General features: G+C 38.2%; 4 protein-coding genes, 2 non-coding genes and 4 pseudogenes across 8 annotated transcripts; 3 read left to right on the top strand and 7 right to left on the bottom strand.

Annotated features, from left to right (window-relative positions):
- Positions 1–50,424: 50,424 nt before the first annotated feature.
- TTC27 (tetratricopeptide repeat domain 27) lies at positions 50,425–192,126 on the bottom strand. Its single transcript, XM_090281120.1, has 20 exons — positions 191,845–192,126; positions 190,299–190,476; positions 188,004–188,133; positions 180,905–181,045; positions 176,610–176,712; positions 163,721–163,885; positions 161,626–161,759; positions 157,657–157,769; positions 153,652–153,718; positions 133,793–133,906; positions 113,263–113,358; positions 109,355–109,477; positions 96,806–97,033; positions 81,659–81,757; positions 76,415–76,467; positions 71,998–72,163; positions 56,732–56,929; positions 55,399–55,510; positions 51,636–51,736; positions 50,425–50,562 (listed from the first exon to the last, which is right to left on the bottom strand). Exons 1-20 carry the CDS (start codon positions 191,942–191,944, stop codon positions 50,440–50,442), a joined length of 2,544 nt encoding a protein of 847 aa, XP_090137246.1. The 5' UTR covers positions 191,945–192,126; the 3' UTR covers positions 50,425–50,439.
- LOC150005813 (large ribosomal subunit protein mL48-like) lies at positions 85,753–95,412 on the bottom strand (annotated as a pseudogene).
- A 4,259-nt stretch (positions 192,127–196,385) lies between the features above and the next one.
- Positions 196,386–387,336, bottom strand: BIRC6 (baculoviral IAP repeat containing 6). The gene is made up of 74 exons (XM_090281119.1): positions 386,983–387,336; positions 362,463–362,644; positions 359,600–359,737; positions 357,654–357,847; positions 356,317–356,428; positions 354,506–354,588; positions 350,840–351,062; positions 350,599–350,759; positions 345,434–345,492; positions 340,093–341,487; positions 336,183–336,332; positions 335,046–335,271; positions 332,267–332,427; positions 331,102–331,233; positions 330,493–330,624; positions 328,273–328,451; positions 327,155–327,288; positions 325,776–325,937; positions 325,558–325,689; positions 324,571–324,668; positions 323,061–323,208; positions 322,083–322,216; positions 315,046–315,180; positions 311,987–312,174; positions 310,876–311,208; positions 310,547–310,646; positions 305,259–305,473; positions 304,876–305,084; positions 304,202–304,548; positions 303,377–303,596; positions 302,745–302,878; positions 301,845–301,982; positions 300,466–300,593; positions 293,615–293,746; positions 291,202–291,417; positions 290,441–290,624; positions 289,635–289,790; positions 288,131–288,264; positions 287,327–287,480; positions 285,220–285,336; positions 283,217–283,371; positions 282,298–282,424; positions 280,038–280,148; positions 278,482–278,615; positions 276,564–276,691; positions 270,314–270,876; positions 269,618–269,793; positions 268,580–268,676; positions 268,237–268,431; positions 267,282–267,482; positions 263,362–263,641; positions 262,262–262,518; positions 261,907–262,015; positions 260,557–260,778; positions 258,303–259,083; positions 256,554–256,697; positions 255,988–256,117; positions 248,808–248,939; positions 247,730–247,897; positions 246,555–246,728; positions 245,399–245,595; positions 242,929–243,229; positions 240,766–240,983; positions 237,751–237,915; positions 236,673–236,835; positions 231,793–232,003; positions 216,351–216,496; positions 215,488–215,598; positions 214,005–214,222; positions 212,293–212,454; positions 210,122–210,199; positions 203,219–203,407; positions 200,479–200,613; positions 196,386–197,537 (listed from the first exon to the last, which is right to left on the bottom strand). The coding sequence occupies exons 1-74, from the start codon at positions 387,305–387,307 to the stop codon at positions 197,358–197,360; spliced, it is 14,658 nt and encodes a 4,885-aa protein (XP_090137245.1). The 5' UTR covers positions 387,308–387,336; the 3' UTR covers positions 196,386–197,357.
- Positions 333,859–334,576, top strand: LOC150005811 (cleavage and polyadenylation specificity factor subunit 5 pseudogene; annotated as a pseudogene).
- On the top strand, positions 346,051–346,426 carry LOC150005810 (cytochrome c pseudogene; annotated as a pseudogene).
- Positions 365,943–366,073, bottom strand: LOC150005809 (small nucleolar RNA SNORA44). Its single transcript, XR_016512146.1, has one exon. It is a non-coding gene; the product is annotated as a small nucleolar RNA SNORA44 (small nucleolar RNA).
- LOC150005808 (small nucleolar RNA SNORA43) lies at positions 378,049–378,184 on the bottom strand. The gene has a single exon (XR_016512161.1). It is a non-coding gene; the product is annotated as a small nucleolar RNA SNORA43 (small nucleolar RNA).
- Positions 387,337–400,769: 13,433 nt separating the features above from the next.
- Positions 400,770–401,796, bottom strand: LOC150005806 (heat shock factor 2-binding protein pseudogene; annotated as a pseudogene).
- A 26,334-nt stretch (positions 401,797–428,130) lies between these two features.
- On the bottom strand, positions 428,131–443,684 carry YIPF4 (Yip1 domain family member 4). Its single transcript, XM_090281118.1, has 6 exons — positions 443,346–443,684; positions 435,464–435,617; positions 434,275–434,446; positions 432,737–432,814; positions 431,574–431,687; positions 428,131–428,533 (listed from the first exon to the last, which is right to left on the bottom strand). The coding sequence occupies exons 1-6, from the start codon at positions 443,422–443,424 to the stop codon at positions 428,396–428,398; spliced, it is 735 nt and encodes a 244-aa protein (XP_090137244.1). The 5' UTR covers positions 443,425–443,684; the 3' UTR covers positions 428,131–428,395.
- Positions 443,685–451,755: 8,071 nt separating this feature from the next.
- On the top strand, positions 451,756–484,550 carry NLRC4 (NLR family CARD domain containing 4). 3 transcript variants are annotated; one of them, XM_090281110.1, is made up of 10 exons: positions 451,756–452,019; positions 452,437–452,567; positions 456,169–456,296; positions 459,523–459,783; positions 460,582–462,576; positions 465,917–466,009; positions 469,302–469,472; positions 471,915–472,007; positions 472,565–472,732; positions 484,147–484,550. In XM_090281110.1, coding segments are annotated over exons 3-10 (3,075 nt in total). In that variant the 5' UTR covers positions 451,756–452,019; positions 452,437–452,567; positions 456,169–456,295; the 3' UTR covers positions 484,440–484,550. The 3 variants fall into 3 exon arrangements, with proteins under 3 accessions (XP_090137236.1, XP_090137237.1, XP_090137238.1); XM_090281111.1 differs by lacking the exon at positions 472,565–472,732; XM_090281112.1 differs by lacking the exons at positions 472,565–472,732; positions 484,147–484,550 and having other exon boundaries at positions 469,302–469,459; positions 471,915–472,000.
- Positions 484,551–487,344: the final 2,794 nt, after the last annotated feature.

Below are 487,344 nucleotides of genomic sequence, written 5' to 3'. Positions count from 1 at the left end.
ACAAGGTGACAGTTACACATTCAAGGGAACTCTGGCCTTCAGTGTAGTACCCCTGGGGGACCATACTCAGACACTAATGAGGCTGTCATTGCACAATCACATAGGAAATGCCTCTTGGGAGGAGTCTTCGAGTGCCTGCGGATTCTCTATTTAATAACCCAGGGCTGGCAAGTCTTCATCCACTGATAATGAATTTTATTTTGAAGAAGAGCCATGTCATTTTGATCTAAAGGTCATGTTCAATTTGTAGGTCAAATAGCTAAATTATTAAAACAAAGTACGCATAAAAGTTCTTTTCTCAAAATGCTCAAATGTACTCCCAAAGTATTATGTACAATGGCCAAATAATTGTGAGATTATAGCCGAGCAAAGCAAATTTCTAAATTTCTTCTATAACCATTGTATGCATGTCCCCAAAGCACCACTTTCGACCAATACTTCAGAAGACAAATGTGGAAAGGATAATATAGATGGACCTTACAAAAACAGCACAATTTGTGCCTTAATTTTAGAGCTATTGACATTTTGAGTGGAACATCACACACACCGCATAAAAATACTATATTATGAATGAGGACTTGCTAAGAAGAGTCTTGGTCTTGAATTCAAAGCACACTTTTCTGGTCTTGGGTGTTCTTTGTTTCATGAGGCAGATAATTGGCCTTAAAGATGAATTTTATAATCATTACATCACCAAAGGAAATCTTTTTGAGCCAGTTATAAATGCTCTTCTGGATAATGGAACTTGGTAAAATCTGTTATATTCAGCTGTTATTGAGTTATTTGAATATATCAGAGTGGAAGATATCAAGTCTCTTACTGTACATACAATTGAAAACTTTTATAAAGCACTTGAATCAATCGAATATGTTCAGACATTCAAAGGAAGAGCAAGAAAAAGACAAGACACAATCAGAAACTGATCAGCGTGCCATCTACATTGCGCGGCAACAGATTTTGCAGAGATGCCAAAACTTCGGAGGAGGATGAAGATGAAGAGGAGGAAGTAAGAGCAATTGTGCACCCCTGGAAAAACCTAAGCCAGAAGATGATTTTCCAGATACTTATGAAAAATTTATGGAGACTAAGAAAACAAAAGAAAGCAAAGACAAGGAAAACCTTCCCCAAAGGGCTTCTGGTGACTTCGAATGAATTTACTTTCTCCCCCTTGGCCAGTGCAGCTAATGGAGCGAAGAGTACACACAGCAATTCGCGGTAGTGCAGCAAGTTCTGTGGATCCCCTTCCAAAACTACGAACTTGGCTACATCAGTAACATCCATCGCGGGAAGTCTGGCTGGTTTAGTGGATTATTCGGATGACAAAGAGGAAGAGGAAGAAGAAACAGCTTCTAGGAAGAGACCTCATCTTGACTCAGAAAATTTTGGCTGGGGTCTTGCTAAAATGCTGCCACAGTTCAATAAGCTGAAACTCTGAATCAGAAAGCTTTCTTGTGCTTATAAATATACAAGGAGCAGCAAAATGCACTCGGTATGTCAGCTAGGGGACTTCATTCTGTAAAAGATGACGTTTCCCAGGAACTTGACTGCTTGCCGGTAATTAAGGGGTTTGCCCTACGGGGTGTCAAATAAACAAACAAATAAACAAACAAATAAATAAATAAAAAGTAGTAGTAACCAGAACCCAGGGGATACTTCTCAGCAAGGAAACTCTCAGGTTTGGGGATGGTTTTAGAGGAGGGACAAGGTTGATAAACTAATATTAATGCAGGGTTACTCCAGGAGAGTATCAATCTAGAAACAATTATATGTAAAACTTCAGATGAAAACCCAATAACATTATTTCTATAATGGTGCTGGCTATATTGTTCTTTTAACCAGTTGCCTCTTTTCAAATGAAATTTTTATGGAAAACAAATTTAGCTGTCATTAAAAAATGAAGTTAAGCTGCTGGGACCATTTCTTTGAAGAGTTATCAGAAATTCAGGCTTTCTCTGTAATTGGAGGCAGGTATGCCCTGTGTTATAGCACAGGTTTTCTTTTTTTACACAGCTTATTGTTTATGCTATTACATCTGTCCCAATTTTTCCCCCTTTGCCCCCTCCACCCAGCCTTCCGCCACTCCCACGGTCATTCCCCACACCACTGTCCATGACCATGGGTTCTTCATGTATGTTCTTTGACTAATCCCTTCACCTTCTTTCAGTCAGTCCTCCACCCCACGCCACCCCCATCATACAGCTGTCAGTCTGTTACATGATTCTGTGGCTCTGGTTCTATTTTTCTCATTAGCTTATTTTGCCCATTAAGATTCCTCTTATAGGTGACATCATGTGGTATTTGTTTTCCATGGCCTGGCTTATTTCATTTAGCCTAAGAGTCTCCAGTTCCACCCATTCTGTCGCGAAAGGTAGAAAATTCCTTCTCTCTTTCTGCTGCATAGTACTCCATTGTGCAGGTGTACCACAGTTTTTTGATCCACTCATTTAGTGATGGGCACGTAGGCTGTTTCCAGCACTTGGCTATTGTAAACAGTGCTGCTATGAACATAGGGGTGCGTAGGTGTTTTGAACTGGTGTTTCAGGATTCTTCAGGTATGTTCCCAGCAGTGGAATTGCTGGGTAAAAAGGCAGTTCCATTTTTTTTTTTTTGGTGGGGGGGGAATTCCATACTCTTTTCCACAGTGCGCTAGGGATCCCTTTTCTCCACATCCTCACCAGCACTTGCTGCACATTGACTTATTAATGATAGCTATTTTGGCAGGTGTGAGGTGCTATCTCATTGTGGTTTTAATTTACATATCTCTGATGGCTAGTGACAGGTTGAGTTTTCTACACCAGGAATTTTTGTATGCATTTTGATTAAAACAAACATGCTGAATTCAAAATGGACAGTTTCATAATGTAACTTTAAAATCAGCACTTTTAGAGACAGCAGATGCCAAGAATCAGTACAGTAGTATTCCAAAATGATTTTCTCTAGAAATAGAAGTAGATGGAACAGAATGTTCTCAGATGTCTACCAGCACAATCTTTTATGGGAGATACTTTGGAGTTACTTCCTGCTTTGTTGGTAAATTGCCTCTCTATCCAAAGCTGTAGGCAACTTTTTAAGTGTAATTTATAAAGACTAACACACAGAGAACAGTGCTGAATTAAGTGGAATTTAATGTCTAGAGGCCATTTTGATCCAAGAAGTTACTTCATTGTCAAAGTCAGTATGCAGCACATGAAGCTTTTCCATAAAAAGAAAAAAAGGTGTAATATGAAAGCTGCTTTTTTAAAGGAGTAAAAGCACATTCCATATATGTAAATGAGTTTAAAATAATAAGTTGAGGCAAAGAGTTAAGAGGTTTTATTTTTAGAACAGGCAAATCAACTATAAATATTTTAATGCTAGTTTGCTCATCTATGATAAAAATGTCCCCAAAACTACAATTACTGTATCTACTCCAGCTTTCTCTTGTTTAGTGTTTGATTGGCATGTGTGGGTTGTCATTTTTTATTTTAATCTATGTTTTTATTTAAAGTGTTTTTTGTTCTGTTTTTTTTACACACACAGCAGATGCTGGATCTTGCCTTTTTCAATTCAATCTGATAATATCTGCCTTTTATTTGTAGTATTTAGGCTACTTACAGTTAACATAATTATCTATTCCGTTGGGCATTAATCCATCACTTGCTATTTATGTTCTATTTGTCCCTTTTTTCCTGTTCTCTTTTTCTTCTTCACACTTTTTTTTGTTGCTGTTCTATTAGCCTGATTATTTTAATTTTACTAAATTTTATAATAGTCTTACATTTCTAGAACAATTGCAAAAGAGTACAGAGAGTTCTGGTATACCTGACTCCCAGTACTCTTCTATTGGAGGAAGGTTTTAGAAAACAAGATCTGGGTGCTGGTTGTCCTTCATGCCACGGGGATGATGTTGCTTCCAGACCCTCTCAGCTGATATGGCAAGGATATATATATGGTATACTAGCTCATGTATCTACGTACAGCTGCAAATTTTTTATATGTAACCATCTGTACCTATGAGTTCATACTGATGTCTCTGTCTCTAATTCCAATAGCATGTGGTTCATTCTAACTTTCCCCCCTTAAGAATATCTCTTTTAAAGTGTTATTCCCTATCCTGTTCACTTCCTCTCTCTTTCCCCTTAACTATCCCACTTAGAAATGTTTCACATTAGCCTTTATAAGACCTCCATTCCTGAGCCAATATTATATATTGGCTCCATTCCTGAGCCAATATCACATATTGGCTCTCTAGCCCTTAAAAATCTGTGTTTAAAATGTGGAAAATCTACATGGTAAAGCATCAGACAACTGTTGTGTTGACTTCTGTCTCTACCATTTCCTATCAAGTGAGTCTTAAGAGGCACATGTAATTGTTTGGTACCTCGGTTTTCCAACCTAAAAAAAAAGGACATAATATTTGACCTGTTCTCTCACTATGTTGTGGGAACCAAATATATTAGGCGGTAAAAATAACTGTAAAATAAAAATCACTGAGAATACATATGGTATTATAGTGATTTTTGACCAAGCTCTTAACACTGTAACTGACATTATGAAGAAGGAACAAACACTGTCTCATTTAATCCTCAAAATGGGATACCTTTTATTATTCCTATTTTACAAAGGAAGAAACCAAGAAAGAATTTGGTAGTAGTAATAATGATAGTCAGCCCTTCCTCAGGGCTTAGTATGGGCCTGGCATTGTCTAAGCATGTATTTTTACATGTATTCATTCATTTGCTCTTCACGACAACCTGGTGAAGAATTCTCTGTCATCTCAATTTTACCAAAGGGGAACCTGAAACTCAAAAGTTACTCCACAGCTAGTAAATGACAGAATTGGCATTTGAATCTAGGTTTCTTCTCTCTCTCCCTCGCGCTCTCTCTTTTTCCAGATGTCTCTTAACTAGTAAAGTAAACTGCCTCTACTATTACTCATTCGTTTGACAAGTAGTTATGGAGAAACTACTATGTGCTGTTCATTGGTCTAGGCATTGGTGATCCACTAGTGAATAAGACAAAATTCAGGCTCTCGTGATGCTTTTATTACAGAAATATAAGGCAATGTTATTGTGTTAACATCAAAATGTGTGCTTCTACCAAGAACACCCTCTTTCATTTCAGGCCAAGTTTGAGATGAGATTGTGTCCCCAAGGCATAGTGTCAGTGGTCATCTACAGAGCACAGTAAGCACAGTATTGTTTTCACTGGATTTGCTGGTTGCTTTATCTCAGAAGCCATAAAACAGTGACTGAAAGTGGCTGTGTCTCCTCAGGAACTGGAGCTGATCTATTGCCGCAACACATTCCCTTCTTACTTTTATAGCACCTCTCTCAGCCTTTCCCACCTCAGCTGTCCTCAGAGGCAGTGGTTGCTGCACCTCCTCATGGCGGAGTCAATTCCTGGGATTCTCTGATGAATATATACTTTCCCAGCCAACGCTGGGGCTAAAGACCCCACAAGACACTGTTGTGAATGGATGTGATGCTCAGAGCTGCTGCAGGATGAAGTCAGCCCAGAGAGGAGGACCAATGTAGAAATTCACAGAGAACCGGAGCCAGTGCCCCTGTGCCTGCATTAGGACATGAAATGCAAGATCATAAATCCCCCCAGGAGATAAGCCATCCTGAGTTGGGTCTGTGGTTACTTGCAGCTATAAGCATCTTCAATAATACAACATCCTCAAGGCCTGTTTGTTTTTAAGAATATGCATGCTAGAAAGTACCCCATTTCCCAGAGGAACTAGCCAAGGAATTCTTCCACAGGCCAATGCAATTCTCAAGTCTTCAAATGCCCTCTGTCTGCCCTTTTCTTTCTCTTACCTTTATCCCCTTAGACAACTACTGAAAGACACTTGGTACATTACCACTGCTCTAGCATTACCAAAATTTACGTGAAGATACTTGAAGAGAAATAATGCTTTGAACTAAAAGCATGTGTCCTAGTGTTACTGAATAACACAAAAATAGGAGTTAGCCAGGGACCCCCACTGTGTTATTCATGGTCTGGCTGCTTTGGTGAGTGCCAAAGTGCCTTTGGGGGCCTCCTGAACACTTCTTTTTTTTTTCTTTGATTGCATTCAAAAGGACTAAAAATAAACAAGGCATGTTAATTACTAAGGGTTATTCATTACTTCATCCAAAGTCTCAAAGCTCTAAAAGGATCCAAACAATTTATTTTCTGAATTCACTCACCATCACTTCCCAACCAGCCACCACAGGGACCATCTTTAGTACTTGATGAAAATGCTTTTTCACTGTAAACTGGAGTGTCCCTGGAGCCATGTGATGAGATGGTTCTGTGGGCTGGATGCAACAATTAAGCCCTTTTCAAAAGATGTGCAGATAAGACTGCTTGAGAGCTTTGAAGCAACTTTATTCTAGGAAGCACAGCCAATTCTAAATTAACACAATGTTGAAATTTCCTTTGCCTACCCCAGAAGAATGATGCTGTCCCCTGCTTTTTTATATTCTATAAATTGTATTTATTCATTTTTGTCATAGTTGATCCAGGAAAGTACAGAGAATATAAAACCAACACCACTATAGTAATCATAAATATTTAACAAATGCTAACATGTTGCCACATTTCTGTTACATACAAACATAATGATGGATATCTCTATTTGATTCATGAAATAAATTGTTAAGCTAAACCAAGAGTCCCATTTCCATTTTTCTTTTTACAGGACATTAATAATTAAACCTTTAAACTCTGAGGTTTTTGCAACCATGATTTCAAAACAAAAGAGACAGGTTCAGGAATAGACCATAAATACCCCAAACAGGACTTCAGCAGGGCTTTGTTGCTACCTCAACATGGGTCGTGGCAGGTGAGAGATATTCAGAGATAAATGGTCTATACGCATCAAAGTGGCTAGATCTGAAGATCACGAGCTTCGGGGAGACTGAAAGTCTTAAGTCAGTCAGGTCTATGCTTTGCTGATTTCCTTCAATGCATACATATTCCAAGATTTCATTTTACAAGCGTCTTCATTTAAAATAACATCCGTACACAATTTGAACTGCAGAAGTTTGGAAACTGAACTCCCACATGTCCCCTTATTTAATTAACACACACAGTCTTATCTGACCTTGGCGGGGCTCAGACAACTTTCCTTTCCTCCATGTAGGAACATACTCAAGTTCCCCTTGGCTCCCATGCCAGCCAGACAGTCCTACTGAAATTCCTTTTTAGAGAATTTATAGATTTTTGTAGCTTTTCCCTGGTTTACAACCATCCTGGAATAAAAGCAGAGTTCAAAAAAGGGTTAAGCACAATACGTTGGCACATATAGAGCTGTCTCGGGTAACAGCCTTCATTCCCAGGCAGGAACAAAGCAAGCAGACATGCTTATTGATCTCACTTTAAAGCAAAATCAGGTCGTTTCCCCTCTTTCTGCTTATGTGTGTATCTTGGAGAAGCTTAGACGGTTAGAAACCAAGTTCTGGAAACAGTGGTGATGTTTACACTCCTGTGGATGTGCTTAATGCCGCTGAATTGTACACTTGAAATTGATTAAAATGCTAAATTCTTTATGTATGCTTTACTACCAATTTTTTTAAAGCAGCTTTCATAAAATACTTAAAGAATGGTTGACTAATAGGCTAAAGGAAATGTAAAAAAACTAACCTTTTATCATGCCTTTTGGGCAAACAGAAAACACTTCCAGAGTTGATGAGATGCAAGTCCAGGCAGCGTTTATAAATACCCACGTGTAGTTCTATTTGTCAAACACTCTGTGGGCTGAGGTCCACTCATGCTTTTTGCTTCATAAACCAAGAAAAGAGAAGGACAACTGGTGATTAAAACTATAAGCAATTCCAAACTTAAAATACAGTTTTACTCTGCTTGTGGACAAAATCTTCTCTGTTGTGTTCTCCTATCTGGACACCACTAATCAGTCACCTGGTCACCCAAGTCCATATGGCATTATTTGATATTTAAAAAATACAACTTTAATCTGTGTTAGATCATAGTGGTTTACTCTGATAAGCCTTTTCTACTAGCACATTGTGTAGACCAGGTTATTGGGGGAAAGCCCTCACAAAGCTGTATACAAGTTTTGTTAAACATTTAGCATCTGTTTCCCAAAATCCACTAGTAAAGGACTCCAGAAAGGTAATGAGGTGACCCAGTTCATTTTATTATGATGACCTGTTCCTGGGAAACGTGTGCCGTATGTGCCCCAGAAATATCTGACTACAACCAAATAGAAAAACAAGCCATTAGAATTTCTCCCTGACATGACCTTAGTTTACAACCAGCTAGTATAGGATGAAAGTTTATGCTGCTTTTCCACATAAGTTATTTTTCCAACTGAAAATTGCTCCCAGCTGTTGTGACCCAGATGTGCTGGCAGCCCATGCTGGGAGGGCCATTTTACAGGTGATGAAGCCTCAGACAATAAAGTTTACACAACTGGTATACAGCTGGTATCCAATATACTTTTGGACTTCTAACACTGTCCCCTCCAAAAAAACAAACAAAAAAGGTGGCAGTCTCCAGATGCTCCACCTGGGGCACGGTTAAAAGATTTCAGTGCCGTAGGCCCAAACCTATGTAGGACCTGAACTTAAGAAGCAAGAGTAAGATTAATTACCCCGTGTTCCCTTTCCCCTCAAGAATTCAGCTTGCTTTAACTGAAAATCACTCCAGACCAACGAGAGAATGATCAGAAACTGTCCCTGGGTCCTGGCTTCCAAGAGAGCTGAGTTGTGATATACAACTGAGCCCCCTGAGTTGCTGTTCATCCTTTAGCTTCACGTTGTCCCATGTACCAGGTTGACCTTTTCCGTCTCATCTAAATGATAGGTCATTTTTATTATGTAGAAGTTGTTCTAAAATTATATTTCATCACGAAGTCATAGCATACCCAAAGCAATAATTGATAATCAGAGTGACCACATATCCAGGTTTTCCTAGAACATATCTGGGCAGTTTAAAATATATCATATGCTTCATTAAAAAAAAAAAAAAAAGAACACTAGGAAAAACAGTGGCATGAAACACACCGGGAAGGGGCGAGCAGACCTCCACGTGGTATTCCCAGCTTCCACCAGCCTTGAACAGTAGTGATGAGACACGTGCATAAACTGAGTTCTCGCTTTTTCCTCCTGGTAAAATCCAAAGGGTGACCAGCAAAGTCCTTCTTTCCTTTCCCAGTGTTTCCTGATAAGGTGCCACTAGCACCCCCTTTGAAGGACAGCATGATAAGATGAAGGGTGCCCGGCTACCAGTTCCCAGGGACCCAGCGGTAGGGAGAGCTTGCTGCTCGCCACCTCCCACGAGTGGCCTGGGAGGTCCTGGCCACACATCAGCAGCATCAGTGGGGAATGTGAGAGATTGCAGGGGAGGTGTGAGTGAAATCTGCGCGGAAAATGCAAGCTGAGCCTCCCCATCACGGATGGCACAGGCAGTGGTTTGAGTATTCTCGCCCACGGCGGTTCTGTCATTTTCTGTACAGTGTGCCTACTACTATTATTTATTGTATTGTTAGGTAACATATTTTTCTTTTGCAATAAACCTTCTAGCGACAATCATCTTGAAAAGATCAAAACACATTTTTAGGGAAAAATTAAAATATTAATGTTGTAGTTGAATGTGTAACTTGCATAGAATATTTATTGATACCTAGTACCCATGAAAAGCAGAAAACATAAATTGGCTAAGAAGCATCAGATTTACTTCAAAAGTTAGTTGTTATTTTAAGTAAACCACACTCAAAAGTGATGACTGAACCCCCGCAGCTGCACTAGGTATGTTTTCGTATCACTCTGTAAGGCTTAATTTTTCATTTAGATGCAATGACAGTTCCTCTAAACTAACTTTACTCACTTTCAATTCCCAATTTTCTTGTGCATGCCTGAAAAATGAAGTATTAGCTGCTAATGGGTCTCCACTGGCAGCAGTTGACCTGTGGAAAAAGTGATGTGACATCAGCTTTATATCAGGGTCATCAGATGCTTTGAATGAGAATTTTATTAATTCTAATAATAGTTGATTTAAAAAAAAAACAAATTCATGGAATGAAATTAAAACTCTGGAAAGTTTATTCTGTCAAAGGTGAAAAATCTGACATTATTTTGATTGCTATTATATATATCCAGTTTAAAAGTTCATCATTGAAGAACTTTGTTTTTGAGGTGATCAATTTTCATGACCAGAATCCTGATAGAAACAATATTGTCACTATATTAAGAAACTGTGGAGCAGAAATGTACTTGGACTGGGTAGTGGAACTTATCTTATTTGCATTGTGTCCAAACAAGCTCTGGTGGTCTACCAATGGAAATGGAGGCTGAATTGTCAAATTTTACACACACACACACACACACACACACACACACACACACGCACGCACACATGCACAGTAAGTGGATCACAAAATTCTTCTTCCTATCTACCAATTGACTTAGAATATCAGTCTTTATGATAACCTACTTTGTTAATATCAACCTAAGTGTCCTACGATGCTCTGAGTTTTAGATGCATTTTGTTCAAAATCATTTGGAAGTCTTTAAAGTAGTGAGTGAATGATGTTTTTTTTTAATTCAGCTTTTGAGCTTCAAACTTTTAGAAAATTACAAATAGGACCAACTGAATAATTTGTGGAGCCCAGAGCAAAATGAAAATGCAATCCCTTGTTTAAAAATTAAGTATTTCAAGATGGTCACGGCAGCTCAAAAGCCAAGTGTGGAGGTCTTCTCCACAATAGGTTCTGCACTATTGCACAGTCACAAGCCTGTGAAGCCAGCTCTGCAAACAGGGAAAAATTAAAATTCATCCTGCAAAAGTGGAGGAGGGTGGTATGATGAGTGCTTTAATTAAGTATAAGAATTAATTTTGAAATTCTATAATTGTGCACTGGATGATCTCAACCTATGAGGAGAATATTTTGATGGCGCTCCTATTTTTATTTAGATAAATTTAGATTCTGTCCCAGAATAGGATGTAATTGAGAAGACCTACAATTTTGAATCATCTAAATTTGGGGAACCATTAAAAAAATCATAAATGGAGACAAGTTATTTGACAAGTTATTATAAAAATATTTGTCAAAGGTAATCTGAATAAAGGCCAAAATTACCTAGGAACTATTTGGACTTAATTATTTAAACATTTCAATAGCTTTAAAAATTAGAATTGAAAATAGCCTTAATTTAACAGAATTGTTCTCAGCTTACCAAGTATTTCAATACCTGTAGAGAGTATTTTCACAATTAAATATATTGTGGCCTATAGAGAAGTCAATGAAAATATCAGCAATTTCAAATTTATTAAGCCCAAAACATAGACAATTTTGTGGGAGGAAACCCTTAAAATAATAAAACTATTGAGAAATACATCCTGTAAAAATATATCATGACAGACTAAGAAACTGATTACAGTACATAAATACAGGGTGTAGCAAAAGTAGGTTTACAGTTGTAAGTATGCAAAACACAGTTTCTTCTTATATTATTATTTATTATTGTATTATTTTCTATACAAACAATTCTAAACCTACTTTTGCCCTACCTGGTATGTATCAAAAATTATATTCTGCTTAATTTTTTAAACATTTAGATCATGAGCATAAAGAAAATTTTCAAATTTTTTTCTGATGTACAGATATATGTTCTTCCATACCTTCAAAATAATTTTATATTTGAAAATAGTTCCTGAATAGAACCATTTTATAGGTCCACAGTATAAGAAACCAATTTGTTGGTCATTAAGTAAATCTTTCAGAAAATTTATTCTAATTGTTTTTAGGCCTCCTGTTCACTATCAAAGTGTTTTGATCTGGATGACTTTATGTGGTTACCATGGTAATGATAATAACAGTCACCATTTATTAAAGCACCTGGGGTGAGCCCAACACTTTTCAGCCATTAGCTCATCTGACCTATAAAACAAGCCCTGTGAGAGGTAGTGTTGGATCAACCAACTTAACTGTTGAGGAAACTGTGCCTTCAGGTGGTTTGGCCCCTTCTCTAAGGCCACATAGCTGGGAAAGTATTTGAGCACAGGCCTCCTGACTCCCAGCCCAAAGGACTTGCAACCCCCCATTGGATAAGTTCACCGTAGATTCTGATTTTAAAAGAACAATTGCCCAGTGAAGTTTCCAGGAACAAACCCAGATCTCTGATGTAACCGTCAAAACCCTGCCACCTCTAATGGGACTAATTTGCGGTGCTCATCACTGCTGATTAGCTCATATCTTCACTTTCTGGCACCATTAGTAAGGGTCCATTCAGTCTCCAACATTTATTAATCACCAGCTCTATCTGTGCAAGGCCCTCTGGGGACACAAAGGGAAATCAGAGGTGGCTCCTGACCCCCAGACCTTACCCTCGAGCAAGGAGATGAGGGGTTGACATGTGCCATGTGAGTCATCTGGGGAACTTGGATTACTAACCAGAGAAATGTGCTCCAAGGAGACCTAACAAATCAGGAAAACGTATTTCAATTGTTCATCCCCGAACTCATGATGTTGCACCAAATAGATAGATGTACTTTACCTGAACTAACATAAATCTTTTCCTTACAAAAGCTGACATGGGATCATGATGTCTACAGACCAATCTACACTAATCAAGTTTAGATATGAACCGTCAGGATCTTAGCCCACATCCACTGAGTGCTGGGAACCATATCGTGCTGCTTAGGTGCGCGCTTTCAAAACTCCATCATTTATTCTATCTCAGAGCGGCTGAGGGTAGAGAGAAGGCACAAAATGGAGTCTCTCTAGTTGGAGACTCATATCCTTTCTTTGGAACCCCTCATGGGCCTTAGCTCAGTATCAGACTTTTAGGGGGCCTCCAGCTATTACTAAAAGCACAGAGTTACTTTATAATATCACTGATACCGACTTGTCCTTGGCAGGCCAAGAAGGGATTTCTTGAAAAGTCATTAAAAGTCTGCCTCCAAAACTCACTTCAAGGCAATCCTTACCCAGGGCAGGATTGTACAAGACAGGGATCTTTGATGGGGCTGGCAAGGGGTATTTTAGGAAATTCCCTTCCACAGTTTTAAGGGAAGAGAGGGATCTGTTGCTTTTTTCTCTCTCCCAAATTAGCTTTTCCAAAAGATATCAACAGAAAAGGAAACAGCTTTTTCTGGAGTTATCAAGCGATTTACATATGCCTGGATTTAATGTGGTGAACATGTGGTGAGGATGGCAAACCTGTGATTGTCTCGCCTCAGTTGTCCCCGTTTCCAGAGCATGGTAATTGCAGTGACCACGGCAGAGGCTGTGACATGCTGTCCCCTCCCCCTGCAGAGCCCAGGCACTCGGCCCCCAGCTGAGGGAGGGTTGCTGCTGAAGGGTCCCAGCAGAGTGGGCCCTCAGGCCTTTGCCTTGGCTAAAGGGAGCCAACCAGCCCGAGGTTACTCCCCTACCCCAAGGGCAGCGCCCATACAAAGACAGGGAGACAAAGGCCCGCACAATACTCTAAACTAGGGCTATCCCAGGTCCCCATAGGATCGTCCAAAGCCTTGTGTTGCAATCACAATTATATTTCAACTCCTCCCTCTGTCCAACCTTGTGTCTCTTAGTTCAAGGTATAGACCCTCATCTCAGAGTGTGCTTCCCGGGTGAGCAGGGTAAGACTGTGACCGTGGACAGAGCCCGTGACAGGGCAGGCACTCAGGTGCTTTGTGTCTAACCCATGCAGCATCTCTACCAAGTGGGCATTATTCATTTCATTTTATAGATGATAAAACCGAGACTCAGAGAGGTTGTTCCTTGCCTAAAACCACACAGCAAGTGAGCCACAAATCAACTTTTATAGCCAGGCCTTTAACCTTAAATTCTACACGATTTACTACAGGCCTGGCACTATGCTAGGCTCCAGTGATTCTAATCATAGATATTTTTATGAAGTACAACTTTCATTAAAGTAAAATATATTTTTTTAAAGAGGAATGGAATATGACTACAGAGGGGTAGCATGAGGCATTGCTTTGTGGTAAGAATAAGTAAGGTCTGTAGCTTAGTTACGAGCACTGCCCCAATGTCAGTTTCCTGGTTTTGATAACGTGCTGTGGTTACGGAAGATGTTATCATTGGGGGAAGCTGGATGGGCATAAAGGAATTTAATGTACTATTTCTGTACCTTCATTTGAGTCTAAAATTAGTTCAAAATAAAATATATAAAAATTTCTAAAGCAAAGAAAGAGTGAAACATAAGCGTTTCTGATGTCTTAAAAAATATTCTTCAAAAGGGAAGTTAAAGGTTATTTCACAATAATGCCAAGTAATAACATTAATCAGCTATCAATAAGTACTTATTATAAAAATCTTTTCTATGCTTCATTACAGACTGAGAGACTTTTTCCCCTTTAAATTAACAATGTGAGATTATGGTGAGTCCTAAATTTCCTTCCTAATTTTGGCTTCAAATAAAACAACATGCTAAACACTAAGCCCTCTCCCCACAGAAAGTGGGAGAGAATGTGCCTGTCACACTTCCTCTCTTCCCAGCGGCTTCCTAACATGGAATTCCAGGCAGAAACAAGGATGCTATCACCTATACGCTGGGCCTGTCTCCACCCTACCTTCCCCTCAGCCCTCCAAGGCACCAGCCCTCGGCATTCAGGGGGCTCTGGCCTCCCGCCATTAGAATCTGAACCGCTCCTGGACTCCCAAAGGGATCATCCGACCAGGAGATGCTGTCTCCCCAAGGCTGCGGTCCTGGAATTGAGCCCAGCTCCTCCTGCCCAGGTGAACTAGCCTGTCCAGTCCGTAGTGGCACTTGGGTGTGGGGGATGAAGTACAGTAGGGAGGAAGATGATGGCTGGGGTGGAACTGGTATTGGGAGTGGGATGCCACAGTCTGGAGAGGAGGAGGTGCTTCTGAAGAGAGCAACGTGACAGCCAGAGAAGACAAGTACCCTGTGATTTCACTTTGATATGGGATTGGAAGAAGAACAATACAAATGAGCAAACAGAACAGAAACAGACTCATAGATACAGAGATCAGACTGACCGTTGCCAGAAGGGAGGGAGCTGGGGGACTGGGTAGAAGAGGTGAAGGGATTAATAAGCATAAACGGGAAGCTACAAAATAGTCACAGGGATGTAACGTGCAGCAGAAAAAAATATAGTCATAACATTGCCGTGACTATGTAGGGGGCCACAGTGGGTACTGGAAATATCAGGGGAACACTTTGTAAAGTATATGATTGTCTAACCCTGTGCTGTACACCTGACACTAATACAAAATAATAGCAAATGTAAACTGTAATTGAAAAAAACATTTTGATATTTTGGAAAAAAAAAACAAAAAACAGAGAGCATGAGAGAGTGACATACGATTCAGGCCCAGTCCCGTTCATTTGTACTTCCTCCAATCCCACCAGGAAAGTCTTTAACAACCAGGAAGCTGTCACACTCATGGCGGCACTTCCATGTTCTCTGGAATTCTAATTTTCACTTGGAAATTCAAATTCTGTCTTTGGCAACAGGTACTGATAGTTATTCTCCTAGATACGACAGGCTCTTTTTATTCCTTTTCAAGAAAATGTCCGCCAGATACCCAAGTCTGTGTAACCACAGCTTGTCACTTGGTCCTTCAAGTAAAAATGGCGTTCCATGGGGAAAAAGCAGCTAATTCAGCATGTGACTTTTTTATAATTTTTATTATTATCACCTGAGGATATGTTTATTGATTTTAGAGAGAGGAAGAGAGAGAGAGACATCACCATCGATCGGTTGCCTCCCATACACGCCCAGACTAGGGATCAAGCCCGCATCCTAAGTGTGTGCCCTGACTGGTAATCGAACCCACAACCTTTTGGTGTCCGGGACGATGTTCCAACCAACTGAGCCACCTGGCCAGGGAAGATTGTGACTCTTTCACAGGTGCTTTTTCCTCGAGATAGCCATCCTGGTTTCGTGTCCTTAAGAAGTGTTTCATGCATATTTCCCACCTGGTCACAAAGAAACGTAAAAATTCATGCATTCAGGAGACAAAATTAATAGATTTTACTGCCCACTCAAAAGCATTCTTAAGTGAAACTGGCTTTAAAAAAAAAGGATGAGTATTTTGTGATGAATAACCCAACGTCACTGCCTCAATTCTTGTGAAAGCAGCTACAGCCTCACTCACCCATTGCTTTAGTCAGTGCAAACATCAGCACAGTGGAAAAGGGAAAGAACGACCTCAGAGGACCGCCCCACCCCCACCCCAGGGGTTTGCACAACACACTTTGAGAGCTGAGGAGGTACCATGACGGAGGCAGGGATGGGAGTGATGCTTTATAAGAAATACAATAGGTACACTGGTCCTTCGGGGCTGAGACAGGAAAGAGGGTGGAAGCCTGTATGAGCATAAAAGGAAGATGATAGGCTAGGAAGAGGGAACTGCATGTGCAAAGGCTCAGAGGCACGACAGGTGAGGTACATGCAGAGAATCTCGAGTAACACGTGTTTGTACTGTAGCTTAGAGGCCACCACAGCCCTTACACTTTCACAGTCACAATCCAAGAATTAAAAATCCACCAGAGCACTTAACAGGAGCCTGCATGGTTCTAAGCATTTCATTAAGCTTTGACATAACTCTATGGGATCAACGCTTTTACAGATGAAAAAACTTAGATGGGAAATAAAGAGGTTAAATAACTCATATCAGGTCCTACAGCTAGTAAGTGACACAGCCAGGACTGGGCACATATGGCCTGACTCCAGAGCGTGCTCTGATAGACCCCTTCCCATGAGAAAGAAAGATTCTACCTGCTTCCAATTTGGGAAATCCCAATTGGCCGACCTAGGTCACATCCCCATCTCTGGGATCAATCCTGTCAAGGGACACATGCCCACTTCTGTTGAGGACGTCAATCACAAAGCACCACACAATGGATACCATGCAGCAAAGAGAAGGGGTGGGGCCGCAAGAACATTCCACAATACCAAGGATGCCTCTTCCTAACGCAATGTTGACAAAGGCAGGCCCCAAAGAGCCCATCCTGTGTGATGCTATTCATCTGTAACATTGCACTTCGTAACAATGTAGTAAGCCATACACTTCTGCATTTTTCTGCAAGCATTCTTTTCACTTTTCTTAACTTCTAATCTTTTATTGCCTTTAGTGTAAATCAAATTAAAACTGGGAAAGATACATGAAGTTTTATTTAGCCATGATGGCAAATGGACTTCTCAGAATGAATAAAGGATTGACGCCCCATGTCTGAAAGGATACCAAAAACCCAAGGCTGAAGGGGCATCGTGTTTCAAATGGCTTTAATGAACATTTGTTCAAGTTTCACTCATTAGCATTATAAAGCAAAAGGAAGGGTCCGGAACACAGAAGCGCCCTGTGCATGTGCCAGGTTTTCCCAATCAGGCCAACTGGAAGGGCTGTGGGGCTCCCCCCACCCCACTGCCACTCCAGGGATGGGTGGGCGCTGGGCAGGGCTGCAAGGGGTGCAAAGAGCACCCCTGTAGCTGGACTGCTCCTGTGAGCTTAGCTGAGTTTTATAGGTTATAGATGGTTTCTCAACCTTTAAAACCCATGCTCCCTTCTTCAATAGATGTGAATATCTCACACTCTCCTTTAATGGTATTTGAAATTTCAGAATTAATTAAATATTATGACAAAAAAACAAAGCAAAGCCATGGGACAAAGTGCTGCTTTGTTTTCAAGCTGCCCAGGCAGCCCCCACAAAGCCCCAGAGTGCGTGCCCCACCTTCCCCTGCCCTCCCCTTGCCCCCTTGAGAAGCCTCGGTTTATAAATTACAAGCCTTTTCATTTCCTCCAAGGCTTTTGATGAGAGATTTGGGGATGCGGCCACCAGGTGGACGCCATGCCCGGCATTTACGAGCTAGCGGTCTGGCTTCCCAGAGGGATGAGGGACTAAGAAGCAGATGGACCTACTTTGTTTCTAATAAGACCCACAACTCCTTACTTGTTAAATAAGCATCATTTAATGGCAATAGCTCATATTTATTGGGAGTTTCCCGTGTGCCACACACAGTGTGAAGTGCTCCCCGCGTGCTCTGTCACTCAGTGCCTCCCACAACCGTAGGTAATGTGCAGTACCATCCCTTCTGCTTTGTGGCCGAGGACTCCTAGGCTGGGACTGACCAGAGGCCTGCCCAAGGTCTGACAATAAGGAAGACAAAAATTAGGATGCGGATCCCAATTGGGCTGGCCTCGAGGTGAATGACCTGATCAGTAGGCCATAAACTATCTGGCAGAGCAGGGATTTGAACCCTCACTGTTCAACTACAGAACCTCCATGTGGGCCCCTCCCAACTTCTGATCAATGGGTGAAAATGCCACCAAGAACCCCCCAACCAAAAGGAATTCTCTCTGAGAGAGGGAGAGACCAGACAGGTGATTCCTGACCCTGGTTCCATGCCAGGACCCAACCTGTCAGGGCATGAACTGTGATGGGGACCCATACGTGGGCCTTGAGCAGTGTGGGTGGCCTCAGACATCAATGCCCTGTGTGAGTGAAAGCCAAATGGCTGCAGCAGGACTGCGCCCAGGCCTGGGCAGAGGGGGGTTGGGGTAGGAGTGGAGGGACCATCTACTGTCCCTTTCCCAAACCCCATGTGATGGTGACGCTGATCCACCAGCTCCTGGCCTTCAGGGGAAGAAAGCCTGGACCATACTTGGGCAAGATGAAACTCGGCATGGCCTGTGCACAGGGACCACCAGCCCCACTGTCCAGAGCAGAGCCCTGTCCTTCTGCAGGTTCACTGGGGCCAGCTGGAGCCCTGATTCAGAGGTAAGACTAGGGCGCTGTCCCAGGAAAGTAAAGAAGGTCATACCAAGATGGCCCAAGTTAGTGGATGGTGGTTCAGAATCCTATGAACGTGATTATTAACAGAAATAAGACCTTCTTTGTGGCCTAACATAATGAAGGGAGATAAACAGTTACCACATATTTATAAGTGGGTCTCTCAAAACACATTAATGAGCACATGCACACCCTGTCCAACTAGGGAAGGAGAAGGTCGAAGGTATTTCTTCTGGTTCACACAAAGGCTGGGGGTCTCTGCTGCCCCTGGGGCTGGCCTGAAGCTGCTGCTGCTCTCCCCATAATCCAAGGGCCTCGTGCAGTAACAGGGGATGAGCTGGCAACATTCCTCAAAGTCACATGGTGAGGCTCTAGAGATAGGGAGGCCATCGTCTGCGTGGTCCACCCCAAGTGTGGCATTCCTGCTTTCCTGCTGCCTTTTTGGTCAATGACCCACAACCGCACACCTTGACATTAACTCCAGGCTGCAAACGAACTCCAGAACACTGGGTCAGAATAAGCTAGAGGACCTGCCACCTCTGGACAATTATCTTTCCTTCCTTGATTTCTACTCCTTTAGACCCTAAATGCAGAAGGGAAGCTTCTAGAACAATGGAAGTCTCCACTCCCTGAACCTAAGGCAGTCATGTGGATTGTCTGGAAGGGTCACTCACAGCCAAGTTGATACTTCTTTGTGACTTTGACACCAGAAAGCCTATTTACACACCCCTGGGAGGAGGGCCACAGTTTACATAGTCAAGCTAGAAGTTAAAAACCAAACACAATTTAACCATGTGCCAGGTTCCTGACACATGTAGAAAACGATTTAAAGAAATAAACACACACAGAAACAACGGTCACACACTCACCAATTTTCAGCTGTTACAAATCACTGCCTAAAGCTAGCAAATGTGAGTCATTCTAGCTCCTCGCTACCCATGAGTGGTCCCTGGACCAACCGCATGGGCCTCCCCAGGGAACTTGTTACAAATGCAGAATCTTGGGGCCCACCCAAACCTACATATTCAGACTCCCCCTTTTCACAAGTTTGAGAAGTGCTGCTCTTCCTCACCTGGACTCCTTTTTTCCTGGCCGGAGTATTTTGCCAGGCTGACAACACACACATTGTCAGACGCCAGATCCCGCCCTCCATGCCACAGATTCCCATGGACGATCCTCCACGTCCTACACAGGGGGCCTGACCACTTCCTGCGCAGCATGGAAAGTGACACCTGCCTTCCAGGCTCCCCACAGTCCTCCTGTTCTCCTCATACCTCCCCTGCCCACCCCCATGGTACTCGAAACACCATGATAGCCCCTCTGATTGTGTCCCCAGCGGCACATTCAGATTCGCCCCACCCTCACTGCCTGGGCACGCCCACTCGCCTGAGATTTCTCCCCTCATGTACCATTCCCACTGCATCTCACTGTCCTTCCCTCCCGTGCCTGGAACTCCACGGCCCTTCTTTGCAGATTTGTGCTCACACTATTGACTGCCCTCAACACCCTGCAACACACCTCTGTTCTTCCGAAGTTTGGGGTCCTTCAGTGCTGGCTGACATGCTTCCTCTGGGGGGCCTTTGCAACTCACCATGGTTTCCTTCTCTGAACTCCCCCGTCAGGGCTGTGTTCCTTGTCACACGTACCACTTTCCACCTCCTATCGGAGTTATTAGTCTACGCGCCACCTGTCCCCTGCTACATGTGAACACATTTAAAGCAGGAATCCTACCTTAATCATCTTTGCTTCTAAAATCAATGTTAACAACACCCAGCCGAGGCGATCAGATAGTCCTCAAACATGGAACACAATCAAGCCCCTTTGTTTTCCTAACTTGTATATTTATAAGAACCTCAAGTATTATGACCATAGTTAACATGGTTAAAAGTTGCATTTATGGAAAATATCAAAATTTCTTTAAACGGGGCTATCTTGAAAAATCTAGACCATCTGATCCTTGAAGAGGCAAGCGTTCAATAAATGGTTGTTGAATGACGGGTGAAGGAGAACAAATTACTTTTCCTCGGGACGGTGATGGGTTAATCCTTAGGGCTCCACTCTCCGCAAGCTGACATGGAATTTTGAGACGCGACAAGCATGCCGTCTAAGGCTAATGGCCCCATGGACGCAGGAAGTAAGAAGAAGAGTTTCTACCTCCAGGAGACTGCGAAGTGGCTGTGAAGCAGTCCTTCCGTTGCCGTGACGTCACACACAGCTCCAGCAGACGTCAGAGGTGAAGGTGCGGACTTATTTTCTCGGACTGAGTGCAGCGCTGCCAGCCCCTAAGCTGCCGCTGCAAACGCAGCCAGCGTGCAGGCGGGGAGCGTGTCCTCGCGGGGGAGGGCGGCACACCTCCCGGCCTCAGCGGCTAGGGCAGGCGGAGGATGGTGGCGATGTGAGAAGCGCCATCGTGAGTTCTCTCGTTTGGACTAAATGTGCCTTTGCAACTTTCAATTAATAATGTTTTACCGCGACCCTGTAGAAGAAACTTTTACTTTGGAGTGCTAGGGCACAGTTACCTGTGCGAGGCAAGAGGAAGCTTCTGGAGCCCCAAACTGGGGCTCAGGTCTGTTTCCCCGAAGGGGGCTGAGCCTGGTCCCTGACCTGGGGACGGACTGAGATGGATCATCACCCCTGCCTTGTAAATAGTCCGGAACGTGGGGCTGCCTGATCAGCTTAAACACTCCTGGGGAAACTTGGAAACCTGCCCTCAGTCCATGAGGGTTAGCAGATGAAAACAGCAGATTTTCAAAAATCACCACAGTCTTAATAAAATAATGAAATGGAAAGTATTGGCTCTGTCTTTTTCTTAAAAAAAAAAAAAAAATTCTTAAGATGCTTACTTCTCTTTTTCAACAATGTTGTACCGTTTGAATCTCCTCTTAGCAGCCGATCTCCTGGGAAGAGCCCATAAACAAAACGCCTTCGATATTCTGTCATTGGAAATTCAGCTAGAAAAACAAAACTCCAGCAGTTTTAGTGTTTGGTCACTGGATAGACTCTGGTTTTGATTATAAACACCAGCAGTTTCAAAGATCTGTTGCTGGATGCCAAACACCCAGACCCGGGGCCGGGAGCCCTGGCAAAGTTTGCTTTAAGAAGCAAGATGAGCGAACCACAGCACACTCACTACCTGAAGCCGGCACCCAGCAACGGTGGTTCTGGTTAATTAGTGCGGAATTGTTTCCATTAAAACCTTAATGGGATTCAAATCAGCTAAATTAACAGCCAGAGAAACAGCCACAACTAAATTACATTCCACTGTTTCCAATTAAGTGGGAAGCCTTGGGTGCGGTAACCACCAACATTACAAATTAGGAATCTTTGCCAAAAATGAACTCCTTCAGTGTTTCTCAGACCATCAACAACCTTGGCTAATAGAATCAGTTCGCTGAATGTGTGCAGTAAAAGAGACTTCAGTGAGCCATTTACAAGCATTCATTTCTTCATTGAAACACTTCATGCCAAAGGCTGAACTCGGTGTAGGTAAGGCCTGAAACACGGGCTCAGACGGGAGACTGCCGCAGAAGAAGAAAGCAATGTCTCATGTTTATGGTTTCCATGGCCAACGCACTTAAGGAATCATTAGCCATCTGAAACCAAAGAGAAAAGCCATCACACTGGCCAATGACTTTTTGAACCTGTTGGCTCCTCTGCCGTTCCTGGTAGCTTTGGATCACAGAGGTCAAAACAACTATGGTGCCAATATTTATAAAGCAGTTTCCAAACTTCATGTTCTCCAGTCTCTGAGAAGCATGATCTTTGGGGAAAAGGATACAATCTTTTTTCTGTAGTAAGTCTAGCTTGAATGTCCATTAGGGGGTTGTCACCATACCACACTACAGAACACATTTGTGATTTTAGAGGCTCTGGGAAGGCACTGATGCACCCACGCGCATCCCCTTCCTCCTTGGACGTGCACAAAATTGTACTATTATCACTTCAAGGCTTTGGACTAAGGCTCCCGTTAAAGATCCCTTCAAGGAGGGACACTTGGCTATTACTATCTGTGAAGGGCTTAAGCAGGCCCCAGTTACTATGGAAACTTAAAAAGTGAGTGTGGTAAGTTTCTGATGCTGATCTTGCCATCCAGCCTGTCCCACCCATCCTTCAGTCAAGTTTCTTTCTTCCCGCCTTAAGTGCTAAGGTTTTGAAATATCTCTTTTTATCACATTATTAAAGATCACACCCTTGGTTTGTACTAAAGTGTAAATGGCTGACATAAATTGTGTTACTTCTTCAAGGGACTTTTGTATTTACTAAGATTCAAAGCCTGAACATGATAAAGTTCCAGTCAAAGGTATTTCAGGAAGCAGCCAGCTATATGCTGAAAACTGTCTGTTCTTTCGGTCAATAAGCAGATTTTGTAGAAGGGGAACTTTGGTACCTGGTCTCCGAAGACAATGCCCAGTGAACACCTGGAATTCTCACTTTTATGTAGCACCTGTGATTTGGAAGAATTGGTATTAATTCTTTTTAAATGTCTGGAAGAATTCACAAGTAAAGCCTGGGCTTTTATTTGTGGGAAGATGATTAATATTTTTATTACTAATTCAACCTCTACTTGTTATAGGTCTATTCAGATTTCCTGTTTCTACTTGAATTGGTTTCTGTAGTTTGTGTCTTTCTAGGAATTTACCCATTTTTATCCCAGTTATCTGATTTATTGGCATATAGTTGTTCATCGAATATCCTTTGCTTATGATCCTTTTCATTTGCTTGATGATAATATCCCCTCTTTAATACATGATTTTATAAGCCTTAGTTTTCTCTCTTTTTTCTTTGTCAGTCTAGCTAAATGTTTGTCCATTTTGTTGAACTTTTCAAAGAACCAACTTTTGGTTTTGTTGATTTTCTCTATTGTTTCCTATTTTATATTTCATTAATTCTCACTCTAGTTTTTATCTTTTTTCCCTTATAATTGTATTAGGTTAGTCTGCTTTTTAATCCCCTGTGTCTTAAGGTAGAAAGTTACATTAATTTTTAAAATATAGATATTTACGGCTATAATTTTCCCTCTAGCCACAGCTTTAGCCATGTCCCATAAGTTTTGCTATGTTGTTTTCATTTCCATTTATCTCAAAGTATTTCCTAATTTCCCTTGTGATTTATTTTTGACCCACTGGTTATTTATGAATATGTTACTTAATTTTCATACATTTCAAAATTTCCTAAGTTTCTTTCTGTTAATGATTTCTAAATTTATTCCACTGTGGTTATAGTACATAATTTATATAATGTCAATCCTTTGAAACTTATTGTTTTTTGGCCTACCATAGAATCTATTATGGAGAATGCTCCATGGCACTTGAGAAGATCTATTCTCACATTTCTAATGAACTGTTCTATATATGTTATGGTCCATCTAATAGGTTTATAGTGTAGTTCAAGTTTTTCATTTCTATGTTGGTCTTCTGTCTAGTTGTTCTAGCCCATGATTTGAATTAATCAACAGAAGGTACAATGGCTAGTTTTATTAAAGAACTTCACTAGGCCACAGAATGCCCAGATTATCTGGCCAAACATTATTCTGGATATCTTTGTGAGGGTGTTTCTGGATGAGATTAGCATTTGCATTGGGAGACTGAGTAAAGAAGATTGTCCTCCCTAATGGTGAGTCATACCCAATCAACTGAAGATCTGAATGAGACAAAAACGCTGAGCTAGGGGGAACCCCTTCTGCCTGACTGAGCTGGGACATTGATCTCTTCCTGCCTTTGGTCTCGTCGTCGTCGTCGTCGTCGGCAGCCGTCCGTCTCGAGAGACGATGGTGTAGCTTCTTAAGAGTCTATCTGCACCGCCGAGAATGGCTGTGCAGTCCGACTCGGGAGTGACATGGTATCTGTCTCCTCCCGTGTTGAATCAACATCTTGCGATGACACTGAAGCTACAGAGCCTGGGCAGGGTAATATGGAGGGTCTGCTGTTGCCCATGCAGCAGACCCCCCCTCTCTTCGCAGCTGAAGGGTCCAAGGGAAAGACGGAGTCGATACAGCTTGGGTTCAGGTGCGCCGCAGGAGTTGCCGGTGTTGACTACAACGTCAAACCGCCTTAGGGACTCCGGCTCCGGATTTTCTGTCGGGGTTTACTCCCTTAGCCTTTCCCCTGAAGAGGTATGCCTTTGGTCTAGAACTGCAATATTGGCCCTCCCCTGGTCTCAGTCCTATCAGCTTTTGGACCGGAACTTTCATGATCAGCTCTCCTGGTTCTAAGTCCTCTGGATTCAGTTCGAACTTACACCATCTGCTCCCCTGGTTCTCAGGCCTTCGAACTCAGGCTGGAACTACGCCATTGGCTCTCTGGGCCTCCAGCTGATCAATTATAGATCTTGGAACATCTCAGCCTCTGTAATCACATAAGCCAATTCCTTATAATAAATATTTATACTTATCATAAGGAATTATATATATATATACACACACAGGAATATGTATATATATAAGGAATTTTATATATACGTGTATATATATATATATATACAGGGTGAGGCAAAAGTAGGTTTACAATTGTATGTAAAACAGAGTTTATTCTTGTATTATTATTTATTTAATATTGTATTATTTTCCATACAACTACTTTCACCCACCCTGTGTCTGACTAATACAGAAGGTGTCAGAAGTGACATTCTGAACCAAACATTAAGGTGGCCTAGCTGTTTCCACTGTTGCACTTCAGGAGCCCTGAGCTACCGTGTAAGAAATCTGACTAGCTTGCTAGAGAGACCACAAGGAGAAGAAGCAGGGCTGATACCATGTGGAAAGACAGAGGCCCAGATGTGATGGTGTCCTGGTTGAGCCTCCAGGTGACTATGGCTGATACAGCAAACACCTAATGGAAACCACATGAGACATTCCAAGTGGTACTAGCAGAAGAACTGGCTAGGTCAGAACACACAGAGTCATGAGAGATACTGAGACAGTTGTCATGATGGAGCAAAATCACCACCAAATAAATCACAAATTACCATTATAACTGTTCAAGCCACATTTACCAAGTTTCTTTATTGTTCCATCTTGAATTTTCCATTTAAAATGATTTTCCTTTTGTATAAAGTACAGTCCTGTGCTGTATAACAACATCTCAGTCAAGGATGGTCGGCATAGTCAACAGCAGTCCCATAGGATTACGAAGGAGCTGAAATGTTTCTATCACTTAGTGCAGCCACAAGAGCACACGGGTGTGACACAATGATTTTTAAAACATGAAATACCTGACTAGTCAGGGGCACTGACCTCTTTTCCTTTAGACTGTCAAAATAAAACGACAACAGCCAATACAACAATAGTTGTTCGGTGTGAATGAATCAAAATTAACCTATTTTGTTCAGATCGGCAAAAAAAATATAGTTTTGGATGAGCCTCAGAAGTTTAGTAATTAGTTTATGCATGACATGGGATGAAAACGGTTGAAAATCTCTGACCTGTTGACATCAAAGCCTTCCTACTGTCATAGGATAATGCATTACGCAGATACTTACCATTGCATTACAATTGCCCACAGCATGCGGTACAGTACTGGGCTAGGAGCTATAGGGGAACAAAATTTGTCACCCAAACTATATGTTTCTTTAGCATTAGGATTATTTTAGGCTGTTAATTTTCAAAAACAGCAGACATGGGAGACGCTTTGAAAACCCAGTAGAAGTTACCCTTTGTAAAGTACATTTACATTTGGAGGGGAAAGCTACCTGTGAAGGGTGTCTCCCTTGCTGAACCAGGAAGAGGGAGATGACCTTATCCCTAGAAACTGTTATCAATGCAGAAGACCAAGACCTCAACTCCACAGCAACCTTACCCTTGTTTACTGTGCTTTCCCTGGTAACCTTGCATAACTGACTTTCCCCACCGTCAACATCTTCTTTTGTCCTCAGCTGAAGGTGACATTGAAGGTGATGGCTTCAGCCTTTTTGGCCAGTTATTCAGTTTTCCTGGCTCTCTCCCATGTATACAGGGGGTATACATGTTATTAAACTTCTGTTTTTCTCTATAATCTGTTTTTTATTTCAGGGATGCCTCAGCCAAGAACCCAGAAGGATAGAAGGAAAATGAGTTTTCCTCTCCTACAGAGCAATAAGCTATCCCATTCAGCCTGGTGAGTATCAGGCTATACTGCCGAGGTCTGTGTACGTGCGCTCAGCAGTGTTTGCTCAGCAACAGAATCGCCTGATGACGCTCCTCTCAGAGCATATACCCATCGTTAAGCACTGCATGACTGGACGTTTTTTAGAATTTCCTTTAGTGAGTAGCTGCTGGTGGTAAACTACTGTTTTTGTTTGTCTGAACATGTCTTCAATTCACCATTATTCTCAAAGGGTATTTTCACTGGGTGCAGAATTGGCAGTTATTTTCTTTCAACATAGTATAAATATCATTTCACTGTTTTCTGGCTTCCATTCTTTCTGTTAAGAAGTCAAGTGTCACTTATTAATAAGTATTCTGTCTTTTCTCTAGCTTCCTCCAAGACAGTGTTTAAATTTTTTTTTCCCAATAGTTCTGTTGATATCTTTGGTGTGAATTTATTATTATTGCTTTTCCTTCCTATATTTGCTATTCAGCTTATTTTGTTATTTATATTATTCCTTATTATTAATATTGACCCTGGCTGGTTTGGCTCAGTGGATTGAGCATCGGCCTGCGAGCTAAGTGTCGCTGGTTCGATCTTCCAGTCAGGGCACATCAGAGAAGGAAAACTCCGACTCCAAAAAACCTCCGCTGCCTTGCGGCATACCTCTTCAGGGGAAAGGCTAAGGGAGTAAACCCCGACAGAAAATCCGGAGCCGGAGTCCCTAAGGCGGTTCGACGTTGTAGTCAACACCGGCAACTCCTGTGGCGCACCTGAAGCCAAGCTGTATTGACTCCGTCTTTCCCTTGGACCCTTCAGCTGCGAAGAGAGGGGGGGTCTGCTGCATGGGCAACAGCAGACCCTCCATATCACCCTGCCCAGGCTCTGTAGCTTCAGCTTCACTGGAGAGGACACTCCAGCGTCATCGCAAGATGTCGATTCAACACGGGAGGAGACAGATACCGTGTCACTCCCGAGTTGGACTGCACAGCCATTCTCGGCGGTGCAGATAGACTCTTAAGAAGCTACACCATCGTCTCTCGAGACGGACGGCTGCCGACGACGAGGAGGGATTATTAATATTTATTTAACTTAGGATTTTTTTTTTTTTTTGGCTTCTTGAATCTTCTACTCTCTTTTAGGACTTTTTAGCCCCTGTTAAATTTTCTCTCATTACCCTGTATAGTAATAAGAGTGCAGTATTGGCACAATCTCCAAATAGAACTAGACATATAGACCAATGGAACAGAATAAAAAGCCAGAAATAAACTCACAATTATATGGGAAGTTGAAATATAATTGAAGTGATAGAGCAGGACAATGAGGAAAAGATGAACTTTTCAATAGGAAATGCTACCTGGGAAACTGGGTATCCACATTAGAAAAAAAAAAAAAAGAGAGAGAGAGAGACTTCTACTCCATACAGAAAACAATTCTAGATAGTCCTAAACATAAAACCAAAAAAAAAAAAAAAAAAAAATTTCAGGCCCTGACTGGTATAGCTCAGTGGGTTGGGTGTTGTCCTGAAAGCTGAAAGGTCACTGGTTTGATTCCTGCTCAGAGCACATGTCTGAGTTGCTCGGCCCAGGTCCCAGGTTGGGGGCATGTGAGAGGCAACTGATTGATGTTTATCTCACACATCTAATCTCTTTTTCTCTCTCTTTCTCTCTCCCTTTCCCTCCCTTTAAAAATAAATTAATTAAAAAAAAAGAACTTTTAGAAGATAATAAAGGAGATTATTTTTCCATTGTGTCAAATTAGGAAGCACAAAATGTCAATATATTTCATTTAAAATGATGCTCATTTTTCTTCACTTGGAGAATACTCTGGGAAAGCAAAGACCCTGCTGCTGAGACAAATGTGGTTCCATCACACCCTCTGTCATCACTGGAAGACATAATCTCACAGGTAAAAGGATGTAACTACTCCTGACAAGTATCACTGCCTCTCACATTGCCCAGGTAACCTGTTAAGAAAGGGTTCATAGGGTAGACATTTACAGACAAAATGATGAGGGCATAACAACTTCACAGGAATCCTTCCAGCTATGCCAAACACAAATAAACAGAAAGTGTTTTTACACTTTGCCAACTAGCTGAGAGAACTAAAGGAGGAAAAGTTATTAGTTAAAGTTGAAAGGAAATTGGCAAGAAATGTATATGGCCTGAGGTATCTTTGCTCAAGAGTAGAACTGAATGTCCTTCCAATTAGTATGCTTATATATATGCATACTAATGACTGTCCGCCCTTCCCCAGCCCTACCCTGACATTCTCTCTAGGTCTCTCTCCTCCTGCTCATGCAGACTTAGAATTTGGCATCTTGCTCGGTGCTGGGCTAAACACCTATGGTTGTGTCTTCCTGGGATCTGCTCCTCCCTCCATTCCAGCCAGCGAGGGGCAGGCTGCCTGCCTTCAGCGTGCGCACTTGACCTAGCCCTTCTCTAGAATGTTTTGGCTTGGAACCCAGGAAAGGGAGGCAGCTCCTCTCTAATAGTGAAGAGTCAACCGGAAAGCCCACTCTCAATGGCTGTTTTCCACTGTGTGAAAAATCAAAACAAAAATCTGAAACCAACAGGCAGAAAAAGGGAGAGGTGAAATCATACCTTTGCCCCCCGCCCCCTCCCCCCACCCTGGAGGTGGTTATGTGAGTCTAGGTTGGCCCCTTTGCCCTAGCTGCCCCAAGTTACATTTCAGTCCTGAAAGTTCTAATACATCCTACATTCATACAAGTTGGACCTTGAGAGGATATCTGGTATAGCCCTCTATCTCCAGGCAAGGAGACTCTTAAAATAAGGTGGCCATCATACTTAAGACTCCCTACTTTTTCTTTCACGTCCTTTATTCAACAGTTAATTAATTCTAAGATTAAGTATTTCCTTGTTTTTCTCTCTGCCACCATGTTTTTCAAGCTTCCTCTCTGGGAATGGAACCCGGATCCTCCATCACCTGAGGTCCTCAGGAAGAAGGCTCAGGAGGTACCATGATCCTGATGGGCGCTTCCTTGTTTGCCTGGGTCGTGAGAGTGAATCTGCTCCTCGTGGCCCTCTCCAGAACTGAACTCTCAGGTCTTCCCTGAGAAGATATTCTTACTTCATGCCTAGACTGCCCTAGATAGAACCTCACAGGAGACTGGCAATAAAATCATTTAATTAGCCGATAATAGAAAACAGATCGGCACTGTTTGTATAACCAGCCCTCTTTCACTTAAACACAGAGATTTCATTGTCCCGTGGCTCTCTTCCAAACACATTTAAACATCCTGCATCAGAGCTAATTCCAGCCCTTCTCTTTATACTGTTTTTCTCCCTTTTGGGGCAGGGGAGATCTCTTTGGATAGCTTAATCCTTCTCAAATTATAGAGCCCAAACCTCAAAATGATACGTGGGTGAGGCCTTGTGCTGTGGCAAGGGGAGTGGGGAGTAATTTCTCAACTTCTGTGTGCCAGGCCACTAATACATCCCAGTATTAAGTTTGAGTTTAAAATAACATGGTGGCTGTTCCCTCTACTCTCCTAGGATTTTCTGAGCCCAAACCCGAGCCCAATGCTCCCTGACAATTTCTCAGGAGATGAACACCACCCTGTTTGTAAAACAGACCTCACAGCCCCCAGGCAGTGGCCGACAGGGTTCCTGTGTCTCCCAGGCTCTGACCAGGGATCCAACCAGGGCTGAAGATGCTGCCTTTCCTCTGGAGACTCACAGCTGGCCCTGGGGTCCTCTGGGCCTCTTTGATTCTTGAGGAGCTATGCTGGGAGACTCTGATAGGTTCCTCATTCTTTGGGGACTCGTCACAGTTGGAATAGACCAGTTGGGGCAGCTGTGATCCCAGGAACTTTGGTTCGCAATTTCCATTCAATCAGGAATTTGTGCAACACCTTTGAGTGCCCTTTCGATACCAAGGCCAGTCTGTTCCTTGCTTTAGGGGAGGCAGGCTCGGGGAGCCTGAAAGAGATGCAGGTGTCCGCAATCCTTCCACCACCTCTGCCCCTGCTGGCTTCTTCCATCCACCAGGAAGAAGAGACTCACAGCTGAACAGCTGCCGAGAAGCTAAAGATGGCTCAGCCGGGAAGGTTGGGACAGCCTTTGCCTTAGGCAATAAGCTGATAATTATAGGGCCTAATCTTGGTAACTGAAGTCAGCCCAGATTGGGGGTTGCTTTGTTTGTGTGGGCCAACTAGCAGGTTAAAAATGTCTGAGGAGCCTCAACTGGGTGGCTCAGTTAGTTAGAGCGTTGTGCCATACACCAAAAAGGTGTGAGTTTGACCCTTAGTCAGGGCACAGACCTAGGTTGTGGGTTCAATGCCCGGCTGGGGCTTGTATGATAGGCATCTAATCGATGGGTTTCTCACATTGGTGTTTCTCTCTCTCTCCCCTCCTCTCTCTTCAAAATGAATAAACATATCCTTGGATGAGGATTAAAAAAATTTTGTAAATGCCTGAGTCATGTGTGTATCCAACAACTATTAACACACCTACAATAACAAATCCCTTTAGGGACACAAGTGAAAAGAACAACGTGACATTCCCAGCCTCCCAGTGGCTTCTACTCCAGAAGGGCCAGGAGAAATGCAATCTATTTAGGGGCGCTGTCGGTGACATTTTGTAGAAGTCTTACATTTGATTGCCCACTTAGATTATTCACCTAAAGAGCCCCAGGGCAGGTGTGTACAGGAAACTTGGCAGCTCAGCAGCCCAGAAGACAGTGTGGGGTGCCACCCTGGAAACTGGGGATGCCTTCTCCTTGCTCACTGTGAGCTCTGCTACTGCTGCCACCAAGCTCTGTGAGCCCTCCCCATTTATTATGTGGGTTTTCTATATTTGGAAACACTTTGGGGAAAAATTTCCACACTTAGTCATTAACTCAAGAGTCTTTAATACACACATTCTTCCATGCCCTTACTTTCCGCATTGAAAGGCTTATTGTTGAGAATGTTTATTTTGGATGCGGTGGCACTAAGGAGACACAGGGACAGCCCCCGCTTCCCAGAGGTTCTAGTCCCTGATGTGGGGAAGATGCTAACAGCAGAGCTAATGGAGTTTCTTGAGCTCTGGTATAAGTGCCTGGCTCTGCCCTCTTGCAGGACATTTGTTATGACTTTTGGAGGATGGGACGGAGGTGTGGGGGTGGCTGTCTTTTCAGAGGTGGAGTGTGTGTTTTTTGCTTCCATGATTAGGAGCTTGGCTCCAGCTTCAAAAGGTTTCTGTTCTTCACTCCGTTGTGCTGGGAATGAGCATGTCATACAAGCAAGCTGAGCAGGGGATTTAAAAATTTCTTACTTATTTCTCATGGCGAAAGCAAGATGTTACTGTCAGGAAAATACAGATAAGAAAAAGCAAAGGCGCCCAGCATTCCCACATCTTAGAGAAATCACTATCAATACCTGTTAAGTGCCCACTTTCCCCAACCTCCACCTGTGCCCATATGATAATGAAAGTAATGACTTACCGAGGGCTCAGGTGCCGGGCTGCAGGGTCTACATCCATTATTCTGTATGCTCTGCACAAGTCACTGGTCACTCCACTGTGTTCCCACACAGTGCGTGGTCAGAGGGTGGGCTCTGGAGCCAGGCCACTGAGGGGCCAAGCCCTGCTCTGCCATCCACAGGCTGTGTTATCTCAACAAATCAGCTTGACGCTCTGCCTCCTCTGGTCCGCACCTGAACGTGTGGGTAATGAGAGCACCCGCATCCCATGGGTGGCCCAGAGGATTGCCTGAGTCCACACACGTGAAACGTTTACTGTGCGCTACCTGTGAGCGCCCAGCTCATGGGGTCACCAACGATCTCCTTGTTAGAGATACGGAGGTCCCACAAGTACTAAGTGGCGAAACAGGTGTGAAACGTAAATCTTTTCTGAGTCCAGGTTTTTTATGATATTGTGTATGTGTGTGTGTGTGTGTGTGTGTGAGAGAGAGAGAGAGAGAGAGATGTTGATTGATTGATTCTTCCCCACTAGACTCTATTGTAAACATCTTTAAGTGGCTGTATAATAAATACCCTGCCAGTGGGCAGAGGCCTGCGGAGCCGGCCAAGGCCAGGCACCACTGCGAGCTGCTCTAACTACACAGCAATCGCCTGGGCTCTTGCTAACATGCTGATTCTGACTCAGAAGGTCAAGGGCGGCCTGAGACTGCATTTTCAACACGCTTCCTAGTGAAGCTGGTTACTGCGAGTCCGGGAACCACCCTGTAGTGACATTTTCGAGAATCTTCGTCAGGGAGTCGGCTTTATCTTGTACCTTCCTCCTGCTGACTCTTCTCTGTTTACACAAGTCACCTCCTATCTCCCCTGGCGTCCGGTGTCTGAAATTATGAGCGGTTTGCAACAGCAGAGCTCCCGGGGAGGCTCCCCACCCCCCACCCCAGACATGGGGCACCCACGCGGGAGCACTGCGGGCCCGTGTTCGCGGTCAACAGTCTCAGCACAAACATCGCTGAGGATGCTGCGGATCTGCATTGTCTGAAACACTCAGGCCACACTTGTGTTTATGATTTCAAAGGAAACAAATGTTCCCTCTGGGGCCCAGCTCGGGGCGGAGGGCCGCGGCCCCTCTCGGGTCCACAGCCTCTGCAGGCCTGACGTCGTCGCCCGTGCCCACAGCAGCGCGAGTCAGGCTTCTTTCTCCCAGTTCCCCGCCCCGGTGCCGCCTGGAAGCCCACGGCTCGGCCAGCACAGCCGTCAGGAAGTGAGAAGACAGCACACTTGAACGCAGAGGGGTCAGAGCGCATGAGAGACCAACTGGGACCCCCTGAGCCACCCAAACCCTGGAGGACAGGAAGGAAAATTTGTCTTGAAAAGGCCTTTTGCTGCGATGTGTCCACGTGGGGACCAGCTGCTCACCCCGTTCTCTATCCCCGCGGGTGCACAGACCCGGACGTGCGGGCAGCGCCGGCGGAGAGTCAGGCATCTCCGTGTCCTTCCGGCCTCGGGACCCCGGGTCCCCAGCCGGCGCGCCGGGCCTGCTGCTGTTGTCACCGTTTCAGAAGGAGCGTCCTCTCTACTGGGGACTTTCCATGGTGCCATAAATCTCTAAGCCTCGCGCTAGCAGAGCGTACTCATTGTTACTTCAATTAGAACAAGCGAACTCTCGGCAATTCCAAAGGCCTCGGCCACAACCTTAATGGGAAGGGTTTAAATAAAGTTCCAGATTCCCCTCTTTCCATGCCAGCCAAGGGCAGCAACACGGCCCCTCAACATACCAGGCCCCTGTGTGCCGGCCCAGTGCAGCCGCGATCCTCGCACGAGAAGACTCCGTGTGCAAAGACAAACAGAGCAGCGAGGCTCGTTATTAAGCTGCATCCGCCAGCGTTGGGGAACTTCCTGCTTCCAGGTGCCCGAGAATGGCGACAGATCTGGTCCCTGCACGCCGTGTGCTCAGGACACTGGCTGAGAACCGGCCGTCTGACGCGGCAGGAAGAGCACAGCCAGGCGTCCAGGTCAGGTGTACCCCTCCAGGCCTGCGACTCCCGGAGTCAACGTGTCATTGAAGTGGGGATGATGGCACCTGTTCTCACGGGGTTACTGTGAGAGGAACATAACACATGTAAAAGTGATGCGAAGGCTGTTACTTCGTGCATGACATCTGGGCTTATTAGGAGAATTAAATTAAATGAGAATATATATAAACACACAGTTGCGCGCCAGTAAATGTTTAACAACGGCCTTTCTAGAGAGGAAAATGCCTGAATTTTTACCATTTGCCAATTTCTGTGGTGCGAACGTTCCCACGATAGCGGATTTCAGAGTACCAGTGTGACGTCACTGAAGGTCAGGTTGAGAAGAAATGGCACCGGCTCTTACGAGTGGGGCTGCACTGAGCACAAGCCTGGGAAGCAGAAGCGCGACTTCCTGCTGCTGCTGCTGCTGCTGCTTGTCACTCATTCAGAAGCCAGCGGTTCTCAGGTGGAGGAGTGGCAGCCACACCGTCTGCTGAGTCCCAGTCGCCGGCCATGCAGTCTCCGAAACTCCGGGGGAGGCCGAAGCACAGCCCTGAGTGGGAACCCCGGTGCCGGGCTGTAAACTCCACTGCTTTTGTTTGTGTCCCCAGTTCCAAAACAGGGCCTGACACACTGGATCCTTCTCCAAATGAAGTGACAGCCGCTCATTGTCTGCAGCTACGATGATCCAGAAAGCGGTCAGACCCGCAGAGATGTGCGTGGCGGGAGAAACCCAGCCTCCTGCTCAGGTCTTCCCTGTGGGCCGCGTTCCTTCTTCCAGTGCTGCGCACGTGCCCCCTCCCCACCGCCCACCTGGTTGTGATTCCCTTCCTGGTCCTCTGGGGCCTGCATCCACTCACTCCACTTCGCTGGGTTATCCCCTGGACCTTCAGGACCCAGGGCCTTCCTTCTCCCTGTGCTGAGGGCCCCAGGCCAGGTGCCCCAAACACAAACAGGGCATAGGGGAGCGAGCGCGTGCTTGCTCTCTCTCCATTGCTCCTGCGACTGCCTTCTTTGTCTCTAGTAGCTCTGTCCCTAGTGTACGCCCAGGACAGGCCCCTGGCAATGGTTCCTTGAATTAAAAAAAAAAAAGTCACTGGGTCAGGACTACAGGAAGGGAGGAGCGGAAGGCATCCCAGGTGAATTAATTACTGCAGGAAAGACCTGTAGTAATCGGTGCTTCCTTGGCTTGAGTACAATAGCAAAGGAAATTTGACTTTTAAGCCAAAAATGCTCACATCTCCATCAATCACTGAATGTGTCCCACCCATTTTTATGGTCTCTCGCTGAACCCTGCATGCCAATATAAACTACCAACTCCCTTGTGTTTCTTGAGGAAACCTGGAGAAAAATGAGGACGTAGAGTGCTCCAAGAATGGAACAAAAACGTCCAAATCACCTGTTTTAGGTACAAATACAAGGACCAAAATTTTCTCAACCCAAACAGAATAATAGGCTACTAGGTATAACATTTGCAATGAACAAGAGACAGCCTATTTGTAACCAGGGTCATTGTAGAAAAATCCAGCCTTAAAAGCTGTAATAGGTGGTCCCAATGGCTAGATTCCTGAGCTGAAATTTCACTGTTCTTCTTAACACACTCAGAACAAGCGTGACATCAGCGATTTAAAGAAAAGGAGGGAGAGGATTAGGATCCATTAAACACCTAACACTGTATAGCCTAATGAAGTCAGTATGCTCAGCACAGAAGTACTAATTCGTACCCAATAAACACGCATGGAGCCTTAGGAAATACGTCTAAGGACACACCACGTATGAGCGACCGTCGGGTCTCCCTGGCTGCAGCCTCGGACATAGATTCCAGATTGAGCTACTGCTGCCACTTTCCTGTAGGCCCTGCCACATGAACCCCAGGAAGAGAGTCATCGAGACCGCAAAGGGAAGCAAGGCCCCTTCCCTTTCCTTCCTTCCAATAACCCCTCATGGAAACAGAGGACGAGGAGACAAAGAAGGGTGGAGGTGACCAGTGACCACACAAATTCTTAAGGGCATGGCTATGGGGTCTTTAGGTCTATGGGCTTAACACCCAGAGGAATGATGCTTGCTCTTAAAAAAAAAAAAAAATAAATAAAAAAAGTTAGAGGCGAGAAATGGTTGTTGTAATTCAAGTGGAGAGCACTGTCTATACTGACCATTCCTCATGCAGCCCTTGGATTCTCTCTGTCCCATAATCAGTCCCTTTGAGCCTCACCTGACCTCTGCCCCGCCGCCCCAGCTCAGGGCCAGGAGGGAGGGAGTGTGCCTCATCCACCGGAGAACCCCTAGGCCCTAGCAGACAGAACTGCTGACAGATAGCAAATGTTAAAGAAACACATCTTGTGGAATTGACTTTCTTTTTCCACCTTTATTCCAACGGTAACATTTTGGTATTTCTTAGCTAACTCTCTTGTTAGGTCTTCCTTCTCCTAAGTCTTTCTGGTGCCCACACGCTCCTCGTTTATGTCCCCATGCATAACAGGGTGTCAGCACCCACAGAACAGCATCCAAGGGTCTTTGCGAGCTCTCAGGGAGACTACACATCCTTAGGGCAGGGACAGTTTACCCTCCGAGGTTTATACCCTAAGGACCTAGCAGAGTGCCTGACCTACAGGAAAAGCTTGTTAAACATCCATTAATTAGGATCAACTCTGGCAAAGGTTGGTAAAAAAGCAAGTCTCTAACATTTGAAATGTTTAAATACAGTATCTGCAACTTAGAGCAGAAAGTCCCTTTGAGCACAAGGCTCAAGTCCAACTAGTTCTCAAACATGGTCCTAAACACAGGAGAGGGGCCTCGTTCCTACAGCAGGGCCGGTGTACGCTGAGGCAGTGAGTGTCCACGCAGAGTATCGTTACGAGATCGTTCTGGAATCACCTGTGACTAAACAAGGGGGATGAATATAGACTATTTAAGGTGATAAACTCGTAGGAAGAAAACCAACAAGCTGCCTCCATGGGAAGGTGAGCTCTGAATGGGCCTGGGCCCTGCGGCTGCATGTCTAGGCCGCCTCCAAACCTGGCCAAATCACAGCACTACAGAAAGCAGAGCTGGAAGCTGGGGTACCTGTTTCTTTACGACAGGACTTCTCAGAGTCTTTAATCATCTAATGTCCATGGGGCCCTTTGTGAAGGGATAGGGCACATCTTGTTCCCAAACTGGTTTGGCCATAGAGTCCTCTAGTAGAACTTCTACTAACACCTCTCTGGGTAATGCTGAGCCACATCCCAATCTGCCTTGCATTACATTCGATCCCGCAAACATTGGTGACGACCTCCTCACTACACCCAGGTAACATTCTAGGCGCCGGAGCTCTGGGCCTCCCCTGGGAGATCAGAGAAGGCAGAACCAGAAGGGGCAGAAAGCAAACCAGGATGAAGGCAGCACCTGACAAATATGCTGAAGAAGGCACGTGTGGTGTAGGGGTACATATAAAAGTAGGGAGACAGTACACTGGGATTAGGGGTGGGTGAGGGAGCTGGGAGGAGCCCCCTGGAGGAGCTCGGCTTTCCCAGGTAGACATGAGGAGCTGGAGGGAGGAGCAGCACCATGAAGGGTGGGAGGAGAGAAGATGCAGACCTGGGGAGGAACAGGCCACAGTGTGGGGAGGCTGGCAGGGATTTGTGTGATGGGGAGAATGCCTGAGAAGGTGTTTTGGGGTCATATTATGATTATAAAAAGAGCCTGTATTTCATGGAGAATTCCAAAAGGCCTTTAAGCAGAGGAGTGACATAACTAACTACAGCCACATTTTAGACCACAGAGGCTTCTTAATGCTAAACCTTCCATGACCTCTTAGTTCACAAATAACTAAGGAAATGAATGGCTTGATACAATATGATACAGTGAAAGCATGTTAACTGTAACTGGTATGCCAGTCTACCGCCTTAGAAACAAGTGGGAAAGTTTTCCAAAGACGTTTTGTAATTATTAATGAACACTATGGACCTATGTTATGAAAAAAATGACAGGTGAAATTCACTTAGCCATCTGTTGCTGTAGAACATATCGCTAAGGTAAACTTAGCAACTTCAAGCACATGTCTATTACATCAGTTTTCGTGAGAAGGGAGTCCGGGGACAGCTGAGACCTCTACTTCAGGGTCTGAGTCTCAGCAAACTGGAATCAAGGAGTTGGCCAGGTGCAGGGTCTCATCTGAAGGCTCAGCTGAGGAAGGCGCTGCTTCCAAGCCAAGCGTTTTTGTCAGAATTCAATTTCCCGAGGGCTGTTGGACTGAGGAACTTCCTCAGATCCTTGCTTCCTTCCGTCCAGGCTTTGCTGACTGTTGGCCCAAGGCCACCCTCAAGTTCCTGACCACATGACCTCTCCAGCGGGGGGCTGCAAGTGAGAGAGTCGGCTGGTAAGACCGAAGCCACGGTCTTCAGTAATCTAATCATGGAAGTAACATCCCGTCAATGGTGCCAATGTTTAACTGGGAGAAACACACCGTTCAGGGGAAGATCACAGAATGCCAAGAATACTAGGAGGTGGAGATCACCAGGGGCCACCGTAGAGTGAGCCTGGCTCACTTGTAATTCTCTAAATCCCTCACACGCACTTGTGAGAAACTCATAACATTTTAATAATTAATCCCAAATGAACCTGCAGAACTTGACATCTGTGCAGAAAGCAGGTTATTTCGGTGCAATGTCACAATCAAGGATAAATGACCCCATGTCAATCACTAACCCCTTCACATGTTGGGATTCTATTGTGTAAGAACTGAGAAGAGATATGAACCCCTTACCTCGGTGGACCCCTCTCACTGCCAGCCTTGTCTCTGTCCTCAGGACTAAGCTCAGCTGGTCTGTTTTCATTCGAGTCCTCAGACTCTTGTGAGCTCTGGGAAAGGAAAGTCTTTTGTTCTATGCAGATGAAACAGGATACTCTTCATTCTGCCTGGGTCATACCCCTCCCTTCCTAGAATTGCCTCTTTCACATAAAGAATGTACCAGCTACATTCCTGAAGATAAGAGACCAAATGCTGTCAGGGATGATTTGCTATTCTTGTGATTCTCAAAGGAAGAAAGGAAAGAGCGGGGAGGGTTTATATGGATGTGTGTAACAGTGAGAGAAGGACCGTATGATTGGGAAGATCAGGGACAACTAATAATATAGCGTCTTTGATCTGTAGGTCCTCAGTGTATTTCGGATTGCCCTCTGAGACATTCTCTTGAAATATGTGTTCTGGAATTCTTCCAGAAAACTTAAGACCCTGGTAGCCCTTTTTTCTTTTTCTTTTTTTTGTCATGGTCTAGATTTTGATTTATCATTCCCTATGAAGTTGTGGGTGAAATTTCACCTTTATTTTTCCAAAAACCATCCAGGCACACTTAAGTGCTCTCCCCAAAGTGGCAGTATGGGGATCCAGCCAAGATATGACTATCAGGATTCTATTACAGCCTCGAGGGAAATCACCACCCCAGCCAGAGCTGTGAAGTGGAGGGTCTCAAGGCCTTGCTGTTCAACTTGGCCATCAGACATCAGCAGAGACTTTTTCCATCAAACGGCGGAGCCCAGAGGAAATGCCACAGGATATTAAACATGTCAACACCATGCTTTTCAAGAAGAAATGTGAGAAGCTGGTTTTGGTCACCAAGATGGTCACACTCTATCAATGACTCAGTGCTGGCCAGGTTCCCTAAGGTTAGTACCCCACGATTTATCCAGACAGCAACGTGGAGAGGCACAGCATCTCAACTGTGTTAGACAAAAGAAATAAAGATTTAAGAATATGATGTCAAATTATTCACATTTTTGTCTTAGAGCTGTAGCATGCTATATTTTGTTTAAGAAGGTGTTTGGTAAAGAGGAAGGTGGATGGAGAGTTAAAGTTACATGGGGTTAAGTTTGGGTTTGCGATGCAGTTTCACCTCGAAAAGGAACAAGCTTTCTCAAAAGTTAATTTGACGATTTGCAAGGAAAATTACGTGAGGAGTCAGGTCTCCTCAAGGAGAGGCCCAAGAGGTAGGAAGGCGTGAAAAGCCAGAAGGGGGAAACCAGCCACTCAGGTTCACGTTAAAAATGGCTGCATGGTTCCTATTATTTTAAAGTTTTTTTTTTCCTTCCTTTTTTACTACAAAATATAGCACACATTCAGAAAAATGTGCAAAACAAATATGGAGAGCTCAGTGATTTGGCCAAAGAATCATGTCAACCGTGACTAAGTTTCTCAGCGGCCCTGCCCACCGCCCAGCGCTGATGCACCTCCCAGTGGTCACCCCCGAGCACCCACAAGAGTAACCGCTGTCATCCTTTTCATGGTAATCCCTTCCTTGCTTGCCTTCAGTTGCAACACCCACACACACATCACAAAGTACGGCTTAATTTCCCCTGCTTTTTGAACTTTGGGTTACGTGTATGGAAACATGCAGCAGCCTACTCCTTTCACATCTGAGATCCCCTCCCGTGGCTGCTGGGCTGTAGGAAACTCATTGTCATTGCTGCGCGCTCCTGCACTGCACGGCTATCCCACCGCCAGTGGATCCGTCTGCTGTTGGTAGGCATGTGGAGTGATCCCATTGGGGGCTATTACAGATGCTGCTGCTCTAGACACTCCTGAATGAGAGCTCTGGTGCAAGCATGCCGGCCTTTGCGCTTGCGTATGTGTGTGCACCCAGGTGTAAAATTGTTGGGTCATAGGGTATGTTTTCCAGAATGTTTATGTTGTATTAGATTCCTATCAGCAATGTTTATTTTAATTTATTGATTTGAGAGAACAAGAGAGGCAGAGACATCGATTTGTTGTTCCACTTATTTATTCATTCATTGGTTGATTCTTGTATGTGCCCTGACTGAGGATCGAACCCACAACCTTAGTGTATTGGGACGACACTCTAACCAACTGAACTATGCAACCAGGGCCTATCAGCAATGTTTAAGAGTCGCTGTCACCCACATCCTCACTGACACTTGGTAGGGGCACAGTCATTTCAACATCAGCCATTCTGTTGAGTATGTGGTCATCTCCTTGTGATGTGCATGCGCATGTCTCTGATGACTGAGTCTGAGCATATTTTGTAGTTTTATTAGCCATTTGGTTATATTCTTTTGTGACACGCCCAGTTTATTAGCTGGCTTCTTTCTTATTGACTCATAGTTTTATTTTTAAAATATTCTGAATGTTCATCCTTTTTTGGTCATACGTATTGCTAGTACCTACTCCTTTCTCTTAGCTTGCATTCTCCTTGTCACATCTTTTGGTGAATAGAAGCTTCTAATTTTAAGGTAGTTCAACATTAAAAAACTTTTCCTGTGGGATTAGTGCTTTGGTGTCCCACTCAAGAAATCTTTACCTCCCCTAGTGTCACAAAGATATTGTTGTATATTATCTTCTACAAGCTTCATTTTTTTCACACTTGGGCCTGCAATTCACTTAGAATTGATTTTTATGTGTGGTATGAGGTAAGGGGTCAAGATTCCGTTGTTTTTATATGGCTAAGTAACTCAGCACCATTTGTCGAAAAGACTCCATTTCTCCCCTGTTTGGCAATGTCACCTCCGTCATAAGTTAGTGTCTGTACGTGTGTATTTTTGGATTCTATATTCTGTTTCATTGGTCTATGTATCTGTCCTTGCACCAATATCACATTCTTAACTACTGTTGCTTTATAAGTCTTGATATTTGGTAGTGTGAGTCTTCAAACTTGTTCAAGATCGTCTGGCACTCTCAGAATTTGAATTTTCATAAACACTTTAGAATCAGATGTTTAATTTCCACAAAAACATCTACTAGAATTTTTGACTAAGACTATACTGAGTCCTAAAATCAATTTGGGGAGAAACAACACCTTTACTATATTGAGTTTTGAAATTCATAAGCATAGTATATCCCACCTATTATTTACTTAAGACTTCTTTAATTTTCCTGGAAATGTGTTAGTTTTCTGTTCAGGTATTTGCCATCTTTAAAAACATTATGTCCTAATTCTGAAGACTTTTCAGCTGTTAATTCTTCAAACGCCTCTTCCCCATTCTCTTTAATATTCAGCTGCAATTTTGATTAGACACATTTTTCCTGGAAATCTAATGTCCATTTCTCCTAACTTCTCTTTTATTTTTCTCCCTTTCTGATATGTGCTGTTATCTTCAGAGCTATCCTTCCCTTCATTAATTCTCTCTTCAGCTCTCATCTGTTGTTTAACCCAGTGGTACCCAAAAGAGGGCAATTCCTCCCCCCCACCACCTGGGAGATACTTACCAACATCCAGAAACAGTTTTGTCTGTCACAACTGGGAGTGGCACGCTACTGGCATCTACTGGGCAGAGGCCAGAGATAATAAACATTTTTAAAAATACTTTTTCTACATTTTGTATAATTCCAACATCTGTCACTGATTTCTTGTATCTAATTTCAACATCTGTGGATAATTTTGTACTAATTCCAACATCTGTGGCCTGTGTCAATCTTATTCTGCTATTGTTTCACCTGATTCTTACCTACGGTGCTCTATCTACTGATATGTTTCTGATTTTTTTATTGTGAATTCATATTTCTTGGAATCTTATGGGAATAATGCATTGAGGTCTGTGTTCAAAGTGCATTCCCCCACAGAGGTTTATTTCATCAATCTGGTTGTGCCAGATATAAATTTAGGCCTCTCAGGGAGCATGAAATCCAAAATAAGAGCAGCCTTATAGTTAGGAATTATCAGAGAAGAGATTTTTCTTTCCTTTTCCTCATAATCCAGAGCCAAGTCTGAGGCAGACTCTGGGAAGTGGGGGCTTTGCTGTATTTTTCCACTTTTCATGGAGGATGGTCCTGAAGATAGAGGATCTCCAAACCAACCTACCACCCAGCAGGACCCTGGGTTTTGTTCCTGACTCCCAAGCATGCTCAGCCCTTTAACACCTAAGTTTGCCCCCCAGAATCAGTAGATGCTTTCAGGGCATATGTGCCCTTTCGCATTCATTTACTTCTCTTGATTCATGCTTATGGCCATCAAGAATTTCCCTAGTTACCTACCAATGCATCCATCCATTTAAAAGGAAAAATTTTAAAAAATGTTTTACTCAGTATATTTAGTTGTTCTAATTATGGGTTTCACTGGATGTCTAGTCATTCAAATTGCTGGTAATTGAAATTCATATTTATCTTATTGCATTTTACTGCAAATGTACATTATTCAATTATTAAGTAATTAATACTAATTATCAATGCTAATAATACTAGATAATTATTCAATAAAAGTAACAATACGTTATATAGATACCTTTAGTATCCGGTACATTTTTTTCATTACTCTTTACTGTCATCTATGACAAAGCGATACAGAAATTATTCTGATTTTATAAAGCTCAATTATGTTCAAAATCACAGATAATTCCCAAACACAGATAAGTACTTGAATAACCATGTAGCTTTAAAAACATATCTGCTCAGGCCTAGTGGATTTGAATTTGCAGGGTTTAAAACAAGTTTTGTTTGTTTTGATTTTCTTTTTCTGTAAATTCCTTAGATGGTTCTGATTCATAGCCATAATTAGAAATCCACCAGACCTTAAAAAAAAATCCACTAGACAACTCAATGAACACAGCTGGGGCTCAAATCCAGGAATTCTGGCTCTTGTAACTAATCAGTCTCCCTGTCCCTTTCTGAACTAACTTTGAAACCAATCGAGCTATAGACACTGGATGCAGACAGATGGAAATCAAAATGTCATTTTTTTTATTTTGGTGTTTTATCACATTTGGGACCCTGGTACTTCTCCTGAAGTCTAGCTCTTGGATTAATCCTTAAAGGAAGACTTTGATCTCAACCCAGAATGACTGCCCCGATAGGTAGCAGAAATGAGGGGCATCTCTTGGACAAGCCTGAGTTTAACTCAAGTGTGCTGACACGGAGAGCAGGGGTGGGAAGGGAAAGCAGCCTCTCTTTGATAGAAGTCTTGGGAGAGAGAAAGACAGACAGACAGAGTCAGGCTTGTCTGGCTCCCCAAGCCACTCCTGCACTGGAGTGGATCATCGAATGGAAAGAGGCTAAGTGCCTAAAGTGTCCGTCCCATTCTTTTCCTTCCCAGCACGTGGAATAAAAATTCTCTCTCTTCTAAAGCAATCAGGGAGTGGGAAATAAGTGTTCCCCCCAACACCTCCTGTATTTGACACCGTTTTCCCATCAGTTGCAACCTTAAAGCCAGGCACCAAGTGACTTTGCCCCGGTCCTTTCAGTTAAAGGGTCCCTCTGTCCCTCCTCCAGTACCCCTTGCTCTCAGCGCCGAAGAGACACATTCACCTAGAGCCTTCTAGAACATGCTTAGGCACCTGGGACCCCCGAGTTCCCTGCTCAAAAGCCCAAAGCCTGCATTGCGGGGCTGCGTGGGCCTCTTTCTGGGGTCCCTATTCCTGAGGATAGTGTGGCCTCTGGTCTGTGTCCCCCTAGGTCAGAGGGGCAGCTGTCACTGGTGGTCTGGCAAACCTGAGACTTGTTTGCACATGTGGCCCCTGAAGAGCAGGCCGGACCTCCCTGGACTCCCTCTTCCAGTCCGGAATTCTGAGGTTTTGAGGACCCTAAGCTAAAGTATGGCTTTCCAAGCCAGTAGAAAGCAATACTTGTCAAGATCAAAACATAAAACAAATCTTACTGAATAGTGTTTCTCTTGCTTTACAACTTCCAGTATTTAGCTATTTGGTACGTGGGCCTGCATTTGTCCCCTGGCTCCGGCACCACCAGGTTAAAAACAGGCCTGCATCCATGCACTTTATTAGAAAGCTTAATTGGTCTTTTACAAAAGCCTCTCGTTCTCAGACATATATATCATAGTCTAGAAGGATACGCAGAAAAATGTTAACATGGTTATCGTCTATAGGGGTGGGATTTGGGGTGATTTAACATTTTTCTTCTTGCTTAGTTGTATTTTCTACCTTTCTGACAATGAGCATGGGAAGAAACTTGCATAATTAAGGGGAGGAGATGATCAGTTACGCTAGGCATGCCTCCCTGCAAACAATAGCCTGTGTCCTGCTGCTTCTGGTCCGGGGCCACCCTAGTCCTGTTGCTGATACCTGCATTTTGGGGGGAAAGAACTGTTGAGGCATAAGCAGGGTTTCTCTGGCCAGCTATAAAAATACCGAGATGGCTTTTATCAGCCCTGGCACCAGACATCCTACAGGCCACGCGCATTTCAGTGAGGAGAGGGACGAAGGGCACACAGAAGCCTGCAAAGCGTCTGCAGTGCTGTTCTCAGGCCCAGGGTTGCGACCCCACGGGGATTAGGGAAACAGGAGCCAAGCTGCTGGACGTCCCCATCCAGGGACCCCACCAGTCCTAGGACAGAAACACTGTCCACAATGTCCCTTTACTTGATCATAACAAGAACTAATTGCACACAGTTGCTCACAATATCCTTCGCGCATCATCTGATATGACCCCCACAGCAATCCTGTCTGGTCGGGGGTGGGGGGAGCTATTTGCATTTTACGGTTGAGGAAATTGAGGCCCAAAGGGGCTCCGGGGCTCAGGTACGTGGTCATGGCTAAGAAGTGGGACTTAAGTCCAGGTCTTCTAAGCCCGAATTCATTCTAGTCAATCAATCCCCATTTCATCATTTTCCCACCTATTCGTCCTTATCATCCGTTCTCCTTCCGCTTCCTAGCAATAAGCTGAGAAGTTCCAATGACAAGAAGTTGTTCTTTCCCCTTCCTTTCATAAAAACCCATCACGTTCTTCCCCGCACCCTTTCCCGATCTGCTGCACTGGCAGCCCGGAAACGGGGAGTGGTTGCTGCAGAGTGAACGTGCTGAGGACCATGACACTGGCGTCGTGGCCCCGCAGCACTGAAGGCCAGCAAGCCCCTGACTGGGGAACAGGAAAGGTGGGGTCAACACTGTTTATCCAGAGCTTTCCAGGACGCTCTTACTTATACCTTTATTAAACCGTTTTATTTTCAAAGCCCTGCTACATGCTTCTTCCCCATTGATCTTGTTATAACATCGCTGTCACGTGGATCACTGACAGGCTACAGAGGGGTTAAGAACTTCCTCAAGTCCTGCAGGAATAGAGTCTTCAAGAAACACTTCTGTGCCCATGAACAGCAGCGTGTAATAACTTCTGTGTGCCTGAAGATACTGGCATTCACGGGAGCCCTGAGTCTGGAAAGTTAGCAATGCACGGGGTAGCTCCCTAACATTAACATGCCTTACCCCTCCCCCCAGCCCCCTTTCTGGCAATAATGCCACAAAAGATTCCAGAATGGCCAATACTCACCGGTCAGAAGACCCCTTTAATACAGTTCTCCGCCTCGCTGTCCTTGGCAGGAGTCCCTTTCATAGATCACAATGCTGGCGCAGGGCCAAGAGATGGTGTGGTTGACTCACAGGTCACTGCAATTTATAAGAAGTCAGAATAATAAAAAGGAAGGCAGATCTGACATCAGTGGCAAGGGACAAATTTTAGTGTTGTGCAAAGGGAACTAATTACGACTGGCTCTGAATGGTGTGGGAGGGTAAAGTCCTTGTTGAACAAAGCCAGGCCCGAGGAGGAAAAGGGCTGCATAAAAAGCCCAGCTCCTTGAGAGGAGGCGGCAGGTGAAAAAAAAAAAAATAGCCCAGCTCCTCTAATGAGTTTGCAAAGCTCCTCAAAACTGGCCTTAACTTGTTATTGATCCTAAAGTCCAAGGGAAAAAAAACAAAATCTACTCAAACTCTTTATTAACCAGGGTGAAAGAGAAGGCGCTTTATGATAAAATAATGAGAACACGTACTCCATCCATGAGTACACACAAACACGAAACTGGTTTCTAAATTGGCTTTGCTGCAAGCTGCACATCTGGAGTAAAAAGTACCTCTTTGTCCATTAAGCCACTGCAATTTAAAAAAATAAGGAAAGAAAAAATTTCAAGATAAGCTCAGCTTTCGAGTTCGCTTGGTGAAAACCGAATGCAGCTACAATTATTCGTCGACCCTGGCCTATGAAAGACTCTACAAGAGCTAAAAGCAAGCCAGCACTACCTTTAGCCCATAAGGGATTACTCTTTTATTAGTATAGTCTTGGGATTAGTGGAAATGTCTGTCTAATGAATGCAGCTACTATATTTGAGCACATGGCTGAATAAGCTACTTGTTGATTGAAACCTATCTATTTATAAGCACTTCTGCACGTTGTGAAAAATCCATCTGTATCACCACAGCATGGCGCCCGCCATTGAATAAAGGCTCTTTGCCATTTCGTATAGAGGCTGTAGAATGAACCAGCAGAAAGGAAGTGTGCTGCATCCACTGCACGGGTTTTATTTCTCACTCTTGGCCAGTAAAGTGGAGTTACCTTATCTAAACAGTGATTTAGATCGATGTGGATGTTATAAAAACAGAAATGGAAAAAAGAATACTCTGATTCAGACTCACCCAGGGTTTGAACACAGAAGATTTACCATGATTCAGGAAAATGGTCACGAATAGCCCAAACTAGACATACCTCTGCTTAAGTCACAATCTTTGCAGGTCGTCTGGAAAGTAGGTGGATTTACTGCACTGAGTATCATTTCTTCTCTACATGTCTGCTCATGAATAGCACACTAAGAACAGGTCCGACAGAAACAAGAACAGCACAGAGAGAAGGGCCTTGGTACGCAATTAAGTCAGTCAACGCTTTCAGTGTTCGAGGCGGCCCTCGTTACCATCCGAGCCAGTGTCTGAGGCAAGGCCGAGCTCTCCACCCCTACATGAGAACCCTACATTCGTTCTGGGGTTCTGTAGTCCTGATCTCCACCACTTGACTCGTCACCCAGACACACACCCCAGGGCTCTGCTTCCCAGACTCAACACAGTCTCCCTAAGCTTCCTGGGTTTTGAGTTTGGGTGTAGAGAAGGGATTTCTTATCCCTTAGGGTTTTTCTTAACTCCTCTGTAGTTGGGGACTCCACTTACTATGCCACTTCTTCGGAAAAGGCTAACAAAGAATTTATTCTTTTTTAAAGACTAAAAAAATAATCCTGAGATCTCATAGACTTTCTCTCCTTGAACAAGAACCTTATCCTCAATGACAGGCCTCCCACTGTGAGAAGAAGACTGACATCAGCCGATCACTGGAAGCTTTTTCTAGCCCCAATACAGCAGATAAGAATGCAGGCATTAGCTGTCTTTGAACTGTGGCTATTTCTCTTTCCAGAGTTTGTGATCTTTAGTTTCCTGGTGATATCGCAAACCTACCTAGTGTAACGTGAGAACTCAGAAACTTGTACCTGCTAGCATTATTATTCCTGCTAGGAACACAGTAGAGATTACATGATCACATCTATATTTTTTTAGTTGACAAAGCAAAAAAGTAATTCTGAAAATAAAAGTATTACTATTAGAACATAAAAGTTGAAATGTATAAAAGACGTTAGGAAACAGCAAATATTTAAATCATAATATAGCATTATAAAGCACCAAAGACGCTACAGTAAATGAAATACAGCTGTTTAAACAGATACTGCGTTACCGACTCTAAAGCTGGGTCACAGTGCTATAAGAGACATTCAGAACTTGATGGAAGGTACTATTGTCACCACGTTCATTTTAGATGAGGAAATCAAGTATCTGTTAGTTTTGGGAGGTGGTAGAGAGGAGGTTTTGATAAAACCCAAGCTTCTCCTACGTTGCCACAGTGCCTCCCCACACATTTTCTTCAGTTTTGTTAAACATTCATGTAAGTAAGATTATTACACACAATAGGTTTATGGCTTAAAAAGAAGACATCCAATAAACCTCTCCTTTGTGAGGTCCTTTCAAGACAAAAGAGGGTGTACAGAAGCAGTCTAGAGACTTGGGTCCAGCACACAATCTGAGAACAGGACTGGAGCGGACAATCCTTTTGTGACTTGGTTTGTGACAACTCACACTCACCGATGCCTTTCTATCTGGAACTCAGAGGGGAATAAACGGAGAACTAAAAACTTCTGAAACTTGTTAGCTCCTCTTCAATCACATGTTCCCTGAAATCTTATCACTTTTTAATATTTATCTGTTTTCTATTGAGGTTCACAACTAGGTACTGACACAGAGTTAATCCTAAAACTTCCCTCCCTCCCTTCATTTATTTACTCATTCCCCAGTGGCTTCCATAAAAGATTGGAGTGAACGTTTAATCTGAACTCATGCTCCTACCTCATTTTCTTGGCCTTTCTCACAGTTATTGTGTCTCATGTAAGAAAAACTGCTTTGGGGCATACATCAACTTTTTCATTAGGCCAGTATGAGACTAGAAAATGGTTAAGGAATGGGAGCACTGGTAAGCATTCATAACCAAAGTTTGTTGATGAAAGCTTCGAAAGACTGCTTTTTTAATGTTCACGATACTTACATTTATGGATTATAATTATGGATTAAATTCCAAAAGGCAGTCAAAACTTACAAAGAAGCAAGGAATAGATATTATAAACACTTTATATAAAAGGAATATGGAAAACAGCAAGGGTCAGATGACTTATGCATGAAACCCAAAATTCAACAACCTGAGCCAGGACTTAGAATTCCTAACCATGACTTTCTAGTAAGGTTATTAAGCTCAGATGCTGCTTTCAATATTTGTTTCCATAGACATTACTAAGAAAGCATTTTCCTTTGGCATCTTTGTAATATGGCACCATTTATAGCTGTCTTCACTCAAAATAACCTTACTGAACAACCATCTTCAGGGCTGGCGGTATGCACAACGAGGACTCAGCCTGGTGACTAGGGGCCAATGGCTGGAACAAAGTTTATGTCACTTTTTCTTGCATTTTCTTGATCGGAAGTTAAACCATGCCCATATTTCTAATTTAGCCAAGCCTGTACCTTTCTGACACAGATACAAGATCAGGAAATGTAAAGGTTTCCATCTCCAAATATACTCTTGATCACTTTTGGATAATAAAGCAGACAATCTAATGATTCCACAAACTTGTAGTATGTGATTTTTTTCCCCCCTGTTTAGACCAAACTTTTCCAAAGAATGAGCTAATTCATTTTAGGCTAAGAGAGAATAAACTCTATGCTAAAAAGTACACTACAATCTTTTTTTTCCTTTTTGCTGAATTACATCAGGAATAATTTTTAAAAACTACTGAATTCAACTGTAACTAAATTAAAGAAATAGGGGGTTTTCATTTAATGTACTTCAGGAAATTAAAATATTTGGACAAAAAAAACCCCACAAAAACAAGAGTGCTGGCCAGAAAAAAAGAAATTTATTGTAAAAATCAGTATCTTGTGTTTCAGATACACAGGTAAAAGAGAAATTCCAGACGGCAGAAGCACTTTTTCTGAAAGCATTCCTACAACGGTCAATACTGATTTCGAAACTGGTTGCTTAGGTCTTGGAGCTCTGTTACCAAGGCGTCCATAGCTGCTATTTCATCAGTTAACTCTTCAGAAATTTCTCCGCTTGCCACATCTGTAAAAAGTTGCTGTAACATAAAGAATAAAGCAGAACTATCAGACAATGAAAATCTCTCTGAAATAACATAGAAACAGAGTACGGAATTACAATTCCCTTTGCGTAATAATTCCACAACACTATAGTAGCGATGGCACCAGCCCGGAAACACAGCAGCTGCACAAAGGATGAGCAGACAACAGGCCTGAACTTGTAAATTCAAATGAGTCTCGCACTTCAAAATGCTGATTATTCAGTTCAATGATATTGGATAGGTTTTGGATGAATGTATATTATTCACCCAAAACAAACCTATTCATTGTATATACAAGCAAAAAAAAAAAAAATTATATTCAAGTTCATATAAATCGGACCTTTTACGCTAATTACTTGAAAATTAATTACAGCTTAGGGCTCAGAGGCCACAAAGATGATCAAGATTTGGTAAGAGCAAAACAAAGCAGCAAAATGAAAATCCATGAGCCCCTCTCCTGTGAAAGGATTTGCCTTGGGAGGCAGACTGCAGCCTACTCCCATAATGCTGCCCCTCTCGCTCTGCTCGCCGGGCCTGGAACTCGGTGACCTCGGTGACCCGCAGGCAGCCTGGGCCGGCACAGGCTGCAGGCTGCAGGTGCAAACTGAAGGCGTGTGCTTTCATCAGCAAACCTGGGCCGCCAATCTACCTTCACAATTTTTGTCAAAACCATAGACAACCTGCTTACTGATATTTTCTCCAAAGCAACTGTCATACAACAAAAGTCTTTCTTAAAGGAAACATTTCAGCATTACTGTAGATGAAAAATAAGCAATAATATTCATGAAATTGTAAGTCTAATGTGCTATTACACTTTTGCTAATATGAATTGAAATAAAGATATATAAAATGGTAAGTTTATCCAAGTGCTATCAGTGTAGCTTGGCAAAAGGGGCAATAAATAAAATAGCATTGTTTTAAAAGCTCTCATCAGTGCAAGTAACTACCTGGGGGCTGACACCTCAAATGTAGCGTGAGCCCCAAATCAGCCCTGATGTGAAAGAAGATTTAAGAGTGCTGGTTGACACCACAGGCCGTCTTCACCTGACAACCGACCGTTCCGCTCTCACCTTCGCCTTAGACAGCAAGCCCCGCAGGTTGAGCCGCACCGAAGAAAGCACCTGCACAGCTTCTTGGGGCCTGGATGTGTGTTTGCTGCATTTCACAGCCACTGAGGGTAAATGCAGGGATAAACATCTGTCAAAGCTGCCGCTGATCGTCCACAGGTTAAAAAAACACACCCACAATCATTTAACTAAGATTTTGTAGTAACAGACTTTAGAAATATTTCTCCATGGTAAGTTTTTAATGTGGAAACAGGATAATAATTAAGCACATATTTCTCCCCTTTATCTTTCTTTAAGAAGGGTAACTTATTGGTCAAAAGAGAATTTTGAGGAATACAAGTGAATCTGGTGAGTTATAGATCAAACACACACACACACACACACACACACACACAAATAGTTAGAAACAGACAGAATCAGATTGAACACAAAGTGCCCACAGTGGGCAAAACAGATGCAGCACATTTCAGTGTGGCTTCCCTGGGACTGAGTCCCTAATGGGGACTCACAATGGCCGATGACACCAGCCCAAGGAAGTGACATGACAGATGCTTACAGCTCAATTCTCAGTGCAATTTCATACTCAGGGTTCGCATCACCATCTGGAAGAACTGATATCAACAACTGCTGTGCCTGCACCTCAGGACGTGACCACAACCAGGCTCTGGACGCCGAGCCACGCTTGGCGTCAGCAGGGAATGGGGCAGAATGAAGTCTCTTACTTTCAACAGCTCTGCTTCCAGCATTCTGAGGAGCCCCTTTCCCTAAAACTTGAAATCATGAAGGGGGCATAATCCTCCCTGGCAGAAGACCCAGCCATTAACACGTTAAAGGAACAAGCAAAGAGCTTTGTAAAAATATAATGCCTGGTATTTCTCCACTGACCTGTTCTTGTTTTTGTCCCTCTGAATGATGCGCTCTACAAACAGAACAATAGCCACACATTTTAAAACTACACTAAAGACTGTAACAATTAAAGTCTACTTAGTGCCCTAGGTCTTAGAGCAAGGATAAGAAATAAGAGTTCTTTTGCATGCAAACTCTAATCAATTGGTGGAGGTTCCCTGTGCCTGGCAAAATAGTTTTACCATTAGTTAATAATATCTTCATGGCTGGTGAGAGCTAGGTTTGACATTCCTATTTCAAAATAATAATTAGACTTGGACATTTCTCAGCTAAAGACTGAAAGGATGCATGGTAATCAACGTTAAACTCATTTTCAAAAAGTTTAACTCAGAAACAGTGAGGATCATGACGTCTCTCCCTTAGTAGCGGGACATGGTGACCACCATGGCTTGTGGTATTTGGGTTGATTAATACCTGACTTATATCAGAAACAGTTGTGATTCTTTCTTTCTTTCTTTTTCTTTTTTTCTTTCTTTTGTTTTCATTTTTATTTTATTTTAGAGAGAGTGGAATGGAGGGAGAAAAAGAGGGAAAGAAACATCACCCTGACTGGGGACCAAACCCACAACCCAGGCATGTTTCCTGGAGGGGAATCGCATCAGGGACCTTTCAGTTTACAGGACAATGCCCAACCCACTGAGCCACACTGGCCAGGGCTGATTCTTTTTTTCAATCCTTTATTTTCATTCTGAGAAAAACAAAAGTAGAACAAAAAGACCAATGTATAGACTATTAGTCCCTTCCTCAATCCCATCTTCAAAAGGTATTTGAGATGAGATGCACAGACAGCTAGACAGACACACAGACAGACTGATGGGGGAGACAGAAAGGCGGGAAGACATGCACAGAGAGAGGGGACCTGCTGTTTCGAATCACCAGGAAACTCAGAAGAACAGTGTTTCCTTCAGGCAGATTGAAGTTAAAATGCAAAACTATTATCTTAAAAGTTCCTGGATGGAAAAGAAGGATGGAGCCAGTACTTTCCCAGAAAAGAGAAGAGATGAGGCTGTAAATGAATCCTACCGTGCAGGCAGTACAAATGAGTCCACAGTGATGATATCATTATAGAAAGGCCTCAAGCACTATGTAGAGACTGCAATATCTTATCAAGCTTTCTGAAGCATGTGGCGACTCTTAAAAACAGCAGTATAATAGCTAATAAATGGTGTGGAGGTTTATCTAATGTTGTATTTCCTTTTCAGCACTGGGTGAGGGGGAGAACAGTGCTGGGGAGAAAGATGAAGCAGAGAAGAGGGTAACAGCAACCCAGCTGATTCTTCCACTGACCAATGGTATAAAAAAGCAACAAAAATTAAGACTTATCCTCATAAATCTAAAATACCACTAGAAACTGACGCTAAGCATCCACTCAAATATGCTTACAATGTTGTAGAAGCACCAACACAATAATTAAAGTCAAAGGAGAACTTAAAAGAAGAGACACCTGGTTTTCTCCAAGGATTGCCCTCATGAAAGAGTCAAAAGTAGTTTAAAACCAACTTTCAGGTGCAAAATGCAGATTTTTCCCCCTAGAGTACTTCTTTAACCTGCGTGTTTATATTTGACAGGTTTAATAGCATCACTTAGTGATTACAGAAAATACTTTGGCTTTGACTGTTGTACAGCCAGCTGTTCACAGAAATGCCTCGAGTTGGCAGGCTGAAGGAGAGAAAGTCTTCAAAGTAAATCGCGCCCTGCAATAACTATGTACATAATACAGCTTAACATGGGTTCCCCAAACCCAAGGCAAAGGCACAGGACGGAGCTCCCCCTGAGCCCCCGCACCAGGAGGCCAGCACAAGCCTCGTTAACTCCAGCCACTGGCCTCTCAGCAATCACGTCCAGCTTTTCTACACTGACTTCCAGCTCCACGAGTTTAGCACTTCTGCCTTATCTGCCAAGGGGTAGACGGCCCAGCAAATTGAATATTTATATATATTTTAAATTAATTATCTCAAAGGTGATAAGTAGAATTATTAACTACTAAACCCATTTCTAACTTGTTTGAATATTGTTACTCCCTTAAAGGCAAATTAAACTTTATCCATGTTCTTCATTTTTCTCTTTTTAGTTTGGGTCCCTTATCACACAGCTCAGATCTTCCACCCCAGAAGGAACCAGGTGGGGGTAAGAAAGCAAGGGACTGAGACTTCCGGCCATGATGGAGGCGTAGACCGACATGCTGCGTCTCCCTCCACAACTAAGAAGGAATACAATTACCTCAAAACTAGGGACAACCAGAAGTTCCAGAAAATCAAGCTGCATGGAAGTCCAGCAAACAAAGATATAAAGAAGAAACACTCATCCAGACAGGTAGGAGGGGCGGAGCCGGGGCAGAGAGGACGCGGTGTGGTGGCGGCAGCGGCAGGCCGGCCTAAAGGGCAGTCACACATTTTTAAAAGTTGGGAGGGACACCTGGGGAGCACTCCCAGCACCAGACAAGAGAGTTACCAACAAAGGGGTGCCTATAAGACTTTCAGCTGATATAAAGAACATGAGTCAGAAAAATTTAACAGACATCACTAATACTACATAATCAATGCAAATTTTATGAGGCGTGAAGGTTAAATACAGTTGTAAAGGTATTTTATATCTCTGAAGTTTCTAATACCTGTCACTTCTTCAAACAGTGTTTAAACCTCTAAGCCTCTATCCTACTTCTTCTTATTGCTCGAAAGTGTCTGCTACATAGTAGTTGGTCTATAAAGGTTTGCTGAATTAAATACAATTAAAAACAATTTCAATATAATGAAATAATCTGTAACTATATGTAATGACATTTTACTTTTGACTAATACTTTCTCTTATCAGTTTAAAGACATTAAAATACGCCATGGGTAACAAATGTTACAGTAAGTACCATGTGCAAGTCCTAAGGCTCTCTGAACCACCTCCTTAAATGATGTAATATCTTTCTCCCAACAACTGGACAGTGTGTCACACTTGTACGCCTTGGAGAGATACTGGAACGCCTGAGGAAAGAAAAAGAACAACATTCAGAACAACAAGTAGAAATCACGTTTCAAACTCTGTTTCCTGGAAGTCAAATGGAACTAATTGCAACTTGAAAACCAGCATCTGTGTGATGCAGCCCAGTCTCTCAGTCTCACTAAAGAAGGAGTAAAAATGTGCATTCAACAGTAAGCAGCATTTAATCAAATGGATGCATCTGGATCAAGACACTTCCCTCCAAACAGAAATACATAAACGCCCAATTTGGAAATGTACAAGTGTACACATTTCCTTACCATTTGTAGCCAGAGGCTTAAGAGACCAGTTAAAACAAATGAGATGTGAACTTGGTGAAACTATGGGATTGTCAGTAGGTGCGTAAGCTCACATAAGTTCAAAGCACTCTCTTTCACAACCTGATGCGTGAGCGGGGAAGTCACAAATCAGACAGTTCAGGGAACACGTGATTCAAGAAGCTTCGGAAGTCGGTGTGTGCGGGGGAGTGTGTGTTCTCTGGCTGACCAGGTACTGGGAGAAGCCAGTCGGGTGGGCCCAGGGAGGAGAGAATGCCTGAGAACCCCACCAATCAGCTGTGCTGGGGCTAATTCTAACCTCACGCAGGTGTGCACCTGATTTGCTGTGGACGTTTGGAGAAGAACCTAACAATGATTCCAACCTTGGAAGCTCTGGCGGCTCCTGTGAGTTCTGAGATAAGAGGCCAAAGGCCCCATGAGTGTGACCGGTGCGCTGTGAGGCAGGGCAGGGCAACCTTTGTCAAGCATTTCATTGTTTCGACTTTAAAAGCTCTATTCCAATATTCTTATCTGGTTCCTTTTTCTTTTTCCCTTTCATAATCCCCATTTCAGATCTGAACACCCTTTTGTCCCTGTACCCCATCTACCTTAATCCTTAGCACTCAGCCTGCAGAAAGGGCGCAGAGTCAATATTGAGAGCCAGCTGTTCGCCATGGCTCTGGTGGGTAGGGAAGCAGCTTAGAGATCCTTCGGCAGGGAATGGAGAACATTCATATAAGAAAAATTCATGGGCAGAGAAAAGACGAATGCTTACAGGTCTTAACCTGCCCACAATTCAGAGTGCTTATGTTAAAGACCAAACCAAAACTGAAAACTGGAGCATATTAACCTTATCTTTCAAATCGCTAAACTCTTTCTCCAACCATCAAAAAGGAAGATCCACCACACATATGTTTAGACAAGAGCCAGGAGTGAAGGGGGACTTACCTTTTCATTTTCTTCAGGCCTTTCGCTCTGCCCATTCCCATACACCTGGGCATAAAGCCTCCAGATTTCCCCATCATTTGTCACTCTCGAAGTGACTCTGCCAAGTAGCTCCTGCAGCTTTCCTCTGAGGCCGCTTGCGACATCTCCACTGCGGTCGGTCATCCCGTCCATCACTGCCCTCACCAGGATTTTAAGGACCTTACAAAACACGCAGAAGAAACTGGTAAGCTAGAAACAACCAAACAATAACAAACAACAAACGGCCACCATCGCCATCATCAATGACAACGACAAACATCGTGAGACCTGTTAGAAAATGAAATACACGCCAAGGCATCCCTAAGCAATCTCCAGAACTGCACGCTGAGCCCTCTGGCCCCTCTGCAGGCTCCCTCGGGGGCTGTCCCTGCCCAGGGCACTGTACTGGGGCTCTCTCCTCCTCACCCTGAGCGCTGTCCCTGAGTGGTCTCACCCACACCTGCAGCCTCGGATGTTGCACCAGGTCTGGGCCGACAGGGACTCCTCTCTGGAGCTTCGTGCCTGTGCGCCTTCTACCTTCCAGCATGTCCATCAACATCTCACACCCCATCTATCCAAGAGCGAAACACAGGCCCCTCATCCCTCTTCTTTGAAAAGGGCCTGGCTCTTCCTAATTGTTGAATGATAAACTGCTAATGCATTTGCATTAGGCATGCGGAGTGCCCAGAAAGTATCTCTTATCCTTCCAACTACCCCAGGTCTGCTCACCACTTAGCAACTTCCTGATACCTTTGCTTTCATGACGCTACACATTCTACCCCAGGTGCTTTGGCTGCAGACAGATGGGCCGAGCTCCATAGAAGGTTCCATTGTTACAACAAGGCACATCTGCTGTGTCTACTATATAGTAGACAATGTATCTCAAGCAGCTTCCTAGAGGCATGGAAAGTACAGCTTCAGACACTGACTGCCTTGATGGGGGGAAGCAGTCACCTGGGTCCACCTACAGCACCAGCTTGACCTTGCCCGTGGGCCGACAGCACTGGCCTCACCCAGGAGCCCGCTGGATATGCATCCTGGAAGATGTCGGTCCACCCCGGGCTTAGACTCTGCATTTCTAACAAGCCCCCGGGTGATGCCAGTGTTGACAGTCTGCGGGCCAGACCATGAGTAGCAAGGTCCCACGAGAGAGTGCCCACATCTTTATTCTTACTCTGAACTTCAGAGAGAGTACTACATTTTTCCGCTTGTACTACCAGCGTCTAACATGGTGCCTGGCACACAGCGCTGACTCATTAAATACTTGTTTCTGAAATAAGGACTGAACGAATACACTTCTTTCAGAAAGTGTTGCCAATAGCAATGCAACCAGTGTGTCAGCCTGCTCATGCGTTCTGATCCATGCACGAGATGTGGTTGAAGATCTGGACCATGAACACTTAGGAAGGGGAGCTCAGACTTATGGTCCTAATTATATCCAGTGATAAAAGTCAACAAGAGAACATTCAGTTGTTTTTTCTTCTTGTTTGGACAAGGCACATTATCTCTGCCTATAAATTCACATTACAATCCCACATGTGTAGTTTTAAATTTGAAAGTAATAAAATTCATATTACAATCCCACTCATGGTTTTAGATCTCAAAGTAACAGTATGGAAGAAAGTGTACAAATATGTACCACTCGTTTCAAGTGCTCATTCTGCAAACATTTCCTGAATTAACATGTTTTGATAGTGACGGTCTATTACAATAGTTACTAACATGTACAAAGGAAGCATACCAAATTACTAAAATACTTTACTTTTGGGGGAATCTCAGAGTTGGCCCAACATCCTATCCCCTCACTGTAGCCTACATGAGGTGACCATGAGGGGAGAAAACCTTTGGCCTGCTCATCAGTAGCAATGGAGCTGCAGGGCTGGCATTTGAGAGAGGAAAAGCTGGTGTGTGCGAGCGTGTGTGAGTGCGTGCATGCGTGTGTGTGTAGGAATTGGTGAAGGGTAGGGAGGTGGAGTGTTGTGTGTTATGGGGGTAGGATAGGGAGAAGGGAACATGGGTAGGCAAACACCAAACACCTCTACCTAATTCACCGGCAGATACCACAGAAGAGAATGGGACCTTGACTAGGAGCGGCCACAATGACAAATGTTTTTGTACTTATTTGCATGTTCAATGGCCAGTTAAACAGCTGGATCTGGAGCTTGGAGGGAAGTTCTATAGTGAGAACTAGATAATAGAAGTCCCTCGCAGCCATGGCAGATGTTGCCTAAAGAGACTGTGCTGGGTGGGAATCAGACTGAGGACAGACTTTTAACAAAATGACGTTACAGGGGAGGGGAGAGGACCAGAGCCCGTGCGCTGACAAGAGTCCGCAGGGGCACTCAGGGAGGCGGGGAAGGCAATGAGAGAGCACCGAGGAGGGTCCCTCCACCAAAGCAGAGGGGGGAAGCCGGATGGAGGATTCCCTGGATTGGCAAGGACAAGGGCTGGCAGCTATCCAGAGATAAAGCTGGAGGATGGAGGGCAGGGGAGAGTATGATTTTATACAGGAGGCTTACAAAGAGAGAGAAAAACATGGAAACCAAGACAATTATTAACATCATAAAAAAAACAAAAAGCAAAAAATACCCCCAATCTTAGTGTCCTATAATACTGAATATTATTGGTATAGGAATAGACTGTTAACAGAGAATATTCACTTTACAGAAAAATTTAATGTAAATATATTGGGATAACAAGAAAGGGAAGTAGCAGAAATACTGGTATAAGCAAGTTAAATCCTCATTTACTATAATAGGAAGTCAACTGATAATATTTAAATTTGGTTAATAAAAAGCAGCAATATATAACTATTATTATGAAATATGAAAATGTGCAAATGAAAATATACTAAAGGGTTTCTTTCTCCCCTTTGGGGAGAAGGAGCTTGAAAAGTGGAAAGAAGTAGAGTAGGGAAGTGCTGTGTTTCGTTATAAGCCTTTACTGTTACTTAACATGAAAAACGGCATGTATGTGTTATTTTAATAAAATAAAAATTTAATTTAAAAAGAAAAAAGGCAAGGATAAATATATTCAAAGATTGATAAAGATGAAAAATGATGGCAACATGAATATTCATTTATTAGATTTTACTTTAAAATCAAGTCCTTGGCATGTGTGGACGGAGGGGGAGGCAGTGGTGGGGGCTTTGGAAGCTCTGGTAATAATCTGACTCACCCTCTAGGGGCTGGTTATACAGGCGTGGTCCCTTTGTGAAAATTCTTATGTTTACTAATGATCTGTATACCCTTCTCTATGTATACTGTATTTCAACAAAAGTTAATTAAAAAGTAACTTCCAGCCATGAACTGAAGAAAAAAATAGTTATTAAAATACATTAACAAATGGAGCAAATGTGTGTAATCTTATAAAATTGTTTTAAAGTGATAACAGAGTTATTTTTTAAAAACATTAGAGTAATTTAATAACTTACTGGCTAATATTATCCTTTACCTCCCACTAACTAGTAGGAGACAAAAATCACATTCTAGTTTTCCAGAATAACTACAAAAACAGTAACTTTTGGCCCTGGCTGCTGTGGCTCAGGGGATTGAGCGTCAGCCTGTGAGCCAAGTGTTGCTGGTTCGATTCCCAGTCAGGGCACATGACTAGGTTGCACGTCAGGTCCCCAGTTGGGGGCGCGAGTGAGAGGCAACCACACAGTGATGTTTCCCTCTCTTTCTCCTTTACCCTCGCTCTAAAATAAATAAATAAATAAATAAATAAATAAATAAATAAATAAATAAATAAACACAGAAGCTGCATCACCTTAAAAAACAAACAAACAACAACAACAAAAAAAACCCCCAATAACTTTTAACATATATTTAACCCTTTTTGAGGAAATAGATCATTGGAACCTAAAAGGAACAAAGGTTGTTGCAGTAGAATGTCTTTGATTAAATTAATCACCAAGGAGCACAACTGCCTCTTGGGCGGTCCACACACAAAGTTTACCATTATTACACTCCTTTGCATCCACTGTAAACTGGATAAAAATGGGTAAATCATTACGATTATTGAACCCATCAGTAATAGTTAAAACTATAAATTACTAAGTATGTAATAAGTGGCTAAAGGATAGAATATTGAAGTTTAAGAATTTAGAAATGAAAAAGTTATTGGTGAAACAGGATCTAAGATGCAGCCACTTGGATGCATTGCTCACATGAAACAAGATACGGACAATGAACTTTTAGTCCAAAGCACTGGGCGTACCATCTACCTAAATGCCAAGTATTCAAGAGCAGCTAGATTTGAGCGGAGAGGAAGACAGAGTAAGTTGCTGAATTCCACCATGAATACGGCCAAGTGGCTAGGAAGCTGGGAACAGTAGTTATAAGGGCAGATCTTTCTACTAAACCACAGAATGGCTGTATCAAGAGCTTTGAAACATTAAAGCAATATAAACCGACAAAGTCTTATGATTATCATTGACCCTAAACTACCTTCCTCTGTCAGAAGTAGGCAGCAGAATCCTCATCACTGGTGCACTCACTATGTGCCCCTACATATCCTATCATTCAAAATAGATCTAAAGCAGCAGAATCCACCACATGGTATCAGCCTTTAATAATTCCTACTACCTGATGTGAGCACTCACTTTGTGAACCTAATATGACTTCATTCTCACAGTGACCCTAGGAAGTATGTACTTTATTACCCTCACTGTACAAAACACTGAGGCACGAGAATTAAATGAACATCTTCAAGCATGAGTCAAGGCACTGGGTTTTGAACGCCAGTGACATTCGACTCCTGAGTTTTGATGAGGATGATGGGAAGACAACAATGATGGAAGATACAAACACACACACTCACACACACACACACACCTTCCTAAGATCCAGGGGCTCTATGAACACACTTAATCCTCCTAACAATCCTATGAGAGAGATGCTCTTATTATTTGCATTCTGCAGATGAAGAAATTGGAACACAGAAAAGATAAGTAACTTGTCCAAGGTCACAAGGTAGAGTTGGATTTGAACTCGTAGCCCAAGTCCTGACTCTTGCTCTCAAGCATTTACAATATTTAGAAAACACAGCTCGTAAATCATCAGTTATCTCTTCCTTACTATCAATAAATTGTTGTATACTGGAAAGATTTCTCTTTTATGAAATATGTATGCTAGTAACTTTGATAATTTTATTATAATTTCTGAATTAAATCTTGAGTCAATCAAACCTAGACAGACTTCTGTAGTTTTTTTTTAATTAAAAATTTCCCCAAGACATTAGACCTAATGAAAAAGAAAAAGAAAATCCCCAAGCACTACTAACATTACAATTAATTCCTTTCTAATTTTTTTACTATGTATAAATTTTTTTAACATAATACTATGTAACCTGTTTTAGCTTACCTTTTTCACTTAACATTATATCATAGAATTTTTCATGTTTTCATATAAAATAGATTATTTTAATAGGTTCAAAATATTCCACTGGGTTAATAGACCACAATCTGTTTAACAATTTCCCTGCAATTAGATAGTTAGGCTATTTCCATGTGCTATCACTGTTACTAGTAGTATTACAAATAACACTCCAATGCATTTTTTGTGCCTAAAGATGTTTTTCACACTCAAGCTTTCCTTAGCTTGGAATAGTGATTTCAACCTTTTTCACCTCATGGCACACTTGAACTAATTACTAAAATTCTGTGGTACACTAAAAAAGACTTTTTTGCCAATCTGACAAAATATATATATATATATATATGTATAATTTTGATTCATTCACACCAGTTGGCTGTTGTCATTTTTTATTTGACAATCTAAGGCAGGGGTCTGCTATCCCTGGGCCGAGGACCAGTACTGGTCCCTGGCCTGTCAGGAACTGAGCCACCCAGCAGGAGGTGAGCAGTGGGTGAGCATCAAAGCTTCGCTTGTATTACTGCCTGAGCTCCACCTCCTGTCCGCCTCTCCCCCTCTCCGCCGCCCCCATCCGTGGAAAAACTGTCTTCTACGAAACCAGTCCCTGGTGCCAAAAAGGCTGGGGACCGCTGATCTAAGGGAAAAGAGGTCAGTGTCCCTGACTGAACAGTCGGGTACTGCATGTTTTAAAAATTCTTCAGCACACCAGTTAAAAATTGCTAGGTCAGAATACCAGGGACAGGATTATGGAATCAAGGGAATAAACATTTTAAAACTCTAGAGGTAAGTTAGATACTTTCTAAAAAAACTAAATCAAATTAGATGTCCATCAGTCATATATGAAAATGTGTCATCTCGCTGCTTATTACCAGCACTGGGTATATTATTATGTTTTAAAATCTCTGATATTTTGTTCTACTAATGGTATATGCAGTTATTATTCTAAATTTCATTTCTTTTATTATTAGTGAATTAAAATCTCCTTCCAAATGTTAACTGAGCAAAGATCTTTCCTTTTTAAGATATTTTTTTCTTAATTTGTATTGAGCTCATTTTTCCCCAATGTCAAAAGCTTTATTATTAATCTTCATTATAAAGATTACATGACACACAAGCTGATGGGAAAATATTATTGAATGCATTTATCTGCTGCTCTAGTTTTTGAAGTTCTCAGCGTTTTCAAACTGTGATGGACTAACATGTCACTCGCTGCTTTTTCTGAACCCCAATTCTGTACATTGCTTGAAAAAAGAGAAAGTTGATGGAGCTGAGAAAGTAACAGTAAACTCGTGGGAAACCCTGGGGACACAGAAAACTGGCTGGGTCCAGTGTGGTGGAGAACGGTGGCCCCGGGTGGAAAAGTGCTACGGATGGGCCGAGAAAAGCTTTCCGGTTGTGCCGCTTTCCTCCCGCACACCCTGCTGGCCCAGTGCGAGCCGTCAGGGCAGAGGCCTGACTGGGTAGGAAGCAGGCAGCAATAGATCCAGGAGGCCTGGCTGCCCCCAGAGAGCGGCCTCCTAGCTCTCCCCCACATGTTGAGGTGGGGTGACTACTAGGACAGACGGACAGTGGAAGAGTGGTGCCTGGAGGCAATAAGGGGGTGTCCTGAGGAGCAGGACCACTTGGTGGTGCTGGGAGGGGGCAGTGGCAAAGTATGTCCAAGGGGTGAGATCCCCCTATGGCCCAAACTCACCAGGAAGGGCACAAGGTAGGTCCTGAACTTGCTTTAGCCCCTCCCACCAAGCACATATCACCAAAGCAGCCAATATCCCCGGGGAGTATGAGCCAACAGGGATAAAACTGCAGAAAGTACAACCACAATGCAATAAACAAACTGAAAAAAGAATTAAAGGGTCATGTGGAGGGAAACTTTTAACTTGTCTTACAGATCTTCCAGAAGATAAAAGGGAAAAACCAAAGGAATGGTGAGCTCCCCTGGGCAGCAGTATCTATGGGGGAGAAACAGGGTGAGGACTGAGCCCGGAGCCGGGTCACGGGGAACGAAGGGGAGGAGGACTCCATAAAGGAAAAAAGGAAGCCGCAGCGGGCAAGGCAGGAGTGTGAAGTCCTGGGAGCCAAGTGAGGAAAGTGTTTCAGGAAGGCAGGCAAGGTCAGTTGTGTTCAACATTGCCAAGAGGCTGAGAACCCTAAGGACTGACAACTGCCGCTGGACGTGGGGACATAAACCTTGATGACAGCGTGTTAAGTAGACTGGTGGAGCTGAGCCTAAATGGCAGGACTTCCAAAGAGGAGGGAGCCAAGGAAGTGGCCACGTATGGGGAGATGCTGCTGCTGCCGAGTCTGCGCCAAAGAGCAGCAGGCAAATGGGGAGGCGACGCAGAGGGACATGAACGCGCACTAAGTATTCACGTGCAATAGACAAATGCATTCAGTGATACTGTCCCATCTGTAATATAACACAAGTCACAGAGGTAAATTTTAATCCAGAGTGATTATAACAGAAGGGCTACTTGCCTTTTAATCTGAAAAGATGGTTCTTTTAATCTGTTTATTTTCTTGGGGTTACAGACACCTAAATGGATCAAATAAGGGTTTTGAACCCTTTTCCAGAACATGCACATATCCACATACACAATTTTTTTCATGGTATTTCAGATAATATCAAAATCTCCTGAAGCCTCATAATAGAACCTTTTTAAAGATCTCAATTTCTCCATCATGGCCTGGGATTCCAGTCTTATCTTTTAATATTACTTATGACTAAGTAAGTTTCTATCTTTGAAAAGCTTTATTCATTTTTCTATCAATTCCCTCCCTGTTCTTACTATCTCTTCTCTCACTTCCAGATGTTAAAACACCGGGTGCTGGTTTGCTAAAGGCATGACCAACCAGCCAAGGTCTCCGGTCCCTTGGTGTATCTCTGTGCACGCTGCCAATACAGCTACCAATGAGGTGTGTGTTGGATCCAACTTTACCAATCCCAATATTCTCAAAGTCACTGCTTTCTCCCTGAAAAGAAGCATGGCAGTTGTGGTGAGTCAAATAGTGTCCCCCTACAATTCAAGCCCATATTGAACCTCAGAATGTGTCCTTATGTGGAAATAGAGTCTTTGTAAATATAATTAGATAAGCTGAGGTCATGTAGATTAGGTGGGCCCTAAAGCCAATGACTAATGTTCTTAAATGAAGAGGAGAGGACACACAAAGACATAGTGAAGGAGGTAAGAAGTGGGTGAAGGGGAAGGCAGAGACAGTGATGCTGCCACAAGCCAAGGAATGTCAGGAACCACCAGAAGCGAGAAGACACCTTCAGAGCAAGGAATGCCCAGCAAACATCTTGTTTTCAGAGTCTCGGCCCCAGAACTGAATGGAGAGAATACATTTCTGTTGTTTGAAGACACCAAGTTTGTAGTAATTTGTTACAGTAGCTCCAAGAAACTAAGTATTGGGTTGGCCAAAAAGTCCATTTATTTAGTTTTTCTGTAAAAGATACATTTTTCATTTTCACCAATAACTTCATTGATTAGGATATTTTGAGTATGTCGGCTAACTTTTGCATTGTATAACATTGATTGTTCTTAATTAAATGCCCTGATTTGATCGCTGTCAATTTCAACTGGTCTACCCAACTATGGAGTCCAGTGAGAAATCTCCAGCACAAAACTTCACAAACCACCTTTGAAACATTTGCTCAGTCACAGCGTCTTCTCCATACACTGCACAAATCTTTGTCGCGTTTCAGTTGCATTTTTACCTTTCCTGAAATAATAAAGCATAATATGTTGCAAATGTTGCATGTTTTCATCTTCAATATTAAAACAGCTAAACAAAAATCCAATTTTGATAAGATTTTTAAAATGCACGCTGATATGACAGTTGTCACAATATAATGTAACGAAATTGTTTTGAATGAAGCTAAAGACAGCTAAGTGCTACTAGAGCCATTTATGGAAAAAAACCAACGAGTCCTTTGGCCGACCCAATATCATCATCCCCACTTTATGAGAGTAAAGAAAAAGTGGCTGGCAGAGGTAACTCACCCAGGTCACACAGCTGGGGACTGGCAGAGGTAGGCAATAAGCCAGGCTGTCTAACCCCAGAATCTGTGCTCTTACCGACAACATAATTCTGCTTTTCAAGGCATTTTAATTTAAATATTTTATCCACTTGTGTTTATTTTAAGGAGTGATGCAGAGCTTCAGTTTGTGGTCCCAAATGCTTGACCAACTATTCCAATGCATACTGAATACTCTAATTTTATCCCACAGATTTAAATGCCATCCTCATCATATATTGAATTCTCACTCTTACTTGAGTCTGCTTCTGAATTCTTTATTCTGTCCCATTTTATTCCTGTGGCAGATGTGAACTCTTTATATAACAAGGATATTATATGATTTTTATCTTGCAATTTGTTACAAAATTTTTGTCACATATTTTTTAATGAAGTCATAAAAATTCCTGTAAGCTTTCTTTTCTTGTTTCAAAGTTTAGAAAATTTGTTAAGTATCCACTTTTATTCCTAATTTTTCTACGATGAAAAAATATTTAGCATATATTTAGTCCATTTGGAATTCATTTTGTAGACCGTAAAATAATTTAAGTATAGTTTTTGAGCCTGGATGCTTAGAGGGACTTCATTTTCATCAGTATAAACAGCTCTGTAGTCCCTCACATCTTGCCTAAAGCAATGTCACACGACTGATTCCCTGTAATGACTTCTAAACCCCTAGCCTGCACCTCTAACTCACTGCAGTGATACAGAACCCCTGTTTCGTTCTCTGTCGAAGCCCGCCTCTCGCCTCCATCACAGACCACACTTGTGGGACGGATGCAGCCCGCAGAGGAGGATGGTGTGGAACCACCACTGGCCCCCGAAGAGCCGACGTTTCCTCACACGGAGGAGAAGCAATTCTAACAGAAACACTGAAGAGTCTCTACAGAGAGAAAGAGTGACTATCCTCTTCGCCAACACAAACCTTAAGTCCTTGGCCAAGTCTCACCGAAAGCTTGGCCAAAAGCACAGGTGCTGGCCCTTGAATCCCGGAGGTCTTCGAAACAGGAAGGAATCGGGTTGCCTTAGGTCCAGTTACAAAACCGTCCAGGAGGGCTCCAGGCCAGGAACGGGGCCGTTTCCCGCTCCCAGTCTGGCTAACACCCTGCTCCACTTGGACGTCTCCAAAGAACTCGCCGTTTCCTGGGCTGATAACCCTGACCTGTGGCTTCCCAAACCTCGGTTATCAGTGAGGTAAGCAGTTTAACATTTTCTTTATGTAATTCTTCATGAAAAAAAAAGCTTAGTATGTTGAAAAAGCACGCACAGGCTTTCCGTTAAAGAGGCCAGACTCCAAACTTTAAGTCGTGACTTCACTACTAGTTAGCTGTGAAGCATTAGCCCTATCAGTTCTCCTTGCTGAGCCTCAGATACTTCAGCAGTCAATGGAGATAGTACCTATATCACAGAGATGTAATTTATATAAAATATACCCCTCTCTCCCCTCCTCTCTTTCAGGTGATGCTCAGCCACCACTTGTCCTAGGACTTCCGTTTGGTTGGCCCCACATCCATGCCACCTCCCGACGTCCCCAAAGGAAACCCCAAAGAAAATGCCACACAACATCCATATAAAAGAATAGATAGCACAGAGTTCTATTTAGATGTCATTCCAGAAAAAGTAACATCAAACTGTGGTGACAGAAATCAGCCAGTAGCTGCCTGGCTGAGGGGGCAGGGCGGTGGCTGGCTGGGAAGGGGCACACAGTGACAGCGCTCCCTATCTGTTCCGGGGAGTGGTTACATAAGAACATATGCTGGTCAAAGCACATCAAACTCACACTTAAGATCTGTGCATTTTATTATATATAATTGATATATATACAATTTATTATATATAACTTATATACCAATTTGGAAAAAAAACTTATAGTTCACATGTACATATTAATATGGGAAAATGTGCTTTTTCACATAAAGCTTCCCACAGACTTGGACTCAACACAAAGAAGAACACAGGCATCAGGCATGCCTAAATGGGATTACTAGCTTCAATTCCTACCAGCTACATGGCTGGCCCAGTTATATAACCTTCCTGGGTTATATAACTGCAAAAGGAGGAGTACAGTAGTCCCTCTCTATATCGCGCGGTTCACTTATTGCGGCCTCAATGTATCTTGGGATTTTTAAAAATGTTATATTTAATTATTTATCATGGATTTTTCGCTATCTCGTGGGATTTTGCAGTACTGTATACATATATTGTTAAGTTACGTAGGTTTAAGAGTGTAGAATATATTTAAGAACACAAGTAGTGTTTATAAAAGTGTGGGAAAAGTTAATAAGGGACTGGGACTGATTTATAAGTGTGTGGGAAGGGTTTATAAAGCCTTAAAATATATATAAATACTAAAATAAATGTAACGTTCCTACTTCGTGGATTTTCACTCTCGCGGGGTGGGGGGGGTATGTCTAGAATGTAATACCCGTGATAAGTGAGGGAATACTCTATTTAGTATCCTCCTCAAATATTGCATATCCTGTAAAAGGCTACCCATAGGAACAGGGTAAGCACTCAATATATGTTAATCCTCTTCCCTTCTCTTCCACTTATAAATAGCAAATGGGGCATAATAAATGCAAAATTTAAGTCATTTTCCCAAAATGCTAGGTTATCAAAGAAGGAGGAGGAAGAGTGGAAGGAGGATGGAAGGTAGGGGTGTGGGGGGAGAGGAGAAGAACAAATAAACATTCCTGAGGAAAGAAGCAGGAATATAGATAAAAGACTGTTAGGATATTCATGGCATTATTTACAATAGCAGAAAACTGGAAAATTGAACAGGGACTAATTATGCAGGAACATGAAAATTAGTTTTATGATAGATTAATAAAAATATGTATAATCCAGATATGAGTATACATATGAACAATCATAGAAAAGTATTCCTGACATTCTAATCTATGCATCAGTCAAAATGAAAACAGAGAGAAAAGGCAGGAAACGGAAAAGGTAGTATATCCATTCATTCTTATTACAAACAGTGAAAAAAGAATAATTGTAGCTAATTTGCCCTGTGTCTAATAAAATGAGTGTGAATTTATACACACATACACAAAAAAATTAAAATGATAACAATCACATCTATACAGAAGTAGAGAAAAAATAAAGAGAGAATTTTAAAGCAAATTAAAATAGAATGGGGTCAGGCCCTGGCAAGGTGCTCAGTTGGTTAAGGGTGTTGTCCCAATACACCAAGGTCATGGGTTCGATTCCCAGTTAGGGCACATACAAGAATCAACCAATGACTGCATAAGTAAGTGAAGCAACAAATCCATGTTTCTCTTTCTCTTCCTCATTCTCTCTAAAATCAATTAGTAATTTTTTAAAAAATAGAATGGGGTCAGGTAGTGTCTAACATAAGATTATTAGAATTTTTTTTTGGAAGACACCTGTTGTTGAATGTTACAGAATCAAATTAAGTTAATTTTTTTTTTAGCCAAGACAAAAATATTTCAGACAATCAATCAACTGTCTCGGTGTACATTGACTAGTTATCAGAAACATGCAATGAAGCTAAATATGACTGAGCCCATCACTAGCCATCAGGATGTCCCTTCAGTGCCAATTTCACCAGTACGGAGCATCTGCCTACACCTGCCGGAGACTAAACATTACCATCAGCACTCTATGACACTTCTAAAGAAAGCTATTAACCGGGCCTAATGTAAACTGAAAATTAGCTACCTGTGGCTCTTTCTCCAACTGAATACCTGCAAGCTCTCTATCATAAGGGGCTAAAGATCATAATTTGACCTGAGAAAAGTTACTGATTATCTAGTCCTTATGCTCTCATTTCCCCAAAACCAAATATAAAGAATTAAGCTGATGGCCATAACACCGTGATAGCACATTATGCGTCTCTAAGTGCTGTTTATAAGGGATACTTCTCATAGCAGGCCCAGTTCCAGTGCTCCTTCGAGTGAAGTGGGGTTGCAGGAGGAAGCCTCAAGAATCTAAATGCCACCCTTGAGTGTTTCTAAAAATACTAAACTGTCACAGAAACTAATTTCAAACTCATCAAAGTATTCATGCTCAGATGAATACTACTATACAAATGAAGGTTTGTTTCATATCCTGAGTTTGAGGAATAAAGAAAGAATTAGAGGAAAAGAGATTCAAGCAATAATTAGCTAGCCCTGAATTTAAACTAAGTCCTAATCATTTTCTCTAGGAAACAATTAAATTTTCACTTAAGTTCAGAATGATTTAAGACTTATTTTTCTTTTATGAAAAGTGCTCCAAATGCATCTCTATGCATTCAGTACTGAAGCTGGGTAAATTTTTAAAAATGTAATGTTATACTATATAATCATTCTTTACACTTAAATTAAGCTTTGCTTCCTTATTAGTTCTTCATTAAAAAATTAAGAAAAATATCTTCTTACTCCAAAATGAATTATATTGACTGAGAATTTCCCAGAATTCCTTAGAATAAATACCATCATTTGAGTTCCTTTATTGTCTTAGAGAAGGCTACTGAAAGATTTCTAAGCATGTGTTCTTATAATGCCAATGAATTTGATTAGGCCTATAGCATGCCAAATCAACAACTGGAAGTTTTATCATTAGAATCGACCTACTATGCAGAGCTTATCTTTGCTGGAGCTATCCCCTTTGCCAAGGGGCTACGTGTAGAAGAGAAAGAAGCATGTCAATGGAGAATTTCAGCTCTGGGAATACGACAGGTACTAGACTGCCAGAGGACTGTGCCCATTACAGTTGCTAGGGTTCCTATTTCTCCAGGATGTAAAACTACTATGCCTCCATTCATGTTTTACTTGATCTTTACTATATATAATTCAAGGTCCTTCTTTCTATAACAGATGGTCAATATACAATATTTAGAAAGGACAAAAAATAAGAAAAAGAAAAGTAACTGAAGGTGCCACCACAGCTCCTGTAAGTAGGTATACCCTGTATGGTGCTACTTGAAGCCACAGATCTTTCAAGTGATTGCCGAGAACCTAAGCCATAAAGTAACTTGGCCAATTATGTCGCTGCATTTGCAAGACCAAACATGCACAGGTCAAGGACCAGGAGTACAAGACAGGGCCCAGACAGGTAAATTTTGAAATATTTCAAGTACAGATACTAAGTCATAACAGTAGTGAGGTATTATCACATATTAGGTGTTATTTGTTTTTTCATAATTCCAAATTCACAATTTTAAATAGAATATGTTCATTATTGCAAATAAAGTGTTATACTTCCAAGCCCCCTTACTTTGTAACCAATTACCTCTTGCACATCTTGTCTTTGTATACTGTCTTCGAGCACAGTTGAACCCACAAGGTCTTGTATATTTAATCCTACTGGATTAAACACAGGGGCTTCAAGTCTCCTATATTTTTTAAAAGGATATAGAATTTCTTGTACTGTGTTAAGAGTTAACCAGTTATGACTTCATATTACCAAGAAGAGGACCAGCTCATTAAATATTGCAAAGAAAATGTTTGTCTTCATTTCTATATTGTTCAAATAGTCTGAAGGTATGTAGTAAATACTTACTCAATGAGTAAATAAATGAGTGCGGGATTCACTCCAGCTATTGCACTGATACAAGCAAAGTAATAAGTAACACAAACATCACTCTATTTAGTTTCTGCAGGGTGACTACATATGTAAACCAAACATCAGATATTCACAACTGAGTCATAGTAATATTAATCTATGATTACACATACATTGGAATGCCAGAATTAATATGTCACAGAATATTTGACTACAGAAAAAACACTTTTTTATATATTAATGTGTTTAATAAAATTTCCTGTTTATAATCAAGGAAACAATTTATATCCTTTAATCAAATACTGATACCAAACATGAACAGAAATAACAAAATATTAATAACCTACCTGAACATCTTTGTATTTTTCTCTTAAGTCCAAGAGCCGGTGATAAGCTTTAATGGCTTCTGAAAATTCCCCAATATCGGTGCTAGTAAGAATGTAGTTTTCCCAGATCTGCCAGTGTTCATAGTTGCACTTGAGGGCTTCTTGTAAAGTTCTAAAAGCTTTTACTCTATTGAAGTTCAAAGTTGAAAGAGAACAATATTAATAAGTATAGCTAAATAAGCCACAGCTAAGTCTGTAAAATACTGATGCGAACTATCTCTTAGGCCTTCATGTTAATAAATAGAATTAGAGACCCAAACAACCCAAAATCACCTCAAATTGCCCTACAATTTAAAAAAAATTTAAAAGAAGCAGGAAATTACAAAACAAAAATAGGTAGAAATAAAACAAGAATAGGGAGATGTGAATAAGAAAGAACTAGAAATTTGGGGATTGGAAGAGACATTAGAACAACACAAGAAAACCTCAATAGGACAAAAACCAGATGCATACAGTCAAAGAGAGAACAGGTGAACTAGAAGTTAATAGTGAGGAATTCACACAGAATTCAGAATTAAAAACAAAAGAGTAATAAAGAAACAGAGAATAAAATGAGAGGCAAGTCTCAAATGTACATCTGACAGACATTCTAGAGTTAACAAATACAATGGCAAGACACTACATTTGAAAAGAAAAAGGTAAGCATTTTCCAGAACTGAACAAAGATCTAAATTCTATGCTTAAAAGTATATTCTGCACACTGAGTATTATAGAGATAAACTAACACCTAGACATACTGTGTGAAATTGCAGAACATAAAGTCAATCCTAAAACCTACAAAATAATGATAATTAAAGAACAGTGGATATATAAAGAGCAACAAAAGATGGGAGAAGAACTAGAATACGACCTTTGAAGAGCTGAATGAAAATAATTGTCAGCCTAAAATTTTACAACCAGCTAAACATACTACTCAAGAGTAAGTGCAAAATCAAACATTTTCAGATATACAGAGACTAAGAAAGTTTACCTCCTACTGCCTCTAATTTAAAAGAACTACTACAGGATTCCCCTCTTACAAAAATAAAAGGGAATTCAAAGAGAAAGGAAGGAATACAAGAAATGATTGATGCTGATAACAGATACTGATTAAATGTCAGTAAATTTTAATAATTACTGAAAACAAAAATTATTGAGTTGTGTTAAAAAAAGTAAAACTAAGAGCATATAGACCCTATTATCTGCAATTAAATAAGAAATCAACAGTCAATAGATAGTTTAAAAATTATGTTCCTGGAAACTATCAGGGGAGTAAATGGTAATGGAAAAGAAAATATAATAAAGACTTTTAAAAATGCACTCCTAAAAAAAAACAAAAAAAAAAACCAGTGGGGTGGGGGGAAGAAATTAACATTAGAAATTACAAAATATATGGAAATTAATGTAAGTACTATATACCACCATATGCAGGCAACAGCTGAAGCAGTATTCAGTGGGAAATTTATGGTCTTATATGCATCAATTACAAGATATGAAAGATGGAAAATAAATGTGTCAAAACATTCAATTTAATTTGATATAAGAAGAACACCAAATAAATTTAAGAAACAAGAAACTAGAATAAGGACACAAAATAATAATAAAGAATACAACAATCAACTAAACCAAAAGCAAGGTCTTTGAAAATAACTCATGAAATAGAAAAACATCTAACTAAATTCCATTTAGAGTTAATAAAAATGGCGCATGTAAGATTAGTAATTTTTTAGAAATCGCAGGAGAGCACTATGGGCAAATTATACAAAATGAGCTAAAGAAATACAAGCCAGATAAATCAGTAAAAATTAAAGCTAGGATACGTAGTTTTACAGCCAAGGTTTACCAAACCACCACGACATCCTTGTCTTACACCAGCCACTTCAGAAAATAGAGAAAAACTACTAAAAACTTATTGACCAGGAAGTCAACAGAAATTCATGTCACCTGTTCTAAACATTAAACATCTCAGTAAACAAAAGGATTCTTAATGCTTTACTCTACTGGCTGGACAAAGACTATAATTCCTTTACAGATCATAAATGTTTTACTGGACAATTACAGCAACCTTTCTCAAATGTATGCTGTCAATCTACCTTTCCAATGGCCATTTTGAGTTGGCTAACCCAAGACTACAAGATCCACCTTCCTTTTACTGCTGAGCCTCAGACCATTTCACTAAGATCTCTTCTCCTTGCTGACTTCAAGGCAAATTTTGAAGGGGATGATCGTGGTTCTTCTGGCCATCCCAGGCCGAAGATCTGAGAGTCATCCCCTTAAGCATTTGGAAAGAAGTGTGTCCATGTCATCGGTAGGTTTCCCCAAGAGTCACTGGACATGAAAATCATTTGATCATTCTCTAATATATCCATGGTATAGATCAAAATAACTTCCTTACAATTAAGTACTTTCAGTCTTTTCATAATGGCCAATTCATTACAGTTTAGTTTTTTAGTCTCTACATTAAACACTTCACCTTAACTTGTTATGAAATGTACTGATTTATTTATCCCTTGGACCAACATCCTTTATAGATAAAAATGAAAGTACACTTAGTCTAACACTACTTCAAATTCAGCCATAAATTGTTTTTATTGGATTTTTTTCTTCTTTTTCCCTTTCTCTATTCCTCTCTGTGCCCACTCCCATGTAACAGCAACTACCTTCAATAGTCGTGGACTGACTCCTCAGTCTTCCCATCTGCCTAGGAGGTGGGGATGAAGTTAAAAAGTCACTTTAATGCATGGATAGAATTCTTTTGAGAGGAGCAGTAGTAATTTACCTGAGTCAAAAATTAGCTCTGCCCAGAACAGCAGCTAAGAAAGGAAAGAATAAAAAGCTGGGAATAAAGGAGTGATTTACCTCTTGATCTTACAACCCCACTTTTACACAGAAACCTATTCATGGAGCTGCATGAAGACAAGAAAGCATCAAAAAGAAGTTGGGGAACAATGTGAAAAAATCCCTAAGAAAGAAAGCAGAATTCTTAGAATTAGTGGGCTTGAAGACAAAGTTGGGTATCAGGAGACTCACAACATACAAAATTATCAGGGATACTAGAAAAAACCCACTGAGGTCATTCTACAACTATGACAGGGATTTCCCTCGCCCTTGCTTTCCATCAAAAGGGTCTCTAGTGGGTTTCAACACAATCAGTTGCAATCAAGAACACAATATTATTTTCTGAAGAGAATGGTAGAACAAACAGTACTTTATTTGTGTAGACTGTCATCCAAGAGCAGCAGAAGCATTTCATGATCTCAACGCAATGTGGATTTAATGGTATCTTTACAAATATCTTGTGAATCCACAAAGAAAAATTAAATTAAGTTTGAAAATAAGGCCAAATGAAAACAGAAATATATCCATCCTTTAATTCGTTTACTAAAACTCTGGTAACAGCAATCCTTGTCTCTGCTCTTTCCTTTGCTTCCTGTAGCCAGTCCATAAGTCCATCTGGTTGTCCCCTTTATAAACTGGCATATGAACCCTTCTTTTTCCAGTCGAGTTATCTCCTGCCTGGATTGTTGCAACAGCTGTCTCCTAACTGGTTTCCCAGCCCCTGTTTCCTCTCCAGTCTGCCTCACACACTGCCACCAGATAAATCTTCCCCAAAGTTTCTTTCTTCATGAAATTACCTCCAGTGAAATCTTGGCTTCCTATTTTGAACAGAATAGTCTCAACTTGTTAGTCAGATAACCAGAGCCTACTGACTGCAAATGACCTTTTTAACCTCACCACTCACTGTAGACCTCACTAAAGTCTCTAGCTGGATTCTTTTACTTCCTATCTCCTATGGTGCTGCGTTCACTCCTGTCACTCTGCATTTGATCAAATTCCCTTCGCCTGAAAGGATTTCCCCTGTGCTCTCTATCCTGTTCTTCAAATCTGAGCTTGATTCCAATATTTTCTCAGGAGCATTTCTGATTCTCTCTTCTGAGGTGTCTGGTACAGGGTAAGTGTTCTACGAATTTCACCCACTAAGATACAGCCCTCTTTGTATTTCCACTTAATATTTACAACACACTACCAATATTGTTAATCAATTATAAATAATATGGCATATATATTTTAAACCTACAGTCTCCAAAGACACTGGTTCATATTTCTATTTTTCAATAATGTCAAGTTCACAGGAAGCCATCAATAAGAAGCTATTGATTGAGTTGACCAACTGAAAGGCATGCTTGCTTTTATCATGTAATAAAATTTAGGATGCTAAACTTCAATAGCATATAAAGATTTCAAATAATATTTCTTACTTTATTACATATTAAATATGTTCAAGAAATAAGTACATTTAAAAGTCAAATGCCTATACAGCACAATGTTTTAGTATTCAGTTCAAGAAAATCTCTTTATTTTAGAAGCAAAGTTCTTCATATTTGTTTGATGTACTTACTTTTGTTTTAATCGGATATAGGATGTTGATAAATTGTTCCAAGCTTCAGCATTCTGAAATAACAAGAGAACCCAGTTATAGACTATTCTCATTTAGGTAAAATAATTGCTACAACCAAAAATATAATACATTTTCCTAGTCTAAGATGTGCTCTTTACAATCACGAATTTCACTAAGGTATATTTAAAGGTATATGAAAAAATTAAATAAATGTAACTTTTATAATTTAGCATGAAAAAGGCACAAAAATAGTCAACAAATTGACATAACTGTCACAGCACTAACTTGGAATTTAGTTAAAGATAAAAAGAGAATCTTAAAAGCAGGAAGAAAAAGCAGATAGTTACCTATAGGGCAGTTCCCACAAGACTATCAGCTGATTTATCAAAAGAAACTCTGCAGGCTAGAAGGGATTGGCAAGAAATATTGAAAGTCATGAAAAGCAGGGACCTACAGCCAAGATTGCTTTACCCAGCAAAGCTGTCATTTAGAATTGAAGGGCAGATAAAGAGCTTTCCAGACCAAAAAAAAAAAAAAAAAAAACTAAAATAGTTCATCACCACCAAACCGTTACTATATTAAATGTTAAAGGGATTTGCTTTTTAAAAAGGTCACAATTATGAACAATTAAACGGTAATAAATACATATCTATCAACAACTGAATCTAGGGAACAAACTAAGCAAACAAGAACAGAAATAGAATCATGGATATTGAGAGTATTTTTATGGTTGCTGGATGAGATGGGGATGTGGGGGAATGGGTGAAGAGGTGAAGGGATTAAGAAGTACAAATAAGACTTCCGGCCAAGACGGAGGCGTAGACAGACACAATGCATCTCGCTCCACAACTAAGAAGGAATACAACTACCTCAAAACTAGAAACAACCAAAAGTTCCAGAAAATCAAACTGCACGGAAATCCAGCAAACAAAGATATAAAGAAGAAATATTCATCCAGACAGGTAGGAGGGGCGGAGCCGGGGTGGAGAGGATGCGATGTGGTGGCGGCAGCAGTGGCAGCAGCGGCAGGCCAGCAGAAAGCCCAGTCACACGTTTTAAAAAGTCAGGAGGGACACCTGAGGAGCGTTCCCAGCTCCTCACTGGCCCTGGCAGCTCATGGTCCCCGCACCAGGGAAAATCAAGCCTTATTGCTTCTGACTGTGTTGACCAGTGGGGGTTGGGGTGGAGGCTAAAACTGCCGGTCTCAGCAGAGTCTGCTAGTTTAAAAGGCCCCCATGGTCCTAGAATGAATGCAGATCCCCCCACTCTGGGAATGATGGCCAGAGCAGCAGCTAGAGGGGTGCCAGTCCAGTGCAGAAGTGAGAGAGGTGCCTGGAAAAGGTGTGAGTGCTGGGCAGGAGGCACTGTTCCCTCTTGGACCCTTCCCCCACATACAGCACCACAACGTGGTGAAACAGGTCACCCTGCATTGACGAATCCCTAAGGCTCCGCCCCTTACAGCATAACAGGAGTGACAGCTCTACCTGGGATGCAGAGGCAAACACAGGAGCCTGTCAAGCTGAGGAGACAAGAGATGTATGACTCCAAAAAAGGAATAGATCAAGGTTCCAGTGTGAGAACTAAGCAACAAGGAGATAGCCAACCTAACAGATGAGGAGATAAACAAACACTGGTGATAAAGATGCTCACAGGCTTGACAGATATGCTTGAGTACGGCAAATGCATAAGAGAAGAAGTGAAAGCTATGCAAAGTGAAACGAAGGAAAATCCACACAAAACTAATGGTGAAGGGAAGGACACTGGGGTTCAAATCAATGGTTTGGAACATAAGGAAGAAAAAACCAGTCAACCAGTGCAGTATGAGGAAGCAAGAATTGAAAAAAATGAGGAAAACTTCCCAAATTTTGAGAAGGAGAGGGACATATAGGACCGGGAAGCATGGAGGGTCCTGGGTGAGCTGGACCCAGAGGGGACCACACCAGGACACACCAAGACTGAGATGCCAAAGGTGAAAGATAAAGACAGAGTCCTGGGGGCAGCAAGAGAGAGGCGGAGAGTTGCCTACATGGGGGTGCCTATAGGACTATCAGCTGATTTCTCAGAGGACACTTTGCAGGAAGGAAGGTACTGGCAAGCAGTATTCAATGTGATGAAAAGCAACCTACAACCAAGATTACTCTATCCAGCAAGGCTATCATTTGGAATGGAAGGGCAGACAAAGTGCTTCCCGGACAAGGTAAAGCTAAAGGAATTCATCATCGCCAAGCCATTACTATATGAAATGTCAAAGGGACTTACTTAAGAAAAAAAAGATCAAAACTATGAACTCTAAAATGACAACAAACTCACAACTATCAACAACTGAATCTAAAAAATAAAAACAAAATCCAACTAAGCAAACCAGAATAGGAACAGAATCACAGGTATGGGGATCATTTGGAGGTTTATCAGCTGGGAGGGGGAAGGGGGAGAAATGGGGAAATGGTGCAGGGACTAAGAAGCATAATCGGTTGGTGCAAAATAAACAGGAGGATATGAATGAAGAATATAGGAAAGGATGAAGGCAAAGAAGTTATATGCGTGATCCATGGACATGAACTAAGGCGGTGGGATTGCTGTATGGAAGGTGGGTACTGGGAAGAAAGGAGCAAGGGGGAAAAATTGGGACTACTGTAACAACATAATCAATAAAATATACTTAAAAAAAAAAAGAGAAATATGGCCCCAAAGAGGTAGCAGATCAAGGTTCCAGTGGGAGAACAAAGTGACGAGGAGATAGCCAACCTAAGAGATGCAGAGTTCAAAACATTGGTGGTAATGATGCTCACAGACTTGACAGACATAATTAAGTATGATAAATGCATATGGGAAGAAGTGAAGGCTATGCGCCAAGTGAAACAAACAAAGGAAAATCCACATGAAACCAATGGTGAAAGGAAGAAAGCCGGGGTTCAAATAAACAGCTTGGAACGTAAGGAAGAAATAAACAGTCAACCAGTACAGAATGAGGAAACAAGAACTGGAAAAAACAAGGAGAGGCTTAGGAACCTCTGGGACAACTTTAAATGTGCCAACATCCGAATCATGGAGGTGCCAGAAGGAGAAGAGGAAGAGCAAGAAATTGAAACTTATGTGAAAAAATAATGAAGGAAAACTTTCCTTATTTGGCAAAGGAAATAGACATACAAGTCCAGGAAGCACAGAGAATCTCAAACAAGCTAGACCCAAAGAGGAGCACACCAAGACACATCATACTTAAAATGCTAAATGTTAAAGATAAAGAGAGAATCTTAAAAGCAGCAAGAGAAAAGAAGAGTTACCTACAAAAGGGTGCCTATTAGACTATCAGCTGATTTCTCAAAAGAAACTTTGCAGGAAGAGGGGCTGGCAAAAAGTATTCCAAATGATGAAAAGCAAGGACCTACAACCAAGATGACTGTATCCAGCAAAACTATAATTTAGAATGGAAGGGCAGATAAAGTGCTTCCCAGACAAGGTAAAGCTAAAGGAATCCATAATCACCAAGCCATTATTATGTGACATGTTAAAGGGACTTATACAAGAAAAAGAAGATCAAAACTGTAAACATTAAAATGACAACAAACTGAGAACTATCAACAACTGAATCTAAAAAATAAAAGTTAAAAACAAACCAAGCAAACAACCAGAATAGGAACAGAATCGTGGGTATGGGGATTATTTAGAGCATTATCAGCTGGGAGGGGGCAAGGGGAGAAATGGGGAAATGGTACAGGGACTAAGAAGCATAATTGGTAGGAATAAAATAGACAGGGGGATGTTAAGAATAGTATAGAAAAGAGTAAAGGCAAAGAACATACAGGCACGACCCACGGACATGAACTAAGGGGGTTGGTATTGCCGGAGGGAAGATGGGTACTGGGTGGAGCGGAGCAGAGGGAAAAAAATTGGGACAACTATAACAGCATAATCAACAAAATATACTTAAAAAAAATAAAATAAAAGACTTCTCTCTAATCAAAAAAATATATATATATAAATAGGTGATTACAGAATAGCCATGCGGATATAAACTACAGTACAGGAAATGACCCATGGACATTAACAATGGTGTGGGGATTGCCTGAGTAGGTGTTATACTAGGAGGACTGGGACGAAGCGAAATTGGGACAACTGTAATAGCATAATTAATAAAATATAATTTAAAATAATTAAAAATAAAATAGTGCTTTAGAAAACACTAAGCCTGGCATTTCCTCAAAATTTTGAACATAAAGCTAACATATGACCCCTCTACTGGGTACACATATACCCAAGAGAAACAGAAACATGTACCCACACAAAAATGTGCCAATGAGTGTGCACAGCAGCATAACTAACAGCCCAAAAGTGGAAATAGTTCAAATGTTCATCAACTGATAAACGGATAAGTAACATATGATATGCCCACACAATGGAATATTACATGGCCATGAAAAAGAGTGAAGTACTCCTACAAGCAACAGGGATAAACTATAAAAACAATCTGAGTGAAAGAAGTTTGTCACAAAAGACCACGAAGTATATGGCTCTATTTATGTAAAATGTCCAGAAGAGGCAAATCTAGAGTGACAGAATGTACATTAGTTGTTACCTAGGGCTGGGAGTGGGGTTTACAGGGTTGGGGAGAAACGGGGAGTGACTACTCATGGGTACAGAGGTTTTCTTTTTATTATATTACAATGTTCTAAAATTGATTGTGGTGATGGTTACATAATTTTGAATATATGAAAAAAAATCATTGAATTATACACTTTAAATTGGATGAACTACAGTTATGTGAATTATTTACCATCTCAGTAAAACTGTTAAATATTAAAAGACTGTAACCTAAAAGAACTTCCTAGTAAACATAGGATACACGTTAGAGAATGACAAAACAATATGTGGTACTTTACTGTATACTTCAGCAAAGTCTGTTTTTAACTAAAAAACTTTTATCAAAATTATTTTCTAAGTGAAACCATGGATAACTTAGCTATTTTGAGAAGAAATTTATTTCTAGATTTATAAATCAAATACTTTAAGGTGTGACCTGTCAAAGGTGTACTTTCCTCCAACACAGAAGGAATTGGTGTTCTTTTTTGTAAACATAAAAGAATAGAAAATTTGAATTTTCTGGTGTTTTTTTCATTGTGATGAAAACACATGATATCTACTCTCTATACATCCTTATGAATTAGTTTTGAACTACAGCACAATTCAACTAACTTAGAGAATAGCAAACTAGAGCTGTAATAAAGAAAGAAGAGTAAAGGAACTCACATCGGGTTCCAGAGTCACACAACGCTGGAATGCCTTCGCTGAACCTCCATAGTCCTCCAAGGCCAAATAGGCACAGCCGAGAGAAAACCACACCCCGAGCTGCAAAGACCAAAAGTCAGTCATTCAAACACAGAGGCAGTTATAGGATGTAATCTGAACATTATTTACGATACTATCAACAAACAGTACTGTAAAAAACGCAGAGCTATAATACTTGCCTTAAATTTTATAAGGAATGTAAATGTATGGAAATTTACCGCACGGAAATGAATTTTTCCATGTAATTTTCAAAGCTGATATGATGCTGAAAGCATTTGCAATATCACTGCATATCTTTTGCAGAGCAAACTCCATGAATGAAATGTTTATAAGCCTTGAAGTTATAAGTGTGGGATTAATCTAACATTTTTTACTGAGCATCAACTATGTAAAAAGTATACAGAGTATCAGCAGACTCACAACTGATGAATGTGTATTACAAACTTGAGAAGAAAAATTTTTGTTTTCATCTTCAGCGAAGACCACACGTAGCCTTCCTGCCTACCTTCAAAGAGGCGCTAGCATGTACCTGCTTAGGCTTGCCTGAGAACAATATAGAAAAAGCAGGCTCCATCTCAGAGTGGAAAGCCGGATTTAAGTCAACAAGATTTGCAAACAGAGATTTAGGAAGCAGGTAAATTAGGAAGTAGCTATTGAAATTACAGAAGAAATCTTTACTTCACAGGATTTCCTTAAAATTGAATAGCCTCTATCAAACTGATAAAAATTCAATGAGATTAGTCAGAAATGCTGCTTTTACAGTCAAGTTTGCTTTCCTTGATACAGCCAGCAGTAGAATGCAGCGGACTTGCTCTCTGACTTCCAGGACAAAGGCAGTGGTTAAGACTCCAGGCTGGGAAAGGAAATGAGGTGCTTTGTTATCTGTCCTTAGCCTTCACAGAGGCAGAGCAGGAGGCTACCCCACCACCCCTCCTCCCCAGCAACACCCACAAAACTTGTTCCATATGGCTAGTTGAGGCCTGAAAGTTCTTTAAGCAGATAAAGATTTTTAGCTGGTAATTAGAGATAAAGCTTAGAAAGCAAACATCCTTGGGCAGTTTATAATACTTTGTCTTGAATTCACAAGAGGCTATAAATAACTGCCATCAGGAGTTTGCACAGAGAACAGATTTTGTTAGAGGGATAGTTGACAGGTGAAAAGGGGGTGGGAGTGTGTTTAGTAGGAGAAGGGAGAAGCAGAGGTACCAGTTTGAAACAACACTTTTTTTAAATCAAGGGACTTCCAGCAACTTAAAAACAAACTCATTACACTTTGCTTTCCTCTGGTTATTTAAAGAATCGAATGAGAACAGCTCCAATGCACCAAACCACACTCAAACAAGATCTCGAACTTTTAACGAAGTTGAAAGATTCAAAATCTGTGCATTTCAGCAGTTATAGGGTACACTTTCTTCTCACCATTCAACATCTCTGAAACAGATGCACCTTAATAAGCAATAGCTTGTCAGAGTTTCATTGGCAGCATTAAGGTGGCACTTAAAATAAATGTGCTCTTACAACTGAGGGCATCTTATAGCCAATGAATTATGGTATCAAATTTATTTGGAACAAGTTATACCTCATTCTGGGACTATATCAAAACCAATGAGAACTGCCCTCAGTGTTTTCAAAAGGCATGTGACCTCCTCACTTTCGGCACCAGCAAAGAACACACTCCCCACAAAACTATTTCACGTGTATTGTTATAAAAAAAAAACAACAAAAAACGGCTAATGTAAATCCAATATGTAAATAAAGAACATTATTTTTCAATCCACCTGAAAAGACAAAGGTTACAGATATCTAAAATTAGCAATTATCTTATAGCTCTATATGTTATAGTTGGTAATGAGGTTACTATTTAGCTCGAAGTTTCTGAAACAAGTCAATATTTTATAAACCTCATGAAAATAAATTTAAAAGAAATCAGGCAGATAATCCATTTTAAAGTTCTCTTTCTACTCGTGGTCATTTGCATTGTTGCTTTAACAATCTGCATTTGAAGAAACATTCTAGCATCACTAATTGCCAGTAGATTTATATCTAGTGTTTATAACATAGAACTAAAATGAAAGATGACTTTTGCACACACCCTAGTCTTTGAAATCATAAAATGGCTTTAAAACAAACTCTACGATCTTCATTTGTGGCTGGCTCGCTAAACCATCAATAATGTGTTCATGACTTGCTTCTCAATTGAAGGTCTCAGAATTTGGGGGACTAAGAAGAATATTTGGTGTCTCTTCTACTTTTTTATTTTAAACTACTATTACCAATAGTGACTGGTATCTTGATGTGGGATGGTCATGTTTTTAAGAAGAGAACATTATAAAAGAAAAAGTCCAAAGAAACCTCCAAAAAACCTCTCAGATCCCCCAAATTAGAGTTGTATATATGTGAGTACCAAAGGTCTCTCTCTTCTGGTCCAGTGCTGTCAGAAAGAAATACCTGCTAGTCTCAATACATTATGTTGTAGCCACATTTAAAAAGAAAAAACAAATGGATGAAATTAATTTTAGTTAACATTTTCTTTGACTCTACATAACCAAAATATTATCACTGCAACATGTTATCAATATACAAAATTATTGATATTTGACATTCATTTTCTCTTCCTACACACGTTTTTTCACCGTTGAAATCTACGTGTGTCTAACACGTAACACGGCTCGATTTGACCAGCCACATTTCAAGTGCTCTGCTGCCACGTGAGGCCGGTGAGCACCACACTGGGCAGGACCGTCCTACGTGATCTGTCCGAAACACAACGGAGCCCCTGCGCTACCCTGCACCCCTCCCTCCATTAAAAAACAAAACAAAAACTAGCTCTTCTGTCTGAGACCCTCCTTTAGGCTCCTACATTTCATACAGTCACTCCTGTTCCGCTGGCTACAATAGCAACCGGAATAATTAGCACTTAATGAGCACTGATATCTGTGTCAAGCGCTGTTACCAGAGCTTCCCATACCCTGCCTCACTTATTCCTTGCAGCAGCCTTTCACAGCAGTAACTCTTACCCTCGGCAAGAGCTGAGGATGGGCCCCAGAGTCAGTCGGCAAAAGAGGGGAGACTTGACCAAGTCAGTGTGACTCCGGTCCTCACCTTCTCCACAAGACCACACTGCCTCCCACTACATGGTCCTGCCCAACACCACCACGATTTATGACAATACCATCCTTGTCACCAATAAAGGTGTGTGTGGGGGGTGAACAGGTCCGGGAAAACCAAGAAGATCAAATTTTTAGAAACCAGAGCATATTTACTACCCCCCTGCCCCAAAGCTCTCTTGAGCAGGCAAATGGATGAAAATGAAATGAAGGGCGGACTGCCATGTTTAGTTGGAAGAAAGAGCTGAAAGGCAAACCTCTTATCAAAGGGACTGGGCAAGACTGAAGTTTCATCTGATAGAGAGGCTCTGGCTGAGATTTCTGTAGGACAAATTTCCAGGGCAAATTACAAAGCTAGTTACATGCAGGCAATAATCTTTACAAGCTGACACTCTAGCTTTTTTTCCTGAGGGAACCAATACAAAACACAAAAGCGGGCCAACTATTTAATTCCTTTTTAACTGACTTTTTTAAGAGAGAGAGAGAGAGAGAGAATGGTGGGGGGAGGGAGAGAGAGAGACATCAATTTGCTGTTCCACTTATTCATGCATTCATTGGCTGCTTCTTGTATGTGCCCTGAGTGGGGATCAAACCCGCAACCTTGGTGTATCGGAATAACACTCCAACCAACTGAGCTATTTGGCCAGAACACCAACTATCTATCTATCTATCTATCTATCTATCTATCTATCTATCTATCTATCTATCATCTATCTATTTTTTTTTCTTTCATCAGCAGATTTTTATTAGATGGAGGATACCTAGAGTTGTCTCAAAGGAAAGTGGTGACAACTGTCAAGCACTCCCCCACAGAGGAGAGGAGGCCTTCCTGGCTGTAGAGATTCATACTTATATTTAAGGGTCAGGGTCTCCTGCTTAACTTTAACCACCCAGAAAGCTCTTCCCCTTGGTACTCAATACCAGCAGTGTTGGCATTAAAGAGTCTGCAATGAGCTAGTTCAACTTGGCCAATAATTCTTCCAGTTCTGGCCGAGCTTTGAATCTTCCCTTGAAGTCTTCTTCAGTGTGCTTCTTCACTGTCAATTTGACTCCTTCAGGAAGATTGCTTTGGATTATTTCCAAGAAAATCTCTGCAAATATAGCACTCAAACCACTTATCTGAATGACTCGCTCAGGCAGGGGTGGTAAGAACTGCATCCAGGAACATTTTGCTGCCTTGGTCCTACATCCCTAACACCTCCATGGTTTTGGTGGGCATCGCATAACTTTCCTCCACTTTAATGGAGAGATGATTGCAGAGGTCGTGAACATACTGGGCATAACTCTCTGCCAGGGCATGTCATATGCAGTCAGGTGAACGTTCAGAACCCCATACTCATAATCTGTCCCCAAATTAATGGGTCTCACTTCCACTTTTCTCCTCTTTTTCTTGGGCTCTTGTTCTTTAATTAGGTGCTTGTATCTTCCAAAGCCATGGGTGGGTTTTGACCTGTAGTGCCGACTGGTACCCAGCAAACCGCCACCTGTCTAGATGAGTATTTCTTCTTTATATCTTTGTTTGCTGGCCTTCCATGCAGTTTGATTTTCTGGAACTTCTGGTTGTTTCTAGTTTTGAGGTAGTTCTATTCCTTCTTAGTTGTTGAGGGAGACGCAGTGTGTCTGTCTACGCCGGAAGTCCTCACCAACTATTTATTTTTAATGTAATAACATATACTTAAAGAATGGTTTTAAGTTATTTTTAAAATAATTAACAAGAAACAGGAATGGTTAAGAACATGGTCTCTCTTTGAACTTCCCTCATAAATTTTCCTAGAGAAACAGTGAAATTGAAAGATGGATGCCTGGGATTCAAGAGGCCCGGGGAACTGTACAACACTGGCCATGTCACTTAACCTCTGAGTCTCAGTTCCTGACTGTTAAATGGGGGTTGAATAAGCAAAAATTCCAAGGCTCCATTAAACTCCAGATTCTGAAAACCCCAGGTGACAAGGTTCAAAGGTACCTTAGTGCCATCTAGTGGCAGAGCAAGTACACTGGTTATACAAATAGAATAGTATTAGAAGCAGCAGGTTTGAGGAGCTAGGAGGGAATTTATTGAATTAGAAACCAATTCCGACTTCCCGCCAAGATGGAGGCATAGACAGACATGCTGTGTCTCCCTCTGCAACTAAGAAGCAATACAACTACCTCAAAACTAGAAACAACCAAAAGTTCCAGAAAATAAAACTGCATGGAAGTTCAGCAAAGATATAGAGAAGAAATACTCATCCAGACAGGTAGGAGGGGCAGAGCCAGGGCAGAGAGGACACGGTGTGGTGGCAGCAGCAGTGGCAGGCCATCGGAAAGCACAGTAACATGTTTTAAAAAGTCAACAGGGACACCTGGGGAGCGTTCCCAGCTCGTGACCAGACTGTGCAGCTCACGGTCCCAGCACCAGGGAAAACCAAGCCTCATTGCTTTTGACTGTGCGGACCAGTGGGGTTTGGGGTGGAGGCAGAAACTGCTGGTCTCTCAACAGAGTCCACTTGTTTAAAAAGCCCCACGGTCCTAGAACATCCGCAGGCCCACCCACTCTGGGAACGACAGCCAGGGCAATAGCTAGAGAGGCATCAGTTCCATAAAGAAGTGGATGAAGTGCCTGGAAAAGGGGTGAGTGCTGGGCAAGCAGCATTATTCCTTCTCAGACTCCTCCCCCACATACTGAGCACCACAACATGGTAAAACAGGTCGCCCTGTACTGACGAATCCCTAAGGCTCTGCCCCTTACAACGTATCAGGAGTGACAGCTCTACCTAAGACACAGAGGCAAACACACACAGGAGACTTCCGGTCAAGATGGAGACCTAGGCTGACATGCTCCATCTCCTTCCACAACTAAGAAGGAATACAGCTACCATAAAACCAGAAATAACCGTAAGTTCCAGAAATAAATGGAAGTCCAACGTATGAAGTTATAAAGAAGTGGTGCTCATCTGGACGGGTAGGAGGGGCGAAGCCGGGGCAGAGAGGTCAAGCTGTGCTGGTGGTGGCAGCAGTGGTGATGGCAGCGGGACGGTGGTAAGCACAGACACCCATATTTTAGGGGAGGCGAAAAGCACCTGGGGAGCACCCCTAGCTGCAGACCAGACCTGTCAGCTTGGGATTCCAACTCTGGGGAAGGCAGACCCCCATTGCCTCGGACTGTGAGACCTGGAGGGGGTAGGGACAGAGGAGGAGGCTCCTGGTCCCTCATCAGAGGTGAACGGCAAGAATCCATCTTGGACCCCCATCCCCACAGAAAATGCCACGGAGTGGCGAGACTGCTCACCTGGTTGTGACAAGTGCATGGGGCTCTGCCCCCTATAATGTAGGTGTGACAGCCCTGCCCAGGAAGCAAAGGTAAACACAAAACTGCCAGGCTAGCACAGATCATGATAGAGATCCCGGTGACGTAGCTGACCAGACAGCAAATATCTAATCTAATGAAGCAGCAGATAGGAAATCTTTCTGAGGCACAGTTCAGAGCTTTGGTTATATGAATGCTTACAGACCTAACAGCAGATCTTAAACAAGGCAGGGATGGAATGAAGGCTAGTCCTGCTGAAATGAACAAAAACACATACGAAACTAGTGGTGAGGGAAAGAAAACCAAATATCAAATCAACAAATCAGAACATAGGGAAGGAACAAACAGTCAACCACTGCAGAAAGAGGAAACGAGAAGTGAGGAAAATGAGGAGAGGCTCAGAAACTTATCGGACAGCTATGAGCAGGCCAACATCCGAATCATAGGGTTGCCAGAAGGTGAAGAAGAACTCTCGGCAGCCGTCCGTCTCGAGAGACGATGGTGTAGCTTCTTAAGAGTCTATCTGCACCGCCGAGAATGGCTGTGCAGTCCGACTCGGGAGTGACACGGTATCTGTCTCCTCCCATGTTGAATCGACATCTTGCGATGACACTGGAGTGTCCTCTCCAGTGAAGCTGAAGCTACAGAGCCTGGGCAGGGTGATATGGAGGGTCTGCTGTTGCCCATGCAGCAGACCCCCCCTCTCTTCACAGCTGAAGGGTCCAAAGGAAAGACGGAGTCAATACAGCTTGGCTTCAGGTGCGCCGCAGGAGTTGCCGGTGTTGACTACAACGTCAAACCGCCTTAGGGACTCCGGCTCCGGATTTTCTGTCGGGGTTTACTCCCTTAGCCTTTCCCCTGAAGAGGTATGCCGCAAGGCAGCGGAGGTTTTTTGGAGTCAGAGTTTTCCTTCTCTGAAGAAGAACTACAAATTGAAAAATTATGTGAAAAAGTAATGAAGCAGAACTTCCCTAACTTGGGGAAGGAAATAAGACTTACAGGTCCAGGAAGCACAGAGAGTTCCAAAAAAAACGGGACCCAGGGAGAACCACACCAAGACACATTATAATCAAAATGTCAAAAATTAAGGATAAACTGAGAATCTTAAAAGCAGCAAGAAAGAAGAGAATTACATACAAAGGGGTCCCAATTAGACTATCAGCTGATTTCTCAAAGGAGACTCTGCAGGCAAGAAGGGACTGGCAAGAAATATTCAAAGTAATGAAAATAAAAAACCTACAGCCACAATTACTCTATCCAGCAAAGCTGTCATTCAGAATAGAAGGGCAGAGAAAGTGCTTCCAGGACAAAGTAAAACTGAAGAAGTTCATTAGATCCAAACCACTGTTAAATGAAATGTTAAAGGGTCTTGTTCAGGAGAAAGAGGATCAAAACTATGAACATTAAAATGAAAACTGTATCACAACAACCAACAACAGAAGCTAGGGAATCGAAACAAAGGCAAACTAAGTAGGCAATGAGAATGGGAAAAGAATCAGTGGGGAAGGAGAGAAAGGGAGGGAGACGGTATGAGAATTAAGAAGCATAGTCGGAGGGGGTGGAGTAGACAGGAAGATGTTGAGAAGAACTATATGCACAACCAATGGGCATGGACTAAGTCGGGGGGACAACTGGAGGGAGGAGGGTCACAGGGTGGAGGGGAACAAAGGGAAGAGAAATTGGGACAACTGTAACAGCATAATCAATAAAGCATTTAAAAAAAAAACAAAAAAGGAAAGAAACCAATTCAAAAGAGGCCAAGAAAATGAAGCCTAGAAAAAAAGTAATTTGCCTAAAACAACACAACGGCCTTATGTGTGACGACCAGAGTGAGTGCAACCCTTATTAACCCTCAATAACTAAGGTGGAAACTAAAGTTTGCAACTCTAAGGGCTAACACAGACTAGGCACCGCTACACAATGGGCATAGATTAGTTTTACCACTAAAAAGTTAGTTTTTACAAGTATTTAAAGCACATCTGCAATTGGTGCCATTTGCTTATACACTGCAATTTTGTTTCTTAAACACATTATGAGCCTACTACTCAAATTTCCCTCCGCTGCTTCTGCAAATTGAATAGTCAGTTTTGTCACACTTCTTGCTAATTTTCCTTACAGGAGTGACTTTGAATTTTTCTGATGTCACATATAATAGAGTTTAACATGTTTTAATGGAATCCTGAAGCCAAGCTGCACGGTCTATTCTACCCTTTCTAATTCTTGACTCATTCCCATGACCCCAAATGCAGACAAGTTGTTGAATGCGGTTTCATTAAACAGGAAATGACCCAAGCCAAATCCAAGAGTGATATCAATGTTCTTTTGTAACCAAATTTCTCATTTACTAAGTCCCCAGTTCTTTTCCCTAAAAAAAACACAAGTCTTAAACTGCCAGCTTTTCTCACTCTCTAAAGGAATATTTTCCTCTATTTCAGTGTCTTCCTCTAAACTAAAGGATCAGTGAAATTTTATACACACATTTTTCTTTTACTAGATAAGCTATTAATTGTTTAATGCCCTCTGCTTATTTCTGTCCTAGATTTGGTTATCGTGGTTCTTATATTTGCCCATTCCCAGAGAATTCACAATGCAAGGTAATACAGGTGCTGGTGTGCCACCTGCGTTTGAGACTCTCCTATTATTGCCCTACTTTTAGGCTACAGGTACTAGGGCAACAATGATTTCCTACCACTGTTACCACCACACTGCAGCAGGCAGGACAGAAAAGTCCCACTATGTAACATTGCTGACTGAGAACTTGCTATGAGCCAGGATACTTGGTATGTCTTAGCTCTAACTTTCCCAGCAGCAAATAAGAGACAGGGATTCTAATCTCCACTTCACAAACGAGGAAGCTGAAGCCCAGGAAAAGGAAGTGACTGACCTAGGGCAGCTTCCTTGGTGTTACTAGGGTTGAGAATCCAGCTAAGGCAGTGAAGGGCTGGCCTCTCCTCAGCCCTCAGGCTCAGCTAGAGCCCACATGTTAGCCCGGTGCTTGTGTTTCTTGGCAGCTATGCAAGTTAGACCTTAAGAGTTTCATTCTTTTATTGCTTACCAACGAGAAATGAAGAAACTAAAGGAAAGAATCTCTTTTTTCTCTACATATTATTCGCATATGTTCATCCTGTCTTCTCCATTGGAATGTAAGCTCCAATCTCCTTGGGTCTTCCCACCAAAACAAATACGAGTTAACCACAGAAACTCTGTAACTCCATTTCAAATAAAAAAATGTCCTTCTTTCAAACACTAAAATGAAAGATAAAGCTAACTCCTATAAATCAAGAGAGAGTATAAGCTCCCAGGATAATTAAAGCCAGAGAGTATTATATCATACAAGTCTGGTGTTATGGAAGAACGGGCTGGGGCAGGCTGCCTCAGCTTCTCTAAAATTCCCTGGTCTTGCAGAGACTCCCTCCCTGTCGTGTGCTGGATCACCCCAAAACATGAGTAATCGTCCTTTAGTTTCTACAAATCTCTTCCTTGGTGTCCTTCTGTCCCTCTGGGGTATTTCTGTTTGAATCCTGTTTCACTGGTACCCAGAGGTCAGGGTTTTGCCTGGCATCCTCTCCCAACACAACGGTCTGCAAAGAATGTGTTCCCTTGCGTGGTTTCCCCTTCCTTCCAGAGGAGCCCCGGTCTGTAGCTCCGTTCTGGCCTCGCTACTGGGCTTCAGGTTTTATGTCCAGTGACTTGTCAGTCTTCTCTGCTTAGATACAGCAACCTGTCTACATATTCAACATCTAAATCATATCATCTCCCCTGCAAAAGCTATTTTCCCTTCCTCTTGAGTTCTCTGTATCTATCAATGGGACATTTTCCTTTTTAATAAGACAACTGGAGAAACTAACATCCTCTTGGATTCCTTCAGCCCTGCCAGTTCAGTGAATAAGGCCCAGAAAACTTTCCTTTTAATGAGACTTCAACCTGTTCTATTTTTCCATCCTCACCACTAAAGCCCCTGGTCATCATCCATGACACTCATTCTGTACTTAAATTTCCCATAATACCACTTCTGACCTGTCACTCTTTTATTCAAAACCACAACAGACTTCCACATCTAGAGGGTTAGATAACCCTGAAGAAAGGCATTTAAGGCCCATCACCAACTAGTTCTGCTCCTATCATTTCCCAGCAGAGACTATCTGTTTCCTGCTCATAGGCTGACACAGGCCAATTCATTCCCACATCCACCTCAGGCACACAGAAGGATCTCGATAACGCTTAGTTAGGCAACCACAGAATGTACTGTTCAAACTGCAACATTTTAAAAAGTGAAATGGGATGTTAAAAATAATTAAAATTGTATAACTTAAAAAAATACCTTATTTATTGGCAACAAATTGTTGATCAACAAGTTGATTTTACTGTATCAGGGTACTAAAAAAGCTCATGATATTCAAAAACTATTTTCAAAAGTAAAATTATTTTGAAAAATAAAAATGCTGTACATTAAAATTAAAAAATTTTAAATGCTGACTACCTGAACTTTAGAAATAACAAAACGAACATTAATCAAGCTATACATTTATGACATCTGCACATTTTTACAATATATTACAGAATTAATATTACTTTAATTTTGCTTAAGTTATCATACATTTTAATCAGTTCTTAGTCATGTCTAATTCTAACAGCATGTCACTGAATTTTTCTGATAAATTTATAAGTGAGCAACAGCTAGCAACCTCAGAAGCACACTGCTGTAAATGTTACGCACAGCTTCTGGTTCTCTAACAAATGCACCACAGACAATGCATTTAGTTTTGCAGACCATCTCAAACACTCATATTTTTATACCAATTTGATTTCAGAAAGTTGTTACAATGCGCAAAAGGCATTCAGATATCATTCTCATTCTGCCTAAATTTTGTTCTTAAACCTAACTGCGTGGACACATGTGAGAAAAGAGGGTAGAATGTTTTAAGTTCGGTTTTCCTGTTTTCCTTTTATCCCAGGACTTAAAGGAGATCATAGCACGTAGGAGCTGTCCTTCTGCAGAGACAGTTGAAGCCCGGACCACCGTTGTAACAAGTCTGCGGTGTCCGAGCTCGCCGCCGCAGTAGTTCTGCACAACGGCGGCATCAAACGCTGCACACTTGGCATGCCTTCCCGCCGGCCTGAATCGGATCCATATGGCAAACTGCAAAGCAGCCTCACATAACATCTGTTTGCACTGCTTTGAACAACTCATTTTTTTGTCTTGCTAAGTAATTAATTCAAAATTGTATAATGAGACCATTAAGCCCTGTCAAATCCTCCCATGCAATTTCCCTCACATTCCTCCCTTCTTCCCTATTGTCCCTTCCACGCTGGCAACGGTCATGCCAGACTACTGCGGTTTCCTAGCCCTTTCTACAGGTAGTATCTCCCATGGTCATCGTGTTGCCAAAACGATGTTCCTAAATTACCTCCACTGCACACCACAGTCCTCCCTCCACAATAAATCCAGGTACAAATCCATCTCTCAATGGCTCCCCATCTGACAAATAAAAAGTCAAGGACTTCAGCCTCACATTTAAGACCCTCCATAATCTGGCTCCAATCCTGACTTTCCCACTGCTCTATTCCCTTGAGTCTAAAAAACCCAGCCTATTCACCCACTCTTCTGTACCCCAACACACACACACACACACACACACACACACACCCCTTCTTTCCCCGTTTCTAGGGTTTTGCTCATACTGTCCACCTGCCTGGAATGCCTCACCACTGCCCTTCCTTTGGCCTCCTTAAGTGACATTTATATTTCAAAGCAAATTCAACATGCTCTCCAATGTCTACCAGAGACAGAAATATTCTCCTTGGCGTCTATGGAACTAGTGCTTTACAAATAACTCACTTGATATTTCTTTGATGCCTCATGTTATTGGCTAGTTTTATCTGTGTTCATTTCAATGGATTGTACCAAAGGGTATAAACTGAACTACTTGGTGATCTGTTGCTACTGCTTCATCCTTTGGCTCAATGCTTTGTGCACAGCAGACAATTAGTATATATTTGACTGAATAATTGGTTAAAGATATCATTTATTCATTAATTCAACACATATTTATTGAATACCCAATATACAATAGGTACTGTTACAGCACTAAAAAAATACAAATAAAGCTTAGAGATAAAAATCTCTGCCTTCATGAGATTTACTCCTAGTGGAGCAGAAATAGAATTTTTCAGCATAAGCTATATATAACATTAGAAGGTTCTAAGTGCTGTGAAGAAAAATAAAGCAGGGAAGGGAATTAAGGAGTATATGGTGGAGATGTAAGTTAAACAGAATGATCATTGAAGGCCTCTCTAAGAAAGTAATTATTTGAGCAAAGATTTGAATGAAACTATGGAGCAAGGTACACAGATATCGGAACATCCCAGGTGAGGGAGGAGCAGGTGCTAAAACCCTGAGGCAGGAATATGGCTGAAGTATTCAGAGTACAGAGAGATTAATGTGGGGTGCCTGCAGGAGAGAATGGGAGGAGGGCAGGGGAAGAAGCAACAGGAGCCAAGCTGGGGAGAGCCTGAGAGCCACTGAGGGGCTCTGGCCACTGTCACTGGACAACGGAGCAGAGGAATAACACATCTGAGAGGACTGACTTGGATGTTCATTGAGAACAGGCAGTTGGGGACACGGATAGAGACAGAAAGACCAGCAAGGAGGTAATATATTAATTAGGTGAGAGAGTTGGAGCTGAATCAGAATGCTGGCATTTGGAAGGCAGCTGTGCTGGGATTCACTGATGAACGGGATGACTCTAAGACTGAACGCAGCTGACCTGGGCGGGGAAAGTTTTCAGGAGGGAGAGGAGAATATTTCAGATATTGGAGCTGTAAGTTAGAGCAACAAATGGGGAGACTGGGGAAGCAGTTAGATACAGGAGTCTAGAGTTCAGGGAGAAGACCGGACTGAAAATGAACCTTTGAGAGTTGTTAGTGTGAAGATGATATTAAAAGCTACGGACGGAATGAAGCAAGGGGGTGAGTGTAGACAGAGCTGAGGCCCAGGAAAATGTTCATGCTCGGGTGCTGAACGGTGCTTGAGAGAACAATTCATGTCTGTGGGGTGCGTGGCACTGATTTAGTTTAGACTATGGGAGGCTAAGGGAGGGAATTTGTTTTCCTCACTCTTTATGGCAGCTGTAGTTAGGTAAAAGGCAGAGGATACTAAGATAAGCAAGGATATGGTACAGTTTTCCATAAAAGTAAAAGGAACATTTAATAACACAATATTAAGTTCTATTTTCAACACCCCCTCCAAAAAAAAAAAAAAAAAGGCTAGTTATACTCACCTTAGTGCAGTATTTTTCAATCTTGGCACTACGTATTGACATGTTAGGGTAATTCTTTACCAGGCCAGTAGAGGCCAGTAATATACCGCCTCCCATGTCAAATGCCCCCTGGGGGCAAAAGCATTCCCATCTGAGAACCACTGACTTAGAGCAAGCTGTCAACAAAAACTAATTCCTAAGCATACTTTAAGCATCCTTGCTGCCAAACGCAACTGCTAATTTCTGCTGATACTCTGTACTTACACCTGTCCTGCTCTCTTCTTCAGGCTTCTTACCAGCCAGCTGATTTGGAAGATAGTCACTGCTCAGAGCGAGGAAAGTAAGCAATTAGCTTAACCTGTCGTTAAAAAATGTACTTCTGATCTTTTTTCGGTGTAAAAGACTTGCTCTGAGCCTACCACGTTCCAAAACGATGATTTCTGCACACTCACACTCATAGCAGCACTATTCACAATAGCCAAGAGGTCGAAGCAACCCAAGTGTCTGTTGACAGATAAATGGATAAACAAAGTGCGATTCATCCAGACGATGGAATTCAGCCTTAAAATGGAAGGAAATTCTGACACATAGTACAACACGGATGAATCCTGTGGACATTATGCCGTCACCAAAGTAAATTTAGTGTGGGATTCCACTCATGTGAGTTACTTGGGAGTAGTCGGATTCAGAGGCAGAAGGTGGAACGGCTGCCACCAACCAGAGGGTGGAGGGTAGAGGGTTTCAGTTTTGCGAGATGAAGAAGGTTGTGGAGGTGGGTGGTAGTGATGCCTGCATGACAGTGGGAACATCCTTAACACGACTGAACGGTACACTCAGAAATGGTTAAGGTGGAAAATTTTATGTGATGTGCTTTTTACCACAATTTTAAAAAGGAGTACGTACAGACTCTGGAGTCAGACCATCTGCGTTCAAACAATGGCAAAAGGTCCAGTGAGGTGCCTGGCTCACAGTAAATACTTGCTAAACATGGTGGGGTTTTAGGTTTTTTTTTTGTTTTGTTTTGTTTTTACGATGATCAACAATTCATTCTGTTACCCTATTTACATAAAAGCTTTTCTTCCATTACTGATCTCAGCAATTCCTTGCAGAGCCCTATCCCATCTATAATTTTGCTTCTGATTCTTTCCTTCCTAACATATCTTTTGAAAATGAAATGTAACTGTAATAGCTGTATTTGCCTTAAAGATGACTAACAAATAGGTAACAAAACGAAACAGAAAAGTCACTAAGAGAAACACAACAGAAAGTGAACAAGGGAAGGCCTACCCGGCCACTTTCCGTGACAAGCAAGGAGTTTCTCCGAGATGAAGATCTTAGCTCTTGAGGACAAGCTCACGGATCATTAGGACAGACAATGAGCACTCGTTCAGCAGGAATCAAAATCACAGAAAAACGTTAGTGCCGAGAGCACACGGGGTTTCGGGAACGGTCTCACCTGCATGGGGTTAATCTTCACCGAGCGCCCGAAGCACTCCACGCACTCCTTGAACTCCTTGCTGCGCAGGTGGAGAAGGCCTTTGGCGCGCTGAGCGCGAGCGCTGCGGTGCCGGGACAGCTCCCAGGCTTTGTCGTAGTAAGAGTGGTCGCGGAGGACATCTCCAAGCAAGCAGTACAGACTCGGCGTTTCTTTTTTCTCCAGCTCTTGCCTAAGGATTTCCTCTGCCTAGAAATAACAAATGAAATGACTAAATTGCTACTTTTTAGGACATATTCATCTTTTACCCCACATGATCCAAAATTTTATTTTCAGAGTTTAAAATTACCTGTTGTTTTTTGTTTTTTCATGAATCTAGGACACAGGCTGAATAAGAAGGGGGCAATAAAAAATAAATGTGGTACAAGTAAGAGAGGATAAGACATCAGAGGTGAATACTGCTTTACTGGCACCTAGAATCCTCAGCAAAGGCACTGCTCAGAGGTGTGTGTACTGCATGACATCAGGAGGACTCACCTAGCTCCCCATCCCCCAGTTCTCTGCTGTCACCACTGTGATCATTTGTTAGAGCAGTGCCTTTAATTCACCTCTGTCCAACAGCAATGAAGAGTTTTTCTTTTGTAAAATGCTATGCTCAGGGAGCCTGGGATTGCTGAGACATATATAAAAGAAGGAAGAGGGTACAATTTAATAGGCATTGTTAAACATCTACCTCTTAACCAAACTACCTTTCACCTCACAGATAAAATGATAAAACTTGATTAGTTCTCAGTTAATGATAACCCTTTGGGACCCAGAACACCGCCATGATGAGTTAGAGGGTTTACGGGAGTCAGTCTCTGAACTCACCCAGTGGTTACTTCCCTACTTCCCTCATCCTTGAATGCAGAGTCTAATTAGAAATATCAACAGCCAGCAGAGCCCTCAGTGAGTGCTACTGCAGAACAAAGGGCCAAATGAAGCTCCTGAAAATTCCTGCCCCAATTAAAGAAAAAAGTCCAAAGTGATACTGCGTATCTATGCAAACCACAGAAATGGGTGCCACCAACAAAAACTTGAAGGATACTGTGAAGTGTGGTTTAACCTACCCATTTAAACTAAGCAGAACACACATGGGTCCTGGAAAATGTCATAGATTATTATAAACTTAGTGTAATGGTGGATCCAATTATACCTACTGTTCCAGACATTATCTCTTTACTAGACAAATCATCACAGCCCCTGAGACTTGGTAACCAAGCACTGATACAGTAAATATGTTTTTTTTTTCTACCTAATAACCAGACAACATCAGATAGAGTGGGCTTTCACTACACCAAGAAAATTACACTTTCCTATCTTGCCTCGGAATTACATGGACTTGATGGTATAATTAGTTTGCAAGGATCTTGCTTGTCTCATCATCTCATTAAACCTGGCCAGTCCATGACCATGACAACATCATGCTAATAAACTCAAGAAACCTAGATTAAAAAATTGTGTGCCAGTGTCAAAAAAGATGCAGCAATGTCCTGAAGATCCCAGCTTGTCCTTGCTCTATGTGTCCAGCTTGCCTTTTCAATTATTGTCCCTGAGAACCAACAGCAAACCCAGGGTCCAGCATCAGGCATTTCATTGTGGACCCGCAGAGCTGGTAGCTACACAGATACAATGGGTCTCCACAGGCTGCTGGCTCCTCAGATGCCCTGTAAGTTCTCACCTACCCACCTGGGCAGATGCTTCGAGTGGACAGGTAAATGATTTTTACCCCCATCCTCTTACTCCCTCTTCCACACCTTCCTTTACTCAGCTCTTCCTCCCACAGTTGCTACATCTAATTCCATTAGTAAGCCTCTGATTCTCAAAAAAAATACTCAAAGTGGCTCTGCTTTTATAAATAAAGTCTGAATGATGCAATCTTTTTTTCATTTTATCTATGAAACTCCTTATGTGTCCTTCCTTTTGACAGAATGTACAGATTAGTTTTTATCCACTACAATGTTAGATGCATTATCTCACTTAATACCTACAATAATCCTAAAAGGTAGATATTAATATGGCCGCTTTTAAGACAAAGAAATATAAGTTTAGATTCCTTGGTCAATTGGTCAGCTCCATAACAAAGACACTAAGTTGAAAATCAGGTTCAGTACCTGTCCTATATTCCACAAGTAGACATCAGCAAAAATGGTGGCATAAGGAAACACTACTCCGAAAATTCCTTGCTCTATAAAAGCAACAAGAAAACTGGCAAAAAAAAAAAAAAAAAAAAGGTAAAATCAACATTTTGGGAACTCTGGAAATTAACCAAAGATCTGAAATAATCCAGTAAGTGTTTATTCAGAAAAAGGCAAAATATTGTTAAGAACAACAAGCTTTGTGTCGTTTTAGCTTGTACCATTCCTATTTCCTCTTCTCCACTCTCCAACAGTCTTGAAAGCCAACAGCAGGCATTGGTGGTAAAAATTAGCAGCCTGACATCCACCAGAGGGAACAGAATGGGTTTGTAGCTCCTCTAAAGTCTCATTCCCAGAAAATTATCATTATATGACCACTCTGGTGGCTCTCTTTATTAAACCTAACTCTGAGCTTGCCCACTTAAAAGACTTTATCAAAAACAATTTGAGACAACTGATTAATTTTGCATCTGGCTGAGGCATATAAGTAACAGCTGGGGCAAACAACAGGCTAACAAAAAAAGAGGAATGAGATAGTACACATAAGGGCTTTGAAAACTCCAACATATTCATAGGAATCTAGAAAACCACTCAAGTGCGTATGTATGTTCGAGAAAGAACCAAGAAAGCCCAAAGCTCTCACCTCAGGCTGACCTTGAAGGCTTTGCACAGCAGGCATTGAAAGCTAAGGCAGTGTCTACTGCCTGGCTGAATGCTAAAAGAAAGCCCCAAAACACACACACACAGAGCCAGACTGGGGGACTTATTGATTTAAGCATTGAAGAAGTTTTTCTGACCAATGACTAGTTGACTATTAAGCTAATCAACCTGAGATTTCTGTGGCTACACAAAACAAAGAATATATACAGGACAGGGCAAAAGTAGGTTTACAGTTGTGAGTATAGAAAATGCAGTTTATCCCTATTATTATTAATTATTGTATTATTTTCTATACAAACAACTGTAAACTTACTTTTGCCGCACCCTGTATTTTATATGATTAGTCAAGAAATACCAGCAAACAAGCAAAATACAACACAAATAGTAACAACAACTTGATTTTCAGAGTTGCCACATTATATTACCTAATTTTCAATAAAAAATTACAAAAACATACAAAGAAATAAGAATGCATGGCCCTTATCTGGGAAAAAAGCAATCTAATCCATCTCTGAGGACACCCAGGCGGCAGATTTAATGGACACTTAAAATGTGCTATTTTGAATAATCTCTAGTATTAATGACTAAGAAAATAACTCAAAACAACAGTAAAAGAAATGACAAGGGACTTAAAATGGTACACTAGAAAGTATCCATTTGGCCAAAAAGAGGGCAGTAATGGGAAGAGAAAAAAGACATAAGACTAACATAGAAAACAAATAAAAAAATGACCAATATACATCCTACATTATCAGTAAATGAATTAAATGTAGAGATTAAACATTCCAATCCAAGGCAGAGATAGGCAAAAATGACTTTTAACATGATCCAACTAAAGGTTGTCTACAAGAGACACACATTAGATTCAGACACAAAAAGTGGGAAAAAAATGAAAGAAGATAGATCATGTAAACAGAAACCAAAAGAGAGCTGGAGTGCCTATACTAATATCAGACAAAATACACCTTAAGATAAAAATTGTTAATGTAACAAAGAAAGGTATATTTTAATGATAGATGTTCACTCCATTAAGAAGACATAATAATCATAAATGTATATATTCACTTAACAACAGAGCCCCAGATTACATGAAGCAAAAGCTGATCTCCCTGATCTACAGGGAGAAATCCTGAATTCAACAATAATATTTGGAGACTTCTATATCCAACTTGCAGTATAGTTTGACAGAGCAACAACACAGAGGATAGAAACAGGAGATTGAATAGTGCTATAAACCACCTTGACCTAACAGACATCTGAAGACCACTGCCCCCAACAATGGCAGAATACACATTCTTCACAAGGGTACACAGAACATTCTCCAGGATACACTATCTATTAGGCTGTAAAATAAGTCTCAATAAATTTGAAAAGACTAAAGTATATAAAGTATGCTCTTCAATCACAATGGGATGAAATTAGAAATCAATAACAGAAAGAAATCTGGGAAAGTCACTAATATGTAGAAATTAACACACTTCTGAATAATCAATGGGTGAAAAAAGAAATCACAAGGAAATTAAGAGCAGTTTGATAAATGAAAAATATATGTGTATATAATATGCCTAAATGTATTAGATGCAGTGAAAGCAGTGCTAGAGGAAAATTTATAGCTACAAAAGCCTATATTTGAAAAAGGAAAGAGATTTCAAATCAATCATCTAATCTTCCACCATAAGAAACTAGGAAAAGAGTAAACTAAATTCAAAGAATTAAAAAGGAAGAAAATAATAAAAGGTGTAAATAAATAAAATAGAAAATAGAAAAGCAAAAGAAACAAATCAAAAGTTAGCTGATTGTTTAGACTCAAGAGTACTAAAATCAGAAATAAAAGAGAAGAAATTACTACCAACTTTGCAGAAATAAAAAGGACTATAAGGGACTACTATACTGCACAGGTATCTCACACTTAAAATAGGATCTGAGACTCAGAATATCAGATCATACCCTTAAAGCACCTGCAGAAGCAAAAAATACCATTCTACAAAATTTATTCTACTTCTAATTTATTGTATTATAAACCATGAAGATTCACTAGAGTCCAAAGACATATAACACAGCCCTCGTGTATGTGACATTTATCAAAGAAGACAAAAAATACAAATGAGAGATTAACAGTAATCAGGAGAAACTTCACATTTGGAAATGCTAAGGTACTGAGGATTTCAGATACTTCCTCCCCCAACTCATATCTACGAAATGATTGTAAAAATGAAGAACACAGAGGCCCTGGCTGGGTAGCTCAGTTGGTTAGAGCATCATCCCAATATGCCAAGATTGTGGGTTCAATCCCTGGTCAGGGCACATACAAGCAACCAAAGAATGATAAATAAGAGGAACAACAAATTGATGTTTTTCTCTCTCTCTCCCTTCCTTTCTCTCTCTCTCTGAAATCAATTTTAAAGAGAGAGAGAACATAAGAGAGTGGGTAGGATGCAACTTCTTGTTACCAAACAGTATCAATTTCCGGTATTTCATCCACTGGAAGATAGGTCTGGAGGCCAAAGTGAGGCAGCTTCTAAAAAAGGTCAGAAACACCAGAGCAGTGACTTGGTCTGAACTGGCCTCTTCTTTCCTCAAATTTCTATCCCACATTTTTCTGTTAGAAGTCCATTCTTTCTCCCTGAGCTCTTACACCTCTTTGTCCTGCCAAGAGAATTATCTTTCCCCAGGGCAATGCTTGCAGGCAATATATTTCCTTCCTTCAATTAGTTACATTGCATTCCTCAGTCTTCTTCACTCTCTCCACCTCCTCCACTTACCCACTCAATTTATTATTCAATAAAGAGTAACAAAAAATGTGCCCAGTGAACATAAATAAAGGACGAGGGCTTGTAATATCACTTTTGCAATATTAAAATATGGGTGGCCAGAAACCTTCACAGAATGCAAAAGCTTTGGTATTTCTGGCTATGGGTTGCTACTTTCCTACGGGAAAATATAGTTATGTATCCTTATAGGATACAAGAAATAGACCTAAACATCTATTAAATCATATAGAAATACATTCCCAAACACACAAAGTCATACTTACATAGGCAACTGGCTGCAATGAATCTAAGCTTCTTGCAAGAATCCTGTCAGCTGCAAACCCAAAAACCACTTCCCTACCCACATATATACACCTTACATGTATCCAGGCTGTTTCAACAATCTGTCTTATTTCCTAATTGTATGCAACTAGTCATTACTCTTACTACAAGTTTGCAGCAATGATTACACATAGTGAATCTAAGTATAAAATTCAGCCAGACCAGACTTAGGCAGAACCTACAATTATGGCTAGAATAAACTACCCTCTACTTGCTTCACCTGAGACTCCTGCACTGCTCACAGCGAGGGCCACACACCCAAATGCCCGGAGACCCTTGCCAGCTGCTGAGAACAAGTGAAGCAGAATGGGGAGTGAGCACACAGAGCAGGAACCGCGGCTCAGCTCCAGCCAATTAGTACAACAGTGTGGGGATTTGACCCAGTGTTCCCACATCATTTGAGTCTTTAAGAGAAGTAAGAAATCCAGATTTTTTAATGAAATATGCTGAAAATGTTTAATGTTTTTCAAAACACTGTGTAAGTCAAACAAAATACCTCCTACAACGCCCTACCTAGAGCATTAAACTCCCACCCTGTCATGGACATCAGCTGCTCCTTTTCCTTCAGTTGCATCCTTTCCCTGATCTTCTGATAACAGAACTCCTCTTCCCTGAGGACAACCCCTTCCATGTGGTTCTATCAGATCTGAGGGCACATGACTCAGCCCCTCAGTCTTCAGTAGAATCTTTCTGTTACAGCCATGGCGCTGACTACATTTTCCCACCGCGAGTACTAAACTTGGGCTTCCTGGGCCCATCTCGTCTGCTCACGGAGAGAGCTACGAAGCCACGATGACACTGTCTCAGCCCCTGGATACAGCTATCATGATGGGCGGGTCTACAAAAATTTTCAATTGCATGAATCAACCAGTTCCCTTTGCCACCCTGCCCCATTTTTTTGGCCTAAGCTAGGACATGTTGGTCCTCTTACAACCAAAACAGTTCTCCCACATCCCTAGGAAACTCTGTTGCATGTTCCGTTCTACAGACTTCCAGTCATCTGCAAGGATGTAGGTGCTTTTAGTCAGAAAGGCAGTTCAAATACCAGTTCTACTACTTACTAACTGTATGCCCTTCTTGGCTGTGATTTGTGCCTTGATTTTGTGAATTAGCAGAGAAAATAAAAAATTCTAATATATGATAAGAGTGGTGCTCATCTGACTTTGCCTCTGGTCAGTATATAGAAATGGCGAATTGGCAAACCAACAACTATAAGAAGCCCTCCGGGCAAAGAATGAAGGAGGAAAAATAAGCTCTAGACCCAGAGATGGTACTAACTATAAAGAGTGTCAGAAATGACAGGAAGAGGTTTAACAGCTAGCGGTTTGTTCCAAGGAGAGAGAGCCATGGGCAGGCTAAGAATGTAATGGCACACCAACAGATTTGCCACCTGACAATAGCTTTAGGTTTAAAAAAATGTGTGTGTGCTGATAACTCAAACAACTTGGGGCACATTTTCTAATTCCAGTCTTCTTCCCTGAAGCAGGAAGCAAAAACAGATTCTGGCCTTTGCTGTGGCAGAGGCTGGTTCTCAAAGACGGAGACTGAGCTCTGGGAAGGTGATCTACGTCCTCAGGGGATACGGATGACAGGACAGAGCTAAGAGAGCAGCACCATCTACTCTTACAGCTGCCAGGACAATCCTTCTAGCAGAAAGCAGGCTCAATTCTTGTTCAAGGAGCAGCAGCTGAAAGGTAAAAAGCACAAACCTCTTCATCCTGGCCCAGGCGGGCATTCCCAGCAAGGCTTCTTCTGTGGGGGTGCCCAGTCCTATGTGCTCCCTCCTAAGCCGACTGTTCACTGACTGCTTTTTACATTTATGTGTGTGACCACACCATGCTCTGGGGCTTGATTTTTCAAAGGCTACTAGCCAAGAGAAATATTCCAGGTCCAAGATAAAACAGAATAATTAAAAACAGGCCTAGTTATCCAATTAGCTGGTCATCTCCTATTTATATTACCAAGTTAGGGAGTATTTTCCGTTATTTGGCCTATTTTTCTCACTCATGTGAGCACACCAGGTTTTCACTTACAAATTGAATGTGTACTTTTTTAGGGCCTAACCACCATGATGGAAAGCCAGTGTGGGGAAAGAAGTGTGGGCTTTACAGAAATGGAAGGCCTGAGCTCAGATTCCAAACTCCGTGACTCACCAAGGCTAAAACAATTCATACTTTGCAAGTTGTTACAAATATTATATGACAATGGCAAAATAATTATATAACGAATATAGTACATAAGAGGTACACAGAAATTTCAGTATGCAATAATAGCATGCTTACAGTATTTTTAGGATCTACTGAGAAAAAAAAAATTCTATTCTTAATGAAACTTGTCCCATTTCTATTCCTGAAGTTAAAAGGTTTAAATAGGAGGGGAGAGATCTCATCATTTGCTTTTGGAAAGAGAATACACAGGTGGCAGAGACTGAACAGGTGTCTTCGCAACATGCAAAGTTCCTAAGGAGTCTCTGCTTGAAGATTTGCTTCACTGCAATAACTAATCAGTGAAATCTACTCGTCCTTCATTCGGCAAATACTTTTGAGTATTCACTATGTGCCAGGCCTGTGCTAGGTGTTGGGGAGACAGCTCTAAATAATACAGACACAAGTCTGGTTCTTGAACAGTTTACAGTTCAGTAGGTGAGACAAGCCAGCAAATGGGAAATTAGCATAGTATACTGGGTGTCACAGAAGAGCACAGAACACCACCAAATCTGGGAGGGAGGTACCAGGGAAAACTCACCACGCAAAGTAACCACCAAGGAGAAACCTGAAGAGGTAAGCAGGAGTTAGCTGGGGGACAAGTTCCGGACAGACAAGAGTATATACTAAGGTCCTGTGGTGAAGCAATGCCGCAAAACCCAGAAATTACAAGTGTAGTTTAGCCCTGTTGAAATTCTGGGCACAAGTGCAAAGAGGGGGCGAAGCAGAGATAGAAGAGTAGGGGGACCATGAGGTTAGCCCCGTACGCAGGAGTCAGATCATGAAGGGGTGTGTGTTAGTTGCCACTTAAAAGACTTCCATTCATGCAAAGTGCTCTGACTTAATCCTGGAGAGAAAGGGAAGTTACTGAAGAGTGTGGGAATGACATGATCAGATTTGTCTTTTAGGAAGATCACTCTGGCTAGAGTGTGGGAAAATAACTTGTGGGAAATCTTTTAAATCATATAAAGAAATGATCTTAGAAGAAGAAAAAAATAAAAACCCAAACCAACTGCTAAAAGAATCTCAGTTGCTAAAAATGTTAAAAACTCTTATTACAATTTAAAGAAAAATATTTTCAGAGTCCATGGCTACAAATGTAGCATATTGAAAGACAAGGCTACATAATCTCAGGTAAACCTTGTTTGTCAGAAACAAGAGAAAATAAGAGACTGTCCCAACACATCTCTCGCCATTCCCTCACCCCCACCACTCACAACCACCTTATGCCAGCCACGTCAGTCTTTGTCCTTTGTTTAGGGTCCAAATTTGTTCAACAAGCTAAGTTGTCCATATGCTTGGGCAAAGTGCTATAGTGTGCCAGATAACTTTTAAAAATTAAATGCTAACCAGATGAGAACCAGGTCTGACCCCAAGGTCAAGCAAAATTAATTTTTCCTATTTTGCCAGAGGTCATTAAATAATGAACATTTCCATGTCTAGCTCATAATTAGAGACTCTAAGACCCCACAACAGCAGGTACAAACATGAGCACCAGAACACAATGATCAGAATTAAGTACTTTTCAGAATTTGCCTTTTAAGAAGAAATTATGCCATTGAGCACTAAACTCAATGATTAAAATTTCACAAACTTCAAGTTAAGTCGAAATGTGGTGACAACTACTGGCACATGACCAAATACTGAAAGAATCTCAGCTGTTTTAGAAATAAAACATTTGCTTCCAACGTGAAGCAAAACTTTTTAGGGTCTATTGTTAAACCAATCTGCAAATACAGCATTAAGAAAAAGAGGTAGGGGAAGTCTTTTATGTAGCAAATAAAATGCTAATATCAATCTTTAAAGTCAAGATATTGAGAAATGTTTGGCTGCAACTAACACAAGACTTAAGATAAAGTAAATAACTAACTATACATTCTTAAAATTTAAAATACGTATATTTTCTAGAATAATCACAAACATGAAAATTCATCATTATTATAAGACATTTCTTACAAGGTAATGTGCAAATTTTAAAAAAAATAATGCCATAACTACTTTGGGGACATAATGAAATCTATGATCTGAAAAGGAATGGATGGGTTCACTATATTTTTTCTTCTGCAGTTAGAGAAAGTCTCTATTTTCCATACTTTTTAAAAATAATTCAATACATTTAATATTTCAAAATGAGCTTTGGGTATTGGTGATTTGCCAACTTTTGTTAATTATTTAAAAAAACCACCATATTTTTATATACAGTATTATTTATGTTTATTGACTAATGTAAAAGACTAGCACGTTGAAGAATGATGTAATGGGAACTATATCAGGCTGGCAGGGGGCTGGTCAAGATATTCATTCATCCATTCATTCCTTTGTTAAACAAACATCTGAGTACTACTTCAGTGCCAGACAATGAGCCCTGAAAAATTTCTAAGTCCCTGAAGAAACATAATACAACATTTCATCACATTTGAGACGCCATCAATTGTAAGACTAACTCTTAACTAATAAAGAAAAAATGCTTTCAATTAAATTATGACATAATGCCTTGAATGAATCGCATCAGCCTCCCACTGCGTTGATATTTTTCAATCTATTCAGATAAATTTGGCAATTTTTCCTGTCTTCGTTCGATATATTGCTTGGTAATTTATTTTTTAATTGTATTGTTGTTCAATTACAATACTGCTTGACATTTTACACGGCAGCCTTTATTTATATATCTCAGTATGAAACGTATTATTTTACTTTGAGATGTCTTCCTTTCTCGGTTCCCACAAAGCACTCAGTTGTTTTAAGAAAAAAAGTAAATGGAATTGTGATGATTTCTCCAATAACAAATGTTTATTTCCCTAATAGAAAATTTAATTTCTCTCTTTTTTGTCCTTTACTGTGTTCAATAACTTTGTGTCTCAATGCCAAATCAGAATGGAATCTTTCTGAAGGTAATTTAAGTGGCAACTGTATCCAGCCTATGTGGCACTGACCTCGTGCACGTAATGCAATCACAAGGATGGCATTTAACACGGCTACAATTAAGCTTGTACAAGCACAGGCAGCAACAACCTGGCCGGGCGGCCACCTGACTGACAGCAACTGGAAGGTGCCATCAAGTGTCAGATACGTCTCAAATTCAGAGATGTTAAAATGTGAAAAATGTCTTAGAATCACAGCAGTAATAGCAGCAAACACTCATGTAGCACCATGAGGGAAGCACCATTCTAGGTATTTTACGTACATTATAGCATGAAAACCTGTAAGGTCACAGATTATGTGCCTCTAGATGAGAAAACTGAGGCGTGGGGGAGGGGCAGGTAACTTGCCCAATATCACATGGCTGGCGTGTGATATTGGCTAGCGTTTGAATCAGGACAGCCTGGGCCTGGAGACTGTGCTTGTAACCACTTTGCCAAGCAACCTCTCAAATTAATGCTCAATAGCTGGCTCTGTGACCTGAGGCAAATCATTAGAGACTCCTTTCCTTATTTGGAAATACAGGGAACTAGGATGGATAATAATGGAGCTATTTCCCAGGATGAAAACACTAAAATTATATAATGTTCTACAGTAAAGTATAATTACCAAACTAGTTTTTCCTTAAGCCAATACAATTCAAAGACCTTGAGGGCCATCAGTGATGAATGAAAGACATGTCAGTTTTACTGCAAGTCTAAAATTGATGCACTTTAGAAGGTACTGATGAAACACACACACACGCACTTGTACCGCTATTTCTCTTTCTTATGGTAATGGTGAAGGGCTGACTGTAGATATAAATGACCCAATTTGTGGGTTTTATTGTTTGCATATTTGACAGAAATTTAGTCATTTAAAATTTTAAAGCAAAATTAACATTATTTCAATATGTCAGTTTTAACATATTGGCAATACGGAGCCCTTTACTCTTTTTAAAGTCCTGTTCATTTATGAGGGGAAACACAATACATTAATAGCAGATGCAGCTATTATAACATTTTCCTCCTTGACCCAATTTAAGATGGAGTTAAGTGAGTATTATCCACTTAACTCATCTGTCGCGGTGGTATCCTCACACCCTCTGGATTTTCTCCTACAGAACCAGCCGGCTGCTCTCCTTCCTTGATAACCTTCCTTCAGGCCCACACCCTCTGATCATCAAACACCCGGCGATGACTAAAATAATTCCTAATATTTCATTGTGAAGTTGTCCTACAGGAGGAGAGTCAGTAAAGAAAAGTGATCAAAATGTCAAGTGTCTTTAAAGCTTTCCTTACTCATTCTGAAACATCAGTTTTGGCCTGATTTTTTCTCTTTTATATATACATACCCATGCAGACACACAAAATGATCTGCTCCAAAGGACATCATTAAAAACAAAACATTAAAAAGATGTCGGGCGGGGGGAGCAGAAAAGTAGAAAAAAGTGAACTATTGGCAAAAGTAGGCTTTAAAGTGAGAAGGCGCTCGAAGACAGAAGGCTCTCACCAGGACAGAGAATTCCACATTACATACCTTCCCATGCTGCCCGGCTCTTTCATAACAAATGACGACATCTTCCCACATTTCTAGCTTCTCAAATATCTGAAGGGCTGAACTGGTACATCCCAACTCAAAGAGTAAACTTGCGAGTTGGCGCTAGAAAAATCAAGTTGAAATAATGAACATTTCTTCATGCAAAGGCAGATTCCTGTTTCGCTTGCATGTCTATCCAATCTGCTACTTTAAAGGTCTGCTTATTGTAATAAATGTGTAATTTATATAATTCAACCTCAACTAATTAGGAATTTGCAATGATTCAATACTTACCTTTACGGAATGGATTAAAATACTCTACAGAAACTGTTCAAAATACTCAATATGTCATTTTTCTCCAAGAACTCAGAAGAACTTAAAAACCAAATTTGGTATTTCTTTCTCACTTAGAGCTTCTATATATGACAATCTCTGATTTGTAAAGCTGAGAACCGGTACATCGATTTGTAAAACTCTAGTTAGAATGGCTATTATCAAAAAGATAAAAGATAACAAGTGTTGGAGAGGATGTGGAGAAGGGGATCCTTGTACACTGTTGGTGGAAATGTAAATTGGCACAGCCACTAAGGAAAATAGTATGAAGGTTTCTCAAAAAATTGAAAACAGAACAACCAGATGATCTACCAACTCAATTTCTGTGTACTTATCCAAAGGAAACAAAATCATTATCCCAAAGCGATATGTGCACCCCTATCTTCATTACAGCTTTATTTACAATAGCCAAGACATGAAAACAACATTAAGTGTCCACTGATGAATGGATAAAGAAAATGTGAGACATATACAATGGAATATTATTCGGCCACACAAAGGAAAGAAATCCTGCCATTTGTGACAACATGGATCAACCCTGAGGGCATGATGCTACATCAAACAGAGAAAGACAAATACTGTATGATCTCACTTACATGTGAAATCTAAAATGAATTGAACTCATAGTAACAGAGAACACACTGGTGGTTGTTGGAGGTAGGAAGTTGGGGACGCAGGAAACAGGTAAAGGTGGTCAAAAGGCACAAAATCCCAGTTATACAATAAGGAAGTTCTTGGGGTGTAATGTGCAGGATGGTGACTAGTTAACAATACTTACTGTACTGCGTATTTGAAAGTTGTTAAGAGAACAGAGCTTAAAAGTTCTCATCACAAGAAAGAAAAAGAGGTGATGGATGTCTACTAAACTTACTGTAGTAATCATTTTACCATATATAGCTGTATCAACTCATTGTGTTGTATACTTAAAACTACTGCAGTGTCGCCCTAGCCAGTAGGGGAGTCGGTTGGTTGCAGCAGCATCCAGTAACCAAAAGGCTGCAGGTTCGACCCTGATCTGGGCATGTATGATCCCTGGTTTGGGCGCATATGGTAGGCAACCAATTTATCTCTCTCCCTTCTCTCTTTCTCTCGAAAAGAAAAAAAGGAAAAAAAGCAATGAAAAAATGTCCTCAGGCGAGGATTAAAACAAAAAACCTAATACAATGTTATTTGTCATAATATCTCAAATTAAAAAGATAAAAGGAAATTGAATTCAAATAGGTCAAAAAAATATATCGATAAATAAATAATAAAACTCCAAGTAGTCGGTATAAATGACATGCAAATCTATTTTACTATCTCTTGTGCTCTTTATGAGGGCATTTCTGGCTCTTTTTCACTCACATCTACTCAGATTTATTTTAAGTACATTCTGAAAACGTAACTACCCGATTTCTTACCTCTTGACAGATAAACATGGACAAATAGTGGTAAGGTTAGTGAAGGTTAAATATATTCAAAAATAAAAGTATTGTGGATTTATAAGTGGTTCTTCCTATAGGAATGGAAAAAACATTAGAAAGGTCTAAAAAGTAGGTGAGGTTCTTGAGTAAGTTATAGTTTCATATTAGAACGTGTTGTCTTCTCTTAAACACACCTTGATTACTCTTTCAAAATTCAACATAAAGACTCAGGAAGCTAATGGATATGGAAGACCTAAGATTGACAAAATTTGAAAGTAAAATAAAATATACCTGAAAATTACAAGTTATCAAAATAAAGTATCAAGGAATTTGGCTATTTAAGGTATTTGACTGGACATTTCCAATAAATGAACATATGAGAGCTGGAGTAAATTTTAATCTCACGCAGTTCAGTAGTGAAAATATTTTATTTAATCATTAAAGTTATGGCATCTAAGCATACGGCTAGCAGCAGGGTAAAGACGAAGTCTCTTTTTACAATAAATTATGCTGTTACTTCTTGATCTTTAAAAATAATATATAAAGATATGATTACTTCCTATAATAAAGAAAAAAATGAGTAAATTTCTTCATGAAAGAGGATGTTTATATAACTTCCTAAAAATCCTAAAATCTACAGCTTCCTAAGCAGATAAAATAAACACTCACCCTAAATTCTATTTGAACAGTATTTAATTTTCCCAGTGCTTCTGTTCAGAAACAGATGAAAAGCTACACCCTCAACTGACACGTTCTGTCATAATAAGAGCTCAGAGTTTGACACCTTCATCTACCACAAACAACACAGTACAAAGCACTTCAAAAATTTCAAAAGTCATGGTCAACAACATGCCAAGAAGTTCCAGTTGTTAAACTTTCTCTATGAAGAAGCTTGTCATTTTAGATGATATAACAAAGCTTTTTAGGTGTCTACGTTTTATTGAGACTCCTTGAATAGGTAGTGTGAATTCAAATGTGTAATAAACCCCCTGTGCTTAAGAATATAAATGACTAAGGAATGGGGATTCTGAGTCACTGAATGGTGGGGTAGCATTTACAATTCTAAAGCTGGTTCAAATGACAACAGTTATTAAGTCATCTAGAAATGTCTGGCTGGTACCATCTGACTCTACCTAACAGCTCCAGGCCATGGCTTCCTCACCTGTCAAGTGGGGACATTTCACAAAATTGTGGCAGTAAGATTTTATGTGTGAGATGCAGAACAAAACGCATGCCTCACACTAGATGTGTGATAAAAGCTGGCTGGCATCAGTGGCTACAATGAAGAGGTAAGGAGAGGCAGAGATCTGGTTACGAACAGCTGTGTGAGCAGCATTGGGAAAGTGTACTGAAGAGCACTGCACCTCAACTTTCCCCACTGTAAAACTAAGAGATTGGAACAGGTGTCTAAATCGCCTTCAGTGTTAAAAATTTTACAAAATAGGGGAACCACACCTGTGACACAGGAGAGCTATGGGGCAGGGGGCCAGAATCTCACCCCCAACTTGAGGCATTAGGAGCTACAATAGGTAATCTCATGTCCTCAAAAAGAGGAAAGTAGTTATTAAGGGTATTTCACAGTAAAGACTATGAAATAAATGCTGTCTTTTATTTTCTGTAAGCAAATTGGTTAAAAGGTTCATTCTTTGGCAGAAAGTCCTCAAAGGGTTTCTAAATAGAAAAGTTATTTTGAGCCCTGGACAGGTGGCCCATTTGGTTGGAGCGCTGTCCCATACACAAAAGGTCTCGTTTGATCCCCGGTCGGGGAGAGTATAGGAGGCAACAGATCGATGTTTCTCTCTCACATCGATGTTTCATAGCCACCCCCTTCTAAAATCAATAAATATATCCTCAGGTGAGGAACGAATGAATAAATGAATGAATAAGTAAATAAATATTCAAGCTATTTTGAAAATGAAAACTTCTATGGTTCTCCTATTATTTAATTTCAAGGATTCTGTTTATCTAGTTTTAAATTCTTTAAAAAATGTTTTTAAAAGTCTAATATCACTTTAATCAAAATAGCTATTTGAAGTAATTGACCATCCCCAGATATTTTTATTCTTTTCACTGAAATATCTGAAAACAGGCATAAATTGAAAACAATTCTTTTCTAATGCATTTATCTTTCAAATGCAAAGTGTACTCAAAGACAAACAATAACGAAAATACCTGAATGGCCCAGTGAGGTGGCACTTGACAGCAATAGAAAATCTTCAGACGTTCCAGTACAGATGTCGTCTTGTCTTCATATTGGTCTGCAAGAGCCTTAAGAACACATCTCACCATCAGTATTTATATGTGTAACAACTTGATATAAACAAGATTCTTATTGTAAAAGTTATACAAACAGACACATACACAATAAAAAGCACAAGTCACTTTGATAAGGTGATGGGAAGTATAATTTGTTTCTTAAATTTCTTTTATAAAAACTAACATTAATCAACATTTACATAAACATGCATATTAAAAATTCATCAGAAAAATGTTTTTAAAACTAAGGTTTCCTATAATAGTTCTTTTAAAGAACTGTCCTTATTCATCAGTCTTTTTACTTTTTAAAGAAAAAGTGTTCTTTAGTGTACCTTTTTCACAACCTTAATGTCACTTTGACAATGGCACTTTCTAATATAAATCAGAGAAAAATTATATGAAGAACTGCATTTAGGGCTCTTTTCTCAGGAATGAGGTGAAAGTGGAAGGTGGACCTATATGATCGCAGAGAGTGAGCTTCCTTACTCTTCAGCAACAGGGCTATAGACTGAACACTCATTCATGCGAGACCATCCTCAGGGTACAGAGGGTCGCAGTCAGCCGCCCTCACTGAGGAGCCCCTCGGCTGGACTGAAATACCTACAATGGTTGGTACTGGATAACCGACCTCCCGGAAGCCACATCAGAAAGCGGACCCGTAAGTCCAAGGTGGCTGTCTCTGAGAAAAGGCACCATGGCCAACTGCAAGGTCAAAGGCTGACACTATGCAGTGGTCTAGTGATCAGCCATCGCATATTCAGCACCAAAGTGAATGCAGACACACTCTGAAGTTCCAAAACAAATACATGAACAGCAGCCCTAGTATCATGTTCATCTTCACCTGTTTCTTCATTGGTCATTCAGTTTATAGCAAGTATATATATATATATATATATATATATATTTTTTTTTTAGATATACGCTTAGACCTTCTCTCAACTGTGCCCGTTTATGCATGACACAGTACTCGAATTTTCTTTTTTGCCAGGTGACTAGTTTTCACAGCCCTGTCTTATGAGGATTAGATGGAAACAATGCGGCAAGGTTAATCTTCTGGTGCTAATATACACACTATGGTTAAGTAGAAAAGCATCCTTGTTTTTGAGGATGGTGCAGCACCATGTTGGCAACTTAGTTTCCAATACTTCAAGATAGAGAGCTGTACTGTACTTGCAACTTTTCTGTAAGTTTAAAATTGTTTCAAGTTTTTACAAAATTAATTTTTAAAATTGAAAATCTAAAAAAAAGGAAGAAGTAGTTGTAGTAGCAAGCAGCAAGTCCAAGCTTCCTCAGAAGAACTAAAAAAGGATTCTAACATATCCCAGCAAAAGCACAAGACAAGGAGACCAGTTTCTGAGTGGGGAAACTGCTCCTCTCTGTTACACCAGGTGGGAAATAAATTTGTTAGCTTAAGAGGGTCCTGCAGAATGAGAAGATGCTCATTACATCACTTGTTTGACAATCCAAGATGTTATTCAATCAAGTCAGTCAGAACAAATTGAGACATAACCACACTCCTAAACCATCTCGGTCAGAATATTTTTAAAGCTTTCTGGCCTTACTTCAGAGAAACTTAATAGCAAAAAGGTTGCATGCTTCTGCCCAAAGCCCTTTAGCTGTAGGAAGGAGAAAACAGAAGAAAAATGTCTGGCTGAATACATGTGGTTACAATACATAAATAAAAGGTTCACTGAATTACTTCACCAAAATGGGCGCAAATTTTTCTTTTTATCAATTTTTTCCTTCACTAGAAGAAAAAAAAGAGCTAATGCTTATTTAATAATAATAATAAAGCCGAAAGTAACATCACAACACTTACTTTTATGAAGTCCTAATTACATTTATTTTATTTTCAAACAAAACTCATGTTTGCTGTAGTTACTGTATCTAGCTAAAACATTTAAGCACTCAGCAAATATTTACTGATCTATTAATAAGCAGATTTGTTATGCATTTCAGACACTCTTAGATACTTCTAGATGATCTCAGAGTAAGTGTCTCTGATACTCTCAGATACCCTCCAAAGGCGGAGACCACAGGACAGACAGAGCAGAGAACCAAAACTTATTTGAACCAGAGCCCATGAGTAAGGCCCTGTGCAAGTACAGTCATGCTTCATAAGAATCTGATTAGGACACATGCATGATAAAGATTAAAAACAGAATTCTAACCTACTTTCACTCCTGCACAAAATATACTGCTTTGCACTTTAATATGATTACCACCAAAATAAGATTCACCTACCAGCAAAACTAAGAACATTCATTCAATTAATATATGAAAATGGGTGATGCTGAACTGTTATTTGCCTACTTCCCCTACTGGAGTCAAAGTACCTTTTTTTATTTACTAATGTACTATAAATCAGGGACATACTTACAGTAAATCTCTGGAGATTTTTCAGAGTAAAACTCTTTCTTCCAACTCATTCTTAAATAATTCCACTATATTCAGACTAACAAGAATTCCATACAGGTATGGTAAGTAATCCATTATACACATAAACTGGAGTCTTTGCAGGAAAAGCAGTCCTGGCGAGTGAAGTGAGCTGGCTTCTGTTCTAGGTTTATCCCCAGCAAGCAAGTTGTTAAACCGCAATGGCGCTCATCTATGAAATGATTTCCTAAGTGATCTCTGCAATTCCAACGTGCTATGAGTCAAGGGCTTTAGCAAAAGAGTATTTTGTTTTATGTCAAGCATTTATGGAGGTTAGTTTGAGGCATCCTTAGCTGAACACAAGTATCATGTGCATTCCTTAGCAGCAAACCTAGTACCCAAATAGTCTAGAAAATAATGGTAGGGGGGTGAGTGCTAGGAGAATGGGACTGATTGAAACTGAAGCCTCAGTGACTATTGAGTATATTTATGTTCTATTAATAAGCAGATTTGTTATGCATTTCAGACACTCTTAGATACTTCTAGATGATCTCAGAGTAAGTGTCTCTGATACTCTCAGATACCCTCCAAAGGCGGAGACCACAGGACAGACAGAGCAGAGAACCAAAACTTATTTGAACCATAAACACGGGCATAAACAATGTGCTCAGTGAGAAACTGACACTTGGCAAGCTTTCACTACACCCAGAAATTTAGGTAAATGGCCTCTAAACCAATGTCCCATCCTTTCACTTGGCATTTCCTCTTTCTAGTTTCTAAATGTCATGAAATTCACACCTGAGAGTCATGGACACTTGGTCATAGTTAAAGCTGGAGGTGGTCCTTATGGAAAGATGAAAATATCAAAGAGAGAGAGAAAGAGGCAAATACAGTAGTCCCTCTCTGTATCGCGGTTCGCTTATCACGGCCTCACTGTAACGTGGGATTTTTAAAAATATTATATTTAGTTATTTATCGCGGATTTTTCGCTATATCGTGGGATTTTGCGGTACTGTACAGTAAATACTAAAATAAATGTAAGGTTCCTACTTCACAGATTTTCACCTATCGCGGGAGGTCTAGAACGCAATACCCGCGATAAATGAGAGATCATTGTATACCCGAAACAATCATGAAGAATTGAAAGCAAGACAGTGCCCTCTAAGAGGGTGACAAGACTCTGGATAAATGGGAACGGTGATGAGTAGAGAGTGGGGAATAGTCTAGGACTCAGTCCAGATGTGAGGGGTGAGCCACAGAACAAAAAAGTCAGGAATAACTACCAGGGCCCACCAAAGACAACTTCATGGTGCATACACCACTGTGATATGAGACTGTCTTCAAGTTGTTTTCTCCCCACACCTTGTCTCAAAACATGTACCCTTTGACTGTCCCTTGAGGAAAAGCTCCTCATGCACGTAGATACCCTGGCCGTGTGCAGTAACATCACTCAAACCCTCTAGGAGCCCCAGTACCACAGGTCAGAGGATATCTCTGTTAAACAGGGAAAAAAATAAACCCCCAGAAAGCAATGATGTGTCCTCTCTTTTTAATGCTCTGTTTCCAGTAGAGAAAGAACTTCCTCCAAAACTAGAGATCAAGGCTACATTTTAAAATTAGCTCACAGAGAATGATTTAGTAGAGAAAGACAATTTTGAACAAGGTCTGGTATGATTTAGACTTTATGTGCTCATATCTAAAAGTATGGCACACATATCTTCAAAAGAACAGAGCTAGTCCCTCAGGACCTACCCTTTTACTGAAGGCTATTCATTCATGCTAGCGTGATAGCAAAGTCTTTATCAGCTTTCTGAAGAGCCAAGTAGAAATTAGCTGGTAATCTAAAAGGTATGACTGACCTTACGCCAAATCACCTAGTAGTGTCGTACAATCTGTGTGTGTGTGTGTGTGTGTGTGAGAAGGTGGGATTTATTATAAAAATATGTACTTAATCAAATATATCCAACAATTGGACTGAACAGCTTTTCTGACAGGAGTCTGCAGTCATTGAGACTGCAGTGATTTACAAATAGGGTGGTCAAGCTAATTGCCAGCTCAAACTCCCTAGCCCAAGAGAATTCCATATAGTAACAAGGGAATGAGAATTAAAACCTATCAGCACACTCACTAAGTATCAACACCACCATGAAACCTACTGTTCACCTAGTAGTACCTCATGTATAGGAAACTGCAGCTGAGAGAAATAAAAATGACTTGCCCAAAGTCATAGGCTATGAAACAGCTGAGCTGGTCTGATTCCAAAGATCAAGTTGACCGCTTCATAAAAACTTTACCACATAGCTAAGTGAACTTACCAAATCTGTGAAAATAAAATGGGAACTTTTTAATGGAAAAATACTGAGAACTCCACTTAACTGGTTTTTTTCTGCATCTGTAACACTGGAGCCAGGGCATGGCCTGGCGAAGATTTTCCATTACTCCTTCCTGTTCCAGACACAGAAAAGGCTTTAGTGTGTCGGCTGGCGGGAACTGGGTCTACAGTGGGGGCTGGGAGGATACAGGCATCTTTTTTATGATTCCAGAGCAAGGAGATGATCACCAAGAGGCAGTCCTTGGCACAGCACAGACAGCTGTGTGGGAGTATTCCCTTCAGTTAAACCTCGGTTCAGGGCCTCTTTAAACTTTTATAAATTGTTGAGGGATTCCAAAGAGCTTCTGTTTATGTGGAATATAACCTGGCAATATTTTTCATATTAGAAAATAAAAATGATAAAAATTTAAATATTTATTAATCCATTTTACTGGGTTGGCCAAAAAGTCCATTTGGTTTTTTCCGTAAGAAATAATTTTGTCAGATTGTATTGTGACAACAGTCATATCAGCCTGCATTTTTTAAAAAAGTTAACAAAATTGGAGAATTTTTGTGTAACCATTTTAATATTGAAGATGGAAGGAAATGAACATCTTCCATATATTATGCTTTATTATTTAAATAAAGGTTAAAAAAATTGTGCAGTTATAGAGAAGGTAATATGACGGATCAAACATGTCAAAAATGGTTTGTAAAGTTTCATGTCGGAGATTTCTCACTGGACAATGCTCCACAGTCAGATATACCAGTAGAAGTTGGCAGCAATCAAAAAGAGACATTAATTGAGAACAATCAATGTTGTATTGTGTGGGAGATAGCCAACATACTCAAAATAGCCAAATTAATAAAATTATGGGTGAAAATAAAATGTGTCTTTTATTTTATGGAAAAAACTAAATGGACTCTTTGGTCAACCCAATAAAATATAATAATCTTACACTGACATAAATAACATGCTTTTATGGAAAATACCTTTGTACATGAAAAATACTTAAAATACATGAAAAAGTTTATTCTTGTTTTATTATTTATTAATTATTGTATTATTTGCCATACGAACAACTGTAAACCTACTTTTGCCCCACCCTGTATATAATTCTTAAAAGTCTTGAAAAGATTGGCAATTTCTTACATTTTGCAAATCTGTTTATTGCCTGGCTTCATAGGTGACAATGGATTCTCATATCTGCTTCTACAATCAATCTGTTACCAAATGATATTTTGGTAGTTTATGAGGAAAATTTAGCCTCATACAGATATGTAGTTGGAAAGGGAGGAGCATGTTAATAGCTTTTTCAGTTAATTGTGGATATTATTCTTTGATAGTACATCAAAATTCAACATGTTGCGGCTTCATGTTGTGGCTTCTAGAGTTATCTGCAATATGGAATTTGAAATCCTATCAATGAACTTTTCTCTGTTACATTAAATATTGTTACAATAAAATTCACTGGTCTAAACAAAAAAGTACTCATTGAGCTGTCTTGAACTTTGAATGGATCTTGTACTCATGCTTAATTTTTTTTTTACATCATGAATTAGTCATTTGGAAAATGCACAGATCTTTCAAATGTTGACATATTTCATATATTATTTTAAAATTATATGCATTAATATCATCAGAAAACTTCCAGTACTGGGAAGCTGTCAAGTTCACAGTTGCAGATACAAGTTTTCAAAACCTTTCTTTTTTTTCTTGAAAGCTTAAAATTTTATCATTGGTAACAAATACTGTCAATTATTTTCCTTGAAGTTATAAGCTCACTTCATACATTTTCAAGACAATTTCCAGGAGCCTTTCAGGTAAAAATAATGTTCTGTGGGAAGAGCATCTAGCCTACTTCCACTTTTTCTTGATCCAACCACTGCACCTTAGCATACTGCACAAGTACTTCCCATTCCATTTTTTTCAAGAGACGCCTCTCTGATCCCCACGCACCCAGTGGGGCAGGTGAGCCATGGCAAGACGGCACCTAATTGGCTGGGGGCTGCCCAGCTTGAGGCGGGCGGTAGCTGTCCAGTGAGGTGCGATGACCTCTCCCACCGTCAGAGGAGACCCCTGGCGCTCGTTTCCTTCGCCAATCGGATGAGCTTATAACCGGTAACTGTCTCCTCCCGTGTTAAGTCGACATCTTGCGATGACGCTGGAGTGTCCTCTCCAGTGAAGCTACAAAGCCTGGGCAGGGTGATATGGAGGGCCAGCTGTTGCCCATGCAGCAGACCCCCCCTCTCTTCGCAGCTGAAGGATCCAAGGGGAAAGACAGAGTCAATACAGCTTGGCTTCAGGTGCGCCGCAGGAGTTGCCGGTGTTGACTACAACGTCAAACCGCCTTAGGGACTCCGGCTCCGGATTTTCTGTCGGGGTTTACTCCCTTAGCCTTTCCCCTGAGGAGGTATGCCGCAAGGCAGCGGAGGTTTTTTGGAATCAGAGTTTTCCTTCTCTGATGTGCCCTGACTGGAAGATCGAACCAGCGACACTTAGCTCGCAGGCCGACGCTCAATCCACTGAGCCAAACCAGCCAGGGGTAAAAAGTGGACCACAAAACACTCGCACCAGGCAATTCCAAGCAAACAACAAGAAAGAAGCCTCCAGCTCTTCGCCTCGCTAGTTGGAACATCAGGACCATGTGTCCCGGACTTACTGCAGACCTTCCGTGGATCAATGGTGCCAGGAAAACCGCCGTCATCGACAGGGAACTGGCACGACTAAACATCGACATTGCGGCTCTACAGGAGACCCGGTTGGCCGACAACGGAACTATCAGAGAAACCAACTACACCTTCTACTGGCAAGGGAAGTCTCCGGACCAACCAAGACAGCACGGTGTTGGGTTCGCTGTGAAGAACACGCTTGTTAACTCCATAGAGCCACCCACAGGAGGCACAGAGAGATTACTTACCCTCCGATTGTCAACAACTTTCGGCCCAGTCAGCATTCTTAGTGTGTATGCCCCAACCCTCTGCGCCACCACTAAAGAGAAAGAACAGTTCTACCATGCACTGGACGAAGCGTTATCCAAGATCCCCAGAAGTAACGCTCTTTATCTCCTTGGAGACTTCAACGCAAGAGTAGGAGCCGACCACATGGCCTGGCCCACCTGCCTCGGAAACTTTGGGAGAGGAAAGATCAATGAGAATGGTCAGCGACTGCTTGAGCTTTCGTGTCATCATGGCCTGTGCGTGACAAACACATTCTTCAAGTGCAAAGAGATCCACCAGGTGTCGTGGAGGCACCCCTGCTCCCGCCACTGGCACCAGCTTGACCTCGTCGTCATCACCAGAAGAACGGATATTGGCAGCACCCTCCTCACCCGCAGCTACCACAGTGCAGACTGCGACACGGACCATGCCCTCGTGGTAAGCAAGGTGCGCATAATGCCGAAGAGGTTGCACCACTACAAGATGAAGGGTCGCCCACGCATCAACACCAGTTGTGCCAGCAACCCAGTTAAGACCCAGCAATTCATCAACAGGATGGAAGATGGCGGCAGATGACATTATCGAATCCAATTGGCCACGTCTCCGCGACGCCATATACAACTCCGCCATTATTGCTTACGGGAAGAAAGAGCGGAAGAACGCTGACTGGTACGAGGCTCACTGGGAAGAAATGGAACCCGTGATCGAGGCTAAGAGGAAGGCCCTACTGGCTTACAAGGCCACGCCCACTCCCAGTACACTTCAAGCTCTACGGGCTGCCAGGAACAAAGTCCAGAAGACCGCCCGCCACTGTGCCAACACCTATTGGCTAAACCTGTGCAGAAGCATCCAGGAAGCCGCCGATATAGGCAACGCACGAGGAATGTATGAGGGTATCAAGAAGGCAACAGGCCCAATCCCCTCCAAGATCGCCCCCCTTAAGTCCAAGACAGGTGAGGTCATCACTGACCAGGAACAGCAAATGCGGCGGTGGACCGAGCACTACCTCGAGCTGTACGCGACGAGGAACACCGTAACAGACACTGCTCTTAACGCCATCCCAGACCTACCAGTCATGGAGGAGCTAGACACCCCACCTACTGCGGCAGAGCTCGGCAAAGCCATCGACCGCCTCGCTTGCGGGAAAGCACCAGGAAGCGACGGAATCCCTCCAGAAATCCTAAAGAGCGGGAAACCAGTCCTGCTACAGCCGCTCCACCATCTACTCTGTCTCTGCTGGAAGGAGGGTTACATCCCCCAGGATATGAGAGACGCCAACATTATCACCATGTACAAGAACAAAGGAGACCGCAGCGACTGCAACAACTACCGGGGCATCTCTCTCCTCAGCGTCGTCGGCAAAGTATTCGCCCGGGTCGCTCTTGCCCGCCTGCAGACCCTTGCTTCCCGCGTCTACCCAGAGTCCCAGTGTGGCTTCAGAGCTGGCCGATCAACAGTGGACATGATCTTCTCCCTACGCCAGCTGCAGGAGAAGTGTCACGAGCAGCATAAACCACTCTACCTCGCCTTTATCGACCTCACGAAGGCGTTTGATCTGGTCAGTCGAAGCGGACTCTTCAGCTTGCTACGGAAGATTGGCTGTCCACCACATCTGCTTGCTGTGGTCATGTCCTTTCACGACAACATGCACAGCACGGTGTCCTACAACGGCGCAACCTCTGAGGCCTTCCCAGTCAGCAGCGGAGTAAAGCAGGGCTGCGTCCTCGCGCCTACGCTGTTCGGAATCTTCTTCTCCATGCTCCTCCAATACGCCTTTAAGGACTGCAGCGAGGGTGTCTTCATTCACACCAGATCCGATGGCAAGCTCTACAACCTGGCCCGTCTACGAGCCAAGACCAAAGTCAAAGAGGTGCTCATCCGTGAGATGCTCTTCGCCGACGACGCAGCCTTGACATCACACTCTGAAGAGGGACTCCAGCAGCTAGTCACTTGCCTTTCCCACGCATGCAAGGAGTTCGGACTAGCCATCAGCCTGACGAAGACGAACGTTATGGCTCAAGGCACGGGGACTCCCCCATGCATTACCATCGACGGATACACCCTGGAGGTTGTCAACGACTTCACTTACCTCGGGTCCACCATCTCGAGCTCTCTGTCAGTTGACTTGGAGGTCAACCGGAGAATCGCCAGGGCAGCCACAGTTATGGCCAAACTGAACCGGCGAGTGTGGAACAATTCCAGCCTCACTGAGAAAACCAGACTGCACATCTACCAAGCCTGCGTACTCAGCACTCTCCTCTATGGCAGCGAGACGTGGATCACCTATGCAAGGCACGAAAGGAAACTCAACAGCTTCCACATGAGGTGCCTGCGACGCGTCCTGCATGTCGCCTGGCAGGATAAGGTTCCCAACACCGAGGTGCTGAAGCGAGCCAACATGAGCAGTTTGCATGCAGTTCTTAGTGAGAGACGCCTCAGGTGGCTCGGCCATATCAAAAGAATGGATGCAGGCCGTATCCCCAAAGACCTCCTCTACGGCGAGCTAGCAGAAGGCCAGAGGATGACAGGGCGCCCAAAACTGCGGTTCAAAGACATATGCAAAAAGGATATGACACAAAGCTCCATCAATCTCAACACATGGGAAGTTCAAGCAGACGACCGCCTAGCCTGGAGGCTCGCGGTCAGGCAAGGTACGTCACGCGCGGAGGCTGCGCGCAACGAGGAGGCGGTCCAGAAAAGATCGAGGCGGAAGCAGCGTCAACAGCAGCAACAACAGCCATCTGCCTTCACCTGTAACAAGTGCGGCAGGGATTGTTACTCCCGAGTTGGACTGCACAACCATTCTCGGCGGTGCAGATAGACTCTCAAGAAGCTACGCCATCGTCTCTCGAGACGGACGGCTGCCGATGACGATGACTTCCCATTCCATCACAGAATATTGAAAAGGCACAATGTCAAGCATAAAGATTTAAAATAATATGTGCTGCTTTATCAAAGGCATTTCTAAATAAAAATGTCTTATAAAAAACAAAACAAAACACTACTGTTAAAAAAGAGACAACAGGCCCCAAATGGAGTCACTTAGCTTAGCCCACGTCACCAAACTGAGGCGTATACCTCACCTAACTGTAGTTTCAGCCTCTCCCCAGAATGGAATCTTAACTGGTCAATCTGGAATTTCCTGGTCAGCAGTAGTAAGGTAATCTGCCTAAGAGACACCCCGCCCCTTTCCCAAAGAAAGGGGACCCTGTCTGAAATAATCCACTATTTGCTAGAAACCTCCTCCCTGCCCCAACACACACACCCACTTCCTATAAAAACCTTCAAAGTTTACAGCTCCTCAGAGCTCCTCTCTTTGCCAGATGGGATGCTGCTCAATTCATGAGTGGTTGAATAAAGCCAATTTCATCATTAAATTTAGTCAGCTGACTTTTGTTCAACACTACAAATGCAATGACTGCTAGCTGGGTTCGGTGCCCCTCCCTTGATTTGCGTGAAGGGGCCACTGCTTCTGCGGATTAGATATCAACACAGGGAAGGGTAAATAATATCTCAGTATTGTTACAAAGGTAGTTTTAACCAGAGGACACTCTGAAATGGCCTGGGGACCCCTAAGGTTCCACAAGTCACCCTTTGAGAACTGCTGCCTCAGGGTCACGAGATGTAGTCTCCCATGCCTTCCCTACACCCCACCAGCACCAGCGCTCTCCCCAAAACCTCTCTGGGACCTTGCTTAGTGTTTATGGAAACACTCAGGAGTTCTTTTTTATTACCTTGCCTTAAAGGATTAGGAAATGAGAACACAAGTCACCCTGTTTACAAACTGCGAAGAATAATAAATATTTACTCATAAAACCTACTGATGTTTTAAATGCCTAGCACTTCATTATTCTTCTAAAAGAAAAACTGAAGTAGTTAAGTCTAGTAATAATTACACCCTACTTTCCTGAGTAGGTCTCAGTCATTTGCAAAGTACCTGTTCTTCAGCGTTGGGGTTCTGCAGCCCTCAGTAACGCTCACCTCTAAGGTTCCTCTGGCACTCAGTCCCCTGTTACAGCACAGCGCTGGCTTCAGACCTCGCTAAATGCCCTTTTAGCCTCTGTTCTCTATGTACTTGGGTATGAGACAGAAGAACATCTGGAGCTACTGAAGATTAACAGCACACCTCTGCCTAAGGCAGTCTTTCCCCAAATCGTCCATAATCACCACCACCTCCTGGACCCTAAATCTCAGGGAGCTAGGCTGAAGAGCCCTATTTGAACAAGCAATTTGGAAGTGGTTCACAGTTTCAGGCAAGTTTGGGAAGTGTTGCATAAAGCTTTTAAGGTGTACACAGGGTACAACCAATGTGTCAGTTCAAGCAACATAATCTGACTGTCAGAAGAACTTGAGTGTGTCCCTGCCTGGAATTTGACTGAAGTTATCGCTTAGTGCCGTTGGGAGTGTGCTTTAAGTGGGTGTACTTTATCCATCCCATCGGTAAATTCCTTGGCTATTTTCTATTTTTTTCTGTAACTTTCTAGGGTTTTTTAATTTTTCACTATCAATAATAATGTTTATTTTGTGTTGTATATCACTTGTCCCACTCTTTTACCCCATTTATCTATGAACTAATGGAATTTTTACTAATCTATTGTCATGAAGCTCAGATCCTGGATTCAGCCTATCAGCACCCCTCTGGGCACCCCCCTCTCTTGGCTTTAGCAGCAGCCAATTTCACCAGCATTGGCACGTTCTTTCCCCACAGTACCTCATCCCGATATCACGTGCACTCCAACTCCTTCCCTGTTCTCCTGAACCAGGGGCCTGGAGAGGCTGAGTTCTGCAACCCACGCCTTTCTCAAAAAAGCTTCTGTTCACTTCTTCCTGCCTCTGCTCACCTGATCCCTTCTCTCCAGATAATGCCTTATATAGGTGAAGTCTTATACTGATACCTTTTCTCTTTTCTCAGCCAGTTTTCATAGGTTCCTCAGAACAATAGAGTGTGATGAATGAAGGCATGGATTTCAAAATCCAAGGGAGACCAGGTTTGAATCCCAGCCCAGCTATAAGACCGTGGGTAAGTCACTTGAGTTTTCTGTCCTTCAGTTTCTTCATCAGTAAAAACATAGATAGTGCCTACTTACTAGAAGTACTTAGCTCCTGGCATATGGCTGTTCAGAAAACGGTAGTTAACTATACACAGTTCTGAATAAACAGTAGTAATTATAATTACTCCAACAAATAAGAACCTAGCTACAGTCACATGAGTAAACCCTAGTAAACTTGTCAATAACTTTCAAATGCTACATATGGTTATTAATGCAGGTGACCTACAGAACCAGGGTAGAGGACACGTTTTCATATCTCAGATATTTGAAAAGTTCACATAACTCAGCATACTAAACAGGAAGCATTGTAATTATCCCAATGTTTTTAGATTTTTTTTTCAGGTGGTAATGATTGCTTTTAGTGAGGTATGAAGAATGGGACAGTTTTATTTTTTTGCACCTAAATTTCCCTTCCTATAAAGTGAGGATAATGACAGTCGACATTTACTGAGGGTTTACTCTGTGCCAGGCACTAGTCCAGGTGTTTCACTAATATTAAGTCATTTAATGCTTCAGCATGTGTATGAGGCAGGCACGGCTGCTCTCTCCAACCTACAGCTAAGAGAAGTGAAGCACAGAGGTGGACCACAGCACGTGATCTCTCCTCTTCTTGCATCGAGAGGTCTGTGGACAACCAAATCAGGTGCTTTTCCAACAACAGAGATTCTGATACTGAAGCAGACAGGGAAAAGCAGAGATATGAGAATGAGGGCAAAAAAGTACAGAAATACCTGATGATCCGTTTGAGCCTCTGAATCCAGCTATCTTGAGACTGGAATCCCCTCAGACTTCTCAGTTATAACAGTCAATAAATTTCTTTTATTATAGCCTGTGTGAATTGGGTTTCTTTCCCTTACAAAAAAAGATTCCTTACTGAGACCTACTTTTACATTTGACATAAGTAGAAATATAAAGAAACTGGAAAAGCTCTGAACTTCAATCTGTCGATTACAAGCTCATTATATTTAGAAAGATATTTAAAATAAGTTTCTTAATATGCTTTATTGATTCTACTATTACAGTTGTCCCAATTTTTCCCCCTTTGACCCTGTCGACCTGGTGCCCCCATTTCCTTCAGCAATCCCCACCTCTGTTCATGTTCATGGGTCATGCATATAAGTTCTTTGGCTTCAAAGTTCCTATACCATTCTTAATATCCCCCTGTCTATTTTGTACCTACCAATTTACGCTTCTTAATCCCTGCACCCTTTCCCCCATTCTTCCCCTTCCCCTCCCAGATGATAACCCTCTAAGTGATCTCCATATCTCTGATTCTATTCCTGTTCTGGTTATTTGCTTTTTTAGATTCAGTTGTGAATTTGTTGCCATTTTAATGTCCATAGTTTTGATCTTCTTTTCATTAAATAAGTCCCTTTAACATTTCATATAATAATGGCTTAGTGATGATGAACTCCTTTAGCTTTACCTTGTGTGTGAAGCACTTCATCTGCCCTTCCATTCTAAATGATAGCTTTGCTGGATAGAGTAATCTTGGTTGTAGGTCCTCGCTTTTCATCACTTTGAATACTTCTTGACAGTCCCTTCTAATTTTTTCTGTAGATGTGTGAGGAGGTAAAGCGTGTTACCTATGTATCCATCTTGCCAAAATCTACTTCTTTGCATAGGCCTCTTACACATTATATCTAAAATAAGTTTAAAAATCAAAAGCCACGCCCAGTCATTAGGCAAACCAGAATAGTCAACATCAGCCTAAATCACTAGCTCATGAACTCTACTCCACCAGCTGGTCCCTCTTCTGTGGCTCCATCATAGCAGCAGTATATTCTCCATTCACACATATAGTTACACGTCAAGGTCAATACCAAGCCTGCCAAGTATAATGTATGTGAATGTACTTTTATGAAGAAGTCACGTGAAAATATAATAGAGCACATGCATATTTTGAAGCATTAAGACATGGACGAGAAGTATTTTATGGGGAACAAAGGACCAGTTTATCATAGAGAGGAAAAGCTTTGTTTTCTGATATGTTAAGAAATATGAGGTCTGTCCAGAAGGTATCCAGCCATGTAATATGAAAAATAGAGACATTTATTGAAGAGGATACAAGAAACTTTTTACATAGGACAACGACGCCTCAGTCCCCTTCTGAGGAGGCACCTTGGGGCCTCGCACAGTTCTCCTAGTCACCATCAGCTGCCCCATCATATTTCCCTGAATCTCACTGACAGTCTGAAATCTCTTCCCTTTCAAGGATGAGTTTAGTTTTGGGAAAAGCCAGAAGTTGCAGGGCACCAAAACTGGGCTGTAGGGGGGCTGGGTCACCTAGGTGATTTGAGGTTTTGCTCCAAACCTCTGCACGAGACATGATGCAAAGTGACATGTTGTCGTGATGAAGCTGCCAATCACCACTTGCCCATAGCTGTGGTCTTCTGAATCATTGAAATAGTTTCCGTGGAGGAATATTCAAACTCAATGCAAAACTGGATGCAGATTCACCCCTCTACTCACTCATTTTTAATGTGACAGCCACACAGTACACATGCTCACTCAACAGCATCACTACCCCCACTGATTATTAGTAGTGAAGCCATCACTGTTCACGCATGTGCACTCCAGTCCTCTCTTTTTGGCTTCCAGGTTATATCCATGTCGCACACACCGTTCTTGTTATATTAACAATGGCTGGACTTTTTCCAGAAAGGCCTCATACAATCTCCTATCGCCTCTTCAAATGACCTCAAAGGGTAATGACTTATGCATGTAATTCATCATTTTGGGGGAAACCCAGTAGAAAAAAACTAACATTCCTTTATCTCTTTTCCTTCCACTTGAAAAAAAAAAACCCAACCAAACTGTGAATTACTTTACCCTCTGAAATATCTACATCCGCTTCAGTGTGATCACAGTGACTATGCCGTTTCTGTTAGCTTTGGCACCTGGGCTGAAGATTTAGACTGGAATGCTATCAAAAGAGGTTGGTTTCCACAGTTCTCAGGTTACTAAAGTGCCAGATGAAAATATAAACTTTAATTGAGCGAACTCAATTAGCCCTGCAAGTAAGTATAGTTCAAAACTGATTTTTTTTCCAAATTCTCCATTCAGCAAACATCCACTGAGTGCATATTCTGAGAATTCAAAAATAAGTAAGATATAGAAATTGACCCCTCAAGAAGCTCACGTTATAGCTGTGAAGACAGAAAAGTTTCGAAATAAAGTATAATTCCATACAGGAAAGTTTCCAAATAAACTATAATTCCATAAACACTACAATACAGCTATGAAACAGTTGAGAAGTAAATTAAAAACACAAAGAGTCAACTGATTTTTCAACAAAAGGACCAACCAGTCAGTGGTAAGAAGAAAAGGTAAAGCAATTACCATAGTCTAAGGGAGAAATGATGAAGATCCAAAAGTAGCAAAATCCACATATTAGCTATAGGATAAAACTGAACTGCAGAGAGCCTTTGCTCATAAAACACAGAAAGAAGCTGGGACAGGTCAGGAGCCTAGGTCTGCTGAGGTTAACTTCCCCTCATGATCAGTATTTGGCTGGGACTATCCCTCGCTCCTGTGAGAACACCAAGGGGCCTTCTGGGGTGACATCCTCTACAGCTGGGCATCTTCCTGGGAAACCGTGGGGTACTGGGGGGGCCTTCCCTGCATCTGAGAACACACTGTGTTACCCCAGCTCAGTATGACTGAATATTGCGTCCTATGGTGCTGTCCATTAGCTTCTTTCTTGCAGTCATAGCCTCATCCCTTTGAGATAACCAGACACGGACACAATTATTCTGACGTTAAGATGCTGCTCAGAACTCCCTGCCCCAAACTACTAGACTCCAGCCAAGGCTTCTCTGCACTATATGCAGAAGTGAATTCTGATGTGGTGCCTTGACCTGAGGTCTGGCCTTGGCCTAAGGGCAAAAAAGGAGCGCTGCTTTAATACAACTGATGTAAAGCTAATGTAAGTTTTGCAAATTATCAATCTCAGTACTTGTCACATGGACAATCAGATCATTTTTCTGACCCTGCCATCCTATCCTTTAAATACTTAAACCTTTTTCTTCATGAATAGGTGCCTCTCCTAACCACCCTTTGCCTTTTTTAATCTTTCCCACTCTCCCTGAGTTCAATGACCCATGAAAAACTCACAAATTGTTTAGTTCGCAGCTCTGTGTGTAGCTCACCTGTTGGGTTGTCCCTCTGGTAAGGGTGACCCTGCCTGTATTCCAGGCTATGACGCTGTTTCTCACTACCACTGGCTGATGCTTTCAAACGCCCAGTGAGAGGGGGTCCTCATCATCGGGGTCTCTCTCCCTGGCTCCCGGCTCCTCACTTGAGATCTTGGTCCCTGGTACCAGCTCCTAAACACCAACTCTGTCCCCTAGGCTCAAACGCACTGCCTGCGTGAGGCCTGTCTCAGACCTTACATGTCTTGCCAGACTGGAAGAAATGAGAAAATGAAGCAATAGGAGGTAAGGACCGATTTGAAAAGGAAGCATGTCTATTACAATAGCAATTACCAAAAAAGCATGAAAAATGCAAGAGGGGCATGAGAGGTGCACTGATTTATTCACCATGCAGAGTGTGGAGGTGACAGATTCGATCTGAAGTTGGTAAGTCAAGAAATAAAATAATTTAAAGATATATAATAGAAGCATAAATATTTAAAGTTATAAAGGAACCCACTAGAATAACCAAAAAATAAATAAATAAATAAGTGCTAAAAAAAGAAATGGGAATTGGAGGAGAATTTATATCTTTCATTTCAGATCCATCTGAGTGGATTAAGATTTTTTTTAAGTGCAGTAATAAAGTTTTTGATATGCAGTTTAAAAAGCAAGATATATTAGTTAAAAAGAACCTTCAAAAATAGGTTAAACAAATTATATCACCTCCATTTAACAGAGTGACATATGGCTGTTGGAATGAACACGCTAGATACACAGGTATTGACATGCAGAGTTGTTCAAGCTGTTAGGTTAAAAGGAAAAAATATTGATTGCATGAGCCCACTGATGTTAAAGATACTTACATTTACTTATGCATAGAAAGAGGTCTAGAAGGATTCTAACTGTTGACATTGGAAGGCAAGCAAAGGGAAAAGGAAGTTTTTTTTACTTTCCATTTCTGTATTGCTTACATTTTTATAATGAGCAGGTACTATTTTTATAATTAAAAACAACTAAGAACAGTGACTTAGTTTAAAAAAAAACAAAACACACTTTGCCACTATTAACCACGTACTTAGTCCAGATGTTACACGTCATGCCTAACAGAGCGTGGTATTCCATCAATATAAAACAATAATCTAAAGGATCTCTGTCTCTAAGTATTGAAACATAAGCACAAAGTTTAATGTATGAAGCCTGGCAGTATGTTACCTGTGGCCAGTTTCCCCCCTGTTAAGGCTTTTGTTATGACATGCCTTTAATCACCACTAGAAAGTAAACAGCCATATAAATCACCAGCTTTTAAAGGAGGCGCCTTTCATCCCACACAGGAGCCGTGATCTCCACAATGGTACCGCCCATCCAGGGCTGGCCCTCCTCCCTCCAATTCCACCCATGACAAAAAGCTCGATTTCATCAAAGCACAAGTAAAGCTGCAGTATCAAAAACAGATTTTTTTAAAAAATTTGCTTAAAAATTGAGAAATCTCAATTAACTACCACAGTTAAGAAAATTAAATTGCAATATGGACAGTCTCTGGTGACAGAAAAGGGGTATACTCTCAAATTCCCAATTCAATGAAAAGTCCTTCCAGAAATCCAAGGGTGAAGGAAAAGGTCCCTGCTGGGTAATCACCTGCAGAGGCAAAACCACCTGGACGGGGGCAGTCCTTCACAATTTAAATGAACAGGTTTAAGAGGCAACTAAACAGCCTTCATTAGCAAGATTATTTTAAAAGGCGAAAGATTTATACGATCTGAAGAGAAACCAGAGTATTTTAATAAGAATATAGAACCACCTCATATTAACCCTCAATGAATGAGTTTATCAAACACTAAGTTAAAGCAGTTAACATGATAGAAGACAATGAGGACATCTGGTTTACACAATATTTTTTTTCTTTTTTTTGGTTTGGACATAAGTAAGATGGTCCCTTTGAATGTATGTGGTTTCAATTAATTTGTTTCTTACTTGGATTATATGTATAATACACTGCTTTTACCGTGCTAAAGGAAAAAAGAAATATGTGAGTTTACAAAAAGGAAAATGTTAGTATTTGGATTTGGCTCAGACACAGAGGGGGAAGCTGAATGACAGTAGAGAACACAACTACTTTATACTCCACTGGTAAAAAGCAGGATCTAAATAAATACCGGGCAATAAACACTGAACATGCAATAATTAAAGAACTCCAGCCTAGATGAATTTCCTTGAGATAGAGTGTTATTACTGAACTGTCCTCCACTTGGGGTTCCTTTTTCCTCTGTGATCTTATAATGTTGATTTATTTACCTTTAGCTGTGATGCATCATTTTCTTTTCAGGGCTGGCATGCATCACTTAGAAATCCCTTCAAAATCTGCCATCTTTAGGGCCCGCCCCTGAGCCTTCAATGTAACTGCCTGCTGCTGTGTAAGTTATCGTCCAGACTCGGTCATTAACTAGCGAGGCGACTTGGGGCCAGGCACCTGATCTTATCACACCTGCATTTCTCCAACTTGTAATGTGACAAGACCAAGCTTTTACCTATGAGTTCCTCCTAGCTCATTTTTCTTTCCACTTTAACAATTTATCATTTTATCACCTTATAGAGCTGCGGAAGGGAACAGATTTTCACAGAAACTAAAATGGAAAAATTTTTAAACATTGTTTTATATATACATGTATTTTTAAAATCATTTCCCTCTTATTCTTCAGGGATGCAGTAATGTCAACAAACAGTAATATCAAACTCCGAATCAGAGGAATTGGCAAAGGTTTAGATTATGAGGTAAATGTTTCAACGATGATAGAAAGGTAGATAAATTTCACATTCATCTTGTCACATGAGCTGGTTAATTTCCAAAAACTGGACTGGAGAGTGAAAAAATTTTGAGATACCACCTTGTAGAGGCAGAAATAACAACTCTCTCTCTGTTTTACAGGTAAAGACGTGTACAACTCTTCATAGCAAGCATATGGATGGCAAGATGAAGAGACTCCAGATACAGCAAGGCCAAGACTGGGCAAAAGCACAGCGTCACGCCCAAAACTCGATAAGCATTGAGGCTGCTCTGCGGGGGACCCTTCTGGATCCTATCCTATGCACCTCTTCACCTAGCTGTTCTTTTGTATCCCTTATAATGCCCTTTATAATAAGCCAGTAATGGTAAGTAAAGTGTTTCCCAGAGTTCTGTGAGCCATTTGAGTAAATTATCAGACCCGAGGAGGGGGTCATGAGAACCCTCGATTTATAGCTGGTCAGTCAGAAGTACCCAGACTTGAGACTGGCGTCTGAGGTGGGAGACAGCCTTGCGGAACTCAGCTCTTACCCAGGGGGCCAAACCCGGTGTCAGAGTGAGTCAAACTGCACGACACCCAGCTGATGCCACAGGGAAGGAGAGTTCCTGGGCGTGGACGGCCCACACCTGTGGTATCAGAAGTGCTGTGATAAATACTGTGGTCACAGAGTTGCTAAGGAGAGCTGGCCTTCGAAGCCAAGCAATCAAGGTTTAAAACCTACACTCTAAATCACAACCAAGTGTTTGAACAAAAGGAAAGCCATCTCGTCCTTTCAGATTCACAGCACACATGCCTGCGTATCCATAGCAACAGAGTTGGAAGAGAAACGAAAAGTGCCACACGAGTCCCCACCTGTGTCTGCCGCAGAGCCCGCTCCACTCGGCGGGTGCTTCCTCTCTCGAGTTTTGTCCGCAGGATCAGTGCTGACGTCTGAATGGCCCAGAACTTCGGTTGTGAAAGCAAACACTGATGGAAGAGAAAAAATAAATAAAGTAAAATAAAGCCCTGAGAAAGAAGGGACAAGAGATAAGCTGGCTGATTCCTCTCAAAATATCTTTATAATGTTTTTTAGCACTTTCACAAAATGACCTGTGCTCATTTAAATTGTGAGATATGATTACTTCCAGGAAGTGGATGATAGTACCCAAAACCTTGCTGGAGTCAGATAAGAAGAGGACTCAGTAAAGAACTTTAAGAAGCTGCTACATTACAGGGATAGTGAAGAGGAGGAGTAGGCGAAGAATACACAAGGGAGGAGAATCCGAAGAACGGGGTCTTACTCAATGAAGTGTGTTTGCTCACTAATCCCCTTAAGCACCGACCGGTACGAGGCAGCGTGCACAGGGCCCCGGGGACAGGGTAGCAGGCTAGACAGACAAGGTCCCTGCCCTCACAGAGCTTACAGTTTAATGCAATGTCTGTTAGGTAATTTTATTTTCCTCTAACGCTGCAAACTAAAATGTTTTCACTTCCTTGAAACATAGTTTACAAGATTAGTGCATAACCATATCCCGTTAGGCACCACTATTTAGATCTACAAATAAATGAATTAACCAACATAAGAGGTGTATATGGCACTACAAAGACCTAAAAGATGAAATAGAAGACATTAAAAAACAAATACTTTAAAACGTGTAACACCATTTGGCAGGAGATTTTATTATAAAATATGATCTCAGGAATTTTCAAAAGAAAGAACTTGCTTCAGTAAGTAAATCTGCAAACTGATTGTACTATCAACAGTGAATATTTCTGCATTTTTCCTCTTCACCTTATTAAAAGGACTGCCATCTGTAACCTCCTGACAGCAGGATAAAGGACACTCCAGACAGGACTCTGCAGAACAATGGGAAAAGTCTCCCTGTCAGGCGGAGCTTGATTGGAATCCTAGCTCCACCAAGGGGAGCTGATTAGCTATGTGACCTTGGAAGTTACTTGGCCTCCCTGGGTCTCACGTTACTCCTCCATCAACAGGAATAGCCCTTCCCATCTCCCACAGAGTTGTGAGGATGAAGTATGAATCGGCAAACCTTCACAAAGCCTCCCAGATCCCTCCTCTTATGATGCTTTCTCTAACCCTGAACAGAAAATCACTATCCAGAGTGGGGACGGGGATGGCACTGAAGTCTGATGGGGGACGCAGGACACGGGACTCCCAAAATATGGCACTTTGGCACAGTGAGTATTTTAGGGTGAAGAAGTCTGAGCAAGCAGGAGTAGGAGGACCACCCTGACCCCGTTCCTCGCCTTCTCCCCGATAAAGGTCAGAAAACCCTCGTGTGAGAGGTGCCCTCTATAACGTGTGGAAAGGAGCATCCATGTCTCCGAAGACAAATGGACGTGGGGAACAATCCCAACAGCAGGCCTTACAAAGATTCCCTCAGCCTACACCCCCCCCACCACCACCATCCACGATGGCCCACTCCTCATCAAACCTCGCATAAAAAATGCTCAGGGTTAATTCACCGCTTCTTCAGGTCTTCATTTCCTTATGAAGGCTTCCGTGTCATGCAAAAACCAGTATTAAATACATTTGTGTGCTTTTTCTCCTGGTAATCTGCCTTCATCAGGTCAATGGTCAGACTCGGGCAGGGACCCTAAGAGGCAGGAAGAAAACTTTTCCTCTCCTACACCTCCCAGTTGCACTGATCACTTTACCAACAAAGTCACTGTCAAAGTAAGAAACATTCAAACCCAGAAAGAATTCTGGGAACTTATTTGGGCAAACGGACAACGACTGCCGGAAAGTAACACTGAGAAAACGCTCCAGGGAACGGCAGATTTGCGCCTTCCCTCGTGCGTTATAATCAAAAGAGAAGACACAAGCGGGTTACATGAAATGCACTGGTGATGGATTAGGGAGGCGGAGAAAGCGAAGGCGGGGCGGGGGGAACCTCTGGAACTGATATAAAGTAAAAGGCTGCACACGCCTCTCTCACATAGCTGGGTCCGTGACAGGTGACAGCAACATCGAGGGATACGTGGTCTCCCTTGATGTGGAGCCCGTGCCTGAGGGGTGGGGGCAGGAAATTGCTTTGATACCCCAAAGGTATGTGATAGTCCCTGGCTGGTTTAGCTCAGTGGATTGAGCGTCGGCCTGCGAGCCAAGTGTCGCTGGTTCGATCTTCCAGTCAGGGTACATCAGAGAAGGAAAACTCTGACTCCAAAAAACCTCCGCTGCCTTGCGGCATACCTCTTCAGGGGAAAGGCTAAGGGAGTAAACCCTGACAGAAAATCCGGAGCCGGAGTCCCTAAGGCGGTTTGACGTTGTAGTCAACACCGGCAACTCCTGCGGCGCACCTGAAGCCAAGCTGTATTGACTCCGTCTTTCCCTTGGACTCTTCAGCTGCGAAGAGAGGGGGGGTCTGCTGCATGGGCAACAGCAGACCCTCCATATCACCCTGCCCAGGCTCTGTAACTTCAGCATCATCACAAGATGTCGATTCAACACGGGAGGAGACAGATACCATGTTACTCCCGAGTCGGACTGCGCAGCCATTCTCGGCGGTGCAGATAGACTCTTGAGAAGCTACACCATCGTCTCTCGAGACTGACGGCTGCCGACGACGATGTGATAGTCGTGCACGAGACAACAGATAATTCAATTAAGGTAAAGACAGGCTGTCGTCAGGGAAGATTTGGGTGGGGACAGGACTACCGGCCATAAGCTGCTTGTAGTTAATGAGTTTTAATTTCAGGCCATCATGCAGGCCTCCCCTGAGCCGGTCAGGCTTAGCGCGGGGCCCCTTTCCTTCTACATCGCAATACACAGACCAGCTCGGGGCTTGTCCGAGTTAAAGCCCAGCTTTCAGAAGGTCTTCACACCAAAGTGGGGACATATTTTCCTCAGTAAAACAACAGAGTCAGACTGTTTTCTCTGCTGGCACAAGAACAAGAGTTTGCCTGAGACTTTTATGTGAAGGTCAAGCAAAACATTCTCACTAAACACTAAAAGTAAAATGCAATCTGGCAAATAGACATTTGAAAAGCATTAAAGAAGGAACTGACTGGACAATGATATCACTGAAGAATGCATTTATCTTATATCCACTTGGCTGGGAGATACAAAGACTTGGGAAAGTCTGAAAGGAGGTAACAACAGACAGACTATATTTAATACATTTTACAAAACACTGCTGCTTACAAGGTAAGAATCAATCATGATACAAGACGTTAGGTAAAGAAAAAGAAAACTAAGCAGGAGAGACGTGCTCTACTGACTTGTGGAGAAAATTGTATTTTTTAAAAATCTCCAGGCTAACAGTTCAGCAAGCAAACCCACCGGAGAGAACACCCACCCAGCTCCCTACGCAGCCGGCCCGCCCCGCTGGTGAGACTCAAACTGCAGCTGTCCAGCGGACGGGTGGAATTGATCCACAGTCTCCGCCATGTCCCAGCGAGGGTTACTGCTCTTAATTCCCGCAGTTTGGGACCTGAGAATGACCACCCACTGCCTCCTGCTGGCTCTGTCTCACGCTTCAGGTCTCGGTTTAAACACCATCTCCTTAGAGAGCCTTTCCTGACCACCTGCTTCTGTGACCTCATCTCTCCCAGGTGATTCTCTGTCACTGCAACCAGTTTGGAATATTAGTCAACCCTCTAAAGGAAGGAGGTTCTGATACACAGGGATGAACCTTGAAGATATTATGCTAAGCAAAGTAAGCCAGACATAAAAGGACAACTGTTTCAGGGTTCCAATTACATGTGGGACGTAGGACTGTGAAACTCACAGAGACAGACAGCGGCATGGCGGCTGCCAGAGGCTGGGGAGAAGGGGGAACGAGGAGATACTGTTCAGCGGGGACGGAGTTTCCGTTGAGACGATATGGAAGTTCTGGAGACGGATGGTGGCAATAACTGACCAACAATGTGAATGTCCTTAATGGCACTGAACTGAACGCTTAAAAATTGTTAAAATGGTAACTTTTATGTTATGTAAATTTTACCAAAATCAAAATAATAGCACATATATATTACACAACCATTACTGAGAAAGTCCTTAAAAAGACAGGGCAATCTTATAGTCAATTTTAGCTTTGCTAGAGGCTTAAAACAGAAAACAGAAGATAAAAATAAAACTGTGCCCAAACTAACATTTCATTGTATTTTAAAGCCACTAATGATTTTTTGGATGCGACATGCTGTACATATATTCAGCATCTCCTAAATTTCAGATTTTGTTTCCCAAAGGCTGGACTATTTCAGCACATGAAAATATTCTGGTATATTTCTGTGTAGTTAAATTAGAGCAAACACTCTATTTTTAATCATCTCATCTTCTATTTTTCCCAAAGAATACATATTTATACAGATACAAAATATTTCATGTTTCTAATTCTGATAATTTATAATTTGCTTTCAATAATTCACTCATTTTTCAAAAATACTCTAACTTTATGAATATTTTACTCTAGACTGGTCCTAAATAACAGAAATTACTTAAAGGTTGATAAAGAGTTAACTTCTATGGGCACTTTAGGTAGTTTTCAATTGGGGGCTATGAACACTCTAGATGTGCTATCGGAATGTACTATCATGCACATTCTAAGACACGTTCTTTAGGTGACCACGTACAAGTATTTCTGTTGGGTAGGTACATAGGAGTGAAACTGTTAGGTCACAGAGTATGAATACACTTAGCTTTCATAGATACTGCCAATTTTCTAAAAGGCTATTCTACCTGACACTCTGATCAGAAGCATTAGAGATTTCTTATTGCTTCACATCCCTGCAACCTTCACTACTGGCTTTATTTTTCTTGCGTTTTAGCCATTCTGGTGAGTATGTACCATTCCATCAAGGTTTTAATTTGCATTTCTCTAATGGCTAATAAAGTTGAGCTCCTTTTAATATGTCAATAACCATTTTAATGCCTCTTTAATAAGTGCCTAATGAGTTCTTTGCCCATTTTTTTGTATTGGGTTGTCAGAATTTTTCTTGATAATTTGTAAGTTTTTTTTTTTTTAAGGTTTTAGGTTTTATTTACTTATTTTTAGAGGAGAAGGGAGGGAGAAAGAGAGGAAGAGAAACATTGATGTGTAGTTGCCTCTCACACGCCCCCAACTGGGCACCTGGCCTGCACCCAGGAATTGAATCAGTGACCCTTTGGCTCACAGGTTGACACTCAATCCACTAACCACACCAGCCAGGGCTGTAAGTATTCTTTATATTTTATGGACACAAGTCCTCCATCTTTTTGTTGGAGAAGAGTACATATTTTTTACTTATTCTTATTTGACAAACATATAACACATACTATGTGCTGGCAAGGTACTGGTCAAAGTGCTTTACAAATATTAATGATATCTTCTGATATAAAGAAGTGCTTAATATTAATATAGTCCAGTTTATTTTTTTATTTGTTTTATGGTTAGAGCTTTATTGTCCTGTTTGTCCTAAGGTCTCAAAGATGTTCTCCTATATTTTTCCTCTAAAAGCTTTACAGTTTTCACTTTTACATATTCAATCTGGAATTGATTTTTGCAGATATAGTATAATATAAGGGTTAAGAGAGCTTTCTTCTGTATGGATATAAATCATCTAGTTTACTGAAAAGCCTACCCAATCCTCACTGTTCTGCAGTACCAGCTTTGTCATAAATCAGATGAACCGTGTGTGTGTGGGTCTGTTTCTGGACTCCCCATCTGTTCCACTGGTTGGTTTGTATTTCTTTATGTCCAAATGTCTCAATTCAGTTTCTCAAATTTTAAAGCACATAAGAATAACCTAGAAAGATTGTTTAAACGCGGGCGCCTTGGCCCCAACCTCAGAGATTCTGATTCAATAGGGGCTGAGGTGGAGCCAGAACAATTCCATTTCTCACAAGTTCCCAGGTGAGGCTGAGGCTGCCAGGCCAAGGACCACAGTACATGGAGCACTGCCTTCATTAGACAGCTCCCTAACAGGGCTTGCCGCCGGGCAGTGGAAGCACCCTGCTCTGTCCTTCTTCAGCACCTCCACAGTTATTCACAGTCCGGTGCATTTCCATATGAACTTAAGAGTCGGCTGGAGTTCCGCAAAACCAAAACACCACCACCACCAAAAATCAAACTGCTAAAATTTTGTTAGGTAATGCATTCACTATGTAGATTAATTTTAGGAAACTTGAAAATTTTAAATATTGAGTCCTCCATGAACACAGCCTACCACTTTAAAATATGCCCCCTGAGCCGACTTTAGGACTTGTACTGAAAAAGGAACTGTGAGGCTCTAACATCTGAGGAAAAGGGTCAGCCGCTTGCAAGGTTGGCGATTGCTGCTTTATCTCACACGAAAAAGTAAGTTCTAATGTTATGACACACTGTATAGAGAGGCATCATTTTATTTAGCTAACAAGTTCTGACTACATATATCCAACATAACCCTCATTCCCAGAAAAGTAGCAAAGAAAATTTTCTAACACCATCAAAGAAGATATGGAGTGTTGTTTCTATTAAAAACAAATTTCCTATTCATCTTATCGCTGCACATTTCACATAATTTTCTTCCAGAGGCCCTCAGGTCCTGTATATGACAGACATCCAGTCTGCCCCTTTAAAAATGAAGGAGCTTTCAGATAGCTGCTTTTCCACACATAAATCAAAGCCAGAAGCCAGCTGGAGCTCTCGTTGTGGGTGTACATATAATTGTATGGCTGTCACACTACAGCCAGATCGGATGATGCCCACCCAGGTCAGGCAGGCCTTACAAAGCAAGAAACAAAGAAATACTATAAAAAGCAGAACCACTCCCCCTTCTTAATGATCTATGTAAAAGATTATTCATTGATAAAATCAGTACCAAATGAAAAAGAATAAAGTCGACTAAAATCAGTACCAAATGACAATAGGTTTAAATTCCAAATTTAGCCTGTAAATTATTTCCCATGAAGTGGAACGGCAGTCCAAATTCCCTGTCCTTGCTCTGTAGACCATTTAAAATCTGTCTCAAATCTAGCTTCTGCAAGACCACTATTGTCCCAAACAAATCTTCCACTTCAGCTAAATGAACCCAGTCCAGCTCCCTCCTTCCTGTCTCCTCGCCTTCGCTCCTGCTATCACCCCACCTAAACCCCGCTTGTCTTTCAGGGCCGGACACAAATCCCTGCTTAGGGAACAAAGCCTTCTTTGACTGCTCTGTCCTAAATACGTTCTTCTTTTCTGAACAGTTAAGGGATTTATTTATCTGTGCTATCAATTTGTAGTTTAAACTGCCTGGTATTGCTAATTATTATCATAAGTTTATCTGATCTTGGCTAAATTAAAAATTCCATGAAGGCAAGTCCTATGCTTTATACCTTTCTTTCTCCCACCATACCTAGAAGCATGTTTGGCAAATCCTGAGATTCTGGATCTCCTGTTAGTATAAAGCCTTCAAAGCTCTTTTCAATGCTCTCCAAATTTTCATATATTAATAGAAAGCAGACAGCAGAGAGAGCAAGCTGTTGGTCATCTGGCTGCCTCAAAAAAGAAAGATCTGCATTTTGGAGGCGCCAGTTCATCAGCGCTATCAGAGCACCTTTCACACTGGCATGAAAAGCAGACTTATTTAAAACACATAAATTATTTTCAAACTGAGTTTTTCATCCTTTAGCACCATGTTAATTCATAATGTCAAAAAGCCTAAGAGCTTTGGCTTCAATGATGGCCAACAGCAGAAGTACACAGACACCCCTATATTAAATGTATTACCATCCTAGTTAGCAGTCCTAGGTATTTCTCCCATCTGGGGACCGTAAGCCCCACTACGGGGCTTTTCTTTCTTAAAGTTTTTTTCCTTTACCTTATATGAATGCTTTCCATCATCACTGATTCTGCTTCTCACCAGCTTAATGAAATACAATGAGATTCACCTTAAATGAAATCAGTATGTTTAGTCTTTAACATTGTTTCTCAAATAACATTTCAATGATGTTGCTAATAAAAGATTTTAGATTTAATTTTTTATATTTGATATATACAATTATAAGTAACTAAAATCTAAATTATAAAGTATGATAACATAAATATCTGTGAATATGGGGCTGATTTTTTTTAACTTGTTGTTACATTTATAGAACTCATCTGTGTTACTGCTTGCAGCCATAGTTCATTTATTTTCACTTCACTGTTGTATATTTCACAATTGTGATACAAGGTAAGGCAATTTATCCATTCTCCTGTCCACAAACATTTAGGCTGTTTCTAGTGTGTTTGCCATTACAAAACATCGCTAGTATCAAACATTCTTGTACGTGTCTACTGATGCAACTGCAAGAGCTTCTGAAATGCCTGTTATATACACTTGGTGTTTTACATCTCTCTAGTATGGATAAGCACAGGTTCCATTTTTCTTTAATCTGCTTTTTAGTTTCAAATTATTTCTAGAAGTTATATTTTCTCTCCTAAAACATAAAAGTCTAATAACTAACAGAAGTTGTTCAGCTACCTTTGTGATTATAGCCTTTATTTTTTTAAATGTTCCATACATAGCTGTTCTGTATCATGAATCAGAAAGCTGCAACATGTCCTTTTGTCTATTGTTTGGTGTTTTTGTTGACTCTCAATCACAGTGGCTTGCCTTCTCTTCTGTTTGTCGATCTTCAGTTGTGAGTTCACTGCTCAGTTTTAATTTGGGATTAGAGATGTTTTCTTCTAGACAGATGGGTTTCTGTGGCCATAGCCAGGCAGCATCATGCATTTAGGGTCACTTCACCATCCCGAGGGTCTTGGCTCAGTGGAAGGTTCTGGGAGTGCCATTACTCCAGCTAACTCCACCATTCACAGCTGCCTGCCAAGACCCCAGCTCCCTGCCTCTCCTTTCTGGCCCTGACACTAGCTGCTCATTTCTCTCTTTGTCTGTGCATACATGTATGTACTTAGGTCAGGTGGGAAGACTCCTTAGACACCTCCTCTGCTTCTCGGGAGACTAGCAATGTCTTACCCAGCATGCTTTCCGGGGTTTAACTGTTTGGCAGCTGGTGGGCTCTCAGAGCGCCTTGTCTGCCAAATTGCCAGAAGTGGAGGCTTCGGCTCTCTGGTCCTGGACTCCCCTTTCTTCCTTTTAAGCTATGTCATTAGGTTCATTTCCTAACTCCTCCCTATGTCCTTTGCTACTAAAGACAACGTAGGGCAATACACAAGGTTGAAACCCAGTTAAGAGACGCAGGCAGATTGACAGAAGTTTAATGGTGACCCGCACACATCCCAGACAGCCTGCTCACATCTTTAATCCAAATAAGAGCGATTATCTAGCCATGAGGTAATGATGGACTTTGCTCATTTTCTATATAGTTTTGTGCCAGAGGATTTTTTTCTTTTAACTTTTTATTCTCAAATTTATTTTTTCTTTCAGAAAAATTATGAGAGTAATACAAAAAATTCCTGTATATATATATATCTTTTACCTATTTGTTAAAAATTTTCCATACAATCAATAGTTTAAATCTCCAGGCCTGATATCTTCTACTAAAAAATGGCATTTACAGATTAAAAACAAATTCTAATAATTAGCTATTTTTATACTCATTAACATAAAAAGCTGCTTGAAATCATATATTAATACCTCATTTTAATTTAGATGTCAATTACCTATGCTACTGTATATACAAGCTTCCTGACCTATGAACTCTTTAAGACTTTACATTCATCCTAGCCATCCTTCTGTCTGTTGCATATGTTGACCCTTAATCACAAGGGGAGAAAATTTAACAAACATTTAAATATCAATAACCTGTATTAGATGCTAAGGGTCAAAAGTAACCCCATTTAGAGTTCTACACTGTATATTCTTCCACTTAAATTTTGGAGTTTCTTTTGAACACAGGTTTCCAAAAATTTTTGGTAAAAACTAGATTGATTTTGCATTAAAAAAGGAATATGCTTCATATGAAATGTGGAAACTAAGCAATTTCTTATTGTGAATTTGTTCTCCGTCTACAATACATTCTTTCCACTTAATACATTAGGTAGGTTGAGTCTTTTGTGCTGTAGTTCTGAAATTGACGACAAGGACAAATCTACACTGAAACCAAAATCGACTGTGATAAACTAATCAATCTTACGTATGATAGCTCTAAATAATATACGTGCATTTCCCCCTTTAGGATATTTTTAGTGACTTTACTGAAATGTAAGATACATACAATAAGATAAAACTGTATTTAGTGTAGTGTCTGATGTATTTTGACAAATGTATATACCTATGTAACCACCACAAAATCAAGATACACAACATTTCCATTAATGCAAAAAGTTCCCTTGCACCCCTCTGCCATCAATATGTGACCGGTGTTCTATCATTGATTTACTTTTGCCTATTTTTAGAATTCCAATTAAATGAAATCATACAATCTGGCTTTAACTCAAAACCATGTTTTTCAGGTTCACTCACACTATTACATGTATCAGTACTTCATTTCTTTTTATTGCTGAAAATTATTTCTTTAGATGAATACAAGGCAATTTATCATTCACTTGTTGACGGACACTTGGGTGATTTTCAGATTTAAGCTATTATGAATTGAATAACTGTGAACCCTGGTATGTAAGTCTGATAGATAAACACCTAGAGGTGGAACTAATGATCACCTTTGTTCCAAAGTGGTTGTACCATTTTTATATTACATTCACGATGTATGAGAGTTCCAAAGTATCTTGTTGGGGTTTTGGTTTGCACTTTTCCAATGATTAATGCTATTCCTATATCTTCGGTAGAATATCTGTTCAAATCATTTGTTCATTTTTAGTTGATTTGTTTGCCCTATTATTATGGAGCTGGAAAGAGTATTTATTCTGGATAGAGATCCTTTACAAGATATAGGTACTATAAGTATTTTCTCCCAGTTTGTGTCTTGTCTATCCATTTTCTCGATAATGTTCTTCAAAGAGCAGGTTTTAATTTTCATGAAGTCCAATTTATCTTTTTATCGAATTTTTCTTTTATAGTTCATGCACTTAATATCCTAGTTAAAAACTATTCATTACCCCAATGTTACAACAATTTTATTTTAAGGAAACATGAAAAATAACATTGGGGTCAATAATTTAGGTTAATGGTTGACTTTTACATATAAAGTTTCTCTGTGATTTCTTCATTGATCCATGGAATAAGTATGTTGTTTAATTATCTGGTTTCTAAATATTTTAAGATTTTCTAGATACCTAATAGTTACTTATCTCGTTTATTTGTTAGAGAAAGAGAATATATTCATTATGATGTTAATTTTTTATCTATTGAGACCTATTTTGCTGGCCCAGAGTATGGTCTGGCTGAACATGTATACTTGCAAAGAAATATATGAGGGAGGTGCCCCTAAATACTAGAATTATCTTCTGGAGGGCAAGCCCCTTGTAGCACAGGCTTTCCCCACTCGGTGAGTGTTCTGGGAACCCACCTGTATCAATGTACCAGCTGGCACTGTGAGAGGTTGTGCTTGGCTTCAGTGGATTTTTTGAAGACTCTTTCAACGTTGTTTGCCCATTTTATGATGGGAGATTTATGAGCACAGCTGCCCACACTGCGCCGAGTGTTCAGCAGTTTTTGACCAAAACCATCAGGACCCCTGTGCCCCACCCTCCCTATTCACTTGATCTCGCTCCAAGTGACTTTTTTTTCCCTGGATGAAAAATGTCCTCAAAGGAAAATGCTGCGCTAATGTAGAGGTGAAACAAAAAAATGACAGAATCACTAACAGGCATTGAAATCTAAGTGTTCAAAAACTGTTCTGAGGAGTTGAAAAAAATGTGTCAATGGGTGTACTACATCAAATGGAGAGTACTTTGAAGGTGACTGAAGTTTAGACATGTAACAATAAATACACAATTTTTAATAAATTCTATTTTCCTTGGGTCCCCACTCATATTCAAATAACAATTGGGTCTCCATATCCAGGGGTTCTACATCTGTGGATTCAACCAACCATGAATTGAAAATATTCTTTTAAAAAATGTTGCGTTGCAGCTGGCTTGTAATATGTAGTTAGGCCTATGAGGGTTGTATCTGTACCGATCATTGACAGACTTATTTTTCTTGTCATTTTCCCTTAAACAATACAGTATCAGAACTACTTACATAGCATGTACATTCACTGGGTTTTAGAAGTAATGATTTAGAGTGTACAAGAAGGTATGTGTAAGTTATATGAAAATACTGTTTTATGCTATACAAGAGATGTAAGCATCTGTGGATTTTGGTATCCACGGAGTGTTATGGAACAAATCCCTGGCAGATAAGCTAGGGATGACTGTATTATGAGTGCATTGTTCTATAAATACCAATTAGGTCAACTCGGCTGATAGCATTATACAAATCATATATGCATTTGCTCACTGTTCTTGTCTAGTTGTTCTATCAATTGCTGAGTGTTAAAATCTCTGACTATGCCTGTGACACTATTTCTCACTCTCATTCTGTCAGTTTTGGCTTCAAGTTTTGGGTAGCTAATATTAGGGACATACACATTTATGACTGTTATGTCTTCCTGGCAAATTTTCTTATTATTATGAAAATAGCTCTGTCTCTGGAAATATTCTTTGTAATGAAGCCCATTTTATCTGGTATTAATTTAGCAAATCCAGACTTTTTATACCTAATGTTTACATGGGATATTTTCTGTCCATTTATTTTCAACCTGAATATTTTTCTGTAAAGTATATTTCTTAGAAAGAGCATATCGTTGTGTCTTGTTTTTCCATTTTGATAACCTTTGACCTGCTATTTGGAGTATTTATCCACTAGCATTTAATATAATTATAGATATGGTTGTATTTATTGGTTGTTCCACTGTAGTAACTTTCGTGCCTTCTTTGTGGGTTACCTGAAATATTTCAGGTTGCCATTTTAACTTATCATTAGATTTTTAGCAAGATGCCTTTGCATTTTTAAGTATTTGCTCTAGAATAACAATATCTTTACTTGTTCACAATCTATGTAGAATTATAGTGTAATCCTTCATATAAAATACAGAAACCTTGCAATCGTGTATGTTCCATTTATACTCCCTTGCATGCTTTCTACATAGTTTGGAAAATACCAAAAGATAAATTTATAATTTGTGTTGAATAGAAATATGTATTTTAAAGACACAGTAAGGGAAGTAATGCTCTTGTATATTTATCCAGATGTTTACCATTTCAGATGTTCTTTATTTCAAACTGAACATACGACTTTCTGTATTGGATTTCACTTCAACCTGAAGAATTTCCTTTAACATTTTTTAACAGGTCTGTTGACAACAAATCTCTTAGTTTTCTTTTATCTGAAAATACCTTCATTTGGCCATAATTGTTGAAAAATATTTTACTGAATATATCAATAGAATTCTGGGGTGACAGCTTTTTCTTTCGGCACTTTAAAAATGCTGTTCCGTTGTCTTCCATCCTCCATAGTCCGATGGGAAGATGGACACATTTGCAATCATTGTTTCCCCTTGTTTAATGTCATTTCTCTGTTTCATTTCAAGACATTTTCTTTGTTTTATCTTCACAAGGTTGACTATGAGGTACGTAGGCATGGTTTTCTTTGCTTAGCTCTCATTGTGTTTCTTAAATCCATAAATACGGGCATACCTTGTTTTATTTCACTTAGCTTTACTGCACTTCACAGATGTTGCTTTTTTTTTTTAAACAAATTGAAGGCAAGATCCTCCACTAGCAAACAGATTACAACTCACTTTATTGTGGTGCTCTGGAACCAAACCTCAATATCTCTGAGGTTTGCCTGTAGATTACTTCCATACATTTTGGAAAAGTTTGGCCATTATTTCTTCAAATATTGTTTTCTGCCCTATTCTCTCCTTTTGGCACTCCAGTTACATATGTGTTAGGCATTTTGATACTGTCCCACATATCCAGTAGGCCATGTTTATTATTTTTATCTGTCTCTCTGTTTTTCAGGCTAGTTTCTATTGACTTATCTTCAAGTTTTCTCTTTCTTATGTCATCTCCATTCAATAGCGACTCTCATCCAGAGACTTTTTATTTCAAACGCGTTGAGGTTTAAGATTTCCATGTGGTTCTTTTTTACAGCTTCTATTTTTCTCTACATATTCCTCTCTTTGTGACTTCACAAGCATTTTCCCTTTGTGTCACTGAATATAATTAAAGGAGCCTTTTCCCTTTAATCCTTGTCTGCTAATCCCAACATCTAGGTCATGTTGCAGTCAGTCTCCATTGACTGTCTTTTCTCTTATAAATGGTTCACATTTTCTTCACTCTTCATTTGCTGAGCAATTCTGAACAGTATCCTGAACAGTATACATATTGTGAATGTTATTATTATTGAGTGCCATTTTGGTTATATTGTTTCAAAGTGTTGGGCTTACAAGTTTTTAGCACATTAACTGGGTTTGACTAAACCTGCAACACACAGGCGGCTCAAATCTCATCTGAGCTCCTCTGTCCTTAGCTGGCTGAGCTAGCTGGTGTATGCCCTACACATGTGTAGTTCACAGATGACCCAAACTTAGGCAAAGTTTATATACAGAACATAAGAATCCTCATCTATGACTCTCCTTTGTAAAATGTCCCCCTTCTCACATTCCAACAGTCATGGTAGCCCCAAACTCTGTCCTTAAACTTGTAGTTGCCTTGCATTTAAGATACTGATTTAGCCACAGGATAGAAACAACGAAAACAAGAAGATCACGCAATGTCACTCCCTTTTTCCAAGCAAGAAATCATCTCCAGAATCATTCTGCCTTTGGTCTCATATGTCATCGGGTAGTTGATGTTTTGTTTTGTTTCTTTTGTATTTTGTCCATAATCTATAATTTCTTTGTGCCGAAAGATAGTTACAATCAGAGCTTATTTGGCCTACATATAAGCAGAAATTCTACAAATAAATTTTAAAATCAGCTTAACAATTTCTGCAAAGAAAAAAAAGTGCCTACTGGGATTTTTTATTTAATTTATAGCTCAGTTTTGGCAGCGCTGTCAAATCAACAATATTAAGCATTCCAATCCATGAGCACTTGTAAATCTCTCACATATTTAAGACTTTAATTTAGCTCAACATTATTTGTCATTTTTGGTATAGAGGTCCTATACCTCAATTAAATTTATCACTACACATTTCATATTTTATGCTATTATAAGTGGTTTAAAAATGTCTTGTCCAATTATTCATTTCTAATAACATATAAACACGACTTTTTAATAGTGACCTTGTAATCTCAAACCCTGCTTAGTATTTCTAGCAGCTTTCATGACGATTCTTTAAGTTTTCCTATATATGTATATAATTGTTATCTATGCATAGAAATAATTTTATATATTTCTTTCTAATCTGAATACCTTTTATATCTTCTATATTTCTTATTGTAATCACTGGAATTTCTAGTTAAATGGAGAAGAGAAGTGCCTTTTTCCTGATCTTAGTTAGGGGGAAAAGACTGTTTTTCATCAATAATGATTTTAGCTATGGATTTTCCTACAGATGTCCTTTATCAGGCTGATAACCCCTTCTATTCCTAGTTCACTAGAGTTTTTATAATGAAAGGCTTGGATTTTTCCAAATGCTTTTCTGTTTCTATTGAGATAATCATGTGGCTCTTCTTTACTATACTAATAAGATGAATTGCATTAATTGTTCCATATTAAACTTTGCATTCCTGAGATCAACACTAGACTTATCCTTTTTATATATTTCTGTTTCATATAGTCTGTTCAGTTTTGCAGTTGTTTATAATCCAAGTTCAAATCCAGTACCAGTTACTCTAATGTGACTGAAACTAAACACAGAAATAAGTGTTAACCTTAAGCCATGGTAACCATGAAGAAAGAAGTAGCAGTTACCAAAGCAGATGGTGGTAAGGAAAGAACCTTGTAAGATCCCACAAATCCTATTACTGATTCTGTCTATTCCTGAAATAGGATATGTAACAACTAACTCCATTCAACTCCAGTCAAAACATATTTATTAAGCTTCGGCTCATGTAAAGTACAAAGAAACTGGTGACTCTCAAACCAGAATAGGAAATAATTAGCAGCAAAGAACAAATGTACCGTATTTTTCGCACTATAAGACGTAGCTGACCATAAGACGCACCTAGGTTTAGAGGAGGAAAACAACAACAAAAAATATTCTGAACCAAATGGTGTACTAAAATATTTAATAAAATATAACAGAATGATTTTCAACCATGTAAAGTGAACAGCAGTCAACAGTGGTATTAAGAACCATCATCGCTGTCATTAACAAATGAGGAGAGACTTTAAGGTTCAAGACCTCTTGTAGTTTTCTGGGAACCCCAAGAACTCATCATCGCTAGTGTCAACTGATGAAGCTCAGTTGCTCACAATCACTAATATCACTTTCTTTACTATCTTCATACTGACCAGACACCCCGAGATTCAGCAGTAAAGAAGGACATTTAAGTGTCCTCAGGATTTTCACGTGGGCCCACTGCCTCCTCTTCTAACAGCTTTCGCCACCGGTGATAGGTCAGGTAATACACATCATGGTCTGTGACGCAATATTTGCTCCATAAGACGCATAGACATCACCACCCCCCACTTTGCGGGGGATAAAAGTGCGTCTTACCGAGCGAAAAATACAGTAATTAAGTCTTGAAGTGGGGGGGGGAGGTGTCTCTGAGTCAGAGTCAACAGTATTAGCAGACCTACAAGTCAGGAAGTGATATTTCCACAACTCAATGTAAATGCATCTGAGATCAAAAGGGAAAGATATTCTGCACAAAACACTGGGAAATGGGAAAATGTAGCTAGATGGCTCAGCAGACAATTTAGGAAATTACTACCCTTGGTTAATTTAGTTAATCACAGTAGATTGTAACTCCAGAGTATCTAAGCATGGAGAAACGGAGGAGGAAGGGGAAGTGGGAGAGGGCTACTGGCAATAGTATAAAACCAGCCTGTTTTTCTGTTTGGGTGTGCATACCTTTGTTGTGCACCCAGCTCTGCAGATCTGTGAATAAAGCCTCGTCTACTGCTGGAGTCCTATATTCCAGTGTTTCTATAGTGAGTGTTTCTCACACTTAGTAACAATTAACCTACAAACTGATATAAGAAATAAAATACACCCATTTCCTGCTTTTTTTAAAGTTAGCAAATTACAACCCAGAGGTAACTACAAGGTTCATTATTAATGAATGCATATTAAATTAAAATGCAGAGTAACATTTTGGGAAACAAGTATTCAAACCATGAAGAAATTCAAAATTCTGAGCTATCCGGCTTAATATATTGTAGAACATGTCATCACGTAATGCTAACACAATCAGAAGTATTGTGGCTCTCTAACCAAGTTACATCACTGCCCTGATCACTGTGGCTCAGCTGGCTGGGCACTGCCCTGCAAAGCAAAATTTGCGAGTTCAATTTCCAGTCAGGGCACATGCCTGGGTTGCAGGTTCAATCCCCAGTCAGGGCACATACCAGAGGCAACTGATCAATGTTTCCCTCTCACATCGATGTTTCTCTCCCTCTCTCTCCCTCACTTCCACTCTCTCAAAAAAATAAACAAATAAAATCTTTAAAAACAATAAGTTACATTGCCTATCTTTAAAAATTAAAATTAATAAATCAGTATGCTCTAGAAGAAAAACAGGTGATCATTTTAATCTGTAAAAGTGGTTAGCAACCTATTTTATGTTCATACTTAAGTAGTTATTAAATAGCTTTCAATTTAACAGAAGAAAGAGAAAATATATACAATATAATGTGTAACTTCCAAAGTCCTTTTCCTTTTTTCATTTACAGAGACCTTGGGGATTCAAGTAGACAGTCGGAAGGCAGGCTGCCAATGTCAATTCACACTTGTGCCAATTAAAACTGAAACACCTGTCTGAATTAACAAAATTGTTCCCATTTTCAACAATGAAAGGAAGTTAAAAGCATTACTTGAATGTCACTGACTTGGCTAATCTGAAAGGAAATAACGTAGATAACATGGCTAATTTTAAATTATCAAGCCGATACAACATAAAGGCTCTCTAAAACAGTATGGGTTATGTTCACTATGACTCATTCAGTTTTCCTGAAACGTGCGGATATAATATCTCAGGAACAGCACTCCATCGTGACAACTTAAAAAAGTGAAGTATTCCTCTTAGGACAAGCTTCTGACCTTGCTGAATTAAAAATTTTCCCAACACAGCTCACATATATTACATAATGCTTCAGTAACATGAAAACACTGGAAAAATCTCTCCAAAAAACAGATTATACCATCATTTTAATAAACTATAGGACAGTTCATTAAAACTGAATGAAATTTGGGACCAATAAACCACTCACTTGTTCATTCAATAAATATTTACCAATGGCCAATAACCATGGCCCTACCCCTCGCACACCTACGTTCTTGGTGGGAACACTAGGGCCTCTGTTGTATCTGCTCTTCTGTCAGCAAAGGAAGACACCTCATGATCTCAAGAGTTCAGAGCCCTGGTCCCAGGCCCTCTCTCTCTGTCGACTGTATTTCCCCCACAAGAGTAAACTGTAGCAAACTCCAGGGGGGAGAGGCTGTTTGCTGCCACACCCTGATGTCCAGCACAATTCCCAGTACATAGCAAGCGTTCAATAGGTATTAGCTGCATAAATAAATAGGAAGTACAGAATAATTTTTATTATATACTTTTTAAAATGTTTGTAACATTTTGCTTATAAAATTTTTGATAGCATATGTAATCAATAAATAAGGACGTTTTTACATAGTAACCTAAACACAGACACGCTATCATGATAAACACCAAAGACTTCTAAGAAGCGGGAAAATAAAAAGGGCACCCAGAGAACTCAGTGGATTCTCATGCAACCAGTTCCAAAATGATATGTAGAAAATAGTAACTTGCAAAATTTATATTACAGTACAAAGTAAGCGAGCTTTTCTTTCTATCAGATTAAAGTACTTTATTATTGCCTTATCTGAAAAAAAAACAAAGGACTAAAACATCAGAATTCTAACTTGAGTCCCAACCAAGATATAAAAATACTTTTGAAAGAAATGATGTATCTTAAGCAACTTGTGTTCATTAAAGACATGGGTATCTCCTTGTCCTCCATAAAGCTAGAAAGATACTGACTGACCCCTTGTCTGTGACTTTTCTCTTTGAAAAGACTTCTTTGATCTCAAATCCTCAGACATCTATTACCCTGTCTTTCCTTTTGACTGCCATTTTTCTCCAACTGTGTTCTTTATCAACTTTATTTTCTCATACCCTATTCCCTCCTTAATTCTCTGGAATGACTACCCAGATATTGCACTGAAGCTGTCCTTATAGATAAGCAGTGCACTCCTAACGACCACAGCCCACAGCGCTTTCTGCTGACTGCTCTATGTTGTCCTTCACGCTCTGGACGCCATCTCCATCCCAGCCTCTGTAACCCTGGCCTTGCTCCTAGCTCCCTGAAGTCCTCCACTCAACATACCCATGGAGACACCACCCTCGGCTTTACAAGAGCTGTATCCTATGGTGGCTTTGGAGTGAAGATTCAAACTTGTGCTCTGTCTCTTCGTTTCTTTCTCCCACCTTTACTGAGCACCTGTCCTATGAGAGGCTCTGGGAACAAACAATGAACAGGAAACATTTGTCACTGACCTCAAATCTAAGCAAGTCATAAAAAAATACTAATGTTCAAATCGGTAGCAAGATAGATGCTGATTTTGTTTCTGTTCCCTTAATTTCCTTAAGTATCAGTGTTTCAATGTGAGCAATCTGAGGCACAAATATACCAGATGCAAAATAATCTATGAGGAAAAAATGTGAAAATGGAAAGAAAGACCATACTCACTGAAGTAAATGCCAGCAGCTCCTCTTCAGTTAACTTATGCACTGGATTATTCTTTTGCAAATTTGTGCTTTAAATTAAAAAATATATAATTATTTCTAAAATGCATGTTGTAGCTAACGAAATATAATTTTTGAAGGCAAAGTAAACTTATTTCATATATTTGAAAGCATATATTTTAATGACTATATTATATACAAATGTATATATGAGTTTGCCAAAGATAAGTACAGAAAGGAATAAGATGCTGACAAAATGTGGTTGGTGTACTAAATGTCAACGTAATTTGTTTCACTAGGAAAAAAGAAGTCCAATCCACAACGAAAATGAAAAGGACTAATATGGCATCAACTCCCATTTACTAAACTCAGGCCAAACATTTAAAATATTACTATAACCATTTGGCAACTTCTTAATTTTTGCCTAAGAGCAGAACAATGGGAATTCTTAGATCATGCCGATTTAAGTATGATCTGGTAGCCTAATTTTGGAAAACAATTTAGTGCTATCTTGTAAAATGAATGTTCACGTGGACTACACTCAGTAATTCCATCCTAGGTGTTACAGCCCAGAGAAATCCTGGAACATATATAGCACAAATATCCATATTAATATCATGAGTAATAGAAAAAATCTGTTAACAATCCAAATGTCCAAAGAGACTAATAAATTGTGAAATACTCATCAACTGGAATGTTATATTGCAAAGTAAACGGCAGCTACACATGAAACATGAATAAATCGGGGGCCGAGGGGAGGTAGAAAGGGTAAAGGGGAGACAAAGGTGATGGAAGGAGATTTGATTTTGGGTGGTGAACACCGTACAATATACAGATGATATATTAGTATACAGAAACCTATATAATTTTATTAATCAATGCCACCCCAATAAATTTAATTTTAAAAACAGTAAGACAAAAGCATGAATGAATCCTAGTAGTACAATAATGGCAGAAGAAGCAAATCACAGAAGGCTACATATAGTAAGATACCACTTTTATAAATCTCAAAAAGAAACAAAATGAAGTAACTGTCTCTATGAGTTCTTCATATATTTTGGATATTAACCCCTTATCCCAGCTGTTGTTTGCAAACTATCTTCCATTCAGTCAGTTGCATTTTTGTTTTGTTGTAGGTTACTTTTGCTCTGCAGAAGCTTTTTAATTTGATATAGTCCCATTCATTTATTTTTACCATAATTGATTTTAGAGGTATTAAAAAAATGTGAGTAAATATATTTTTTTGAAAAGGCAAGAAAATGGCAAACACAAAATTCATGAGGAAAGGCAGGGGAGGGAGATGGGCAAGAAACACAGACTGGGCTAATGATAACTGTAATCTTCTAATTCTTAAATTGTGTGGCGGATTCATTTTATTATTACACTACATTTATATATATAAACTTACATTTAATGTTATATAAGTTATTTTGTATGAAAATATTACTTATACTAAGAAAGAACAGAAAATTCCACAAAAACAGTAACACTTCCTTATAATTTTTGATAGTTTAGGAATTTTATAATGAGTGTAAATTATTTTTATAATAATTTTTAAATGAACTTATTTTTATTATTGGTAAGAAGAAATAAACAAGGGAAGAATTATGAAACCAACTTGTTTAAAACATACAACACACACACATACTTAAGACATTTCAAGTTAGACTGCACGAAGGAATTATGTTCCCGTTGGCAAGAGGATCCAATTAACCTCTAACTAAGGTCCTTTCCATTCTAAGCCTCTACGATTCTAATGAGTGAGCAAGAGCACAAGAGTCTGTCCAAGATAAGAACCTCATGCAAAAATCAACCAACATTCAACTCTCAAATACAAAATACCAATCTTTAATTCACTGCATAAAAGTGAAATGCTACAGGTTCATTAAAAATAATGACGACATAGTCACTGAATCAGGCCACTACTCTACCATAATTTACTGCTAGGCTTAGAATATTTTACTATGCATACCCCCAAATCAGACTATTTTAAAAGGAATCACCCACTAAAGGACTGCTGTATTTTAAGAACGTCCGCCCATAATTACTTTATATAAAAGCAATCAGATACACTGAGGCAGAGACATGGGGTGAGTTCTAGTATGTGATTTCAGGTAAAATCAAACTCAAGCAGGAGCCCAGGGAAGAAGCAAGAAGCTAGCCCACTGTTTCGCCAATCTACTACCTATAAGAATTCTCCTTCTCTGTGTCCCCTTTCCAAACCAACCCATCCTTCCACAATGTGCCAGTCACCTCTGGGATCAGACTGATCAGGAGGTATAACAAAACCACTGTTAACAATCCCCACGGTAACTCAGGTCTTGCAAATAATCAACTCATTGATGTTCTAACCCAGAGGTTTATAAATGGCATCAAGTAGTTTCTACCAGTGAAGATTTAAGTTGCCGATGAAATCCAATCAGCACTTTTAACTGTTCTATATGTTGAGATTCCACCAAGATCATATCTGGGGAAAAGCAGTATTCAAAACAAGCATTTCTTGGCTTTTTAGTCCTCTATATTTTGGGAAGTCCAAAATATAGCTAAAGCTCAACTGATAGAATGCCTGGCAATATATACAATATATTTGGTGTGATTTCATTTCCTGAGATGAGCTGACAATTATGAATTTGCCATAATAATGTTCTAAGAAATAGCATAAGGAACTCAGAATTTGGGGTCAGTATATCCTGGAATCAAGCCCTATTGTTGCTTTGTAATTCTGAGCAAGTCATTAATCCATCTGAACCCTGATTTCCCATCTGAAAAATGGAGAAAAACAACAACCTCTAGGGTTTTTAGAATATTACTCAGGGATAAACAAGTGCTGGTGAAGATGTGGAGAAAAGGGAGCCCTAGTGCACTGTTCATGGGAATGCAGACTGGTGCAGCCACTGTGGAAAAGTGTGGAATTTCCTCAGAAAACTAAAAATGGAACTGCCTTTTGACCAGTGATTCATTCCACTCCTGGGATTATACCCTAAGAATCTCAATTCACCAATTCAAAAGAACTCATGCATCCCCAATGCTCATCGCAGTGTTATTCACAATAGCCAAGTGCTGGAAAACAGCCTAAGTGCCCATCAGTGAATGAGTGGATCAAATAACTGTAGTACATTTACACATGGAGTACTATGCAGCAGAAAGAAAGAACTCCTACCTTTTTGCAATAGCATAAATAGAACTGTATGATCTCACCTATAAGAATCTAATGAACAAAATAAACTAACAAACAAAATAGAACCAGAGGCACAGAAACGTGGAACAGACTGACGGTGACCAGAGGGGAGAGGGGAGGGGGATAATGGCGGATGGAAGGGGGAGGGACTAGTCAAAGAACATGTATGAATGGCCCATGGACATGGGCAACAGCGTGGGGATTGACTGTGGGAGAGGGGAGAGGTGGGCAGAAGAGGGCAAAAGGGGAAAATTGGGACAACTGTAATAGAGCAACAATAAAGAAACCTTATAAAAAAAATATCTATCAGGGATAATGCGAAAGTACAGGGTATAATTCCTAGCACATGCTATTACTTGTAAATGTTTGCAATTTATATTATTTATACACTAAATATCATTATAAATTGAACATATAATTTTTCATTAGTAACCATAACTTCTGTCACTGCAATCAAATAATGTAATAGGACAACTGGTGTGGATTTCGAAACAGAATTCTATGTGTGATCCCTATTAAATAAAAGGAGAAGAAAGAAAGAAAACATCAATTTGTTGTTCCACTTATCCAGGCATTCACTGGTGGACTCTCATATGTGGCCGACCCAGGATCAAACCCACCACCTTGGCATTATCGAGACGACACCAACCAACTGAGCTATCCAACCAGGGCCTAATTTCTAACCTTTTAATTAGTTACCCAACAATTCTCAATCTTTGGAAGCATTACAAGATTCTCTCATCATTCAGGACTTTTGGGACCTCCTGAATAAAGATTTCCCCAACCCAACATGCAAGGTGCTCAATGTAACTAAGACAGTCATGAACTTACCAGATTCCGAGGATAACAGCAAGCTCTTCGGCACATAGGTCGGGCATCTGAAATAGTTCACAGTCTGCTAACTTTATCTCATTTAGAACAGTATCATCATTCAGCTCAAGATTCTGTTGGGATGCAAAAGAAAATGTTTGGACTGAAAATTAAATTTGATTCATTCAACAGACTGTATGCAATTAACTGCTAGGGAAGGATGTAACTTTGTTTAAGATTATACAGTAGTCTACATATGGTGAATAGACTTTCTCTTAAAACACGTATTTGGGACATGCCATCTATACCTCAGGAATGCAGTGACAATATGAATAACAGAGAATAACAGCTATCATTGCTTGAGCCAACCTTGAAAACGCCTGTTTAGTGCTTGATGCACCAGGATTCAAAGCCAGATCTTTCTCCTCTACCTCTAAACTGTAATTGAAAACATCAATTCCCAACTGTATTTCCATTGCTCTGGAATAGCAAAAACAATTTGAAAATATAAAATCTGAGGACTTAGAAGACTTGATAAAATACCTGATTTTAAGAATTACTGGAATGAAGATATTTAGCTGAAAGGAATAAAATAAGAGTCCAAAACTTTAGATCCACATTATACAGTCAGTTGATGTTCAACAAAGATGCATAGGTGATTCATTCAACAGAGAAAAAGTCTTTTCAATAAATAATTCTGGAACAACTGGATATTCATTTAGGAAAAAAATGACCCTCACCCCTATCTCATACCCTATATAAAATTAAACCAAAATTGATTGCCAACCTTAAAGTAGAAGCTAATAGTAAAAAACATCTAAAAGAAATCCTAGGAGAAAAGTTTTGCCGCACTGGGGTAGGCAGACACAAAAAGAACCTGAACTATCAGAGAAAAACTTAATTTAGTAAGTTGAAACTCATCAAATTAAAAATTTTACTCTTTTAAAACACTGTTAAGAAAATAAAATTCCAAGCTACAGACTCATAGAAAATACTCACAAGAGAAATATCTAAAAAGGGGCTTGTGCCCTGGCTGGTGTGACTCAGTGGATTGAGTGTCAGCCTGAGAACCAAAGGGTCACCGATTTGACTCCCAGTCAGGGCACATGCCTGGGGGCAGGCCAGGTCCCTGGTTGGAGGTGCACAAGAGGCAACCACACATTCATGTTTTTCTCCCTCTCTTTCTCTTTCCCTTTCCCCTCTCTAAAAATAAATTAAATCTTTTTAAAAAATAAAAAGGGGTTTGTATGTAGAATATGCAGAACTCTTACAACTCAGTAATAAGATAACCCAAAACAAATATAGACAAAAGATTTGTATAGATGCTTCATAAAAGAAGATATATAAATAGCCAACAAACACACAAAAAAATACCATGAATAACAGTAGTCAACAGGGAAATATTAATTAAAATCAGAAATAACTACTGACACACATTAGAATGGATAAAATTTAAAAGACAATTCTAAATGCTGACAAGAATCTGAAAGAAAAATTTTAAGCATTTTACTTATTTATTTTTAGAGAGAGGGGAAGGGAGGGAGAAAGAAAGGGAGAGAAACATCAATGTGGGAGAGACACAGCAATCGGTTGCTCTCGCGCATCCCCAGCTGGGGACCTTGCCCAAAACGCAGGCATGTGCCGTGACCGGAAATTGAACTGGCAACCATTTGGGTTCGAGGCCCACGTTCAATCCACTGACCCACACCAGCCAGAGTTGGAAATTTCTTAAAGTGGTATCACCACAAAAACAGTTTGCCTTCATACTTTGATGGTGAAAATATAAAATAGTACAACCACTTTGGAAAACATTCTGGCAGTTTCTCAACAAGTTAAAAAATATCCTTACCACATAATCCAGCCATTCCATTCCTAGATATTTACCCATGAGAATTAAAAATACATGTTCACACAAAGACTTATGCACAAATCTTCCAATCAGCTTTATTGATAAATAGCCAAAAACTAGAAACAGCTCAACTGTCCACCAAAAGGAGAATGAATAAACACACTGTGGTATTAACTTAGCAATAAACAGGAGCTAATTGTTCCTATCAAAATATCAGTTAATCTCAAGCATTATACTAAGTGAAAGACACAAAAGACCCATACTCTATGATTCTATTTATTTGAAATTCTAGAAAACACGGGTCTAGTCTGTGACAGAAAGCAGATCAGTGGGAGGGAAAGTGATCACAGGAGTATGTGTGGACTTCCTGGCCTGATGGAAATGGTTCTATATTTTGATTATGGTGGTGGTTACATGGGTCTATCTACTTACCAAAACTCATCAAAACTGTACACTTAAAATAGGTACATCTTATTTTATGCAACTATTTCCTCAATAAACTTGATTATAATACGTTCTAATTCAATAAAAGCAGCTGAAACTAGGAAGACTTTAGGAGTCAGATGGAGCAGGGCAGAACCCTCCCAGCTTTAGAAGTCTGAAAACTGTCTATGACTAAAAGGTCAACGTCTCAACCGGCAATGTCTTAACTAGTAAACAGTCATCTGCCCACAGACAGAGCCTAAAAGAAGAGCTTCCGTGTTTACCCACAAATTTATCCTAACTACGGGCCCAGCTCTTTCCACAAGGTTTCAAGAAAACAGCCCAGCGCCCTCCGACAACTGTGGATGGGAGGAACACAGAACCATGGGCGGCTTCTCGGTCTCCACTGAGACAGTGCCTCTCCCTCCCTCACCAAGCGCCCTTCAAAGGTCAGGGCTGGCAGGCGCACAGCACACCCTGGTGGCCATCCATTTTCAACACAGGCCTTCTCATACTTTTAAAAATAGAGCTACAAATGTAATTTTAAGTTTTCTAAATGGCACCCTTAAAACAATCTTAAACAAAAAAATAAAGTGATTTAACCTAATACATCAAAAATAGTATCCTTATAACATGTATCAACAGAAAATTACTCATTAGCACTACACACTCTTTTTTTGTACACAGTCTGAAATCTGCCTTCTGCTTCACCACAGCTCAGTTTGGACCAACCAACTTTCAGGTGGTTAACAATACCATGTGGACAGGTCGGCTCTGGAGCAAACCCAAACTCTTGCCTTGTTTTATCCTGATAGGGGTGTACCAACCTACTTATAAATTCCCAGTGACAATAAAACATTTGTGGAGTGCCTTTCAAGAGCTAATCTGACTCTTTAACAAAGTGTGATATGGGAAAAACAAACGAGGAAACTAAGACTCTACTGACTTTCCCAGGCTCTCACTGAGGCTAGAGGCCTTGCCCCTACCCTTGGCATTAATTTCACTACAAAATAGAACTTCAGTGTTCAGTGTACTCAAGGTAAGTTTGTTCACAGGCTGCAGAATGAAGAGTAGCCAGACACAGGCCTCAAGGGCAGTAACATCAACCAAAGAACAACCAAAACTGTTGGACTGAGGTCTCTGAGTTAAGAATATAAATGCTAATGGCTTCCATGGAAGCAGCTGGCAAGGCCTCTAAGTAGGTAAACTGACCAAGAGCCATACATTCAAGTTACAAGAAGTAAGCATTAGCCACATCAAGAAGAACATACTAAGGCAGGAACCAGCCCAATAACAGAGCAACATGACAAATCAGAAAACTGGTAAAAAGGAATTCTGATCATCTGTTTATGCATACAGAAGCCCAATAAATCTTAAATTTTGTGTTCAGAAATATCCACAGAAGGGGAAAAGCAAGGCAAGAGTATGGTAGCAGCTAGAAAAATTAGCCTCTACTCAGCCTGCCTTTTGGATTTCTTCAAAGAGGGGAAGAGGGTAACACACAGCTAACTGCATTACTTACTAATTCATAGCACAGAGTAGAACTCTACTTAAGAGTAAAAATAGCATAACCACGGGAGATTTTTAGCCCCCAGCTTCCTTAAAAAAGCTAGAGAAGGGACAAAACGCCTCTTCCCACTGCAGTGTTTCTATGAAACTCATCTATTGAAACTGTTAAGACTTGGGTGCTAATTTAAATAACCCAGGATCCTACTCACCTTGGTTAAATGTTCCTGAGGAGTTGGGGCTGGACTGAATTCACAATTTAAAACAACATCCCCTTCCCTTCTTACATCTAGAATAAGTTGTGCCACATAATGTTCCTGGAACCGTGTCCTTTTGCCCAAAGCACCTGAAAAATAAAATAAAATTATATTTATTGATTTGCCAATCAGATCTACTGTACAATCATAAAGACCAATATTTTCAGAGTGCTTTAGACTTCCTAAAGTGTTTCTCCATTTCACATAAGAGAAACATTAGTCCCAACAATGATTTTAAATGACTTACAAAGTTATAAAGCCAATAAGCTATGGGGTCAGAACGCAAACCCAGGATTTCTGCCAATAGATCCCATATACTTATGTTTGCATCACACTACCTACTTCTTCAAAAGAGTAACTCATTAAGTGCCACAGGTAGGAGAAATATTATCATCTCCATATAACAGATCAGAACATTCAGGTTCTGAGATATAGTCACTTGCTCAAGATCACAAGGCTTCTCAGTACCAGAGCCAGAGCTTAAAGCCAGGGTTTTCAGGTCCTAAATCCCAGGCTCTCTACCACACTATCTGGCTACACATAATGCCAAAATGTTTTTCATTTTGTAACTGAAATAACTTGCAGCAGAATAGCTTTAAGAGAAGCAAAAGTTCTAACACCCATTTTCTGGTAAGGGTCAGATTAAAAGACCAGGCTAAGAAGTCTGGATTTTATCCTGCTGAGTCTCCTATCAACCTTTTAAACATGGTACACTAAAAACAGCTATTGAGATGGTCTAACACAGCTTACTTTTTTTAATAGTAAGGCTATAGCTGAATGGAAAAAAATAATCTGATTCTCATTTTTTATTGGTGAGTACCACATTTATATTTTTAAGTTCTTCACTCTTAAGATGGAAAAAATTATGAAAACGAGGTAGTACATACATCAATAGTTAAAGCTGACCATATGCAGTACTGTGCTATTCATTTTTTAAGGAGTCCAAAGAAAATCTCCTAAGTCTACAATATTCATAAAAATAATATCTGAAACTAACCCCTCAAGTTATGTATATAACTATATTTTCAAACACAGACAAGACTCCAGCTTACACATGGCCATTGTTCCAAAGGTTGTAAACTGGATATTTAATCATTTCCCTACACAAACAATAATAAAAGATGGCTATGATCCCAGATCAGGCCATAAAGTCATATTTAACTCATAATATATCTGGAGGTTTTTATTATAGAGCTCAGTAAGAAGTACGAAATTTCGGGGCGAAGCATGGGCCTTAGAGATAAGCTAGACCGAGCCGGGGGAGGACATGATAGGCTCCACCACTTCAGCACTCCCAGACTGGAGTCACAGTCTGCTATGCTGAGTCCATATTCAGCAGGTATCAACTGTGGAATCCACTGACGATGTCTGACTTTCGTCAATGTGCTCTATATGGAGTGTCAATTAGATTGTGAGACACTCGGGAGACAGCGCAATACATAAAAAGAAATCAGTATTTCTTATTTGGTATTCAGAAGGAACACACAGGTTTTAAGAGAAATTCTGTAATTTATTTGTTCATTCAACAAATGTTTATTGAGTGCCTACTATATGCCAGGTAGTGTGGTGAGGCATTGAAGAAACATCTAAACAGGACAGTTAAAATCTTAAATGATACAAAAAACCAAACCAAACCAAAACAAAAGCAGGATGGAAGCCACAGATGGGCATTTACACGAAAGGGCAATGTAGAAAGGACAAACCAAACCTGGGACTCAGGAGGGTTCTCAGGAGAGGTCTCAGGAGACCCATATCCACAACCAAACGGTCAAAAGTTCCTTTGTGTAACTGCCTGGCTGCTATACTTCCCATGTGTCTAACTAGATTAGAAAATAAATGGGCATCTTGAGGAATAAAGAAAATATATAATTTCAAACTTCTTGTAAAACTATGAATTTTTAAAATAAAGTCTTTAAAATCTATCTTTGTAAAGCAAAGAAGAGGACACAGAAAATCAAATACAACCAAACAATATAGCCAAACTGCCAATGTATATGTTACTTTTAGCATAAAAATAAACCAATTATCCACAAAAGATAAAAAGTCTTACCTGTCAAATTAATTTGTAATTTGCTGATGTCTTTAGCAATACTGAACTGATCTTTTGCTTTTTTATATTCATAATAATATAAAAATATATATGCACATTCCAGATGGAACTGAATAGCCAAATAGCCACCTGAATCACCTACAAACAGATGCTCTAGCTTCATCACTGCAAGACAAAAGATGAAACATTAAAAACTATGAGAATAAAATTATATTAATGAGTAAAATGTTGAGTCCATGATATATGAAGTATATATTACATTAGCACTGCTCTTAAAGAATTTTAAGTCTAGAAGCTAAGGAACACACACATAATAAGAGTTCACAGCTAACGTTCTCTTGAGCACTTTTATGTTCTAAGCATGAAGCTAAGACATTATATACATTACCTCCTTTATTCCAAACAATCCTGGGAGATATGATTCATAACCCTGTCCCTTCTTATTTTAAAGTGTTTGTCTTCATAGTGCTATTAAAAAATATGACAACACATGCTGTTGATACAAAGTACCAAATGAATCTATGAAGCGTTAAGCAATAAAGAAAATCTGGTGAAGAGATCAGCTTACAAATTCCCTCATAAAGAATGTAGAATTTCTCCCTTAAAAGGAAAGGAAAGCTCTTCCCAAATGGGGCTTGATGTGACCTCTGAAAATGGCATTTACTTGACCCAGAAAACCCCACAAAATCATGAAAATCAAGAGGCTCAAATCTTCGTGTAAACTTTAAGAACACTCGCAAAACTGCCCAGGCCATCAGGGGTATGCACACCCGAAAAGCTACCAAGTATCTGAAGGACATCACTTTGCAGAAGCAACGTGTGCCATTCCGTTGTTACACTGGTAGAGCTGGCAGATGTGCTCAGGCCAAACAGTGGGACTGGACACAGGGTCGTTGGCCCAAAAAGAGTGCTGAGTTTTTGCTGCAGATGCTTAAAAATGCAGAGAGTAATGCTGAACCTAGGGTTTAGATGTAGATTCTCTGGTCATTGAGCACATCCAGGTGAACAAAGCTGCCGAGATGTGGTGCAGAACTTACAGAGCTCAAGGCAGATCAGCCCACACATGAGCTCTCCCTGCCACACTGAGATGGTCCTTCCTGAAAAAGAGCAGGTCGTTCCTAAACCAGAAGAGGACTTTCACAGAAGAAAAAGATATCCAGAAGAAACTAAAGAAACAAAAGCTTATGGCCTGGGAGTAAATCCAGCATAAAATAAATAATAAAAGTAAAAGAAGAAAAAGGAGAAACAGATACATATTCATATGGGAAGATAATATCCTAGTAACACAGTATCTGAAATGAAATGATTGTCAAAATTAATTATGTGTAATCACAGGGGGTATCTAACAGGTCACCTCATCCACTCCTCTACAACAGCCTTAATCTGCACAAGTTCTCAGGAATTTGTCTTCCCATTATTCCTGCCTTAACATTACTCTCAGAAATATAATAATCTTTTGTGACCTTAGCACAATTCCCAAGTGACACAATTTTGCTTAGTTGTCAATGACAGTGGAGTTATCTTCCCTAAAGGTTCTGGATGCAAACTGTATCAAAGGACATGAAGCATGGCTGCAGCTGGTTAAAATCCTCTCTCAAATGTCACAGAAAGGCCATTTCTGCCTTTTATGCAGATTTTCATGTAATGATAGCTCATAGACTTGCAGCAGCTCATAAGGGAAGACTGTCAAATTAAACTGTCCTGATAACACATCAATAAGTCACATAAATGCCCAAAGCTGGTTGTCTGTACCTTCCCTCCCACCTACCTTCCTATCTATATGTATGTAAGCATGTATGTGTATATATTTTAGTATAATTGGCTTTCACCTTGTACTTATGTGCTTTTTCTGCATCTCACAAGTCAAAGACTATTAGACAAATAAGTAAGGGGATAATCCTGATTTTTATTTTTAAGAATCAACTTAATCTTTAGATTCCAACAGCATGACCAATTTACTGTCCCAATAAAAACACCTTTTTTAAGCTGGATTTGAATTTTTCTTTTTTTTGTTGTTGTTGTTAATCATTGTGTTGGAAAAAAGTAAAGAATACTCAAAGAACAAAAACTAAATGAAAACTTCAACCTTAGAATAAAGGATGCACTAAAGCCATCTTATTCCTGAAGCCATTTATCAAATCCTAGGGACCTTAGGGTTTCATTTTGATGGCTGTGAGGGGCACCGAAGACAAAAGATGATGCCTGGGCCCGCCCAAAACTGGCAAGCTAGTAGGAGTTCTTCATTTAAAGCTGAGACCCTAAGGCCTGTATCTTCCCGGAAAGGTTAAAAAGGACGTAAGTCTGCCATGCAGAAGAGGTCAGCAAAGAAAATGACAGTGGGAGAACGGAAAAAAACTTATCCTAAGAATTTATAACCATAAACTAGCCTTCACATAGATTTTGGACCAAATTGAGGCTGTTTATGTGGAAAAAACAAACAAGAAAAAAATAAACAAACCTCAAGCCATGAATTTAGATGCCAGAGATGTGGAAAAAACAAAGACAAATCCTCTCCTGAAGGAATGAAACTTCAACCAGGATTCAAAGAATTCCCACAGATAAATTTCCAAGGACCATGAACTCACAGCAAAACAAAACAACACAGAACATACATATGGTCCAAATACCTGAAAGCAGAAACAACAAAAGGCAGAAACAGACCCTCAAAGCCTTTAGATGCTGAAATAACCAGATACAGTGTCTGAAATGTTTAATAGGCTTTAAGAAGTAAAAGTCTAGAAAATATGAACAAGGAACAAGAAACTATATAAAATAAGCAGAAAATTTTTTTTAATTTAATTAAAATAAAAACTGAATAAACAGACTGAAGAACTAGAATATAAATTAAAGAAAATTATGCAGAATGATAGAAAATAAAAAAATTAAAGAATGTTGAAGACGCAGATGAGAAATTCTAATGTCTGAAGATCTAAAAGGAAAGACTAGACAATGAAAAAGACAATATTTTAAGAGATAATGGCTAAGAATTTTCCAGAAATGTGGAAGACATTAACTCTCAAAATCAGAAAACCCAGTTAAAAAAAGAGGGCAAGCAAAAAAAGAAAAAGGAAAAAGAAGGCCCACTAATTCCCTAACAAGATAACACAGAAGGAAATCCAGTCATGGTCAAACTAAAGAACCCATATACAATGAAAAAACTTAGGAATAGCACCAAAAAAAAAAAAAAAAAAAAGGAAGAAAGAAAGAAAGGGGGAAAAAAGCAAACTACCCACAGAGGAAAGCAATTGGGCCGACTGATTTCTCAAAATCAACAGTGAAAACCAAAAGAAAACAGGCAAAAGAAGGGCCCTTGAAACTTGGGTCTGGGGTGGGGAGCAGGGGAGGCACACAGTGGGGAGAAGCATTGAGAGATGAAAAAGGGAGGAAAAGCACAGGCATGCTCCAGAAAAAGAGAGCACGCCAGGTTAAATTTTAATTGGAGCTCCTTGGTGAGGGTCAGGGACTTCAGGCATGTTTGCTGGGGCGTGGTCTTGGCTAGAGATTCAACCAGTGCATTTTCCAGAACGACATCTCAAAAGGGGCCTCGGCTGGAATGCTTGCAGTGGTTGGAGACATGAGCTATGCACTGGCCAAAACCAGGGCTGGTGGCTTAACAGAGACTCAAACAGTGTGTGTGCAAAGCCTGGGCCTCACCCAAAGGTTTGCTGGGACTAGAGGAGTATGTTTGGGGTCAGGTATATGTGACAGGACCAGAGACTTGTCCAACATTCAACAGAGCCAGGTCAAGTACTACGCTGAGTGCGCCATGAGTCCAGGGCCAAGGGTGCAGCCTACACAGCTGAGCTGAAGTAGAAAAGACAGCATCCATGGCTAAGAGATTAATTATGTACAGAAAGATTGTACAAGTACATCAACTGTAGATAATGGGAGCCTGGTTTTTCACTGTCAGAGAAGGGAGTTACAAATTTGGAAGAGAGAAGACTAGAATAAACCCTGTGATAATAATGTGAATTCATGGTTTTTAATATATATCATAGATACAGAAATAGATAAGAGATGTAATATGTATGTATGTACATACATATACATACTTCCTAGCTATGTCTGTTGAAAGGCTTTAAAAGAATCCAGAGCTCTTTGAAGAAATTACTGACTTCCAGGACTGGAGCAAGAAAATACAAAATGAAGCTAAAATATCTTCTTGTATCAGAAAATAAAGAAGTGCTCAAAGATATGTTGAAAAAAACACAGAGGCCAATTTCTACAAGTTCCCACTGGCCAAATCTGAGATAATTTGAGCACCAAAATAATAATAGTAATACATTATAATCCACTGAATGAATTAAGAATACATGAGTCCATATTAATATCAATAAATACACAAATTCAAAGTTTGATGAGGAGCAGGAACATGGTTTCTAAGTATCTCACCACAAAACACGAATTAATTATAAAGAGTAATAGCTAAAAACTGGAAGTAATCCAAATTTCCATCAACAAATGAATGGATAAACAAACTATTTCTAGTTAATGCAATGCTACAAGGCAATTAAAAGGAATGAACTACTATTGTACATCACTACATGGATGAATCAAAATAATTATGTTGAGTGAAAAGAGGCCGGGGTGGGGAGGAGTACAGACTGTATGAATCCATTTTCATAAAATTCTAGGGAATGCAAAGTAATTGTGATAGAAAGATCAGCATTTGCCTGAAGAGGCTGTGGAGAGATCACGAAGAGGGAGAGGAAAGGAAAGGATTCCCAGGGGCACAAGGAAGTCCTGGAAGCAATGGACATACTCATGACCTCAACTGTGGTGATGCTTTCATGGGTGTAAATGTTGGTCCAAACTTTGCAAACTGTACACTTTAGGTATGCCCAGTTCATTGTCCGTCATCTACTCTAGAGTAAGGAAGACTGGCAAAAACCACTTTAATCAAGCAACTAAAGTTAACATCACTGGTAATGGGACAAATGAACATTGTGTGACATAAGGCAGGATTTAATGAATAACACAGCATGACTTCTGTGATATTTCCAGATTGAAAGAGACTGAAGGGATATGACAAGTAAATGTAAAGCTTGATACTGGGCTGGGTCATTTTTGGACATTTTGGGGACAGCTGGCAAATCTGGAATGGTAATACTCAAAAGCAGGAATGCACCAGTGTTAATTTTTATATTTCCCCAGGCAAGGGAAATGAAAAAATAAACAAATGGGACTACATCAAACTAAAAAGCTTTTGAACAGCAAAGGAAATAAACAAAATTTTAAAAAGACAACCCACAGAAAGGGAGAACACATTTACTGCTATATCTGATAAGGGGCTAATATCCAAAATTTATAAAGAACTTACAAAACTCAACACCAAAAAAACAACTCGATTAAAAAAAATAGGTAAAGACCCTGAACAGACACCTCTAAAAAGAGGACATACAGATGGCCAACAGACATATGAAAAGATGCTTAACATCACTAAAAATCAGAGAAATGCAAATTAAAACCACAATGAGATACCATCTCACACCTGTTAGAATGGCATTTATCCATAAATCAACACACAAGTGCTGACAAGGATGTGGAGAAAGGGGAACCATTGTGCACTGTCGGTGGGAATGCAGACGGTGCAGCCACTGTGGAAAGCAGTGTGGAGCTACCTCAAAATAATAAAAATAGATCTGTCTTTTGACACAGCAATCCCACATCTGGACATATATCTGAAGGAACCCAAAACACTAACAAAAGAACATAAGCACCCCTATGTTCATTGCAGGGTTATTTACAATCGCCAAGATATGGAAACAGCCTAAGTGTCCATCAATAGATGAGTGGATAAAACAACTATGGGACATTTACACATAATGGAATACTACTTGGCTGTAAAAAAGAAAATTAAAAAAAAAGAAAAAGAAAATTTTACCCTTTGCAACAGTATAGATGGACCTGGAGAACACTATGCTAAGTGAGATAAGCCAGTCAGAGAAAGACAAAAAGCATATAATTTCACTCATATGTGGAATCTAATCAACAAACTGAACTAACAAGCAAAACAGAGACAGACTGGTAGATGGAGAGCAGATGACAGCTAGTGCAGGGGTGGGGGACTGGGCAGAAAACAGAAAGGACTCACGGACATGGACAACCGTGTGGTGATTGCTGGCGGGGGGGTATAAGGGGACTAAATGGTAATGAAAAACAAATACAATAAATATTAAATTTAAAAAAAATTTTATTAGATTTCAAATTTGGCAGGAAAGAGGAAGTAAAAGATAAAACTGGGACTAATTAAAGATTTTTTTCTATTAAAAAAGGTCATGATTAAACTGACATTTAGAAAACTCAATCCGGTACTGAGGTACGGGAAGAAGGAACAAAGGCCAAGAAAGAGTCTACCAGGGCAGAGCAGCCGTTTGGACATGAAGGGTAATGACGGCGGCCTAGGTAACCGGAGGGCCAGCCGTAATTCTCCGCTGCTCCACAGCAGTGCTGTCCAACCGACCAGCCTGTGGTGAGGAAAATGTTCCTAACTGCACCCTCCAAAATGAGAAGCCATTAACTACACATGGCTCCTGAGCACTTGACACGTGACTAGTGAAACTGATGAACTCAAGTCTTTATTTCGTTCATTTTACTTTATTTTAATTTAAACAGTCACATGTGGCTAGGAGCCACTATATTGGACAGGAGCTCTAGCTAGCAGTTGTGACAAAATAGCAGGTATTTTCAATTAATAAAATGAAGCACTTTGTTGCAACTATGGACCTATCAATGGAAACGGTCTCCTCTCAAAGCCATCTTAGAAAGTGCCCAAGAGAAGAGGATATAACTTTTTTGGATACAATCTTCCAAGAGATTTCAGCACTAGGATGTGTGGAAAGACGACCTGAAAAGATTTACATTATTTTTGCCTGGAAAGGATTCAAAGATCATTTTTATACAGAAGAGAACCTTGGTTTCAAAGTTATATAATTTATCCTTGATCACACAGGGAGTCAATGAGAGAATAGAAACTAAAAGCCAGATTTTAAAATATTATGTTCTGTTAATTGTCTTGACTGTGATAATTTCATATGTATATGCATATGTAAAATGTCATCAATTGTATACTTTAAATGAGACATTATAGGTTGATTATACTTCTAAAAAGCTGTTTTAAAAAAAAAAACACTATACGCACCAGTCTACCATCCTATGTCAATTCTTTAGTATCATCTCATAAGAATTACTAAGAGGATAAATTAGTTAATACATATTAAAGATTAGAACAGTTCTTGGTATAGAATAAGCACTATAGAAATGTTAACTGCATTATCACTATTATATACTAGAATTCTGCTCTACTGACCAGTTTGGAGAAATGGAATTTGGAGTTGGAAACTCCAGATCATACTTCTGGTTCTTGAGCAATCTCTCTGAGTCTCAATTCGTTGTAAATGAGTTACTTAGCTAGACAAGATAATCTCTAAAGGGCCATTCCAAACTGAAGATTTCAGAAGTGGACTAGAATAAGAGTTATAGAAATGGAAAAGAAGAATGGATATGATAAGCTTTAAGAACTTGCCAGATATGCAGAATAATGGAAAACAATGAATCAACTATGAACACAAAGTTTTGAGCTTTAGATGACTCAAGGTTTAAATTAAAAAAAGAGCATGTTGACCCAACAGAAGTGTATTTATTATTTCACCAAATCAGTAGGCACTCCATGGAAATGAATATTCATGACCTTGTGGATCAAAATGCCAACCAGTACATTTAAAACATATGCTAAAAACAAAATCTGTTCTCAAAACTAAAATCTCTGTTAAATGAAATCCCTATAGATAATTATAATTAGATAATCATACTTAGCATATTTAATAACATTCATTCCAAAGTATCAAATTATTTTAAAAATCGATGTGTACATCAGTCACCAAGAAACTAATTTCTTAAACTCTTCCAATGTGGAAACAATCTAACCCTGGAGTCACTCCACTTCCTGTAGATGTCACAACCAAACTCTCGGACAAAGCATTATGACCTGTTTCTCTTCATGAGCTCATCTTCAAACAGTTAAACCACAGTATTATGGTTCATGCATGAGATGGACCACATTTCCAGTATCAGATCCTACAATAAATGGCTGTTTGCCCTGAAGCAGCCTGTAGAGAATCATAGTTTCATTTGTGTGACATCCACAAGAGTGCCTTAGCTCATGCTAAGGAACATACTTTCCAAGACTCTGACTGACTCCCTTCATAGCCGTGATCAGCCCAGCGAAGTTATGCTGACACTCGAAGGGGCTCTACCCCACTACACAGTACTGATGTGACATTCCTGGGCAAAACACAAAGATCACAGTTGTTCGTAATATATACTTGCTCTGCTTCATGGACTGAAAAACAATCCCACCAACTTTTTGATGATTTCTCAAGGGCAACATTTCAAATACAATCTTCTTTCTCTGGACACTGAACAGTATTTCAGTTATAACTGACTACTTGGTTAAACCTGGGTCAAATCCCAGAGCAAAACATTTTTTTAAAAATAAAATTGTTTAAGAAATGTTGCAGTTTAAGAATATTTACAGAGTTATTTAGACATAGCCAAAGTGGACCAATTTATGACTAGATAAAATAAAAAATGTTGTTGATTAGCCTAGAACAGCAACATAAGAAATTCTTAGTTGCAAGGCAAAGCAAATGATATGCTGCAATACACTGTAGAGAGAAATTGAGACCACTTGGGGAATGAGTCACTTACTTTCATATTTTCCAGATATCTTAGTTAACCCTTTCTGTTTAGAAACTTAATTTTACCTCTTAGAATTCTCTCTAAAATATACCATCATGGTTCCTACCTTTTAAAACAGCACATAAAGAAAGTATTTTCTTCTTTCCTTAATAAAGGGTTATCATTATGAACATTAGAAATATGGCAGATATAGCAATTAATGCAATTTATATACTATGGAATAAATCTGCATTAATGGCTATATCAAACTTCATTTCCTTAAAAAAAAAACTGCTAGTGATACCTTGTTTTAGTTTACTTAAAAATTTTCCATAAAAGTATAATAAAACATAGGAAACTGTATAGTACCCCTTACAGCATAAGGTAATTACCTTTTTTAAAAATTAAATGGTGGGCTGATTCCTAATGCCATCGTCCTTCAAATGCTTACGATATCCTTTGCGAAAAAATCAACTTTTCCCCCCATTACTATCCCTGGCTTTCAAAACGTTACCCAATTTCACTCTGACTAGAGTAGCTCAATGGGTTGGTTATCCCACAAACTGAAAGATGACCAGTTCGATTCCCAGTCAGGGCACATGCCTGGATTGCAAGCCAGGTCCCCAGTTGGGGGCATGTGAAAGGCAACCAATTGATATTTCTCTTGCATATGGATGTTTCTCTCCTTTCTCTCCCTCCGTTCTCCTCTCTCTAAAAATAAATAAATAAAATCCTTAAAAAAACTAAAACAAAAAACAAACTTTACCCAAGTTCATGAAGCAGATACTTACCCCTACTCTTCTTTCTCCTTTGCACTGTTTGTTTATAGAGTGTCTCTCACTTAAGTTCAAAACTATGCAATGGCATGAATGGCGGAAGACTTAGCCTACACATTTTCATTTTACTAAAAATAGAGAGAGGACATGACATATCTGCTAAACGGGGCATCAGCTCTTGTTTTCTCCAAGTTCCACTTCACATTTTTAAAAAAGATTTTATTTATTCATTTCTAGAGAAAGAGAAACATCAATCAGTTGCCTCTCACACACCCCCAACACGTACCTGGCCCACAACTCAGGCATGTGCCCTGACCGATAATCGAACCAGCGACCTTTTAGTTCACAGGCTCGTGCCTCAACCCACTGAGCAACACCAGCCAGAGGTGTTTTTTTCTTACAGATTTTATCTCATTTCATTTTGAAGAGCACTCCACATTTAGGCAACACTATTATGAGATGATTCAAAGTCCTGTACAGTATCTAGGTAGGATCAATTTTCTCGTTACTTCTACAACATTTAACTTTTTGAGAAGTTCTTGTATACAAATTAAATCAGATCAAAACTGAAACTGAGAGGACAAATAGAGGGAGTCGTCCCCTAAAAAGTAAATGTAGAAAGGGTTCAACTAACATTAGTTATCACTATTCAACAAATGTGTACTAAATATTTATTATTTTCTAGGCGCTAAGTAGAAAGAGGTAAAAAAAATCAGCCCTCAAAAAGCCCACGACCTAGAAAGTTGTTTTATAATCTCGGTGAAAATATAGATGGTTCCGTGGGCTAAATATGCTCGTAAAAAACATTTGTAATCCAAAAGCATTAAACCAAAGAACTCTGTAGACAAAGGGATAGACTGTTTTTTCAGTTCTGTCACTTAAGAAATATCAGTGTACAGAAAAGTAAACGCTTTACATTTAATAAAACAACTAGTCTGCTACTAAATGTCAGGTTTAAATCCAGTGGCAGAATAAAAATTTTTTAAATATACAAAGTTGAAGCTCAGAATAAATATTTTTTTATATAGACAAAGTTCAATCTAAAATGCTTTTGCTTTTTCCACAGCCTTAAGTTAGCTAAAATCCCGAGAGAATATAAACTGAGTCCTAATATAAACAACATAAATGAATGAGTTATTATAGTGCCTATTTTCCTTACTTTCTCTTTTTGAATATATAGATGGTTCATTTATCTAAGATTAGCATATACTTATGTATGCCTGTCTTAGAACAAAATAAAAATTGAGAAATTATTTTCAACCGATCACCTAGCTTAATACTATTTATTACTGCACAAATTAATGTCCTATCTAGTGCACTCTGACTTACCTTCTTACTATACAGATATACCCTTGAAGGAAACAGACTCCAGGAAGGTACAGAAGCTTCTTGCAATTATACAAACACACACCAGAGTTTTATTATGACTTCATGAATGTGTGTCACCTCCATCAAGTACCGATCACTGCTTCTCCACCCAGTGACAGTGACCACCACTCCTCCCAGCCCTCACACATACATATTCACTCTATATTCTTGTGATGTAAAAGGAATGTGGGCCTTAAAATCAGATACACCTAAAATCAAACCCTTTCACCCTGACTGATGTGGCTCAGCTGTTTGGGCATTGGTCCGCAAAGTAAAAGGTTGCAGGTCCAATTCCTGATCAGGGCACAAGCCTGGGTTGCAGATTTGGTCCCCAGTCAGGGCTCTGTGAGGGGCAACCAACCACTGTTTCTCACTCTCTCTCCTTCTGCCTCCCTTCCTCTCTCTCTAAAAATAAATAAATAGAACTGTTAAAAAAAATTAAAATAAAATAAAAACCCTTCTCTGTAACTCAGAAGCTCATTACCAGGTTCAAGTTCATTTGTGTTCAAGTGGAGCCCTCCACTACAAGAGAACTTGTTTTGTTTTGTTTGGCCACTTTTGCCAAGAATATAATCATTCCAAAAGCCCAGGGAAACCAAGCATCAAAGTACCCAAGATATTCTCTTTTTCAAAACGCTTCCCCAGGAAACCCAGGGGGGCATCTGTGACAAAGGCAGTAAGAGGCAATTACAGGGGTGCGTGGTTTAAAATTATTTGGTAAATTTTCATTTATATCTTAGGCACTATTTTACATTTCAATAAAAAATAATAGAAGGTGGGGAATTTGTCAGAAAAGGGGAAGGAGATGAAGAAGTACAAACTACCAGTTATAAACTAAGTCAGAGGGACGTAATGGACAACATAGGGAAGAGAGTCAATATTGTAGTAACGATGTACAGTGACAGACGATTACTAGACTTATGGTGATCACTCTGCAAGGTGTACAAATGTTGAGTCACTATGTTATACACCTGAAACTAATACAATGTTGTATGTGAACAATAATTAAAAATCAATTTTAAAAAGAATGAACTCTTGCAATCTACAACATGGATGGACCTAGAGGGTATTGTGCTGAGTGAAGTAAGTAAGACAGAGGAAGACAATGCCATATGATTTCAATTACACGTGGAATCCAAAAACCAGAATAAACAAGCAGAACAGAAACAGACTGAGAGATACAGGGAACATTTTACAGTTGCAGATGGGAGGGCGGTTGGGGAGACAGATGGAAAAAGTGAAGGGATTAAGAAGTATAATTGGTTGTTACAGACTGGTGATGGGGATGTAAAGTACAGCATAGGAAATATCATCAGTAATATTCTAGCCCTGGCTGGTATGGCTCAGTGTATTGCATGCCGGCCTGTGAACCAAAAGGTCACCGGTTTGATTCCCAGGGAGGGCCAGGTCCCCAGTTGGGGGTATGGGAGGGGCAATAGATCCTTGTTATCTGCCATGCATTGAGTTTCTCTCCCTCCCTTTCCCTCTCTCTAAAAGTAAATAAAATCTTTTTAAAATAATAATAATATTCTAATAACTATGTGTGGTGTTAAACAGGTACTAGATTTATCAGGGTGATGATCACTTAGTAAGTTAGATAATGTCTAATCACTGGATTGCACACCTGAAACTAATATAATTTACTATTCTGCATGTCATTTGGAACAATTTATTCCAGTTCAAATGAGTTAAGGATATTTTTTAAGAGAGTTTACATGTGTTTCCAATGAGACTTCTTATATTAAAGAACAGAGAAAATATTAAAATAATTGAAGCAATTCATGATAAAGTCAAGGTGACCTGCATAGAACAAATCATTCCTTCTACGTAGGTAATATAAATGATTAATGATAATGACTGCCTTTTTGAAAAACTCAAAGATACAAAGAAATTCTATAATCTGACACCCTAATAATGTGTGATATTCCACCTCCAGACAAAAAAAAAAAGAAAGAACCTCAAGTAAAGTCACTATTAACTGTCAAAGAATAAGCTAAAAAGGAATGTCTCAGCTAAGAAACTGAAATGGAGCGACAAGTCCACATCGAATGAAGCCTGCTACATACCTTGATCGATACAACCTTCAGCAAGAGCAAAAAGCTGAGGTGAGCGTTCCTCAAGCAACTGCTGATGAATATTCACACACCTCAAAGTCCACCACGGCAAGCTCTAGAAAAAGAAAGCACCATGTAAGCTACAAAAGGACCCTTTGGGGAAAAAAAGTCTTACGTTAATTGAAATTTATTTTTAGATTTTTTTTTTACATTAGTGAAATTGAGCTTACTCAGTAAGCTTCCCCATCCACTGGTATGTCTTCAGCAATAACACTCAAATCCACCTGTACATCTTCCACAAGAACAGCGCTCTCCTCTGTTCTCTCAAAGCCTGTTTAGTCTGCTGGGCTTCCTGACACCATTTCGAACTCACCATCTCCCAGTTAAAATGTCTGCTGTAACCAACCCGCACTCCGTCAGCACCGACAGTTCCGGGAGGCCTCCCCCAAGAACCTCCTGGGGGCTGGGGGTGACGATTTCCCTCATCTGCACTCCCAGCACATTTTTTCAGACACACGCCACGGTACCCCCACATGTCTCCTGCAGCTTCCTGTGTGGTCTGCCATTTAGCCAACAAGATGAGAAATTATGTCCCACTCATCTTTGTATGTCCCCAAAGCAACGTGTTTTGCACAAACTACCAAGTAAGGAATGCACTGGGTTCAGCTATTGCCCAAAACCGGGACGTTGCCTCCCACAAGTCTGTGAAACCTCTCCCGTGAAGCCTTCTCCCTCCAGTGTGGCGCACGCTGGTCCCCCACTTCTGAACTTCTCCACTGTTCCCACAGTCAGACCACGTCGGACAGCTCCTGTTTTCAAGTGTCTGACTCCACCCAGTCCATACACGTTTTGAGGGTAAGACTGCATTTTAGCCAGTGTCTTGAGTAACTCACACGCTGAGAACACAATGGCTTTTTTCTCTCTTCTATGCTTGTTCTTACTTGATCAATACATCCTTATTTTTAAAAAGGAAAAAAAACAACAACAAACAACAACAAGGTGGTACAGAAGCAAACATAGTGAAGAATGGAGATCTCTTTCTGCTGCCCGCAACCATCGTCCTTGCTCAGAAAACTCCGTATTCTCCTACATCTTTCTCCATGCACGTGAGTGTGTATGTAGGACTCATATTTTTGATACTCATTAACGTATCAAGTATGACCGTGCATAGAATCATCTAAATTAAAACCTTCAATTTGAATTATATTGCAATGCTATGAGAAATTAATTTTTCTTTTTTAAAGCCATACCTACTAATAGGAGATCATGCTTAATTACCAAAAGCATTATTTTACTTGAACTTAACTTCTGCATTTGATTAAGAGGTAAAACTGCCTGGTTCCCCTTTTAAACTGCTACACACCACAGCAGTCGGAACAATGACACCATCACAAATGAATTTTGCCTCTCAAAGTCCTTTCTAATTATTAATGCTGTTTCCTCCATCCATGTAACGAAAGGTAGAATAATCTAATAAAAAGATGTTTCACATCATTTTTAATGCAATTCCCTGAGGTGTTGCCTCATTCTGTTCCTATCAGTAAGGCTAATGAAGTCAGTCTACACATCAATTTTCTGTCTCTTATCCTCTGTCAGCAATAAGTGAGTCAGGTTTGGCAGCTTATTCTTTCCTTTTCTAGATGTGGGAATTTAGACAGATCCACAGAGACTGCCCTTATAAAAAAACATAAGACATAAAATGCTGGACTCTTAAAAATGAAATGTATAAACTAACTCTTAACCCAAAATCTTTATATAGAAGGGGAGTGCAGAACAAATACAGCATAGCCTATGTTCTATTAGAAGATAAAAGTGCCATTTCTATTCGCCAAGAATTGCTCAATAGAAAATGAGTCATTAATAAAAAAGAAAATTTGAAGCCTTGCTTTAGCTAGTTTCTAGATCCTATCTCCTGATTACAGGACTTAGTACAGAATGTTCTGATTGAGGAATCACACTAGTCAATAACCTCCTATAAGGCAGGAAGCATTGGTATACTCAGAGGCACCCAATAAATGCTTGCTGACTTATTCCACTTTATAAATAAGGAAACTGATATTCAGATATAATAACTAGCATAAGGTCACACAGCTGCGAAGTGGCTAAGCCAGACAAACTCTGGTCTGATTTCAAAGCCAGGACTCTTTTCCCTCAATATTTATATATTACTGATACTAGCCTACATATTTCACAGATTAGAGGGTAAGGGAAAATCACCTTTTACAATTCCACAAAAATGATTTTGTAACCAACAACTTGACACATTTCTTAGGAACCAACTTATTCAAAATTAATTTAAAAGATTACAATTAACTTGGATAAGTATGTTATGCTTTTTAATCATTTTATCTTCATTTATCAAAGAAGTAATTTTTTTAAATGCCTCCTTTGAGAAGGCTTTATTTTTTTAATTTTTATTTATTTTTAGAGAGAGGGGAAGGGAGGGAGAAAGAGGGGACTAGAAACATCAATGTGGGAGAGACATAGCAATCGGTTGCCTCTCGTGCACCCTCAACTGGGGACCTGGCCTGCAACCCTGGCATGTGCCCTGACTGGGAATCAAACAGGCGACCCTTCAGCTCACAGGCCAGCACTCAATCCACTGAGCCACACCAGCCAGGGCAAAGAAATCATTTTTAACATCATCACTTAGAGAATATTATCTTCAAGACCCAAAGAGAAAAAAGCTTTAATGTTTCAATTGAAAAGCAAGATTTCAGCACAGAATGATCTTTGTTTTGCATGGTGATGTACAACAATAACAAAAAAAAAAACACGGTTAAAAGCTGAAGTCAAAAGTTGTTAAGCGTATGCCAAGATATTCAGGTAAATTGTGTCTCTGACCCCACCAAGTATGACTTCACATGCTAACTTGTTCTCCCAGTCGCTGATAGTACATGTATCTGTATTCAAGTGATGCTTAACATACTTGCCGATGAAAGTTTTCCACGAAGGAAACTTAAAATTGCGTCACTCACTCACTAATGACCACTAGTCTCACTGCAAAGGAAATACTGCCATCTGGCAGCCTCGGGCCTTGGTGACACTTCCTTTGGAGCCAAGTACTAAAACAGTGAGTCTACAGGACCATTTAACTCACATCAGCTTGGGGAACATTTATTTTTAATTCAAACTAATGTCGCTAAAAAATCAAAAATAAGAGTCTATCTGCTAGGGCATGTTGAAAATCTAGTACAACTGATTCCAAGTAAATCCTCTGGCTCTCATTAGAGCAGCTGATGGAGATATTTCCCTTCTTGCCTCTTCTCTGTCTAAACTTAAATGCTCGTGAAAGTAAGCCCTCATACAGTACAAACCAAGTCTTCATTTTGCCCATAGAAAGTCTTCCGGCCAACACTTCAAAATTGGGAGACATCACATAAAATTTAGATATATTATTGGCCAAACAGGGTCTGAGTCCCAGGCTGCAACAATCAGAATGTGAGCAAGTAAGTTACAGCCTATGGCCCGCATGTAGCCCACCAGCAGCATTTGTACAGCCCAAGAAGAAAGAACAGTTTTACATTTTTAATTATTAAAAAGATACATAAGAAAGACAACATTTTGTAACATGTGAAAATACATAAAATTAAAATTTAGGTGTCCATCAATAAAGCTTTATTGGTACAACACAGTCACACCCATTTGTTCCTATACTGTCTACACAACGCAAAGCTGGATAGTGACACAGACTTGAGCAGTTAAAAGACTGCACTCAGCACAGCAGACACCTCCACTAAACCTCCCAAGACTTTCTTTGTTTCTCTTGTGGTTTTTGTCACCTACTACCACCTGTTAGCTTTCCATAAATCTGAGTGCTTCTTCTCACTAATTTACATGTGGCCTAAAGAAACCACGTAATAGCTACTGAACAAATGCTCTATTAAATCCACCCAAATAATAAAACAAGGTTGGACGTGAGCCAGGAAACAGGAACTAAGATCCACTATGATCATGCTCAATTCTGCCTACTGCTCATTATCTTACAGGAAATTTGTAAGAAATTATGAAGGACATTTTTAAACCTGTATTTCAGATTCAGAGAATGAACATTTATACACATGCTTATACACACACACATATATACATATATACAATCCTATTAAAGAGGCACAACATCATCTCATACTAGATGAATCAATCTCATAAGGGGAGAAGGTTTTTGCTTATTTTCATCAGATTTTAAAATTAAATAGCTAGAAGACAACTAAGACGACAAATATAATATCAAAGATACTGACAACATCGCATTTAAGTCTGATGCTAACCAGCATGAAAGTCACACCTGGCTCCTTTTCTTCCCTCACCTGAACTGCTGTTAGTTTGTGTCTTACGTTCACTAGGATAACTCGTGCTAATAGCAGCAGTATAGGCTTTGAGGTGAGGCTGTAGATCGATTCACCGTCTAGAATGAGCAGACTCAGAACAGCTGCATCCAGTCCTTTCACCTGAAAAAAAATTGTAAACAAAGATGATATACTTTAACAAAATATTATCACTCTTTATATGCCTTGCAATTATACATACTTTGCAGTTACTCCAGCTCTTAGGCAAAGGCACTGACCTATCACACAGCAATTGGCACCGGACAGAATCACAGCATTGTAAGTGCCTTTAAAGATCTACAAACCCAGTCTGCCCTGACAGATAGCCACCCATCTGCTTGTATGATACTGTGGAGGAGGAGGGAACTCAAGACAGTGCTAGTATTGAAGAGGCATCATGACTTTATAGATTTACTTAAAACAAAATACCATCTCAATAAAAAGCATCCCTATGGTTGAAGTATTTATATTAAATACATTTCACATAGGCTTCACTAGCTGGCAAAAGTCATTACGAAGTGTGTGTGCTCCATACTTACTATCAAGTCAACAAGGTCTTACATAGCAAATGCTGAGTAGGCATACAACCAAGGAGCACAGAAAACAGAAAGCTGTCAAAAAGGAATGCCTTTGAAAAATCCACTCCATGACTGAACAAAGATTTTCTACAATGGACAAGACCCTGTGTTTCTAAAATCTGCACTGCAGCCCTGGGCAAGTCACTCAGTTGGTTAGAGCATCATCCCCATACAGCAGGATTGCAGGTTTGATCCCTGGTCAGGGCACATACAAGAACAACCATGAATGCATAAATGGGTGGAATAACAAATCAATGTAACTCTCTCTCTTTCTCTCTAAAAAATAAATCAGCCCTGACTAGGGTGGCTCAGTGGATTGAGTGCTGGCCTGTGAACTGAAAGGTCGCTGGTTCAATTCTCAGAGAGGGCACATGCCTGAGTTATGGGCCAGGTCTCCAGTTGGGGGCATGTGAGAAGCAACTGATTGCCGTATCTCTCACACATCGATGTTTCTCTCCCTCTCTTCTCCCTCCCTACTCGTCTCTCTAAAAATAAACGAAATAAAAATGTTTAAATAAAAACATCGATATAAAAATCATAATATAAAATGTTAACTGCATAATTTTGACAGCTGCCACAAAATGGATGGCAGGAATGCTTAACTATTAGGAACACGGTTTCTAACCTCAGAGACTCAGGATGGTGTCCTTTGTTTCTTACTACTTTGTGGACGGATACATTTTTTAACTGAAGCCTCAGTTTCATCAATTATAAAATGAAATAGAACCTATACTTCATAGAGTGCTTATAAGGATTAAATTAAACTGAGAGGAATTTAATAGAGGAATAAAGACAACATAAATGAATACCACCAAACCACACATAAAGCTTAGTATTACCTCCGTTAAGAGCTGAAGGAATTTTTCAAAGATTCAATAATTAAGGAACTATTTTGAAGTTATTACAACTGCCCTAATTTTCAAAGTGAGGCAACAGAACCAAAAAAGTTAAGTGAGGCCCAAAATTACACAGAAGTTGGGTCCGAGTAGAGGTTATAGCCCAAGTTTTCCGACTCCCAAACCAATGTTCTTCCCGCCACATGCTGCCTTCCCCACAGATATCTCTACCTCCTCCTGCCGCTTGGCAAGGTCAGGGCTGTGCTAAGCATTGGGAAGGCTTCAAGTTCAGATCTAGGATCACCTCTAGCCTTCACCCCAACACAACTGCATTGTGGTGACGTGGGCAAGGAGATAGGTACACTAGAAGAGGGTCCAGTTTGGAGAAGAGCCTCACCGTGAGCTCAGTCCTGGACACGCTGAGTCAGGTATCTTGAAAGACCTCCAAACTGAAGGAGCCAAGTACACAAGAGAATATACAGTAGTCCCTTTCTATATCGCAGTTCACTTATCACAGCCTTACTGTAACGCGGGATTTTAAAAATATTATATTTAATTATTTATCGCAGATTTTTCGCTATATTGCAGGATTTTGCGAACAACATACTGTATACGTATGTTGTTAAAGTTACATAGGTTTAAGAGTGTAAAATATGTTTAAGAACATAAGTAGTGTTTATAAAAGTGTAGAAAAGGTTAATAACGGAGCGGGAAAGGTTAATAAGGGACTGGGAATGGTTTAGAAGTGTGTGGGAAGGGTTTATAAAGCCATAAAATATATATAAATACTAAAATAAATGTAAGGTTCCTACTTCGCGGATTTTCACCTATCGCAGGGGGCGGGGAGGGTTTGGAACATAATACCTGCCATAAGTGAGGGAATACTGTACTTACTTAGGAACGAGAGAGAACCTGCCTAATGTGCCCAAACTGGACCTGCAGCCTCAGTGAATCATCTTGTCATTTAAATGGATATAACAATCTTATTTCCTAAGGTCCAAACCAAACTGGTGAAGTACAAGAAGATATGAGGTGCCTTCAAGGAAAAGAATCCTTATTCTAATTATATTGAGATAGATCATTATCTTTTAAAGGAAATGCCAAAAGATAAATAAGAAACAGAAAATTTAATAGGGCAACAAATTAAAAATTATATAGAGATAGCCCATAACATACTACTTGAAAGTTATTACCTCTGATACACAAAGACAGGGGTTGTTGATTAAACCTCCCTTCAATCCTTCAACTCAAAGTTCTCTGGAAATGGTATTAACAAGGCAAATAATAATAAATAAATGACTAAGTGAATAAACCAGTAAATTTAAAAAAATGATCTCCCTAGAGTTACCACTGCATCTTCATGAAATAATTAAATGCTTTTCTATCCTCTGCTGAAGTCAATCAGCCTCTGCCTGCCTGTCACATAACACTGACATTCCAACTGCGTTCTAAGTGTGCTCCCAGAGGTTTTGAAAATTATCCATTTTAAAGAGGATTGTTTATATTTTCAATAAAAACAGAAAGAAAAAGCTACAACTCCCTGAAGACCAATTCTTCAGTCAAGAGAACATATGACATTTTTTTTAAAACCTACATATTTAACAGCATAATAGTGAAAAATTCAACATCTGGAAGCCTAAGATAAACTTAATGTAAAACCAGATGACCAGGAGATCACCCTTTATGTGTGAGAGGTGACCGACTGCTCAGACATGGCCCTTCAGTGCTATTCCTCTGGGGCTGATTAGCACCAGAGGTCAGAACACAGTGCTAACAATGCCAAGGCCGTAAATTAGAAACAGGGAAGAGTAATCTGGCTTTGGTGACTAGACTCCATGACCATAAAGTATTTTCACAAATATTTGTGCATCGCAAAGAGCTAAGAAAGAGGAATCGTTTTATATCCCACACATGAGTGAAATCATCTGGTTCTTGACTTTTTCCAGCTGACTTATTTCACTTAGCAAAATACGGTCTATAAAACTAAAAGCAATAAATGAACAAACAAGAAAACCAAACCAAAACTCATGGCCACAGACTATAGTATGGGGAAGGAGAGTGGGGGTGAGGGAACAGGAAAGGGTAAAGGTAGTCAAATATATGGTGACGGAAGGAGACTCTGCACTGGGTGGTAAACACACAATGCAATATACAGACAACATACTATAGAACTGTACACTTGAAACCTATATAACTTTAATAACCAATGTCACCCCAATAAATTTAATAAAATTTAAAAATAATAAAATAAATAAAACCATTAAACCTTTATAAAAAGAAAAAGATGAATCAGCACAGGAAAATGACGACCAGAAAATATTGCCTAGTTTAAAAACCAACTCCCTCTATCTTCTAAATCATCAGATGGTTGGTAAAAAGTATACATTGTATAATCCCTTTAAAAACAACCTGGCATTGCCCTGGCTGGTGTGGCTCAGTGGATTAAGTGCCGACCTGTGAATCAAAGGGTTACTGGTTCTATTCCCAGTCAGGGCACATGCCTAGGTTGCGGGCCAGGTCCCCCGTTGAGGGCACACAAGAGGCAACCGCACATTGATGTTTCTTTTCCTCTCTTTCTCCCCCTCTTCTCCTTCTCTAAAAATAAATTAAATCTTTTTAAAAAATAAAAATAAAAACAACCTGGCATTAACAAGGAAAGTTGAACATATATACACCCTTCAGCAAGAAACTCCACTCACACATATAACTAACTACAGCAGAGCTTCCCCACTCAGGGCTGGGAAGGGTTTACAGGTGTTGGAAAATCGATCCCATCAGCGCTCAGGGCGCCCAGCTATCACCTGGGCCAGGAAACACAACCTCCCCCATGTAGCGCACTGCACCAAACAAACACTGTCATTTCTTAAGTATGCTGTGCTTTCAACTCTTGCAAATGATTTCCAGAAGATATCCTAACAGCATTGTACATAATATACTGCAAAAAATGGAAATGACCCACATGGCCATGAACAGAACAGATATATAAACTGTGGTATAGTCATACAATTGGAATAATATACAACAGTAAAAATGAATGGTATAATTTCAAAAATATACCACTGAGCAAAGCAAATCACAGAAGAATACATAGTTTGTTTCACTCACACAAAGTTCAAAACTAGCGAAATTAAGCACTGTGTTTTCCAGGGATATATACGAAGGTGCTAAAACTACGGAGAAAGGTGCTGGCATGATTCACGAGTGGTTCATGAGATGGTGTGTGTGGCAGGGAGGGTGGGTGGGATGCTATCAGGAAGCACACGCAGGAGACATTGTCAGGCAGCATTTCCCGAGCTTGTCCAACTCAGAGCACGTGGAGAGGACGGCATGATTTGCAGTGCCCACTACAAACTAGAGGGGCTGCTAAACCAGGAGAGACCAGTTCAAAGCTTCTCACACACAACGGCAGAGGGAGCGGGAGTTGGGAAGCTCTAGTCTGCGACGCTGGCCATGTTATCTCATGCAAGGTGGTGGGAACAAGGGATTTTATTTTTTAAACTGTATACATTTTATATGCTTTTTAAAAAAATGTATGAAGTAGTTCTAATAAAAACCAAGGTCTCAGTCAAAGTTTCCTACAATCTGGCCTGACTCCCATCAAGTATGACTTTTTTTAAAAAATAATTTATTTGTTTGTTTATTTATTTATTTGTAGAGAGCGGGGAAAGGAGAAAGAGAGGGAGAGAAACATCACTGTGTGGTTCCCTCTCACTCGCGTCCCCAACTGGGGACCTGACGTGCAACCTTGTCATGTGTCCTGACTTGGAATCAAAGCAGCGACACTTGGCTCGCAGGCCGACGCTCAATCCACTGAGCCATGGCAGCCAGGGCTAAGTCTGACTTTTTATTGCAACTCCAAGAGGCTCAACACATCCCTCCCCCTCAAACATCACTTTTCTCCCCTCTAAATGTCTGCTCTTATGATTGCTAGGATGCATTGCCTCCCCTTCTCTACCTCTCCATTTCCTCGCTGCCCTGCACGTTCTAGCTCAAGGTCCACTCCCAACTAAAAGGTCTTTTCTGAAAAAGTTCACATTCCACAAATCTCTTCATTAATTTCAATATTTCTTATATAGTCTGGATCTCTCCTGTAACCCATTTCTGTACTGCTCTGAATTGTTACCTGACTTAAATGGTGCTTCTATACTAGCCCAGCGGAAAGAGTATTGGATTTGGGCCCAGAAAATATGGACTGCAATCCCCCAGCTGTGAGACTTGTGACAAGCCTGTCTCACCACTTAGAGCTTCAGTTTTCTCATATGCACAATACCTCAAATTAATATATAACACATGTGCATTAAATACCATTTGAACTGCACATCGGTGCTCAGTAAATATTATGCCTTTGACTGTTGGATGGATTTCTAATCTATACTATAGGGCCATAGAAGCCAGAGACTGTTTCATGCACAATAAGAGGAAATGCCATGTTCCATATAAGTAAATTTCTACATAATTGAAGCATATCTCTTTAAATGACATGAAATTTGGGATTTTATTTTAGCCATTGTGATTGAAAATCTTTGTAAAATGTAGATTAATTTCCCTTCCTGGACACAACATACAGAAGATCATTTAACCTTTCAATAATGATTTCACATCAGCACTATATTTCAATTATTCTGCTGCAATGTGATCCAGCAACTCAGTAAACTGGTGTCCACAGAGCTAATTATAATGGCTTTCAGACGATGGCTGCTTTGGTACTTCTCTTTCCACCTCCCCATCAAATTACTAACATCTATCTCTAATAAACTTCATTCACTTCATTTGCTCTTTCTAATTCTGAGAAACCGGGTAACAGCAAACAGGCCCATTTCGCTGCATGAACTCTGGGTGCTAAGGGGCCCTCTTTCCAGGCGGAGTGATTAATCATTACATTAAGATGTCTGAGGGGGCCAGATAAATCCGAGTCACCACGCTTGTTTTCAGAACATGTCACATTCACCAAGCCCTCGGCATATGTGCTCAAAAGCTCCTGAGGGATTCAAACCACAAGCTCTACTGATACAGATAATAACTGTTATCACCAGGGAGACCTGTGCCAGGCACTCAAGAATTATTGATAATGTCAAGGGAATCACCCCTGGGAAGTGTTTCCAAGCAGTGCAGCAAAACTTCCCTACAACAGATTTCCAAATCTGCTGCTTTCCCAGTAACTGTCGTCACATATGCATGTCCTTATACAGGAATACCTGGTGTGGCTGCCTGTGCTTTAAATAAGCAGCAGCTCGGCCCTGGGCAGGTGGCTCAGTTAGTCAGAGCATCGTCTGGATACGCCAAGGTTGCACGTTCTATCTCTGGTCAAGGCACGTACAAGAACCAACCAAGGAATGCACAGACAAGCGGAACAACAAATCAATGTGTTTCTCTCTTTCCCTCTCTCTCTTTTTCTAAAAATCAATAAATTTTAAAAAACTTTTTTAAAAACAATGAACAGCTCACAGAGCTCCAGAAAATGGAGACGTCTGGAGAGGAGTTTGGACTGACAATGAAACTTCTGGAAATATGTGAAAATCTGATGGAGGAACAAGCATTCTTAATAGGTTTTGTAAACATAAAACAATGTTTCATTCCTACCAGCTACTAACTCCAGTGTATGAAGACCAGTCCCTGAAGAATAAATAACACAATAATAACCACATGGGACATTTCCAAGAAGCATACCTCACTGAACTGCTGGAACAGAACAGACGGCAAAAACTGCTGAGGGCGTAAATCAACAAGAGGCCCCGTCCAGTTACTCTGAACAAAGAGTTGCAAACTGCTCACACCAATTAGGAATACCAGCTGCTGTCTGCACATAAGAATAAAAAAATAAGTGTGAACCACTATCACTTTATAACCACCAGCATACTCTTTCATTTCAGTTTTAGTAACAAAAAGTTAAGACATCAGCCAACATGTATTGAGATTATCCGAGAGTTCTGAAATCTAAACAATTGAGGTCTGTAATGTCCAATATTGTAACCATGAATTTAAATTAATCAGAATTAAACAAAACTTCAAATTCAGTCCCTCAGTCACACTGTCCACATCTGAAGTGCTCAAGAGTCAAACGTGACCAGGGGCCACCGTACTGGAGAGCACAGATGCAAACACTTCCATGTCACAGAAAGTTCTTTTGCATGGTGCTGGTTTAGACCCTGATCAGGCCCTGGTAACTGTTCCAGAATTCTCTTTAACATCTGATACTGCCAGAGACGTATGTTAAACTGATTTTATACAAAAGAAAACTGACAACAAAAAGTAGCTGTTAAACCACATTTTATTAATCCTGTACTACCACATGCTGGAATAAAAAGTACCCTAGAAATTCCACTTGAACCTATTTTTTTCAATCCTGCTTTGGCTTACAACAGGGGACCGGGTAAACTTTTCCTGTACAGATATTGCACATTTTAGGCTTTGTGAGTCACACATGTTTCTTTTTTTCCAACCCTCTAAAAATGTAAACACCATTCTTGGTCACTTTGCCCCATCAGCCATAATTTGCCAGCTCTAGGGTTAAGAAAAAATTGGTGGGGATTCAACTCTACCAAGTAATAGCCAAAGAATCTTGTTGAAGTTTCATGCTGAAACTTCAGATCTCTGTGTGCGAGAGGCAACCACACATTGATGTTTCTCTCCCTCTCTTTCTCCCACCCCTCCCCTCTCTATAAAAATAAATGAAATCTTAAAGAAAAAAAAAAAATTTAAGGCGAGCCCTGACCGATATAACCGATATGGCTCAGCTGGTTGGGTGTCATCCGGCAAAGCAAAAGGTTGCTGGGTTGGATTCCAGGTCAGGTCAGGGCATATGCCTGGGATGCAGGTTCAGTCCCCAGTAAGGGAGTTTTCACATCGATGTTTTTCTCCCTCTCTTTCTCCCTCCCTTCCCTCTAAAAATAAACAAATAAAATCTTTTAAAAACTACTTACGGCAAACTAAATACAGTTTCATTTTCAAATTCCTCAAAATGGGGTGACTGAAATACCTCTTCTCAGCTCTATGTGATAAGCCGGAATTCTGCTTTCCCAGGAATAACACACTTATTTATATGTGTGTGTTTCAATGTACACCACAAAGCCAGTTTCTATGATAACACACACACTCCAGACAGCAAAATAACTATAAGAACTGACATTGAAGGAATGCAAACTATCACTAAACCAGAAAAATGAAAAGAAGTGACACTAATCTTTAAAATAAAATAAAATGCCTATAGTAACATTCTTTTGTTAACTCTTTATGGATACAAATTATGTTTTATTACCATTCACAGCCTCAACACCTAATACAGTAGTTGGTTTTTTTGTTGAAGAACTAAACAAAGCCATTCCCTGGAAATAATGGTAAAACAAAATTGCATGCATCTTAAAGAAAATTAAAACTTGAAGTAAACACCAAGATAGTAAAGAAAGAGGTATAGCAACAAATTTACAACAGTAAAATTTAGGTTTCACCACTATAAACTATCTACTCTATATAATCCTATAAATTTACATGAACTTTAGTGGAAGAAGTTAAAACAAGGGCTCCATAGTAAACGCATTAAGTTTTCTGATCTCTAAAAAATTAACAATCTAAAACATTGTAAGAGTAGTTATAAGTATCACTCAGCAATCTAGAAATAGCAAGATGGATAGGTATGTTTTCAAGTCCAAAGAAAATAAGTCTCAAATCTTGCCTATGGCTAAAACCTATGAGACCTAAGCATTTGGAAGCATGGTGGGTTACCAGTTACTACCCAATTATAAGCCAATTTCACATACAAAACCCTTATGTCCTAAATGGCTTTCCTTTTTCATTCTGATAGTCCTTTGGACAGAAGGTCTTCCATAGATTATTTGGTACATTATGAGTCCTAAATGTTAAGCCAGGTTTTTCAATAGCTGCTAAAATCAGTGTCTCACACTGTCAAAGCTCTATAAAATGTATGAAGAGGCCATTTCTCTATGAAAACTTCAAGTAAAATTCTACCTTTGGGTTTTGTCCAAATCTGGTGAGAAATCCAGGAATGTCAATATCTGCTTCTCTAGGTAGCTGTCAATATTTTCTTCAGTCATCTTTGTTGAATTAAAAATATTTTGAGTCAATGAATTTAAGAATATGGTCTCATAGTTGCCTTCTAGCAGCAATTGTAGGAAAGATCCACCCTCTGTAATATATATATAAAAAAAAAATTAGTCCAATAATCCAAAAGAACATTTTTTTTCATAAGTATAGGATAACACTATTAGATAAATCTATCAATCATTTTATTATGCAAAAAAATAGAGAGAGAGAATGCTTGCTATACTTTAACCAAAAACACTGAATGAATTTCCATCATTCTACAAACATCACTTGTTCTATAGTTAGTAGCTCATCCATATGATGAGTGGTAAAGTAGAAGTTAGACCCAGAAGTAAAATTTTTCATTAGTAAAGTAATCTCACCCTTCTGCTGAGAATTCAGGAAGATTGCTAATGGCAACAGAAAAATTTACATAGTCAGAGTTCTAGACACTTCACAGCCTGGGTATTCCTACCCTCCCCTATACTCCTTGATGAAAAGCTGGTTCACACCTTGTTCCCCTGGTATCTCATGCACATGTCTGCCCCCACACTTTTATAATCTTGATTTCTCCTGCTGAGCTCTTGTCCACATCTCTTATCCTTTAATCAGAAATCAGCCCTGACGGTGTGGCTCAGTTGGCTGGGCATCATCCCACAAAGCGAAAGGTCCCTGGTTCCATTCCTGGTCAGGGCACATGCATGGCTTGGCTTAGGTCCCTGGTCAGGGGGCATGCCACAGGCAACCAAGTGATGTTTTTCTCTCATAGTGATGTTTCTCCCCCTCTTCCCCTCTCTCTACAAATAAATAAACAAAAATTGAAAAGAAAAAAAAGAAAAGAAAGGAAATAAATCAGCTCAAGTGTGACTTCTTCCAGCAAACTTGTCCAGACCACCAGAGCGGAAACTACCTATCCTGAAGGACCTGTACACACACCCACATGCAGCGCTTATATACTGTCCTAAATGTTGTTTCTCTTCTGGGATCAGCCTAAAAGGCACTAGTAAATGTGCCTTTTAATTCTTTATCTCTCCGGTAAATGTGCATTGCTCACAAAAATTACATCTTTCCTGCCTCGTTTCAGCATTTCTGTTTACCAACTGTGCTACCTCGAATATATTAACCAATAAGTAATTAAATGTCTTGATCTGCAAATTGGAACTAAAAAGTAGCATCTACCTTAGATGTCTATTGTAAGGATTAAACGACTAAGTAAATGTTTTAAAAAGTAACTGACATTGCCGTTGTTATTATTTCTGACCCTGGGAGGTGACAAGTTTAGGGTAAAGACAAGCCCTGGGCCTGAAGACCACGCCCACCATATCAAGGATGCAACACAGAGCCTTAAGAAATCAGCAAGATATTGGCAGAAAAAAATTTAAAAAGGAAGGATGAGAACGCAGCCACCGCCACCCCCTCTCCTCACAGTCCCCAAGCTAGCCTAAGTCCTTGGCAAGTGCGCCTCTCTCACCTGAGCCGGCGAATCCCTCCTGCTTCCATTGCTGCCGCTCAGCCTCAGTGGGGAAACCCCTCAAAATTGCCAGCTCCGGGGTCCACATCACCCCAGACATCGCCCCAGCCAAAGCGGGTCCCCAAAAGGGTCACACAGGAGAGTCTCAAAAGAAAGTGAAAGGAGGAGAGTCCAAAGACGCCAAAGTCTAGTGAGAGAGTTCCTGTGGGTACACCAAGACCTCTAGAACCCCATGCGATGCAAAAGGCCCAAGGAGGCGGCCATGACAGCTGCGCGGGGCATGCTGGGAAAAACACAGAGACTCTGCATCTGCTTCCGCCTAGAAAACCAATCCAAGTCCATGATTCTGAGCATGCCCAGTGGATATGCCCCGCCCCATGCGGGGAATGGGCGGGATTGGAGGGAGCGACCGCCCTCAGCCCCGCCCCAAGGGGCGGCTGCGGCCCTTATAGAAAACGTGAGGGCGTGGAGTCCGTAAGTAGCTCTCTAGGAGGACTCGGGTTAGAATACTGCTCATAGCAGCGATCTTGCCCAACCACGGCTTCTTTGGAAGGTTTAGCGCTTTGACTCGTAAAGCTTCTTGGGCCTGGACCCTCCCTCCTGACTACCTGATGAAAGACGTAGTCCTTTTCGCAAAATGCACTTGGGCCCTTACTACTACTATTTGGGTATCATTTAAGGAAGTTAGGGACCCTGTTCAGTGGAGTCCATGAACCTCAGGTGAAGAACCGCGCAACAGAGAAAAAGTCTTTATTCTCTGAATTAAGTTGTAAGTATCTATCTGGTTTTGACGCTGCCGCTACATAAATTATGACCGAGTGAGACATCTGGCTAGGCCGCTGATGCAGGGAAGTTTTTGGAGTATAGACAGGCCTGCAGAAACCTGCCACCCCGAGAGCCTGCTGCTGCAGGATCTTCACAGTAGCCCTCCAGGTGAAAACCAAGCCCTGGGAGCTGGGACGTGGGAGGCGGGACTGTGCCCTGTGGGCTTGACCTGCACTGTGAACAGGCCATACACTGTCGGGAAAAAGCTGCAGGGTAACTCTGACCACACAGGATTCCTGGAGTAATTAAGGGCAACACATTTCTGAAGACCCAGGACCCCGCTCCAAGGAGCAAAACAATTCCTTTTTTTTTCAATTACAGTTTACATTCAATACTTTGCATTACTTTGTACTTAGACAATCCTATACTTGACAAAGTGTTACCCCCGATAGTCCCAGTACCCAACTGGCACCATACATAGTTATTACAATATTATTGACTATATTTCCTGTGCTGTACTTTACATTCCCCCTGCCTGTTCTGTAACTACCAATCTGTACTTCTCAATCCCTTCACCTTTTTCACCCAGTCCCCCAATCCCGACTCCCTTCTGTCAACCATAAGTCTGTTCTCTGAATTTATGAGTCTGTTCCTGTTTTGTTTTATTCCACATATACGTGAAATCATGGCGTTTGTCAGGAACAATGCCACTAAGGCTCACACAATCTGGGCTTGATCCATCCTGCCCTATTTAGGAACATGCTATCCCACCCTCCACTCTGGATTCTTTTCTGGATGTTTAGAATCTGCATATATCAGTAAATCAAAGAACACCTGGGGGTTCCTGTCACTTAAGATCCAATGACACAGGGTGACCTTGAGCAGCTGCTCTTTTGATTTACATGGTCCAGGCTCCAGAGAAAAGGCATCTCCATATTGTATCCATGTCCTTAAAACAAAAGGCCCTATAAAACCTTTGTGCATTGTGTTGCAGGTAACATGGGACACAGGCACTGATGAATTAGAATTACAGGAAGGATTTGAGTTGCAGAAGCTCCCTCTCAGCATGAATGCAACAATTCTTGCATAATTGTTACTTCCAGGTAGTGATGCACATCCACACACAGGAGAACATGTGAAGATGGTGGCCAATGTTGGAGTGATGCATCCACCAACCAGGAATGCCAGCAGCCACCAGAAGCTGGAAGAGGTAGAAAATGGGTTCTGCCCCAAGAGCCTTCAGGGGAGTGTAGCCTTGCCATCACCTTGATTTTGGATTTTTAGTCTCCAGAACTGTGAGTAAATAAATTTCTCTTATTTTAAGCCACTGGGTTCATGGTAATTTGTTACAGCAACCCTAGGAACTAATGACTGCCTGTTCCAGCTCTGAGTCTGTCTAGAACCCTAAGATCTGCAGTTGGGTCTGTTCCCTTGTCTAGGTTGACCCAGTAGGCATGTCTCTTTCCATCCTGCAATCTTGATCTAACCAGTCTCCCAAGATTTAAAGCTTGTGTTCGAGCAGATTGGTACTATCCCAGCACCTATACAAGAGCATACCAGAGTGTTAACTTTTAATTGTGGAAAAATATGTAGTATGATGAAAAAAATGCAACTGTAGAAATCTGTCAATTAAATAACCAGCTTTAGTTTCGGTAAGCAACCCTCACTTGAGTTGTTTAACACAGTGTTGCTCAAGTCACAGGCATGGACTACCAGTCAGCAATGGGCCAAGTACAGAAGTGAGTAAACAACATGACTGCTGCAGCATTTTCATTGTGGTTTACAAAGTACTGGGAAAAAGGGGTAATCGGAAACCCTGGCCCTTCACCAGTTTAAGACACACTAATTGGAACATCTCATGTAACCCACCTTAATCTATATAATCCTAATTATAGGACATCAGAGAAAAGTTTACAGTACTTTCTACATTTGTCTGACTTTAGATACTGGTCTTTTTTAATTATTGACTTTAGAGAGAGAAAAAGGGGGAGACACACACAGACATCAGTTTTTTGTTCCACTTACTTTTGCATTCATTGGTTGATTCTTGTATGTCCTCTTACCAGGGATCGAAGCTGCAGCTTTAGCATATTGGAACAAGAATCAACTGAGCTACCCAGTCAGGGCGGAGGTACTGGTCTTAATGTGAGAATGCTATCTAAACAGTTGATTTTCATACTTTTAAGATACCACCTTCAGTTTTATGAACAATTGGCTTTACTATTCCCGAATGTCTTTATATTCTCTCAGGCACTCTTGGATGTAGGCCACCATGGGTCTGCTGGCCTGTGGTCCATCCTTCTCCAAGGCCTTCACACTATCCTTCCCCTACTCACTCCTCAGTCTGTAAACATAATGAAGTTATTCTCATACCAACAAATTTGTATTTTCTCCAAGTTCTGTCCACTGTCTTTTCCTCTCTACCCCTGTAATTGTCCTAGTTTATGACCTACCACCTGGACGCCAAGGTGGGCTCATTCGAACTCCTTGACTCCCAATGGTTGGCAGAAGGATTGTCCTGAAACAATCTGACCAGGTTGCTCCTGACTAAAACCCCTTCATAGCTGTCCATCAGGATGAGGACGTCAAAGCTCCTTAACAGGACAAATAAGATCTCCCATGACCCAGTTCCTCCTCTCTTCCTAACACTACAGCCTACCTCCCATGTGACTATCCCTTTTGTCCTTGAAAACCCAAGAGTATTTAATGTGGTGCCATTAACTTGAGCTCTCTTTTTGAGCTCATGTCTGGAACTTCTCCCTGGCTAATTTCTTTCTCCTCATCCTTCAAGACTCAGTATATTTTCCTGTAGAAAGCTTTTCCTGACCATATTACCTCAGTGCTCATAAGCATTTTACCCGAGGTAAGTGTCCCTCCTTTGTGCTCCCAACAGTACCCTGTAACCAACACTGTCAGAGAACTCAGCATATGGCCCTGACATTGTTTTCATGTGTCATTCAACTCTCACATGCAGGAACGTATACAAAGTACAAAGAGTGATCAGATGTTTGCTGGCAAAGTCTGGATCAAGATGAAACACAATGTGATTTGTTTCAAATTTAGACTTTTTAGGTCTTGGTTTTTTAAAAACATGAATTGGACCTTACAGAAGTGGTAGCGTTACTTTCCTTTTATGACAGTTTTCTGAGGACTAATGGTATCAAGTGGAGAAAATACCCAACATATTTTAATGATTAAAAATAAAATCCAAAATTGGAGGAAAATACACACTTGATAGGAATTTTATCATCCATCCTGATGCAACCCTGAAACTAAACAACAACAAAAGCCTAAAGGGTTGATGGCTGTTCTTTGAGTTTTTACTGCTGATTAATTTTGTACTTACATTTTAGCTAGCATATCTGTGGGTGACATTTGACTCTTCTTTTTCATAAATTGACTATTTTGTCATTCTTGTCATAGCTCACCACCCAGCAGACTAACACTGTGTTTCAGAACCTTGGATTTCCTGGTCATATACTGTTTGTTCCTCCTTTGTCCCTGCTTATGGAGTACCTTGTCACTCCCCTTTTTCTTTACAGAGCAACTCCCTGGTCAGAAAACAGCTTCTTCTGGTCAGCTCCAGATGCAGGATTCCCACATGCCACTTTATTTAATATAAATACTGTCAAAAATCACCTTAGCTTTTCCTTTGTGATAATTGGGTCTTGGAAAAATATTCTTTCCTTTCTCATGCTTAGGTCTGAAAGTGTCCAATTCTTTGCAGAAATAGCATTTCACACATGGCAAACTGTTTTAGAAATCAGACATACTAATACACCTAAGTCTTTATTTATTTGGCTCTAGGAAGATGAAAATGAGCCTATAGGGCAGGTACAGAATGTACTATATAACAGCACCAGAGAGGTACATCCTCTCTGCTCTACAGAGCCTCAGTGGTTAATGCATACATTGACTTCAGTAATAAACCAGAGTCCAAAGAGGAAAAAAAAGGAGCCCTTTAGGAAAAAAATCAGTTTAAGAGTGACTTTTCCAATTGACCATTCCCTTTCATATACTTAAATTCAAATAACGAATACATTCACAAGCCCAAATGTTGGCATAGAATAAAATCATGTTCATTTATTTTTTTTCTGCATCTTAGAATTAGAAGGCATAAAATTAAATATGTTGAATGTAATAAATTCATCCATACAAGTGCAAGTCTCCAACAATAACACATTTTTATGGCAGATTGATCATTTTAAAAATGTAACAGTAAATCAAAAAAGAGGGAGTATGTCATTTTACTTTTATTGACGTGTATGTAGGAGGTCTTAGGAAATCAAATATGAGTATGAAGATATGGCCAAACATAAAATCTATCAAATTCAGTGAAAAGTTGCTGACTTCAAATAGTAGTTTTAAGAATGACCAATATGTATTCTTTGTTAACAACCTCTCACTCTACAGTAAAAAATAATAATAATAAAATAAACATTCAGTAAACATTCTTTCCTAAGGTAGTTTCCCTTATATATCAGTGATTTATCCATTTCTTTGTATACACAAATTTGTTCAACATACCAATCAGTGGTTCTCACAATTGAAAAATAAAAGCACAAAAAAGTTTACACTCTTGTACAGGTAAAGAAAAGATCACCGTGAGTTAAACTGGATCTCCTTAAGGGCAGAGTATAGTTTCAGTTTCATTACCTATTACATAATTAGTTTCTTACATACAAATATTGACATATTTGGCTTGTGCTTCAAAGCCTTTGTGTCTATGAAGTCCATGTCAATGCAGCTCATAATTTGAAGTCACTGGGGAGCTCTTTGCTGCTGCTGGGTGAGACCTGATCGTGCAGTCGCGTCCCCTCAGCACCCGCGGTGGCACTGCACATCTCCGAGGCGTCGTCGGCACCAGGGTCCAAGCCTTCAGGACAGGGAAGCTTCAGCAGCTCCTCCCGGAGCTGAGCAGTGTGTCGCTGCACAAGAAAATGGGCGACGTTAAAACTGCAAACCCGGGGATTCTAACACAGTGTCATTTGAGGGAGGAACTGAATTTTGAGAAAACCCAAAGCACAGGCCTATTATATTTTCTGATCACCTTCCTTATGCTAGCTACCATAACAGAGAGAACAAAATTGGCCAAAATCTCAGAAAATAATGGATGTTTTTGTAAAGCCCTGAGCAGCATGCCTACAGACCCTACCCATGCCCCCAACCATGTAAGAAACAACATTATTGATGACTTAGTTGCTACATATACTCTTTTTTAAGTTAGAAAGTAATACATGCTGCCTCTGGCTAAACATTTTTGAAAGAAAGACAAGTCCTTATATTAAAACCCAGTCCTATTTCAGTGAATGAAAACAAGTATTTATCAGGTACTAGGTCCTATGTAGAATCCTTGCAAAATGTTTCACGTTAATTGTTTCATTTAGTGTTCAGAGGAAACCTTAGAAATAATTTTGTCATCAGAATTTTTTTTAAAAGTTAAGCAAATGAAAAAGATTTACAGAGATTTCCTAACCGTGTACACATATGGCCCCATACTGCCATTCAGGGAAGAATGTAACAGAGAGTGGATGTTGCCTACAGACATTTCATTTTGGTTTATAATTCTCTAGTGCGAACGAAATGACCTCAAATCACACCAAAGGTTTTGTAAATTCACTTTGAAAATTAACTAACCAACATTTACATAACAATTTTTATGTGTCAGGCACTGTGTTGAACACTGACAATGTAAAAGCAATGAGTAGAACAGGGAAGATATAACCCCTGACCTCACAGAGCCTAAATTCTGGTTAAAGGTGTAAGACATTGAAACAAGGTAAGATAAACCACACGCTTGCAGCCATTTATACGGGTTCAAAGTACACTTACTAGCTGGCAAATTTCTCTAGCCTCAATTTCCTTCCCACTGTGGACAACACTAACTAGGGAAGGAGAAATACAAATCTAAGAATTACAAGGGCCCAGGTGAGGTAGGAATACTGTGACTTTATTGTGAAATTAAGGTGGACAACTGCATAGTTTCTCAAGTAGCACTCAGCAGCAAAGCCACAGCTTAAATGATAGAAATCTGGACTAATTCAGGGAACAAGATTTCCAGGTCGAGATGACCTAGAATTTGAGATATAAGCAAGACACTGACTGAAAGAATAGAGTCAAAGAGGCTGGACGTTAGACACTGAGGTTTTGTGTAACATGTAAACAGATGTTTGTGGAAGAACAACAGAAAGAACTATATTGCACTAGAGAAAGAACTGAAGGAGAAGCATAACAACCAGGTGCAAGGAAGTCAAACAGACTAAGCTGTGGGAACTGGATAGAAATGGGGGCGAGCAGGTGGTATCCCCTTCAGAAGGCGATGGTATTAGTACTGATCAGGTATCCTCAATGAAGGAGGAGTTAAATAACATCTAAAGATTGTAAGGCAGAGAAAAAATGGTCTAAAATTAAGTAAATAGAGAAAGTTAGAAAACCTAATCACAGCGAACATAAGTTCTAATTTCAGACCTTTAATGAAGTAATGATAGGGCATCTAAGAAAAAATGCCAGTAATATCATCCTGAGGAAGCAAAGAGCAGAAAATAGTTTGAAAAGTCACTATTAAAAAGTAAATGGCTGCCCTAGCTGCTGTGGCTCAGTGGATTGAGTGCTGCAAATCGAAAGGCTGCTGGTTCAATTCCCAGTCAGGGCACATGCCTGGGTAGAGGGGCAGGACCCCAGTTGGGGGTGCATGAGAGGTAACCGATTGATGTACCTCTTGCATGTTTCTCTCCATCTCCCTATAGAAGTAAATAAATAAAATTTTAAAGAAAAACAAACAAAAAACAAAAAAAAAAAGTAAATGGTCAAAGTCCAGGGTGTAAATACAATGAGAGAGAATAAAATAGCCCAAGGATCTATGCCTTCACATATACAATCATTCAAGAGAAGGGGAAAGAAAAAATACACTGAAAGAATTAAAGAGTGTGAGGAGGAGCCAGGAGCATCTCCAGATGAAAAGTACAGTAGAAAAGACAAACATCACAACAGTGCTACGAGTGTTTTAATAGGCAGGCAGACAGTGTTAGAAATGCTTATACTAAAATCACCTAATTTAAAAGTATGGCAGGCTTCTATGAAGAGAAATTCAAGCTGAAAATGGAATGCAAGTGAGCTATACGAGCAGGTGAAAAGCGGAATAAAAAGTTTTATATGGGGCAAAAATAAAACTAGCTTTGAGGACGCAAGTGTTAAAAGAGGAAAATAGTTTTCTGTTTAAAAGTTTTAAAACTTGAAATCTGAAAAGTTAAAAGGAAAGGAGCCAGTAGAGGGAAAAACTGAAGGTAGAAGGAGGGAGGGAAACCGGGGAAAGAACAGGTGCTGCAGGCAGGGAGCGCACATCTCCGGCACAGCTCCACTTGGTGAGCGCCCGAGATGGAGAAAACGGCCCGCCTCCCCCAGCGCAGGTCTGTAGCACAGCCGCTCCCACCAGGCAGAGGTCAGAGGCTCTACAGCTACCACCTCCCTCACTACTCCAAGTAATAAAACTGTAGAAGGCAAGCAGCCTAGGAAAAAGCGACAGGAATTAAAAACGTCATTCACAGAGTACATTTTGTTGTCACCACCTTCAACTCGATAAAACTGTTGGCTCAACCTCTGTATCTATCTTCTTTCCTTCCTTTTCATTCATTCATTCATTCATTCATTCATTCATTCACTCATTTTTTAGGAACTGCTGATTCGTACCTGAAATGAACATCTTTTCTATAGACTTCTAGGTAGCAATTTGGACCTCTGAACTTAAAATAAATTTTATGTTTCTTTGATTCCCTACCCCACTTTGCCTTCAGGTGGCCATGGTTCTGTCGGTGAATACACAACCCTTCTTCTGAAGCAACCACTGGGGCTCCGGTTAGGTGGCTTACTCACCTTGAGAGCTGCCGCATGGTGGGACATCGTCCTGCCTACTCGCTTATCACTGCTGTACTGCTGAATGTCGGCAATCCACTCCTCACACTGGGCCATGATCTCCACTCTTTTCAAGTAAAAATGTTTGTGTATAACCTTTAAGGATAAACAAGCACGGAAACAAAACATGTTCAGGTCAGATTTAAAAGACAAAGTATGGAGCATTACAAAGAAATGACATTTAAAAGCACTGCAATGTTTTCCTCTCCACAGAACTCAATTTATGACTTCCGGCCAAGATGAAGACCTACAAAGACACACTGAGAGTCTCCCTCCACAACTAAGAAGGAATAGAACTACCTCAAAACTAGAGACAACCGGAAGTTCCAGAAAATCAAACTGCATGGAAGTCCAACAAACAAAGACATAAACAAGAAATACTCATCCAGACAGGTAGGAGGGGCAGAGAGGGCATAGTGTTTAGGCGGCAGTGGTGACAGCGGAAAGCACAGTCACACATTAAAAAAAGTCGGGAGGAACACCTGGGGAGCGCTCCCAGCACCAGACCAGACCGCACAGCTCACGGTTCCAGCACCGGTGGCAATAAAGCCTCATTGCTTCTGACTGAAAACCAGTGGGGGCTGGGGCGGAGGAAGAAGAACTGCCCGTCTCTCAGCAAATTTTGTGTGTCTAGAGGGCCCCCATGGTCCTAGAATGTCCCCAGATCCACCCACTCTGGGAACCAGGGCCAGGGCAGCAGCTAGAGAGGCGCCAGTCCCATATGGGAAGTGGGAGAGGGGCCTGGAAAAGGGGAGAGTGCTGAGCAAGTGGTATTGTTCCCTCTCAGACCCCTCCCCACATACAGCACCACACGTGGTGAAATGGGTTGCCCTGGACTGATGAATCCCTAAGGCTCCACCCCTCACAATGTAACAGACAGACAGTGGCCAAAGCAGGGCTTTGTAGGCCATGGTAAAGACTCTGGGGTTTCGTCTTCGCACCATGGGAAGTCATTGTAGTGAGATGATCTGATTATGTTTGGAGAATCATTGTAGAGGGACAAAAGTGGAAGCAGGAAATTAGTTAGAAAACTACTTCCACAGTCTAAGCAAGAAGTAATGGTGGCCTGGAATATGCTGACCACAGTAAAAATGGTCTTCACCACAGAATTTGTCAATTGCATGTGACCTGTGAGGAAAAGAATGAAGTCACAGGAGGTTAAGGCTTTGGGCTTAGGTGATGGTGCTTTCACGGAGAGAGGGAAAGAAGAATCAGGAGTTCAGTTTTACACAGTGTTAACTCTGAGATGACATTATACATTTTAGTGGACTTGTCAAGTAGTTTATATATCTGGATTCATTATCTGAGTCTTAGGGGCACTGAAGAAATTAATTTATTTACAAACAGGAAGAATACAAGTTTTTGAGGGAAGAAATGGAATTTCGTTTCTCCTTGAGTTCTGAGTAGCATAGTGCAGTGCCTAATAACAGCTGACATTCAATATGGCTGTAAAATAAATTACTTACGAAACACAAGCTTGAAAAAGAATAGAATATTATGATTAAGAGCACAAAGAAATGCGTATTTTCCTATAATTAGAAAAAATTATTTCCCACAGTCTTTCAAGGTAAATAGATTTGTGAAAATAAATTACCCAACTTAATCATTCAAAATGCAAATTCATTTAGTAATAACAAAGTATAAAATATTTCTCTTTGAATTATTGAATTAAATTATTTTTTAAATTATTAAATATTCTTTTTGTATTCCCTCAGAGCATATTCAGCAATGGTATTTGATGAAGAGGAGGACTCAGGTATGATGCCACATAGCAGTCACAAATAACATTTGCTTTGTTATAGAAGAGATCGACTTTCTGTCAGGTATGTATGCCAAGTTTCCCTCTAAAATATTGAGTTTCTAGCACAATATAAGAAACTGATGATCAAGGGAAATAATTTTAATAAAGAAAAAGGTTTCATGACACAGTTAAAGTAAGATGTGATGAAGTCACGTGACATGGCAGGTGAAATATACAATCACATTTTAGGCAGACCAAGGAGAGACAACTAACCACAGGAAAAAAGCCACACTTCAGGATGTGGAAAATAAAGCACTTGAGAATATCAAGATTGGTTCAGAAATTCACAAAGTCCCAAGTCTTTTCTTCAACGTTCAAACACAGATACTACTATAAGGGTAAAGTTTTTATTTATAAGACTAATTTAGAAAGTATCTTGGCCCTGGCTGGTGTGGCTCAGTGGATTGAGTGCTGGCCTGGAGCTGAAAGGTAACCAGTTTGATTCCCAGTCAGGGCACATGCTTGGGTTGCGGGCCAGGCCCCCAGTTGAGAGCGTGCGAGAGGCAACTGAATGACGTAGATCTCACACATCGATGTTTCTCTCGCTCTCTTTCTCCCTCCCTCTCCTCTCTCTAAAAATAAATAAATAAAGTCTTAAAAAAAACACAGAATTAAAACTATCTTGAATAAAGAAACAAATTTTGAGGAATACTTTAGTAACATATTTCGACACTTTCCTAGTAGAATTGCAACTATCAAATATAAAGAACTAATAACTGTCCCAAAATGTAGTCAGATGTCTTTAAGGAAGTGGTTTTAAAATTCATCTATACTACATTATTACTGATTTTTTATGATTAAAAACTATATAGTACATTTAGTTTACCATAAATACAATTCTAATAATCTGTATTCTATAATGTCTTTGATAAAGTACTCCACTAATTTTATTGAACATACCTCTTTAAAGCACGGTGAAGGGTTTCTGATTTGTTCCAGCATTGCCCACTTGACTGTGGCTTGTCGGATGTTTCCATCATATTCCCGAGAACTCTGTGTGCCACTGGGGGTGCCTCTAGACCGTTCATATCCTGGTTCATTAAAATAAGGCTCAGCTACTAATATAAGAGACTGAACAGACACCAATACCTGAGGAACAAAGAATTAAAAATGTTATAATGGGAAGTTTTGACTACCAGTAAACTGATATCTTGCTTTATCAACTAGGAGTTCCTTTTAGTATGTTTCCACATACGTATTATTATCACCATAAAATTGATGTTAATAATTATATCACTGAAATACTTTATTATTAAAGCAACATTAAAATGGATAGTCTTATATAATATTTATATATCTTATATTTTATATCCTTGAATCCCTGAAAAAAAAACATGAAGATTTTATTTTCTAAAACTGCTAAAAAACAGGTTTATAAATATCATATACCAATTTAAACATTATTGTGCTAAAACTATCCTTATACTTAATAAAAAAATTATTTATTGTTTTTCTATTACAGTTGTCCTATCCTTACTTTTAAAAGACCATAAAGCTAAGCATGCACTCTTAACAATATTCACTTGTAAGGAAAACAATGCACAAGGCAGTCTTCCTTTTTATCCCAAGGAATATTACTTTCACAGTATCACAAAAACCTTATTACTGAAAACTCTCATTGGCAAGATGCATTGTTCTAAGACCACTCCTGATCTCCGCTTATAAAAGACAAGGCTTGCTTGGGCCTGTTTCTCTAGGTCTAATCAATGTTTAGAGAGCTCACTTAGCTAATAATATAATATTGCTAACTAATATAACTGTATGACTAGCTAATATAACAGCTTTGGAGGCAGAGAAACATTAGGTATCATTTGCCTGCTTCATAAATTAAAATAGACTAAGAGCAACTGGCCTTTCATTAGGAAAAATAATTAAACTACATCAAGGATATGCATCTTAGAAGTCGAGATATATTTTCTTAGAAAATTTAAAAAATGGGAACTTGAACTTAAAAAATATGACCAAAGAAAAAATAAGGTTAAAGATGACCTAGAGTGACCATGTTATTAAGGCCAAGGTCAAAGAAATTTAACCTGTATAATTTTGAGGCAAAAATCTCATTTTTTAAATTTTTTGAAACTAAATATATCATTGAAGTTAAGTGATTTTCTCTGGCTATATACTTTCCGCTACCTCAAATCTGAAACTCCTGAAATAACCTTCCAGTGCATAGTTATTATTTCCTTTCCACTTCCCTTTTAATTACTCTTCCTTTTCTATTAATAATAGTAGGACATAATCACCATTTTTCCTTAAAAAAAAAAAATCATCACCTGAGATGTTTTCATTGCTTTTACAGAGAGAGGAAGTGGGGGTGAGAGGGCGTTTGGGGGAAGGGTAGAGAGAAGGGGAGAGAAACACCGACGGGTTGCCTCTTATAAGCTCACTGACTGGGGATTGAACCCACAACCCAGGTATGTGTCTTGACAGGGAATCGAACCCACAACCTTTTGGTGGACAGTACAATGCTCCAACCAGCTGAGCCACACTGACCAGGGCCGTAATAGCTATTTTCAACAAAGGCAGAGAAAGAATTTAAATTAAAAAATTTTCACAAATTTGTAATAAAGGATGGAGTTTATTTATTTAACCTCACCTCCTTTGAGACAAAATAGTTTTATAAATCTCAAGCAGTTGTAGACGGAAACAATTTAAATTTCAGATTCAAAGACTATTTGGTTTAAATCAGCTAAACCAAATAAAGGAAACATAAAGAATGGATGTTTTATATATAGAACACAGAAAATTACATTTAATAAATAAATTTGAGTATAACATACTCTCTGCTAAAAGAAATACACTGGACTATAAAGTTTGCATTTGATAATAAGATATCATATTTCTTGGAATTCAAAGAATAATTTATAACATGGGTTCTTTTATCATTGGGTAACACACTGCATTTATTTTTAAAAATTTTATTTACTGATTTTAGAGATGGAGAGGAAGGGGGGGAGAGAGACACACAAACACACATCTGATTTGCTGTTCCACTTATTCGTGCATTCACTGGTTGATTCTTATATGTGCCTTGACTGTGGATCTAACTCGAACATTGGCATATCAGGATGACGTTCTAACCAACTGAGCTACCCAGGCCAGGGTTTCTATTTACTCTTAAACATGTATTTTGTGGAAATATATAAATGCCACTTAATTTTTCTTCAGTGAACTCTACTATTCATAATTATTCATTTTATGGAATTTCTGGAGCCTTGGATTATATGACCTGTTGGGTTATTTTATTTTTTACAGCACACTTTATTGTAGCCTACAAAACATTGGGCATAAAAGAAACAGTAAATTAGCATATCCTTGGAAAGACGAACTCCTCTTTTTAAAAAGGATCTGACTTTCAATATTCAAAAATAATAGGATTTATCTAATTTTGAGAAACAATGTATATACCTGAAGTCACAGACCACAGCAGTCAGAGCAATTTATTCCCTCAGCACTTATTTTTTGGTCATCTGTAAAATGGACGTAACACCTGCTTACATTATAGGATGACTGTGAGAATTAAATAAACTTTTTTTTGGGGGGGTGGGGGGGTTAAAGTAGCAGTGCTCATAAGTTTAATTAATACAAAGTAGCTATTCTTCCTTGGAGTAAAAATAACAGCATGCATCCAGAAGATAGCAAAGAAGGTAAAACAAAAAATCAATTCTGCTCTAAAGCAGTTAGCATGAGTTCTATTTTGATCAACAAAACGTAATTAAAAGATTTACCTGGATTCAAGCAAAAGAATAATATTTATCATAGCTACATGTGGCTAAGGTAATTTCTTAGAATATGAGCTCGAAATAATTCAGTAATAACAGAAAAGCACCTACTACATAGCACAGTATATTACTACATATGATTATACCTAAGTTAACTTAATAATAAACAGAAAATATTTCTTTCCACAACATAGGTTCACTGATTCTTAGTCAATTCTTTGATAATTTTATGAAGTCGAGAGTTACTTTTATTAATAGGCTGAATTCACTATCCCTCTCCTCTGCATCGTCACATTAGCATCCACAGAACTGCAAGAAGTTCTCAGTGTAATTTGTTCAAGAACTGACTAAATCAAGACCCATGTAACAGCCTCCTACCACCGTCTCTGTCAAAACAAAAAATTTAACCCTATTGTATGGTCTTCTATCAGGCCACTCAACTAGTCAGCAATCTTGTCTCCTACAATTTTATGTATTATTAGGTCATCATAGTCTTACCATTATCCATCTATTAACCTTCTCTTATCTTTAAAATACCCACCAGTTTGCCACATTTCTCCTCCTACCCGCCCCCACTCCCATTAGGAATTACTAACTTCCAATTTCCTTTGTTTTCATGTAATGTCAGGGACTTAATTATTTATACTTGCAGTGTATTAACATTTGTTATTTTAGATATTTCAAACACAGGAAAGTACAGAGGATACAATCCAAAATATTAAATTACAATAAGAAACTATAATACAAAATAACATTATCTTTGAGGTGAGGAAAAGAAACAATTTTAATTAATAAAATGCCTAAGCCTTTCAAAACAGTAGGTACCTACCTGCCTCTGTGGAAAAATCCACTATTAAGTAGGACTGTGATCAGTAGCTGATTTCCAGAACCTTCCATTTTAAGAAAAATGGTAGTATATATTTAACATTCATAACCATTTTTAAATGGTTGATTATCTGAACCATTAAATATGTTTAAGTCCTCTTGCATAAGACATCTTTGTTAAATTCCAAACTGGAACAAACTATTCACAAGGAATTTTATGCACTATAGCAACATTAAAAACCAGGTACATAGCAATGTCAAAATTTGGTGCTACTGATAAAATGTAATACAGTAGTCCCTCTCTATATTGCAGTTCACTTATCGTGGCCTCACTGTATCATGGGATTTTAAAAAATATTATACTTATTTATCGCGTATTTTTCGCTGTATCACGAGATTTTGCGGTACTGTACATGTATGTTGTTAAGGTTACGTAGGTTTAAGAGTGTAGAAAATGTTTAAGAACATAAGCAGTGTTTATAAAAGTGTGGAAAAGGTTAATAAGAGAGTGGGAAAGGTTAATAATGGACTGGGAATGGTTTATAAGTGTGTGGGAAGGGTTTATAAAGCCTTAAAATATATATTAATACTAAAAATAATGTAAGGTTCCTACTTCACGGGGGGGCAGGGGGAAGGGAGTCTAGAACGTAATACCCATGATAAGTGAGGGAATACTGTAGTTCTAATGAATAATACAACTTGATTTTAAATTATGAAATAATCAAGATGATTACTAGGTTACAGCTAGATATGTATAGCATAAAACTAAAAAATGTGATTATTTTAATACAGTATTCTTTTAAGTCTCATTACAAAGACACTAAACCATTCTAATAATGATTATCACTGCTCAAAATATTGTGGGAATCTTTCTAATTATATTTAACCTTCAAAAACTTTTGTGGAAGATTTTCACTCTAGCAGAAGTACTTTTATCCTTTGTGCATGTGTGATAAATAGAAGAGTAAAACAGCTTTAGGTCTCAAACTCTAAAGAGAAATTAATTTTTCTTGAGACTCTGTAGTCTACTAATTCATGTTAAAATTATGCAACAAACCAGAGGTAAAGGGAAATGATGAAGGAAATTTATGAAAAACCCATAGCTAACATCATCCTGAATGGAAAGGACTGAAGAAAGACTTCTCCCTAAGATCTGGAGGAAGATAAGGCTATTCACTCTTGCCACAGAAAAGATACAGCCACTCCTTGCTCCAGACCAAGTCAATTTCATCATGATTCTGGAAACCCAGATTCAGGAAACTACATAAAATATAAGGAAAGTTGCCCTGGCTGGTGTTGCTCAGTGGACTGAGTGCCGGCCTGAGAACCAAAAGGTTGCAGGTTCGATTCTCAGTCAGGGCACATGCCTGGGTTGCGGGCCAGGTCCCCAGCTAGGGGCATAAGAGACAACCACACACTAATGTTTCTCTCCCTCTCTTTCTCCCTCCCTTCTCCCCTCTTAAAAAATAAATAAAATAAAATCTTTAAAAATTATATATATAAAGTCACATAATTATGTAACATTATTTATAAAACTAAAAAATAATAATGACTGAAATATTTTAAAAAGGATATGCCCTATAATGTTAAGGGAACAGAGAAGCATACAAATAATTTACCTATATTTATAAATTACAAGTATGAACTATGACAAAAAAAAACTTAAGGGAGTATATAGAAAATATCATTTTTATGTGTGGGTAGTTAAGGTTCAATGCTTGTCAGACGTACACTTGAGTATAAGTTTATTTTACAGATATATAGGCAAGATCAAAGTTAAAAGCAACTCAAATTTTAAACTAGAAAACTGAAAATTAAATGTAAATATATTTTTAAAACTACCTAAATTCAATTAAAATTCAAAATTGATTCCAATTCTCAGGTAAGTCTAATTTACTTAATGAAAAATAGGCTATCCCTGAGTTTCCTTTCACAGTAAGACTCATAAGCTTAGCTGATGCTGACAAAAGTAACAGGTATGTAGAAGAACTATTGTAAGGGTCTTTTTTGAAGTAGAATTGACACAATTATTTCAGAAAGAGTGAGTAGTTACTTGGAGAAATATCCTATTAACTTTTTCAGTTAGTTTGCACAAATCACATGACCTTTTTTTTTTTTCTTGGTCTCCACAGTGGCAAAAGGGAAAAGATTATAGTCTAGTCCTACTTCTCTATTTTATAGGATGCTGTCAGGTATTTTCAGAGAATCAAACACAAGTAACAGCCTAAAAAATTATTTTTCATATCTTCCTTAACCTAATTTAAAGTAAGGATGTAGGAAAAGAATCTTTTCAGGGTAGGTCGACTTTAATCCTTTGAGTGACATGCGTAATTAGAAATTTGGATCAACCTGAGAAAAAGTTATATCAATATATAACCTGAGGTACAAAAAAAGAGAATAAAACATAAAATACGAATTATCCCACTGTTACTTACATTTATAGCCATCGAAAAAAGAGCCACTGAGAGCGACACTGGCACTCTTAGGAAAATTTGTCAGCGTCGCTCACAGCGACATTGGAACTCAAAGCGTTAAGAACCTTACCTGGGGATAACTGGTGGTCTTTCTTAATCACCAAACTGTGTATGTGACTTTAAACTATTTTGTAGCAACAATGATGTGTTTCTGTCTCCTTAATGAACAAGCAACAAAGTTAATTCATATCATTAATATGCTTACTTGTCCATGTCTGTGCCAGGATTCTGAACTATTAAGATAAAGCATCAGCAAAAAACATTTGGTAGAATATTTATAACATCTTTTATTTTATGTGTTCAAGTGGTTTGTGGAAATTAACTTATAAAATTGAGATTATAAAATTTGAGACAGTACTTCTGAGCCTCAAATGAATCTCTTTATTAACTAGATTATAGAATTATATCATAGAGACAGATAACATTAGTAGTCTATTAAAGTCTACTCACATGAACTTAAGGCCTCTAGTGACGGGGAGATGGGATAATCTGTCTTATCTTGTTGCATCATAGTGTACTTTAACAGCAACTTTGGAACTTTTTAATAGGCAATTTTGACAAAAACGTAACTTTTGTCTATGTCCAAACTTATCCTAAACTCCAGATATGCTGAGACTCCATTGTATTAAATGCTCAACTATAAATTATGTACTATTTATTTCCTATAAATCTATTTTCTGTTTGATTAGTTTATTATGTTTATTCTTATACACTAAAATTTTTTTTTGAAACCTAAGTAGTTTTGCATTTTCTAAGTGAAACTGTCAGAAAATTTTGTTTACTTGCAAAAAGCTTGAGGTCTGAGGGTTCCACTTCTCCTCTGGTCTTCCATGCCACGTATTTAAGATGCTTAAACAAACCTGAGAAATAATGAGAAGGGCATGAACAAAACTGAAAGGAATGCTTTTTAAAATTGTCACAATTAAAAGTAAAAATGAAATGCTATCATGTCTAAATATTTCAGTTTTATGTTCCCTATCAAAACCCTAAGGGGTCAGTCTGTTAAAACAAACTGGCATCTTCAGATGTGATCCAAATCTTTGTGACATTATAATTCCGTCATAACAAACAATGCATCAATACTTACTACACATTAATATAAATAACATATTTTTAAATAAAAAACAACTCTTTACCAAACCAAAAACAAATCAATGATTTTTTAAAAAATCTCCTACAAAATTTTTTGAAGTTTGAAAATTGGGCATAACATAAGAGATCTTGACTTCATATTTGCCTCTGCATTCAGTCTGTTCCAATATATTATTCTGATTGAAGTGTATGGATAAAATCTGGCCTCACACAAACATGAAGGTGGAAAGTAGAGGACCTCACAGATGCCATAAAAGGATCTGGAGGATCAAACTTGAAGACACATGATATACTTGTTCACTCAGATAGCAAGAAGGAACTCAAATTATCTGACAAACACAGGTCAACAGGTCACTCTGGGAAAAAAAAAAAAGAGAACCAGGGACATTTTATCTGTTTTTATAAACAAATAGTTTCGTATAATGGGCAACAGATTTGGAAAATAAGCAGTTCCTAAAAAAGCAACAGTCCACCTACAGCTATTCTCTCACTGCTCTATGAAAGCAGTAATGCAAAATACAATGGTTCATTTAGCGGGTAATTTCATTAATAATTTTAAAAGACTTGTACCTGAACAGTTTTGTGTATTACTAAAGTACTGTCAGACATACCATCCCACTTGATTTTTAGAGCATCCCTGTGACTACCAACGGCAGGTATCCTTATCCCTAAAGAACTCAAGGTTAAATCTTGTAACAAAAAACACTATATTTAAGGATCCTGGACTCTCAAACCCTAATCTTCTTCCCTATACCACTAAGTCTTAAGAAAGTAATTTCTTAGGTAAATTTTAACATTTTACACTTAAATTCTATTCAGGTTCCAGTCTCTCAAGTAAAGTCAGCATTGCTATTTCCTCTTCTCTGCTCCGTTATAAAAGACCTGTATCCATTCTTTGCTTTCCCAAAGAAAGTAGGTCTACTTCTAGTTAAATCTGTAATAAACATGCCCCGCCCCCAAAATTCCAGTTTTATAACATGAGTTTATGATGAAGACAAAATAAAACTTACAAGCCCAGATCTGAAGTGACTATACCTTTTGCAAATAGGAAGGCAGAATGAAGAGAAAAGTGGGGCCGCCTTTAATATACCAGTCAGCACCAAGCACTTGGCTGTTCTCACATCATCAAAGTAGCATCTGCTTGTGAAGTCTGTAACAGTTTTCTGACCTTCTAGTGATTTTCAAACATTAAATACTCTCAGCATGGAATTTACTGTTAAAATTTTATCTAACTGTTCAAAATTACTTTGAAAAGTGATGAATATTCTTCTGAACCAAATTTTAGAAGGTTTTATTGCCATGTGAAATAATTTTTATTTTACCTGTTTGTCAACTATTGGGCAGGGGGACAGAAATGAATCTTCCTATTTATAAGAAAATATAAACCATTTTAACATAAAGTTCACAGTTATATGTATCACAGAAAAACTGGGTAGTTATGATGCACGGAAAAGGAACACAGATGAGCGCACCATGCTTTTGCCATTCATCTACCTCCAGGCACTTATGAAGTGGCTGCCTGCAACTGGAGATACGGAAAGAAAAGTAAGAGGCAAAAACAGACATCTGGCTCCACCATCTCCAGATTGGAGAGAGCTCACCATTGGCCATGGACTGTGTGAAATACGTTTGTCCCTCAGTGACGTAAGACTGTAAGTGCTTCTTAACACTGTTGTGTTTCTGCCCCTTTCGGTTCCTTCTCTCTCATTCCTGAAACTAATCTTTGCATATAGGGAAGAGAAGCATGAAGAAAGCTGTGTGCTCTGGAAATAAGGTAGCTGAGACAAAATTTTTGTTCCGATTTCAAAGAAGCTTTGGTTACAACATTTTGGCACTAGAAACAAAAAACTAATTACATTACCTTGCCATCATTATAAAGGTTTGGATTGAATCGCACACTATGACCACCAGTTGTTTCTAAATTCACAAGCGGGGGTGAGCTGGGATAATCTTGAGGAAAATAGACATCAAACTCAAAGCAGCCATTTGCATAAGGGGTATCTGCTGGACCAGTTATCAGAACCTAATATGCACACACAAAAAGTCTGTGTTACTATTCAACACTGTTATGCAGAAAAACACAATCCAACATGAAATAAAAACCACCTTCTGACATCCTTTATATGTCGCTACTAGAATGTGTTAAAAATGAATACAGGACTAAGACATGGTTTTAAATTCAGATCAAATGACTTGGTTTTGATAAAAAGTGAACTATTAAAAGACAGATGCTTTACTGGCAACAGGAAAGCTTACCTTAACATCAAATACCTTTTAAAATATTAAGTTACTTTTTCCTGAAAGCTTTCCTTCATAATGTTCTCTATAGCATTTTCAACAATTTGAGATTCTAGGTACATTTATTATCATATCCCAAAGGTATATATATGGTTAATTTTCTACTTTAACTCTCCAGATAAGTTATTGTGTTTTTAAAATAACTTAGTTTTAATATTTTTCTCTGGGATGACAGAAGCAGGTAACAGGAATGAAAGTTCTAATGTGATAATTTATGACAAAATGGTTTTGAGAGATCAGTAGGTATTTCCCTTACGATATTTGATAGTCCAAAAAATAGCAGAGAACCCAACAGTGTCAGCATTATTTAACAAATTTTGTTGGAACCAATCAACAGATCTTCACTGTGTAAGGCAGAAGCAGCAAAGCCTCTGGTTTTAAAAAGCTGTGTGTGGAAGCAAGTGGCACTAGAGTCTCCCTTTGTGTAACAGATTTATGCTTTGGGGCTCCATTCTGAGATCCTTATGTTAGGTACAGCTTATTGATTAACAAGAGACAAAGTTACAAGTTTGAATTTGTGTGGTCCATTTAGTGATAACATAATTCCTTAGGCAACCATCCAATCAGCTCTATTGTTTATAACAGGGAACAGGGAACTGTGGCCCAATAGGTGTATAAAATTTCTATTTAAAAAAATCCAAAGAAACAAATCAAAAGAGCAAGCAAACAAAAGAAATTTCGTCAAATCAATGAGTCAATAGCTTCAGCAGTGTCATCTAAGAAAGACAGAATATTTAACCTATGAATTAAATCATAAATGGAAAGAAAGCCGTGCCCTGCAGGTGCCAAATCTTTAAATCACCAGTGTTAAAAAACATAAGGTGCAAGTTATTTATTATTGTACTACCATTACTAAATTCACAGATCTTATGAATCTATAAATACATAAATTTCCCAGAAAGGTAAATAAAAAATAATTTTTGAAGTCTGATAGCATAAAACATGACAGAAGTATCTTAAATGACAAGGAAGAAATCCTGTAACTTTTTCTACTGACGAGCATTAAATCCTTTGACACTATGCTCTAAAACTGTACTAGGCTGCACCTAGCCTTTCCTCAGGGAGAGTATTTGGTATTTTCCTCTAAACCTTTACTGTGAGTAGCAGTCTCATCCACATATTCTGAACTAACATTAGAAAAAGACTCCTTTCACTGACCTCCAAAATGGGCAAGAGAATTTTATTAAACTTATTAAAATTCATGCTATTTGTAGTGCTTTGTATGACTGTTCGAATAATTAGTCAGGGTGATATGGAAAAGGTTGTTTTTTCTACCTTCATGATGTCAAGTCGCTCCTCATCACAGCGCACGAACACACTAGAAGATGATGAAAGAGGCAGTGAGGTTGAAAGGGTCACAGCCTCCTGGGCAAGGCGGCGGGCTCTGGCAGCACTGTTTGCATCATTTGCATTTTTCACCTGAGACATGTAGTGGTAATTTATTTTAAAACCCAGCTTCCCATCTTCATCTTCAGAAACCATCTCAAATGTATCTAAAAAGGAAAATAAAAAAGAATCAGAATGAAGGATAACTACTATAATGACAAAAATAATCACAAATAAATCATTAGTCCTTCTACTCAAAATGGAGAGGAGTGCAATGTGAAAGAATAGCAAATTATAAATGTTTATCTAACATCTACTACTTCATGGATGGAATATGTAATGGAAACATCAATGTGTGGTGGTCTCTCGCACGCCACCAACTGGGGACCTGGCCTGCAACCCAGGCATGTGCCCTGACTGGGAATCGAACCAGTGACCCTTTGGTTCACAGGCCAGCGCTCAATTCACTGAGCCACTCCAGCCAGGCAGGGCTACAGTATATTTTTAAAAGGTATTAATACACATCTGTGTATGACCCAGTAATTGAACCAAATCCAAAAGCTCCAATAAAATATTTAATTCCAACACATTTCAGGAAACTTTACTCTAAGAATCCTAGAAAAATTTGTTACTTCCCAAACAGAAGCTTGGTAGTTCAAAATATTTTCACAAATTATTTCACACTCTGTGGTAGAAATTGATTCAGTTTCCTTAGTCTGGGATAGACTTAGTGACTTGATTCTAATGAACAAAGCAGAAGCAATGGAGTATGATTTCAAAACCATGTCATAAACAGCAGTGTGTGGCTGCCTGTTTGTTCTCTCTTGGGACAAATCAGAGGTGGTGTGTGAAGGCACTCAAGAATCCTATGGAAGTTTTCTATTTGTGGCCTAGACCCAGTTCTTAGCAGGAGAAACAAGGTCACAGGATGGGAGGAACACCCACCCCAGGCCTACCAGGCCCCAAGTGATAGCTCCAGCCTCAAGTCATTGGGCCCCTTGAACTCCATTTCCATTCCTCTACCCTGGGCACTGTTGAAATATATGTGTAATTACATTTTCCAAAGGTAAATCTCATGGAATTCTAAAACAGTAACAGTAACATCGTTAGTTCAAAATCCCACGTCTTGGCTTCCTCCAGGACAGGATATACAAAAAGAAAACAACTCTTTGTTAGACATCTGGCTTTGTTTTTTCTAGGTTTCTACTGAATCATGATTTCCAAATATAAGTGTAGCTATGAATTCCAAAATATAAAAAGAAAAAAGTGTGTGTGTGTATATATATATATATAGAGAGAGAGAGAGAGAGAATGAATAATTCATGGTTCAAGCAAGTTTTAAAAACTATAATTTACCAGAACATATTTCAATAGCACTATTAAAAAATATGAAGGGAAATCTAAAGAAATGAAGATTAAAATTTCAACTTACCAAACTGTAATCTCTTCATAACAGCCACATATTTTTCTTCAAGTGATTTCAATACTGATAAAGGTTTGGGTTTCATAGCCACCTTCTTTGAATATTCACCCAGTTTTTTTTCTGTTAATTTTAGAAGATTAAAACAAAAATTAACTTCTAGAGTTCAAAGTTTAAATTCCAAAAAAATAAACAAACTCTTTACAATCATCTTCCTACTGTACCATTTTAAGAAACAATTTTTTTTTCTATTTCATAAACTAATAGGGCTAAAAACCTCATGAACTTTAAAATTTAAATTCTTAAAATGGTAATTAGGTTTCATCCATTTAGGAAAACACAACAGACGTGAAATAGGTAATGCATAATAATTTATCCTCTGTTGCTATTACATGAAACTATCAATTTTAACTAAATTCTCACACACAGTAGTTCTTTTTATATCTCTCAGCACATGCCCCCTTCTGCAGACCTGGCTGGCAACACAAACATGTGCCCTGACTGGGAACTGAACAGGTGAGCTTCTGGTTCATTGGCTGTGGTTCAGCCCACTTAGCCATTTCAGCCAGGGCTCACACCCAGTCTTAATGTGCTATTTGCTAATACAATGGCATTTTTACATTTCATGAAATTCAATCAGAAAAAAAATTTATGATGCATGCTCAGCCTACTAAATTTAGTGTTAGCTATCATACATGGTAGATAAAATATTTTACAATTACTCAATTAATTTGAAAACCTGACATAGAACAAATTTTTAGGTATATGAACTTGAACACCATTAACAGAAGGAACACCATTAACAGAGGGAACTAAGTAAATGAAGAAACATCTTTGAGCAAAAGAAAAGTAGCAAAAAAGAAACAGAACTGTACCTTGATTTGCTTGCCGCAAACTGGTAGTAGCTGCATACACGATCTCAGCTGTCTTTTGGATATCTGGTACCAAAAGAGTAAGTCCTTCTGGTTCTTGATCAGATGCATCTGGTTTTACACCTGTTTTTGCATTTTCCCTTTTAGATCTGAAAGAAATTTTAATATGGAAAAAATGAAGGAAATATAAAATTACAGGATTGAAAAATAAATACTCCTGTAAATCAATAACAGTGGTAAATAATCAAAATGGTAAGTGTGGATTTCATTTGACATACACATGATATATTATCAGTGGCAGTTTAAATTAGGTTTATTATTGCTTTTGAAGTATAAAATAATGCCTAGCCAGCATAAAAAAATACTGTTTGGGGTAGGTTTTCTGCTCAAATGCAAAAATAAACAAGAGATAAACTCTGTAGAAATGTCATACTCTTAAAAGACCCAGATACCTGATATGTCCTTGGATCCACACCTTAATAAACACAGTAATTATAAATACCTAGAAATAAAGAAATCACTTCTATACCTAAAAGTCACAGGTATCTAATTCCACCTCCTAAGATTTGGGAATCAAAGGACCACATATACATTTAAATTTTATTCTCGATATATTTCACTCACAGTTAATTAATATCCCAGGGAGGGGAAAAGAAATATTCCAGCGTAAAGTGAGGCTCACTATCATATCTTAATACAATGTGCTTCCATATACCAAAACTTAATATAAACACTAAGTTCTAGGGCATAATCATTTAAAAGATAATCCTCTATTATTCCCTATTCAGGGACTAAAATGTACCCAACCTTATATAAAATTGTGTACCATAATAGGATGTGTTATGGCAAGGTTTCAGTGAATAAGACATCAAAACGTTTCTTTAAAAATTCTATATGAATGCAGTAGTATTTCCCTGTAAGGCTCACTGAAAATAGTAACTAAATATCAATTGCCTTTTTTATATTTCAATTCTCAGCACATAATAAACATCATTATACTACTGCTTAGATACTAAAAAAAACATCTTTGTTAATTCATTAATAATTTAAAACAAATGAAAATCATATATAAGCATGTTTAAGATATTTATGATAACATGTGATCCATAATACACATCACTTATTTTTCTAGTTATATACCTAGCAGCAAACAGACTTAGCTATTATTGGGCTGGCCAAAAATTTAATTTGGTTTTTTCCATAAGATGGCTCTAGTAGCACTTAAGTGTCTTTAACTTCATTCAAAACAATTTTGTTAGACTGTATTGTGACAAATGTCATATCAGCATGCATTTTTAAAAACAAACATCAAAAATGGTGAATTTTTGTGCAGCCATTTTAATATTGAAGATGCAAGAAAATACACAACATTTTCAGCATACTATGCTTTATTATTTCAAGAAAGGTAAAAATGCAACTGAAACAAACAAACAAAAAAAGATTTGTGCAGTGTATGAAAAAGGTGCTGTGACTGATCAAACGTGTCATAGTGGTTTGCGAAGTTCTGTGCTTGACAGTTCTTGGTGGACGATGTTCCATGACCAGGTACGTCATTTGAAGTTGATCAAATCAAGACATTAATTGAGAATAATCAACATTATGCCACATAGGAGACAGCCTACATATTCAAAATATCCAAATCAATCAAGTTATTGGTGAAAATGAATAATGTGTCCTTTATTTCATAGAAAAAACTAAACAGACTTTTTGGCCAACCCACAAAATGGGCATGGATCCTTAGAGAACTATGAAAGACCGACAGAAGATAGAAGAGTCCTTAACAAAATAATTATTATGTTATCTATTATTATGTTATCAAATGAACTATTCTTTATCACAAAGACAAAAATCTGCTCAGAAATAAGAGGTAAATTAAGAGCCACTCAGTGGGTAGCATGGGTAGATAAATACGGTATTATACATGTGTTTTGAATTGGCTCTCATGGTATCCACAGATATTTTTAACATACTACCTCATCTGGCAAGATGAATTTAATTGAAGATGCATACTGTGTCACTGTGTTACTGCCTTTTCTCCTAGGCTCTCTTCTTATCTTCCTTGAGGTATAAGAAGTCACAGAGAACACATGGCCAACTTTCCTTTGCCACTCAGGAACCACTTGTTAGATATGCTACTGTATACCATTTTAATCATCAACTTCTTGGTGTGTAGGTGTATATAAACATATGTTTGCATATGTGCGTAGGGAAAATACAGTGAATGTTTTAAAATTGAAACATCAGACACTGTTACTGCTAAAATCAAATAAGAGTGCATCTTTTATAGCTACAAAATAAATTTGAGACTATAGTTTAATAGTGAGTCTGAAAATTTTCTTAAGATATGATTCTGGTAGATAAGCTCAAACAGTCTCAACTTTTGTATTTAACAACAGCTATTCACAATCAGTATCAAACTCTGACAGTCAAGGAAAATGTATAAGCTGCTTGACAGTACCCCCTTTGTACTTACAGGGACTCTCTCTCCTCAATTATAAATAATTCTCCATCTTATGCCAGAGCTTAAAAATTTCTTAAGTAACAGGGCCACTGAACCATAACAGGAAAACAACAGTAAGCAGTTTGAGAAAACAGAAGCGTTACGGTTATAACTTCAAAGGACGGTTTTCCTAAAATCAATCAGCTGATTCACTGTACTCTCAAATAAAGATTTCACTTAAAAAGAAATATATCTTGCCCAGCAGAGAAGGAAGATTGGGAGTGAAGCTCATTTTTCCAGAAGTAAAGTATTTTCATCTTGAAGAAACAAGACTCTCTAGCATGGAGAGTAAACTGTTATCAATGCAATTTAAGGCAAGTTAACCCTGAAAAACTACTGATTTGAAATTTCAAGCCCTATTCATGAATACCAATTTCCTAATTCCAGTTTTTGAAAGATGATTAGTAGGAGAAATCCCTATTATTCAAATAGTGCAAATAATCAGGATGGTAAATTCTATGACTTTTTGACAGCAAAATAAAAAATGAAATAGTGCAAAAAATCCACAGAAGTCTAAAAATATTATTTTTTACACCAAACGTGTAAAATAAACAATCATATACATCTCATATTGAAGACAATGGTTCACTCATAAAGCTGATATATCTTAGAGCTTTAAAACCAGGTTCTAATGAGAGATTTTTAGGTGGATAGTCTATTTGGCAAACACATCCTGGGGGTAAAAAGGAGTCATCTCCAAAAGGAGGTTAGTTCAAATATGTGAAGTTACAGACACTACCTGCCTAATGATGATTGTCTGACACCAAACTGCAGCCAGCAGTCTCTTTTCTACAGTAGTTGCAGGTTACTGTCAACCCAAATGTAGGCCCAGCTCATGAAAAAAGGCCATACCTTAGCTCACATCCTGAAGTCTGTGTGAAAAGCTATTTGAGTTCAAGGCACCTAGCTGGAAGTAGGTCTTTGAGACTGACAATGGATCCAACATGGTAAAAGCAATCAGCGACGGCCGCTACCATGGTATCCGCTGCTTTGTGCATACGTTGAATCTGGTTGTGATCACTGCCCTGAAGAAATATGAGGAATCAACTGAAGTTTCTACCATTGCACAGAATTATCTGCAAACATTTTCCACTATGCTGTGAATTCCAACTAAACAGCTAACAAATTAAGAATATTTTGGCTCTGTGACATACAATCTAAACTAGGATGTGAGCAAAATGGGCAAAACTTGCTTGAGAAAACAAAAAGAAAAAACCCATAACTCAACATTCAGTTATAAACAACTTTCTCTGCTAATACTATCACCCAAATAAAGGTGGATATTCATAAGACTAGATACAAAATATCAGAATTATGTTCGTTATTTATCTCTAAACTGAAAGGAGCTTAATATAACTATTTTCTTAATAGAACATTAAAAAGACCACTTCAACTCCTGCACCAATTCTAAAGTCAAAACTTCCACACAGTTGAAATGAACATTTAAAAAGCAGAGCTATGTTGAAGAAATAATCTGGAGACTACATACTGAAATGTCCAGATTCACAACTATTAACAATTAGCATCTTAGAGCAAGATTCTAAAACTATAGGAGAATGAAGCTTCTACATTTATCCATAAAAAAGTGTGTCATATTGTACTTCACAGTTCTAAAGCTCTTTGCTAGGAATTACAGTTTGAACAACAAACTGAAATTAAAAGTAAAGAGAATTTTTAAAAAATATTACTATGGAGAATTATTTGCTTCTTACATCTCCAGAAAACATGAAAATGATTACTGAAATGCACTAGTAAATGGGGCGAAGACCTCTACAAGACGAATGTTTTGGTGATTAGTTAAAGCTCAGTTTTTAACTCTAGATTTCCTTTTGTTTTTACTTAAACTTTTTTCAAATAAAACTGCCAGTTTTGGTTCTTAACGTGGTTTAAATAAAAGATGACAAAATCTTCCTTGTCTTAGAAATCATTAATAAGCAGTAGGAGACAAGAAAATATTCAAAAACAGAGATATGAGAAGCCTTTAAAAATAAAGCCTTAATTTCTAGATCAGACTAAAACATAGTAATTTTTAGGTCAGATTAAATATCATAAGACATAATGAATGTAGTGTGCACAATGAAGGAGCCTCAAATAATATGCTTGCCCAAGGGGCAATCCAACTGAGGCAAGACTTTTAAAATAAATGTTGGCATTTCTATCTCCATCACCAAATAAAAGGTTGATGCTGAACTTGTTTGACATTATAAAAAACAAACAAAAAAACACACAAAAACTATATGGTCACAACAAATGCTTCTTGTCTAGGATATCACACTCTTTTCATTTTGTAGGTTTTGAAAGGTAGAGAAAAAGAGGAACAACTAGGAAATATTTTTCCACTGGAAACAAAGTAGGAGGACTGGAACTGAAATTATTTCTTAACTGACTGAAACCCTAGATAACTACCGTATTTTTCGCACTATTAGATGCACCTGACCATAAGACGCACCTAGGTTTAGAGGAGGAAAACAAGAAAAAAAATATTCTGAACCAAATGGTGTACTAAAATATTTAATAAAATATAACAATAATATTTCAACCATGTAAAGTGAACAGCGGTCAACAGTGGTATTAAGAACCGTCATCACTATCATTAACAAATGAGGAGAGACTTTAAGGTTCAAGTACTCTTCTAGTTGCTAGTGTCAGAATTTATGAAGCTCAGTTGCTCACAATCACTGATATCACTTTCTTCACTATCTTCATACTGACCAGACACCCTGAGATTCAGCAGTGAAGGACATTTAAGTGTCCCCAGAGGTTTCGCATGGGCCCACTGCCTCCTCTTCTAAAAGCTGTCACCACCACTGACAGGTCAGGTAATACATATCATGGTCCGTGACCAATATTTGCTCCATAAGATGCACAGACACCACCCCCCCCACTTTTGGGGGGAAAAAAGTGCATCTTATGGAGTGAAAAATACAATATATCCTAAATATCCAAAGCCAGCTCAGAGAGAAGTCCATGTCCCCTATTTCTACTTATTCATTGATGCACAAATTAAATTGTTCTTGGAAGTTAAGTTCAATTTAGTACATAAATATACTTGACTGAGACATCAGGAGATGTGAATTCTTATCATAGCTCTGCCACTAAGCATCACAGAATCTGGAGCAAATCACAATATTTATGGACCTTGTTTCCCTCACTTATAAAAAGAAAGCTCTAAACTACCCAAACTCTAAAAAGAGTCCCTTATAGCTCTAAAAATCTACAGATAATATGGAATATTTATTATGATGTGGCCAGAAAGATATTATCAATTAAATCTTAACATAAGTATGTTTCCTGAAACATAAAACTCACATAATGCAATTTGATAAGGAATAATCATTTTATATTGATATGTTATGCTGAGGTAGAAATAAGAAGTCATTTTTATAATTTTCTAAGAGTTTTCTGTTAATCATTTAAATAGTAAATTGTATTTTGGCATGCAATCAAAAGTTTTTCAAGAACCATCTAACAATTCTCTTTTCTTTTTTTTTAAAGAATTTTATTGATTATGTTGTTACAGTAGTCCCAAATTCTTTTCCCTTTGCTCCCCTCTGCCCAGTACCCCGCTTCCCTCCAGCAATCCCATCCCCTTAGTTCATGTCCATGGATCGTGTATGTAAGTTCTTTGGCTTCGCCCTTTCTTATATTATCCTTAACTTCCCCCTGTACATTTTCCATCTAATAATTTTCAAGCCCAACCATAATATAAGCATGAAACCTAAATGATCAATTAACTAGTTTGGTAAGAGGGAGCAACAGTGTATAAAAACAGAAGTGGCTGGCTATGGGTCAAACGACTCGTTTTCCCTCACAAATTTTGTTTTTGATAATGAACACCACAGGCATCAGGAGACTGGAAAGCTAAATGCCAGATTTATTACTTGTTAATTAAGTTTTAAATGTTAAATTCTAGGCAATTGTTTCATCCTCTGTCAAACAAGAATAATAAGTATTTTATTGCCTACACAGAGCAGGAAAAACTGATAATATACATGTAAGTACTTTTGAAACTGTATCCTACACACCAGTTACAGTTATACCGCCTCCTTATATTTTCTATGTAATTACATGCCATTATGTATTTATTGTCACTTACCCACAATTTAAAAGTTTGACTTGTTCTCAAGAAACAAGAAGGGAAATCAATAAAAAGAAGCTAGAACATAAATACTATGCTTATAAAAATCATTTCAAACTGGCAGAACAAAAGAAATGCAGGAAATACTTTTGTCTTCTACTGCCATCTAAGTTGTCAATCTGACAAGTCAGAAAAATTCATTTTCACACCAGATTTTGAACCTCCATAACTGGTATAAAATTAAGTGGAAGTGACCTTGGACTTATGTATCAATTAACAACTAATGACAGGCTGCCTTCGGCATGTGTATAACACTGCTTACACTTTATATGTACCTCCTACTTTTGATATTATACTTTCTCTTTCTTGCATCTCGATCTCTTTCTTTTGACCCCTAGGGAACTATTTCTTCTCATTGCTTGCTGGCCTAAAAATTAAAAGTGTTAGACACAAACATCATTAAGTTCTAAAACAAAGGAAAAAAAACATATGAAGAGAGTTTTTGGATAAAATAAATAAGAAGCTGGTAAATTTTGTCTACATTTGACAAGAAAGAAAAGGGTTAATATTGTTACACTGAGAGCATCTGAAAAATTAAACATTTATAGTAATAGTTTTTAGCCCAGGGTAGGTATAGCTCAGTTGGTTAGCGTGTGATCCTGATACACCGAGATTGCAGGTTTGATCCCCAGTCAGGGCACGTACAAGAATCAACCAATGAGTGCATAAGTAAGTGGAACAACACCCCCTCACCCCCCGTCTCTCTCTGTCTCTGTCTCCCTCTCAAAAATCTCAATAAGAAATAAAATAATATAGAATAGAATGCTGGACCTTACATAAGTATGTAAATAAGTAAATACATGTTCTCAAACACTAGTTAAGGGAGTGATTTCCACTTCAGAACTTCAGAATATAAGCCCTTAGTGGATGAATATTAAATTGTTCTTTTTTTAAATTTTCTTTTTTTATTTTGGTTTTTCAATTACAGTTGTCCCCTTTTCCCCTAATTTCTCTCCCCCACCCAGCCCACCCCCTCTCCCGCAACCATATCCCTCCCCGTTGTCCATGTCCATGAGTCATTTATACATGTTCCTTGACTAGACCCTTCCCTTATCCCCCTTCTCTCCCTCTCCCCTCCCCCCTATTGACTGCTATTCTGCTCTTTGTTCTATTTAGTTCCTTTGTTTGTGTTGTTCTTTAGTTTCCTGTATTAGGTGATATCATATGGTATTTTTCTTTCTTTGCCTGGCTTATTTCGCTAAGCATAATTCTCTCTAGTTCCATCCATGTTGTTGCAAATGGCAGGAGCTCCTTCTTTCTTTCTGCTGCACAGTATTCCATTGTGTAAATGTACCACAGTTTTTTATCCACTCATCTACAGATGGGCACCTAGGTTGTTTCCAGCACTTAGCTATTGTAAACAGGGCTGCTATGAACATAGAGGTGCATAAGTTCTTTTGAATTTTAAATTGTTCTTTATAAGTGAGTGCCTAGTATTAAAGTAGATAAGCAAAAGAAATAAGAGGTTTTTAATTTTTGTTCAAACTGTAGTAAAAAATTTCAACTGAACAAGAAAAAAGGTACAAAACTTCCTAATGATAGCATTCTGAAACGTTCCACATCTTTTTAAGTGGTTGATGATGTCAGAAAAAGGCCTAACTAGAAAACTACACTGTATTCTACCTTACACGTATGGTTCAAGGGCACTTGCAAATAATATAAGACTAACATACAAACTATGTATGGTGCCAGGTGGGTACTGGAAATTTCAGGGGGGACATTTTATAAAGTATATGATTGTCTAACCACAATGCTATATACCTGAAACTAATACAAAATAATAGTGAATATAATTTGCAATTCAAAAATATAAAAAATAATTTGAAAGACTAATACACAAACATGTTATATACCTTTTAAGTATTTCCCCCAAAATCCTGATAATTATCTGTTTCAGACAAAATTTAGAAAAGTCTTGAATGTAAAATTCTCTGGTTTGAAGCATTACACTTTTGTCTGGCCTTTTGTGCTCCCAAAAGGAATGCTAGTCCCGTTTTACCTTAATAAAATGCCTACTAATAATCAGCTAACAGCAATATTAGTTTGTCTGTGTTAACTGTTAGACTCAGTTAACTCTATGCAGTTATTACTAATTGTGAATCTTGAAAGGATGTATTAGAAAGGTACTGGATAATAAAACCACAGAATCATAAATATTAAATGATATAAAATATTAAAATATCCTCTTTAGAAAGCTCTTAATTCAATTTGTACAGTAAATATTTTAAAATGCCTAAGGAACCGTCAACTTTTAAAAAACAGATGAAATCACAGTAAACCACTCCTAGTTGCTACCTTGCCATGTCAACAGGTTAATTTACCAGATAAACCAGGAAAGATGAACATAATAAACATGTTTATTCCTTGAGTAACATTCTGGCATACACTAATTACCAACTCCATCACTGCAATTATAATTATCAGTCACTAATCTTCACCCACAACAATCGTTTCATTATTAAGGTATAATTAATTATAATTGAAGGAAATAAGAAATGCCCTATAGTGTATTATTTTAAAAATTAAAATTCAGAAGCAACCATTCAGATGTGTGTGCACTGATATATTCATGCATATGTAGTTATATATCACACGTATTATTGTATATTATAGCAAAATCTCAGTAGTAATTACAGAACTAGCTGGCATAAATGCTGTCTCTCGTGGGGGTGTGCCACTGTGCCAATTCAACTTCCTCCTCTAAGCAGTCGTTCTGATTTAAGGCTCTGGAGGTTTAAAAAGTTTGGCAATATGATTACAACATTGATTCTACCTAGTTTACTCCCTAGCAGACCACCAAAAAGGTGTGGAAGGCACCCCAACTAATACATCTGCACTCCTTTACCCAAGAATTATCTGAGTTATCCTGCATTAAAATACAAGTGGCCCTTTGAAAGGTTAAAGGGTCATTTTCTTCTTTATCTAAATTAGAATAATCCATATTCAAGGAAGAATTCTGAAATAAAATGCCTATCTTAAAGAAAAAGGGAAAAATCCTGGAACAGCAGGATAAACCTGGACAAAAGGTGCTTCTGGATAAACAGAAGGCCAAAAGAGAGCACTGCAAATCTTAGCAGGGAAGTGGAAAATAAAAAGGAAGAGAAACATGTTAAGTTAAAATATAGCTATATTTTATAAAACTTTCAAGGTGACTCTGTATTGTAGCCATATGTAAACACAAAAGTAGACTAGTTTGACTAACTTTAGTTTCTCCCAATTTAGTGCAGACTAGAGAAGAGAGGATGATAGTTAATGGACATCCTCCCATTTCATCCTTCTCTACTGGGTTGGCCAGAGTTCGTTTAGTTTTTTCCATAAGATGGCTCTAGTAGTGCTTGATTGTTTGTAACTTCATTTGAAACACTTTTGTTAGTCTGTATTGTGACAGCTGCCATTATCAGCATGCATTTTAAAAAAACTTCAAAATTGGTAAATTTTTGTGCAGTCATTTTGATATTGGAGATGGAAAAATGCACGCAACATTTTTGGCATATTATGCTTTATTATTTCAAGAAAAGTAAAAACGCAACTGAAATGCAAAAAGAGACTTGTGCAAGGAATGGAGAAGGTGCTGTGACTGATCCAACATGTCAAAAGTGGTTTGGGAAGTTTTCTGCAAGCCCGCAACCAGGGACTTGGCCCGCAACCCAGGCATGTGTCCTGACCAGGAATAGAACCAGGGACCCTTTGGTCTGCAGAACAATGCCTAACCACTGAGCCACACCAGTCAGGGCTTAGTTTATTCACTTTTATACTTATCTCTATTTTTGGCAAGTGATACTGGTTCTTCTGATATGGCAGTAGTCTGAAGTTTCTTCTTCAATTATTTTTTTTAATCCAGCTAATCAAAAGAAAGATTCTAACAATAGCATAGGTGGAATATGATCTGAAAATTCTTCCTCATTAATGCTGTAGCTCTCACCCTGAAAAGGAATTTCTACCAAAAACAATTCCCTTCAGTTTTCAATCATGAAAACTGTTTGGATTATTTGATCAGATTAATGAAATCCCATTACTATATGAGCACTATTTTTAATTTAAATTCTTAAAATAATATAGATAAAAGTCTCCAGAAAAGTTTTTTCTAAAACCTACTTAATACAAGTTTTCCACATCTACAACTTTAGCTGGATCAGAGCTTTAAGAAAACGGCAGAGAAATGTATACGCATGCATGTAGTCTCACCTTGTCACCCTGAACCTTAGAATCAAGCCTCTACTATGACTCTGAAGTTCTGGTAAGCCAAAGATGATAGTTTTCTATCATCTTTTCATTATGATAATACAATAACCTAGTAGGCTTAGTTTTGGAAAGCTGCCTGGGAGCATGGAGTTCAGATTCTCTACGCGAACAGAGGAAACCATGCTCCAAGAACCAGTTATGCTACAGCACTTGCACGCTATAAGAGACCCCCAGGGGAATACCTGCAATTGCCAGTGTAACACACAGGCAGAATAATGCAGTTAATAGTAATCTGAAGCTTGATTTGTATGATTGCTTTTTTCAGTCAAATGTCTGGAACACAGAATGTACTTCAACCTACAAACTAATTTTCTATATAGGTCCACAATACTCAAGAACCAGAGTGCTATAATGACCTCAAATCCTCAGTCCCCAGAAATGGCAGGACGGAAACAAGACATACAGTGCTCGCGCTGAGATGGAAGGATGAAAATCTCTTCCAGGGCAGTTTAGCCTTGTTCCAACCACGCCAGCCATTCAGCTCCACCACAAGACAGTCTTTTTATGAGGCAAATCCAGTCTCTGTGGAAACCCTCAGGGTCTCATCACCACTCCATCTTGGAGTCCCCCCTTCCCCCTACAGCTCCCACCACACTGCATCCAGGCACACCAAACTCATTTAGGTTTCCCTGAATACATGTTGCTTTCTTTTACTGCTAACGTGATTCCCACAGCCTAGTTAGTATACCAGCCTCCTACTCCTGTTTAGTTAGCTAGTTCCTACTTAATCTTTAGGTCTCCAAATCTGGGTTCATTCTCCAGTAACGTCTTCTACATCTAACACACCACAAACTGTGTTATTAAAACTGTCTAATAATTATTTCCACCATTTGTCAGTCCCTCATAAAAAGGATGCCATTTTCTCATTAGGCTCCCATGAACGTTCAATAAGTATGCTAAATGAATAAGTCAGTCATGCTCTTGTGACCATGCCAGATCTCACCTATCTAAATACAATCACAAATTTCTAATCATAAAGTAGCTAAAAGCAAGGTGGACGATCTGCCTCTTCAGCTTATTTTTTTAAAAAAACAACATTCTTTAAATTTATTTTTAGAGAGAGGGGAATGGAAGGAGAAAGAGAGGGAGAGAAACAATGACGGGCTGCCTCTCTCACATGCTCCAACAGGGGACTGAACCTGCAGCCCAGTCAAGTGCCCTGCCTAGAAATCAAACCAGTGACCCTTCACTTGGCAGGACAGCATCCAACCAACAGAGCCACACTGGCCAGGGCCTTTCATCTTCTTAGTGATAGCTTGTATTTCCTCTTACAGAAGGTTTCAGTCTTGGGGGTGGGTCAGATACCTTTCATTCTTTGAATCTTGAGGTCTAGATTAGCTAGGTTTAGACAATGGCCTCAAGATAGGATATTCTCAATTAGGTCATTCCCATCAACGAAAGTAAACAACTTCTTTATACTTGGGCAAAAGAAAGATAAAAATTGTAAGTATACACAGAAGAAATAATTTCAATGCAAGTCATTATATGTAACCACAATCATCACTTCTAGAGAGCTGCAGAGTATATAGCAAATCTGTTTCCTTTAAGATGACAGAAGAGTTAAATATGTTAAAACTTCATTTGAAGAGAAAAAATTGTATGGCTTTTGTGTATGCTTGGTTTAAAAAAAGACGTAAAAAGTAAAAAATAAGTTAGCAAGAGGAAAAAACATAAGGCAATAAGATATACAAACTATTTTCTCTGTATTACTCTGAAAAATTTCTTACACTAAACAGATATACTTTAGTCACTCTTACATTTCTTACTAAGAGTGCAAAGACAAAAATAATGTAAAACTGCTCTAAGCTGGGGTACATCTACACATTATTTAAAAATCATAACCCCAAACCCTTATAAAGCACTAAAGCGTATCCTGTAAATGGTATATAAACAAGACATAGTTGACTTGACCCCTCTCTTCTCACAGTATCCTGCGGCTTTTAAAAATACAGTTGGAAATGTGGTACGCAGGTGGGGGGAAGAGGGGTGCTCTATACACACTTTGAATCAATTTTAAAATTGAACTCAGACCAATTTCTGTGGGTGTAAACACTATAGGAAGTAGGACTATATTGTTCACTTTATATCAGCTTTATGATATTGAAAATATGAAATATATATATTGTCTTGACAGGTTGGAAAAAAAAAAGATTTTACCCTCTCTCTGTGAGGTGGGAAATGAATTCTCAATGTGGCAAAACTTAAAAGGAGAATAGGGATGGTATATCATGCATGTCTTTGCTGGTTTCTTTTCCTAACAGAAGCTGTATAATACAAGAGATACCACGAGGGATCTCAACTAATAAGCATATTCAAATCCTAATACAAGTAGAGGCCCTGGCCGGGTAGCTCAGATGGTTAGTGTGTCATTCCCATAATCAAGTCACTAGTAGTGTTCCATTAGTGAAAGAAAACTATTATTACAAATAGTTACTGCACAGGGTCACGTAAAGATAAAATAACAAATGAGCTCTGTAAACAGTCACTACGATCTTCACATGCAAGTTTTGTTGGTACAAAATTTAGAAGTTTGAAGTTGTCATTTTTTTCGTGTTGAAGTAAAAAGGAAAGAACATGAAGAATAATTTTTTCCAGGTAACCAAGTAGAAAAGAGTTCCAATTAAATGAAATTCAGTTATCCTCTACCTGAAATTAAATTCTTATACGTAATTAATACATTTATACAGAAGTTGTTTATTTTTAAAATTTACACCACATGTTATTTAAACAGAAAATACATTAATTTAAGAAAAGTAACAAAAAAGGCACTCTAGGTGCAAAAATTCTCCATTCACTGCAATAAACATCTATAATTAACTTAGAACTCAATATAATAGGACTACATTTTTGCAGGCTCAAATAGAAATTACAGCATAAGGAACTACACAGTATAAAGTTATTCTTATTCAAATGGCCTTATTTTGACATTTATAACACCATAAATTTGTGATTTTTTTAAAAGCAGAGGTAATTATAACAACAGTCCAAATCTTTACACAATTTTCGCCTAAGAAATAAAATACTCCTGAGGGAAAAACACTCAAGGTTTCATAAATTTTCAATTTTTACTCAAAAGACAGAAATAAAAGGTACATAAACACAAGGGAAATTTTCCCCTAAAAGTACACAAGAGCAATTTGAAAGCTCTGTATATTTTATATTAATTGCTTTGTCAAAAACTCTATGTTTCTTATATAGGAGTAAGGAACACAAATGGCCAGGGCAGTGAAGGAGATGCTTTAATTAGACATTTCTCAATGAAACATTAGCTCAATTAGAAAATTAGGATCTTCAGTTCAACTATGCCACCACACTATTTTTACTCTGGCTGCCAAGTAATATTTAGAAATATTTTAGCCACAACAAAGGATGGGATTAAACATAACACTATTATCTCTACCAACAGAAATAAATCTCATACCATCAAAGATAATATACTTCTATATTTTCCTTCCCTGGTAAAATAGTGGTATAAAGCTATAGCTTTTAATACCTCTACCAACTGGTTTTTATTTAATCTCATCACTAATTTATGGTTCTTATGTCTGGAAGAGAGCCACTAGTTTTTAAAATGACAGTGACAGTAACATGAACTAATAGAGCCAGAAGCTGATTTCCCTCTGAAAGGTAAAGACTGACAAAAACTATTCCTCCAGTGACCAATTCTCTGCCATTATTTCACATATACCATTGTTCTCAAATTTTAGGTTTTGGTTTTTTTTTAAATAAGTGAGAAGAGGTAGAATAAATATATTACAATGATGGTAAAGAATATTAATTGACTCCAAAGACCATCAACGAAAGAATAAACTTCTACTGGCAGTATAAATGCCTTCAAAACCAGCATCAGGCCATCTTTAAGTAAAACTAACAACCACTGAATAGATTTCTGCTAAGAGAAGTTTTACTAGGTTATTTTAAAAGAATTTTTGATAACAGAACTCATCATCTGAATCTAGCAAGATGTAAACTTAAACCAAAGATTCATTTAAAAATTCAATTTTTCATGAAGATAAATACTGTAACCCGAAGAAATACTGAATCCTCTGAATTCTAAAAAAGGTTACAGCCTATAATCCAAGAATTCCATTTCTATGAATATACTTTGCAGATTTCTCCAAGTCCCATAAGATATGTGCCTGAGGTTGGGATAAATGGGAAATAACCCAAGTGTCCTCTAATAATTGGTTATGTAAAATACAGGATCTAAATATAATATGTAATTAGAAGCATTAAGGAAGATGTCAGCAATATGTATTTACTGTCATTGAAAGGTGTCTTTGACTTCAATATTGAGTAAAACTAGCATCTATTTGTATAATAGGTATAATGTGCCAGTATTTAAGAAAAACTCCATACCTATAGCAATAATATTATACAGGGACATGTTAGATAAGTTGATGTAAATTAACGTTTCTGAGTGTAGGATTCGGTGGATATTTTTTCTTTGGAGTTTCATATATTGTACTGGTGTATTTGTGTTTAATTTACATGTATCATTTAGAAAACCCTCAAAAGCTATATAAAAAGAGGCAAGGATGAAAGAAATGTATAAAGTATAGTACCTCAAACGGTTGGTGTAGGTATCAACACACGTCTTCATTTTGGCTAACAATGTACCAACAGAAGTTTGACACTCTGATTGTTCCTCTTCCTCTTCACCAGTCTCTGTAGAAAGGGGCAACAATAGGGGCACCATGGACGTACAAGAAGCAATGGCTCGGAGCAATTCCAGCAGAGCTCGATAGAGTGGGACATGTCTTGCCATGTCAAGAACTATGAGAAGGAAGAGGGGAAAAGCAAAAAACTAGAATCAGTACAGTTTAACAGTAAGCCCATGCAATACAGCTTCAACTTTAACTTTAAGAGTAACTGGTTAATTGGTAAATGGACCAATGAGATGTTTACAAAGCACCAATGCATAAAGTATAACAGTCTCTTTTAGGGAACAAAATGTAAATAAGGCACGGTGTTGGGGAGAGAGCAAGAATTAAGTAACTAGTAATGATTAAATAGGTCAGATATTACATTAAGATAGTAAATACATTTATTAGTATGAAATTTAATCCTCACCTGAGGATATATATTCATTGATTCCAGAGAGAGGAAGGGGGTGGCGGTGGGGAGAGAGAAACATTGATTGTTGGTTGCCTCCCGTACCCGAACCCGGAACCTAGGTATATGCCCTGACTGGGAAGTGAACCTGCAATCTTTTGGTGTATGGGATGACGCTCCAACCAACTGAGCCGCACCAGCAAGGGCAAGTGGAAATATATTTTAAAAATTGAAAAGATGAAGCCACTGTATCCCAGATAAAACAGTAATGTGACCACAGTTTATTAATAGTATATTTCAACAAAACAACTTAATAAAAAGCCAACTATGATAACTTTTAATTATAAGCTACAAATCAAATGACATTTTTTCTTGTCATAATACCACATACATCTAAGAATAAATACCTCACGCTGACCAGTGTGGCTCAGTAGGTTGAGCATTGTCCCGCAAAGCAAAATGTCGCCAATTTAATTCCCAGACAGGGCATACACATGCCTGGGTTGCGGGTTTGGTCCCTGGTCAGGACATGGATGAGAGGCAACCAATAGATGTTTCTCTCCCTTTCTTTCTCTCTCCCTTCCCCCCTAAAAATAAATTTAAAAAATATTTTAAAAAAAGAATAAAAACCTCAACACAATCTAATAAAATAATGCGTTTATGGAACACTGAGTGACCTAAAAACCTAGGGTCAAAATCAAATAAATTAATTATTCAAATATTTAATTTTCAATTAAAGAATTTATCCATTCTACTTTGCCTAACTTGAAATATAGTAATTACCCTATGGAAACAAAACAGGCAGAGATCCTAAATTATTACTCTGTAAATTATATATCCTTTCAAGTAATTAAATACTAAAACTCAATCCATAATTATTTGTAACTAATATCCTACAATTAATGTGGTTAATATGTATATCAAAAATATTTTGACTGGTAAACTAATTTATTCAAAAGAGAGTTCACCTTTTTAGTACTAATCTAATAATGACTGTTACAGAAGTTGTATGTGAACAAAATAGTTTTTTTTAAAGGGCTGAAATCATCATTGGGTAAAATAATACAAATTTTTTTCACCTAGAATAACCTTAAATTCTCACTAAAATGTAACTCAAAAAAATCTATTATTTGATACTATATGTTTCAAAACAAAATATGGTTCAATTAGATCTTTTCAAATGAGATTACTGAAAAGATATCTAAGTGAGCAGATTTGTCCATTCATAAATGTTTTAGAAGTTGTTTTACTAGAGAGCTATGAATATGCAATTAGCAATAATTCCATCATATATAAGCAATGTTAGGAAAATATCAATACTTTATATACTTTCATAAAAATAACTTCTGTAAATAATGGTTCATATAAAATTTTCATCTCCACTCAATTTTACCAATATTGAACTTATTGAATTTATACTCCTTCACCGAGCCTTACTTAGCCAACAATTATTTTGGGGACTCATGTCAACCCTAGATATGCTGAACTTTGGCTTAAGTTGGCAGGTGGGTCAGCCACTAGCCCATAAGAATGAACTACATGGAAACACATATCAAAGGGTCAAAAATTTCTGGCCAAGTGGTAAAGTATAATGCTTTTTACACACTGGCTCACTGCTCAACCAGCTGGAAGGGTAGTCCACTGGGATAAAAAGAAAAACGTGTGTGTGTATTATACACATACAATCTTCCAGAGTTTCTCATGTAAACCCAGTTCAATGATAGTTTCAGCCAATTCCTTTCCTATGGTGTCTTTAAAAGCATTCCACTGATTTAGCATATAAACATCTAGTTTGGGTAACATTTAATTATGTAATGACAATGCACCTGGCATAAGTAAATTTGAAAGCAAATACAACTAATTCTTAACAGGCTTACAATTTAATTAGTTGGAAAAGAAATATATACATATACATGAAATATATAAGGCACACATCAAGTTGTTTACAAAAGAAATGGAGAGTTATGGTTAATCTGGCAGGTTAGTTAAGTGGAATTTTATTAAGAAAGTTTAATTGGACCACAATGTGAGAAGTGAAAATATCAGCATTAGGTACACTGGCAACTAATAGGAAGGGAGGAGCCACTCTATTGGAGAAATCAAGGAACATTATCACTGAAGTACTGCAGATATTCTACCCTTACAGATCTATATAAATCAAACCAACTGGTAACCCATCTAAATTTTAATTTAAGCAACGTCTCTCCTCCATTATAAAACTTATACACATTACTCAACAAAGTGATGTATTTTATATTAAAGGTATTTCTACACAGGTTGCCACTGACAAATTGGAGAATTCTAGACACAAGGAACTAATATTTGCTGATGGGCACCTATGTGCCAGACATTCTTAGTGATCACTAACATACTCAAAATTCTGGCATTATGTTATTCTCTTACCAGGAATGAAATGGTGCATAGGACCTGACAGTATCTTGTTTTTGACTCACACAAAGAAATAAATCATTAAATATAGGCAAATGTTCCAAGTTTTATTTGCACTCCTCAGCTAATTTTCAAGAAAACTGAGACTGTATTGTAACATAGTTCAGAATTTAAAACAAAATGGCATGCACCTCTACTTAGCAGAAGAATCTTTAAAAATTTTACCTATTTCTGGCATATTCTTTATTGTAACAATACAAAGAAATGGCATACTACAAAACACCTCATAAGTCTTAAATAAACTATTAATTACCAAGAAATATGGATATGAAGTACTATGTATTATGCCAGCTCAATAATTTCTAACTATTTTTCTCAAGATGTGTATCAAACAAAATAACTATTTTCATAAATGATAAAATTATATATTTTCTATTGGTATCAAACCAGTATCTTTTCATGTAACAGCACTAATACAATTTCTAAACCCTGAAAGAACAATAGGCCCTCTTGTTGCCCTGAGATCTAAAAAGATAGGTTTCCCATTATACATTTCCTTGAAGACACATTTTAGTAATAACTTTTGGATTTAAAGAATGTGATTATATTTAAATTAAGACATCTGCCATAACAACAAAATTAACTTTATTCTCAAAAGGTAAAACTGAAATCCTCTCTTTTTGAAGAATATAACCAAAGATAAGATCTAATAAGAACCTTAGACACACAAATCCAGTGTGAGGAAAAATCAGATGGTATAACAAATCTTGGAATAATAATAATGGGTTCTGTCTTACTGTAGCTAGTTATAGAACAGCTGAACCAATACTTTGAAAATGAAAAAAATTTATTGCTTGTATATACCATCATTAAGCTTAGACAACCAGCCAAATTAGTAGATAACTTGATAATGTTCCAATAAAAGTCCTGTGCTTATTCTCTCATTCCTGCACTCTTCTATAACATCACATTCATTCTTTTCTCTTTTCCACGCTAACAAAATTCATTTATATCTCACCTTTTAATTTGAAAATATTTAAGTTTAATAATGGCCATATTACAGGTAATAAGTTAAACTTATCCAAATGAATAAATTCCTCTAGATTTCATTTTTCTCATTTGTTCCTTCTTAATCTGTAAACTAAAAGGGATTGAATTGGATAACTCTAATTTCCCTTTCACTCTGAAATATTTATATTTATCTCCACACTATGAAACTAGCACTAAAAAGATAGATTCTATGACATTTTAGTAAAAAAATTTTTAGTATGTTCCACTAAATCAATGTCAAGTGATTCAATGTGTTCAATGGAGCTATTTTGAGAAAATAAAACATAGCATTTTAAAAACTGGAAGTGAGATGAGGGCAGGGTGAGCAACTCTAAAGTAACATTCTACTCATTTAACTCACATACATGCGTCTTTACCAATCTATTTGCAGAAAAAAAAAAAAGGATCTCCACCTAGTGGCCAGTGGGGTGTCTGCAGGCTCACTAAATAGCATACTGTATATGTAACTAACAGTAGCTAGAGAAAATCATCTTGTTCTCAAAGCAGCTTTCAAAATAACATGGCTGTGACAAATATAAGTCAGAATGCTGACCGAAATTAAAAAGTGTGCATCATTTATACGAGAATTTTCCTATCTAACTAAGAAATCTCTCATGAAAACAACTACTTTCTCTCTTTATGGGTTATCATTCCTTTTAAGAATATTGGAGGCAAAATACCCTAAAATATTTATTAAAATATTTATTTTATTCTGTGTCCTAGAACAGGTAACTACACAGTATCAAAAGAGCCCCCCACACCCAAAATAACTAAATATTTCCAGAATAATTTAAAAAATAAATAAAGCCATAAAACTCATTCCTACATCTGTTGGGGGAGGATATCAAATATTTAAACTGAGCCATATTATTTAAACTGAAAATGACTAAATAAACAAACAAAAGTATTCACCCACAAAGATATTTCAGAGGAATATTAAAATGTGATTTACCTGAATCATTTCTTAGATAAGATGACATGGCTGGGATGAGGCAGGACTGACTGAGAAGCTCTAGAAGTACAGAAGGAAGAGCATTACTGTTCTGTCCTCTGCTTTCTGACTGAGCTTCTCCATTTATTGCACCACTCATAGGATTTATGTAACTTGCAAGAACCTAAAAGAAAAAATTGCTAGACTTAAATTGGATTTAAGTTTCACATACTTCAAAAGCAAATATTTTAGGTCAGATATTCAGTCTGAATACGAAGAGTATATATTTTTAACTCAATCTCTTGCGCTGTATACTTTCAAAATAAGACATTTTTTCCCTTAGACTTTCAAAAGAGAAGGATAAGGCACAATACAGGGTGGGGCATAAGTACGTTTAAAGTTGTTTGTGGTGAAAATATAATTATTAATAAATAATAATACAAGAATAAACTGTTTTACGTACTCACAATTATAGATCTACTTTTGCCCCACCCTAAGAACACAAACTTAAAACCTCAGTACCATCTGATTTATTTTATTGAATAAATTCACTTTACGGTTTGAGGGTGATGGAATCATAGAATTTTATACTAAAATGGCCCTTTCTCTAGAATTGCAGAAAACAAATGCTCAGAGTTTATCAATTTTAATAATTTAAGTGATGCACCTCCCCATTTCTGTTGCATTAAAAACTTTCTCTGCTAGTTCAACTTCCCTGATTCTAGAAAAGTCAGAACAGTGTGAGGAACAAAGATATAAAAAAAGATAAATAAATATTATCGGTTTTTAAGAGTACAGATGCAATACTTTAGATGAGAAGATGATTGGAAGCAGGTAGATTTTCCAGTTATTGAATAATTTTGTCCCTGTCATTTTCCTCCCAGTGAAGAAGCTAATTTAGAGGGAAGAAATTTAGTTAAAAGTAGGGAGGAGTAATCTTTGCCCAATGGTATCTTAAAAGAACTGAGAGCAGGGAGCATAATGTGCTTTATAAAAGTAGCTGAAGATGAGCTGGATAGTCATCAATACTTAAAAATAAATACTAATACAAAAAATAATTTAACTATTATCATTGATAATATTGACTTTGCAAATATACCTGCAGAAGACAGGTTACATGCTCCTCTTCCAGCCTCTGCTTAGTTAAGGCTTGTTCTACATCCCAGCCAGAAGCTGTAGAGCCTGTCCCAAAGCCAGTCCCTTTGGCCCAATATAGCTGCTGTTCTTCTGTTGATGTAGGGTTATGAGAGCTTGATACCTGAGGCTTACAACAAAACATAAAAATTTATTACTACTTGGTTTATTTATCCTCAAAAATGTTTATCAGTAGGAATATAAACAGTTCAGCCACTATGGAAAACAGTTTGGAAATTGCTCAAAAAATGAAACAAAGAATTATTATGTGACCCAGCAATTCCACTCCTAAGTATATACCCCAAGAAATAAAAACTGAGACTCACACACATGTACATACATGTTCATAGCAAGACTATTCACAATAACCAGAAAGAAGGAACAAATACCCATCAGTGGATGAATGAACAAATCATGGTAAATACATACAATGGAATATCATTCAGCCATATGAAATACTGGTATGTGCTGGATGGATCAACCTCAAAAGCATTATGCTATATCAAAGAAGACAGGCACAAAGGTAACATGCTGTGCAATTCCATTCATGAGAAATATCCACAGTAGGTAAATACACAAAGACAGAACATGGGTTGGTAGTTGCCAGGGGTTAGGGGTAATATAAAAATGGGAAACAAATGCTTTTATTTGAAAATAAATAAATAGGTCCTGGCTGGATAGCTCGGTTGGTTAGAGCACCATTCTGACATGCCCAGGTTGCAGGTTCAAACTCTGGTTCAGAGCACATATACAAGAATCAAACAATGAAGGCATAAATAAATGGAACAACAAATCGATGTTTCTCTCAATCTCTAATTACTAAATAACATAATAAAAAAATGTTTAAAGTCTTTATCAGGAAAAAATGGGGTAAAGCATCTTGAGGCCTAAAGAGTCAATGACTCAAAATTAAATAGAGAAAATAGTGAAAAGAATAGGGATATGAACCAGATCTTTTAGAATGAATCTAGTGAAGGCAATCATCAGGAGAATTCTATGATGGTGCGACATGTTTTCAATCTCAGTAAACAAGGTTGTTTCCATTTCTAGAAATAGTAATCCTTAATTTCTTGTTCAGAACATGATGTGTAGAAAACTACTGGGAATAAAGGACATATTAAAAATGTGGATGGTGTAGAGACAGAAAAAAAGTCTGAGACCTACTGGTTTTATAAAATAATCTCAAACTCCATAAAGATCAACCCTTTGTTATTATTTTTGTGGATTATGAAATTCTGTAACAACAAACCTCTTTTAAACAATTTTCATTAAATTTAGCACTCTGGTACCCTCAAAACATTGGCAACCACGTATTACTTTAAGAAATAATTTACAAGTAATATTGTACCAATGCTTCATGTTTCTTTTAATGGGAACATTTTCTAAGGGACAGTATTTTTATAAATACTTTCATAAATTGATCTGTTATGAATTTGTGACTAAGGAATTTCATCTTTTTCATTTTATAAGATAAACTGTTAAATGAATCATAAAAATGTTATTATCATATAAACATTTACCAGTAAATTAAAGTTACTGATAAAAAATTATCTTTAATTTTCCAAATGTGAAGTATAACATATATACATGAAAAGAACACAAAGCAAACATATCAAATTTAATTAAATGCAAGTCACGCAGGTCAAGAACAGAGCACTGCACGTAAGAATTGCCCTCATTCCACCTCCTGGCCATCACACCCTCATTCCTCCTGACTTTTATTTTCATTACTCCCTTCTTCTTTTTATAATTTTACTACCTAAGCAGGAACCCTAGTCACTACAGTTCCAATTTGTCTAACTTTTGAACGTTATATAAATGGAATCATGCTGTCCATATTCCTCCATGTCTGGCATTTTAGTTATGCTTGTGAAATTGCTATGTGTACTTACTTGGCTTTATCTGTTTTCTTTCATTATCTTATAGTATAATATTCCACTACATAGTAGACAATTTATCCCATTCACTATTTTTATACTATTTATTTCATCCACTCCACTATATTTACATTATAGCAAATGATGATGGGACAATACCTGTGTTGTTTTTGAAATTTTATACATTCTGATTGGTGTGTAACTGTAGTGTATTATAGGTTTTCTGACAACCAATGAAAAAGATCATCTTTTCATATTTAACAGTTATTTAGAGAGCCTCTTCTACTAAGTGCCCATTCTAGCCTTTCACCTATTTTCCTATTTGGTTTCCTGTCTTTTCCTTTTGGAACTTTTAAAGTTCTCTAAATATTCTGAATATAAGCTCTTTAACAGATGTACATAAATGCAGTTTCCCAATCTGTGGTTTCCATTTTCATTTCTTAGAAGTGCTTTTGATGAAAAAAAGTTTATAATAGTGTCTCTTTTAAAAATGACATTTTATGAATAAAGGTCTTGTACATATATTTTCCCATTCAGATATTTTCTATTTTTTGCTGCTATTCTAAAAATATCATTAATAAGCTCATTTTATGTTGTTGATGGGATACAAAAATAACTTCCTTTTATTTATAGTACTTACACTTTGTAGCCTCATTAAACTAGCTATGCTATTAACTAAATTAAATTTTTATATAAATTCAATAAAATCATTTTTAAATAATGAGGCCTATTTTTTCTTTTTTCTCTTGCCTTACTATACTAGCTAGAACTTACCATTCGATAGTACAATTCTCTGAAGTTCAAGAAAAAAAAGGAAGAGGAATCACAGTATAAATTCAGCATATCTCAGTAATTAGAAAAGCTGATTAAACTATTAAATCATTTTTGTTTTTCAAGTAGACAGGTTAGCTTATGGTTTTCCGAAAGAGCCTAACAGAAAAGAGAACAATTAGTTCATTGCCTCTCTTTTAAATATGTTTTGCTTTAGGAGCAAAAATGGAACAACACGAGTCTCTGAAATATTACTTCAGAAAAAATTATATCCTGTACACCGTGAATTTAACTTAGTTTTTCATAATCCAAATAATTAAAACTGAGCCCACCTCCGCTTGATTGAGGCTAGAGTTTGGAACTCGTGGAGCATGGTGGCTAAGAGCAGAGAGGCAGACAAGAATGAGGTGTAGCGCTCCAATTTCCAACGCCATCCGCCGCAGGAGCACACCATCATCAGTTGTCAAAGGTGTGGTGCTAAACAAGCTCCGAAGGACGTGGAAGGGAAGGGTTGGAAGCACATTGGCGGACGGAGACTGCAGAATGTGACCTAGATTAAAAAGAGACCTCAAAATTAAAAATATTTAAAAAACACAGTAAGAACAAAATACAGGATCACAAAAAATAATGTAATAGAAAATATACCATTATGTTTTCATTAGAAAACAACTCAAATACCACAAATATAATAGTGATAACTTAAAATTTAATAATAAATAATGTCTGGAAAAGCTCTGTAAGACATGAGTGAAATATAGTCATATGATTAATAGCGAGACTATATTAAATTTTTTATAAACTAGAATTTTAAATCTAACAATTAAGAAAAACATTAAAAATTTCTTACAACAGTATGAAAATAATTGCTTGCTTTGGAAGTAGTTTCAACCATAAACAACAGCTAATGAAAGTAAAACTATTTTGTTTTGTTTGCAATATGGCTTTCTACTACATTTTAGCTAGAAAATTCTGTGTTAAATGCAAGAACAAAGAAAAAAACCCATTGCCGTGTGAATTTTGCCTAAGACAATCACTGCAGAAAGAGATATAATTATTATTTTTAGTGAATATACACTCACTGTATGTATAATGAGTGTATATTCACTAAAAATCAGTCTGAAATGACAGAAAAGCAATTCCTTTTTCTTTTCTATTTAGGGTTACATTTACTGTCTCATAATAGGGTTCTAAAAAACAATGGTTGTTACCATTCTATGCACTTAACTTTAAAAAATCAGATCAAGTAATTAGAAATTCTTGACTTAATACGCATATACAATTTATACATGAAACCAAACAACCAGAACTATTTAGTTGTAGAAGCTGTAATTATTACAAAAACATTTAAAATGCAGTTAACATTTTTAAAGAATCCCATTAATATGAAAATACAAAAGAAAAGTATATACTTTGAATATTTGATAAGCTTCAGTTACGGGACCCACAAATAATTTCAGTTTTAGTAGATTAAATATACTTTGTAACAGAGTCCAACAGCATATTCTTTGTAAATGGCATGTGAAAGCTATCACCTCTAATCAAAACCATGTGACTTTAAAATAATTTTAAAAAATAAAATTTTAAATTTAATGGTCATTAACTGAAGAATAAGAGGTAAACCAAATGAAAATCTACTTGCTAGGCTACCCTAACTGGGATTTTTCCTTGTTTCTTTCTATTAAATAAAATTACCAGCCCACTGGAAACAATCACCATACTTTCTATTATTATTCTTTATTAGAATACATTACTATACATTGTTATTTTCATCATTCTGTTATCTTTAATCTAAATATTGCTATCAAATTTCCTTTCTTAAAAAATATTCTCATCACATTACTACTTTAATGTTTCTATAATAAATCTTCACAGCTATGCAGAATAAAATTTGGAGTTCTTTATAAGCCCTTCTATGATCTACCAATACCAGCTTTTAAAATGGGCTCTCAGGGCTGCTTTTTTATGCAAATTTTTATCAGCTAACTTAGTGTTTCTCATATAGTCTAAGTACTGCTCAAAGCATTCTTTCTTTCTGAACTAACTCATCTCAACCTCAACTGACTCCATCCTTTGTGGCTCCACAAAAAACCGCCATGTTGCCTTACCACATCACTGGGTAGTAAGAAAATCACCTCACACCTGAGAGGCTCCATCATACTACTCTCAAGGCTTTGTAGCTTTTGGAGTCTGTATGTTTACACACATTCCTCACTGCTATTGCTGAAGGATACTAGCTACTTGAAGGTAGGATCTAAATACCTGATTCATCTTTAAGTCCCTCCAATGCCCAGAAGTTTTGTAAACACTCAGTAAATATTTTTGAATAAAGAAATGAAAATGAAGATTTTAATATTTATTATGTATCTTATTGGAACTAAATTGCCAACAAGTAGTGTAGTAATTTAACTATGAAAGAAATAAACAATGAGTAACAGGTAATAATCTGAATAACTGTTTCATGACCCAGCTAACTTTCATCAACACTAAACACTTACTTCCTTCTCCGTCATCTGTCACTCCCAACACCAATCGAAGAAGGCACTGGGCATGTTTTCTCTCTTTCAATAGCACTTCAGCATAGCCCGGAAGACGAAGAAATAATCCAAAAGCAGCCAGAGAATGAGCCGGTATAGGAGACATGGTCTGTACTGCTGACTTGATTGGTGGAGGTTCAGCCGCAATGGTTTCTGGTGCTTCATAAACTAATTCCCCTGATTGTTCAATGGTCACCCATTCAAACTGATCACTATCCTTTGGCTTTTCCTGAGTGGTGGATGTTACAACTGGGGCACTCACCTAAAGAAAAAAGAAAAAAAAAAATTTTTTTTTTGTTTGGTTATTTGCATGTTTCAACACCAGGTTCAAATTAATCACTTCACTTCCAATTATCTCTTTAAAATATAGAAATATAAAAATCAATAAAGGGGCTTGTTTTTTAAAAATAAAAAGCTTCCAAACACAGGAGTTACATGAGTATGGTGGTATCTGTCAAGGATCTCTAGTCTCTAGTTACTATTTTATCCTTTCTAAATAGATTCTTTGAGACTATATAAATAACTTGTCTCACCAAACATTGATCCATTACAACTAGCATTTTCATAATTCTTGCCTAAAACAATAATTACTATGGGGGTTACCAAATAGCAACTTCCTAATTCTATCATGATCCTTCTACATTTATTAGTTGTCACTGAACTGTAAATACTCCCTTCTACTCCATCTATTTATTTATTCATTTATTTATTAATTTATACTAATATATGAGGGGGGCATCCCCCAAAACCATAATTATCTTCTGGAGGGTGGGCCTCTGGTAGTACAGGCTTCCCCCGCTAGATGAGAGTTTTAAGAACCCATCTGTATCAGTGCACCAGCAGGTGTGTTGTGAGAGGCTGCGTTTGGCTTCAGTGACATTTTTTTTTAAGACTCTTTCAACACATTTGCCCACTTCATGATGGGTGATTTACAAGCGCACGCGTCCACACCATGCTAAGTGTTCAGCAGTTTTTTATGAAACACAGCATGATCCTCGTGCCCCACCCACCCTATTCACCTGATCTCACCCTGAGTGACTTTTGTTTGTTCCCCTGGATGAAAATAGTCCTCCTCAAAGGGAAATGTTTTGTCTATGTGGAAGAGGTTTAACAACAACAACAACAAAAAAACAGAAGCACTAAAAGGTATCAAAAAAATGAGTTCAAAAACTGTTTTGAGCAGTTGAAAAGTCTTAATAGGTGTATAGCATCAAATGGAGAGTACTTTGAAGATGATGGAAGTTTAAACATGTAAGAAATATACAATTTTTTATAAATAAATTCCAGGTTATTTTTTGGTCCCCCTTGTAGATTCTAATGTTATTCTACAGGTTGTAAGACTCCACTATTTTATGTGATGCCCAAGTAGAATCGACTTGGTCAGTGGAACCCCCTTAAAGCAGACTTCTGTATCCAGGCTCATCAAGTGTATTTCCTACCCCAACCAGAGAATTTTTCCAAGGAGCCTAGGTCCTGAGAATGTGACCTTAATCAGAAGTAGGATCTTTTGAGATGTAATTAAGTTAAAATGAGGTCTTATTAGATTAGGGTGGACCCCAAATGCAGTGACTGGTGTCTGGAACAGAAGAGCAAGATACACACATGACCATGTGGAAACATGGAAAGAAATCAGAGTGATGCAGCATATGCCAATGAATGCCATTAAGTGCCAGCAGCCACCAGAAGCTAAGAGGCAAAAAAAGAATTCTCCTCAAGAGTCATCACAGAGAACATGGCTCTGTTAATACCTTATCTCAGACTTTCAGCTCCTTAAACCGTAAGAGAAAAATTTCAGTGTTCTAAGCCAACCAGTTTGTGGTAATTCGCTACAGCAGCCCTTGGAAACTGATGCAGGCACATATAATATACTAAGTGCATGAAACTGGAATAATTTTCCCACCTTATTCAACAAAGAGCTGTATATTTACAACTCTCCATGCACCACATTCCCCCCATTAATAAAAAAGAATAGTAATATAATGAACAGATGAAGAGGGTTAAAGTAATGTTTTATAAACTACCTGTAACAGAAATGGCACCTGAAAGAAAAACAGAAGTTAAGCAAAAAGACATTCCTTATTTGGACAGAAGTATACACTACTATTTTACTCTACCATCTGCAGTAATATCCATAAATTAGTATCACACCCAAAGAAGCACATAAACAAAAATGTTACATTATGACAACCATAAAATCGAGGTAAAGGTGACAGTGTAATGAGTATGGCAAATATGTTCAGTCTTCCAACATTTCTTCAGTACCAACTAATTCACACCGATATTTATACAACTCAAAGACTAAGCGAAAGGGTATAAGTTGAAAAAACTCTTCTCAATAAAACTGGAAAAAAAACTTGTAAATGAAAAAACAAAAGAACAAAAGTCTTTGTTTGGCATGGAATGATATATTCAACTAGGAATCTTATTTTACCTGTTGAATTACTTCTGGATATAGCATGGGTAGTCTTTCTGCAATAAGAGCCAGTCCACCCATTCCTGCAAAAACTTGTAATGGTGACTGAATGGGACAAGTTTCAAGTAAAGATTCATCCAATATCCCATCCATACATTCATCACTTGGAGTAAGAACCTCATCTTCTGGACAGCTACCAAGTAAATCTCCATGATCTAGAATAAAATACAAAAAACAGGGAAGAATGTTTTTTACAGTACTCTTTCATTTACAAAGCAGATATTGTTTAATCAACAAGAGCCTAAGTATCTTAAGTTATTCAGATATATCTATATTAAGGCTAGATGCTAGAAATGTTTAAATGACTTCTGATGTTGCCTTCTATAGTCTTCTATCTTTGGCATCGCCTGAAAGCTTTTGAAATATAGAATATCAAGTCCCATCCTAGACCTACTGAGTAAGAATCTGCATTTTAATGGTCTGTAGGTAATTTATAATCATACTGAGAAGGACTGTCCTTTAGGGCATATTTGTTAGTTACATTATATGTGGAATTAAGCAAGTCCTTAGAACTCATAACAAATAGTAATATGTATACATGTTAGGCTCTAAAGCATCCAATTAGGAAAAACTGAATAATGATAAAGACTTCTCACTGAAAACTAAAAATTATACCATATTGGTTTAGCTTTGAATCACTCACAAAGGAAAACCAAAAGGTTAGCATGTTCACAATAACCAGACCACACAAACAATTAAAAGGACATTAAAAAGACAAATAATCCTGGACAAAGGAAATGTACTAAAATTTATTAAAGAATGTAAAAGGCTAATAATAATTAAATATTGAACTTTGAGGGAAAAACATGTTTATGAGCATGAAATATCACTCTGTTGTCATCAGAAAACTGAAAATACTGAATTGAGATTCTCACTTCGATTATAAAATGGTAATGCACATGATCATAAAATAACTGATGCTAAAATAGGAATTAAGATTAATTTCCAATGGAAATAATGACAATCTTTTATATTTACAGGTAACTCAGTCATAAAAAACCTTTAGGTTAAGTTGATGTAAATAAAAACAAAGGTAAATTAAGTCACCAACTGTAGAAATCCCTGTCTCCTCAGATTACAGACTATAGTTTTCAAAGGAATATCATACACTTACCTTTTTCAGGGTGTAGTCTTTTAAAAGAATCTGTTTTTGACAGACTTGGGTCTGTGATAACTCTTGATCCCAATTTAACAGTCAGATCTATTGAGCGGTAACCTTGAGGAAGTTTTCGGTCATAGAGGAGAGTTAAAAGTTGAGCAAGTGTCATTTCAGCAGGCAATGGCTGGCCTAAAAATGACAGAACTAAGTTAATCCTGGAATCCAAGAAAAAGACATTTACTTGATTCAATTTACTCGAACTACTTAATGCTTTTACTAAAGTATAGGTAGGAGTCTGATTTTGATAACAAATTCAAAATAATTTAACATCAGCCCATGGAAAGTTTACAAAACTTAAAATCTATTTCTAACACGTGTAAATAATAAATAATGGCTGTAGAAAGTTGGTCACTAATCAATCCCACCAAGATCTTCTTAGGCACAGCAAAGAGAAACCAAAAAAAAGGTATTCCTATAAATCTGTCTTTGGCAAATCTTTTCCATAAAAGGCCAAATAATAAATATTTCAAGCTATGGAAGCCATACAATCTCTGCTGCAACAACTAACTCTACCACTGTAGCATGAAAAGAGCTACAGATAATACATAAACAAATGGGGTTAGCTTTACTTAACTAAAACATTTTAATTAAAAAAAAAAAAAAAAAAAGAGGTATCTAGTCCACCAGCCATAGTTTGCTGCCCTCTGAAATAAATTAACCATGTAAAGCTAAGGAAGAACACCCATTCAAAGTTAGTTGATTTTAATGATATAGCACAAAAAATGAAAATCACCATAACCAATACAAAGTATACTGGTCAAAGAACGTTTTAGCTGGGGAGAAAATATTGCTTAACTATCAGTGAGACTTTTAAAGTTTTACTGCTAGAACTAATTATTTAAAATTTGCCTCACAATGCTTCCTATATAACTTGTGAACTCTCTGGAACATTAATTTTACTGATTATGGCACACTGACAGTACAAGTCAGGAAGCTAGGAAAGCATAAATATGCAACAGTATCGTGTTAAAAAGGATATGTTCCTCGCTTCTCTTGGAATTGCATCGACAAAGTCAGTATATTTATCTCAGCAACAGCACTTGCTTAAACATGATTCTGGTGTATATACATCTGATTTATATAACTGCGAGATTAAAATTTCTTTGATATTTTAGCATTATGAACATTACCTGCCAAGAGTTTGTGGAACAGGTGAAACACTGGGACAGTAATGATTTTGTTGGCGGTCTCTGCGGCTGAGGAAGCACCTCCTATTTTATCAGTCATTGTCCTCCCTCTCCTGGATGGTGGGCGAGGTGGTGTAGCAGACACAGCACGCTTAGACTGGGATTTCAGCCCTAAAAGTACAGAATCAGTAAGTCTATATAGTCAACACACTAATGAAGTAAAAGTGTATTCATTCCTATATTTTAATAAAGCACCACATTCCTAACCAAAATTAGAAATGTTTCTTCTAACCTAGCATCTCAGGTCCTGATTCTACTGTCCTTCACAAGACTTCACAAGTAATTTTGGCTGCATTTGTAGATATTTTCTAAGAAAGTAAAAAATATTGCCAATTACTCTATTCTATGAGATACAGATGATCATCTATTTACTAGAAAGTAGTTTTGCACAAATATATATAGGAAATCTTCTGTTCTTAATTTTTCCCAGACAGGACAGATTAAACCAAATCAGAGGTCTGCTTTTTGAAGAATAAGGTGAGCTTTCTTTTTTGAACTAAAACCCATCGCACTTATGCCAAATTACCAGTTTTCTTAGCCATTTTTTTTTCATCCTGTACCTAATAGTAAAAACTCATTTTCAACCAATTTTCTTTCAATTATTTTTATTTTCTGATTTTATGTAAGGAATGAACACAACATCATAAATGAAAACTGGTGAATACTTTTTCATTCTGCTTTTGTCTTTTTTAAAAAACAAGGAAGTTATACAAGAATTCCTTAACACAGTGAATTTGTAAGAGTATAATTCTCTGTACACTGGTGACATGCAATATCTAAACAGTTCACATATGTTCAATATCTGATGACATACTGTAAGCTTTGACATAAAATAAGTTTAATAATTCCATTGCCAAAGAGTAACTGATTGCTGCTGTAATACTTTTATATTTAGTATTAAGGCATTATTGTAAGCCTTTTTGCATTAACATTTTTATTAGATGAACTTCCTATAAATATAAACTGTTATATTGTGCAGAAATCCAAACAATATCAAGATTATAAAGAACAAAGAGCATACCTGAAGCAACAACAACACTATAGTTGTCCTGAAACCCATTTTCTGCCTTAACTTTTTCTTTCTCTTCATGGTTTTTCTTTTCTTTGTCATCTTTTTGTTCACTAATTAGTTTAGCAGTGATACTTGGTGTATCTGTAAGAAAACAGTATGTAAGATACATTGCTTTTCAGTTATTAAGAAGGAAAGTGATCAATATTTCAAGGGAAGATTATGTAAGACTGTATTATCATTACTTGTAGGTGAATACATTTAGAAAAACTATTATGAAACAAAGTCTGATATTCAATCCTTGCTAATGTCAATGAAAGGGACTCACCACTGCTCTTAAGCCACCATACTTAAAATCCAATCTTTAGAAAATATTACCTGCTACTTCTAGAGGCAATGGAAACCATTATGATGAAAATTTGCTTTATTTTCAGTATAATTCAATCTGCCTGTCACCTAAATCTAATTTGTTCCTTATAACATGAATATCAAGAAAGAATATTATTTCCAAAATAAGGAAACAACCTTACCAAATTTACTGAAAATCTGTAAAGGATAAATATGAAATTCAAGCTCAGGACTCATGCTAACGCCTAACATTAGACCTTTAATTATTCTACAAATAGAGTATAACAAAACAAATTTCATTAACCGAAATTTTTTGTTTGGCTATTTTTAGTTAGAAATTTTACACGACAAAGTGATGTTCTTTGATAGTACTTTAAAAATGACATCTAAGTACTTCCATAGATAGTTATTACTCTCTGAATTAATGTTTTCTTTCATTACTTTGGAATATGGATGCTATTGAAAATCACGAAAAAATGGAGACCATATAATGATCTGATTTAACCTTTAAGAAATCCAAGACTTCTGGCCAGATGGAGGCATGGACAGACATGCTGCGTCTCCCTGCACAACTAAGAAGGAATACAACTGCATTGAACTAGAGGCAACCAGAAGATCCAGAAAGTCAGGCTGCATGGAAGTCCAACAGACAAGGATATGGAGAAAAAATCCTCATCCAGACAGGTTGGGGAGGTGAAGCGAGCGGACAGGAGGTGGTGTGGTGGCGGCAGCAGCAGCGGCACTGGCAAGCCGGCAGAAAGCACAGTCACACGTTTTAAAAAGTTGGGAGGAGGAACACCCGGGGAGTGTTCCCAGCTCCTCACCAGACCGTGCAGCTCACGGTCCCAGCACCAGGGAAAATCAAGCCTCACTGCTTCTGACTGGGCAGACCAGTGGGGGTTGGGGTGGAGGCGGAGACTGCTGGTCTCTCAGCAGAATCTGCTTGTTTGGAGGGTCCCTATAGTCCTAGGGCACCCGCAGACCCACCCACTCTGGGAGTGGCAACCGGGGCAGCAGCTAGAGAGGCGCCAGTCCCATACAGAGGTGGGAGAGGTGCCTGCAGGGGGGGGTGGGGGAGTGCTAGGCGGGCAGCATTGTTCCCTCTCAGAACCCTGCCCTACATACAGCGCCACAACATGGTGAAACAGGTTGCTCTGTACTAACGAGTCCCTAAGGCTCCGCCCCTTACAACATAACAGGAGTGACAGCTCTACCTGGGATGCAGAGGCAAAAAAACACAGGAGCTTATCAGAATGAGGAGACAGAGAAGTATGGCCCAAAAGACAGAACGGATCAAGTTTCCAGTGGGAGAACTAAGCTACGAGGAGATAGCCAACCTCACAGATGAGGAGACAAACAACCCAACAGACGCAGAATTCAAAACACTGGTGATAAAGATGCTCACAGGCTTGACAGATATACTTGAGAACAGCAAATGCATAAGAGAAGAAGTGAAAGCTATGCTAAGAGAAACAAAGGAAAATCCAAACAAAACTAATGGTGAAGGGAAGGAAACCGGGGTTCAAATCAATGATTTGGAACATAAGGAAGAAAAAAACAGTCAAGTGCAGAATTAGGAGGTAAGAATTGAAAAAAATAAGAAAAACTTCCAAAATTATGTGAAGCAGATGGACATACAGGTCCGGGAAGCAAGAAGGGTACCGGGCGGGCGAGCTAGACCCAGAGGGGACCACACCAGGATGCATCATGATTGAAATGCCAAAGGTGAAAGATAAAGACAGAGTCCTGGGGGCAGTAAGAGAGAGGAGGAGAGTTGCCTACAGGGGATGCCTATAGGACTATCAGCTGATTTCTCAGAGGACACTTTGCAGGCAGGCAGACTGGCTAGCAGTAATCAATGTGATGAAAGGCAACCTGCAACCAGGATTACTCTATCCAGCAAGGCTATCACTTGGAACGGAAGGGCAGATGAAGTGCTTCCCAGACAAGGTAAAGCTAAAGGAGTTCATCATCACCAAACTATTACATGAAATGTCAAAGGGACTTACTTAAGAAAAAGAATATCAAAACTATGAACACTAAAATGACAACAAACTCATAACTATCAACAAATGAATCTAAAAAATAAAAACAAAATCCGAGTAAGCAAACCAGAATAGGAACAGAATCATAGGTATGGGGATCATTTGGAGGGTTATCAGCTGGAAGCGGGGAGGGGGAGAAATGGGGAAATGGTGCAGGGACTAAGAAGCATAATCGGTTGGTACAAAATAGAAAGGAGGATGTTAAGAATAATATAGGAAAGGGTGAAGCAAAAGAACTTATATGCACGACCCACGGACATGAACTAAGGGGTGCAGGACTGCTGTAGGGAAGGGGAGTACTGGGTAGAGGGGAGCAAAGGGGAAAAAAAATTGGAACTACTGTAACAACATAATCAATAAAATGTACTTAAAAAAAATTCAAAGAGCTCAGTGAACTTTTATGATATTAGTAATATTTTCCACTAAGTAGATATGACTAATAGAAATTCTCTTTTTACTTTTCTAACTTAACATAGTTATGATACAATGATTTAGTATCACGTTTTAGAAAGGTGAAATGATCATATGATAAAACAGCATCTTTTATATTATTCCCCTAATTATAGCTTTCTTTAAGTATCTGAAATTGTCCAGTGCAGTAGTCCCTTTCTATATATCGCAGTTCACTTATCGCGGCCTCACTGTATCGCGAGATTTTTAAAAATATTATATTTAATTATTTATCATGGAATTTTCACTATATTGCAGGTTTTGAGGTACTGTATACGTATGTTGTTAAAGTTACATAGGTTTAAGACTGTAGAATATGTTAAGAACATAACTAGTGTTTATAAAAGTGTGAAAAAGGTTAATAAGGGAGTGAGAAAGGTTAATAAGGGACTGGGAATGGTTTATAAATGTGTGGGAAGGGTTTATAAAGCCTTAAAATATATATAAATACTAAAATAAATGTATACTTCCTGGATTTTCACCTATCGCGAGGGTGTCTAAAATATAATACCCGCGATAAGTGAAGGAATACTGTAATCTCAATTTTTATAGAATCTTCCTAACTGCAGATTGTCTTTAGATAGGTTCTGCTTTAGTGAAATTAAAAAATTCTGTAAACAGTATAAATAATAAATACATAATGAAACAATTCACTTTACTTTCATACAAAAACCAAGTAGCCCAAAATGGAAAAATAGTTACACAAACATTATGCTAAGTGAGATAAGCCAGTCAGCGAGAAAGATAAATATCACATGATAACACTTATATGATAAATCTAAAGAACAAAATGAACTAACGAACAAAATAGAAACAGAAGCAGAGGTCCATGTAGCAGTCTGGCAGCTGGCAAGGAGGAGTGGAGGGGCACAAATGAAAGTCGGCAAAGGGATGAGCCTGAAACATTTATGCGTGGCCCATGGACACATACAATAATACGAGGATTCAATGATGGAGGGAAAGGGGGTGGGGCTGGGTGGAGATGGGCAAAGGGAGAAAAAGCGAGGACAACTGTAATAGAATAAAAAATTTTAAAAAGTTACACAAGTCAAAATGTAATATTTAAGTAATTAAGAACATAATTAACACAGCATAATCAGGTAGGAAAACATGTAACAATTATTACGTGATTAGAATTTATATAATGTTATCCCATTCACACAATAAAAAGATATCACTAACAAAGGGTTTCTCAATTTTCTCTTTAAAATTATTCTGATTTGCATTTCCATTCTGACCAAGACAAAATAAAGATCAGATTTATTCTCCCACCTGAAACAACCAGAAATTAAGGAAATATATGAAATAATAGTTTCAGACCCTGGGAATCAGGAAGGCAGTGCAGTAATACCAGGTGAGTGAAATCATATGACATGAACCCTAGGACTGCTCCAGCTTATGTCCTGGAGACTTTCTCATCCCACAGCTCGGGACAACCCAGGTGTCATCTACGGTGCAGACACAGAGCTGGTTCAGCAGGGAGAAAAAGGCAGCTGGATGCAGTTTGCAGACGCCATGCCAGGGGGAGAAGATCATTGTACACAATATAAATTATCCAAAATTTTAAAACGGGGAAAAATGGAACAAATCTTCAGTGAGCTGTGAACATGTTCAAGAGGTCAAATAAATTGGAAATAGAATCACCAAAGGAGGGGAGAGAAATCATAGAAAATATTCGAGGAAACAAAGGTAAAAATGTCCAAATTTGATGAAATCTATTAACCCACAGATTCAAGAAAATCAACAAAGTATAATATAACAACATGAAGAAAACTGTAAGGTATAATATAGTACTCAAATTGCTTAAAACCAGTGATAGAAACTTATAATAGCACAAATATTGACACATAACCTTTATTATTTAAAAGCATTATTCTCAAAAGCTCTAAGTAGATAAAATAACTGATTAAAATTTGGATTACTTGTTTTCATACATGTTGATAAAATATATATACATATGTAAATATATCATAAATATACTGGCTATAGATCAAAGATGATAAACACACTTTCACAGGACCAAAACAGATGTAAACAGAGGTAAAATTCAGCAGTTTTTTAAACATTTTCTCAATATAACTTTGTTGGACTTTGTACTAGGACATAGTGTTTCCAAAGCAATCAGTTTATTTTTTAAACATTTTAGGGAACAAAGGGACCATATCTATAAAGTAGCCTAAATAATAGAATGAGACATTTTAGAAAACGTTCTTTTATAGCAGATTAAAAGGTGAAATTGCCAATTACTTCACAATATAGTATCTACACTTTACCATTATCAAGTTAACCATATGAAATTACAATAACTAAATTTCAGTACTCTTCCCCACTTGTTCCCTCCTTCATTTAATTAATTTCCCCCACCCCCACCCCCAATGCTTCATCATAGAAGGGACAACTTCAGGGCTCTGTCAGTTAAAGTCTGTAAAATCTAGCCCTGGCCAGGTGCTCAGTTGGTTAGTCATGCCGATACAACAAAGTTACAGGTTCAATCCCTGGACAGGGCACATAAAAAAAATCAACCAATGAATGCATAAATAAGTGGAACAACAAATCAACGTCTCTCTCCCTCTCAAATAAATAAATTGCTTAAAAGTTTGTAAAATTTAATTATCAGAAAAGGTTGCTATAACAGATCAAGTGGACATTTTTAAATAAGAAAAAATATTTATACATTTATATAGTATTCCACCATTTTACTGAGTAATTAATTACAATTTTATGCAACACTTGCATTAGATGCGCTAAAATTGTAAAGAATCTTTTCAACTTTATTTTCTCATAGTGATCATGCCGTCACATGGTTTAACTTATCATTTATATATGGTAACAACTCCCAATCTCTTAAACCCAATCTTTTATTTTAAGCTTAGGTTTGTATTTACAACTAATAAATAGACATCAACAGCTTTTTTCTGAAATACTGTTAACTTCCTTCAATGATCAGTGTTCCTTAAAACTTAGGCACTCCCTCCAATGTATAGAAGCAAATTTATATTTACATTAAGATATAAACAGTTAAATTTCCAACTTGTTTTGAAATCTGACAACATACATAAGATCATAAATACTTTAAAGGGCAGAATATGTGTCCTCCTATTTTCAGGTTAGCCAAAAAGTATGTTTGGCTTTTTCCGTAAGATGGCTACAGCAGTGCTTGATTGTCTTTAACTTCATTTGAAACAATTTTATAAGACTGTATTGTGACAGCTGTCATGAGAGCATGCACTAAAAAAACAAAACAAAAAACAAACCTTAACAAAATTGCTGAGTTTTTGTATAGCCATTTTAACACTGAAGATGGAAGAAAATAAGCGATATTTTCAGCATATTATGTTTTATTATTTCAAGAAAGGCACATAACTGAAACACAAAAAAAGATTTGTGCAGTGTATGGAGGACTTCCTGTGACTGATCAAACGTGTCAAAAGTGGTTTGCAAAAAGTTTCATGCTGGAGATTTCTAGCTGAACAATGGATGCTCAATGCGCGAGTACACCAGTTGAAGTTGACAGCAATCAAATAAAGAACAATCAGCCTTCTACCACATGGGAGATAGCAGACATACTCAAAATATCCAGATCAATAAAGTTATTGATGAAACTGAAAAATGTGTCTTTTATTTTACAGAATAAAACAGACTTTTGAGCCAACCCAATACATCCTTAGTACAAACTACTGTGCTTACAAATAGCAGATACTCAAGGAAGTCATGCACTACGATAAAGATTTCGGAGGGGCAATGAACTCAAACCATCCACAGTGGATCTGCATTCTGCCATCAAAAATTATGTTTTTTGTAAGTTAATAAAACATTGTTTAAAGGTTTCATGTGAGAGCTTTTGAAATACATGTAAGAAACCAAGGGCAAAGTTCTCTCCGCTTTCTAAACTGACTAGTATAAACAATAAAGTCATCAATCAATTATACCTACTTATTTTCATCTTCTGAACACTCATTTATTCCCTAGATTTAGTTAATGTTTATCACTATTATCCAAGTTAATACTCTGGAATCCATCTAATAAAAAATAGCCAGATGGGTTACTATGAGAAAATTCTATCAGCAGCTTCCCAGTTTGTCTACATATCCAACTACCGATTCTGTCATTACTACACATAACACACATCACACCAAAAGAAATAAAGCTGCTGAAATGTACTGGATATCTTGTTTTCTTCATCAGCCACTTACTCATGTCTCACAACGTGAAGATATCCTGACCTTTTCTAGCCATTAAATGGTTGCTGGGTGAATGAATGCAGTAAAATAAATAATGATAGAAGTAATAAAATCCCAAATACATTCAACATAAGGTTAATGAAAAATTAATACTTAAATCTGACTTGCCTGACACTCTGTCAAGAACTTCTGATAATGTTGTGGACACTGGCAAGTGAAGTGTACGGAACTTGTGGCCTGCTCCATACATTGGATGCTGGATGACATGGCTAGTAGCATTGATTCGGCCTTTGTACAGCTGAAAATTCAAAAAGATCAAGAGACAATTTTTTTGAAATACATATTACCGCAAAAATATTGCAAAAGCATTAAAGAATAAAAAGTTCAACAATGCATAAAAAATATAAAGGGCTTGTTTTATGGATTTCTATAAATGAGGCACATCTGTCATGTGATTTGTTGCTCAAGTTTTGCATTAGCACTTTTGTACCTAATATGCTACTTTCCCCCAAATCAAATTATACTATTCAAGGTAATACATAAATCAGGTTATTCTAGGCAGAGAGGGTTATCTGAAAGAGACTTTTAGTCCTATCATGAAATATAAAAGTTATTCTAGTTTCAGTTTCCCTTATTAGAAATCAGAATGTAGCGTTAACTGCAAACTCTAATATGAAATAATAAAATATCTTTACAAACAGCTAATCATTATAATTTAACTATTAAATACTCACTGGACAGGGAGACTGAAGAAACATCGTCACCTTCTCATCTTCCAGCATCAACTGCAAAAATAATCTACGTACAAACCCTGAAATGTTCCCCGATGTAGGAAGGTTCCCTCTTTGAGGAGACGCCTGAAATAGTTCACAGAGAACCTGGCAAGGCAAGAGTTGTAAAGTTAAATGCGGTATTAATTTGCAGCTCTTTAATTTAAATGAAAAAAGGAAAATTAAGAACACGAATTAGCCCTGGCTGGTGTGCTCAGTGGACTGAGTACCAGGTTGTGAATCAAAGAGTTGCAGGCTCGATTCCAAGTCAAGGCACATGCTTGGGTTGTGGGCCAGGTCCCCAGTTGGGGGCGCATGACAGGCAACCACACATTGATGTTTCTCTCCCTCTCTTTTCTCTCTTCCTTTCCCTCCCTGTAAAATTAATTTTTTAAAAAAGGATGTGAATTAAAATATATATTTGAATACATCAAATAAGCAATTAAAAATGTTATCTCATCTGAAAACATATGAATACAGAAATAGGTAAGTTAAAAAGTATAACATATTTCTGTGGATAAAGAGAAATTATTAATGTAGCGTTTTCACATAATAAATAGCCAGCATGATCAACTTACTTTTAGCTTTAGTTAATATCAATGTGGTTAAATACAGTGTAAGAAAGACATATTTAAGATATAGCGAACCAAGCCTTACCAAGAAGCTGAAAGATGTTAAGTAGGCCAGAAACACAAAGTTTCATACTGTCCAGGGGCACAAACCAGATTTACAAATAGCATATTCATGGCCTTGCTTTTAACAAGCATTTCCTTTTAATTAGACACATTAAGTAGACACAGTTTCCCCAATAATTAATTACTTTACACAGTAAAGTACCTTGCTCTTCCTAATAAAGTCATTTGTTATTTTTGAAAATTATGATAGTCATCCTTCTAAATATTATTAAAATTTGACCTGAATAAGCACTATCAAGTAAAAAGGTAAAAAAAGAAGCTGATGTCTACCATGTCTCAGACAGACTCTATGCTAGGTAGCTGATATAATTATAATATTTAATCCTCTTAAAAAATCTTTGAGGCAGGTATTACTAACCCCATTTTATGTCAAACAATCTGATGAAGCTAGAAACCACTAGAATGGAGCAGAACCTAGCAAAAAAGCAACTAGAATTACTTTTGAAATAATTCTGGCTTTCAAGATTTTTCGTCCTATATACTTAACAGAATAGAGTCATCTTTCACATTTTTAGTGTAATTCATCAGGAGTCTCCTATGTAAAATGTTCTCTAAATGTCTTCTTCATCAGAAGCAAACCAACACTTGTAGCAATCCAGTTACAATAAAATGCAATGCCTCAATGGAGAAGAGACACTCAATGCTCACCTTCAAGGGATCAACCCTGTTTCAGCAGCTCAAGTGTTGTATTGGGGGAGGGGGGTCTATTCTTTTTATTTGGGGGAGTTTTTAAAAAGGATTAATATATGGTCTACATCTAGAAGTTCCATGATCTTATCCATTATCTCATCAAAAAGAATAACTGATTTATATGATAGTTGAGGGGAGGACAGAGGAGACATCAGTGCTGTATTTTAATTACAGTTTAAGTTCAGACCCTTAAATGTAACCACCCCCAAACTTGACCACCACCTGGCCTTACTACATGCCCCTTTCTTAACAAATTTCACTAGTATCATTTGACAGCATAGTAAAATAATGAGACAATTAAAACCCAAGCCAGGTTTGCCACTTTTACCTGTGCCATCAGCTTTTGATTATTAGGGTGGCATGAAATGCACTGCAGGAAGAATGCAACAGTAGCGTTCTCAATTGCCGTTCTCTGTTGAGTGGTCAGTCCTGATGTAGTAGCAGAAGAGAGAGAAGCTGATCTTGCACTGGTCTGCTGTGCACCTAAATTATGTCCTCCAGATGTGGACCCGGAGTGACACAATAAAAACAGAAGTGCTGTCCATAGTGGATTGACCTCAGGGCCACCGAGCCAGTCTTTCATAATATGGCTATTGCCAACTTCTGTCAAAAACCTAAGAATAGGAGCAACCAGGTCTGCTGTGATAGGCATCTTATTACATTGTTGTGGAACATGATGCCGCCTGAGTTTATCCTGGGAAGCATCTATTGACTGAGCGATGCTTTCTGAGTAAGAAATGTGGCTAAAGCAGAAACTAGCCAGACTCCTCACCAGAAGAGAAGGCAAACCTGAGTCCAATAATTGTTTGATAGCTTCTGGAGACTGAGAAGAGGATGCAAGGGTTGCCAAATGTGATTCCGTTAGTGCAAGAGGTGCTTGTGCATTTTTAGAGTCATCGGTTAAAGGTGAACTAAGATCTTGCTTTTTACTATCATCTGTCATAGATAGTCTGTGGTGACACTGCACTGGTGGAGGCGTAATTCCCATCCAGCCCATCAGCAAAGAAAAATAACTTGGGTGTACATGGCACATTGAGCAAAGTAGACTGTCGACAGCTTTCTTCAAAACCATATTGCAGGGAAGAGACATGGACCAATTAAAAAGTAACCTAGAGGAATAAAAGATACCATATTAACTGTATGTGTGTGTGTATGGTTTTTTTTTTAGAAAGACCACACTATTCTAAATATTTATATTAGAGAACAGTATTCCCTCACTTATAGCGGGTATTATGTTCCAAAATCCCCCGCGAAGTAGGAACCTTACATTTATTCTACACTCTTAAACCTACGTAACTTTAACAACATACGTATACAGCACCGCAAAATCCCGCGATATAGCGAAAAATCTGCAATAAATAATTAAATATAATATTTTAAAAATTCCCGTGATACAGTGAGGCCGCGATAAGCGAACTGCGATACAGAGAGGGACTACTGTATAGCATTTATTTGACATAAATATGATTACATTTCAAGATTTCAGGAATACTACTTGTGATACATCATTTAAGTATTTAGGTAAATTAGAAATTAGATTAGATGTGTAAAATGAGTACAGAAAACCAAGCCATCTATATTAAAATGTTTTCATCCTTCTCTGTGTGACTGTAAAAATTCACATAAAGAAATAATACAAAATAACCCTGCTGGTGTAGCTCAGTGGATTGAGGCCAGCCAGTGAACCAAAAGGTTGCTGGTTCGATTCCTGGTCGGGTCACACGCCTAAGTTACGGACCAGGTCTCCAGTTGGAGGTGTGTGAGAGGCAACAGATTGATGTATCTCTCACATGTTGCTGTTTCTCTCTCTCCCTCCCCCTCTCTCTAAAAATAAATAAATAAAATCTTAAAAAACAAAAAATAGCAACAAGAAATTGTTAAATTGAATTTGACCTGTTGGCTTAAATTCATGTTTGCAAATCAAAAACTATTTGTGAGTTTTGCTAATACGTTACTAATTATACTAACTGGTAGGAGCAAACATGACAACAACAAACTATAGAGGACAAAAGGCCAACCCTTCATAAGTCACGGAACTCTTCAGAAATAAGTACAACATTCGGTTACAGACTCATCAGTTATCGGGCAATAACTTCAACAAAGCCTTAGCTTGATACGATGAAGAAATGTCAGTAGTGGAAACTTCTTATCAAAAGAACAACTGTGACAGGTGTCTAAATAAAGTAGTAAAAACAACTAATCATAAAACCCGAATGAAGTAGTAGGTCTTTCAAAATTTCTAGCTATATTCTTCATCCAGAGTTACACATTAAAGATGAAAGAATCTGATGGGTAAATTTGCCAATAGGATAAACACTATGAACTACAGTTTATAGCATATACATTAAAACATTCCCATTTTATGTTGCAAAAACAGGTAATGATACTAATATACCTTAAAACATGAAGATAAATTTTTTGTAACATCTCATTTCAAAATTGTATCTAAATATATTTAACTACTGCTTTCAAAGTTATTTTTATCCCAATACACAGGAAATACTGTTTCAAGTGAAAAACAAAGCTGTCTAGTACTGGGGGTAGGATGGGGGTGGATAAAGGATTTCACAAATCATACTTACTCAAAGAGCTCTCGGTCCAGCAGGGCTGGTAAGTCATACTCTACCAGCAGTTCATAACTATGCCACAGAATGGCGGCTACACAGTGCAGGTGAGAAGGAGATGGCATCAGAAGACCATACTCTATTGCCGAAGACTTAGGGAACACGTTGCTCATCCTGCCACTTCTCTTCATAGCAGCCACTCTTGCAGAATCACTGACCCACTTTAACAAGGCCTGAATTCTTAAAAGAAAAAATGAATTTGAATAACCAATTATGTCACAACTGACATTTAATATGGATAAGCATTGCCACTGCATATGAGAAATGTATTTATGAGAGTAACATACTAATTATTTTCAATAATGCTAATCTAAAATAGGAGAATAGGAGTTATAGAAGCAAAAAGGATATAGCAGTTCTAGTTTTCAAAAACCTTACCAATCTTAACCAATGAAAATGTATGAGATAACAACTATAATTCAGCAGATACACAATGACTAAATGTAAATCTAGAATTATAGGATATATAGCTTAACAAACTCACCTGCTCTTCTAAATTTTCTCTCATCTTATGACAAGACACAATCTAGAGCAGAAATCTGGGGCTAATTCTTCATTGTGCAGAATCACATACATCATAGCATGTTTCATTCCTCTGGCCCCACATCTATTCACTCTACTTTGCTCTGACAAAAGAATACTGCCCCAACAAATGTACTTTTTCAAGTGTCACCCCTTCCCTCAATCCCGTGGAGCTGGGGACCACTAACTGAGAGCAAAACAATTTTTAAAGCAATAGTGCTTTGAAGTTTAAGAAACAGGTAATATTCATCTTAAAACACTATTTATATTTGTTTTCTAATTTCTATTTTATTTTTTAATCCTCGTCCGAGGACATGCTCATTGATTCTAGAGGGGAAGGCGGGGAGAGATAGATAGGGAAACATCAATGCAAGAGAGAAACACTGATTGGCTGCCTCTCATACGTGCCCCAATTGGGGACTGAACCCACAATCCAGGCATTCGCCCTGACCGGGAATCGAACCCACAACTTTTTGGTCTACAGAATGACATTCCAACCAACTGAACCACACTGGCCAGGGCTAAAATTTCTATTTTAAAACATCATATTCTCTGCTTCTGGTAAAAAAAAAATAGTGGTAGGAAGGTGTATGTAAAAATTTATGTTTAATGTTCACAAAATATTTAGAAATTGTTTCATATAAAGCATCTAGGTAAATATACAATAAACAGTCTTAACTTCCATGAAATGACCTAAGGAGAAGGTATTACAAATACATTCACTACAAGTGACTGTATGTATGTATGTATGTGTGACTTTAATTTAAAAATGAGATCATCATATACCTGTCTTTTGTCCCAGCATCCTGAGTTGTTCCAAGCTGGTAAAGAATATCTATGGTAGAGTCAGAAGAGAGCCCATTCAGTCTTCCAAAAAGTAAAGGGCTATTCAAATCTTGCAATAAATAACCAAAAATAAATGAATAAAAGCTTGTTAAATAAGTGGGATGAAAAGATTAGCACAATTTAATTTTAAATTATTCATTAAAAATCTCTTCTATAAACTCCAACAATAAAAAACAAACTCCAAAAATAATGAATGGAAGTTAATTTCAGAAACAGAATTAATCACGTATCACATAGTTCAAATGACAGTGCTCCGCAAACATGTAAAAATTAAAATATCAAAGTTAATGGTCACCTGTAGGATCACTGCCTGATGCTGCACAATTTCTCAGCAGAATGTCTATAAGCTTCAGGCCAATTCTAGTGGACTGCAGGCCTATCTTTACAAGCACGACCTCAATGTTGGGTGAATGCATTCCACAGTATGGGGACATCAATAAGGCAGCGCAAGTCTGTAGCAGATTAGCAGTAGGTGCAGCTGCACTTGCCATCATCCCTTCCAGATCACTTATGTGAGTAAGGCAATGATGTAATAACCGTAACCATCCAATACTGAAAAACACAAAACAAAGTGGCTTATATGATAAATTTATGTAGCTCAAATTTTTCAAGGGTAAAACAAGACTTAAAGATCAGCATGCATGTTGTGTTTCATAAATAGCGCCAATCTAGAATACTGCAATTATCAATAAAGAATTAAATAAACATAAGTTTCCCTATAATACATAATAATACATGCTAATAGTATTTCAGAACTATCTGCTTGGGTTTTTTTAGTTAGTCAGGAAGTGGTCTTATATACACACATATTTATATGTATAAATACAAACTGTATAGGGTCACAGACTTGCAAAAATGTAAAGTCTTGGCTACTTGGGAATAAAAAAAATTCTAAATATTTTTTTATCAGGCAAAGCTTTCAGTAAAATTTTCTAAAAAACTTTCAGCAAACAAAATCTACTAGAAAAATGTAAATTAAAGAATATATTCAGGTCCTGTGTGTATGGTTAGTTTGCACGGTTCAAATATAACCCTTCTGCTGAGTAGCACTCATAAATTACCCTATAAGACGAGCTCCCTGGTCTATCTGGTCAATTTGTATGGTTCAGGTATACTCCTGGTGACAGACATTTGGATATTCTTTTATTATACTCCAATCGAAGAAATGGAACCCACATCCACATATACCACACTATAGATCATCTCAAGGATTAAACATAAATAAACCTCAATTTTAACCAGACTCAGGGTTCTGCTTTTAGAGAATTATTTCTATTATACTTAATAAAATCACGCTATTACATCTATGGAACAAAGAACTTCCTAAACTCTAAAATATAAACCACAGAATAATTTCACAGAAAAGCTTTGTTTAAGAACAAGAAATGAACATACCTTGTTTTAGATACTTGATCTTCAGATGGAAGAAAAGGATTATTAACTGTTGCTGAAGAAGTGGTGCCAAAAGCAGTGAGGCCCAGTAATTTAATTTGTGAAAGGCCTAATGTGCTGGCATCTCGTGGACGATGGAGTCTAAGGCAGACAGCAGAGGCTACCTCAGCTTTTACAAGCTGAATTTTAATGTAGGTGAGACCACTTGTGACAACAGGAGTAGACAAAGGTAGCATATTTATCCCATCTGCACTTACTTCAACAGACACTGAGGATGGACAGGCTGTAAGAAGAGAAAGATCAAACCATTACTAAAGTAAACATAAATTAGCCTTCATACATTAGTGGGAATCTCAGTGAAAGAGCATCTTGTCGTTATATTCATTATGACCTTGGGTCAAAAGGACATTTATATACCAAATCATACTTTATCACTGACTCTCACCATAACTGATTTTGGAACCATTTTCCAACATACAATATGATTTCCACAATATAAGTTATATTTTAAAAATTCTAACATTCACTTTAAAAAAGTAACTAAAGATATGCAATCCACATGTACTTGACTCTGCAAGAAAAAAAATAAGTCAAATAGGTAATTACTCTATTACATCGATTTTACTTAAAATCACCACCAACAATATGGGACATCTGATTAATATGTTCACTGTTGGGAAGAATGTAATTTTTAAGCACTACTTTTCTACCAATTCATTTCACTACTACCACACTGCAATGATTTTAAACACAGCTGAGTTTAGAAATTTCTTTCAACTCTTATTTTCAAAATTTAGCCAAACATCCAGAAGTTTTTTTAAATCACTTCCTTCTAAAATTTAAGGAGACCCAATAAAGTAACAACTGGCAACTGTTATGGGGAAAAATACTTTTTCTAACATGGAAGGCCATAAAATAAATTTGTCTATTGACTGCAACAAACTTTGAACTCTGATTTTCATTTCAACTGTAAAATTAGAAAGTAACTTAGTGTAAGCCATTTTTACACATCAGATTTACACTGAAAACTAAACAAGTCACTCAATTATTAAAACTAATCTTCATAACCTTTTGAGATAAGTATTATCCACATTTTACTCAAGTTGACAGAGACAAAGAGATTAAGTAACCCACTCCCACATGAACAAATGTCACATTTTATATTCTAGTCCATGTTTGCTTCTAAATCCCATGTTATTTCTCCTGGAACACAATAAATCTTCAATTTATGCTCCAATTCAATACTAAAATAAAAATGTTTTATTAAGCATGTATAATAGGGAACACTTAACTTACTGATTTTATATAATGAACAGAGCTCGCCTTTGTAATATCATTCCTGCCTTAATTCCCATGTACAAATTCAAGCTATACTTCAAAGCTACCATTTTACATGAACTGCTCTTTCTCCTTCCAAATAGAAGCAATTTCTGCCTCATCTTAGATCAACCCATAAGCCTTATCGTCGGCAGCCGTCTGTCTCAAGAGACGATGGTGTAGCTTCTTAAGAGTCTATCTGCACCGCCGAGAATGGCTGTGCAGTCCGACTCGGGAGTGACACGGTATCTGTCTCCTCCCGTGTTGAATCGACATCTTGCGATGGCGCTGGAGTGTCCTCTCCAGTGAAGCTGAAGCTACAGAGCCTGGGCAGGGTGATATGGAGGGTCTGCTGTTGCCCATGCAGCAGACCCCCCCTCTCTTCGCAGCTGAAGGGTCCAAGGGAAAGACGGAGTCAATACAGCTTGGCTTCAGGTGCGCCACAGGAGTTGCCGGTGTTGACTACAACGTCAAACCGCCTTAGGGACTCTGGCTCCGGATTTTCTGTCGGGGTTTACTCCCTTAGCCTTTCCCCTGAAGAGGTATGCCGCAAGGCAGCGGAGGTTTTTTGGAGTCAGAGTTTTCCTTCTCTGATGTGCCCTGACTGGAAGATGGAACCAGCGACACTTAGCTCGCAGGCCGACGCTCAATCCACTGAGCCAAACCAGCCAGGGCTTATAACTAGATTACCGTTAGTTAATCACACTCTTAGTTAAGTACTTAATTGCATTAGAGTGTGAACCCGGATTAACGAGTCATGGAGAAACGGAGGGGGGGGGGCGGGGAAGAGCTACTCAAGTTAGCATAAAACCAGTTTACTCTGTTTACTTCGCACGCGCATGCCCCTGGCTGGCTGTGTACCCGATTCTGCAGACTCGTGAATAAACGCCTCGCTGTGCTGCTGAAGTCCTGTGTCCCGGTGATGGGCCACTGACTGTGTTACACATGGGAAGATGTATATCTCCAAGTGATTATTCAGTATTATAAATACCAAATAAATAAAGATACTAGATCTGCTCATGTTCGCAGCTCCTAAACTGGACGAAATTTGTCGTCCTGGCCTCTAACATTTTGAAAGTCCTGGAAAAGGTAGAACTATAAGCCTTATATTGACTTCTATTTTACCATAAAACATAATTATTTTCTGACCTGCTAAAACCCTATGAATTAGTATGTTTTCCTTCTGCCATTTTATTCATTATATCTAAAAAGTGTGGATTCCACAACTATATTAGGGTATAATAATAGTCTAATCTTCCAAATAAATGGAAAACTTATTTTCCCAAATATGCCAGGGATCTACAAAAACCCCTGTAGTTATTCATGCAATTATTAAGTGACATCAATCAATGAACATAAATGTGATAATTTCAATTAATTCTATATATTATACTGAAAAAATTGGGGACCATCACATATAAAAATTAGTATTCCACATTTCCTTATGAATACTTAAAAATTTGCCCTGGCTGGTTTAGCTCAGTGGATTGAGCGTCGGCCTGCGAGCTAAGTGTCGCTGGTTCGATCTTCCAGTCAGGGCACAGCAGAGAAGGAAAACTCTGACTCCAAAAAACCTCCGCTGCCTTGCGGCATACCTCTTCAGGGGAAAGGCTAAGGGAGTAAACCCCGACAGAAAATCCGGAGCTGGAGTCCCTAAGGCGGTTTGACGTTGTAGTCAACACCGGCAACTCCTGCGGCGCACCTGAAGCGCACCTGAAGCCAAGCTGTATTGACTCCGTCTTTCCCTTGGACCCTTCAGCTGCGAAGAGAGGGGGGGTCTGCTGCATGGGCAACAGCAGACCCTCCATATTACCCTGCCCAGGCTCTGTAGCTTCAGCATCATCACAAGATGTCGATTCAACACGGGAGGAGACAGATACTATGTCACTCCCGAGTCGGACTGCACAGCCATTCTCGGCGGTGCAGATAGACTCTTAAGAAGCTACACCATCGTCTCTCGAGACGGACGGCTGCCGACGACGACTTAAAAAATTCCTGCTCCTTAGCGTATAACTTGTTTTCTAAAAATCCATTTGAATTATTTACCTTGTAGTTATAACAAAATATTCAGTGAAAAAGCATCAAATGAATAATACTCAAACTATTCATTTAAAAATTTACACCAAATGTTTAAAATATTACACTCAAATTATATCCTCAAAATATTAAATTTAAAAATTATTTACAGATTTAATTATTTTAAAATGGGAAATGGGTACACATAAATCTACGCTAACTTCATATTATAGGGCTAGTACTGAGGGACACACTAGAAAAACTAAGATTGCTATCTACATCTACAAGTGTGTAAACTAACTCACTCACCTTAATAAATTTGGGGGATGAGGAAAGGAAAAATGGTATTAATTAGAATATATTTGGATTTCATCTAACATTCTTTTTGAAGAGAATAAATGTGTCAGTTCACTTTATGAAAATGATTTGGTGGTAATGTTGAACATTATACTAAAAACTTCAAAATTAAGAAATCTGGAAATCATATCTACGTGTTTCACCACCTGCGAAATATTTTTTTTATCATTTTTAACAGTTCCTATATAATAGTTTATATTCGTGATGCTTCTTTACAAAAAAATATTACTGACTTGCAAGAGATGCAAGATGAGGTTGGATATGTATCTCTTTGAGAAGCACTGCCGCAGGAAGGTGAATGGTAAGGTCACACCAAGCCTCCTCTGGCAGAAAGATATAGGACCACGCAGCAGAGCGAGCTCTTCTATGGGGTGGTGTGGCCTGCAAAAGCACCTCGGCTGGCTGGGCAGTAGGACTACTAGATGTGATTGTACCTAGAAAAGACATTTTAAATAAAAACTTACAAAGGAAATCCAAAAAAGCATCAAGTACTATTCAAATCATAATAATTACACTAGAAAAAGTAAAAATGTAAACATTTGAAACAATGAATGCACTTACTACACTTAGCATGATTTGCCACAATACTTACATCACAGCTTCCCATCAACTGGCAAATGCCAAGTTCATTTTTAATTGCTGCCTAGTTTATTTATACTCACATGTCAATGAAAACTAAAGTAGTAACAACATATCTAGCACAATAATCCTCAAGTAACTGAGTAAAAAAAAATGTCCAATACAGCCTTAAACTTGAAAATAATCACTTTTAAGTTGGTAATGCTCATGATTTGTAAGAAAAATATAAAAGGAACTTTGTAAACTGGAAAAAGGAGTAACTAGCTAAATCTGAAGCTTCCTAAAAAGAAAATAGCACTCAAAGTAAGAAGAAACAAAAGTTCTTTAAAACTAACATTTACAGTGAGAACTGACATACCTACTATTTAGTTTTCTACATTGTACATTTATTTAACCTTAAAATAATAACAAATATTATTGCTAAAGAACTATAAAAACTTCCTTCTAATCAGTAGAATGTTTTTAAAAACCACTACCTTTACAATCAAGTGTCTTCAATTAAGAGTAATATTATAACATGATCAACTTCTTCGATAACTATCTTTGTTTCATTCCAGCTAATAAACTACTTAAATTCATATCAGTAAGATTTAATAATTCTTTTCTTACCCAGAGGTGCAAAGTTATGAATCCCTTCTGCATTGTCAGGCTCAGAAGCAAGTATTCTTGTTTTCAAAGTGCTGTCAACAGCTTTATTCGGACCAGAGTCAAGAAATTTCATAATAGTTGATACCATACTTCTTGCAGTGTTTACAATAGCTCTTGTACTAGTAACCATATTGTTGCAAATAAGCTGAACACCACCTAAATTTACAAAAAATACTAAATGAAAATTATCTAAAGATAGATGGTTTGATATCAAGTCAACTTTCACAGAAGACTACCAAAATGAAAACATAACATACTATCAAATGATGACACCTGAAAAACAATTTCTGGAATTTTATCTTACCCATATCATGGAATGCTTTCAAGGCATCGCTAGTATCCAATACTCTCAAAATGAACCACAATAATGGTTCAGATAACTGGCAAGTAGCAAGAGAACCCTAAAAACCAACAAACAGAAAAAATACATATATATTGCAATTTTAAAACAGTGGTTATTAATTTACATTGAATTACTACAACTAAACTTCTTACTGAATATACTATACCTTTATAGTTTACTATAAAATAACAACCTTAATCATTCACTAAATATAAAATGTCTGCTAAAATATCAAACAACTCCTATCTGAATCAAAAGGGAAGTTAACAGTCTCCTCTCAGAACTCAAAGCACATTTTTAAATATCTGTCTTTACCTACTATTACCACTTTTACCTTAAATTAATGTGTATTGATTTTTGTTATCCACTGGACACTAATTTCATTTAAAAATTAATTCCAAATATGTCTGTATCTTCCAATGAAGAAATATATATGCAATAAATATTTAAGAAAATGATAATTACACAGACATATAAAAAATTTCTTTAAAATGTTTTAAAATCCACATTTGAAAGACTAAAGTTAAAATCATACTGGTTGCTAAAATTTCATTTTTAAAAAAGGAAATATAAAAAGCAGCAATATTCTAACATTTTCCTTCTAAAATTATCCTAATCTAATTGAAAGCAAACTAAATAAGCAACAAAAGCTTGAAAAAAACACTTGTTCAATTTTCATATGAAATATCCATAGACAGCATTTCAGTACTCAACTATGATATTTTGGAAGGAAAAGAAACAACTTCTTGGGACAATGGGAAAAATCTAAGACTATGTTAAATGTTTTATTCTGATATCACTATGGTCATCTTTGACAATTATCACTTCAAGGAAACTTTACTCTCCAACTTTTATTAATAATTTATGTTCTCATTTGCTCGTGTTGTTCATTTTTCAATATGTAATATGAACACTCATTTAGTCTCTGTCCTATAAATAATTCTCTACTCCCACTGCCAGAAACGATTTCAATTGCTAGCGGTGCTGGATTGAACTTACTTGTCTGCCCATATATCCACAGGCCATGTAGGTTAGGATTGGCTGCAGCATCATGTGGACTGTAGAAGCTTTTTTACTAAGGGTTGTCAGTATGGTAAATAATCCATCTCCAACTGAAATGGCATCTAACCCACCATGAAAGTTTTCATGTTTGGTGAGATGTAACCCACTTGCCCCTAGTAAATGAAAGGATTACACATTTAAAAAAAAAAAAAGAAAAGGAAATCCTTAAAAACAAAAACAAAAAAAAAAGAAAGAAAAATAATATGATTGCTTCCCTTACACAAAAAAATACCAACAAGCAAAATACTTATGAATGGATTTTGTCACAATTTATAAAAGTTCAGATATTTAAAAGAATTCACACAATATATTAGCTTTCTAAGAGGTATAAAACTTAAGCAACAATATATAAATTTTACACTGATATACTCGTATGTGTCACAGAAACTGTTGCACTTTGAATAACATTTTATATTTGACTTTAAGAAAATGTAAATAAATTTTACTGGTTCCCTAAAACCAAAATTTAATGTGAAATTCTTAATCTTTAAAACATTATAAATATGTGATGCTAAGTAGTCTACAATAAAGTAACTCTACAGTATAAAGTAAGAAAGAAAATTAGTTCATATATTGCTAAAGAAAAGATACAGCACCAGAAACAAATATAAGATTAATATTCTCTATACGTACCAATTATCATCGCCATGGCACTGCTATTACAGAGGCCGAGAGCAGACAAAATCTGGCTCATAATCTGTTGGTTGGCTAACACTAAGTCAGCGACATATGCAGGTGATCCTTGACTACTACTACTGCTTCCATTACCGTCTTTGCCTCCTGAGACCTTTTCTTCATCTGAAACACTGTCTGTCGTATTGGTGGTCACAAACACTCTTGCGCTGTATTCCCTATTGCCCGAAAGAGGAAGCTGTACTAAAATGTTAACCAGTTTTAACAAATCAAACATGAGCTGATCTCTCGTCATCTCTCCACAAACCGCTTTTGCATCACCTGGACGAATGAGGTTGGCAAAGAGTCCTCCAAAGCATGCTCGAGCCCCCACTGCGCTATCTGATCCACTCCGAGACATGACTTTGTCAGAGCAAGTGATATAGTGGTGCACTAAGAAGGTGACAGACTCTATCACAGCAGAAATAGTACTAACTGAAACAATTTCAAAATTCTGCTCCAGAGTGAATTCTAAGAGTTTTACTTGGGCATCAAGAGGTCCTTGACCTGTCTGGAAGGCACCCCTGCAGAAAAAAGAGAGAATTAAAAATTAACCAATTTAAAAATATTCTGAAAAAAGTAAACAACACAAAACAATAAAGCTTAACAATAATTAAACTCTTGGTATTCACTATTTCATTTTGTAGCAGTTAGTTTCTATATCTTCCTGAGTCCCTGTTCTTGCTTCTATTTTATACAAAATAAAAAATGACTTTCCTACCAAATAGAAAATTAAAGCACAAGTAAATCAAAGAGATGACTCTGAAGCGACAGACTAAGTATTTAAATATCACAAGGCACTCCCTATAATGAAATGAGCTATTATGTAGCCATCTAGGTAGCTCAGTTGGTTAGGGTGTTGATCCAATACACTAACATTGCAGGTTCAATCCCTGGTCAGGGCACAATATAAGAATCAACCAATGAATGAATGCATAAATAAGAGGAACAACAAACTGATTCTCTCTCTTTCTCAAATTAACAGAAGTATTTTTTTTAATGAGCTTTATGTTATATCGTCAAATGTTGCTATTTTAAACAGTCCCTACTGATTTTGACTTCAAAAATTGATTCAATCAAATAATTCTTAGGCATTGAAAATAAATGCTCTCAACTTCTGCTTATGCCTAAAATCACTGCCTCCCACCTAACAAGAATAAAGTAAATTAACTATAAAGCCATAACTTTTCTTCAACACAAAGGATTGATCACTAAGGTCCAAAGGTACCAAAACCCTGATATCCATGAAAAGACAGGCATCTACAAGGAGATAGAATATGAGCATTGGCTTACCTGTGGCAGAATTTAATAAAAATAGACGCTGGCAATATACAAATGCTAAGAATTTTGCTAAACTAGTTAACTAATGGCTAAATGCCAGGAATGCGAGGGTGATACCACAGAACCCTTGGAGTTCACATCCATTCAAAGGCAACTTCCCTCACCACCACCCCCACACACCTTGCCCTATGCATTAATTGCATTTGGCTGATTCTGAGTTACATACTTGGTAATAAACCAGTAAACATCAAAGTGTTTTTCCTGAGTTCTGTGAGTTGTCCTAAAGAACTATCGTACCTGAAAGTGTTGTGAGAACCCCTGAATTTGTAACCAAATTCAGTGTGGGTAATCAGGGGACCTGGGACTTGCAGCTACCGTCTGACGTGCAAGCAGCCTCAGAGAACCGAGCAGTTAACCCTGTGAACCTGATGCTAACTTTGGGTAGTATCACATAAGATGGAAGAGAAATGGGGGAAGACACACCGTATTTGATCTGGGGGAAAAAATCCAAAACCTCAAATACAATGAGCTGTTTTCCACCACTGGAGAGAAGGAAATGCTCTCCTGCTCAGAACAAAAGCTGACAATGGAGCAAGAACACCAGAAACATGCCACCTCTGTCCCACACAGACATAGAAGTACTAGATCAATTTGAAGCTGATTTAACACTAAAGGTAATCGCAGCAATAATAAAAGCTAAGCCCAACTCAACTTCTGAAAAGAAGGACTCAAATACTCGCCCTAATCACCCTAGAAAAGGTCTGTCCCTTTCTAAGCAAAAATGCTTTACTTCAATATCTAAAGTATGCGTTCATCTAAAGCAAAAATATACAGACTGTATTTTGTGTGTACAGCATAAGTAAACACATGACAACTACATCAGAAAAGATAGGAAAAAGAAACTGGAAATATATTGTAAAGTTCTGACACATGTAAGAAATTGGAAATATACTCTTGTGATTACATGTAAGGTAGACTGATGGGAAAAAAAGATGTATATTGTAAAGCTAGCACAAACACTAAAATAAAATTTAGTTAAAAATAATAAGGCATTAGTAGAAACAAAATGAAATCATCTAAAACATACTTAATCAATCCAAAAAGTATACAGAATAAGGTATTCTAAAAGGGAACAAAGAAATTAAATGAACAGAAAACTGGCAAAGTTATAAATTTTAGTCCATTATATCAATAATTATATTTAATGTAAAGCAGTCTACACTGATCAATTAAGAAAAAGATATTATCAAATGCTTATATGAGTAAAGATGAAAAGAAAATATAGTTAATAATATTTCAACTTGTAAAAGACAACGCTTTACCCATAAAAGTGGGAAAAAACACAGAGGACAAATTTTACCATTTCAACTGAACATCACATTGGAGGTTCTAACCAGGACAACAGTGGGAAGGGGACACACACATACACACTGGAGAGAAGTGACTGTTTATTTTCACCGATCATATGACTGTGCACACACACACAAAAAAAAATCCCAAAGAGGCTGTAACTCTTCACAAATTGATATATAGATTAACACATTCTCAACCAAAATCCAGAAGGATTTTTTTTTTTTTTTAATGAGGGGTGGAGGGGAGGTGGGGAGGAGAGAGGTGCAGAAAGAAATAAAATGATTTTAAATTTCATATGGAAAAGCAAAAGAGCTAGAATAACCTAAACAATTCTAAAAAAAGAATAACAAAGTTGGGATATCCACAGTACCACATTTCAACAAATAATATCAAAGTACCAAGGCAGTATGGTATTGGAAAAGAAGACACAATATCAATTCCATAGAAAATCCAGAAAAAGAGCAAAACAAATATGGTCACTTGATTTTTGAAAAGGTTACAAAGAGAACTCCATGAAAAAAGGATAGTCTTCCCACAAACAGTATAGAAAAACTGGATATCCATGGGCAAAAAGATAAACCTCAACCTAATTGCAAAATTTAACATAAACCGAGATGCAAAACCTAAAACTATAAAAATTTCTAGAAGAAAATTAGGGAATCTCCTGTATGACATTGGGTTAGGCAAGGATTTCTTTTATGACACAAAAATAACATAAAATTTAAAACTGCTTTATGATACTGTCAAGAAAATGAAAATATCATTCACAAAGCAACAGAAAATATCTGCAAAACACTCAAATGATAAAAACCAAATGCCCTCTTTATAATAAGACTGGGTATTTCCTTTCAACCTATTGGGTTGGCCAAAATGTCTGTTAGATTTTTCCATAAAATAAGACTTTTCATTTTCACCAATAACTTCATTGATTTGGATATTTTGAGTATGCTGGCTAACTCGCTTCTGCATGGTATGATGCTGATTGCTCTCAATTAATGGAGATTTGACCGCTATCAACTGCAACTGGTCTACCTGATCGTGGAGCACCATCCAGCAAGAAATCTCCAGCATGAAACTTCGCAAACCACTTCTGACATGCTCAATCAGTCACAGCACCTTCTCCATACACTGCACAAATCTTTTTTTGTGTTTCAACTGCGTTTTTACCTTTCTTGAAATCACAAAGGATAATATGCCGAAAAATGTTGCTCATTTTCTTCCATCTTCAATATTAAAATGGCTACAGAAAAATTCACCAATTTTGATGTTTTTTTTAAATGCACACTGATAAGACAGTTGTCACAATACAATCTAACCAAATTGTTTTGAATGAAGTTAAAGACACCTAAGCACTACTAGAGCCATTTTACAGAAAAAACTAAACAAACTTTTAGGGCAACCCAATATATTATTAAGTTAAATGAAGAGCTGCTGGCTAGTTCTTCAGGATTCCAGAGACTTTCTTAAAAAACAAACAAAACAAAAACTAAGAGTATTCATGGGGAAGAACCTTATAGATAAAATTAGAGAAACTACTAGAGCCCTAGCTGATGGAGCTCAATGGATCAAGCACCTGCCTGCCCTGCAAACCAAAGAGTTGCTGGTTCAATTCCCAGTGGGCAAATGCCTGGGTTGTGGGCCAGGTCCCCAGCGGGGGGTCGCAAGAGACATCTGATTGATATTTCTCGAACATATTGATGTTTCATTCCCTTTCCATGTCCCTACCTTTCCCTCCCTCTAAAAATAAGTAAATGAAATCTTAATAAAAAAGAAAAATAACTGTCTTGGGGGTGTTGGGGGTGTGTGGTTCAGTGGACTGAGTGCCACCTGCGAACTAAAGGGTCACTGGTTCAACTCCCAGTCAGAGCACATGCCTCAGTTGCCGGCCAGGCCCCCCACTGGTAGTGCATGAGAGGCAATCATACACTAATGTATCTCTCTCTTTCTCCCTCCCTTCCCTTCTCTCTAAAAATAAGTAAATAAAATCTTTTTAAAAAATGAACCAAAGAAAAAAGAAAATGCTGGAAAATGTATAGGGGTTTGTTAGGGTGGAAGAGTAGCTGGAAAAAATAAAAATAAAAAACCCCACCTAATTAGTTTTTGAGGAATGTAAAACCCATAAATATACCCGCTTTAAAAATAAAAATAAAAACCATGTAACTAAAAACTAGATTGATATTTCTGAAAAAATGTTAAGAGCAAATGAATTTTCATATGAAAATCTTTCCTGTTGTACAATTCTACACGACAGAACTATACTAAAGCCTATACATAATGAGTATGTTTAAAGTTCTCATAATGTATAAAAATCCCAGTTGAAACAAAAATGAAATAAATGGTAACTGATTTTTGCTTGTCAGCTGATTTTATATATATATCATAAAAAATCTTCGTTTTTGTGTTCTGCAAATAAATGTATGCAAATCATAATGGTATGGCCTTGGTTTTGTGAATCTCATTTCTTTTTGCCCCTATCCTTCACTGTGTATATATGTACTATAAGAAAGTTGACCCACAACCCTATTAGTGTTTATAAAATACTCATAAAGGAGAAAGTAAACACAAATGCGGAAAGTAGCTTGAAATTAAATTTTCTGCACCAATGCAAAGATAGCTCCACAAAAATTTCGCACATTAATTTTTGTACAAGTATCATGAATTGCATTTTCTAAAAATTAACTATCATGGACAAATTATTTGTTATAAACTACATACTTTTCTCTGATTTCTAACATTTAAAATTAATTTTTAAACAAATCATGCAATCTATAATTTTAATAACTTCCTTATATTTGTAAATTTTAAATTCTCTTGTACTTCCAGAATGAAATTAAATAATGAAGACAGCAAAGAGCACCTTTAATTTATTTCTGATGTTAAAGAAAAATCTTTAATCAAACATACCAGTTTGATTTGTTCATCATCTCATTTTTTTAACTTTAAATAAGATGACACTGTTTATATTATAATATTAAAAGTTCTCATCAGAAAGTAATGTTGGAGTTTACAAAATGTCCACAGTATGATGAAAATGATTCATGTGATATAATAAATATGATATTGAAATATTCATGCATTTTAAGAAGCAACCTATCACGGTGAAAATTTATTATTCTAACATAGTTTGATTTTATTAAAAATTTATTTATGACTTCTATATGAGATGAATATGTAATTTTCTTTGTTAAGTTTTCTTTTTCATGTTTTCTTATTATATACAGGTTTCAAATAAAATCACTGGTAGCTTTAATTCTCTATCTGTATTCTAGAACAGTTTAAACAAAATTCAAATAAATTTCATCTAAAAGGTTTGGAATAACTAATCTATTAAAACATTAAAAGCAGCAAAGACTTGACATACTATTTTTCTTTCATAATAGATTTCATGATCTGGGAGAGCTATGATAAAATAAAATGAGACAAAGAAACATCAATAAACCTTTCCCCATTAATCTTCATATCTTACTGTTAACCTATTCCCAGATACACTCTCAAAAAATGGAGAGGAAAAGTTCATCTGTAGTATCACATATTATGTACTTACAAATCAGGAATATATGTATACACTGAAATTTACCTTTCTGTTGAAAGTATATGAATTAGCTTGAGTAAAAATTCACTGAATATTTGAGGACATGTTGAAGAAAGATGCACTTGTAATCGGGTAAGAAATTCTTGCATAGCTTGTGTAGCTGTTGGACCAACCTAACAAGAAATGAAATTTCATTGAAAACTGCTTAGTGATACCATTTACAGAATTGCTCATTTAAAAAGTATCAAGTGTTAAATCAAATGCTATACTGTTATAATTTTTCATATGAAAAACAACAATAGTAACAATGATAGCAGGAAACCAAATAATATTTTAGGCTTTCATGTTTATTTTAAATAGAAAATTACAGATTATTAATTTCTCATTATGGCTTAGAACAACTTATATCAGGTTTATTTAAATCAATACAGAAAAAAATGATTCACTTGAATTACACATTATCCTTATAAAACTTTCAAAAGTACAAAAAACTTATGCATTCATTCTCACAACCTTATTATCCAATTTCAAAACAAAAGAATTCAGATTCAGAGATTAAGCCACAAATGAACATGCTTCTAATGACTAGCAGAACAAAAAGTACAGTGAATGCAAAACTACAAACAAAAAGCCTAAAGCTAAAAACAAACCTAATTTATTAAAAACTACTTTCCCAAACTTCAATTTCATCAATGAAAGAAATGACAGAATCATACTAAGTAACATGAGGTATGTTTTGTAACACTTCTATATAATTTTATTCCATTCTAATAATCATAACAACTGGAGTTTTGGAAAAATAAAACACAACTTAATGCTCCAAACTATCTTTAAAGTTAGATAAACTTAATTTTTAACGTATTGTAACATTCATAACCAAACTTACTCTATAAAACCAAGACACCCGAGGAAAGCTTTATTTTCAATAACTTACGATGCCTTTTGTTGAAAATGAAGGAAAAACCAATAATTTATACAATGGCATGCTCCCTGACAACTAGCTCTACCACTAACTAGTTGTATAATTGAGGTCTATGCAGATAATGCATGTTTTCTCATATGTTAAATAATGGAAGTTAGAATCAGCAATCCCAGGAATATTCACATTTCTAAATCATGCAATCTTTATATGCATACATAATAATCACTTGAAAACCTGCCTCCCTCTCTCCAAAACACTGACCTAATCTAACTGCAAAGAGTTCCTTCTTTTTCTTTCTCACTCTTTTCCTTGTCTCATTTATTTTTATTATGCTCTATAAAATTAAAGTATATTCAATATGTATCCATCAGAATTTAAGCTCCAAGCAGGTAAATACTTGGTCTTGGTATCTACTTATATTCCTAGTACCTAGAGCCTAGCACATACTAAGAATTGAAAGATAATACTGTAAGTAATCTTGAATAACTTCCATTAAAAAGATGCTATGAACACTTAATATATTTTTATGTGGTAATATAATGAAATAAAAATATTTTTAAAAATAGCACAATATAACAAGAATTTAAAATGATATAAAGAAAATCTGTTGCAAGAATAAAATGTTTATAAGCTGATGCATCTTAGTTTTGTTAAACGTTTAATATTATGAAACAAGTCAGTGAATTATTAATTCTACTAGTAGAAGACATTAAAAATAATGCATTATTTTTAAAAACTTTAATTCCAAAAATTTTGAGGCACTTCCCTGTCTTTCTGGTATTTATTCAGAATATTTCTTACATTATACAAAATCAATGTCAACTAATCAACAGAAAACTTATTGCTCCCTAAAACTGAGTTTCAATATACCTATTATTATTACAAATAATTCCACGGATTTTATTATGTTGCTAAATAAAAGGCTATCAGTTAATATTATGCAAATAACAACTTTACATATTTAGGTACATGAAAGCTGTTTTTAACAAACATGTTAACTATATAGTATGGCCCTATCACTGGTTTCTAAAGTCATATTACCTGTGGACTGTGTTGATTTGTTCCATGAGGACTGGTGCCAGAAAGAAATTTCACTAAAACATGAATCAGATTTGGATCAGAAACAAGCAGATGGGCAGTGCTGTCCTGAGTTCCAATGGCACTGCTGGAACCAGCTATAAAAAAGTAAAACACAAATGTTCTTTAAAAATAGACCCTGAAACAAGAAAATGTAGCACTTAAAACATCTTTTAGTTTCAAGGAAAGCTCACATCTTCCTAGGTGTTACATTTTATTAAAGGGTCTGAAATCGTTGCGATGGATGCGTTCTCTGTTTTCATCCACCACAGATCTCCTGTCTGTCTCCTACTTCAACTGTAAAAATACCCAGTTTTATGTGCACCTTACTCATTATACAGTCAAGTGGGAAAGAAACAACTAAATGTTTAATGTCCTTTGGTGAACCAATGCCTCTTCCAGAAACAGAGATCTACTTTTAGGGTAAATTTTAACCTAGCTTTTTGAGATAAATCGAGGAAAAAACTATTCTTTTCATGTCGGTTGTTTAAAAGTGGTCCGCTGTTAAACAACATACAAGCAACACACCCACCAGTTTTCTGAAGTGAATAAAATATCCTTTGAGTTAAATCTATCTTTAGTACCATATAGTAATGCTTCTGATCCCGTATTTGGAAAATATACTCCATATCAGAAAATGGAACTCTGATGCTAAGCAATGATTTAAATTATAATCTTTTATCAATGCCACAGTGTTTTCTATTTAACAAAATTAAGCCCAAACAGAAGGGGACGAAATCCACCCTTCTGTTGTCATAACCTCAAACAGAATAAGGATTTCAATTCACAAGGCTAGTCTTTCTTCTCCAATATGAACTTGGATCCCTACCTCACAGATACCTCAAGAATGCCAGATAAAAACCTAGTATTAAACGTGTAAATTAAAACCAATAAGCACTATAGAAGATAATGTAGGAGAGTATTTTCATAACTTTAGGACACAAAAGCCACAGAAAGCCCTAAAAGTTGCTTCCTGAGAGAACATACAGATATTATGTTACTATCATAACTAAAATGGAAACAAGTGGGGTGTGGAAACAAAAAAGTTAACAGAGCATCAGAATCTGAGAAAAGGCAATTATGTTTAGTTAATACAGGTTTTAGATGTGAAAAACAAAAACTGAGGAATCTACTTATATATGTTGACAAACATAACGAATAAAACATCTTTAAATAGAAAGGTACTTTAACAGAATAACCAACATAAGACATATTGGTATTAAATATTTGACTTTCTAGTCTAAAAGTAATTTTATTTTAATAACTATTAAGTTTGTAGAACATAAAAATATGATTTGAACTTGTGATGATATGCATGAGTATATTATCAACATAAATAAGTACAAAGTACACAATATAAGAACAAATTCAGAAGATACACATTTAAATAAGAAACTCAGTGATTTACATAACTATATCATATCTTAGAAAAATTTTAAAAGATGCCGATAGTAAGCACAATGAACATATCGGACATTTAAAGGAATAAATAAGACTTAAGAGAATAAATTTTTGCTTACGATTAAGCTGCATGTTCGTCATGATCGTTAGACTATGAAGCACAAGGCACCATGTCCGGAGCAAGGTATTGGGATACCAAGCTAACACTGTGAGAAAGCTAGTTATTGATGCTATGCAAAAAAATAAATAAAGAAAGGGGAAAAATTTTATTCAGAAAAATCAAATGTTTATGAAGAATTAAAAACAAAAAGAATGAATTAAAAAACATTTCTTTAAATCAGCTCACTACCCAGTGTCCCCAAAACATAAAAATGAAAGAATTCCCCATTAAACAGAACAAAAGCATTTACGTGTCAATAAAATTTTATGGCTATGTCTAAAGCTCAACCCATGACATATAAATTAATGTGTCATCATTATAAATTTGTTGCTCTATCCAAACTACAGGCATTTCAACTGAAACAGAAATTATGTTTCACTAAAAAATTCTCACGTTCTGCAAAACTCAAAGTTGAAAATAATAAGGCTTACTGGAAAAACAGGGATGGGGAGACCAATCAAAACCAATGCAACTGCACAACAAAGCACAAACTAAAACAGTAATCAGATTGCTTGAAAGGCTGAGATGAGAAGCACCTGTGCCAGCTGGAGAAGCCAAAATCGTTATTCAAAATGCACAAACATTATAGAGTGCCCAGACTGTGTTCTTAAAACACCCTGTAAAAGCAGCTCATTCCCGATCTCAGGCAGGAAATAGAAAGTCTGGGACATATATCATACTACAAGCTAACAGAAACAGTCATGAGCTTTTTAACCCCTCCCCAGAGAAAAAGTTAAAGAAAGAGTATCTTACTGTCCACAAACAGCACATTATCAGCATCAGTAAGAATTACAATTGTAACGGAAGCATAAGAAATATTTTTAAATCCATAAACATATACAGATATATATTAAAGAAATTTACAGGTTATAAACATAGACATGTGAACCGGTTCTTTTTAAAAACTAACTAAAACAAAGAAAGTTCCCAGCATTTTTCCTGCCTTTATTATACAAACTATTATCAGAAGGTGACATAACAGCATATAAAATGAAGTTTCTCTTTACGGGAGTATTTCAGCTAATAAATAAAGAAGGGGTGACAGAATTAGCCTATCTTCATTTTGAAACATCTAGTGAATTGTTAATGACTCTAAGCATCAAGTATGAATACCTGTTATCATAAAAAGAGACAACCTCTGAAATGCCTTAAAAACCTCAAATCAGATCAGTTTTCAATTTATTACAATTTATAGCAACTACCAACTTAAAGGAAATATAGAGAAAATTATGGAGAAATAATCACTAAGAAAAAGGACCCGGGGAACTAAGGAAAACATACAGCAAAACTTACTGACAAAAGACTTTGTAAGGGCATAAAAAAGACATGGGGGAACTATTGAGATTAAAAGGTATTTAAGAAACATAATTAACTATAATGTGTAGACTTTATATGTATTCTATTTCAAATAAACAAAACAATTTTTGTAAAAGTTGAAACAATTTTTAATTTGAATACTGACAAGTCATTGCTTTTCTATCTACTCTTGTTTTATAGTTTTTGCAATAACCAAGTTTTAAAAAGCAAAATTTATAATGATATTTATTAATGCCGGGAAAAGATGGAAACACATAAAAGCTAGGCTGGTCTTCCTGAAATAATGTAGACCTAAGTGGGACCATGAGCCAGTGTGGCTCTCACTAAGGCTGGAAGACAGGTCGTGTAAGAGCCACGCAAGATATAGGATGCCCCTCCTTAAGGAGAAAGCACCAGGAATAGATCATTTTCATCATTTTTCCTAAAATGTAACTAAAGCAGATCCTTATAGTGAGACCTGAAGGCTAGTTCTATTCCTGTTGAGTATATTATTCTAGTTTCCACATTCTTGCATTTGCCAAGAAAAAAAAAACAAATTCAATTTCTATGGGGAGTTAATGTCCTTTCCCAATTTACCAATACCCCTAGAAGCAAATTTACATTTTTAAAAAACACCAGCTGCAACAAAACAGTCTAAGAATAAGACAATACTTTAAGGGAATCCAATGTAAAGATTAATGGAACATTGTCAATTTTAGTTGCACACATGCATAAAACAATAAAGACCAGAGAATAAGGGTTTTCTGTTTTCTTTTCTAATTATTAAGTCAGTGTATAAAAAATTTTTTTTCACTAAAACATTATAACCTTTATGACAAAGCTTAAGCATACTTTAACCTAATCATTACTTTTTAGCATATTGTTTATGCTATATTAATAATTTCCCTTCTAATTAATCTTACCTTGATTTAATGAAATGACAGGTATTCGATTAGCATTATATAAAAAAATGTCAGCTCCATTCTCTTTGTTTCCAGATGAACTAGAATTCAGGCTCAATGTGAGCCACAATTGGAGAAGTGATTCCAACTGAAAAAGAATGAAAATTGACAAAAAAATGTAATTATATTATGAAATACTATTAAAACAAAATCTTTTATATAAATCCTTATGATTAAGTCTAATCTCTCTATTCAATATTTGGTTACTTCAATTCAGTTGAGAAGCAACACATCTTAAAATTCCTGATGAAACGGAATTAAAATTTATAATTTGCCTAACAGAAAGGTTTTTCTGACTTAAAAGAGGTGAATCAAGTGGTTAAATACAAGTGCATTTAAACTATTATACAGTTGACCCCTGAACAACATGGGATTGAAGTGAGCAGATCCGCTTATATGCATTATTTTTTCAATAAACATGTAAACATATTTCAAGATTTTCTTAATAACCCTAACCCTAGCTTACTTTACTATAAGAATACAGTACAGAATACATACAATATACAAAATATGTGTTTCAATGACTGTTTATGTTCTCAGTAAGGCTTCTAGTCAACACCAGGCAATTAACAGTTAAATATTTAGGTAGTCAAAAGTTATATGTGAATTTTCAATTGTGTGGGGGTGTCAGTACCCCTAACCCCTGCATAGTTCAAGAGTCAACTGTAGCTGGATCTAATCGGTAAAGATTAGAATCATAAAAATTATATATGACCTATCACTGAGGAGCTGTGGTTATCAAAGCATGTCTAATATTTTTCCATCTGAGCATGATACAGAAATTATCCCTATCAGGTTGAGAATGAACGCCCCAGTCACTTTTGTCTTTATTAGGCCGGTAATAATGTCTAAAAATGCACCATTTCTCCTGAAGTCATACCTGAACATGATGGACTTGAAGCATGGAAAAAAGTTTGTTGAAACAAACATTTAACATTGGGACAGATGATAACTGTATAATAAGTTGGTTGGATTGGTTCGCTGCTTGTAAACCCCCTAGAAGTGAATCATCTGTTCCAGTGGGAGACTGTGATACTGAAAATTAAACACAATTATGATTTTATACACAAAGCATCAGGAGAAATGCTAACTAGCTATTACTATGTAAGGTAAGTGAAGATCGTTTTTTAAAAAAATTAAAATTGCATTCTTTTAAATGATTCATCGTTATTTGAAAACTTGTTTTTATGACATTACTTGAAAGTCAAAAAGACAATCAACAGAGAAGCTGGCAAATTCACAGGACTTGTCCACCAGAAGAAAGGAACCTTACCCTATAGCAATTTTCATTTTCATTTTTTTCCTAATTAATACGAGGAACAGAAAAGGGAGAAAAAGAACTCTTGACTAATCATAAGAAGGTCGTCTTAAAATAATCTAGACTCCTGTCTATTGATTCTTTTTCTTTCTTCTACCCTCCGCCTGCATATCTAGACACGCCTATGGCATGAGCCCACCAGAGCTGTGTTCACTCTTCCAGGTGAAGCTTTTGTGGTGCTCTGGTCCATGAGTGAAATCTAGCACATTTAATTTCCTGAGAAGCATCCAAAAATCCTGATGCCCAGGCCACACACCAAGCAAATTAAGTAAGTTTAATTCATGGGTAGCAGGGAAATAAAGAAGGTGACACAGTTCTGCACATGACAATAATCAAAGATAGAATACGTTGAGAAGCAGATACAAATTACAAAAGGATCTTGTAATAAGTGGGTTTGGTGTTTTAGAATAGCTAGCAAAAACAGAGCTACTTGTGGCAGTACTGAGCTGTCTCTGGTCATGGAAAGGCTGGCCCAGCAAAAGGGATCCCCCCCTTATTACATAAGAGATAACACAACGATATTAGTGTGCCAATACAAAGATTATAGAACACTAAACCATCTTTTGTTTTTCTCCTTTTTTTCTCTATTTCCTGAGGCGAGAAATAAGTGACGTTTGCAATGAAAGAAGTTGATTTAATATAGGAAGATCTAAAAACCCAAATTTCTCTATTAAAATGGACTGCGAACTCTTCACAGAAGGACATGATGCATTCCTAGGTTCTAATTACTATCTCTATCCCATTAATCACCATGCCCCAAAGAAGGTATGTGATTCATAGGCCTACGGCGGGGGGAGAACCTCACCATTCTTCTCAGCAAAGCTCCTCGATCTTTGTCTTTGAGAGACAGGCTGCTATCTAAACTGTACTCACCTGACAGGAACAGATCTATCCAAGTCTACCACTATACACCAAGGGTCAGCACACCACGGCCTGAAGGCCAAATCTGGCAGGCCACCTGATTCTCTACGGTTCCCAAGAGCCATGCCCACTCATTTACATTTTGTCTATGACTGCTTTACCGCTACAAAGTCAGCTGTGCAGTTGCCAACACCCACCACATGGCCTGGAAAGACTGAAGTATTTACTACCTGGTCCTTCATTATAAAAACTTTGCCTTCCTTTGCTGTAGATAATTAGGCAGTAAATCGTTTCAATTCTGCAGGTCAATTAGGCCCATCTGGTTAACATCCTCACCTAGGTATTCCATCCTGGTCTTTATGGATAATGAAGATGTTACTAATAAAAAAAACCCACTTTATCAGAAATTTGGGTATAATGCAATGAACTGAAAGGCAGCCAGTTAACAGCCTTCCCTAGGAATTTCATTAACCTCATGACACCACAGTAATAAAAACATGACTCAGGTTTTTGGATTGAATTTAAGAAAACTACATGGAGGTATTTCATTCCCCTCCACTCTCCCAACCTGTTAAATCCTTTGTTTTATTTCTCAACTTGCTACTAATTTAGCGAGAGGTGCTATATATTTTGCCCATTCAGACTCATACCAGACATGGAATTTTTAAATCTGCAACAGTCTAAGAATGGTGATTTTTACTTACATGTAGGAGATGTATTTGTCAATGCCTGTAAAATGGAATCCGCTTCCAAGGTAGACATCATTTTCAACATAAGTTCTGCTTGCTGTTCAAGTCCAACTTCTAGGCGAGCATCTAGGGCTAAAATAAGCAATTAAAAGGTTTTAAAAAAAGCTATTTGGTAATTTTTACTCATGTCCTACTTCCTATAATAAAATGTTGACATCCAAACCCAAAATTGGGTGAGAAATATGTCCTCACGTAAGAACAATCTGGCATGAGGTTATCAAAGCCATGGTAGGTAACAGTACCTGTGCAAAGGAGGCCAGAGATGAGAGGGTAAATATACAGAAAGAGGTGGATCAAATAAGTGACACAGTGATAATGGAAACAACAAAGTAAGGATAATGAGAACCAGGTACCTTGCTGTCAGAAAAAATTGATACAACTATAAGAGAAAACGAAACTGAAGCCCACGAAGTTAGTTAGATTAGTTAGATTAACTGATATATTCATGTGAACTCATGGCATTCTAGACAAACAGATGCAGAAATGAATATAGATGCAAATGTGTGCACACACCCTCTTCTCCATTTGTCCACCAAGAGGGCATAGTTATCAAAACAGCAATAAACATACTTCCAATAAAATTTTGGTTTGTTAATCACATTTCTCTGCTAAAAGGCTTTTAAAATACCCTTCTCCTTTTTCAAATGACTAATTCCTAGCCTGGGGAAGGGAAAGTAAATGATGAGCCTGGGGCATCTTTCATGCCAGAAAACAAGGAAGTGCTCAAAGAAGGATGAGCACCTGTCAAAAAGACAAGAGCCTAGCATGAAAAAGAGCCCAATGGTCAAATCTGGGACTATTTGAACATCAAAATAAATTATGATAACAGCGTACACTTACAAAGGGCTAAAGTGGTAAATTTTGTTATTTATATTTTACCTCCATAAAACTATGAAATAAATAATGATAATAGTGAATTATAATCCATTGCCTAAAACTGCAAACCATGGGTCTATTCAAGTTAAGTAAATTAACTAATAATTCTTTTTTTAAAAAAAGGAATAGTTTCCAAGTACCCCTCTGCCACCACACTCCAAAAAATTCTTTTACTAGGGAAAAAGGATAACTTTATAATGGAGAAGATTGGCAAACACTTCCTTAATCAAGTAAATAAATATAAAACCACATTAGGGGGACAAATTAAAATCATGAACCACATAAATGGGACGCCATAAGAAAACCTAAACATTACATTTTTTTTGTTATTTCTGTCAAAGATGCATGACCATAATCTAGTTATGAGGAAATAGCATACAAACCAAAATTGGGGGCATTCTGCAAAATAACTGGCCTGTAATCTTCAAAAGCATCAATGTCACAAAAGTTAACTTTGAGGGACGTGGCACAATGAATGGAACTGAAGAGATGTGACAACTGAATGTGAAGCATGATTTTGCACTGGACACTTCTGCAGGAAGATTACCTAGACACAGCTCCTGACACTTGAATGGAGTCAGAACATAAGTTAATATTAATCTTAATTTCCTGATTTTGATGAAATGTACTTTCTGGTGTGTTTATGTAGAACAATGTCCTGCTTTGTACAATATATGAAACAAAATAAAAATACCATCAGATTAGCAACTTACTCCTAAATGGATCAATTTAACAAATGTTCTCTGTATTATACTTGCAACTTGCTGATTAATGTATGACTATTTCAAAATGCAAGAAAATTTACTTTAAAAAATTATATATTCTACATAACTAGGAGGGTGCAAAAATAATACTCAATGAGGTTCCATTCTGATTACAAATTTAATAAGTTTATTATGAACAATAAGAAAATAAAAGCACAATTAATGAAAATCACTGGCAAACCCACACAATTTATGAATATACTTTGCTAAGTGTTACTTTGAGAAAAAAAAATTTTGACCATAAATGGAAGCTCCTTCAAACCGACTGAGAAACATACAGCTTTGAATATCACTCTCATGACACACCTGTGATATTAAACCCTCCTAGCACATATGCAAGCTCAATTTCTCAAGGGACAAGGCATAAATTTAGAACTTGTTTCAAGAACAGTATATGTCTTAAAATAGAAACACACACTTACCCTGAGACACTGAAACACTAACTGTCTGTGATCCATTCTTCTCTGTATTTGCAGGTGGCTTTGCTACTGGAATTCCAAGACCTCCAATGTAAGGGTTGTAATTGTAGGTACCATAATCAGCACCCCAATAATCATACCATGTACTGCTTATTGGCTTTTAAAAAAAGGAAAACAACTGTGGTTTATATTTGCCTCTTCAGAAAGTGTGGCACTATTCTTTACATTACCTAAACCCAAACAGGGTTACAAAACAACCATTCTCCTCACCCTTCAAATTCCCCTAGACATACTTATAATCCTAATGATCTAGAGGAATGGTTTAGTAATGTCCTCTTTGCTTTCTACCAAAATGTAAAAATATCTTACTTAAAACCTAGGAGATAACTATCATTCTTAATAAAATCTCTTACACACAAAAAGAACCAATATAAGTATTAGGGGTGTATCTTCTTTAGAAAAAGTTGACGCTAACACAGAAGTAGACTCTGCAATGAAGTCAGCTTGGATGTGATTAAATAGCTGCTTGAAATGTTTATAACCCGTAAGTATATTTCCCCATGCTTATTAGTGGTTTTTGTATGTGATAATATAAGTGGATATATTAACAAAATGGAATAAGTTTCCTTATATACTATTCATTTGGTATATACTATAGTACCTACAGCAATTTAATGTATTTTGAGTACATTAAATAGTAAAGAACATTTGCTGATAAACACATACACTTTCCTCTTTTAAGTAATGAATAAACCAAAACTGTAAGATAAAAGGTTTATTTGCAAACAATATTCTAGTGAATCATACCTTAAAAACTTTGGCTGCAAGAGGATCCTTTTCCAAATCAATATCTAAAGGGTCAATGTCAACTTCCATTAGATCTTGAAGTAGGTCAAGATCAATTTCTTTATCTTTTTCCAAAGAAGATAGAGGAGGTGCACCTTTAAACAGTTTAAAGTGATTTTATTGGTGGAGTATAGAACATAAATTTCACCAATACATTGCCTTCGATTACACAACTTATTTTTACATGTGTGTAACATGCATGTTTCTACAAATATAAAAATTTCTGAATTATTATTCTTGACAATTAGGCTTCAGTAGCTATGCAAATGTATCACTCTATAACACGCAATTAAAATCACCAATGCAATAATTTTTTATTTCCTAAGGAAAAAGACCATGTATCAACCCTTGTTGAATCGAGTAAACTTTAAATGTTAATAATTTCATTACTTCCAATATGTAGTTTATTATGATACATCTAATTTTTCAGTAACTGAGATCCAGCATTAAAGTGAAAAGCAAAGAAGACCAAAGTTGTAAGACTACTATTCACCTTATTTTCCCATTATAAATTAAAAATTATTTTACTCTCCAATGTCTCCAAATTCTTAACTAGCATTCTATACCTTACAACTCTTATCTGCTCATCCTTCCCACCATCTTATTCAACATGTATTTATAGAATGCCTGGCAAATGCCAGCCGGTATTATGGGCTGCAGGTATGAAAATTACTAAAACAACTTTTCATCCATCAAGAAATTAACAGAGGTTCAGAGCGAGGGTACACTTCAGACATTAAGCAGACTACAACATGGTCATTGTTGACCATGTTGACCGAGAGGACTGAGTGGAAGGCAGAACTGATGACACTTTCCAAACTGCTGGTAGTGATGGAAAAAGCTCCTTGGAAAGGGCAGGCTTAAGTGAATCTTAAATAAAGAAGTCATCATGCAAACAGGAGGAGAAAGTCTAATCCAGAGAAAGGGAGTATCAGATAGAAAGGATAAAATCATAAAACAATGTAAGATTAAAGGATAACAAATTGCTGAAATAACCACAGCATCTGGCATATATAGGATAGTAACTAAAATAGTCTTGAACAGTAGGGAGCATTCCTAAAAATAATTGTGCAAGCTAAGATACACATTTACTTTTTAAAAAATCAGAAAAGAAAACCAAGGAAAAAAAGACGCATATATAACTCCAAAAGTGAATCTCACCCTGTTTTCGTAACCACTGATTATCTACCAGTTTTCTAGGTTGTAATTTTCAACAGAGCTAAATCAAACCACATCAAAGTAAGCTGGACATTATGAAAGGATAATATTTTGTTATAATGAGCATTCAGTTAGAGAATCAAAGCAAAACATATGGAAAACAACTGGTACAGTTACTAAGGCTGAATTCCTAATAGAACAATATAAAAATTAACTCTATATTTTACCAATATTCTTAATTTTGAAACATTCTCATTTAAAGACAGCTAAAGGACATTTTAAATAATACATAATTCAAAGAATGTACCTGTTATATCGTGTGTCAAAGGTTCGTCTATAGTTTCCAGCAACTGAACTGAAGACTGTTGAAGGCAGTCATCAGATTCGGCAGCTGCTGCTCCGACATCATCGCTCACGGTGCCTTCCTCCATGGCTTCTGAGGCTACTGGAGCCAGCAACTCTCCTGTATGGAATGAAAACAGTTCTAACTGCTTTAATAATTCATAAACAGACATCCAAAACATAGTAAAGCAGATTTCTTCCTTCAGTTTAAAGAATGACAATGTCTGCTCTACCAACTATAAAAGATTCAAAGGCAAAGGAGACCTCACCTACCCAAAGAAATGCTAGGACCTTCAATTTCTGAAAACAAGTAATAGAAAACACAGAATGTGTAATCTGAACAAGGAATTACTATAATCACTTTACATATATTAACTCCCTTACTCATCAAAACATCTTTATAAGAAAGGTATTTTTAGTATTCCTATTTTACATATGAACAGACTTTATTATTATTTTATATATGAAGGCACCAAAAGTACCCTCCTGAAGGCCACAGAGAACTAGTAAGCAGTCCACTGCTCATATTAATAACGAAGCCAATTGGCTCCAATAGCCCTGTACTCTAATAACCCTAACTCCTCCAAAAAGACATTTATCACGAAAGTCAACATAATTAAATACAGAAGTAATTTAAATGGTTGCTACTTGCTATAACATTCAAGAGACCTCTTATACCTTTGGGGGTTATAGTTCCCCTAAAAGGTTCCTTAGTCAAGCAATGACAAAACTAATTTTGACAAACCCTATGAAAATTAAACCCGGACACACCTGCTAAAATATCCTGCAGCATACAAGTTAAGGAATACTGAGCCCAAGCACCACCCCAGGATATGTCTCCTCTATTGAAGTCAGTTCCAACCAAAAGTAACAGCAGTCTTTCCAGCTGGGGTTCATTCACAATCTCACACAGATGTATAGTTGGCCTCGTGGCATTCGCAATGCGTGCAAGAACCTATAATACATTTTATAAAATGATATAAAGAGCAATTACATATTTTTTTCTCCAAAAACAAAACATTGGAGTAGTTTTTAATGAGATATGCTTTTGGTGTCAAAATAATTGACACAGAATGATAAAGAAATGTAATTTCATGAATCAGACATTAAAATCTGGTTAAATTCTGGGTTGAATGTTAAAAAGTAACTTCTAAAAACAATGAATATGCTACAGGAAAGCCTTCGGAGCATTAAAACCCTTTCATTACTATAATTTGACATTTATTGCTATATTTCTTATTTTAATTATTCTAAAAAAGTAGATTCAAGATAGACATACCCAAATAACATACCTTTCAAATCTACATTAATCTAGTGTTAAATAGATTAAAGTATAAATCAAGTATCCTGAGAAATTTGGAACAAAGTATTTTTTAAATGTTTCAAGGCACAATAAAACTATATGAAAGGAAAGAAAAACCAATAAAAGCACCATTAATTCTCTTAATCAAAAACCATTAAAAACTGCATTCTTTCTTCATTCTTTTTTACTGTATTAATCAATTATAAATTATACCTATTAGTTCACTTACCTTACAAACAAATAATAAAAGGTCTGCATGACATGTAAAATCCATGGATAGGAGAAAGAGGACAAGTTTTTGGACTACTGAAATACAACGTTCATGAGCCAAGGTAAATGGAAGTGGTTCTATCTCTGGACTTTCTTTGGTTGTTGTAACTTCTGTGTCTATATTAGAACGAGACCATTCTGCTGTCCGACGTAACCGAATTAAATCCTTAAAGTGCTGTACACAGAAATTTATAACAGCTAAATCAATATTTATTGAATAACAATTCCTTCAGTACAAATATATTTATATGATGAAAATATTCACTCAGAAAACTTACAACTTCTAAAAAACAAAATTTTTAAAAAGCTTCAAAGAGTAAGATTATTAAAACCTATGCTAATCAATATACCTAACATCCTATTTTAGAGTAAGATATAGGATATATAACAGAATTTCAGAAAAGTGAAATTCTACAGAAAGGCTACATTTGGTCAAATCTAATATCATAAATAAACACTACCAAAATATTGTAAACAAAATTAATAAGAGATGGATGATAAATAAACCTATATAACTTCAAGTATTGAGTATTCAATTTACAATACTCGCTCACTTATCACAGGTATTATGTTCTAGACTGCCCCCTTCCTCGATAGGTGAAAATCCACGAAGTAGGAACCTTACATTTATTTTAGTATTTATATATATTTAAGGCTTTATAAACCCTTCCCACACACTTATAAACCGTTTCCACTCTCTTATTAACCTTTTCCACACTTTTATAAACACTACTTATGTTCTTAAACATATTCTACACTCTTAAACCTACGCAACTTTAACATACGTATACAGTACCGCAAAATCCTGCGATATAGTGAAAAACCCGCAATAATTAAATATAATATTTTTTAAAATCCTGTGATACAGTGAGGCTGTGATAAGTGAACCGCGATATAGAGGGGCTACTGTATTTCAAAATCTTAGGGGTAATTATAATTTCATATTTATAGAAACACAATACACAAACTAGGTTGCTATATGTGTTATTCCCACTAGTTTAAAAATATATGTAGTTATTTTTTAAATTTTTATTTATAAGTCATTGCACTTAATTTTTACATAGAAAGGAAAGGAAAATCACACATTTCCTTGAATCTTTTATCTTCAACTTACTGGAACACAATTCACTTTCAAAGAAATAACACTACAGATGGTCCCAGATTTACAATGGCTGAACTAACAATTTTTTTTATTTACAAAGATGCAGAAGCAATAAGCACTGCTCTTGCCCTGGCTAACGATATGCAGTATAACACTCTCTCATGATGCTGGGCAGCAGCAGCAAGCCATAGTTCCCAGTCAAGCACACAGTCACGATAAACAAGCAACAATCTACAGTATACTCTGTCACCAGCATTTTTTGGACATTATGTTCTAAGCATGTTTAATGTAGGCTAGACTGAGCACAGATGTTTTGTACCTTAGGTGTATTAACTGCATTTTTTTCCACCGAGAGAATTTATTTGCATGTATGTATTACATCTGTAGAAAAAGAATTCCAAGATTTTCCCTCCTGTTTCACCTTTTATTTTTTTAAACTGATTCTAGAGAGAGACATCAATTTGTTGTTCCATTTATTTATACATTCATTGGTTGATTCTCATATGTGCCCTGATTGGGGATTGAACCCACAATGCTGGTGTATGAGGATGATGCTCTAACCAACGGAGCTAGCCTGTCAGAGCTTGCCTTGCTTCTTCATGGTCCACGGTGCCCACTGAAGTTGTCAGTACAGTGAAACCAAATGATGGGACAGAAGCAGGTTGTTCTGCCATGTTCTAGATCTTTGGGCCGCAGATCAAACCTGGGGTTGAATACTCCATACCTGTTTAACCTGTGAGGTTCACAACAATTTCCCCAGCTCTATGGTCATCAATAATTTCAAAATCGCCAAGGTGAGAATGCTTTATCATTAGAGTTAAAAAGCAGATGATGACTTTGGACCATGGCCTAATAAGAATCTGGCGTTTGCCTCTCTTTTCAGCTTGTCAATTCTCTTAAGAGAATCTGTCAGGACATTCACGTGCACCATTATGGCAGCACGGAAAGATGGCAGGAAAAGCGAATGCCTTTTCAACTTAGCAATACTTTAAACCTATAATCAATTTATCAGGATGTAACCCCATCATAAGTTGAAGAGCATCTGTAAAATAATACATTAAGGTCACATTTGTCACATGTTTCCTTGAGTTAAAGGCTACTATTCCCACTCCAAAGTGTTCAGAATAGATTTTTCTGTTGAGAAGCAGAATAACATATATTTAAGTTTCCTTATTATTATTAAAGATACTTATAACAACTCAAATAACTTAAAAATACTAAAGAGGAAACTGACTTTTCTAAGATAATTACATTGAAAATTAAGTCATACCTTTGAAGTAGCCTGCTTTAGTTTTGCTTGCTCTACAAGAAGTTTATATGATGATCCTTTATTACTCTGTATTTTTTCCTTTTCCATCTGTTCCACCAAAGCCTTCTGCTTTGCTTTTAGTAGATTAAGTTGCTTAAAAATAGAAAAATTAATCTTATAGATAGCAATGTTTAAAAAAAATAAATAAATTATTACCCCTCACAGAATTCATACATCAAACTAAGTAAGTTAGTACAGTAAGCCCTCCCTATATGCTGGATACCGATGCTCAGATTCAAATGTTACTTTGTTTCTGACGTGCGATGTGTAGTTAGGCCCAATTGCCATCATTCCATGTGTACTGAACATGTACATTTTTTTGTTATTATTCCCTAAACAATATAACAACTCTTTATATTGTACTGCGATGACTTTAAGTGTACAGGAGAACACAGGTTATGTGCAAATACTGTGCCATTTAATCTAAGGAACTTGAGCTTCTGAAGATTTTGGTATCTGCAGGGTCACAGAACCAGTACCCTATGGCTACTAAGGGACGACTATAGTTCCCTGAAAGATCTAGGTTTAACTGTGTTGCTGATTTTTTTAAAAAATTATACTAATAAAATAAAATAAAAACCACATTTTTAATTCCCAATTATAAGATCTTTCCATCTTATAATTAAAAATTAAGCAATCCTTTACCTCAGGGGAGAAGGGAAATTACTAGAAGACTTTCTTAGATAAGCCACTAACGAAACTAATAGACATTTAAATAAAAGAAAATAGTTATTTTTAAATATATGACAAAAATATTTTTGAGCAATAATTTTAGTTTTGCTATGTGAGAATTGCCCTCAAGAGTAGTATATTTTTTGGTATGCTTATGTTTTTTATTAATTAAAATTTTTACTGAGATAACAGTAGATTCATATGCAGTTTAAGAAATACAGAGATTTCTTGGGCACTTTACTGAATTTCCCCCAACAATGTTTTACAAAACTACAGTATAATAAAAATAATCACAAAAGGGAAATGACACGGTTATAATTCATCAATCGTATTCAGACTATTTCGAGTTCCACTTCTACTGTATTTGCATCTGTGACTGTGTATTGTTGTTGGATACAATTATAGTCATGTGTTGGTTCATGTGTCCATTGCTCCAGTTAATACTGCAGCATGACAGAACAATTCTGTCATCATGAGGCTCCCTCATGTTGTTCTTTTATGTTGCCCACCCACTACTCTGCTGTTCCATCTGCCCGGTATCTAACCCCTGGCAACCACTAGCTGGTAACAATGAACAAACAGACCAAACCGGGGGTGGAGGGGTGGGGGGGGAATATCTCTGCCCAGAAAATCCTTATTATTCTGTTAACTGACTTTAACCACTTCCCCATGTAGCCATATATGCAGAACACTACTGTAAACAGAAAGTCACTAGAAAGTTACAGCCATAATTATAAATGAAAATTTAGTTAAAAGCTTAATAGCTACCCTTTCCAAGAACATTTCCTAAATTTCTAACTACTCACACATATTTTTGTTATCAAGCAAAAAGAACTTTAATATCATTATTATAAACAAGCATTAACTTGCATGTTATCGCCATACATATAAAAAATATAACACTTAATAAAAGCAGCTGTGTACCTGTATTAAATAATCAATAAATATTATGTGAATGTGGTAACAACTACAAATTACTACTTTCAAAAAATTGTCCCGAAAGTTCTATAGTTAACATATGCTATTAAAATCAAGAAAAATGTTTAAATTTATTTTGAAATAACCACAATCTTAATCAATAATTTAAATTACTGTACAGACATTTTTCTTAAAACTATTTGGGAATAAGTTGGTAACCTGATGACAGATCAACCCTAAATACTTTTAGTATGCATTTCCTAGAAAAAAAGAACCTTCTCCTGAAATCCAATTACAACCACCAATATCAAAAATATAACACTGATGCACTACTACCAACTATTATTCAAACTCCATTTTAAGTTTTATCAACCGTCCCAATAATGTCCCTCACACTAAAAAACAAAATATAGTAGTAATATTTTATGAAAACAAAATTCACTGGGTTATACTTCATGTTTGTTTTCTACCTTCACATCCTAAATTAAATACAGCAAGCATAAACCATTAAGTGACCAATAAATTTTACCTGAATTTGAAAAGATGCAAATTAGTACCATCTAAAATTAGGTGAGTCTCAAAAACAGAAAGAGTTGAGGAAAAAAACTTTACATAATTTTTTCCCCAAACACTGAATAATTAGCTTATAGGTAAAAAACTTATAACTGAAAATAAAGAAGTTGGTGACAAGTCATACTTTTTCTAAAGCCCAAAGCTTTCGCAAGCTTGTCATATCCTAAGAGTTTCATATAAAATCTCACTTCAGCTTAAATCAATTACACAAACATTTATTGACAACACACTAGGTTCAAGTGTGTCATCAATAATCAAGGACATAGCTGTAAGAGGAAGAGGAAGACATTTTGGAAAGTAACTGTAATAAACTACAGGCTCATAAGAATCTGATGTCAGCTATAAATCCCATTCCACAGAGGGAAATGCACATTAATAACTTTTATGTTTAATTTCAAGAGAAATCATGGAAACAAATGAGATAAAAACCATAAGAATGCACAGAGAGGCCAAAAGTAGATTAATAATAATAAGTACAATAAATAGTGAATAAATAATAATACAAGAATAAACAGGGACTTCCGGCCAAGATGGAGGCGTAGACAGACACGCTGCGTCTCCCTCCACAACGAAGAAGGAATACAACTACCTCAAAATTAGAAACAATCATAAGTTCCAGAAAATCAAACTGCATGGAAGTCCAACAAACAAAGTTATAAAGAACTCCAAAGCTAGCTCTGAGCCTCTGGGCATAAGTTTCTAACTACTTGGAGATTAATTATTGGCCATGTTTTCATGTCTATATAAATGAAGTTGACGGATGCCTAGAGCTTCAGTTTTCTCACAGAGAAACACCCACCTCTCAGCCTGGCTGGAAGACGGTAGGGTAGCAGAAAAGAAGGCACTGTTTGCACAGAGGCATCATGTGGCAAATGTGACTTCCTTTCTCTGGCTCAAGTCTGGGTCTGGATTATAGCCCTGCCATTGGCTTTTGCCCAGACCCAAACACATCGTGCTTGGAAGGGCTATCTTGAGGGAAATTCCAAAGAAGGACCTGGAGGGCAGCCCCTACAAAGCCCCAACCTGGGACAGAGGGTTTACAATCTAGCCAGACTCTAACATGCACATGTTCCGCTGCCAGCCACTCACCCATTATCTCTCAGAAAAGAGAGAGTTAACCTCTATTTCAATCTATACTAAGGCTCTCATGTTCTAAGACTCACACCCAATCACTAAATTTTAACCCACAAAGCACTATTTGGGGATGACATATCAGATCCCAATAACTTCAATCAATGCTACGCTTCAAATGCTTATAAAGGTCACTTACTGGAGCAAGAATGGAGACAATACCACTCAGCACAGATTTAGTCATTTTTCCTTATTATTGCAAGTGTTGGATACTGTAAACAAGCCTTTTAAAGATCCCTTCAAAAAACAATACACTAAGTAGTTACTTTGCAGAGCTCATGAATAGAGAATGGGTACTTGGGGCTAGGAGTATAATTTCCAGTGACAGCATCATCCATGGATGCAAAGTGTCCTGTATCTTAAATAACTTAGATGGAAGTGAAGATGATGCGCTCTGGAAAGCTGAGTTAGATGACTCGAGCAGTAGTTCTAGTGGTGACAGTGACATCAGTTCACGATGTATGTGAAGAGAATGAATATAATTGTTTCATGAATTAAATGTGAGCATGGAAAGAAAGCAATGTTTCTAAATATACTTGTAATACATATAAGACTATATTAATGTTAATTGAAAATTAATACATTAATTCAATTAACATTCAATACATTAATATCAATTAACATTATAATTACATTGGTGTATTAATGTATTTTATATAAAGTTACTTTAAATATATGTGAAATTAAACTTTTACATTTATCAACTAGAAAAAACAAACAAACAAACAAACAAAGATATAAAGAAGAAACACTCATCCAGACAGGTAGGAGGGGGAGAGCCGGGGCAGAGAGGACGTGGTGTGGTGATGGCAGCAGCGGAGGGCCGGCATAAAGTGCAGTCACATGTTTTAAAGTCAGGGAGGATACCTGGGGAGCATTTCCAGCTCCTCACGGGACCTTGCAGCTCACTGTCCCAGCACCAGGGAAAATCAAGCCTCATTGCTTCTGACTGTGCAGACCAGTGAGGGTTGGGGTGGAGGCAGAAATTGCCGGTCTCTCAGCGGAGTCTGCTTGTTTAAAGGGCCCCCACGGTCCTAGAACGTCCACAGTCCCACCCACTATGGGAACGACGGCCAGGGCAGCAACCAGAGGGGCACCACTCCAGTGGGGAAGTGGGAGAGGTGCCTAGAAAAGGGGCGAATGCGGGGCAGGCGGCATTGTTCCCTCTCGAATCCCACCGCCACAAACAGCACCGCTCTGTACTAAAGAGTCCCTAAGGCTCTGCCCCTTACAACGTAACAGGAGCGACAGCTCTATCTGGGACGCAGAGGCAAACAAACACAGGACCTGTCAGAATGAGGAGACAGAGAAGTATGGACCAAAAGGGGAAACGAACAAAGGTTCCAGTGGGAGAACTAAGTGACAAGGAGATAGCCAACCTAACAGACGCAGAATTCAAAACACTGGTGATAAAGATGCTCGCAGGCCTGACAGATATGCTTGAATACGGCAAACGCATAAGAGAAGAAGTAAAGGCTATGCTAAGTGAAACGAAATAAAATCCACACAAAACCAATGGTGAAGGGAAGAAAACAGGGGTTCAAATCAATGATTTGGAACACAAGGAAGAAAAAAACAGTCAACCAGTGCAGAATAAGGAAGCAAGAATTGAAAAAAATGAGAAAAACTTCCCAAACTTTGCAAAGGAGATGGACATACAGTTCCAGGAAGCACGGAAGGTCCCGGGCAAGATGGACCCAGAGGAGACCACACCACATCATGATTGAGATGCCAAAGGTGAAAGATAAAGACAGAGTCCTGGGGGTAGCAAGAGAGAGCAGAAATCAGCTGATCTCTCAGAGGACACTTTGCAGGCAGGAAGGGACTGGCAAGCAGTATTCAATGTGATGAAAGCAACCTGCAACCAAGATTACTCTATCCAGCAAGGCTATCATTTGGAACGGAAGGGCAGATGATGTGCTTCCCAGACAAAGTAAAGCTAAAGGAGCTCATCATCACCAAGCTGTTATTATATGAAATGTCAAAGGGATTACTTCAGAAAAAGACCAAAACTACGAACACTAAAATGACAACAAACTCATAACTATCAAAAACTGAATCTAAAACATAAAAACAAAATCCAACTAAGCAAACCAGTTAGGAACAGAATCATAGGTATGGGGATCATTTAGAGGGTTATCAGCTGGGAGTGGGGAGGGGGAGAAATGGGGAAATGGTCCAGGGACTAAGAAGCATAATCGGTTGGTACAAAATAGACAGAGGGAAGTTAAGAATAATATAGAAAGGGTGAAGCCAAAAAACTTATACCCACGACCCATGGACATGAACTAAGGGGAGTGGGATTGCTGAAGGGAAGGGGAGTACTGGGCAGAGGGGAGCAAAGGGGAAAAAAATTGGAACTACTGTAACAACATAATCAATAAAATATACTTAAAAAAAAAAAAAAGAATAAACTGTTTCACAAACTCACAACTGTAAACCTACTTCTGCTCCCACCTGTATATCCTCTTCTGTGAAAGAAAAAGTATGTATGTTCACATGCACTTCACTGTTAAAGAAGCAGAGATATATGTATATATCAAAAAGAAAGAAAGAATAAAACAAAAACTAAAGTGTTTATCAACAGAAAAATAGAAAAAAAGATTTTGAAACAGTCAAATAATGGAATAGTGGTCATGAATTTAAAAAGACCCACTAACACACTCTATAATAAATATGAATCTCAAATATGTTATATTGAACAAATGAGGCCAGGCATAAAAGAGCATGTACTCTGCATGATTTCTAATAATACTGTAAGAAATCATTTATGCACAGTGAAATGCAGAAATCCTATGTTAACAAAATAGAAGAATCCCTACAAAACATTATAATGAATATGAAAGGAAAAATATAGGAATTCATGAGGAACATATTATATACAATCTTATCCCAATTTAGAAACCAGGGAAGACCTGAAAAATAAGTTAGCTTACTTAAGCAAAAGACTAAAGTATGTGGTTGGGAGGGAAAAAAACTAAGTATACACAAAAATCCTGAAGGAGAAAACTGGTGTAAGGGGTTCAGGAACTCAAATTCAATATGGCTAGACCAAAATTCAACCCTGAATGAGGGGCAGATAATAGATACCCTAAAACCATATTTAAAAAGTTTGACCTTCACTAGAAGGTCAACTGGAAGTCACTAAGAATTTACAGGACATGAACAAGTTTATATTTAAAAAGAATTCCCTAGAGGCAGCATGAAATGTAGATTGGATTGAGAAAGGATAAAGGAAGAGGCTAACTGACTACGCAAAGAATAATGATGGGCTCACTTAGAATGGCACTAATAGAGATGTGAAGATGTGAAGATGCAGCCAGTTTAAAAGGCATCACCAAAAATCTATAAACCACACATTATTGCAGTCTTAGAAATAAAGAAATTCAGTCTCAAGTGTTAAATAATTTCTCTACGTAGCTCTTTAAATGTCATACCTAATATGTGACAAGTCTATCCCACACAACCTCTAAAGCAACGTTCTCAAACATTAAAATAAAAAAGGTATTCAAAATTACCTGTTTATGATGAACTAGCTGTTTCCTGATTTTCCTGGAATATAATCTATCAAGGCTACTGCTGCCTTTGGAAGACCTATGTATGTTCTGAGTGTGCAGATTATTGTTAATAAAACTCCACTGGTTACCTATAGGGCAACAAAAAGTGTTATTAGTAATTCTTTCCTATCTTATTTAAGATAACAGCCATGTTTCTGCATAATTAAGATTGATCTTTGTAAAACACAATATTGATAATGTATTGTGTAGGTGGTCCCCCAAATGGTACTCAATCGTTTGACTTACTGACTGGAAAAATTAGGTTGAATAGTTCAAAAACCATGGTGCGGAACTCTACTTAATCTCATTTTTTGACTCTATTCAAACTACTCTTTAAGTCTCATTCTTTTGCTCAATTCAGACTTAATCTGACACTTAACCCACATCCAATTACTTGTTCATTTGATTAAACTAAAGATATCTTTTTCGATTCTCTACTATCCTTTTGTCAAGTCAAATTCCTTAAACCCTAAAAGAAAAAAAAAAGTCATCCACTACTGTGTTTCCATAGTCTCTGAATGATATAAATAAAAGCTAAGACTGCCGATACTGTTATAGTCCAACTTCACATCATGGTCATCTTTAATTTTATGTCCTACTGACCACTGATATACAGTATTAGTTTAAAAAATAAATATATAGAGAAAATTCCCTATACATGAAAAGAATCCCAAACATAATGTACACAATAAATGACCGATACACCTATAAAACATCTCGAGGCCTTTTTCTAATAGTAGGATCCTGACAATGTTTAAAATTTCAAATTTATGGCACTTACTGGCTGTATTTAGATATTAAATATAGCCATCTCAAATCCTTTATAAAGTCTTATTACCTTGGGAGAGGGGAAGAAAACAATGTGTCTTGCAATTTGACTTCCTTTCATTTTTAAGTTTTTTGGTGCCTCAAACTAACGAAGAAAAAGTACAACAACAACAAAAAATCGAAATTTCTGCAAGCATATAAGTCGCTTTTAATTAATTAGCAGAACTAACTTACTAATGGCCAATGGAATGACACTATTACTAAATAACATAAAACTACAAGAACTCTTCGCAGATTTCCTTTTTATAACTTCTTATTATAAACTGTTTAAATGGGTATGGGGAAAACCTTGTGAAAGACATGACTGTATTTAGAAACTAAAGTCATGTTCAGACAAGGGGTTTGTCTATAAAGTTCAAAAATAAGTTCTTTCCTTAAACAGAATCCTGGTAAAGCTAATTCAAATTTTACATAAATTACATAGAGCTGGAATCTCCAGACTAATAGCCAGTTCTGGAACAACTGTGAGTTTCTAAAATCCCCACCAAGAGATTATTATAAATTTCTGATACCTGTCAGAAATCTCTCCCTGTCTTTACCATTCAGTGGTTTCTTTGCAGCTGCTGCTTCATCTTCAACAGTTGCCACATAGTCCAGCAACCTGGACACCAGCATAACTACCCAACTGATCATGGGAATATCTAGTACTCCTATGAAGAGATGAGAGGTGGGAAAATAACCAGGTGACTCTACAAGTCCTAATGAAGTCTGATAATAATCAGATAAAACACCTTATAGATCCAAAACATACCATTACTAACACCAATATTTATTTATAAGAAGCCTCAAAATTACAACCTAAGACCACAAATTAAGTAACACATTGAATCTAAAGGAATACAAATGCTTCATGGTACAAAAACAGATCCTTAAATGTAGATTAAATCCAACAGATAAATTATAAACTAGAAAACAAGGTTTAAAATGCTATTCTTAGAATTACAAGTGACTGAAATAAAAAACCTAATTTATAACTAATAAAGTTTTAAAATCTTAAACTCATATATTCTAAGATTTTTATTCCAATAACAATTTTGTCCCAATAACAATTTTGTCCCTCAAATGAAACTTATTATCAATGATCACACGGCAATGGTACTTTAAACTTTAACCTGAATAAGAAAGTTTGGTTTTAGTTATAAATTGTATAGAAGAAACATATTACAGTAATTTCCAAGTTCAAAGTTCAAATAATAAAAAAAAATTCAAATAATGAAAAGGTTATCAATTTAAAGAGCAATAATTACATGGAAGTCAATCCCATGAAGCTGGTCATCCTTAAAAGTCTACATCAAAAAAACAGTAACAAAGTGTGCATGGGTTATTTTAAAAAGTATTTCAGACTAGCCAATTTATAAAGCAATATTTACAGGACTCTTATGTTTCTACTAAAAACAACTCTTTAAAAATACCTTCTGTCCTTCGATGCATGGGTAAATGTGGCTGAAGAGGTGACAATAAATTATCCAATAGATTAAGTAAGCTTTCTAATACTCCACTATTACTAAGAGATCTTTGACCAATGCAGGAAAGTAACATGAAGACCCTAAAAAAAGATAAAATTAAAATACCCATTATAAATCAATTTAATTGTGCATTTTAAAATAACTTACACTGAAATTTAATAGAGTACTGATAGAATATTTTGGTTCTTAGCAAGATATCTGGAGATATGATGTTAAAATTAGCTTTTTTAAGCTACTGGTTGTATTTTCGAACTTTATCCACAAGAATCAGGTAGAACTTTATCATAGCCCCCTCAAAATAACATTTAACACATAAAAATCACATGATTTCATCAAAAATACTTATAAACACAGCTCTATAAATTTCACAGACTCAATTAGGAAGCAAAAGAACAGTCTAATTATATCATGTATAAACTTCTTCAATACCCCCTTCAACTGGGCATTCCCCAAACTCTGAAGAGACATGCTTCATTTTTCCATTCAATATCCATAAATGGAAGATTTCAAAATCTGAACACAGACCATAAGAAATAGAAATCATTAATAACAAGTAAGTCCAACATTTTCTGACCTACCTATCCTGTGGAAAGATGAGAAGCTGCTCTGAATTGTATAATTCCTGAAGAACATTGGAGAGAAACTGACCCCACCATCTTTCACCACCACAGAGTTGAACAAGTAGAAGACCAGTATGTAACCGTATCTTTGGGGTTCCACTGATGCACAAGTGTTTAAAAAGCTCTTCACAGGCCTGGGCATGAAATGTGCTCTGCAAAACTGCAGGAACAGAGTGTCCTATTACAAGAAAGAAAACAGTAAAATTTCCCATTTAAGTGTATGCTGTAAAATCAAAATGTGCATACCTACATATGTTCTTATTTACCAACAATCAATGCACAATTATTTTTATTTTGCTATTTTACCCCTATTATGTAGAATTTAAGTTGCTAACTATTTGAGGAAGAGAAGAGTTAGCACTTAAATCCATTATATTTCCTGTATTTGAAGATGGGTGTATTAGATGGCTGTGTATGTGTGTTCATATACATACCAGAAATAATCAAAAATAGCTCCTGGATAGAAAATGACAGCTCTACATTAGATTAACAAGTTTTCAGGGTTGACCATTTAATCAATATTTATTACTTTGCCAGTAACACAATGATGTGGCACATTAATAGCCAAAACTCAAGAAAAAATAGTCAAAAAATCCATTTAAGAAAAGCAAATAAAAAGGCAAGAGAAAAAATTAGATAACCTACAGAACAGATTTCATACTCACATGAGAAAGGATATCAAAATTAACAATACCCAGGAAATACCAAGACAACAACAAAATACTCAACAAGATCACATCAAATATATTCCCAATGTTTAGAATACTTAAGCTAAATACAAACCATTGGAAGAATGAAGAAGGCTGAGCAGGGTATCCAATAAATATCTGATGATGGTACGTAACTGCTCTGTGGAAGACGTCTGAATTAAATCTTTTGGACCTGATATTTCATTTAACATCTTCCTACTTGCACCTAGAGCTACTCTGAGCCTCTGTACTGCATTATGAGCCAAATTTAGTTGAAGCTGTAGCTGAATACAATCCTGATAGGAGGAAAAAACTCTACTGTCTTCCTCGACTGCCTTGTCTGGCTTTCGCAAGAAGTACTGTGCATTGTTAGCACTGTTGAGAGGAGGAAGATCGATACTTTGCAAAAGAGTTTCCAGTCGATGACAAGCTAAGTTATACCTGTAAGTAAAAAATGAACAAAATCATTCATCCAATGTTTTTTAATATACATGTATGAATTACACACTAAAAATTAAATTTCTAAAAATGTTAACACACAATAATTAAAAAAAATTAATCCTTTGGTAAGTACTAAATAAATAGAGCCAATTATTTAATCACAGTACATTAATGCATTAAACTTTACTCTAAAATGTTAAGTGTCCTACTTCTTTCTGCACTTTTCTATACACTTATGAAAAGATGTTACTTGACAAATACATGCAAGACATTATACAAAATAGAGGATTTTGATAAGATTAAAATATTCCGCAATTTCCTACCAACCTGCACTGTATATCCTCCTGTAGAGCAACCATCATTGCTAAATGCTGGTCAATTTCTGGCTGGTTTGCAGATTCCCCTTCTCCCCTTAGAGGATCATGCATTAACTTTAGTTCACTCTCCCAAGGCAAGATGTAGGTATGACCATAGTAAAACCCTAATGGGATTTTGGCTCTGGCATTTGTACTTCCATAACGTCCAATGACAGTGATCTGAAATGAAAAACTGTAAGTACTACACAAGCACCAACCTTCAACAATAAAAATCTGAGCAATGTACTTAAAAATTTGATACCTATATTTTTAATTACATGTCTAAATATTTTTCATAACTTGTCAGAAAAATGAAAACCATATCAATCAATTCACTTTCCTGACATTCTTTACCTTCATGAATCTGCACACAGGAGGTGGTATCAAGTCATGAAGAATTAGCGAATGGGTGCTTATATCAGTTGCCACTACCAATCGCCTTCCATCCACCTCTTCCCCTAATGTCCAAATGTCAATTGACAAGGAGGCCAAGTCTCCACAAGTGGGAATCAATACATCAGTCAACAGTATTGGTCTGCCAAAATCCAAGGTCACAAACCTCCTTGCTCCTATGAAATAGAAAGCAGGAGTTGACCAAAAATATCATGTATCAATTAACCAAAAGATATACCCAAAAGCAGTTTGGCACACTCATCAAAAAGTATCTGAAACATCAATCAATGTGATGTTACTTTGAACCTCAAGACTTAAGTAAAAAATACACAACAGTTACTATAAAGGCAATCAACTATACATAAAAACCTAATTTAAAGCATTAGAAAAAAAATAAATCAAAAACAGTATAGAGATTAATTCTATAAATGATCTATGTAATCTTATTCCAGCTATTTGATCTTCAAAAATTTCCCAACTAGATGCATTAATAATACCAAACTGTAATAGTCTTGTTTCACTTCTTACGGAGTTACATCTTACATTGGGGTTATAATACAAGATGTAACTATACGGCTGAAATAAGCAGTAGCCATCGCTACTACCTAACATCCCTTAGGAAGGTCCTCGAACGAAGACAAATAAATACAGCACTGACACATCAAAGCTTCTCAGCTCAGAACCATAAGAAGCACACAGCTTACTTGAATCTTAAGGGCCACACTAAAGAGGTAATGTGTGTTTTTGTGTAAGCGCTAGAATCACATGCAGAATGAAATGTTCACGCTAAGAAAAGGCAAGATGGATCTGAAGGAATGGAAGAAAACAGATTTACATCCCTCATCCCACACAAATTTCAGAATTAAAACTCAATTAGTAAAACACTAAGGAGAGTCATTAATAATATTTGACTTCTTTTTCTTTTTTATTGGGTTGGGGAGAGGCAACTAGTAACCTTACCATCTACATTTTACAGTAAAGGAAATAAAAAAATTAAACTTCTAGTACTAGAGTGATTCTTGATGGATCTAGTTTAAAAGAAAACAGGCCATTACCAATAATTTCCTAAGCATAAAAACTATTAAACTACAAAAAAACATAATTCTCCCTACAAGACTTATTTGCTATACTCAATTCCATATACCAAAAAAAAAATCATAGTGTAAATAACTGCTCATATTTCATAAGACTGAACAGTTTAATGTCATATACACTAATATTGTTAGCAATGATTAGTTGTACAGAAAACACCATTTCAATTTTTATATTTCTTTAAGTTTTAAAATTTATTTTTTAAATATATTTTATTGATTTTCCCCTAGGCCTCCCTCACCTGGTAACCCCATTCCCTCCAGCAATCCTGCCCACGTCAGTTCATGTCCATGGGTCATGCATGCAAGTTCTTTGACTTCTCTGTTTCCTATACTATTTATTCTTAACATCCCCCTGTCAATTTTGTACCTACCAATCATGCTTCTTGATCCCTGCACCTTTTCCTTCTTTTTCCCTCTTCCTCCTCCCCACTGACAACCCTACAAATGATCTCTATATCTAGGAATCCTGTTCCTGTTTTAGTTGTTCTCTTAGTTTGTTTTTGTTTTTTAGATTCAGGTGTTGAATAGTTGTGAGTTTGTTGTCATTTTAACATTCATAGCTTTTATCTTCTTCTTTTTCTTAAATAAGTCCCTTTAACATTTCATAGAATAAGGGCTTGGTGATGATGGACTCCTTTAGCTTTACCTTGTCTGGAAACACTATCTACTCTTCCATTCTAAATGATAGCTTTGGTGTATAGGGTAATCTTGGTTGTAGGTCCTTGCTTTTCATCACATTGAATACTTCTTCCCAGCCCCTTCTTGCCTGCAAAGTTTCTTTGGAGAAATCAGCTTATAGTCTCATGGGAACTTCTTCGAAGGTATCTATCTGCTTTTCTTTCGCTGTGTTTAAGATTTTCTCCTTATCTTTAACCTTTGGCATTTTACTTATGATGTGCCTTGGTGTGGCCCTCTTTGGGTCCAACTTGTTTGGGACTCTCTATGCTTCCTGGGTTTGTATGTCTATTTCCTTTGCCAAATTAGGAAGTTTTCTTCCATTATTTTTTGAAATAAGTTTTTAATTTCTTGCTCTTCTGCTTCTCCTTCTGGTATCCCTATGATTCAGATGTTGGTACAGTTTGAGATGTTCCAGAGGCTCCTTAAGACTGTCCGTTTGTTTTTTTATTTTTTCTTCTTGCTTCTCTGATTGTTTTTTTTCTTGCTTATGTTCCAAATCATTGATTTGAATCTCGGCGTCATCCCCTCCACTGTTGATTCCCTGTAGATTTTTCTTCGTTTCACTTAATGTAATACTCATTTGTGTCCGGGTCTTTATTTTGCTGCCATACTCAGTGAGTTCCTGGGCAACAGATAACCAGTGTTTTGAACTCCTCATGTGATTAGCTGGTTATCTCCATTTTGTTTAACTCTTTTTCTGGAGTTTTGTTTGTTCTTTCAATTGGACCATATCATTCATCTACTCAATTTGGCAGCCTCTCTGTGTTTGTTTCTATGTATTAGGTAGAGATGCTTTGACTCCATCTTAGTAGCATGGTCTTTTGTAGAAAAGGTACCTGAAGATTGTGTGAGGGCAGTCTTAGGTAATCACCAGGATGGGGCAACCTGCTTGACCACTTTGTGTCTCTATGTTGGGGGAGGGCTTGGAGAGGGGACAACGCTGCGGCTTAGATTCTGGAGGTTTGCCCAGAAGGAAGCTGTTTCCCGCCACTTGCCCTGTTTCTGGTCACTTCACTTTCTCCTCATATGCAACTGGTGCCCTTCCAGCTGTTGCCTTGGTGCTGAATGGCAGAGGGGATTGGTCTGCATAAGTCCTAAGTCCCTGCAGACACGTTAAGAGGAGTCTCCAGAAAATCTCGCAATTTCTTCCACCTCCCCAACCCACACTGGATTTTACAGCTAGTAGTTATGGGGATTTATCTTCCTGGAACTCTGGGCTGTGTGGTCTGGCCTGGGGCTGGGATCCCTCACTCCAAAGATATCCCTCCCAATTTTTATCTACCACACGTGAATGTGGGACCACTCTTTCCGCTGTCTCTTCATGTCATACCACATCTCCACGCCTCTCTGCCCATTTCTGTATCTCTGCCAGTCCTACCCGTCTGGATGAATGTGGCTTCTCTAGATCCATGGTTGTTGGACTTCTACACAGCTCTATTTTTTGACAGCTCTGGGTGATATTTGCTTTGTGGTCCAGTTGTAATTTTTTTCTGTAGTTGTACAAGAAGGTGAAGCATGAATACCTACGCTTCCATCTTGACTAGAAGTCTTGATTTTTGTATTTAAAAAAAAACTCTCTAAGATGAAGGTGTAGGTAAACTCAGCTTTTCGTCCTCCCATTAAGAAGCCTCTGGGACAACTTCAAACATACCAACATTCGAATCATGAAAAGTGCCAGAAGGAGAAAAGAAGGAGCAAGAAATTGAAAACTTAATTGAAAAAATAATAATGAAAGAAAACTTCCCTAATTTGGTGAAAGAAATAGACATACTAGTTCAGGAAGCACAGAGGGTCCCAAAGAAGATGGACACAAAGATGACCACACCAAGACACATCATAATTAAAATGCCAATGGTTAAAAATAAAGAAAGAATCTTAAAAGCAGCAAGAGAAGAGAAGCTAGTTACCTACAAAGGATTTCCCATAAGGGTATCAGCTGATGTCTTTGCAGGCAAGAAGGGGCTGGCAAGAAGTATTCAAAGTGATGAAAAGCAAGGACGTACAACCAGTATTACTCTATCCAGCAAAGCTATTATTTAGAGTGGAAGGGCCAGTAAAGTGTTTCCTAGATAAGGTAAAACTAAAGGAGTGCATCATCACCAAGCCCTTATTACATGAAATGTTAAAGGGACTTATTTAAGAAAAAGAAGAAAATCAAAACTATCAACATTAGAATGGCAATAAAATTCACAAGTATCACCAATTGAATCAAAATAATATACTAAGCAAATAGGCAGCATAGAAAAAGAATCATAGATATGGAGATCACTTGGAGGTTTCTCAGTCTGAAGCGGGAAAGGGGAAAACGGGGAAAAAGTGCAAGGATTAAGAAATACAAACTGGTCCTGGCTGGTATGGCTCAGTGGACTAAGTGGCAGCCTGAGACCCAAAGGGCTGCACGTTTCATCCCCAGTCAGGGCACACGCCTGGGTTGCTGGCTAGGTCCCTGGTTGGGAGCATGCGAGGCAACCATACATTGATATTTCTCTTCCTCCCTTCCTATCTAAATAAGTAAACAAACAAATAAAATCATTTTTTTTACTTTAAAGTACAAATTGGTAGGTGCAAAATAGACAGACATGTTAAGAACAGTATAGGAAATGGGAGTATCCAAATGCATGACCCACGGACATGAACTAAGAGTGGGAATTGCTGGAGGGAATGGGGGATACTGGGTGGAGGGTGGCCAAGGGAGAAAAACTGGGACAACTGTAACAGCATAATCAATAAATATATTAAAAATAAAAGAAATAATAATAAATAATTTAAAAACCTCTCTCTTCCAAAGAGGAAACAGCCTATTCCAATAAAATAAAAAAGGTTCAACTGTTCATATAATGAAAAGTAATGAGTATGGACTGTACTCATGTATTTCCTCCTATAAAACACGACTAAGGTTTTTGTTGAATTCCATTGCTACTAAAGCTCAACAGAGATTTGGTAGGGTTGTAAGGTAAAAGCTGCCTATAGCTAATTACTAAATGTGCTGTAATTGAAAGCACCTATCCTTATCACAGGCCTTTAGCATAGAGACAGAGTACAAGCTTATATGAAATTTCAATTAGCCAGAGACTATGAAGGGTTTCTAATCTTACTAAATTATTAGTAGCATTAATTCTGTTTGCTATTCTTAAGAAATGGCTTCAATACGAGTCTTATGAATACTACTTCTTTAATTGTAATTTCTACTGTAATTGTATTTCAGCAGCTGCACTGGAGATAAATATTTATGTTAACCACAGTTCGACAGGCCAGATTGATATAAGATCAAATCCGTTGTTTGGACAGAGCTAGGGAACCTATTCAGCAGCTTTTTTCCCTTCAACTTGGTGAGCACATATCTTGAGCCTTTGCTGTAGTCTACTTACCCAAAAGCAAATACGGTATTTGCAAAAGGAACTCAAAATATAGAATATTAAGACTTCAAAGGTTCAAAAGACTAGGCAAGAAAAATATTTTAAGAAAATCAAAGATTACCTGAATGCATTCGCTCTATAATTATGGACTGGTGAGGTGGAGGTTGAAGAAAATGTGAAGCATGAGAAATTGCAAGGGCTAGGCCAGAACCAAGAGGATTCTAGAAAAGAAAAATGTAAAACTCTATATTGATATTACTTTTGCTCTAGAAAAACTAGTAACCATAATATCAAAATAACAAGTCTCATTTCCTAATGTACATTCTATAATATTTTGTAAAAACTATTAAAAATTTGCTATATGATAAGTTGGTAATTCTAAAGTTAGCGCATATTTCAAATTATTTTTAAATGTCTACGCAAACACCTATTTAAAATATAATAATTTACCATTCTGGATTTGTTGGAATTTTTGTTATGTGCAGTCAGATTGACTGTTGGGGGATCAATAACTGAGCCCGGGAAAAGCTGTGCAAGTTCAGCATTAATCACAACAGAAACCGCTTCATTGGGTGGTGTGAGTGGTGGAGTCATAAAAAGTGGTGTTGTTTTTGGAGTGGGTGGAATAACATCAGATGGATGAATGAAGAATCCAGGGGCTGCCACTGGGTTGGAAGGCACAGAGTTGTGAACAGGACCTAGTGCTGATGTTGCTGACGCTGCCGACGCTGCTGCAGCGGCTGCAGCTGTTGTCTGATGTAACTTGGCTTCCAGCTTTGCTTTCTGTAAAAGAAGTAAAAGCAAAAAATGTAGACTAACCTGCCTACCTGAATTGTGGGGAATACTACACAGGAATGCATTATGAAGACAGACATGAATGGCCAGATCCTAGTTAAATAAAAATGAAATTTTTAAAAAAGTGGACAATGTAAACAGGGTATCTCTTTGCTATGTATACTTTGTTAAATATCTGATATAAGATTTCCTGAGTATTTGGGAACTAGGACTTTCTCAAAGCAAAGGTGGAAAGGAAGCAGAACAGGGAGATGTAAATATAAAAACAAAGTTCTCTTAACAACCAAATATTAACAGGAAATAGACTCTCATATGTTGCCTAACCTGATAAAATTTGACACCTTGGAATTGTATAGGTTAACATTTAGACAATGATGAAATCTCCAAAACATGTCATTATAACTAAATCACATTAACTGGTCTTTAAAATGTTGTTTTAGGTTCTTCAACCAAAGTAAATAGTAAATAGCAACTATAATGTTTGACCAAGAGTGTTTAAGCATAGGTAAGAACGGATTTTACTGAAATACTGCAAAAGAAAAAAAGTATCAAAATATTTCCTCAGATATGTATCAAATAAAATGCACTTACATAATTTTTTAGAACTTAAATATATCACAAAGACTTTACCTCAATTTTTGTAGAAAATCTGAGTTCAGATTGGTCAACCTACTCTCCTTTATGAAAATAATAGTCATTTTTACAGTACTTTTTCAGCTTTTGAAGTTTAGAGACAGCATGAACAAAGAGCCAAATAGTCTCCAACCTGTTGCTGAAGCTTCAAAAGCTGCTGCTGTTTCTCTTGCAGCACCTGTAGCTGTTGCTCGGCTGAAGCCATTGCATGAGAGAGAGACTGCAAAGCTACCTGGGCTGCTGAACTCAGGGCTGTCGAAGCTTCCCCAACTGTCCCAGATGATAGTCCACCTACTGCAGGAGTAACCCCGAAGGAACTCACTGGCATAAGACAAGGGGAAAAAAAAAAACAGGATGAAGACAATGTTCACAGAGAAACACATTCAAAGTACAATACTATTTTGACACTAAAACTATAATTAATTTTCATTTTGAAAGACAGAAATCTAGAGAGTATAAATAAGGGAATCTTAATAGTAAAAGGCTATCAAAAATAATAGTATTTCAGTTTAAGGAGCCCAAGAATGAACTCTAAATCAAAGAAAGATTAGCCAGTATACATTTAAGTTTAAAAATATTTTCAACATAGTTTATATAACAAGAGACAAAGAAGGACCCAGCATTCCACTTCTGGATATTTTACCCAAAGAAACCCAAAACACTAAATCCAAGACACATACATCCATATGTTCATTGCAGCATCATTTACAACAGAGAAGATATGGAAGCAACCTAAGTGTCCATCAACAGATGAATGGATAAAGAAGTAATGCATATATAAAGTGGAATATAATTCAGCCATAAAAAAGAATGAAATCTTGCCATCTGCAATCACAAGAATAGACCTAGAAGGTATTATGCGAAGTGAAATAAGTCAAACAGACAAAAGACGACTGCCAGATAATTTTACTTCTATGTGGTATCTAAAATAAAATCAATGAATAAGCAGAATAGAAAGAGACTCATACAGAGAACAATTCGACAGCTGCTATATGAAAGGGGCTTAGGGGAAATGGTAGATACAGAATAGTCACGGGGATGTCAAGTACAGCATAGGAAATATAGTCAGTAATATTGTAATAATTATGTATAGTATCAAATGAGCACTAGATTTAACAGAGTAATCACTCCTTAACTTATATAAATGTCTTAATCACTAGATTGTACACCTGAAACTAATAGGTCAACTGTAACTGAAAAATAAAAAATTACTGTAAAAAATATTTTTAGCATAGAAATGTCACTTAATATGGCTAAAATGAAAATACAAAATGAGAATGATCTTATCATACAATTTGAGGATAAGAAATAAAACTGAAACTTGCTTTATTAAGATTTTGTACAAGCAACAACACACTTCTCCCTCCCCCCCAAAAAGCTCAAAAAAATCCTCATTTATACCAATATCATTTTAAAAGACTGATAAAACTTGTTTCCTCATTTTAAAGCACAATCTCGAAAGACAGTCTGGCCCACAGAATATGAAAAGCAGTTTCCTACCATATACTCTCAAGAACACTAATATATAGAGGCATGTCCCATACACAAATAAATAGGGCACATACAGCTTACCCATGAAAAGTACCATCATTTAAAGGTCTATAAAAATTTCTTTGACTTCCCTTTTCAATTTTATTCAAATACATATTATAAAATAACTCTTTTCACATTAAATATTTACCAACACTTGTGGAAAACATTTTTGAAAAAGCTGGTATAAAAATAATTTTACAACTTAACTAAACAGGTCAGCATAAAACAAGAAGTAGAGGCCAAGTCTAAGAACAGCATTAATAATTATTATAAAAGGTCTTTACTAAAAAGTTAGATTGGGGAAAATATAACTACTAGAATAATAACAACTGTTTAATGTGCATTATCAGTGACATTGTTTTAGTTAATTATTGCATTCAACAGATGAACAGCCCAGAGGCGCAGATACTATGATTCTATTTTTTAGGAGACTCAGTAAAGACTGGCTCAGAGAAGTTACTCTGTAGAGTTGATGGCAGTCAAACTGGGATTAAAAACAAAAGCAATATGATTAAAAAGCCAATGTTAGTCACAGTGCTAAAGATGCAACTTCTATCAACTCATTTAATATCTGCAATGGCACATAAGTAGGTGTTATTCTTATGTATTTCATAGATAATAAACCTAACGTTGAGAGAAGTATTGCTCATAAATTCTTGAAAAGGAAAAAAATCAAGTAATCTGATAGCCTATCTTAATATCCAACACTGACTATATTATGCCAGGATTCAAATAAACTATTAAAAAATTAAGCTACAATAAACAAGATTGCAGTAGCAATAAAACTGTGCATTGCCTCTTAACAATTAAAAATTTCCTCAACTTCAAAAAACACATTTTAATTTAACTTTAAATTGAAATTCTCATCAGAACTACGTAAACCACAAATTTCACTTAGTGGTTATTTCCACAACTGGAAGATGTAAGTTGATTCTGAATAAAAAGGCATCCAAATAAAGAACTAATAAGTTCCCTTAAAAACCCTTGCCATTCTGAAGCTTAGGGACAAGTTTACTTTTTTCATGACTTCTCATGCAAACTGTTTTTACTTCTGTTAAAATGCTGAAGAAACTGAAGACAAACATACAAGATGCACTTCCCATTAATTAATCATTTAAAGCATCAACAATACAACTTATTCAACACACTGAAATATTGTTTCATATATCTGAAGTTGCTTTAAACTTGCTGGAAAAATAGTATTCCCTCTTTATTCATCTCACCCTTCTCAAAGGCACTGCACCAAATATACTTTTGACTTCAACTAAAAGAAATAAAACAGTTTGACACACACAAGACTGGACATCAATTGATGATTACTGACCCTGGGTACAGGAAACAGTCTATTGTACTCCCCGTTTTCTCTTTACTTTCATTATGTTTAATATTTTCCAAATTAAAAGGCTTCTAAAAGTGCACACACGTAAAAAGATTTAAAAGTGTACTAGAGTAAGAAAAAAAAATCCTATGAACAGACTTAGAAAAAAATATAAACTACTTCTGATTTTTGCCAAAATGTCCCTATTAATAAGTTTGTACTTAACATGACAATAAAGGAACTTACATATACTATAAACAGGTATTGAAATGGTTATATAATAAAAAGACTTATATAATAAAAGAATGTGTATGATAAAAGGTATATACCAGTAAACGTACTTGCATCATCCCTTTCTATTCTGGTTCCATCACTAGTGGACACACAAGTGAAGTGGAGGGGTTCAACTTCTAGAAGTCCAGTGAGAGACGTGAAACTACCCTCGGCAGCTGTGCAGCTACTGACTTTTCCATTTCCTAATAGAAAAAAAGAGACAAGTTCTATAATATTTGAATTGATCTTTAAAAGGCAACAGTCACATGGAAAATTATAGTGCTACTCCAATTTTGAGTAGAGAAGATATATAAACAAACAAAATCCTTACACAGTGTTTCAACAATGGGAATATTATTAAGAAAAATCACAAACAGGGTATACTACTTTCCTTGCTATAAAAAGAGTTGCATAAAAGCAACTCAGTGGCCATTAACAGTAAACTAGTGATTTAGAGTTTAAATGAGGAAAACATAATAAACCAGCTGCTTACAATAGCTATTGCTTAATTTGTTAAGTATACATACAGTCAGAATATATTCTATGATATCAATTATATAAATTGACACTAAATAAAGATTAAAGAAATATTCCAAAGTGTAAACAAGATCTATCCGTAAATGTCTTTGTATTTTGTATATATAATCAAATTTACATAGAATGAGGCATACTACTTTATAATCATACAAATAATTTGTTAGCATATGTAATAACAAAAGAAATCACATGGTCACAACTATGTGAACAATAAAAAAAAAAGTTCAACAATAAAACCACAGCAAGACTGGATGAACAATACAGAAGAATTAAGAGTGTATGTGACATAGAAAAGGCTTATTTTTGGTATTTTTCAATTTTCTGAAATTAGCACTACTTTAAACAGAATTACCAGCCAAAGTAAAATAGAAACTAAAAATGAAAAGAAGAAGGAGACAGAAAAACTGTTATCAACAAATGAAGGACTAAATTAAAAGCAAGGTTAAACTGCCATAACCTTGTCTTCCAAGCCCTCACTGGAGCCCAGGGTAGGGTCTGACACATGTTAAAAAATTATTTATTGAGCACTTAATACAAGACATGTGAGATACACGAGTAAAAAGGATAGGCCCCAGTTCTCATGAAATACATATTCTGTGCTAGAGGGTCTTTGGCATTCCACCACTAATTACACTATTGAACTTCTTTAAAAAAGTGTTCCATTTTACTAAAGAGAACTTCAAAGGACTAATAAAAGGAAATCAGTTTAGGTCAAGTGATAATAAAATACTTCCATGATAAGGTGATGAGATTTAAGGGGGAAAAAAAAAGAGTGTTTTATGTATTTATTCCATTGACACAAGGGAATCCAGGCAGAAGAAATGACGTGCATGAAATCTCTCCACTACAAAGGAACAGGACACATTGGAGGAATTGAAGGAACAAATGTGGCTAGACGAATATTCTTCAATCGTAACACCATTCTTCCTATCTTTGAAATAATTAAGAACTCTAAATAGCTTTCTTTTATGTCGTTTCTATACACTATACTGATACTTATAGCAGAAATTTTAGAATGAGAAATTTAAAATACCAATTCATTTAATAGTAATAAACTCACTAGACATAAAAATAGTATACTTAAAAAAATTTGTATACTTTTGTTCTAAAACAAAAATAGCCTAATAGGAAGAGTGGCAATGTTTTACACTTTACAAACCTCTTCCAAATCTGGCTTATCAGAGGGTAGCTGGATTTTCCTGTCTCTGCATTCAATATGTTGTTTTTGTAGAACTATATGAAGAAAATCCAACCCAACACAAAATGTAGTTGAGAAAGAAATAGCCTTATACATTCAAAAACATGAGAAATAGCAGTTTTTTAAAAAAGATTGCAGTAGTCCCTCTCTATAACGCGGTTCACTGATCACAGCCTCACTGTATCGCGGGATTTTTTAAAATATTATATTTAATTATTTATCGCGGATTTTTCGCTATGTCACGGGATCTTGCAGTACTGTCTACATATGTTGTAAAAGTTATGTAGGTTTAAGAGTGTAGAATATGTTTAAGAACATAAGTATGTAGTGTTTATAAAAGTGTGGAAAAGGTTAATAAGGGAGTGGGAAAGGTTAATAAGAGAGTGGGAAAGGTTAATAAGGGCTTGGGAACGGTTTCTAAGAAGTGTGTGGGAAGGGTTTGTAAAGCCTTAAGATATATATAAATACTAAAATAAATGTAAGGTTCCTACTTCGCGAATTTTCACCTATCGCAGGGGGTCTAGAACGTAATACCTGAGATAAGTGAGGGAATACTTTTAGTTGCCAAGTGATACTGCTATCTGATCAGTGAACGTCTTAAACTCTATTGCACTAAGGTTAACTGGCTTATCTTGTACTTTTAAATAATCCTTTACCCATTACACAGGGTAACAATTTTTAACATAATTCGTGTTTAGTTTGATTTTTCAGCTGTTTTAGACTTAAACAGGCATGCTGATTTCAAAATTACAGTTAGTTTGCTTTTCTCATGTCAAGTTTTTCTCTACAGCTTATCTTAATGCAACCACTCTAGGCTGGATCGAGCCTAGATCGAGGGAAGCACTAGTTCTCTCCTACTGGCTGAGAGCAAATCTCTGTTAATTGGGGAGGGATGGGGGACGACCTTGGAGACCAGCGACAGGTTCATACTTGTCTAGGCTATTCAGTTGCACGAGACAATGTGGTGAGAGGTTGTGTGCCGCTCTATATAGTGAATCATATTCCGAAGTATAGTCCGAGTTCTTGTCTGTATACAAGGAGTTAGCAGAATTTATTTTTTAATTTACATACGTACTTATTTCCTTTCCTTCAGATCATGTCTGCCTCTGCTATTTCTCGTCGTAAGTGCCTAAACAACCCTGATTCGTTTCGTTATATCTGTGGCAGTTTCACCATTCCCAAAGGACAAACATCAGCACATTTGTCAAGCAAGCTATTTTGCATATTTTAAAGTAAAACTGGTGATCAAGATAAGTCTTGGGCCCCTCACAAGGTGTGCAAGCAGTTTGTCGAGAGTTTACGGATGTGGACAAAGGGAACACGTGATAAATTGCCATTTGGTATACCTATGGTTTGGCAAGAGCCCAGAGACCATTCAAGTGACTGTTACTTTTGTATAGTAAAAACGTCAGGATATAACAAGAAAAATAAATGTAAAATAGAGTATCCTAGTCTACCATGTCTATCCTAGTGTTCCATGATATATACGCCCAGTGCCTCATTCAGCTGAAATCCCAGTGCCAGTTTTCACTGAACTACCCTCTTTCGAAAAACAGGAGTATGGTGAAGAACGAAGTGACAGCGACAATGAAGATTTTGAAACTGAAGATGACTCAGTTCATAAGGGATTTGATCAGCCTGAGTTGAATGATTTGGCACGAGATTTGGGACTAACCAACGAGGCTTCAGAACTCCTAGCATCAAGACTGAACAAGAAAAACTTGCTTGAAAAAGGAGCGAAGGTATCCTACTTTCTACCAAGAGAAAGTGCATTTCTGCAGTACTTTCCAAGTGACAGTGGCTTTATGTATTGTCATAACATACATGGTTTAATGGAGGAATTGGGAATTCCAAACTATAATGCAACTGAATGGAGACTGTTCATCGATAGCTCAAAGCACAGCTTGAAGTGTGTTCTCCTCCACTATGGCAATTTATTTGGTGCAGTCCCAGTTGGCCATTCAGTTTGTTTTCATGAAGAATATGGAGACATAAAGAGAGTCATTGATCTGTTGCAATATCACAAGCACAACTGGATCGTCTGTGTTGACCTTCAAATGGTCTGCTTCCTTCTTGGTCAGCAATGCAGATACACCAAGTATCCCTGTTTTCTGTGTATGTGGGACAGCAGAGCTCAAGAGAAGCACTGGGTGGAGTCAAATTGGCCTCCAAGATCTGACCTCAAACCTGGTGATCCAAACATGCTACATGAGCCACTTATTGACATAAAGAACATTATATTCACACCTCTGTACATAAAACTCGGTTTCATGAAGCAATTTGTTAAAGCTTTGCCAACTGAAGAAGACTGTTTCAAGTATCTCGTTTGGGCATTTCCTAACCTGTCATTTGAAAAGATAAAATACCTTAATATGTATGTTTGGTAGCAGAACTTTACTACTTGTACACAACTTGACTTACAGGAACAATATATAGTCTTTATATGAATAAAATAACTCTAAATAAACAGTATATTCAGGTAATTTTTTTATTTTCCTTTGTATGTACATTTTGTATGATCTTGGGGACAAAGGGAGGGTAACCTGTACCTTAAAAAGTTAATGTGATAGAGGAAAACTGGGGTCATTTTTGGATGCAGATGCCAAAAGTTAGTCAAAAACAAGTGTGAGATCTAACTCAATGAAATTGAGTTCCCCAGTGTTTGGAAAATACTGGTTCACCACTATATACAGATCATCTAACACAATTCATTATTTAACACAAGAAAATAACACTCACTAAACATCATAATCCATCAGAAAAAAAGGCTTTATGTATTGGGAAGCTGTCAAGCTCACGGTGGAAAATATACATTTTCCAAAATTCTAGTTTTGCTTAAAAGCTCTTTTTTAAAATATTCACTCAAGGACATGTTCACTGATGTTTTAGAGAGAAGGGAAGGGTGGAGAGAGGAGAGGGGAAGAGGGGGAGAGAAGGAAAGATGGAGGTAGGAGTAGAGGGAGAGAGAGAGACAGAGACATCAATCGGTTGCCTCTCATATGCACCCCAACCGGATCTAAGTCGCAACTTTTGGTGTACAGCACAAAGCTCTAACCAAATGAGCCACCTGGCCAGGGCTAAATGCTCTACTTTTATCACTGGCAACAATTACTATCATTTGGATGGATACTGATAGGCTTTTTCTATAAATCTATGGGGAAAGACCTGACAAATAATCAAGTCTGAATAAACATATTTTTCAAGTTAAAAGCGTGTTCCATGATATAAAAATTAGCTCAGCTGGTAACTCAAACAACTGCATAAGTGTTTCCTTGAAACAGCCATGGTTCTTGCATACGCAGTAGAAGTGTTTCATGCGTACTTCCCATCTCAGCACGGAATATTTAAAAGATGAGTAGTCATGGGTTCAAAATTTAATAAAAATAACAATTTGTACTGCTTCATCATGGACATTTGTAAGTAAAAGTGGCATATTTTACTTTTGTGTTCAATTTATTGGGGTGACATTGGTTCATAAAATTTTAATATGTTTCAGGTGTGCAATTCTGTAATACATCATCTGCATATTGTATTGTGTGTTCACCACACCAAGTTAAGTCTCCTTCCATCACTATTTATCCTCCCTATACCCTCTTCTACCTCTCCCCACTCCCCTTTTCCCCTTCGTAATCACCATACTGATATCTGTGTCTAGACAATGGCATATGTTTTATAGCAAGTGCCTAGTGATAACATCATGTTTTTGCACAATAAGTACAAATGTCAGTGTCGTGAAAAAAGCAGTAACATAATTCTATCATAAGAACAGTTGACCCATGGACTACATGAAACAGTATCTAGAACCTTGAGGGGGTTAATGGATCACAGTGGCAAGGGAGAGAGTTCCAAATCACACAAGACTGCACTACAGAGTAATGGAAAGACAAGAAAAGTATTTTAAGTGGAGAAGTGGTCGGGTATGCATTCAAAAATAATCACATTCACTGAGATATGGAGAATGTAATGAAGTGAAGCAAGAACAGATGCAGAAAGACCAGTCAGAAAACTATTACTGTAGGCCAGGTTTAAGATAACTGCTGTGACTTGATCTGTCCTCATGTGATCATGGGAGGTAAGAGAGTAGGCAGATATGAATTACACATTGATGGAAAAATATACAGGTTCTGGTGAAGGCCTCAATGTGAAGGATGAGGAAGACAGAGGTATCAAGGATGACATTCAGGTTTGTTTTGTGCCATTGATGCCATTAGCTGACAAAAGGAACACTGCAGAAGAACTAATGGTAAGAACCAAAATGATGAGAAATTGATATGGAGACACATCATGATATCTAAGTCCTTCTCCTGGGTCTTCTACACTGAGTGTGGCTACTCTTGCATATTTAACTCTCTGGCTAGGCTGGAGCTTTATGGTCTTCTCCTTATACTCTCTCCATGATGGATTTCTCATTCTATCCTAAGGTAAACAGAAGGCATCTATATATCCAGGTCTAGCCTCTCCTCTGAGTTCCAATCATAAACTAATGTGTCACTTGGATAGAGGAAGATTGGCATGAAGTAGTAAGAGCCTAAATCATCAAAAAGAGGCATACAACCAAGGCACTGGAAGTCATTAAAAACCAAGTAACAGGCCAATAAATGTAATGTGCTCACTTTCATTAAAAATGTTCAAATGTGTATAGCAAACAAGTCTAAATAGCTAATCATCCTGTTTACAATGGTAACCTAAAAGGGAGGAGAGGTTAGAGTTGAGAAATTATATATTTATTTCTATATTTTATTTTTCTTGTGCTTTTATCACATTCATAATTCACATTAAAATAACCAAAACTGAAACTACTTCCCAAAATTTACTTATATTTAAGGTGGTAATTATCTTAGTACGTCTAAAAATAAATTTTCTAACATTCTGGTTTACTAGCAACACTTTCAGTAAGTTCAGCAAGACAGAGAAAAAAAGAAAAAGCATATTCTTCAGAAATGTATACAAGAATAGTAGAGGCAGAAAATTACTTTTCTTCCAGCATCTTTGCTTATTATACAATAAATATATATTAATTTTGGAAATATGAAATATGTTTTTTTGATTTTATGGACAGCAGAAGCACACCAAATGAAAGAAAAGACTACAACAAATCATCAAATTATAAAGTCTCTTATGAGTAGTAAAGTCACATTGACATGCAACGAAACAAAAAACAAATTCACAACTCTTTCAAAAAATAACCTTAATATTTGGGGGTTGGGGCGAAACTAATAAACAAAGCAAATAGTTTAATGATTCACACACATTAAGTTCTAAGTTTTAATTTTTAAAGATAAAATGCAGTAACTATGATCTATTAAGTCAACAGTAACTTAAATCCAAGATATAAAATTCAGAAATTCCTTTAATAAAAGAAGTTACTACCTGAAAGGACATCCGACAAATCAATTTCATCTGACTGAACACCAATGCTGCTGTTGTACACGTTTTTACAAGAAGAGCCACTCATCTCTAAATCAAAGAGGACTGGATCGAATGGTGAGCTATATAATCCGTATCTGAAAAATAAAATAATGTCCTAACAATTTTCCTGTCAGCCATCTATTAACAAATTATCTACTTACTTTCTTTTAAGAGGAGACAATTGCCACATTTAACACATTAAATTCAGTTAATCTCAGCTGTGTTCCCTATAAACCTATATTCCAAAAGAAAAGGCCCAAAGACTTTACAAATGTGAGTCCAAAAAGCTGGTAGCTAATGAATTCAGAATGAATCTTCATCTGCATACAGAAGCATGGAAGAGATATAAGGCAGCACCCCCTTGCCTCACTCTATATTACTCAGCAGAAAGTACAAAAACTTTGAGTAAAATCTAACCAAAATCAAGATCTCCAATATTAAAATATTACAAAATCACTGTGTTTAAATAAAAGAACGCTCTACTTACAATACTGAAGATTAGGCAAGAACTCTTATTTCTTATTTCATTATGTTTAAGTTTTTTATAATCAACCAGCAGATAAAGAATACTAGTTAAGGGCTATAAGTGACTTAACATAAATCCACCTACAAATTTTTAACTACAGAGAAAAATTTTACTTTAAATAATTCTTCCATTAGCAAGTTATAGAACAGTCAAGTATTTCAATATAATCAGCCTTGTGAATAACAATCTTCAGGACTTAGGGACTTATTTCAGGAAAAAAAGGGGAAAAGAAAATCGTAGGCTAATATCATTTGGGAAAAGGTTCATAAATTAAATATATTTTTTGTAAGAAAGATAGTTTTTAAGCACACACACACATATATATATATATATATATATATATATATAGCAATACTGTGTAAAGGTGGTATCATGTCCAAAAAGGCTATCAGTCATTACATATATTAAAATACCTTGTCTGGAGTAAAGCCTCCATTGGTGTTAGCCTGTCCTGTAGCTGTCTGGACACAGCAGTAAGCAAAGATGCACAAGCTGTACTGCATCCAGCCAAATCTTCGTCTTTAACATAATTCAGTAAGACAAAATACCAATAGACAGAACCTGAAAACAACAACTCAAATCAATGTTTGTTTTCCTCATTTTTCTCTAACAAAGAAAATATCAGATTACATATTTATAAATGAACCCTCTTTTCCTAAAAAGACTTTCTTACAACTTGCAATTTACAGAGAAAGACCAATTTCCTTCAATGACTCTAAGACAACACTGACAAAGAGTTTCAAACATATGTTCTGAGAAGTGTACCAGGATAGCTAGTCATTTAGGTTTTCAATAACATGAGATGACCTTAAGGGACATTTTAGAATAGTCAGAAAGACGTCAGGGGCTTCAAGCCATCCATCCTGAAACAATGCATGGCAAGTGAATGGAGTATATTCTATAATGCCAGTTAAAGGCAGACCAACCACAAGGCTTAAAAGATGATTGTGACAATGTATTTTAAGACTTTTATAAAATTTGAGATAACTAAATATACACCAAAATTAAGCAACTTACCTTTAAGATTATCGTCAACAAACTATTTTAAAACACAGAAGACTATTCAAGTTATCAAGCAAGTCAAATACATCCTATTCTATAAAATGAGTTAAGAGTTTTATCCACTATATGTTCAAGGTAAATATAATAAACACTCTTTATCTAAACTAAGATATTGATAAAAATACCCATTTACCAAATAACTTTGAGAAAACTTTTTTTCTGGTATACCATAAATATCAAACCTTTGTGAAATATATTTATTTCATTGAAATAACATGAGGAATGGGCTCGTTATATGTAAAACAGGACAGTGAGAAATGTCTACAAAAGACAATATTAGTTTAAAAGGGCAGATCAGTAGCCCTTACAGTAACGACATAAAACAGCAAAACATTAAATGTTTTCTTAATCTTCATTACTATACACACACACACACATATGCTACTTTAGAAGATTGCTTTCTCAATTCCTACTTGATAACTACATTCATTCTTGAATGACATTTCTGCAGTCTTCAGGTGCTGAAAAAAACCCTGGCCCCTTTTAGAGAATTCTAGTTGGCTGCAGTCCCTACCAATCACACACACCATTTTACTTTTTTATGTCATCTCTCTGGTCATTATTGGCATTTTAATTTGTGTTATCTGATCTACAGTCATTAAACAAACAAACACCACAATGATTTTAGTGAAATACAGAAACTGTATAAATTAAGATGAGTTGGTATTTATACTCAACTCTCTCACTTTTTCCTATGGAACACAGTACCGACTTCCCCGCGCAGTCAGAACCCAACCCCTTAAAAAGGATAACCTACAGAAAAAAAAGGGACTAACAGAGAAAAGTTACTAAACAATCCTAACTATACTGTGAAACATTTCTATGACTACAGTTATTAGTAATTAAACTAGTTTCACGTACCACCAGTTGCAGCTGCAGGTAAAAATGACATATTGTCAAGTAAAGCCTTCAACAGAACAGATCCAAATCCTGGTTGACATGGGTCACATCTGCCATTACTGAAAAAATGTTTAAAGAAAAAATTTAAATACATTGATAATCAAGGCCCAAATCCAACCAAAACATGATGCAGTTCTTTTAAAAATTTTCAAAACGTATTAATACTGATCTCAAGAAAAAACTGCCTTAAAGGCTTACAGACATGCAAAAAGATAGTGGGAACTAATTATACTAACTGTCTTTGTAACTATTTTCTTATGCATTAAACCATTCTCTTTACCAAAAGGGGCAGACAAGCAGGTACAATCAATATTGACTGTTAGCTTATTTTTTATATAATTTTTTTTTTAGATTTTATTTATTTTTAGAGGGAAAGGAAGGGAGGGAGAAAGACAGGGAGAGAAACATCATTCAGTTGCCTGTTGCACACCCTCAATGGAGAACCTGGCCCATAACCCAGGCATCAAACCAGCAACCTTTTGGTTCACACAGGCTGGCATTCAATCCACTGAGCCCCACCAACCAGGGATTGACTGTTAGCTCTTAAACACTTTGTAGACAGTCTGAGTCTCAAGGTGCAGAGAAAATGATCCAGCCAATATTATAAACAAGCCTAGTAAGACTGTCACATAACATGGAACAAAGCCTCAGGTGAAGGAGCCAAAGACAACTAGGAAGAAAAGGAGTGAAGGTGGAGGAAGAGTTCCCCTTATCAAATTCCCCAAACTGTTATTAACAGGCAGAGAAGCCTATTTATTAATATATTTATTTAACATGACATTTTCCGCTAAAAACCCAAAATTCTTTGAGTCTCATTAACCCTAATCAACTTTTGCAAATTTGTTTAAGTTATGCATATGTTCAACAATATCATATTACACTAGATAAGGTATCATCTGCCTGTAGGGGCACCTACACAGTATACTTTCAAATTAAAAAAACACCAACCTAATGCACAAGGCTAGAAATCGGGCACACTTATGGGCTATGCTTCGTCCTGCCTCAAAGAAGCAAACACGTACAATATCAGAAAGACATTTTCTTGTTTTTGAAAGCAGACTCTCATTCCCTTCCTTCGAGCTGCAAAACAACAGCAAACATTTGAACTTTCAATCATAACATCCAAAGGGCAGTCATCAGTGGTAAGTAAAATCTTAATTATTAACCTTCCAGGTCCATTTGAATGTACTCCTGCTAACCAACAGAGAGTATCCAATACAAGGCTCTGGGCATGTTCTGTGATTTGGCCATCATCTGCTTTCCTACAAAGGGTGTTAAGAAGCTTCTCATGAAATTCTGAAAACTGTAACATGGCACACCGTTGCACTCTACAAAAAAGAAAATACAAATATATTAACCACCAAAATGAAACAGACCAAAGCTATCACAACCTGGTTGGTCATATGTTTCATTTTAAATCATAAATATTTTAAGTTTTTAAAAAACTTTTGAAAGTTAAATATTACATGGAATTATCAGTGTCTGAATTTAATGCTATGGTATTAAAAGATTTAAAATAGTATATAAGAAATACTTGGCTTCAGAAAGTTTTTAAAGAAATGAAGTTTATAATAAAATGTATTATATTCTGACCAAGAGTGAGTAAAACTTCAAATTACTATCTTTACTTCTTTCGTCATGCTACAAATACCGTATTTCTGGCATATACCAAGCAGTGTACATGCATCTGGGTTAACAACCAAAGAAGTAAAAAGAATTCATACTCTCACTGAGATTACAAATTCTTAATAAGAGAAATAGAATTTTTTTTTTAATTCAGGTAAAAGTTAGACTTAAAAATATTGTGTGTTTAAGACAGAGGGTGTAGGTAGACATGCTGTGCCTCCTCACACAACCATTAAGAAGGATCACAACTAACCTCAAAATAAAAAACAACTAGAACTGTCAGAGAATTGAACCACATAGAAGTCTGACAACCAAGGATTTAAAGAAGAAATATTCATCCAGACGGGTAGGAGGGGCGGAGATGGAGAGCCGAGGTGGGGAGGACACAGTGAGGCTGCAGCAGCCACTGGCGGAACAGGTGGTCCCACAGTCACACATGGCAGATAAAAGCTGGGGGGGACATCTGGGGAACGATCCCAGCCCTATGCCAGAACAGTAAAGGAAATGGAGAAGCCAAAGAACTTACATGCACAACCCATGGACAGGAACTAAGGGGAAGGATTGCTGGAGGGAAGGGGAGTGGGTACTGGGAAGAGAGGAACAAAGGAAAAAAACATTGGGACAACTGTAATAGCATAATCAATAAAATATACTTAAAAAAATTGCTTTGGCTTTTCTTGGGCCTTTTTATTTAATATAAATTTTATAAAAGCTCCATCAATTTTTATGAAGAAAATCTGGCAAAGAGAAAAAATTGGGACAACTATAATAGTATAATCAATAAAATATACTTAAGAAAAAAATATGCATTCAGCTTAAAATAAAAATAAACAGCTTGTGTTGACTATGTTTACTGCTATTCTTCCTTTGTATGCACTTTTATTACTATAAGAATAATAGGAAAAGGAAACTAGGTTACCTTTCCTTAGAAATTGAAGTCTTCTTAAATCTTCGAATTGTGACTGAGACCTCTTGAAGTAAGTCACAGCCCCGGAGGTTTTCAGATTTGCGGGTGCCACTTGCATTTTCATTCTTAACATTAGATGATTTTTCCTAAAAATACAAAAATAATTGAATGAACAAATGATACTGAAAAGTGTTTATTAAAATTTTCAAATGAAGTACGATAATTAAATTATGAATGTTAAGACATAAATCTCATATTAAAATGATAGCTTTTACCTTATACTCAGTAAATTTCCCCCAGAAATACAATAGAAGAAAAAAGCAGTTATTAAAGTTAATAACCCAATGATTAAAGACGACAAAGCCAACATTCTGGATCCAAGTCTCAGCTACAGCACTTAGAAACTATATGAGATATGCCAGCTCCCCAATCTCTAAAGTTCACTCACTTTCTATATGAAAAATAGAGATAACAGTAGCACCTGCTCTGCCTCTCTCAGTTATTTTGCGGATTAAATCAGATAAAGTACACAAAAGTCCTTGAAAAATGAGAAGACCTATACAAATATAAGATGATTGGTGTTACTGGTATGGCTACTGTTGCTTATGAATAATGATGATACACAAACAAAACCTCCAGACCTCAGGAAAATCCAAGATCAGACAATTATGAAGAGACTGCATGGTACATAGCTAGCTGCAGAAAAATCAACCATGAAAATTACAACTTCTCTCTAAAATCATTTCCCATCTTCTCTTCCTTCATACTCCCAAATGTTTACCCCCCCCCGCCCCCAGAAGTGGTGAGTTTCCAGTAACAGGCACAGAAACAAACTCTCACACCTAAGTAAACAAGTATTATGACCTAAAATAACTATAAAAGGATATACCTGCTAACAATTATTCCCTACTGAATTTATCTTATGTTACATAGTTTGCTTAAAATTAACTCAAAATATTTTCTTTTTAATATTTTTAAGTTACTATAAACAACAACAACAAAAAAAAAAACAACGAAGAAATGAACTGTATACTGAAAAAACAAGGGTCATACTACTTCCAATAGTGTCAAGTTTCATCCACAATGTTTAAAACAGAATTGTTACAGTACAAAATAACATTGTTTCATACCTTGCCTGCTGCAACTTTTGCCAGGAGTGAAGCGAGTGAATAACCCTTGTTACTCTGGTGTTTTAGGGATGGAAGTCTTACTACAGGACGCATACCACCATTACAGATCTCATCTGTCCCCCTTTCGTTCACTGCCTTGACATGGATTAAAAACGAACGATATTTTCCTCCTGCCATACCTAGGGGAGCAACACAGAATAGGATAAACAACCAAAGAGCAAATTGTTTTTCATCTTTGTAGAGCAAGTTAAAAAATTAACTCCACAAAAAGAAAAACACACCTGTCCAGATTTTTTTCAAATTATATTGTCTGAGTATAGCAAAGAAACAAAAAGCACAGGAGTTACATAAATAGTATAAGAGAAAATTGTGACTGTTATAAACATTTAGCATGTTTTCCCCAACAAAGTTATTCATTTTAGTAATATAAATCTTTGTGAACTACAGAAAAACACAAGAAAAATACTTTCATTAAGGCCTACATGTATCCATCCAGTCTTTTTATGCAGCCATGTACACACACAAAGCACTACAGAATTAACAGTTGGAAATGCACAGGCTTTGGAGGCACTACCTGGGTTTGAATAATTACTGCCATTTATAAGGCACCGTAACAAATTAACCTCTCCACGGTTCAGTTCCTTCAAATGTAAAATGAGGAGAATAGTACCTAACTCAAAGGTAACTTAAACACTTATAACTGTGTATGGATCAAATTAATACATGAGGAAACCATCAGCCTATTGCTACATCAACAGGTATTATATCTTCCTCTGATTACAAAAGCTACCTTTGCTGTTTTCACTGATATGCATGCCTGCTGCGCAAGCACTACACTATTACCCTCTTCTTATTGCTATATTATTCTGGTAAGATTCACTCTCTCAATCTTCGTTTTTCCAAAATTTTTTAACCCGTATAATCCTTTTATTGTCCCATAAAAACTCAGCAGTCATTTCTCCAAAGATTGGGGGTGGGGGGGTTGATGAGAAAAATAATCACTCTAAGTTCTAGGAAAATTAACACTTAAAAATCATAGACTTTTAAAGTATGTGTCAGGTAATTGCATCCTCCATTTTGCCAAAGCCAACATTTTTATTTTCATATAAAAATTTAGGTTTTAGCCCGGCCAAGTTGCTAGTTGGTTGAAGCATCGTCCTGATATGCTAAGGTTGCCAGTTCAATCACCAGTTAGAGCACATACAAGAAGCAATTAATGAGTGCTTGGGTACATGGAACAACAAATTGATGCTTCCCTCTCCCTCTCGCTCTAAAAATCAGTTAGTTTTTAAATAATTAAAAAGTATTACTTAAAAATTTTTAGGTTTTACACTCTCGTTTAACAAAACTAGCTTATATTCTTGGCAGTATAAGAGCTTTTTATTAGTCTTGCTCATTACTGTATCCCAGTATGTAGCCTAACACGCTCTAGGCTCTCATAAATTTAATGAATGAATGAGACGTAGTCAAGAGAACATATTAAAATGTGTATATATATTATATCTGGAATTAAAGGTAAATGTGTGAATGTCGACAAACATTATGAAGGAAATGTACACAAATTAAAATAGTTGCTATTTAGGTGGTCAGATATTTTCCTGGTTTGGGGAAGGGTCTCCACACCCCAACCCACCTCCAAAATGAGTAACAGAGTGAGGTGTTTTGTTTGTTGTATTTTTTTCACCCCAGGGATACATAAGTGAACTTTGAGTCCTCCTACTGCAATATCTATTATCTATTTATTTCACTGCCAATGATTTTAAAATATACAATATAATTTGTTATTTGAGATACTCAAATCACTATATCTGATACTATCAAACCTCTTATATAAAAACCCTCTTAAGAGCAGATACTTTAACAATACACAATAAACACACCAAAGACACAGAACTCTAAACTGGTGGGAAAGGCAAATATGCCAGAACAGAACATGATCTCTGGTTACTTGAAGAGCTTTTTTATGTCACACTAAGTCACCTAGTGTTTACTTTATGCTTTTTCAAAAACCACTAAGATCTCCATGACAAAAAAGTAGAATCAGAAATTTCACATAAAAGTACAAGAGGAAATGACCTCAGCTACCAGGAAACTGATGGAATTGCAAATGAAAATCCCAAACAATACCTTATATTTTAGAGATCAAGGTTTGTTTGTCTTTTTCATCTCTTTTTACAATTGTGACATTATTTATTCTGCTTTGGTAAAATGTTACTTTACCTTTAACAAGTTTGGGACTTGTCAATGTCAACATCCCAGCATGCCCTGATAGATCAAGGCCACTAGCAAGCCATACTGGCCCACACAAAATGTCTTCCTTATGATCTTCTAAAAATGGACATAATCTAATACCTAAAAGGGAAAACACATTTTCTTTTAAATTAGTTGATAATTGAAAATGTAATATTTAATAAGCAAATACCCATCCCAGATACATATAAACACCACCACATAAAATACCATATTTTGAATGTGTTCAAGTGAGAATTCATTATCATGCCAAGGAACTATAATCAAATTATCTGATAAATTATGGTGTTTTCCATGCTCGTTTTATTTATATTCACCCTTATTTTCAAAAAAATAAAATAAATAAAACAACCATGACATAATTTCAAATCCCAAGATTTAATGCAAGTATTAGCGCAGCTGTTCACAAAGATGAGCTGAAAGTTAAAGCATATTGCCAAAGCAGAATTATAGGTTATTTTTTAAACATGTTCTTAAAATCAAGTTTCTGCAAGCCATAGGAAATCTTTGCCCAGCATGATGCATTTGGATCACTACTCCTTTTACTGTCATGGACAACAGCTCTGTAATTTAACTCACACTGTGATTCCTCTACATCCATGTGCTGCATTTCTTCATTCAAATCAACCAGGGACGGTTTCCCATTTTGTTCCACTTCAATGTTAAGAGCTGGAGACAAAGGAAAGGTGATCTGCCTATCTACTGCTGTTTCTAGAGGATAAAAATATTAGTAAACTTAATTTTACTTAATATCAATGACTTACGTGCCTAAAATTCTAAAATTGTCTGTTAAACTGGAAACTACTGTGATTTTCATCAGAGATGCTATAAAATGGTTGTCAGGAGGAAAAAAATTAATTCCATTAATTGTTTCATACACTCATCTCTCTTTAAATGGTAGTAAAATATACACCTGAAGAAATAATTTGCTGGCAACTGAACTAAAAGTTCTTACCCTAGGCTGCAGAGTACAAGCACCTGCAGGGTTTTAAAAATACCAACATCTAAGTCCTAAACACAATTAAATCAGAATCTGTCATGTTTCCAAAGAATACACACAAAAATTCACACACACACACATATAAACACACATGTATATTTTTGAAATAAGAAAATTTTCAAGTTTCAATGTTTTTAACCCTCTTGGTGAATGAAGTAGCCATTTTACTCTGAAATTACCCCCTGGCCTTTTCAATTATCTTATGAAAGAGAAAACACTGAGAAGTAACATCTAGTTCCCAATATATGCTAACTATGTACAATCTATTTTAATAATCCAACATAACAAATTCTGAACCTGCAAGGAAGATAAATAAAGATAGGTATATTTCTGGCATTTAAAAAAAGGTTGGGTTTCACTAATAACCTTAAAATAATACATGACCTCCATAACAAAGTTCTTTTCCAAATCGTGTCTCCTCTTAAGAAGAGTAGTGCATTAGTCTAGTAATGCCAAACGTGAAGCCAATTCACAAAGGAACTAATTGCATTTTCCAAAAAAGGAGAATTAAATTATTTAAATGTATGCATTTCTGAACAATACTGAGTTACTGAAAAGCTCTAAAAGGTTCCTGGGCTTAAATTATGTAAATAAAATCACCAAAAGAGCAGGAAAATATTGTGGAGGGGAAGGAGAGAGCAGAAGGGGGGACAGGCAAACCTGGAGAGCCAATTTAAAATTTGCTTTTTAAAGAAACCAACTATAAGATAAAATCTTCAAATATAAATTTTGATTCATTCTTACCATTAACTTTCCCTAAGCCTGGAGCTTTGTTTTTCAGCAGTGTCACTTGTATCTGTGGAATGTTGGTGATGTTTGAGTTCAAAACGAATTTGAAGTCCACATGTCCAACCATACAAGCTTTAGGTAGAACCAATTCAAATACATGCTCATCCCAGCTATTGCTGTCAAATAAGGAAGAAAATGCTAAATAAAGCAAAAAATCTTTCTTCAGCCATAACCCATTAGCATTAACATCACTTTTCACACTCTGATTTTTAGTCTTCAACAAAAACTTAATGCTTCCCAATGATATCAGAAGAGAAGATACGCAGCTCCCAGCACAAAGGTTGAACTTACCTTAGGAATTCACACCTGCCTTGGGAACTGTACATTACAATAAACCCTTGTTTCTTACCATGTGGACTATTATGTACTGGAATTATCTGTAGGTTCTATAAGCAGGGTCCCAGGAACCTGCGTTTTAAAATAAGAACTTCTTGTATTTCTCATACGTGTCCATTCTAATTTAAATTCCACATACATATAAGCTAAAAACAATAAAGAAAAACTCTCCAAACCACAACCCTTCCACTATATTCCAAACTCATATCCAAATGTCTACCGGACAATGCAAATACATCATAAATCCAAACTTAATGATTACCCACTCCAATCTCAGTAAACAGAAATTCCACTTTTCAATTAGCTCAGTCCAAAACCTTAAAATCATCCCTGACTCTTCTTTTACATCAGATGTTCAATACATCAGCATATACTGTTCCTTCTACCTCCAAATTATAACCAGACTCCAATCATTCTCTTCACTGCCTCCATCAACTATCACCACGGTCCAAGCTACGATCACCGTTTCACGTGTATCCAAACTAGAATCCTTGCTTCCATCACTGCGCCCTACCACACACAACTGTAACCTCTCACAATCTACTGTCAATAAAGCAGTTTTACTGTATCCTTCTAATATATGAATTTTACCACTTCACCCTTGTACTCAAAACCCTCTAATATCATCCCATCTCACTCAGCATAAAAGTCTCACCGTGGCCTATAAAGACACTCACTATCTGATTACTAGCTAACTTTCTAGATCTCACCTCCTACCATTCTTCCCTACGTTCACTGCATCCCAACAAAATGGTCTTCTTGCTCTTCCTGGAATTCATAAAACATACTCTTCAGGATCTTTATATGCTATTGCCTCCAAATTAATGCCCTTATGGAGGCCTTCCTTAGGCTACTTATATTAAAAATATTATACACTTTTTCTAATTCTCACACATATGCACACACCCAACAATTCTATAACCATACTGTTTTAATACATTTCAATAACTTCTAACTATATGATGCAGGAGGTATCTGCTTACTATCTATCCCCACTACAATGTAAATCCCATCAGTCATATTACTAGTGCCTACAAGAGTGCCTGCACAAAACAAGTATTTAAAATACCTGTTAAACACTCTTGCGCTCTCAGCTCTCATGTTAACAGCAGCTGGCAGCTGCTTAGTGAGATGCAGGTAATTAACTGCTGCTCATACCAGAAAAGTCTCTGTGCCTCCCCCTTCCCACTCACCACCAGGGCTTGCCAGTTATGTCCTTGGCAAGACCCAACTGCTCCCAGACCAGCAGGCCCCAGAGGAGCTGGGGCGGCGAGACCAACCTTTGTGGCAACAAGTACATCCAGCAGACCAACCCCTCACCTTGGAGCACACCATCAACCTGTATCTTATCACCAATTATAATTTTGGTACAAAGAGATCCTCTATGAAAAGGACAGCTTTGTTGCAGGCAGATTACAATGCATAAGGGAGAAATTTGGTAAAAGTGAAATGAGGACAGTAGAAGGGGTTCTGATTGTACATGAGCCCCTGCTACCCCATGTGTCACTGCTACAACTATGAACAACTTTCTTCAAACTACCTGGTGGTGAACTTAACCCATGATTAGACAAAGTTGAAGGACTGAAAAAACGCTAATGACAGAGATACTAGGTCATTAAGATGGGGTCCTCAAGACTGGGTCACTGATGAGGGCACTGGTAACTGGTGAGGACCAAATTTTGAACCTCCTCAGTTTTCACATATTCCTACACATATTACAAAATTGAAGGAACATACATTGTTTTTGTTTCAAATTCAAGAGAAAACCTTGTTTACAGTCCCTAAAAAATTACAAGCTGGTAGCTGAACCAGTCTGAATTGTCTGACAATGCACCAAGATACAGACCCGTCATTTTTATTTGTAGTCTCCCTCAGCTTTTGAGCAGGTTGTCTTATACAGAACTGAATTCCTGCACAGTGGAGAAGTAAAAGCATCTGTGAGCACAGCTGTATACAGTGTAGAATAAATATGGCAGAAAAGGGGTTTTTGGTTTTATCTCTTTCCCAACTCCTAAAATGGCACCTGCTTTCTGTTGTTTGAAAAAAGTTAAAATAAAGAACTAGATAGTGGTGCAAATAAATGTGACGTTTAATTTGCTTTTGTTTCTACTCATACATTTTTGTACAACATAAAGTGGGCTTCTATTTGTATTGTTTTCTCATTAAACATGTAGAATTCTAAAATATCTGTTAAATAAATCTGTAGATTGAGTCTCGTTCTTCTATCCTACAACTAAGAATATAACAATTTTCAAAATTAGGGTGACAAATAAAACAAAAGCTATTAATATCAAAGAGTTAAGAAAAACCGTAATATATCTTAAGAATTCTGTTGCCTCTAATAAATTACAATATGGACTTAAAAATTAAATACATTGGAATACATTAAATGCATTACCTGTCAGTCTGCAGTTTCCAAGTTCTAGTATGCTGAGCAGCATCTCCATGGTGTTGCTGATGCAAATGTTGAGGATGCCTCCTTTGCTGCTGTTCTTGTTGAACTTCTACCCAGCATGGAGGAACAGTAGCTGAAAACCGTGGAGTCAAAGTCTCAAAGCGGGTTAGCTCCACTAAAGATGTCAAGATGTCAAGGGTGAAAGGCTGGTCCACCAATAAATCAACTCCTTAATAATAGTGAATGTAGAATTTGAAAAAAGTTTTTATTTTTTAAAGTGGTGTTAATTCATATTTTTTTTCCATTCAGTTACAACACTTACCAAATATCCTGAAAGTTAATAATGTAGGCTACATGCAACTAAAGTAACTAGCAGTGACTATATAACAGGCATAAGAAAAATACATCTTAAATATTTTAAATTATACGAAGGCTACTCATTACTGGAAAACCCCAAATTCAACCTGTTATTAGAGTCCTGACTGAGCTTTAACTAGCTACACATTAGTAAGGGCAACAAAAGTAATGGTGCTAAATACAAGCCAAACTTAGAACAGATTAATATTAATTTTTAGATTTTCTTATTTACAGAGCAAAATGCTAAACCTCAGCAAGCACATAACATCTGTTCTTTTAAATAGTATTTTTTCTACTTTTGTGGTAGTTAAGAATATCATATATGTATATATACATACCAGCATTATAACAGTAGTAAATGGCTTTAGAGAAATTAACTTTTTTTTTATGTATTTACATTTGTGAAATGTCTAACATCAGACAAAGTTGAATGCCTGTTATGCTTGTTTCAATTAACAAAAGGTTAAAAAAAGACTAAAATACAAAATTTGGTAGGTTTACTATATTTTCACAAAGAAAATTTACACCAACTCGTCAACCTACCACAGGTTGAGAACCATTTATTTTAATATTCACATTTTCCAACTACTGAAAAAATGATAATACACAAAATCAAGTCTAATAAAAGAATGCCAATAAGGAAATGAATTCCCTCAACAAAGTAATCAAGAGTTGACTATAAAAACTCAAATTATATTTAAGAATATATAAGATAGACTTAAAAACTTTGAACATTAAAAGAATTTGCATTTAAAAACAAAAACAAAAAACTTAATATCATACCTGAAATGCCAGGACTTGAAGGATTTGATAAAGGTCTGGAACCTTCTGACAATGGTTCCATTCCTTTAGAAAGAGATCCATCCACTAGTATATCAGCTTCATCAATATCATCACAGGTTCCTCCAATTTGGAGAAAATGAAGCTCACCACCTACAGTGTATTAAAATTCCATCAACACAGATATATAAAAAAAAATGGATAAACATATAAGTGTACTTTATTAGTTAGGAAATTTATTTTAATATCACCTCACAGTTGAATAAAAAAGGCAGGAGGAATCAGTGAAATAAAAAACAGACCAGCAGAAATTAACCAATCTAAATTAAAAAAAAGATTTTTTAAAAAGAAAAGCATCTCATTGACCTATGGGATAGATCAAGTGTAAGAGCATATATGTAATGGGAATTACAGAAAAAGAGAGACAAGAAAGGCATAGAAAAAATGTTTGATTAAATAATGAGCAAAAACTAATGAGATTTTATAAAAAACATTACACTACAAACCCAATCAGTTCAATGAACCTCAAGTCAGATAAAGAGATCCACAGATACACATAATTATAGTCAAACTCCTCAAAGTCAATGAGAAAATCTACAAAGCAGCAAATTAAGTAACTCATCACAGACATGAAAACTACAATGAAAATTAACAACTGACTTACCAGAAACAATGGAGTACAAAGGCAACAGAATGCCATGTACAGGAACAGTCAACCAATAATTCTACATACAGCACTACACTTCAAAAATGAAGGTAGAGACCTTTACAAATAAACAAAGGCAGATAATTTTTTGCTGGCAGACCTGCCTTACAATAAGTATGGAAGGAAGTCCTTCAATATAAAAGAAAGCAATGCCCAATTCACAAGAAAACACAGAAATAATAATTAGGTAAACAAAATATTTTTCTCATTTGTTAACTTTTATAAAAGGTAAAGATTTTATAAAATAACTAACACTTTTCCCTGGCTGGTGTGGCTCAGTTGGTTGGAGCATCATCCCATAACCAAGGGGTTGCGGGTTTGATTCCCGGTCCGGGCACATGCCTAGGTTGCAAGTACGGTCGCCCACCATCCCCAGTACCAGGCACATGCAGGGGACGGGGAAACCGATCGATGCTTCTCTCACATCGATATTTCTCCCTCTCCCTTCCTGTAGCTCTAAAAAGCAATGAAAAAATGCCCTCAGGTGAAAATTTAAAAAAAAAAACTAATACTTTTTAGTTGGGTTTATAATTTATCTAAATGCTATATATAAGACAATAGTAGCACAAAGGTAAGAAAGGAAAAATAATAAACTTTTCATCTTTTACTAGAATTAAGTTAGTATTATTCTGAAGTATATTGTGGTAAGTTAACTCCAAAATTAAGAATGATACTCCCCAACTTATGATGGGGGTTACCTCCCAATACACCCATCCTAAATTAAAAATTCATTTAATACACCTAACTTACTGAACACCATGGCTTAGCCTAGCTAGTTTCTACTAAACACCTATTACCTCTGTTCCATTTAAAGCAAAAAATATCCTAAATCAAACCATCTTAAGCTGGGGATTTTTTTCCCTTTTTGTAAAATATCAACACGTGCACTAGTGATGTCATGCCAAATGACACAGTAGGAAGTTCTAGGTAGGACTCTCTAGAGGTTAGTAGTACTTCCATTAAGCAACAACTGAACTAGAAAGAATCAACTATTTCAGAACTCTGGGAATCTAACAAGACACAACATCCAAGAGTGCCTGATGAAGGAAGAGGCTGCTGATCCTCCGTAAGAGTGGCCAGTGGGAACCAGCTGCCGTCCCCCATTCCTCAGCCCTGTCTCAGCTGCAGGAAAGTTGCCCACATTTTTAGAATGGCTGGCTATCACCAAGGTGGGCATTAGAGATCTTGTGCCATGTATTTGTGCACATATGTGTGTGTGTGTATTCTATTTCCAAATATTAATCAAAGATAGCTGCATCAAATCTTTTTAGTATATTGTTTTATTAGTACTAATAAATTAACTTACAACCTTTATTAATTGTAGTTTTAGCAAGAGTCAATAATCCTCCATGAGAAAAGTTTTGTGCTATTTTAATAAACTTATCTAAGCCAGTGTCACATCCATTTATTTCAGTCTGTGATGCTTTTAAAAACTTTTTTCTAGTTTATGAACTGTCATATATACACTTTAAAACAACAACTTTTCTTTCCTCTTTATTGTTATTAACCTTATCTTTTCAAATGCATCTTAATTTAGTCAATCTTTGAAGAACCAGGGGATAATTTTCAAAGTGGCTAACATCCCAGGCTTTTTCTTGTCCTTCAATTCATCTGGATAAATTCCGTATCACATCAGATCACTTCCTGGAAGTTTTTCACTGTCCAAACTCCAAAATTACATTAATATATTTTATGGCATAAATATTATTTCTCCTCTGAGTTGCCAAAAATATATTTGACCCCTTAGTAATTTAAATCATTAAACCCTATTGCATTTCTAGAAAATACTAATATCTTACAAAGATGTGCCCTGAGGCCAGGTCCCTCAGGTTCCAAACCCAGTCTTATTTTGGAAGGCCAATGGCCAATTAAATTGTCTTTATCTTCTTAAATCTTTTAGATTAAGATTCCAAAAAATGTCAGCGCAGGAGTCTTCTAATTTTGTTACATTCTGGCCATATATAATCACTGTGATGATAAACTGCCAAATTTGAACACTGACTGTGTCATTTATTAGCTCTGTAACTTAGGCAGGTTACCATCTCTCCCTCAGTTCCTTTACCTATAAAATGGAGACAATTAAGAATACATACCTCATACATTGGTGTGATGATTAAATTAATTAACAGAGCAATGAACTGGCCATACATGATCAGTAAGTTCACATTACCCTTCACACCAATGTTTTTTTCTGAACTTTAGCAACTTTGATTCAAAGTTTTACTAGCCTAAAGTTATTCTGCATTGATCATTTTTCAGATTAAGCTTGTTGAGTTTTTATGTTATTTGAAGATTTTTTTCCCTTTGTTATTTCAGATAATGTATTTCAAAGAAGGCGATTGGAACCACTACATTCACCATTAACCTTTTTAGCTGAAGTCTTTACGTCTTTTTAAAGAGAGAAAAACAGGTTGATTCCTACCAACACCACATGAGATATGCAACTCTTCTCAAACCCAATTCCCCTACCGAGTACTTGCTATGGTTACCTTGGTTTCAAACATCTCCTGGCCCTAAATTCCTACTAAACTATCATCAAGCCTATTCATGTTGCCTGATATTGCCAGTAATCCCTTTCAAAAATCGTTTTCTCTCTCCAACTTAAAATATGATAAAAGTAGGAAAAAACTGTCATACTATGTGCTAATCTATATGGGGCCTCAGATGTTGCAAAACTGATTCACTGTCAGCCAGAGGTCAGGAGTAAATAAGACAAAAAAAAATTAGCAAAAGTAATAATTATTTACTAAATGTTTTTATTTTAAAAGGAAATAAGGACCAATATCCGTGCCAGAAACCTTACATAATTTCATTTAATTCTAACAAACCTGAAAATAGGCCTTCTTATCCTAATTTATAAATAAAGAAACCAAGGTTTACTGAGTTTAAAGTAACTTGCCCAGGGTCACAAATCTGAGCAGATGCAAAGTTAGAACTCACAGAAACAACAGCAGATTATTTTCTTGAGGTTAAAACAGAAAAGATTCTAAGAAACTTAATAAGTTATTTACAATTAGAATCCTTTCCTAGGGCAGTAAAAAAATATATTTTTAAACATAACAGTAGAAAGATTCACCACTTCATTATAAAAGAATAAATTTCCTCATTTATATGGATCCAAAATTCATAGTAGGTATGCATATCAACAAATGACATATACAATAACTTTATAAGGATGCAGATGAACCAAACAAACCACCCACTTACCTTTGGTGCATGCACACAGCCTGTCTGTGCCAGAGCAGTAAATGACAGAAACAAATGTGTCCTGTTCCTCAGTGCCCTCCTTTTTGGGAGGTTCCACTTTGGCCAAAATTTCAAAGTTTGAAAGATCTAATATTTTTACATATCCTCCCTGAGTGGTTATTACCAAGTGTCCAAGAGTAGAAATATCAGACTTTTTTTCTCTCTCAATGCCATTCCTTGAGGTTAATTGCATTTCCTCAATAGGTTCCTCACAGTCATCCTCTCGATTATCCAGTATATCTGGTGGAAGCAAAATGAGCGAGGTAATTGTGTCCTGGGGATCTTTGATATGTTGGATTTTTATTGGCTCCTCTTCTAAAGTCACTATCCGAGTGGCATAATTCATTTTATAAAGTATTAGATATCCACCACTAACATTCCTCTGCTCAGGCTGAATTATCAAAGGAGTTTGTACATCTGCTGGTGATTCATGTTGGATTACACTAATATTTGCACCATTCACTACAGCAAGATTGGATTCCAGCTCACCCTTCCGTCTATTACATAGCGCAGAGTTTAATTTATTTAAATTATTCAAGGCCTCTACTTGATTTATTGCACTCAAGGATTCAACAGGGCATGTCCGCAGTCCTACCAACAAGTGAATTCCATCAGCACAAGGAGTTATTGAATCTATACAAAGATTCTCCTCCTCTGCAAACTTTGGCAGCCTCAAGCACTGAACCAAAGTCCCAGGCTTGGGACACACCGAGCTCCACTTCTCAGAATCCGGAGAGGTGAGGCTGGCCGCCGCGTCCGCAAACTGCTGAATATAAGTCACAGGAGGGTCCTGCAGCAGCAGCTGCTCCTGGCTATCCAGTTCCATTTCAATGATCTGTGGGACTGTGAAACCGTCATCATGCAAACTTTTACTCATTATATTGTTCATCTGTGAGAAGATCTTTCCTGCTTTTTCATCAGACTCCTTGATGCTATAAAGAAGCAAAATGGGTAAAGTCCTCCTTACCAGAGGAGAATTTAATTCTGAATTAGTGCAGGATTCATTGTCAGTTGACCCTTGTTCTGATACACTTTCACCCTGAGTTCTGCTTAAACCATCCAGTGACCTGTGAGAATTACTACTAATGGGTGAGGTAGCAGGAGATTTATATGTTAATAAACCTCCAGCCAATAAACATGGAAAGGGAATGTTGTGTTGTTCCTGGTGCTTTTCCTTTGTCTTTTCACTCTTAGAGTTTGTTAAGCAAGGATTTGCCCCAAGTTCTTCAAGATCCTTTACAGTATCTTCAAGCACATTTGCAACAATCTCCCATTGAAGCTTTTCTGGCTGCTGGAGAATGCTGAGGGCTGTTATATCAAGGCTCATTTCCATGGCTTCCTTCTGTGATGTTTGCCCTTTGAAAAGAAATGGTCATAAGCAATGGCCTTGTGAATGTAAATCAAAATCTCTTAGTATGATGTTTTCATTTATTTTTGTTTTTACTCATCTAGTCCATGCATTGTAATATACAAGTGGAAAAATTTAAAGTATTTAAAAAAAATTTAATCAAATCTGAGATGAACATACCCAGAAAAAACATAAAGATATCCAAGAGACTTAAAATCATTTTTAATTCAAAATATATTCACCTGACAATTTGTTAGCAAACCTGCTTTTTAAAAAAATTAGGAGACTAAAAAGGTTAAAGAATAAAGACATTATTAATATCAAAATAATAGAAATTCTAGCATTCAATTCCAAACCAGAAACAATACTATTTATGTATCTATCATTTATGTACTTTGAATACTCACAAAACATTATTTTAATCTCAGTTCCTTTTCCTTTACCTTTTAGAAAAAATCACTAGTGTCATCTCCCCTCACCTACCCCCCATGTTATCATAGCATGAAATTTAATTTTAACCTCAAAAAAAAAAAAAAGAACTAGAAGGAAAAGGTTCCCCAAATGTGTCATTTTTAAATTGAAACATGCCTTCTGTATCATATGCTAATTTTTAGTTCACTTAAAGTCAACTACACCACATTACACCTTAATGACCTGCTGTCTATTGTGTTCTCTTCAAACTGTCCCCTTACAAATAGCACAGAAGTCATTTCTCAGTCTCAATGCTCCAAACATGCCATCTTTGTCTACACAAAACCCTGAATTATCAGTCAACCCCTGAACCAGGTATAATTTCTTGATACCAAACTGAAAGTTTCAACCAATCTGTTCTTTTTTCCCCCTGAACAGAACAAACCACTAACAGTCTCAGGCAACAATAAAGTAAAGACCTGTCTAGGTAACTTGCGGAAAGAAAAAAAAAGAAAGAACTATAAACCTGGAATTGGCTTTCTAATTATAAATAAGAATATAGAAGAGTAAAGGGAATAAATATAAAATAACTCAAGATGATTGTGTGAGAGATTAAAAGCTGTCCAAGTAAAGGAATCAGCATGAGAGAAGAGATTCATGGAATATCAAACATTTAAGATACTGAAAGTTCTGTTTATAACACTTTTGTTATCTATTTCAATTACAATAGCTTTATCTAGAAGTTTCCATTTTCTGAGATTAATCTTCTTCACATAATGTCATTATAATCATCTAAAACTGAAACCATTTCTAGCTAAGTAGAAGAAAATTTTAGTCATAAACTCAACAATTTAATTGTCTTAATGAAGCTGTTCATTTATTTAACCACTCATTTGGCTATATTCACATGCAGCCTGTATATTGCCATGCAATATTTACATATATTTATTCTACTTTACTTATCTAGACTTGAAATGTAGACAGTGAGATTTTAATAACATGCGCACTGTAATAAGCCTTGAGGATGCTCAACTATTTTTAAAGCAAACTGAAACTTAATTAAATTTTTTAAGTCATGATAGGAAATTGCCAAGAAAAAGCGATTTTATTATATTTGTGTGTGTGTGTATATATATATACATATATACACACAAAAATACATTAACCATTAATTACATAGATGAACAACACATATTAAAGGTAATACTGAGAGTGAATGGAATGTGAGGTGAGTATTCATTAGAAGGGAAGTAACAAGCAGCGCGCCTCTGCTCCTCCTTCCTAACTATATAAGCAACAGCTTGGGAACAGCACAGACCATACATTCTACTTCAGAAAACTGACAAAAGCATGACAACTGCCAAACACTACAGTTGTAAAACCTGTTGTCTTTACTTATCTCAGAATTTGTCAAGCCCACTGTACCACAAAATACATTTTTAAACAATATACCTACAGACACCCTGCAGTGTAATATTCTTTGGAATTTGGGGAAACCCTTCTCTATGCTGCTTGCTTAAGTAGTTTCAACCCACAGTTCTGCCAAGCAAATCTGCTAAGGTTAGCACTTTACTAACACCATCAAACTCAATTTGAACCTTTCTTCAATCTCTTGACATTCTTTCAACTCTTCACAAAAGCAATATACCCTTAGTTCTGATATATGGCCCCAAAAGCAAACTTTTCTCTCTGACATCATCTACATATACTTTCAAAAGTCGTTAACTGTCACCTGAAAACCAGATAAAAGTTCTTAAGTCTCCACTCACATTTTTGAAATTATAACACATACTCTAATTCTTCAGACAATATCATTCAGTTTGATAACAATCACCTAGCATCAGTAAATATAACTTTTGAAATCGTATTTATGACTTATTTTAGTTGATTCAAGAGAACACATATTCCATTAATATTACAAGGCTCCATTAAGTCACCAAAAATCTTTCGATATGAGTTTAGAATATAACATGAGTTTAGAACATAACATAAATATAATATTCTAATTTTATATATAATTATATCAGTATAATTAGCTTAGTTTACTGCAACTGAATGAGTCAGAAATCTCAAGAGGGAATTAAAAGTTTTAAACTAGAAAAAAAATTTTATTTCACCATTACACCTATTAATACTACATGAGGACAACACTCCCAGCCATAAGTGAGGTATCACAGAAAGAGTCAACAAGAATACATGGTAATTTTTTTAGATGCTGGAAAGTGAAGTAAACAGACTACAGTATCTACAGGAAGTATGAAAGACCAAACAGGCATTGATGAAAAAGATAAAGGTAGAAAAGGGATAAGGACATAGATCAAAGATAGATATTATAATTCAAAAAGTATCTGAGGATCTCAGATCCAAAGAAAAGAGCAAAGCTATAGCATACAAAGAGAAGGTTATACTTAGAATTTTAAAAAATTAAGAGCAGAAAAAAGGAACAGTTAGTTCAAATACTTCAGTTTACAAAGGAAAAACTGAGGGCCAAGGGATTAAAGTGACTTGACAAGACCAAAGAGATATTTGGTAGAAAGAGATTAAGCTATAACCAAGTCTCCAGTTGACCACTGACCAGTTTATTATCAATCAAATTAAGAATATGCAACAGTAGCCCTTTCCTGTTTTTGTAAAAAGGACAACAAAGATGTAAAGGAACATGATCATAAGACTACATATTTTTAAATGAAATATTTATTATTCCAAAGCTAATTATATATCTGTACATCATTCATGTTCCTACTTTTTTGCTGATTTTTTTTTTCATTTCTAAAACCTACCTCAGAAGATAACTAAGGGCTTTAAAAAGGATTTCATGACAAATCAGTATTTATTTAGAGAGAATTTCCTATTCTATACTAACTTTTGAAAAATATACTATATATAACCATGTCTCTTCTACAGAGATTTAACAAGTTATTTATGCCCTTAATTCATGATATCTGACATTAGAAAATAGCCACAGTGTAATATCGTCACTTTTTAAAAATATTGGCTACTTCCAGCAATTATGCTTTACATATTTTTATCTTAATCTCTAAAACTCAAATAGGTATAACTATTTTACATACTGGGAAATGCTACTAAACTACAATTAAATGATAGGATTTGAATTTTCACCCAGTAAAAATATTTTGAGATGCACTATTAGCCTTGCCTATACTCTAACTTTGTTAAAATATAAAGCATATTCTTTTGCTTTAATATTTCACAAGGTAATGACTAAGGTAGCTTTTAGTTGATGCCTTAATGTCTATGATTTTATATTTAGAAATGTATTTTCTACTCACCTATTTGGGGAATAAAGAACCTTAACTTAAATGTTATTTTAATTTAATTAAAGAATACATTATGCAAATAAATTGAACACATTACAAAGAGCTTAATGTCAACTCCTTATCATCTGTAACTAAAATTTGGTAAAGCTGTCCCTTTACTTCCTTTGGCTCAACTAGGTAGCATTTAGAGCTTAGGTATGAAACACTACATACTACTAATTCAAGATCTCTTGTATAAACAGATTTTCTAACATTTTTTACATACCTGTTACAGAATCTGATCTGGAATGCTCTTCACTGTCTGAATCCTCCAGTAAATCATCACTTAAAAGACAAAGTAAAAAAATAATTTGATATATGATACAGCAAAAAAAAAAAAAAAAAAGTACAATATTACAACCACTGCTTTATATCTGGAATCTAAGCATCATAAAAACTATTAAACTAGCTAGCCCTGGCCGGTTAGCTCAGTTGGTTAGAACATGGTCCCAATACACTAAGTAATGGGTTCCATCCCCAGTCAGGGCACATACAAGAATCAACCAATGAGTATGCATAAGTAAGAGGAACAATAAATCAACGTTTCTCTCTCGCTCTCTCAAATCAATAAATTAAAAAATATTTCTAACTGTTGTATAAAATCATGAGTAAAATCATTGAATGGTACACTAAAAGGGTGAATTTTACGATATGTAATTACACCTCACTAACACATTTAAAGTTACATGGGTTAAAAAAAAAAATAACACACAAGGACAAGTTTGGTTGCACCAACACCGGGGACATAGGCGCAGGATGGCGTGTCCTTGGAATCAGAGAGCGGGACATCCTGTTTCCAAACGGGAACCTCTGTGTTGTGTACAATTAAAGAGCAATTTAAAAATGGGTGATAGTGAGTAGCGCAAGAGGATTTTTATTCAGAAGTGTGCTCAGTGCCATACTGAGGAAAAGTGAGGCAAGCACAAGGCCAGGCCAGCACTGCATGGTCTATCTGGGCTAAAGACAGGTTAGACCCTCTGGATTTTCTTACACAGATGCCAACAAGACCAAAGGCATAACCTGTGAGAGGCCACACTGATGGAGTACCTGAAGAATCCCAAGAATTACAACCATGGAACAAAAATGATCTTCACTGGCATTAAAAAGTTCTCATACAGAAACAGCAGGCTTGACAGCTTACCTAAAAAAAGCTACTAGTTGGCCACTGCCTTATTTATTACAAAATATTCATGAATTTTTTATGTACGCCATATTATAATTGATCTCACATATCAGAATTCAGATCATGAATGGCTGATAGACCATTTCTTTTGGGCAGCCCTGATTTAAATAAGATTGGCTTGTCGATAAATGGATATGATCAGCTTTTTGAACTTCGATGGTAATTGCAGTTAAGCAAGTGCTATCACTATTTTTCCCCATCTCAAAATATGTTTGGACTTAACCCATAATATTCACCTTTTCACAGAGATGGTGAATGCCATCTCAAAACCTGTAGGAGATTGGTTTTAAATTTAGGTTTATGTAACTTTACATTAATATGTTAAATACTAAGGAAATACCTTCACTGTGCGCCTTAGAATAGCAAGACTTTTTTGGGTTTCAAATAGTGTTCATCAGGCTGAAGCCCTCCCCAGTGTAGCTCAGTTAGGTGGAATGTCTCCCCACAAAGTGAAGGGTCACCGGTTTGATTCTCGGTCAGGTCACATGCCTGGGTTGTGGGTTTTGTCACAGGTTGGGGCACATAGGAGGGGCAACCAATCAATGTTGCTCTCCCACATCGATGTTTCTCTGCCTCCTCCTCCCTCCCTTCCCCTCTCACTAAAAATAAATAAAATCTCATTTAAAAAAGGCAAAGGCTGAAGATAAGCTAGCAGTGTCCATTTTATCTTTTTGGCCCTACGATGCCAATTTAATTAAAATTCCATGTATCAAAATGGTGGCCTTTTACTAAATGAAAGACATTTTAGTGTGTTTTACATATCATATCAAATAAAGACTATTTCACACTTAAAAAAACTAAATGCCAATACACATTAAAAATGCACATAAATGTTAATATAAATGAATGATGTTATTATGTATACTATACATTTTTCAAGTTATTTCTGTTACTTTCCAATTTTTCTACAATAAATGCATTACTGATGTAATAGACACTAGATTTACTAAAATCCTTTTACATGATACAAAACCTACAAAGTAATAAAACATAAAAATAAGATATGAGTAAGGTTTATATATTTACATAAATTATATGTTTTGAAAACTAAGCAAACTACAATTACAAGGATACCTTAGTTTTCATGTATCAATACTGTAAACAACTTCAAAGTTAACTCAGAAAATCTTTGTCAATTTGAAAGACATAACATACAAATGAGACAAAATGTTAAAATTAAATGTGTTCCCAAATAAATATTCTTCCTTGAATTAATTCAGAACAAAGACAAATGTTACTAAATTGGAGTCAAAAACAATTCCTAAATCAAAATTACAACTAAACTACAAAACAAACAGCACTCAGAACTGCCAGAAATTGAGGTGACTGGAAGTCCTACAACTAGAGAATTAAAAAAGAAGCCACATCAGGACTGGCAGGAGGAGCAGACACATGAAACGGGCTGGTCCCACACCCATGTGTGGCAGATAGAAAATGAAAGGGATATCAGACTTTGGCGGTGCCCCCTGAAGAGCAAGGGGTCCCAGCCCTGCACCAGGCCCCCAACCCAGGATTCCAGTGTCAGGGAGAGAAGTCCCCACAACTTCTAGGGGTAAAAACAAGTGGTGATTGAGACTTAAGGAGATGAAGTAGTCTGGAGTCCCAGGCAGTCCCTCAGAGCTCCAACACTGGGGCAGCAGCTAAAAAGATACCAGAGACATACAGGGAGGAAATGAATTGTCCAGCACCAGGGCAAGAGCTGGGGAAGAGCAGCCTTCTCCCAGACAGAAGGGCTGGCAGAGGCCACTGTTCCTCTGATGAACACACCACCCCACAGAGCCAGCAGGCAGGTTCCATATCCTAGATTCCATCAAACTGGCTCACACTGTTTGCCCCGCCCTGGTGATCCCTCTGATGCTCAACCCACCCAACCATGAAATATAAGGAAGCAAAGAACACTGCATTAGAACAGCAAGAAGAAAACAGAATCCAAAAAAAAATATTGAGGATTGTATAAGAAGCCTCTGGGACAACATCAAGCATACCAGCATTTACATCGCGGGGGTACCAGGAGGAGAAGAGAGAGAACAAAAAATTGAAACTTTCAGAAAAAATAATTACAGAAAAACTTCCCTAATCTGGTGAAAGAAATAGATATACAAGTACAGAGAGTCCCCAACAAGATTAATCCAAAGAGGCCTATACCAAGACACATCATAATTAAAATTCCAAAGGTTAAAGACAAAGAGAAAATCTTAAAAGCAGCAAGAGAAAAGCAGTTAGTTAGTTACCTACAGGGGAGTTCCCATAAGACTGTCAGCTGATTTTTCAACAGAAATTTTGTAGGCCAGAAGCAATTGGCAAGAAATATTTCAAGTGATAAAAGAAAGAACCTACAACCAAGATTTCTCTTACCCAGCAAAGCTATCATTTAGAATCAAAAATCAAAGGGCAAATAAAGGGATTCTAAGACAAAAAAATCTAAAGGAGTTCATCAACATCAAATCAGAAGAAATTTTCTTTAGGAAGAAAAAAAACAAACATACGAATAATAAATGGTAAGTAATACATATCTATGAACAATTACTTAAAATGCAAATGGATTAAATGCTCCAACCAAAAGACACAGGTGGCTGAATGGATAACAAAATAACACCCTTACATAGGCTGTCTATAAGTGACTCACTTTACATTGAGAGGCACACACAGATTCAAAGGAAAGGAATAGAAAAAGATTTCTCTTGAAAATGGAAACAACAACAAAAAAGATGGGTTAGCAATTCTTATACCAGACAAAATAGACTTTAAAATGAAGGCTGTAACAAGAAAAGGAAAAAAAAGAAACCCCAGCAATTATATTTTTGGATATTTATCCAAAGAAACCCAAAACACTAAATTGAAAAGACATATACATCCATTAGTTCACTGCATCATAATTTACAATAAGCATGACATAGAGGCAATCCAAGTGTTCATCAACAGATTAACAAAGAAATGGTGCATATATAAAATGAAATATGACTCAGCCATAAAAAAATAAAATCTTTCCATCTGCAACCACATGGATAGACCTAGAGGGTACTGTGCCGAGTCAAATAAGTCGGACAAAGAAAAAACAAATGCCATATGACTTCACTTATACGTGGAACCTATGAAAACAAAAAAAAGCAGAACAGGAAGAGACTCACGAATACAGAGAACATTCTGACAACGGCCAGACTGGGGGGTGTGAGGAAAGGTGGAAAAAGTGAAGGGATTAAGAAGTACAAATTGGTAATTACAGTATAGTCATGGGGATGTAAAGTACAGCACAGGGAATATAGTCAATAATATTGTAATAACTGTCTGTGTTGTCAAACAGGTACTGCTTTTACTGAGATGATCACTTCCTAAGTTATACAAATGTCTAATCACTGGCTTTTACACCTGAAACTAATATATTATTACACATCAACTGTAATTGAAAAATAAAAAATTTAAAATAAATAAATAAAATTATTTCATTGAAGAAAAGGGGGAGGTGGTAACTGCTAATACTTAAGACAAGGTGAAGGGTTTGTGCAACCCTTCATTCTGCCTACTTGAGAATACTGCAGGTGTTGTTCTGTAATCCTAGCCCAGTTCAGAGTTAAAATTGCAGTTTCTTGGAAAACAAATAAGTGAAGTGAGATTATATTTTGACTCTCCGGCCCCAAACAGATCAAGTAACACTACAGAAATCAGGAAAACGTCAGAAAAGCTGAATGGAAGAGAATCTAGAATAGAAATTTTAACAAAATGCTTCTACAGCAATAATCATCATGCCTCAACTCTTTGCTGACTACTGATAAATTATTTTAAATATTTAGGTCATCCTCTGTAGCCCCAAGTTACATCATTATTCATGAGCACGTCTATAATTTGAAGTGCTAATGAAAAAAGGGGATACAAAAACCATTTGGTTCAAGTGATCTATGAAAAGATTTAGTAGAAGGTGAAATTTCAAGTCCAATCCAAGGATTTCATTATGTATTTAAACTATTTTCCAACAATTATGTCAACTGACACAGAGGAAGATAAAAAATAAAGTACATTTTACAGACTATGGCATTTCTGAAATTTCTTTTCAAGAACCACCCAGCTATTTCCAATTTCCAAATGAACACTTATTCTCTATTCTCTTGACCTAGTAAGTTTTTCTGCCTCTTTAATTACAATTAGGAGAATATACAAGTTAGAAAAAGAAAATACTTGACTGCTATCAATACCATTAAAACACATTCGCATACCTATCTCCTTCCAATTTTGGTATATCCGAACAACTAGAGGAGTCTTCCAGCCATGCCAAAGTTGGTCTCCTTGATTCAACTGCTGAGCTTGGTTCTCCCGATAGAATAAGCTGTTGTACAATTGCTGGATCATATGCATTAATTTCAAACTTTAAGTGCACCTAAAAGAATGAAAAGCGCAAGTTTACAACTATTTTTTCTCAAGCACTAATCAATCTGTTACTTCAAAATTAAAATATACCTTCATAAGTTTGGAAACATCCCATATGCAGATCTTTCCTCGTTTTGTTGCAGCAGCCAAAAAATGAGGACAGCTCCCAGAACCAAAGCAGGATATTCTGTCAGTTCCATCTGTACCAGGAAACTGTGCAGGACTTGTTGCGAGCGTGACTGACAGTGGCACGTTCTGTGTGTGCTCACCTTTCACAAACGGGCAGTTTGGGGAATGTCTCTCATGTTCAGACCTTTATAGAGATTAAGGAAGGAAAACTTTAATGAACAACAAAGTGTTTAAGTTTGTATGTTAGAACATAAGGAGAATTTCGTCCTTTTTAAAAAACAAGTATTTCTTATTAAAAAGACTCAAATAGCAAGTCACTCAATTTTATTAAGATCACTCTGACATATTTGACTAGTACATTATTAACAGCAGCTGTTACTCACTTTAACTAATTACAAATACAGTCTCAGATGAAAGTGAAAAATAAATGCTATAGTATAATTTATGCCGTTATTAACATACTGATAAAATTGTTTTAAAGTCTGGATATTTCCTCATACTGGTTTCCTACAACTTAAATAACTACTTTGTTTCAATTTCAGATTCTCCATAAATGTACAATATGGTGACAATAGTTAATACTGCACTGTATATTTAAAATTTTGTGAAAAAGATATATCTTAAAACTTCTCACCACACACACACAAAATGATAACTATGCAGAGGTAACAGAATATTATTAGCTTGATTGTGATTATCATTTCACAATGTGTGTACTTATCAAAATATCAAGCTATACACCTTAAATATAAAGCTTTTTAAAAAATTAATTATAGACACGTAGATAGGTATCAGTGGCCACAACTGCAAATGACATAAGAGTAAAAGCTCAATAAATGCCATTCATAGCACAAAAGACTTTTTAGTAAAAATCTGAAAGCAAAAAGACCTATAAAGTATGGATAAAATGACTTATACTACAAACACTGAAATATACTTTATACATTCACTACAAGACTCAATCAGACAACTTCCAAACAAAACTTTTCAAAACATCTTAATAACATTCATAATATACATTACTTCTCTCAAATAAAATGCTTATTTAGTAAAAAGAAATGTTAGTTTATTAGAAAACAATAACATGTTTAATAAATATAACTATTAGGATCTCAGATCAAAAATGGTATAATGACATCAAAATTTTTCTCAACTACTGAAAGCAGGATCAACTTTAACACTTAAAAAGTATCTGTCCAACTGTGCGACTACTTTCTTTCTGTTTTTTTGTTTGTTTTTTTTACTTTATCTATAATTCAAGGCATTACCTGAAATGTGAGGATGCTGCCACCAAAAAAAGAAGCCTTTGTTTCAAAGCCATTTTACATTTCCACGAAAAAGAAATAGTCTACTTATAAAATACACTATTCCTTAAGATGTACATATTTCTTTCTACATTGCACCTACAACTTCTCTATGTCCATATATAAACCAAGACAATATGCTATATGCAGATGTCTTACAAAATGCTTTTTACATGGCATCCCCAAGCCCACATTTCAACTGGACTCCTTTCCGACTAAATCCTTCGGTACTTCCCCCTTCCCTTCTTTCTCTTACCTGAGTTTTAACTTTTTAATTAAAATTTTATTTACACAGTGACACATGATTACATAAAGCCAAAGACCCACTTTGATTATAATATACAAACCTAGTGATCTAGTCTACCAGGTAACCACTATTATGAACTGAAGTGATATACTTCTAAAATATTTTTATAAATTTACATACAAATATGTACATATTAAAAATATAGATGTTTTTTATCTTAAATGAACAGTATCCTTGTATGAATCATTCTACAACAGCTTTCTCAATATATCTAGAAGTTATTGATGGTGATTAATAGTTAGGTAACTATTCATTCCCTTTCACTGTTGGAACATAGTTAATTATATGTGTATATCACATTTTATTTGGCTATTCCCTCCTGAAAGGCATTTAAGAGGCTTTGAGTGTTTTAATGCAGTGGCCATCCATTTTATGCCTCCTTGTATACAAGAGCAATTGATTCCCTAGGGTAAATAAGTAGAAGCAGAATTGCTAGATAACAGGGTGTGCCCATTTTATTTTTTTAAAACTTCAATCTTCCTGCAAAGTAGTCTGTCAACTCTCATCATTAAAATGAGAGCCCCCGTTTTCCCCTTCAAAGTCTTCATTCTTTTTCCCCTTACAGATTCAGGCGGGGCCAAGGCTCAGCTCCCCAGGCCCCATCATTTCTGCTCCCTCCTATCCCCAAGGCCTCAGAGACCAACTGCTCAGAGTTTGAGGAATGCTGAATCCTAGAACAAAGAGGTAGAATTCTTGATTCCCTGACCATGTCAAGAAAAGATGAATTCTAAAGAGCCCAAGTTAAAAATTTGAATCAACTTTCCCATAGAAAAATATTTATGAATAAAGTTACATTATATAATTTCATAGTATAATTTTTCAGGTATGTATCAAATAAGGTTTTTGAGGATCAGCCTGAGAAACTAAAAAATACATATTAAATTGCTATGTTTACTAAGAGAAAAGACTGTATTCCAAAACAGAGCCCTAATCTAAATTGGAAACTCCTCATACTCAACTCTCAGTCTGTAGACAGATACAACTTCAATTTTTCATACAATATTTCCCAGTGGAACCTGGAATCCATATGTAAACCCCAGGAGGCTTTACCAAGCTCACCCCATTCACACCAGCTGATTAACATTCAGTGACCTCAAACTTATTTTAGTACAAAAATAGGTAATCTATTTAAAACCAATTACTGGTGCCGTCATTTACTAGCCATGTGCCCCTTCAGCCAATTTTACTTTATTTCAAAATAGGATAATAATTCCTATCTGACTGACTATAAGGATTAAACTAGAGAATATTCTCACTTCCCTTCAAAAAAACAAGATGATAATAATACCTACTTCATAGCACAGGGTTAATGTTAGTATTAATGAGTTAAAAATATATCAAGTGCTTAGGATTGTAGCTGGTAAATAGATTACACAAATACAGAGTAGGGCAAAAGTAGGTTTATAGTTATTCTTGTATTATTATTTATTAATTACTGTATTACTTTCCATACTAACAACTGTAAACCTACTTGTGCCACATGCTGTATATGCTATTGTAACTATTTCTATTAATAGAGCCTCAAAGTAATTATTTGTAAAAATGAGGTTTCAATACATTATCTCTAATATTTAACCAAGTTCTAAACTTTCATGCACTAGAATCAAAATCACCACAGACTCCCTAAAATTACTCCAAAATTTAAAATGTAAATTATAAAACCCTCTTCTGTGGATTCCCCATTGATAGCCTGCCCTTGACAGATCACAATTAAACAGCTGGAGCTAATCATGCTCTTTTCATTTACTTTATCATAGCCTCCTAGTTTTCAGAGGATGATTCTATTCTTTGGCATTTCCAAGTACAGATTTTAGGAAATGAAAGACCTTGGAGAATATTAATGCCAAGTGATATGACAGAGCATAAACACTGCTAGTTCATCCTCTTGGGACAAAGGCGAAAATATTGATGGCAGCAAGGCATGAATATTATTATATCTAGATCATGAAAGTAAAATTTAAAAGCACGTTTATAGAATTAAGTTAGCCTGTTACATCCAGAAAAATCAAGACTCACCAAGGTTCATCAGTAGGTTCCCAGCAAACGAGACATACACTACAAGTAAAACACATGGCTCTATCATCTCCAGATGAAGCAGGCTACAAATGTATAAAGACAGACAAGGTTAATCAATACTAAAATAGCTTTTTAATAAAAACTCTTCTAAAGTTAATAAATTTAGGTAAAATTCTATACTAAAAAAATACTATTAGGTTTGAACAATACACTGGCTCCTCAAATGTTTATAAACTTGCCTCTTTATTTGAATAATTGTGTTTCAACAAAAAATGGCCACTAAATCAAACATGGGAGCACTCACATACTCTCTGAACTATATTGACTATATTACTAAAGTATTTGAACTACAGTTAACTTTAGAAAGGAAATAATTTACTGGGTTTATTAGTACAAACCAAATACCATACAACCATACAAGAAAAGGCAAGTAAAAAGGAAATGCAAACTAGTGAACTTAATTCACGTAATATTCTTCAACACACATGGAACATGCTACATACATATAAAATAACCAAACATGAACAGAAACATACTTCTAAAAACCAGTATTATTTTTGATCATTTACTCTAATTAGCACTTACTATGTCTCCAGGTATAAATTTATTATATATTTTAGAAGATAAAAAATAACCAACCCCTAACACATACGTAAGATTCTAGAAAACATCTATGATTTGATCTCTTTTCAAAGGTGGAATACAATGAATAATAATACAATAGGAAAAATATCAAGTCATCGCTTTACAAAGTCTGTTTTAGGAAATGACACCAAACTAGAAGATAAATTGTTAGGAAAAATGGTCCACATTTAATTCTCAATTTAAGAAAATAATTCTAGTGATTCTAGTATTAGCTGGTCTCCAAATGACTCTAATTGAAAAATCTGAAAAACTTTGAATAAAATATACAAATATATAAGATATTCTGATTTAATTTCAGTTAACGTATTCAGAAACACTTCAAGATAACTAAGGAATAATCACTCTTTAGATTCTTCGTAACAGTAACTTCCATGTATTTCAAAGATTAGTTGAATTTTAAAATTAAATAATCAAGCTTTATGTAAAACTGATATTAAGTATTAGATACTGTATCTTAGATTTTTTTTTTTAGCAGGGATAAAACAGTGGAAAGTCAGTCTACACTGTACTCAGTTGAAGTTTCTTTTAACGAATAATTATGCCTATCTGAACTCATTTTTCTTAACTTTCTTCTCCATAATATTGCATTCTCTTGTCCTTTGTCACTCTAATCCTTACAGTATACACCTGCCTCTTTTCCTACAACTATGACTATTTTCCTTGACTAATTATTCCTCTTTCTGCACACCCTTAATCAGTTCTTCAATACGTTATGTATTCAGGTTGCATTTTACTATCCTCAATGCTACAACTACAGTTATCTAGTATATGGATAAATTTACATCTCAAATAAAATTAGAATTTCAGCGGTAACTATAGTGCCTTGCTTTTATTAAATTACCTTAAGTATTTATTACTATATTTTGAATGAAAATAAACACACATCCAAAGACACACATTTTAAAAAAAAACATGCCTGAGGAATATTGCCTATATTCTGAGGGGAAAAAATGTGTGAAGCATTAACTCAGTTGTTAGTTACCTTTAACATTTTTTTCTTTTAGTACACAATACATGACATAGGAAATAGTATTATGAACAAAAATATAAGGGAAAAAAAAAAAAACTCGGATAAGAAATACACACAAGCACAGAGCCAGGGTACATAAAATAAGTTTTAGAAAAAGTTGTAAATAAAACAGTGTTTTTTTGGTAATCTTTTTTACCTGATGATAAAATCCAGCTTGAGCCATCGGATCTGGTTGTGCCCACCGATAACCTACATGAGGCCATGATGTAAATGTTTCCCGTCTGTTAGCTTCACTATACATTAATGATCTAAAAGTAAACATACTTTATATAATCAGAACTAGGCATCAAATGACAGTGGCACTCCTATTCACACTTAAGAAAATACTTCACTGGATTATCAACAAAAACTGGGAATGGTCTAACAAGCACGTTCAAATTTGTATTTTAAACTAAAAATAATCACGTCAAGGAATTTCTCTTAAACAGGGTAGGGGAAAAGAAATCTGACTGATGGCCACAAATGATAAACAATTCCAGGGATAGATTAAATTAACCGATGCATAAATACCAAGCAGAGAACGCAAAATCTAGAAATGTAGAGGCAGCGAGCTATATGATTTCATCAAAGTTTTGTATAGTAGGTGCATAAAAACCATGACCAAAGAAACCATGGTTTTATCTCAACCATACCAGAAAGTATTTTCTAATTTAATATTTTTAAGTAGAAGGCAGTTTTTTGTTCTTTCTCAAGAGAAATCCTTTTACAGGATAAGTTGTACTCTCCATGAAATTATCAAAAAAGTATATCCTCATGTTTTCATACTAAAATATGAGCTCAATGAGTGTGATCTGTAACAGAGAGCATTAAGAGTATTTTTTTAAAAGATCATACCAAAATCAGAAAAAGTCTAAACTTATACTTAGATTCTGGCATGGTTTTTTAAATTCATTAAAATTTATCTCAAAGTTCACAAAATTCCTCCCTGGCTCAGTAGCTCAGTTGGTTAGGGTGTCGTCCTAATACACCAAGGTTAAGGGTTTGATCCCTGGTCAGGGCACATATAAGAATCAACCAAAGAATGCATGAATAAGTGGAACAACAAACTGATGTTTCTCTCTCTCCTTCTCCCTCTCCCTCTCTCCTCTCTCTCTTCCTCTCCTCTCCTTTTAAATCAGTAAAACAAAATTTTAAAGGTCAGAAAATTTCAATGTGAAATATAATTCTTATATAGTGACTAATTACAATATTTTTAAGTTGACTCAAATATTCACGAAGCAAGTAAAAAGCTAAAATTTTCAAAGTATAGTTTAATGATCCTTTTAAACATTCCAGGCACCAAATCAAGTAACAATTCAAGTGGCAGTTTACTTCACTTCAGTATTTTAATAGAAATGACAATCCAAATGGTTTTCATCAACATTCTGAAAAAAAATATTAATCATCACCAAATCTATAGTTGTTCCTGGTTAATTCGAAAACTCATCAACTCAAGTTTGGTGCCATATCTCTTTATAAGCAAGGAGGTTATACCTGTCCACAGAACGGCCTGGCCCCACTCCAAGTTCTGGACGTGCACTAGGTAAGAGGTAAGACAATCTGTCCATCACTGAGGACGCCACAGGTAAGGCAGCAACATTTTGATTTATTTTCTTGAGTTCATTCACAATGGCACTGGCAATGGACTTTAACACATGATGAGAAAGATGAAATGTAACTGTGGCCCACTGAAAGAAAATGAACAGTGTAAGCAAAGGAAAATGTACTCAACAGTTTTAAGCGAAACTGTAACAATATACATTATAAAATAAAGAACTACTTATCAGTCTTAAGTTTGTTTGCTCCATTAATTCATCAGTTAAAATAGAAACCTGCAATTATGTAAACAATGAAATATCAACTTATCACCCTGAAGAAGACAGTTTAGAACCAGAGGGCAGTACACCTTCACACACATCCCATCCACAACTAAGGAAAACTAAAATCATTTGCAGTTTTTCATATTCCTCCAGCACATATACAATGTTAAAGCACAAACAAAGTACTCAAATATCTCCATTCATAAGAATACAGGTGTACAATTTATCACTATAAAGGTAGATGAGAAATTAGCTTAGCAGATTCTTATATATTTATTGTTGTGGTCACCAAAATCCAGCAAAAGTACTAACTAAAAAGCACAGATCTTATATTCATATAGACTTGGATTCCAGACCCATGTTCACCATCAACTATGGTACCCACGTCAAATGAACTTCAGTTACCTGCTTATGTGAAATTAGGAAAACAAATACCTATTCACATAATATTCTTATGAGAATTCAAGTGAAGACTGGTACATTGTTTAACAGAGCAGGCATTTGATAAATGTTAACCACAATCATTTAATACTAAATTACTTAAAAAGTTAGACTGCAAACATGTAAGTATTATTCTCCCAGAAATCTATAAAGTAATTTCATCTTTATATTCTATCCCTGTCTAGCACACTCTAGGCAGCCTACTTAAATTATTACTTATCTATAATATGTAACTGGAAAAATTATGTCCAGAAATATGACTTCAATTGTTAAACAAACAAACAAACAAACAAAAAAAAAAGAAAGCCTCCTACTTTGTTTCTAGATCTAACCTGTTCATATACACAGAGCCTCTTGGTTGAAAAGGAAGCTGAATCCCCTTGAGAAAGAATCCTACAACAATGCCTCAACTGTACACTATAAATCATATTCCAAGCCTTCCCCAAGGGTACCTGTGGGCATTCACTGAACTTCACTATAGCCACTGTGCAGTGAAGTACAGAAAATGTTGTGATCTTTCAGGCACTATAAGACAGTATCACTGAACCAACCTAAAATATCACAGTGGTCCACGAGTGAAAGTAGGGACTTATGAATGAAAAAACACTTATAAATGCAGAAGCTATTTTTAGGAAAATGGCTTCTACCTTCTATGTTATATTATAGCCTTCAGTATGGAAACCTTGTATATGTTACAGTTATAATTTAGAAAAGATCTTAAAAGAAAAACACAAAAGAAACTAATGAAATATATCCAAGAGTTTAATTCAAAGCACCATCTCCCACAGATACCCTAATCATAAAAAAAAAAAAAAAAAATTAAAAAACTTTTTTTTTTAAAATTTCAAAGAAAGCGCAAAATGGCCCTGTTCCCTAAAACATACTCCATTTTTCATCAAGGCTCATAACCTGAGCCTCTCCATCAATATAAGGTCATGAAGCACAGAAGCTTTAGGAACAATAGTTCTGACAAACTGAAGTCAAACTTCAGTAAAAATAGTTTCAACTTTTTTGAGAGAAAAATCTAGAATTGAAGTATTTCCAAAGCAGGTGGGAGCAGGAGGACAAAAGTGAAAGTATAAAAAACAAAAGAAAACCAAAAAAAGAAAAGTGAAAGTATAGAAATGATTTTTTTTTCTATTATAACCCCAAACAAGGTAATTTTTTAAATTTTCTTACCTTAGCAACTTTGTGGTTTGCTGCAGTCTCATGAGATGTATTTTTTAAACCATCTTTAAGCTGTGTGATGAACAAATCATAACCCTCCGTACTAGAAATATCTACCTTTTCTAAACATGCTGATAAGAGCTGTTGTGCCTAAATGAAAAAGATGATCACAGAAAATTAAACAAAAAATGTTAAATGCAAATCCTCAAATATTTTAATCTGTAATGAGTCTGACAAGTAGTATACTAAAGCTTGCCTACTTTGACTTAACAAACTTAATCAAATAATGATTTTAAGGGGTACTACAAAATTAAATGACATAAAGCAGTGGATTCAGCGTATTAACACACAGTAGTTTCAACAGACAGGAGCTATTATAAACCAAAGCAAGATTTAAAAAAAAAAAAAAACTTGATAAGCTGAAACCATTAACAAAAATGACAGAGGTAAAATTTTAAAGACATAAATGTGAAGTCCTTCAATGAATGTGAAATACTCAAACTATGTAAAACCATAAGAGAAGCACTAAGTCAGCAGGTAAAATAAGAAGTCTTTTGCATTGTTACCCATACATTCAATATGAACTAACTTAACAGAAACATGTGGTTGATACACAAAAAGAATACATCTGCACTGATCCAAGCAAACATAGAACCCCATACTTTAGGCAAGAGTGACAAACTAATGTGGTGCAGTATAAGATGCCTGTGGTGTTGGAAGGTCAAGAAACAATATATTATGTGAACAATGTAACTGTAATTATTTAGGTGGAAAGAGAAAAATCCAGCCATGTATGTTATAAGCCAGCAAGGTCGGGGAGGTGGTAGAAGCCAGTTAAATAAATAATTAGCATTTCAGTCAGTACAGTAAGAAAAATACTGACTTCGGGGTCTATTTCATATAAATGTTCAAATATTTTATTGTGAGTCTGTAGTTTTTGTTTTTTAAAAACATGAACAGTGTAATAGCATTTTTCAGTGTAAATATAAATCTTTACTAAGGTACCAGCTACACTAAAATATCACCTGATCTAAATTCCTTAAATTAGGACAGGGAAAGAAATGTTCAAAACAAGTAGAAATAATTAATTCTCAGTTCAAAGATTATGGACATGCCCCTATATCCAGATATTCTAATGACAAAAAAATGGCTACTCAGTTTTCAGAGCTCAAACTTCCAGCCACATGATTCCAACATTAACAAATAATCAAAAACTGTGATATGACACTAAGTGTGAAATCCAACTGGCTATATGTTGATATCTTCTTTTAAAACTTCTTCTAGCCCTTTCCCCAGCTGCAGGTAAGGTACTCAGTCCTTCTGAGGAAGTTAAGGCAGCACTGGGATGAGGCCCTAACTGCATTGCCAGCAACAAGGACCGCTCCAGGCAGCGCTCACCCAGCACTTGCCCACACCACGGCCTCTGTCTCGGAGCTCGCCTGCATTTATTCAGCCCTTATCCTGCACAAAGGCGATGTGACGGTGAAGGAGGATACGACCGATGCCCTCGTTAAAGCAGCCAGTGTAAATGCTGAACCTTTCCGGCCAGGCTTGTTTGCAAAGGCTCTGGTCAATGTCAACATCAGGAGCCTCATCTGCAGTGTATGCGCTGGTGCACCTGCGCCCTCCACCACTACTACCCCAGCTGAGAAGAAAGTGAAAGCAAAGAAAAAAAGATTCTGAGGAGTCCGATGATGACATGGGCTTTGGTCTTTCTGACCAAACCTCTTTGGTAGCACATTCAATAAAAAGGTGAACTCTGAAAAAAACAAAAATCAAAAAAGAAAAATAGGCCTTCTAGAGAGAATAAAAACACCTGAACTGCATATTGGCACTTTTCATGTCCTAAACATAGAAAGTATACTATGCTGATTTTTATCAACTAACCACATCAATCTCCAAATGCAAAATAATAACCAACAACTTGGTATGAAGACAAATACTATCTCACTTTTGGGGGGAGCAGAGCATTATAAGCTTTTATATTCTATTTAACATGATTTAAATTCCAAAATTTTAAAAATGTATTTTCAAATTACATGATATGAACATCAATTCACACACAAAAAGTTTAAGTTTGAATACATTTATAAATTGAATAATGAAATATAACACTACAGAAAAATGCATACAGCTGAAATTTTAAACTGGGATTGTTAAAAGATATAAAACATAGCAAAAATTAACAGTTGTCCACTAATATTTATTCCTCCCTTTTTTTAATACTTTAAAAATAAACCACATCTTTCTCAATCTCCTCAGCCTAATGTGGTCACGTGACTAAATTCTGGCCAAGAAGGTAAATATGAAAAGGGCGCATGTAAGACAGTTGGTGAGAGAGAACAGAAAGAATGAAGGAGAAAGAGAGAAACAGAGAGGGGGGAGGGAGAAAGAGAACGGCGAGAAAGCAGGGAGAAGGAAGGGGGAAGGTGGGAGGGTCATGCCACTCTGTGCTGCACTGGCGAAGGCCCTCTCCTCCCTTCCCCTCCCCTCCCCTCCCCTAGGGCTGGGAAAGGAGACTTGGAGCAGCAGTCTTGGACCACAAGATGGAAGCCGAGTACTGAGGTAAGGAGTTTCCCCAACACTTAGCCCTGCACTGTAACTGAAAAGAAACTATCTTATTTAAGCCATTGTATTTTGGGGTCCATGTTACAGGGGTTTAATCTGTACAGTTCACACTTAAATACCACTTCAATAAGCATTAAGTAATTATGCACAGGAAAGACAAGTATTTAAAGTTGTAATCAATAAGTTAATTCTTTGTTTCTTTAGAGCTATATTTATGTCCTCAAAGGGCAACCTAATTTCACTTAACAGCTAATAGCTCTGAGAGTACATTAAGTAGAAAAGTACATTAACACTTATTTCAACTTACCTCTGTAACAGGTAATTCAAGCTGAACCACATCATCCTGCTTTGAAACTGGAGTTTGCAGAGCGGTGTCTAACAGTAAGATTCCATTAAGGTCCTTCCTACACCCTACTGCATAGTCATCCACAAATATAACTTTATCCACGGCAGAAATATACTGACATTTCACCTGTCCACCAGGTTTAGCTGTTAAAAAAACAAAAATTCAATACTTAAAATTTTAAGATAAGTAGTCCATTAAAGATAAATGTTTACTTGGCAACTAATACAATATATAATCCTGGACTAGAAAAAAAATTGCTCTTAAGAATATTATAAGAACTAATTATATTGGAATATATACTGTATGTCAGATAAAATTATAAATGTGAAATTACAAACATGACAACTACATCACTATTATAAAAGAATATCACTGTTCTTAAAAATAAACAGAAATAGACTTCTGGTCAAGATGAAGGGTAGGTAAACAGTTTGCCTCCTGGCATAACCACAACAAAAATTACAACTACAGACCAAAGATCACTCAGAACAATCAGAAATCTGAATGGAAATCCAACAACTACAAAACTAAAGAAACCATATCAATCCAGAAGGGAAGAGACATGGGGATGAGGAATGGGCAGGTCCCACACCCAAGTGTGGCAGATAAAAATTCAGGAGGGTTATCTCAGGAGCAAGGGGTCCCAGCCCCACACTAGTTCCTCAGCCTGGGGTCCTGATGCAATAAAGAGAAGCCCCTATAACTTCTGGCTATAGAAACCATCAGGATTGGAGTCGGTGAAAATAACTACTAGATACCCTGGCAGTTCCTCTAAAAGGGTCCGTGCCAAACTTACACAAACTTGCTCTCAGCTCTAGCACCACAGGAGTGCAACTTGAAAGGTACCAAGGGCACACAGAGAGGAAGTGACGTGTCTGGCATCAAGGCAAGAGCTGAGGGACAGTCCCTCCAGACAGAAGGGCGGGCAGAGGCCATTGTGTCTTTTTTGAGCCCTAACCCACAGAGCCACAGAGCCAGCAGCAAGAGCCATATCTGAGACTCCATCATTCTGATTAACATGGTTTGCCCTGCTCTGGAGGTTACATGAGGCTCCGCCCCATAGAACTTATGGCTTATGGCCCACCCCCACACCCATACATCAGGCTAAGCAGCTCCAGGCCCCACACAAGCAGCAGCCAGCTTTGGACACAGTTTGGGACTACCTGGGAACCTCCAAGCCCAGCCCAAGTAACAGCCACGTGGAAATTGTTTTGTAACTCTGGTAGGGTGACCTCAAGCAGAACACAGGTGAGAACTGACCTGTACCTGAACCACCCAGGAAACCCCAGGGCCTGCGCACCCAGTGCACAGCTACAGACCATACTGGATCACAACAACCCTGCCCCTGCACAGCTAATCCTCCACAGATGCAGATTGGTGGTCAGTGGTCACAGCCAGTCCTTGCAGCTGACTGGCCTGGGTAAATCCCTCCCATTGACTTGCCAACAGCAAACAAGGCTCAACTACAAGAGGAGGGTGTACTCAGCCCACAGGGTGGGTGCACCTTGACTACCCAGTTTGGGTGATAGAGGAGGCTGTGCCACTGGAGCCTAAGGCCACACTACCAAGAGAGGCAGTCATAGAGGCTCTACCTGATACACAAACACAGGGAGCCTGCCAAAAAGAAAAGGCAAAGAAATATGGCCCAAGTGAAAGAAAGGATCAAAACTCCAGAAAAAGAACTAAAAATGCTCAAGGAACTCAATGAGTACTTCGACAGCGTAAAAAAGAGCCAGGCAGAAATGAAGGATATACTACTGATGGAAATTAACAATTTACAGGGGGTCAACAGTAGAGCGGATGAAGCTTGTGTTGGAACACAAGTAAACAAAAACAAAAAAACAAACAAAAATCCAACAATCAAAACAACAAGAAAATAGAATCAAAAATAAAAAAAAAATGAGAATAGTGAAAGAAGCCTCTGGGACAGCTTCAAACAAACCAACATATTCACATCATAGAGGTGCCAGAGAAGAGAAAGAGCAAGAAATTGGAAATGTTTGAAAAAATAATAAAATTTCCCTGATTTGGTGAAGGAAATAGACATGCAAGTCCAGGAAGCACAGAGGGTCCCAAACAAGATGGATACAAATAGGTCCACTTCAAGACACATCATAATTAAAATGCCAAAGGTTAAATATAAAGAGAGAATCTTAAAAGCGGCAAGAGAAAAGCAGTTAGTTACCTACAAGGGAGTTCCCATAAGGCTGTTTGTTAGCTGGTTTCTCAAAAGAAACTTTGCAGGCTAGAAGGGACTGGCAAGAAGTATTCAAAGTCATGAAAAGCAGGCACCTACAGTAAAGTTTTCTCTACCCAGCAAAGCTACCATTTAGAATCAAAGGACAGATAAAGAGCTTTCCAGACAAGGTAAAGCTAAAGGAGTTCATCATCACCAAACCATTATTATATGAAATGTTAAAGGGACTTAAGAAAAGAATATCAAAACTATGAACAATAAGCATATATTTATCAACAACTGAATCTAAAAAATAAATTAAACAAACAAGAAGAACAGAGACAGAATCATGGATAGAGAGAGCATTTTGATGGTTGCCAGATGGAAGAGAGGTGTGGGGGAATGTATGAAGAGGTGAGGGATTAAGAAGTACAAATAGGTAGTTACAATATAGCCACGGGGATGTAAAGTACAGTATAGAAAAGGGATTATGCAAAGAACTTATAGGCAAGACCCATGGACATGAAAAGGTGGGGGAGTGCCTGAGGGTAATGCAGGGAGCTGCGTGGGAGGCAAAAGGGGGAAAATTGGGACAACTGTAACAGCAAAATCAATAAAATATTTTTTAAAAAAGAAACAAATATTAAGAGTAGGGCTGCATGATGTACGTAACTGACTCTCAAAAGAATAGTTGTATGTATGTATGTATATGTTGGGGAATGATAAGCAAACATGATGAAATACAATATTTAAACTTAAAATTAGTTAGCCCTGGCTGGTGTGGCTCAGTGGATTGAATCCTGGCCTAGCCTGTGAACCAAAAGGTCACTGGTTCAATTCCCAGTCAGGACACATGCCTGGGTTGTGGGCCAGGTCCCCAGCCAGGTGCACGCGAGAGGCAACTTATCAATGTATCTATCACACATCAATGTTTCTCTCCCCCCCTTTCTCCCTCCCTTCTCTAAAAATAAATTTTTTAAAAATCTTTAAAAGAATAAATGGAAGAGTGACTTGCACAAAATTTTTTTAATTTTTTAAAATTACTGTAAGTGGGTAAAGGAAGTTCTTTGTATTATACTAATTAAAATTAAATTGGAACAAAATTTTTTAATATTTAATATTTTTTAGTCATTTTTTGACAAAACTCAATAAGCATAAACTCATCATGGACAATTTCTAGGTAATTGCCTCAGAAGTTCTTGAGGGCTTTTATATCTGAGATAAAATTATGCAAAATGTTTTGTTTGTTTGTTTGTTTGTTTTTATATTATAGGAAAGGCGAGTGGCAGCTGCAGGTATTATGCTGACCTGTGCTGTCAAAGTCTCTCCAGGTTGCTCTCGCATGCAGTTGGAGATCCCGTGGCTACAACCAGCCACAGCCCTTGGAAACATGCTGGCAAAATGTTTTTAATGTAAGAGAATAAAGCCTCCAGTTCAACTACCACTGATAAAACAGGCACCTAATACTGAAGAGATCAATGTTCCTTGAACATTCTGCTGAGTCAATATCAGAATTTTTAAAAAGCCAGTGAATATCTAACCATAAAACTTCTCAAATCAAGATAGAGTAGAATTTCAAGAAGTCTTAGAAAATGCAGTAACAGTCAGAAGTTTTAAATACAAAAAAAATAAAATTGAAGATAACATCATTCTACATCTAAATTTATAGGTGTACGTGGAGATTAATGTTAAGTGTTTCTGCCACAAATTCAGATTCTCTGTAAAAAGACTTTAAAGAATGATCAATAAAACTGAAATTTTATTGCATTAAAAGAACTTCTCTGCAGGAAAGCAATCCTGTAACTAGTATAACTCATTCTAAATTTCCACCACAACTGTATAGAAGATCGCTATTATTAGTAGTACTGCTATTGCTTAATAATACAAAAGGAGAAAAATGAAAATAAATCCAAGTCTACTCATGAACCTCTGGGAAAACTATAAAACATGTTATAATCAATGAATATTAGTGTTGGTTTTCTTAATCCCAGATTTTTGAAGTTCTGTTGGGTTCTAAAAAACAGTTTGAGGGTATTAAAAAACTGACTAGGAACTAATTCATTATCTATCTAAAAAAAAGAAATTCATGGAATCCCTACAATTTAGTCCCAGACCTGGAGATTCACAATATATGTTAGCATAAGGAAAACAATCTCTGTAATAAAATAAAACAAATATATACTAGCATTTCTAATCTCTAGGTAAAAACCACAGGAAACAATACAAATTACAGAAACTTGGAAGTGAAATTGTGTAAAAACTTACATAGTTTCAAAACTCATTAACTACAAATTTAATAGATTATTCTTTTTTAGAGCAGCTTTAGGTTCATAGCAAAACTGAATAGAAGGCAGAGATCTCCCTTAAGTACGCCTGCATTCCCCTTCCCCCACTTAACTATCAATATATATTTTTTAAAAACAAAGTACAAAGTCTACTTTGTTTTAAAATGTGCAAATATGTAACAAACAATAGAAATTGTAATTCTGTTAAAACTTTCCCAGAGAGGTATAAAATGTAAGAATCTACACCAAGGTTTTCAACTGGGTTTCCATGCAACCCCAGGATTCCGAACATCAGTATAAGATTCTTCAAGAAATCATAACTGTAAAAAAAGTCAACAGGTTTCTGAACAACTTTTACACTATGCAATATTAGCACTCAATGTAAGGCACGGAGACCAACCAGTCTTGTTACAGAGCGAAAGGGGGTTCTTTCACGTGGCGCCTTGGTGTAAAACCCAACAACTAGTATTGAGGAAAACAGGTCTTTATTTACAATATTCCAACCCGGGGAGGGCAGTGAGCTCTGCAGCTCAGAGCCTGGTTCTCCCACGGGACCCAGCACTTCCCTTGCCCCCCCCACCAAAAGGCTAGAAGCCAAAAACATGCCCAGAAGTTCCCCATCCCTTATCTGTCAGCTCTCTCCTTCAGAATCTGGGGCACGATGTCATCAGCCTCCATATAACAGTCCAGGAAAACATGTGACGTGTTGCACTGGATCACGCATGGTTCTCTCTCTGCAAAAATGGCTGCCACCCTATATTTAAAGCCCTGACCGAGGCCTGTGATGCAGTGGGCATGGGCAGGGTAACTGGTTCTGACCATTCACAGAACCTTGTGCAGGCCCTGTATGCTCTTTCCTCACCATTCTATGGTCAAAACCCCTCCCATCTCCTTGGGGCCTTGGAAGAACCAAAGCCATTTGCATAGCTAAGACACTAGCTACCAGCTACAGATATGCAAAGGCATCTTGAAAGCTGTTCCTTTCCCCCATCCTCCAACCGCAGGTCTGGGGATTTTGAGGACTCCCACTATGTAACAGTCTTGTTGGCAATTTCTTCAGAGAGATCTCAGGCCCATATATATATGCAACAGACCATGTTCATTCAAGTGAGTCCATTCTCAGTTTTTGCCCTGAATTAAGGAAGGCCATTCATAAGCACTAAGTGCAAGAAGTCAGTATCGAAAAATGACCTACCATTCCAGTCAAGATGGCAGCATAGGTAAATGGGGTACTCACATCCTCCCACAACCACATCAAAATTACAGCTAAACTATAGAACCATCATTGAGAACCACTTGAAATCTGGCTCAAAATAGGTCCTATAACTAAAGATATAAAAGAAACAGCCACAGCAAGACTGGCAGAAGGCACGGAGATGCAGAACAGGTTGGTCCCACATCAACATGTACCAGTGGTCAAAAATCGGGAAGTATGACTCTGCTACAGACGTCCCCCTGTATAGTGAGGGGTCTCAGCCTGCACCAGGCCTCCCAGCCCAAGGTTCCAATGCCAGAAAGAGAAGTCCCCATAACTTCCTGGCTGTGAAAATCAGCAGGAAATATGGCTGAGTGGGATGAAGGATGCTGAAGTCTCAGGCATTCCTCATAAGGACCCCCAGACAGACTTATTCAATTCACTTGCTTTGAGCACCAGTGCTAGGACAGCAGCTCAAAAGGCACTGGGGACACAGTGGGAGGAACTTTGGGACAAGAGTCGGAGGGGAAGCTTTCTCCCAAAAAAAGTGCTGGCAGAGGCCACTGTTCCTTTGCTGAGACTCCCCCAATCCCCTGACAGAGACAGCAGGCTGGCACCATATCTGAGTCTCCATCAACCTGGCTAATGCTATTCATCCTGTCCTGGTGATACCCTGACTCCCCACCTCACCCAGCCTGGGGACTAATGGAGCCATTTCCAGTGGCTTTTCCATACAATCAGCCTAAGTTTATGATGCAGACTTTCCTAACTCTCTCAAAGGTTCACAAACCCCAAACAAACAGCATCTCACCTTGGCATGGCCCAAACCTCTTGCTAAGTGGCCCCTGGCCTGGCAATAAGGGCAGCGGGCTTTAGTTCACAATTTGGCATCTCCCAGGCATCTCCAAGCCCAGGACCAAGTACCAGCTATCTACCAGTCACTCTGTAGTGCATGCCATGTGGCCCCGGGACAAAGCACAGGAGGCAGCTGATATTGGCCTGCATCTCCCCAGAGGCCCCAGACCTAGCATACATGATGAACAGCTTCAGACCAGGCTGAAGCACCTCCACAGCTGACACACTCAAGGGGTAAACTCATCAGGTACCAGAACCCCATTGAAGGTGTTACCATAGGTATTTAGGCAGAAACGAGGAGCAAAGGAATTTGAAAGCACCTGGTCCTTCCCAAGTCCAAGTTAATATAATCCTGAAATCTCTCTCTCTCTCTCTCTCTCTCTCTCTCTCTCTCTCTCTCTCTCTCTCTCTATATATATATATATATATATACAAGATGACTCAAAGAGGACTCACTCCAAGACACATCATAATTAAAATGTCAAAGGTTTAAAGACAGAGATAATCTTAAAAGCATCAAGAGAAAAGCAGTTAGTTACCTACAGGGGAGTTCCCATAAGACTGTCAGCTGATTTCTCAACAGAAACTTTATAAGACAAAAGTGACTGGCAAAGAAATAATCCAAATGATGAAAAGAAAGGACCTACAACCAAAATACTCTACCCTGCAAAGCTATCATTTATAATTGAAGATACATAAAGAGCTTCCCAGACAACAAAAAGCCAGAGGAGTTCCTCACCACCAAACCAATATTACAAGAAGTGTTAAAGGGTCTTCTTTAAGAATAAAGGAACAAAAATATGAGTAAAATGGCAATATATTATGTATCAACAATTACTTTAAATGGAAATAAATTAAATGCTCCAATCAAAAGACATAGGGTGGAACTTCCAGCCAAGATGGAGGCCTAGACTAACACGCTCCGTCTCCCTCCACAACTAAGAAGGACTACAACTACCGCAAAACCAGGAATAACCAGAAGTTCCAGAAAATAAAGCTACGCGGAAGTCCAACATATGAAATTATAAAGAAGCAGTGCTCGTCCGGACGGGTAGGAGGGGTGAAGCCAGGGCAGAGAGGTCAAGCTGTTCTGGCAGTGGCAGCTGTGGCGACGGCAGTGGGACAGCGGTAAGTACAAACACCCATATTTAAGGAGAGGCGAGAAGCACCTGGGGAGCACTCCCGGCTACAAACCAGACCCGTCAGCTCCCAATTCCAATGCCGGGGAAGGAAGACCCCCATTGCCTTGGACTGTGAGGGATGAAGGCATGGGGACAGAGGAGGAGGCTCCAGTCTCTCAGTGGAGAATGAACGACAGGAATCCACCTTGGATCCCCGCCCCCATGCAAAACGCCACATCGTGGTGAGAAGGGTCACCCGGTAGTGACGAGTGCACGGGGCTCTGTCCCCTATAGCGTAGGAGGTGTGACTGCCCTTCCCAGGAAGCAAAGGTAAACACAAAACTGTCAGGATGGCACAGATCATGATAGAGATCCCAGTGACACAGCCAACCAGCCAGCAAATATCTAATCTAACGAAGCAGCAGACAGGAAATTTTTCTGAGGCACAGTTCAGAGCTTTGGGTATATGAATGCTTACAGACCTAACAGCAGATCTTAAACAAGACACGGAAGGAATGAAGGCTAGTCCTGCTGAAATGAACGAAAACACATATGAAACTAGTGGTGAGGGAAGGAAAACCAGAGATTAAATCAACAAATCGGAACATAGGGAAGGAACAAACAGTCAACCAGTGCAGAAAGGAAACAAAAAGTAAGGAAAATGAGGAGAGGCTCAGAAACCTATGGGACAGCTATAAGCGAGCCATCATCCAAATCATAGGGCTGCCAGAAGGTGAAGAAGAACTAGAAATTGAAAAATTATGTGAAAAAATAATGAAGCAGAACTTCCCAAACTTGGGGAAGGAAACAGACTTACAGGTCCAGGAAGCACAGAGTGTTCCAAAAAAACGGGACCCAGGGAGAGCCACACCAAGACACGTACGTTATAATCAAAATGTCAAAAATTAAGGATAAAGAGAGAATATTAAAAGCAGCAAGAGAGAAGAAGAGAATTACGTACAAAGGGGTCCCAATAAGACTATCAGCTGATTTCTCAAAAGAAACTCTGCAGGCAAGAAGGGACTGGCAAGAAATATTCAAAGTAATGAAAAGCAAAAACCTACAATCACAATTACTCTATCCAGCGAAGCTGTCATTCAGAATAGAAGGGCAGAGAAAGTGCTTCCAGGACAAAGTAAAACTGAAGGAGTTCATTAGATCCAAACCATTGTTATATGAAATGTTAAAGGGACTTGTTTAGGAGAAAGAGGATCAAAACTATAAACATTAAAATGAAAACTGTATCACAACAACAAACAGCAGAAGCTAGGGGATCGAAACAAAGGCATACTAAGTGGCAATGAGAGTGGGAAAAGAATTATAGGTATGGGGAACATATTGGGGGGAGGTCAGCGGGGAGGAGGAAGGGGAGAAAGGGAGGGAGATGGTGCAGGAATTAAGAATCATAGTAGGAGGGAGTGGAGTAGACAGGAAGATATTGAGAAGAACTATATGCACAACCCTTGGGCATGGACTAAGGAGGGGGATAAGTGGAGGGAAGGGGGTCACTGGATGGAGGGGAACAAAGGGAAAAGAAATTGAGACAACTGTAACAGCATAATCAATAAAGCATATAAATAAATAAATAAATAATAAAAATTTAAAAAGAAAAAGACATAGGGTGGTTGGACGGATAACAAAATAAAACCCTTAAATATGCGGCCTACAAGAAACTCGCTTCATTTGGAAAGACGCACAGACTGAAAGGAAAAGAGATGAAAAAAGGTATTCCATGAAAATGGAAACAACACAAAAAAAGACTGGGATAGCAATACTTATACCAGACAAAACAGACTTTAAAACAAAGGCTATAACAAGACACCAGAAGAAAGAACACAGCAATTCCACTTCTGGGTATTTACCCAAAGAAACCCAAAACACTAAATTGAAAAGATATATCATCCATATGTTCACTGCAGCATTATTTACAAAGGCCAAGATATGAAAGCAACCTAAGTGTCCATCAACAGAAGAATGGATAAAGAAGAAGTGGTGCATTATACAATGGAATATGACTCAGCCATAAAAAGGAATATAATCTTGCCATCTGCAACCACATGGATTAATCTAGAGGGTATTATGCTGAGTGAAATACATCAGAGAAAGACAAATGCCAGATTATTTTCTTATATATGGAATCAAAAATACAAAATAAATGAACAGTCAGAACAGAAACAGACTCATATATACAGAAAACATTTGGTAGCTGCCAATGAAAGGACTTTGAGGGAACGGGTGAAAAATGTCAAGGGATTAAGTACAAATCAATAGTTACAGAATAGTCATGGGCTATAAAGTACAACATAGGAAATATAGTCAATAATACTGTAATAACTCCGTATGGTGTCAAATGGGTACCAGATTTATCAGAGGATCACTTTGTATTGTAAGTTATGTATGCCTAATCACTAGGTTGTACACCTGAAACTAATATAATATTGTACGTCAATTGTAATTAGAAAATAAAATTATTATTTTTAAATGTTACATACTGGAGGATTCCATTTATGACATTCTAGAAAAGAGAAAACTAGTAATACGAAGAACACATCAAGGACTGTCAAGGGGTAGTGGTGGTGGCGACTACAAAAGGACAACATAGGGGAACTTTTTCACAGATTTAAACTGGCCTGTATTCTACCCTGGGTGGTGTGACTCAGTTGGTTGGAGAGTCCTCTAGCAAAAAGAAAGGTCACGGGTTCATTCCTCGGTCAGGGCACAAGCCTACATTTCAGTTTGGTCCCCATTCAGGATGAGAGGCAACCAATGGATGTTCCTCTCTCACATCCATGTTTCTCTCCCTCTTTCTCCCCCTCCCTCTCCTTTTATCTAAAAGCAATAAGCATGTCTTCAGGTGAGGATTAAAAAAAAATTTTAAGGCAGGAAACTGTTTTTAAAAATGAGTTATAATTTCTAATACCGACTTTAAGAAATTCAACTCATTATCAATGCACTATCCATGTGCATTCCAGCAAAACTTGTGAAAATATCAGAAACACATTATCTCTGCAAACTGACATAACCCATAAAAATTCATTTCCACCAGGATAACATAGGATTTCAATGCTTAAAATAGTCTACTATCATGTACTAAATACAAAGTCAATTGAGGGTGCAAAATTAATGTTAGTTTTCTTTTTAAGCTTTTGAAAATACAATTAAAATGCCTTAGCTGGCATGGCTCGGCTGGAGCATCGTTCCTCAACCCAAAGGATGCGGGTTCCATTCCTGGTCTGGACACACACCTAGGTTGCAGGTTGATTCCCAGTCCAGGTACCGGCGGGCGCCTACAACACGAGCCTGACACACACAGGAAGCAGTCGATAGATGCTCTCGCTCTCACTCCCCACTCCCTCTCACTCCACCCCTCTCTGGGCCCTCTCTTGCATCAATGTTTCTCTCCACTCCTCTCTCCTTTTCCCTCTCTAAAAAAGAATTTTTTTTAAAGGCAATAAAAAAATGTCCTCCAGTGAGAATACAAAATATATAAATAAAAATAAAATAAAATAAAATACAACGCAACCACAAATAAAATCTTGTAACAAAAGTTGTTAGCGCACCGCAGTATTCAATGCCTGAATGAGCGCCCCTGCAGAACAGAGCCCGGCGCAAAGCAAAGCGAGCGTGGGCGCGTCCGGAGGCCGGGGCGTGAAGGGCAACGTGAACAAAACGCGACGCAGGCGCAGCACAGACTGAGACAGGTGAACGGACATCTGAAGCACCAAAGAGGCTCTAAAGATACAGAATTACTCCTTGCATAGCCTGCATTCTAAATCAAAGTCAAGTTCCATCCAAATATGAAAATTTTTCCAGCTGTTTTGCCTCCTACAGTGACAGTCCAAGAGGAACTTCCCCTGGATATCTGCCTTGCTGCTACCTCACATCGTTGGGATCTTTCCTCTACCAAACGCCACCTCAAAGCACAAGCACCAGTTCACCCACCACCGTCTCAAACCAGTTCTGACTTCTTACAGTATTTATCACCACCTGACGTGTGTGTGTCTGTAATACATCTCTTCCCACTAAACCATGAACTCTAGGAAAGCAAGGATTTTAACTGCTGTACCGCCACTGCTTGACGCAAAAGAAATGTTTTGAAAAAATGAATTATTTTCTATAGTTTTGAAGAACGTTTTAATATATTAAAACTAAATTATAACATGACAAAATGCTGTATTCTCACACTTTTTTTTAACACAACATGTGTAACCAATATATTTTAGGTATGAAACGAGTGATCTGGTACAGATAACCCCAGCGATCTTCTGCCCTCACTAGCCCTTTTTTCCCCTCATCTCCTCCTCCACCCAGCATGAGTCACTGTCCTAGGCTCTAGTGGCATTTTGGTGGTAAAGTATCAGAGCACACAGCGGCTAAAAAAAATAAAACAAAAAAGTAAAACTGAATTACAGTAAAAAAGGAAAAATTAGAAAGCAACAGAAATTGTTGATATATCCCTGCTCTTAGAAGCATTATTTCATTATATATTCACTAAAAACAATTTAAAATACGAGATGTTTCATAAGCAGACAAACTAACTTGGGAGGTTTTTCTCACAAAAATTAAAGACAAAGTAGTTATTATTCAGTTAAAACCTCTCTCTCATTTATCCCAGGCATATCAAATAAACATGCTTGTCTCAGGTCCTAGTTAAAGTCTGAACCTCTAAACTTAGCTGCACATGAGAATCACCTGGCATGCTTTAAAAAAAGAAAAAAGAAAAAAGTATGCCTGGGCTCCACTCCAGAACACTGAAGTCAGACTCAGTCGGGCCCAGAGTATTTTTTAAAAGCTGCCCTGATGAGTCTTAATGAGCAACCAAGGCTGAGAACCATGACTGCCCTGTGCCAGCTCCCCAGTCTCACTTCTCTCGCTAATACTTCATAAATCAAAGTGAAAGTAGACAAACAAATCACAAAGATTTAAATTCTGGTTGCCCACAATAGATCTCAAAGAAGACATTCCTACCTGCCTCACTCTTAACAATGTTAGCATTTCATCTAAAATGGAAGCATAACATTTACCTCCTCTAAAATACATTCTTGATCTAACACACTCAAGTTAGATGACACTACTACCTTTTAGGAACACTGCCCTTATCACAAGCTGTTTTATAGAGCAATTACTTTATTCTCTTTGTTATTTGTACCTCTCTTAACTCCTTTCTATACCCAAGGCATTTATTGTAACTTTTTTGTATACCTCACATTTTTAAAGTTCTACAGTTTACAAAGTATTTCTCCATACATTATCTTATCAGATAATAAAGTAGTCTGGGCAAGAATCGCTAGCCCATTTAAAGAAGGTAAGTCAGAGAAGTGTCTTCGCAAAGGCACCAAAATGCACAAGGTCAGGAACCACCTCCCCACTGTTCTTTCACACTACATTACAGAAATCTTGTTGTTTCTAGTCTAGCTACCTTAGAGCCAGCACTCCTATGTACAGCTACAATTCCAGACTGCCAGTTAAACAACAAGGATGTAGTACAATAATACACACACACACACTTATCTCTGCTCCCTTCCAAGCTCCCACTGCAATGACAGTGAAGAAATAAAGAGGGCATTAACCGAACCCACAATGACAACAAGAACAAGTGAGATGATGGCAACAAAATTTTTGAAGTTCGAGAGCAGATGAAGACTGCTAACTGGCTTGTTTCCATAAAAATCTCAAAGCTAAGCTGGCTAGAAAGGAATTGTACTATTAACTGATACTAAAAATGCAGCTCCTATTATAATAGGATCCTAGATTTGTTACCTTAAAACTGGTAGTTCTTTTACTACTTAAAAACACTGGAGCTATAGCCGAGGGCCACGTCCGAGCTCCTCAGACTGTCATAACTCCTTCCCCTTCATGCTTTGCACTCTTAACGCCCATCTGCTTGTAGCAAAGATGACCAGCTCACTGCCTCTGCTCTTGCTCATGCTGTTCCCTCTAACTCCTTTGCTTTCAGGTCTCAGCTGAGGGGTCTCCCTCTTACAGGAAGCTTTCTGAATTGGAGGGGAAGACTAGATTTCCAATTCATCTCATTACCTCAAATGACACTTAGGAACTGAACTATAAATTAAAAGTAACATTTACTGAGTGCTTTGGTGGGTGGTTCAAGCAGTGTCTACACATATCAGTTTACTTAATCTTCCCAATAACTCAGTGAGTTAGGGATTGATTATGAAGCAGAGAAAGGCTAAGCATCTTGCCTAAGGGCACAGCTACTAAGTGATGAGTCACAGACCAGAACTCAGTATGGCTCCAGAGCCAACCAATATCCTTAACCACTAGACTAGGCTTTCTCTAAAAATGCCAATGCCTTCCAAATCTGTATACTCAAATCTTCACGCTTCAACCCTGAAATTTCAAATGACTTCTGGACATCTCTACTTGGTTATCCTTCAAGGATCTCAAAATTAACACAACTGAAATCACTATCTCCCTCTTGCTCCCAGCCTTTTCCATACCTTCTTGTACAGCAGTCCCCCCTTGTACATTCCAAGGCCCCCAGTGGATGCCTGAAAGCTCAGAGAGCACCTAACCCTATATGGACTGCTTTTTTCCTATGCATACATACCTGTGATGAAGTGTAATTTATAAATTAGGCACAGAAAGAAACCAGCAACAATAACTAATAATAAGATAGAACAATCATAACAATATTCTGTAATAGAAGTTAAGTGAACGTGGTGTCTCAGGAAAGAGCACAAATTTCTTTTTTCTTCTTCACAATTTCAGATAGAAGATTCATTCTTACCATAGATCTTAGCAAATTTAGCATTTGATTATTTCTTTCCTTAAGTAGAGAATTTTCAACTTTTCACTTAAAGAAAGCACTTTACAGCTTTCCTTTGGCATATCCAAATTGTCAGCACCACTACTCTTGTGTTCTGGAGCCATTATTAGGTGAAATAAGGGTTACTTAACATACAAACTGCAATACTGAGAACAGTGGATCTGATAAACCAGACTAATGGGTGGGAAGCACATACAGCTCAATACGCAGGACAGGGATGATTACTATTCAGGGAGAGATGGAGGTGCACAGTTTGAGATTTCATCACACTACTCAGAATGGGGCACATTTTAAAACTTGTGAATTCCTTATTTCTGAAATTTTCCATTTAACATTTTCATATCATGGCTGATGGCAGATACTTGAAACCATGGAAAGCACAACCATGGATAAGAGGAACCAGTGTAATGCTTATCTGGGTTTAATAAACACCATTCATTACCCAAAGTAGGAACCTAGGTATGAATAATTTTCACCCTGTCAATCTCTCTCATCCACACATTCACCAAACTATGTTGTTCCTACCTCTCAAACTATCTTAGTGGTGCTCTCGTCACTTCTCATACCTGGGCATTAGCTTTAACTCTTTCTAAAAACAAATTTGATCATGTTATAACCTACAATGGTTCCCTACCATTCACAACACGTTCAAACTTATCAAAACATATTATGATCTAGCCCTTGCCTGTATCTCGGCTTCAACCATCCCCATACATAACCTAAACCCCAACCCCTCTCTCCCCAAAACTTCTGATTCTTGAATTCACGTTTTTAAAAATCAATATGTCTCTGCACAAGCAAGTATTAATACCTTGGCTTAAGATGATCATGCTTATAACATTTCCTCCCACTATCTCATCTTTCAAAACTGATCCTAAAAGCAACCTTTAAGAAATCTTTATTTCCCTCAGGTTGAAGCTCCCTCCCCTGTGTTCACTACAGCATTACATATATCTATATTACAGAACCTATGACATGTGAAAATGGTTTACCTAAAATCATCACCAAGCATGCATTCAAAGGCCAAAATGTTGCCTTATTATGTATCCCCATGCCTAGCACATGTTCAATAAATGTGTGAATAAATACCAATCAACCAGCTCTTCACATCACTTTTTTTTTTTTTTTGCATGTCCGGCTACAAACCATTCTTAGTGCCCACTGTTCTGGGCACTGAGCATAGAAATAGCCACTCCCTCTCTGCCCTGACGTCACAGGCGCAGCACAGCAGCCTCCTCTGTGGTGCCAGCAGATCCCGCACCTGCAGGGCAGCTCACTTTGTTCTTTTAACAATTTCAATTCCAAAACCAATTTACTTACATAGCTTACACCTCCCTGATGATACAAAAATTGCTCTTATAATTACATCTAATTAATAGATTTCACCTAATCACATTCCCACATAAATAGGAAACTGGAAGAAAATACTGTAATTTCAATAGATTATTTGTAGCAAAAATATCTACTACACTCAGCAACCTTTTGAATAGCCACTGCTTCACAGATTAAAAAGATAATAAAGTACAAACACACTGCACATACTATATACCAGACAGTATTCTACATGCTTTACACTTAACTCATTTAAATTCTCACGGCGACCTTCTGAGGTAGATACTGGTATATCCTCATTTTATAGATAAACTTCAAGATCAAACTGAACCAAGAGTTAAGCCCAAGTTTTTTGTTTTTTTTTTTTTAAGCCCAAGTTTTTTGGCTCCAGCCAAACAAGCTGATCTCATATATTGCTTCTCATTAAAAAGTATAAAATTATGAAATTAAAGACTAGGATAAATTTTCTACTAGAAAAAAACTATCTTTAAGTATTCAATATGAAAGCCTGAGAGGTAAATGTAAACTTTGGATAAATATAGAGGATCTTAAAAACATAGCAAAAAAGCTTTTTTAATCTTAATATAAGTCCACTATTTAATTATAAAAAGATGTCTGGTAAAAAACAACAAATCTTTGAGGTGAGATAGGGCATCATTTAGCATTACTGAAGTCAGGCAACTAAAACACAGCCAATGTATATACTCAATAGTCCACAAGGAGATTTGCTGAATTAAGTTTTTATAAGTAACTCAGATAAAGAGTAACTATTTTCTGGAGCTACTGAAACCCCAACTCTACACTGTTTATTATCTTTCATAAAAGAATAATTGAAACTAGGACGGCAGCCGGTACCAAGGTTAGTCAGGAAAAAGGACATGCTTTGAATCATTTACAATTTCCAAAGTGGAGACATAAAAAAAGATTTTGCATTTTATCCAAATTAATGCATGTCAAATCAGAAGCACTGGGTTGGCCAAAAAGTCTATTTATTTTTTTTCATAAAATAAAAGACACCATTTTTATTTTCACCAATAACTTTATTGATTTGGATATTTTGAGTATGTTGGCTATCTCCCGCTATGGGCTTCTAGTGGTCAGAGGCCCAGGGTGCTGCTAAAGATCTTCCAATGCATAAGACAGCCCCACAGCAAAGAATTATTTGGTCAAAATGTCAACAGTACCAAGAAACTTCACAAATCACTTTTGATATGTTCGATCAGTCACCTTCTCCATACACTGCATAAATCTTTTTTTGCGTTTCAGTTACGTTTTTTACCTTTCTTAAAATAATAAAGCATAATACATCAATAATGTTGTGTATTTTCTTCCATCTTCAACATTAAAATGGTTGCACAAAAACTGACCAATTTTAATGTTTTTCTTTTTTATGCATGATGATATGACAGCTCTCACAATACAAACTAACAAAATCATTTCAAATAAAGTTAAAGACAACTAAGCATTATTAGTCATCATATGGAAAAACAGTAAATGAAGTTTTTGGCCAACCCCATAGTAAGAAAAATATTTTCTAGTCTAACAAAGTGATATGTATTACCCATAAAAATTATTTCTTGAGGACTCTGCAAGTTAAGCTAGTTACTTTTCTATATTCCAAGACCTCTGGGAGCACTGGGCTTTAAGTCTAAACAAGCCGTCTATCAGACCATCAATCAATCAGTAAGAATTCACTCAATCTGAACTTTGCTGAAACTAGAATACAGTACAATGATCTTTTTTTCTCATTTATGACCATTATACAAACTTCTCAAATCAAATCAAAGTCAAGGTCTATCTAGGGAAAAAACAAAGGGAGAGATTCATAAAGAAATGTAAAACTAGAGTATTTATCTAAAAACAATGATCAGCTTTGGAGTTTCCTCTTTTTCACTGTGACAAAGATGTAGAACACACTTCAGAAGCTGCAGAAACATGAATTCCTCTTACACATATACTACACTATCCATCAATTAATACATACATACTTTTTCATTTACTTATATACATATAGTACATGAACAATCTGTATATATACATACGGGGGGCCCACCCCTCCCCAAATAAACCAGAATTATCTTCTAGAGGACGGACCCATTTGCAGTACAGGCTTTCCTCACTAGGGGTTCTAGGAACCCATCTGTATCAGTGTACCAGCTGGTGGTGTTACGAGAGGCTGTGTTCAGCTTCAGTGAAGTTTTTTGATGGGTGATGTATAAGCGCACCTGCCCACACCTCGCTGAGTGTTCAGCAGTTTTTGAATAAAAATAGAATGACCCATGTGCCCCACCCACCCTACTCACCCAATCTCGCCTGAGTGACAATTTTTTGTTTCCCCAGATGAAAAAAGTCCTCCTCAAAGGGAAACGTTTTGCCAATGTGGAAGAGGTGAAACAAAAAACATTGGGAAGCCCTAAAGTTACCAAAATCACTAAGTTAAAAAACTGTTTTGAGCAGTGGAAGTGGAGGATACTCTGAATGTGACTGAAGTTTAAACATGTAAGAATAAATACACAATTTTTTACAAATAAATTCCGGGGTCTTTTGGGGGTCCTCCTTTGTACATAACTAATATTACAACAGACTTAACTTGATATCAGTATTTAGCCACACCAATAAACTGAAAGATACTTATCCAAATATAGACAATATTTGTTACCAACATTTGTACTTCCATCTACATTTGAATGATATCTTTTTATCCTCTATATGTAAACACTAAATCAGTGAACATTTTTTGAAGTATGCAATAGTGAGGAGCATGGCAATAAGCACCTAGGAGACTTAAGAGAATTAACATTCACTGTGTACCTTTTATACACACACCAAGAAGTGTGAGGCACTTCAAATATGTTTAGCACTTAATCTGTACAACCACCCTCTGAAATATTAAGCTTAATTTATAAATAAGGAAGCTGAAGTTCATAAAGTTTAGGTAGTGAGTTAGTGAGCTAAAATTAAAAAATCAGGACTACCTAAAAATAAAGCCCATTCTCTCACCACATACTCTCCAAAAAGCTATAAAAACAAAATACGAACTATACTACATTTAGGGAAGCAAGGGTGCTATTTCAGGAACAAAAAACACCACCACCAGTTATTATATAAATAAGAAAACAGTGAACAAATTAACAATACATTGTTACATCAAAGAAAAACTAAATGAATTCTTCAGGGAAGCAAAAGGTAGTAGGTAAATCACACAAAATTCCTAAGAAGTTTAAATTTGGAGTTAAGTTCAAAAAATTTAACAGGTATAGGTAAAAAAGAACAATAAGAAATGTATTTACAGACATTTACAAGTAAATTAGAAGAACATGTTTCGAATATTAAACACTGTTGTAAACACTTTTTATGTATTAACACTTAATCTTCACAATTAGTACAATTTTCACCCCCATTTTGCAAAAGGAAAAACTGAAACGAAAGTGTTAGGTAATCTGCCCGGGCTGCTGTTGCTCAGTGGACTGAGCATCAGCCTGCGAACCAAAAGGTCACCAGTTCAATTCCCGGTCAGGGCACATGCCTGGGTTGCAGGCCATGTCCCCAGTTGCAGGCCTATGAGGGGCAAAATGGGTCGATGTTTCTCTTGCACATCGATGTTTCTCTCCCTCTCTTTCTCCCTCCCTTCCTCTCTCTCAAGAACTAAATAAATAAAATCTTAAAAAAGAAATGTTAAGTAATTTAGTCAAGGCTGCAAAGTTAAATTGAAAAGAACAAATCAGAAACTGGGATCTTACACCAAGTCATCTGACTCCGAAACCAGGCTCCTTCCTCGCTCATATGCGAAACTGCAGAAACAAACAGCTAAAGAGGGGGAGGTACCTAGTAATATAAACATGATCACGTGGTGTATGTAGTGTTTGTAGAGCTATTTTGATTTTTTTAAACCTGAAGTCCGCAAATCAGAATATGAAAAGGTGTTCAGCATCATGTTATTAGGGAACTGCAAATTAAAACAATGAGATAGCACTACACACCTCTTCAAATTGCTACAATCCAAAACACTGACAACATCAAATGCTAACGAGGATGTGAAACAACAGGAACTCATTCGTTGTTGCTGGAATACAAAATAGTACAGCAGCTTCAGGAGACAGTTTGCAGTTTCTTACAAAACACATGCTTGCCATATGGTCCAGCAGTCAAGCTCCTTGGTAAATCAGAAATGAAATGAAACCTTACATCCACCCAAAATCCTGCAAATAATCACAGCAGCTTTATTCATAACTGCCACAACCTGGAAGCAACCAAGATGTCTTTCAGTGGATGAATAGATAAAAAACTGTGATACATCCAGACAATGAAATATTATTCAGTGCTAAAAAGAAGTGAGCTATCTAGCCATGCAAAGAGATGGGAGGAAATTTAAATGCATATTACTAAGTGAAAGAAGCCAAACTGAAAAGGCTACATACTATGTGATTCCAACTATTTAACATTCTAGAAAAGGCAAAACTATAGACAGTGAAAAGATCAGTGGCTGCTACTGGTCAGGGTAGAATAAGGGGTTAGCAGGAGAACGCAGGGGATTTTTAGAAAAGAGAAAACTGTTCTGTATGGTGTCATATACATTCATCAGAACCCACAGAATGTACACCACCGAGAATGAACCCTAATGTAAACTATAGCTTGGGTGAATAATGATGTATTTAATGCAGATTCATTGACTGTATCAAACATACCACTGTTGTGTCAGATATTGACAGCAAGGGGACACTGTGTGTGTGCATACGCGGGCTGAGGGTGTTTATGGGAACCACCTTTCCTGCTCGATTTTACTATGAACCTAAAACTGCTCTTTACAAATCTATTTAAGAAAAAAAAAAAAAGCCAAATAAGGTGTTTATTTAGCAGTTAGTATGTAAGGAAGCATCCATTTACCATACTCATTAATTTATACCTAATTAAAATTGTTTATTAATATTCTGTATTAGGCATACTGAGGAAGCAATATTAAACAAGCAGACAAGGTTCCTTTCACAAAAAGTTTTTCAAATATAGTTAAATTGGCATAATATATTCACAAGCTAAATAAAATGAAACTTAAATAGTTCAAAACAGAAAACATACCACAAATAATAAGTTGGCAGTAGATACAGTAGGTACCCAGAGGTTCAGCGGATCACTTCAGACTAAAAGAATCAGAAATTAGGATCAGCTCTAGATCTTGAGAAATGGGTAAGATGTCTAACTGTCCAGAGGAATTTGATGCATTCCAAGAAAGGACAAAAGTACTGGAGTTGGAAGAGAAATTAAATGAACCAATTCCACAAAACGGGTAAACAAGACTAGAGAGACTAGTGGATGCCAGATCATGGAGGTCAGAAATCTTAATTCCTAAACACCAACAGGGAGTAAATACTTGCCTAACTGACATATACACATACAGCTCCTTAATCTAATGAGAGTAGATTCATAAACATTTTATGTCAGACGCAGGTAATTTGAAGATATATACTAGTAGACAGTTAAAAATTCACCATTTTTGCTACCAAAATGAATATAAGTTCTGCTCCCGTCTTTTAATTTCCGATCTACACTAATAGGCTACCCATTAAACTACAAACTGAACCCATCCATCAGAAACACTACTCTATCATCCAATAAAACTATATGGTTATGTTTACAGTATTCCCTCACATCGCGGGTATTACGTTCTAGACCCTACCCCCACCCCGCGATAGGTGAAAATCCACGAAGTAGGAACCTTAAATTTTAGTATTTATATATATTTTAAGGCTTTATAAACCCTTCCCACACACTTCTAAACCGTTCCCAGGCCCTTATTAACCTTTCCACACTTTCATAAAAACTACTTATGTTCTTAAACATATTCTACACCCTTAAACCTACGCAACTTTAACAACATACGTATATAGTACTACAAAATCCTGCGATATAGCAAAAAATCCGCGATAAATAAATGTTTCTTTTTCAATCCCACAATACAGTGAGGCCGCGATAAGTGAACTGCGACATAGAGAGGGACTACTGTACATCACTTTAGTCTCTCAAACAAAGGTGTCTTTCCTCTGGGGTAGCTCACTGCCTGTGAGCTGGAAAGAGGGGTCAAGTTAGGACCAGGGTCACTACTGGCACCTTCTCCCCATTCTATTTATAGAACTTTCACCCTCTTATTAACCATTAAAAGCAAACCTACTAAATACCTACATATTTCAGGCAAAACATAAAATGCAGCACTCCCTCCAAAATCATCTGAATATATGACACACACATGACCCTACACAACCTCTGGTAGTTATTATTAATAAACTGCAGTTTGCATATATGAAAACATTTCAGAATTTGTCCATTGTCCCTTTCAAATTTCTATAATCCTTGTTTGCCATAACTCTTCTATATATATTTTAGTTACATATTCAATCCTCAGTGTATGAACATGTGCAATTGTACCCAATCCCATACATTTCTAATTAAGAAATGCCCCAACAAACCCCAACTAAGTCATCCCAAATCAGTGCTAGGTTTTCTGCATCTACATTTACTTATATATGCACCTAAAACCCTCCCTTTCACTAATGTACCAGTAGAGTGACTATTTTTCCCTTTTATGAACACGCATATACATATCTGTTCCATTTCCCCAACCACTTATAATTCTAGCATATATTACTTTTCTCAAACATGACCACCAGGTATTAAAAAACCGAGACTTTTCTTTTTTAAATACTCACCTGAGGACATTTTTTTCATTACTTTTAGCAAGAGAGGAAAGGAGAGAAACATCTATGTGAGAGACACATCAACTGGCTGCCTTCCTCCCAGGCATGTGCCTGACCAGTAATCAAACCTGCAACCTTTCAGTCACTGGAGTGATGCTCCAGCCAACTGAGCCACACCCTCCAGGACGAGACTCCTGTTGCTATATTAAACATTTTAAGACTTTTGTTAATATGGCTTTTTATAGAAATCCAAATACTTAATACTATGATACCACTTTTTCAATGTTTAAAATCACGAAACACAGTATCAGATATTGTTTAAAGGTATAAGTATATGCTAAAAAGCATGAAGATGTGTATGAAAATGGTAAAACCAAGTTAAAGATTATGTTCATGGAAGAAGGAGGGTTGGAGGAATGCAATCCAGAAAAGACACAGAGGCTGCAACTCTCTCTGTAATATTTCTTAAACTTAGTGGGGGATACATCATCATAATTATTCTTTATTCCTTCTTGAATTTTAAATACTTTAAGTAAATTTAAGAGGAGATCGATTATCAAATACTAATGAGTATCTCCCTCTCACACAAGCTGCTATGTCCAAGTTGCAGTACCTGCTCATTCCTACATCTAGGACACCCCTCCTGTCCTTGAAGCCAAGAAAGGAAAAATTACAAGTCTAAAACCCAAAACTTTCTCTTAGGCATAGCTTAGGTATGTTCCAGGTTTGCATTCTATAGCTCTAACAGTCCATTTTTTCACAACTCTCACATCAACAAAAATTAAACCTTTGCATATACCTAAACTGCCATGTCCTTAAGTGCCTTATTACTCATACAGTAAACTGGAATAACGACCTTTTCTAATTTGTCTATGTTAAAGTACAAGTGAATTGGTAGACAACATAACTACTTCCACTTGGCTAATGCACAGTTGCATAAATCTGTGCATGAGTCTAACTCATATATACTTAATCTCCAGTATCAATTTATAAATCTAAATTAAGTCACTATTTAAACCGCAAATGAAATGTCATCTCAGCCAAACGGAACTTGGCCAGGGCAATTCCACAACACTCCACTCCAGCACACTCAGCGTTCACCTCGCGCAGGTAAGTCCAGTCCCTGGACCAACGTGGACACCACCCAGAACTGCTCGCCTCCATTGGCAAGACTCAGACATACCTCCGAAGCCCAACTTTCGTCTCACTATGGTAGAACAAGTCGAAAGGGCCTGAAGTTTCACCTCAATAGGAACCCAAAGGAATTCACATTTCAGACACCGCAGGTTCGAGTTTCTCAGCACTGGGCCGTAGAAGTCGGAAGTCCCGAGCTAGGGCCACAAGGTCTAGTCTTCCATGCTTCTGCCAGAGTCCTCAAGTCCTCGACGGAACAGTTCAGGCAGCTTGGCCCGCCTACTTCCCTCCCTACCCCCACTCCAGAGCACCCCGCCCCCACCCCGTTCCCACTCCCACCCCGGCTCGAAGTCCGCCGCGGTACATCCCAGCACCTGCAGGTCCTAGAACAGCCGGGAACCCACTTCTATCCTCAAGAAGAAAGAGCCTGGAGACGGGCTCGAACGCTCGCCTCCGGCCACCAGCCTCTCTTCGGGACCAACCCTTCGACCCTTTCTCTCTCTGATCTGGCTGAAGGCAGTACCGACACCTTCTCCAGGACCTCCCCGGGGACCTGGCATTCTCCAGGGCCAAGATCCGAAGCCTTCTCACCTCTCCCAAAGGACCAACCTATACCGGACGCTCAAGGCCCGAAAGGCAACTCCCGCCACTCCCCAACTCGCCCGTCTTTCCTTCCCAGCTGCAGCGCTGAAAAAGCCAAGTCCTACGGCCCCCCTCTATCAGCTTCCGGGCCCCCCTTCACAGCCAGGCCTGAGCCCCCAGCCCTGCCCTCCCGCCACCCCGCTCCCGTTACGCCGCTTCCCCTCCGGAGGCCGAGCCCCGGGGCTGGGCGGCTTCCTTCCCCGGCATCCCGCTGGCCCGGATCCTCCCGCAGCGCACCCGGCCCGCGCCCGGCATGCCGTACGCTCACCGCTGAGAGCCGAGGCCTGCAGGGTGGCCCCCGAGGTGCCGTCTATGACTTTGATGGTCCCGCGACTGGTGACGGCCAGGATGGCGTTGAGCGCCGGGTGGTAGGAGAGGCTGTGCAGCCCGTCGCTGTCGCAGCGCATGCAGCCGTCTCGCAGCACTAGCCACTCCGAAACCCCGGTTGCTCCCGCCCCCGCCGCCGAGGAGCAGCCCGAGCCCGAGGCCTCCGCAGCCGCAGCCGCCATCTTCCGGCCTGCGCTCAGCACAATCACACTGGGAAGCGGCTCAGTGACAGTCCCGGGAGGTGCAACACCACCGCCAGTCACCATCCGGGGCCAGGGGGCAAGCGGAGCGCGTTAGCCGGAAGTGAAGTCAGGCGCCGGCACGCACGCGGGACGTCCTGAGCGCGCCCGGAGGGGCCCAGCTCGGAGGAGGCTGGCTGAGGAGGGGGCTAGAAAGCAAAAGAGGCGGGGCGGGGCGGGGCCGGGAGGTGGCCCGGTGGAGCATGCGCGGAAGGGCTCGCGCGTACCACGCGCGGCTGGTCTAGCCGCACACCCCCCACCCCCACCCCCCAGAGTCCGGAAGGTCCCAAATTCTTTCTCTGAGACCTGGGAGTGGCCGCTGCCTGGGCTCCGCCCCGCGCCTGCACTCCTGGCGAGGGGACGTTCGGCTCGCCTGTATTTCCGCCTGGCGGGGACCCCGGCCAGAGCTGTCTGTCTGAGGCTCTCTGAGGCCCTTGGCTGTGGATCCGGCTGCGCCCGATCGGTTCCCAGCCCTCGCAGTGCAGCCCCTCGGCGGTGGCCGAAGGAGACCTCGGGGTCTGGGCCACGGCTCTAATTGAGAATAAACAGCCCGAGAAACCTCTGGTCTGGATTTGGAGAAACCTAACGACCTCCCCAAACCTGAGCCTGTTACAACGCCCCCTCCCCCCAATCCCCGAATCATTTTGTTGAACAAAAGTGCCTGATAAGAGGTGTTGGGAGCTTATAATTAAATCATTTTCCTATCCACATTCAAAACAACTGCACTGATGTGAATTGCTAATAGATACATGTGGGTGTCGTGGGGACCCTAGCCAAGTGGATTTACTAATTATCCCCTTTGAGGATAACTGCATTTTTATTTTAATTTCGAGAGAATTATTGGATTCACAGTTGCAAAGATAGTACAGACCTCTGTGGCCTGAATCCCCAAAACCCATAATCCCTGTCTGTGAGAAAAACACTGGACAAACGAAGATTGGACATTCCATAAAATACTTAACCAGTACTTCTGGAAGATAGACCAGAGGTTGAAACCCAGTTTCCCTCAACACTTACATAATTTTACAAAAGCAGGGATTTGACATATGATGTGTGTTTAGTTCTATGTCATTTTGGTCATTTTGTCACATGTAGATTGGTGCAGTGCAATCAAGATACAGTACTACACTTTAGAATCGTTATATTATCTTGGAAAGCCTCATTCATTCCCTTTTCCATAAAACCCCATCAAAGTGCTGTTAGAATTAATAATCATCTGTAAAATATAGGATAGCCTCTGACATACAGCAGGTGCTCAATAAATCTTCATGGATTATTCGAACTACATCTTAAACCTATTTATTCACATGCAAAGTTGTACTTATATAATCTATATATTTCATTTTGGAATGAATATGCCATTTTTATCTGGTGTTGGGAGACAAATGAAAAGGAAAGTACTTGACTATTAAAGTCTAAATGAATATCTGATTTTGAGTCACTGGTTTCATTGATCTGTGAACTGAAGCAAGTCACACATTCTGAGAATGTCTCACCAAGTGTGAAGATGGTAATTTTATCATTACTTGCCCTGCTTAGATTGCTTCCCATTACATGTAAACTGTAAAAATGCATACACTGGGAGGTTAAATGGCTTGTCCATGGTCTCACAGCTTTTGAGGAAAGGATAACAGCAAGCTAGTTTGAACTGAAGCAGTTTGACCCAGGACCCATACTCCTAACTTGATCATCACACTCAAAACTTCAGTGGCTTCAGGCAAAGGAGTGTAGATAATCAAATCTAAATGTAACTGTGGAGTGTCCTTCCAAAACAGGTTTTTAAATTTCAGGACATACGCAGAAAATGTAAAAACTGCCACTTCAAAGTTTATTTTTTTCTCAAGACCCATTTGGGCCAGACTTTAATCTGGCCCCGGCCTGTGAGACTCAGTTGGGCATCGTCCAGCAAACCGAAGGCCAATGTTCAATTACCTGGTCAGGGCACATACCTGGGTCGTGGGTTTGGTTCCCATTTGGAAGCTTACAGAAGGTAGCTAATCGATGTTTCTCTCTAACATTAATTATCTCTTCCTTCTCCCTCCCTTTCCCTCTCTCTAAAACCAAAAAGAAAAAGAAAAAAGAAAATTTTTAAGCACATTAATCTGAAAGGTTCCCCTTAATAGGCCTAAAGTACAAATCAATCCTTTCATCTTATTGACAGAGAAAACAAACTAGTAACTTGAACTCTAAATTTAATCTTAGTGTACTTTAATGTTGTACTATATTGAAAGAACTGAGTCATATATTTGTCTGTTAGCCTGTGTTACTTTCTTTTTTCCACTGGGGAAAAATGTTTTTCTTTTCTCTGTATAAATTTAGACTGCTTTCACATATAAGCCAGCAATTACCCAGAAGATGTTCTGAAATAAAACACTTCCACAGAGAACTTTGGGAAACAACTCCCCATATATTTCTGCTCTTGGGAGATTTATAATACACGTTAGCATACCAACAGCTCTGACACTTCTATGGTGAAAAATCCTATTTAACTTCCTTTAACAACATTTCAGAAACTCAGTTGACTAAAGAAGTCTGCAAAACAAATGTTTCAAAGAGCACCCTTTAGTGTAATTTGTTGCTTATTTTTGTGAATACTTGTTTTTGTTTGAGTACTTGCTGAGACAGTGTTTCAGAACCTAGGTTAAGGTTCCTTGATTTAAAGTGATCATAAAAATAAAACTAAGCAAGACTGGGAGAAGCTCAACATCAACTATGTTGTTGATCTCTTCCTGCACACAGAGTTGAAGCAAATACTCCTAACATTGAAAACGCACTGATTTTCAGGGCTCGTCTATTTTGAAGTGAGGGCCTTTTGAGGATTCCATTGGTGCTATAGATGCTGTAGATGAGATGCTGAAGACTATGATATCTGTTTATGGAAATGAGTTGTTGCAGAAGTTGAACCCAGTTGAACAAGCAGAAGTAGATTCAATTTCTGTTTACACATTAAATTCAGTATTTTAGGTTTATTTGGCAACTCAGGAAATTAATCCTAAGGAACATCCAGTAAAGCAGGACTTGGAAAGACCCTCAGTATGTATGAACAGAGTCAAGGAAATCATGAAGAAACAGCTGGTTCAAAATAAAAACAAACAAACAATCCAAAATTTAAAATGGACAAGACCTGAATAGACACTTCTCCAAAGAGGACATACAGATGGCCTATAGACATATGAAAAGATGCCCAACATCATTAATCATCAGAAAAATGCAAAATAAAAACCACTATGAGATATCACTTCACACCAATTAGAATGGTTATCATCAATGAATCAACAAACAAGTGCTGGCAGGGATGTGGAGAAAAGCAAACCCTCGTGCACTGCTGGTGGGAATGCAGACTGGTGCAGCCACTGTGGAAAACAGTATAGAGATTTTTCAAAAAATTTAAAATGGAACTTACTTATGACCCCTTGATTCCACTTCTGGAAATATATTCGAAGAGAACCAAAATACTAATTCAAAAGACTAGCCAAGGGTGGGCAAAAGTAGGTTTACAATTGTAATAAAAATAATACAACAATTAATCCATAATAATACAAGAATAAAGTCTGTGTTTTGTGTACTCACAACTGTAAATCTACTTTTGCCCACCCTGTATGTACCCTGGTGTTCCTTGCTGTACTATTTACGACAGCCAAGATTTGAAAGTAGCACGAGTGCCCATCAGTAGATGAGTGAATAAAAACGCCATGGTACATTCACACAATAAACTACTACACAGCCACAAAAAGAGAAGAAAATTTTACCTTTTGCAATACCATGGATGGCCCTGGAGAGTATTATGATAAGTGAAATAAGCAAGTCAGAGAAAGACGGATACACACCATATGATTTCACTTATATGTGGAATCTAATGAACAGAATAAACAAACAAACAAAATAGAAACAGACTCATAGATACAGAGAACAGACTGAGAGCTGTCAGAGGGGAGGGGCTTCAGGGGCTAGATGAAATAGGTGAAGGGATTAAGCACACACATAAAAAAACAACTCATAGACTCAGACTACAGTATGGTGATTACCATGGGAAAGAGGGGGGAATGGGGCAGGACAAGAGGGTAAAGTGGGGATAATTAATGGTGACAGAAGGAGACCTGACTTTGGGTGATGAACACCCAATACAACATACAGATGATGTATTATAGAATTGTACACTTGAAACCTATATATTAAAATTTTATCAATGTTACCCGAATAAATTCAATAAAAATAGGAAGAAAGAAAGAAAAGAGAAAAGAAACAAAGAGAAGAGAAAAGAAAAAAGAAAAGAAAAAGGTTGGCAAGCTAAACAGAGATGTAGCTTCAAACTTTGTAAAAAAAATGTTCTCTGGGAACCAAAACCTAAAAATTCATCCAAAGTTGTCAATAAAGGAAAAAGTAAAAATTAATCTTTTGGTTTTGATGTACATATCTTCAAAAAGTACACGATTTTTATTGTTTTACACAAAGTAGATGATTATTATGTGGCAATGCAAGGTTTAAATATATTCTTTATTGACTTCATATATAAAATTTACATTTAAATTTATAATGCTAAATACATTTTTCCCAGAAAAATTAAGTTATCTTTATTGATTTTCCTATAGAGCACTGTGAGGTTATAAACATACTGTTATATTTTTTATTTGTAGGTTACCATCTCTCTTGACAGAAATCATATTTCCTTATATATGTTAATGTTTCAAGTATTATTTTATAAATAACTATGAAATTTAAGTTAAATATTTTTTGTAAAAGGTTGTCTATTTTAAATGAATAATGACTTTATGCAGTATGCTATCTGAAGGCTGAAGTAGAAACACATCTGTTTCCCTATAAACAAGAAAAATGAAATTATTTAAATGTCCATTTTTTATTTCTGTGTAGTTACTTCATTATATTTTCATAATTTGGGAAATTACTTGTTTTGATACTTGAAGTGTAAATTTAAGACTTTAAAGTTATACTTTAATTCTTGACACTTTGCCTCTATGTACCATTTCAAGTAAAAAAAATCTTTATTAGAATATTTTAGATAGGAAATGAGGTTGTATATTAATGGCTGAATTTTGGCATAATGTCACTATCCTATCAATAAAGTAATTTGCATAAACTTACTAGGTTTGTATGAGGTGTTTTGAACTTCAAAAACTGGAGTTAATCATTTTCAAAGGTGCCAATGTTTCTCAATTTCTTTCTTTTACATGTTTTTACTGTTTTTTCACTTCTGTTATCCTCATGATTTTCTAGCCTTTCCTAAGGAAAGTGTGTGATACTGTATAAAATGAGAATCAAACAGATGATCTCATATGTATGATGCAGTTTGGGGGGAAATGTACTGATGTATAATTTACTTTGAAATACATCCAAAAAAATGGATGCATGCATGCATGGGTGAATGACTGAATGGATACATGGATGGAGAGAGGGATAGATGAATGAATAAGTGAATGAATGAATCCAAATGGATAGATATATGATAAAGCAAGTATCATAAAATGGTAATGGAGAAATCTAAGTGGTCAGGATACAAATGTTTACTATGAAGCCTCTCAACTTTTGAGTTTGAAATTTTTCATAATAAAGTTTTTTTTAAGTACATACCAGAATGAAAAAATAAAATTTAACGCTCATAATCTCCCTCCACCTCCTTCCAAAAGAATTTTTCTCTAGTGCATCTTTGTCATTAGTGACTATGAGCAAGCTGCTAAAGCTTCCTAACCCAGTCACCTCACAAAATCAGCAGTTTCCAAATGTCCTTGTCTATGTTGGCAGCATCAGAATCATACTGCAGCCCCACCCTGGACTTGTAAAATTAGACTCTCACGGATTCTATATTTTTACACAAGCACCTCATGGGGTTTGATACCAGCCAAGGTTGGAAACTCTTTGACTGCAATCCCTTCCCATTCTGGAATGAGTGCCTGTTTATATTGACCCTTTCAAGGAACATATTTTCTTAAATTTTTCAAGGCTTGGGAATCCTGTTAAAATGAAAATTCTGGGGAAAAGGATCTTAGATTCTGTATTTAACAAGTTCCCAGCTCTGAGGCAAATATACCTAGACCATATTTTGAGAAGCAAAGAGCTAGAAGATTGTAAACAAAAGTAAGAGCAACATAGTATACTTGCATGGGTTTGGTTTTTCTTCATGTCAAACCATAGTCACAGGAAATGAAGCATGTTAAGCATCTTCTATTTCTGAATTTGATATAAAATAATCACAAGGAAAAACCTAGTGACTTTTTGGTGTGAGCAGCCACTATTTACCAAAAAAAGCTCAATGTGGCATTTAATTGAAAGAATACTTGACCCACTTACATTTGACACTTTCAGGCAATCGTAACAAAGTTCACCCGACTGTTCTGGACTAAAGAGAGCCACCTTCAGAAGCTATAGATATAAGAAAGGTAAGCACAGGACCAAAGCCTGAGATTAAAGAAAAAAGACTAAGAAAAAAATTTAAAAACAAACAATGGCAACTCATTGGATGTTCATTGACATACCTGAGAAGTTTGTTTGCTTTCCTCATTGCTTTCATATGCTGTTGGATTCACCTTTCTAATAATAAGTTTGCAAACATTTAATAAGAATTTATTATGCTCCAATAACTGTGTTAAATATTTATTAAGCACCAACTACGTACTTGGCATTAGAGATAGAGAAAACAATAACAGAAACAGATGTGATTTCTGTCCCTTAGGGTTTATAGTCACGTGAGTAAACAGACATTAATCAAATCATCATCATAGAAAATACGTCATTGTAAATAAGATAGGTGTATAAAGGAAAAACTTATATCGCTATGAAAAACTGTCAGGGAAAACTGTTTTAGAATGAAGAAGTCAAGTCAGGATTTTCAGTGAAAGTGGAAACAAGCTGATATCTAAAACCTGAAAAGGAGCCTGGCTAGTGTGGCTCAGTGGACTGAGTGCCAGCCTGTGAACCAAAGGGTTGCTACTTCGGTTCCCAGTCAGGGCACAAGCGTGGGCTGTGGGCCAGGTCCCCAGTTAGGGGCATGTGAGAGGCAACCACACATTGATGTTTCTCTCCCTCTCTTGCTCCCTCCTTTCTCCTCTCTCTAAAAATAAATAAATAAATAATATTTTTTTAAAAATCAGAGCTATAAAATATGGCCTACATTCTAATTCTCTGTTTCTGTAAATGAAGTTCTATTGGAACCAAGTTTGGAATTAGCTTGAGAAACGTACAACAGATTGTGCAAGAGCAGATCCTGTCTTAGAATTTTAATTTTTTTCCGATTTTTGCATGTAGTTTGATTTTTAAAAGATATTTTATTAAAATATGATTTATTTGATGAAGGTTTTGGGCACACCTTAAGTATGGTACAGAAGGTGAGTACCTCACCTGCCTCACCCTACGAGAGCAGAACTAGGAAGCCTAATTAGATCATTCATCTATTCATTCATTCAGCAATGCCAGACAATGATGGACTCTCCTCTCATGGAATGTATATACCAACATAATATAAACAACCTAATAAATAGGATGATCTTAGATTTTGTTAACTGTATTAAGGAAGTAAAAGAGAGAATCTGATCTGGTGACCGGGAGAGAGCTACCTAGAGGAATATGGCCAGAGAAGGCCAGTAGAACTGAAATCTGAATGGTGAGAATGCAAAGAAGAGGGTCGCAGGCAGAGGAAGTGTCGAAGTAGGCTAGAGCAGCATTCGGGAGAGAAAAAATAGTGGCTGCAACTGACATAGTGGCAAAGAAATGGAGAAGAGTGACTGATGTGAGATGGTTTTTTTTCTATTTTCTTTTAAGTATATTTTATTGATTATGTTGTTACAGTAGTCCCAATTTTTTCCCCTTTGCTCCCCTCTGCCCAGTATCCCCCTCCTCCCAGCAATCCCACCCCCCTTATTTCATGTCCATGGGTCGTGCATAAAAGTTCTTTGGCTTCACCCTTTCCTATGTTATTCTTAACTTCCCCATCTATTTTGTACCAACCAATTATGCTTCTTAATCCCTGCACCATTGCCCCATTTCTCCCTCTTCTCCCTCCCAACTGATAACCATCCAAATGATCTCTTTACCTATGATTCTGTTCCTATCCTGGTTTGCTTAGTTGGATTTTGTTTTTATTTTTTAAATTCAGTTGTTGAGAGTTGTGTTTGCTGTCATTTTAGTGTTCATAATTTTGATCTTCTTTTTCTTAAATAAGTCCCTTTAACATTTCATAAAGTCCCTTTAATATTTCATATAATAATGGGTTGGTGATAATGAACTCTTTTAGTTTTACCTTGTCTGAGAAGCACTTCATCTGCCCTTCCATTCTAAATGATAGCTTTGCTGGATAGAATAATCTAGGTTGTAGGTCCTTGCTTTTCATTACATTGAATACTTCTTGGCAGTCCCTTCTTGTCTGCAAAGTTTCTTTGAGAAATCAGCTGACAGTCTTATAGGCACCCCTTTGTAGGTAACTCTCTGCTTTTCTCTTGCTGCTTTTAAGATTTTCTCTTTATCTTGAACCTTTGGAATTTTAATTATGATGTGTGTTGGTGTGATCCTCTTTGGGTCTAGCTTGTTTGGGACTTTCTGTGCTTCCTGGACTTGTCTGTCTATTTCCTTCGCTAAATTTGGGAGTTTTCCTTCATTATTTTTTCACATAAGCTTTCAATTTCTTGCTTGTCCTCTTCTCCTTCTGGCACCCCTATGATTTGGATGTTAGCATGTTTAAAGTTGTCCCAGAGGTTCCTAAGCCTCTCCTCATTTCTTTCAATTCCTGTTTCCTTATCCTGTACTGGTTGACTGTTTTTTTCTTCTTCATGTTCTAAATCATTGATTTGAACGCTGGTTTCCTTCCCTTCACCATTGGTTTTGTGTGAATTTTCCTTCGTTTCACTTAGCATAGCCTTCACTTCTTCTCTTATGTGTTTGCCATACTCAGGCATATCTGTCAAGCCTGTGAGCATCTTTATCACCAGTGTTTGGAATTCTGTGTCTGTTAGGTTGGCTATCTCCTTGTCTGTTAGGCTGGCTATGTCCTTGTCACTTACTTCTCCCCCACTGGAACCTTGATCTGTTCCTCCTTTTGGGCCATACTTCTCTGTCTCCTCATCTTGACAGGCTCCTGTGTTTGTTTGCTTCTGTGTCTTAGGTAGAGCTGTCGCTCCTGTTATGTTGTAAGGGGCGGAGCCTTAGGAATTTGTCAGTACAGGGTGACCCATTTCACCACGTGTGGTGCTGTATGTGGGGGAGGCGTCAGAGAGGGAACAATACCACTTGCTCAGCACTCACCCCTTTTCCAGGCACTTCTCCCACTTCTGTATGGGACTGGAGCCTCTCTAGCTTTGCCCTGGTCATTTTTCCCAGAGTGGGTGGATCTGTGGAAGTTCTAGGACCGTGGGGACCCTCTTTAAGCAAGCCAACTCTGCTGAGAGACCGGCAGTTTCTTCCTCCGTCCAACCCCCACTGGTTTGCACAGTCATAAACAATGAGGCTTGATTTTCCCTGGTGCTGGGACCATGAGCTGTACGGTCTGATCAGGAGCTGGGAACGCTCCCCAGGTGTCCCTCCCCACTTTTTAAAACGTGTGACTGAGTTTTCCACTGGCCTACCACTGCCACTGCCACCAAACAACATCCTCTTCACATGGGCTCTGCCCCTCCTACCTGTCTGGATGAGTATTTCTTCTTTATATGTTTGTTTTGTTGGACTTCCATGCAGCTCGATTTTCTGGAACTTCTGGTTGTCTCTAGTTTTGAGGTAGTTGTATTCCTTCTTAGTTGTGGAGGGAGGCCCAGTGTGTCTGGCTAGGTCTCCGTCTTGGCCAGAAGTCATTTTTTAAAATATTTTTTGTTTGTTTTTATAGAAAGGGGAAGGGAGGGAGAAAGAGAGAGACATCAATGAGTGGTTGCCTCTTGAGCACCCCCAACTTGCAACCTGGCCCACAATCTAGGCATGTGTACTGACTGGGAATCAAACTGGCAACCCTTTATTTCACAGGCCAGCGCTCAATCCACTGAGCCACACCAGCCAGAGCTGATGTAAGATGTTTTAAAAATAGAATCAATAACCTGGGCCAGGTAGCTCAGTTGCTTAGAATGTCATCCTGATATGCCAAGGTTTTTGATTCAGTCCCCTATCAGGTGATATTCAAGAACCAACCAATGACTGCATAAATAAGTGGAACAACAAATCTATGTTTCTCTGTCTCTCTCCCTTCTTCTCTCTCTAAAATCAATAAATAAAAATTAAAATTTAAAATACAACATATCTTGATGTTAAAAAAAAACCAAGACTGAAAACCCAAAATGGAATACAAATAAAAACAAAGAAAGTTAACTATATTACAAATTAATGACACAGGCACACTAAATGGAGTGGAGCAGAAAAAATTTAAGTAACTTTGGAAAATAGTATTTTGACTGTGTCCTGTAAGATTCAAGAAGAAAATGACTGCACCAAGTCTGTAACCTAGTTGGTAAACTTGTTTCTCACAGGCATAAGTGCTAGCCATTCTATAGCCACAAACTGGTATCATGAACCCCCAGTATGACATACTGGAAAGAACATCACCTTTTTTCTTGCTAATCATGGGAAAAACACCAGACAAATCTAAACTAAGGGACATTCTACAAAATAACTATACTCTTCAAAAGTTTCAAGGTCATGAGGACAAGGAAAGACAGGAACTGTCTCAGACTAGAGAAGACTAAGGATGACATGATGACTAAAGGCAATGTGGAATTCTGGAACAGAAAAAGGACAGTAATAGAAAATCTGATGAAATCCAAATAAAGTTTGTCATATAGTTAATAATATCATACTGATGTTAGTGTCCCTGTTTTGATAAATGGACTATGGTTATGGAAGATGTTAACATTTGGGAAAACTGGGTGATAGGTAATCAGGAACTTCAGGTATTATTTTTGCAACTTTAGTGTAAGCATAAAATTATTTCAAAATAAAAAGTTCACACACACCTTAAAGGTTGGTTATAAAATGGCAATAAACACATATCTATCAGCAACTGAATCCAAGAAGCAAAATAAACAAACAAGCAGAACAAAAACAGGAAAAAAAGACTCCTGGGATTCTAGATTTCTTTGAAAAGCCTCAACCTATATATGCCTTTAGTCCCAGGCTCCTAAATCAAATGTATTTTAAGCTATATTTATTTAAAAAATAATTAACATTCTAAGAAACAGTATTTTAAAAACATTTCCAACATTAAAATGTGCATAAGTTCTTTAGGCCAAATAACAATTTATTTCATGTCCATTATTTTAAAACAAAAATTTTGGTTATAACTTAGATCTTTACTTAGCTACAATGAGTGTAGTCACACCCTTAAATTGAGTTAATCTATGCTGTTGGAAATACTGTTAAAGACGATTTGACAAAATCAGTCAAACACTTGATCTCTATAAAAGCTGGCAAATTTTATACTGCAAAATACATATTATGTTTCTCCATTTTATTTGGATTATTATTCCACAATATAGAGAACTAATGATTGCTCTCAGTTATAGAATTCATAATACACCTCCCTTAAAAAGCATATTGGTGCTTTTCTTGCATGAGATCTAAGAAGAAAGTTGGGAAATAGGTACAAGAAAATCACAAGGGTATGTATCACTTTTTTTTTTTTTTTTTCAGAAAGGAGAATCAAGGACATGACCTCAATAAGAAAAGAAGGAATCGTGAAAATATATTGACGTATGCCTGGAAAACAAGGACGAAAATCAAGAAAGATGAAGCCATGGGATGCATGAACACGGCAAGCAACCAAAAGCCCAGCAGAGAAGAACGCCAAGAGTGGCAGAACTGGAAGCAATCTCTCTCTATAGGACAAAAGTCAGTGGGCTCCACAGAGCATGTATTCCACAATGAGAACAAAATGCAAATGTATTTAACGCCATAGAGGGATAAAGGAGGCACATATTTCTCCTTTTCAGTAGGGAAGAAGAAAGGCAATTGGGATTTGTAAGAATAAAAATCACAAGAAAGGCACAGTCCAGATATGAAGCAAACTGAAATATGTCTTGATTTTAAACAACAAATAGAATTTAAGGAAAGCGGCATTCTCTCTTGAGTGGCAGAGGGGGTCAAAAAGTGGACCCATGGCAGAAGAAATGTTGTCCTGGTGTGGCGCTGGTCCCTGCACTAATATTTACATAGTGATAATAATGCAAATGTTGCTTACTGAGGTTCAAAGTTCAGAACTAGATATAGACAAAATATTGAATATTTATTTATAGCTACAGGAGAGGGCGCAGCTGTCACTAACCTTGATGTCATAAAATTAAAAGGCAGAAAGCAAAAGTGAAGCTGGAAGAGGATGGGAAAAGGGAAGAAGGGTGTGATAATGGCTTCATTTTATATCGGGGGAGACAAGAGTTGCTATAATGAAACTGATGAACAAGAAACAGCAGTATGTCTTATTTTAAGTTATGAAAACTTCCAATAGAATAACTAAAGATAACAGAAGTATCAAAAATGGATAGGAGGAAGAATAGCTTAAGTAGTTAAATCCCTACATCTTAAAGGTGGGATATTTTTCCACATTATAGAGATGACTATCTCAAAAAAAAAAAAAAAAAAAGAGTTGCCCCTGAGAAGCAGTACTGATAGGATGAGCAAAGAAGGAATGGCTTTGGGCTGTGACATTTTATTACCAGTTCTCTGGGTTGGCATTTTTTTTTTTTTTTTTACTAAACATTAACTTAATTTTTTAAATTATATTTCATTGATTATGGTATTTCAGTAGTGCCAATATTCCCACCTTTGCCCCCCTCCACCTAGCACCCCCCCCCACTCCCTCAGGCAATCCCCATACCATTGTTCATGTCCGTGGGTCATGTATATAAATTCTTTGGCTGCTCCATTTCCTATACTGTACTGTACATCCCCATAGCTATTCTGTAACTACCTATTTGTACTTCTTAATCTCCTCATCTCTTCACCCATTCCCCACACCCCCTCCTATCTGGCAACCATCAAAATGCTCTTTACATCCATGATTATGTCTCTGTTCTTCTTCTTCTTCTTCTTTTCTTTTTTTTGACTCTTATGACTCTCTTTATTCAAAAATAAAAGAGGCACAGAAATATAGAGCTGAAATGTCCAATGGCATCTGAACTAGACAGTTCAGAAAAAGGTTTAAAGGTAAACTTGCATTTGGGGGATTCCTTATAATTATTAGAGAGAGGATGGACTGTTTTTCAAAGAAATGTGTCTCAGGAAAATGCTGAGCAATGGGGTAAGTGGTTATTTAATCTCCCATTTTTGGGGGGGGGGGACCCACAGGTCTCAGAAAGTCCCCTGAGCAGCAGAAACCACTCTAAGAAGCCAGGCACAACTGACATGGCTGTTGCAACAGGATGGATTCTTTCTCAGGCTCCCCTTGGCAAAATTAACCAACCACCCGCAAGTACCTTTATTTCCAGGAGGAAGTTGTGTGGGTACATATTAATTCAAATCCATCTCTAGTCAAGAACATCTGGCCGTCTATAATACATGGTACACAGGGATGGTGTCAGCAAAGTGGGGACCTGGGGAAGGGGAAGGAACACTCCAGAGCTCGGAGGTCTTCCAGGAGCTCCTGGGCCACGGTCTGCAGATGGGGGTTGCCGCTCTTGGACATGGCCAGGATGTGCTGCAGGGGCAGGGAGCTTCGGAACTCAGAGGCCGACTTGGAGAAAATTTCTGGTTCCAGAACCACTGACTGGACAAGTCGCAAAACATGAAGACACACCTCTACCTCTGGATCACTCAGAAGCCACCACAGCAAAGGGATGAACCCTGGGCTCTCGCTGATATACTTCGAGTCTTTCAAATTGATGCCCACGTTGTACAGGGACATCAGCATTAACACTTTGAGTTTGGTGCACTGTCCTGGCTTCAAGTCTCCCAGAAGCTGCAGTATGGTGTCCAAGAGCACCCGGCTGGAGTTAACCAGGAATTCACGACCACACGCTATGGCGGCAACATTTGTTACAATTCCAGCCAAAGCAAAAACAAACTGATTTTCATCAGAATAAAGCTCATTGACATCCCCATTCAGTGACTTCACAAAACTCTCCATTGTCTGACCAGTGATGTTGAAAAACTTCAAAGCTTTATCTCCTCCCAGAATGGCTTTGACGACCTCCTTGGTGCTGGAAACGCCCCAGAGCAGGGTGCAGGCTGTTGCCACCATCTCTGTGCAATACCCTGCCTGCTCCCTAAGTTGCTGCTTTGCTTCATTCGGCTGCTGGTGAAGAGCCAGTTTCTCCTTCTTCTTGTTCATGGTGTCGGCTTGCACAGTCTCTAGGCGGGCTTTAAAGTGCTCACAGTCCATTCTCAGCTGCTCTAATTCTTGCTCCTTCCTTCCCAGAATTTTTTCTACAATCTTTAATTTCTGGAAGCTTTCCAGTACTTCCCCGTTTAGTATTCTGGGTAAGAAGTCCCGTATTTGCATCACTTCACTTGTCAGCCGTTCCAGGTCCTTCTTTCGGACTTTTAACAAATTCTTTAGTTCCCATGAGCTCGCAGGCCTTCTCTGCGCCGCGGGCCTTGCCCATGGCCATCGTGGCCCCGGCTCCGTGTGCCTGCGTGGCGGCGCGCCTTCTCTCTGTTGTTCTTGTTTGCTTAGTTTATTTTTTAGATTCATTTGTTGATAGATTAGTATTTATTGCCATTCTATTGTTCAGTTTTGAACATCTTCTTTTTCTTAAATAAATCCCTTTAACTTTTCATATAATAATGGTTTGGTGATGACTAACTCCTTTAGCTTTTTATTGTCTGGGAAGCTCGTTATCTGCCTTTTGATTCTAAATGATAGGTTTGCAGGGCAGAGTAATCTTGGTTGTAGGACCCCACTTTCAATGACTTTGAATATTTCTTGCCAATCCCTTCTAGCCTGCAAAGTTTAATTTGAGAAATCAGTTGACAATCTTACTAATCCTCCTGTAGGTAACTAACTGCTCTTCTCTTGCTGCTTTTAAGATTCTTTCTTAATCTTTAACTTTTGGCATTTTAATTATGATGTGTCTTGGAGTGTGGACCTCTTTGCATCCATCTTGTTTGGGACTCTCTGTGCTTCCTGGAGTTGCATATCTATTTCATTATCAAATTAAGGAATATTTCTTTCATTATTTTTTCAAATAGATTTCTAATTTCTTACTTTTTCTCTTCTCCTTCTGGCATCCCTATGATGTGAATGTTGGAACGCTTGACGTTATCACAGAGGATACTTACACTATCCTCATTTTTTTTCAATTATTATTTTTTCTTGTTTTCTGATTGGTGGTTTTTTTGCTTCCTTATGTTCCAAATCATTGATTTAATTCTTGGCTTCATCCACTCTACTGTTGTTTCCCTGTAAATTGTTCTTTATTTCAATTAGCAAATTCTTTGTTTCTGACTGGATCTTTTTTTATGCTGTCGAGGTCCTCGCTAAGTTCTTTGAGCATCCTTATAACCAGTGTTTTGAACTCCACATCTGATAAATAGCTTATCTCCATTTTGTTTAGCTATTTTTCTGAAGTTATGATCTATTCTTTCATTTGGGCCATGTTTCTTTGTCTCCTCATTTTGGCAGTCTCCCTGTATTTGTTTCTATGTATTAGGTAGACTCCCTGTCTTGGTAGCATGGACTAAAGTTGTAGGTGTCCTGTAGGGTCCAGTAGCACAGCCTCCCCTATCACCCAAGCTGGGTATTCGAGGTGTGCCCTTCATGTGAGCTGAGTGCACCTTCCTCTTGCAGTTGAGTCTTGATTGTTGTTGGCAGATCAATGGGAAGGATTTACCCAGGCCAGTCAGCTGCAAGGACTGGCTATGATCACTGACCACAAACCTCTGCCCTCTGTGGAGGATCAGCTGTGCAGGAGCAAGGAGATGGTGCTCTGATGTGGTCTGTAGCTGTCCACTGGGTGAGTGCTCAGGATCTGGGGTTTTCTGGGTGGTGCAGGAGAAGATCAGCCCCAACCTGTGTCCTGCCCATGGCCACCCTGCATGTGCTACAAAGCAATATGAGATGGTTGCTACTTGTGCTGGGCCTGTGACTTGGGTGGGATGGAGCCTGAGGGGATCTCCAGGGTGGGGTAAACAGTGCTAGCCAGGTTGATGGAGTCTCAGATATGGCACCTGCATGCTGACTCTGTGGCACTGTGTGGGAGGGCTTGGAAAAGGTACAATGGCCTCTGCCCATCTTTCTTTCTGAGAGAAAGCTGTCCCTCAGCTCCCTCCTTGATGCTGGACACTTCACTTCTTCCCTGTATGCCACTGGTGCCTTTCAAGTTGCTACCCCAGTGCTGGAGCTCAGAGGGAGTGAGTCTGAGTAAGTCCGTGTATATGTTCTTTAAGGGGAACTGCTTGGGGCTCCAGCAGTTTCTTCCACCGACTCAATCTCTGCTAGTTTTTGCAGCTAGAAGTTGTGGGGACTTACCTTCCTAGCACTGGCACCTTGGACTGGGAGGCCTGGTGTGGGGCTGGGACTCCTCACTCCCAAGATATCCCTCTCAAATTTTTATCCACCCCATGTGGGTGTGGAGCCAGCCTATTCTGTGTCTCTACTCCTCCCACTAGTCAGAATGGATGTGGTTTCTTTAATTCCATAGTTGTCAGACTTCTACTAGATTTCTGACAGTTCTGAGTGATGATTGTTCTCTATTTTAGTGGAATTTTGATGTGGTTGGGTGAGGTGAGTCGGTACGCCACCATCCTGACCAGAAGTTTCTTCTAATTTCATTTCTTTAAATAGCTAATAAAAACAAGAACCAAGTTGGACTGAATTTAGATATAATTTTTGTCTTTAGCATATCAATCAGGATATTTTAGAATATAGTAACTACCGGTAATTAAAATCATCATAATCAAATAAATTCAAATAGATAAGGAATTTGATAACAGTTTCTAAAGAAATTTAATATTTTTGTTTTTTTTCTTTGGCCATTGTGTGCCCTAAGCAATTAGCATCGTTACTCACTTCAGAGGTTTCTAGACAGATGAGGTATAACACATTAAACATGATTTAAAACCAATCCAGCAACCCGTGTTTTTGCCACAGATTGATAAGTTCGGTGGACAATTCCTTTGCTAGAGAGAAACAAAACCAAGTGGTGCAGAGGAACTCTCAGCAGTTCATACCTTCTCCATTTTACCAGGACCCATGGGTGCACCTTCAAGCTGACGCTCCTGGGAGGTGGAGCAGCAGTAACTTCCTGCAATATCATCTTTCTCAAGCACAAAATAAGCAAGGAGGATGGGAAGAGACTCATTTTCCCCACAGTTTGTCAAGGTAAGTAGTTATGGCCTGAACAGCTTCAGAGATTTGCAGTGTGTGAACCCTTGCAGGGCTGAATTGTTATTCATGTTCTGAATATTATTTAAATTTTTTATTTTTAATGAGATTTCCCAATGAACTTATTACATTTAAAATTCTTTCATTATTATGAAAGCCACACAAATTGGTTCTTTTTTATTCGACCTCTAATGAATATGGACTTTCTCCACTTTTCTGTAACCTAGTTTATTTTAATTTTATTATAATTATTTTATTATTATTTTATTATAATTTTGTATAAAAGTCTCCCCCTTTCTACATTTTGAAATGAGGGTGGAATACTTATGAAGCAGGTAGCAATGAAATTCTGGTCCAGTTTTAGTGCATATGTAAATAAAGGTTAAACCACACAACTACTCACAGAATGAGCGCAGTTCATATTTTTGATTAAGCAAATATATATTGAGTGTATATTATGTATAGGCACTGGGCTAGTTGATAAAAAATCTATATCAAGACAGGATTAGAAGCACTAGTCCCTAGCAGCACTTTAACTGCTTGAAATTTTAAAAAGTGTTTTCATTTAGTGCCGAATTTCTTAACATTGACACTGTTGACATTTTGGACTAGGTAATTCTTTTGTAGGTATCTGCCATGCATTCTAGAATATTTAGCAGCATCCCTGGTTTTTATCAGTAGATGCCAGTAACATGGCCTCCCCTTTCCCCCACTCCCAGTAGTGACAACCAAAAATGTTCCATACATTGCAAAATATCCCCTGGGGGTAATGTTGTCCCTGGTTAAAAATTATTTTAAAATAAGAATTGTATTTTTAAAGAACTAAAACTTAGTTTTAGATATATTACTACTGCTGTGCCAGCCTTGCCTGTTTCTCATGTGATGAAGTTGTCTTGCACACAACTGAACATTCAGACTTGAGAAATATATAAACAACAATGGACTCTAGTTCTTAGATAATTGGAGTCTTTAGCACTGCAGTTAAGTGGCATTTTCAACTAACTCATAAATAGCACAAATGTGATTCAATATTTTTAGCTCAGGGAGTTCTATCTTAAACCATGCATGGTTGGTAAAAATGTGAAATCTAAGCTCTTAGGATTTCTCTTGAGTTAACCAGATGGTGTGCTTATGATCTGCCTACAAAATCTTTCTATTCTTTTCAAATAAAAACCTTTTTTTTTTTTACTTTCCACTTAAAGATCATATGCTTTTATATTTTTTCCAAGTTAAAAAAAAAATCCAGACTACATTAGACACTAAAGTAAGCTACCATGAGTCCTGGGATTCCTGGGACTTGGGTAATATAAGGAAAATGTCACTTTGCCTTCATGTTCTTTACCCTCACATCACCTAGGCTTCACATATATCCTTATAGTAATAACAAACACACATTATGTGTGTGTTATCATGTGTCACATACCATTCTAAGCTCTTTTACATATGTTCAACTTTTAAATTTTTTCCACTTTATTGATCTAAAAACCCTGCATGTATCTAACACATACAATTTGACAAGTTTGCACATATGCAAACACCGCAATGAATGAATTCTTTGGTAAAAATACCACAGAAATGATGCTAAGTTCTTGTCAGTGCTTCAGGAGGCATATAATATTGCTGTGTCCCATTATTAGAGATACCATTTTTGGCTTGGGTTAAGGTGGTATCTGCCAGGTTTCTCCACTGTCAAGTTATTAGTTTACCTTTTGTACTTAATAGGTATATTGTTGGGAGAGGTAAGATGGCGGAGGAGTGAGGAGAGGTTGCGGTTTTAGGCTCCGGAGACCCGTCTACAGTTTGGTCTAATTGCAGACAGAACATCTCAGTGAGCAGCTGGACATTGGCGGGAGTTGAGCCAAGGCACTGCTGGATTAGAGAAAATCCACCTGGGAACAACCTGTTTAGTGAGGATAGCGGAGAAAAAGGGGACGAAACGGGATTCCTGACTGGGGCGGCTGCCCGAGCTGTGGCGGGAAGCACACAAAGGATTTTTGGCGACCACAGGCTACCCCAGAGAGGAGTCAGGCGGAGAGCGGATCTCTGCCCGCTGGCAGAGACGGGACTCGACCAAGTGGCATTGGCGCTGAAGGACAGGAGACAGCGTGCTACCGGGCAAGTGAGAACATAATTCTCCTTTATATTTTTCTCTAGTGGATGGTGGAGACGGGAGGAAAGTTTGGGTGGGGTAGGCCGTTCTGGAGGAGCCCAGGCGCAGGGGCGCGCTAATCCACTCCTCAACCCTACCATTGGGTCGCGGGGGCGCACATAGGGAAGTGCTCTCATTCACTGGCCCAGGTGCGCGGGGCCGTGAGTCCAGGCGTCCCTCGGACATTCCCCAACGGACATAAGATCAGTGCCCCAACGGGCACAGGGAGGGCCCACTGAACACGCAGAGGACTGTGCACAGACACCCCTAGACAGCTCCCGTGGGCGTAGGGCCCCAGGCCGGAAAGCAGACCACTAGCGCAGGCTCTGTTTGTGCCCGCCCAGACGGGTGAGGGAAGGCGGGCGGCTGCAGCACGGGAACAGCGAGAGGCGGCGACCCACGGACGCTCGATTCCACTGAGCGCAAGTGTCCCTGGCCCTGCCCTAAGAGGCGAGAGACCAACTCCCGGAGCTCGGCTCAGCGGGACTGAGGGCACGGGGCAGCGTGCGAGCGTGAAAGCACCTCAGCCCGGGGTCAGTGGGAGCTCTCTGGCCGCCTGTGCGGGCAGGGTCACCTTGGCGCAAACGGGGAACCGCCGCGGCCCAGCGAAAGAAGGAGCCAATCCCGGGGAAAGCGCTCGGGCCGTCCGCGCGGGCAGGGTCACCTCGGCGCGAACGGGGAACTGCCGCGCCCCAGCGAAAGAAGGAGCCAATCCCGGGGAAAGCGCTCGGGCCGTCCGCGCGGGCAGGGTCACCTCGGCGCGAACGGGGAACTGCCGCGCCCCAGCGAAAGAAGGAGCCAATCCCGGGGAAAGCGCTCGGGCCGCCCGCGCGGACAGAGACACCTTGGCACGAACGGGGAACCACCGCGGCCCGGCAGCAGTGGGCTCCAACCACGGGGCAAACTCTCGGGCCGTCAGAGCGCGCAGGGGCTTACGCGCAAGGGCACCTCAACTGGCTACAGCGGGCAGCAAGGTAGCGCGCCGCGCCGGCAATCGCGGGCGCGCACCATAGCGGCAACCGGGTGCGCACACCAGTCCGGCAAAAGAACAAGAACCTCTGACCTGCCACACTAGACCAGCTGCGGACCCAGAAAAAGAAGGCAACACACCAAGGCTAAAACGCAGTAAAAACATCGTTTTTTTTTTTTCTCCAAATTTTTTCTCCCAAATTTTTCTCCCTTGTTCTTTCTTTCTTCTTAATAATTTCTTTTCTTTCCTTCTTTCTTTATTCTTTTCCTGGGGTTTTTTTTGGGGGGGGTTTTGGGGGGTATATATATATATATATATATATATATTTTTTTTTTTTTTGGTTCAATTTTTTTTTTTCTCTCTCTTTTTTCTTTCTTCTGTATTCTTTCTTTTCTATCTTTCTTTGTTCCTTTCTTGCTAAACTTTTGGGGTTTTTTGGGGGGGGTTGTGGTAAATTTTTTATTTTCTTCTCTTTCTCTCTTTCTTCTTTTCTTTCTCCTATTTTCTTGGGGGATTTTTTGGGGGAGTGTTTTTCCTCCACCTCTTCCAATAATAACAAACTTTATCTCTAACGTGTTGCATATAACCTCTCCTTCTCATCCTTTCTCTTTAATAGTGGTTTATTCGTTTGTGTGTCTAGCTTAGCCCCCCTATTACTTTAAATAATACAATATAATTACTATATAAACCCAAATACAATACAATCCCACTTTCTTACTATACTAAGTATTTTTCTATCCTTTTCTTCTATTTTTCTTAACATACAATGTAAATATTACTAACTGGCTTGCACAGTCTCAACTATTATTAATCTATCAACCCCTCTATCAAAAATTATATTTTTCCTCCCCAAAAACAACTCGTATCTATTCTTCTTATAGTATAAAAGCTCAAATCTCTTTACATTTATATTAATACGGGCTAGTTGGCTAACGATAGCAGGATAGAGTGGGGGATACTTTCTGAGGGTGTGGGTCTCCTGCCTGGGCTGTGTGTTTATGTCTTTAACAGCATATCCACAAAAGAACTCAAGACAAAGCAGATAGAGTGACTCTCAACCAAGTAGCCAGAAGGAAGATCCTATCAAAGAACATCTGAAATATAACCGAACAGCATAAACAAACGACATAAAGGGTAACTTAAGACCATCAGGCTCAGGATATCAAAGAGACTGCACCACTGAAACTCCCAGACCTTCAATAAAGAATATTACACCACAAAGGAGGGAAGTCAAAGCAGACTACCCCCCCAATAAATAAATATATAAATAAATAAATAAATAAATAAATAAAAACAAAAAGAATCCAACATGGTAAGACGCAAAAATAACCCCTCAATGAAAAGAAAAGAGGAATCCTCAGAAAGAGAGATAGACGAAATAGACATAGCCCAAATGTCAGACATGGAATTCAAAACAATGGTGGTAAAGAAGCTCAATATACTCGACATCCTTAAAATCAACTATGACAACCTTCAAGGAAGTTACCAGCAGCTCCAAGAAAATTACAGGGAACTGGCAGAGAACTACACCAGCATAAAAAAAGACATAGAAATCGTTAACAAGAACCAGGAAGAACTTAAGAATACAATCTCTGAACTGAAAAACACAGTAGAATCAGTCAAAAGCAGACTAAACGAAGCAGAAGATCGGATTAGTGAGTTAGAAGATAATGTAGAGAAAAACTCCCAGACAATACAGCAAAATGAAAAACGATTGAAAAAATATGAACAAGATGTAAGGGAATTACAGGATAGCATTAGGAAAAATAATTTAAGGATCATCGGAATACGAGAGGAAGAAGAAAAGGAACATGGAATTGAAAATCTGATAGGAGAAATAGTGACAGAAAATTTTCCGAACCTGATGAGAGGAAAAGCTATGCAAGTCCAAGAAGCACTGAGAGTTCCAATCAAGAGGAACCCCCAAAAACCCACTCCAAGGCACATCATAGTTAAAATGGCAACATTCCAAGACAAAGAGAGAATCCTAAAAGCAGCAAGAGAAAAGCAGCAAATAACATACAAGGGAGCTCCGATAAGGCTATCAACTGATTTCTCAACAGAAACATTACAAGCCAGAAGGGAATGGTCAAAAATATTTCAAGCAATGAAAAACAAAGGCCTACAACCAAGAATACTCTACCCAGCAAGGCTCTCATTCAAAATAGAAGGTGAAATAAGGAGTTTCTCAGACAAAGGAAGACTGAAAGAATACATCTCCACCAAACCAGCATTGCAAGAGATGCTAAAGGGACTGTTCTAGGAAAAAACAAGAGAGGAGAGGAACAGAGGTACAAAGGGAAATGAATAAATACACGTCAATAATAACCTTAAATGTAAATGGATTAAATGCTCCAATTAAAAGACATAGGGTAACGGAATGGGTAAGAAAACAGGACCCACATATTTGCTGTCTACAAGAAACACACCTCAAAACAAAAGATTTACACAGACTGAAAGTAAAGGGATATAAAAAAATATTCCAAGCAAACGGACCGGAAAAAAAAGCCGGGGTAGCAGTTCTCATATCAGACAAAATGGATTTCAAAGCAAGGACAATAAAAAGAGACAAAGAAGGACATTTCATAATACTTAAAGGAACAATCCATCAAGAAGATATGACTTTGATAAACATATATGCACCCAACATAGGAGCACCCAAATACATAAAGCAAATACTAGAAGACCACAAAAAGGATATCAACAACAACACACTCATAGTAGGGGACTTCAACACTCCATTATCAACAATAGACAGATCATCAAAGCAAAGAAACACCAAGGATATACAGGCATTGAACAACACACTAAACCACATGGATCTAACTGATATATATAGAACTTTTCACCCCAAAGAAGCAAAATATACATTCTTTTCAAGTGCACATGGGACATTTTCAAAGATAGACCACATGATAGGTCACAAAACAAGCCTCAACAAATTCAAGAAAATTGAAATCATATCAAGCATCTTTTCAGATCACAATGCCTTGAAACTAGAAATCAACCTCAGAGGAAAAAATCAAAGACACCCAAACTCATGGAGATTGAATAACATGCTATTAAATAATGAATGGGCTAACAATGACATCAAAGAAGCAATCAAGAAATTTCTAGAAACTAATGATAATGAGCACACAACAACCCAAAACCTGTGGGACACAGCAAAAGCAGTCCTGAGAGGGAAGTTTATAGCAATACAGGCATATCTGAAAAGGCTAGAAGAATCTCAAATAAAAAACCTAACCACAATGCTACAAGAACTAGAACAACAACAACAAACAAAGCCTAGGGCAAGAAGAAGGAATGAAATCATCAAGATCAGAGCAGAACTAAATGACATAGAGACTAAACAAACAATCCAAAAGATCAACGAAACTAGGAGCTGGTTCTTCGAAAAAATCAACAAAATCGACAAGCCTCTAGCCAGTCTAATCAAGAAAAAAAGAGAGAAGACACAAATAAACAAAATCAGAAATGAAAGAGGAGAAATCACGACTGATACCTCAGAAATACAAATGATAGTTAGAAATTACTTCAGACAACTGTATGACAAGAAATTTGACAATCTAGAAGAAATGGACAAATTTCTAGAAACATACAACCTTCCAAAACTGAATCAAGAAGAAGTGGAAAGTCTCAACAGACCAATAACAAAGAAGGAAATTGAAACAGTAATCCAAAATCTCCCGGCACACAAAAGCCCTGGACCGGATGGCTTCACAGGCGAATTCTACAAAACATTCAGGGAAGAACTAACTCCTATCCTCCTCAAACTGTTCCAAAAAATCCAAGAAGAAGGGAAAATCCCAAACTCTTTCTATGAAGCCAGTATTATCCTAATCCCCAAACCAGGTCAAGACACAACAAAGAAAGAAAACTACAGGCCAATATCACTGATGAACATCGATGCTAAAATCCTCAATAAAATATTGGCAAACAGGATCCAGCAACACATCAAAAAGATCATACATCATGATCAAGTGGGCTTCATTCCAGGGATGCAAGGATGGTTTAATATTCGCAAATCAATAAATATAATACATCACCTAAACAGAATGAAAGACAAAAATCACATGATCATATCAATAGATGCAGAAAAAGCATTTGATAAAGTTCAACACCCATTTATGATGAAAACACTCAGCAAAATGGGAATAAAGGGAGCATATCTTAACATAATTAAGGCTATATATGAGAAGCCTGAGGCCAACATCATACTCAATGGACAAAAACTGAAAGCATTCCCCCTGAACTCAGGAACGAGACAAGGTTGTCCACTCTCTCCACTCCTTTTCAACATAGTGTTGGAAGTCCTAGCCACAGCAATCAGACAAGAAAAAGAAATAAAAGGAATCCAAATTGGGAAAGAGGAAGTGAAACTTTCATTATATGCAGATGATATGATAGTATACCTAGAAAATCCTATAAACTCCACTAAAAGACTACTCAATATAATAAGTGAATTTGGCAAAATCGCAGGGTACAAAATAAATATACAGAAATCCAAGGCATTTTTGTACACCAACAATAAAATAGCAGAGACAGAGACAAAAAAGAAAATACCATTTACTATAGCAACAAGAAAAATAAAGTACCTAGGAGTAAACTTAACCAAAGAGATAAAAGACCTGTACTCTGAAAATTACATAACATTGAAGAAAGAAATTAAGGAAGAAACAAATAAATGGAAGCAAATACCATGTTCTTGGATGGGAAGAATCAACATCATCAAAATGGCCATACTACCCAAAGCAATTTACAAATTCAATGCAATCCCTATTAAAATACCAATGACATATTTCACAGACCTAGAACAAATACTCCATAAATTCATATGGAACCAAAAAAGACCCCGAATAGCAAAAGCAATCTTGAGACAGAAGAACACAGCAGGAGGAATCACAACACCAGATATCAAACAATACTACAAAGCCACTGTAATCAAAACAGTATGGTACTGGCATAAGAACAGACATATAGATCAGTGGAACAGAATAGAGAGTCCAGAAATAAACCCAGGCCTCTATGGTCAACTAATCTTTGATAAAGGAGGAAGGAACATAAAATGGAGTGAGAAGAGCCTCTTTAACAAATGGTGCTGGGAGAACTGGATAGGGACCTGCAAAAAAATGAAACTAGACCACCAACTTACACCACACACGAGAATAAACTCAAGATGGATCAAAGACTTAAATGTAAGCCGTGACACCATAAAAGTCCTAGAGGAAAACATAGGCAAGAAAATATCAGATATCTCACGTAACAATCTCTTCACGGATACATCTCCTAAAGCAAGAGAAATAAAGGAAAAAATAAATAAATGGGATTACATCAAACTGAAGAGTTTCTGCTCAGCAAAAGAAAACAACAGCAAATTGAAAAGGAAACCAACCATATGGGAAAACATATTTGCCAATGACATCACAGACAGGGGACTGATATCCAAAATATATAAAGAGCTGATACGACTCAACATCAAGAAAACAAACAACCCAATTAAAAAATGGACAAGGGACCTGAACAAACACTTCTCCGAAGAGGACATACAGAAGGTCCATAGACACATGAAAAAATGCTCAACATCATTAGCCATCAGGGAGATGCAAATAAAAACCACAATGAGATACCACCTTACACCAGTCAGAATGGCCATCATCAACAAATCAACAAGCAACAAGTGCTGGCGAGGATGTGGAGAAACGGGAACCCTACTGCACTGTTGGTGGGAATGCAGACTGGTGCAACCACTATGGAGAACAGTATGGAATTACCTCAAAAGATTAAAAATGGAACTGCCTTTTGAACCAGCGACTCCACTACTAGGATTATACCCGAAGAATCTTGAAACACCAATTCAAAAGAACTTATGCACCCCTATGTTCATAGCAGCACTGTTTACAATAGCTAAGTGCTGGAAACAACCTAAGTGCCCATCTGTAGATGAGTGGATCAAAAAACTGTGGTACATTTACACAATGGAATACTATGTAGCAGAAAGAAAGAAGGAACTCCTACCATTTGCAACAACATGGATGGAACTAGAGAGGATTATGCTTAGTGAAATAAGCCAGGCAAAGAAAGAAAAATACCATATGATATCACCTAATACAGGAAACTAAAGAACAACACAGACAAAGGAACTAAATAGAACAAAAAGCAGAGTAGCAGTCAATAGGGGGGAGGGGAGAGGGAGAGAAGGGGGATAAGTAAGGGAAGGGTTTAATTAAAGAGCCTGTATGAAGGACTCATGGACATGGACAGCGGGGAGGGATATGATTGCGGGAGAGGGGGTGGGCTGGGTGGGGGAGAGAAATTGGGGGAAAAGGGGACAACTGTAATTGAAAAACCAAAATAAAAAAAAAAAAAAAAAATAGGTATATTGTTATTGTTATTCCTCAAACTTCCACCCAATAGTTTTAGCATCCATAATTATTACCCTGATGGCTGGCAAATGACTTTCTAATTCCATCATTTCTTCTACATGGCTTTCTACTTTTCTACTCTCTCTCTCTATCCCCCTCTCATTGCAGTCCTGTTCTTAACTCAATAGATTATATTTCTTTGCTTTCATTATTTATTTTGATGCCAGTTTGTTACAGATTTGGTCAATGTGAACTCCTTCTAATAAGTTCCTGTGACTTTGACACAAAAAGATGTTCCGGGCTCATCTTATATTTTCCCTGTCCCAGGCCTGAAATCAACCATTTCTTCAAGAACCTTGGTTCTTTTTAATGATGAATGGGATTTAGAAACCAACATCTGGTGCTATGTGCACTCATGGCTACTGAGCTCTATGAACAGAACCTGCATACTTGTGTTCATATACTCTGTGGACGAAAAAAGGGGTCACAGATTGAATCCAACAAGTTCAGGGGAGGCCTACATGGCAGTCTCACAAACTCAGAGACTGAAAGTAACCCATAGGAAGGTTATGTGTTAGACATTAAACAAACTCAGAGATGGAAACTAACCACATAGGATGGTTACAGTTAGAAATTAAAATGTTTTAACTAAAGGCAGTTCTTGGCAGGTTGTCATGTCCTTGGGCAGTGTTTTCCCTAACAAAGGTCAGTCTTCACTTTAACTGAGGCTGCTTGTCGTCTTTTTGCATCTGTGATAACATACTTCATGACATACCTTTGGAATATGAAAGGAATTTTTCTCTTTTTTACCCTCAATGCAGAAACCAAAAGTCCCCTCATTGCTATTATTACCATGTTATTGTTAACTATCCTGTACACACAAATGTAAAAGAAGTCTGTGTCTATTCGTTTTACTTTTTATCCATTCCCAGAGATTGTCCCACTTTGGTTTCTCCCATTTCCCTAATCTATCACCAAAGGATCCCACGTAACCCCCTTCAAACTTCCCCTTTGATTCTGACTTATAAAATAAGTGGTAAAACTGCCATTTTCTGGGGCATTTTCTCAATCCGTTGAGATTTTCCTTCCTAGCAATTGTTGTCAGTTTGGCTCATAAACTCATAAAAATTCTTACAGGTTTGGACATTTCTTACACTGGCAACACACATTCATACATATACATATATTAACATTTAATAATCATTACAATCCTATAAGTTAGCTACTAATTTCATTATTTTCATTTTATAATTGAAGAAACTGAGGATCAGAACAAGTTAAATAGCTTGCCAAAGATCTCCTAGTTAAGTGACAAAGCCTAGAGTGGAATCTGGGCAGTCTGGCTCCAGACCTGCCCTCTTAACATAAATATTTAAAGACAAAGGTTGAGAAGAAAGGTTTTCCCGTATCATCTAAAATTCTTGTCGAGTTCTTCGGCTTTAATGTCATATCCTGTTTTCTACCTGGGGAACAGGAGAGTAGGGAATGTATTAATGGCCTGGGAATCAAATCCAAATAACAGACTTAACACAGCATTGCTTCTTCCCTCAGAAAACTAAAGGGTTTGCAACTGCGCCAAACTTGCTATGCCTGGCCCTCTCTTCCTTAGGAATGAGCCCAGTCCTTCAAAAATTTTCAGACCCGCAGCCTTCTGGTGACCCTGCCCAGCAATCAATGGATGTGCTAAGACTTTGTCTCAAGCTGTGCTGAGGCTCCATCTCCTGCTGTATGTCTGAAGCCTGGTGGAAGTGGAGCTCTTTCACAGGATCCCGAGAAAAGCATTTCATGGACCCACACAAGGGAGACTGTGGCGGGGCAAGATTTATTCAGGTGGAAGGCGACCTCTCTGTCCCTTCTCCATCAGTCCCACCATGGAAAAAGTCCAGTCGTGTCTTCAGCAAGGCTAAAACAAAAGCCAGTGTCTAGAGTTTCTGTTTCATATTAAGCTTAGTGGTTCGAAGTCAGGAGGTGGCTGCTAAGCGGTCTCAGGTCCCACCCAGGTGGCTTAGTGCTGTGCCTCCGTACCCAGGCTCCTCTCTGGAGCCTGTGCTTGAGTCAGTGCAGCTGCCGGCTGGGCAGCTCCTAGGGCCACATGGTTATGGAGACAGAATGTGTGTGAGTGCAAGGGGCGAGCCCAGGTCACCAAGAGAGAGCTCTTCTTTGTTCCCTGAGATTATATTATCTTGGGCTTGGGAAGGACCATGAGCTTTTTCAAAATGACCAATCAACTTCCCAAGCTTTTGTGGGCTTCTGATGGGTCCACCTCCTAGCCAGTTGATCCTTTTCCCAGGTTGGACTGACAGGCTTCTATTGTCAAGCACCTCTCCTGTACTATTTTGACTACTTAAAAAAAAAAAATTATATATATATATATATATTTATTTATTTATTTTTATTTTTAGAGAAAGGGGAAAAGAGGGAGGCAGAGAGAGAAACATGAATTGTCTGCCTCTTGCATATGCCCCCACCACGGACCAGTCAAGGTCGCACACGGACCAGCAGGGCCGTTTTGGCTTCTGTTGTGCATATCCCTCTGTCCAACCCCCTCAACAATCTGGTACCAGAGGGGAAAGGGAAGGGGGTTAATTCTTAGAGAGGCAATGCTGTGATTCCCTGGGGTGTGTGAGGCTATAACTTCTGGTGAAGCAAAGAGGCTTATGCTCCCTGGTTGACTATGCTCAACAATGTCTGAATCCCTCTGCTTCCTTCCTTATTAATAACTAGTTAACTACCTACGGTAACATAATCAAACTTCTATTATGCAAAGCAAGAGAACTAGTGTGATATTTAAAATGGAGGATGAAGAGGACTGTGGATTTTTAGATACTGTGAAAGGAAATTTATTACTTTAAAATTAATCAAGAAATATTCCATGGTGGGATATTGCAAAGTTTTTAATACCATCTGTCCAGAGAATATTGCCTGCTCCTGACTATGTTGCTCTGAAGGGAGCAAAAATATTAAGAATGACTTGTAAGCCAATCTAACTGACCAGGATAGTAGACTTAGGTTATGACACCAACTGAATTTATCCTTGGAAGATCTGTAATAGCAAAAAGAAGAATGGTGAACATAAATTAGACATATATCCTCAACTCCGGGAGTGATAGCATGAAAATTAAAACAAAAATACTGTGATACCAAGGCCAGGGATCCTTAAAAGAAACACAAAGGGCTAAGAAAGCTCTAAAAATAATATCCCTGCAGTGTCAGTGATTCCACTGCTTAAGAAGGGGAGGTGTTCAAAGCAGCCGATGTGCTGTGAAAGGAGCTCTCAGATGAGCTCCAACATACCCAAAAGACCAAGGATGAATAAAAAATGTAAAATGAACTCTAAGTATAGTATGGTTGGGTAGCCAGACTACAAATTCTCTCTCAATGGACCCATATATATCTGAAAACTTGATACATTGCAGGCCAGTGGAGATTTGTTGAATTATTTACTATATATTGCTTGGACAATTAGTTATCTATATGGAAAACAGTAAAATTGGTTTCTATTTCACACCATAAACAAAATAATCAACAGGAGTATTAAAGTTCTAAACATGAAAAGCAAAGATTTTAAACAAGGGAATGCTGAGGATAGGGAGAATATCCCTTAGGATAGAAAAAAGTGTGCTTTTTCTAAAAAAAAAAAAATTTAAAGCACACATGAAAAACAATTAACCTTTGACTGTGTTAAAGTTTAAAAAGTTTGTACATCCAAAAATCCCATAAACAAAGTACAAAGACAGGCTGAAGATTGGAAGAACATATTTGCAAATGCATATGGATGACAAGGGATTCGTTTCTGAAAGACATAAAGAACTCCTATAAGTCAATACAAAAAGGACAATCGAATCCTGTAAAATAATGATGATGACGGTGACAACATAATAGAAGGTATGGAAAGACGCAGGAGCCCTTTATGGAAAAGGAAGCCTGAATAGCCAACAAACACATGAAAAGATGCTCCACTTCATTGGTAACCTGGGATATAAAAAGCACAATGAGGTGCAATTATATTGACAAAAGTTAAGAACTCTGAGATGTTAAGCAGTGGTAAAGATGTGAGGCAAAGGAAAAGTTCTGGTAGAGGACGTGTTTGTTTATGCGATTTGGAGAGCAATTTGGCAGCTTATATTGAGGTAGAAGATGTACAAGCTCTAGGACCCAGCAATTCTACCCTTAGGTGAATTTTTTTTTAAGAAAAATATTGCTTGTGTGCACAAGGCACTATGAAAAAGAATATCAAGCTCGGGCAAGTTAGCGAAGTTGGTTAAAGCATCATCCCAATATGCCAAGGTCTGAGGGTTCAATCCTGGTCAAGGCACATACAAGAATCAACCAATGAATGCATAAATAAGTGGAACATCAAACTGATGTTTCTCTTTCTCTCTGCCTGTGTGTCTCTCTCTTTGTCTCTCTCTCCTTTCTCCTCTCTCTCTAAAATCAATTTTAAAAAATGTTAAAACTTCAAAGTAAAAAGAATGTTCACAGCTACATTGCATGCAATAACAATTTGGTAACAACCTAAAGGCTCGGTCCACTGGAGAATGAGTAAATAACATGTGTTATATTTCTTCAAGGAAATCCTCTATAGCAGTGGCAATAAATAAATTTACAGCTCTCTGTATGTCCACAGTTGAAGCAGGATGCAGAAGATAGAAAGATTCCATTGACATACAAATTTAAAACATACAAAAAAATCCTACATATATTGCTGAAGTATATATACATAAATAATAAAATTGTAACAAAATGCATGGAAGTGAAAAACACAAGATTTAGGAAAGTTAGTGTTGGGGGAAAGTAATGTAAATGTGATCATGGAGTATAAACTATTAGTAACATTGTTTCTTAAGCTGTTTACCTCTTAACACAGGTGCTGATTGCATTAATCTGCATCCCTTTTCATAAATATGAAATGTGTCATAGTATATTTAAAAGAAAAATCACATTGGTTCTATTTCCTGAGTGTAGGGTTATCATAATAGAAATGTTATTTCCTCATAAGAGAGGTATCGACTCTTTTCCAATCAAGCCTTTCTATTCTAGAATTTGGGTTTTCTCCTCTGGTGTGTGTGTAGGAGGGTAAGAGGTAGCTTGTACAAAGCTCCTCTGTATTTTCAGTGGCTACCAGGAAAAAATTCTTCTAGGCCTTTATTGGAAAGGAATTAACCTGATGCTGAGGATGGAATACTGGTGTGGAAGTTACTGATGCTTAGAATAAAAAAAGGAGTAGCCTGTTAGGAAAAAATGAGGGGTCCTAGGGACTGGAAGGAGATCGGGTTTGGGGGTTTTCTTAAGGATACGTGTAGACATGTTTCTCTTACGTGGACTCGTCCACAGTGGGAAGATAAGTGCAGGTACCTTGAGAGCAGATCTGTCCTGTGCCAGCCTGTTGTTGGTGCGAAGATGGCAGTGAAGGCACCCTGGTGACTCACACAGAGCAGCAGGGCCTACTAGATGGAGGAGGGCCACCCCCTGGCAAAAGCTTTCTTTATAAGGAGCAATGGCAATAGCAGAAAACACGATGAACCACATGCGATCTTTGACATCTGCTAAGGCCAGGGATTCTCTGAGGAACCAGTGAAGGGGTTAGGAAATCCCATCTCTACCCATATTACAAGTTCCTTTAACCAAGCCTAAGGAAGCTCAGGCTAATTTAATTGAGAAAAACAAAGAAATGTGAGGTTTCTTGTACCTGAATGATTACACATTAAATTATCAGCTAAGTGTCACACAGAACAAAGGCGAGGGACTATCAGGAATAGGTCCAAACACAGAGAAAATATTACAATGTTAGTAGGTAATGGGAAGGAAACAGAGCTAGGAGTCTCTTTTTCCTGTCTTCCCAAGAAAGGAAAATAAACTCCAATCTAAGGAATGGGCCAGATAGTAAAACCAGGAAACAGGTTCCCAAATAAGTGGTTCTGCACAACAGAAGCATTGGATGAACCTATGAGCTGAGCCAGTAGCGTAACTCGGCTTCCAAGAAAATAAACCCCGCGGTGGACTGCGCTGACCCACTTGCAGGGTCAGATCACCCCAGGGAGAGAAATCCCACTGGGTGCCAGACAGATCACATCCACGTCCAAGGATTAGGGACTAGCCCCAAAGTACTCAGACATTAGTGAAGCTGTGACAAGCTGTTCATAAGTAAGCCCACCGACTTACAGAAAGTCTTGCATTCCCTGCGCTTTAAAAAGGTAAATATTATATAATTGTTTTCTCTTACCCAGGTTTCTGAAAATAAATGAGCACTAAAGTATACTTAGCCTGTATAAAAGTTACTTACATAAAATGTCCATGTTTTAAGACTATGCATAGGGAAAAAAAAAAAGTGTATTAGGGTTCTCAAGAGAAACAGAATGAACAGGAAATTATATATATGCAGAGATTTATTACAAAGAATTAGCTCACATGATTGTGGAAGCTGGTAGGTCCTCAGATACACAGGGTGAGTAAGCAAACTGGAGTGGGTGGGTTCAGTCCAAAGGCCTGCAGGCTAGAGAGACTCAGGAGACAGAAGGCAGGAAAAAACACATGTCCCAGCTCGAAGGCAATCAGCCTGGAGGAATTCTCTTACTAGAAGTAGGGTGAAGGATAGGGGAAGGGAGAAGAGGGACAGACTTTTTGTTCTGTTTAGGTCTTCAACTAATTGGTTGAGTTCCTCCCATTTTAGGGAGAGCAATCTGTTTTACTCAGTCTAACTATTTATATATTAATCTCGTTCAAAAACACTCTCACAGAAACACCCAAAATATTTGACCAAACACTGGGCACCAAGTGGCCCAGTCAAGGTTACACATAAAATTAACCACCACAACCCTGACTGGTGTGGCTCAGTGGGTTGGGCATCATCTTGCAAACCAAAAGGTCACCAGTTCAATTCCTGTCAGGGCACATGCCTAGGTTGCAGGCCAGGTCCCCAGCTGGGGGTGTGCAAGAAGCAACTAACTGATTAGTATTTCTACTCCCTTTCTCCCTCCCTCCCCCTTTCTCTAAAAATAAAATCTTTTAAAATAATAAATTAACCACCACAGAAATGAATATATCAAAATTCCTTATCAATGTATTAGATAATAAATTTAACTTGATTTAGTCCTATGTTGTGTTTCAAATGGCATATTGCATTTCCTTATCTTAAATAATTCCTGTTTCTTTTCATGTTTTAGTATTATATATTCAATTACTTTCAGTTCTTGTCAAATTAATTTATGAACATTAATTACTAAAACACAGCTTTTTGGAAAACCTAAACAGAGAATTGACATCTTTGTTAAATATGTATTTTTTACTGATTGATTTTAGAGAGAAAGAGAGAAACATCGATTTGTTTTTCCAGTTATTTTATCCATTAGTGGATTCTTTTATAAAATCCTTTTTTATTTTCAATTACAATTGACACTATTATTACATTGTTTTCAGGTGTATACCTCAGTGATTGGACATTACATAACTCAGTTAAGTGGTCATCCTGATAAATCTTGCACCCATCTGACACCATATAGTTACTGTACTATTATTATTGACTATACTCCCTGTGCTGTACTTTATATCCCCCTATCTATTCTGTAACCACCAATCTTACTTCTTAACCCCTTCATCTTGGTTCGCAGGCCGACGCTCAATCCACTGAGCCACAGCAGCCAGGGCGATCTTTGCTTTTTATCACTCTGAATTTTTTTTTTAAATTGATTATGCTGTTACAGTTGTCCCAATTTCCTTCCCCCCTGCTCTCCCCCTCCCTCCAGTAGTCCCCCTCCTTAGTCCATGTCCAAGGTTGTGCATATAGTTCTTCTCAACATCTTCTGGTCTACTCTACTCCCTCCTACTATGCTTCTTAATTCCTGCATCATCTCCCTCCCTTTTCCTGGTTCTCCCTCCCTGCTGACCTCCCCCCAATATGTTCCCTGTACCTATAATTCTTTTTCCCCTCTCGTTGCCTACTTAGTTTGCCTTTGTTTTGATTCCCTAGCTTCTGCTGTTGGTTGTTCTGATGCAGTTTTCATTTTAATGTTCATAGTTTCGATCCTCCTTCTTCTAAACAAGTCCCTTTAACATCTCATATAACAGTGGTTTGGATCTAACAAACTCCTTCAGTTTTACTTTGTCCTGGAAACACTTTCTCTGCCCTTCCATCCTGAATGACAGCTTCGCTGGATACAGTAATTGTGGTTGTAGGTTTTTGATTTTCATTACTTTGAATATTTCTTCCCAGTCCTTTCTTGCCTGCACAGTTTGTTTTGAGATATCAGCTGATAGCCTTATTGGGACCCCTTTGTACATAATTCTCTTCTTCTCTCTTGCTGCTTTTAAGAGTCTCTCTTTAATTTTTGACATTTTGATTATAATGTGTCTTGGTGTGGTCCTCCCTGGGTCCAGCCTATCCGGAACTCTGTGCTTCCTGGACCTGTAAGTTCATTTTCTTCCCCAAGTTAGGGAAGTTCTGCTTCATTATTTTTTCACATAATTTTTCAATTTCTAGTTGTTCTTCACCCTCTGGCAATCCTATAATTCAAATGTTCGTTCACTTATAGCTGTCCCAGAGGTTTCTGAGCCTCTCCTCATATTTCTCACTTTTTGTTTCCTCTTTCTGCACTGGTTGACTGTTCCCTCCCTATGGTCCAATTTATTGCTTTGATCCATGGCTTTCCCTTCCTCATTTGTCTTGTATGTATTTTTGTTTATTTCAGCAGGACTAGCCTTCATTTTTTCCCTCTCTTGATTCAGCCCCGCTGTTAGGTTTGTAAGCTGCCTTATGACTATGGCTCTGAACTGAGCCTCAAGAAAGATTCGCTGTGTGTTCATTGGTCAAGGCTTTTGTTTTTTTCGTTAGCTGTGTGATTGGTATTTCAATCATTAATTCTGCCATTCTGACCATTTTGTTCATCTTTCCTTCTTGGGCGGGGCGCTGTCACACTTCCTATGCTATACTGGGCAGAGCCCTGTTTGTCACAATCTGGTGACCTTTCTCACCACACTGTGGTGCTTTGTGTGGGGGCGGGGGTCCAAGATGGATTCCTGCTGTTACTCTCTGCTGAGGAACAGGGAGCCTCCTCCCAATGGGGTCTTCCCCGGCACTGGAATTGCAAGCCAGCGGATCTGATCTGCAGCCTGGGCTGGCTCCCAGGCACTTCTCTCCTCCCCCCAAATACAGGTGTCTGCTTACTGGGTTCCGCTGTTCGCTGCTGCGGCTGCCACCTCCAGCACAGTTCGATCTTTCTCAGCCAGTTTTGCACTTCCTGCCCGTGCGGACAAGCACCACTTGTCTATGACTTCATACGTTGGACTTCCATGTAGCTTTTTTCCCTGGAACTTCTTATTATTTTTGGTTTTGCAGTAGTTGTAATCTTTCTTAGTTGTGGAGGGAGACAGAGCATGTCGGTCTATGCCTCCATCTTGGCCGGAAGTCTGAATATTTTTGCCAATCCCTTCTAATACTGGAAAATTTCTTTTGAAAATTCAACTAACAGTCTTATGGGAGCTCCCTTGTATGTAATGAACTGCTTTTCTCTTGCTGTTTTTAAGATTCTCTTTCCACTTAACCTCTGGCATTTTAATTATGATGTGTCTTTGTGTGGGCCCCTTTGGGTTCATCTTGTTTGGGGCTCTCTGTGCTTTCTGGACTCACATGTGTATTTCCTTCACCAATTAGGGAAGTTTTCTGTCATTATTTTTCAAATAGGTTTTCAAACTCTAGCTCTCTTCTCATTCCAACACAACCACGATGAGTGTTGGTACACCTGAAGTTGTCCCGGAGGCTCCTTACACTACTCTCATTATTTTTTGTTTGTTTTTCTTTTTTCTTCTTGTTCTCATTGGGTGCTTTTTGTTTCCTTATATTCTAAGTTGCTGACTTGATTCACGGCTTTATCCACTCTACTATTGATTTCCTGTAAATTGTTCTTTATTTCAATTAGTGTATCCTTCACTTCTGACTGGATCTTTTTTATGCTGTTGAGGATCTCACCAAGTTCACTGAGCATCCTTATAACCAGTGTTTTGAACTCTGCATCTAGTAGATTGCTTGTCTCAATTTTGTTTAGTTCTTTTTCTGGTTTTATTCTGTCATTTGAGCCGTTTGTCTTCTCATTTTGGCAGCCTCCCTGTGTTTGTTTCTATGTATTACGTAGAGCTGCTTTGACTCCATCTTGGTAGTGTGGCCTGATGTAGTAGGTGTCCTGTAGGGTCCAGTGGCACAGTCTCTCCTATTACCGATGCTGGATACTGGGGGTGTGCTCTCCATATGAGCTGTGTACATCCTCCTCTTGTAGCTGAAACTTTATTGCCGTTGGCACAATGGGATTTACCCAGGCCAATCAGCTGCAAGAACTGGCTGTGACTTCTGACCACCAATCTCTTACCACCATGGGGCATCAACTACGTAAGGTCCCACTCCACAGAGCAAGACTTACTTCAACAGAGCTCTGGTGCCCAGAGTCTGCCCCTTGTGTGTGTTAATTGTGGAGGTGGTGCTTCGATGTGGTCTGAAGCTGTAACTGGGTGCTCTGGCTCTGGAGCCTCCTGGGAAGTGCAGACCAAGGTCAGCCACCACACATAGTCTGCCCAGGGCCACCTGGCATAAGCTACAGAGTGGTTTGCAGATGGCTGCTAACTGTGCTGATGCTGCTAGTGCCAGGCCTGAGTCCGCTTAGCGAGAAGTATAGGGCTTGCTGAGGCCAGATGTTGCTTGAGATAATTTAGGGAAATCTGAAGCATGAGCCAAGAAAGGCCATTTGTATGGAAAAGCCACTGGAAACATTTTGGGTGGACCTGAAAGTTGGGTGGGGAAGGGTGTCAGGGAAAGTGGGGCAAACTGTGACCCAGCTGATGGAGTCTCATACAACATCTGCCTAAGGCTATGAGGGGAGGGCTCATCAAAGGAAGAGTGGCCTCTGCCAACACTTGTCTAGGAAAAAGCTGCCCTCCAGCTCCTGCCCTGATGTCAGACAAGATTCAGTTCATCCCTATATGCCTCTGGTGCCTTTCATGTTGCTGCCCCCATGCTGGAACTCAGAGGGAATGAATTCAGGTGCTGGGCCCTTGAAAAGGAACTGCCTACAACTCTTAGAAGTTTCCATCTTCCTCAGCCTCAATCCCCACTGGTTTTTACAGCCAGTAGTTATAGACTTCTCTAGCTGGCACTGAAACCCTTGGCTGGGGGGTGAGGCCTGGTGTGAAGCTGGGGCCCCTTGCTCCTGAGATATCCCTCTCGATTTTCATCTGCCACAAGTGGGTATGGGACAAACCCATTCCACACCTCCACTTCTACCAGTCTCGATGTGGTTTCTTCTTTAATTCTGTAGTTGTAGGACTCTATTTGGCTTAATTTCTTGCAGTTCTTAATGATGGTTATTATATAGTTTAGCTCTAATTTTGATATAGTTATGCAAGGAGGTGAGTACTGAGTTTACCTACATCACCATCTTGACTGGACATTGGTTGATTCTTGTATGTGGCCCTGACCAGGGATTGAACCCACAACCTTGGTATGTCAGGATGATCTTCTAACCAACTGAGCTTACCCAACCAGGGCCTATAATACATCATTATCAACACTCTGAGACACCCTATGACTCCCCATAGTGTGTGTTGTTCTCCTGTTACAAAGAACAAAACAATAAATGCAACTTGTTTAACTATTTATAATAAAAAGAGAATTGTATGGAAGATCTTTTAACAAAACAAACATGTCACAAGAAAAAGAAAAAAGGAAGAACAAATGTGTCACAATTCTCTAAAGTCTAAAACTAACTAAAAATGCCTTCATAAACATGTAAAAGGTAAAAAAAGTCTTAAAATATTCAATTATTTTTAAGTATTAAAAATACTGTTTTTATTAGTTTGTAGAAGTATTATTTTATTCAGTTTTATTACATCAAATTTTTAAAAAGAAACTGACTAAATTTTAAACAATATTTAAACAAAGGTATCTATCTCATTTTAAGTCAATGCAAATTTTCACTAATTTAGAACTCTATATTACCATATTAACATTTGGGGGATTTTTTGAAAGATACATTGTTATATATAAAACTGCCTTATAAGACCTTAGGAATAAGAAATGGTTCATAAAACTTTACAAATCTTCCTAAACTGTTTGTAATACAATGAAAATTATATACTTTGATTTTTAATAAAAATTTCAATTATTTTACAATTTGAAACAGAACTAAATGTCTCATAATTGTTTTGAGAATTAATATTCATCAGGATTACTACAGCTGATTATACTTAAAACACACACACACAGAAAACTAGGACAGACTAGCTAGTTCTGTTCTAGAAATACTAATGAACTAATAATTAGGTTGGAAATCATGATTTAAATGTAATATGACTTAGAAAATATCATTACATAAAAATTCATGGATAGGACAATAATCAGCTTACCATTATTAGTTGCAGCAATACTGTATCTTGTACACATTTACAAATCATGTTTTCAGACTGATAATATATTTTAACTGCTTTGATCATAAGCACATGAAAATGTTGGCTGAGCTTAAAAAATTATAAATTACATTTATATATAACCTAAACAGGGCAGTTTCCAAGATTAAGGGCTGTTATTTTTAAATACCTTTTTAGAACACAAATATCTCATTTTATCTTTCTTGATAATGAACAAACATGATAGATTAAAAATGATAAACCATTTTCTTATATACTTGGTCCGAAAGTGCCTTGACTTACTGCTTCACAAAATTCTATCCCCTAGTATGGACCCTCAAGCTTTTTGGAGACCATTTTGAGGTTAACACTGTGAACATCAAATATAATCACTGTAACAAAGTACTGGCCCTCAGGAACTCTGTCAGTATGACAAATGTTTATTTTACAGTTACTGCTTCTCTAGCTGTAGCTCCTCTCTCACTACATCGTATTTTAGGTTCTAGAAGTTCCATCTTTCTGGTGCTTCTAATCTGTTTTTCTAAACTTGTTTAAAGAATCAGCATATAAATTTTCCACATTATTTTGGTTTCAAGGTAGATGCATACTTTCCTGCAGTCTAAAATAAGTTTCTTTCTTTCTTTTTTGATGGGGGACAGGGTAAAAGGAAGAGAGATGGGCTTGATATCTTGTTAATTTATAGGGTAGCTTCAGAGTTACTGGGTATTTCCTGATGGATAAGATTGTTAAAGGAATACATACCAAGAGATGGCCAGGTTATCATACTGAGAACAGCAGTTAACACTTCCAGCTCAGAACAAAACAAATACAGTAATTTGCTAAAAGTTGTTAGGCATTTGGTATTTTATGAACATAAATATGTTATATACTTTACAAAGTAATATTAATTAAAGGTACATAGTCTATGAAATTATTTTTAACAAAAATTTCACTAGCTAAAATTTCTTAAGATTTCGCTTAGCAAATATTATACATTTGTTAGAGTACCTGATACTTTTTAAAATATCAAGTAATACAGGACAAGGTGTTATAAAGCAAGACACATAGCCAGGAAGTATTTTATTTTTTTTCTGCTTCATGTAACATTGTTCAGGACCACAAGATTTTAAAGGTCTCTTTTGAGCAACTTTTGACTTAGAAACACCACTTAAAAATATTTATTGATGCTATAAATATTACTGCTTTTCTACATACTGACAATTTTAATAAATGTCCTATCCCTTAAATCTTTTGCTCCTTTGGTCGGAAAGATAAACAGAAACTTTTAATGCTTAGATATTAAAAAATGGTTTTTAAAAACACCCAAACAAACCAAATGTACATCAACAAATGTTAAAATTAGTTTTAGTTGTTATTAAGAATTCTGAACAAGGATACACTGAAGCATATATGAGATTTAAAAAATTATATACAATTTAAAAAACAAATTTAAATTTACAAATAAAAAGATTAATGGCCAATTAAAGAAAGTTTAAGCATCAAATTTAAAATATCTTAATTTTTCAACTATTCAGAAATATATTTTGTGAATAAGAATTCTTTCATAAATATATATGTATAAACAGATATATATCTACAGGATCTGCAATGTAGGAGAAAACTCTTCAAAGAAAAAAACTGCACTTGTAGATTATCAGAATTTCATCATCTTTACCCTTTAAGTGAAGTACAATTCCCATTCCAGGTGGTTTTGGCACAAGTTTTAAGGAGACTATTGACACAATCTTAAAAACACATTGCTTTTATATTTTATTTACTGGAATATGAAGAATCAAACAGAATTTATAATTCTGACAAAAAAAAAAAATCCAGATAATTGCAATTATTTAAATACAAAAAAAAATTGTTTTTAAAAACACCTTAAACCTGTCTTTACATCTGAAACATGTATAATTTTACCAACAACAGGTTTTCTTCAATTTCTTCAGCAAGAATTCCCAGCCTTCACGCAAATGTAACATTGTCTTTTTCTACTCATCTATGACTTAGATTACACTCCAGTATATAAGGACAAAAAATAAATGTATAATAAAAAGATTGGATAAATCAGGAGGGGCTTTTTGGTCTTGAATTCTTCACCCACTAACAATGAAGCAGCACTGTAGGCAGCCCAAAACACACCAAACAGCTTTAAAAAACAAACAAAAAAGACAAAGAGCAGCATATTAGCAAGTCAATTAACATTTTGCACATTATAGAGTAAAAATAATACTTACAATATTGTTTAAAACAACCCTGACAACCAATTGTGGTAAACAGTAAAACTCATTGAGAATGTTTAAAACTTTGTAAGGTTAGTCCTTGCTCTGCTCCTTGACTTCTGCAAGTGAAGTGTTTTGTTATCAAACTTGTCTATAATCAAAAGAATCACGCAGAGTGCCTATCAAAAAGAAAATCCTGGAATTCACTCGAGTTATGATGAATCAGAATTTCTAAAAAAAATGGTCTAGTGTCCCCCTGGTGATCTAAGATAAGGCAACTTTTTTGGAAGAGCTATTATTGGGCCAAATTGCTGAAAGAAATTTGCTGAAAGAAAACTAATAGACATTTACACAGAATAAATTTTTTCCTTTTCTTCTAATAAGAAAGCAGATTAATGAAAAATTTTACACAATGTTTACTAAGTATCACACCATTTTCCCAGGAATAGATGGAAGTATAGGGTTAAATAAAAAAGAGAGAAAAACCATAACATTTTGGTCAGGAGTTTAATTAAAATATACTGTGGTTTTTTAATTATACACATACCTAATTTTAAATGACTTCCACTGGAAATTTATGTAGTACTTATTGACATAGTTACTGAAGCCATTTTACAGATTAAAAAGAAAGAAATACTTCAAGAGTTTAAATCAGGGAATGTACTGTGTGATAGAAGCAGACCTGGCACAGAGCAGGGTTTCTTCTCTGTACTATTGACATTTTTGGGATGGATAATTGCTGTAGGAACCTGTACTATGAATTGTAGGATGTTTAGCATATCCCACACCCCAACTTGTGACACCCAAAAATGTCTCCAGATATTGCTAAATGTCCTTGGAAGGAAAATCATCGTCAGGTGAGAACCACTGGTACAAAGGTAAAAAATAAATATTGGCAGACTGATTGAAAATATATTTCAGATGGTCCAACTTTCTACTGTGCTTTTTAAACTAAACTAAAAACAGAAAGAAAAAAAAACACATAAAAATTCTAAGGCTACAGAAAAGTACAGAAAAATACATGAAATAATATTAGGGTCAAATTGCATTTGTGTGTCATGCTTCAATTTATTTTGTAAATAAATGGTTAACAATTGGCAAGAGTTACAGAGATTTAATTTTTTAAAAATGAGTGGTTGTAGAATAAATTGTATTTTAATGCTAAAGTGACAAGAGCTCTGCAATGTATTCCTAAACAAAACTTAGATTGAAGCAAGAAACAGCTCGCTACACACAGAAGATTAAGTGATTAGGAAAAATAAATTAGCAAAGAAAAATGTGAAGTTTAAAAACAATTTTATCCTAAATTTTTAAAGAAATAAATAAGAGTTTCCATTTTATAACAATACATTTGTATGTGGCATAAAGAATATTAAGGACCAATTTTCAGTTGAACTTGATGACTAAAAATGACCAGAGGATAGTTTTAGCAATTTTGGGCGTAGTCTCAGCAATATTCAAACATGCCTTAACGCAAGTTAAAAACAAACAAACAAACAAACAAACAACGAACCCAGAATGAGGAAAGTGATTCTGAATGATTCAGTGAAGCGGTACGTTCACTAAGGCTAGATAATTAAATGCCAGCATGGGGCTAGCTCCAACATTGCAAGACTTAAAATAAGTGCTAGTAATACCAATTAAAACAAATCTTAGGATTAGAAGAAAGATCTCATTGGTCTCTAAAGTGTTCAAACAGTTAAAATATACAAAGATGTCCTCAAAATATTCTTTTGTAGTATTTGTAATAACAGCTACCACTTGTGTGCCTCGTCTATGTCAATCACCATATTAGGCATTACATATACTTTAAAATCTTCATAACAAACCCTAAAAAGTAGTTAACATTCCGATTTTGCAGAGGAGGGTAAGAAAAGGTATCTCCCTAAGGCAGACAGCAAGTATGTGGCATAACCAGGATGTGACTTCAGCATTGATTGATTGCAAAATCCACATTCTACTCAATACCCAATGCTTGTACAATATAGTGTCAGTATTAGGATGTAGTTATCCAATTCTAAATGAAGTAATTTCTGTTATACTGGAATTAGTAATAAACTTTAAATAAAACCAAATGGCATAAAAATTAAGTGGCATTACTTAAAAAACAAATACTTTAGTGTGGCAGTTCTGAAAGTGGTGGTCTTAAAAAGTTTTAGTTTCCATAAAGAAAAATATATTCACTGTGTAATATACATACATGTGCTAAAGCAGTCATTTATTTCCCAAAGTTGTTCAAAATTAATAAATGTCAAATTTTAAATTGTATTACCACTGATTTTTAATACTAAATATTATCAGTAAATGTTTAAAATGGGTATATATGTTAACGTAAACTAACATAACCTAATGTCCTTACCTCTGCAATATAGAAAAAACAATTTTTTTAAGGAAGATATTTTTTCAATTTTTTTATTGTTGTTCCATTACAGTTGTCCTATTTTTGCCCCGTAGTTCTCCCCTGCCCCTCTACCCCCACCCCTGTCCCACAGTCAATCCCCACCCTGTTGTCCATGTTCATGAGCCATTTATAAACTAGTTCCGTGAGAAAAACCAATTTATTAGAACCATGTCTATCATATTTGATAAGGAGGTTGCTATTCAAAAAGGAGTACCAGTTATTAAATAAATGTCCAGTGAACTTCTAAATAAGTATTTCCCACAAAATCTAAGTCATATAAACTCGTATTATAAGCACAAAGAAGAAAAATTCAACATTGAAAAATATTTCAAGGCCTGATTTGCTCTTTGTTCTTTATTCCCCTTCCCCAGACATACATTATAATTTCTGATAATTTAAAGGGGGAAATAAAAGAAATACCACAGGCAAAATCAATAAGTAAGACCATTGTTCCAAAATAATACTAAGTTATTTGATAAAGGGTTATAGATTACAATATTCTTAGCCAGAGAACAATTTTGTTATTTGAAAATAGTTAACTATTTCTTATTATAAACACCACTTACTTTTATAAGTGTAGACACCAGTTCAAATGATCCAACCACCAAAAGTATAGGGGCTATTACAATGAGAGGAAGTAATGAATATCCTATAACTCCAAGAACTTGGCCATAGGCAACCTGTGAATTTTCAAATTCTTAAATAAATATCACGGAAATCAAGATACTCACTTAAATCACTGATAAACATTATATATTCTTTGTTTTATTTACATAAATGAGAATTAAGAAAAAATCACATTATCATACCCGTATTTCAAATTACCATATACTGTGCTGTATTTTTTCCTATGCATATATTAGCTATAATAAAGTTTCATTTGTAAACCAGGTAGAGAGATTAACAACAATAATTAACAATAAAACAGAACGATTATAACAGTACTATATTGTAATAAATTATGTGAATGTGGTCTCTCTCTCTCTCTCATAACTGCTCTCATATCCTAGTATCCTAAGTGACTAACAGCAGTATATACAGAGTGGATACTAAACAAAGGGATGAATCCATTCCCTGCATTGGGTGACAAAAGATTTCATCATACTATTCAGAATGGCATGCAATTTAAATCTTATGAATTGTTTATTTCTGGAATTTTCCATTTAATATTTCTGGGCGGCAGTTGATCCCAGGTAATGGACTGTGAAAGTGAAACGGCAAATAAAGAAGGAACTATGGTACTTAAAAAAATGTAAAACAACACTAACTTCTCATTAACATTTTTGTTTTGTAAAATAATTTTTAAAACATTTATTACTTTACATTAAAGTAAATTTGGTTTATTTTTTAGTTTTAAATGAATAAATACATATTTTAAATTTTTAATTTATAACATGGCAAATATTGATAAATATAACCTACATAAATTTCTTTGGGGACCTGAGATCAAAAAGTTTGAAAATTGCTGTAACAGAATAAATTGCTTCCCTAAAATGATGTAAATTACTTATGAGTGTAATGGGATCTTCTCTTTTCACTTAATTTCTACTGACATTACTGCGTATGAACAATACAAGTATGTTGATCCTCTTAAAGGAAGTAGCATAACTTAAAAGCAATTCTAAGACAAAAAACAGTTCTGATGAATATAGCCGCTGATGGTATCTGCAGTTTCAAAAATAAAGCTTACAATAAAAAACAAAGGCTATTTTTGAAATAAACCACTTACTTCTCCACCAAGAACTCTGGCCAGTAAGAAAATTGTTAGTGAACCAAATATCCATATAGTTATAATCCATGATACCACCTAAGGGGAAAAAATTCATGCAATTAATATCTTTGTACCAAATAAGTTGTTAAGTTCCTAAAACTCAATTCTCTTGCCATATAAGATATTTTGGTATACTCAATTTCAGGTCATAGAGTTTTTGTTTGGGTTCCCAGGTATCTTTCCAAAAACTTATTAAGACTATAGTATGGTAATTTTACATACAAATTGAAAATTTAGTAATGATCAGTTGCTTAAGGTAACCTCAGGATTTCAATAATTATGATAAAATATTACTGTAAAAAGAGAACAAAATGTTTACTCCCAACTCCCTGGTTTACACCATCCTACAAGGAAAATTCATCCCTGAAACAAGCTACCAATCTTCTCAGGAAGTCTTTAAAGTTTATACTAATTACACATTTATCCAAGTAATAGAATAAAAGACATTTTAGACAATTTTAACTCCTGAGACAGAATAATGATACATGCATATATCTTCAACTCTGTCTACTTGGACAGTCTCGAAATAGTGATATTCCAGCAGCTACATAAGCATACTTATTGTCCATGTTTTGGTTTCTAAATATCATTCCCTAAAAAAAAAAAAAAAAGGAACTTGAATTCCTTAAGAGAAATGGTTGGTTCCAGGGATGAGGCAGATAAAAATACAAGATAGGCCCAGAACACTATGTGGAATTAGAAGGAAAGTGCTCAAAAAAGGACAGGAGCCCTGGCTGGTGTGGCTCAGCAGACAGAGTGTCAGCCTGGAACAAAAGGGTCACTGGTTGGATTCCCAGTCAGGACATATGACTGGGTTTCCAGGCCAGGTCCCCCAGTTGGGGGCACGTAAGAGGCAACCACACATTGACGTCTCTCTCCCTTCCCTTCCCCCTTCTCTAAAAATAAATTTAAAAAATAAAAAATAAAATAAGGGATAGGAGTGCATTGAAGTAGCTTCCAGGGCTAAAGCTGAAACAAGCTAAGGATAAGGGAGTGACTTGAGTATGCTGAGTTTGGATGATAAAGATAAAGCCCCTGATATTAGAACAAAGTGTTATATAAAAACAAGTACTGATGGAATCCTTATCACCATTTATAAAATGTTTATTTTAAAAAACAGAACTAAAAATGAATAAAAGGTAAGAACATGATTATGAGTTTTCAACTCTTCACCACTTGGGGAAATCAGAAAGAGCATAGGCAGCCCTTTTGTCACATCTGGTCAGATGGGATTAGTTCCTTCCATTTACCCCAGTCACTTATACAAATATTAATACTTTCTGTGTGAATGATGACGTCGTAAAATTTGGAAAGCATGAATCTAGAGTACTGCCCACATACTTAATTAAGACTAGTTCTAGGGATGAATGAGTGAGAAATAATGGGTAGAGGTAAAGCATTTCTCGAATATAATGTAGTACTATAGTTAGTATTTGGTTATTTTAATTTTAAAACTCTTAAATATTTAGAATTTATATAAAGTAACATATACTTACCCTAAACTGTCCATATAATGATATCATGGAAAAGAAAAGAACAACAGCCAGTGGACCCCAAAAGTCAGGGTTGTCTCTCACCACTTGTCTGTTAAAACCCAGTGATGGCATTGGCATCAAAACACATCGGATTTTGTAGTAAATATCCTTTAGATCAATATCCAATTCTTCCCTGTAATTGTAAAATAAAAATGCTTAAAAGGCACACAAAACGTCTGAATATTGTTATATTTAAACTTAAGTTCTATTATACCACTAGGTATAGTCTCTGTAGGTCAAAACATTTGCATTTGAAGTACTGTATTTCATTGATTTCAAGGTGTACATTTTCAACATCCATATTTCACTGATTAAAAGGTGTACATTTTCAATATTTCAACATCTCTAAAGCTGGGATGAATCTCACAATTGCTGGTGTCTTACAATTGCCGTCAGCCTGAAGTGAAGCCAAGTGCTTCTAAGATCTGCCTTTCCTTTTGCCAGTCTCCTAAAGGCACTACTGATTTGGAACTTTAAATAAAATTCTCTGCTTGAGACATGTTTGGGCCATACGGATTAACTCAGACTGCAATCCTATATGAGAACAGGTGTAGGTTTTACATTCTCAGCAAAGTTTTCTTCCAACACCTCACCCACTGCCAAATTGAGACAAATAACTGAATCTCCACAGCAATAGCTATAGACCCAGGTAAGCCCTAACGGGCGTGCGTGCGTGCGTGCGTGCGTGCGTGTGTGTGTGTGTGTGTGTGTGAGAGAGAGAGAGAGAGAGAGAGAGAGAAAGGGAGAATTATGATTCCTTTAAGTTTTGCAATTTAACGGGTTAAAAATATTCTCCCATCCAAGTACTAACCAGGCCTGACTATGCTTAGCTTCTGAGATCAGATAAGATTGGGTACATTCAGGATGGTATTGTCATAAACTTAATAAAATAAATAAATAAAAGCTGGAAAGCACTCGAGGGGGAAAAAAGAATGCTGCAAAATAAGCCATCTTAACATTTACAGTATAAATTGGAAGATTAAAAAAAAAATTCATTGTTTTTCCAATTACTAGTAAAACTGAGAACAGCTAAAACTTTTGACCAAAATGGTTAAGATTTTCTATACTTATTTTCAAATAACAATGAAAGAATATAGCCAACCCTCAGACTAGCTCTAAAAACCAAAAAATACATATTATTTTTACATACAAGAGTGGCTTGTTATCTTCAGGATCATCATCTTCAACTTCCAAAAGCCAGCCATATCCTCTTTGTCTCAGAAATGTAGTAGCTGTAGATTCTTTGATAAAATCTCCACCAAGGTTTAATTTGACATCTGGGGCTGCTATTGAACCACTGAGTTCTTAGGAGAAAAGAGGACAAAACTATAAACCAATGTAAAATGTGTGAATCTTAACTAATGTAAGCATAAATTCTACTAAGATAATTATCACTTGAAGAGCTGCTATTGTATGCAATCTTCATATTTTAAAATTATAGATATCTAAGTACCATCTTTTATTTTACAACAAGAAAATGAATGATGGGAGAGGTAAAGACACATGAGAGGTCTCACAGCTAATTAGCTGGACTGGCACCAAAATCTAGACTTTTAACAATAGCTTAAATTTTTTTTCAATGCTTAAGTTTATTTATTTTTATTTTTTTTTAAAGGTTTTATTTATTTATTTTTAGAGAGAGAGGAAGGGGCAGAGAATGAGAGGAAGAGAAACATTAGTATTCAAGAGATACGTCAGTTGGCTACCTCACCCTCAACCAAGGATCTGGCCCAAACCCAGGTTCGTGCCCTGACCAGGAATCCAACCAGCAACCTTTTGGTTTGTAGGCCAGTGCTCAATCCACTGAGCCACACCAGCCAGTGCTATTTAATTTATTAACTTTTAAATTAAATTTATTGGGGTCCCATATTATATGATTCTAAAAAGGTTTTATAAGGGAGTTTATTCAACTAGAGATAAAATGCAAGTATTTTTGAATTCACTGTCCTTTCCTACTTAAAGTTTAAAAATAGTCGCATTAGATGCTATCATTGAATCAAAGTAATTTTGAGATAACATTTTACTTCTTTGTCTTAATCTCAGTTGAAAATGCACTGAAATTTAACTAAAATTCCATTGTACCACTAGGTACGAGGAATGCTTTTCTTGATTTAACAGGAGGAAGATCTAGGTCAGGAAGTCATTAGTACAGCAGTGACATTAAAGATTTTGGAATTATGAGGCAGGAAAGGACCTTAACAACTGTTTCCTGGCCTGTAGAAAGTACTACACTACACTTCTTAATCTAAACAAAAAAAGGATATATAAATTATAATCCTAAGGAATGCTGTAATGAAGAATTGTATGTGTTTAGCAGTTGGTCATAGCACGGGTGCCAAAACATCAAAAAGGCACCTTCAAGGACTTCCAGCCAAGATGGAGACCTAGACTGACACGCTCCATCTCCCTCCACAACTAAGGACTACGACTACCGCAAAACCAGAAATAACCAGAAGTTCCAGAAAATAAAGCTACATGGAAGTCCAACGTATAAAGTTATAAACAAGTGGTGCTCATCCAGAGGGGTGGGAGGGGCGAAGCTGGGGCGGACAGGTCAAGCTGTGCTGTTCGTGGTGGCAGCAGGGATGGTGGTGGGACGGCGGTAAGCAAAGACACCAGTATTTAAGGGGAGGCAAGAAGCGCCAGGGGAGCACCCCCGGCTGCAGTCCAGACCCGTCAGCTCGCAATTCCAACGCTGGGGAAGGCAGACCCCCATTGCCACGGACTGTGAGGCCCAGAGGGTGTGGGGATGGAGGAGGAGGCTCCCGGTCTCTCAGTGGAGAGGGAACGGCAGAAATCCATCTTGGACCCCCGCCCCCACACAAAGCACCACAGTGTGGTGAGAAGGGTCACCTGGTAGTGATGAGTGCACGGGGCTCTGTCCCCTATAGTGTAGGAGGTGTGACAGCCTGCCCAGGAAGCAAAAAACTGCCAGGATGGCAGGGATAATGATAGCGATCCCAATCACGCAGCTGACCAGAAAGCAAATATATGAATTAACGAATAAACAGATGGATAACCTTTCTGAGGCTCAGTTCAGGGCTTACAGAAATAACAGTGGGACTTAATCAAGATGGGGAAGGAATGAAGACTGGTCCTGCTAAAATGACTGAAAACACATAAGAAACAAGTGGTGAGGAAAGAAAAACCAGGGATCAAATCAACAAATTGGAATATAGAGAGGGAACAAACAGTCAACCAGTGCAGAAAGAGAAAACAAAAAGTGAGGAAAACGGGGAGAGGCTCAGACACCTCTGGGACAACTTTAAGAGAGCGAACATCTGATTTATAGGGTTGCCAGAAGGTGAAGAAGAACTAGAAATTGAAATATTATGTGAAAAAATAATGAAGCAGAATTTCCCTAACTTGGGGAAGGAAATAGACTTATGGGTCCAGGAAGCACAGAGAGTTCCAGAAAAACTGGACCCAGGGAGAAACACTCCAAGACACATTATAATCAAACTGTCAAAAATTAAGGCTAATGAGAGAATCTTAAATGCAGCAAGAGAGAAGAAGAGAATTAAGTACAAAGGGGTCCCAGTTAGACAATCAGCTGATTTCTCAAAAGGAGCCTCTGCAGGCAAGAAAGGACTGGCAAGAAATATTCAAAGTAATGAAAATCAAAAACCTACAACCATGATTACTACTCTATCCAGCGAAGCTGTCATTCAGAATAGAAGGGCAGAGAAAGTGCTTCCAGGACAAAGTAAAACTGAAGGAGTTCATCAGATCCAAACCACTGTTATATGAGATGTTAAAGGGACTTGTTTAGAAGGAGGATCAAAACTATGAACATTAAAATGAAAACTGTTATAACAACAACCAACAACAGAAGCTAGGGAATCAAAACAAAGGCAAACTAAGTAGGCAACGAGAGGGGAAAAAGAATTATAGGTATGGGGAACGTATAGGGGGAGGTCAGTGGGGAAGGGGAAGGGGAGAAAGGGAGGGAGATGATGCAGGAATTAAGAAGCACAGTAGGAGGGGGAGGAGTAGACAGGAAGATATTGAGAAGAACTATATGCACAACCAATGGGCATGGACTAATGAGGGGGGACAACTGGAGGGAGTGGTGGTCACTAGTTGGAGGGGAGCAGAGGGAAAAGAAATTGGGACAACTGTAACAATATAAGAAATAAAACATATTTTAAAAAAAAAAGTGCACCTTCGGCTTATAATTTAGTAGCATTTTCCATGCCATGCAAAGTGGAAAAATATTGTGGACATATATGTACAGATTTCAGTGACAGCAGTTTGACACATCCCCCAGTACAAAGGCACTATCACTGTGGGAATAGATAAGCCCAAATATTGGTGGTTAGCCTAACATGTTAGGAAGCTACCAAGAATAATGTCAAAAAACAAGAAAAAAAGATTCCAAATCACTCCAGGAGCACAGCTGTCTTAAGTAAAACAGAATAAGAACCAGCTAGCTTGATTGTCATCTCTATGATATGTATCCAGAATTAAAAAACACTAATTTTAAATTAATTCTTTCTTATTGCACTATGTAAAATATTCTTGTCATTTTCTAAGTAAGAAAATGTAAAGATAATAAATATGTGAATTTAAGAGGAAATAATCTTTGAAAAATATCTATCGTAAAGGGAAATCTTAAAAATGTTTTCATTGGCCCCAGCCGGGAAGGTCAGTTGGTTAGCGTTGTCCTGATACACCAAGGTTGTGGGGCTTGATCCAGGGCAGGGCACATACAGGAAGTAACAAATGAATGTACAAATAAGTGGAACAATAAATTCATGCCTCTCTCTCTGACCAATAAAAATAATTTTTAAAAAAATGTTTCCACTGGTGTTTGGGTTCAGAGTGAGGAAGAATATCATTAAGTTTCAAGTTTTATTGAAAGCCACCTGGGAAAACTGCAGAACAAAATTTAACAGCAATTTTCTCTCCTTTTCAATTTAAGTGTATGCATGGGTGAGAGATCCTTTCTCTGAATTTTCTGTTCAGCCTGAGAACTTCACTTTGAAAGATAAGAAAGAACTCAGTCAAGTGCTGTATGACAGTATATTCAGGAGATTTACTGATCTGCCCCTAGACAAGTTCCAGATTTCTGTGAAAGGAAAGTATCCCACAATGAATAATGAACATTTTGTTGGCACTTGCCAACTTCTATATATGTGAAGCTTTTTCTTATTTAACATGCAATAGAAGCGAAGACAAAATCATCTCATTCATCTGAAAATAAAATCCATGTGAGCTTAAATCCAAAACAGACCCAAGTATTTGTGCAGCAAAACAAAAGAAGCACATGTTTCACAGTGAAGGGGTAAATTCCGTTATTCCATTTTAATTATAAAAACATTTTAATGCATATATGGGCCAATGAAAAATATCAAGAAACCAATACAAGGACATAATAGTTTTATAATTATTAGACATATATTGTAGTTTGCTTGATCATAACACTGCATAAAAATTTTTTTAAACCCTTGTATAAAACTGTCTTATATTTTTATTCATATTGTTTTGATTTATGGTTATAGTTGCCTTACTATTCAATAATGTCAGTAAGTTTTCATAATGTACATGATGTTAATTAAAATCAACAAAATCTCCTGAACCTTACCTTTAGGAAAATTAAATTCCATTTTTGGATAAACCAGTTATTTAACAGAAATTTCTTTTATTTGAATAATTAAGTCTTTTAAATTATCTTGAAGTAATTAGAGCTTCCCAGGAAGTTGCAAAAATAGTACAGAGGTTACATGTACCCTTCACCCAGTTTCCCCCAAGGTACTGTCTTATGTAACTATCAAAAACTGGGACACTGACAGACCCTCAAATTTTACCATTTTTACATGTAGTTATTTGCATGTGTGTATATTTCTATGCAATTTTATCACATTTATACATTTGGGCAATGTCTTATGAGTTTAAATTTTATAAATACATTAACTACCTTAACTACCTTTTCTTTACCAGAAGTCATTTTCAATTTTCAAATAGGGAAGAAAAGCTATTCTTGCACCCATTAAATGCCATGTATCAAGCTTTACTAGCAAATTGTATGGAAGATATTTGTGATATTACCTACATGGATATAATTTTTTAAAAATCAAGTAGGAAATTTTTTCAAAAGTAAAAACTAAAGGTTCCTCTATCTATACTACTAACTTGTATTAGAGGTGATATCCTTTCTAGGGAGGGGAAACCTCATACTAGACGATTGGTCACATTAACAAATAAAAAATATTATCATTTTCTCAAAAGAGCAGTGACAATAATTATTGGATTATGTCTACAACTTACTGATCACAATAATGTACTATGAGTTGTAGATACTATTCCAGCTAAAATTAAATTACTCCTCTTCTGATCTTTCATAACATTCTAAATCAGTGCATATCAAGGTTTTTTTTTTTTTTAAGACTTTATTTACTTATTTTTATAAAGAGGAGAAGGGAGAGAAACATCAATGTGTGGTTGCCTCTTGCTTGCCCCCATGTGCCCTGACTGGAATCAAACCAGCCACTCTTTGGTTCACAGGCCAGCGCTCCATCCACACCAGCCAGGGAGCATCTCAAGCTTTAATGTGCACATGAATCACCAAAGGATCTTGTTAAAATGCAAATTATGCTTAAGGCAGACTCTGCATTACTAAGTGCCCAGGTAAAGCCAATGCTGATGGTCTGTGGACACAATCCAGGGAAAGAATTACTATCTGTCTGATACAAAACTAAATCCACGCCCACTGGTGTGGCTCAGTGGATTGAGCATCGGCCTGCAAGCCAAAAAGGTTGCTGGTTTGATTCCCAGGGGTTCGATTCCCAGTCAGGGCATGTGCCTCGACTGCTGGCCAGGTCCCCAGTTGGTGTGCGTGAGAGGCAACCACACATTGATGTTTCTCTCCCTCTCTGCCTCCCTCCCTTCCTCTCTCTCTAAAAATAAATCAATAAAATCTTAAAAGTAAAATAAAATAAATAAAATAAATAACCTAACCATGGGGCCAGCAGCAGCATCATTGCTAACATGTACTGAGCACTTAACTTGGCCAAATACAGTAGTAACTGGTCTGCATTTGCAAAATATTTGAACACTTGGGTATTATTATTCCCATTTTGTATATCAGAAAAATGAGGTTAAGAGAAATTAAGTAACTTGCTCAATATCATATAGACAGCAATTGGTAAAGCCAGGATGCAAACCCAAGACTTTTTAACACTATACTTCAAATACACTATTCTGTTTATGAAAACATAAGAAAGAGGCATCACGGTTTAGTGGAAAGAAATTTGAGGAAACAGAACACTCTATTTCAATTCTAGATCTTTCATGCGAATGTTACGGAACTCAGCAGGATCTGTATAAAGACCAACCAAGACATCTGCTTAAAACACTCTGAAATTTAAGTTGTATAAAGTTATACAGATGAAGGTGTTATTATGTATCTCTATATCCTTGGCTATACAAGGAATCTATATATATCCTTCAAGGCTATATGGAGAAGTCTGAATAGACCTTATGGATTTCACTTATTCCAGGTTTCCTGGTTTAGTATATAGACAATGGGTTAGCTCATTGTATTATTTTGTCAGATTTCTTATGTGTATTTAAGAAAGGTAACTCCTGGGGGAAAGGGAGGATATGAAAAACATACACACTGATAAGAGACATTTAAACAAACATCAGGTTCTGATACTCAATGACAGACTTATTTTTAAGCCTGGGAAACTGAGGTTGATATTCATCCCTAAGCAGTACGCTACCAAATGTAGGTGAAACAAATCGAAATATTTTGGGTTGCTTTACTTTGCCAAATATTCCTAAGAGTATAAAAGAAATGGGGATGAGGAGTTGGTGGGCTGGGTGAAAACAGTGAAGGGAGGGATTAAGAAGTACAAATTACTAGTTACAAAACAGTCACGGGGATGTAAAGTACAGCACAGGAAATATAGTCCATAATACTGTAATAACTCTGTATGGCGCCAGGTGGGACTGGAGATATGGGGTGGGGAACACTTTGTAAAGTGCATGACTGTCTAACCACTATGCAGTACACCTGAAACTAATGTAAAATAATACTCAATGTAAACTGTAATTTTTAAAAATGTATCCGTTGTGTTCTCTGATAAAAATTTTATTTTACATTTTAAATTATAACCAAAACTACAGTACTATTTATTAAACAATATCAACCAAAAAGGAAATAAGGTGGGGGGCAGCTATACAAAATGATACACTATGAAACCGGATTTCTGTGGAAACACTACATTCTTCGCTACACTGAAATGTCTTACAGCTAAGTATAATTTATTTCTTCCTGTTACAGTAAGCCTGGCCCCTGGAAAGTCACCGGTTTACGAAGTGTAATAAACCTAAAATTTGAAAATGACTAGCAGAGAAAGATTCCTGTGTCAACGAGTCTGGTAAGGAACAGAGAAAAGGAGGAAAAGAGCACTTCCTGTGCTGTAGAGAAATCCCTGCAGCACAACTGCTTCGTCAAAACAGTTGCTACGAGGAAACCTGTGGAAGCTGTTGCGAACACCTGGCTGGATCACAAGAAGTACAGTTACAGCCGGTCTGCTTCTCCGAATATTAGGTCAACTACGAAAAAACAGGAGGGAAACTGGAACGGAGGCAAGATATCAAATTCCATGTTTGCGGCGCCGAATCCAATCCCAGCAAAAACTACAGACTGGTAAATAACAGCATTGCTCTCCTTCCTCATCCTCATCTCGGACACCTACCCTGACCAATCTAACCATTGCTTTTCTGAAAACAGCAAGTCATTTCATAAAAAAATGTTTTCGGGTTCCGTGGGTCCACTTGAGGCGGCCAAATCACCCAGAAAAACCTGTCCCGGACAAAGCGGGGGAGGCCGGGACGACCGAGGCTGGGAAAGTTCCCCACGCCCCCGCCTCGGCCACTGGGGCCCTCTCCCAAGGCCTCGCAGGCGCAGTCAGCTGCCTGCCGTCCCCACCCGGCCACAGCTGCCTCGGCACCAGAGAGACCCCGCCGCGTAGGGCCCGGCGTCCTCCGGGGTGATGGGCCATTCGGGGTCTCAGTCTCACCTTCTGCATCTGCTGAGGAGACAAAGGTGAAGTCCCCGTTAGTGGGGGAATACGCCGGGGGCGGGCCGGGCGGCTGCATCTCTCGGCCGCTCAGAGCCGGCGGCGGCGGAAGAGGCTGCGGCTGGGCCCAGGCCCCAAGGCGGCCGCGACGCCGACCCGCAACCGCGCCCTACGGTGCTGGCCGAGAACCGGCAGGTGCAGGCTGGTGCAACGCCCGTGACGAGCGCAGCGGGCTGCGGGGCCGCCCCTGAGACTGCCCCACCAAAGTCCCCACGGTGGCGACCGTCCCAGCACCACGACGCCGGCGCCCTGACAGGGCCATAACAGTGACAGCACTGCTCGGATTGGCTCTTTGTAATGTGCTCTCCCATTGGCTCCCGGAGAAAGGTTCTGATTGGGTCTCCCCGCTGTTGATTCCGGAAGTTTACCCAGGACCGGAAGTTTACCTCTGATCGTGGACTATTCTGGCTTCCTCCTCCCTCTTGGTTGGTTTTGTTTCCTTAAGTCTCATGTAGTCTGGCTTTTATTTTTACCTAGTTTCCCCGTTTTTGTTAACTGGGTGGATTAAAGAATTTTAGAGCTCGTAACGTTTCTAGAGGTCAGCCCGGTTTAGGATCCTAAGATTTTGTTAGGGGATGGGCAAAGGCAAATGAAAATGGCATGAAATTTCCTGTCTTTGTAAAATAGCTTTTTCTTTATTTAGCGTTAATAGGATTGCTGTAGACTATGACTGTTTCCTAGAGATCCTATAAAGTTAGTCCAGCCAGTTGCTTGCTTGTGTGTGTGCGCGCGCGCTGTTCCTTGGGGGAAATGAGGTCTTTGCTGCTTCCTAGTCAGCGATTTTGCTTACATGATTTTATTTAGAGGCTCATTTTCTAGGAATTGCCCCTGGGTCACAGTAGGTCATTGTTCAGTAAGAGTCAGGCCATAGCTATTTATGCCAGGGAGGCTTTCATTCTGTGTTGAAGGATTTGTGTTTGGGTTCAGGAGTACTTTCAAATCTATTCCACTTCAGCCCTGATTGCTTCTGAGTGGGTGCAAACTAATATATGCACACAGCTTCCCAGATTCGCAGAGTTAACGTGATCCCAAGCGGGCTCTTCTTGAATGTCTCTTTACCAAGTTCTTTCATTAACAGCTAATAGCCTCTTCTTACTGCCCTCCTTCAGGATATTTATTGTGAATAAAGTCGGTTCTTCCCCTGTAGAGTTATGGAACTCTGCCTTATGATCTGCCTTTCTGCCGAGGCAGAACGGACCCCTGTGTGAGTGACTTCACCAGAGCTGCGGGTAAGACCGGCTTTTCCCAGAGTGACAACTCTGGCTTTTTATGAATGGGCACTGATGTGTGGCAGCTTGCCCTTTTCAGCATGGAATCTCCAGTGTTAACACAATTCTGACAAAGATTTAATTTTTCTCAGATGAATGTTTCTCAATTTGCTGTATGCCCTTAGGACAATTTTCAGAGGTTTTACATAATTTTTAAAAATATAACCAGTTAATACCTGGCTGGTGTGGCTCAGTGAATTGGGCGTCCTGCAAACTGGATGGTCCCGGGTTTGGTTCCTGGTCAAGGCCCGTTCCTAGGTTGTGCCTGGCCCTGGTTGAGGGTGAGCCAGATGCAAAGCATATGGATATTTCTCTCCCTTTCTTTCTCCCTCCCTTCCCTTCTTTCTAAAAAATAAATATAATAACTGTAATAGAAAAACAATAAATAAATCAGAACTTAAAATAAATAAAATCTTTAAAAAAATTTAACCAGTTAAATTGCTGTTTTGTTGGGGAGAGTGTTTGCTGAGCTCCTTCACTTTGTACCAGAGTCCTGTTCCCATCCTTTTAACTTTTCTATATCCTTACAGTTCAGATACATGTTTTTTAAAAAGCATTTTTTTCAAATGTAACAACCTTAGCCTTATAACTTGAGCATTGAGTCCATTTACATTCGTTGTAATCATTGGTATATTAGATTTATTTCTTTCATCTTATTTTGTTTTCTTCCTATTCTGCCTTTTAAATTTAATTTTGTTTTGATTTCTTTCTTTGCATCAATTATTTTCCCTCATTTTTTCTTTTACTACTTTAGAAGCTATACTATTTCTATTTTCTTACAAGTTACAATGAACTTATTTTTAAGGTAAGTTTTACAAATAATTTATTGCTTCAACAAGAGAGTTAATGCCAGAATACTTCTTTTAAAATTTTTATCTATCTTAACTAATCTGATTCACTAGGTTTATTCTTGATTATCTTTATTTTCCAAGTTTGTCATCTAATCGGGCGAACATCATAGAGATGTATACAAATATACATGTACATATATACAAACAAACATTTAAACTTAAAGCCTCAGTTCCTCATTAAACCTTGTGCTCAGGCCCCTATTAAAAAGAGGTAAAATGGTGAGAAGTTAAAAATCAGGGAAAACATGAATAAATCTCCATTGGCTTATTTCCTTGTTTTGAATTAAAGCAGACATTTTAAGGCAAAGTCCATCACCTTGCTGGTAAAACTTCCTCTAAGCTACAGCCTCAGGTATTTACAAGAAAATAAACAAGTAGAAAGTCCCTTGCACACTTCATTGTGGCTTAATAAGTTAGTTGAGGAGTCGTATTTTTTATTTCAGGAGTTACAATGAACTTCTAATGTGTGTACTTAACTTGTGACAGTCTGAAGTTAATATCTTTACTCTCTCCCAGATAATAAAGAACCCTAGAACATTCTAACTTTGGTAAGCACCCAAACGACTTAGAAACCATTGTTATTATGTATTTTATTTCTGGCTCATGCTTCTTTTTTACTTGACGAAAACTGATATTATGTTTTATTTAGTATTTGTTCAAATTTTCCAAAATTTTAAAACCTTTTTGTTCATCTTTATATTTTCATCTACAGTTTTCTACTTCTTTTCTGCTTAAATTACATTCTTTAAGATTCCCTTTAGTAAGGATCTGTTGGTGGAAAAAATCTGCCAGTTATTTCAAAAATGTCTTTATTTTGCTTTTGTTTTAAAAAGATATTTGTATTGTGAATACCCTTATGGGTTAACAGTAATTACTTTGTAACTGATTTTACAATGCAGCAGCTAAAGTGGTCTTTTTAAACATGAACACGTGCCTCTTTTAATGTAGAACCTTTCAGTGGCTTCCCACTATATTTAGCATAAGACCCAAATTCTTGACCATCTCTTGTTTACCTCGCCAGTTTCATCTCATTACACTCTTCTACTTGCAATCAATCATCCTGGCATTTTTTCAATTCCTGGAACTAGCCAAACTTTCTCACCTCTAGGCCTTTGTTCTTGCTCTTCTCTGACTGGGAAGTTCTTCCTTAGCACTTTCAGTGCTTGTTCCATCCATCTTTGAGAACTCAGCTTAAATGTAACCTTCCTAGTATCCTTGACTACTACATTACTCTCTATTATTGTAACCTGGTTACTCTTTCCTAGCACTTACCACAAATATGTCATTATGTATTTATTTTTAATGATACTTTTCACTTATTTATATTTTAAAGGAGTGAATAAGTGAAAGAATAAATTAATGTGAAAATCAAATGAGATACACTTCACACCCACTGAAATGGCTATAATAAAAAAGGCAGACAATAACAACTGTTGACAAGGATGTGGAGAAATTGGAAACATCATACCTCTCATTATGTAAAATGACATTGCTGCTTTGGAAAACTGTCCATCAGTTTCCCAAATGTTTAAACGTAGATGTACTAATGATCTAGCAATTTTACTTCCAGGTGTATACCCAAGTAAAAGCATATATCCACACAAAAATGTGTACACTAATGTTCACAGCAGCATTATTCATAATAGCCCAAAAGTGAAAACAATCTAAATTTAGGTCAAATGATGAATGGATAAATAAATTTGGTATATCCATATAATGGAATATTATTTAGCAATAAAAAGTAATGAAGTACTGCCCTCGCTGAGTGGCTCAGTTGGTTGGAACATCATCCTGTACACCAAAAAGTTGCAAATCTGATTCACAGTCAGGGCACATGCCTAGGTTGCAGGTTTGATCCCCAGTTGGAACATATATGGGAGTCAACCTATTGGTGGTTCTTTCTCATATCAACGTTTCTCTCTCCCCTTCCAAAATTAATAAACATATCCTTGGATGAGGATTTTTTGAAAAGTTATGAAATACAAATACATGCTACAACATGGATGAAAGCCAGTCATAAAGGACCACATATTATGATTCATTTATATGAAATATCCAAATAAGCAAGTCTATGGAGACAAAAAGTAGATTAGTGTTTGCCTAGGGCTGGTTGCACAGGATTAGGGATGACAGATAAGAAGTACAGATTTTATTTTTGAGGGGGTGAAAATTATCTAAAATTGATTGTAGTGATAAGTACACAACTCTGAGACTATAAAAAAGCTATTGAGTCACATACTTTTAATGAGTGAATTGAAAGGTATGTAAATTATATCTTAATAGAGCTGTTAAGAAAGTTAAGTGTCCTTAGGCAGAAAATGAATAATGTCCCATCTCAATTTTATTTTAGTAGTTACTAAAAGATTGAGCTTTAGTTGTAATGTATTCTGGTTCAAATTTTATTTCTGCCGCTTATTAGTTACATTATTCTGGGGGAGCTACTTTATTTTTTAAGATTTTATTTATTTATTTTTAGAGAGAAAGGAGGGAGGAAGAAGGAGAGAAACATCAGTGTGTTAGAGATATATTGATTGTCTGCCTCTCGCATACCCCAGCTGAGAACCTGTGCTGCAACCCAGCCATGTGCCCTAACTGGGAATTGAACCAGCGACCTTTCTGTTCACAGGCCAATACTCAATCCACTGTACCACAACAGCCAGGGCAGGCACTTCTTCCTCTAAGCCCCAGTTACTCTGTAAATTGGGGATGATAATCATGTCATAGGTGAGGGTTAAATGACATGATATGTGTAAAATACTTAGCAGAGTGGTTGGCACATAGTAAACACTCCAATATGTGCCATGGTAAAAAATAATACTCAGCAAACTGGGAACAGAAGAGCAATTCTTCATTCTGGTAATGGATTTGCGTGGTAGGCAGAATAATAGCCCCCCAAATGGCTAAATTTTATATAACACAACACATGGAAAAAAAGAATTGAGATTGAAGATGGAATCTTTGCTATCTTGGATTAACAAAGGCCTTAAATATGATACAAAAAGTAAAAATCATAAATGAAATAAATGAATTGAACTTTATAAAATTTAAAAATTATTGAAGACATGAAGTCAATGAAAAGACAAACCAGAAACTGAGAGATAACATTCACAATCCATCTGACAACCAACTGGTCTCTAAAATAGTTAAAGAATTCTTATATCTCATTGTCATTAAAACATGGAGAAAAGAGTTAAATAGATATTTTACAAAGGAAGATACTCATTTGACCAATAAGCACATTATGGTGACCAACATCATTAGTCACAATGTAAATGTAAATTAGAACCACAATGAGATACCACTAACGACTCCTTAGAATAAGTACATTAAAAAACTGATAAATAGCCCTGGATGGTGTGGCTCCATCGATTGAGCACTGGGCTGTGAACCAAAGGGTTGCTGGTTCGATTCCCAGTCAGAGCACATGCCTGGGTTATGGGCCAGGTCCCCTTTGGGGGCATGTGAGAAGCAACCAATCTCTCACACATGATGTTTCTCTCCCTCTCTGTCTCCCTCCCTTCCCCTTTCTCTAAAAATAAATAAAATCTTTTAAAAAACTGATAAATAAATTTACCATACTAATATGTTAATAATAGAGAAAGTAGGTGCAGATATATATGAGAACTCTGTACTATCCTGACAGCTTTTCTGTAAATCTGAAACTATTCTAAGAAATAAAGTTTTTCTTTTTTAAACTGATAACACCATGCATTGGCAAGGATGTGGACCAACTAGAAATCTAATACACAAAGACAACTGTTAGATCATTTTTTATAAAGTTCAACATTTACTTACCATGTGGCCATCAATTCCAAGTATTTATTATACCTAATGAAAACCTATGTTCACACAAAGACTCGTACAGAAGTGTTTATAGCAGCTTTATTCATAACACCCAAAAACTAGAAACAACCCAAATGTCTATTAACAGATTGATGGATAAATGGATAAATAAATTGTGGTACATATATATACATTGTGACATATGTGATAGTAGTGCTTAGCTGTCTTTAACTTCATTCAAAACAATTTTGTTGGATTGCACTGTGACAGCTGTCATATCAGCGTGCATTTTAAAAAAACTTATCAAAATTGGTGAATTTTGTATAGCCATTTTCATATTGAAAATGGAAGAAGATATGCAACATTTTTGGTGTATTATGCTTTGTTATTTCAATAAAGGTAAAAACAATTGAAACACAAGAAAAAAGACTTGTTCAGCGTATGGAGAAGGTACTGTGACTGATCGAACATGTCAAAAGTGGTTTGCGAAGTTTCTCGGTACTATTGACATTTTGACCAAAAAATTCTTTGCTATGGGCTGTCTTATGTATTGGAAGATATTTAGCAGTACCCCAGGCCTGTACTCATTAGAAGCCAATAGTGGGAGTCAACCAACATATTCAAAACATCCAAATCAATAAAGGTATTAGTGAAAATGAAAAATGTGTCCTTTATTTTATGGAAAAAACTAAATGAACTTCTTGGCCGACCCAATACTTAATGATACCCAATATATACCATGGGATAGCAATAAAAAAGAGTGAACTAATGATATACAAGGTCTGTCCGGAAAAAAACCAGCCATTTGTAATATAACGAGAACAGTGTGCGACATTGCTGTAACCTGGCAGCTAAGGAGAGTAGACTGGAATGCGCATGCATGAACAATGACAACTTTACTGTACTAGTCAGTGGGGGCAGTAGATGCTGTTGAGTGAGCATGTGTACTGTGTGGCTGATGCATTCCAAATGACTGAGCCAGTAGAGCATGAATCTGCATCAAATTTTGGGTTAAGCTTGAACATTCCTCCATGGAAACTATTCGGATGATTCAGAAGGCCGCAGCTATGGGCAACTGGTGATTGGCAGCTGCATCATGACAATGCGCCCGCTCATGCATCACGTCTCATGCAGAGTTTTTGGTGAAACATCAAATCACCCAAGTGTCTCAGCCCCACTACAGCCCAGATTTGCCACCCTGCAACTTCTGGCTTTTCCCAAAACTAAAACGATCTTTGAAAGGGAAGAGATTTTAGACCATCCATAAGATTTGGGAAAACATGACAGGGCAGCTAATGGTGATTGGGAGAACTGTGTGAGGTCCCAAGGTGCTTTCTTTGAAGGGGACTGGGTGTCATTGTCCTATGTACAATGTTTCTTGTGTCTTGTATCTTCTTTAATAGATGTCTCTATTTTTTCATATTACATGGATGGATACTTCCTAGACAGACCTCATATACAAGAACATGGTGAATATCTGAAACTTTATGCTGAGTGATAGAAGACAGACAAAAAAAGAATATATACTTCATGACTCCATTCATAAGAAATTCTAAACCAGATACATTCTAATCCACAGTGACAAAAAGCAGATTAGTGGATGTCTATAACCAGAACTGGTGGACAGGGAAACTGCCTATAGATAGGTTTAAGGGAATGTTTTAGAGCCATGGAAATGCCCTGTATTATGTTTGGGGTGGTCTTATCAAAACCCATCCAACTGTACAACTTTAAATAGGTGTATTTTCATATGTATAAACTATAATTCAATAAGATTGATTTACAAGAGAAGAGGCAAGAAAAGTTTAACAGGCAGTTCATACAATAAAAACTCAGAATTGCCAGGACTTGCAATTGCATTTGGGCTCACCCCAATAATCCAGAATTATCTTCCCATCTCAAGAGCTTTAACCGTATCTACGAAGATACATTTACAGTTTCTAGGGAATAAAACCTGAGATAGTAGCATGGCCCACGACAAACACAGTTCTACATTTTCCCCTTTTATCAATTGTATTACATGATTTGTTATTTAAAAAAGTATTAGGTGTTCGTGATAGAAAATTAGAATTTACAAATAAGCAAAAGAAGAAAATAAAATGATCCATAATCCTACCCCCAGAGATAAGCACTGTTAATGTTCTGGTACCTAGATTTACAGTTTTTTCTCTGTGAACATACATTTACATATAGGTCCCACTAAAGTTTTAAAAATCCAGCTGATAGCACAGCCCTTGATTTCACTTTACAGAAGTACACCTCACAAGTTGGGAAACTCTGCTGTTATTACCATAGAATACCTAAAATGTAGAAATTTATTTAGGGGAAAACTTAGATATCCTTCTATGTCAGATAGGTTAATGTCAGAATGCTCTTTTTGAAATAGGAAGTTAAGTAATATAAAAAATTAGTGGTCATTTGTGAAATGATAGGGGAAAGTATGTAAGAATGCCATTCTCAAGAGAAATACCAGGAGATTTCTCCATTTTCAAAGCTGAGGGTGAACTGGCTCTCTGGAGCTCGTGGCTACAGGCTTTGAATGTGCGTGCGCCAGTGAGAGGCTGCGGCTGTTTGTATTTGGGAGAACGTCCTGTGCATCAGCGGCAGATGGACTGACGGTGGTGATCCATTTGCTCTGCTAACCTTGCCCAGGACCCTGGTGGCAGAGAGTATGCATTTGCCAGAAGTCTGCTGTGATCCAAAGTACAGACAGTAAGCATGGCTTTGACTGCAGTAGTGATGTGCTTTCATCTACCAAACTGGCTCATTCTCCCTCTCTCTCTCTCTCTCTCTTTCAACCATAACAATGAATGAAAATTAAATACTCAAAACAATTTGCTTCACTTTAAGCTGTGGAATAAATAAGCCAACACCAGTAGGATTTATGTCATGAGCAAATAGGAAACAAATGAGTAATTCCCTTCCCTTCCTAATGTAAATTTCTAGGTCTTGCATCTTTAAGTCTCAAGTTTCACTTCTTTGACTACTTCTACTTATAGTCATCTTCCCTTTCTGAACAGTAGTACTTGTTTCTAAACCATTCTTACTATGCTTTGGGGAAAAAAGAAAAAGAAAGAGAAAGAGAGACAGAGGCAGAGACTCGTCAGGGTTTCCCTTTGCAATCTCCAGCCACAGAACACGGAAACCTCAGACCCACAGAACACCAGGCCTCACACATGAAACAGAAAGCAACTAAAAAGAAAGTTTATTTTAAAAACGGTTGATCCACCAAGAAGAGGGTAACTGGATTGTTCAGCCAGGTATTGTGGGGAGCGAAAATCGGATTTTAAATGGGTTGTGGAATAAATATTAAAAATTGGGTTTGGGAGTATAAATTCTTAACACTGAAGACTGTAGTTTTGCATGGCTGGATTTGTCAGCAGGGTAACTTAAAAGTCGGGTGGTTATTCTGGCCTAGTGGGGCTTCGTTAGGTTCCTTGGAATTGCTGTGTAAATGTACATTAAGTGAAGAAGGGTGCATTTGTGTTTACTATGAGACAAAGTGAGGGAAAGAGCTTTGAAAATACTTTTTGGGCTTATAGGAAGGAAACCTACTTTTGATCCTAAAACTGCTGTTAGAATCACAAAAGGTGAGCTAAAAGGGCCTGGGGCTACTACTGAGGCCTTTCAATCTCCGCAAGAATTTTTAAAACATACAATCCCTGAATATTTAGTCAGGAGCACTGACCTCTTTTTCCTTAGGCTGTCAGATTTTTTTTAAAAATGACAACAGCCAACACAATAGCCAGCAGATGGAAATGACCTCCTTTTGCAGGGGCACCAAATATTCCCTGTAAAAAGTTTCAAAGGTCTGCTAAGTATGTAAATATGTAGGGGCTTCAAATGTTCTTTGTAAAAAGTAGCAAGGACTTGCTAAAAAGCCTTGAAGAGAGGAATGTAGGAAGGAGTGTAGCAATTGGTGATTTACAAGCTAAAAGGACCTCAGCCTCTATCACCGTCCATTTACTTGTGTCTGGTTTATAACATTTGTGAAGGTTGTGCTTTGCAGAATGTCTACCTCTTTGAAGATAGATTGCTTTGCAGGGAGTTCGTCCCTGACTGAAGAGCTCTGCTGCCACTGGAGATAACCTTATAGCCTTGCGAATTTCTGTTCCTGTTACTGCCAAGACATTCCTACAGTCCTGCCCAGCCCCCTCTTCCTAAGGCTGTTTCCCGCCAGAGAAGAAACAAAGGGGGCCTCATCAGTATAAAAACCCAGTGTTTTAGACTCCATTATAGGTTGGAACATGTTAGAGACCAGCTCAGGGTCTGCCCAACTCCTGGCCATTATTAAAAACCTTTGCTTACTTTACACACCGCTTCAGAGTGTTCAATCTCGCCTATGTAGCCATAACACTTTGAACAACAAATATATAGGTCATATAATAGAGTTGCTTCTTACTGGTCACATCACATAATAACTTTGCAACTGATTGGTTAATTCTTGCTACCAGAAATCCTTGTATACAAGCATAGGCACCTGATTTTTTAAAAAGTCACTTTGGAGCAAAAAGGATAGGTAATTACTATTATTATTTTTTGTAAATCAATCAAAATTATATCTACTTTATAGTCAGATGGGAAAAAAGTGTATTTATTTGGTGTGCCGCATAGTTTTAGTAATTAGTTTATGTGTGCCATGAGATGAAAAAGGTTGAAAAACACTGATCTAGAGAGAAATGAAAGAACCCACTATTATAGGACACCTATTGTTAATAGTCTTTATGTACTTAATCTCAATGAATTCTTAAACCCTGGTATAGAGGAGTAGAAAATGTGGTGAAGAGAGGTTAACTGACATGCTTCAGGTCTACAGAAGTGAGATGGAATAGGTCTCCCATCATTGTTCCCTTAATAGTTCAGCGTGCTTCTATAATACTAATTGTATTAGTCTGCTCGGGCTGCCATAACAAAAAACTACCGACTGCTGGCTTAACCAACAGTTCTGTAGGCTTGAAGTCCAAGATCAAAGTGCCGGGTCTGGTTTCTCCTGAGGCCGCTGTCCTTGAATTGCAGATGTCTGCCTTCTCACTGCCTCTCCTTTGAGCTTGCATCTCTGGGGTCTCTGTGTGTACAAATCTCATTGTCTTGTTAAGGACAGTGGTCAGATTGGATTAGGGCTCACTCTAACAGCCTCATTTTAACCCAATTACCTCTCCAAGGCCCTATCTCGAAGTACAGTCATGTCCTGAGAGAGTTAGGGCTTCAACAGATTTGGGGGAACCATACTCCCACCACAACACTAATATTAACAGTGATATGTGAGATTTCTGGAGTCTATTGAAAATCTAAGAACATTCTCATCTAGAGCTTTTTTTACTAGAAAGGAATATAGATAGCACCGCAACCACTTTCCCATTTAATCTGCACAACAGTCTGAGGAGATGGGTATTATTCATGCCAGTGTTTCAGATAAAGAAAGCAAGACTACAAGAGTGAGGATCTGAATTCAGAATCTCAATGTCAAAGCTCACACACACTTTTGTGTGCTTCCCCTCTGTTCCTATTATATATGACTTTTCTCTCCTTTCATCCATAAGTTGTGGGATGAATCCACAGATGTGAGTTACATAGATCCTGAGAAACTTCAGGTTTCAAAGGAGTGCGTGTAAACATTTGGAATAAAATGTCCATTTTTAGGATTATTATGGTTCTAAATATTATTTTCCACAGTACAAATGTAGGAAAAGGACTTCTTCCATGCAATTCAATTATTCACTGAACAGCTTCGTTCAGAAAACGTAGCCATGATTCGGGGGAGCAAACTCATCACAACCCTGTCCTTTGTGCCAGTGAGTAATGCAGAGTGGACTTCTTGAGATTCAGACTATGGGTTGGTTGTATTCTCAAGAACAATTAATAACTAGTCAATTATCTTTGGCTTGGTTCTCTGGTCTGGTCACAGACTTTCTCTCAGTGGGTAGAAAGAATACTACCTGTAGCCAAAATGAATATGAAATTTTAGCATCTTCAAAATCAGCTGAAATTCCTCCCTGATGGCACATGTAGCAATTTTAATTGATCATTTTAGTGGACAAAGTAACTGCATGGTCAACTCAGGAACTAATTTATTCTGTTCATAACTGAATATAAGGAACTTAGATCCTTCCTCTATCTCCTTCCTCTTTTCTCTGTTCTCTCTTAAACTCTGACCCAGTCACTGGAGGAATGATTCCCCTTTTTAGGGAGAGTAGAAAGGAAGGGGAAAAACTATAGCATTCACTAAATACTGAGTGCTTTCTGTGTATGAGTCAAAGACTCCCAGCTTATCAGTGGTACAACTGACATTCGCATTCAGTCCTGATGCCAAAAAAGGCACTCATGTGCCGCCCCATCTTGGCTCTCAAGCCCCTCCACACAGCCCCATCCTTGTGCTGCTTCCTCTGTCTGGAAACAGCCTTTCCCCTTTACTGCCTGGCAGGCTTTGATTTCCTTCAACAACAATGCAGAAGTCACTTCTTCTAGGCAGAATTAAATATCCCTTCTCTAGGGTTACCCTAGAACACTGACCTTCAAACTTTTATTGACCTCAACTCACAATAAGAAATACATTTTAGCCCTGACCAGGTAGCTCAGTTGGTTAGAGCATCATCCCCATTCGCCAAGGTTGAGGGTTCCATCCCTGGTCAGGGCACATACAGGAGTCAACCAATGAATCCACAGGCAAATGGAACCACAGATTGATGTTTCTCTCTTTCTTCCCTTCCTCTTTCTTTCTAAAACCAATAATTTTTTTTAAAAGATGCAAAACAACAAATGTTGAATGTTATGTAGTGCATGCTTGCTGTGTGTGGGGAAAAAAAAGAATTAGTTCAAAAGTGACTGTGGTTGCTGCCTGACAGTTTTTTATTGTTTTGTTAGTTTTACAGAATGAGGCGCCATTTTACAGAAAGAAGAAGCCAATATTAGGATCATCTTTGACCCATCCATTTGGAGATAATACCATCTATTGAGCTATAGAAGGGGTGGAAAGCTTTTATTCAGAACAAGTAAGTATACTAGAAATAAAAGCTGCCTGGTTACGTAGTATGCTACCAAATATTGATGATACTGAATGGAAAATCAATTCATGCATTCCCCTGACCAGTTATATGTAGAATTCCCAATAAATATTCTTTTGTGGTTTTGAGAATTCAGTTACAAACATGGCAGCTGATAATAAAAGGCAGAACTACAGATAGGATAGGACTTACACCAAGAGCTACCAGGTGTATGTTTTAAAATACTGGTTCCCTGTCATCACCTATTAGGCATATCCTCCCAGCCAGACAGCAGAGAGCTATCTCTCTCAAGTGCAATGTGAAGAAACATGGCATAGATCTAAATGACAACCAAAATGTAAGTCTTTGATTACTGGGTATAGACCTTTGCTATCCAATGTAGTAGCCATTAGCCATGTGTCTACTGAAATATGAATTTAAATAAATAACAATTAAATAAAATTTAAAATTCAGTTGCACAGGTACACTAGATACATTTCAAGTGCTCAATAGCCACATGTGGCTAATGGCTACTCTATTGGACAGCAGAAATACAGAACATGTTTATCATCTCAGAAATTTCTACTGTACAGTGCTGGTGTAGACAGAGATATTCTGATAAGAATAAGAAAGAAAGGAAAGAAAGGAAAGAAAGAAAGAAAGAAAGAAAGAAAGAAAGAAAGAAAGAAGGAAAGAAGGAAAGAAGGAAAGAAGGAAAGAAGGAAAGAAGGAAAGAAAGAAAGAAGAGAAAGAAAGAAAGAAGAAGAAAGAAAGAAAGAAAGAAAGAAAGAAAGAAAGAAAGAAAGAAAGAAAGAAAGAAAGAAAGAAAGAAAAAAGGAAAGGAAGGGAGGGAGGAAGGAAGGAAGGAAAGGAAGGGAGGAAGGAAAGGAAGGAAAAGGAAGGAAGGAAGGAAAGGAAGGAAGGAAGGAAGGAAAGATGGGAAGGAAAAGGAAGGATGGAAGGAAAGGAAGGAAGGAAGGGAGGAAGGAAGGAAGGAAGGAAGGAAGAAAGGAAGAAAGAATGAAAGGAAGGAAGGAAGGATGGAAGGAAAGGAAGGAAGGAAGGAAGGAAAGGAAGGAAGGAAGGAAGAAAAAGAAAGAAAGAAAAAAGGAAAGGAAGGGAGGGAGGAAGGAAGGAAGGAAGGAAAGGAAGGAAGGAAGGAAAGGAAGGAAAAGGAAGGAAGGAAGGAAAGGAAGGAAGGAAGGAAAGGAAGGAAGGAAGGAAGGAAAGATGGGAAGGAAAAGGAAGGATGGAAGGAAAGGAAGGAAGGGAGGAAGGAAGGAAGGAAGGAAGGAAGAAAGAATGAAAGGAAGGAAGGAAGGATGGAAGGAAAGGAAGGAAGAAAGGAAGAAAAAGAAAGAAAGAAAAGGAAGGAAAGAAGAAAGAATTGAATAAGCAGCATTATTTTCACCTAACTACTTAAGAGAGCAGTATGGTAGCCCACATACAGGAAGATACATCATGGTTAGTAATAAGAACATCTTCACCTAATACAGGAGACTAATGAACAACACAAATAAATGAACAAAATTGAACCAGAGGCATGTAAACAAGGAACAGAGTAACAGTTACCAGGGGGTGGGAGGCAGGGAGAGAAGGGGCGTGAGTAGAAGAAGGGTTTAGTAAAGGAACTAGTATAAGTAACCTATGGACATGGACAATGGGGTGAGGATTGACTGTGGAAGAGGGGAGAGGTGGGTGGGGGAGCAATGTGGGAAAAACTGGGACAACTGTAATAGAAAAATGATAAAAATAAATTTAAAGAAAAGAACACCTTATAGTTATATAGCAGTACACTTTTCAAATTTTAAAACATTTCAATATATGTGAATTTATTCAATATTTTTCATGAGTCTTTTAAATAGTTAAAGTCAACATCTTAGTTTTACAGCTGAAGAAAGGAAGCCTCAAAAAGGCTAGTCTTATAACCTTGTGGAGGTCTCTAGGCCTTCCTGAGGGGACATTTCTTCAGTTGTAAAATGAAGACTGTGACTAGATCCAGACTTAGAGGTCATTTCCATATGAAGGATGTGGAAGCCAGAGAACAGATGAAAGCTCAGAGGGAGAGAGATGAGACTTGCTGACAGGACACAGGCAGGGATGTGGTAACATTCCCGCTGAGGTTAGTAGTAGAGATTTGTGACAGAGAGAAAGGTAAGCTGGGGTGCGGTCCTCAGGGTCGCAGTGTCTGATGGTGCACTTCAGACCAGAGGGGCCTCAGGTCCTTCAGGAGGAGCATATGCTCTTGGATGAGTCAAGAAAACCAGGAGCAGCCTAGTTCAGGAAGGAAACTAGTGTAGACAGTGTCTCCGAGTGAAAAACCAGGGCGGTATTTCACTGAGCTCTCACGGACTGGCTGGGTACAGCGTGGTCTGCGCCTGAGAGGTAGAACTTGGAGAACCAGATGCTGAAATGCTGGAGCTTCCCCAGGGACTGTAAGAGGTGAGAGGACTTGAGGTGGATATGACAACTGTTCTGCAGTGATACTCTTCAGAAAAGACCAAATTCTATGGGAGATAAAAATCTGCTTCTCCTTTGAGTGGCAACAGTCGAATAATGCCTAAAAATAGTGGCTAATATGTATTGAGCTATTACTTTGTATAAAATACCACACATGAATTCTCATAACAATTTCGTAAGTTAAATACTGTTCTCAGCACCATTGTACAGATAAGGAACGGTGTGGAGCTTGTTCTTACTGCTTTGTGGGGCCTTGTTGAATTATCGTGGCTTTTGTTACTCAGTGGACATACATTATTAGCTTGAAATCAGCCATGGTGGGAATATTTATAACATGAAGACTGGTAAGTGCTACAAGTTAGGGCCTTTACCCCCAGAGAGTCAATGTGCTCAACATTTAGCAGCACAGCACTGAAATAGCCTCAAAGAGGCTTTGCAACTTGCCAAGGTTACACAGATGGTACCAAGAGGCAGATCCCAGGCCTGTCTCATTACTCTAATGCCCGTTATGGCTTCATTGGGGACCCTCTGATATTGGGGAAATGAGATCATTCACCTTACTTCACTACCAAAGAAAAACCATCTTGCTCACCAAGGGGCTGGGGATAAGGGGCTCTGCAGAGCTTTTCTTGAAGGCCTGGAATTCAAGCATTTGCTATCTCCATAACTCAACATGGCTCTAAAGGAGAAAATTCATGACCCTAATGCTCTGGCAACATGACACCCATATTTTATATAAATGAATAAATATGTATATATTTCCTCAACTCCTCAGTGAATTTCATTAAGGAGAACAGTCAAGCCCTCATTCAAAGGATGGGAATGACTGTTATAAAGGAAGTTGCAGATGAGCTCTTTGTATGGAATGTTCTGAATTCTGAAGAAGTAAATGTCATTTGCTGCGAGAAGGTCGAGCAGGATGCTGCAAGAGGGATCATTCACATGATTTTGAAGAAGGGTTCAGAAGCCTGTGACCTCTTTCTTAAATCCCTTGAAAAGTGGAACTATCCTCTGTTTCAGGACTTAAATGGACAAAGTAAGTATTAATTTGTTTGTGTTTGTTCCACAAATAGACTAAACCATGATGAAAGTCCATAATCCCCAGGACAGAGCCTCTGATCTCCTCCCTTTTCATCTCACTGGGAGATAGACTTTGACCATGGTAAGGAAAAGCTCAGGCACTCTCAGAAAAAAACTCCCATTACATAGCTTGATGGTGAAGCCACCAGGTAACTTGAGTCAGGGAACAGATGATTTCGATTAGCCTGACCTCAGAGTCAAACTAGACAATGGAGGACCTAAGAAGTCCATGCAGTAGTGGTTCTTAACATTCCTTAGTCTGATGAGTGACCCAGCTGACTACCTACTCCATCATATAAGCACCGCGGTAAAGCGAGGCTGACTGACTCAAGAAGCGTGATTCTGCTTTTCATGAAATATTCATTTAGCTTTTATTTCTTTAAGTTGGTAAATTATTTCATGACAGATTTTAATCAAGGTTAAGGTTTGATCTGCAGAAAGTTACCCCTAACCATCATTCTCGGCCATCTCCCCATTATTCTCAGGCCCTTTTCTTTACCAAAACACAGGCTCCTCCCATTCCCAATCAGCTGCTACAAGATTTAGTGGTGGAAAGGAGGAAACAGAAGGGAAAAGGGTGACAGGGAAAAGCAGGAGTAAATATTTGGAACTGCTTGTGTTAGCTGAGAACTGAGGAAGGAAATTAAAATCAGTGAAAGATTCTCAGCACTACTCCCCCTTTGTCGTTCTGAACTCTAGGTTTTGGGGAGACACAGAACTGGATCCTCTTTTAACCTCACCTCTTCTCTAACAGGTCTTTTTCATCAGATCTCAGAAGGAGACTTAGATGATCTGGCTCAGGATTTAAAAGATTTATACCATTCCCCATCTTTTCTGAACTTCTACCCCCTGGGCGAAGATATTGACATTATTTTTAATTTGAAAAGCACCTTCACAGAACCTGTTCTATGGGGGAAGGACCAGCACCATCGCCGTCTGGAGCAGCTGACCCTGAGTGGTCTGCTGGGCACTCTGCAGAGCCCCTGCATCATTGAGGGGGAATCAGGCAAAGGCAAGTCCACTCTGCTACAGCGAGTGGCCATGCTCTGGGCCTCTGGGAAGTGCCGGGCTCTTACCAACTTCAAACTAGTCTTCTTTCTCCGTCTGAGCAGGGCCCAGGGGGGCCTCTTTGAAACCCTGTGTGATCAGCTCCTGGATATACCAGCCACTATCCGAAGGCAGACGTTCATGGCCATGCTGCTGAAACTGCGCCAGAGGGTTCTTTTTCTCCTTGATGGCTACAATGAATTCAAGGCCCAGAACTGCCCAGAAATCGAAGCCCTGATAAAGGAAAACCACCGCTTCAAGAATATGATCATGGTCACCACCACCACTGAGTGCCTGAGGCACATTAGGCAGTTCGGGGCCCTGATTGCCGAGGTGGGGGATATGACGGAGGAGAGCGCCCAGGCTCTCATCAGGGAGGTGCTGATAACGGAGCTTGCTGAAGGCTTGGTGCTCCAAATCCAGAAATCCAGGTGCTTGAGGAAGCTGATGAAGACCCCACTCTTTGTGGTCATCACGTGTGCGATCCAGATGGGGGAAAGTGCGTTCCACTCTCACACGCAAACAACACTGTTCCGCACCTTCTATGACCTGCTGATACATAAAAACAAGCACAGACATAAAGGGGTAGCTGCAGATGACTTCACGCGGAGCCTGGACCACTGTGGGGACCTAGCTCTGGAAGGCGTGTTCAACCACAGGTTTGACTTTGAACCAGAGGACATGTCCAGTGTGAACGAGGCTGTCCTCCTGACAACTGGACTCCTCTGCAAATACACAGCTCAACGGTTCAAGCCAAAGTATACATTTTTTCATAAGTCATTCCAGGAGTACGTAGCAGGACGCAGACTCAGCAGTTTATTGGTGTCTCGGGAGCCAGAGGAGGTGGCCAAAGGGAACAGTCATTTGCAGAAAATGGTTTTCATTTCAGACATTACATCCAAGTATAGCAACCTGCTCCTGTACACATGTGGGTCATCTGCCGAAGCCACCAGGACTGTTCTGAAACACCTTGCAGCTGTATATCAACATGGCAGCCTCCTTGGGCTTCCCATCACCAAGAAGCCTCTCCAGAGGCAGGAATCTATGAAAAATGTGAAAAACACTACTGTGCAAGAAATTCTGAAGGCCACAAACATCAGTTCCTTTACAGAGTATGGCATCAATTTATTTCACGAGAGTGTATCCCAGTCAGACCTGAGTGAAGAATTTGAATCTTTCTTTCGTGGTAAAAGCTTATATATCAACTCAGAGAACATCCCTGGTTACTTATTTGACTTCTTTGAACACTTGCCTAACTGTGTAAGTGCTCTGGACTTCATTAAACTGGACTTCTACGGGGGAGCCACTACTTCGTGGAACAAGACCACAGAGGACACGAGCAGGACCCATAGGGACGAGTCCTCTGGAACCTACATTCCCAGCAGGGCTGTGTCTTTGTTCTTCAACTGGAAGCAGGAATTCAAGACACTGGACGTCACACTCCGGGATTTCAGCAAGTTGAATAAGCAAGATATCAAATATCTGGGAAAGATATTCAGCTCTGCTACGAACCTCAGGCTGTACATCAAGAGATGCGCAGGCATAGCTGGAAGCCTCAGTTTGCTGCTCAGCACATGTAAGAACATTCATTCCCTCAGCATGGAAGCCAGTCCCCTCACCATAGAAGATGAGCAGCACATCGCTTCTGTGACGAACCTGAAAACCTTGAGTATTCACAACCTGCAGACTCAACGACTGCCAGGTATTGTAAACATCAGCAGCTGAAGCTACCATTGAACCTGGCTAAGTACTGTGGAAATATTAGATATCACATAGTTTTGCTTTAAATTTTCTAACAATTTCTACCAGGTGTCAGGACTTGGGAGGGAGGTGGGAAGGCTGGAGGGGATCCATGTGGGGGGAAAGCTATCAGATTGAGAGGCCGTGGGGAGGATTTCCAGAGCTGAAGCTATATAGTTTGATTGAATAGCTATATAATTTATATAGCAGTGTGTGTTTGTACGTGTATGTATGTGTTTCATGTACTCACAACTATAAACCTACTTTCATCCCACCCTGTATAGGGTTAAGCTCTCATCTTCAGCAAACTCTCCCCTCTCTCAGCATCTCCATCCCCTCCCAGCATCCACTGCTTCCCTGCCAGTGGCTCCCCTTCCCCCCTTTAAGTCTGGGAGGAAATCCAGTCTGTAAACTGATCACCTGCAGGAGCTAGTGGCTAATTGTGTTATTAGATTCTTATCTAGGACCTTACACAACAAACCCAGCCCCAGCCGAGCTCCATCACCACCCCAAGTATTGGTCATTTTGAAAAAAGATTTTGGGAACAGATTTTGTTTAACATGAATTTCAGACTCAGACCCACATATACAGGGGCGATCGTTTTGGGTAAAGGGGAGTTTTTCCCAAATTCAAAATAACACTAAAAATGAGTGTCTGCTCTAGCTGTGTGGATCAGCCCTGGTGCGAGGAGCAGGGGCTGCTGTGTGGTGTGGAGCCTTGGCCTGCAGGAGCCTCACCCTTTCTGACTGTAATCTGAGATTAGTTTTCATTCACGTGTAATTTCCCATTGTGTGCTGCCTCACTTGTCACCCGAAGAGGAACTTTTCTGTGATTTAAGAATCTAGCATCTTTTGTACAGATAATTTTTGCAACCTCCTACTCAATGCAGGAATCCCTTCTGTGAGATTCTAGAGAGTCACTCAGATGTTATTAGACTACGTTCTGTGTCAGGAAGCTCACTATCTCCTCTTGATAGCTATTCCTTTGTAATGATCATGCACACAGGTCACTTATGTGCTGACTTGGCCTGCATAGTGTTTCGAATTTTCTTTTTAATATTTGCCAATATTTTGTTCCTAATTTAAAATTTTTTAAATTTATTTTTTTATTTTTAAAAAGATTTTATTTACTTATCTTTAGAGAGAGGGGAAGGCAGGGAGAAAGAGAGGGAAAGAAACATCAATGTGCGGTTGCCTCTCATGCGCCCCAAACTGGGGACCTGTCTTTGCAACCCAGGCACGTGCCCTGACTGGAAACTGAACCAGCAACCCTGTGGTTTGCAGGTCAGTGCTCAATCCACTGAGCCACACCAGCCAGGACTAATTTATTTTTTGAGTAATAGATTCACACGGTCCAAATTATAACACAATCTACAGTGAAAAGCATCCTTCCCTTCCTATCTGCTATCCATGACTCTTCTTCTTGAAGGAGCTGTTGCCAGCATTTTGAAATTAGGAGATATCATGTGAAAATACAGGTTTTTCACTTCTCTTGAAAATCGTTGATTTGACAACTGGGGTCCATATTCCCATCTGGCAACTATTTATTAGAGTCTTATGATCTGCTCCTATGCTCTTTGGACAAGACACAAAATCTCTAGTTAGGCACAGAGCTCACCTGTTCTACTTCTCATAGCAACATTATCTCCCTGGCCCTTTTTGACATTTGAGTTTGTAATCAGTGCTTATTCTTTCTTATGGCTAAAATACAGTTCCCTGTCATTTATATCCAAGGTTGGTTTCTATTTTTTCCCTCCCACTCTTTTCAGAATTCTCCTACTTGGCTCTTTTTTATTCCTGCGTAGTATTCCATTGTATGGATGTACCACAGTTTATCCAATCACTAATGAAAGACCTGTAGGTTATTTCTAGTTTGGGCAATTATGAATAGAGCTACCATAAACATTCTTATGCAGGTTTTTGTGTGAAAATAAGCTTTCAATTAACTTGGGATTGCTGAGCTATATGACAAATGCTTGTTTAACTTCTAGAGAAACTTCCAAACTATTTTCCAGCTTGTACCATTTTACATTTCCAATAGCAATATATGAGAGCTTTAGTTGCTCTGCATTCTCAATAGCATTTGGTATTCTGTATCTTTCTATTTTCACCATTCTACAATAAGAACAAAACTGACAATATTAATGCTGATGAGGATGTGGAGCAATAGGATTTCTGTATGTAGTATTATCTTATCACAGTTGGCTGATAAAGTTGAAAACTTGGCATGTGATGATTTGCCAACTATAGATCCTATTTGGTGAAGAGTCTGTTCAAGTTTTTACACATCTTTTAGTTAGGTTATCTGTTCTCTTAATGTTGAATTTTTAGTGTTTTTTTATATATTCTGGATACAAGTCCTTTGTCATTCAAATCCACAAGTGATTTGAAAATATTTTCTCCCAATGTTTAGCTAGTCTTTTCATTCTCTTAACAGTGTTTTTCATAGAACAAAAGTTTAAAATTTCATTGCAGTCCACTTTTTCTTTTGTGAATCATGTTTTTGGTGTCATACCTAACCCCAGGTCATGAAGATTTTATCCTATCTGTTCATTTTAAAGTTTTATGCTTTACATTTAGACCTGTGATCCATTTTGAGTTAAAATTTGTATAAGATGTGAAGTTTATATCAAGGTTTATTTTTCTTGCATATGGATATTCAGTTTTCTATTTATTGAAATGGCTATTCTTTTGTGCCTTTGTAAATTTATCAATATTATTGATTTTTTTTAAAGATACAACTTTTTAAGCTGATTTTTTTCTTATTGTTTATCTGCTTGCAATTTTTATTGATTTATGCTCTGATCTTAATTTCTTCCCTTCTTGCATTGGGTTTATTTTGCTCTTTTTCTCTAGGTTTTTAAATAGTAAACTGTTTAGATACTATTAAGTATCTGATACCTTTCCTTATTTCTAATATAAGAATTCAATACTATAAATCTCCCTCTAAGTAGTCTGTTGTTGCAGATTTTGATATTAAATTTTTATTTCTGTATTTTTCAAGTTGAATCTTCCCTGAGACTTCCTATTGGATCATGCATATTTAGAAGTGTGTTGTTTCATTTCCAAGTGTTTGGACATTTCCCTGTTACTTTTCTGTTACTGTTTTCCCGTCTGGTTCCATTATATCTGGAGAACATGCTTTTAGCTATGGAAGATGCCCATTTCTGACCAAAAAACATAAATTTTTATGCCACTTTCATGAGCATTTCTGGCCCGTGGTGACAATTAAGATATCTTAATTGGTAATAGAAATTTAGTAAATGACAGCTGAACACAGTCCAATTTATTTTCTTTTGGCAGGTGGTCTGACTGACAGCTTGGGAAATTTGAAGAACCTTATGAAGCTTATACTGGATAACATTAAGATGAATGAGGAAGATGCTATAAAACTAGGTTAGTTTTTTTCTAATTTTTTAAATTAATGTAAGTTTGATAATAAGAAGAGTTAACTCAAGACTCTGACACTGGTTGTGTCTACTCAAGGCAAAGATGCCTTTATGTATTTGTGACCACACGGGTTTTCCTAGACATTTTCTCCATTCCCATTCCAATCCTTCACCACCATTTTATGTAAATTGTATGTCACTAAATTGTAACCCTTTTGAGAACTGAAGCCATGATCTGTTTTATCTTCCTGGCTGATTGACTCTGCTTGTATTTAGAGCATAGAAACAAAGTAAATGTTTAAACTGTGGTTTCATAATTAAATAAAACTTCATAAATTATTGGCTACATTGACACTTAAAGCATGTAAACAATATTAAAAACTTTATATGGTGGTTTTATAATTAAATAAAACTTAAAAAATGGAATGCAACAAGGATAAATGGGGATCAAGAAAACTTCAAAAACATAAGCAGAACATATGTGTTTCCTTCCAGGGCAGGGAGGTTTCCTGTTGAAGCTGTTTTTCAACAGCTTTTTGGGGGAGGAAATTGTTTTTTCTTTATTTTATTGGCTCTTTCCCTGCCCTGTTTGAAACCTCAGCTAAATGCTCCTCAGCCATGTTCTTTTTTATTCTGCTTGTATAAAGACAATCCTATCCTATAATTAAAACATGATTGACTTTTTTTTCATTTTATAGCCTACATGAGAATAATCAAATCAATTCAGTGTTCAGCAAACATTTATTGCATGCCTATGAGTTATACAGAATACCGGAGCCTGAAGAGGCCTGGGAGTATCTAGTTTCTGTGGAGGTCACTTTATTGCCGCTAGAACCAAGAACGGTTTATTGACTTGTCCGAGTCTCACCAATTGGTAAAAAGGGTACAAAACTCCTACCTGAGAAAATCTGGTTTTATTATTAAAGAATCGAAGTCTGGGCTTGAATAAACCAATCTAAATTTGCTATTCATGAGAGAGTAACTGTGCGACAGGTCAGAACTATATCAGGCACTTTCACATACTATTCATTGAATCCTTACAATAGTCCTAGTACATAGGTATAATTATTCCTAAAACCACAGCTAAAAGGTTGAATAACTTGCCCACGTTTGCACCGTTATTAAGTACAGGATCCAGGAATCAAACTGACTGCAAAGCTGATGTTCACAACTTCTAAGTTATGTACACTCCCAAGACAACAATTAAAACTCACTTACTGAGACTTCCAGCCAAGATGGAGGCCTAAACTGACACGCTCCGTCTCCCTCCACAACTAAGAATGAATACAACTACCGCAAAACCAGAAATAACCAGAAGTTCCAGAAAATAAAGCTACATGGAAGTCCAACGTATGAAGTTATAAACAAGTGGTGCTCGTCCAGAGGGGTAGGAGGGGCGAAGCCGGGGCAGAGCGGTCAAGCTGTGCTGGTGGCGGCAGCTGCAGCGACGAGAGGCGGGACTGTGGTAAGCAGACACCCATATTTAAGGGAAGGCGAAAAGCACCTGGGAAGCACCTCTGGCTGCAGACCAAACCCATCAGCTCACGATTCCAACGTTGGGGAAGGCAGACCCCCATTGCATCGGACTGTGAGGCCCAGAGGGTGTGGGGATGGAGGAGAAGGCTCCCGGTCTCTCACTGGAGAGTGAACAGCAGGAATCCATCTTGGACCCCTGCCCCCACACAAAGCACCACAGTGTGGTGAGAAGGGTCACCTGGTAGTGATGAGTGCATGGGGCTCTGTCCCCTATAACGTAGGAGATGTGACAGCCCTGCCCAAGAAGGAAAGGTAAACAAAAACTGCCGGGATGGCAGGGATAATGATAGAGATCCCAATCACGCAGCTGACCAGAAAGCAGATACATGAATTAACGGACAAACAGACAGATAACCTTTCTGAGGCTCAGTTTAGAGCTATAGTTATAAGACAGCTTACAGAAATAACAGCAGGACTTAATCAAGATGGGGAAGGAATGAAGACTGGTCCTGCTGAAATGAACGAAAACACATATGAAACAAGTGGTGAGGGAAGGAAAACCAGGGATCAAATCAACAAATCAGAACATAGGAGGGAACAGTCAACCAGTGCAGAAAGAGGAAACAAAAAGTGAGGAAAATGAGAAGCTCAGAAACCTCCGGGACAACTTTAAGAGAGTGAACATCCAAATCATAGGGCTGCCAGAAGGTGAAGAAGAACTAGAAATTGAAAAATTATGTGAAAAAATAATGAAGTAGAACTTCCCTAACTTGGGGAAGGAAATAGACTTATGGGTCCAGGAAGCACAGAGTTCCAAATAAGCTGGACCCAGGGAGAACCACACCAAGACACATTATAATCAAAATGTCAAAAATTAAAGATAAAGACAGAATCTTAAAAGCAGCAAGAGAGAAGAAGAGAATTACATATAAAGGGGTCCCAATTAGACTATCAGCTGATTTCTCAAAGGAGACCCTGCAGGCAAGAAGGGACTGGTAAGAAATATTCAAAGTAATGAAAAGCAAAAACCTACAGCCACGATTACTCTATCCAGCGAAGCTGTCATTCAGAATAGGAGGGCAGAGAAGGTGCTTCCAGGACAAAGTAAAACTGAAGGAGTTCATTAGATCCAAACCACTGTTACACAAGATGTTAAAGGGACTTGTTTAGAAGAAGGAGGATCAAAATTATGAACATTTTGGAGTACCACCAAAATAAAGAACTATTTTATTTTTTTAAGAACTATTTTAATGACACAAAGGTATGCCCAATCAATCCAAGGGACATTTTTGAATGTTTTCAATTGTACTATTGATATAAGATGCATGCTGTACTGGATGTGATCCTCACTGTAAAGCATCAAGCAGGCCCGATATCATGCGATCGTGAGCAGAGCTCTAATGAGGCAGTAAACAGTTACACTGAAGCGCACCAAGGAACTGAAGCCCCCATGCTGTCCCTCTGAATTCAGCCTCCACAACTTCTGAGGTTTTTAAGGGGTTTAAAGAGATAGCGCTTACTCAGAAGGCTTATTTCTAGGAAAAAAGTTATAGTAAAGGTATACATTGATACCCATTACATATTTACTATGGTTTTTCTCATGCTACTAAGAGAATGACCTCCACATGAATGATCTTTGTATGAGCCAGTGATAGTTGAAAGAAAAACCATGCTCTTAGGCTTTTCATAACTCGAGGTCTCTACAGAAAGAGCATGGCAAGGGCTCTGCGCAATTGCTCACTGCCTCCTCCTTAGCCCATTCATTGATGGTTAACTCAACTTCACTTGGGATCCTAATGCATTTCCTTTCCATCTTTCTGCAGCAGGAGGCCTGACAAACCTGAAGAATATGTGTTTACTTCATTTGACCAACTTGTCTGACATTGGGGAAGGAATGGATTACATAGTCAAGTCTCTGTCAGCTGAAACCTCTGACCTTGAAGAAATCCAGTTAGTTTCCTGCTGTCTGTCGGCAAACGCTGTGAGAACCCTGGGTAACTATTCCCTGCGTTTACTGAGAGCAATGTAGGAGAGCATGTGATACTTCTATAGTAATGCATGCTGAGTCCTTCAAGCAGAAATTTAATTTTTACAGAAACTGGAAAAGATAATAAAGACTTCTAAGTAATGTCTAGTCTGTTTTTAATGATTTTCTGCATGATTAGAATGAAAATGTATTATAGATGAATAATAGAGAACTTCAGAATGTTATAATCTGAAGATGTTATAATTTTAAGAGAAGGTGAAGAGGTAGAAAACAAGAAGTAGGGGCTTGAAACTTGGCACAGTTATATAATCACTGCTTAATAAATATTTGGATGAATGGATAAATGATTGAGAAGCAGGGGCTGAGGGATTTCCTCAAATGTTCTCAGGCCTTCCAATTCTTATCTATTGTCTTGTTAAGACAGAGTTAATGTGCATTAACATAGGAGTAAAGCCTTTTGAGTTCCCAAAGAGTGTGCATACCAAGTATGGGGAAAAAAAAACTGCATATTACTGTATAAACTGGATAAGTTCAATTCAGATGTTTTGTAAATTTAGATTTTGGGAAAATGGTATAACCCTTCTAAAAACAGAATATAAAACTGCTGGGAGTCTATAAGAATTACTGAGATTACTTGTAAGCTAACATGAACCAAAAGCTAGAGAAACCCATGATTAGAAAAGGCTCGGGAAGCACTGGGAGCGCGAGAATTATGGGCACACTCCCTTACTTCTCTGCCTGCCACTGGGAAGAGATGGCTTTACAACTAACAATAGCGACTGTCCCCCTTTTAAAAGGAGTTCTGTAGGTTTTTTATTTTAAAGCACCAAACTCTAGAAGATGTTTTACTCTAAGAAAAGGATTCATGCTCTGGCTGGTGTGGTTTAGTGGATTGAGTATCAGCCTACAAACCAAAAGGTCGCCGGTTCAATTCCCAGTCAGGGCACATGCCTGGGTTGTGGGCCAGGTCCCCAGTTGGAGGCACATGAGAGACAACCACATGTTGATGTTTCTCTCCCTCTCTTCCTCTCTCCCTTCCCCTCTCTCTAAAAATAAATAAATAGAATATTTAAAATTATATACATATAAAGAAAAGGATTCATAAGATTGATAAAAAATAATAATAGCTAATATTGTAACAAGAGTATATATTCATGCAAAACTTGACTCGTTTTTTTTTTAAGGAGATTTTTCTCATCAGCCTTGCTAGGAAGAACTTCAATTAGATTAAGCAACCATGATAAATGCAGAAGTCCCCACTCTCAGAAAGTCGAGTGTTTCTATGAAACCTTTCATAAGCTAAAAGGGCATTAAGCAAGTAAGCAATTACCATTAATTTTTCTGGAAAAAATTTTAGTGTTCCTAGACCCCCACAATAAGCTCCCTTAGGCTTTTCTTATACCTTAGGACACACTTGCTAACATGCACAATAAATCAGGATCATGCACAGATGCTCACAGACAAAGCTCAAAGCTCTGGCGGCAAGCTGCTGAGACGCGGAGTGTAGTTCCCAGGAAGGAGTTCAGCAGGGCCACTCTGGCTGCTGCTGTTAGGCTCCCTGCAAAACAAACGTTGGGCGCTATTTTTGCTTTTTGCCTTTTTTGTAAAAGCAAAATCCTCTTTGGATTTCTTTCAGTTAGCAAAAACAGGTACTACTAATGTCGGTCTTCTGCAAAAATGAAGTGGCAGACTGAACTATGGAAAAGAGGCAAATACCTGTATCTGTAGTGAAGGAAAAGAACTAAACAGTTAATGGCCAGAGTGATGGCATTTTATGACTAATGTCCTTATTAAGTTATTATTATTAACATCACAGCTATAGCATTAACAAAACCATCTAAACTGTGGTGCACAAAGAACAGCTCCTCTCATCTGGTTTTTGTTCTTTGTTTCTCCTGCATAATAAGAGCATTTAAAAATTGGAGGCCATCTCACAGTTTATTTAGTTCAACTTCCTCATTCTAAAGATGAAAACACTGAGGCTTAGAGAAATGGAGTGACTTTCCTATAGCGACGTAATTATATTTCATGCAGCTTTAGGCTCTTTTAAAACTTTATTTATTGATTTTAGAGAGACAGAGAAAGGGGGAGAGAGAGACAGAGATCAATTTGTTGTTTCACTTATTTATGCATTAATTGGTTGATTCTTGTCTGTGCCCTGACTGGGGATCAAACCCACAACCTTGGCACATGGGGATGATGCTCTAACCAACTGAGCTACACCAGCCAGGGCTGCTTTAGGCTTTATGTGAGTTGAAGTTTATTAGTCAGAACTTAGGACCTTGAAATATCTATTCATTTGGTCACAGTCATGGGAGTTGGGGGTTAAACCTATCCAGATATTTTGGGAATAATTAATCAAATCAAATAATGATTTGTTTACTATCAACAAAGAAGACAAGGGCTCAAAATTCTTAGTCGTTTTATTTCTGATTAAATTTTTTTCCAGCTCAGAATCTTCACAATTTGGCCAAACTGAGCATTCTTGATTTATCTGAAAATCACCTGGAAAAGGATGGAAATGAAGCTCTACATGAACTGAGTAAGAATGACAATTTTGCCTTATGAGATGCACCTGAAGTAAGTCATGTAGCTCTTTCTTAACCTGTCCTTAAGGAACACATGCTTATGGCATTTGAAGCACCAGTTTTCACCTGACCACTGCACCTGAGACTCCCCTCTGCTGGTCTCCTTCTAGGGAGCTAGTGTATGAGAGTAGGTGATGTTCAAGACAAACTTGCTTAAGGGGTTGAGGCATGATAATATTGTGATTATGTTAGAAAAAAAACTAATACTGTCTGAGATTTGAGTCAAAATAATACAGAAGGGAAGGAATTTGGTGAGGATGAGGCAAGATTGTCCATGATTTGATGCTTGTTGGAAGTTGGCTTATTAGTATGCAGTTTCATTTTACTATCCTGAATAATGTTTGTATATTCTTTAACTCTTTTCATAAAATACTAACCAAAAAAAACAAGTCGATTCTCATTACACATTGAGAAGGCCGCAGAGAGAATGATCATTTCTCACCCATATGTCTTTATCCTTCATAAATTTTGTGATGGATACAATTCTTGAACTGCTCTCTGGTCCTTCAAGTTGACAGGCTGCCCATCTTGAAACAGCTAACTGTGCTGAGGCTGCCCTGGTGGAGTGATGTCCGTATCAGTCTGACCAGGCTGCTGGAACAGCTGGAGGGGGCCCCACAACTTGTCAAACTTGGGCTGAAAAACTGGAGACTCACAGATGCTGAGATTAGAATTCTAGGTAGGTACACACACAGAGCCAAGAGAAAAGAACTTGGTCCTAACGAAGTTCCTAAGTCTTCTCTTTCCTTCTTTCTTTTCTTCTCCTCTCCCTTCTCTCCCTCCCTCACTCCTTCCATCCCTCTCTTCCTTCTTTCCCTGCTTTTATTTATTTCACCTCCTCTTTCATTGTATAAACATTTTTAAATTTTATTATTATTATTTTTTTAAATTTATTTTTAGAGAAGGGGAAGGGAGGGAGAAAGAGAGGGAGAGAAACATCAATGTGCAACAGTTGCCTCTTGCGTACCCCAACAGGGGACCTGGCCTGCAACCCAGGCATGTGCCCTGACTGGGAATCAAACTGGTGACCTTTCAGTTTGCAGACTGGCACTCAATCCACTAACTCACACCAGCCAGGGCTACAAACCTATTTTATTAAATTATATTTTATTGATTATGCTATTACAGTTGTCCCAATTTTCCTCCCTCTGCCCCCCACCACCCAGCACCCTCATTCCCTCAGGCAATCCCCACACTTTTGTTCATGTTTATGGGTCATGTGTATAAGTTCTTTGGCTACTCTGTTTCCTATACTCTATATTCCCATGGCTCTTCTGTAACTACTTATTTGTACTTCTTAACCCCCTTATGTCTTCACCCATTCCCCCACACCCCCTCCTATCTGGCAACAATCAAAATGTTCTTTGTATCCACAATTCTGTTTGTTCTTCTGGTTTGCTTAGTTAGTTTTTTAGATTCAATTGTTAATAGATATGTTCTTATTGCCATTTTATTCACGGGACTCTCTTTAATTCCTGGGCTTGCATGTATATTTCCTTTACAAAATTAGGGAAGTGTTTTTTCATCATTTTTTCAAATACATTTCTAATTTCTTGCTCTTTCTCTTCTCCTTCTGGCACCCCTATATATGAATGTTGGAACACTTGAAGTTGTCCCAGAGGCTCCTTACACTATCCTTGTTATTTTTTTTGTTTTTAATTATTTTTTCTTCTTATTCTGATTGGTTGTTTTTTCGCTTCCTTATGTTCCAAATCATTGATTTGATTCTTGGCTTCATCCACTCTACTGTTGATTCCCTGTAAATTGTTTTTCATTTCAATTGGTGTAGTCTTCATTTCTTACTGGACCTTTTTTATGCTGTTGAGGTCCTCACTAAGTTCCTTGACCATCCTTATATCAGTGTTTTGAACTCTGCATCTGATAGATTGCTTATCTCCATTTTGTTTAGTTCTTTTTCTGGAGTTATAATTTGCTCCTTTATTTGTCTCCTTGTTTTGACAGCCTCTCTGTGTTTGTTTTTATGTATTAAGTAGAGCTGCTATGACTCCATGTCTTGCTAGTGTGGACTAATGTAATAGGTGTCCTGTAGAGTTCAGTGACACAGCTTGTCACCCCAGCTGGGTACTCAAGGAGCACCCTCTACATGGGCTGAGTACACCCCCCTCTTGTAGCTGAGCCTTGATTGCTGTTGGGAGGTCAATGGGAGGGATTTACCCAGGGGAGTCAGCTGTAAGGACTGGCTATGACCACTGACCACAAACCTCTGCCCTCTGTGGAGGATCAGCTGTGCAGGGGCAAAGTGGTGGTGCTCCAGTGTGGTCTGTAGCTGTTCACTGGGTGTGCTGGCCCTGGGGTTTCTCAGGCGGTGCTCTCCAAGGTCAGCCCCCACCTGTGTTCTGCAATGAGGCCACCCCACATGAGCTACAAAACAATCTGAGGATGGCTGCTACTTGTGCTGGGCTTGCAGGTTCCCAGGTAAAGCCAAGCTGTGAAGCTAAGCTGGCTGCTGCTAGTGCAGGGCCTAAGGCCACTTAGCAAAAGGTATGGGGTAGGGCCATGGGCACCTGCTGAGGCTGGCTATTGATTGTTTGGGAGGATTTAGGAAGTTCTGATGCATGAGCCAAGATCATCCATTCATATGGAAAAGCCACTGTTAATATCTTGGGTGGGCCCATAAGTTGGGTTGAGTTGAGCCTCAGGAAAGCACCAGGGCATGACTAACAGTGTTAGCCAGGTTGATGGACTCTCACATATGGCACCCGCCTGCTGGCTCTGTGCCTCTGTGAGGGGAGGGTTCAGAAAAGGAACAATGGTCTCTTCCTGCCTTTCTTTCTGGGAAAAAGCTGCCCCCCAGCTGTTGCCCTGATGCCAGACACCTCACTTCCTCCCTGTGTGCCACTGGTGCCTTTCTAGCTGCTACCCTGGTGCTGGAGCTCAGAGGGAGTGAGTCTAAGTAGGTGAGTCCGTGTGTAGGTTCTTTAAGAGGAACTGCTTGGGCCTCCAGAAGTTTCTTCCACCAACCCAATCCTTGCTAGTTTTTGCTGCCAGAAGTCATGGAGACTTATCTTCCTGGCACTGGAACCCTGGGAACGGGGTGCTGTTGTGGGGCCAGCCTCACTCCTGAGGTATTCCCCCCCAATATGTTATCCACCACTTGTGCGTGTGGGACCACTCTGTTCTGCGTCTCTGCAACTCTATCCCTCCTATCAGTCTGGATAAATGTGGATTCTCTAATTCCATAGTTCTTGGACTTCCAGTCAATTCGATTTCTGACATTGCTGAGTGATGACTGTTCTATAGTTTAGTTGTAATTTTTATGTGGTTGTGCAAGGAGATGAGCCGTGTTTACCTATGTCTCCATCTTGATCAAAAGTCCTAACTCTATATATACAAGCGTATTTAAAGAGAATTCACATATGTTAAGAAGTAAAATGATTTAAAACACTGGCCTACCTTCAGGTTTTTAAGCATTTCACCTACAGTATTAAAGAAAAAACATTTAATTAGTTGACAAGGTATATTATGTAGAAATTACTCTCCTTAGCCTTACCTGTCTGAATCAGCAATTTTCTTCCTATCTTCGGAGATATTTTTAAGTCACCTGTTGGGTATTCAAAACATATAAAGGTTAAGTGCAACTTTAACTAAATGGGGTCACGGAATATCTGTATGTAGCTGTGATGTAATCCCAGGAACAAATCAAGATATAGGAAAGACCGAAGACACCTCCAGCCTCAAGCAGTTGAAGGGTCCTCATGCCATCTGTATCAGTAGTGAAGTTCTGTGTAACAATTACCCAAAGCTTAGTGGCTTAAAACAACTACAGACATTATTTCACAGTGTCTGTGAGCCAGGCATTTGGGAAGGGCTTTGCTGGGTGGTTCTGGCTTAGACTCTCGTGAATTGCAGTCCCGATGTCAGTTGCAGCTGCTGGAGGGAGGGCTCCTCACTTGGTTGGCAGGTCAATGCTGGCTGTTGACGGGAGGCCTCCGTTTCCCATCTCTGGGATTTTCCATAGTCAGCTTGAGTGTCCTCCCTCCCCCCAGAGCAAAAGACCCAAGAGAGAACCAGCTGGAAGCTGCAATGCCTTTTCTGATCTCGTCTTGGAAGGTCATTTCTGTACTGTTTTAGCCCTGCCCGGTGGGAGGGACAATGCAGGGGAGGGAATTCGAGGGGGTGAGGCTCATCGGCGCCATCTTGAAGGCTACCGTACTGAGGCAAAGGCTTAGTGAGAAGAGCCTCGACCGCCTTCTCCGTTCCCCTCACAGGTGGTCTAGAACGTCTTTGCAGCATACATCTTTCCAGTGCACAGTTCTGTGGTATTAAGTACACTCACGTCCTTGGGCAGCGCTTTCGCTACCCACCTCCAGAACTTCTTCATCTTTTCTGACTGAAACCCTGTATCCATTAAACACAAACTCCCAACCTGCTCCTTTTTAAAAAAACTTCTCTCTCAGAGATGCGTATGTCTCAGTCCTCAGGCTGCCCAAGGTGTTTCAAGTTCTAGATCTTTTCTTAATTCCTAACACCACTTCCACCTCCTCTACCTGCTCCCTTAACCCATCAAATCATATCATCCTGGGTGTCATTGTTCAGGCCCCTCCTCTATTCTGAGTGATATTGGAGGCAGGTGGCTTCTGTGACAGACTAATTAGTTAGCTAATAAATAATCCCTCTCTGGTAACCTCATACCTTAAGTGAGTTAGAAAGGATGTATCTTTTCAAGGAGGCTATTGGGGAATGTGTAGAATTACAGGCATTTTTAGGTGCAGATCTTGTAGCATCTTTCAAATCTTTTAAGTGGGTAGTCAGTCACCTAATCTGCCTACTTCTGAGGCTGGTCTTTGAGATCAGAGATGGAGATGGTGTGTTCAATGAAATAAGAATTGAGCTAGGCTGTAATTTGCCATTTTGACTTTAATTGCCTAGTAACTTATTGCCTTCATATGTAAATAATAAAATAAGCATAACAAAAGGCAGCTGACTCTGGGGAATTTAGCTGTAACACTGTACCCTACACTGCAAGTAAAAAAAAAAAAAAAAGACAAAATGAACTACTCTATAGTAGTAGCTTATTCTCAAAGTCTTTTAAACAAGATTTTGTGAAATTATCATTACATCCCTAATAAAAGTTAACAATATTATCCCTATGTTATAAAGAAGCAGAGACAGAAGAAGGCCGTCATACTAAATCAGGGAAAGGGATATGACAGAAGACAAAGAGTTGATGAAAGAGGGGATAGAGTTTAGGTGCTGGCATTGCTCCTCACCCCACGCCTGTCCTCCCCCCCCCCAGCCATTTCCTCCATTTCCCAGGGGTATAAAAAGTGATCTGCAAGGGCTTGAGGCATAAGCTGAAGAGTGAGAGCCAAACATTCTTTGCCTTTGGTCTCTAGCCAGGGGAGGAGACTGCTGTCGGTCCCTCCAGGGACTCCATCTTTTTTGACAGACCTGCCCACCCCTTGAACTCAATAGATGTGTCAATGACCTGCAGTGACTTTAAAGTCTCTGAGCCTTAGTTTGCTCATCTGTCAAATGAGGATAATTATAATACCTACCATATTAGTGGTTATGGTGTTCATCAGTAACCGAGCTAATGTATATGAAGAAGTTCAACATTGACCCAGTGGATATGCTCAATAAATGGTACTGTGATCATATGTTCTGTGGGCTTCAAGAGGAACCAGAAACCAGGGTTATCTTTTTTAAAAAAGCATTCTCAACCTGCAAAATGAAGTACAACCTGCTCACTTTTTATGTGTAAGACCCTTCCCAATGGAGCTTCAATTCATCTTCCTCTGTACCTTTTGACATCTGCCTCACCTCCCCACGCACATGAGGTTCCATCCTCATAGACCTCCTGCTAGTCCCTGAAAATGTCTTTGTACCCACACTCCCTCTGGAATGTCCTTCACCTTCTCCCACAGTCCCTTTAAGACCTCATTTAAAAACTATCTCCTTCTTGGTGAAATCTTCCTATGCTCCCTCTTCTGCACCCCCATTGCAACCTAGATGTTTGCTTTAAGCCTCTTGTCTAGAGACTTTCAAACTTTTTGTTTTGACTATGACTCACACTTAAAAATACATTTTATCTCATGATCTGAAACACACATACACATTTTTAAAGTAAAGTTGCACTCTGCTTTCTATTCGTTTTATCCTATTTCACTTAAAATAAATGCTGAGTGCAACCTATTAAGTTTATTTCCTTTTCCACTAAAGGAGGGCGTAGCCTGCAGCCAAGAAAAAAACACCACCTTAACCCATATCTTGCCCAGGGTGTCAGCCTAGACACAGGGCTTCTGTTTCCATGGTCCCTTCTTGCGTCAGAATTTCTGCTCCTGTATGTCTTTCAGTCTGTGTCATCTTGCCTCCTGCAGTGGTTCCTTTCCCTATTCTCCGAGTGACTCAAATGGGAAAAACAGTCACTTGTCCTTAGTTTCTACAGGAAGGCCCCAGTATAATTATGGATGTAGCAGATTTACTGAGTGGGTAATTGTGGGAGGCAGAATTACATCATCGTTCCAAAGGGCAGATTAGTTCAATTCATTGGCACTTCCACATTCTCGATGAGAGGCTTGACCACTTCTGCCAATTCAGGCTCCAGCTGCTGGTTAATTGCTTTGTCCTCTTCCCATCCCCATCTCTTACAGTCCTCCGTGGAACTCCCCTGGCCCCCAGTATCACCAGTCAAATTAGGCAGTTATATTTAGTGAGGGATGCTGTAGTGAAATGAAGAAAGTGTAATGAGAGACAGACTCTAATTAAAGAAAGACTACCTAATGAGATGCACTGAGAAAATGAGATGTGGGCATGTGAGGTATGAAATTAGATACAATGGTTGGGATGAGCTCTCCTGGAAAAACTCCAAGCCTGGACTGGCCTTAATTTTCTGCTTTTTCTGTACCTACACTCAGGCTACTGGGGAAAATCATATAATTTGGCAGATAGATACACTGCAAGTTTATAGTGGCAAATTTCACGAAAATCTTCAGGACCAAATGGTAAGAAAACACTATCCAAACCTGTAGCATACCACAAAATAAAATAAAATAAAAAAAAAAAAAGAAGCAGGGCTTGAAAAACATTCTCATAGCCTTAAATACTTATATTAAAGATGAAAGGCTGAAAATTAATGTATCTAAGTTAGGAAGCCAGAAAAACAACAGAGTAAACCACAAGATAATAAACATAAAAGTATAGGCGTACCTCATTTTACTGTGCTTCGCTTTAGTGAGCGTCACAGGTGTTGAGTTTTTTACAAATTGAAGGCAACAACCTCCACCAGCAAAAGATCACGACTCTCTTTATTGCAGTGGTCTGGAGCCAGCCCTGCAATATATTGCCTGTATAAATCAATGAAACAGAAAACAAAAATAAAGATTAATAAAGCTTAAAATTGGTTCTTTAAAAAGAGTAACAATGCCCTGGATGGTGTGGCTCCGTGGATTGAGCACCAGCCTGCGAACCCAGAGGTTGCTGGTTCAATTCCCAGTCAGGGCACAGGCCTGGGTTGTGGGCCACAGTTAGGGGCACTCAAGAGGCAACCAATTGATGTTTCTTTCGTACATCAGTGTTTCTATCCCCCTCTGTGTCTCTCCATTCCCCTTTCTAAGAATAAATAAAACCTTAAAATAAGTAGTAACAAAATAGATAAAAATCATGCAAGAATCTTCAAGAAAAAGAGTGACATAATTTCACTCGTCAAAATAGAGACACAAGCACATGTTTGTAATAGCTTTACTGAAAGGCTACAAAATGTATGATTCAATGTATATGACTCTGGGAAAGGCAAAACTATTGAGAGAGTGAAGAGCTCAGTAGGGGCTGAGCAGGAGGGGACAGAGAAACAGAGGCAGCTCAGGGGACCTTTAAGAGCGGTAGAACTAGTCTGGATGACACTGTAATTGTGCATACACAACACTATGCATTTGTCAACATCCATAGGACTCTACAGCACAAAGAATGGATGCAAACTAAAAATATCACTTAGGAGGCCTGGGAAACCCAAGGACAAAATGCAGAATGCCAAAACAATTTAACTGTATTAGACTGTGAAACAATCTCACTGCAGGGAATGGGGAGAAAGACATGGACCTAAATAGCTTTGGAAATGACCTGTAAAACTAAGGATGAAATAAATTGTACATAAGCACTCTACTTTATGTGATAGTTGATTCCAGTTGGGGTACGGTTAACAATTCCAGTAGTTCTATACATTTACACTGGAACTGAACAGTTCAGTAAATAGACGGCAGATAATGGAAGCCAGGTTTCTGAGCATTGGGATGGGAATTTACAGCAAGAGGAGGCTAGACTGATTCATGGTAATAAATAGAATTGGAGACAGCAGTATGAACTCATGTCATGTGTAACTTAATGTAGATATAGATGGTTACATAGAGAAATATATATATACACACATATAGTATGAACAATCCAAATATGCCTCACTAATGAATGGATAAACAAAACATGGTATATCCACACAATAGAGTATTTATTCAGCCATTAAAAGGAATGGAGTATTGAAGAAACATGCTACGGCATGGATGAACCTTGAAAATATCATATTAAGTGAAACTAGTCACAAAAAAACACATGTATAATTCTATTTATGTGAAATATCCAACATAGACAAATTTATAGTGACAGAATGTAGATTAGTGGTTGCCAAGGTCTGGGGAGAGTCAGGGGTCTGGGTTTCTTTTGGGTGTGATTCACATGCACTTGAATTTGCTTGATTCCTCTGTAGAAGTTGACACTGACCATTTCCTTCTTTTCAAAATGTTCTTTCGACTTCCACATCACCTTAGCTACTCCTCAGTCTCCTTTGCAACAGGGATTCCTCCACCCAGATAGTCAGTGCTCCCAGTTTTCTTAGAGCTTGGGTCTAGGCTCTCTGCTCCTCTTCCTCAGAGATACCTTTGATCTTAGAACTTCAATAGCCATTTTTAAAAATTATGACTCACAAAATTTTCTTTCTAGCCCATCAGCAATCTGTGACTACAAGAAAGAAATTGTTACTAGCTCAGGGATCTATTTCACCTATTCTAACAAAACGCTTTTTAATTTATTTTTTATTTTATTTTTAAGATTTTATTTATTTATTTTGAGAGAGAGGAAGGGGGGAGGGAGAAAGATAAGGAGAGAAACATCGATGTGTGGTTGCCTCTTGCACACCCCCAACTGGGGACCTGGCCTGCAATCCAGGCATGTGCCCTGACTGGGACTCAAACCAGAGACCTTCTGGTTCGCAGGAGGGAACTCAATCCTTTGAGCCACACTAGCCAGAGCAAAACCCTTTTTTAAATGGCATCTTTCCATTTAAATGTTAGAAGCTGAACTTAATTATCCAGACTGTTCTCACAAAGACAGCCATCACATCTGAGCCCCATTATCTGGTTTGTTCTCAAAAAAAGCACCATCACAAAATCCTACTCATGCCCTAGAACAGTGGTTCTCAACCTTCCTAATGCCACGACCTTTAATACAGTTCCTCATGTTGTGGTGACCCCCAACCATAAAATTATTTTTGTTGCTACTTCCTAACTGTAATTTTGCTACTGTTATGAGTCGTAATGTAAATATCTGATATGCAGGATGTATTTTCATTGTTACAAGTTGAACATAATTAAAGCATAGTGATTAATCACAAAAACAATATGTAATTATATATGTGTTTTCCAATGGTCTTAGGCGACCCCTGTGAAAGGGTCGTGTGACCCCCAAAGGGGTTGCCTCGACCCACAGGTTGAGAACCACTGCTCTAGAACCTTTGTGATAAATGCTGGATCCAATCATTCTGCCATGTGGATCCTGATATCTAATTTTTATTTTCCAAGTGCTCTTCCTTCTCCAGTTGTACTTAAAAGAAATAGCATCTGATTTTTGTTGGGCAGTTTTTGAAGTTTGCTTTTCCTGCTCCCTATGCCACGTCATTTCTTGGGAGTTGTTTGGCTTCTAGTCTGTCTTCTTTGTTGCAGGCTCTTCTCAAATGTCTGGTATCCCTGTACTGTTCTCTGGACATTTTAGAGTGGGGCACAAGTTGATAAGAAGCTCTGTGCCCAAGGGAGCGGGTGACTTTTCACCTGGTTAGCTTCAGTATGGATGACCAGGAAAGAACAATGGCTCTTCCTTCGAAGGGCCTTTTCTTGAAGGCAGTTCAGTTTGTTCGGAGAAGGACCCTTCAGTTTTCCTCTTGCAGCATGTAAGCCCCCTTGCCAGTGTTCTGGGAACAAAGTGGAGTTGGAAGGCTTATTGCCTTTGTGAGCCCCCCCATTTAATTTATAATGTATGTTTTCACAGTATATTGTAAACACAGTAAGGCAGGGCCATGTCTGTCCTTTTCACATATCCCCAGGACCCAGCTCAATCCATGGTACACAGTAGGCAAACATTAAAAAATGTTTGCTGAATGAAAAACTGTAAGAGCTCTGGTTCTAGAATTTTGTTTAGTATGCAGGAACCCTTCAAGGATAAGAATCCTCCTACCCAGAGCATTTGTGATTCTGCCTGGAATTTGGATCAAGCCACTTCCACTCTCCACAGCCCATGTACAGCCCACAGCTTAAATGTCAGATTCCCTTTCTCTTGGGAACAGTCTGCTCATCCTGATGACAGAAACACTGCAGATTAAATGAACAAAATGCATGCCTTTGGAGGATGGATTATGTTACGTGTTCCTGGTCTCTGTGCTTGCACACATTGTAATGATTATCCCAAGAAGCTCTCTTATTAAGTTGATACCATTCTTAAACCTTAGTAGATAGCCAGTATAAATAGCTCATCCTCTGAGGGTGGAATGGGCTTTAAATTCTTTTTTAAGTTCCTTTTAGGTGGTGAAATCTGGTCTGCTAGTTGAGGAGAAAGGAAGTTGTTCTTTGGGGAAGGAGCCTTACAGACACTGACAATTAGCATTTTGACTGGTGCAGGCCACGCTGGGAAGCACATGAAAAAGGCATAGGAAAGGCAGAGGCCTGGCTGGTGGCTCAGTTGGTTAGAGTGTCATCCTGATATGCCAAGCTTGGGGGTTCAATCTCCAGTCAGGGCACATACAAGAATCAACCAATGATGCATAAATAGGTGCAACAACAAATTGATGTTTCTCCCCCACCTCTCTTTTCCTTCCTCTCTGAAATCAATTTTTTAAAAAGGCAGAGGCAGAAAACATGAACATGACATATGAGAGAAAGGAGGGAGAAAGCTACCTATAAGGAATAAGGGCTCGTTATTAGGAGGAGGAAGAGAAAGTGAGGCCCTATGTATGAGTTAATGCTGGGCATAGGCTGAGCTGATACAACAAGAGACCCAACTACACCATGGCTTACAGAAGATAGAACTTACTCCCCTGTCCTCTAACAGTCTGGAAGTAAGCAGTCCAGGCAGGTAGGCTGGCTTTGCTCTGTGCAGTCTTTCAGACCCAGAAACCTACTTTTCTTATCCCTCTATTCCTTAGCGAGTTATCTTTGACTTCATGGTCACGGCTAGAACACCTTCCCTTTGTAGGAGGTACTTTAGAGTGCCTTGTTCTTTAAGGAATGAAGGAAATTCCTGAAGCCTAGGGGGAGGGTTAAATAAAACAAGCTCTGCCTTCCAAACCCAAATCTTGAGATACTGAATGAGGCTTACTTACTCAAGTTTATGGTTAGGGACATTCCATACCCAAGATACAACAGGTAGTGTCTGCTTCTCAGAAGAGGAAATGATATGATTGTCGGAGTTTGACTCCAGTTTTGAAAACAAGTACTGAGTATTTAATAGCATTATCTCACACCTCAATTTTTAAGCTATCTTCAATTTCCTGGAAGAGTCAGAAAAAGGGAAAAAGTATATAATAATTTTTATTGGTTCGCTAATATAAACGAATTATAGTAATTAAGTCACTTATATTATAAATTATACTTTTTAAAAACATGTTATATTACATTAAATCAATAATACTGATTACTACTACTTACCAGATTTCCTTATACTTTAGGTATAATATAATCTGTAAATACAATGGGCCAGATTCATAATCACTGCCCTATCTAGGGAATTTCTAAAGCAAAGCACTCGTCCAAATATGGCCATTTCGCTTTAAAAAACTTTTTGCTTCCAACTAAAATACTAATTTCTATTTCTTACCAGGTGCATTTTTTGAAAAGAACCCTCTGAAAAACTTCCAGCAGCTGGATTTGGCAGGAAATTGTGTGAGCAGTGATGGCTGGCTTACCTTCATGGGTGTTTTTGAAAACCTTAAGCAATTAGTGTTTTTTGACTTCAGTACTGCAAGATTCTTACCCCATGCAGCGTTAGTCAGAAAACTTGGCCATGTGTTATCTAGGTTAACTTTTCTGCAAGAAGCTAGGCTTGTTGGGTGGCAATTTGATGATGAGGATGTCGGTGTTATTAAAGGTGCTTTTAAACTAGTAACTGATTAAATAAAGGGCCCCCTGAGCCCAGGAATGCTCAGGGGATGCCATTACTTTCAGCCTGGTGATTTAAAAATCTTTGCTCATATAGTCCCAAGAGTCTGTGCAGCAATCTGTTACACACCTAAACGTTATCTGTGTCAACAGTTGTCTGCCCACCCACCCCTGCTCAAGTTTCTCTTCCTTTATGGACATCAGGGTGTGTGGCACCATCACCTCCTTATCTGGTCTGTGTGGATATCTACTTTCTTAGGTTCATCATTCAGGAAAAAAAGAGGATGCCAGGAAAATGAGGACAAAGAGGAGGAGGAAGTGGGAGGGAGTTTACCAATGACATGTGCGATAGTTCCATATTTCATCCCTACTAGGATTATCATCCTGGGTTCCCTTGGTCCCAAGAATAGCAGGTCACACAAATTGTTATATTGTGTGCATATTTACTAAGTACAGTGTCTGGCATGTACTAGACTCTCAAGAAGAGATAATTAAATTACCAATAGCTATTGAATGAAGAAACAAGCCAAAATTATTTAAAAATCACAGAAAACTCCATGTCTGTTTTTTACTCAAAAAGTTTAATTAAAACAATTTGGAATGTGAAAAGCATTTTCTTATATAAGAAGATCGGACTCCCCCAAAAAGATCAGGATTCTTTAGTCAAGCATAAAAATTGGCAGCTTAAAAGCAGCTAAATCAGAGGCTGGAAATTCAGGTCCTCCCCAGTGGCTGATACGTGTATGAAATTTCCACTGTGACTTCAGAGATTAAGGAAGAAATAAAAATGTACCCCATTCTTTTATACCCTATGGAAGCTAAGGGTACCCTGTCCTAATCTTATCTTCAACACCCCACAAAAATAATCCTTTCCCACAAAGAAAGAAATATCTGTTTAAACAGATTTAAAGATTTATTTGAGGCAAATCTGAAATAAACAAAGGCCTAAATGGTGTTAGCCTGTAGTTCACCTTCTGTTCTCATGGCACCTCAAATTAATGGCTTGGGTGTTGGTGCAGGCAACACTTGGCCTGTATGTTGAGGTAGTCACTGGGAAGAATGCAGGGCACAATATTCTGTTTAGCAAGTAGGCATATATTCTATAGATATAGTCATAAAATTTTAGAGCTGATAGTTACAGATCAGCCAATTCATTCCTCACCCAAGCTTTACAGGTGAGAAAGTTTAGGGAAGTTAATTGACTTGGCCATGGTTACAAAACTACCTCCATAGAGGCAGTGTCAGGATTAGAATCTAATTCTTGTCTTCCAGTCTAGTGTTTTCTTTTTTCCATTACAAATAGTGATTTCTCAAACAGGGTAAACCACACTCCATGAACATTAGTCTTAATCACAACTTATGGGCCAAGTATTCAATTTAAACTTCCTTTCTTTCTTTTTAAAAAAATCTAGCATCAAGTAACTCCACTGCAAAATTTACTAGTGAGGCTACTGTCTAAAGGTCTGTGCTGGCCAAGTTTCTTGTTTTCATATCCAGAAGCTGGCCAGTCTGGCAAATGATGGACCAAAGCCACCTGCAGCAGTTGGCATTACTGAATTTCAGCAAGTAGAGCCAATTCCTTCAGAACCCACAGGCAACTTCTCCAATAGTGTACGTGGGCACGAAAGCACCTTTGGTGGGACAGCTGCACAGCCGTTGCTTCTGAATGGGTGTTGAGGAAGTAGGCACTGAACCTCACGCAGAGTTGTGTTCAGCACCTGGACACTTTAAAAATCCCATGGGGATGGAGAAGATGTGCATAGGGTGGCAGCACATACCTCTTAATTATCACTCAGTACATGACAGTTCTTCAAATTTCATGCATGACCCGAATTCATTTAGATGAGGTCAATGGAGGAAAAATCACCCTGTAATAGCAGACCAATAATAGGTAGAGTAATAGTTGGAGAACATAAGACCAAGGACAAGAAACAGGTTGCCTTATTACATTTTACAAAGTTTCACTTTCCCCAGGAGTCAAGGTAGCATGCACTCTATTTCTTCAGTAGGTCAAATGCCTGAACAGGGTGGCAGATGTCAGGACAATGACCAGCTCCTCACCAAGCAAAAGTTATTTGAGACATGGGCATTTATTACCACAGGTTAACTACAGTTCTGCTTGATAGAGATGGCTTCTTAGATGTCTGTTATTCCACAGTGAAGAAAAAAGATTTGGAAGTATTACTCATATTTAAAAGAGGATAAGTTGATTGAAGAAACTGTTGCAAAATCTACGAAAACAAAAATTGTCGTTGGATAGCTGGCTGATGGCTGGAAAAGTCACAAATCTCCAGGAGTCACTAGATTCCAGAAAAGCTGCATTCACTCTTAAAATCCTTTTTTTAAAACCCTAATCATAAAATTCATGATATAATGAAAAAAAATCATAAGTAATTTGTGACTGCTGCTTGTTATGTTTTTAATAAGTAATACTGGCCATGTTGGAAAGTCTTTAACATTTGCATTTGGAAAATAATAAAAAAATAAAATAATCTATATAATTTTCACACTCATCACAGTTGACAATTCACTATGTTTGACAAAGCAAAACAAAATAAGTTAGAAACTGCCTGTAGCAGATCTGAAAATACTGTATTCTACAATCTAACGTCCATTATCTTTTGGTAAAATTTTGTAATATAAAGTAAAATTGATTAAGCAACTTTGAAAAGATATCAAATCCCATATTATGTATGGAATTCCACATATTTTGGTAACGTATTTGATATGTTTTGTTAATAAAATGAGAAATTAAAAAGACAACCAATGAAAAAGTGACCAAAAAGATAAATTCCGTCATTATGTCAGTATCTGATTATGTGTATGACAGAAAATGGATCCCTTTACTGCACATCACCAAATGATTTGGTACTCACTAACCAGAATAAAACACTTTGAGAACCATGGACTATTCACAAAT

Source organism: Furipterus horrens, unplaced genomic scaffold (assembly GCF_987537825.1).
Source record: "Furipterus horrens unplaced genomic scaffold, mFurHor1.1.pri manual_scaffold_6, whole genome shotgun sequence".
NCBI classification, from domain to species: Eukaryota; Metazoa; Chordata; class Mammalia; order Chiroptera; family Furipteridae; genus Furipterus; species Furipterus horrens.
This window is presented reverse-complemented; position numbering and strand designations above follow the sequence as displayed.

Excerpts from the sequence above, each read along its gene's own strand:
- YIPF4 (XM_090281118.1), bottom strand. The coding sequence starts at position 443,424 with ATGCAGCCGCCCGGCCCGCCCCCGGCGTATTCCCCCACTAACGGGGAC. Across the intron at positions 432,815-434,274 it reads CATTATATGGACAGTTTAGG|GTGGTATCATGGATTATAAC; the intron begins GTAAGTATATGT and ends TTTTCCCCTTAG. Across the intron at positions 431,688-432,736 it reads CCAGAGTTCTTGGTGGAGAA|GTTGCCTATGGCCAAGTTCT; the intron begins GTAAGTGGTTTA and ends GAAAATTCACAG.
- BIRC6 (XM_090281119.1), bottom strand. The coding sequence starts at position 387,307 with ATGGTGACTGGCGGTGGTGTTGCACCTCCCGGGACTGTCACTGAGCCG. Across the intron at positions 325,938-327,154 it reads ACTTCAATTTCTAAGGAAAG|AGTGCAACGGTGTGCCATGT; the intron begins GTAACCTAGTTT and ends TCTTTTTTGTAG. Across the intron at positions 285,337-287,326 it reads TAGTGTTTCAGTGTCTCAGG|CCCTAGATGCTCGCCTAGAA; the intron begins GTAAGTGTGTGT and ends TGCTTATTTTAG.
- TTC27 (XM_090281120.1), bottom strand. The coding sequence starts at position 191,944 with ATGTCTGGGGTGATGTGGACCCCGGAGCTGGCAATTTTGAGGGGTTTC. Across the intron at positions 188,134-190,298 it reads GATTTGGACAAAACCCAAAG|ACAGCAGCTGGTATTCCTAA; the intron begins GTAGAATTTTAC and ends TCTTATGTGCAG. Across the intron at positions 133,907-153,651 it reads AGCTGCTGGCATTTACTTCA|TGTTTGCTTTCACAACCGAA; the intron begins GTGAGTATGGTC and ends CTCTTCCATCAG.
- NLRC4 (XM_090281110.1), top strand. Across the intron at positions 469,473-471,914 it reads AAACGCTGTGAGAACCCTGG|CTCAGAATCTTCACAATTTG; the intron begins GTAACTATTCCC and ends ATTTTTTTCCAG. Across the intron at positions 472,733-484,146 it reads TGCTGAGATTAGAATTCTAG|GTGCATTTTTTGAAAAGAAC; the intron begins GTAGGTACACAC and ends ATTTCTTACCAG.